The following is a 533,155-nucleotide window of genomic DNA, read 5'->3' as shown; positions in this document are numbered from 1 at the left end:
GGGAATGTTGACAGCATGGAAAATGCCCAGGTTACAGAAGTCCAGTGATGCTGGATGATGCCAGTGTTCCAAACAGGTCACTGAAATATTTAGCTTGCATTTGGGGAAAGGGAAGGGGAGTCAGTGGCACAGAGAGATCTCTCAGATGTTGGACCCACTATGTCTCACCCTCAGAGAATAACTGTAGAATAATTTTCTACAGGGAAAAAAAATTCCTTTTTTGTAACAGAAATTCTCTTATACATTCTTCTATGGAAAACTATCATTTCTTATACTTCCACTTACTATAATACTTCCAATCCAGTATTCCTGTATGGTATGGATTGTTTCCACCATCCTGGAAATGTTTCATCATCCTAACACATCACTGTCACCATCCATTTGTCTCCTTCCTTCCCATCCCAAATTAAATGCAGCATTATGATGGATGGAATTGGTTTAAGATAAACTGAGTCCCAGAAAAACCACGAAGAGAAGCTCAAAGATCTTTGTGGAATGGATGAATGAAAAATAGGAGTAGGCTGCAATGAGCTTCAAAATGCCAAAGCCATCCTTCGTTCAGGCTTTAGCAAGTTCAGTTTAGGGACACCAAACTGCTTGAGGAAAGACACTGTTTCCCTGGGCTCAGCGAGTGCAAAACTTAGAGAAAAGAATGATGGATAATTATGGTACAGAGTGATACATGCAGTGATGGAGGGATGGCGTGGCTGAAGTAGCTGAATCTACATTACTCAGGGATGGTTCAAAAGGGAGAGGGCACCAGGACAGGGTCTTAAGGGATGATTACAAGTTTGCCTCACTCTAATCCCTATTCCCTGTAACTGCTTCCACATATTTGGCTATTCTTGCTGCAAATACATGTGCTAATTCCTTTAACACCTCTAGCAGTCTCATGAGATGGGTACTACTATTTGCCATTCGTGGAATCCTCTAGAATCCCATGGACTCAGCATCAGAGCACCCGGTTGGTTTTGCCTCAGGAAATGCAGATATTCAGTTATTTGAGCTATCAAACATGTGACAGTCGGGCCTTGGATGCACGGTCATACCCAGAATGTGTGTGCGTTGCCCTTCACTTGAGGTTGGTGCCCTGGCTTGATCTCAGATGCTCCCATCCCTAGTGAAAAGGAACTCTCCCGCTTGCGGTTCCTGGGAGTGTCTCCGTGTACTCCTTACCTTGCTGTCGGCTTTCCTGTGCAAGAGGCCTCCCTTTACATGACCCCTTGAAGTGCGTGGCGTTTATGACTGTCCAGCTGCCTGGTAGACTGTCCAGACTGCCCAGTTGCCTTCTTTGATTCCATCCCTCTGGATAGGTATGGAAGCTGATGCATCTGAAGTCTCAGCAAATCCGTGGCAGGGTCAGGACAGAACCCAGGTCTCCTGTCTCCCCAATAAATCATGAGCTGCTGGGGGTAGGCATTCTCACCACCCAGTATCCCAAACACCCACCGATCGGTACAGACTGGGCCCTCGGGAGGCATTAGCTAAAAGAGTGGCGAGAGGTACCAAGCAAAGGGCCTCTGGAGTGCCTGGTGCAGGGTGACAGCGGGACCATTTGTTTCCTTTCCCTGTTCCTTTGTGTTCTGCTCCCATCGCCAGCCTGAGCGTCAAGGGTGCCACGTCACCTTGGGGCCTGCTCTAACACAGCGTGTGTCAACCCGCGGTGTTCTTGATCCCTGGCAGGGTTCAGGTCAGTAGTCACTGCCCGACCTGAGCACCAGGCTTTGCAGACGTGGCTGCGATGGGTCTGAGAGGTCCTGGGTTTGAGGGGTGACTGGGTGACTCAGTCGGTTAAGCATCTGACTTCGGCTCAGATCCTGTGTCGGGCTCTGTGCTGATAGCTCAGAGCCTAGAGCCTGCTTTGGATTCTGTCTCCCTCTCTCTCTGCCTCTATCCTGCTCGTGTTCTGTCTCTTTCTGTCTCTCAGAAATAAATAAGCGTGAAAAAAAAATTTTTTTTTAATCTGAAAGGTCCTCGGTTCGAGGGGCAGCCCCACTATTGAGCTGCTGTGTGACCTCAGAATAGACAGCCCTCCTCTCCAGGCCTGACTTCTCACACAACCCACGGTGGCCGAGATCAAAGTGAGTGGATGAGAACCATGAAAGTGCTTTGAGCCACGGAGCAAAAAGGCAGCCAAGCAAGAATGTTTGGGCCCCGCTGTGGGTCAGAGAATAACAATTCATTTTTGACAAAGAGCAAGTGGGGGACACAGACTCTCTTCCAGAGGGTTAGCACCCCATCACGAACATGAATCCCCAGTTTTCTTTCTGTCACATGGCACTCATTTATTTTTTTTTTTTATTGGGAGAAAACTCACCAGGGGAAAAAAACTCACCATTTTAATTATTCTCAAGTGCACATGTCTGTGGTTTTTAGCATATTCATGATCTTTAGTATAGTCGTAATCACCACTATCCCAATACTTAGTCCCAACGGTGAGAAAGAGAGTGACTGTAACTGTGAGGATGGTGACACACAGAGAGGTTAAGAGATCCCCCAGGGTCACACAGCAGGAAGCCTTGGAGCTGGAACAAGCCGTGGGCCCTGATCCCCTTCACCCTCCTGAGCTCATCTGCACGCAGGGTCCAGGGCTGGCTCTCTGGGCCTGCTCTTGGCCCTGCTCACCCAACGGGCCACATTCCTGGGCCTCTTCTGATGATGGATGTGGCCAGTGAATGCTGCCAAGGAGAAATCAGAGAGCACCTTGAAGAGCAGGCAGGGACAGGTGGGCCCCTGGCAAGGCGGGGGGGAGGTAGAGGTTCTGAGGCCTCCAGAGAGAACACCTCCTCCTTTTATTACTAGGGCATCTGGGACATCACGCCTATAGCAAGCCCCACTGGCATTCCTCAGCCTCATCATCCTGGGACTGATTTTCCATCAAATAAAATTAATCTGCTCCTGCGCCAGGCTGTGGAGTTGCCTCAGCTCCACTGGGGCCTCGGCAGGTAGCCACGTTAAAGCTCTTTCTACAAAAATAATGCTCAGAGGGGCGCCTGGGTGGCGCAGTCGGTTAAGCGTCCAACTTCAGCCAGGTCACGATCTCGCGGTCCGTGAGTTCGAGCCCCGTGTCAGGCTCTGGGCTGATGGCTCAGAGCCTGGAGCCTGTTTCCGATTCTGTGTCTCCCTCTCCCTCTGCCCCTTCCTCGTTCATGCTCTGTCTCTCTCTGTCCCAAAAATAAATAAACGTTGAAAAAAAAAATTAAAAAAAAAAATAATAATGCTCAGAGGGCACGGTGACCAAGCAAGGCACTTTCATGGATCAGCCACCCGATCCGCACAACAGCCCATGAGGTGGGTGTTACTACTAGCCTCGTTTTGTAGACGGGGAAATGGAGGCCCAGCGAAGTTGAATTTGTCCAGGATCACACAGTTCGGCAGCAGCGAAGCTAAAACCCTAGAGTTCCAGCTCGCAGGCTGGAGTCCCCCTTCCACACCTCCTCCAGCCTGTCAAGCCCTGCAAAGGGGACAATCAGGACAGGGTTCCAGGGGAGCAAGCCTCCCGCACCACACCCCACTGCCTTTCTTGGACTCTTCCCACCCCCCCCCCCGACACTGTCCTGTAATAAGATTCCCCAGCATGAGAATTACAGCCACCACGAACCACATAACTACAGCCAGGCCCTGAGCTTACTGCTCGTCTTAGTCAATAGCTCCAGCAGCCCTTGGCGAGGAAGGCACTATTATCTAGCCAATTTCACAAGTAGGGAAACTGAGGCACAGGAAGGTTGAGCAACCAGCCCAGTGTCACTCAGCTGATAAAAGGCAGAGCTGAGGCTCGGCCCAGGTCTGAGACCAAGGTCTCACTGAATCCAGATGACTCCCCACCTCGTGTGCCCTGTGTACTTGCCCATTTCACTGCAAGTGAGCATACCCCAGGGGCAAAGAGGACAAGTAGAAGGAAGGGGGTGGGAAACTGAGGCCGAGGGAAGAGCGGAGGATTACCTTGGGTTGAACGTTCTCTCCCCATACCAGTGTCTGTTGCCAGTGCTGTGCAATACAAGGCAGGTGCAGGGACCCCCCAGGAAGGGGCAGAGGGGTCCCTGCCCCATGCCCCTGCTTCACAGAAGCCCCCATGGGATCCTCTCAATGGCTCTTTGAGGGAGTTACTGTACAGAGGAGGAAGCTGCAGTTTAAAGAGGGAAAGTGACTTGCCTGAGTTACCCAGGAAGGGGCTGAGTTGGGATTTGAACCCAGAACTCTCAGACTCTAAAGGCGGTTGTTCCTATGCCATGTACTCATGGGGTGCCCATTAGGTAGGACTCAGCATGATGGTGGACAAAGGGGTGATCCCAAAGACACAGCCCTTGTCTTCCTCACTCTCAGAATATGTGTTATAATAAGGGAAAGAGGGCCACCCTTCTCTGTATGCTAAGCTCCACAAGGACAGGAGGACTCTGTCACATTTATCTCTGCATTTCTGTGCTATACGGTAGGTGGTCAAACATTGATTGCATGGAGGATTTGTGTACTTACTATGTGCACAGCACTTTACCCAACCTCACCACAACCCTGCAATGAAGGGGCCACGCTTCCATCTTACAGATGGGGCGCTGAGGCTCAAGGAGGTGGCCCACTGTCTCAAGGGCCATCCATCAGAACTGGGCAGCCAGAAATGCAGTCCTGCGTCTTCCCTGTGCTGAAGCAAAGGAGCTGCCCCCTAGGGGACAGTACCGCACAAAGTGCGTGGCTGTGCGGCTCAGATGCTGAGGGCACCTGGCCTCCAGGTGAGCAGGGCTCATGGGGACTGCAGTCCTTCAGGCAAGCGCTGCCATGGCTGATTGCTGGGCGGTGGCATTTCTGCAGGGTCTCCAACACTCGGGTTTACCATCCCTACCCTGTACGCATGTGGCTGTGAGGCCAGAATGGACTGTGTTTCACTCCTGGCTCAGCCAGGTGAACTTGGCCAAGTCCCCAGCCTCAGGCTCTTTAGCTGCAGTGAGAGCTCCTTTGTATGGTCTTCCCCAGGATAAAATGAGATCCTGTCTTCAAAGTGCCAGGCACCCAAGAGATACTAACAGTTCCTTTCCTAGGAGATGGGGAAGCTGAGAGTGTCTCATTCCCAAGTCTCCCCTTATTCCAGTCCAGAAGGTCCCCAACCTCCCTTGCACTCATCTGGTCCATCCTCCTGCTTCTTTCTCCTCCCCAAGGTTCACTGATACCAACCCCCTTTCAGATGGTGACGTGGTTGCTTATATATCTGGTCTCTCCCCTGAGTGTCTTATAACCTCAGCACTCAGCACACAGTAGGCGCTCAGTAGATGTCCTTACAGATGATGCGACAGGCAAGGTGATCTGGGTAACCCGGGTCAAATGACATGTCTCCCAAAGTGTGGTCAATGTACTTAGGGCACTCCTTAGGAGTCATACCTGGAATCGCCTTATTTTTATTTTTACAGTTAAAGTTTTTATGGATGTGATTACTGTCTGTGACCATTTACTGGTTTTTCAACTTGCAGAAAGTGATAAACATTCATTTTAGATTACATTTTTGGGGGGCACCTGGGTGGCTCAGTCGGTTGGGCGGCTGACTTCGGCTCAGGTTATGATCTCACAGCTTGTGAGTTCGAGCCCTATGACGGGATCTATGCTGACAGCTCAGAGCCTGGAGCCTGCTTCGGATTCTGTGTCTCCCTCTCTGTGCCCCTCCCTGACTCACACTCTGTCTCTCTCAAAAATAAACATTAAAAAAAAAAAGAAATACATTTTTTTAAGTTCAAAAAAAGAGAGTCGTTTTAAGGAAAAAAATATTTAAGCAAATGATAGCATATGTGGCATGCAGGTGTGACAAGAATTCCTGAAAGTGAAACACACACACACCTGCAAGGAACATATACTCGCGTGTATGCAAGTCTTGACTTGTCAGCAACTACGCGTGCACACACATGCTCGTGTGGGACTCAGGGCAAGTCACGCGTCCTAGTAAGGTTTCCCTCCCCTCACCTGACAGAGGAAGGCACCAGGGAAGAGGCTCTCTAAGGATCCTCCCAGCTCTGATACCCTAAAGGCATCGGGTCTCAAGCAGGCCCCCAGCCCCTGAGCCCCACGTCATTTGCCGACTGACCACTGGAGGGTGTGAGTCACACAAAATTCCAGCCACTGGGTAGACAAGGTCTCCCTGACTGTGGACCCCTTGAATGACTTGGAGATGACAGAAGCAGAGGGATTTTTGTTGGAAATGCCCAGGTGGTCACCTGGGGTGGACAGACCTAAGGTGGCCCAGAAGATGGGCGGCTTTACTCCCTGAGTCCCTGGAGTGTGACTCATGGTGGCTGGCACAGGCCTGTGACTTCACTGGCCGGGCCGGCCCAGTGCGTAAGGACCTGACCAGCTCACAGGGGCATTCCAGCCAGGAATTTTCTTTAAGGGTCAGCTTTATTTTTGACGCTCCCCAAAACATTTTCTTTTCTCTGCCCTTCTATGCTGCTTCCTGGGTTGAGGATTAATACATAGAGTGGCATCCGGGCAGCCCCCGAGGCAAGGTAACTTCAAGGTGCAAGGATTCAGTTACAAGTAGTATATTTGGGACATGCAGGGGATATCAGTAGGGAAATGGGGAAGGGCAGGCAGCCATCAAGGGTTGTAACATTAAGCCAGTTGCCATAACGGGCAACTGGAGTTCAATTCCACAGGGAAACATAGGATACAGTAGAGAGCACCATCGGAAGGACAAGACTGCTGGCTGTTTGCAGCCAGAGAATCACTGGTTGAGGCTGCTCCCAGGGGGATTGTGGCAGCGTGGCCTTCCTTGGTTCTGGAAAAGCCCATAGGCCCAGAGATGCAGCTGCTGGTAGCTGGAATTCACAGGGTGCCCTGGAATGAGAGATGTGGGCAAAACACAGGCTGCATGGTACAGGTGGGTGAGGGCTAGGCCAAATGGAGGAGGAAGACAAGTGTGTGGTCACTTTCTCCCCAGCTTCAGCCTCTGAGGATGTTGGATGCTAATCCCAGAAGAAGTTCTAAAGGCCTTCCCACCAGCTTAACACAGCCCCTTGGGTCCTTCCGTAAAAAGCTGTGCATCTTTGGTTGGGCCACATGAGCCCTCTGGGCCTCTGTGTTTTCAGTTATGGTTCTCTGGAGCCCTTCCAGCTCTGATATCTGGGTTTCCCTGAGTTGCCCTGCCTCATGGATGTCTTGTCTCTGGTGCTCTGGGGAGAGCCCCCTTCCTGACCAGAGTGCCCTCCAAAAAGCAGAACAGTAACTGGCACTTCCAACTCCAGATTCTGGCCACGTGGTGCACAAAGATGTTCAGGGCATCATTGCGGATGAGAGTCCGAAACAACCTCAATGGTCATCATTTAAGAAAGTCAGGCTGGTCCAGGAGTGCCTGGGTGGCTCAGTCAGTTAAGCGTCCGACTTTGGCTCAGGTCACAATCTCACAGCTCGTGAATTCGAGCTCTGCGTGGGGCTCTGTGCTGACAGCTCAGAGCCTGGAGCCTGCTTTGGATTCTGTGTCTCCCTCTGTCTCTGCCCCTCCCCCGCTTGTGCTCTGTCTCTCCTTCTCTCCCAAAACTGAATAAACATTAAAAAAAAATAATAATAAAATAAAGTCATGCTGGTCCAGCTTTGGAGTCCAGCTTTAGGGCAGGCCATAATATAGTCAAAGAAGTGAAGTCTATTAAGAATTTTTCTATGACAAGGAACAATGCTTATGATATCAGCTAGAAAAACGTCAGATTGTAGCACACAATGATCCCCACCACATAAAATAAAGGCACAGGGGAGAAAAACAGGAAAAAAAATACTAAAATATGAAGAGTGGTGGATATATGTGCAATAGTTATTTTCTTCTTTATCCATCTCTGCACTTTCCTTGTGGGCCTGGGGGTGGGGCAGGGGGGAGCAGGCAGTTTTCTTGCTGTGTATACAGATCAGGACCTGTAGGAGAGCCCTCAGAGAAGGGTGATAGGCCTTCTGCCCGGCTGGCTGCTGAGCTTACAAGGGAGGCACCTGCTTTCCTCTAAGAGGGAAACTGGGCCTTCAGCATCTGATATGTGTGCCTCTGCTACCTCATCTGGGCACCTCAGGGCTCTTCCGGCCTCTCCAGAAACTCCCCAGCAAGCCACACCTTTACAGGCACTCTTCTCTCTGCCTGGACTGACCTTCCAGACGGCTCCTCAACCCCACACACTTGCCCTGGCTAACTCTAATCCCCTCCAGAGTCTGTTTTACTTCATGGTATTGTCCTCTCTAGAAGGGTCCCCTGACTCTCCACCCCAAGCTCCCTGGGGTCCCCCTCCAGCCCAACACTGATCCCACTCTTTGCATTGTGGCTCATTCATCTGTCTCCTTTCCTAGACACAAGTTCCCCAAGGCCAAGGCCGTGTCTCACACATCTACGTGGTACCAGCACTGTGCCTGGCATATAGTAGATACTCAATAAAAATTTTTTAATTAAGATACAATTCACATGCCATAAAATTCACCTTTTACAAGTGTACAAGTCAGTGTTTTTTCATATTTTCACAAGGTTGTGCAACCATCACCTCTATCCAATTCCAGAACATTTCCACCACCCCAAAAAGAAACCTTATACCCATTAGCAGTCACTCCTCATTTTCTCCAACCCCCAGCCCTAGGCAACCACTAATCTGCCTTTGTCTCTGGATTTGCCTATTCTGGGCATTTTATATAAACAGAGTCATGAAATAGGTCTTTCCCTGTCTGGCTTCTTTCACTTAGCATAATGTTGTCAAGGTTTAGGCATGTTGCAGGATGTATCAGTACTTTGTTTCTTTTTATTTTTTTTTTCAACGTTTATTTATTTTTGGGACAGAGAGAAACAGAGCATGAACGGGGGAGGGGCAGAGAGAGAGGGAGACACAGAATCGGAAACAGGCTCCAGGCTCTGAGCCATCAGCCCAGAGCCTGACGCGGGGCTCGAACTCACGGACCGCGAGATCGTGACCTGGCTGAAGTCGGACGCTTAACCGACTGCGCCACCCAGGCGCCCCAGTACTTTGTTTCTTTTTACAACCCAATAATACTCCATTGCATGGACATGCCAGTTTTTTTTTATCCATTCATCAGTGGATGGTCATTTGGGTCATTTCTACTGTTTGGATATTATGAATAATGCCGCTATAAAAATTTGCATACAGGTTTTTGTGTGAACAAATATTTTCAGTTCTCTTGGGTACATACTTAGGAGTGGAATTGTTGGGTCATGGGGTAACTTTATGTTTCGCTTGTTTCTTAAGCTTTAACCTTTTGAGGACCTGCCAGACTGTTTTCCAAAGTAGCTGCTCCATTTTACACTCCCACCAGCAGTGGCTGAGGGTTATGATTTCTCCATATCCTCACCAACATTTATTATTGCCTATCTTTTTAAAACTTTTTTAATTAAAAAAAATTTTTAACGTTTATTTCTGAGAGAGAGAGAGAGAGAGAGAGAGAGAGAGAGAGAGAGAATATGAGTGGGGGAGGAGCAGAGAAAGCGAGGGAGACACAGAATCCGAAGCAGGCTCCAGGCTCTGAGCTGTCAGCACAGAGCCTGCAGCTGGGCTTGAACTCATGAACCGCGAGATCATGACCTGAGCTGAAGTCAGACGCTTAACTGAATGAGCCGCCCAGGCGCCCTGCCTGTCTTTTTTATAATAACTTCCAAGTGGTTGGGCAGTGGTCAATGGCCTTTGGATGGTTGGATGGATGGTTGGATGGATGGATGGATGGATGGACATGTAGAAGGAATGCCAGTCCCTGAGCTATGAGCTCTGGTTTTGGTAGGAGAGACCACTCCCCCGTTGCTGGGGGCCTGCACTGGGTGGACACACAGTAATCTGCAGCCCATCCTAAACTGTGGTTCCAGACACCCAGTTTGCCTCACTCCTGGGAAGTTCAGAGTGTGCAGATGATTTGGACTCCCCGAGAGCCATGGAGAGGCTGTGTACAGGACCCCTTTCTGGATGGGGCAAGCTCTGGAACCTCTTTAAGCCTCAGTTTCCTCTTCCAGGAAGTGGAAATAATAAGCCCAGCCTGTGGGATGACAGAATACGGGAATGTGCATACATTGCCTGCACAGGGTGCAGTGTGGTGGGCGTTTCCTTTTTCCAGAGGTCTGTCCAATATGTGCGCAAATGTTGATGCATTAATTAACTACTGGAAAAGGGCTGGAGAAGGTGTGGGGGGTGGGGCAGTGGAAGGGCGGAGGGAGAAAGACAGGCAAGAGAGGTTGGTATATGGCAGGAAGCTGCTGCCGGGCAGTGGAGGGTCACTGAGTGGGTGGGAGTTGCAGACATTCCTGGGAAGATTAGCACTGGCCCCCGGAGGGGATTTCTTCCCAGCCATTTGTATCCTTTAGTACTCCCACTTTCCGGATTCCTGAGCCTCTCATTTAGGGCCTTGGAGGGGGTAGGGATTTGGGGGGGGGGCACCTGAGAAGAGCCCATCGGGACTCAACCACAGCTCCACGGGCAAACCTCACAGAAGGGTTTTCCAGATTCCAGGACCAACCTAAACAGCCAAGGCTACTCAGAGCCTCACAGCGTGGAGGATTTTAAGGCTCAGTAGAGAAAATAGTCGCATCTGCGCCCAGGCTCAGGCATGAGGCACGTAAGAGCAATGACCTATATTTACTGTTTTAGACCCTGTGAGGTGAGCTCTCCGTTGGATAGTTTCTGTGTCACCTAAGTAATTTGTTGGTTGGGACAGTTAAAATGTCAGGAGAGAAGGAGGACAAGGACAAAATAAATTGCTGGAATGGCTGGGGTGGTGGCAGCCATTGGCTCTGCCCCATCCCGGGAGACCCTAGAATTATGGGGGGCCCGGGAGAGGCAGCCACTGCCACTCCAAGAGGCCATGAGCCCCTTTAGAGGGGAGATTCTTGGCTCATCTGAGTGAGTCCAGGTGAGCGGGTTCCCTGATGCATGTAACATGGGGACAGTGGTGACACACACCTCATGAGGTTGCTGTGTAAGTTGCCAGGTGACCTCAGGGGCCCTCATCAAGAAGGAAAGGAGGGGCACCTGGGTGGCTCAGTCAGTTAAGCATTTGACTTCGGCTCAGGTTATGGTCTCGTGATTCAAGCCCTGCATCGGGCTCTGTGCTGACAGCTCAGAGCCTGGAGCCTGCTTCGGATTCTGTGTCTCCTTTTCTGTCTGCCCCTCCTCTGCTCGTGCTCTCTCTCTCAAGAATACACAAACAGGGGCACCTGGGTGGCTCAGTTGGTTAAGCGTCTGACTTCAGCTCAGGTCATGATCTCACGGTCTGTGAGTTTGAGCCCTGCGTCAGACTCTATGCTGATATCTCAGAGCCCGGAGCCTGCTTCGGATTCTGTGTCTCCCTGTCTCTCTGCCCTTCCCCTGCTCATGCTCTGTCTCTGTCTCAAAAATAAATAAAACATTTAAAAAAAAAAAGAATACACAAACATTAAAAAAAAATGTTTTTTTTTGTAAAAAGGGAACGGAATGTGTGTTGGGGCAGAGGGGGAATACACATTCTCTCTTTTAGCCCAAGCAGGCAGTGGATTGAGAGAGGTGGAGAAAATAAAGACAATCTGTAATGCCCCCGATTTCGAATCCGAGAGACCACCAAGGAGCTGATACCGATGCAAACGCACGAGGGTTGATTTGCAAGCTCGACCTTGGGCCCAAGTATACCAGACACAGCGGAGCAGGGACTTGGACCCCTAAGTTAAAAGGCGTAGCAGTTTTATAGAGGCCAGTGGCCAATGGGATTGTAACACACACAGAAAGTTGCATAGTCATGTCAGTCCACACGCAGGTGGCCAATTGAATTACAATTTACCCTATAGTAACTGTTTGAACTAGCCTATCACTCTGGTCAGAATTGGCGCGCAGGTTTGGCGGGCAAAAGGCGGGGTTTACATTCTTTGGCGGTTAGGGGTTCCGTATTCCTATATGAGCCGGTATCCAGTAAGGGTGTGCTCAGCGGCTTGACTAGGGTGGGGGAGTGTCTTAAGCAATAAGTAGGTCATGTGGGGGTTATACATGAGACGGTGGGTGTAGCACAAAATGGAGTTAGTCTTGCTCTGCTTGTCCAGGGGTAGGGGATTTTTGTTAAATTCCTTGGGTCCCACAAAACACGGGCAGCTTTGTGATTGTAACTTTGTCCCAGGCTCTTGTGTCTGTAATTCTGTATGAATTGTTTTTGTCATTAACACTTAACTCCTGGGGCGCCTGGGTGGCTCATTTGGTTAAACGTCCAACTCTTCTTGATTTTGGCTCAGGTCATGATCTCTAGGTCCATGGGATCAAGATTCATGTCGGGCTCGGCGCTGACAGCAAGAAGCCTGCTTGGGATTCCCTCTCTCTCTCTCTCTCTCTCTTTCTCTCTCTTTCTGTGCCCCTCCCCTGCTCTCTTTTCCTCTGTCTCAAAATAAATAAACTTAAAAACAAAACCTTAACTTCTATCCAGAGAGACTTCTTCTAGAAGCATCAGGACAACTGCCCTGGCCCCGCCACTTCTGAGAGGTTTCCTGGGCCTCAGTCTCCCCATTGGGGGTCATGTGACCCTTCCCAGTTGATTGGACAAGGGTGGGCCTGTCTCCCTGGGGCAGCCAGTGGCCCTGGTGGGCCCTCTGCCTCCGAGGGTTTGAACTGGAGATGGGGGAGAAGCGGTTGATAGCAGGCAGGTGTCCAAAAGACCCCCCCCCCGCCAGACAGAAGATGGAGAAGGGGAGCCAGGGGCAGAAGAAGCCACAAGTGAGCAGCACCCTGAGGTGGGGAGTGGAGGGCAGGACGCCCAGCCAGGCAGTGTGGGGAAAGCCCAGGCCTTGAGCAGGACAGCACTCAGGGTGCCAAACTCCCCTCGGACTGCGTGACACCCGGCCATGGTCCAGCTGCCCAGCTTCCTTATTGCCCAGAGAATTCTACAATAAGCTCTTATTCCCCGAAGGAACCTGGGAGGGGTTTGCATTTCCCTGGCTCCCTAAGGGAGCCTCACACAGATACTGCTGCTTTATTGAGGGAGTCCCCTATTTCGCGGTAAAAAACGTGAGCAGCTGTTTGAGGGATGATTGAGGAAGAAGGAGACTATGATAAGCTGTCATGCCAGAAAGTACCCCGATAGCACATTATCTGGGGCTTGGAGGAAGCAGAGCGCTTTGCTGAAATTCCTGTTGAAAAGGCAATCTGCTTTCAAGGACTCGTAGTGGCTCGAGCGAACTCAAGTTTCATGATTGCTTGGCGGAGCCATCTGTCCCCCTGGGGAACCCAGAGACTGGGGCTTTCTCTCCCCACAATTGAGAAGGTCCCACATGGGCACGAAGTTACGTGGTGTTTACCACCTGACCTGTTGGAAGCTCCAGAGAGCTTCTCGGCTTCCACTCCATTTTCCGCATGCTAGGTGTGCAGGCTGTGTGAAAATGCTCTCCCTGTCCTAACCTGAGTGACGAGTGTCCGCGTCAGGTTGGGTTTTGTTTTGCTTTTCAAATTAGCGTTGACATTTTTTTCTCTGGGGGTACAGGTCTATGAGTTTTAATGCTTATGTAGGTTCCCATCACCACCACTATACTCAGGATGCAGAACGGTTCCATCACCCCCCAAAATCGGCCCCGGGGAACTCGGACATCATGCTGCCCTTGGTAGTCACACCCTACCCCAACCCTCACCCCCGGGTAACCACTGATATGTTCTCTGTCCCTATAGTTTTGTTTTTCCTAAACTGTCATGTAAATGGAATCGTGCCCTTTTGAGGCTGATTTTCTCCACCCAGCATAATGCCTTTGAGAGTCATCCACATCATTGGGTATGGATAGTTTGCTCTGTTTCGTTGCTAAAGAGTAATCTACTGTGTGGATGAATCACAGTCTATTCACCCACTGAAAGCATTTGGGTGGTTTCCCGTTTTTGACAATTATGAGAAGAGCTGCTATAAACCTTTGTGTGCAGGTTTTTGTGTAAATGTAAGTTTAATTTCTCTGGGTTGAATACCTGAGAGTGAAACTGCTGGGTCACGTGGTACGTGTATGAAAAACCTCTACGCTGTTTTCAAGGGCGGCCATGCTACCTCACATTTCCGCCAACAATGTATTAACGCTCCAGTAACCACACACCAGCCAGCACTTGGTACTGTCAGGTTTTTGTTGATTTAGCCGTTCTAATAGCTGCGTGGAGGTATCTCGTTGTGGTTTTGCATTTCCCCTATTGACTGATGATGCTGCGTATCTTTCCATGCACTTATTTACCATCTGCAGATCTTTGGTGAAGTGTCTGTTCAAGTCTTTGGCTCATTTTTTAAAATCTGCTAATTGTTTTCCTACTGCTGAGTTTCCTGAATTCTTCATATGCTCTGGGTAGGAATCCTTGGTCCCACGGGTGATTTGCGAGTACGTTCTCCCAGTCTTTTAGCCTCTTAAAAGTGCCTCTTGCAAAGCAAAGTCTTACGTGTTGTTACATGTTTGAAGAACATATTCACCAAGCTGACAAGGCTTACAAGGGAAGTTCAAGGCAAAGGGCATAGCATGTGCAAAGCCATGGAGGCCTGAAAAGTAAGTCAGGCTGGGGCTGGTAATTCTCAGTAGTTCCGTATGGCTGAAGAGGAGACTGGGGGGCAGGGATCGGGAGGGACTAGACCACACAAGGAATCAGATGATGGGGCTCTCAGATGCTATGCCAAGGAGTGTGGATCCCTCATCATGTAGTTGTACGAGAACTACCAAATGGTATGGCAATGCTTACTTTTATTTGGTTGACTTTTCCTTTTACTATAAGAGTTATATAGAATTGGGGCACCTGGGAGGTTTAGTTGGTGAGCGTCCCACTTTAGCTCAGGTCATGATCTCGAGGTTCGTGAGTTCAAGCGCTGCATCGGGCGCAGAGCCCAGTTCAGATCCTCTGGCCCCTAGCTCTCTGCCCCTCACACACGTGCGCGCTCTCTCTCTCACTCAAAAATCAATAAACTTAAAGAAAAAGAGTTATATAGAATTTACGGAGCAACAAAAGAACAATTAAAACCCTATGTAATCCACCTAGAGTGTAACTTAATAGTTACACTATAAATATTTGGTAACACATACACACACATTTTTTTTTTTTTACAAAAATGAGGTCAATGGCATAATACTGGCTTTTAAATTTTTTTAATACTTATTTTTGAGAGAAAGAGACTGAGTGCGAGTGGGGCAGAGGCAGAAAGGGAGAGAGAAAGAGATATAGAATCCAAAGCAAACTGCAGGCTCCAAGCCATCAGCACAGAGCCCGATGCGGGACTCAAACCCATGAATTGTGAGATCACAACCTGAACTGAAATGGGACGCTTAACCAATGAGCCACCCAGGCACCCCTACATACTGTTTTCTAGCATGATTTTTGTTTTTGCTTAACAATAATAGATGTGAATGAACACTTTTTCCGTATCATTATTATTTTCCATATCATTTATTCTTTTCTTTGGTAAAGATAACATTTTTCCTTTATTGTATTTTTATGTAATATTCCCTGCACTCAAATTAAAACATGTAGCATTAAAAGCATAATAATATCATGAGCTACTCCCTGGCCAAAGGATAGGGACACAGCCAACACCATTCTCTCTGTTGCCCAGCATGTATTTAGTTTAGTGCCAGACATGGTTCTTTAGACACGGGTACTCCTATCCCCTTTAAACAAACCTCTGAGGTAGTGATACTATCATCTCCACGTTACTATGGGGAAAGGTGCAGAGTGGTTGACCAGCTTACGCTTTGGAGACGAGACCCATGAGACTTGCTGATGGATGAATGTGGAGAATGAGGGAAGTATCCTGGTGATGCCCAGGCTTCTGGGTGCTGGGACCGAGAGGCATGGATGCTACTTACTAAGGCAGTAAAGACAGAAGGAGGAGCTGCTTTAAGGGCGGGGTTAGATCAGAAGCCCAAAGTCAGACGTGTTAAGGTTGAAATGCCCCAGTGGGACATGAAACTGGAAATGAATGAATGCATGTGTGCATCCCTTTACTGGGAAGGCTTCCCTGAACCTAGGAGGGGGGTTGGGGGTGGAAACCACATCCAGGACAGGGTCCTGCCATCCCAACACCCTGCTGGGGACAAAGCACATTCCTCAGCAGTCAGGGCAGGGGGGAAGTGGAGAGAGACGGAGGGATGGGGAGGATTCAATCCTCCTTTTTAGGGGACAAAGGGCTCTTCATGATTTAATTAAAATGTCCATCAAAGGCCTCAGAAGATAGGGGTTAGTTGGGATGAAACGAAAATAGTTGGAGTGAACATCTTAAAATTTAATTTCATCTGGGGGCATCTATGAGGTTCTAATATTAGAGAGACAATCCATCACTAAATTCCCATCTGTACTGTGATATGGGGGGCATTTCTGAAGATGTCCCAGTCCTGTTTTGAGAGGCCTGGAGAGCTCTCAGCAGCTGAATGCATCTGTCCTTGGTTTCTCGGTGAGAGGAGAATTATAGGGGGTGAGAGTGTCTGGGGTATGGTGGGAAGGGAAGAAGAAAGGAAGGAAGGAAGGGAAGAAGGAAAGAAGGAAGGAAAGAAGGAAGAAGAAAAGAGAAAAGAGAGAAGAAAAGAGAAAAGAAAAGAAAAGAAAAGAAAAGAAAAGAAAAGAAAAGAATGGAGGAAGAGAGAGAAGAGGAAGGGAGGGAGGGAGGAAACTTTGGAATCTGCCTAATTTAGGAGCAAACCAAAGCCTTGCATGGACAATCTTTCCTCCAGGTAGCCCCATGACTCACTTCTGCTCCTCCTTGACAGCTTTGCTCATATGTTACCTCCTCATTGAGGCCAACCTTATCACCCTTACTTAAAATTACAGCCCTTCCTTCCCCTGGCCCTCCTGATCCCCCTTATCCTGCCCTAGACCTTAACTTCACATCCTACATTTATTCATTGTTTATTCATTGTTTTTCCCCACTGGAAAGGGGGCCCCATGAGAGCAGGAATCTTTGTTTTGTTCATTGATGTATACCCAGTGCCCCGCATAGTGCCTGCCTCAATAAAAATCTGTTGGGTGAATGCATCGATTAATATGGCAGAGGATAATTTCTATCACTTTCCAAGGAGAGCGGACCTCCAGGATGGTCCTGGGTTAGTGGAGCCCACTGAGCCAAAAGTGTTTATCCCCAGGCGCGGATGCCCCTGCAGACTCCGGGGCCTCAGGAATAAACCACAAGTCACTCTTCCAGCATCGATTCAAGAGCCAAGACCCTGATCCCCATGTCCACTCCCTGGCTCCATGCCCACCGGCCAAGCCCAAACCCCACACACTCCAGAAATGGTCAGAAATGACGAGCACCTTTCTGCCCTATCCTCAGGGTATCAGAGCAGTGTACAGAAAGGTGGCTTTCTTGTCCCTTGCAGATGACAGAGTGGCTGCCTGGGTTCACGCAGCCAGAGAGAAGGCTGTGAGGAGTAGTCAAGAAAGCTCTGGACAGCAGTCATCTGTCTGGAAAATATTAGTCCACAGTCTGAGGTCTGCAGAACCTAAGCCTGGGACACTCTTTCTCTTTCACTTACAGAAATAAATAATGTTGGGTCTCAAAATATTCAGGACTTTCCTTCGTTCTGCTACTGCCAGTTCTAGCTTACTTAGCTATTCACAGTTTGAAGGCTGTTTTCTTCTGGAAGCAATAATTTGACCTGGGCAATATGAAGGATAGTGAAAACATCTAAAAATGCAAAACTGCGTGCTTTTTTTTTTTCAAAGGGTAGTTTCTTGGAAATCTCATTTTTCCAGCAACAGCTGAAAAATCTTGGCCTGGTGTGGCATCCTTTTAAGCATTATGGAGACAGGGAATTTCCCAGCTAAAGAGAATCAACTCCCTTTGCCTATATGCCTTATCCATCTTAGAGCTGGTGACGCCATAGCCAGCCCAGAGCATCCGGACCCCCTGCCCCTTCATCTCTTCTTCCTGGGGCATAGTCTAGAGACCCTCCTCAGCTTTGAACACACTACAGGTGCCCAGAACCCTTTGATTTATTTTAATTAATTAAAAAAAATTTTTGAGAGAGAGTGAGAGTATGAGCAGGGGAGGGGCAGAGAGAGAGGGAGACAGGATCCAAAGCAGCCTCTGTGCTGACCACAGACAGCCCGACATGGGGCTCAAACTCACAAACCATGAGATCATGACCTGAGCCGAAGTTGGACGCTCGACCGACTGAGCCACCCAGGCACCCCCAGAACCCTTATAAAGACTAGAGCCCAACCTTAAATGCAGCCTTCCTATCATGGGTGGAAATTATGGTGTTTTCACTAACTGGTGCTGGAAAAATGGATTTCCTTATGGAATATTATGAACTTTGACCCCTCCCTCACATCAAACACAAAAATTAATTCAAAATGGGTTCCAGACCCCGCTGGGAAGGTAGAAAACAAAAAAACTGCTAAAACAAAACATGGGAGAATATCTTCACGACCTTGGGGCAGGCTGAGATTGCTTAAACAGAACACAAAAAGCACTAACCAGAAAAGAAAAAGTTGATACACCGGACCTCATCGAAATTAAAACTTTCTGTTTATCAATAGACATTATTAAGAAAGTAAAAGGGCAAGCCATAGACTGAAAGAAGACACCTGCCATATTTTTATCTCACAAAGGATCTGTCTCCAAAATGTGTAACAAACCTCTACAATCCAATGAGAAAAAGGCACACAATTCAATTTTCAGAAACAGTAGACAATTTTTACTTCACCAAAGAGAATATCCCAGTGGCCCAGAAGCATTTGAGAAGGTCAAATCCTGGTCATCGGGGAAATGCAAATTAAAATCCACAACACCTCTACGCAAATGGCTGTGAGTAAAAACACTGGCAATACCAAGAGGCATCAAGGGCGCGAAGAAATGTCACTGGTGAGCGCAAACTGGTATGGCCATACTGGGCGGTATCTACGAAAGCGGCACGTGGGCCAATCTCAGGAGCTGACAATTCCACTCCTTCCAAGCCGTAAAATGAGTGCATATGGCAGCGCATTATCTTTGTATCCAAAAGCGGATCACCCAAGTGCCGGTAACAGGAAGGCGGATAACTAAGTACACTGGGATGTATTCACAGAAGGGAATTTCCTACAGCAGGGGTCAGCACGCTATGTCCCACAGGCCAGCCTGTGGCCTATTTTGCGTGTGTGTGTCCCCTGTGGCTGCATTTGAGCTACAATGGCAGAGCGGAGTAGTTACAGCAGACGATGTATGGTCTGCATAGCCGAAAGTATTGCATCTGGCCCTTTATAAAAATAGTTTGCTGATTCTTTGCTCACGGCAATGAAAAAAGACTGAGGCTCCACCACACAAAAACGTGGAGGAATCTCACAGACATACTGCCGAGCGAAAGAAGCCAAACACTGAGTGCATCCGGTATGATTCTATTTCAGGTGAAGTCCAAAAACAGGTAAAATTCATCTACGGTGATGGAGGTCAAAGTGGTGGTTACCTCCGGGCAGGGAGGTAGGAGGAAGGGGGGCGCGAAAGAGCTTCTGCTCTATCTCTTGATGGAGGTGGTGTTCCACAGGTGTGTAATTATGCAAAAACCCATCAAGCTGCACAATTAGATTTTGTGCACCTTGCTGCATGTTCCTTCTACCTCAATTTTTAAAAGGGAAAAAACACTGGCCTCCAAATAGGATCTGCCATGTGCAAAGCACACCGGTGGGGTATTTCTTCCTTCATCCCAGAGACTGGCGTTGGTATTGGTCCGGCCACACCATGGCCCCTTTCTGAATGGGGCATCTGTACCCACAGACAGACCACCGTGCTCAGTACAACTTGATCCCATCAAGTTGGCTCCAAATACCTGGATCCGACTGATGGTCCCAAAGGCAGCCTCCACACCTGGGCCTCAACCCTGAATACAGCTACAGATCACCCAGGAGCTTGCTAGTAATGCTGATGCTAATTACCAGTATGCCAGATACTAAATACTAATTGCTAGTGATGCTTATGCTAAACCTCTCTCCCCCCAGTTTCCAGTTCTTTCAGGTCGTGTAGGGCATTGTCAACAAACCCTGCCAGTGAAGCTGACACAGAAGATCCAGAGAGAGACCACACTCTAAGAAATGGATGAGGGGATGCCAAGGGGGAAGGCGAGAGAGCTAAATGGCTCCAGCCCAGAGAGGGAAGAAGGAGAGTCCGAGAGGAGCACGCAGCCAAAGAGGCAGTGAGTGAGATTGGGGGAGCAGGGAGATGAGGCGGGGAGTATGAGAAAGGGGGTTTGGGGGTCTTCGTGAAGTTTGGCAGTGATGGAGGGGGGGCCTCTTCCCCATCTCTCCCCCAGAGTGTTGTCAAGTACCCTTTTCTTAGTAACATGCTGTGACATGGCCATCTGCAACATATGTTGAAGTGCCGAGCCCAGCTTTCCAGGAGGAGGAAAGAGACTCTCCACAGAGACTCAGTCACATCTAGATTTGATAACCATACAATAATATGTATATCACCCTCCTTCCAGCACTTGGGTCCGTCATTCCCATTAGACTCTCTGGTTTCCTTCATAATGCCCAGGATTAAAGCTGCTTCTCCCTGCATTCAGTTAGGTGTCTGTGTGTAGGTGTGTGTGTAGACACCTGCGTGGACCCCTACCCGCCTCTCACGGGCAAGACCAGATGGTACGGCCAGAAGAGGCAGCATTAAATAGATTACATTAAATGAATTGATGGAAGTTCTCTGCAGCTGTTACAAAGAATGAACCAGGTCTTCATATAGTGATATGTAACAGCCTCCAACGTAGATTTTTAAGTGTAAAAACCAAGATGTAATAGTATCACATGACTTGTTAAAAGCCAAGGGGGAGTAATACATCTATATATGCTTTGATACATTAAATATCTCAGGAAGAGAGGCACCTGGGTGGCTCAGTTGATTAAGCAAGCAATTTCAGCTTGGGTCAGGATCTCGAGGTCCATGTGTTCGAGCCCCACATCGGGCTCTGTACTGATGGCTCAGAGCCTGGAGCCTGCTTTGGATTTTGTGCTTTCCTCTCTCTCGGCCCCTCCCCTGCTTGCACTCTGTCTGTCTCTCAAAAATAAGCAAACATTAAAATTAATAATAATAATAATATCTCAGGAAGAAATACAGGAAACTGGTTCAATAGCTGCCTCTGGGAGGGGCAACTAATGTGGGAGAGAGTCGAGGTTGAGAATAAGAACATTTTTATTCTGTACTCTTTGGTACAGTTTGATTTTTTTTTTTACCTGGCATAAATATTATCCATTAAAAAATTTTTAATTAAGAAAAGCAAGAAGGAAGAAAGGAAAAAAGAGAGAGGAGGAGGGAACAGTACCACTAGGTGAACACTGGTTCTTGAAAAGCCAGTTCAGAGTTCAGAGTTGTCCTCCAGCAAGAAGCAAGCCCAGACGCTAAAGCATTCTTGCTGGCTACACCATGATGCCCGCAGGCAGCAAGCCAAGTCTGTTCACCATGCCTGGGGTTGCCTCCCCCACCGCTTCACTCACAGGCTGAGGTAAGAACGTGTTGTCTTGAGTCTGCGCCCACAGCCTGGGTGGAAATGCTATGCCGTGCCAGCATGGAATTTCCAACAGCTCCTCCAGCATGGTGTGGCAGCTCAGAGAACTCAAAGGCAGAGGCAGGAAGGCTGATGAGCAGAAGAAGCGGAAACATGGAAAACACACTAAGGGCTGTAAAAGGGCATCCTGGTCACTGTCAGAGCGGAAGGGCTCAGAGGCAGGATGGGGCAGTCGTTACAGCTCTAGGCCTGGGCTAACAGGGATCAAATCCTGGCTTTTCCACTTAGAGACTGTGAGACCCTCAGAAGCATCATTTCTCACATGTACAACAACAGACTCTACCATCCAGGGTATAGTGAGAATCAAATGAATTGATGTATATAGTGTTTAAGTGATGCTTGGCACAGAAAAAACACCTAGCATGTGTTAGCTATCATGGCTCTTATCTTATTTGAATTTTAATAGTATTCTGTAAGGCAGGAAGAGATTATTGGCCTATTTTACTTGGAAATACCAAAGTTTAGATAAATAGACTTCATAAAGTTCAGATAGCAGGGTCGATGATCCATGCCTACGTGCCCATCACTCAGATCAAGATATAATACTTCTTCCCCGGAAGGCTTACTCATGCCCCTGTCTTGTCAGTCTCCTGCTTCAGAAACCACTATTCTGATTAGTTTTGTCTGTTCTTGAATTTGATATAAGTGGAATGACACATAATGAATTCTTTCATTTCTGGCTTTCTTAGTTCATTGCTGTATCTATGAGGATTCACTATATTGTTGAATGTAGCAGTAATTTATTCTTTTTCATTGTCGTATGAATTTATTTTATGGAGTTTTGGGTTTTGTTGGAATTTTGTTGATACTCTATTATAATAGCAACAAAATGTTTACTGTTAATAACCAGTTTAATGGTAAAATATTGAACACTTTTCTTCTGGATTTGAGAACAAAAATATCCACTGTCACCACTTATATTCAACACCTTACCAGAAGTGCTAGCTAATGCAATAAGTCAAGAAAAAGAAATAAAAAAGATTGGAAAGGAAACTGTAAAGCTGTCATTTTTTTTTTCAGATTGCATGATTATGTATGTAGATAAGCCAAAGAGTCTATTACTGGAATTAACAAGTGAGTTTAGCAAAGTCACTAGCTACAAGGTCAATATAAAATATCAATTTTATTTCTATATATTAGCAACATTGAAAAATAAGATTTTAAAAATATCACTTACCAATAATGTGTGTGTGTGTGTGTGTGTGTGTGTGTGTGTGTGTGTATGAGAGAGGAGGGGGGGAATGATGAAGCAAATACAATAAAATGTTACCATGTAGGGAATCTGGAAGAAGACTACCCAGAATTCTTTGTACTAATTTTGCAACTTTTCTTTAGGTCTGAAATAATTTTAAAATAAAAAGTCTAAAAATGCATTAAATTTTAAAAATGTATCAAAAACATCAGACACCTAGGAATAAATCTATTAAAAGATGTGCATGAGCTACACTAACACCATAAAACATTGCTGGGAGAAATTAAAGAAGACACAAATAAGTGGCAAGAGATACCATATTGATGCATTGGGAAACTCAATACTGCAAGACGGCATCGACCTAAAAATTCAGTGCAATCTCTGTTAAAGTCCCTGCAGGATTTTTAAAATACAGATATACAAAGGACCTAGAATAACTAAGACTGGGGGTTGGGGAAACTGTGTAAAGGCCCAGATAGTAAATATTTCAGACTTATAAACCATTCAATCTTTGTCACAACTACTCATTTCTGTTTGTAACACAAAAGCAAACATAAACAATACTTAGACAAATGGATATGGCTGTGTTCCAATAATGATTTATGTACAAAAACAGGCAGTGGGCCAAATTTGTTCTGTGAGTCATAGTTTTCTGACCTCTGGCCAAGAAAATCATGAAAAAGAAGAAAAGAAAGTTGGAGACTAATTTTACCAGATATCAAGACTTACTAAGACTAACTATAAAACTAAATGTGGCATATGACTAACGTGGGCTTTAGTTCCAGTCAGACTCAGTTTGTGTGATATAACCTCTCTTAATGTCAGTTTCCAAAGTGTCAAGAATATAATAGTAATAAGATGTAACTTCTCTTCCCCCTAAGTGGTTAACATCAACAGAAAGTTCTCTCTAATAGGAAGCTACACAGCTCTGCATATGACCTTGCACTCTTCAATATTTTTAGTAAAAACTCAAGCGAAGATATAATACTTGCTTATATTGACCCAAATGGGAGAAGAATGTCTAATATATTAGGAAAGAAAATTGAGGTTCATAGAGACTTTGATAAGGATGAAAGAATCAAGTAAAACCAACCAAAAACAAGTTAAATGTTGGAAAAAGTAAAATTTAGTGGATAAATTGTGAAGTCCAACTTAGATTCAGAGAGATTAAAAAAGAGTTGTGTACCAGGATGTTCCTATGGTATTATTTATAACAGATAGTGAAAACAATTGAAATGTCCAACAATAGCAAAATGGTTTAATAAATTATAAAATAGAATATCAAGGTACAATACACTCTAAATGAAGGAATTTTATATAGTCATTATGATCTTATAGAGTCTCATTATGAAATGAGGTTTTAAAGAATACTTAATGTCATAAAATATATAATCTGAATTTTGTTTTAAAAAAGTTAAAACGTACAAATAGACAAGAAGGTAGACTGAATACTAAACATGTTAACGATTGATTTGTTTTCATGTTACCTTTCTACATTTCCCAAAATCTCTCTCTCTTTTATAGTTAAGTTGAGGAAATGGCAATAAAAACTCTTTTAACATATCCTTGGGTGTTTTTGCTGATCATAAGCCCAGGATTAGTCAACACTGAGACAGACACATCTGCCAAAAAAAAACTAACACAACTCTCAGCCATGTGAAGAGAGCAGAGTGTCCTGAAAATAGGAGGTGACAACTTTTGGTCTACAGATGGCTCATCCTCATATGGAGCCTTGTGTCCAGTTTGGGAAATCACATTTTTTAAGAACATTGGAACACTGGGGCATGTCCAAAGAAGAAGGACCAAGATCATGAGGAAGATTTATACCATGCATATTTATTCATTTATGAGTTCATCAATTCAACCTACAAATACCTCCTAGGCACTGCAAATGAAAGGGAAGAATTGTATCAAAAGATGGTTGATGTACCTAAGGATCCATATGGGGGACCACAATGGCTGTCTACAATATTTAAAGGCCTGTTGTGTAGAAAAAGGACCTGGGGATATAAAGGTTCAAGCCATCCCAGGAAGGCATAAATAGTCAAACGATTTTCTACAAGGGTGCCAAGACCATTCAATGGGGAAAGGGCAGTCTTTTCTACACATGTTGGTAAAACTGGATATCCCCATGCAAAATAATTGAAGTTTGGCCCTTACTTTACACCATATTTAAAAATTGACTAGAAATGGACCAAAGAGGGACACCTGGGTGGCTCAGTCGGTTGAGCTTCTGACTTCGGCTCAGGTCATGATCTCACAGTTCGTGGGTTTTTAGACCCGTGTCTGGCTCTGTGCTGACAGCTCAGAGCCTGGAGCCTGCTTCGGATTCTGTGTCTCCTTCTCTCTCTGCCCCTCCCCTGCTCATGCTCTGTCTCTCAAAAATAAATAAATGTTTAAAAAAAAATTTTTTTAACAAAACAAAAAAAATGGACCAAAGAACTAAAACCATAAAATTCTTAGAAGAAAAGATGGGGGAAAGCTTCATGACATTGTCTTTGACAATAAGTTTTTGGATATGACAGCAAAAGCACAAGCAACAAAAGACCAAAGACTGGAATTCATCAAAATTAAAAATATTTGTGCACCAAAGGACTCTATCAACCAGAGTGAAAGGCAACCTATGGAATGGAAGAAAATATTTGCAAATCCTATATCTGATCTTTATGAAGATGATGATAGACAGATAATATAGGTACCTGTACCTCCAAATTTTTCCTGACCAATTTTAAAAGTTAATATCCAGAATATATGTAACTCCAATAACTCAACAACAACAAAAAACACACAACCCAATTTTAAAGAGGGCAAAGGATTTGGAGGGCCTGGGTGGCTCAGTCAGTTAAGTGTCCAACTCTTGATTTCAGCTCAGCTCATGATCTCATGGTCGTGGGATTGAGCCCCATGCTGAACATGGAGCCTGCTAGAGATTCTCTCTCCCTCTCTCACTGCCCCTTTCCCCCACTCGGGCGTGTGCACTTTCTCCTTGTGTCTCTCAAATAAATTAATATTAAAAAAAATAAATTAATAACAAAAGGGCAAAGGACTTGAATTTACATTTCCCCAAAGAAGATATACAATGGCCAATAAGGAAATGAAAAGATGCTCAATATCCCTAATCATTAGAGAAATGCAAATCAAAACAACAAAGAAATACCACTCATATCCATTAGGATGATGACTATTAAAAAACAAACAGAAAATAATAAGTGTTGGTGAGGATGTGGAGAAATTAGCACCCTTGTGTATTGCTGGTGGGAATGTAAAATGGTGCAGCCATTGTGGAAGAGAGTACGGCAATGTCTCAAAAAGTTAACATAGAATTTTCATACGATCCAGCAACTTGACTTCTGGGTATATACCCAAGAGAATTGAAAGCACAGAGTCTTAAACTTATTCACAAGTACAGATGAATGGATAAACAAAATGTGGTGTATACTTATAATGGAATATTATTCAGTCTTTAAAAGGAAGGAAATTCTGACTCATGCTTACAACATGGATGAAACTTGAAGACATTAAGCTACGTGAAATAAGCCAGTTGCAAGAGGACAAATATTGTATGATTTCACTTATATGGGGTATCTAGAGTAGTCAAATTCATAGAGACAAACAGTAGAATAGTGGTTGCTGGGGCCAAGGGGAGGAGAGAAACGGGGGTTACTGTTTAATGGGCACAGAATTTCAGTTTGGGAAAACGAAAAGTTCTGAAGATACATGTCCGTGATGGTTGCACAACAATGTGTATGTACTTAATGCCACTGAAATGTACACTTACTCACGGTTAAATGATAAATGATAAATTTTGTTATGTTACCACAATTTCAAAAACAAAATTTAAATTAAAAAAAATTCATAGATGGGAATGCAAACTGGTGCAGTCACTCTGGAAAACAGTATGGCGGTTCCTCAGAAAACTAAAAATAGAACTACCCTATGACCCAGCAATTGCACTACTAGGTATTTATCCAAGGGATACAGGTGTGCTCTTTCAAAGGGACACATGCAACCCCATGTTTATAGCAGCACCATCAACAATAGCCAAAGTATGGAGAGAGCCCAAATGTCCGTCAACAGATGAATGGATAAAGAAGATGTGGTGTGTGTGTGTGTGTGTGTGTACTCCATTATAAAATGGAGTATTACTCACCAATCAAAAAGAATGAAATCTTGCCATTTGCAACTACGTGGATGGAACTGCAATGTATTATGCTAAGCGAAATAAGTCAGTCAGAGAAAGACAAATATATGATTTCGCTCATTTGTGGCATTTAAGATGCAAAACAGACAAACATAAGGGGAGGGAAGCAAAAATAATATAAAAACAGGGAGGGGGACAAAACATGAGACTCTTAAATACAGAACACAAACTGAGGGTTGCTGGAGGGTTGTTGTGTGGGGGGGAATGGAAAAAAACGGGCGATGGGCATTAAGGAGGGCACTTGTTGGGATGAGCAGTGGGTGTTATAAGTAAGTGATGAATCACTAAATTCTATTCCTGAAATCATCATTACACCATATGTTAACTAACTTGGATTTAAATTTTAAAAACTCATAGAGACAGAAAGTAGAATAGTGATTGTTAGGAGCAAGAAGCAGAGAGGAATGGGGAGTTATTATTTAGTGGGGACTGAATTTCAGTTTGGGATGATGAAAAAGTTCTAGAGAGGGTTAGTGGTGATGGTTACACGACAATAAAATGTACTTCATGCCACTGAATTGTACACTTAAAAATGGTTAAAATGGTACGTTTTATGTTCTGTACATTTTATCACAATAAAAGTTTATCTCTCTTTTTTTAAAAGTAGGCTCCATGCCCAGCTCAGAGTCCAACGTGGGTCTTGAACTCATGTCCCTGAGATCAAGACTTGATCTGAGATCAAGAGTCAGACATTTAACCAAGTGAACAAACCAGGTGCCCCCACAATAAAAAATGTTTAATGTGATACTATTTTTAATCTATCACATGGGCAGGTATTTATTTAAAATATATTACGGAACCCATTGTAAGTGACAGCAGAAAAGTGACATCGTCACACACCACTTGTGGGTATATAGTCACATAGGTCTCCTGGAGAGCAATATGGTGGTATGTATCAAATGCCTTAAAAACGACCATACACTTAGAGCTAACTTGAAGCTATTCTTGCTGGCCAAAGATGGGACAGTTTGAACATCAAAAAGAACAACTCCAGTGAATTGAAAACCTTTCGATATTTTTTATAAAACCCTAAGCGGATAATGATATTTTAAAAAAAAAATCATTCATTATCTGGAAAGTTGAAGCAACAACAATAAGGAGCAAAAACCCAGTATTCTGATAGTAGATAATCAGGTAGTTATCTTGCCTTTCTGGTAGGAAATGTCTACAAGACAAGCAAATAATTGATAAGGAAGAATACCAATAATCAGAGATAACAAATGCAAAGGAATGTTATAATAAGAAAGTTATCATTTTGCAACTCCAATGAAATGATGGATCTAAGCAATAATCATCAATCTCCATTAAAATCATCAAGTGGGGGAGCCTAGGTGGCTCAGTCAGTTAAGCACCCGACTCCTGATTTCTGCTCAGGTCATGATCTCACCATTCGTGGGAATGAGCTCAGTGCAGAGCCTGCTTGGGATTCTTTCTCTCTCTCTCTGCCCTTCCCCCACTCATATGCACAAGCTCTCTCTTTCTCAAAATAAATAAATATTTTAAAAATAATAAAATAAGGAGGAGCCAAGATGGTGGAACAGCATGGAGGTTTTTTGTGTGTCTCACATCCATGAAATACAGCCAGACCAACACCAAACCATCCTACACACCTAGAAAACTGACTGGACGATTAACACAACAATCTGCACAACCTGAACCACAGAATTCAGCAGGTACGCAGCGCGGAGAAGTGAACTTGGGGAGCAAGAAGGTGCAGGAAGGGAGGTGCTTTTGTGAGTGGAGAGAGGACGGAGACTGGGTGAGGGCAGGGAGAAAACGGGAAAAGCACCCCTCCCCAAAAGCAGCTGGAGAGAGAGTGGAAAATTGGAAACAGCTGTAGGGACTAAACTAGAAAGGGAGAAAGAAGGAAAAAGAGGGTTTAAGTTCCATTAAGACTGTAAACAAGAAGGGGAGCGCAAAGTCTGCAACTCCGCAGCTTGATACCTGGTGGTGCTCTGATGGGAAGGGCGAATCCCCAGGAACAGGGTGGGGTCCAGGAGGTTCTCAGGCCACACGGGGAAAAGCGGTTCCACTGCTGGAAGGACATTTGGTAGAGACTGTTGAAGCCACCTGGTCCCAGCAGACCCCAGGAAACGGCCACATTCGCTGGTGCTGGAAGAAGGTCATTAAGGGTGAAGTCCGGTGCCAGCTGTGTGTTGTGATTTTCCAGAATCCCTGAAAAGCTGCTGCTACACTATCTCGCGAATGTTTTCTGGGCGGGCTGGCACCTGGCCACAGTCTCGGGGCACCGGCAGCAGCAGGGTCCAGCGGGCGTTCCTGGGTGCAGCCGACATTCGGCCATTGCCCATTCGGCCATTGCTCCGTGAGACCCTCCCGCAGAGGGGCGGAACGGGTCAAAGCCGCAGTCCTTTGGAAGTAAGGGGCCGGGGAAAACAGCCGCATCAGACAAAACTCGGGAGAGAGGTACTGCCTGGGGCGTGAAAAGGTGGGGAGTGGACGAGAGCTGAAGACAGAGGACCGGTGCGCGATTGCTGATCCGGGAGAACAGACCGGGTGGCTGGCGGGGGGCGCCATTTTCGCCGCTCCCGCGCATGCGCATACGCACCTACGAGCACTGCAACACTCCACCCCAATGGGCTAGCAGCGCCATGTAGTGGAGAGCAGAGGTGTTACACTGAGCCCCGCCCAACTGGGCCAATTTCGCTTTTCAAGAACACAAGTCTCACTGCTGGCTTAGTTTATGGACTCTAAAGCGCTACATAGACTGACTTCTAGGGGAAAATGAAGTAATTTCAGTCCTGCTTCAATCTGGTAGCAGGTCCATCTACTCAATTTTCTTTCTTTTTTTTTTTCTTTTACCCTTCTTTTTCTCAAATACAGAAGGAAAAAATTCATTTTTATTTTCAATTTTTATTAAAAATATTTTTTAGTTTTTATTACTATATTTTTTACTTTGTGTAAATTTTTTCAAATTCTATTTTACTTCCATCATTTTATTTTAATCCACTTCAGTGTTTTCACCTTTTCAAATTTTCAAACGATTTCTTTTTTTGTCTTTTTTTTCTCTTTTTTGTTTCTTTTTTCTTGAATGCAGAAAGAGAAAAACTTCATTTTTACTTTCAATTTGCATTAAAAATATTTTTCTCTAAATTTTTTTCCTATATCTTTGCTTTTACGTAAATTTTTTCAAATTCTATTTTACTTCTATCATTTTATTTTAGTCTACTTCACTGTATTCACCTTGTCAAATTTTCAAATGATTTCCTTTTTTTTCTTTTTCTTTTTTTCTTTTTCATTTCTTTTCTGTTTCTTGAATGCAAAAAGAGAAAAACTGCATTTTTACTTTCAATTTCTATTTAAAATATTTTTCTTTAAAATTTTTTCCTATATTTTTTGCTTTTATGTAAATTTTTTCAAATTCTATTTTACTTCCATCATTTTATTTTAGTCTACTACAGTGTATTCACTTTTTCAAATTTGCAAATGATTTCCCTTTTCTTCTTTTTTTAATCTTTTTTCTCTTTTTCTTTTTTTTCTTGAATACAGAAAAAGAAAACATTCATATTTATTTTTAATTTTTATTAAAAATATTTTTCTTTAATTTTTTTCTACCATATTCTTTACTTGTGCGTATAGTTTTTCAAATTCTATTTTACTCCCATCATCTCATTTTAGTCTACTTCAGTGTATTCATTTTTTCAAATTCTCAAACGATTTCCTTCCCTCCCCCCCTTTTTTTCTCTAATCTGTCAAACCACTTTCAACACCCAGACCAAAACACACCTAGGATCTAGCATCATTTATTTGATTTGTGTGTGTGTGTGTGTGTGTGTGTGTGTGTGTGTGTGTGTAATTTTTTAATTTCAGTATTTTTTATTTTAATTTATTTTAATTTTAATTTTTCCACCTCATTAATTCCTTTTCTCCCTTCAAAATGACAAAACAAAGGAATTCACCCCAAAAGAAAGAGCACGAAGATACGACAGCCAGGGATTTAACCAACACAGATACAAGCAAGATGTCTGAACCAGAATTTAGAATCATGACAATAAGAATACTGGCTGGAGTTGAAAATAGATTAGAATCCCTTTTGCAGAGATAAAAGAAGTAAAAATAGCCAGAATGAATTTAAAAATGTTGTAACTGAGCTGCAATCACGGATGGATGCCGCGGCGGCAACGATGGATGAGGCAGAACAGAGAATCCGTGGTGTAGAGGACAAACTTATAGAGAATAACAAAGCAGAAAAAAAGAGGGAGATGAAGGCAAAAGAGCACGATTTAAGAATTAGAGAAATCAGTGACTCTTTAAAAAGGAACAACATCAGAATCATAGGGGTCCCAGAAGAGGAAGAGAGAGAGAAATAGGGGTAGAAGGGTTATGTGAGCCAATCATAGCGGAAAACTTTCCTAACCTGGGGAAAGACACAGACCTCAAAATCCAGGAAGCACAGAAGACCCCCAGTAGATTCAACAAAAACCGACCATCAACAAGGCATATCATACTCAAATTCAAAAAATACTCAGGCAAGGAGAGAATCATGAAAGCAGCAAGGGTAAAAAAGTCCCTAACCTACAAGGGAAGACAGATCAGGTTTGCAGCAGACCTATCCACAGAAACTTGGCAGGCCAGAAAGGAGTGGCAGGATATATTCAGTGTGCTGAATTAGAAAAATATGCAGCCAAGAATTCTTTATCTAGCAAGGCTGTCATTCAAAATAGAAGGAGAGAGAAAAAGTTTCCCAGACAAAAAAAATTAAAGGAGTTTGTGACCACTAAACCAGCCCTGCAAGAAATTTTAAGAGGGACTCTCTGAGGGGAGAAAAGATGAAAAAAAATATATATATAGAAATAAATAAATAAATACCAAAAGCAACAAAGATTAGAAAGGACCAGAGAATACCACCAGAAACTCCAACTCTACAAGTATCACAATGGCAATAAATTCATATCTTTCAGTGCTCACTCTAAATGTCAATGGACTCAATGCTCTAATCAAAAGACATAGGGTAGGGGCACCTGGGTGGCTCAGTCGGTTGAGCGTCCGACTTCAGCTCAGGTCACGATCTCGCGGTCCGCGAGTTCAAGCCCCGCGTCGGGCTCTGGGCTGATGGCTCAGAGCCTGGAGCCTGCTTCCGATTCTGTGTCTCCCTCTCTCTCTGCCCCTCCCCCGTTCATGCTGTGTCTCTCTCTGTCTCAAAAATAAATAAACGTTAAAAAAAAATTAAAAAAAAAAGACATAGGGTAACAGAATGGATAAGAAAACAAGATCCATCTACATCCTGTTTACAGGAGACCCACTTTAGACCTAAAGACACCTTCAGATTGAAAATAAGGGGATGGAGAACCGTCTATCATGCTAATGGTCAACAAAAGAAAGCCGGAGTAGCCATACTTATATCAGACAATCTAGACTTTAAAGTAAAGGCTGTACTAAGAGATGCAGAAGGGCATTAATCATAATCAAGAGGTCTATCCTCCAAGAAGACCTAACAATTGTAAACATTCATGCACCAAATGTGAAAGCACCCAAATATATAAATCAATTAATCACAAATATAAAGAAACTCATTGGTAGTAATCCCATAATAGTAGGAGACTTCAACACCACACTCACAGCAATGGACAGATCATCTAATCAAAAAATCAACAAGGAAACAATGGCTTTGAATGACACACTGGACCAGATGGACTTAACAGATATATTCACAACATTTCATCCTAAAACAGCAGAATATACATTCTTCTCCAGTGCACATGGAACGTTCTCCAGAATAGACCATATACCGAGACACAAATCAGCCCTAAGTAAGTACAAAAAGATCAAGATCATACCATGCGTATTTTCAGACCACAATGCTATGAAACTCGAAATCAACCACAAGAAAACATTTGGAAAGGTAACAAATACTTGGAGACTGAAGAACATTCTACTAAAGAATGAACGGGCTAACCAAGCAGTTAAAGAGGAAATTAAAAAGTATATGGAAGTCAATGAAAATGTTAACACCACAACCCAAAACCTCTGGGACGCAGCAAAGGCGGTCATAAGAGGAAAGTATATAGCAATCCAGGCCTTCCTAAAGAAGGAAGAAAGATCTCAGATACACAACCTAACCTTACGCCTTAAGGAGCTGGAAAAAGAACAGCCAATAAAACCCAAAACCAGCAAAAGACAGGAAATAATAAAGATTAGAGCAGAAATTAATGTTATCGAAACAAAAACAAAAACAAAAAACAGTAGAACAGATCAGTGAAACCAGAAACTGGTTCTTTGAAAGAATTAACAAAATTGATAAGCCACTAGCCAATTTGATCAAAAAGAAAAAGGAAAGGACCCAAATAAATAAAATCAAGAATGAAAGAGGAGAGATCACAACCAACACAGCAGAAATAAAAACAATAATAAGAGAATATTATGAGCAATTATATGCCAATAAAATGGGCAATCTGGAAGAAATGGACAAATTCCTAGAAACATATACACTACCAAAACTGAAACAGGAATAAATAGAAAATTTGAACAGACCCATAACCGGTAAGGAAATCGAATTAGTAGTCAAAAATTGGCCAAAAAACAAGAGTCCAGGGCCAGATGGCTTTCCAGGGGAATTCTACCAAACATTTAAGGAAGAGTTAACACCTATTCTCTTGAAGCTGTTTTGAAAAATAGAAATGGAAGGAAAACTTCCAAACTCTTTCTATGAAGCCAGCATTACCTTGATTCCAAAACAAGACAGAGACCCCACTAAAAAGGAGTACTATAGACCAATTTCCCTGATGAACACGGATGCAAAAATCCTCAACATGATATTAGCCAACCGGTTCCAACAATACATTAAGAAAATTATTCACCACAACCAAGTGGGATTTGTACCTGGGATGCAGGGCTGGTTCAATATCCGCAAAACAATTAACGTGATTCATCACATCAATAAAAGAAAGGGCAAGAACCATACGATCCTCTCAATAGATGCAGAGAAAGTATTTGACAAAATACAGCATCCTTTCTTGATAAAAACCCTCAAGAAAGTAGGGATAGAAGGAGCATACCTTGAGATCATAAAAGCCATATATGAATGACCCAACTCTAATATCATCCTCAATGGGGAAAAACTGAGAGCTTTCCCCCTAAGGTCAGGAACAAGACAGGGATGTCCATTCTTGCCACTGTTATTCAACATAGTATTGGAAGTCTTACCCTCTGCAATCAGACAATACAAAGAAATAAAAGGCACCCAAATCGGCCAGGAGGAGGTCAAACTTTCACTCTTCGCAGATGACATGATACTGTATATGGAAAACCCAAAAGTTTCCACCAAAAAACTGCTAGAACTGATCCATGAATTCAGCAAAGTTGCAGGATATAAAATCAACACACAGAAATCGGTTGCATTCCTATACACCAACAACGAAGCGACAGAAAGAGAAATCAAGGAATCGATCCCATTTACAGTTGCATAAAAAAACCATAAAATACCTAGGAATAAATTTAACCAAAGAGGTGAAAAATCTATACGCTATGCTGAAAACTATAGAAAGCTTATGAAAGAAATTGAAGAAGACAGGGGCGCCTGGGTGGCGCAGTCGGTTAAGCGTCCGACTTCAGCCAGGTCACGATCTCGAGGTCCGTGAGTTCGAGCCCCGCGTCAGGCTCTGGGCTGATGGCTTGGAGCCTGGAGCCTGTTTCAGATTCTGTGTCTTCCTCTCTCTCTGCCCCTCCCCTGTTCATGCTCTGTCTCTCTCTGTCCCCAAAATAAATAAACGTTGAAAAAAAAAGAAATTGAAGAAGACATAAAAAAAATGAAAAAAGATTCCATGCTCCTGGATAGGAAGAACAAATATTGTTAAAATGTCGATACTACCCAAAACAATCTACATATTCAATGCAATCCCTATGAAAATAACACCAGCATTCTTCACAGAGAATTCTTTAGCATTCTTCACAAATCCTAAAATTTGTATGGAACCAGAAAAGACCCCGAATAGCCAAAGCGATCTTGAAAAAGAAAACCAAAGCAGGAGGCATCACAATCCCAGACTTCAAGCTATACTACAAAGTTGTAACCATCAAGACAGTATAGTACTGGCACAAGAACAGACACTCAGATCAATGGAACAGAATAGAGAACCCAGAAATCGACCCACAAACGTATGGTCAACTAATCTTTGACAAAGCAGGAAAGAATATCCAATGGAATAAAGACAGTCTCCAGCAAGTGGTGCTGGGAAGACTGGACAGCGACATGCAGAAGAATGAACCTGGACCACTTTCTTACACCATACACAAAAATAAACTCAAAATGGATGAAAGACCTAAATGTAAGACAGGAAGCCATCAAAATCCTCAAGGAGAAAGCAGGCAAAAACCTCTTTGATCTTGGCCGCAGCAATTTCTTACTCAACACGTCTCCAGAGGCAAGGGAAACAAAAGCAAAAATGAACTACCGGGACCTCATCAAAATAAAAAGCCTCTGCACAGCAAAGGAAACAATCAGCAAAACTAAAAGGCAACAGACAGAATGGGAGAAGATATTTGCAAATGACATATCAGATAAAGGGTTAGTGTCCAAACTCTATAAAGAACTTATCAAAGTCAATACCCAAAAAACAAATAATCCAGTGAAGAAATGGGCAAAAGACATGAATAGACACTTCTCCAAAGAAGACATCCAGATGGCCAACTGACACATGAAAAAATGCTCAACGTCACTCATCATCAGGGAAATCCAAATCAAAACCACAATGAGATACCACCTTACACCTGTCAGAATGGCTAACATTAACAATTCAGGCAACAACAGATGTTGGCGAGGATGTAGAGAAAGAAGATCTCTTTTGCATTGTTGGTGGGAATGCAAACTGGTGCAGCCACTCTGGAAAACAGTGTGGAGGTTCCTCAAAAAACTAAAAATAGAACTACCCTATGACTCAGTAATTGCACTACTAGGCATTTATCCAAGGGATACCGGTATACTGTTTTGAAGGGACACATGCACCCCCATGTTTATACTAGCGCTATCAACAATAGCCAAAGTATGGAAAGAGCCCAAATGTCCATCGATGGATGAATGGATGAAGAAGATGTGGTATATATATACAATGGAGTATTACTTGGCAATCAAAAAGAATGAAATCTTGCCATTTGCAACTACGTGGATGGAACTAGAGGGTATTATGCTAAGCGAAATTAGCCAGAGAAAGACAAAAATCATATGACTTCATTCATATGAGGACTTTAAGAGACAAAACAGATGAACATAAGGGAAACAAAAATAAAAACAGGGAGGGAGACAAAACAGAAGAGACTCATAAATATGGAGAACAAACTGAGGGTTACTGGAGGGGTTTTGGGAGGGGGATGGGCTAAATGGGTAAGGGGCACTAAGGAATCTACTCCTGAAATCATTGTTGGACTATATGCTAACTAATTTGGATGTTAACTTTAAAAAATTAAAAATAAAATTAAAAAAATAATAATAAAATAAAATCATCAAGTGGAAGGTTGATGGGAAACTTGATAGCAGATGAAACATGCTGATATCACCTGAGTCCAGTGATCTCTTAATATAAATTGAAGCGAGACAACAGACATTATGTTCTTTCTGATTTGATGCAATAAAGGAAGAACAGCCTATGAAGTATTAAAAAAAAAAAACCTTTCATATAATCAAGTCTCTAGAGATAATCATTAGTTTAAGGGAAATACTGGGGAGAAAGGAAACGTATTAATTAAATGCTACTGCAAAGAACAATTAATTAGCCAAATCCAGATTATGGGAAGATTTATGGGAAAATTGACCCAGATGCTTCAACAAATAAATGGCATGAAAATAAAAGGAGCATCTCAACAACCAGAATAGCTAAAGAAAAAAAGAAAAAAAGACTAAGAATACCAAGTGTGAGCAAGGACACAGAACAACAGGTTCTCATACATTGCTGGTGGGAATATAAATTGGGAAATCTATAAGGCTAAAACTATGACCTAGCAATTGCCATATATTTACCCAAAGAAATGAGCTCATGTGAGGACAAAAACAGACACACAAAAATGTTTATAGGAGATTTTGTCCATAGTAAATACTGGAAACAAGCTAAATGCCCATCGATAGGAAAATAAGTAAGTAAATGTGTACAGTGGAATACGACACACCATATGTTATTTGCAAAACAACATAAATGAATCTCACAGATATGCTGAATGAAAGAAATCAGACACAAGACAGAACATGGTATATGATTCCATTTATATGAAGTTCAAAAACAGGCAGAACTAACTAGTGATGACAGAACTCAGAGGAATGGTTACCTCTGGAGGAGGGAATAGGTAGGGAATGGGCACAAAGGAAACTATGGGTATGCCCTGTCTTACCTTATGGAAATATTCTATGTCTTGGGGCTCCTGGGTGGCTCAGTAAGTTGGACATCTGACTTTGGCTCAGGTCATGATCTTGTGGTTCACGAGTTTGAGCCCCACGTCAGGCTCTGTGCTGACAGCTCAGATCCTGGAGCCTGCTTCGGATTCTGTGTCTCCCTCTCTCTCTGTTTCTCCCCCTCTCATGCTTTGTCTCTCAAAAATGAATAAATGTTTTAAAAATTTTTTTAAATAAATATTATATGTCTTAACTTGGGTATTGGCTACATAGTTGTGTCTATATGTAAAAAAAATCATCATACTTAAAATTAGTGTACTTATGCACTCTGTTAATATTAATTTCTTTAAGCAGTGTTTTTTAAAAGGAGGACAAATTTTAAAAATCCAGTTTAGGATCCCACATTGCATTCACTTGTGATATCTCTTTGAGGCTCTTCCAATCCAAGATCGTGTTTCTGTCTTTCATGACCTTGATACTTTTGAAGAGTACTGGTCAGTTAATGTTCTTCAATTTTAGTTTGTCTGGTGTTTTCTCATTAGATTGAAGTCAAGCATTTTGGGCAAGAAAAACACAGACATGATGTTGTGTTCTTCTCAGTGTCTCTTATTCTTTCACATTTATAATATAATTGTCTTAAATATTTCCTCTACGTACATTGAGAACCACATCAAATAGTGGTTTTTATTCAACCATCAAACATAATTTGGAAAACTCAAAAGGAGAAGGAAACTCTTGTATCTCCCAATAGTTTTATTCCTTCCTTTGTTCTTTCTTCCTTTCTGATGCTCTGATATTCCTCCTTTTACCATTTCCTTTTTGTTTCTAGAACTTCCTTTAGCCAGTTTTCAGGGTAGACAAATTCTGGAGGCAACTTCTCTTAGTTTTCCTTCCTCTGAAAATGTCTTGATTTGTTGTTCAATCCTGGAGGATATTTTCTATGTCACTGAATATAGAATTCTGGTTCTTTTCTTCCGGGATTTGAAAATGTTACACCACTTCCTTCTGGGCTCCATGGCTTCTGTTGAGAAATATACTGTCATTCAAACTGCTTTATTCTTATAGGTTAAGGTGTCATTTCTCTCTTGCTACTTTCAAGATTTTTTCTCTGTCTTTACTTTTTATAAGTGTGAGTATAATGTGTCTTGGCACGCATTTCTTTGGGTTTATCTTGTTTCATATTTTCTCAGCGTCTTGAATTGGTCTTTTGCCAAATTTAGGATGTTTTCATCCATCATTTCTTCAAATTCATTTTAACTTCACTCTCCTTCTCCTCTCCTGGGATTCCAATGACACAAATGTTCTATCTTTTGTTATAGTTTCCTAGGTTCCCGTGGGTTTGTTTGTTTTTTTCAGTCTATTTTTCCCTATTGTTCAGATTTTGGAATTTCTATTGTTCTAACTTCCAGTTCACTGATTCTTTCTCCCATAACCTCTATTCTTCTATTAAGGCTATCAACTGAGTTTTAAAATTTTGGTTATTGTATTTTCTGTTCTAACATATGTTTGATTCTTCTTTGATCTTCCATTTCTTTGCTGAGATTTTGTCTTTTTTTATTTGTTTCAAGCATGTTTGTCATTGTTTGTTCAAGCACTTTCATGATGGCTTCAAAGTCTTTGTCAGTTAATTCTAACATCCGTGTCACCTCGGTATTGGTCTCTGTCAACTGTGTTTTCTCGTTCAAGTTGAGATATTCCTGGTATGAAGGTTCATGGTGTGATAAGTGAGTTCCAGTTGAATTCTGGACATTTTGGATATTATATTATGAAATTCTGAATTTTATTTCTATCTGTTTAGCAGGTCTCCTCTGACACTGCCTCACTGCTTCCTGGTGAGGCTAAAAATCCAGCTTCCTCACTTGGCTTCCGCTGATACTCCGGGAGGAAGAGACAAGAGTGCCTTGCTAACCATGTGGTTTCCGTTGACATCATGGTGGGGAAGTGTTGTTATCACTGAGTGGCAGTGAAAGTCCTGACTCTCCACTAGGCCTCCTCTGACACTACCTCAGTGAGGAGATGGAAGGGATCCTCATTATAGACATCAAATGTGGGGCTCTAGAGTCCTCATGCAGCCTTTGATGATGGAGGCAGAAGTGGGGCCACAGGTCTTTCTATAGTATTGGGTAGATTAGACCAATTATTCTCTAAAAGTTTTCTGTCTTGCTAGGTTATCCCTTTCCTTGTACTTTGGCTAGAGACAGCAGACTTCTTAGGTCTTTTTTTCTGTGCCCACTGGGTGTTTCTAGGCTGCTGCACCCAGCACCCAGCGCTGGTGAAGGAGACCAAAAGAAAATCCTAGAGTCCCAGGGTCCCTAGCTGGTCTGTCTTCTTCTCTCTACCACTATGGGCCTTGTTATATTTGCTTTATATGTAATGTCCAGGATATTTAGGTGTGTTTAAAGTGGGACGAATAGGGAAAAGTGTGTCTACTTCATCTTGTCTAGTAGAAACCTAGCATCACTTTATTTTTTTTTTAACGGTTTATTTATTTTTGAGAGGGCGAGACAGAGCACAAGCAAGGGAAGGGAAGAGAGAGAAGGAGACACAGAATCCAAAGCAGGCTCCAGGGTCTGAGCTGTCAGCACAGAGCCCGATGTGGAGCTCGAACCCACAGACCGAGAGATCATGACCTGAGCCGAAGTCTGATGCTTAACCGTCTGAGCCACCCAGGCACCCCGGGTTCTTTCTTAACTAATTAACTTCAAGAGCAGTATTTTACAAGGATCCTGGGATCCTTTGATGATAAATATGGCCTTCAAAGTTCCCTTATCATAAAGCAGACCTGGAAAGTCCCAGCATGGAGCTGACCACGCTCTAGGTGAAGGATCAGACTGGAACAAGGGATAGCAGGTTGAGGAAGAGGTCCTGCTAAGGAGCCGGGGTAAAACAAAATGGGCCCAAATGCAGAAAGAGGCCAGAGATGCAGGGAGAAAAGCCCGGAAGTTACAAGGCAAGAAGATAGCCCAGATCAAAGCAAGCAGGGGACTGGGTAACTTTGGGAGCTAGTGAGGACCCGGGGGACTCGGGGTGGGGGTAGGGGGTTGTTAAAGGGTCTTTGTGCCCAGGCAGCAACTGACCCAGGGAGCGCCGTGTGTCAATAGGGAAGAGGCCACTCCTTCCTTGGGGTACACGAAGCTTGCACCAGGTTTCGCAAGTAAAACGAAGGTGAGGAAAGGGCCCTGGTGACTAAGACACTGGCTGTGCCAACACCAGCCAGCACTGTCCCCCAGTGAGAGCCAGCCTCAGAGGTGACGACACTGTCACAGAGGTTGTTGACCTGAGGCCGGGGCCTGGGCTTAAGTGGGTCTGGAATTTCATACAGCTATTGCATGGTGGCCTGAGATGCTGAGAAGAATTGTCTCTTTTCCCAAAACCGAGACTGGAGCAGAGAACCACAGGGACTAGGTATACTGCATAGCAAGGTCCGTGAGCGCAGGGCTTGGAGGCAAGCCTCCTTCCCTCCAGGCCCCCCGAGAGGTAACCCTTGGAACGACCAGAGCCACACCCCCTTCTCCCCACCACCCTGGTCTATATAAAGCTGGAGGGCTGTCGGAGTCGGGAGAGGTCTCCTGGGGAAGCAGAGTGTTTGTGAAAAGAAGTTAGTCCATCCTTCCTCTCCCTGGTGGGGGTAGGGGGAGAGTGGGACTTTTGACTAGTTTCAACAAGGACAAGGATCAATAAAAACCTGTGGGGATGTGCACGATGGGGAGACTGACGTCTCGTTGCTTATTTGGGTGTCTGCAGAGCCACCAAGATGCCATGGGGCTGTTGGAGTGACGTGTGGGGTGGTCAAGAAAGGGCAGGGGTCACCCCCTCCAACCCCAGGTCCCTGCCAGGTTCTCTGCAGGCAGAGCTGGGGCTGTGGAGAGTTAGATGAGCTGGGAGGGCTACAGGTTAGCTGGAGGGCCAAAGAGGCAGGCAGCGCTGGGCACAGAGGTGTGAGCGACAGGTGCGTCCGGCTGGAAGCCGGCCTGAAGATTCCAGGTCTCAAGGGACTGTCAAGGCCTGCCAAAGTCCCGCGACCTCATGGCAACACCAAGGGCTGGTGGTCTGCTTAGGCAGGAAGAACTGCTGTACCACTGACATTATTTAGTTTTATCTGGGTGTAGTGATGATAAACGCAAACTGACTTCGGTCAGTCTTATCATTGCTTTTTAAATTCTCTATGGTATCGGGGCACCTGGGTGCCTCAGACGGTTGAGCATTGGGCTCTTGACTTCAGCTCAGGTCATGATCTCGCGGTTCGTGGGTTTGAGCCCCGAGTCAGGCTCTGAGCCTGGAGCCTTCTTTGGATTCTGTTTCTCCCTCTCTCTCTGCCCCTCCCCCACTTGTGTTCTGTGTCTCTCTCTCTCAAAAATAAATAAAAACATTTTTTTTATTATTTTTTTATTTTTTTTAAATTTTTTTTTTCAACGTTTATTTATTTTTGGGACAGAGAGAGACAGAGCATGAACGGGCGAGGGGCAGAGAGAGAGGGAGACACAGAATCGGAAATAGGCTCCAGGCTCGGAGCCATCAGCCCAGAGCCTGACGCGGGGCTCGAACTCACGGACCGCGAGATCGTGACCTGGCTGAAGTCGGACGCTTAACCGACTGCGCCACCCAGGCGCCCCAATAAAAACATTTTTTAAAAAATTTTAAAAAAAGATTTCATACCTTAAGACTGATTTCCCCCTCGGCTTTATGAAGTATTCCTGACGGATACAACTGTATATATTCAAAGTGCACAAAACGAGACTACTTTAATAAATACACATGACTAAGATGTCATGGGGACAGACTGAGACATCCTTCAGGCTGTTCATCAGCGGGCTTACCTGCAGAAAAGAGGGCTGACAAGCACTATTGGTAGCAAACAGAAAAACCACACTATTCCTTGTTAAACAGTGAGTTGCAATTCCTCAGGTAAAGCAGCTACACTGGAGTTTTTTTTCCGGGATAAAGCACATACACATTTTCCTGGAGAGAGGTTATACGCTGTCAGCATATTCTCAAAGGGTTCCTGGACCCCGAGAAGATTCAGCAGCACGAGGGCCTCACAAGGCTGGCTACCGTTACCTCAAGCCACTCTTTCTGATGACGCTTTCTTAGTAGCCTGTGTTCGGCAGACATCTTCCCACCGCTGTGTGGCCTTGCACAAGTTACGAAACTTCTCTGTTCCTAAAGTCCCTGATTTGTAAAGAGGATAACAACCCCACCTGCCTCATAGGGCTCTTCTGAACATGACAGAAGTACGGAAAGTGCTTAGGACAGAAGCTGGTACATAGTAATTGCTACATGAGGCATGGTCGTTCTTATTATTTTTCCTAGCGTTATTTGCTGGACCTTCGGGGGAGCCCAGAGAATTTCTGCATGGATGTCTGGCTCCCTCATAAGTGGCTCGACTAAGTGCTGCCCATTTCCGAGAAGTGTTTTTTCTAGAGCCAAGCCAATACTTACAGCCAAGAACTGAGAAAAGAGAATTAGCCAAAGAGCTGAATCACTTGTCTTACCCAGACAGGGGAAACCCCATGGCTGCCATGCTCAGAACTGAACCAGGTGCCCCAGAACGTACCGGCTTACTACACCGGGGAAGGTGGGGAGCTCTCTTCCTGTCCTTTGACTTGACAGTGGCTTACTGTCCCTCCAGTAAGGGGACAGACAACCCAGCCCCCTGTTTCATAATGCCAACTCATGCCCTCTACTGGTCATAAAACAGCACACTGTTCTAGAGAGAAGACTTCGTCATCGCCGCTGCCATTCACAATGCACCCTGGCAGGAACCTAACCTCTCAACGAGCACGTAGCTGGAAAGCATCCATCACTGAGCTGTCTCCCAAGTGGAAACTTCCTCATGAGAAGGGATGGAAGTAGGAGACAGAAGGTCTGCATTTAATCCGGTACCTGCCTCTTGTGCCACATGTTGGCTATTAATCCAGAGAAGTTGGAAGCCCCCCTGCGGATGGCCTACAGGAGTGATAGGGGTCACGACCGTGCTAAACCCTTCACTTGCAACGCAGACGTTTGAGGCTGGTTGTAAAAGAGCTAGATGAGAGAAGACAAGGAAACTAGCTAATTGAATCTCTCGCAAACATGCATCAGAAAAGCCACCTTTGTGTACAAAGCCAAACCCTGGAACTGGGCCAGTTCGCCTGCTGGTTGAAGAGGGAGAGCTCAGGGCAAGGATATGTGCCCTTGGGCAGGAACCACTCTTACTGCAGATGCCAAGCCTGGCTTTCTTCCACCACCCCGGGAAGTCCACGCTCTAGGTGGAAATGCCAGAATGTGCACGTATTTTGGGCATTTCCAATCACCAAAGGTTCTGCTCAGTCCATGAAGTCAGTGCTTCGTGCCTCCTTTGATCAAGCCTCTCCTGGTTATTTCACTTTCTTTTTTGACAGAATCACCCAGGGGTAAATACAGTATTGAGCAACCAGTGGAAAGAGAAGGCATGGGGGTTTTCTGGTGGTTTGCTCAAGCTGGTTTGTTTGTATTACTTTATCGGCCATGTCTCTAAACTCCACCTTTCTGGAAGTCAACTCATTATGAGCAACCATCTCGCATCCCTGAACCGAAGTAAAAAATAAGTGTGACGTGGGATCGGGCATTGATGTGGGAACGTAAATATGAGTCAACTGCTCTCCTCAGAGGAGCCATCATTGATCTGTGCCTTCATAATTTCGTGGCAATACCCAGACCTGGGTATTTTGCTCCTGCAAAATCATGGTTGAGGATGTCTTTGAGCAAGTGATCTCAAGTCCCTTATGTGAGGTTCTACAAAATCTAATTTTTCAACCATGTAATGCCAGATGAATGTTTGCTCCCCCAAACAAAACCATTTTTAGCTGCTTTCTTTCTCCGTCTTCAAATGAGGATGAAAACTCACATGGCCTACCCGCCATTTTTATTTTTGCCTTGGGTGCTAGGAAGCTCAGAGTTAACTTTCATGCTCAAACTATTTTATCCACATTTGCTGATAGACTACTTCCCACCATAACCGGCTTCTAGTCTCTCTCTTGAAATTCGTCATTTTCACCATCTTTAAAATTATAAAACCCCTTGTGTCTTTATATATATATATATATACACACACACACATATATATGTACATATACATGTATACATATGTACATATACATACATATGTGTGTGTGTGTGTGTATATATATATATATATAGGGAGAGAGAGAGAGTCAGAATAAAATTAATTAGCTAATTAAACCTGACTTTGGGGCTAAGCTCCCATGCCACTTAAAATAGAATTGAACACCTAATGTTCAGTGAGGCTTGGTCACTACTGTTGTTCAGAAAGAATTGGCTCTGGGTGGAGTCTGGGTTAACTGATTTGAATCTGTTTTCTGGGAGCTGATTTGAATTGATTGGCGAGGCTAAGGGACAGTCACTTCCTACACTCTTTTGTTTGAAAGGATTGTGTTTTGCCTCACAGCCCAGGGAGACAGGCAGGTGCAGTGGCTCAAAACAATCTTTTCTGCTCTCGGCAAAGCACTTCCCTCAGCCACACATATCCATGTTCTTATCTTTCAGCCAAACCTTGCTACAACAACTAGCAGAAATCTCAATAGAACAAAAGGCGTCCAAGCCCTGGGAATGAAAAGAGGTCCGCTTATTAAAACAATTGTCAACCCACAAAGTTACAGAACAGCTGAACCTTTTGGACTGAGCTCAGGTTTGGCCTCAGGGAGGTGTGGCTGTTTCTGGTTCACGGAATGAGTAAACATGGGACATGTTCCCAAAGTTGCCTTGGGGCCCCCTTACGTGCAAAGTCAACCAGTGGAAATTCATTCAAATAAAACCCTCAGCTCATTGGAATCTTATCCATCCCATTCCTAAGCATAGGTGCTCCATTTTTAACATAAAGAGCCAAAGTACACGAAGTTACGTTTATGTCTGAGAGGTAACAAAAGGACCAATACCCAGGGAATGTCCTTGTCTTAACCCGAGTCCTTACGTGGCTGCGTGGACCCACCCAGCAAGCATGATTGCTGTACTAACCTATAGATGCTATCGCATCCTCAGTCACTGGAGGCAAAAGCATTTTCTTTCAGTAGAATTTTAACGAAGTTTCAAAAGCGTGTCAACCAAAATAGAGTGGGTTTCCCTTCGGTTAAACCAGAAAGGGCAAGGACAATAAAAACCAAAACCAAAAACCCCCCGTGTGGCCTGAAAAGTTCAGTTCCTTAAGGAAGTCATTCTGTCCTTCAAGTCACAAAAGTTACATAAAAGTTATCCACCCCATGTTTGGATGAGGGCAGACAGGTACTCGTAACACTGTTCTTCATCCCAGCACAGGACGCATGTGGCTGCTGGGCCTGGGGTTCCTGTACAGCTCCCGGCAGCCGCTGTCTAATCCACGGTGCCCAGAAGTCACAAGTAGTTCCAACCTCCTACACCAATGTTCACTGGGCACCTACTGTGTGCCAGGCTGGGAAAACATGAACAGGGCTTCGTTGTAGCAGAGGGCACAGTCTAAAGGGACAGACAGACATACAAACAGACTCCTAGCATAACAGGAAAGTGCTACATGACCAAGATGGTCCTGATGTGGTGTGAGCACCAACTGTGTGGGGAGGTCCTCCCGCCCGGCCTGCGTGGAGGGTCAGGAAGGCCTGTTGGAGGCAGAGACTCTGGACTGAGACTTAAACGCAGCACAGCAACGAGCTGAGGCACGCAGGCTGTGGAGGCAGGCGAGGCAGGTTCAAAGCCTACGTCTACCGCTTTCTAACCATGTGACCTTGGGCGTGTTACTTAGCCTGAGTTTTCATTTCTTCACCCATAAAAAAAATAACGGTGCCCACCTCACAGTGCTGCTGGAGGGTGAAACTTCAGAATCCACAAAGGCAGTCGGCACAGTGCCCAGGACACAGGGAGAACCTGTAAACATCAGGTAGTCCTGAATGTGACAAGCATTTATTAAGTACTCACTGTGGGCCAGGCACTGTGCACTTGACTTCGGCTCAGGTCATGATCTCATGGTTCGTGAGTTCATGAGTTCGTGAGTTCGAGCCCTGCATCGGGCTCTGTGCTGACAGCACAGAGCCTGGAGCCTGCTTCAGATTTTGTGTCTCCTCTCTAGGCCCCTCCCCCATTCGCACCCTGACTCTCCCTCTTTCTCAAAAGTAAATAAACATTAAAAAAATAATAAAAAGAAAAGAAAAGACTCAATCTGGGGGCACCTGGGTGGCTGAGTCGGTTAAACATCCAACCTCAGCTCAGGTCACGGTCTCGCAGTTTGTGAGTTTGAGCCCTGCATAGGGCTCCGTGCTGTCAGCATGGAGCCTGCATGGGATTCTCTCTATCTCCCTCTCTCTCTGCCCCTCCCCCACTTGCATGCTCTCTTTCTTTCAAAATAAATAAATAAACTTAAAAAGGAAAGAATTAACCTGGACACTGTGGTCAAGAATAAATTATTAGGAGGGGGACAAGGAGCAAAGTGAGGAGACCAGTTGGGAGGCTACTAAAGTCATCCAGGTGAGGGATGGTTGTGGCTGGGACCAAGGTGCAGCAGCGGAGATGATGAGAAGTGGTGAGATTCTAGATATACGTTGAAAGTAGAGCTAACAAGATTTGCTACTGGGTTGATTAGATGTGGGGCATGAGAGAAGGAGGAATAAAGAGTGACCCCAAAGGTTTTGCCTAAGCAACTAAAAGGGTGAAGGTGCTTTTAGCTGAGAAGGAGAACATGGTAGGCAGATCAGGGGTGGGGAGGCAAGGAGATCGAATTTGAACACCTCCTTAGGGGCAAGGAGGAAACTACCATCCAGGAGAGTACCATGTCCTCAAAGCCAAGTGAAGGCTATGTTAGAGGTAGGAGGGAGGGAGGGATTAATTCTGCCAAATGCTGCCATGGGTCAGCTAAGATGGGGACCAAGAACCGGGCATGGGATTTAAGCAACACGAAAATCATTGGCGACCTTGACAAGAGCACCACTAAATACTGAAGGTCACAGGTACCGCACCAAGCATGGAAATTCAGGTTCTGTACAAGAGCATGGAAGATGCTGGAAGGAAAAGCAAGCTCCTAACTGCAGCTTCTGCTGCTGTCTGGAGGGTCACAGCAGAAGGCTTCACCCAGACCTGCAACATCGTAGATACTGAGCATCACACTGCTGACACCAACAAGCCCATCTGTGGGAAAGCAGACAGGTAGCCGCGGGAGTTCAAAAGCAGGATTCCGAGTTCCCAGCCAAGTCACTGGCTCCCAGAACGCATACTGAACACCAACCCACCCACCAACCAAATAGCTCAGAAACAAAGCAAAACAGTAACGGAGAAGCAGAAGGAGTGACTTCATGAAAGTGTCAGAGATCCGATCCCTGCCACTTCCAGAAAGAAGCGATACGAATCATTATGTAATTTCCTTAAGGGCAGGGCCTCTCTGCTCCACGACTCCCCCTATGCCTATCACAGAGCAGACGCGCAGTAAATATCTGCTCGCTCACCAGCTGCCACGCATCTTGCACATTATCTCATTTATAATCCCAACACCCGGCAACACAACATTATGGTGCCAGCGGAAGACATGCCAAAAAGACCATTCAAGCACGTGGGCAGAGCAAGTTCTGGCTAATGAAGCTAACACAGAGGAGGAGAACATACCATCTAATTTGTTCTGAAGTTAGCGACAGTGGTACAGAAGAGGGGCAGGAGGCTCTGGAGGGATGATAACACCTATCAAGGGTTGTGCACCTAACGTCTGCCAGGCTCATTGCCCGGTAGCTCCACCACAACGCTCCAAGGTGGATATGATTCCCCATCCTACAGATGAGGAAGACGAGGCTGAGTGAGCCAACATAACTTATCCCGGACCAGGGCACTGAACTCGGGCTGTACATCCGAGTACCTGGAAAAAATATAATAAGACCATTAAAGTGGATGACACACTGTCACGCAGGAAGAAGTACAGTAAAATTAAACCCTTAAGCTTACGCAATTGCCGTGGTCGAACAAGGGGAGAAGGCGGTAAGGTGTAAGAACGAGAACACAGATTTTGGAGTAGGATACATTTGTATTTGGCCCACATTCACCATTTCCTCATTGTAAAACTCAGGGCATTTACCTTTTTTTGAGCTTCAATTTCCTCATCTGTAAAATGAAGTAATGATAATTACTTTGAGGGTGTAGAATTAAATCAAACGAGACGATTTGTGTAATTGCAGATCCGCAATAAATGCTATTTCTGTGCCCTTAACCTACCAGTCAAGGCAATAGGGGAGACAGAATTATTGTTTTTTAAAAAATTTTTAAATATTTATTTATTTTAAAGTTTATTTATTTTGAGAGAGCAAGAGAGAGTGCAAGCAGGAAAGAGGCAGAGAGGGGAAAGGACAGAATCCCAAGTGGGCTCTATGCTATCAGCACAGAGCCCCATGTGGAGCTTGAATGCACAAGCCGTGACTATGACCCGAGCTGAGATCGAGTCGGATGCTTAACCAACTGAGCCACCCAGTCACCCCTTTATTTTTTATTTTTGAGAGAGACAGAGAGAGAGTGTGAGCAAGGGAGAGGGGCAGAGGCAAAGAGGAAGAGAGAGAGAGAGAGAGAGAGAGAGAGAGAGAGAATCCCAAGCAGGCTCTGTGCTCAGTGCAGAGACAGACAGACGGACGCAGGGCTGGATCCCACAACCCTGGGATAACGACCTGAGCCAAAGCTCAACGCCTGAGCCATCCAAGCGCCCAGAGAATTATTGTTTCCATGTAATTACTGTTTCTATGCTTTGCTTCAGTGGTTTTCAAAGTGTTGTCCCTGCTCAGGAGCATCTCCGGGGAACTTGTTAGGAATGCAAGTTCTCAGGCCCTGCCCACACCTACTGCATCAGAACCTCTGGAGGTGGGGCCCAGCCATCTGTTTCTGGGAGTCCTCCAGGCAATCCCAGATGCCCTCAAGTTGGAAAAGTTGAGAAACTGTTCTATTTCAGTATCTTCCCAGTCTACAACAGAGCAGTGGAGTAAACTCGAGTAGCCAGGTAACTTGGTGAGATCACAAAGTTGTTCACGGGAGATACCACTCAAACGTGAGTCTTGGGCAGAACAGTGCTCTTACCGGGAATAATCATTACCTAATAAAACACAGACTTCTGTCACTTCACAGGTAGAAATATGGGACTCTCTGCATCTGTGAGTCATACTGATGAGATTTGGAGACTTTCTTATAAGGCAGTTTCCCTATTCATGTTTCTTTTCCCTACCCAAATCCATGCCTGTTGGGAAGTACTTTATACATCTTCTGTTCACCTATGCCGAGGACAAATATGTTAACATGTACGCATACATGTTAAATAGCCAGGCTCAAAGTAAACGGGCATACATGTTACCAAAGAAACTCCACTAATGCAACCACAGGGTGTCATTCCAGGACTAGGGGGACTTAGCATAACTCAACTATGGAAGAAGAGGGACACCGGGCCTGTGTCACATGGGCCCGCAGTGGGCTCAGTATTGTGGCCATTAAATCCTAGTTCGATGTGTCCCCAGGCAAAAGATAAGGCAGGTTAAGGCTTGGGAGGAACGGCTTTTCCTCCTACTGTGCCATCTTCCCTAAAAGTCCTGGGGGGGACTGCCTTTCCAAATATGGCAAATGTAGGTAAAATCACAAATATTGTCCTAGACAGCAGGTTCTGGTAAGCTGGCTTTTGGGGGTGGCCTGATTGTGTAGCATTTGCTGATTTCTGCGATGAAATTCCTCTCACGATGGAAGATTTCAAGTTACTAATAGTTGAACAGCCTGGTTGCAAAGTTCTTAAATATTTAACCATCAGCCTTGGAAGCCCAGTGTGAGCTTGCCTCAGTATACCACGGTGACATCTGCTATTGGGGGGCCCAATTTTGACATGGCGGGTGTCACAGTATTTGATCTACAGTGGTTGTAAATACCTACGATGAATCTTTTGAGGAGGTAATGACACTGAGGGCAATTTTGTGAATCCTGCCTGGTTCTCAGGAGACCAAATCTGCACATGGAATTCTTTCAGTAAAAACAATTCTTTTAACTGGCATCTCATCTCACTGCCCCTTTTTTGACTAGCACTTGCAAAAATAGAATCACCAATATTATATTGAGTTACTACATTGAACTGAGTAGAATGTTGATAATAATCTTTAAAAGATTATAAGTAGAGATAAACTCCTTCATTGATAATCTCTTCAAAAAAAATAAGTAATTTTACATATGTTTATATTGAAAAGTTACATAAATATTAAATAAATTGAAATTTTTGACGTCATTTAAAATATTCAGGAGGTTTTATTTATCCTAATGTGGCTATTTATTGCTAAAAAGAATTTTCACTGTATTGTCTTGTTGGCTTAAAGAAACTGAGACAAAATGAATTAAATATTTTGAAGCAAGATGGTTGGCCCTAATTACACAAAGAACAAGATGTTTCTAGAAAGAAGATCCTGGTTTTATTTTTGGCCTGTGGTCTCAGGAGAAAGTAATATTTTCACTATCAAATTTGCTTTTTTCTCAATCTTAAGTTATCCCTGGAATCTTCCAACCTCATAACTAAGACAGTGGGATAAACTGAGCCAAATTGTTTCAACACTATGTTGAATCTTTTTTTTTTTTTTAATTTTTTTTTTTCCAACGTTTATTTATTTTTGGGACAGAGAGAGACAGAGCATGAACGGGGGAGGGGCAGAGAGAGAGGGAGACACAGAATCGGAAACAGGCTCCAGGCTCCGAGCCATCAGCCCAGAGCCTGACGCGGGGCTCGAACTCACGGACCGCGAGATCGTGACCTGGCTGAAGTCGGACGCTTAACCGACTGCGCCACCCAGGCGCCCCAACACTATGTTGAATCTTAAACAACACTATGTCTAATCTTAAAAATATCTACCTGCGTATTTATAAAATTTATTTTTTGATTCATTTTTTGCACAGTATATTTAAAGCAGTTTGCTGTTGAAAACACATAGTACATCAAAGGGCGAGAGTCCCATTTTTGAATTTTTACAAAGCTTAGAAATGAGGAATGTTCTTTGATCTGCCTCTATTTGTGTCCTGTTTAATATTCAGTCTTAATTAACTGGAAAATGGTCCTAAAAATATGAGGTAAGGAAAATAAATTACCTGTTAGCTTTTAAAAATGTCAGCAGCAGGCCTCTACCTACAGGTTCCCATGGGATTGGTCTTGGGTGGGACCCAGGCCTCAGAGTTTTTGTTTTTTATTTTTTAATACTGATTTACTCATTGAGAGAGAGCGAGAGCATGAGCAGGGGAGGGGCAGGAAGAGGGGGAGACACAGAATCTGAGGCAGGCTCCAGGCTCTGAGCAGCCCCATGTGGGGCTCAAACTCACGAGCCACGAGATCACGATCTGAGCGGAAGTTGGATGCTTAACCAGCTGAGCCACCCAGGCGCCCCTCAGGCCTCAGGGTTTTTAAAGCTCCTTCTTCTGGAAGGAGCCTAGAAGCTCCTTCTTCTTCCCACGCCTAGAGCCCACCACCCTTGTGTCTGTATGAGAACATATGTTATTAAGACCACAATTCTAAAGTTGTTTCATGCGTGACTGCCCCCAGTAAGAGGCACTCACCAGGGAGACTGGAGCCTCCTGTTAGAACATACCAGGGCTCTGTCTACGATGTGTGCTCAGTAGATGCTTAATGGATGTCTGCTGACCAAATTTCTGTTAATGAAGACCTCTTTTGGGCTTGTCTTCAAATACCTGGCCATACTGGAAGGATCATAATCATCTGTAGACACTACGTGACAATCATCAGAAGGAAAGGTGGGGAGAAATACGGAGAAGATCCTCCCAGCCTACGGACACAGAAGGTGCTCCAAGAAGAATAATGACTCAAAACCCGCTTCCCCTTGTTCCATATGCTCATGCACTTCTGGGAGTTCCCTGGAGACTTCCCCCCATGTGCCCATGGTTGAGTCCTCTCCTGCTGAGCCCTGGTTTCTTCACAGAGCTGTTCCAGGGCACTACCATGGCCATGAAACACCACCATCTCCTGTCATAGCCAAGACCCAGGAGCCCTTGAAATATTAAAGTTGTGGGGTTTGCTGGTGCAAAGAGGAAGAGAATCCCTCTTCGCAGTAATCCCTCTTGGTGCTACACTCCTTTGAGAGGGGGGTCCCTAAACAGTCCAAGGGAGGCTGGGCAGGTGTGCCAATCTGAGAGACCATCGGAGTCCTTGCCCTCTCTCCCCGCCTCGGTCATTCCTAAGGGCTCCTTCCTAGCCATTCATCATCCTTGGCTGTATCACCTTCTTAGAACGAGTTCTCAGGGAAGTTCTATCCTTTATGCAAATAAGGTTCTAGAAGGCCATCCCACTGGGGCTTCAGACCTATCTGAATCCTGGGTTGGATTCCAGATGGTATCACCACCCAAGTCATAGTCAACATATGTCAGTAGAAGCTGTTGACGCCTAGAGGGCAAGAAGGTGCCTCCAGAATCTAAAGATAAGAGGCCCCTCCAAGAGGCAAACTAGTCAAATCAACACTTAGCAGAAGAGATTAGCCAACTGTCAAAGGGGTCTTCCCAAAGTAGGAGAAGAAAAAGGGGAGAAAACGAGCACTTCTTGAGCCCTGGCAGTTTTCCAGCTATTTCGTATAGTTTGGCATTGAGTGCTCACAACACCTGAGGAGATGGGTATAATCACCCTCACTTTACAGATGATGAAACAGAAGCTCAGAGAGATCATGTGGCTCAGGTTTTGATCTCAGATGCTTGGCAAGCCCTGATCAATTTTCTGTCCCCATAGTTTGGCCGTTTCTAAAATGTCCAAGTATGCAGACCGGAGTCTGGCTTCTTTCACTTAGCATAAGGCATCTGACATTCATTCATGTTGCTCTACATATCTGGAGTCCACTTTTTTTTTTTTTTTTTAATGGAGAAGTAGTACTTCCTTGTATGGATGTGCCACAGTTTATCTATATATTCCTCAGTGAAGGATGACTTAGGTTGTTTCCAAGTTTGGGCAATTACAAATAACCGATGTAATCATTCACATACAGGTTTTGTGTGATCATTGTTTTCCTTTTGGGGTGAGTGAGATTTCTGGGTCATACGGTAGATGTATGTTAACTTTGTAAGAAACCGCCAAGGTGATTTCTAAAGTGGCTGCAGCATTTTTGCACTGCCACCAGCAAGGTGTAAGAGTTCCAGGTGGTGCCGGGGTGGCTCAGTTGGCTGAGGGTCCCAGCTCAGGTTACGATCTCATGGTTCATGAGTTCGAGCCCCGCACCGGTTCTCTGCTGTTAGTGCAGAGCCCGCTTTGGATCCTCTCTCCCCCTCTCCCTCTGCCCCTCCCCCACTCATTCTCTCTCTCTCTCTCTCTCTCTCTCTCTCTCTCTCTCTCTTTCTCTCAAAAATGAATTTAAAAATTAAAAAAAAAGAGTTCCAGATAATCTGGGTGCCTGGGTGACTCAGTTGTTTGGGCATCCGACTCTTGATTTCGGCTCAGGTCATGATCCCAGGTTTGTGGGATCAAGCCCCGGGTTGGGTTCCACACTCTCTCTCTCCCTCTGCCCTTCCCCTGCTCATGCATGCAGGTGCTCTTTCTCTCTCTCTCTCAAAATAAAATAAAATAAAATAAAATAAAATAAAATAAAATAAGATAAGTTGAAATGAAATGAAATGAAATGAAATGAAATGAAATGAAAAAGAGTTCCAGGTACTCTGCAACCTAGTCAGCAGTTGATAGCATCAATACTTTTTACTTTAGACATTCTAAAAGATGGATAATGATATAACACTGTGGTTTTGATCTGCATTTCATTAATTACTAACAACGTCGAGCAGCTTTTCACATACTTCTCCATGTAAGTTGCTCTCCATATTTTTTGCCACTCCTGTATCTTCTTTGAAGTACCTGTTCCAGTCTTTTGCCCTTTCTAAATTGTGTTGTTTGCTTTTTTGAGTATGAAGAGTCCTTTATATACAAGTCATTTATCAGTTACGCACTCTGCAATGATTTTTCCCAAGTTTATGACTTGTCTCCCCATTTTCTTAACAATGTCTTTTGAAGAAGTCCAATTTACAATTTGTTTTCTTTTACAGATCATACTTTTGGTGTTGTATCTATTCTTAGATACAATTCTTTACCTAGCTTGAGATCACAAAGATGTTCTCTTTTTATTTTTTTCTAGGAGCTTTATAGTTCTAAGTTTTGCATCTTGGTTTCTGCTCCATTCTAATTTTTGTAGATGGTGGGAAGTGTAGATCAAGGTCAACTACTTATATGTAGATGTCCATTTGCCCTGGTACCACTTGTTGAAGACCCTTGTCAATTTTGGTCTAACACTACAGTTTTTCCCCTTGCAAATGTCACCTTTCCCACCACACGTCAACGGGTCATTCATTCATCCGTCCATCCTCATTCACTTCTCCTTGCTTTCTTGATTCCAACCATGCTGGTCTTCTTGTTGTTCCTCTAACATGCCTATAATGGACCAGCCTCAAGGTCTTTGCCATTCCCTTAGTCTGGAATGCTCATCTTCCAAATATCCACACAGCTCACTCCCTCATTTCATACAGGTCTCTGCTCAAATATCACCTTATTTAAAAGAACTTCCTGAAGACTCTATTTATTTATTCATTTTAATATTTATTCGTTTTTGAGAGAGCATGAGTGGGGGAGGGGCAGAGAGAGAGGGGGACAGAGGATCCAAACTGGAGCACAGCACAGAGCCCGATGCGGGGCTCAAACTCACAAACCGTGAGATCGTGACCTGAGCCAAAGTCCAATCTCAACCGACTGAGCCACCCAGGTGCCCCTGAAGACTCTGTGTTAAATGGCTCTCCCGATCCTATCTTGCATTTCTTCTTTACCGCGCTTCATTTCTTTTCATGTACCACAACCTGACATATTCTATGTTCAGTTTATGTATTTATTGACTGCATATTCCTCTCCCCAACCACCGTCAGAATGTTAAGCACCACGCAGGAACTTTGTCTGTTTTATTCACAAATAGATTCCCAGTACCTAGAATAGTTCCTGCACATGGTTGATACTTAATAGGCATTGATCTTCTTGAATAAATCCAAATAAGAAATATTTACTGAGTGCCTGTTGGGCACCAGGGAGAGTGCTAAGCTCTGGAGCTACAATGGGGAGCAAAACAGACATGGTCCCTGCCTTCATGGAGCTCACAGATCAGCAGGAAAGACAGACATTAACTGAATAACCTCAGAAATGAAATGGATAATAGCTTCTGGGCCTTGAGGAGGAGTCCATGGTGCTGGGGAGCTTATAACTTAGCTATAGAGAATTGGTCATGGTGCCTGAGTTGAGTGCTAAGGATTAAAAATGGTTAACAAGGTGAGGAGAGGGGCGGGGCACCTGGGTGGCTCAGTCGGTTAAGCCTCTGACTTCAGCTCAGGTCATGATCTCGTGATCTGTGAGTTCGAGCCCCACGTCGGGCCCTGTGCTGACAGCTCAGAGCCTGGAGCCTGCTTCGGATTCTGTGTCTCCCTCTCTCTTTGCCCCTCCCCTGCCCACACTCTGTCTCTCTCTCTCTCTCAAAAAGAAATAAACATTTAAAAAACAATGTGAGGAGAGGGGAGAAAGGGCCTTCTAAGCGTCTGGCACTTCATATACAAAGGTCATGCGAGGGGAAGGAGGTTGGCATGTTTGAGGAACTAAAGAAGGGTCGGTGTGCCTGAGGGTGGTGAGTTGGGCAAGGAGAGAGGAAGGCAGGGAGGCTGGGAGTCATACAAGGCAGCCGGTAGGAGGCTGCTCTTTACCTAAGGGCAAAGGGAAGCCATTAGAGGTTGGCTCTACCTTTTTAACCACCTGATGTATGGGGAACATAATAGACACTCAATTAAACACGCTTGCATGTTGAAAACGCACGTATACTTTGCTGATGGTTGTGTAAAATGGTTCAACTTTTCAACAGGGCAATTTCACCACACTGTTCAAAATGACAAAGATAAATACCTTTCCACCCCAAAACCCCTTTCTAGGAACTTATCCTACAGACTGACTTGCCCATGTATCAAATGACATTTGTCCCCGGTTATTCACTGCAGTGAATAGCAGAAGAATGGAAGCAAACCAGATATCTCTCAAGAGGAGATCACAAAAAAGTTGGGATATCTCCACACAGTGGACTAAAACCAACCGCAAAAAAGAATAATGAAGTTTTTATGCAATTTTTGAAAAAATTCCAAGATTTATTATTAAGGTTTTTTTTTTAATTTTTAATGTTTATTTATTATTGAGAGACAAAGAGAGAGAGAGAGCATGAGCATGGGAGGGGCAGAGAGAGGGGAAGACACAGAATATGAAGCAGGCTCCAGGCTCTGAGCCGTCAGCACAGAGTCTGATGCAAGGCTCGAACTCAGAAACTGTGGGATCGTGACCTGAGCCGAAGTCAGACGCTTAACCGACTGAGCCACCCAGGTGCCCCTTATTAAGTTTTTAAAAATCAAGGTTTGGGACAAAGTTTATAAATGACTAACATTTATATGATTAAAAAAAAAACAGGTAAAGGAATAAAATATGTATAGCTTTTCTGTACACAGTATATCTCTGGAAGGGGGGTATAAGAAACTGGAATCCTTGCAATATAATAATATATTATTATTATTGTATTGCTTGCCTCCAGACCTTGGGTTGGGGAGTGCGTCAGAGGGGGACTTTTACCTCATATCTTCTGAATTTTGAAGCATGAAAATATCTTACCTATTCTGTAAGTAAAAAAAAAAAAATGCATATGACAATTATTCATTGATTAAATGAAATAGGAAATTAATTTGTTAAACAAATGGCTTCCAGCCATAGTACTCCCCTGTACTATTAGAGGAAAAAGGTTTAGGGAGTCCTGGTCCCTGCCTCACTCCCTGATTCCTGGCAGGGTCCCCAAGGGGAACCCACCAACAGGAGTCCTCGGGGCCTTTGGAAAGGGCTGTGGGATGAAAATGTTTATTTCACGCAGCTGGCATCGGAGCCTCCCTCTTTGTCCCTGAAACCATGGTCTTGTGGCCCCACAGAGACACGTCAGTTTGGAGCTTTCTCGAGCTTGTTTAATTAGGTTCTTTGCTGAAAAGCTGCCCCATCAGTCTCCGAAGTGGCAACTGGCCTCCAGAGATGCAATCCATCACCCCTCCACGGGAACTCTTATTAAAAAGCCAGATATTCAGGGCTTTCCTGCATACCAATAAGCATCCAAAAGTATTCGCAGTATCAGAAAAAGCAGCACAAAGTGGGGAAGGCCAGAACGTCTCGAGCTCCCCAAATGCCACAAGCCAAAGAGCTGGTCTGTGAGTTCTGATTAAATTCCAGTGCTTGACAGCACAGGTAATTGTCTTGGGCCGCTCGATTTCATCACCCCAGCTTGATAAGGAAGATGAAAGGGAGGCCAACAGGTTCACCTCCAGAAGGAGTTCCCGGTTTCTCTGGGCAGGGGAGCTGGGCTCCAGGTGCCAACAGAGGAAAGCAGCTGTGAGCCCTGCCCTGGAGGCCCCTCAGGCAGGTTAAGACTTGGACCAGACTAGTAGATCGGGAAGGGGAGGAAGAAATGGGAGAGGCAACAGAAAAGAATGAGAACAAGGTAGACTGGGGAGCTTGAACTCCCAGTGTCCGTCTGTGCTATAATGTGGTAATTTCACTAACAACCCTATGGAGAAAGGATTCCTCTGCCCTACCCCACTCTACAGATGAGGAAACTGAAGCTCAGAAAAGTGCAATAACTTGCCTAGGTTCTCACAACTAGCAAGTGCCCCCGGTCGGAATAGGAGCCCTGGTCTCTCTGATGCCATTCCCTTGCTTTTGGGGGCAATTTTAATATACCAGAAGCACCCATTTTAAAAATCAGAAATATAGTTTATTTTCTTAATGTTTATTTATTTTTGAGAGCGGGGGAGGGGGAGCGGGACATGCAGAGAGAGAGAGAGGGGGACAGAGGATCTGAAGCAGGCTCTGTGCTGACCGCAGAGAGCCCAACATGGGGCTCAAACTCACAAACTGTGAGATCGTGACCTGAGCCAAAGTCGGACACTTACCGGCTGAGCCGCCCAGGCGCCCAGAAATAAACTACCTTTAAAAACCTGTGCTATTTTTCTCTTAAATGCTGCATCCCAATATGATCTTTGGCATCTGCACATTATTTTTATTCCAAAAACAAAGACGAGGAATTCTTCCATTTTTTTTTTTTTTCCTTCTCAACATGAGCTGAATGGGGGAATCTCAAGCCCTTTTATCAGAGGAAAAGACAAAGGTGGGGGGGGGGGCACTGGGCCGCAGAACAGCATGGCTGGGTTGTACTGTGACCCCTGCGACACATCCCTGACCCATGACTCTCCATCTGTGAGAAAGACAACACCGCAGCGGTAGGAAACACAAAGAGAATGTAAAAGACTATCAGAAATGGATAGAGAGCAGCCTCAGAGCCTGACCCACAAAACCACCTCGGCATTTCAGCAAAATCCCTCCTCCTCCATTCTCTGCTCCTCCTCCTGCCGGGGCCATGATCCCACCTCCCCCCAGGCTCCCGAGTCCTCCTCGCCCTGGTATGATGCCAGGACCCCTAAGGGGGGGGCCCTGCCATGATGCTAAGGATGGGCCCTCCCTCTTCTGGGATGATGCCAGTGGGACCTGCTTCTGGAATGAGACCATCTAGGGGAGGCCACATGCCAAGGACGCCTGGGCCCCCAGTGGTGAGAGCCCCGCCCATCCCATGATGGCGCCCACTCGGCCTGGAATGACCCGACCAGGCAGATAAGTAGAGATGGGAACCTCTTTATATCCATTTTCTATTACTTGTTCTGCTTCACCAGGAGATCATGGTGCTGTGACTCTGGGTGTTTTCTAACAGCATGACAGGGAAGACTTGCTCCCCCTTCCTATCAAGAGAGAGAATAGTTTTGGCAGAGGAGTAGTGGGACCAAAAAAAAAAAAAAAAGGGCAATTTTCATTTCTATTGTGAAATGTGAAAATAAAATTGTCAACTGTTTTAGTTAAAAAAAAAAAAAAAAGACAAGGGGCGCCTGGGTGGCTCAGTCGGTTGAGCGTCCGAGTTCGGCTCAGGTCATGATCTCGCAGTGTGTGAGTTCGAGCCCCGCGTTGGGCCAGAGCCTGGAGCCTGCTTCAGATTCTGTGTCTCCCTCTCTCTCTGCCCCTTCTCTGCTCATGCTCTGTCTCTCTCTGTCTCAAAAATAAATAAAAACATTTTTAAAAAAATTAAAAAAAAAAAAAAAGACAAGGAGGAAATACTCGGAAGCCCCAGAACAGCCAAGAACCCCTCTCTGGAAGCAGGATCCCTCTGCTCCAGTTCCTTGGGCCATTCCAGACAGCAGAGGCTTTCCAAGGGGATATTTGGGGTCAAGACCTGGATATTTTCCAAGCTGGGCCTTCCCATAAACTGTGCCTTTTATCTCTTCTGAAGACCAAACCCGGAAAAAACAACCTCATGTTAGCAGCGTGGACTTAGGTTAGACACGAGCAAGAACTTTCTGACAATGAGTGATGGATGTTGGCTCATAAAACAGGTGACCAGGAAAGGCCGGGCTAGCAATAAATTGATGGGCAAGGTGCCAGACATAATCCAGACGCGGGATGGTGGTTGATTTGATTTGTTGGTTATCTCTCACCATCTCCTGAGAATGCCCTGCCACCTGGTCACAGCCCCGCATGCACTTATGCCTCTGAGCCTTTGCTCTTGCTGATCCTTCCACCTGAAATGCCTTTCCTTCTCCACGACCGCCCCACTTCGATTTACCTTTCAACGTCCAGCTCAAGTTCCTGGGTCTGCTTTAAAGCTTTCTCTGACCGCTCCAGGCCATCTGCCTCTACCCCTTCTTGGAATTCTAGATACTCCGGAACTTAGTCACGACCATCTGGGTGGAGGACAGCTGGTCCCTGCAAAGTCAGGTGGGAGAGAGAGAAAGGATGATGGGAAGCAGAAGCGGCTACTGTCACAGCTGTCCACCCTGCTGTGAGCCTGCCACGCCGATCACATGGCAACCGCCCACGCTGCTGAGAGCCTGCCGTGCAACCCTCAGACCCTCATTTGTATTCTGTGGGCCCCTTTCCCGGGGAAAGGATGCCCTGAAAGCACACACGCAGATACCCGCCAACTGCATCTCCCGAATGACACCAATTTATAAAGTTGACGCTCTGGGACAAGCCAGTTTTATGCTGATTTAGAGCACAGCCAGTTTCCTCAGCATCCGCTCGCCCCTAATCCAGTGATGTGTCTGTCGCCCCTAGGAGGGATGCGCTCACACGTAAAATTTCATTCCATCGTCATAACAATTGCATAGAGCCCGTTTCACAGATGAGAAAACTGAGACTTGGGCAGGGCGAGTGGTTTGCAGCAGCTCGCGTGGCTGGATGATAGCAACACTGGCATTAGAGGCAAACCTCTCAGACTCTGGGCCAGGGTAGCTTTCCCGATACCCTCCACGGTACAAATACCCGTGCCCCACTCCAAATTACTGCGACGTACGCGCAGTGGACGTTACCCATATTGTCAGCTGACAGATGACTTAGCCAGTCAATGTCAGTACCGGTTAAAATTCAGACTCTGATCAGGGCACCTGGGTGGCTCAGTCAGTTAAGCGTCTGACTTCATCTCAGATCATGATCTTGCAGTTTGTGAGTTCGAGCCCCGTGTCGGGCTCTGTGCTGACAGCTCAGAGCCTGGAGCCTGTTTTGGATTCTGTGTCTCCTCCTGTCTCTGCCCCTCCCATGCTCATGCTCTGTCTCTCAAGAATAAATAAGCAATACAAAATTTCAAAAAACATTTTCAGGTTCTGATCATAACATAGAGGTTCTCCTACTTTTTACTCATGTCTTAGCCTAGCATTTGCAATTCTAATGTCCACATACCCTATACAGGAGTCTCTGGGTCGCCTCCATTATCTTCTGAAGTTCACACCAAGAGTAGGAGATAGACCACCTCGGCACACCAAGCTCTGTGTGATGTGCCTTCTGCCATTTAAGCCGAGCTGAGAAACCCCAAAGCTGTCTGTGCCAGTCACCCGGCCCTCTTGGATTATCCCCAACCTGCTGTCCTTCAGGTCCTTCTCTGCCAGACCCTGAGAACTTGGTTCCAGAACACTCTCGTAGGGTTTGCCTCTGGTCTCTGGTCTCCCCAGCACCTGACTCAGGTTTCTCTCATATACTTTGGCTTGGTCTTGCCTCCTGGTACCAGAAAATGGAGGTAGATTAGAAGGGTCTTTATGTAAATTAATTCATGTTTATAAGGTGCTTAGAACAGTGATTGGCACGTAGTAAGCACAATATAAGTGTTTGTGATTACAATCATCTTCAACCCCATCGTCATCATCATCATCTGCTACCTGCTTAGTATAATACATCCCAACCACTTAATCCAGCCTTCCCAATCCCTTGGGATGAAGTCCCAGATCCATAGTGTAGTTCTGGCGAGGTTGTCCTAGGTCATCCCCTATGACTCTCCCTCTTGTAGTAGGAAACAACTGGTCTTCCCTTAAGCTTACAAATATGCCAAGCTCTCTAGACCTTGGCACTGCTATATTCTCCACTGAAGTGCTCTTTGCTTCTTGTCCCCATCACCCTCCAACACCCACCCACCTCCAACAAATTCATCCTTCAATTCTCAGCTGGCATCTTACTTCCCCTTCTTCCTTCCTTGTGCCCATTTCCTGCTCTACCCATCAAGATTAGGCTGAGTCTTAAAAAAGAAAAAAGAAAAGAAAAGAAAGATTAGGTCGAGTCTTCCTACTACACTATCCTGTAGCGTTGGTGATTATCCTAATGGCATATAATTACTTCTTTAATGTCTGTCTTCTCACTAGACGGTAAGCCTCATGAGAACTGGAGCCATAAGGAGGCACGTCTGTATCCTTAGTGCCCAACACAATGCTCTGAATGAGTAGGAGTTCAAAAACCTACTGAACTGTTTTGAACTGAATCAAAATGGGTTGAAATACGATGACATCGATGCCAGTGAAAAGGATGACTTTAAAGCTTAATATGCTAGTATTTATTTACTATATGTGCTGTGACCTATTCAAAACCAGAACCTAGAATCAAATCAATAATAAAAGGATGAAGAACAGAAGAAACAGATGATATCATCAGTGTTTCTTTGTACAACAGCATCTATAACTAGTGCTATCCCAAAAGAAGGCAGTAATTAAAGCTGAAAGGAAGAGAGGAGGGTCGCAGGCATCAGGGGTCGAATGTCAACAAGCAAGTTACTCATCCCTGAGTGGTCAACTCAGAGGGTGCTGAACTTTGCCCTGTGTGCAAGGATATTGCCTGGCACTATTGGTGATGCCGTTTGAGGACTTTTGAGAATGTCCTTGCCAACCCAAACGAATCTGATCACCAAGGAAACGTAAAGGTAGTAACAGCTCACCTGCCTTCTCATAGGGACAGTTTCTGTCTACCAGGACCTGAGTTCAACTCACTTCCAGTCAATAAGGACCTACCCGGTCCCTCTCTCTGCCCACAACAGCTCACTGAGTAACTTCAATTTCCATGATGAGCACTGGAGCACCTGCCTCACAGGACCCATTAGGGATTCATCATTCCTCCCAGTTTCCATCACAGAGAGCTTTGTCTCGCCCTGTGGATTAGGGGTAAGAGGCTCTCCCGAAACCTCACTTAATGGAAGTGAGAACCAAATGAGATAAGGATCAATGCTAGCTCTTTGGAAAAGTTGAAAATTTGGGGCGTCTGGGTGGCTCAGTTGGTTAAGCGTCTGACTCTTGGTTTCAGCTCAGGTCATGATCTCACAGTTTTGTGAGTTTGAACCCCCCACATCTGGCTTTGTGCTGGCAGCACAGAGCCTGCTTGGGATTCTCTCTCTCTCTGCCCCTCCCCTGCTTGAGCTGTCTCTGTCTTTCTCAAAATAAGTAGACTTAAAAGATTTTTTTAAGTTGAAACTTTTACACCCAAGTGTCATGATTTTATTGTTAATAATAGCAACTGTTTCTTGCTCTTCCCAATTGATTTTTTCTTTCTTGTTTTAGAAAAAAAAAAATAATTGCTGCTCCCTTCTCAGGAGAATGGAGATGTCATTTAGTGAGAACTTTTTTAAAGGGCTATTATTAATTATTATTATTATTATTAATATCCCACAAATTTCAAATTTCTTCTTTCACACATCTCTTTTGGATTAGAGATTCCTCTAGGGACTGGATGGCATCATCTACTCCTGATGGAACGCCCGTCTTGGTATGACTCAGTGTGGATGATGAAGTTGAGTGACTGATCATCCTGATATGGACACGTGATTTCCTATAACTGCATTTCTGCCTTCTGCTTCCTTGACCAAGCCCGCTACCCCCAACTTTTCCCTGAGTCCATCCACAGTGGTCATGCAAGGGAGGGTTTCAGCACCCCAGAATCTCCATCAAGCCGCTCTAAAACTGCCTTATATAAACACGCAGTCCATAAAAAGCAGTATGATTGTGGCCCAAATGCCACTTCAGACCATTTCTTAGCTGCTCCCTTTGTAACCAGACTGCTGCTCTAAGCCCCTCCTATCTGGGGACTACTGACAATGCATAGCCACCACTACCTGTAGCAACCACCATGTGGCTGGGTGATCCAGTTCACGCTGGCAAAACCGGACCGAGTGTTGGAATCACACAGACCCAGTGTCCATCCTGGCTCTACCATTAACGTCTGTGAGAACCCGGACCAGTCCCTCACTTCTCTGAGCCCCAGTGTCCTCATTAGCAAAGGGTAACGACAATGCCTCCTCACTTGGTTGCTGCCAGAATTCGAGACAATGTATACCAAGCACCTAGTTCCTTATCAAGTGTCCAGTAAATAAATGGAGAAAGGGTGAATATGGAATAAGTGCAAGAAATGTTCTAGGGATGGCGGTATTCTTAGGGAGTAATCAGTGTTACCCATGGATAGAAGTCAAGAAAGGCTTTGTAAAGGAGCCTTGAAGTAGCCTTGAAAGAGAGGGGAAGTGTTTGGCAGATGGACCAAGGGCAGGGCACAATAGACAGGGGAATAGGGTGAACAAAGGCTGGGATTAGAGCCCAAAACACTGGGCCCATTTGGGCAGGAAACATGATGCAGCTGTATCAGAGTACGAGGAGGGAGGGAGTCCTGGGGTAGGAGACCGGGGCCAAGAAGGACCTGGATAAGCAGGGCCTTGTGGGGTTGCATTGTTAAATTGTAGAGGATGTGGTTTGGTCCACAACATAGCCAGATTCTTGTCAGTAACAGCTTTGTCGGGATAAGTTACTTACAGTAGTGATTGGAAAATGTAAACTTGAATATCACGTATTCGAACTCCAAGACATAAGGGTCTTTGAGCTAATGGAGATCTTTACACCTCTGAGAAGAGGTTGCTAATCAGAGAAGATGGCAGAACAATGAGAATACTGGGGAATAATGATGAGGTTGGTTTAGGAGAACGGAGTCCCCCAGATGCCTCTTTCCATACTGGTGTATCCATTTCACGAGTATGGTGCTGAGAATTCCGATACCATCTGGTCCCAGAGGCTTGGTTGGCAGGTCAGGTCTCAAGTCAAGTCACAAGTCATAAAAAACAACCTTGGAGATTCTCTCTATCCAACCCTTACTGTGTTCTTACCACACACAAGGCATTGCTTTTGGCCTTGGGGGCACAAAGACGAAGAGGACACAGTCTCTGTCCCCAGGAATGCAGCCTCAGGGCTCACTCCAGACTGGTATCCACAGGGAGTGCTAAAAACTGGGGAGAGGTCAGCTGAGGGTGGGCCAGGCTCTGGAAAACCCTAAGGTAAGTAACCACACTCTTGGAGGAGGAGAGGAGCATGGGACCTAGGGACTCCTTTTCTCCACTATCTCAATGCCTGAAGGGTTTTCCTGTTACTATATTTGAACCATGATTCACCTAGCCTGTTCTGGGGTGGCTGTCTTTTAAATAAACAAACATGGGGGTTTTCCCCATGAAGGAAAATGTGACACATTTGGAAAAATAGAAGGAAGAAGAAAAATTACCCACAACTGCACTATCACGGCCCACATTTTGATGGCTCTCTCTCCAGGTTCCTTTTCTCTCCACAGGCAAGTTTGTCTGATGGTTTCCTTGTCAAATGGGCACATTGTACATGCAATTTTGTATACTGCTTTCTCTTGGGAGCATCATATCATAGTTGTTTAGGTGTTTTTCTTTTCATTAAAAATTATTGGGGCACCTGGGTGGTTCACCCAGTTGAGCATCTAACTCTTGATTTTGGCTCAGGTCATGATCCCAGGTCAGGGGATCAAGCCCCATGTCAGGCTCTGCACTGAGCACGGAGCCTGCTTAAGATTTTCTCTCTCCCCCTCTTCATCTCTCCCCAGTTCATGCACCTGCTCTCTCTCTTTCTAAAATTAAAAGACAAGTTATTTTGGGAGCCTAGCTGGCTTAGTCGGTAAAGCATGTGACTCTTGATCTCAAGGTTGTGAGTTCAAGCCTCATGTTGGGTATAGAGCTTATTTAAAAAATTTTATTTTTAATTATCATCCTTTAAGAGCCTCATAACATTGTTCACATGGCTATATCGGAGACCACTTGGACGTGTTCCTGGGTTCTCCCCTCAGATTTCTCTTCTCAGTTATGATGGAAGTTTTTAGGGAAATAGTAAAATGAGTTTGTCCTCCCTGATCAGTGAAATAACATGCAGAGGGAAGTCAGTCTGCAAGCCCTAATTGATCCCAGACAACCACCAGTGCAGGGAGATGATATACAATTAACAAGCACAGCAGCTACATGTATTGAGTGCTAGCTGTGTACCAGGCTCTAGCTAAGCATGTTACATTGGATCCTCACCACTACACTGGGAGACAGCTATGATTTTTATCTCTACTACACAAACGACAAAATTTAGGCTTAGCAAGGTTAAGTAATTTCCCCCAAAGTCACACAGCTATTAGCCAATCCCCTAACAGTATCATACCTCTTTTTCTGGGTTGTGATGGCCATATACAAGTCAGAGGGACACCTCTGTTCAGTGCTTTCAGCCACAGAAAACACCAAGAAGACTCCAGGGCTTTCCAATCCTTTTCATTCCTTGCCACACTTAAAAAATGACAACATAGGGACACCTGGGTGGCTCAGTTTGTTAAGTGTCTGACGTCAGCTCAGGTTGTGTTCTTGCAGTTCCTGAGTTCAAGCCCCGCATTGGGCTCTGTGCTGACAGCTCGGAGCCTGGAGCCTGCTTCAGACTCTGTCTCTGTCTCTGTCTCTGTCTGTCTCTCTCTCTCTCTCTCTCTCTCTCTCTCTGCCCCTCCCCAACTCGTGCTCTCTCTGTCTCAAAAATAAATAAACATTAAAAAAATTTTTTTTAACTGGTTTTTTTCTCCTTCCCTTCCCCCATGGTGTTCTGTTAAGTTTCTCAAGAGGGAGGGAGGCAAACCGTAAGAGACTCTTAAATACAGAGAATAAACTGAGGGTGGATGGAGGGGTGGGGGAGAGGGGAAAATGGGTGATGGGCATGGAGGAGGGCACTTGTTGGGATGAGCACTGGGTGTTATATGTAAGCGATGAATCACGGAAATCTAATCCCAAAACCAAGAGCACACTTTACACACTGTATGTTAGCCAATTTGACAATAAATTATATTCCAAAAATTTGTTTTAAGTGACACCATAAGTAGGGCACACTGGGATGATGGGTTGAGGTTACTTTAAGCAGAAGTGACAAGCTGAGGGCACGCCAGTTAAAAACTCAGCTAAACTACTTGTAGACCAAAGTCATTTCCCCAAGTCCTTTTGTGCCTCTGAGATTTTGAAGAGGGGATGAAAATATAATTTTTTAAAAGTATAACTTAACAGAGATAGGTTATCATCTCTTTGTGCCTTTGGAGGAACAGCCTTCAACCTCTAGAAAGGACCTAACTTGGGACTTGTATGTTTTTGAGATATGACCTTGGACAAATGTCATAGTCTCTCTTGGACCCAAAGAGTTCTCTGAAGAAAGGTGAGAACCGCCCTACAGGATCACAAGCTGAGCGCAGGAGGTTGAAGAAGGCATCAGGAGAGGCGCAATAGGGAAATTCAACTTCAGATACACTAAAGGGAGAGGACGGTTCGATTCCTTTCAACTAAAACTAATCAAGAAGGTGAGAATTTTCTAGAAATTAGTGATAGTTTAACTGGTTAACTTCCAGATACGTTGAGATTTATTTGGTTTCCTCTTGGCATTTGATTTCTTGTTGGCAGTTTTATTGAGATAGAATTCACACACCATACAACTCCTTCATTTAAAGTGTACAATTTAAAGTGTATACATTATACAACTCCCACATCAGGCTCTGCGCTGAGTATGCAGCCTGCTTAGGACTCTCTCTCTCCTCTCTCTCTCTGCCCCTCTCCCCTGCTCACCCTCCCCCGCCAAGAGAAACATTAAAAAAATAAAGTGCACAATTCAATGGCTTTTAACACATTCACAGGTTGTACACCATCACCCCAATCTCATGCTAAACTGTTTTCATCACTCCAAGAAGAAACCCCATACCAATCAGCAGTCATTCCCATTCCAACCAAGCCCTGCTGCCCTCGACCCTAGGCTAATCTACCTCTTCTCTCCACAGATTTGCCTATTACAGATAGTTCATATAAATGGAATCATGCAATATATCATTGTCTTTGGCAACTGGCTTCTTACACTTAGCGGTGTCTTCAAGGTTCATCCATGCTGCAGGGCATATCAGACTTCACTTTTTTAATTATTACTATCAAACAATATTCTACCGTATGACTACGCTATGCTTTATTCATCCGTTCATCAGTTGATGGACATTGGGTTGCTTGCTTGTTTGTTTGTTTGTCAGCTATTATAAATGGAGTCAGCAACATTTGTGTGTAAGTTTTCTTGTGTGAACATGAGGCATTCCCCTTGGGTATATACATAGAATTGCTGGGTCATATGGTAACTCTACGCTTAACATTTCGAGAAACTTCCAAACTGTTTTCCAAAGCAGCTGTGCCATTTTCATTCCCGCCAGCAGTGTATAAGGGTCGTAAGCTCCTCCACCGGTGGTTGGTGACATAGCCAAGTATGCAAGGGAAAGACGGGGCGTCCTGAGGCAGGGACAGCATGAAACCAACATTGCAGCAAAGATGAGGGAAAGGACAAGAATGTTCATTCCTGAGGGCTGGAGCCTGAGGCTGACCTGGCAAGTTGGCCCCTTGGACAATTCCTCTTCTTTCTCCCATTCAAGAATTTGAAAGATTTATGGGAATAGGAAGGTGACAATGTCAGAAAAAAAAATAATAAGTTCTCAAAGTGATTCACCATGTTTCAGCCACACTTGTTACCAACAAATGTTTTCTATGTGTGTGTATTGGAAAATTTTAGGGAAAAAAAACTTGTTAAATTTGAGTTATGAAAGAGGTTTCTAGAGTCCTATGGTTCATCATGGGTGCCTAAAACTAAATCTCTCCACACATTTCCAGAAACCATACAGATCGGTAGGGGGAGCGAATGAAATCATTCATAATCTGGGGCGCCTGGGTGACTCAGTGGGTTAAATATCCGAATCTTGATTTCGGCTCAGGTCATGATCTCACAGTTTGTGAGTTCAAGCCCCACATCAGGCTTTGCACTGAGAGCGTGGAGCCCGCTTGGGGTTCTTTCCCTACCCCCCCCCCCCCGCCCCCGAAGCTCTTTCCCCCTGCCCTGCTTGCACTTTCTTTCTCTCTCTCTCTCTCAAAATACATTTTAAAAATAATAAAATAATAAACCACCCATAATCCAACTCAGAGGGAGATAAATGGAATTTTGATACATAAGAGGCACTCAGTGTCTGAATTAATTAATGAATAATGAATGAATGGCAACAACTTCAGGGGAGATGAAGCCATGAAGGACGATTAACATGATAGAGGACGGGTCCACATTCCAGTAATTCTGATATGCTGGCCTTAGGGGCCAAAGTCAATAGGAATATGTAACCGGGATCTATGCTGTGACAGAAGGGGAGAGACCTGACTAAACCATGCTTACAAAACAGTTCTCAAACTTTTTACCCTCAGGCTCCTTTACATCCTCAGTAATTACTAAGGACCCCACAGTTTTTGTGACTGTGGGTTATATGTTGGTGTTTATTGTTTTAGAGAAATGATAAGCCTATTATATATTAACATTTATGAAAAATATATTTTTTTTTAATTACAGAGGACTGGCATTACTTTACAGTTTTGAAAATCTCTTGGAGGCAGCTGCTTCAACACTTGGCCTGTCAAAATGTTGTCTTGGTTGAAGTACATGAAGAAAATCCAGCCTCCCACAGCTGTGTATTTGGAAAACAGAGGCATTTTTAATTTTGTTCAGATATTCTTTTTTTTTTAATTTTTTTTTTAACGTTTATTTATTTTTGAGACAGAGAGAGACAGAGCATGAACAGGGGAGGGGCAGAGAGAGAGGGAGACACAGAATCCAAAACAGGCTCCAGGCTCTGAGCTGTCAACACAGAGCCCGACGCGGGGCTCGAACTCACGGACCGTGAGATCATGACCTGAGCCGAAGTCGGACGCTTAACTGACCAAGCCACCCAGGCGCCCCCAGATATTCTTTTTGATACTACACCAAAACTTGACAAGTGGTCATTTCTTAAAAGTTAGTTGCACTCAGGGCGCCTGGGTGTCGAGCCCCCCATCGGGGTCTGTGCTGACAGCTCAGAGCCTGGAGCCTGCTTCGGATTCTGTCTGTCTGTCTGTCTCCCTCTGCCCCTCCCTGCTCGTGCTGTCTGTCTCTCAAAAATAAATAAGCATTGGGGCGCCTGGGTGGCTCAGTCGGTTGAGCGTCCGACTTCGGCTCAGGTCACAATCTCGCGGTCCGTGAGTTCGAGCCCCGCGTCGGGCTCTGGGCTGATGGCTCGGAGCCTGGAGCCTGCTTTCCATTCTGTGTCTCCCTCTCTCTCTGCCCCTCCCCCGTTCATGCTCTGTCTCTCTCTGTCTCAAAAATAAATAAAAACGTTAAAAAAAATTTTTTAAAAATAAAATAAATAAGCATTAAAAAAAAATTTTTTTTAAAAGTCAGTTGCACTGTAGAAATCGAAACCATATCCACGGGCTTTATGCAAACGGTTACATTAATACCCATTGGCCTGTGACGGACAAGCTCAATTTTGGCCACTGGCAACCAATCTTGTCGGCTGGTGTCCTTGAAATGACAGGCTCGCCTCGTTGACTTTTGAGAACATGTCTTCCAAAAAAGGGAAGTCTGAAAAATCAGTTGGTCAGTCACTGTTCCAACAAAAAATAAAAAATGGGTGTTCCATGAATAAAGCACTTCTTTTTGCTCAGACCTGGAATAACCGTGTGCTTTTCCTCCAGACCGCACCCTTACGTATGCGGTACGAGGGCCTCATGTGTGCTATTCATCTCACCACACAGAATATTTTCATAAGTGCACTCAAGGGTTGAGATTTAACAAAATTAACAATTTTTGCTGTTTCATCAGGGATAGTCATGAGGAAGCTGGAGGTGATAATCCTGAACTTGATTGATGCTTAGGCACCAGCAGTTTTGCCCATCACTGCTTTCGTACCATCCGTGCAAAAGTTCACAGAGTGGGAAAGACAAAGTCTTAGTATTACTATGAAAGTAGTTTTGACTTTGAGAACCCCACAAAAGGGTTTGGGGGATTCCCAGGAGTCCACGGACCATACTTGACCATCGCTGTTCTAGATGTAACCTGAATGAAGCAGAATATAAGGAGGATTTTCACCTCCCTTCTTCTTGATCCCGTGTCTTTCTTTTTTTTTTTTTTTTTTTTAATTTTTTTTTTCAACGTTTATTTATTTTTGGGACAGAGAGAGACAGAGCATGAACGGGCGAGGGGCAGAGAGAGAGGGAGACACAGAATCGGAAACAGGCTCCAGGCTCTGAGCCATCAGCCCAGAGCCTGACGCGGGGCTCGAACTCACGGACCGCGAGATCGTGACCTGGCTGAAGTCGGACGCTTAACCGACTGCACCACCCAGGCGCCCCATCCCGTGTCTTTCTTAATTTGGCCTAAGACTGCATTCATTTTTCAAGGAGCCAGTGTCATCTGGATTGCACTCAGCAGTTAACATGAAATAAATCTTGGAAGATGTGATGCTAGGGGGGAGCAGGGAATATCTTCATAGAAATAATGCCTGAGCTCAGTCTTGATAGAGAAAAGATGTTTTTCAGGTGAATAAGGTGAGGCAAGAAGGGCACTGCGGGCAGGAGACCGTGGGCAAATACACATGGAATGAAAAGGCTGGAGTGCTGGGAGAGCAAGGGATCCATCTGTAAAGTGCAAGGGTGCCTGAGAACGTCATGGACAGGGTGAGAGGGAGGTCAGCACTGGGGGTGAGAGAACCACGTCAGTTTGGGAACTGGTGATTAGAGGTGCCTGCTTTTCGGGTCCCTGGGTGGCTCAGTTGGTTAAGGGTCTGGCTCTTGACTTCAGCTCACGTCATGACCTCACAGTTCCTGAGTCCGAGCCCCACATCGGGCTCTGCACTGACAGCACGGAGCCTGCTTGGGATTCTCTCTCTCCACCCCCCCCCTGCCCCTCCCCTACCCGTGTGCTCTGTTTCTCCCTCTCTCAAAATAAATAAACAAACTTAAAAATTAAAAAACCAACAACAACAGATGCCTGCTTTGGGTTAGCACCTGAAATTGACAGGCACGGGGGTGGGCGGGCTTACCCAATCTCAAGGGTGTGAGCCGTAGTCAGCCTCAGGGGTCTAACGAAACCCCTCTTGTGAACGCATCGCTCAAAGCACAGAGAGAATAAGGTACCTCCCCAGACACTGGTGGGAAGGGATCCACGGTCTCCAGAGATGCTATGTCTCCATGCTATTGGCAGCGAGAGCAGTCAGGAGGTGGAGCTAGAGGTAGCTCTCAATCTCTTAAGGCCTGATTCCTGAACTTCTGGTCTTTCCCTTGAACTGCAATCACCCATCCCATTGTTAACAAGGCCATTCCCTCAACCGAACAGCACCAAGTTCCTCCCAGTCATTCAACAAAGGTAGTTTGCTTTGTTTGCCCCGAGGGCTCATATTAATCCCCACCCCCTAGGGAAGCAAGACGGACAGAGGGACAGGTTCGTTTCAGGAAGCTGGGAGGAAGTTTGGGTCTCAACTCCTGACAATCTTTGCTTCGTGAGAAATCTTTTCTCTGCCTCCAGACAAACTTCCTTGAGGATGTCCGTGGGAGGCACTCATGCCAGCCCCTCATGCAGCGGTGGTAAATGCTCCCACCTCCAAATCAGCTCCTGAGCGCCCGTGATAGGTATTGCCACCCCTCCCGCACACACGACCAGTACTTGGCCAAGAAATAATCACCACCTCCCCGCCTCCCCATTATTAGAAAGCAATAAAAAACTACGCATAAGAGACCTCCGTTTGCCCAGTATTATCATTCGTTCATTGAACAAATATGCGTAACTTACCACCTGGGCAGCAGGCATACAGCTGGCCTGGAGGATTCCGCCACGGGCTGGTGGCTGGTGTGTGCTCCCTGCCCTCAAGGGCTTTACCCTCTGGTAGGAGAGAGAATTCCATGAAGAGGTGATGACAGAACTATTGCTTTGGTCCATGATGTCTCAACCACATGACACAGCATGGGAGCTCCTGAGCATGGGGTTCTGTTTTGTGCCTTTGCTTAAACTGCCTCAGCCTGAAATGCCCCTACCCCCTCACCCCGACCCCCCCCCAGCCCCCCACCCCCACCAGTAAGCAAAGACCACCCACCTACGTCCCTCTTCTCTGACAGGGGGGTTCCCATCTGTAGTAGATCCCAACTGGAAGAGGAGAGAAGCCTCAACTTTAATTCAAGTTCTGAAATTTTATTTTTACCTTCAACTGCATCTTTCAATCAATGAAATGACACCGTTTTATGATTGAAAAGTAACCGCAACTTCGGGTTTAACCTAAGACCAGCCCCTAAATTTTGAGGCCTAGGCCAGTTTTCATCCAGAGACAGGGGAAGCATGGAAACCTCCAGGAAAAAATACACATACGAGGAAATAATGAGAGAGGGAATAAAAGAATCTGCATTGTGAGAACATTCTAGAAGCCACATTTACTCAACCTCCCGGTGACCCCTATCTGTCCAGACCTTGGACCGTGCCTTCCTGCCTAGCACAGGGCTGTGCACAAAGCAGGTGCTCGGTTAAGATGGGGGTAGGCACGGCTGGGGGTGGGGGGGAGCTGGGGGGGATAAAACCAGACAGGGCAGGGCAGGCTTGGTATGAAGGAGGAACTGCTGGTGGCAAAGCTGCCCCAGGCATCAGCTTCCAGATGTTACCGTCCCTCCAGGAGAACCGATGTCCTTTAACAGCAGCAGCCTTGTGTTGCTCACGGAGACCTCGGAACTTCACAATACAAATGCACTCCAGTCAAGCCGCGTAAGTGCAAACAGGCATCAGCCCAGGGGCTGGTACCAGGTGCCCTCCCGCTGGCGCTGAGCTTGTACAGTGGGCACAGGGTGACATGCAGACCCACCTCAGAGGAGGGTCGTGACTCGGTGAACCGAAGATGGGAGAAGGAGGCCACATGACCGGCCGCCCACCTGCACGCACCATCCTAACTGACCACCTCTGGGATGTGCGGCCGCTGCAGGTGAGGAACGTGCAGACAACAGTGAGGGGCCGTTCCCGGTCCCAGCACTATCGAGTGACACAGCTGGGACCTAACTCTGATCTGTCTGGCTCTGGGGCTCACACTACCTGAGCCTCTAGGACAAGCCTTCATCTCCTTCTTCCTTCTGCTTGGCGGCTGCCCTGTAAACCTTTGGCTATGTGCGTTTAAGAGCTGGGGCCCCAGGGGCGCCTGGGTGGCACAGTCGGTTAAGCGTCCGACTTCAGCCAGGTCACGATCTCGCGGTCCGTGAGTTCGAGCCCCGCGTCAGGCTCTGGGCTGATGGCCCAGAGCCTGGAGCCTGTTTCCGATTCTGTGTCTCCCTCTCTCTCTGCTCCTCCCCCGTTCATGCTCTGTCTCTCTCTGTCCCAAAAATAAATAAACGTTGAAAAAAAAAAATTAAAAAAAAAAAAAAAAAGAGCCGGGGCCCTGGGTAATTTAAGGCCTACCCAAACACAGCATCCGCGCAGGGATCACAGGGGTGGAAGTCTGAGGGCAGAAGACCGGAAGGCTAGTGAGGACAAGAGGCTCTCCCAGGCAGCGCACCGTGCCCCCACTCCCAACTTTACGCTGCCTCCCGGCCCTGCCACGTTCATCCCATCCTGTATCTTGCTTCCTCTACCTGCACTTCCTGGGTGTGTGTCGTCAGTTGACCTGCTCAGCGGGTGGAAAGCGGCCAACCCCTTGTTAGCCGACCCATCCCCTTGACAGGCCAGCCCCTGGCCAGCTGGGCACCCACTGTCTGCCACCTGGGGGAGTCGGCACAACTGGATCAAGCACCAACCAGTGAACTGAAGGCCACGGGACCACCGCCATGGAGCCAGTCAAGGGCAAGGGACACTCATCCTCTCCCAAACCCTGGCCAGACTTCACTCACACAGCTCCTGCTGGCAAAAGGCCTGGGATACAACCAACCTCACTCCTGTGATCAAGACAAACCCCTGCTGACCAAGGATGGGCCCCCTGATTTCAGAGGGCTGAACCACAGGCAGAGGAGGCCGGTTTGGGTGTGGCACTGGCCTGAAACTCCTCGGCTTTCCTCACCCTGCTCTCATCACCTGTTGCCTGGCAGTGGGACCAGCGTCTGGTCATCCCCTCTGAAGAACGATCCCCTCCCGGGCAGCTTTCTATAGGCCTGTCTCTAATCCTCGATCCTTAGTATGACAGCACACGGTAGGGACAGCATGCATTTAGGGAATGAATGAACATAACATTCAAGACACTGGAGCTTTCAAAAACGGATATATTTACTTCATTATTTGCTGCTCAGTCAAGCACATACTGATGTATCCGAGTCACTTTAAGATGTAAGACGAAGCAGGGTCACAAACATGCTAGCTCGTCCCTCTGCTGAGAGTCCTTGGGCGATACTCAGGTCCCAACGTGGCTTCTCTGCTCTGGTCTGGCCTCTCAGTCCTTCCTGGCCGCCTTCCCTCCCTCTGCTGCTCCCCTCTCCCTCCCAAACCTGTGGTGTTTCGTAGATTCAGACACACCTGGCTTAACCGCCAGGTGACCTGCAAAGGGGGCTCAACCTGTCCGTGCTTCCATCTCCCCATCTGCGAAGCAAGGCTCCCTAACTGGTAACGAGCCACGGCGGGCAGCCAGCTCCGCGAGCCAGCTTCCGTGTGAAGCACCTGGCTCACGTCAGAGCTCAGGACTCCATACTGCAGCCCTGGCAGGTAGGCGTGGGCGTTCCTCCACTGGAGATGGGGAAACCGAGGCTGAACTAGGTCAAGTATGTTTCCCAAGAGCAACGTCTATGGAACTGGGATGCGTCGCATGTGTTCCAACTGGGAACAGCCTGTCTCTCCGTGGATTTCAGGCTCGCCATAACCCACAGGAATGCTTGCTCCCCACCTCCCTCCCGTCCTCCCTGCCTCCCTTCTTCCTTCCGAGACGGTGGCAAAGCAGGGCCATTGGGGCAGGTCACAGGTTCACAGGAGCCTGCACGATTCGGTGTCTCCCGTCGCTGCCTTGCCATTCTTCCTTGTTTCGTGCAGCCTGCGTGTCACCACTTCAGGGACACTAGAAACTCCGTGAGGACAAGGACCAGGACTTCAAGGAAGGACAGGGCCAGGAGGAGTAGCCGCTTGGCGGACGGCTAGGCCCGGTGGGCCCATGAGGGTTGAGGGACAACAAGCAGGGCAGGATAAGCCCACAAACAACTAAGGCCCGCCGAGGAGTGTGCCAGAGAGATGTGTGAGCACCGTGGGAGCGGAGGAAGGGGCGGCGCAGGATGGCCTCCTCAGGGGGATATTTAGTGGCGCCACCGTGCACCAGGTCCTACAATCGGTGCTTCAGCCTCATCGTATTTCATCCTGATAGAGGAGGAGTCTGAGCTCAAGGGCAATGCCCTTGACAAGCCGCAGAACTGAGATTCGAACCCAGACCCGACTGATTCTAAAACCCACGCCCTGTCCTCTGCACGTCTGCCATCGGAGGGGACGCCCCCTCTGAGTCTCGAAGGACAACATCCAGATAAAATGAACCACGTTCAAAGCAAAGTGACGAAGCATAATCTCCCCAAATCTCACATTGTAACCGGCCGGAAAAGCAAACATCGAGGATGCTGGGGACACAGGACGTGGCAGAAGGAGCCATCTGAGCAAACGTCAGCTTCTGCCGCCCCGCATTCCCTGCTCTCAGCCAGCAAGGCCAATGGATGTTTCAGAACTGCCGCCGCTGATTAGTTCCAGGAGACGGCCTCTCAACTTCAGTGTCTTTAGGACAGCTTCGTTCTTCAGGCCCCAGAGTCTCAGTTTTGTTTTTTATACTGTGAGACAGAGAGATCATTAGAAGTGGGTGAGGGAGAACCCGGGGAATCCCGAGAACCATCTGGGCTTCAGCCGCCTCCCGCAGGGGCTTCTTGGAGGAGGGGGCACCGCAGGCACCAGACGGTGACATCCCTAGTCAGCACCTGGACCGCCTTTCCTCTCTAATGGAAGAAGAAGCTGGCAGTGGTGGTGGGGTGGGGGGGGGCGCATAAGAAAGACACTGGAACATTAGAAGTGAACGTGCGGCAGGTCCATCCTAATCTTTAAGTGGAGTCTTGTTCAAAGAAAAGAAAATCTCAGTCGGTTTAGCATCTGACTTCGGCTCAGGTCATGATCTCACGGTTGGTGAGTTCGAGCCCCACGTCAGGCTCACTGCTGTCAGCGCAGAGCCTGCTTCAGATCCTCTGTTCCCCTCTCTTTCTGCTCCAGCTCATGCTCTCTCGCAAAAATAAATAAATATTTAAAAAAAAAATCTCAGGGGGGGCGCCTGGGTGGCTCAGTCAGTTAAGCGCCCAACTTTGGCTCAGGTCATGATCTCGCGGTTCGGGGGTTCAAACCCCGTGTCAGGCTCTGTGCTGACAGCTCAGACCCTGGAGCCTGCTTCAGATTCTTTACCTCCCTCTCTCTCTCTGCTTCTCCCCCACTCACTCTCTGTCTCTGTGTCTCTCTCAAAAATAAATAAACATTTAAAAATTTTTTTTTAATCTCAGATAGAGAAGGACCCTCAGAAGCCATCTAGTCCAATCACTGAGTTTCCAAACAGAATCCTGGACCCTGGGTCTCGAGACTGTGATTTAGAAGGAAGGGGGGTTGTTCTAACACCAATGTGTAAGGACCAGCAAGTTAGTCTGTATTTCTGACTCCTTCCCTCCCTCTACCACAATCGACACTTGGATGTTTCCTCAATGGCCCTGCCTCAGTGTGAGCACCCCGGACACAGGGAGCTCACTGTTCCCCAAGAAAGCTTTCGCGTCTGAGGCATCACAAAGACCTTTCTCTTCCTTCTTCCTGCCCCACCATCGCAGCTTCTTCAGCACTGTCTGCCTTTAGGGATTGAGAACACCCCACTCCTTGCAGAAAACAGATGCAACCAGCAAGGCACCTGTCATCACCTCTGGGCTTCTGGAGGAGGGGAGCGGCCGGCAGGGAGGGGTTCAACCGTGGGGCAGGGGCGACCCCTGGTGGTCACAGAGATTACAGCTATCAACGTGCAGGCTGGGCAGGTGGAGCCGGGAGCCGGGCACTTACTTTGTTCATGATCCAGTCAGCATCTTCAATGGCTCTTTTAATAATCTGCTGGATTCTCTCAGGACTGTCTTCATCTGAATGAACCCGGAAACTCTGGAAGTTGAAGCATAAAAAAAGATGACGAGGCAAAATTCACAAGACCAGCATCTTCAGAGCACCAGTCACAGGCCAGACGCGCTGCAGCCCCTTTCCACTCATATCGCTCTTACCCCTCCGTAGACCGTTATGACGATCCCACCCAGAGATGAGGAAACAGAGGCTCAGACACCCCAACTTGCCACCATGCAATGGCGCCAGCATTTAAATCCTGGTCTATTCAGCTACACAGCCTGTCCTCTGGCCAGCAGAGCAATTACAAAATGGAAGACTGGCCCCCAAGTTACCCCCAATTAAGCTGGGCCCAAAGGTTATCAGGCAGCACGGGCCCAAGGGAAACTTCCATCCCTCGGTTTCCTTTGCTCCTCCCAGGAAGCTGCTTTCACCAGGCTCCACAATAGCCAGGCTTCCCCTGGCCCGTGCTGCAAGGCCAAGCAGAGGGAAGGGCAGCCGTGAAGGTGACCGGAAGATCCAGCCAGGCCCGATGCAGAGCAATGCAGGGCTGCTGTTTGCTCCCAGCCACGTGTTCACCCTTGAGACGGATCGGGAGGCCCAAGTTCATTGGTGTGGCACTCAGGACCCTCCACAAAGAACTGGTACCCTCTCTGCCCGGTCACCCTCGACCCCACACATCCTCCGATTGGTCTTTAGGAGCATCTCAAACGCTCGCCCCTGGGAAGTCCTCCGTGGCGCCCTCAGACAGACAGCTGCGCCCTCCTCCATGTTTCCACAGCCTGTCTGTTGCTACCTCTATTTTTTCTATGCTTTCCACATTCTATTTGCATTCAGTTTAGTTCAACTTTTTATTTAGAAATCATTTCTAACCCACAGAAAAGCTGCAAGAATACAAATGAATTCCCTACCAGAATCACCAATTGTGAACATCTCCCTACATTTGCTTTATCATGCTCTCTTTTTATGGGTTTGTGCTCCATTTGAGGCGGGGGGGGGGGGGAGCATTTAAAAGTTGCAGACATCATGCCCCGAGCCCCTAAACACTTCAGTGTGTTTCAACAAGGAGATTCTCTCTTATATAACCGTGGGAGTCAAATCCAAAAAATTCAACATTGATATAATACTACTCTCTCATCAATAGCCCAAATTCCAATCTCACGAATTTCTCCGATAACGTCCTTTTGAATCACTGTGTTTGGTTTGTTTTTTTTTTTTTTTCTGGTCCAGAATCCAATCCACTCATTACATTGAGTGGTCATGTCTCTTTCGTCCCCTTGAAAGCACAGCTCTCCTTGTGTTTCATGACACTGACACATTGGTTGGATGAGCAGAGGCCAGCTGTGTGCGAAATGGCCCGTCCGTTATGGATTCGCCTGACGTTTTCTCCTGAGTAAAGTCAGGCTGTGCGTTATTGGCAGGAATGCCCGTCAACATCATGTCGTGTCCCATATTTTATTTTAAGTATCCATTTGAGCTGCCTTATTTGAGCCCTGGTACAGAGCTGAGGCGCTGGATGATACATCTTCTGTTTTTTGAGCGAAAATCAGACAAGAGGGGCTGGGCTGTGGTTTTTGGTGGCTCTTACCAGACTGCCGCCCCTCCCCCTCACTGCCACCCAAGAGACTATCCCTGCACCCCGCTCCCTGCCCGCGGCCCTGAGATGGGTCCCCTATCATGGGAACCGCCCCCCCATCCCAAGCCCAGTACACACTGCTCCCACCTGCCTGACCGCATGTCTGTAATGCTCCTGGATGCCCTTGGTGGGCAGCTGTCGGCAACAGCGTAGCAGGTATCGGTAGAGCTGCAGTGGCCTCTGGACCAGCTCTGCCCCTGGGAGTGGGGCCATCTTCCAGACCCTCGGTCCCTGGAAAACACAGAAAGCGTCGCTTCTAAGGCATCAAGCCGGTACTTGGCCCTGACCCCCCACGTTCCACGGCTCTGTGAAGCGGGTTTGATACAACGTGGAGGCCAGGTCGCCTTCGTGCCACGCTCCACAGAGCCCAGACCCCAAGCTCGGGCTGGGCATTCCGTCCTGCAGAAGTCTCAGCCCGGAGCAGACCCGCAGGGACCAGAGGGGAGATGCCCAGCCTCATCCTGGTGCCTTCTTTCTGGAAGCCAACTTCCGCTGGTGGGGGACGAGGTGCCACGGACGGGCAGGGTAGGGGTGACAAGCAGGAAGACCCCGCACCGCAAGACTGAGAAACGAGCTGACTACAGGCAACAGAGGGGAGAACGTCCAGAGGTCTGAGCCTCGCCACTCAAAGTGTGGTCCTGGACCAGTAGCATCGACGTCACCCGGGAGCTTGCCCAGACCTGCTAGGCTCCTGCCTCGACCTCTACCACAGCATCTGACCCTGAAGGCGTCCCTGCCTTCAGCCTGTCACTCTCCAGTCTCCTCCACCCTGATGCCAGAATGTGCTCTGGAACCGGGGTCCTGGGCTCATCTCGCAGTCAGCCCCATGGAACTTCTCCCAGATCCCCCAAATCGGCACCCTCTTGGTGCCTTTGCACCTGCCATCACTTTCGCGTCAAGCTCCCCTCCCCTCCTCCTCCATGCGAGGAACTCGTGTCCATCCTTCTAGGTCCGGCTCGGTGTCCCTTCCTCTGGGAAGCCCTTCCTGACTGTCCGGCCTGAGGGGCTGCAGTGCCCTGCTCTAGAGCCGTTACAGTGCTGTCCACACGGCTGAGGATTCATCTGCTGCCAAGCCTGTGCAGCCTAGCCCAGGCCCCGGGGCTTCGTGCCCTGCTTGTCGAACTGGACTGAATGGAAACTGTTATCTGCTCTGTACAGATCTCCCCTCTCCGAGAGGGAAGCTCACTATGTTCCAAACGAAGGAGCTGAAAGACCAAGATTAAGTGACTGCCCTTAGTTTCAAAGTAACATGGAAAGAAGAGAGACAACTCCCTCCCCTTCAAAAAAAAAAAAAGAGAGAGAGAACCAGAATACTAAATCTATCACAGGTTCTTAAACTAAGAAAGGGAATTCATTAAGTAGCTAGTTTCAGAGGCTCCTTCCTTCCATTTCCAGCATATTATCTTCCTGGCAACAATAACCGCCTGCCTCCACAGCTAAGTTCGCCAATGCCCCCTGCTCCTCTGGGCTTCTGCCAGGACACCGGGATGGACAGGTGCTTGTCTGCACCCACCCTTCCTCCCTTTTGCCAGCGGCCCGGATGTGTGACTGGCCATCCACCCCTCCCCAGGCCTCTGTACCCAGGCCTGAACAGGGCTCCACTCCAGGCCCGACCAATCAGAGCCCTGCATCCACATGTGGGCACACGATGGAAGCTGGCCCAGTCAGAGTGAATCTTACCACCTCTGCAGGGGTGAGTGGAAAGGCCTCCTTTTTTTCCCTCCAGACTTGCTGCGGGAAGGATTCGCTCTTGCCTCCTCTTGAAGCCACACGGCAGCAGGCTGAGTGGAAATGCCAAGCCTGAAGAATTCATTTGAACCCTAAGACCATCCACCTGAAGGCAGTCCCACCTCTAGACTTTTCAAGGATCTGAGCTGGGGCACCTGAGTCGTTCAGCGGGTTAAGCGTCAGACTTCGGCTCAGGCCATGATCTCACGGTTTGGGAGTTGGAGCCCTGCATCGGGCTCTGCGCTGGCAGTGCGGAGCCTGTGTGGGATTCTCGGTCTCCCTCTCTCTCTGCCCCTCCCCACTCACTCTCTCTCTCTCTAAATAAATGAACTTAAAAAGAAAAAAAAAAAAAAAAGGGTCCGAGCCAACTGATCCCCTTTACCAAAGCAGCTTGGGTTTATTGTTTTGTTACCTGGCACCCAGAGCCCTAACTGATGGACAGATCCCACCCTCCCAAATCCTGCTCCCCTGATGAGCTCTGATGGTTCCAGCTCTAAGGAAGAGTGCGAACGGTGCAAGGCCCCTAAGATCCTCCTGCCATGAATATCAACCCGCCAGTCTGACTAGTTGCACTTAAAAGCCTCCAAAAAACAGGGGAACCCCACACAGTGGGGGCAAAGACCTTCGAGGGCCACCACGGAGGACATAACGCCAAAGTGCCCACCTGATGGGCAGACTCCACTGGCAGGCTTCCCCAAACTATATAAAGTGCTAATCAAATATTGTAAAATGCTAGTCGTGGAACAGATGGTTACCATCTGCAGTCTTCCAGATTAACATTTGGAAAGAGCACAACTTTGTTTCAGTAGTTAAAAACCCCAGCAATACTTAGAAACCAACCCAGCAAGTATGGGCGGGAGATTATTTTCAGCTCAATTATAATACTTAGTCATTCTCAGTAATAAGTAGCAGAGAATGCATGTGTGGGTCCACTCAGAAGAGTTCAACTAAAAATGTTTTAATTTAATTTAAAGTGTGGGTTGGCTATTAAGGGGCAATGAACTCCAGAGCATCGCCGCTAAAACTCCAGTCAGACCCTGGGGCCCCAAACAACTGCTTGGCACATCCTGCTCTTTGCTCTTGACCTCGGCCTCTCCTAGGCTCCCTGCCTCTGTGATGGTGCCTCGGTCTTCCCAGGCAACCAACCCAAAACCAGCACTGAGCCAACCTAGCCTCGTCTTCCTGCCTCAATCTCATGCCACGGTCTCTAAGTCCTATCCAAATCCACCTCTGAATGCCCCCTCCAATCTGCTCCCTCCTCTGTTCCCACTGCATAATCCATGCTTCAGACTGTTATCAGAGCTCCCGTGGGCAACGGCCAGAATTCCCAGCAGGCCTCCCTATCTTCCAATCTATTCACCACTTGACAGCCAGTGAATCTTCCCAAAACATGACTCTCAACATGGCACGCTCCTGCCCGAAACCCTTGATCTGATATCCACCCCTACCCCTGCCGCTCATGACAACTTTCCCAAAATGTGTGGCAAATGTGAAATTATTTTAAGCAGCATGTGGACCGATACCTTTTTATTGTAATGATTTTATATTTGTTTTCATGTGTAATGACCAAAAAATACCATAATGTCATTGGTGTTGTGGCTTAAGACAGTTTAAAAAAGGAACGGGCACAAAACTGATTTTATTCCTTAATTTTTACTTTTTATCTTTTTTTTTAATGTTCATTTATTTCTGAGAGAGAAATCATGCAAGCTGATTTATTTTGAGAGAGAGAAAGAGAAAGAGAGACAGAGGATCCGAAGCAGGCCCCGCACTGTCAGTGCGGAGCCCGACGTGCAACTCAAACTCGCGAACCGTGAGGTCATGACCTGAGCTGAAACCAAGAGTCAGATGTTTAACCAACTGAGCCACCCAGACACCCCGCAACACTATTTTAAAATTATCAAGCAAGTCAGAAGGCAGTTGCAATGTGGATATGGCAAAAATCATGAAAGTGGGGGTGGCTGGGTGGCTCAGTCTATTAAGCATCCGGCTCTTAGATTTCAGCTCAGGTCGTGACCTCTCTATCTGGGAGACGGAACTCCAACACTGGGCTCCACGCCGTGAGCGAGAAGCCTGCTTGGGAATCTCTCTCCCTCTCTCTCTGCCCCTCTCTTTCTCTCACAACAAATAAACTTAAAAAAAATCATGAAAGTGGTACTGAAGTTTGGAAAGCACTGGCCTATGGAACAAAATCCATACTCCTTCCCATGGCCTCCAAGGCCCCTTTTGATCTGGCCCCTGCCCACCCCTCATCACATTTCCTATCACTCACTGCAGCGTCTAGGCAAATTGAGCTCCGGGTGGCACATTCCACGACAGCCTGTGTCGTGTTCACGTGTTACAGTCTTTGCACCGTGACAGAATGCTTGGCATTTAGTAGGTGCATTGGGTTCCCCAGAGACACAGAACCAACAGAATAGAGACAATATATACAGATATATTCATATATGTATATTATTTATAAGGAATTGGCTCACGTGATTATTGTCCCAGGCTGACGGCCATCAGCCAGGAGAATCCTCTCTCACTCAGGGGAGGGTCAGTCTATTGTTCTATTCTGGACTTCAAGTGCTCCGATGAGGCCTGCCCACATTAGGGAGGGCAATCTGCTTTACTCAGTCTGGTGATTTAAACGTTAATCTCATCCAAAAACACCCTCACAAACACACCCAGAATAATGTTTGGCTAACCAACTGGGCACCCCATGGCCGGTCAACTTGACACATAAACATAACCATGACAGTAGATGTCCCACATTCATGTGTTGAATGAATTCTCTTACTCTTGCGTACCATCTGCTCCCTGCGGGTCTCCGGATCCTTCAACACTCAGCTCTAAGGTTTGGCACCTCCCCGCGGAAGCCTTCATTGATCCAGGATCTTGCTACCATATTCAATGGGAGACCTGTGGGTACCTCAAACAGCCCTCATCACCCCACCTCACTCTAGTTCAGTCTTCATCATCTGCTACTTGGATAACTGGAAGGGTATTTACCAGCCCTCGGCCCCCTTTCAGCCACCCTCCACATGGCGGCCACAGTGCCTTGTCTAACGCTCAACTTAAAATCTTCCCACAGCTGGACGCGCCATGATTATGATTATCGATTATTCATTTTCGTAGGTACGACAACAATGTGTTGTGTGGGAGAATGTCCTCATTCTCAGCAAGTGGGAGGAAGCATCCAGACCCGTGTCATCATGTCTGCAACTTACTTTCACACGGTTCCCCAGAAGACAACACAAAACGAGAAAAGGTAGGGTGAGAAAGGAAAAGCAAATGTGGCAAAACGTGAAGATTGCGCTCAGGTGGCAGCGATAAGGGTGGACGGTGCGCTCTTGTTTCGACTTCTCTATATTTTGAAATTCTTTGTAACAGAAAGTTATTTTAGAAAAACTCTTCCACAGCTTTCCCCTTACCTAGGGGATAAAGTCTTAAACTTGTTAGGCTGACACCAATTCCTGAAGCCTTCTTACCCGCCCAGGTTCATCCCCATCACTCCTCCACCTGCCAGGCACCTTGACACACCCCCGTAGTTCCTTTAGTGCTGACAACAAATAATAAGAAGAAGCACATAGAGTTATTCCTACGACAGCCTTACTGAATATGCATCACGTGATAGATACTATTCTAAACCATGCACGCGAATTCACTTAATTTTCACAACAATCCTACAAGAAGGTACCATTATGCTCTCCTTTTACAGATACAGAAACAGAGGCAAAAAGAAGGTTAAGAAATTTGTCCAAGGTCACACACAGCTACGAACGCAGAAGCCAGGATTTCCACCCGGGGAGGTCTGGCTCCAGGGTCCACGTGGGTGTTACTCTTCCTAAGCTCAGCTTCCCTCCCTTCCCCCCCCACCTGCCCCACCAATTTCCTTTTAGGGGATGACTTCCTCCCATTGAGTCTCGTCTGCTGAGACTGTTTGTTGTCCATGGCTACATCTCTCCTGGCCACAAGGAGAGCATTAGACCCAGGCGAGGCCAACTGAGGGCTCCCCACCTCTGGAGATGGGTTCTTGAACAGGGTTAGACAGAGCCTGAAAATGAGTTCATGCATCCCAGCAATGGTGTGCCCTGATCAGCCGCTTCCTGTTCTGAACTGTCCTTGTGGCTCCTGCCTCCTGGCCTTCCAGGAACGTCTAGATGCCTGCCCAGTTCTCCAGCCTTCTCCCTTGATTGTGTGAGTCCCTAACACTCTTCCAGGAAATTTCTTTTGGGTTAGGTCTTCCAATCCCCTCTCACACCCACACAGACTCTCTGCTCCCTTATCTGTCTGCCCACAGCCCGTTGTGGCGGCTCAGGTCACCAGGTATCGCCCGGGGCTCCGAGTGTTTGTCTCCCCACCCTCCCCAACCAGATCAAACTCTCCCGGCACAAGCACGGTACCAAGCACACCCCCCCACCAATGCTCGCTGGCTGAGCAACCTCGGCATCTCCGGGCCCCCGGTACTCCTACCCATCACCTCCAGCAGCAACACCCCCCCCTTCCCCACCCATCTGTGCCAAGCCTTTCCGGTCCCCTCAGCTTCCCTCCACCTCACTTGCAGGCAGCTTCTGCCTCCTGCCTCATTCAGTCTGGAGAGGCCACCAGGCAAGAATATCCTCAAATCCTTTCCCCCAAGAAATTCACCCTTGCCTGAGAGCTGACCAATGTGCTAAGCGTGGTGCTAGACATTTTTACAACAACCCTCTGAGGAAAAAACATTATCATCCCATTGTGCAGATGTGGAAACTGAGGCTGATCATGAATATACACCTAGGAAATGGTGGGGCTGAGATGTGGACTCTGCCTGTAACTCCAGTGCCCCAACCTCCCTGAAGAGGTTCTGTTTTGTTTTTAATGTTTATTTTCTGAGAGAGAAATTCAGAGCATGAGCAGGGGAGGGGCAGAGTGAGAGGGAAATACAGAATCCAAAGCAGGCCCCAGGCTCGGAGCTGTCAGCATAGAGCCCGACGCGGGGCTCGAACCCACAACCATGAGATCATAACCTGAGCTGAAGCCAGATGCTTAACCAACTGAGCCACGCGGGTACCCCTAACCTCCCTGAGTTCTTAAAGGAAAGGGGCCCTTCCTTTCCCTTGGCTCTTCTAGGCTCTTGGAGCCTCTCTCCTGGATTAACCCAACACCCTTCTGACATGTCTCTTCTTCATTCCCTCCCTATACTCAGCCAGAACGGAACAACTAACAACAAAAATCTCATCTATGAGTGTCTTGCTTAATATCCTCTAATGGCACCCACAGAACAAAGTCTAAGCTCATCAGTATGCGTGTGTAGGGTGGTGGTGTTGGGCGGGGGGTGTTCAAGGCTTTCCCCAGTCAACTGCCAATCTCTATCCCATCTGCAACCAAATTCCCCATGCCCTCCACTCTCTTCCTGGCGCAGCTCTGTTACTCACAGAATGCCTGGCAGGCAGTGGTCACGCAACAGAAGGGTGTCAGATCGAACCCTCCCTCCCCCGCAACAACCTTCAGTCAACTTTCCCGCACCCTGAAGACTGAGGTGGAACAGTGAAAACATGGGCCCCAGATCATGGCAAGACTGACGTGAGGATTAAGTAAGACAGCACACATGCTGTCACTAAACAGGAGGCCCTCTTCCCCGGCCCTTCTCCGCCCCTGGGAAAGCAGAAGGGAAAACAATATGTTATGATGCCGTTCGAGGCTTCTACCCAAGATAAAAATGGCCTGCTGAAGGAAGCTGGTCGTGCAAACTGAGACTGGCAGAGGCTTATGGATTTCATTGATTTTAGTTACCTCTGCAGACATCAGAGAGAGAGAGAGAGAAAAAAAGCCATCTTTTTTTCTCTTTGAAATCAAACTGAAGAGCAGGTGAAATGTATTTAGCTTTTTCCCAAATCAGAACCGAGTTCTGGTTATTCATCCTGTAGCCTTCAATGAATTACAGGGTTATAAAAATACCTAAGGTGGCACGGCTTGACTGATGGGAGGTGCTCGGTAAAAGGTGTTAACTGAATGAGCAGAAAAATCATCCAAAGTAGGGAGTCTTTCAAAACCAGAGCACTGAAGGCAACCTTTTCCCATCCATGGTAAAAAAAATCTCTTTTCCACATCCCTCGCAGGGAGTCATCCAGCTTTTCTCCCTTACACTCCCTCGTGGCAGGGAGCTCATGACCTCCCAAGTCCAAGCTCCCCATTTCCATTCTGCCAGAGTTGTCACAAAGTCCCTTCGGGTCTGAGCTAAAATCTGCTCTGTAAACTTCTAGTCATTGGTCTGAGCTCTGCCCTTTGGGGCTCAAGTCTCCCTAACCGGCCCCCAAGTCCAGTCTGTCACTGTTCAGTCAATTACCCCAGCCCTGTAGCCATTCTTTTCCAAGATACCCACCCTGAAGGTTCTAGCCTCTCCCAATGCTTCCCCTTCCCCCTCAGCCTCCTCTGGACACACATACACCCTCATTACTGATCTCGCTCTTAGATATACTGTCCAGTGGAAAAGCTGAGGTTTCCCTGTGTTCTGACCAGCTCTGTTCTGACCACCTGGGGCTGAGGTGGCAATGTCACCTCCTTTACTTGGGAGTTCAAGGCATGCTGCTGACTGCATTCTCTGCTCAGGCCCCCATGTGCCCCTGGTATTCAGCTCAGAGGAACCTTTTTTCCATGAACTGTTTTTATTTTTTTTATTTTTTTTTTAACGTTTATTTATTTTTGAGACAGAAAGAGACAGAGTATGAACGGGGGAGGGTCAGAGAGAGAGGGAGACACGGAATCTGAAACAGGCTCCAGGCTCTGAGCAGTCAGCACAGAGCCTGACGTGGGGCTCGAACTCACGGACAGTGAGATCGTGACCTAAGCCAAAGTCGGACGCTTAACCGACTGAGCCACTCAGGTGCCCCTCCATGAACTGTTTTTAAATTCCCACCTTGTATTCTATTAGTTCAGTCCAGAGTCGTCATCTGCTACAATCCCTGGGGTACGTGATCCTGTCTGTTATCCAACTCAACACAATAAAGGCACAGAAACAATCACATACCAGGCACAAATGGGGGACACAGAGACTTTAGCCCCAGTGAGCTGTGTCAGTCACCCATACAGTGTCATTCAGAGCATCCAGCATGTGTGTGGTTCTGGACTTGGGCCTGGGACCAGAGATGAACAGCCGGACATGTTACCTAGTTGTCCTACCTCAAGCTCTCTGCACAGCTGATGACACGTCTTACTACCTACCATTCAGGGAGTGATCAATATGTGCGAGGTAGGTGTTGGGAGCTTTACATGTGTGATCTTATGGGGTACATATCATTAGCCCCATTTTATAGATGATGAAACTGGGGCTCTGAGAGGTTAAGTAACTTGCCAGAGACCACACAGCTATTAATTAGATGGTAAGGTCAGGAATCAAACCTACGTCTGTTTGATTCCAAAGCCCATGCCCCTACGTGCTTCTAACACCAGCTATGTCCATATCTGAGCCATCCACAAAACGCTGCCCGGGTCAGGGCTAAGGACCCCACAGAGAACCCTCCTGGGGCTCATTCAGGACTAGGTCTGCATTCATGAAAGCACTTGACCGTGCTATTACTCACTACTTATTTTTTCAACCTTCTTCATATAACTTTGCTCTGTGCTTTTCTGAAACCCAAGGACACCATCTATAGCTTCCTGCGGCACAAAGATGAAAAAAAAAGTCACAAGGCTGATGTCAATTACACAGACAAAGAAAAGGGGCAACTAAGGAAATGCTAAAAAAGCTCTTAGGAAACCCAAAGGAGAATATAACAGAATAAAGGAAAAGAGTGAAAAATAAAGCCACAAAGGGAATTTCCTGGGAGCCAAGTGGTATCATTGGTACAGAGGCTGAGAAACAGGCCTATGGCCTCATTTAACCCCACTGTCGGTTTCGCTACCCTGTGCCCTGACAAAGGGCACCTAAAAATAAGTGGGGGAAAGTCATATATTTAAAAAAAGAAAAGAATGGAACTACAGAAAATGACCAGAAATTATGCCCTATTGGGCACTGATACAAGGCTAAATTAAGCCTGCACAGGCCATTGTTTAAATATGCAATTATTTCTCTGGATGGGGAAAGTCGCAATTACAGAAGCAGAGTGGTTCTGCTCCCCCACTACCGGGGCTTTGTCTTGCACATGCGCATTCTCCCGAGCTAGAAACGGGGCGGCAGTCCTTGCTTCTCTAGTCCCTTTCCGACGTGGGTCGAGGCTCTCAAGACCCACCCTCTGTTCCCCTCACCCTCCTGGTCCTCAGTGCCTCCCCCACTCCTTCAAGGTCCTGCACCTGGGCAGTACCTTGGCTCTCAGCTTTGGAACAATGCCTTGCTCAGACTATCCGAATCTCTCTCTCCAGTCCAACCGAAGGATACTTCCTAAACACACACACACACCCCATGTCGTTCCCTTGCTCTGAAACCTTTGTAGAGTGTTCTTTACCCACGACCTTCCGACATCTGGTTCCAACTTCTCTCATCAAGCTCATCTCCTGCTATCCTTCCCACACTCCCTGTGTTCTAGCCACACGCTGAACTGCGGGGCGAAGTTCACGGGCTTTGGGATCAGGCAGTCTGTGTGCAAATCCGGCTCCATCACTTGCCAGTAGTGGGACCCGGGCAAGTTTCTCAGCTTCCACCCTGGAGGCAGTGGCACATCTGCCAATGGGGCAACTGGCAGTATTTCCTACACGGAATCGTTGTAAGGATTAAATAACTCCTAAAGCACCCGGCACAGTGCCCAGCACATACAACACGCTTAGTAACTATTGGTAATAGCATCTCTGAAATGTGCTGTGCTCGTCAACACCTCTCTTCCCCCTTCACCTGCCTCGAGAATTCCTCTTTACCCTTACAGATTCAGCTCCCATGTCACCCCCTCAAGGCTCACACCCCATGCTGCCCATAGTCCTCTAATAAGGTCTCACACTTATCCCAGCGTGACGGAAGAGGCACAGAGAGGGTTCTGATGACAAACAACCCTGATTTAGGAGCCTACCTCTGTCATTCACGAGCTACGTGATCCTGCACAACTTGTTTGATTTCTCTATATTCTGCGGCCTCCTCTGTAAACTGAAGAACGAGATGTGTACCTTGTGGGGAGGAGGGGGTTGTAAAGATCACGCGAGCTGACGTCAGTGCCCAGCACGGTAGTGCCACATATTATCAGGTGCTTGAACATCATACCCTTTCCTACTTGTTGGAAAGCTGACTGTAAGCTCCTTGCTGACTGTAAGCTCCTGGAGGACACAGACTGTATTACAGGAGTCATCCCTCCACGGTTAACGGTGCCCACAACATAACAGAAGCTCAAAACATGGGTGTTGATTGATCTCCGTTTACCAGGGAGGAAACTAAAGCCAGGACAGGGGCTGTCCTGAAATCACAGAGCCAGCAGGTGGCAGAGCCAGGTCTCAAACTCAGGCCCTGAATCCCTGGCTCTGGATCCTCAGCTCATTCTCCCACACCTGCTGTCTCAAAGGCCAGCGAGCCACCCCGAACATCCTATTTTTTGAGCTCAACCCCCCTGAGCCTTTAGCAGTTGAAAGTGGACCGGCTGAGCTATCCCGGCCAAAGCAAACTGGAAAAATCAGACAAAAGGCGAACACGCCGGTGTCGGAGCAGAGCAAGCAGCAACCTGCAGTGAGTCATTGTGATGTTAGGCTGCCCTGTGGCCGTGGCCTCCCCCACGCAGGCCACAACGCATCACTGTGGTTTGAGGGTGAGAGAAGGAAGCGATTATCCATCTGCCAGGTCAGGGCACTCCATACGGGCTACTGAATCTACAACTCGGTTGCTCCCATTTTACAGAGGAGGAACACTGAGGCTCAGGCTCACACAGAACTAGGTGAGAGCACAGCTGGGCTTCGTACCCAGGTCTCCACCCTCCTAACAAGCTCCTACCCACATACAGGGCTCATCTCAGAGGATGGCTTAGCCGAAGGCTCTGGATTTATCCTTCTCCTCTCATGCTCTCCCTCCCTCCGGCCTTCCCTTACCCAACCACTCCCAGCATTTATGTTGCTCCCCCGCAAATGAATCCAGGTCTCACTTAAGACTTCCCTGACCACTGTGCAGTCCCGGCTATCCTTCTTCACGGCACTCTTTACCACCTGACATATATTTCATTGTATCCCCCCACTGGAATGTAAACTCCAGAAAGCAGGGCGTCCATTTATTTTGTTCATGACCGTGTCCCTAGTATAGTAGAGTGCCTGATACATAGTAAGCATGCGTGGGCAAGTACTGAAATAGTCACAGAGCACCAGCAAGGTGCTAGGTACTGGGGTTCCAGAAACAAACAGAAGACCCTGAACATTAACGTCAAATGAAAACTAATTCTTCAATTATAACTAATTACTACAAGGTGGAATTCAGGTCCCTGTAAGATGGGCTCATGGGATCTCTCGCCCAGTCAAGGGTCAAAGGTTTCTTGAGACAAGGACATTAAATCTGAGGTCTCAAGGAGGAGTAGGAGTTGGCGATGGGGTGAAGGCAGACAGCAGTTTGAATGAAGGTCTGAGGGAGAAAGGCATTGCCAGGCCCAAAGAAGCCCAGGGACTGAGGCAAGGGGGACAGCAGGAGCAAACAGAATGCTGTCAAGGAAGGCTGGGTCAGATCCAGAAAGGCCTGGTAGGAGGGGAGGAGTTAAGATTAATTCTAAGGTTGGTTCAGTCGGTTGAGCCTCCGACTTCAGCTCAGGTCATGATCTCACGGTCTGTGAGTTCAAGCCCCGCATAGGGCTCTGTGCTGACAGCTCGGAGCCTGGAGCCTGCTTCAGATTCTCTGTCTCCCTCTCTCTCTGGCCCTCCCCCGTTCATGCTCTGTCTCTCTCTGTCTCAAAAATAAATAAACATTAAAAAAAATTTTTAAGATCAATTCTAAGGTCTATCAACTGATGAATGGATAAATAAAATATTCATACAACGGAATATTATTTTGTAGTAAAGAAAGAAATGAACTGATACAAGCTACAATATGGGCAAACCTAGAAAACGTCACTCTGTGAAAGAAGCCAACCACCGAAGACCAAATATTATACGAGCCCACTTACACAAAGTGTGCAGAACGTGCAAATCCACAGAGACGGCAAGTCGATGAGGGGTTGCCTAGAGCTGGGGGAAATGGGAGATTGAAAGTGACAGCTAAAGGAGAGGTTTCTTTTGGGGACAATGAATATGTTCTGAAATTGATTATGGCATGGATGCACAGCTCTTGAATATGCTAAAAGACATTCAATTGTGCACTTTAAATGAGTTGTATGCTGTGTAAAAACAAAACAAAAACAAAAACAGTCCTGAGGACCAAGGGGTTTTGGCCTCCGCGTGACTAGATGTGTTATGCAGAAGCATCCATCAAAACATGAAGGTTATTGCAGGCAAGCAAAGCTCCCGGGGAGCTTGATGGGGGCGGACGGACTGCGAAGCACCCCCCCCCCACCGCCCCCCGGTTTGAAAAATGGGCGCCTGGCTGGCTCTGTCAGTGGACCATGCCACTTCTGATCTCGGGGCTGTCAGTTCGACCCCCACGTTGGGTGTAGAGATTAGAAATAAAACCTTTACGAAAAATAGCCCAGCCGAGGCTGAGCGCGGACGTGTGTGCCAGAGTGAGCGCTTCGCACAGGCGCCCGGAGTCCCCTGGGCTCCCTGTGGCCCCACGACCCTCCCCGAGTCCTGGGGCCTTCTCCCCTCCTCCGAGCCGCCCGCCAGGCCTGCGACGGGCCCGGCGCCTCCGCGAGCCGCGCGCCAGGACACCCGGCCCTCCGCGGCCACGACCGACGACGCGGAGCGAAAGGGGACCGCGCAGGTCCCCGCGGGTCGGCCACAGGCCGCGCAAAGCCGAGGACGCCCGAGGCCTCCCATCCCCAGCCCGCCCCGCCGCGCCAGGCGGCTCCAGCCCGCGCGCGCGCGCGCACCCGCCCGCGTCTCGTCTCCCGCCCTCCGCCGGCGCCGCTCGGCTCACCCGCCTCCACTGGGCAACGTCAACCCCGGACGCGGCGGACGCGGCAGCCCCAAGTGCGCCTGCGCCCCGAGCCCGGCGCGGCCCCGCCCCCGCCCGTCGGCTGTTCGCGGAGCGCTCTCTGCCGGCCGGCAGGAGGGGCTGGGGTCTGTTCGTGAGGAAACCCTACAGGCAAGACCCGCTGGGTGCCCCTTCCCTGATCCGACCCCGCCCGATGGAAAAAGAAAGCTGCCTCGCTGACAACCTTGAACACCCACTCTTCCTTCTGGCTGTTGCTGCCTCGGACATAAGCCCCGAAGACAGGCTCTCCCCCATATTCCTGAACACGGATCACTGCTAAAACATTAGGGGTGTTCAAGATTTGTGAGGAGGCTTGCTGGAGGACTTTCCCTAAACCCCTCCTCGTGTTGATGACGGGGAATTGTATTTGTAAGGGAATCTGCGTTTTGAGTCATTTCATCAAATTACAGTCCCATAACACCTGTCAAAAGAATAAATATGACAGTAATAGGCATGCTTCCTTTCAGACCCATCTGTAATTATAATTGAGGAAAAGAATACAGAATTTAAACTCAGCTACTGCCGGTATCATTCTTTGAAAATGAAATAATGCTGTTTTATTAAATAGGCTCTCCCTGCTCGCTAATGTTTAGAGCTAAAGTGCTTCTCTGAATTGATTTAAATACAAGTGTTATATCCTGAAAGAAAGAAAGATGAGTCTTTATCTTAAGACAAACCCCCTGTTCAATGATGCTGATCTCTAAGCTGTCTGAAAGAGAGTTGGGTTGTTAGCGGATGATATTGCTTCTGTACACGTCTCCCTTCTCTAGGGCTTTTTAAACCCATTTGTAATGAAAAGGCTGATTTCCTTACACAGACTGACTCCGTGTGTAGCTGATTTAACAGGACAACTTTTTTTTCTTCTTCTTCTTCTTTCTTCTTCTTTTTTGAGAGGAAAATATTGCTCCCGGGTGGCATCCGAGAATCTGTTTTTCTCCTTTTAGAAGAAGAGAAGCAGGGGATATTTCTTCACAGGAGTAGTGGGGTTTTTTTGTTTTTTGGGTTTTTTTTTTGGTTTGGTTTTTGACGTTAGGCTTTTTCTCTCTTGTTTTTTGCTAACTCCCTTTCGAGTTTTTCCTCCCTCCCGTTTGTTTTTCCTCTTCGCCTAATACACTGGCCTTCACCTAACACACAAATCGTGTGGGTGTTCCTCCCCTGAAATATTCAGACAATTGCCTCCATCCTTCCATTCATTTTCAATATTTAGCCTTGGACCCAACATAGCTGAAAGATGATTGTACACCCTCATAAATCCGCCCTCAGAGTTACACAGAGTCAGGGGCGCATCATAAGTGAAGACCCAATCAATAAATCATTAGGCTTTTAAAGCCCTTATTAGGAACAATCTGCTGTATCACCATCCATTCCTGTTTTCAGCCTCAGTATCACTTAATATTTTGAAGAAATTTCACAGTCCGTTCTTTGGCCCCATCTCTCTTTTGTTCCTAGATCGCTGTGTTCCTGCAGCAGAAACATTGTTCTAATACCTAGATCTCATAAAATATTTAAGACGCAAGCTGTTCACTTTACCTCCGAAAGACACCACCTTCAGAATCACGATTTTACAGTTCACAAAAATGCCTTATAAACATCCAAACGACAAGAAAAAAAACAAACATAATCCGGAGTAAGATAGGCTTGGACAACGATTTCCAATTTTTTTCCCCAATGTTTGTCCAAGTCATAATGGAAAACCTCGTTCTTAAAAAAAAATAATTGGATTATAATACTTCAGACTTGAGAGCAACGTTAGATTCTTCACAGCTTCAGTAGTAAAATAACTAAAGCCCAAACTCACTAAAATGACACCAGGCCCATAATCTAATGAAAACCCAATCATTCTTACTATGTCGCTTTCCTTTACGTTGACATGTTAGCAGATGAACACCCTCATGTCAGACAGTGCAGGATATTTTACAGATAAATGGAATTGAAAGACTTCCTTGAGAAATTTGTCACCCAAGAGTTGGCTGTCCAGGGGACATGTTCTCACAGGGGAGTTTATCGACTTTCCCAAGAAATACATCACCACATTCTCTTGATTCCTGACATTATGTCATTTAACCTGACAACTACAGGTTCGTAACCAATATTTGTAGGAAAAGATACAAGTCCTGATGCTTCTTCCAGTTTGAATCTGTTTTTAGATTTCAAAGAGAAATGATACATTTGCATCATCTGGTTAAATCAGGTTATTGTCTCAAAGGTTGACCATGTAAATAATTCAAATTAATTCATCACTGTACAATAGATTTAATAAGCATAATAAACACTTTGAAGAAAACACTTAGGACCCTCGGTCTGCCCTTGCTCTCACTCCCATTATCTCAGATTTCCCTGTGAACGGAATGAGTGGTACGGTGTTGTTCCCTTCTATTCAAAATATGCAAAGTTGCTATTTACCAGTTTGCAATTTGCATGTCTCAAATCCTGCCAGAGCACAGGGTGAGGGCCATGGGGTGACTGGTGAATGTGCCAAAAGGGGACCCCAGGGTGAAAACGGAAAGCCCAATGAATACATCTTCTCCACCCCAGGCTGGTGTAAAACATAACCCCCACCGACTACTGAAGGTTTGTTTTTAAGACAATAAAAATATTGGGTATAAAAGGTTATGTGAAATCTCAGACACCTCGTGTCTTTTTTCTTTAGTTGCTGGGTTGAAGAAGAGGATGAGCCAGGATTTCGAGATTGTTTTCATAAAAAGGAACACGAGAGAGAAAAGAGAACAATTGTGACTATTTACAACATACACTAGGAGAGTAATTTACAGCCTAGGCTTTCGCCTTCCTGTACCTCCATCCATCTTGTATTACTTTCTGCCGCTCCCTAAATCTAAACTTGCTGACTGCTACATATCATTCAATATCTCTTGGTGTGTTCTGTGGTAATATATTTACAGTGGCCACACGTGAGACCACATTGATGATCAGATGTTTGTCATCTCTGAATATGAATCTGCATATGAATAAGAGGGCCACAGATAAGAGTTAAGGCCACATTTAATAGAAATAGAGACTGGGGGCGGGGGAGGGGGGGAATGCCTGGGTGGTTCAGTCGTTTAAACATCCGATTTTGGTTCAGGTCATGATCTCGCGGTTCATGGGTTCGAGCCCCGCGTCGGGCTCTGTGCTGACGGCTCAGAGCCTGGAGCCTGCTTCAGATTCTGTGTCTCCCTCTCTCTCTCTTCCCCTCCCCTGCTCGCACTCTGTCTCTCTTTCTCAAAAATAAATAAACATCAAAAAAAAAAAAAGAGGAAGAAGAAATGGAGAGTGGAAGATATAATGAACTTTATTGAATAGGATTATTTGAGAAGAGGAGGGACGGAGAGGTGTAGAGGAAAAGGTAGGCGAGAAAAGACGACAGAAACACAGGACAGTGGAGAATGAGAGAAGGTAGAAGGGAGTCATTGGATCGATGCTGTTCTGAAGAGAAAGGCTTGATAAAGTTAAGCGGGGCACCATTAATTAAGAAAAACCATTACTCATTTTGGCCAGGAAATAGGGTGTTCTGGTCAATCAAATATGTGGTTAGTAGTTACCTTCCACTTCAACCAACATTTATTGAGACTCCACCATGTGCAAAACTCTGTGCCAAGCTCTGGGTCCCCGTAGAGGCCTCTGGACCTCCTCTCTCCCACTGCCCCTCTTCTTCCCTTCTCTGTTTCTTACTGGGGGCAGATCTGATCTTGTCACTGGCTGCCTCAGACCTCTCAATGGCCTCTCTATATTCTCTGCATAGATGTGCCAACCTCCTTATCATGTTCTACAGGACCCTGCAGGGTCTGGCCTCTTAGGCTTCACTTCATGGCCCCGGTCCCCTGCTGCAGCCACAATGGCCTTTTTTTTTTTTTTTAAGTTTATTTTTTTATTTTGAGAGAGAGCAAGGGTGGGAGGGGCAGAGAGAGCAAGAGAGAAAATCCCAAGCAGGCTCCTCGCTGTCAGCGCAGAGCCTGAGGCGGGGCTGTCTCACAAACCGTGAGATCATGACCTGAGCCAAAACCAAGAATCAGACGCTTATTCAACTGAGCCACCCAGGCGCCCCCCACAGTGACCTTTCTGACCCTCAAATGCGCCATGTTCCTTTCTGCTTCTTTTTTAGATCCCGACTCACAGGTGTCATTCTCAACCTTCATGATGCCCCTACTCCCATCTGGCACTGGGACAGACAACACTTCCCCCCCTAAAGAGTAGCCTGTACCCTGCTCCATGGGATGCATTACAGCTTATAACGGCATATATCTTACTTTGGATTCCCCCAGAAGAAGACTTGGAAGCCAGGGTTTGGGAGCAAGTAATTTACTTGGAAGGTGATCCTAGAAAACATCCAGGAAGGGAAGTGAGACAGGGAAGGGAAGGCAGCCCATACATAGAAAGAAGCTTGCCCAGCAAATTATCACCATGGGCAACTGAACTTCCCCTTGCTGGGGAGCCGATGTGGAACCTCGCCTCAGTTATTCCATCGAAGGGCATGGGACCCAGGGTATTTCTCCTCCAGTTCCTGTTAGTTACCTCCTTCCGCATCCCGCACCCACGTAGGTTGGTGCTGAGAAAATGACACAGAGCTGACGGGTTTTACTTTACATTTATGATCTCAACACAAAGGCATACTGGATGCTGCCTATCTCTCGGAACTCCCACAGCCCACCTCCACCCTCACTCTCAGCTGATGACCTCACTGAAAAGTTAGACACCGTCAGTCGAGAGCTACCTCTTCTTCTCTCCCCTTCTCCCTCTCTCCTGGGGAGTTTCCTTCTGCCTTTGAAAAACCAGTCCCGGGGTGCCTGGGTGGCTCAGTCAGTTAAGCGTCCAACTTTGGCTCGGGTCATGATCTCATGGTCCGTGAGTTCGAGCCCTGCATCAGGCTGTCTGCTGTCAGAACAGAGTCTGCTTCGGGTCCTTTGTTTCCCTCTCTTTCTGCCTCTCCCCCACTGACTCTCTGTCTTTCAAAAATAAAATAAACATTAATTTAAAAAAAAAAAAAAAAGGAAGAAAAACCAGTCCCTCTGCTGGTTCTCTGTCCCCTCTGTCTTCCTAAAATCTTTGCTTCTACAGTTATCCCCTCTCTCCTGCTCCATTAATGTCCTTTCCTTCACCTGTTCATTCCAAGCAACACCCAATGTGGTCTAAGGGCTTTGCCACTCCAGATGTGATTCACGGACCAGGAGCACTGGCCTCACTTGGGAGCCTGTTTAGGAAATGCAGAATATTCCACCCCAGAGCTGCAGAATCAGAATCTGCATTTTAACGAGATCCCCAATATTTGGTTCGGAGGCGTATGACAATATGAAAAGCACTGGGCTATTTCTCCGCTCTCCATGATAGCCAAACTTTTATCCGTCCATTCAACAAATGTGTATAGAACATCTTTGAGGTACCAAGCAGACTTTTAGGTTCTGGAGACACACACAACAACAACAACAACAACAACAAAACAAAACAAAAAAACAAAAACAAAAACAAAACCCCACATTACCATCATATATGTGTGGTGTCTTAGGGGCAGAGAACAAAAAAGAAAGAAAGAAGATAGCATCAGATCGTAAGTGCTTTGTAGAGGAATAAAATATGGGCACATGATAGTCACCAGATGGCTACTTTAGCTGACTCCAAAGAGGTGGCACTTAAACTGAGGTCAAAATGACGAGAAGTCATCATTAAAGTTGTCTACACAGGCTGTCTCACCTCCTCAGTCACTCACCCATTCATGCATCCTTCAGGACGTTCCATTGGTCTCCACCTTCATGCCATTGATACTGCTCTTCACAAGGCTTTCAATGGCTTCCATATTGTCATAAGCAATGGCCCTCTCTCTGTCCCTAACTTCCCAGCAGCCTTTGGGTCAGCTGACCACACCTAGAAGCATTGTAAAATTAAGTGAGTCACCCAAGTAACCTTTTCCTTACCATATATTGTTCAATGTAGCTATTGTTCGGGGGGGGGGGGGGGGAATGAAATCCTTTTATGGGTGAGAGAAGAGAGGGCAGAGAACAGAAGGAGAAGGAGATAAATGAGACCCCTTTTATTCCAGCGTAAACATGTAATTCTAAATCAGGGGGAAAAAAAACATTTTATTTTCTGTTTTTAAGACCCCTTTGTTATATCAGGTGTATGTGGAAATGAGATAGACCACTGCTTTGATCCAGCTCACAAAGGAAAACGTTAGTTCAACATTCCTTCTAGATCTGCTTCCCTGGGCCCTGCATTAGCTCTCGGGGAATCTGGGTGGGAAGGAGAGCCGGCAGGGGCTCTGGGTTTTCCCGCAGGACCACCAGTCTACACTCCAGGCTAGTCCCGGAGGTCGGGTTCGTAGAGGGGCACTGGGGGCAGGAGGAGGTTGGGGCGGAGGAAAACCACTTGCTGGAAACTATATAACCTCACACGAGAGATGGATGGAAGTTATTATTAGCCTGCTGATGTACGGAAAGACCTAATGCAGCACAGGGAAGGTGGTTCAGGGATGTCCGTGTGTAGCATACCAAAGTGTGGGTTCATAAAAGTAGAGGACGGTCTGTGTACCGTGTTTCCCCCACACGTATTGTCAAAACTCTTGACCCAAGTATTTGTTTTTTATTACCAAATACTGTCAAGCCTACCGGGAGCCCACAGCCCTCAAGGTGCCCTAGTGCTCTGAGCTGAAGCTCGGTCCTGGCCCGCAGCAGCGAGGAGAGCACGTTGCTGATGTACGCATGCGCCATAAGAGTCTGGCGCCCTGACTTCATAGCTGTCTGCCCCGGGGTGGGTGCGGGCTCATCAACGCTTGGCTCTCTGCTGATGGAGTAAAGAAAAACTCAGAGGTTAGAAGATCGTTATAGCTTCATATCCCTGCCCATCTCAGTAGCAGGCGACAGTAGGAAAAAAAATCAGAAGAATATTTTGTGACATGGGAAAGTGGCAAGAAACTCACATTGCAGTGTCCAGTATTTTATTGGAACCGCCCATTCTTTTTCGTGTTGTCTGTGGCCGCTTTTTTTTTTTAAGTCTATTTATCTGAGAGAGACGGAGACCGTACAAGTGGGGGGAGGGAGAGAGAGAGAGAGAGAGAGAGAGAATCCCAAGCAGGCTCCGTGCTGCCAGCGCGCACCGAGCCCGATGCGGGGCTCAAACTCTCGAAACCACGAGATAGAGATCAGGAGCGGAGCCAAAACCAAGAGTGGGTCGCTCAGCTGACTGAGCCACCCAAGTGCCACACTCCGTGGCTGCTTTTGTGCTACAGTGGCAGAGTTGAGTTAGCTGGAGCAGAGCCCACACGTTCCCCAAAGCCTAAAATCTCTCTGGCCGTTTGCAAAAAAACGTTTGCCAGTCTCTGTTCTATAGAGAGCGGTGCAGATTCCAGGTTCTGCGTGGCAGAGCCCTGTCCTGCCTCCACAGCCTCGTCTGTGGGGCTTTCCTTCACATTCGCCCAGCGATGGCTGTGGTAAACATCTTGTTCCTCGCTTAAATTTCATGCTATCCCACCTCTGTTTTCTTCCTGCTCTCCGCCTCGTCTGGAAACCACACCCGGGACTCTCACTTTGCTTTTATGCCAATTCTCCCCAACCTTCAAGCAGGCCTTCCTGAATCTCTCAACGATAATTTATTTCTCCACCCTCTTTTGGCCATAATTCCTTCTGTACCGTCTCAGGACGTGCCAGTTTCCTACTTTGCATTATAATTATTTATGCACATGTTTTATTCCCCCTCTAGACTATAAACTCCTTGAAGAATGCATGGGCTCATTACGAAATTAGCATTCTGAGAACCCTTATTTGCATCACACATAAGATCTCTTGTCTTCAGCAAAAGGAAGTATACTTATGACACATATAATTGGCACTTATCACACAAATCAATGATAATGGGGAGCAAGGGCAAGAGGGTTGATTAAACCCCACTGCAAATTCCTCCAAAATTCATCTTTGCCCTACCATTTTACCAATGTAATAGGCCCCAGTTTGGACTACACGCCCCCCCCCTCCCCCACCACCACATACTTTGTATATGTGTATCTGCGTTGGCCACCGTGTGGTTAGTGGGAGCAAAAAGATCAGAAGTGAATGATAATCCACTGACTGAAATCATCAGGCCTCCAGTAATGGAGAGCTTTGGGGACATCTTTCTAAGCGAAGGTTATGCGAGCCTCTGACCTTTCCACGCCCGGGGGCTCCGTAAAGATTTGCATTTGTGTGTATGCCATTTTGGAACTTCGTTGTTGAACAAGAATCTTTTCAGTATGGCCTTGATGTTCGAGAGACTAGATGAATTTAAAGTAAAAAAAAAAAAATACTACTACTACTAATAAATAAATAAATAAATGAAACAATCAAATTCCCGGCACACATGCTTGATTAGGCAGGCCAAATATTCTATTGCAAACATTAATTCAACAAGAAATGATAAGGCAGTAAAATAAATATGAAGAGTAACCCTGCTTGCCAAAGCGACATATGCGTTGGGGCTGATTCTCTGCACCCATGACTGGTATACACAAATATTGTGTTAAACCTCTCCTCCTAATAGCCTCATTTCTCACATGTTCTTCAGAGGGAAAAATGTGATGCTAATTCAAGATGACTTATCCTGCTAAGCACATAAATAAAAAATAGTTCAGAATCCAGAACATGACAGAACTCCCCTTTCACGTCTAATTAAGTACTTTTAATTGGCAATTCAATTGGCAGACTGTATATTTTGCACTGGAAAGTGGAAGGCAGACTGGACCCCCAGTAAGATACAAAAGAGGAGATGTGGGCCGGGTGTGAATGCTTTACCGTATGTGCTGCAGGAAAGTGAGGTTAGGCACGGGGGAAAAAAGGCAGCTATCCGTACATCTGGGAAGGAATCAGCAGCAACCGGGGCAAACGCTGGAGGATCTGATCATGATTATAAAATGTCATTTAGGAAGATATTTACATTGTTAATTAAGCAATGAAGCTGATAACCGCTACTCCGTAAATTGTGCTAATTACCCCAGTGCCTTGGAAGGGTTTTCTAATCAGCCAGATCAATAGGTTCCTGGTTTATGCTAATAATGCGGCGTAATCCTCCTTCTGAAGTGCTTTGCTTACAGCGTTCTGAACCCAGTACAGCTCCCGCCCACTGTCCTGTGCGAGAGGCAGACAGCATCCGTCTGTCTGCCCACATCACAGCGCTGAAGCTGATGCCCGCTCACCCCCAAGGCCCCCAGCGAGGAAACAGGACTCCTACCATGCACTGTGCCTCCATCAATTGTTCGGGGGAGAGGCCTGAGCCTTTGTGCTCCATGAGATTTTTCTGTGGCCACGGCCCCATTTTCTCCCAACAATTACAGGGATCACATAATCCCGAGGGATAAGGGCTGTGAAGGAAGACCTCGATTCGAGCGTCCGCTGTGCCACTGACTTGACGGCATGACCTTGAGGCAGGACACACCGGTTGTTTTGATGAGCCTGCGTGTGGACCGAGAAGGTCAATTCGGTTCAACTACTGGGTGGACCTTTCGGGGGTTTTTGTCTGCTTTGTTTTTCACTGAATTGAGTGATTGTTAGTTCTTTTGAGCCAGGGGAGCCAAATTATGCCTTCCAACGTATCAGCAGCCTCTCTGGGGCCCCAGCACGACACTAAGGGCTCCGAAATACGTAATGCAGGCAAAGACAGTCTCGGGTCGAGTGATGTCACGTGCTCACGTGGCTCTTGGTCATCCAAAGGAATGGCGAGAGTGTGCATGAAGGACACCCAGGAAGAATTTGCTTCCCTCATTGTGATCTGTGGTTTCTCTCTCTTTCCTCCATCAAACCTCAATCAAAACACCACCAGCTGGTAGTCAAGTGTCCCGGTTTGAAGATCAGCTCATTTGCGTTCTCTCTCACTCCTTGGTAGGTGTCCAAACCAACAGTCAAAATCCCACCTGGAGGGTAACAGGGTGAAAAAGAGAATTAGCCAAGGGCTGGGCTCACCCCTGGATTGATCGTCAGTCCCCGCATAACTAACTGAGAGTCGATGACCCAGGAGGGGGAAGGGACAGCCAAGAGAGGACTTGGAGGTGGAAAGCCAAGGTGAGAGGGCACAGCGGCACAATTAAGGGTGGAAACAGCTGGGATCCGTTTCTTCACTAGAGAGAGAGAACTCCGTCCGTGGGCCTCTGCGTGGGGCTCCCGAGCTTTCATCGGCCAGCTCCCCAGCCCCCGCGGGCAGAGCCTCGGAGTTCAAGGCCAGCTCCTATGCTGGGCTTTGGGATGGAGCCAATTTGTTGAGTTGTTTCAGTGCTTTGATGTGTAAACTAATCATCCGTCATTGTGCTCTAATTAAACCTAAGTGGTGCAATGGATTTGCTGTCATAGAGGCCACGGCCCTTCCTGGATTGGGGGAGGGAGGGGAGCATCCTCTGAAAGCAACCCTGCCCCAGGAGAGCCAGAACAAGGAAATGCCAGATATGAATATGAAAAGAGCTGGAAACCCTGTCTGGGTCCGTGAGGCTGGAGAAAATGTGACAAACCAGAAATCGGGGTGGCTCTACGAGTTTCTGATTTCCTGGGTGATGTTGCCCTCGGCGTAAGTGTCTAGCCATAACAAGTTCAGGTCAAGTGGGTAATCACAAGGTGACCTTACTGTTTGCCATGGTAACAGACCTGGCGGGGGGCCAGCTGGCTCTGGCATCGTCAAAACGTAACCCAGTTTCATAAGAAGAATGAGCAATTTCCACCTCTACACCTAAACCAGATGACCAAAACGTCCAGGGAGGTCAGTTTCAGGACTCCTTACAAAATGTTGACATTCGTGACTATTTTCTTTTTCTCTCCAAATATTGGCATTCTAACTCAAAAGAAGTGTTTCCAAAATTACAAGGGGAAGTGGGTCCTCCTTGCCAAGGAGAGTCAGAGGAAAGGGTGGAGAAGATGGTGATAGTACGGTTGATATTGACATGTGTCCTGGGAGTAAAGCCACCTAGTCTCAGATCTGACACGTCCCTGGTTCAAGGGCACCACCAGAGAGGGAAGGCAAGAGGACGCCTGTGACCCACTATGTCCCTCACCGCTCCAACATTTTGTGACAATGCTGATTTATTTGTGCCCTTGGTTCAATGCAATTGATAAATCCCACTCCTTCCAGACTAGGTAATGGCATAATGGAGATCTTCTCTTCTGCACCCGTATATTCATTCAGCACTATTGACTGGACAACTAGGTGTAAGGCATGCTTGAAGATCAAGGCTGGGGCGCCTGGTTGGAGCAGTTGGTTAAGCGTCCGACTCTTGATCTCGGCTCAGGTGGTGATCTCACAGTTCATCAGTTGGAGCCCCGAGTAGGGCTCTGCACTGATGGCGCGGAGCCTTCTTGGGATTCTCTCTCCTTTTCTCTGCCCCTCCCCCACTTGTGTGCGCATGCTCTCTCTCTCTCTCTCTCTCTTTCTCAAAGTGAATAAATAAACTTAAAACGTTTTTTAAAAACACCAAGGCTGTGCAAGCTACAGAGGGAAGAACCCATGATGGGACAATTGCGATAATTCTATAGTAAACGTACCTTGAAAAGAAAACAATTGATCAAGCATCTCATACGGACTGTCTGGACACCTGCGATAGGGCAGCCTAGGAAAGGGCAGACACTGCTACCTATCCTTGCCTTCCCACGCGCCGTATCTGCTCTCTCCTTCTCTGGGCAGAAATTTAGTCTTAACTGGGTGCTCAGATAAAAGCTACCTTTCCCAGACAATCTTGTGGCTAGATCTGGCCACGCGACTAGGTCCTAAAAATGGGATGTGGGTGGATGTGATGTTGCTACCGTCGTGTTTAACGCTTCAAAAGAGAGCTGTGTGTCTTCCCTTTCCTCTTCACCCCTTCCTGCTGGCGAGAATGCAGATGTGGTTGGTGGTGAGCCAACTTCAGCCATGCACATAGAAGCCACATACTCAGAGGACGACAGTTACTCACTAGCCGGACTCCAGCTGGACCCCCCGCACCATGAAGGCACCGCATCAGGTTGGATTGCTTCTACTCTCATTCCTCCATGGAAGCAAGGTTACTGAAATCAAGGACATATTGACCTTTGCCGTTTCAGGTGTATCCCAACCGATATAGAACGGTACAAACCAAATAAGCAAAAGGTGCGGAGGAGAGGAAAATCATGGTGAAAAATATTGAGTTAGCCCAAAAATATTTTTTATCAAGTGCTCATTATGTACCAGGCACTGTGGTGTCTCTGGGGATCCACAAGTGGACGAAGCCAGGTCCCCGACCTCAAGGAGGAAACACATAAAATACGCCTTCACTGCAGTGATAGCAGTGATAGAAATAATCCCGCGGTGTCCTGAGTGATTCGGGGATGGACACATATTTCAGCCGGAAGGAGTCAAGCGGTTATTTAAACCGGGCCTGGAAAGAACAAGTTGGATTTCAGCGGAAAGAGTGGAAAGAGTGGAGGAAAACCACTGAGCGGAGGCTGCCTCCTGGCCTCGGTTGCATTGGTCCCACCACCTGGGATCGCTGCCTGGGAGGTTCTCCTCTCTCTCCAGGTCCTAACCATTCTCGCCTGCATGGTTTAAAGTCCTACCTTCTCTGGAAGACTCTGCTGAGCCTCCCTCACCCTGACTCTGAAGAAATATCTCCAATGACACCGCACCAAACGCTCAATGCGAGGCCACATGTCAAGTATGCTTGCGTGATTGACTTCTCTCCCCATTTAGATGAAATCCAAGGTCGGAACAACGTTTTCTGAAGTTCTGTGCACCCCGTTCAAGCACGTGGCAGAGAGCCTGGAATTGGGAGCCCAGAGCAATGTGAAAAGAACTTGGACTTTGGACGTGCAAGTCCCAAATAGCTGTGTGGGACCCTGAGCAAAGGATTTATCCCTCTGAGCCTCACTTTCCTCAACCATGAAAAGAGGAATCACAGAACCTCTCTGGAAGAATTTCTGAGTAAGATAATGTTTGTTAAAGTACCTAGCAGAGTACCTGACACAAAGAGAAGTTCTTTTCCTTTTTATTTTTTTAATTTTTTTCATGTTTATTTATTTTTGGGAGAGAGACCGAGCTCGAGCAGGAGAGGGGCAGAGAGAGAGGGAGACACAGAATTTGAAGCAGGCTCCAGGCTCTGAGCTGTCAGCACAGAGCCCAACGCAGAGCTCGAACCCACGAACCGTGAGATCATGACCTGAGCCGAACTTGGACGCTCAGCCGACTGAGCCACCCAGGCGCCCCTCTTTTCTTTTTTAAAATATATATTTGTTGGGGTGCCTGGCTGGCTCAGTCAGTAGAGCTCAGGGTTGTGAGTTTAAGACCTCTAGAGATTACTTAAAAATAAACAAATATTTGTAAAAAAAACAAAAACCTTAACTCTGCGCATGTTATATTACTTACTAGAACTTGCAACACAGAAGCGCTCTGCTTGTTCACACTGGCTACATGCTGAGGGGTTTGGAAGATTCCAGTAGATAGAGCCTAAATCCAACTGGTTTAAGTGTTAATGATCATCGTTGGTGCTAATCAGGAGAGGTGTGTGTTGAGTGAGTGAGAGGCAGAGAGGGGGAGTTTGCTGGTCATTCCTGGACCTCATTTACAAAGTTGGTAATTAATTAAGCTTTTAACACTTGCCAGCTTGGACCTACAAAGCAAAGATTCTTGTCAGCGACCCAAGCTGGGAAAACAGATTATCCATATCCTGCGTGCCTCCTGAAGCATTTCTAGGCTCTGAGCTGTCAGCATAGAGCCCGATGCGGGGCTCGAACCCACGAACCGTGAGATCGTGACCTGAGCAGGAGTCGGACGCTCAGCCGACTGAGCCACCCAGGCGTCCCTCCGGCCTTTTTTTTTTTTTTTAAGTTTATTTTTATTTTAGCGAGAGAGAGCGCGCACACACGTGAGCAGGGGAGAGGCAGAGAGAGAGAGAGAGAGAGAGGATCAGAAGCGGGCTCTGTGCTGAGAGCAGAGACCCTGATGCAAGGCTCGAACTCATGAACTGTGAGATCACGTCCTGAGCTGAAGTCGGACATTTAACTGAGCCACCCAGGTGCCCCCAAAATAGAGGATTTTATTTATTTTTTTTTAACGTTTTTTATTTATTTTTGAGACAGAGAGAGACAGAGCATGAACGGGGGAGGGGCAGAGAGAGAGGGAGACACAGAATCGGAAGCAGGCTCCAGGCTCTGAGCCATCAGCCCAGAGCCCGACGCGGGGCTTGAACTCACGGACCGCGAGATGGTGACCTGAGCTGAAGTCGGCCGCTTTACCGACTGAGCCACCCAGGCGCCCCCAAAATAGAGGATTTTAAATGATGTATGTAGCTCGTGATACATTTCTATTGTACATTGCTGTCCTACGAGTGAATGAAATCCCTGGGACCCAAGGTGATGGTGGGCATCATTTGAACTCGCCTCTCACTGCTGTCTGCTCTGGGAAGCTCAGTGATTTGGGAAGCAATTCATTCAGCACTGAGCCACATGTGAGCGCATTCCTGACTGTGTTGAGGGATGGGCCACCTCACGGGGGGAGAAACAAACTGCCCCATCAGGCTTTGTTCTTAATGCCACGGCTAAGTGCTGATGACACCCCTGCTGGGTCCAGCCTCAGGGGAAACAGTGGGGAACTGATTGACAGCCATTAAGAAAATGGAATTGAATATCTCAGATCAGACATCAAGACAGAATCTTTATCAAGCAAGCATGGGACCTTGTCGGCTCTCCAGCTAAGGGGAAGGCTTGCCTTGTGGAACCTCACTGCTTGTGATTATATGACCATCTCCTATCCTACTTAATATTCTAAAATTAGAATTGTAAAAAGACATTATTGTGTAACTGCTTGGCATTCATTAGACGTGAAGGCCAGCTAGCTAACCTATATGTCCCTTGGCTTTCTCACGTGTAAGGTAGTGATAATAATCGTACCTACCTCATAGAGCCTCACAGAGTTGTGACAACGGGGCAAACACCATGCAATCCACTTAGAACAGCTCCCAGTACACATGAAGTGTTTGATGGAGATGAGCTGCTGTCATTATTATCGCCCTTTGTTTAAGATGAAAACTTTTATACAAAGGACCGTTACCTAAACACCCAAAATCTTTTTTTTTAATATTTATTTATTTTTGAGAGAGAGCAGGGGAGGGGCAGAGAGAGAGGGAGACAGAGGATCTGAAGCAGGCTCTCTGCTCTCAACACAGCCCCCGAGGCAGGGCTAGAACCTACGAACCGTGAGACCATGACCTGAGCCAAAACCAAGAGTTGGACTCTTAACTGATGACACCCCACAAATGTCAACTCTGAATTTAATCTCCAGACAACCCTAGGAGTTAAGTGATATTTATTTTTTTTATAAGTTTATTTATTTTGAGAGAGACAGAGAGAGCACAAGTAAGGGAGGAACAAAGGGAAAGGGAGAATCCCAAGCAGGCTCCGCATGGCGGCCAGCACAGAGCCCAACGTGGGGCTCGAACTGACAAAACTGTAAGATCACGACCAAAACCAAGAGTGGGACGCTTGACCAACTGAGGCGCCCCTTAGGTGATATTATTTAAATGAGGAGCTGGAGGTCCAGAGAGGCTAGGTAAGTTGCCCAAGGCCGCCCAGCTGGTATGTGGTAAGCCAGAAGGCATGTAACTGTCCCTGTGGTCTCCCCAGCGTGTATGACCCAGCTGCAGTCAAAATCCTGAGATAAAGCTGTGCCTTGTCAGTTTAAGTAAACCTCCACCCAGTCCCACAAACATGGCCAGATTTAGCTGCCAATATGTTTTCGAAAACTATTTTAGGGTAGAATATCATACCCCGCCACACTCCCCCCCCCTTCACTATCACCCCCTACCCACGATGATAAAAAGCCAACACCTTTCCATCTACGCAAACTGGGCAGCGGTCCCAACACACACAGCGGATGGCCCCGCCTGCCCACTCCCATCAAGAGCATCACACAAGAAATGAACTTTCCAAACAAAGAAATGTCAAGTCAGAAATAAAATCGCTGCTTAATTGTGGTTTTTCGGGGATGGATGACTATATAATACCCTAATGAAAAAGTTGGAATCCCATTTGCATTTAGATAAAGGCTTGTCAGAAAAGCGATGACAATAAAAGGAGGCTCCGAGACGATGGGTACTTCTCCCAAGGCCAGTCACAACTGACATGGGCAGGCGGCCAGCAAGTGTTAAGTTGCCAACGTTTGGTCAAATCCAGGACTCCAGGAATGTCCCTTGTGGCCACAAGTTCTCTCAGGGGCCCCCAAATTCTACTTCCACTATGCCTATGAAGGGGCCTTCAAGTGGCTCCCCTATGAATTTGCTAGAATCCTCTCCTAGTAGGTGTTTCTTTGCATTTCAAGAATGTTCCTGGGCCCACCTGACTGGCTGAGTCAGTAGAGCATGTGACTCTTCATCTCGGGGTTGTGAGTTTGAGCCCCACGTTGGGCACAGAGGTTACTTTTTTAAAAAGGGGAAAAAAGAATAGACATTTCTAGATGAATTTATATTAATATTAACTTGTATTCAAATTTAGTAAAATTGGGGCACCTGGGTGGCGCAGTCGGTTAAGCGTCCGACTTCAGCCAGGTCACGATCTCGTGGTCCGTGAGTTCGAGCCCCGCGTCAGGCTCTGGGCTGATGGCTCAGAGCCTGGAGCCTGCTTCCGATTCTGTGTCTCCCTCTCTCTCTGCCCCTCCCCCGTTCATGCTCTGTCTCTCTCTGTCCCAAAAATTAAAAAAAAATTAAAAAAAAAATAAAATAAAATTTAGTAAAATTGAGTGCCATGATAAAGATGTTTGAAGTCAAGGGCCAAGAAATTCTTTTTTTTTTTAGTTTATTTATTTTTGAGAGAGAGAATGAGCAGAGGAAGAGTAGGGGTTGGGAGGGGGGCACACAGGATCTGAAGCAGGCTCTGCGCTGACAGCAGAGAGCCCGATGCGTGGCTTGAACCCACAAACCGTGAGACCGTGACCTGAGCAAAGTCAGATGCTTAACTGACTGAGTCACCCAGGCACCCCAAGGGCCAAGGAATTTTTAATATTTTTTAAAAATCTTGATTTACTTTTAAGAGAGAGAGAGAGCACGAGCAGGGAAGGAACAGACAGAGAGGGAGACACAGAATCTGAAGCAGGCTCCAGGCTCTGAGCTGTCAGCATAGGGCTTGATGTGGGGCTCGAACTCACGAACTGCGAGATCATGACCTGAGCCAAAGTCGACGCTTAACCGACTGAGCCACCCAGGTGCCCCAGACCAAGGAATTTTTAACTGTGACTTCTTTTTTGGGCAGAAGACAATTCCATGTGGCAGATGTGGGATAGTAAACACATAGGAAGACATTCCTAGGTGTTACTTTCCTCTTGGAATAAGAACGTTCTCACACAGGCCATGGGCCATGCTTGGGCACAATATGAAATACAGACAATCTCTTGGGGCGCCTGGGTGGCGCAGCCGGTTAAGCGTCCGACTTCAGCCAGCTCACGATCTCGCGGTCCGTGAGTTCGAGCCCCGCGTCGGGCTCTGGGCTGATGGCTCAGAGCCTGGAGCCTGTTTCCGATTCTGTGTCTCCCTCTCTCTCTGCCCCCTCCCCCATTCATGCTCTGTCTCTCTCTGTCCCAAAAATAAATAAACGTTGAAAAAAAAAATTTTTTTGAAATACAGACAATCTCATCTTTGCACTGCTTTGCATTTTCTATCTTTTCTTCTTCCTCCCTGACGTCAAGCTTTTTCTATTCTCCCCCCAGAACCTGGACTTGGGAGTCCCAGATCTCAATATTGGGATTTTCTGGTTGGGCAAAGGCTCCTCTCCGTGACAATTCCAGAAGTTACTCTCCACTTCCATAGCAAGCAGCAAAGATTCATATTCCAGGCTGGCATGATCCAGGATCCTGAGAATTAATTTGGTGGAGCTTGAATGATACCAGTTACGCCCTGGGGTTTGGCTTCTCTCTTGTCTTTATCTGTCAATGTCAGTGTCAAATTAGGGAGAGAAATGAAATAGGACAAGCCAAGGGCAGCCTTTCTGGGAGTTATGCCAGGCTGGCAAGATAAGGCAATGTGCCGGCAGGAGGTCACGACCGGGTCAGACGACAGAGAAAGAGGTGTGTGCAGGGAGAGAGGTGGTGCTTTGAGTCCAGAGGACCGAGCTAAGGGCAGAGGTTGGGGAGGTAAACCGGAACCCGCATTCAGAAGTCCAAACTGGGCAGAAAACGTATGGTCTAAGCATGAGATCCAGGCCAGTCACAGAGAGAAACAATTACAATGCAACAGTTTTTCCAGGCCTGGGGATAGAGAAGGGAACACGTTTCTCTCGTTCTCATCCCAGCCAACTCCTTCAGAGCCACAGGGCCCCTGCAAAGACACTCCTATCCCACCTCCCGATCACCTCCAGGAGTCTAGTGGGATTCTTAAGCGACAGCCTCTCAAAAAAGTGGTATGGCGACCATGAGTCTCTGGTTTTCTCTCCAGCTTCCTTTTTTTTTTTTTTTTTTTAAATACTTAGTTATTTTTGAGAGGCGGGGAGGGGCAGAGAGAGAAGAGGACAGAGGATCTGAAGCAGACTCTGTGCTGACAGCAGAGAGCCTGATGCGGGGCTTGAACACACGTGACCTGAGCCGAGGTCGGACGCTCAATCCACTGAGCCACCCAGGCGCCCCTCCAGAACCTTCTTTCTGCAAGATTCCCCAGTGGAACCTCCACTGCCCTCACAGCAGCAAGGACATGTTTCCACACCCCCACGGCCTCCCATAGGCTGGGCAAGCCGTGTGCCCGGCTCCCTGCGGCACCCTCTGCAGCGCGCGCCAGCTCTCCTGGGCCTGACCACTGCGGGCCACACCCACGCGTCTGCACCTCTCTGCCGGTGGGACCCTGCTGTACACACAGCAGGCCGGGCTGGAGAATGCACACCCTGCCAGCCACTCCTGCACCTGCCCTCGACCAATGACTGCAGACAGGTGGTGTAAATACCCCAACTTCCTCAGACCTAGAGCAAGTGAGATCATGATCTGAGCTGAAGTCAGGCGCTTAACCAACTGAGCCACCCAGGTGTCCCTCTCCTGGCCTTTCTGGGATCCCTCTCAAATAAACTTTAAAAAAAAATTTTTTTTAAATGTTTATTTTTGACAGAGAAAGAGAGACAGAGAATGAGTGGGGGAGGGGCAGAGAGAGAGAAGGGGAGACACAGAATCGGAAGCAGGCTCCAGGCTCCGAGCTGTCAGCACAGAGCCCGACACGGGGCTCGAACTCACAGACCGCGAGATCATGACCTGAGCCGAAGTCAGACGCTCAACCGACTGAGCCACCCAGGCGCCCCCACAAATAAACTTCTTGTACTTAAATTTTTTTTTTTTCAACGTTTATTTATTTTTGGGACAGAGAGAGACAGAGCATGAACGGGGGAGGGGCAGAGAGAGAGGGAGACACAGAATCGGAAACAGGCTCCAGGCTCTGAGCCATCAGCCCAGAGCCTGACGCGGGGCTCGAACTCACGGACCGCGGGATTGTGACCTGGCTGAAGTCGGACGCTTAACCGACTGCGCCACCCAGGCGCCCCTAAACTTCTTGTACTTAAATGCTTGATTCCGGCTTTGCTTCTGGGTAAATCCCGCTGTAAGTCACCTCCCAGCCTATCTCCCTGTCCTGTCACTGTTGACTCTTCATATAGCAACCCAGCCTCTGATAACATCAATCAGAGCAGGTCACTGCCCTGCTCAAAACGTTCCAATGCCTTCTCCTTACATCTAGAATAAAAAGGCAAGACCAGCTACGGAGCCAAAAATATTCTGCGCCTTGATCTGGGAGGTGGTTATATGGGCATATACACATATAAAAATGCATCAGGTTGTACTTGTGATATATATTTGATATGATATATATATATATGATGTGCATAAATTATGCCTTGATAAAAAAAGGAGAAAAAAAATAAAAAGAAGAGAAAGAAGGCAATTGACTGAGGAGGAGACTAGAATTTTCTTCTAGAAGCAGCTCAGGTCTCACTTTAGGCCTAATAGCAGAGCTGCTGGGGATGTTCTGGCACAGAAGAAAAAGCTGAGGGGCACTTGGGTGGCCCAGTCAGTTAAGCATCCAACTCTTGATTTCAGCTCAGGTCATGACCTCACAGCTCGTAGGTTTGAGCCCCGCATCGGGCTCCACGCTGACAGTGTGGAGCCTGCTTGGGATTCTTTCTGTCTCTCTCTCTTTCTCTGCTCTTCCCCTACCCATGCTCTCTCTCACTCGCTCTCAAAATACATCAATAAAAATAAGTAAATAACTTATGGTAACTTTACGGTGAAACAAAAACAAACACAAAGCTAATCTCGCCAATACAGAACTAACATGATGTGCCCACTGATATGTTGCTCTAAGAAGGACACAATATCACTTCAGCAATGTTTCTGCCAAAAAATGCATAAGCTGAATCTAATCATGAGAAAACACCAGAGAAGCACAAATTTGGGTACATTATGCTGCAAAAGTGGCCTTTAATCTTCAAAAATCTCCAAGTAAGAAATAAAAAGAAAGACTGAAGAGCTGCTCCAGATTAAAGGAATGTGATCACTCAATGCAGCCAGTGACCGTGAAATGCATTATAGACCTGGACTCATATCTATAAAGGACATCGTGGTAACAATTGGGAAAAATTTGAATATGAATTGTCAAGTGGACATTATTTTTTAAATGATTTATTTATTTTGGGAGAGCACAAGAAGGGGAGGGGCAGAGAGAGGGGGACAGAGGATCCAAAGCGGGCTCTGCGCTGACAGGCTCGAACCCACCGACCGCGAGATTGTGACCCGAGCCGAAGTCAGACGCTCAACCAACTGAACCACCCGGGTGTCCCATGGCATTCTTGCATCAATGCAAAATTTCTTGATGTTGGTAACTACCATGGTCATGTGGCTGTTCTCAGGGAACATACACCGAAGTATAGAGGAACAAAAGGGGCATGACGTCTCCACCTTGCTTTTTCATAGTTTAGGAAAAAATGCAGAGAGCCAGAAAACAAATGGGGCAAAATGTAACTGGTGAATCTGAGTGAAGGGTGTGTGGGAATTCCTTATACTCTTCTTGCAACACTTGCAACTTGCAACTCTTCTGTGACCTTGAAATCACATTGAAACAAAAAGCTATTTGAAAAATCTAAAGCAAAGCACGATTGTTTAATTTTAAAAATCTGTCTATGTAAATTTAAATACTTTTTTTGAAGTTTTTTAAATTTATTTTGAGAGAGAGAGAGAGTGGGGGAAGGGCCAAGAGAGAGAGAGAGAGAGAATCCCAAGCAGGCCCTGCATTCTCAGCGCAGAGTCTGACGCCGGGCTTGATCCCACGGATTATGAGATCATGACCTGAGGAGAAATCAAGAGTCAGATGCTTAACTCACTGAGCTACCCAGGTACCCCTAAAGACATTTAGAAAAAATTTTTTTTAACGTTGGGGCACCTGGGTGGCTCAGTTGGTTCAGTGTTCGACTTCAGCTCAGGTCATGATCTCGCAGTCTGTGGGTTGGAGCCTGTGGGTTTGAACCTCGAGTTGGGCTCTGTGCTGACAGCTCAGAGCCTGGAGCTGCTTCGGATTCTGTGTCTCCCTCTCTCTCTCTCTCTCTGCCCCTCCCCTGCTCACACTCTGTCTCTCTCTCAAAAAAAAAAAAAAATAAACATTAAAAATTAAAAAAAAAATTTTAACCTCTATTTATTATTATTGGGATACAGAGAGAGACAGAGCATGAGCATGGGAGGGGCAGACAGAGAAGGAGACACAAAATCCAAAGCAGGCTCCAGGCTCTGAGCTGTCAGCACAGAGCCCCATGTGGGGCTTGAACTCACAAACCGTGAGATCACGACCTGAGCCGAAGTCGGCTGCTTAACTGACTGAGCCACCAGGCGCCCCCTAAAGACATTTTTTTAAAAAAGGAGATTGCAAGGGCACCTGGGTGACTCAGGCGGTTAAGCGACAGACTTCAGCTCAGGTCCTGATCTCGAAGTTTGTGAATTCGAGCCCCATATTGGGCTCTGTGCTGACAGCTCAGAGTCTGAAACCTGCTTCAGATTCTATGTCTCTTTCTCTCTCTCTTGGCCCCTCCTCCACCTGTGCTCTCTCTCTCTCTTTCTCTCTTTTTCTCTCAAAAATAAACATTAAAAAAATTTTTTAAGGGAATTGTGAACTATCTGTCCCCTTTCTTTATACTTTTGCCCATAGCAGTGGAGGGCCAAGGCCAGTTTTGGGAAGGACCAAGGAAAGGGAACACTCTTCGTGCCCAGGGTGACATGACTTCCCTGGCTTGAATCAGGAAATGAGAGAGGCACTCTCGGAGCAGCATTTATCTGGACAAGCAAACAGAGTACGTTAGACAGCTGAAGGACGGGGCCCCCTGCCTTAGGGATTTCCTGGTAAACCTAATATGACCTTACAAAACTTTCTTCATTACTAATAGTAAAAAAAAAAAAAAAAAAAAAAAAAAAAAAAAAAAAAAAAAAAAAAAAAATCCTTGCAGCAAGGTACTAGCTTGAGACTAAAGCCTTGGAGTTTGTTTGTTCTGGGTTCAAACACTGACTCCACCACCTACCAGAGGGATGGCCCTGGGAGAGCCCACTTGATCTCTGTGGACCTCAATTTACCCAGCCTTGAACCACAGCTTTCAATAGCACCTACCTCGTAGGCTGTTGTGACCAATAAATGCGAGAATGAAATGCAGGCATTCGGTGCTGTGGCTGGCACGTGGAAAGTGTTCAACACATGGAAACAAAAATGTAAAAAAAAAAAAAAATCCTAGGAGTTAGATGTGTTCAGAAAACTGGTTTGGGGCTGAAGAGTTTCCTAAAGAATAACTTATAATATCTATTGGCACGAGGAAGACTTGGTCTCATTTAATTCTCAACAACCACCCAATGAGATAAGCATTATTCCCATTTTACAGATGAGAAAATAAGACCTAGAATGGTTACACTGCTTGTGGAAGTCACACAGCTAACAGAGTTAAAGCCACTATAGGCAGTTAAGGCAACCTAGTTTCGTTCCAAGACAAAGGGACAGGGCAGTGATAGGAGTAGAGCCAAGGTTGTCTTTCAGCAGGTAGCTGGAAAGTCTTGACCCTTTGGGTGGGATCAAGTGGGCTCCAGGGGCAAGGGGGGAGGGGTTGCAATGAGGTTTGAAGAAAGCCAGCAAAAGGTATTGCCTAAGATACCCCAGCCTGGGTTCTAGAAGCTTAGACCACAGCCAGCGATGACTCAGAAATGGGTCTGGCTGCAGCAGGAAGCAGTCTTCTTGGCACAGATAGAACAGCTCTCAACACTGGGCACCGGCAGCCTCAGCAGAGACGCTGGCGGGTATCAGCTGCCATGCATCTTTGGCTGGTATTGGCAGGAAACACCTGGTAACATGCTGGAGTCCTAGAGCAGGAACATGGCGCTGGGGTGGAAGGGTTGGACAAGAGGACCGGACCTAGAGACGCATATTAACACCACGGCCAGGGACTCTCATCACAGCGGGAGAGGAATCAACCACAGTGCAGACCTCTCCAGGGCAAATGCGGGAGCAAGAAGTATTACTTCTTGCTTGGCAAGAGGACTGGTTTTCACCCCTGGAGAAAAGAGGCTGGAGGACTGATTACAGCTTACATCTCAGAGCAGAGTTCTAGTGCTCACACTATCTTAGCTGGACAGAAGACAACAGGCCATTTATTTCCTTGTTTCTTACATTAGTAAAAGATGTGGGGTTTGTTTGTCTAATAACAGTCTTCATTTAGATCTTTGCAAACAGCCTTAAATGAGCAATGTCCTTACGGATCTGGAAACATACCAGACCTGGAAGGGATTTTCTTTTTTTTTTTTTTTTTTAATCTTTATTTATTTTTTTAAGAGAGAGAGACTGTGAGCAGTGGAGGAACAGAGAGAGAAGGAAGGGCAAGCCTGATGCAAGGCTCAAACTCATGAACTATGAGATCACGACCTGAGCTGAAGTCGGATGCTTAACTGACCAGCCACCCAGGCACCCCCTGGAAGGGACTTTCTTAAGGGGCACCTGGGTGGCTCAGTTGGTTAATCATCTGACTTCAGCTTAGGTCATGATCTCATAGTGGTAGGTTCAAGCCCCCCATCAGGCTCTGTGCTGACAGCTCAGAGCCTGGAACCTGCTTCAGATTCTATGTCTCCCTCTCTCTCTCTGCCCCTTCCCCACTTGTTCTCTCTCTCTAACTCTCTCTCTCTCTCAAAAATAAACAAATACACATTAAAAAAAAGAAGACTCATCCATTGAACCTCAAATACACTGGCTCCTGACTCTTCTAGGTGGGGGAAAAACATCCCACAGACTCTAAATTTAAAATTTTTTTAATGTTTATTTATTTTTGAGAGAGAGAGACAGAGTGCAAGTGGGGGAGGGGCAGAGAGAGAGGGAGACACAGAATCTGAAGCGGGCTCCAGGCTCTGAGCTGTCAGCACAGAACCCGACACGGGGCTCAAACTCATGAACTGCGAGATCAGTACCTGAGTTGAAGTTGGATGCTTAACCAAACTGAGCCAGTCAGGTGCCCCCAGACTCTAAATTTTAAATCAGTACTCTACTGTTTTTAAGACCTGTGTTACAGGGAAGAATAAAGAAAATGCTTGCCTGCCAGGGCCCAAGGACCATCATACCAGCTTCTTAACACACTAATTTACATGCAGGTTTTCTTATGGAGGTCTCTAAGACCTCTCTTTACACACACAAAGTTCCACGAATCGCTCTGTGGTCCCTTGGGGAGACAGGCCTCCCACCTGTAAAACAAAAACAAAGACCAAAAAACTCCAAACAAGACAACTGGTAACTTGCATTTGCAAACGGACGGTACATACATTTGAAAACAGGGAGAGTCAGGGTATTCTGAAGACAAAAAGTGAGCACGATGTTGAAGACCTGTAAAGTGGTATGATGATGCGTCAGAGGAATAAAATATTCAGAATCATTTCTGTTGGTTTAGCTTTAACCGAATATGTGGCGTGACTGATTCTAGATCAGTCGGTTACCTCACCACCTTCCGTGATTCTGCACAACCGGAGATCCGTTCGCAGCCTGGATCCTAGCAGAGAGTAACTCCTGGAGGGGACATGGGTGTAAGATGTGCCCCCCACAACACCTGATCCTCATGGCCACACTGTAGGGATGAGGGCAAGCCTAGGGTCTTCCGGTTGGAAGCTGAGCACCGTGAGCCCCGCAGCCCCAGCTGGAGGGGGTAGGAAGAGAGAAACAGCCTTCCAGAGACGGGGCCTGAGGGTAGTTCTCAAAATCTGAGCATTGAGCAAGTAAAGAACCAAATGCTTGGTGCCTGGTTTCAATCATAAATGTCCAGGAGGGAGAGGAGGGCTGGGACCAAGCTCAGACAGCTCGGGGCAATCCAGTGGGAACCCAGAAAGAGGATTCTGGCTGACCAGGAACTGCTCTCATAGCCATTCCAGGCCAGGAGGGCTGCCATTTCTTAGGCGGGGGTGGGAGGCGACTGCAGGAGCCACCATACGGCTTGGTCACTTACAGCCTAGAAATAATGTATCACACTTTACATCTAGGTCTCATTTCAGAATGTGAGCTCACTTACCCTGAACAAATCCTTCTGTCACTTTCAAAAAGTCCCAGCTCAGGGGCCCCTGGGTGGCTAAGTCTATTAAGCGTCTGACTCTTGGTTTTGGCTCGGGTCACGATCTCACGGTTCAGGGGTTCGAGCTCCACATCAGGCTCTGCGCTGACAGCGGGGAGCCTGCTTAGGAGTCTCTCTCTCTCTCTCTCTCTCTCTCTCTCTCTCTGCCCCACCTCCATCTCAAAAAATAAAAAATAAATAAACATTTTAAAAAGTTCCAGCATAGAGAAACCTTCTACTGTTACAAATGGGCATCCAGAGCCACAGAGCCATGCGTGGTAGAGTCAAAATGCTGGCCATTAAAGAGGACAACGCCACTATCTCTTATCTTACAGAATATCGTTTTTAACAAAACCCAAGTTCAACAGTTTCACCGAGGAGTTGGTTTGTCTCTTTGTCTCTCGGCACTGCCTTCCTGCTGTTCGTTCTTAAACCCCACAGGATAGCTGCTCCGCTCTGCCTCACATGACACTGCCCTATAGATGAGAGAAGTCACCACCCCCCACGCCGCTCCGGCCTCCGCCTCCCCCCTCCCCATACCTCCTTCAGAATCCAGAGGACTCGCTCTCTGTGGCCATGTGCCCGTCCCTGACCAATCAGGTGGCTGGGGGTAAGATATGCTGATCGCTGATTGGTCTAACCTGATGAAGATCCACCCCCAGGAGCTGGGAATGGGGGCCACACCCACCCCAACCGTGTAGGCGAGGTGAATTCCCCAAAAGAGAATAGGGACGGTGTTGTCTAAGGAAGGGTGAATGAATGCTGGAGGAGGAAGAAACAGTCATCTCTGCATTCTGTCACTGTCCCAGCTACGTGGCTGAGGGCACAAACCGGAGCCAACTACCTGGGTTAGAGGCTAATGCGCTGTGCGACTTTGGGCAGGTTACTTAACTTCTCTGTGCCTCGGTCTCCTCACCTGTAAAGTGAGGATAATGATGTGCCCGTCTCACAGGAGCATGCTGAGGATTATAGGAGTTAGTATTTGTCACACACAACAGTGGCTGGCGCTTAGCAAGCACTTACTGCCATTCGTCGAATACATGTGATCAGAACTAGTACAGGATTGTGCACGCGGCAGGTGGCTCAATAAATGCTTGCAGAGCGAGTGACAAAGCTGGGAGTAAGTCCCACCACTTTCTAGACTTTCTCTCCCAGCCACTTTATCTTTTAGGGCTGGCCCTCCTGCCCGGAGGTCCACTGTTTGGAAGCTGTTTTCCCAGGAAAGTGGCAGCTGGGCAGACATGGGTGCTCCCTCCACCCCCATTAAGATAGCACTGCCCTAGAAGGCATCATTAGGGCAGCAGCCTTTCCTATAAACTGACAAGAAATCTGTAGGGTGGATCCTGGGGGCCCATCAGGGCGCTTCTGGAATAAATGATCTACGTGTGTCATGATCATCCGTATGACGATTTCGAGCTGGTTTATCCCCAGCCTGTGACTTTTCACGCTTCTCAAGCTGTATAAAAATGAACTGTAATCAGGCTGATCTATAGATAGACAGTTCCTGTTTCGGAGCATGCTGAATGAGGGTGGGTGTGTTTATACATTTGCATAAAGCTGATGTAGAGGCTCTGGTGTTTTGTGTTGCGTGTTGAAAGAGGGGAAGGGGTATTCTCCCACAAGTGGAGCCAGAGAAGGAGAGGTGGAAATAGGGGAGGGGAAAATGGGGAGGAATCACAGCTTTTCCAAAGGAAAAGGAAACACAGAGTAACCGCAAGATAAAGCTTATCGGTGCTGTGTCTGCAAGGAAAGAATGAGCTGGTTTAACAAAAACACCTGACCAACAGGTGAATACAAGGGACAGAGGAAGGAGGGTGTGATCCGGTTTTCCTGTCTGCCTCTTCCCTGCCCTTTTCCTGTGTATACATTAGGAGAAGGATAGAATCAGCTCTGTTCTCTACGTTCAGGGATATTTAGATATGCAAAGGAGCACAGCTTGTTAATGAGCCCAGGGTGATCACGCTGCGGGGAGCTGCCTGCCGTGCTGAACAATAGGTGAAGGGACCCCAGGTGTCTGCGAGGGGGGACTGGATTATTCTGAACACCCTCCCCGCCCCTGCCTCAATGTCACGGACCTGTCTGCAAACTCAGAGTGTTGGGCCAGCTTCTTCCTTCTGTTCCTTCCAGAGCCCAGATTCTAAATCTAATGAGTTAAGATGAGAAGAGGTGGGAGGCCAGGTAAGGCCCGGGGTCTCATCAGGGAACTGTCCCAGAGGCCACTGAACTTGACTGGCAGCCAAAAAGAGTGGATGGACAGCCAGGGAAACACGAAGCTTCCTCAGCAGGGGAGGGAGGGGGGAACCACCTGGTAGGTGCAGTGGCATTGGGGCGGGAGAGGTGGGTCCCCGTGGAGCGAGCAGGTCGCTTTGCTCCTCTTTGGACAGCATTTGGCTACAAGATGGTGATTGGGAATCCACATGCTTTTCAGAAGGCAGGGCAAAGTTCCACGGTGGGAAACAGGAAGTACGAGTCTGCCTTGGATTTCCAGGGCGAGATGCTCAGCATTAGTGAAAAGAGCACGGACTCTGTAATTATACAGACCTGGGTTTGTTGAGCCAGAGCCATCGGATTGGTCTCATCCACGGACGCTGGCCCGCTAGGTGCAAGCTAACCTTCCCCTACCGATAATATGTGGCCTGTCCCAGATTACTGTCCTGAAACCACTCGAGGATCACCTCGTATAGGATTACAGAAGAATCTTGTGATAAGCTCCTGTTGCTCGGGCAGATGCCCAGCCTGGACATCCTGGTCGGGAGGAGTGGTACAAACCCAGCCAGCTCACAGCGGGGTCTGCCATACACTTCCTGAACTGTTGTTCTGTGAGCAACAGAATAGGACACTGTCATTTCCCATCAGCCTCCCGAGCTCCGTGACACCCAAATAAAGAAACATGGGCTTTTTTCCAAAGGTGAGATGTCTCTGCTTGAACTTTTCTATAGACTCTCCTGAAAGGCTTGACACGGTCTCCAAACAGCGTAAGTTTTTGTTAGGTCCCCTCAAATCCCCTACGTCTGCCACGTGCCTGGATTGCTGTAGGGTGAGGACACGTCCCTAACCTTCTATTAAGGGCATCCAACTTTGCACCATGTCACTGCAGCATCCCCCAGCCCTGTCTATAAATATGGATGCGATGCTAACAAGACTTATTGCTAATTTAATGGCAGTGGAGTACAGGCTTGCGTGCTGACACATACACAGAGAACGGTATTGAAAATGGGAAAGATAATTAGAGTTTAATAAATGGTAATTTGCTCCTTGCTGCTGCATGTGTCAGGGGTTGGGGAGGGATGAAGTAGAGCAGGGCCTTCCAGAAAGTGAAATTTAGATAGTGGGTCTACCATGACAGCTTTCTTTTGATTCTAATATTGCCCAATGTAATATTGATTGAAGTGAACTCTCATTTACCTACAGATCTTCTTTCCTGCAAATACCCACCCCGTGGAACATGAGTAAAGGAAACAATTAGATCAGAAATATTTATCACTGGGACCAAATTTTAACTAGAGTCATAGAATGAAGAGGTCAGAGCCCCAGAGACAAAGTGAAGCTGGGAATTAAAACAATTATCTGGATCGCTCAGGAGGAAAAAATAATCATCATTTTTGCTTGAATAGGTGTCTCAGTTATCTGAATAATTGTTCCCACCCTCTTTTTGGTCCAATGGCGAAGACCTGACCAAGAGACCCAGTAACAAAGAATGGAAGTTGTAGGTATGCAGAGAGAGCAGAGAGAGAGGACAGGAAGGCTGGTTAAACCTGAATCCTCCTGGCCCCTTAGAGGGTGGTGGGCAGAGGCTGGTCCAGTCAGGAGCTGGGGGGTTCCTTGGAGCTGGTAGCAAGAAAGTAAGCAAAACCAAAAACCACATGGAAAAACCAAGTCTCAACAAACCAGAAATGGAGCCTGAAGAGGACCGGATTTGGTGTGGGAAGCCAGAAAATCAGAAGATCAAGCAAAATAGAATCAGAAGCTGGTGTGTGTGTGTGTGTGTGTGTGTGTGTGTGTGTGTGTGTGTGTTTAGGAAGGGTAAAATGATTGCCTACACCAGGGGTTCACATTACATTCATCTACTGAGTTTCTAAATACAGATTCTTGGGCTCTTCTGGTACACTAAGAGAAGTGGAATTTGGGGGGCAGGGATGACTGCTGGTGTGCAAATGGAAGGTATGATGTCATTCGATGGGCCCTTGAAGTTTCTCCTTTTCAAAGACAGCTACTTTACTTAAATGCCAAATGATCCATCATTTGAAATTCATTCATTGCCCACTTGTGTGTTCATTTGTCAAACACAAATTTCCCTTGGAAGCAACACAAGTTTCCAAGGCTTCTGTGGTAATTAAGAATAGCTAATTGTGGTAGATTTAAAATTCCACAAATCATTTCCTCCCTTCAAGAGATGGAACTTAATTTCCCTCTCCTTGAGTATGGGTTGGACCTCGTGACTCACTTCTAACAGACAGAAAATAGCAGAAATGATGGTATGTAATTCCAAGACCAGGTCATAGAGGGCATTGCAGCTTCCCCTTTGTTCTCCCTTTTGGGTTGTTCACTCTGGGGGAAGCTAGCAGCTGCCATATAATGAGGACACTCAAGCAACCTATGAAGATGTCCATGTGGTAAGGAACTATGGCTTTCTACCAACAGCCACTGAAGAAGCCATCTTGGAAGTAAGCCCTCCAGCCCCAGTCAAGCTTTCAGATGATGCAGCCCCAGCCAACATTTGATTGTAACTTCATGAGACACCCTGAACCAAAACAACCCAACTACACCATTCCTGATACCCAACCCTGAGGAACCAAGTTGTCTAATAAATATTTGTTGTTTTAAGTTGCTAAAACTTGGGGCGATTTGTTACTCAGCAATAAAGAATACACCAGTCATAGCTATGGTTTACTGAACATCTATATATGATCACATATGTTAACCTATTTAAATCTCATAGCAATCCTATGACGTAGTTACTATGATTAGCTCCATTTTATACGTGAGGAAACGAAAGTTGTCAAAGTTAAATGTAATGGATACTGTCTGCCCCTTTCCTGGGTAGGTGGCCCCATTCTCCAAGCATTAAAAGGATTGGCTTCTAATGACTCACAGCCTCCCCCCATCTCCCGAGAAATGTCCTTGGCTGAATGGACATTCACCAATGGCCTCACCTAGCAAAGTTACATGCTCCTTTTACCCCCACTGTGGCAGCTGTCAACCAATGACTAACTGTTATAGGATGGGACTCTACAAGGTGGGACCAACTCTATGGCACAATTTATGGTCCAGAGCTACCTCTGGGGTCAGGTGAAAGAGTCTAGCTGGGATTGCATCCTTGCTCAGATCCATCTGCCACCCCTCACCTGCTTCCCTCACCCCTTTTCTCCCAAGAGCACTCCCTCAATAAATCAAATACACTGGAAGCCTGTCCCAGGTTCTGCTTTGAGGGAACCCAACCTAAGCTGGGTATTAAGTAATTTGCCTGAAGTTATGCGGCCTGGATTTACACCCATGCTGGCTGAATCCAGAGTCCATGCTCTTATCACTGCCTCTGTTAGAGAAATTAATACCAGTAGGTGTTGAATTCTGGATCTCTAATCTATCACCAGACAAGTGGAATCTGGTTCAGTTTGGATTTGCAGAGGTGCTAGTCCTGCCCATGCACCTCACAGATAACACCACATAAAATCCCCCCACCCCACCTCCATGGTCTTCATCTCTTACCCCTCGCCCTTACCAATCTGATCCTCACCCTCACCATTAGTTTTAGCATCCTCCCTTGGAAAGGATTTAAATGTTTCTTTCTGTAATGGGTTGCACTGTGTCTCCTTCTTCCCCCAAAAAAGGTATGTCCCAGTCCTAACCCCTGGCACCTGTGAACGTGACCTTACTTGGAAACAGAGTCTTTGTAGATGTGATTAAGGTAAGGATCTCAAGATAAGATCATCCTGGTTTGGGGTGGGCTCTAAATCTAATCCCTGGTGTCCTTGTAAGAGAAAGGAGATAATGAAAACAAAGAGAGAGAGGGAAAGCCTGTGAGGACAGGCAGAGATTGGAGCAGAATGTCTAGAAGACAAGGAACAACAAGGGTTGCTAGACCTACAGGAGCTCAGAGGGAAGCACAGAATAGATTCTCCCTCAAAACATCCAGAAGGAATCATCCCTATGGATACACCTTGATTCCAGTCTTCTGGCCTCCAGAACTCTGAAAAATAAGTTTCTGTTGTTTCAAACACCATCACCACTCCCCCACCATGCCCTGGCTTGTGTGCATTTGTGATGGCAGCCGCAGGAAGCAAATATACCAGCCTTCAGGGCTCCTGGTTTAGCTCAGCCTGAACCTTAGCTGCAGAGCAAGCACAGGGAATTAGGAAAGCCACTTAGTTAACCTTGTGACGTTTCTTAGGACAGTGTTATTATCACTCCCTTTTTTCTTTTCTTTTTTAACAGCTGAGGAAAATGGCATAGGAAATTTACATGATTTGTCCAAGGTCCCCCAACCGAATAGCGTAGAGCCTGGAATTTGGGTCTCTAGATTCCAAATCTGGACCACAAGAGGAGATTGGTAGGAGTACAAGAACACTGCTAACGTCTGCCTGCTTGCTCTCTACAACCCCTCACTTTAAAATGTAGATACTGGGGCACCTGGGTAGCTCAGTCCATTAAGCGTCTGACTCTTGATTTTGGCTCAGGTCATGATCTCATGGTCGGTGGTGAAATCAAGCCCCCCATTGGACTCCACACTGGGCATGGAGCCAGCTTAAGATTCTCTATCTCCCTCTCCCTCTGCCCCTCCCACATGTGCATGCACACACATGCTCGCTCGCTCTCTCTCTCTCTCTCAAATAAATAAATAAATAAATAAATACATATATACATATATACATACAGACAGACAGACAGACAGACATATTTTAAAAGGCTACTTTAATTCTTCTCAAAGCCAGAATAAGCAAACCTAAAATTTGTATGGAACCACAAAAGACCCCGAATAGCCAAAGTAATACTGAAGAAGAAAACCAAAGCAGGAGGCATCACAATCCCAGACTTTAGCCTCTGCTACAAAGCTGTAATCATCAAGACAGCATGGTATGGGCACAAAAACAGACACATAGACCAATGGAATAGAATAGAGACTCCAGAATTGAGCCCACAAACGTATGGCCAACTCATCTTTGACAAAGCAGGAAAGAATATCCAATGGAAAAAAGACAGTCTCTTTAACAAATGGTGCTGGGAGAACTGGACATTCTTCATGCAGAAGAATGAAACTAGACCACTTTCTTACACCACTCACAAAAATAAACTCAAAACGCATGAATGACCTGAATGTGAGACAGGAAGCCATCAAAACCCTAGAGAAGAAACCAGGAAAAAACCTCTCTGACCTCAGCCGCAGCAATTTCTTACTTGACACATTTCCAAAGGCAAGGGAATTAAAAGCAAAAATGAACTATTGGGACCTTATCAAGATAAAAAGCTTCTGCACTATAAAGGAAACAATCAACAAAACTAAAAGGTAACCAATGGAATGGGAAAAGATATTTGCAAATGGCATATCGGATAAAGGGCTAGTATCCAAAACCTATAAAGAACTCACCAAACTCCACACCCAAAAAACAAATAATCCAGTGAAGACATGGGCAGAAGACATGAATAGACACTTTTCTAAAGAAGACATCCAGATGGCCAACAGGCACATGAAAAGATGCTCAACGTCACTCCTTATCAGGAAAATACAAATCAAAACCACACTGAGATATCATCTCACGCCAGTCAGAGTGGCTAAAATGAACAAATCAGGAGACTATAGATGCTGGAGAGGATGTGGAGAAACAGGAACCCTCTTGCACTGTTGGTGGGAATGCAAACTGGCGCAGCCGCTCTGGAAAACAGCGTGGAGATTCCTCAAAAAATTAATTTTTGCTATAAATTTGCTATGACCCAGCAATAGCACTGCTAGGAATTTACCCAAGGGATACAGGAGTGTTGATGCATAGGGGCACTTGTACCCCAATGTTTATAGCAGCACTTTCAACAATAGCCAAATGATGGAAAGAGCCTAAATGTCCATCAACTGACGAATGGATAAAGAAGATGTGGCTTATATATACAATGGAATACTACTCGGCAATGAGAAAGAATGAAATCTGGCCATTTGTAGCAAGGTGGATGGAACTGGAGAGTGTTATGCTAAGTAAAATAAGTCAGGCAGAGAAAGACAGATACCATATGTTTTCACTCATATGTGGATTCTGAGAAACTCAACAGAAGACCGGGGGGCGGGGAGGGGAAGGGGGAAAAAAGTTACAGAGAGGGAGGGAGGCAAACCATAAGAGACTCTTAAATACTGAAAACAAACTGAGGGTTGATGGGGGGGGGGGAAGGGGAAAGTGGGTGATGGGCATTGAGGAGGGCACCTGTTGGGATGAGCACTAGGTGTTGTATGGAAACCAATTTGACAATAAGTTACATATAAAAAATAAAAATTTAAAAATTTAAAAATTTAAAAAATAACCCAAGAGCCTGCTTGTGATTCTCTCTCTCTCCCTCTCTCTCTCTCTCTCTCTCTCTGCCCCTCCCCTACTTGCGTACTCTTTCTCTCTTTCTCAAAATAAATAAATAAACTTAAAGAATTAGAAAATAAAATAAAATGTAGATACTGAGCTCCGGGAGCGGGCAGGGAGGTGGGATCAAGCTTGCCACCTTCTGCCTTGTTCAGAAGTACAGTAGACCTTTGAGAGCATCTAATATCTTCCATAAACTACAGCAGCCAAGTCGAACTTAAATATTTCAGTGACCCCTTCAGATCCTTAATGATGCGATAAATGCAATCCTGGTGTGATTTAGACAACTATTAAAATAAATGCTCCCACTAAAATAAACATTGCTACCCTCAGCATATGTTTACTTGCATAACATAAGCACAAACTTACCTGAATATGCAAAACCCCAAGCAATGATGATACAGGCAGGGGACGATGGCTGGGCACAAATGAACTGGGTGTGTGCACGTCTTAAGGGCATCTTCTTCCAAAGAGAGGTGGTCTTTCAGCCTTGAAGCCCTCGCCTTGCTTTTCAATTTGGAGAAATGCCTCCGTGCCTGATGCCCTGCTACCACTTCATCCATGAATTTCAAATTATGCACAGAAAAGCACTTCTAAAAATGCTCTCCCCGACCTTTCCGCACGGTTCAGCTCTGATGGAGAGCCCCACTCGGGTCTTTACCATTTCTCATGTCACAGGGATGTCTGTAGGGCCCTGGACCACAAGAGGTTTGGGAGCAAGGGAGGGGCATGATCAGATTTGCTGATCACATCTGGAGGCATGAGCTTTGAGGAGTCTATTGAAGGAGGCACGAACCCAGGGCCTGAATTTAATTCATCTTCAACACTACAGTTCTTTAATCTGCTACCTTTGTTCATTATGTGAAACAGAACATTTGAGAAGAAATTAAATAGGTTTGAGATGATGCCCAGGGGTCACAGGACTCAATGAAAAAGCAATCAGAAAGAGTTTGCTCTTGTCCATCTTGTTCACTGTGACATCTTCAGTGTCTACCTTGGGTGCCTGGCAAACAGAGCATGCTGGAGATAAGTGCAGAAAGAAGGGAGACAGAGAGGAAAGGAAAGAAGGAAAAGGAGGAAGAGTAAAGGAACTCTAAAAAATCTAGGCCACACAGAAACCCAGCACCAAGCCCTGGGGCTACTACTTACTGGCTGTGTGACTTTAGGAAGATTTCTTAATTTCTCTGAATCTCCATTTCCTCATTTTGAACTGAGGACAATAATACCTTCTTGTTATGAGTCTTACACAATATATCTCATACAAAAATATCTAGAACAGTGCCTGACACAGATTAGGTGCTTCATTCTATAAATGTTTGTTGAATGAAAGAAAGAAAAGAAGATGGAGGGAAGGAAGAAAGAGAGAGAAAGGGAAGAAGAGAAAGAGAAACGGAGGGAGGAAGGGAAGGAGGAAGGAAGGAAGGAAGGAAGGAAGGAAGGAAGGAAGGAAGGAAGGAAGAGACTAACAGAAGTCCAGTTGAGCAGCTCTTTCCACCCATGGGTCCTATCTCGGTGCTTTAAGAAAATCACATTTTTGCACAAAAAGGAAGAAGAAGGAGGAGGGGGGAGGGTAGGAGAAGAAGAAAGTCCAGTTGTTTCCCTGTGGATAAATGGCCCTGGAGCTTGGGGACATTGGGTATGGCACACGGGGCCCAGTTGATCACTTCCCCAGGCACGTCAGCGGAGCACAGCCTGCCTCCTTATTTATGTGCCAAGTTTTCATCATTTGCTATGCGCACTTAGGGGATTCATTCCCAAGGAAGTGCAGCCAGCAACGTGCCAGGTAGTCAGACAACACAGACAACAGCAGCTAAGGCTGTAATTCCTATCCCATCAACAGCCCTTCAACAAAAAGAGGAAGAACAGACAACTGAAAGCTTCTATTCAAAGTCAATAATAAGAAGTTATAAGGAATGGCAAGGGGCCAGCAAGAGGTGGGCAGGAGGAAGGTGGGGAGCCAGCCCTCGCCCTTTGTGCCAGCCACGAAACAGAAGATCCAGTCAAGCTGTGCACCATGAGCCTGCTTAGCTTTTAGGCAAACAATTTAAATTTTTCCAATTTAGAAAAAAAAAGTTTAAGACCTTACTTTTTTCTTCTTTTGCACTCCATAACTTTGGAAGCTTTACAGCTGTATCACTTGGAATATAAAATGCTTCGGCTGCTATAGAAAACAGTCTGGCAGTTCCTCAAAAAGTTAAACACAGAATCACTTTATGACCTGGCAATTCCACTCCTACGTATATACTCAAAGGAACTGAAAAGAGAACCCTCAAACAAGTACACGTACACACACACGTTCATAGCAGCAATTTCACAACAACCAAGAGGTGAACACGGTCCATAGGTCTGTCATCGGATGAGTGGATAAACAAATTGTGGTATGTCCATACAGTGGAAAACTATTCGGCCATAAAAAGTAATGAAGTATCGATACACGGATGAACCTCCAAAGCATTATACTAAGTGAAAGAAGCCAGGCACAAAAGATAACGTATTGTATGATTCCTTTTCTGTGAAATCGTATAAAGTGAAATGGAATCTCCAGAATAAGCAAATCTACAGAGACAGATGAAGATTGGTGGTTGCCAGGGGTTAGAGTAGGAGGTTATTGGGAGAAAGCTTAATGGGAGAGCAGTTTTACTTTGGCGTAATGGAAATGTTTTGGAACTAGATAGAGTTGCTGGTTGCACAATAACGTGTACTGAATACCCCTGAATTATTCACTTTAAACTGGTTAATTTTTGTTATATGAATTTTACCTCAATAAATTATGATTTTTTACTTTTTTAAGTTTATTTTTGAGAGAGAGACAGAGAGAGTGAGTGGGGCAGTGACAGAGAGAGAGAGGGAGATAGAGAATCCCAAGCAGGCTCCACACTGTCAGCACGGAGCCGGACATGGGGCTCAGTCTCACAAACCGTGAGATCATGACCTGAGCCAAAACCAAGAGTCAGATGCTTACCCAGCTGAGCCACCCAGGCGCCCCAGTGGAGAATGTTTCCGAAATAGAATTTCATGGGCCTTAACCCAGATCCAATCAGAAGTTGCAAGGATGGGCCCAGGATCTGTTTTCACAAAGTTCCCCAGGGGCTGTGAGCGTGCCCGTGATTGGTGAGGATAGGGCCGGCCCAACTTGTGGCTTCCCTGCCATTCCTGGGTTCCCAGGCCTCCTGCTTTTGACTTGGTTGGCCTCCTGGGGTCTTCTTCTAGCTGGCAATTCATACGAGCTCTGGCCCTCAGTTCTCCCCCTTAAATACTCCTCTGTGCTCACCATCTCCCTCAGACCCCCTCCCACCCCTCCAGGGATTTGGCTCCCAGGGATACCAACCACGGTGGCCTGCTAAGTCCAATATCCTTCAAGGCCAAGTCTGGCCCGGACTGTTGGCTTCTCTCAGGCCATTGCCAAGGGTCAGCAGCTTGGAGGCTAGATCTCTAGAACCTGATGGAATTCTCACCTTGATTCTGTTGCTACTCAATGGCTAAGAGACCAACTCACAAAAGACTGACTGACAAATCAGAGTGCTAATGTGTTTCAAAAATGTCTACTGTTCATTGAGCCCCTCCTGGGTGCCAGGTACTGGGTCGGGCATTTCTTACCGTAACTCCCTCAGGGTAGATCTTATTAAATCCCATTTAAGGAGTGGGGAGGCCAGTCTAACCCCACGGTGCCCCACGGCCCGAAACCTGGCAGTCACGATGGGAAGTGGCCTTGTCAGGAACAGGCACAGGTCTGTCTGTGTCCAGGATGCCTTCTCCTGCTGGCAAGTCCCTGGGAACTAAGTTATAATCTGAAAATGGTCACGGAACGAGAGTCAAGGGAACAGAGCATCTAGAAGTTTTGTCCACAAAGCTACAGCCACAATAATCTTGACCCACATCCCAGGTGAACTGAATGTTGGCATCTCCCCAACACGGTGAACCCTCCCCTTGCAGGATGCCAGGTAAACCCGGCAGATTTCTGTTTGTCTCTAGTCCATCAAGGTACTGCTGACTAGCCCGCATCAGCAGGGAAACAAGTTTTGGAATCCACGAACCCAGGTTCAAATCCCAGCTCCTCCATTTATTAGCTATGTGACTTCAGACCTTCAGATGCCTCACTTCCGCTCCAACCTCCAGGATTTTTCCTGCATGGCAAACGTGTGTAGAACTCACAGCCCCCGGGGTTCGGGCTGGTCCCCGCCCCTCCTGCAGACACAGCATTCCTCCACGCTTTTGCCACATTGTCTTCTGCTACATTCCAGTGCCGAGGGCTGTCTCCGGTCATGTTTATGGGACTTGGGTAATTCTTAATCCTCTCTGTCCTGGCCCTCTCTCCCCTTTGCCCTCAATCCAAACAGGCATATGATCAGGTCCTGGCCCAGACACAGGGTAGATATAAAAAGGACATTGTATCTGAGACTGGGAGCTCGGAGCTCCTTGGGGGTGGATTTCTACCTCCCACAGCTCACTAATAAGGCTCAGGGAGTCACATGGGGACACGTGACCCCCCTCCCCCCGGGCCCAGATGGCCTCCCATCTCCCTGCAGACAGCAAGCTCCCTGAGACAAAGCGGCTTCCCACCGCCTGACTTCCACTTAGCCTCATGGCAGCCTTACCTGAAATGTTGGGTCGTTTTTGAATTCATCCATCGAACCCTCTTGTAATTCCTAATGATTATCATTATTTCAGGGATCCCTGGCCTTGGCTTGTGTTCACCAGACTGTGTCTCCTTAAGTCACTCAGCAGCACAAACGTCTGCTGAGTGTTCACAACATGCCAGGTGGATTCTACATAAGTTATCTCATTTCATCCTCAAAACAATCTTGGGAGGTGGGTACTACTGTTTCTGTCCCCAGCCCAAAGACAGTAACTAACGCTTATATAGCACCGTGTCGCACGGGTCGTTCTCAGTGCTGTATGTTTAACTCATTCCATCGTCCCTGCAGTCCTATAGCATAGATACTCCCAGGTGACTCCCTTGACTGAGACTCAGAGAGGGGGAGCAAATGACCCAGGCCACCGTTCAAGCCCAAGCAGTGTGGCTCCAGAGGCCCCCAACCACTCGGCTACACTGCCTCCTGTTTTTCTCCAAGCGGGTTCCACATGTAATTTCAGCAACCCACAGATACCATTACAAATCGATAGGGTGCGAGCCAGATGAGGCTTGGCTCAGCCACACAGGTTCCTGAGGTGCTGAAGGACAGACCACACAGATTGATTTCTCGGCTGAGTCTTTAAATGTCAGCGTGTGCGTGACCACCCCAGACCTTGGGCATGGAAATAAAATGCAGAAGGAAAGGGCATTCTAATGCAGGGGGTGAGGGGGAGGCTGGGCAACAGAAAGCAATGGCCTGGGGCACACATGTGTGCGGGCTGGTGGGCATCCCGGGGCTGTGGAGAGGAGCCCCTCGTAGGCAGTGGGGGATGGAAACAGGGAGGGGGAAGGGGTAAGAGCGGCACCCTTGACCTTGGGCTGCTGGGAAGCCATTTATGGCATGACACCAACCCAGGAGAGCTGGGTCTTAACCTGATTTAGCTCCTCTATCTGTATTGATTAGTCACTATTAGGAACTGCTCATTTAGACCAGCTAGGCTGCCTGAGCACAGCTTGTCGTCACAAACGCAGTGTTGGAAGAGCAAAGACAGCTCACCCTCCCTCCCACCCCCAGAATTCACCCAGACCCCCTCTTGTCACCAGGCCCCACTGCATAGCCCTCTGGGCCTGCCCGGTCCAATCATTCACTATTCTAAGAGCTGAGGGGACAGGCACACACATGAGAGAGATGTCCCCACCTAGTCTCACGCAGCCAGGAAGGGGAGACTGGCAGGATAAGGAGGAAACAGATGCATACCTAAGATGAATTTCAGATGTGTTGTGTGCAATAAAGAATAAGATGAGGTGACGTGAGAGAGGCTGGGGGGGTGGGAGCGGGGGACGAGGGGGAAGGTAGCCCAGGAGGACCTCTCCAAGGAAGTGACACTTGAGCTGAATTCTGAGTGATGGGGGGAATGGACCATTCTGAGATCTGAAGAAAGGCTTCTCAAGGCAGGCAATGGCCCTGTAGCAGGTGCAGACTCAGCCTTTTGGACCATGAAATTAGTGCTGTGAGTGGCAGAGAGGTGGGTGGTGAAAGGGGAAAGGAAGGCGGGATCAGATGGACCCCTAACCCCTGGTATTTTGTCTCTGTGGAATGGTTGACCTTCATCAAGAACCCAAGTTCACCATCAGGACTTGACATCATTGGGCCTCTTTCTCCTCCTTCCATCTATGTTCCCGAATACGACTCTGGGTTGGCCCCTTGCCTTCACATTCTGGGTAAAAGATTAAAGAAAGAAGATGACTCTTGTCCAACCATGACTCCTTAGAGAGAGATCCAATGTAGGAGGCTGAGAAAGGACCCTGGCGACTGGGAGGCCAGAGGAACTTCCCGACCACTCACTCATCCAGCTCGGCCCTAGGCTCTGTCTCGGGTCCAGATCTGCCCTCTGCTCCTGCTGGTCCAATATAGGCAATGACCCTGCCCAGATTCCTCTTAGAGAAATCCTTCTCACTTGCCTAGTATAAATGATTCTGACTCTGTGTGGTCTTTCTTGACTCACATCACATTTCATTGTTGGACTGGGTTGGTTGGTTTGTTTTTTAATGTTGATCTGGCATTTGTTTGAAGATCTATTTGATCTTTCGTTGCCTTTTGTTGTATATTGTAGTTTTCTGAATACTTGTCTCTTCCATGATGCCACAAGGTCTACGGAGAGCGGGACTTCAAATAGCCTGGCCGCAAAACTCTAGGTGAGACACTTAGGCTTTCCAGACTTCTGCTTCCTTTGATTCCCACAGAAGCTGACCCTGAAACCAGGATTCGCTATCAGAAGTTTATTGGGAGGCCATCCCGGGAAGTGCCAGAAAGCAAATGGGGAAGGGAGACAGAGAAAGGCACCCCCAAATAGGGCGCTTTACCAAGCAAGTTACCACACTGGGCAACCGGATTCCAATCCTGCTGGGCAACCCCAGGGAGGCAATGGAGAATACGGGTGTACGACTTGGCTGAACTTTGCAGTCAGTACAGATACCTGAGTTCCACGTACAGAGATTCAGAAATAATTGGTCTGGGATGTGACCTGGGCATCAAAGGTTTTTATATATATATATATTCCCCAGGTGATCAGATATGCATCAAAGTTCAAGGTCACTGGTGCAGCATACACATCAGAGCTGTCTGAGTTGGGAGGTGAAAAACTGGGGTGCTATCCACCAACTCTCTGTGCCCTGTTCGTTGAAGAGAGAGTTCCAGCTTATTCTATGAGTGGTCTTAGCATGCTCCCCTGGCCAGAAAAAAATGTAAAAATAAAACCCCAAACTCATAGACGTTTGTAGTCAGTCTTGGGCGCACGAGGACGTGTACGGGCAGGGGGTTGACAGCATTGCTACATCCTTTATCTCTAAAGCGGGGCTTTACAGGGGCGCCTGGGTGGCTCAGTTGGTTAAGCGACCGACTTCGGCTCAGGTCATGATCTCGCGGTTTGTGAGTTCGAGCCCCGCGTCGGGCTCTGTGCTGACCACTTGGAGCCTGGAGCCTGCTTCGGATTCTGTGTCTTCCCCCTCTCTCTACCCCTCCCCTGTTCACTCTCTGTCTCTCAATAATAAATAAATGTTAAAAAAAAATTAAAGTAGGGCTTTATAAAAGTGGCTTTGTGGTAGAAAATGTCTATTCAGTACCCGGCACGCAAGAGGCACTCCACGAATGTTGTTATTAGGATCTCTTCTGCAGGTTATTGCCATATTCCCTTCAGCACCCAGCTGGGGGATTTGCACAGACTGGACGCCCAGTGGCAGGAATGATCTCGCCTCTAAGACAGCAAAGCTGGGAGGCTGAATCGATGGTGCTGTTGAGACGCATCGTTCAATCCTGCAGTTCCTGAGAGTCTGAAATAGTGTCTTTCCCTAGATCATCTGATACGGGCGGCACGCTGGAATCACCTGAGGACCTGAAAAATACACGCGCCTGGGTCCTGCCCCCAGAGATTTCTGATTTAATTGGTCTGGGGTGACGCCTGGGCATTCCGGATTTGTAGCGGCTCCCCTGGAGGCTTAAACGTTGCAGACTTGGTGACTATTAGCCAAGGGTGGAGGGTCAGGCGGAGGGTTGGCAGGGATGAGCAGAGATAGGATAGTCGCATAATTCTCCCCTCTCCTCCATCCAAAGCCTATATCGTCCACCGTGTCCTGGGGCTTTCAGAGACTCCAGTATCCAGGAGAGAGGCAGGATCGGGCCTGAGCCTGGCTGGTCCCCTCTCAAAGGCCGGCCACCCACCAGCACAGGTAACTTCCTGCTCATTCTGACGTGCGTCTTCCCCCATATCCAGCTAACCCTGCCTCCAGCCCACCCGGGCTCACCCCGCAAACCCTCCCCGGGTGTCCCATGTGCCAGGCGCCAGATGAGGTGCAGAGGCACAGGGATGCCACAGTCTTCACTGACCCCGCTCCCGAGAGGAGAAAAACCAACCCTCACACGTTCAAAGGCCTCGATGGAAGTCTGCCTCCTTGCAGTAGGGCCCGAGGGACAGAGGGAGAGTGCCTTAGGACAGGTTCTCCAGAAGAGCCTTACAGAAACGCCCTGAGATAGGTAGCGATTAATATCTTTCTTCAAAAATAAGGAGGGGTTGGGGCGCCTGGGTGGCTCAGTCGGTTGAGCGTCCGACTTCAGCTCAGGTCATGATCTCGCGGTCCGTGAGTTCGAGCCCCGCGTCGGGCTCTGGGCTGATGGATCAGAGCCTGGAGCCTGTTTCCGATTCTGTGTCTCCCTCTCTCTCTGCCCCTCGCCCGTTCATGCTCTGTCTCTCTCTGTCTCAAAAATAAATAGACGTTAAAAAAAACATTAAAAAAAAATAAAATAAGGAGGGGCGCGTGGCGGGCTCAGTCGGTAGAGCATGTGACTCTTGATCCTAAGGTCGTGAGTTCAAGCCCCATGGGGGGCATGGAGCCTACTTCAAAACAAAACAAAGTCACAGGGAGAGGGATGGGATAAACAGTTTCAGAGCCTTCATGATGCTTCTACCAGGCAGGGTGCTGGGCACTGCACACACATCGTTAATAAAAGCAGCCCATGTGTATTGTGTACCTACTGTGTGTCAGGACCCTTCTAAGTGCTGGTTTAATCCCCACTTACTCCCGTGAAACAGATGCTGTTGTTACCCCATTCCACAAACGAGGACACTGAGGCTTGGAGAGGGGAAGTGACTTGCCCAAGGCCACCCCGGGGGTGGAGCCAGGACCGCGGCCCAGGCTGCCGAGCCTCCTCCCTGAACCATCACATTCCCGGCCTCCCATCGCCAGCTTGCCTCCTCACAACCCAGTGAACGAGGCGTCATTATCTTGTTCTTAATCAGAGACGGTGACGAACAAGGAGGCTGCAGTCAGACCATGGGCTCCAAGTCCAGTCCTGGCCTGCCCAGTTCTGAAACCCTTCCTGGTCCTTTGCCCCAGCCTGTTCCCATGGCCCAGCATTCCTTCCACGGCCCCACCCTGTTGGGGCGAGTCTGGACTCTCTTAATCATTTCCTGCCCCTTGAAGCCCAGGCCCGTAGGGCAGACCCTGCCAGCTGCCTGCTTAGCCTCGCTGGGTCTCAGCTACAGCCATGGCCTCCTTCCCCACCGGCCCCTGCACGAACACCCACGGCCATCAGGTCAGGCCCACTCAGCACAGAACGGACATCTCTAGCCCCACAAGGACGGTGCCTATTTGTAGGCGCCGAGGGTGGCCTGATGTTCCTGCTGGGGTGTCCTGCCTTGTCCCATTTCCATCGTATTTTTAACCGGGGCTGTGGGGGCACCGGGAGGGATGTGTTTTGCTGGAGTGAGCACAGCCCAGCCGGTCTCAGGCACCCACCAGCTCCTCACACCCAACTGGGCACATAGAGCAGGACTCACCCTCTCTCTCCACCCAGGCTCAGATCTTTGTCCCTTTGAGAAAGTTCAGGAAGGCTGCTCTGCACTCCGGGAAAAGACTGCTACCAATCTAAGGGCTTGTAATGAACCAAATCATGCTGAATTAATTGGCTGTCATTAGCAGTGTCGGGGAGGGGGGCTGGGGAGCAACGGCGTCCACCGAGCCTGGGAAAGAGAGAGGCGGAGGCAGACGCAGCCCACAGCACAAAACGCGCTGCACAGCTTGTGCGAGAGAAGAATTCCTTACTGTCAGCTCCTGCCAAAATAGCCAAGGCACCCACTCTCGCCTCTGACAGCACCTCTATTCTGAAACCGGACTCCCAGCCTTGGGCTCTGAACGTTGTGGCTCCAGGTGAATCTGTCCTTGTTCACAAGAGCCATAACACAGCCCTGATGATAAGAATGAGTCTGTACCAGCCCCTACGTCCCCAGTGGGCTTCAGGGTCAAATGACAAAGGAATCGGGAGGCCCCGTCTCTCGGCTGCACATCCTCCTTCCTGCTTTGATGGAAGTGGCAAGTGAGGAGTCCCCAAGTCGGTAATCACATCTGGTTAAGTGTTTGCAGGAAACAGAAGACGGAGGCTCAGGAGAGCGCATGCGGTCTTGAGCTGGGGTGGAACAGCACTGGCGTAGAGACGAGAGCACCTGCCAGATGGACCCAAGCCCGCAGGTGTCTTATCTTGGCTCTGCTACAGACAGGTTATGTGGCCCTGGACAAGGCACTCCCTTCTCTGAGCCTCAGTGTCTTCAACTGAGGAGCACCGAAATGAACAGTTAATGTTAATCTGTGGGTCTCAGATGCTGGGAGGAGGTGAGGATCTTGCAGCCATTAACTAAGACTTAGGAATCTTTGCATGTACTCTACATTGTCTATGGGTGGGGCGAAGGATACTGTGGGCGGGGCAAAGGATACTGTGGGCGGGGCAAAGGATAGCCTCACGCTCACATGTACTATTGTTTTTCTTTTTTTTTTTTTCTTTTTTTTTTTCAACGTTTATTTATTTTTGGGACAGAGAGAGACAGAGCATGAACGGGGGAGGGGCGGAGAGAGAGGGAGACACAGAATCGGAAACAGGCTCCAGGCTCTGAGCCATCAGCCCAGAGCCTGACGCGGGGCTCGAACTCACGGACCGCGGGATCGTGACCTGGCTGAAGTCGGACGCTTAACCGACTGCGCCACCCAGGCGCCCCTGTACTATTGTTTTCCAAGAGAACATCGAATCGATGGTTATTAATAAAATTCTATTTTAAGACACCCGCTGAATGCATAGGAGGTTTGATATATTTTCTTGTTGGGTGATACTGTATCTTTTTTATTTTTTCTTGTGGTGAAATATACATGGCATAAAATTTACCATCTTAAGCACTTATAAGTGTAAAATACAGCAGCGTTAATGAAATACATTCACGCTGTTGGGCAACCATCACCACTCATCTTCTCAAACTGAAACTCTACCCATTAAACACTAACTCCCCATTGTCCTCCCCTTCCCAGCCCCTGCTGACCACTGGTTAACTAAAAGACACTAAAAAGGCAGCCATTCTTCTTATATGGGGTCTGTGGAATAAACTGATGTCAAGAAGAAGTTCTACTTCCTGAAAAGGTATGAGCTCTTGACCCAGATGTGCAAAACCCCTGCCTAGCGTCTAGTGATTCTGTGTTTTCTGATGCCAAGAGTTAAAAACCATCCCAGTAATCTGTTTTCCCCTAGAAGGAAGATAAATGAAGATTCACCTTTAAGTTTTTTCTCTTCGTAGGGTGGGAATATGGGGGTAGAGTCTACAGAAAGAGTTAGCAAAGACGTTGGAATAGGGGTTCCCTCCACGGGGCTGGAAAGGGCACGGAAGAGCCTCGTGGACAGCAGGAATTATTCTATATCTTGATCTGCTGGTAGTTACATGGGTGTGGACGTATGTAAAATTCACTGAGCTATTCATTTAAGAGTTACGCACTTTGCCGTATGCTTATTATACCCTGAATAACATCATTTTAAAAAGGGAGTGAGCCATCAGTTCAGACGGGTCCAAATAATGACATCCCAGGCAGGGAAGGGTCACATCTTTCCCCTGCCAGGATGTTAGGGGAGTGTATACCTTGCTTGTACAAGCAGGGCAGGATCTGTTCTATCCTGAAATAATGCTACGCAATGGACCATTTGTTATTCATTTGTTAGAGAAAAACCGTGCCTTCGTTGAGCTAGGCCCTTGTAGAAGTCCCTGGAGATGCAGACAGGGTCCCTGACCTCATGGATTTACATCAACCATTGCTATCTCTCTCTCACACCTATAACACATATGGCCGAATTCCGTACTGCCCCATCAAAAATGTCCTGTTCAATCTCGGCTCACTTCCTCTCCTACCCTCTCAGCAGAGGTCATCTTAAAGACTCTCTGAGGACCCATGGTGAAGCTCTGGCCAGATGATCTTTAGTAGGGAGTAATCCTCTTTGTCAGGCAAAACAACCTCTATTCCTTTAGAAACCTTTCCATCTTCAAACCCTCTGATCAAAGCATGTTGGTTCTGGGACGTCTGAGTGGCTCAGTCGGTTGAGCGTCTGACTCTTGGTTTCAGGTCAGGTCATGATCTCACTGGTTCGCGAGTTCGAGCCCCACACCGGGCTCTGTGCTGACAGTGCGGAGCCTGCTTGGGATTCTATCACTCCCTCTCTCTCTGCCCCTCCCCCAGAAGTAAATAAGTAAACTTTAAAAAAATTAAAAAACTAAACCAAAAACAAAGCACGTTGGTTTGACTCTAACAAGGTGGTATTGCAGCTCATCTGTTTTTGTTTCTCTGGCCAGGAACTTCTTGAAGACAGGGACTTGCTGTATTCATCTTCGTGTTAATTTCATTTATTCGGCACCAAATATATGTACAGCACAGTGTTTGGCACGTGGTAAGGGACTCAGGAAGTTAACTGAATGGATAGGAGAGTTCACGAGTGGATAGAGCAGTAAGTCCAGAGTGGCTAAACAGAAGCTGAGGGTCACACAGCCGTGGCTGGACTACAGGTGACACTTGTTCCCAGACGTAGCCCCACCCTCATTTTCCTGGCAGGAGACAGCCACTCCATAAAACTTTCTGTCTAGCCCTTTGAAGAGGTGGGTTTGATTTACATCAGCCATCAGGCAGCAAAAATATGGGCCTTCAAACTTTTATTGCCTTTTTTTTATTCCTGGTGATGCACAGACATATCATCCAAAACATTAGCAATTGCTTTGAAGGTGTGTGTTCCAAGGGTTTGGGGATGGGGTGTTTTCTGATTTGATAAGTCAGGGTGTTTCCTCCAGGGGGGCCCAGGAGCACCAGCAATGCTGGAGCTGATTCAAAAGCAGAAATGATCTTTCAAGCCTCATTTTCATTTCCATCAGCACCCTATCAGACACCTCCTGCCTGAGCCAGTTCCCATCCATGTATAATTTATACATTTGATTTCAAAAGATTAATCTCTGCCTCATTCACAGGGGGGTGGAACAGGGAGAGCTCCCTCTTTTATTTTTCATGGTGAGCGATCATGTATATTTCCATAGATTTCATTCTGTTTCCACCCGGAGAATTATTTCTGTAAGACTAATTCCAAACTCACTCTCATACTTATTAGGCTTTTAGGAATAGGTGGGATGGTGGCCATGTATGGTGATTTCTATTTCTGCGGGAGGTGGGCTTGTCCCAAGCATACATATCGGAGAGGAGACCAGCCTGTTGCCTCCTGAGGCTTAGGAATGGCCATCTACTTTGGGGGTGGGACAGGGATGCCGGGAGAAGGCTGAAGCCACACTCACCTGGCACCAGGGTGCCTACTGACCTCTGACACGAGTGTATTCTCCATCCCCTGGGTTCCTAGGGCCCTCCTCAAGTAGCTTAAGGAGGCTAAGGAAGCTTAAGGAAGCTAAGACCAGAACATCACCAGAGAAAGACTAAATGCTACTTCCTAAACCTAACAGGTTCCCATAATGCCAGGCTCTGTTCTCCCCTTTTTCCATTTTTCTGCCCCATTGCCCGCCTCTGAGAATCTAATCCAATTTTGGAATCCCAGAGTTGCAAGAACTAGCTTAGCAGTGACCGAACCCCTCTCCCCCAGCTCATACCCAAAGCTTCTTCTCAAGGGACTTGTGCTTCTCTGTGCACTAGCAACTTCACCCCTGGCAGTCAGGCCACAGCCTTCCTTCTGGAAATTCTTCCTGGTTGGGCAGTGTGGTAGATTGTATTTTCCAAGATGGCCGCAACAAGGTCTCTCATCCCAGGTGTCCTTATGCTGTGATGCTGATGAGTCTCCCATCGAGAGATGTGCTCTCAGTTTCCTCCACTCAAATCTAGGCTGACTTGTGACCAGGGCAGAAGTAACATTTCTGCTTCCACCCGGTTCTCTTGGAACTCCCACTCCTGGAACCCAGCTGCCATGCTGTGAGGGAGCCCAGACCACGTGGAGACGCAACACGCCAGTGGCTGGGGGATGGCCCCCGCTGGCATGCTAGCTGACAGCCAGGATCAATGCCAGTCATGTGAATGAGGAAGCCTTTGAAATGACTCCAGCTCCAGCTACCATCTGACCGCAACTGCCCAAGAGATCCTGAACAAGAACCACATAATCAAGTCCAGCTCATCTACAGCACCAGGAGAGATAATAACAAAATGATTGTTCTCGTGTTAAGCCACGACTTACGGGGATGATTCATTTTGAAGCAAAGAGATAACAGAAATAGGCCCGGTGAGCGGAGCAAGTGAAGACAACACTGGGGCCCTGGCAGCCTTTCCACCTCCCCAGCTGAAAAGACACCCCACATTTATACAAAATCACATGCACATTAGCGCTGGCAGCCTCTGATCCTCCCTTCGCAGAGTTTGGAAAGGAGGACAAAGTGGGGAAGAAAGAGAAATAATATTCACTTAGTGCGTGCCACATACAAGGAAGGTCACTTCTTGCCCACGATACAGATGAAGAAACTGATGTCCAGAGAAGTTAAGTGACTTGAATAAGGTCTCACTGCTAACAAGTGTGCTGTTTGCGAAGTGGGGTCTGCATCAGTAGCCTAAGGTCTAAGACACACGAGGTGGAAAGAGATGCTCAATAAATATTAGTTGAATGAATGAATGAATGAATGCACTCCACTTGCCTTCTCTCTCTGGTCTTTTTCTTTGCTGGTGGCTCAGAGGGCAAGTTGACCATCCAATGGGCAAACTGCCTGGTTTGCTTTTCCCAGAAAGGGCAAGAGAAGGGAAGGAATGGCTGTGAGCTGAACCTAGGACTCCGTGAAGAGATAAGCTAGTGTTCCTGCCAAGCAGAAGTCACCACCCTGTCCTGCCTTTCTGGCCAGGGCCTCGGGGCTACCTCCTTGGGTCTCAGCTCTCTCTCTTGAAGGTCCAGCTTCCTGCCTGGGTCCCCGGTTGTCCCTTCAGGCCCGCCTCGGCCCCATCCTCCTGAATGTGCAGCCTCGGGGGTCAGTTCCCAGGGCAAAACCAATGTCATGGTGATTTCGACCACAGAGAAGCAGCCAGGCAGGGCCAGCGGGCTTTTCCGTGCCCCCTTGTCCTCTCCAAGCACAGTTGGAATCAGAAATAACTTCCTCCACTGCCGTGGCTTTTGAGGGCGGCCGCAGGCCCTTATGGCTGCACTTCCTTTCCCATGCTCATTTTTTATTCAGCCCAGATAATCACATTTTCCAGGAAAGAGGGAGAAAGCAAGCATGCAGAGGAACCTACTGACCAAGCGCCCACCGTGCCCAAGCACGTGTAATGCACACACGTCATCTCATTTGATTCTCCTAATAATGCTATGAGATACATATTATTACCCTTGTCTTTACAAACGAGGGAAGTGAGGCTCAGAGAGGTGAAATAACTTACCCAAAGTCACACAGTGACTGTGGTTTGGAACTGGATCGCACGCCGTGCCAAGCCTGTGTCTAAAGCTGTTTTCCTCTTTCCCAGGAATCAGAATCCTCTGACGCACACGGGACCACGGCAGGACCAGGAGGTAGCCTCATCTCCGTCACCCAAATATCACGCATGGAGCTGGGGCAACTGGCAGAAATCACCAGGACCATACTCCGTGAAATGAGTCGGAGCCGCCTCTGAGGCTCTTGGCCTCTGTCTGTAAGACCGTTGAACTTTAGGTACTTGGTTCTGGCCTGAACTCGCTCCTGAGCCAACCACCTCCCACAACTCTGCCTCCCAGAGCTCAGACCAAGCCATACCCTGCCTTCCCCATGTGGTTCACCTAACCCGCCACTGACTTCCGTGTCAGTACAGTGCTGGGACAGCACCAGCACCTACAGCCCGGGTTCAAATCCCGGTTCTTAATACTAATATGGCCTCTAGCAAGTTACTCAACCTGTCCTCGGCTCAGTTTCCCCATTTGCAGGATGAGGCTAATGAGACAACTCACCACGGAGGGTTGTGAGGGCTGAGAGTTGTTAGCATGTGGCAAGGCTTATAACATAGTAAGTTGGCTACCGATACCATTTCTGGTTTGCTTTAAACACTGCCTGAGCATACGTCCTCCACATCCAGAAAGAACCCTTTCCGGGGCCTGCGGCATGCCCTTCCAAAGACCATACGAAACAGCCCTGCAGCCCCCTCACCTCACCTATCACCCCTCAGAGCACCAGGTCGGGAAGCCAGTGAAGGAAGATGCTCTTTGAAATGGGCCAGGTGCGACCTTAATAACTCCCAAGCCAGCCGCACCCCTGTTTCCCTTCATGTGGCACAAACCGCTTCACCCCATTCAGGCCTCACGTTGAACCCTCAGATCATTTCCTTCCATTGCCTGCCCCTGGCCTGGAGGCAGGGCCCTACCGGGAGAGCAGGGGAAACAGCTGCTCATTATCTGGCCCCCTCCTCCCCTCCATTAGGATATGAATCACCTCCTGAGATGGGTCTCTACAGCCAGAGGGTGAATCGGTGACCTCACCGCTCAGTTCACTAGGTTCCAGGCATCCCCAGATGCCAGTGACCTTTTCTTTCCCTTTGATGAGTGGAGGCCAGGCTTCAGAGGCAGAGATCCCTCCCCCAGCCCCCAGCCCAGGTGCAAAACCTCTCCGGCACATCAAGGGATTCTCGATTCTAAGTGGCACAAGTTAGAGTTTGCTGCGCGTGTTTGTGGGTTTTTTCCATCGGTACCCTGACTGGTAATGGCAAAGCTAAGTTGAAGCCAGGTTGGCCTACAGGCAGAAGCAGAACGCTAATTCTATATCATGCCTCTCGCCCTCTTTCCAGCTTCGCCGTCCTGAATGTGCCAGGGTAACTCCATCCATCTTCTTAGTCATTCTGCCCCTGTCCACCTGCCTAGGGTGTATAGATAGCTGTGCACACTCGTTCCCTGGTCCCTTCTGTCAGCTGATATGTATTTGTTCCTGGATCAGAACTTTTTAAGAAGATACTGAGCTCCCGATTTGTAGCAGGTCACGTGCTAAGCGATCGACAGGTGCTGTCTCATTTATTCCTCACACATACCCCGGGGGCGGGGGGGGGTAGGTACTATTATTAACCCCATTTTATTGATGTGGAAACTGAGGCTCAGAATGGTTAAGAGACTTGCCAGGACTTCACACCCGATGAACGGCTGAGCCAGGATTTGGATGAGGTCTCTCCAACCCTAGAACCCACTTCGTTACAACCACACGGTGTTGCTCCCTGAGATGTTGCCTTATGTTCCCCGCAGATTTGTTTTCACACCAGTTCTGCCTTCTCGGTTACTCAACAGTTACCCCCAACACTGCTGCAGACAGGCATCTCTTAGCTACTTCTCTTCCTTTACGACCTTAGGTCACTTGTGTGATTCCGAGCAAAGCAGCTTAAGATTTTTCAGTCTTGTTTTCAAGTTTTAAAATTTATTTTGAGAGAGAGAGCACACGGCAGAGGAGGGGCAGAGAGAGAGAGAGAGAGAGAGAGAGAAATCTGAGTTCCTAGACTCCCTGTGACATATACTCATTGACTGGTATTGCAAGATATACCAAAGTTAAAAACAAATGGGATAAGGGACTTCTGGGCGGCTCAGTCGGTTAAGCGTCCAACTTGGGCTCAGGTCATGATCTCACCATTGATGGGTTCGAGCCCCACATCGGGCTCTGTGCTGACAGCTCAGAGCCTGGAGCCTGCTTCGGATTCTGTGTCTCATCTCTCTCTGCCCCTCCCCTGCTCTCACTCTGTCTCTCTCTATCTCTCAAAAATAAATAAAAATGTTAAAACATTTTTTAATAAAAAAATACATGGGAAAAAGTAATTTAAGATGCTGAAACCTTGTAATGGACACCTATATGAGTTTTATTATATAATCATCCCTGTTATTGTTAAAATTTTAAATTTACATCATGTTTTAAATACAGAATTTAATAACTAAAAAAAAATAAAAATAAATAAAAAAAAAAAAACAGAAAGAAAGAAAGGAAATACCAAAGTTAAAGATCTAGAGTAGCCCCATCAATAGCTGGATTCAAAATCCACCCTCCTGGTACCAGAATCTGAGCACCCGGCCAGGTCACCCAGACTCCGCACGCAAGGGAAATATAAACAATGTTTCCCAAAGTCTGTTCCATGGAACCCTCGCCCCAAGAGACGCGACACCAAAAAAGCGTTCCACAGTCCAACGGGTTTGAGAGACACTATATACTCTAATCCCTGCCTTAGGGTTTACCACGCTCCTTAGCAAATCGTAAGCTTGAGAAGTTTTTCAGGAAAGAGATCTGTTTCCCTTTATGTAACGACGGAGTTACTTCTTCCATTTATGGAATCCCAGAACCCCCTCTCATCCTTTTAGCTTCCACGGACTCAGTGCTCCGTGGCACAGTCTTTGGGAAATGCCGTTCTGGTGCCTCCACCCTCGCCTGAATCAGACCGGGTTCGTCTGCACATCACCAGCCTGCCAGCTACAACCACCCACTCCGCAGGCAGGGCCAACAAGGCCAGCAGCGCGTGGCCTGGGCCGGTGGAGCTGAGCTCACACTCCCGCTACTCGCAGGGCCCGCTGGCTGCCTCTCTGACCCCTGGACCCGGGAGCCAGCGGCCTGCCCAGCCCTCAGGTGACCTCCCTTGACTTGATCCCTGGCCTTCAGGCACATCCTGCCTGCCGACTCCTGGTGCCAGCCCGGTCCAAACGGCCCCGGCAGTCCGCACGCCTCGCTCCCAGAGAGGACACGCGGGAGAGGAAGCCCGGGTGACGAGCGGGGCTGCAAGGGAGATGCTCCCTGAGGCAGAGCACTCGAGCAGAGCCGTGTGCTGGGGAACCGGCCCGTGTTTGAGCAGAGCCATCCACCAGCTTGCAGGACGAAGACACAAACAGCTCCCGAGCTCCAAACGCCTTCACAAACTTCCAGCGTGTGAAAGAACCCACCTGTCTCTCCAGCACCCCACCCACCAGGTAACACCGCAGCCGCCGCCTCCGCCCCCAGCAGCCAAAGTCGTGTGAATGCTACCAGCCTTTGCCTGTCAGCTCGTAAGGACAGGGCCAGCATGACTGGTACTGCAGCTCAAAGCCCAGGACAAGAGATCAAGAAATAGCAACGGCCGCAAGAGTCCCAGGATGGGGGGGGGGGGGGGAGGGGGGCGGGGACACGGGGTGTGTGAAATCAATAGAGTTGTCTGCTCCCTCATGAAATTTGCTTCTTCAAGCCAAGCGTCCTCTTTATAAAGGACCTGGATTAATAATGTCCACAGCTAAGGACCCTGTGTGCATACATGCATCTAAAACAATGCTGATGGGGTCCACACGTGTATGTATGAGTAGGGGAGCAAAGTCAAGAACACAGGAAGAAGTCAAAATGGAAGGGGTCTGTTAGACAGCACTGCCTTTAAGAGGTCCTTATTGGGGCATCTGGGTGGCTCAGTTGGTTGAGCGTCCTACTTTGGCTCAGGTCATGATCTTGCGGTTCGTGGGTTCTGTGAGTTCGAGCCCTACATCAGGCTCACTGCTGTCAGTGCAGAGCCCATTTCGGATCCTCTGCCCTCCTCTCTCTCCCCCCCCTTCCCCACTTGCGTGCGTTCTCTCCCAAAAAGAAATAAGATATTTAAAAAAAAAAATAGGGGCTCCTGGGTGGCTCAGTTAAGCGTCCGACTTCAGCTCAGGTCATGATCCCATGGTTTGTGAATTCAAGCCCCGTGTCAGGCTCTGTGCTAACAGCTCAGAGCCTGGAGCCTGCTTCAGATTCTGTGTCTCTGTCTCTCTCTGCCCCTCCCCTGCTCACGCTTTGTCACTCTCAACCTCTCTCTCTCTCTCTCTCTCAAAAATAAACAAACATTTAAAAAATTAACAAAAAATAAGAAATCAAAGGTCCCTATTTCCCATGATTGATAATTAACCTCGGCATCAATAAACTGCTTGCCTCTCCCGCCTCCCCCACCCCACATGGATTCCCCCCCCCCACCATGAAATTTATAGCTCTTCTCTTGGAATGCTACACTCTACAGCAGGCATAGGACCAAAACAATAACTAGAGGGCAAAGCAATTAACCATTTCCCCAGGCTGAAGTTCTAGCCTCTTATTGCCTTGATAATTTACTTTGTAAAGTGGCAGGCACCTTGGCTCAGAGTCACTTTCCAAATCTATTTAAAAGCCCCTGAATTCTGCTGAGTCTGATTTCAGTCTGTGAACAGGACAAAAAACAATGAGGTCCTCACCACTTCATTGTTTGGTGCTAAATATCACCCGTGATACTTATTTAAAAGCCTATAATTATAATACAACTTGGTTTTCCTGCAAAGCTTCCATTTCCTGGTATACTAGGAGACAGAATTAGTGGTTTTATTGTTTCGGTGAGTCTTCGGAGCAGCGGACCAAAAATCACATCGCTGGGTGTCATCCCTTCTCCACCACGTCTACCGATTTCCACGGAGATCCCACAGCCCTCAGACCGAGCCTCATGGTTCTCGTTGGAAAACCTGTGGAGGCTCCGAGCTTTCAGGGGAGATACAGGGACTGGGAATGCCAAGACCCAAAGGGGCCCAAATCATATCACAATCTAATTCCGAACCTATGATCTTGTCTACTCTGACCTCTCCTTGCCACCAACTGCATTTCCTCTTGCTTCCTATTCAATGAAGGGCTCCACCATCCGCCACTGGCTCAAGTCACAAACATGGTGGTCATCGGGGACTCACCCATTTCCCTCACCGCTAGCCCCATGCCAGATCCACCCAGTCTCCTCGGTTCTGTCAGGGCTGTTCTTTCTTCTCCAGCCACCACCACCGCCCTTGTTCAGAGCATCACCTCTTCCTTGGTTTAACAACAGGCCCCGACATGGTCTCCCTGCCTCCAGGCTGGCTCCCTTCTCTCTGTGCTCCACACTATGGCCAGAACGATCTTGGAGAAAAACAAAAGAGATCATGTCACTGCTCTGCCTAAAACCCCTCAGCAACTACCTGCGTTCATCAGGACAAAATTCAAACCCACGATTTTTTCCTAACCGTTGCACCTTGAGCACACCTGAAAGTACTAACAAGGATACTGAATTTTTTTTCCATTTTATATTTTAGAGAGAGAGAGAGCAAGCAAGTGGGGTAGAGGGGCAGAGGGAGAGAGAGAGAAAGAAAGAATCTCAAGCAGGCACCATGCTTAGTGTGGAACCTGATGCGGGGCTCGATCCCACAACCCTGGAATCATGACCTGAGCCAAAATCAAGAGTCAGGAGCTCAACCGACTGAGCCACCCAGACACCCCAAGGATACTAAACTTAAAAGCTGACTGTCCAGGGGTGCCTGGGTGGCTCAGTCATTAAGCATCTGACTTCAGCTCAGGGCACGATCTCACAGTTCGTGAGTTCGAGCCACACACACATCAGGTGAGCTCGAACCCCACTTTGGGTGAGCCCCACTTCTCTCTCTCTTTCTCTCTCTGCTCCTTGCTCACTTTCGCCCTCTCTCTCTCAAAAAAAAAAAAAAAAAAAAGCGACAGTCCATGACCCACAGCCATGGGTTGAGAACAATGTGGGACACACAGAAAAGCAGTGCTACTCAAACTATTAGTCCTTAGAAAAGAAGATCAAACTTGAGGGCATGTCGGAAACACCTTGAATATGCATTAGCAACATCCAAAAGAGATTTCAGGGCCCTGTCTCCACAGGTTCTAATTCAATAGGTTGGCAATGGACCCCCAAATTTGCATTTCCAAAATGTTTGAGGTTATGCTGATGCTGCTGGCCTAGAAGATCCACAGCTGCCCAGACTCACTTCCTCACCCACATGGCTAATAATATCACTTAGGGAAAGCCACTGTCCTCAAAAATTCATCAGGTAACGGGGTGCATGGGTGGCTCAGTCAGTTAAGCGTTCGACTTCAGCTCAGGTCATGATCTCCTGGTTCGTGAGTTCGAGTTCCACATCAGGCTCTGTGCTGACAGCTCGGAGCCTGGAGCCTGCTTCAGATTCTGTGTCCCTCCCCCTGACCCTCCCCTGCTCATGCTCTGTCTCTCTCTGTCTCTCAAAAAAATAACAATAATGATTAAATAAAACATTAAAAATTTTTTTAATTCATCAGGTATTAATATTCAAGAAGTCACTATGTCATTAGTGAACAAATGAAGGTCCAAAAGACATCTTTGTTGTTTCTCTTCTGTCTTACTCCTTAACAGAAATGAAAATACCAACCGATACTCACATTGGAATTAAACTCACCCACCTAGCGACCTGAGCGCCTCCTTTGCTGAATAGGATAGTAATCAAGCATTTATTCATAGTCTGATTTTGTCAAACCATGCCTGAATTGCAGCCATAGTTTCACTGTGGACACAAGAGTTCCACAAAGGTCAAGCATCTTGAAAATCAATTGCCTATATGGAATTTGCAATAATGTTTCGCATATCTTCTCTTTGGAAATGGTGTGCTCCATTCCCTTTCTGTCTATAACATTTATAAGATGTTACAATAAGCTCACATACAAATTATATCAAGTCTATAATACATATATATATTTTTTTTTTCTGGAGAGCTGGTTTTCAAACACCAGCACCATCTTTTAATCGTTGTTCTGTCCTGAAGGGGAGACAGCCCTCGCTCATCGTTAGGGTTATGATTCTGTTGCCCAGAGTAAGCAAAACCGGGTGAGCAGCTCGCTTACAGAATTGTTTCGCCGGGCTTATTTCTTTTGCATGTGCTGCCTGTAACAATAGTATCTTTCATACTTGTTGAAATTGTCCTTGAGTGGGGACACTGGCCCTTTCATCCTCCTATGCATAGCTTGGTGCCCTTCCCTTAAGAGGGAAATGCCCTAAAAGTAACAAAACTTGTAGGACCAGGATCACGCCCAGCCTTCTAATAGCTGTCTGTTGTTCTTCCTAGGAGCTTACCCTGACACGCGTAGCAGGCAACTCCTTGGAGAGTCTTTCCACAAGAACAGGACTGGGAAAGGGAGCTCCCTTCCTCATCAGAGGTCTGGGGCGATGAGGCAGCCCGCTAAAAGGGGGCAGTCCAGAGACAGGCAGTGCCACACACAGATGGCACTCTGGGCAGCGGGGGCTGCTGTGCAACAGGAGGCCTTGAGCTCCGCTGGGAGCAGAGGGTCTTTCCAGAGCTGTGGAGGTGACGTAAGACTGGATGGACTCATTCACAGACACCCTCAAGGACTCCCAGATTTGCTAGAGAAGGGAGGCCGAGTCCTGTAATTATGCAGGTGGGACTACCCAGCAGCAACCCTTCCAGTTTCACGACCTAAGAGATCTCATTTGTACCTCATTTGTTGAGCTTCATTTTGCAGATGAGAAAGCCCATCTCAGGAGAGAGATGACTCAACCAAAGGAGTCACATGGTGAGTCAGAGGCCAGTGCTGTGGCTGTGTCTCTGTTTCATCCAGGCTCTGCTCTAGGCAAGAATTCTCCTCTAACTACGCAGGGGAAGCATCAGCTCCTTGCATAGAAACACACAGAGCCAGCTGGCATGTCTGTGAATCAGCATTTGTGCTTCTCCCAGACCGGTTACAGATGCCGGGCAGGAGAGTGCAGGGGGAGGGTGGTCCAGAAACGCTATGCCCACAGCTTTTGCACAATGGCCAAGCAGTCCCCACCTTGGCTCATCATCCACCTGGATTCATTTGTGTGGGTCTGGCACCCCCAGTACAATGCAAGTTCCTAGAGGCAGGGGACACGATCTACATGGGCTTTGGGGTCAGAACTGGGTGCAAATATCGCTGTTGCCGCTTGCTGGCTGTGACCTTGGGCAAGTCCATTAAATGGAAAAAGTAAAGGAACAAAAATGTATTGAAGGCCTGTATAAGCGAAGGATCTTTTTAGTTGTAAGTGGTTGAGTCCCAACTCAAACTGGGTTAAGCAAAAAAGATAATTTCCTGGCTATCCTGGAACAGGATCTTATTGGCTTCAGATGTGGCTTGACCTAGGGCAACGACATCTTCAGGATCCATATTCACTCTCTCCACCCCCCGAGGCCACATTCTCTTGTTGTCTCCATTATCAAATAGGCTGTTGACTCAGAGTAGGAAAATTATTGCCCAAACCCCAGTCACACACGCACGATCGGGCTCAGGCTAAGCAGAAAGGAGGCTACGTTTTTTCTCAATGATGACCCCAAGCATCGAGTCTCTCGGATTGGACCGATCTGAGTCACATGCCGTACCTCCGAGCCAATGACTGTGATGAGGTAAATTCAGAGCACTGATTGGCCATGCTGGGGTCACATGCTCCTCCCCCGGAGTAGGGGAGGAAGCCTGGCCCAGAGCTCTGGAACCGTAAACGCCGTAGGCAGTAGAGTTTCCCAAAGAGAAAGAGACGGACTATTACTGAAAGCCAGTGGGTCCTGGAGAGCCAAAAAAAAAAGACCTCAAATGCTTGTTCTGCCTACTATCTGCCAGGCCCTTGGTTCATTATTTTCATCAAACTCTCACAACAATGTAATTTAACTTTGCAGAACTACAGTTTCCTCTTTTAAAATGAGAGTAATGAGTATGGAAACCAATTTGACAATAAAGTTCATATATTGAAAAAAAAATGAGAATAATGATAGCTAATAAGAATAGCTACTGCTTATTTAGTGCTTAATGTACCAGGCACTGGGCTAAGGGCTTTCTGTATTCCAACTCACTTAATTATTTATGTCATAAGATTGTTGCTAGACGTAAATTAAAATAGATGACATCAAAGGTCGTAGGCATAGTACCTGGTATATAATATGTGCTAAATGCTTAAATGTATTTTATTTGTGTCAGCCACTCACCTACTAGTGTATTAAGCATCTAACTGGTACCTATCGTAGAAGTTGTACTAGGGGGGCCCGCGTGGCTCAGTTGGTTAAGCTTCCGACTTGGGCTCTTAAACGGTTTGTGGGTTCCAGCCCTGCGCGGGGCTCTGTGCTGACAGCTCAGAGCCTGGAGCCTGCTTCGGATTCTGTGTTTCCCTCTCTCTCTCTCCTCCTCCCCCACTCATTCTCTCTCTCTCTCTCTCTCAAATATAAACATTAAAAAAATTTTTTTTAAGTTGCACTGATGAATGAAAGTGTGGATTATTTCTGCATTTAATTACTTACATTCTAGTCGCACAAAGGATTTGATATAACATACAGAGTATACATCCAGCAATACAGTGCAATAGAGAGAGAAAAGCAAAAGCAGAACCCACAGAATATGGCAATTAGAAGAGAATCCCAAGAAAAGTGGAAAAATAAAATGCGTTCGTGGAGACCAAGGAATTCGTTTTTGAATTTGGCTCTGAGTTTTCTGGGAAACAAAGAGAAAAGGGAAACCCCATTGATTGCAATTCCACAATCCAAGAGTGTGGGGAGGGGGGTGGATATCATTCCTCAAGGAAAAGAATTTAATGCATTGGCTTTTAAGGTAAAGGAATTATTGTCGGGGGTGAGGCAGGTAACAGGGACAGTTACTGACAGATCCTGCTCAGGGAAGCAGGTAACTCTAGCACAGAAAGGAATCGGCAAGGTCGTACTTCATCTTTTGTGGGGCAAATACCTGAGGTGTTTTTTTTTTTTTAAGTTTATATATTTATTTTTGAGAGAGAGAAAGAGGGAGAGAGAATGAGCAGGGGAGGGGCTGTGAGAAAGGGAGACAGAGGATCCAAAGCAGGTTCCGTGAGGAGAGCAGAGAGCCCCTCACGGGGCTCGGGCTCGAACTCACGAACCACGAGATCAGGCCCTGAGGCGATGTCGGGTGCTTAATCCACTGAGCCACCCAGGCGCCCATGAGGTATTTTTGATAACAGGCTGAGACGCCAGTTTGGGCCTCTGATAAAAACTCAATCGCTCCAGCCACAAAGCTTCCCGCAGACTTGGAAAACTTCCCTCTTACAAGAGCCCACATTTCCAGGGTAAGTAGAAACCTTGTCTCTAGGAAGGCTCCCTCCTCCAGAAGAGACCCAGAATATGTTCTCCATGAAGCCCAGGGAGGCGGAATCAGGGGGTTGTCCCCTAGCATCTGTCCTAGGCAGGGCACCTCCTTTTGACTCCGAGGCTCTGGCCTACGGCTGGGAGAGAGTTAATTGTGGTGACCCAAATCTGCAGTCCCATTTTCAGCATGCTGAAAATTACTTTTTAATCCTGGCTTTCAAGGCTTGCCTGGGGAGCCATCTGCTGGGCCCTCCCCCACCTCGGGCACATGGGATTACTCCCACCTGCCCCGCCTCACTTGCTCTTCCGGGGCCTAATGCTGCTCCGGCCCATCCAGATAATCATAATTTGGAGGATGACAGTTTCATTTGCGGGGTGGGAAGAGAGCCTAGATTTCACAACAACAAAAATCAAGGTCTTCCAGCCCAGATTAAATAGAAAGCAATTTGAAACGCTAGAATCCATAAACAGTTTGTGGGTCTAGGATAATCAGACCTCCCAGCCTCAGTGATACGATGGCATCTGCTGCAGGCTTCTGGGGCTGGGCAACATGGAGCTTGGGAGTTTTCTGGGCTCCACTACTCGGGCACCAGTGGGTGACAGAAGCGGGTGATACACGCGTGACTCTGGGTTCACGCCGCCCAAGGAAACAGCAGAAATCTCTGAACTCCCATTGGACAAGACCCCGAGATTATGGACCAGTTTGTATAGACCACCTATCAAGTGCCTCAGGCTACACCCTTAAGGACCTCACCGACCAGTAGAGGAGAGAGACGAGTCAAGAAAGAAGACCGAGCGTGAGGTGTGGCATGTGCTACAAAAAGGGGTCTCTGGGAGCACTGAGAGAGCACCAACCCCAAATCCGGGTCGGGTGGGGCTGTAAGCTGAGCCTTAAAGAACAGGGGTTCACCAGATGGGCAAGGTGAGACAGGACATTGCAGGGAAAGGGAATCACATAGTCGGAGGTCTGAGAGGGTGCTTCTGAGGAGGGGATAGGGAAAGCGTGGCTGACAGAAGTGTTGATTGCTTGGTACCACTTCTGGGACGGTCAATCCAGCAACGATTTTTGAAACTTCAAACACACACATCTTTTCACGCAGAAATTCTACTTCCAAGAATTGATCTCGCGAACACACTCCCACGTGTGCAAAGTGACGTGCTTAGCGAAGTTATCCCAGGAAGCATTGTTGGTAATAGCAAAAGGTCTGGAAGGACCCAAATGTCCCCCAACAGGAGACCGAGTAAATGAATTATAGCACAGCCATACAAAGAATACTCTGCCATGGGGGAAAAAAAAAAAAAGAGAGAGGTAGCTCTTTCTATTCCAGTATAAAATGATCTCCAAGAGTATTGTTAGGTGATAAAGAATGAGGGGTCAACCAAATGCAAGGTGTCGACCTTGCTTGACTCTTGATTTGAACAAAGCAGCCTCTATCAAAAAAGGGAGAGAGGGAGAGAGAGACCACGGGGGAATTCTGAATGCTGACTGGATAGTTTTTGATATATTTTTTTACATGTGATAGATATTGTGGCTTTTTTTTTTAATGCTTATTTATTTTTGAGAGAGAAAAACAAGAGTATGAGCAGGAGAGGAGCAGAGAGAGAGAGGGAGACACAGCATCCGAAGCAGGCTCCAGGCTCTGAGCTGTCAGCACAGAGCCTGACATGGGGCTCGAACCGGGAGATCGTGACCTGAGCTGAAGTCAGATGCTTAACCAACTGAGAGCCACCCAGGCACTCCTGTGCTTGTTTTTTAAAGTCATTTTCTTTTCTTTCTTTTTTAAAAAAATGTTTATTTATTTATTTTGAGAGAAAGAGGAGAGACAGAGAGCACATGGGGTAGGGGCAGAGGGAGAGGGAGAATCCCAACCAGGCTCTGTGCTGTCAGCACCGAGCCCCCCCTGGGGCTTGATCCCATGAACTGTGAGATCATGACCTGAGCTGAAATCAAGAGTCAAAGACTTAACTGACTGTGCTACCCAGGTGCCCCATGAAGTCATTTTCTTTTAGTGATATACGCTGAATTATCTACAGATGAAATTATAGGATGTCTGGGATTGGCTTTAAAATAATAAAGGGTAAGGGTGCCTGGGTGGCTCAGTCAGTTGAGCATACGACTTTGTCTCAGGTCATGATCTCACAGTTCACGGGCTCGAGCCCCGCACTGGACTGCGTGCACACAGCTCAGAGCCTGGAGCCTGCTTGGGATTCTATGTCTCTCTCTCTGCCCCTCCCCTACTCACGCTCTGTCTCTATGTCTCAAAAAAGAAATAAAACGTTAAAAAAAATTTTTTTAATAATCATGGGTAGGGGGTAGGGCTGGGGGTGTCAATAAAACAGACTGGCCATGTCTGATAACTGTTCAAGGGGGCTGATGGCTCTGTGGGAGTTCACACTATTGTCTCTACTTTTGTATATGTGTGATTTTTTTCTATAAAAAAAGTTTTTAAAGAGTAAGAAGCAGAGTGGTAGTATATTTAATATGCTGTCACTTAAAAAGAGCAGACCGTCACAAAAAATTACATCTATTTTACATATTTTAAACATTACATATATTTTAAATATTACATACATAATATTACATATTACAAAATTATATATATACATATATATATATATATATATATACACAGATGTGTATTTATTGAATGAATGAATGTCTTCTTCAGACCTATCAAACTATTTGGGAATAAATTTAGCTTAAAAGTAATTATAGTATAGTCTGAAAAATGTGAGGCTACAAAGAAGGAAATGAATAACTGTAAGTGGGGAGAGGGGGTAGTTGAGGAGGATTTCTCAAGAGGAAATGACGTCTGTGCCCGAAAAGCAGCTTGCCAGAGGAGAGGTGTGAGAAGTCACACATTTCGTATCGAGGGGAAAGCAAGAGCAAAGGCAGGAAACTTGAAAGAATATAGCATGTTTAACTAAAAATACTACTCTTGTATAAAAAGTACGAAAATCAATACTGTACTGTCGTCTATATATAGAAATTTAACAATAGCTCTTTAAAAAATATGTATGGGCCCCACCCCCCCAACTCCCCGCCCCCCCCCCCCAAAAAAAAAGACCAGAAACAATAGACTTGCCTCTTCGCTTGTATGTATGTAACAAGTCCCTGGAAGAAAACATACCGCTGGTAAAATCAGTTGCCTCCAGGAAGGTGGATTCACTGGCTGGGGGACAGGGCAGGAAGGAGGCTTTTCAGTCTTCTTTTGTTTGCATCTTTTGAATTTATGTTAATGTAAAACGATATTTATTTATTTATTTATTATTTATTTATTTATTTAAGTTCTCCCCTCAGCGTGGGAGCTCGAACTCACTCACGACCCTGAGATCCAGAGTCGCGTGCTCTCCTCACTAAGCCAGCCAGGTGCCCCTGCAGATCTTCTGAATTTTGAGTCAAGGAATGCATTACCTATGCTTTTAAGTTAAAGGGTTTCTTTAAATATATAAGATTTGGAATCGGAATTACCTGTCTAGCTTGGGTAAGTTATTTAGCCTCTACCTCTGTGAATCCGTTTTCCTATGTATGGGATGGGGACGACAACATCAGAATCTTCCTTGTGGCAGTGTTGTGGGATTCAGTGGAATAATGTACTAAATTAAATAATGTAATAAATTAAATTCTGCATGGAGAGCACCCTTATGAACACCAGCTGATATAAATGGCAAGATCAGGACTCCACTCACGGCTATTGGATTCCACAGTCCGTGTACTTTCCAATCCAAACGTTAATCACCCAATCAAGTTCAAGAGGGTCTGGCTGTAGAGAAGACTGGTTCCCCAGCTGAAAACGGGAATGGGATCGTGGGGATCTCTCTGAAGCTTCGATGCTATGGCCTCGTGGGTCTTTATTATCCACGGTCAGCTCTGCCAGGAAGCATGTACAGGTGCTCATCATTAGTACTGGCCTTGTCTCTCCTCCAAAGGGTCACTGAAGGTCAAATGATGGAAGGTACAGTCTCGTCTATAAGACCAGGACCTAATCTTACTCTCTGAGAGAAGTGGTCCCTCCCAGAGCTGCTCACAGACATCTAGTTCCAACAGCAGAGAACCCTGGCCTGGAAGTCGTGAAGTATGGGACTCAGGGTTGGGAGTTGAGGGGTCTTTACTGACAAAACATAGAGCCTAAATTATATACCTTTAAAATTTTTTTTAAATGTTCTTATTTATTTTTGAGGAAGAGAGAGAGAGAGAGAGAGAGACAGAGCATGAGCAGGGGAGGGGCAGAGAGAGAGGGAGACACAGAATCCAAAGCAGGCTCCAGGCTCTGAGCTGTCAGCACAGAGCCCGACGCGGGGCTTGAACTCACAGAGCATGAGATCATGACCTGAGCCAAAGTTGGACACTCAACCGACTGAGCCACCCAGGCACCTGATATACCTTTTTTTATAAGTTTTTATTTATTTAAGTAATCTCCACACTCAATGTGAGGCTTGAACTCATGACCCCAAGGTCAAGAGTCCCATGTTCTTCTGACTGAACCAGGCAGGTGCCCCCTAACTCATATACCTTAACCCCCTGGGCCTCAGTTTTCTCATCTGCAACATGGGAATAAAAATGCCTGCCCTCAGGTTTGACATGAATAGTTAAGGCAAAGATATATGTGAAATTAATCTTCTAACTCAGACCTGAGACTATTAGGATCTTCTCCAATCCACTTTACCCACGCATATTCTTTGGTCCACAGATATGTATCTTCTACATAAGTTAAAAATGTGATCAAAGGTAAGTTGAAAATGCTGACCTTCCGTTAGCAAGCCAAAGCCGTCACTTTGAAGCTCCCTAAATTTTCCTCCTCTCCTCTGTCAGAGAGATTACAACACACACAGTGGGTGGGAAGGATCCTGTGCCCCATAAATATATGTAGGCGATATCCATCTATTTCAAATGCCTGTCCTTGGTAAGAGCTGCAGCTGTCTTGATGTGGCTAAATGAAGTAGGGAAAAAATCAGGAAAATGCAAATGAGATTCTTATTTTAGGCAAATCAATCTCAGCAACGCTCATATCTGATCAAGCTTATCTTTAGGACGATCATTAGGATAATGGATTAATGCAAAAGTTTATTTTTGCTCTGTCTGTTCTCATCCCTGAAGATCTTTCAAATCACATCTTGACTCTGACAGACTCCCCCCACCCCTACTCCAAGCCCCTTACAAGTAGCATTAAAGCCAGAGGGGACCTGGCAATCATAGGGTCCAGCTCATCGCAAGGTCACCAGCACCACACTGCTCCCACCTCTCCTCACAAGACATGAGCCGACGGCAGCCACATTCGGACTGCAGGGTTTCCCTTAGGAAGCCCCAGAAGGGGGATGAGGAAGACATTTGGGACTTTTTTCATGAGGAGGTCTTTGAGGGACAGTGCAATGAGGGGATTAAAGGCATGACCTTTGAGGTCAGGCAGTCCTGGTTGAATCCCAGCTCTCTCGCTTACTTGCTGTGTGACCCTAACTTTCATGAGCCTCGGTTTCCTCATCTGTAAAATGGGGATAACAATGACATCTATTTCATTGGGTTGCAGTGTGATTTAAAGGAGAATCGTGTGTGTAAAGCACTTTGTGAAGTGTCTGACATGGGATAAAAATGAGAGCTGCTGAGCACTTAGTATATACCAGGACTGTCCCCAATTCTTTTTTTTTTTAATTTTTTAAATTTTTAAAAATTTATTTCTGAGACACAGAGAGAGAGAGACAGAGCATGAGTGGGGGAGGGGCAGAGAGAGAAGGGGACACAGAATCCGAAGCAGGTTCCAGGCTCCCAGCTGTCAGCACAGAGCCCAACGCGAGGCTCGAACTCACAGACCGCGAGATCATGACCTGAGCCGAAGCCGACGCTCAGCTGACTAAGCCACCCAGGTGCCCCAGGACTGTCCCAAATTCTTTATGTGCATTTAATACCAGCAACAGCCTTACAGCATAGGCATTATTGGGCCCTTCTTTTAACAAAAATGAAGGGCACCTGGGTGGCTCAGTCAATTGAGCATCTGACTTGGTTTCAGCTCAGTTCGTGATCCCAGGGTTGTGGGATCAAGCTCTGCGTGGGGCTCCACTACCTAAGATTCTCTCTCTCTCTCTCTCTCTCTCTCTCTCTCTCTCTCTCTCTCTCTCTCTCTCTCTCCCCCTCTCCCCCACTCACACTCCCTCTCTCTCTCTCTCTCTAATATTTAAAAAAAAAAAAAAAAGGAGGAGGAAACTGAAGACCCTGAGAGGTCAAGGTACACAGCAAAGTGGCAGAGTTAAGACTTGAACCCATGGCTCTAGAGCCCAAGCTTTTACTCCTACCTTTCAGCCATTGCCAGCTCACTTTCTGAACTGGGAAAGATGGAGAAAGGGTTTTCCTGCCTGGCACAGAAGCTGGACATGTAGCAAACCTTTCTAGAATTCTGTATAATAAGAAAAAGAGGGCACCATGACAAGAAGGAAGAGGCAGGTCAAGGAGAAGGTATAGGGGACACGGTGCTTTTGCAATGCAATATGGAGAAGAGAGAGAGACAACAGCATCCCATCAGCATGCAGCCACCTTCTGGTATGGTAAGGCCATCACCCAGTCAGAGCCCCCAGGGCCCCTGTCCTGAGCCTGAAGCTTTGGCTAAGGTTCTCTCTCCCCTGGGTGGTGGGAAGGGGGCTGGAGAAACATCCTAGGTCTTCACAGAGATGAAAGTCAAGGCACACTCCCAAAGCCTTTTTCATTTCAAGCATTAGATCACTTTGAACCAGAGCCACACTGGGACTGGAAGGTGGGAGTCAGACCGGGGAAAAATGGTATTTGGAAATATCCTCCCTCTGAGTCCAAAAATGTCTGGCTATGGAAAAGCCCAGATTCTTAGGAGCCGCATAATGATTGAGACTAAAGACTCAGAACTCAGGCCTATTTCAAGTTCCAGCTCTAACACTTACTAGATCCCTGGCCTTGGGGGATCGTCTTAACCTGGCGTCTTGGTTTTCTCATCTGGAAAGTGGGGCTAACAATACCTTCCCATAGAGAATTTTTACAGAGCCTAGACTGGGGCTGGCACAGAGCAAGCGGCTAATAAGTGGTAACTAGTAATTATTATATGTGGTGGTTTTAAATTTCTAAGAGACAAAATGCTGAAACAAAACAAATGAACGTAGTGGGGGAGGGGGGAGCAGAAGCAAACCAAAGAAACAGGCTGGTAACTACAAGAAGCAAACTGATGGTTACTGGAGGGGAGGTGGGCAGGGGGATGGGTGAAATAGGTGATGGGGATTGAGGAGGGCACTTGTCGTGATGAGCGCCTGGTGTTGTCCATAAGTGATGAATCACTAAAGTCCACACCTGAACCTAGTGCTACACTGTATGTTAACTAGCTGGAATTTTAATTTTTTTTTACATTTATTCATTTTTGAGAGACAAGTGGGGGAGGGGCAGAGAGAGAAGGAGCCACAGAATCGGAAGCAGGCTCCAGGCTCCGAGCTGTCAGCACAGAGCCCGACACGGGCTGAAACCCACAAACTGTGAGATCATGACCTGAGCTGAAGTCAGACGCTTAACCGACTGAGCCACCCAGGTGCCCCTAACTAGCTGGAATTTAAATACAAATTTGGAGTACAGAAAAAAAAAAAAGACAAAAATACAGAGTTGATTGTGTATGTCAAGTCAGGGGTGTGTGCATACACACAGGTAAACATGCGTTTATACATGTTTCCCCAGATGGGTCGCTGAAAAACCAGCACATGCTTGAGTCAAAATGGGGCATAGTCTACCTACTCCCCAGTCCAGCGAGAGGCGTAAGACAGCGATGATGACCCCCTTTTTAAAGATCAGGAATCGAAAGGACTCAGCAGGAACTCAGGAGCCTGCTCAAGGATTCCAGGTTAATCCAATGTCCTTCCTACTCTTTTCTTAGCCTTCCTCAGAATTTATGCCCACCCTCCTCTCCCACACAAATTCTTTTTCAAACAAAAGCATTATGGATTCCCGCCCCTCCCCCCAACACAGTCTGGTTATGGGAGGGAGACATGTAAGAAGAGGGGAGAGGAAAAGGAAAAGGGAGGCTGTCAGAGGAGGGTGGGAGAGAAGGACTTGAGAGGGAGTCCCACCCCCCCCCCCCCCGCGCCCCTTGCACAAGGCCAAGAGCAGCCCCCCCCACCCCCACCCTTGTGTCTGCCGGTGCCTCCCTGCCCTGTCCTCCCAAGGACTTGCAGGGATGTCCCATATGTTCCCCCCACAGCAGGGTCCCTGTGGGCTCTCTAGGCTCCTGGGACCCTGAAGTGCCTTCGGGGGGGGGCCTCCGTCCTCCCCTAACGCTGGCTCCTTGCATGCTGCCGGCCTCGGGGCTGTGAAGCATCCGTGGCACAGGTAAAAATTCCAGAAGGGAATGAAGCCTCCGCGGATGGGAGTGTGAACAAGCTGCGCTGTGCCGAGGAGAGCAAAGGTGAAGGTTCTGGAGAAGAAAAGGCCAGTGTGGGGATTACATGAAATGGAGTGTGCGAAGGGCCCCCGCGCAGAGCGCGCACACAGTAGGACTCTGCAAAGGGGATGGTCCTCCCTGCCCCCAAGGAGTTCTGTCTCCTACACTCAAGCTTCACTCCATTACACAGGGAAATTTGGCCTCATTGATATGAAGGGGCTAATTACCGCATGAGACATAATTACAAGACAGGAAATGGATTTATAGACGCTGTCAGCGGGAGGGGAAGCCGCGGAGGCTTCTGGAACTGCTCTGCGTCCCTCCAGGGCTGCCCCGGGAGCTCTCGCTTGAGGGAGAAATGTGCTTCTAGAGAGGTCGGGGGTACCACAGATTTCTGGAAATCAAATTCCAGGTTTCCCTCTGAGTTTGCTCCACAGTTGGTGATAGGTTCCCGCAGGATCCCGCGACGTAATGAAAAGCATACTTAAGAATGTAGTTAGTCTTAAAGGAATCACTTAAAGAGGAAAATGACAGGAAATGAAAGATCTTAAAACTAGAAAGGAGAAAGCTGTGTAGACAATAAAGGGCACCAGTACCTGCTTTCCTCTGGGCAATATGAGCCCTGAGAAAAGAGCCATATGTGCGGTGGTTCTCTGATAAGTATGCTCTTTTCAAGTCCTTTATGGTTTAGCTGTTTTGGCTTTAAAATAATATGTCTTAATTCACGCCCGTACACACGCACACGCGCCTGTGCAAATGTAAACACACGAAAAATGTGAGTGAAAAGGTCCATCCTTGTTGATAATCAAATAGACAAATTAATTAAGTGTAGCTGATATTTATGGAGCATACTCTTTGCCAAGCCCTGAGCTTTGCAAATACCAAATTTTCATCTTCACCACAGCCCCCTACGGAGGATTCGATCACCCCTAATGAACAGCTAAGGAACTGAGACTTCCAGGAATGCTCAGCCAAGGTGCCCACGTTCACACAGGTAAATGTCTGAGTAGGGGTTTGCACGCAGCCTGTCTGAATCCAGAGCCTGAAGTCTCAAGAGAAATGAGATTATCCCCCAAATCAGCCATGACGTATTTTCGAGAATTCAAGCATATCCCTCTCCGAGATCAAGCATTCGGCCCTTGATCACCTATCTTTAAGAAATAATCTTAGACATGAAATAGGTTTAATGCGCAGTGATCTTCTTTGCAGGATTACTTACCTATAACAGGGGAAAAATTGGAAGTTAAACGATCAGCCACAGGGGAAAGGTTAGATAAATTGTGGTACATCCATAAAATGGAGTATTATTCAACCACTAAACCTGATATCTGTGAAGAGTTTGTAACAACACAGGGAAACGTTTATGTTATATAGAATTTTTTTTTCAACGTTTATTTATTTTTTTTGGGACAGAGAGAGACAGAGCATGAACGGGGGAGGGCCAGAGAGAGAGGGAGACACAGAATCGGAAACAGGCTCCAGGCTCTGAGCCATCAGCCCAGAGCCTGACGCGGGGGCTCGAACTCCCGGACCGCGAGATCGTGACCTGGCTGAAGTCGGACGCTTAACCGACTGCGCCACCCAGGCGCCCCTAGAATTTTTTAAAAAGCAAGATTAAAAAATATATATGCATTACAATCTCTGCAAGGAAGAAATATGCAAAGAAAGACGCACCAAGTGTTAGCAGGGTTGTTTTTTTTTTAAGCATAATCATGACTTTAAGAAACAATTTCCTGTCTTCTGCGATAGCCCTTCATCGTTTGTATTCTTAACAGCCTTTCCCAGGCTCTACCCACAATTGTAAGGCCTTTAAGGCGAGATCTTGCTTATCTTCCCTCACAGATGTCTGTTTAAAAGAACCACCATCATCATCATTTATTATTCCCATAACTGTAAGTTTTCACACAATGGACTTCCCTTAAGCAGAAAGTATCTGTGCCGAAGTTACCTCCTGTGTCGTGGCTGATGACATCAGGTGCAGAATCAGGGACTTTTTTAAGACCAGAGAGGGAGATGCCTAAGGGGCAGAGTTGCCGGTACCTACGCACACCCAGTCATTGATACATTCAGTCGTGCAACCAACAAACCTTCACTGCACGCCCACCGTGTGCCAGGCACCGCGGTAGATTCTGGGAACACAGAAAGAAAAAACATGTCAAAAAGTTTAAGTCATGTGTGCTTGAGGAGCGTCTCCGCTGATTGCATGAGAAAATGGGAGGACGCTGAGGTCAAAATAACTCACCGGGACTGTAGCAAGTCATTGGCTGGAGACAGAACTAGAAACCAAGTCATCCGACACTGCGTTTACTCCTTTCTTGGTAGAAGGAGAAGGAGAGCGAGGGAATGTGAAGTCTCCTTGCTGGTCTGGGATGGTGGCCTCTTTGTGATGATAATCAGTTCAATCAGTAGTTTCTGGAGGCTGTGGTGGGATGAAGAGGACAGTGGTGTGGGTGGCTTGTCTTCTGTGGGCCAGACTTGTGCCTAGGTACTCACAGACTGGGACACCTTAGCCTCCGGTCTTCCTAAGACCGATGCCTATGGCCTACCCAGTGTGGTCAGTGGGCTTGGTCTCTCTAGAAGCTCCATGATGCTCTGCGATATCAATCCGAGAGGACAATCCATACCCCCACTATGCAGGGGTTTTCAGGCTAGAGCAGAGAGAAATCAGACAGATTTGGGCTCTGCCCCCTACTCCACCACTTGCTAGCTGCATGACCTTGGACAAGTTGTTTTTTCTGCCATACAGTGTCCTCAAGCTTAGGGTTGTGGTCTGAAATCACAGCCTCATTTGAGGAATGCTTAGCCTGCCTATTAGTTCCAGGGCTTTTCTGCCAGGCCTAGTGAATGAGATTTCCAGAGAGGGGCTCAGAAACTGTATGTTTAATGAGCATTTCGAGGGAGCCTTATGACCTCATCATAAGTGTTCAATAAATGGTAGCTTTATAGCGTTGTAATTTACTTACCAATATCTAGTCAGTTTAACGATGATGTCACTATTTCCTTCAAGAACAAAGAGTGAGTACAATGTCTCACATCTGGATAATTAAAGAGCTATTCTGAGATTTTTCTTTTTTTTTTTTTTTTTCAACGTTTATTTATTTTTGGGACAGAGACAGAGACAGAGCATGAACGGGGGAGGGCCAGAGAGAGAGGGAGACACAGAATGGGAAACAGGCTCCAGGCTCTGAGCCATCAGCCCAGAGCCCGACGCGGGGCTCGAACTCACGGACCACGAGATCGTGACCTGGCTGAAGTCGGACGCTTAACCGACTGCGCCACCCAGGCGCCCCTCTGAGATTTTTCTTAAGGCAGCAATCTTCCCTAAAGGTGAATTAAGATCTCTAAATCCAGATATGGAAAATGATGACCTGTAAATAGCAAATGAGCTCTTTTTCTGTTTCTACCTACTAATGTTTCAAACACGTTAGGGCCTGATCATATGTGGACATTATCATGTCATATACTGTTGTATGGCCTTGTTACACAATATTTCATCTTCAGAATTATGTTAAATTCACATTTGCAACTTCAACACTTGTATAATTTTCAAACTGTAGTGGACTTAGGAACATAACCCTTGCGTACTGTTGGAAGTGGCCATATATGTTCTTATCACTCAGTTCATGCATCCTCTTAAATCTTTACACTCAAGTGTGATCAATCATGTATATTCTTTATAATTATGGGTTTTCTGCAATCATTTCTACAAATACTTTAGTATCCTTTCCGAAATACCACTTCTCTTCTAATATTATCTGGTTTTCCAACTCGTTAGACTGATATTTTCTTCTCAGTGTAAAATTACTGACATCAATGAGGTGTGAATTCACTCTCTCGGGTTTTGCTCCTGTGTGAATCCTCTGGAGGACCATGAGTCATGACTTCTAGATGAAAACCCTTACCTACTTATGCTCATTGATTTCTTAGAATCAGCTGTCTAGATAAGCTTCTTTATGTCATACGAGGGGTAGGTTACATCTGAAAACTTATCCCATGTTCAATAGACCACAGGACTTTTTCATATGAATTCTCTTTTAAGTTTCAATTCCCTTTCAGGGTGGGCTCTTGGTATCAACAGTGGCCTTTTATTCATGCATTTGTTTTTCAGGGGGAGGCTCATCACACTGTCCTCCACAACCCTGCTTTGGAAAACCCTGCTAGTCCCTACCATTTGCCTAGGCCCCAGCATAGACGATTGAGGCAGGACATCCAGTTTGGTCTCCTTTCAGGAATGATAGCAGTTATCAACAATTCACGTGCATTCTGCTGAAAGCTTTACCTACATTATCCCATTTAATCTTCAAAATAAACCTTCGAAGTGGATACCATTATAATCTCTATTTTAAATATTTAGTTCAGAGTGGTCAAACGATGTGTTCAAGGTCACACAACTAGTAAATAGCAGAGCCTGGCCCTTTGGACTCTAATGGCAGTGCTTCCGGTCTCTGCAGTGCTACTTAAAATCCCTCTCACTTTTGATCTTGTCCCATGTAACCTGATGGGAGCCCCATCCTGGCCAAGGGGAAGTCCAAGGTCTTTAAAACTTCCATCCCAGGGGTGCCTGGGTGGCTCAGTTGGTTGAGTGCTCAGCTCTTGATCTTAGCTCAGGTCATGATCTCAGGATGATGAGTTCAGGCTCCACATTGGGCTCCACACTGGGTATGGAGCCAACTTAAAACAAACAAACAAACAAACTAACTAACTAATTAATTAATTTAATTTAACTTAATAATACTTTCAGCCCAAGCTTGACACAAAGGCCTTGCCCAGCCCAGCTGGACTGTACCACAGGGAGGCTTTATTCTCCAGCCTCTGTGCTCCTCCCCAGCCATGCTCTGAGGGATGAGATCATGATGAAATTACTTCCTGCTGCTCCAGGCACTCTCTTGCAACTCCAGTACCCTCAGTACACTCCAGTCTCCCAGTTGTAATTATCACAAGGCTGAGTGGACCCTTGGAGAAGCCTTAAGGCAGAAGAGAACAACATTAAAAGCCTAGGTGGCAAAGATGCTATATTATCTCTCTGTATAACAAATTATCCCCAGAGTTTAGCAGTTTAAAGGCATTTATTTTCTCACAGTGTCTGTTCTCTAGGAATCTGGTTGTAGCTTAGCTGGGTGCCTCTGGTTCAAGTTTTCTGATGAGGTTACAGTCAAGCTTTTGCCCAGGGATGTGGTCTCACCTGAAGGCTCAACTGGAACCAAAGGACTCAATTCCAAACTCACTCACATGCTTGTTGGACTTAGGGATGTTAATTCTTTGCCATGCCACATGGACATCTCCGTAGGGCTGTTTACATGTGGCACTGTGCATCCCCCAACACAAGTGATCCGAGAGAGCGCAGGAGAAAGCCCATCTGAGGTGCAAGGCACAGTCTTTTTATAACCTAATCTCAAAGTGCTCCATCACTTCTGCTGAATTCTATTTGCTAGAATATTTTTGCTAGAATATTTGCTAGTCACTCAAAAAGAGGGCATTATACAAGGGCAGGAATACCAACAGATTGGATATTGGATATCCCTGGGGACCATCTTAGAGGTATACTAGACAGCATGAGTGGGACTAATTCTTTACCACAATCAGCCCCTCAAAAAAAAAAAATACACGCTAACTTTGTTCCTCTCTTCTTAAAGCTTAATTTCTTCTCTACACAATAGCTTTTACAATCTCTTCTACTTGACTTTTGGAGTCACCTACCAAGAAGATGGTATAATAGTTGACACTTGTCATTGTTTAGCCCCTTCTAAATGCTGGGTCAAACATCTCAAACTTGAAAGATGCAGAAATTGAGGCTTGGAGAGGTGAAGTAACTTGCCCGAGATCACATAGCTAATAAAGAACAGGCGTATAATTTAAAAACAAAACCATCTGACTCCAGAATATTGTTCTCTTTACTATGATGGTCTCTTTATTTTTGTTTCTGCTGATTCCCACTTTGCAGTAACTACATCTCATATGATTTGGGAGAGGTGGAGGATACATTTGGCAAAAGAAAGATATGTTTCATTTTAAGGATCTTCCCAACCTGTCTGTGAAAAGCAGAGGGGACACATTTGGGGGGAACTACATATGTGAGTGCTTAGACTTGCAGGAAGTCCCACAGAAGTTCTAAGTATAGTGATAAAATGAATATCGAAGATAAAATTATTCATTGGAATCCCTTGCTCCTTCACTCCATTCCTATCCATATGTTGTCAGGCTAATTTGTCTTCCAGGCTCCTGAACTGTGCTCCCACAAGCTTAGATCCACTTGAGATCCTAGGGCCAATGCTGAACAAATTGCTGATTGATTACTCCCTGTATCTCAGACACCATGCAAACAGCTTTCCCTACATTGGGTCATTTAATTCCTACAAATAATTCTGCTGATGTGCACACATCATCTTGAGGTGGCTTAGCTAGAAATGATCACTGTAATGAGGCAATGTGACTCTAGGAGTGGCCCAGTATAAGCTACGGGGTCTCATTCTGCTGTCACAGGGAACACATAGGCATTTGATCACAAGGGAAAAGGGGATGAATGGGTCAAGGAAAATCCATCTTGGACCTCATTCAGGCAGGCTGAGCCATACAGTGAGCTGGGACCACAGCCACATGCCTGGTCAGAAGCAGGCTGAAGTGTCAATGAGCATGAACCAAGCTGGGGGAGCTGAATCCCCGGATGCCTCCTGGGATAACCACATGCAAAATGGCCAATTCATGCTCACCTGTGGTTTGGCTAGCACAGGCACCAAGGTTTCCCTTGGTAGATTAGGGTGTGGCAGAAGGAATCCAAGTGAAATCGGGCTTCCTGGCTTCAGATAACTTGTCTCTTCACAGCAAAAATCAGGCCAGAAGGACTTAGTGTCCCTTTTTTCCCATTCTGGAAAAAGAGCTTCCAAGAATGAAGTAGAGTGTTATGACCCCAATCAAATAAGCTGGATTTAGGGCAGTGCTTGAATTCCCACAGAGAGCTGGGGCCCTCTACACATCTCCCCAGCAGAACAGTACCAGCATGGTGGGGTTAGGGGTGGAAGGATGGAAATGTAAGAAAAGGAAGGGAAGGGAAGCTTTTTTTGCTAAGAATTCAGGAATCTAAGGTTCACCCAAGCACATCATATCCAGGCCTTCAGAAGTAAGACTAATTCCAGACGCCATTGGCCAATGGGCTGAGACTGCAGATAGAGGAAACCCTTGACCATAAGGATTGGTGTGAAAGTTTGGAGGAACTGGAACTTCAGGTAGAAAGCATCAAGGACTCTAATTCAGAGGAGTGAGGGTTGAAGGGGGTGGTCAGGACCTCATGACTCTACTGCAGGAAGAGCCATTCAAAGCCTTTGTCTCTGTACATGCATCTCAAGATATCAAGATAAGAAACCATGATCTCAGTAACCAAAAAAGTAATGAAAAAAACACAGAAAAAAGAATGAGGGTCGTGGCTTCCAGTTGTGGCTTTGCCACTACTTGTTTTGCAACTCTGGGCAGGTCACTTATCTTCTCTTATTCTTGATTTTCCTGTGAGGAAATGAACCCCTGGCCTGTAGACTCCAGACTGCAGGCTCAGGTCATGATCTCGCGGTGTGTGTGTTCGAGCCCCACGTCAGGCTCTGTGCTGACAGCTCAGAGCCTGGAGCCTGTTTCAGATTCTGTGTCTCCCTCTCTCTCTGCCCCTCCCCTGCTCATGCTCTGTCTCTGTCTCTGTCAAAAATAAATAAACATTTAAAAAAATCTTGAAAAAAAAAAGAGCAGAATGGTTGTCGAGTACCCTCTTGGTAGGAAGGTGGGAAGAGGGTCAGGAGACAAGGATCTTGTCTGATGTAACCACTTCTGTACATATTAAAGACTTAGCAGAGTACTTGGCACATGGTAAGAGCTTATATTAATATTTGCAAATTAATTAATTACCCTATGTCAAAAGGTTGTGAGAATCAAACATGATAGTTGAGTATTACAAGTCACAGAGACCTAATGCTACAGAATCTTAACTACATAAAGGTCTGAACATCAAACAGAAATGGGATAAAGCATGCTAACAGGCAGAAAACTATCATTCTCCCTTCTCTCTGTATTTGAAGCAAGGATCTCAGCTTCGTTCCTCAAGATGGGATGGCCTTAAATTACCTATTGTTTACATGGTGACTATCTTATATTTTTTGTTTCATACCAAGTCTACTACAACTTAACTTTTCTTCATCTCAAGTGTTTTATGACCATGCTAGAACCCAAGTTGCCCTGTCTGGTGTACAGAATGTAGGTAACTTGAGGGTCTTTGAAGCACAGTGGTGGTCTTAAGACTGGCAAAAAACACTCTAATTGAGGGCAAGATTAGTGATTTAATCCATTGTGAGGAATCTGAAAGAGCGTAAGGGCCAGAGAGAACCATTGGATGTTTTTTCTCTTATTCTTCATCATGGGATAGGGGTTTTTATGAGACACAGGGACTGAATAGGGAAGAAGTGGACAAGATGGGGCAAAATCTTATCTATAGAATCCTTGTAAGTCTCTTCATCAATGAACTTGAGATGCCATATCACTCATTCTTCATGGAGTTAACAAATTTCCCAAATCTCTGCAAGCTGAATTACTTCTTCTGTATGACCTAAAAGTCCTTGACTAAAGAGAAAAATTTCCTTGTACAAATAGTGAAGATAAGGAACAGAATGTTCCTGGAAGCTGGGAAGAAGTGTGTCTGAATGCATGATTCATAGACTACCTATATCAGATCACCTAAGGTACTTGTGAAAACTTAGATACCAGGTCTTCACCCCGGCCCTACTGAAACACACTCTCTGGGGAAGAAGGAGTAAGAGTAGAAAGGTTGAGGGGTGCCTGGGTGGCTCAGTCGGTTGAGCGTCCGACTTCAGCTCAGGTCACATTTTCGCAGTCTGTATGTTCGAGCCCCACGTCGGGCTCTGTGCTGACAGCTCAGAGCCTGGAGCCTGTTTCAGATTCTGTGTCTCCCTCTCTCTCTGCCCCTCCCCCGCTCACGCTCTGTCTCTGTCAAAAATAAATAAACGTTAAAAAAAAATCTTGAAAAAAAAAAGAGTAGAAAGGTTGTCCAGTACCCTCTTGGTATGAAAGTGGGAAGAGGGTCAGGAAATACCTTTGCATGATGAAGTTCCAGCCAGGTAGGGTGTTATCCAAGAAAGACTAACTGGAGATGCAGGCCCATCCATGAGACCACTGAAGGTCAAAGTAGAGATGCTGAACTTCATCTTTAAATTGAAAAAAAAAAGGGGGGGGGGAGGGGGCGGAACAGGGCTGAAAGCAAGAGACAAAGCCAGTGGGTTGGGAACTTATAAGATTCATCAGTGAAGAGCAGGAGCAGGCTGAAGGCCTGGATAAACAGTGATAATAGAAAGGGGTTTCCCTCCCCCACCCCCAGAAAAGGGCTTCTTACTTGCTATGTTGGTGTGGTTCATTCACGGGTAGGTCTGCCGAGCCTAAAGCTTTTTCTTCAATTGTTGCGCACCCAAGAGGAACGCTGTCCTGGTCCACCATTTCCCCTGCTGTCACCTTCCATGACTCTAACTCAAACTTGCTGAGATTGACAGAGCTGCCAGAGGAGACAGCCTGGCTGTCTGGTGTGTGTAGTTAAAAATAATCTTTAGAGTTTTCTAAGCTGGCTTCTGAATATCTATGGCTCTAATTGATGGGTGATCTTCATGCTGTTGTATGAATTTGAAAACTATTGTTTCCAGAATGCATTGTTGCCCTGACTGCTGTCTGCCAAGCCTCCCCATATTTCCCCTGTCCCCTGCTGGCCCCAGCCCACCAAATCTGTCCCCTCCGGGGACCACAACCTATGTTTGATCCACTGGGTGCCAAATCTTCTCTTGCTTACCAAAAGATACCTAAAAAACAGCTCAAACTCAGAGAATAACAAGAGGGTTTTATCACAGCTTCTTATTTTATGTATTTCTTCTCTGGGATTTCTCTGCTTCAGCCACCTCAGGGGGCAGGTACAACAAAATGACAGAAGTGAAAACACTGAGCCACATTAAAATGCTCTACCAGCAACTGCCAAATCCTGCGCATTTGGAGAATGAGCTGATGGAAAGTACAGCTGTCCCTCTACTATCAACAGGGTGTGTAGGCTCAGATTGATGGTTTTGGACTTAAGCCCAGGAGTTTAATGATAATGACAATGATGATGATAATAATTATTATAATAATAACTAACATTTATTGAGTGCTTTCTACGTGCCAGACACAGTACTATTGTGTGTACGTATCTGTATTTATATCTATCTATATCTATAAAATCTCATTTAATTCATACTAGAGTCCTATGATGTAAGTAATATTATTACCCCCATTTTACAGAGGAGGAAACTGAGGCACAGAAAGTTTTGATAGCTTGACTAGAAACTCAACTCACACTAGCTTAATCCAAGAAGGAGACTTGTTGGTTCATACAGCTCAGAAGAATGGAGTGGAATAGAGTGGGGTTAGAGATAGCTTCAGGCACATCTGGATTCAGGGGCTCAAATGATGTCTCTGAGGGACTTCACTCTCTCTTTGTCTATCTCTCAGCTCTGCTTCCCTGTCTATATTGATCTCATTCTTTGCTACTACAGTTGGGCTTCCAGATGACCACAAGCAATTCCAGGCTTATGTACATCCAGAACCCATGAGGCTATGCTTATGAATAGGCAAAGAGCTGGTGAAATTAGGAGGACTTGCTCCTTTGATTTTTCTTCTCATACCTGCCAGACCCACAAATCCAACCATGTCTCTCCCTTCCTTAAAACTCATCCATCTCCTTCATTGTCACCTACAGGATTAAGTCAAATCTCCTTAGCATAGCCCCAAGGGCCCCATGATCTGGCTCCTGTGTTTCTCTGACTTCACCTCCCATGACCCTGCCACAGACACCCTGTGTACCTGATAGGCCACAGTACTGACACCTCCTTGATGTTCTTTCACACCTTCATGCCTTTGTTCCTGCTGTTTCCTTGACCTGCGTACCCTATCCTCACTTCTGATTCCTCCTGGAAAATGCTTATTCATCACGAAGATTCAAATAGTCCAGTTCCAAACAGCAGACCCTATGATTGGATAGGTACTTCCACTCTTGACTCAGCTCCTCCCCTTAGCATCACCCACCAGGACTTCAGGCAGACCGCAATCGATTCACTACCAAGAGAACGCACTCCATGAATTGAACGATGCCTAGGTTACAGACAATGACTGTCAGGGTAACTTGTGGGTCCCTGGGGCCCAGCAATAGTGGAGAAGATGAGTAAGTGATATGCCAGGGTAACAATAACCATAAGGACTAAAAAACCTGTGGTTCTGATCTCCCACAGTAAAATCCTAGATTCCCCCACCTTCTTTCTTCTCCTAAAAGCTTTCCTCTTCCTCCCTTCCTCCACCCTCATCCTGCCCCAGCCCAGCCCAGGAGAGTTCCTGAAGTGCACTGGCTATCTTCACTACAGAGATGTGAGGACCTATGCAGAGGATCCTGGCTGAGAGGTCAAGGTCAGAGACTGAGTTCCAAAAGCAGTAACTGGGCAACCAGCCCAAGGTCAGTCATTCTTTTTCTTTTACTGAATTGATTAATATTTTGAACCCAATGTAATAATAATAATAATAATAATAATAATAATAATCCTTTGCCCTTTTGAAGTGTTTTTACATCCATTATTCTAAGAGTTATGTGGGGTGTGCCCATTTTACAGATGGAAAAGCTGTGTCTCAAGAGGGTAAGGGATTGCCCAAAAGTCACTCAGCTAATTGTGAAGGATCCAGGACTAGAAGTTGGTCTCCCCCTTTAGGACCTGGGCACCCTGTTAGCTGTCCTCACCAATGGTTCCCCAGAAAGTGTGATTCCCAGTCTCTCAGTGGAGGACAGGGGAGCTCAGATTCAGAATACAGAGAGTTTCCCAAATGTCAACATTTTAGCTTTAACAAATTTATTTGAAAACACATTTCTTCAAAATGATTTATTCCTAAACAAACAGTTAAAGCAGGGTGGGGGGTGAGGCAGTTGTCAAAGAATGAATTGAACAGACGGGATAACAGACAGGTTAAGGGGAATAATTAGAGGTTTTTTTCTTGTTATTCAACAGCTTCTTTTTCAGGCCTGTCAATCACTGTTTATCACACTTGAGCCAAAACAATGATTTTTTTCTTCTTCTTCTCTGAGGCCAGGAGGACCGACTAGGGAGATATCACTAACACTGAGGTAGGACTAGCATGACATACAGGCTGGAGCTAGGGCAGCTTAGAAGTGTTCATAGCAGCATGGAAACCAAGATGCCTTTGCCAACGGAAACAGTCCATACCAGTAGCTAATGATACATCTGGCAGAAGGGGGAGCAGACATTTTCCAAGCTCCTACTATGGGCTGCCGTTCTTTATTTAAACCTATCAACAACCCTATCTGATAGACCCTCTTAATCCCCATTTCACAGATGAAGATGTTAAGGCTCAGAGATGTTAAAAAGCACATACAAAAAATAAAATGCACAAAGCTAAAGGCAACAACATTCAGTGTTTAACAGAACCGCATCATGGTTCCAGAAGAAATGAGTGTCAAGATCCCAGTGCAGGCTGTGGTTCAAGCAAGTTCCTGCCCTCCTAGGACCCTGGGGAGTATGACAGATCAACCAACCTGGTTCTAGATACCGCATGAAAGAGTGGAAGAGTGACTACTTAACTCAGGGGACAGAGGGCTGGGGAGGGGGCTCACTCCTGGCAGAACAGATACTTAACCTGGCTAGTGGCACACCATATTCCAAACCCTACCACATGAAGTCCTGGGCCTTCGGATGGAGTTCAGACACAGACTCACTTTGGAAAAACTGAGCATGATAGAGGAAGAGAATGGAAAGTGTTAAGGGAGCACAGAGGGGAGAATCTGACCCAGAGAATCTGAGCAGAGGAGACTTCCTAGAGGAAGGGAAAATTCCGTTGAGTTGTAGCCATGTAAATGAAAGTAGAGGAGAGGGAAAAAAGAAGAGAATTCCCAACAGAGAAGGCAATAAGCAAAGACACACATACCAGAAACATCAAGAAGTGGAAGAAAACTATGCTTGGATGTAACTTGAGTGTTAAACTTGAAGCAAGAAGTGGCCACTAATAAGGCAATAGCTGATAGTAGCTAACATCTATTCAAAGCTTACCACATGCTAGATACATCTAAGAGCTTTACATATATTATTCATTCATTCATCCCACAAATATTTATTGAGCACCACAGGGCTAGCTACATGATGTGTGGGGCTCAGTACAGTGTGAAAATGTGGAGGTCCTTGTTCAAAAGCAAGAAAAAACTTTTTACTTTCTTCTGTAGTCTCTCTCTCCACTAGTCACTTTTTATTTGCTGTTTAGTGCTATTTAATGTTTGCTATTTAATGTTGCACTCCTACAGCGCAGAGATACTGGCAGTGCAAGTACAAACCATCACGGGTGTCTAGTGCCCTGCCCTGCAACTTGGACCATAGGTACACATATGCCTGACTCTGATCTTCCCTGTGCCCATGTTGAAGTCTCCTCTGGGACACTGAGTGGCAGCGATTGCTGGGTAAGGGCGGAGGATCAGGTAGGCAAGAACCCATCCCGAAGAGGTGGGGAGTGATAGAGGCAGGCTCACCTGTGAACTGGGACTTCAAACCCCAGAGCGTGCTCTGCTGTTCCATCACACTTCTTTTTTAAACACAGACTCAAAGATAAAAACTATTAAGAATTTCAAGATGGCGACCACAGAGCATTAACCTCCAAACATGGGTTTCCCCATTCTGAAAGTGGACCCTGTGCAAGTTCTCCGGTTGTGTACCCATGAAGCTGGCCCTAGAGCACTGCCACGTGTTAGGTTCTGTTCTTGACTGTAGGAAACACAGCTGAACAAAGCAAACAGATAACAATCCCACTGTCTGGCAGCTTACATTCAAGTTCGGGTAGCAAAACAACAAAATAAATGAGGCAAATTGATGGTGATAAGTATAATGGAGGAAAGTGATGTAGGAAGAGGGCATAATAATGGTGCTAGGGAAAGTCAAGTTTTTAAAAGGGAAGTCAGGTGTAGGCTCATTCAGAAGGTGACTTTTGGGACACCTGGGTGGCTCAGTTGGTTAAGCATCCAGCTTTGGTCAGAGCATGATCTCATGTTTGGTGAGTTTGAGCAATCCAGGGATTGTGCTCTGTGCTGATGGTGCAGAGCCTGCATAGGATTCTCTCTCTCTCTCTCTCTCTCTCTCTCTCTCTCTCTCTCTCTGCCCCTCTCTCACTCTGTCTCTCTCTCACTGTCTCAAAATTTTTTTTAAAAGGTAATCTTTTTAAAAAATGTTTTTATTTTTGAGAGAGAGAGAGAGAGAGAGAGAGAGCGTGAGTGGGGGGGGCAGAGAGAGAGAGGGACAGAGGATCTGAAACAGGCCCCATACTGACAGCAGCGAGCCCATGTGGGCCTCAAAGTCACGAACCATGAGATCATGACCTGAGTTGAAGTCAGAGGCTCAACCGACTGAGCCACCCAGGCTCCCCAAGGTGACTTTTTTTTAATGTTTACTTATTTTTGAGAGAGACAGCATGTGAGTGAGGGAGGGGCAGAGAGAGAGGGAGACATAACATCTGAAGCAGGCTCCAGGCTCCAAGCTGTCAGCACAGAGCCTGATGCAGGGTTCGAACCCACAAACTGTGAGATCATGACCTCAGCCAAAGTCAGACGCTTAACCGACTGAGCCACCCAGGCTCCCCTGCATTTAAAAATTAAAAAAAAATTTTTTTTAATATTTATCCTCTTTTTCTTCCAGATAACAACATAGTTAATGAGGAGTTTCTCCTTATAGTATTCAGCTAGCAAAAAGGGAAGGAATGCTAGAATATCATTATTTTGTGGACTCTGATGAATAAATGGATCTTAACAATGCTTACCATTGGCATTATAAAAATATATGTGCTCCTGAACAAAAAGGAACCTGAATCTGATTAAGCCCCTGATCTAACTATCAATTTACGAAAGCCATAGGAAGAGAGGAACCCATTTAGCAACACCACAGGAAGGCAATCAGGAAAATCCAGTCCATGGGAAACTCTACAGGAAAAATGGCTGGTTTCTTTAACAAAACATTGCAAAAGTGAAAAAAAAAAAAAAGAGAGAGACGGAGGGAGAAACTTACACATTAAGAGATGTGAGGGTAAATGAACAAATTACAGTGAATGACACTTATTTAGATCTAAATTCAAACAAACTGGTAGAAAAAAGCCTGACATTTGAAATAATTGAACATTTGAGTAGTGGTTGGATATTTGATTATATTAAATAATTGTTGTTATTTTTTTTTGGTTGTGGTATAATATTGAGGTTTTTGGTAAAGAATTTCTGTCTTTAAAGATACCTAAGGAAATATCTACAGATGAAATTATATGTCTTGGATTTGCTGCAAAGTAATCTAGGAGAAGAGGTGGGAGACAAAACAAGACTGGCCATAAATTAATAATTATTGAAAACTGGGTGATGGGCACATGGGAGTATATTAAACCATTTCCTTTTCAGCATATATTTGAAATTTTGTACAAAAAAATTTTTTAAATAGAAATATAAAGAAAAGAAAGAAATTGGAGACTGTTGGTATAGACAATTCTTTCAAGGAGTTTTGCTGTAAAGGGAACCAGGGAAATAAGGCAATGACTGGTACTATTTTATCTAATCCTCAATAACAACTCTTTGAAGTAGGTGCCATTATTATCATTTTACAGACACAGAAACTAAAGTATGGGAAAGTTAAGTGACTTGTGCAGGGATACTTAGTAAATGGCAAGGCTGGGATTCAAACCCCAGTAGTCTGGCTTCAGAGCTCACTATATTAAATGTAGGGAAATAACATAATCAGCTTTGCATTTTTTATTATTTTGAGAGATTAGTGGGGAACAAAATTGGAGGCAACTAAACCAGCTCAGAAACTACTGCAATCGTCCAGGAAGGAGATGGTGATGACTTAAACCAGGGCAATGGCAGTACAAATGAAAGAAATGGAACAATTGCAAAGATATATGGAATAACACCAACCAGTCAATTTTGGTAGGGTTAGGAGAACAAGTGTGAGGAAGGCATAAATATGGATGCCAGATTTGCAGCTTGGTTCAGTGAAATGGCTGAGACAGAGAAGGCAAGAGGACAAGTAGGGTGAAGTGAGGAATTCGTTCATTTGGGACATATTAAATGCCCCAGTGCTCTCTATGCAGGGAAGGATATCAGACTTGAGATCACCTCCATTTATTGGCAGAGCTGTTCTTACATTAGTAAACATCTTGTTAGTGATTACAAGTGATGGGTTTCTAGTTGAGGAAGAAGATGAGCATTATTTTCACCAAATGTCCCTATCAGAAAGAAAAGAGACAATGAAGGGCCCCTGGGTGACTCAGTAGGTAAAGAAAGAAAAGAGACAATGGAGTTATCATGGTGCCTTCAGATTCTGGTCTCAATACCTGCCTCCTGAATTTGATTTCCCAGGGCCACCCTCCTTTCAATGTAATAGGCATGGTTTCCCTTAGGTCTTGACTTCAGCCTTAGGTAAACATCAGCTGGTAAAAGGATACAAGCTTGGAAGTGTGACAAATTTTATATGCAAAGGTTGGATTTCAAGGAGGGACACACACCACTTATTAGCTGTGTGACACTCGGTAAATTTACTTAACCTTTCTGAGTCTTGGTTTCCCCAGTTGAAAATGAGGGTAATGATACTTGTCTCTTAAAGGTAAAATGAATAATTTGAAGTAAAGAACCTACCAGAGGCAATTAGGTGCTCAACAAATATTGGTTCTATTCCCCTTCCTCTTTGTGATATTCTTCCCCTTTGTGATATCCCAAGCCCTTTGTGGTATTTGTGTGTAATTTTCTATATCTGAACAGAGCAAGAGCATCAGGCTTTGATGGCCTTACCTGATCCAAATGCATTCCATCCTGATCTAGGAATACCTCTGCCCCCATCTGTGGTGCATAAATTCACTAGGTAAGGCCCTTCCAGGACTGCAAGATTGTCCTATACCCTGCTTCTGCCTGTAGCTCCACAGTGGGTTCCCTGCTGGGGGTATCAGCACCAAGGGCGTGGACAGCTCCTTCCCCAGAACTTCCTTACTCTAATTCCGGAACCTGGCCTCTGCCCATGGTTCTGATCAGGATTTCCCTGCCTTCTTACTCTTCTTGCCACAGCTTTAATTAAGCATTTGAGTTAGAGTCCATACGTGTGGCATTTAGTAATACCAGAAAGTACCTGATTCCAAACAAACCAGATTAAACATCTTTTAAAAATTGCTCAGGGGTGCCTGGGAAGCTCAGTCCGTTGAGCATCCAACTCTTGATCTCAGCTCAGGTCTTGATCTCAAGGCAGTGAGTTCAAGCCCTGCATTGGGCTCAGATAGGTAAACTTTCCAAACCTGTACCACTGTCCAACTTTTTAGGAAATGTTGCATAGTTATCTATTGAGGCTGATTCTGACATCAAGTTTATGTTTTGCAAACAGTATAGCTTTTAAAAGTTTTTTAATGAGCCCTTACTGGATTGTAATTAATGTCTTTTATAGTTGAATTTTCTCTGGCTTTGTTTTCCATGCCTTAAGAAAATGCTTGTGTAGCTGCCTTGGCTTTTCACAAAGTATCAAGGGATTAAAGGCATATCTGGGGGGACTTGGTCTTCTAGACTTACATTGAGAGTATACAGCTTAAATAATTCTTTTCTCTCTTATCCCCCAGAGACAGACATGGACTATGGAAGGAAAAAAATAATAGCTGTTGCCATAGGGAATATTTTTGTTTTGTTTAAGGGAACTAAATTGAATGATACATACATTAACAAAAAGAGTAGATACTTAAAAGTTGACATATAAAGCCAAAATGTTAAGTCCTGTGTATTGTCTTCAGGCCTCTTTAAGTTGAGGTCTTTCACCTCTTCACCTGAGTCCTGGGCCGATATCAGCACTCTGATATTAGGGTGCCTGGAGGAAGAGTCCTGATAAAGACTTCCTAAGAGTACTCAGATGATCCCACCTCTGGAAGGTGAGCTAGAATTTACTGCATAACTACTATGTACCCAAGTCTCAGTCAGATGCTTTATACATATTATCTCAACAAGTCCTTAAAGCAACTCTGGGAGGTAAGTATTAGTATCCCTATTGCACAGAAGTGAATGGAACTTAAGGCTTGAGGATGGGTTTGTAACTTACTCAAGACCACTCTGTTTGCAAATGGCAAAGGCAAGATTCAAACAGATCAGTTTGTGTGTGTGTGAGTGTGTGTGTGTGAGAGAGAGAGAGAGAGCGAGAGTGGGGGAGGGGGCAAAGGAGAGAGAGAGAGAGAGAGAGAGAGAGAGAGAGAGAGAATCTTAAGCCAGCTCCATGCTCAGTGTGGAGCCTGATGCGGGGCTTGATCCCACAACCCTGGGATCATGACCTGAGCCAAAATCTTGAATTGGACATTCAGCTGACTGAGCCACCCAGGCACCCTCAAAGATTCTAATTCAGTGGGTGTGGAACAGAGCCCAGGAATCTGAATTTTAAAAGATTTCTAGGGGATTCTGATGCACAGACAGGTTCAGGAACCACTTCTCTTGGCAACCTTTATAAGCCTCAGGCTTCCCCCTCTGCCTCTAGCTATAAAACACTATTCAGAAGACTCGGAGCCAAGGCACTGCAAGGAACTACAATGCCTGTGGAAATGATCACATAGCACTTAGAGACTGGTTAGGACAATGGTTCTCAATCAGAAGGCAATGTGTCGATACCAGGGGCATATTCTTAACCCCAACAAACTCACTTCATTTGAGAACTACTGCATGTCCAATGAGCCTAGAAATTAACTTATTGGAGGTAAGAAATAACCATTTTCTCAGGGATTCATGTTCACCTCTTCTGCACTATTACAGAGCAGCCACTACATTCTTTACCATCTGGTATATCTTCCAGGAGGACCTGTTAATTAATCTCCGGGGAACTTCCCATGTGTTTCCCCATTACAACTTGAGGGGGTTTGCAGTTGGGGGTTCTCTTTGGGCTTTTCTAGATAAGGTAGTGATGCTTCCTCTTTTCATTTTTGAGTGTTTTGGGATGCATTGGCTGCTGCCTGCACACTGAAGGGGGTCTGAGTTCAAATAGGTATAACAACACATCTATGTTCTACATATGTAGTGGGGACAAAGGTGAATAGTCTAAAGGGAGATGCTGCTTCTCAGTTCCAGTCAGTCCTTGCTATACAGAAATGCAAGCTACCAGAGGTTCTGATTTTTTTAAAAAAAATAAGGCCAGCAACAGGGATTTCTAAATGTTAGTTCAAATTAAAATTTAAAAATATCACGTGCACCAAACAAAGATTTCTGTAGACCACATCTGGACAATTTACAAACCAAACTCAGCAGAAAACAACCACTTCTTGATTTTTGGTTAGCTTGAGAGCAGGCTGCCACACATGGCCATGTCTGCCAAAGGAATCAGTTCCATTTTGGAAGCTGCAGTTCTATAGCACTTAGTCACTGCTGTGTTGATTTGGCCACCTGTCAGGGTGAAGCTCTTAGTGTGGCTTTTGACTTTAGGAAGAGAGATTGCGGGAGAAGGGTTGCACGGGAGCCAGTTCTTACTATCACCAAACATGCTCTGGTAGATTGTGCTAAAGCATCTTACTGACCTTCTGATAGATACAAAATTTCACTGCTAGAAACCACTCATACCTTACTGTTGTCCAGACCCAAACAATCAAATGGCCAACTCAAAGCTGTTAGAATTCCAACAGTTACACTGGTTCCTTTTCCTCTTGCACATATTCCAAATCTCCCATGGAAAAGAATCACCTCCGTTGACAAGCATCACCCTCTGTAATTGGAATAATTTGAAGCTGGCATTGCACTCTGTTTATCTTGCCAATTCAGATGCCAAGTGATCTGGGGTATTTGACCATTTGTATAGAATATTTAGCCTGCTTCTTTACCTTCTACCATCACAAAAATGACTGTGAATTCATTCATTTTCCTTCGCTTTCTAAAACCCTTTAGTCAGCCTTTCCTGTTGCAAAGGAGTGGTGGTGGAGGGGGGGATCAGTCATCAGGGGAAAAATATTTCTCTTGCCTTGCAACTCCCACTTACACCAGTCCTCTTCTTTCCCACTCTCTGGTGGGTGAGAACTCTGGTGGATAAATGCTTTTCCTGAGAAAGAAAGCCTCAACTAGGTGGGTGGTTCTGAAACAAAAATAGTGGCAAAGACCTGGCTGATCGAGAAGTATCCAAGGAAGTTTGGTGGGATCTTCCTGTCTCTTCAAAAGCAGCTGGGCTCTGGAATCACAGATTAAAGGTGTAGTTCCTTTGATAAAAGGGTCTGTGTATCTCAAGTTCCCAGCCACAATCAGTGGCTCCCGTGAAACATATGACAGTTCTCACAAGAATGGGGAAGAAAGAGGGAGATTTTCAGAATCATCTCTGGAGTTTATCCCAAATACTCATTCTTGTCCTCTCAATCCACCCCAACCCTCTGGACTATCAGAGTTGTCAGCAGGTAGAATGTCAACCATGTAAAGTTCAAAAAATCTCCCTAAGTGATTTGGATTCACTTCTCTTTCCACTGCTACAATATTCTCACTTCTAGACCTAACTGAAAACCACTGAACTGAGAATTACCCAACCACTTGGGTTACTTTGAGAGTACTGTGGCTACATGTAGTCTATAAATGAGGTGCTCATTAACACACACACACACACACACACACACACACACACACAATCTTAAATAAGATAGTGGGTGGGGGGAAGTGCCTGATGGTTCAGTTGGTTGAGCATCCAACTCTTTTTTTTTTTGAATTTTTTTAAATGTTTATTTATTTTTGAGAGAGAGACAGAGTGAGAGTGGGGGAGAAGCAGAGAGAGAGGGAGACACAGAATCTGAAGCAGGCTCCAGGTTCTGAGCGGTCAGCACAGAGCCCAATGTGGGGCTCAAACTCACTAACCACAAGATCATGACCTGAGCTGGAGTTGGATGCTTACCTACTGAGCCACTCAGGTGCCCCCCCCTTTTTTCTTTTTTGAGCATCCAACTCTTTTTTTTTTTATTTATTTATTTTTTTAATTTTTTTTTCAACGTTTATTTATTTTTGGGACAGAGAGAGACAGAGCATGAATGGGGGAGGGGGCAGAGAGAGAGGGAGACACAGAATCGGAAACAGGCTCCAGGCTCTGAGCCATCAGCCCAGAGCCTGACGCGGGGCTGGAACTCACGGACCGCGAGATCGTGACCTGGCTGAAGTCGGACGCTTAACCGGCTGCGCCACCCAGGCGCCCCGAGCATCCAACTCTTGATTTCAGCTCAGGTCATGATTGCAGGGTTGTGGGATCAAGCCCTGTGTTAGGATCCATGCTGAGCATGGAGCCTGCTTGGAATTCTCTCAATCTCTCTCTCTCTCTCTCTCTCTCTCTCTCTCTCCCCCCACCCCATCTTCCCCTCTCCCCTGTTCATGCTCTCTCTCTCTAAAATAAAACAAAAACATTTTTTTAAAAAGATAATGGATGGGAATAGACATATATACATAATCACTTGTAAGAGACAAGGGTGACTCCTCTGCATAACTGAAGATATTAACAAGCCTAAAGAATGGGGCAAAGTGAACAGGTGGGTAGCGTAGAGGTAAGAGAAAGTTGGTCAGTCAAGAAAACATAGACAAAAGAAAGTTGCTGAAGCAAGGGATTGGTAGTGCCCATCTCCAAGGGAGACTCAACAATCAGACCTGGAACATCATGGACCATTGGTGAAACGACCTCTACCATGAGAAGAATGAATCAGGCCACCCAAGACAGGTATCAGTAAGCATCCATCCATCTATTATCCCTGAGGCTATTTCTTTGTTCCTTTAAGCAACCTTCTGGCTTCCTTTTTTATAGGGAGAGAAAGTGCTGTCCATATTTTCGGCCTTTATGGTAAGTGGCTTTTGATGATCATGATTTGGCATCCCATGAAGATTTAATCTAAGGCCTTACCTGACATGGCTTAAGCTGCCTCTTCAACCTAATCTAAAATTACTAAAGGTGGCACAAATGACTTCCTTCTTAAAAGGACTATTTTTTTCATCTTTATTTATTCTTGAGAGAGAGACAGGGTGTGAGCAGGGGAGGAGTAGAGAGAGAGGGAGACACAGAATCCGAAGCAGGCTCCAGGCTCTGAGCTGTCAGCACAGAGCCCAACACGGGGCTCGAACCCACGAACCATGAGATCATGACCTGAGCCAAAGTCGGACGCTCAACTGACTGAGCCACCCAGGCACTCCTACTCTTTTTTTTTTTTTCAGTGAAATTCACATAACATAAAATGAACTATTTTAAAGTGAACAATTGGGTAGCATATAGTACATTCACAATGTTGTGCCACTACCACCTCTATCTTCCAAAACATTTTTATCACCCCAAAAGGAAACCCTGTACCCATTAAGCAGATGTTCCCAATTCTCCCTTCTCCCAAGCCCTGGCAACCACGATCTTCATTCAGTCTCTATTTTTTTTACCTCTTCTGAATATTTGATGTAAATGAAATCATGCAATATATGATCTCTTGTGTCTGGCTTCTTTCATTTGGCATAATGTTTTCAAAGTTTATTCACATTCTAGCATACGTCAGTACTTCATCCATTTTTATGGCTGAATAATATTACATTACATTTATATACCACAATTTGTTTGTCCACTCACTCACTGATGGAAATTTGGGGGGTTTTTTTCCGACCTTTTGGTTACGGTGAATATTTATTTGAGTACTAGTTTCAATTTGTTTGTGTATATACCTAGTTTTCAATTTATTTGTGTATATGTCTTCCAATGTGTTTGTGGAATTGCTGGGTCAAATGAGAATTCTGTGTTAAGTGTTTGAAGAACTACCAAACTGCTTGCAACCGTGGTTGAACCACTTTACATTTCCATCAGCAATAGAAGAGAGTTCCCATTTCTCCACATCCTTGTCAACACTTGTTATTATCTGTCTTTTTTTATTACAGCCATCCTGGCAGGTGTGAAGTGGTACCTCTTGTGGTTTTCATTTGCATTTCCCAAGTGACTAATGCTGTCGAGCATCTTCTTATGTGTTTGTTGGCCATTCAAATGTCTTCTTTGAAGATGTGTCAACCTATTGAGTCACTTAACAAATGCCAAGTAAAATAAGAAAAAGAAACACTTGGTCCTTCTCCATAACAATAGCTAATATTTACTGAGTGCAAAATATGTGCCAGGTACTGGGTAACATGCTTTACATCATCTCATCTAATGCTCACGGCAAACGTAACATCATAGAGCCTGAAGCATTGTTTTTTCTGTGTTAGGGTCACATGCTTTGGAATGTGAGCTTGTTCATATAGCCAAAGAGAACCGTTAAGATGGGTACATTAATTTATTTAAGTGAACATATATCAATGCCATTTTTTTGAAGTGTGCTGACTAGTGCCAGCATAAATTAAGCCTTGGGGGATCAGTTGGGTAAATGAGTACCTTCAAGTTAAAAAATCCGCCAGGAGTGCCTGGATGGCTCAGTCAGTTAAGTGTCCTACTCTTGATTTTGGCTCAGGTCATGATCTTGCAGTTTGTGGGATCGAGCACCTCATTGGGCTCTATACTGTTAGCATGGAACCTACTTGAGATTCCATCTCTGCTTCTCTCTCTCTCTCTCAAAATTTTTTTAAAAATCCACCAGGCAATAAACATGTACTGAGCCCTACTATATGCATACCGGTGAGGGTGAAACACAAGACAGAGGATACAGGCTTAGCTGGGGAGAGCTGGAACTAGAATAGAGATAGGTCACCAGCAAGCTCTGGAAATCTGCACAGTGGTACCCTCTCTCTCCCACTATTAATCTCAGGGAGTCACACAAGGCCCTCTACAACTAAGTCTGGTTTGTAAAGGCTTCTAAATAGCACCCCCTAAAAAATCCCGAAAGCCAAGCCACAGTGATCTTATAGTGGAGGCTCCAAAAGTGGTGCTGTCCTGAGGTGAAGGGACCTTGCGAAGGAAGGCAAGAAGCTGTGTCAATTGGCTACAGAAGACCTGTGTTCCACCCTGAGTATGGGCTTGAGACTTTCTTTCAAAGAGTACAGTATGGAAGGAGGGGTGTAGGAAGTACCTTTACAATGGGGAAATCTGGCAAACACTACCTCAGCTGGGTGACCAAGGTCAACATCAACAGTGATATGCTATCTTGATAGCCTGTGCCCTTGATATGATGTGATGAGACTGGCACTTTACCTCAATGTTAAGTTTTTTCCTGTCAGAAACTCATAGCCCGAGTTTCACCCTGAGAAAAATACGAGACAAACACAAATTGAAGGACATTCTAAACAAACAAACAAAAATTTGACAAAACATTCGAGGTCCTCAAGAACAAGAAAAGCTTGAGAAACTGTCACAGACCAGAGGAGGCTAATGAGACCTCAACATTTTCTTTCAGTGGTTAATTGTTCTGTGTTTTCAAGTGTTGGCATTCTTTAGTGAGAGGTACTATAGTGTATTGGTTAAGAGTGTAAGGGCTACAGGGTTTAGCTGGCCCTGAGTTTGAATACCAGCTCTCTCCATTTATTAAGAACTTGATCATATTAAGAACTTGATCAACTTAAACTCTTTGAGCCTCAGTTTACTCATCTGAAAATAGAAATAAAAGAATAATACCAATGGGAATGCAAGCTAGTGCAGCCACTGTGGGGAACAGTATGGAGGTTCCTCAAAAAACTAAAAGTAGAACTATCCTACGACCCAGCAATTGTGCTACTAGGCATTTATCCACGGGATACCGGTGTGCTGTTTCAAAGGGACACATGCACCCCCGTGTTTATAGCAGCACCATCAACAATAGCCAAAGTATGGAAAGAACCCAGATGTCCATTGATGGATGAATGGATAAAGATGTGGTATATATATATATATACACATACAATGGAGTATTACTCTGCAATCAAAAAGAATGACATCTTGCCATTTGCAACTATGTGGATGGAACTGGAGGGTATTATGCTAAGTGAAATTAGTCAGAGAAAGACAAAAATCCTGTGACTTCACTCATATGAGGACTTTAAGAGACAAAACCGATGAACATAAGGGAAGGGACACAAAAACAATATAAAAACAGGGAGGGGGACAAAACAGAAGAGACTCATAAATATGGAGAACAAACTGAGGGTTACTGGAGGGATTGTGGGAGGGGGGGATGGGCTAAATGGGTAAGGGGCATTAAGGAATCTACTCCTGAAATCATTGTTGCACTATATGCTAATTTGGATGTAAATTTTAAAAAATTAAAAAAAATATTTTAGAAAACTAAAAAAAAAAAAAGCATAATACCAACTTCCTAGAATTGTCGTGATGCTCAAATTAGTTAAAGGCTTGTGACTGCTTGTATCAGTCTGGCATGTAGTAAACAATAATATGAGTTATTATCAAATTCATCTTTATTTATTTTAGCAAATGGTATGATATAGGGATTTAACTCTTCTTTTCACCCCACATTTTTAATCAGTTTGTCCCAGCATTTTATGAATGATCCATCATTTCCTAATTGATTGGCAAATGCCACCTTCATTGAAATACGTACTTTTATTTGTTAGGGGTTTTCTATTCTGTTTCACTGATTTGCCTGTTCACTCTTGCACAATTAGCACACAACTCTGTTGCCTTGTATAGGTTCGTAGCATGTTTTACAAATACAAGTAGTACAAGTACTCCCATGGTATCATTCTTCATAATTTTGTGTTTGTTTTTATTCAAAATTGATTGAACAACTTCCATGTGGAGCACTTTCATAAGCTTAGTGAAAGGGGTATTGGAATCAGAGCATAGCAATGAGGGGTGGGGGGGGGGAGAGAGAGAAAGAGATCAATTCTTCCATTGAACCATTCAAAAACATGTCATGACTGTTATTCTCATGCCAGCTAAAGTGTTTGGTTTTGGAAATCCAGGCTGCATAAGACACGGACTCAGCTTTCAAGGAGCCTTCGGTGTAGGGTCAGAGATAAGCACACCTATGATTCTAGTACTGAGTGGTTTTAGAGAGGGCTATGGGAACCCAGAAGTGTGTCATCTTAATGAAGAAGCAACAACTGATATGACTTTAAGGATTAAGCCGGGATGGTAAAGCAGAGGGACGGAGGGGGGGAGGGAGCACAGCGGGAGGACTCTCTAGTGAAGGGGAACCGAATGAGTGAAGGTGTGTCAGTGGTGGAAAAAGACAACCTGCTCAATATGGCTGGAGGGGATGCGGAAGTGGGGGCGAGGGATGGACTGGAAGGTATAGGTACATACACAAAAAATAACTCCAGGATATCTAAAGGGCAACTTCCCTGCCTAAGTTCTAGCTGATGTCCTTTCTTCTCCCTGAGGCTTTTCAGCACAGTCCATTTCACCAAGATCTTGTCAATCCCGATCACCAAAGAAGAATTATGAGATATTTTGCGACATCTCTGTTCTTTTTTAATTTCCACTCCTGTGCCTTGAAGGCAGCTTCTAAATATATTTACTTAACAGGCATTCCTCTAGATGCTGGGATATAGCAGTGAACAAAACGAAAACCCTGCCTTCATGGAGTTTATAGTTTTAGTAGAGGGAGACAGATAATAAATAAACAAGTAAATACGTAGGATGTTTTGGAGGAAAATAAATCAGGATGAGAGGGATAAACATATCTATCGTAGTCCTTACTACATTGTGTTATAATTATCTGTGCCTCCCTCTTCCCCACTAGATTGAGAATTTTTTGAGGGCACAGATTTGATTTTATTAATCCCTGTAGCTCACTGGTCCAGTGCCTGGAATAGAGCATGTGTTTAAAAAATAGAGGAGCAGTGTAGCTTAAACCTGGCTGAGACTGCCTTGTTCAAATCCAGTCTCTGACACTTATAAAAAGTGTGACTTTGGGTAAGGTACTTAGTTCACTGTACTTGAGTTTCCTCGTCTTAAAAATGGAGATAATGATAGCACCGACCTCATAGGGCTATTGGGAGGATTAACAAAGTCATATAGTAAAACACTTAAAATAGTCCCCCTACATAGATCGCTGGAAAAAACGACTGTTGTTATTAAAGAGACGACTATGATGTGAATGTATTCCAACCGTATGGACTTCAGAGCAATTATTGAAAAATCTGCTTATGCTAGGAGAGGTCTTCAGAAGAACCAGCTTCTGAATTCACACCAGCATACCCTTGCAGTCAAAATACGGTCTGAGAGGGGCACCTGAGTGGCTCAGTCGGTTGAGCGTCTGACTTCGGCTCAGGTCACCATCTCATGGTTCGTGAGTTTGAGCCCCGTGTCGGGCTCTGTTTAACTCCATGCCTCCCTCTCTCTCTGCCCCTCCCCTGCTCACACTCTGTCTGTCTCTCTCTCACACAAATACATAATTTTTTTTTAATTTAAAAATATGGTCTGAGAAGTTTACCTAGAATACGGAGGTATGAGCAGATGATGCAGACCCTGGCTGTCCTTTTGCGAACCTCAGACCCACTTTGCATCCAGCATCTCGTCAGAGCTGAGCTCTCTGCCTAGTTACTAGGTTTGGGAACATGGCATTAAAAATACGATTATCCAGATTTATTTGGTGATAACATGTTCTGACAGTATTTAGCCTACAGGCCATGTACGTTTCCATCATCTCTTCTCAGTAAAGAGATTGCCTGGAGCTATGTCATGCGTCTAGAAATATTGCCTTCTCCATTGTCAACAAAGTAAAAGAGAGCCATTTCTTAAATTTGTCTGGGACGCTGTAGTTTGCAAAGCACTCTCCTATCCATTATCATTCAATCCACAGGCAAACACTCCAGAGAGACAAGGCAGGGTGATCATTTCCACTTAGCAGCTATGGAAACGGAGGCTTATAAGGTTAAGCCTCAGCCAAGTTGGCTGAGCTTCTTCTCACTCTTGTTTCGGTCTCTAAAACTCTACACCAGGCTTCCACAAATCCTGGGTTCACTCCCAATATTCGACATGTCGATGTGGGTCCTTTGTCTTGCTGTTTATCCATTTTTATGTTTGTTTCAACTTGTCCTATATATCCTACTGTTTACAGCTACAATATTGACAATTATGCTTTTTTGGGGTCAGGTGAAGCTGACCTCAATCCACGAGAGCATCACAGGCCCTCTGCATCCAGTCCCTTGCATTTCTGTCACTGGGGCTGACACCCTCTAGTTGGAGGGTGGAGGCTAGAATTCTGAAGTGACTCCAAGCAGGTCCATAGTCGCCCTGAGTAATAACGACAGTGCACAGTCTGTTACCATAGCACAAATCTAGGTATACTCAGGTTCTCCTGGAAAATATGTTCTCTGCTAATTCCCTGGCCAGGAACATTTCTTTCACTGGTACTGTGTGGTAGATTAAGATAAGTTTGTGAGGGGTGCCTGGGTGGCTCAGTCGGTTAAGCGTCTGACTTCAGATCAGGTCATGATCTCACAGTTTGTGGGTTCGAGCCCCTCGTTGGGCTCTGTGCTGACAGCACAGAGCCAGGAGCCTGCTTCAGATTCTGTGTCTCCCTCTCTCTGCCCCTCCCCTATTCATGCCCTGTCTCTCAAAAATAAATAAACATTAAAAATTTAAAAAAAAAGATAAGTTTGTGAATTTATTTTGCCAAATGAGGATGATAAATAACCATCATCATAAAATAACACTATAACGACATTTGCACACCAAAAAGGTAGGAGAGATAGAATCTTAGAATAAGGGACAATACATTTAGCTTTATGAAGAACTCACAAATCATCCTTATATTTCTTGTTCTATAGAAGTCTATGTGAGACACTTTATCAGGCTCTTGCTCTGGGGCTGGCATTTGGAATTACCCTTTTGGGACTTATAACATCATTTTTACACTTGTTGCCCTAGTGTTCTTAACTCCTGCTGTGCTCAGAGCTGGAGAACTCCAGGCCTAAGAAGACATGTGTATGAACTAATAATAAAGTTTCTCTGTACATCTGGACTGGAGCCAAGACTTGTGAATCATTCTTTCTGGATATACTATTAAAAGCATTGAACGTGATATAATTAGGTATCATTTGGAACAGTACATTTGTTTTTGTAGTGGTTGGGACAACATGTTAATCCCAGGAAGTCTTAGCCTGGGAATAATTTTGGAATCTGCAGTCAGCTAAGGGAAGTACCTGATTGGATGTCACATGTTACTGTGACCCATGGAGTTGTCATTCACTGATGAGATCTTGACAATACCCATTTAAAAACCCCTATTGTGAAATTTGGGCAGACATTATAAATGTCATGATAAAGTCAAAAGCATACTACAAAGAGAAGGCAGGGGATGGAAAGAGGGTAATAATATTTTTTGAATGTCCACTATGTATCAAATACATGCAAGCAGACCAAATATCGTTCACAATAAACTTGGAAATTTAATTAGCTATCCTAATTTTATAAGTGAGGAAATTGAGGTGGAAGATAGAGAATTTGAATAAGGTCACATAGTTGGAAAGTGGCAGAATTCAAGCCCATTTGACTCCAAAACTATGCTGTCTATATTGTACTGTTAGAAAGCACAGAGCCAAGACCTAGAGTCCCAGAACCTTTTAGCATAGTGAAATGTAAACAAAAATACTTGGAACTAAAATATTTGCTGGTTAAAACTAGAGGGAAATGTTCTTAACTTGACCAAAGATACCTATGAAAAAACAACCAATAACGTCACACTTAATGCTGAAAGACTGAGTGATAGAGTAGTTTCCTAAGATTGGAAACAGGGCTAGGAAGTTTACTGTCATCACGTCTATTCGGCAGTTCATTGAAGGTCCTAGCCAGTGCAATAAGGCAAGAAAAAGAAATAAAAGTCTTAAATATTGGAAAAGAAGGATAAAACTGTTTTTATAGATTGAGATTAAAGAATCTTCAAGAATCTAGAATAATAGCTACTAGAACTAATAAATGAATTTAGCAAGGTCATAGAATACAATGTCACTATAAAAAATCTATTGTATTTCTATATACCAGCAATGAACTAGTGGAAAGTGAAATTTAAAAACCAATACCATTTACAATAACATTAAAAAATCTTGAGGGGCACCTGGGTGGCTCAGTAGGCTGAGTGTCCAACTCTTGATTTCAGCTCAGGTCATGATCTCTCATTTTGTGGGTTCGAGCCCCCTGTGCATTGGGCTCTGCATTGACAGCCTGGGGCCCTGCTTGGGATTCCCTCTCTCTGCTCCTCCCTGACTCATTCTCTCTCTCTCTCTCTCTCTCTCTCTCTCAAAAAAAATTTTTTTTTAATATTGAAATACTTCCAGATAAATTTAGCATAATATGCTCAAGACCTATACATTGAAAAGTGTAAAACATTGCTCAGGGAAATTAAAGAAAACCTAAATAAATGGAAAGATATACTATATTTATAAGTTGGGAGACTCAACATTGTTAAGATGTTGATTCTTCTCGGATTGACCTATGGACTCAATAAAATACCAAACATTTGTTGAAGTCTTGTTTGTCAAAGCTAAAACATGTAAACAACTTAAATGGGAAATTATTCAATAAAGTAAGACACACCCTGTCAGCACTCTACCTGCAAAACCTTGAACTTACCATATTTCTGTATGCAGGCAGACTTCTAACAGCTAACACCTGCATAGACTGAGGACTTTCTCTGGCCACCAGAGCCCTCTCTGCCTAGGCACTTGGGAAGCCATAAGTACTAGGAAGTTAATGCTTCTCTGAAGTAGCCCTTAGCCAATGGTAGATGGGGAATCAATGGATACATACTCCAGCTCTCTTTAGGAAAAGGGGTTTTACATTCATGTTATATAGTGGCTCCTGGAGCTCCCCAGTGCACTTGAACTCTGGTTACCTATGGTAATGACTTGTTAAATGAAACACCCTTTCCTAGCTTCCTTCTTGTCTTTGTCTCACTTCCCCACTTCCCTATTGGTTTTTTGGAATCACTTCTCACTTGAAGTACTTGCACTTGAATTCTTGTCTCACGGTTTCCTTTTGAATTCAGCATTTTGAAAGAACAAAAATCGATTAACAGATTATTATGGAAAGATCAATAAAAAAATACATTGTTAAGTGAAAAAGCATGTTATAAACCATGTTATAAACATGTTATAAAACTATAAATGTAATATAATAGCATGTATTTTTAAAACATACTCCAACCCCCCATATATTTCTAAATGGGTATGTGCATGAATACATATAAAACAGTCTAGTTTGGATCTACACTTGACTGATAATGGTTACACTTGACTGATAGTGGTTACTTCTGAGGAGAGAAGGATTGGATGAGAGGGTCAAGGGAGATTTTTGCTTAAATAGCAAACTTTGAATTTTTGAAACAAAAATCTGTTGGTGAATTGTCTGTGTTTCTGTTTTTATTTTTTTAAGTTTTTAAGTTATTTATTTTGAGAGAGAGAGTGAGAGAGAGAGAGAACATGAGCGGGGTAGGAGAGAGAGCGAGAGAGAGAGAGAGAATGTGGGACTTGATCCCACAACCATGAGCTCATGACCTGAGATGATATCAAGAGTTGGAGGCTTAACTGAGGGCCACCTAGGTGCCCCTTATTTGTGCTTTTATTTTTTTTTATTATTTTTTTTAACCTTTATTTATTTTTGAGACAGAGAGAGACAGAGCATGAACAGAGGAGGAGCAGAGAGAGAGGGAGACACAGAATCTGAAACAGGCTCCAGGCTCTGAGCCATCAGCACAGAGCCCCACACGGGGCTTGAACTCACGAACCTCGAGATCATCACCTGAGCCGAAGTCAGACGCTCAACCGACTGAGCCACCCAGGCGCCCCTATTTGTGCTTTTAAAAGTAAGTTTTAAATGCTTTATAATGTGATGGGCGAGTTCCGTTTACTTCAGCTGAAGAACCAACACTGGGCACTGGGGATGTGGAGAAAATAGGAACATGGTCTCCACCCTTAGGGCACTCCCAGAGCTTTAGCCAGGTAGACATCTGTAAAACTGTGTGATAAGTCCATGACAGAAATCAGCAGAAGGGACTCGGGGAATGCAGAGGTAGGGCTCAGCCAGTCATCTCTACAAGAAAACATGGAGGTTTAGGTACGCTTCCATCAGGACAGATGAAGGTATAACAATTAAGAATTAAGCAAATCAAGTGCTTGCCACCTGGTCAGAATAAAGATGGTTTTTAAAAAAAAATTTTTTTTAATGTTTATTTTTTTATAATTTGTTTTAACATTTATTCATTTTTGAGAGACAGAGCATGAGCCGGGAAGGAGCAGAGAGAGAGGGAGACACAGAATCTGAAGCAGGCTCCAGGCTCTGAGTTGTCAGCACAGAGCCCGACGTGGGGCTCAAACTCACGAACCGCGAGATCATGACCTGAGCTGAAGTCGGACGCTCAACTGACTGAGCCACCCAGGAGCCCCAGTGTTTATTTATTTTCGAGAAAGAGAGAAAGAGAGAGAAAGAGAGCAAATGGGGGAGGGGCCGAGAGAGAGGGAGACAGAATCTGACGCAGGCTGCAAGCTCTGAGCTGACAGCAGGGAGCCGGATGCAGGGCTCAAACTCATGAACTGCGAGGTCACGACCTGAGCTGAAGTTGGATGCTTAACCGACTGAGCCACCCAGGCGCCCCATAATAAAGATGGTTTTAACAGAAGGGTCATGACATCCCTGGAAGGGTGTCCTGAGAACAGGACTTTATCAGTGTTTCTAGAGCCACCAGGAATTTCCAGTCAGTTACATTGGCCCAGTGTCCCTGGCTCTTCTGCTCTCTCAACAGCCTCCACTCCATGCCCCTACTCCCACCCATCCCATGCTCTGAGACCCGGCCCACCAAGTGACCATCTGCTGATGATCTAGTTTCCCTTGGAGGCTGGCCCAGCAGGAGGAAATGTACTTGGTTGAGGAGGCAAGTGTTACAATCTAGCTGCGGGTTATATTTGCCACTGAAAGGCAACCAAGTAGCCTGTTTCTTGCTTTTGGCCCTTCCTTATGAGGCCCCTTAGCCCAGAAGCCCCAGGTTTTGCTGCACATTAGAATCTACTGGGAAGATTTAAAAATCCTGATGCCCAGATCACACCCTATCCCAGTTAAATGGGGTGGGTGCCAGTCAGCTGCCATCTGGCTCAAGAGACCCTATGGTGTATGTCCCTGCCCACCTCTACCTTCAGTGAAGTCATACTGGGAGCTTAAACTCAACCATGGTGGAAGGAGCCCATAAAAATGGGCTACAGACCAGAGCTCTTTATCCTAAAGTGCGAATTGTTAAACATTTACCAGCATATCGCTAAAGCCAGGCCATCAGTAGATTTTAAAGATTCCCGGGTGATCCCATTGTGCAGCAAAGTTTGGGAATCAGTCTTCGTCTTTGCCTACACCGTGCTCAGTAGAGTCTTAGAGAACTTGGTTTTACCTGCTAATTCTAAGAATGGCTATTTAAGACTCAGCTCTCTTTCTAACCTGGAACCGGTATCTTTTGGGGACTTTGAGAGAGGGCAACCTTTGTTCCGTTCTGGAGGCTGAGCCCTGTAACTTGATGTGTTAGGGGTGGATAGGTGGAAGTTTTGTGTGAAGCTCAATATTCACCTGTTAGTAAAAAGTATCTTTGTTATAATTAGAGTCCAAGCTGAAAAGGGATCCACAGTACATCTCCCGTATGACATTCTTAAACATGCCTTATTTTATCATATGTCCAATGCGTGTGAGTTATACGTTTATATACTGACTTACGAAGTCAAAGGAATAAAGGGCACATATAAATGTTAAGCTTAACAATTTTATTATACAGTTTTAAACATTATTTAAAAACTAATTTTAAGATAAAATATTCATCACTGACTCATTTGGGAAATGGAAAAGTATTGGACATGGTCTGGCTCTCCTGGCCAGAAATGTGGGTCAAGGTTAAGACTGGGTCCTGGCGTTTGGAAATGGGACAAGTATCCCACCCAGGGGCTGAAAGACAGAGAGGGGTAAGATGAAGCCGAAGTCCTCAGATACGTGCAGAGGGAACTCTCATGGGGCTTAAGCTGTGTTGTTGAGTTGAGTGGCGGCCCGGCAGTAGGGAAAGAAGTCCCAAGACTTCAGAGGAAGGCCTGGACAACACATGCACTTGAATTTGCCTGGTCTTCCCCAGTCCCCAGCTTGTTACCATGCCCCAGATCTATCTTAGTTGCTACTGACTACTGATGTTGTACTGGGCTCCAGACTGAATCTTCCACTGTCCTGTCTGGCTTCCCTTGTTCTGCCTCCCTGTAGTTGACTGTGGATCTGCTCTTTGTCCCACAGTACCACCAAACGCTCAAAGGTTTACAGCCCTCCTCACACTCTCTTTTATCAAGCCTCTGGCTTTCCTTTGCACTGACAGCTTTGTGCCCTGTCACAAGGCTGATAAAGGACCACAGAAAAATAGATGAGGGGAAATGGGAGAAACAATTTACAATTTATTAAGATTTCAGTATCACCTATCATCCCCCAACCTCAACTCCCCCAACTGAAGAGCACTTGAAATGGAGATACTAGGGGGAGAAAATGATCAGTAAACAATACATAGAAGTGGGAAGAGACCTACCTGTATTGAGTGGCTACTCTGTGTTGGGTACTGTGCTAGGTATTTCATACATTAACATCTGAATGTACTTAATCCCCTCAATATCCCTTCAAAGTAGATATTACTTTACACTTCAAAGTAGTTCCTACTACCCCCATTTCACAGATGAAGAAACTGAAGCTCAAAGGTGTTAAGTGCCCAAAGTCACACGGCTGAAAACTTTTCCTCAGCATCACATGTTTCAAATAAATGTTGCACATGTTGCATGTCTAAGTGCTTCAGGGAAGGGCAGAGGGCCTGGCTTAAGAGAAAGGCTTCAAGAAAGATCCAAGGTTCCAGGAGCAGAGCCTTGAAAAGTGAGTAGAACTTGGGTAGAAGAAGAAGTAGAAGGATATTCTGGGCCTGTGGGAAGGAGTCAGAGCTGGGAGAAAGCATCCCTGAGAAGGGTGTGGGTGCTGAAAGGCCAGAGGTGGTCCTACCTGCCTACCACTGGGAGTTTGGATAACAATGTTGAAAAGGTATCATGGACACAATGACAGAGACCTTGGGTGACCAGACTTGAAAGCGGAAGCATTTCTGCCTCTTCTTCCCTGTACTTTATAGCGCCACTTCCTTGGCCATTCCCTCCAGCCGTATGGGGCAGTGGAAAGGCCGCGTGCCCTATGGAGCTGGCCACTCCCTAGCTTTGTGAGGTTGGGCAAGCTACTTTGGCTTCCTGACTCTATTTCTTCATTTGCAAAATGGAATTTAGTGATGATTTATCACATGAGATAACATGCGTCGAGCACCCAGCTCTGCTGAATGTGATTTGCTCCCATTGTAGTCCTCTAACAACACCCCCACCTCTCGCCCTAGCCCAAGTTCTACAAAGTCTCCACAGACAACTCAAGGGGGGAGCCAGTTCTTGGAAGAAAGGGAAGATCACCTCCCACTTCCTGCACATTCTATTCCTGCTTATGCATTCTGATGTCCTGCTTGCTTTTTTAGGCTCTAAGTGCTATCCTGCTGACTCACTTCCGACTTCTCGTTCATCATGCTCAGCTCCTGAAAATGGAACAGAATGGAAAGGGCCGGATATTATACTGTCTGGTGATGTGTTTAAGGGGAATTGAGTGTCTGTCAGGCCAGACCCACGTGGATGGAATGCTGGGGACATGAACTGAGCAGTGCCCAAAGTGTATTTCTCATCTGACACTTAGGACACGTTGCCTTGGATTGTAATACTAATAATAACCACCTCTCTTAGTGTCACTGAAGAGGAGCCTGGCAGGCCCCAGGCTATGTGCTTTCTATAGTTGTCAATTTGAATCCTCACAACTGGAAAAATCAAGGATCTTCTCTATTTTATGAACAAGGAAATTCAGAGCAAGATAGGTTAAGGAACTTGCCCAAGATCACACAACAAGGGGCAGAGTAGGGAGTCAAATCCATGATCTAGGTCTGTGCTGTCTAATATGGTAGCCACTGGCCACATGAGGCTATTGAGCACTTGAAATGTAACTAGTTTGACTGAGGAAATTGAATTTTCAATTCAATTGAGATGTGCTGTAAATGCAAAATATACACCAGATTTTGAAGACTTAGTATTAGAATATATATATATATACATATATATATATACACACACACAAACTTCTTTTTGTATTGATTACATGTTTAACATGACAATATTTGGGATATATTGGGTTAAAGTATATTAAAAATAATTCTCCTTATTTCTCTTAGCTTTTTAAGTGACTTCTAGAATATTTAAAATTTCATGCACAGCTCTCATATTTCTATTGGAGAGTTGATCTAAACCATGAATGTGAAATGGTTCCAAGCCAATGATTTCTCAGTATTTTTGGTAAAAATTTTTTAGCACAAATCCCCAATTTATGTATCCTTGTTTATTTATAAGTTATATACATGTACACTATATATTATGTACATTATAAAGCACTGACCAAATAGACATTTTAAAAGATGAAATAAAAATTAAGCAGAAATAGAAGTTGTACTAATTCCTTCCCGGAGTCTAATGGCTCACTTTGTGCACCACAGGGAGTGTGCACACACCATTTTGGATATTCCTGCACTAGACTTAGAGCTCCTGAATGGCAGAGACCTTGTTAGGTCATGTATCTTGTCTCCCCCATTGTTGAACGTAGCATCATGCCTAGATATAGTTGGTGCTCAATAAATGTTTGTGGCAGGAATAAATAGTTCTTCGTATGCAATCACTTTCTGGAGGACTGGATGTATTTCTTTATTTCACATGTATTGAGTGCTTTCTGGTGCTGCAAAGTAAACAAGATTTAAGAAGACTCAGCCCTTTTCTTCTAGACCAATGCTTCTCAAACTTTACTGTGTGTAAGAATCACCTGGCAGGCTTATTAAACAGATTCTTGCCCATGAGATTTTGATTCAGTAGATCGGAGGTAGAACCTGAGACTTTGCATTTCTAAGACGCTTCTAGTATACTACACTTTGAAGGAGACTGAAATGCATTGAGAAGTTGGAAAGGCATTCCAAATATTATGTGAGGGTGGGGACAAGGAAAGAGAATTAACATCATTGAACTTTTACTATTTGCCAAGAACTTTTAAATACATCACCTATATTATTATCTTCATATTCAGTTGAGGCAACTGAGACTCAGAAAAGTTACTTAAACTGTGTAAGTCACAGAGCTAGTAAATGGCAGAGCTTGGATTGGTATCCACTACTCCTGCACTCAGTAAACTCATGCAACCCCTCATTAAGTGCCTTCACCTTTTAGACCCTGCCCCAGGAACTTGGCATGCGACACCGAGTGGGACAGACACGCTTTCTGGCATGGTCAAACTTAGTAAACAATTAAAATATAGAATTCTCATATACTGCTATGAGGGAGGCAGTGTAATGAAGATAGATAACAGAGATACATACTCTACAACAGACTCAGGAAAAACTTTCCAGAAAAAAAAAAAAAGGTAAAATGCATATGAAAAGTAAAATTCATCTGAACGATATATTAGAAGAGCGAAGGGTGCTTGGGGAGTGTTTGGGGCTGAAGATATTCATGAAGGTTTGGAAGCCACAAACCATTTGTGGAACTGAAAGTTCAGAATGTCTGAAGTATAGAGGGAGGAGGTGATAGATTAAGGTCATTGAGCAAGGGGCGAAGAAGATCAAGTGGAACTATTATTGACTTTTTTCAAAGGTAGGGGCATGGTCAGACTTGGGTTTTTAAAAGATTGCTATACTCTAAGTGGAGGATGAAATAGGGGTGTGCTAGCCTACAGGCAGGGAGATGAGTTAAAGATGCTAGTGGCATAAATTGGGGTAATATTGTGGTAATTGGAGAAAGGGGGGTGTTAAGAAGTGTTTGAAAGTGTTTAAGACCTTTGGGGTGCTTGGGTGGCTCAGTCCATTAAGCCTTCGACTCTTGATTTCAGCTCAGGTCACCGTCTCGTAGTTGGTGGGACTGAACCCCAAGTTCAGGCTCTGACAGTGCAGAGCCTGCTTGGGATTCTCTCTCTCTCTCTCTCTCTCTCTCTCTCTCTCTGCCCCTCCCCAGTTTTTCTCTCTCTCTCTCACAATAAATAAGCATTAAAAAAAGAAAAGTGTTTAAGACTTGATGATTGATTAGAAGGGAAGGAGTGGGGCAGGCAAAGAGAAATCAAAGATGCTCTCCAGGGTTCTGAGTGAAGATTTCATAAGGGCAAGGTTCTGTAAGCTTATTATTTCATATTTTAAAAGAAAGTAAATTCAAATAAGTGAGGTTATGTGATAGCAAAAGGTTATTTTAGTAAGATTTCAATTTTCTAAAACTTAGAAAATACAGGAGAAAATTACGATCTTTGTTGTTGAGTTTATTATTCTTGTTGCTTTAATTTATATCTTGTATTTAATTTGTATTTAATTTAAGGAGAGCCTTATTATCCATGGAGAGTGGAGTTGTGAACGCTGGAGACAGCACCTCTTTTTGCCAAGATCAGAATCAACCACGGAGGACCAGCCATAGGCTATGAACTATCAGTCTACTGAGTTTCTTCTGTGACTGTCTTGTTGAGTAACCTTGGACCTTGAGTTTCATTAGTTCGACATCCCTTTTTGCTTCCCCTATTTCTTCTCCACACTTGATGACTTAAAAAGGGATAGGATATGGCTCACATCAAAGGACCATCTATGATTGGGACTCCGCCTTTTTCATCTCAGTCCCGCCCCCTTTCTTTAGACCACACCCCCTTTATTTGGCCCCGCCCCCAAAGAGGTCGCCGCTGATACGACAGTGAATTCTCCACAATCCTGACCTATAGGAGATCTGAAGGGTGGGACCGAGATCAATCGTTTTTTCCATTTGTCAAATCTAATGTCTATCTGGCCCCGGTCCCTTCCCACTTCATCTTCAAGCCAAGGATTGGTTGTTCTGTTCTTGGTCCCTGGCTCATGATTGGTTCTTTTATTCCACCCTCTCTTCCAGCTTTTGCGGGCGGGATTAGCACGCAGCTTCCTGCTCCTGCCAAAAAAATAAAAGAAGAAAAAGAAAAGAGGAGAGAGGCGAAAGAAAATGTCACGGAGATCTTTGGTTTTTAATTCGCTTTTAGTCTTGTCGGTCAGGCCAGACTCTGCCTTTTGATTGGTCTTTCTATCTGCCCATCCCGGATCGGGGGCGGGATTTCCCCAGGAGACCCACACCTTGTTGCCACTGGCCGAACAGTGCGCCTGTCTGAAGCTCCGGGCCCAGGATTGGAGGCAGACGCAGACAGGTGGGCGTGGATTGGCTAGGGCAGCCGGTCAGTGTGAGGCGGGGGCGGGGCCTCGGTGGCTGGTTGCGCGTGTCCGCCGCTGGCTCCGCTCTATCCGGCTTTGCTAGGGGAGGTGAGTCCGGCCGCGGCGGCACCGGCGGCTGAGGAGGAGGCGGCGGCTGAGGAGAAAGCGGCCGGCAGCGACTGAGGAGAAAGCGGCCGCGGGGACGGGAAGCCGGGTGGGGGGGAGGGGGGGAGACGGAGCAGCCTTGAGCCCTGCGGGGGCCGTCGCGCGGGGGGACCCACCCGCTCTCCCCCCCAACCCTCCTCAGCAGAAGCAGCCGGCGGCGGGGGCAGGAGTCAGCCCGCTTCCGACTGCACCCCGCCCGCCTCCCGGGGCTCCTATTCTTTGGCCCCGGGACCCTAACCTCATCCCGGGGCGGTTCCCTCTGTCTGGGCGTCCGAGTGCTGCCCACCTCTCTTTCATTCCTCCCTGCACCTCCTTACCTTCACTTTGCCCCGGTTCTCTTTCTCCTCTCCGTCCTGCCCTGTCGCCTGCTCTGCTCACCCTATCCCTCCTGCCTCCTTCCCTGGCTCTTTTCTCTTCTGGAAAGTTTAGTACCCCCCTCCCATCAGGTCAGCCTGACTAGGAGTGGGGGGAGATGTAGGAAGGCCTGAGAGTTCGAGGGGGGGGAAAGCTGGTTTCCCTGGAAATTTCCCCCCATCTTTTGAATTTGGGGTGGTTGGAATTTTTTTAAATTGTATTTTTGAGGAGGTGGTAGGTGTTTAGAAAAGGATGTGGGAATGGAAGGGGTAGATGAGTCAACCCTCTTACAAGATTCCAAGGGTGGCGTGTTTCCTGATCCTTTTCGTGCGTGGAGTTCAGGGGGTCGGGAGGTTTGGCCTTTATTCCCACATTCAAAGTTGGAACCTCCCCCCAATTAAGGATGGAGTTTTAGTACCCACTTGTGGCAGGAAACCTGGGGGGAAGGGGTCCCTTTTTCCTTTTTCTTTTCTTTTTCTTTTTTTCCTTTCTTTTCTTTTTTGGGCAATCCACACCCTTCCACACACGCTCACCCCGAAACTAAACACCAAGATCCTCTAACTTGTTTGGATTGACTGATGAAGACCTAAAGCCAGTTTCCGCTCCATGTTTTTTGAGGTGGAGTGAGTGGTTGTTCTTCATTTTTAAATGGCCAAATGACAGCTTGACCCAGTTTGCTTTCCAATCAAAGGGCATTTTTTTGAATGTCTCTTTGTGGCGCAAGAGCCAACGCAAAAATGATGGCGGCTTACAATGGCGGCACATCTGCAGCAGCAGCAGGTCACCACCACCACCATCACCACCACCTTCCACACCTCCCTCCTCCTCACCTTCACCACCACCACCACCCTCAACACCATCTTCATCCGGGGTCGGCGGCTGCTGTACACCCTGTCCAGCAGCATACCTCTTCGGCAGCTGCGGCGGCCGCAGCAGCGGCCGCAGCTGCAGCCATGTTAAACCCTGGGCAACAACAGCCATATTTCCCATCACCGGCACCGGGTCAGGCTCCTGGACCAGCTGCAGCAGCCCCAGCTCAGGTACAGGCTGCCGCAGCTGCTACAGTTAAGGCGCACCACCATCAACACTCGCATCATCCACAACAGCAGCTGGATATTGAGCCGGATAGACCTATTGGATATGGAGCCTTTGGTGTTGTCTGGTGAGTATCCACAGAAAAACACGACTTCTCGCGGTTTCTTCTCACGTTGAGGTTGGGCGAGCCATCCGCCATGGCTCCCACCATGGTGACCAACCGCGGAGCGACTCAACTGTAGGAAGCCACCGCCACCGGTGAAGAGGCCCAACGTGTTGGCTGGCCGAGTTTGTGCTTTTGAGTCCTGGCGCATTTTGGTAGAACGCCCTCTGATGAGTAACACACGTTTGCCGTCTACCAGACTTTCTGTTTAGAACCTGAGCGAGCCACCGGATGTAGGATCAATAGATGAATGTGTGAAGCGTGTATCCCGACAGACCTTGGTCATCTCTTAGGTCTGATTTAGTCTGAATAGGTTGCCTGATTGCAGCGGATGTCACCAATGACCCCACCTTTGATTCCTTAATCTTAGTCTCGTCATTGGGTTAGACTTTGCATAACTACTTTGATGTCCCATTTTGTCTTTTCATTCTTTGATTTGTAATCTTGATCCTCAGAAGGAAGATAGAGTTCATACTTGAACCAGTTAAGCCCTTGCTTGAGTGGTTTATTTTAAACCCTAAAGCTGCAGTTGGGAAGTATGTAGCTTTAGCTTTTTTGATAAGAATGCATTAAATATAGCATCACACATGAGTACCACAAATGAGGTCAGTAGACTGTAGCTATGCCGTGGCCCACATTCAGTGTAATGTTTTAGTGTCATTTAGTGTCATTTAGTGCCTCTTAAGTTGCTGTTATCCCTTGGTTGGTTGCCGTAGTAGGAAGTATACTTTTCAAACATAGGAAACTGCTCTACTTTTGCTAGTGCTAGGATGTTTGAAAAAGTCTAAGCGCTTCTTAGATGCAACATTTTGTCTATTTACTCTTCTTAGGAAGATTAGTAGTTTGTAATAAAATGAATTTATCGTTGTAGGCCCTGTTGCTGTCAAAACTAGAACAAACAATTTTTTTCTCAAGGATTAAGTATTCTGGTGTGGACAGATGAATTGATGTTTTCAGTGCGTTCAAAAATAGATAGTTGTTAATGTCTAGAAAAGCCCCCATCGCTACAGGAAAATGAACTCTTTGGAACTAGCCTGGTAAATGTCTCCTTTTGTCATTGTTTTTCACGCTATAATTGACGTGAGAATCATGTTTGCATTATATCTGGTCATCTTTATTTATAGTTCACATTTTATAATCTAGGCTACTAAGTGATCTGGTTTTTTTTAAACTAGTAGGGTCCAGTGTTTTCCCAGCTAGCTCTCCAAGGAGGTTGTTGCTGCAGTGCTCCCTTCTCCAAGGTGTATGCGATTCCTGGTGGGAAAGAGTGTAGCCAGTAATGGTGTCTCTTCAGTCGCTCTGCTCAGGGACCGGTCTGCTCCTGCCTTCTCTTTCGTATCCTGTCCCCACGGATTGCACCGTATCCTATCCCCAGGGATTGCACCGTGAACTTCCATTCCTTGCCTAACCCTTGAGGATTTCAGAGGTGTGGGACCTGGGGGGGGGGGGGGGGCAGGGTGTGTGGACCGGGACAAGGTGGTTCCTTGCTTTAAATTTTGTCATTGATTTCCTGGACTTTGTTTGGATTTTCTTAGACCTGGATGCTCTCTCTTAAACGTTGTACATACAGTGTTAAGAACTAGAGATACTGAAAGGGAAGTGGATTGCAGCATTCTTGACTATATTTTAAAGACGGTTCTACATTTCTCTCAAATGGTGATGTGACTTGTAGAGTTTTCACTTCAAGTCAGGGCTAAAGGAAAAGATTTTTTTTTTAGGGGAGGAAGGTGAGGAGCTGGGAATGCTGAAACATCTTCCATAGCAAACATTCTGGTAGAGGCTATTCTGAGTTACATATGTATGACAAACTGAATGTTTTTGATTTGAGTCCATTCTAGATTCTGTCATTGATTGAACGCCTTCTGTCACCGACAGAGTTGGCTCCCCGTACTTGAAGAGTACCTCATTCTGTACACCATCTTCTATTATATACCGGTTGTTTTGTGTTTGCCCTGTCTCACTACGTTCGTAAGCCCCTCGAGGATACGGACTGTGCCTACCAGGGTACTTCTTTTCCTCCGCGGCACTTTGCACAGGGCCGTGGCATGTTCGTTGCTTGATTACTTGATTCCCCGGTCAGGTCCTTCTTTCTTTAACCAAGTTTGTGTGGTTAGCTGCATTGAGTGTTTCCAATCAGTTGTTATAAGTGAAGTACAATTCAGAATGAAAAAAAGGAAGAGTTCCAGGTGTGTGTTTTAGTATGCAAATGCTTTTCTGTTTTCATATTTACATATCGATGACCTGTTGTCTGAATTGATTATTATATTTGGAACATAACTGCCACGTGTATGACCTGGGTAAAGTTGTTAAAACTAGAGATTTGAATACCAGACCAGAGTGAGTCGCACTAGTATTCTGAAACCCAAGCTAAAGATATTAGTAAGATTTTTTACTTTTTAACTAACTAGACCAGAATTTTTTTTAATTCAAAAAATATCTAATGAACCTGAAACTGTTTTCTAAAATGATTAAAATGGGACATAAAAATATTTTCCCAGTGATACATCATTTGATTAAAACATCATAAGATTTATTAAAACATCATATGATTGGGCATCATAAGATTCACTTAGATTCAAATATATTAACAAAATTTTTTTTAAATGTCTATTTATTTTTGAGAGGGAGGAGCAGAGAGAGAGGGAGACACAGAGTCTGAAGCAGGTTCCAGGCTCTGAGGTGTCATCACAGAACCCGACTTGGGGCTCAAACTCACGAACCGCGAGATCATGACCTGAGCCAAAGTCGACGCTTAACTGTGAGCCACCCAGGTGCCTCTCTAATATATTTAACGCATTTTGCAAGTGTTTTTCTTCTGGCATCCCACACAAAAGGACACTGTATCTGCTCTCATATCTTTTTCTGAACATGCACCCCAAATTACTGACTGATGTCTGAAAACATTGCATGTAATTTTGAACAATATTGTTTCTCCTGTATGTAGACAGCAAGATATTTGTGGAAGTGGTAGAGCATTTTACCAGTCAGATTTATAACTGAACAGTTTAGTCTACCAGCCTTGATTTATCTCTGAGCTGAATTTAACTAGTGGAATAACTTATCAGTATTGGACAGTTGTGTAAAAGTAGTGAATTACCTATTTGCTTGCTGGTAAAGATGGTGCTTTGACAGTTCAATTAAGGTTTCATTAACGACTGTCTGCTGTGTTTTATCTCAAAGTAAGGGTTCCAGTTTACGTGGTAATGTGGTCATGGGGTAGCCTGAGATACATTCATTCTAATGATAGAATGTTGTTCATGGGTCATCAAAGCATCATATATAATTTGACCTTCTTTATCACATGTCAAGGCTCCAAATGTCCCTTTGGACATTTTCATAATGCAAAACTGAAACACAAAATAACCCACAAACAGAAACCTCAGTCATTTGGTGAGGATAATGTTAATATCTATTTGTTGGTAGTTCACATTTGCCAGAGGAAAGTGAATATGCAGTGCTTAAAATTGTGACAACCTTGGGACAAAGTATTACAGCATAAAGCTTCAGGGGCTTATGAAGTGCGTGTTTTTGAGAGTTGGAGGAAGTTGACCACATGAGGGAAGTTTGAAGACTGCTAAACCCAGGCAGTTTGACATTGACAACCAGAAATATTGATTGAATTAATGGCACATAGTGCCACCTTGATAATGAGTCTGGGAAAAGCTTCTACGTAGAATATTAGTAGTGTTTTGGTTTTTAACTTATGTGATTAATTGAAAGATCAAATATCTTTGGGATTCATTTGGTCTGTTGCCTTTGTACTCCAAGTAAAGTTGGAGAAATTTGAATTTTATTATTCTAATTCTTTCAGCGGGTTACTTTTATGTAAGTCTTTCAAAACTTAAGCATCACTGTAGTGATACTTAGTTACTTACTAGCTGTGTCATCTTAAGTTGTTTCATCTCTCTATTCCTCATTATAAAATGAGGATAATAATAGCACCTCTCCAAGGAGGATCGGTAAAAATGTGGTAATCTTTCTAAACCAATGATTACACTGTCTAGCATACAGTAAGCACTCAATGAAGGCTGTTTTTATTGTAGTTATTTTTGGTAGAAAAAACTGTTGTGTTAATGTATGCAGAAGTGGCTTCGTATATGGCCAGGTTTATCAAGTGAAATCACAACGTGCAGACTATTTTTGGAGGCATGACTTCAGATACCATAAAGTGTCCCCTTAGTTGTGCTATATGCTATATATGTGCTATTAATAATTTAAAACAAACACATTAAAATATGTATAAAATACATGTTTGTGTGGACTTGGTAGGTGTTCTAGTCAGTTCATCTGCACTGTTTTAGAAAGTATTCTGGATTTACATTGTGGGAAGGAAATTAATTTTTTCTTCTCAGAATGTAACAAATGAAGGACATCTTATCGTCAAAGTTCAGCTTTAGTGGAAGCTCATTTTACTTGTGTTTGGATGAAAGAGTGTGAATTGCTAAAGAAGATCCTAGTGAGGTGGGGGAAATATGTGCGATTTAATGAAAAATTATTCAGCGTAAATCCTCATGCATGGCAGATACTGTCTAGCTTGCTCATCTTGTGAAAATTAGAGGTACCATTTTTTTTCTGATGTTTTCCGTGGTACTTTTTTACTCCTCAAACAGCCAACTTGAATTTAGAAAAACGGGGAATGCTTTGAGATATGTTTGGGGAAAATCCTGGAGTTATGTGCATCAGAAAGAGCATACTGAAGTGTATTCTGTTATTAACTGTGTTTTACAGGTTAAGAATTTGTAGTATTGAGAAGTTTTTCTAACAGCCAGGATTAACTGCCACAGCTGGATTCTTTGGGGTGGGGGGGGGGGAGCTGCTTTGTGAAAAGAGCTTTGAAGAAGCAGTGCCTGCACCATAAAAAGGAAACGGTTGCTCTTCTAGACATAACAAAGCATCCGTGTGAAACTAGAAATGTGGAAATCTATATTGTTAATTTTAACTACAAACGAACTTACTTTTAGAAACTGCAGGTTCATGGTCATAAAGTAGAGAAAGCAAAGAGAGAGAATAAAAGTAATACAGTCTAATGATACTGAACTGGTTTCTTGGTGATACAAACTCCGTGGCATTGTAACATTGGAAGTCATTTTGTGGTTAGACTCCTGACAAGATTTTTCCAAATTATATTCAAAAACCAAAAATAAAACAAAACCACAACACAACAAAAGAACTCATTTGTTTTATTCACAACACAACAAAAGAAACTCGTTTTATTCTTGGGCAGAAATTTTATGTTACACCATTGATTATTAGCTTAGAAGGAAAGAAGATAAAGATATTTTATTAAGAAAAAAACATTTCAGAAAGAATTGCCTTTTCAAACTAGCTAAAACGGCAATATCCTCAAACTCACATGCAACTTTTTTAGCCATCACTCAGTACCACTGGTGCATGTCCTGGAAAAGAAATGGGGGCAGATAAAGTTACTCTTCATATGCTTGCTAGAAGAAGAATATTTGCAAAATGTATCAACTGAATATATGTTTGAATCTAAGTTCTGGGGTTCCTGGAGCTTTACCCTCAAAGCATGGACAATTGTAGAAATGTTCCATGATAATATAAAAGGCTGTCCTCTAATGGAGTTCTGGAATATTTCATTATCTTCACAACTTGGAGTGTGAGAGTTTTCCCTGATTTCTGTATTGTAGAATTGAGTGACTATTCTTGGCGGTTTTTATTAGATTTGCTGATGTCCTACCAGTTCAAGAATCCATTGTTTACATAATGTATGTTTCTTTATTATGCCGATCTGATTTCTTTGATGGAAATTGTCAAAGCCAAAGAAACTTTTCCATTTGTCATCCAACCAAATGGAAAGAAGTCACTGGGTAGAAGCTCTTTCATTATAAAGTTGTTTTGGGGTTTTACTTAAAAAAAAAAAAGTTTATTTGTTTATTTTGAGAGAGAGCGAGAGAAAGAGAATCTGAAGTCAGGCTCCACGGTGTCATGGCAGAGCCCGACACAGGGCTTCATCCCACCAATCATGAGATTATGACCTGAGCTAAAATCAAGAGTCCGATGCCCAACCTACTGAGCCACCCAGTTGCCCCTGGGTTTTACTTTTGATTTGTGCATCCACAGTAGTCCAGTGAATTATTTGTTGATTGGGTCATCTAATGCAGATCAACAACGATTTCCTAACTAACACAGTTTGTCAGTTTGATCCAATTGTTGCTTAGGGGTAATACAGAGAGTGCCTGAGGCAACAGTTGTGATACTGTCAATAAGCATGTGACACATCATCATAGACTTAGTTGGTAGTTCTAAGGTACCTAGCCAGAAGACATTAGAAAAAATTTTAGCACTCTGGCATTATGAAAAGGAAACTAAGGAAACGATATTGAGTTGCACTTTAACAGTTAATGACAATGGTGTGAGTAGAGGGAGTGTGTACAGTGATGTCTGTCATTGATTATGATTGGCAGTCTTTATCTAAACCTAGTTTCATATCGGTGTTTTGAATTAGTTTGACTAATTGAATTATATCTACTATCAGAAGGTTTTGACATTGTTGGAACTCACTAGTCAGTGTGTTTTTTATTGTCAACCTGCTGCAGTGGACCAGAACTATTGTAGGTAATAATGAGGATATTTAATTCTACAAACAATTTTGCAAATGGTCAAGCTTCTGCTGTTATCTGTCCTGTGCTTGTATACAGAGATGTTTAAGTCATGATACTGCCCTGAAGGAGCTTACAGTTAAGTAAACAGTGTGCAAAATAATATATCCCTGCTTTCAGGGAGTCTTGATGGAGAGTTGAAACTAAATTTGAAATCATTAAATAAAAACATAAAGATGTATTATCACTTGTTCTCACAGTAATATTTATTGGTTATTGACTATTTCCCAGTCCCTGTGCTGGATGTTAGGGATTTAAAGAAGATTATGATCTAGTGGGGGATAGAGATATTCCCTGCACATTATGGGAACATAGAGGAGGGATTTCTCTGGAAGGCATGAATGCTTAAAACTCCACTGAGTTTTAAGAATAAGAGTCAGCTAATGATGAAGGGAGTTCTAGATAGTTGGGCTCATATGCAGGAGACCGTAGGGCTGGAGTTGCTGAAATATAAAGTGTAGTGGGGAGGTGGGAGGTGATAGGGTGGAGGGAGACAAACTAGAGCTAGACCCTAAAATTGGAGTGTTCTGCTGAAGAGATCCCACTGGTACTGGGAGAGGGGCAAAATCTTACTCTTTTTATGAGTAAAGCACATATATTAATATATAGCTTATCTATAGTATTAAAATTTCATGAGGAGTCTGGGGGAAAAATGTCTGAAAAGGCTCCTTTGGGGCGGGTAATGAAATAAAGTTGAAACACTGGGAATGGCAACTGTGGAAAGTTTTTAAGAGAGAGACTTGTTCAGATATTTATATCTATGTATATAAAAGAGTGGAGATAACTGAGGCCTGAGCCTTGGGGAATGTTCTCAGTTGTAGGTGGAAGAAATTATTGGAGGCAAAACTAAAGGGCAGTCAGATAGGAAAATGTGTTCATAGTGATTGACTACTTGTGCATGGCAGAAGATTGTTAGGAAGATGGGAGTGATCTTTGGTGCAGATAAAAAAGTCAAAGAAAATGAGGAGGGAGAAAAGGCTATTGAATTTAGCAGGTAGAACACACATTTGAGAATGTGTGTGTGATTTTTTTTTTTCTCTCTCATGTATACATGAAATGTATATATTTGATTCTAAAGAATGTCTTAAATATTAGCAGCACTTTGTTTTATCATTAATAAAATTCTCCCAAATCCCAAGTTTTTATTTCTAGTTTAGTAAACCATAGAACTTGATGTTTATCATGTTCAAGGTGCCATTTCCTCGGGAAGAATTTTTTTAATGAGAGGGTAACAGTACTCAACTAAACTTGTTAGGAGACAAGATTCTGGTCCTGCCTTGCTGCCAACAACCCTATGACCTTGATAAAGTTATTTAAATTTTCTGGGTCTTTGGTTCCTCATTTATAAAATCCTGTGTTTCCTAAGTTTCTCTAATACAATTGTGTCAATGTTTATAAAGCATCATGGCTTTGTTTTTGGGAAAGTCCAACCTGCTAGTGACCATATGACAACTTTTTTCAGGAGTACAGATGTTGGATAGCTTCTAAAATTGTTTAAAGGAAGAATGAGATAAATGTAACTCTATTCCCATGTGGTAACTTTCATGGAGTTTTCAAATTTAAAATTTCAGATTTTAAATGTGCAGCTGTTCAAGAGATTTATTTTCTTTCATTGACATTGGTAAGGATTGTACATATTTAGTTATGAAGAGCCTACCTATTTGCAAATGGGCAATCGATTCCTTCCTGAATGTAAATTTGATACTGTTTTTCTGGTAATACTTTACCTTTTAGTGTTTTAGATTTTCTTGCTTTCCTAAATATTTGGAGTGATTTTTAAAATTTTAAATAAAATCTAATATTAAATATTTTGTCTTTTTGTGTGTGTGTGAGTAATCAGGTAAAATGATTTGGGGGTCAGTGCTTACATTAGCAAGTTGGTTTACAATGTTTTGTTTTTAGGAATCTCTTTTTAAATTCTGAATTTGGCTAGGGAATTTACTAGTTTGCAGATTAACCTCCGACAAAATGAGCTGTGTCACAGCTTTAAGGCCCTAGCCGTCTAGGGCAATTTACAATGCCCAGAGATAGAGCAGGAGCGTGCCTTCCTAAAGCTCTTCCACAATAGGAAGGGAGCATTTTCAGAGCCCTCAACAAACCAGCAGCACTATCCAGTAGATATATAATGCAAGCCACATATGTGATTTTAATGTTCTAGTGACCATATTAAAAAATGTGAAAAGAGGGGCGCCTGGGTGGCGCAGTCGGTTAAGCGTCCGACTTCAGCCAGGTCACGATCTCACGGTCCGTGAGTTCGAGCCCCGCGTCGGGCTCTGGGCTGATGGCTCAGAGCCTGGAGCCTGTTTCCGATTCTGTGTCTCCCTCTCTCTCTGCCCCTCCCCCGTTCATGCTCTGTCTCCCTCTGTCCCAAAAATAAAATAAACGTTGAAAAAAAAAAAATTAAAAAAAAATGTGAAAAGAAACAGGTGAAATTAGTTTTAGTAATATATTTTTATTCCATGTATCCAAAGTATTGTAATTTCAACATGTTATTACTATAAAAATTATTAATTAGGTATTTTACATTCCTCCCCCCCCCCCCCCCCCCCGCCAAAGTGTACTGGCTACCTTATTGACCAGCACAGTTTTAGAGTCTCTTTGGCCTTTATTGTTGTACACCGATTTCTGAACCAATCGTCGTCTGTAGACATAGGATTACTTTTGGAGCAATCAGGTCCACTCTGGACCTGGAGATGGAGTCAGTTATAAATGGGAGTGATGAATTCCAGCAATGGATGCTGGGAAGGCAGTCATTAATTACCAAGAATGCATTCATCTAACTTATATCAGACTCAGAAGATCTGGACCAGGTGCGTTCATAGAACAAAGTGGAATAATGTTCTCCGTAGAGAAGTTGTCCTAACTGCCCTGAATTATTTGGAGTATTTTCCTTTTCTTTTCTGAACCCTTGTTTGCCTAAGGTAGCAGAAAGGTAAAATTGGTACCTGATCCTTGCCATGTTTGCTTTCCTTCCCGGTTAGATCAGATATCCCCCATTGATTTCTTTCCTCTCTCAGTGTTGTGGTTTTGTTATCTAGATAAAGTTCTCAAGTCTTGTTTTCAATTTAAATAGTATAAGGCTCAGTAGTGTCAGGCGGCAAACACCTAACAGGGGAATGGACAACACAGAAACTTTTTGTTTATCCTTTCCTTGACCTAAAATTCCTGCTCTGAGCTACAGAGAAAAGGTGAAGAGAGACATTTGAACAAATAGATAAAATTAGTCATTTGACCCAGATTGCAGCTATTTTTTTTTTCTGTCTGCATGGATAAAAACCATCCTCCAATTTACATAAGCAGGTGATTTTTCTTACATGCTAATTTTCTTAATGTACCATGGCAGAGAGCTGTAGATTTGCAAATTGTGTAAGTAAATTGAAGTAAACCAGGTGACTTTATTTCACTTTATTATTTTACCAGTACAGAAGTACCCAAAGGGTGCAATTATCGGGTGATTATCTCATTGCACATCTAAGTTAACAGGCAGCCTGGTGCAAAGTTTTTTTTTTCCCCCCTTTCTTCTCCACTTCCCTCTCATTTTAGTTGTTTAAAATAGGAAACTATTGATTTCTGTATTTACCTTGACGGGGCTAAAAATTTAATAATACAGATGTGGGGAAAATTGAGCTTTATTCAGAGTAATCCAGAAGCCATAAAAATTGGCAAGTAATGTGGATACTGTGCAGAAAAAGGGACACATATATACTTGGTTTGGGTTTGAATCGCCTGAGAGAATTAGATGAGAACCTTCAACCATGTTTAATTGGTTGGCCTCTTCTGTTTTCCTTTTCCCAGGTTCTGCATGTTACAGTAATTGGGTTATTGCGAAGTTAACTGGGTGTGTATCAAAGCCAGTGTTCAAAATATTGATGTGTATTCTCTTAAAAATCAAAATACCTAATTACAAGTGTTTTAAAATAACATTTCAATATGTTAGAAATTTTAGAAAGGTACAACAGTTAGTTTTAGGGGCTCTTTTCCCAGAAGATTCCTGAGGACAAGTAATGTCAATCAATAAAGCACCTTCCTGGTATTAAAAGGGTATTTCCAAATAACAAATTCCAATATTAATCTTAGCAATTAATGCTTTTTAATTCCTCAGATGTGACAGTATTATTTACCTAGTGATATGTATGGAGATTAAATTATACTCCTTGTAGCTTTGAAGTAATGCTTTTGAAATGAATCATAATTTTAAGCTAGCAAATTAAAAGTTTGGCCAGTCTTTTTATCCCAGTGCTTCCATATTCTTCCTTTTCGGTTTAAAGTAGTCCAGAAGAACTTTGAGAACAAAAGCAGTTAAAGAATGACCAGAGGAGGACAGGATTTAAGTACAAAGGGACTGTATGGGTTGGTAGTTAAGAGCCAGTGCTATGATTACAGTCTGGATTTAAATCTTGACTCTGCCCTCTTCCTAGCTGTGGGCTAATTGTTTAACCTCTGAGTGCCTCTTGGTCATAGTGTGTAAAATGGGGATAGTAATAGTATATGTATTTTATAGGGGTTCTATAGATTAAGTGAATCAAGGTATATGTAATCATAGAACTGTGCTTGGCCCTATGTAAATATTGACTATCATTATTATTATTATTACCAGTTTGAGTGAAAAAATAGAGCCCCTTCTGAAAGCTTATTAATTTAGGGCAAATAACTAACAGCTTTTGTCGGGCTGTTGATAGGTCTTAGGTGTGTGATTACTGCAGAAATTTTTTTTTTTTTTCTGATTAGCTCCAACAGTTTTTGAAAAATTCATTCAAGTTGTAGAATGCCTTCCAAATGTAAAATTTTCTTTAGCCCATAAAAGGAAGGTTTTTCCTTTCTCTTTTTCCCCCCTTTCTCTTTAACTTCCTCTTCCCACCCCATTATCAAAGTAATATGTTTATTATAGGAAACTTGAAAAATAACCTACAACTCAAGATAGCCACTGACAGCATTTGGTGTATTTTTTCCCCCAATTATTTACCTGGAATGCGTGTGTTTGTAATATTATGAGTTGGAATCATGATTGCATTGGGTATTTACAATTTTGTATCCTGTTTGTGTCACTAACATTACAAAGATTTTGGCCTTATGGGGCGGGGGGGGAGGGGGTAGGACTAATTTTTTCATTCTCACAATCCTAGAGCTCTATCTTGAAAGGAACTAGACAGTTGCAGGATACTTTAGAATGCATCTAGAGTAACTGCTTCATTTTATAAACGGGAAAATTGAGACCCAGGGAAGCTAAAAGATTTGTTCAAGGTCACACAGTTAGTTAGAGGCTGAGCCAGAACCTTTGCTCTTTTGCTGCTTTACCAGTAATACCTGTTCACCTTAATGCCCAGTGAAACTGGAGGAAGTGTTCTTATAAAAGCAAAACAAAACAAATAAAAAACAAAAACTCTGTGAATGAAACCAAGAACAGTGCTTCTGAAAAAAAAAAAAATAGAGTACTCCATTGGTTGCTTTTTGTGTGCCAGTGACTCTAAGGTTTCTGGTGAAAGTTTAATGTCATGAGCCACAAGCCTTTTGGTGGAAAACAACTCGATCTTTTCATGATAGATGTAATTATGTTGTATATTTGCCTTGAGACTATCATGTCCCCCTCTTTTATTTTTTGAAAAATTTTAAACCTCGGGGAATTGGAAAGAATTGTATAATGATATATACCCATAAACCGTTCTTCTAGATTAACATTTTGTGACTTTTGCTTTATCCAGTTGGAGGCTGTTTCTACAGAATTTGCTGAGATTGGGTTTTGATTAAATTTAGACTTACAGTGTTAAGAAATTTATGGTCACTGCATCAAGTTGCTTGCTGCTCCATGTATTAAGTTTTGTAAGCTCTCCCAACTAGAGAAGGAACTGGAGGTTTTCAAGCTTGTGACTTTTGGAATGCTATTTATTCTCCTAATACTTAAAAGAAAATTCAGTGTGAATCAAATGTGTAGCTGAAACATATACCAGTCAAAACTAGGCTTCAGGCAGGATAGAAATATTCCATTCTGCAAAGTTTTTCTTTTTTTGTGATATTTATCTCAGTTTGGGAGTAAAGGGACATTTTCACAATAACCTAATTTCTGGTTTCACAATTTTGTGACAGAGGACGTGATTGAGGATATTACATTGTTGAAGCTAAAATTTAAGTTGCTGTAGTTTTTTTTTTTCCTAAGTAAATTACCCTGATGGTCACATGAGCTGATGATGCTGTGATTTGTGTCACCCAATTCACTGCTCTGTATTTTTCAGTACCAAATAATTCCTTTGTTAAACTCATTTTCAGTAAATGAGCCATTGTTTCCCAAAGGGTAATGATTATTTCTATATATAGCACAAATCCCTAAGAAATAGATTTTAAAGTCTAAGATATTAGTGATTGGAAATGGTTAAAATCCTTGCTCTGTGTATATCAAGGCACAACTGTGTCTATGAATAGGGCAGCTGCTGTGTTTGCTCCCTCGGCTACAATATAAGATATTATGCTTACTAGAAACCAAGTGACAAGTCTTTAAAAGTGAAGTCTTTCGGTTTATGTGCAAAAAGGGGTTATTTTATTGAGTCTACCCAGTATTACATAGTTTCATAACGTAAACACCTAGAATGAAGTAGCTGGAGTTTAAATCTAAATGGCTTGTGACAGGTAAGGAAATATATAGGCAGCAGATATTGGTTTACTTGATACAGTTGATGTCAGTATCTGCAAATAAGTCATTGACTTCTTAAAGTACCTCAGCAGTAAAGACATTTAAAATAGGGACACTGTAATGTTTAACTGGTGTAGATGCTGAAGATCTGGTTATCAGCATGTATCAGCTTCTCTCTGTAGGTGGAAAAACTTTAAATAACTAGTTTTTAGCCCTTGATTTTTTTTTTCCTCTTAAAGTAGATGCTTGTTTCTTAGAAGACAAATCAAAATCATCTGTTTCTGTCTCTCTTCCCCTCTCGATGCTAATAAAAGCAAATGCTTATAAGCACTCTCTGACACATTTTCTACCCACTGATACACTGAAAATAATGAGTTTCGAAGGCTGGGGCCATGTCTCATTTGTATCTGCAGAGCGGAATATGGTCATGGGTGGGTACTTACTGTTCTTTGTTACATTGAAAGTTGCTAATGCTAAGTTTGATGGGATGGTGACTGTCACAAAGAAGAGTATCACTGACCCTTTTGCCATTATGTAGAGCCCTACTTCCTCATGCAACACAGGAATTTTGATGAGGGAACACTTAGAGTGGCATTCAGACTACCCCTTGATGGTGATTTTGTTTTTTGTGGTGTTTGGATTTCTTTTTTTAAGAGTAAAGAGCCCTAATCTAAAAATAATATACGGTAACCAACTATCCCTCAAATAGTCCTTGTTTTGCTGCTGCTTTCTATAATCTACTTTTAAGTTAAGAATGCTTTTGAATTGTTTAGGTAAAATACATTCTCAGTACAGAACTGTGACCTCATGTTAGAAAAATAGAAACTATGTCTAAAGTCTCATCTCTTACATCAAAATACCAAAGCCCTCTGCTGATGCTGGGAAAAAAAAAATGCATGCAGAAAAAAAAATACAGGCAATTCTAAGCTCTACATTCTGTTCTATAAACTTATGAATAAATGACAGATTAGTATGTATGAGCCATCCTTTTTAAAATTAGTGAGAGGCTGGGGCGCCTGGGTGGCGCAGTCGGTTAAGCGTCCGACTTCAGCCAGGTCACGATCTCGCGGTCCGTGGGTTCGAGCGGGCTCTGGGCTGATGGCTCAGAGCCTGGAGCCTGTTTCCGATTCTGTGTCTCCCTCTCTCTCTGCCCCTCCCCCGTTCATGCTCTGTCTCTCTCTGTCCCCCCCCCCCAAAAAAAAAAAAAAACCGTTGAAAAAAATAAAATAAAATTAGTGAGAGGGGTGCCTGCATGGTTAAGTTGGTTAAATGGCCCACTCTAGATTTCAGCACAGGTCCTGATCTCATGGTTGTGCGATTAAGACCCCAGTTGGGCTCTGGGCTGTGCCGTGAAGCCTGCTTGAGATTCTCTCTCCCTCTGTGCCCTTCTTCCACGTGCGTGGGTGCGTGTTCTCTCTCTCTCTCTCTCTCTCTCTCTCTCTCTCTCTCTCTCAAAATAAACTTAAAAAAATAAAATTAGTGAGAAAGAATGGCTTATTTCAGTGGTGTGCTGGTATATGTTTCACAGGGTCTCTGGAAAATAAAATGGCCCTGGTTTGTAAGGGCTGCCCAGTTCCTGTGGTGTAAATACTCCTATAATGGCCAGTTTCAAGCAACCAATGTGAAGTCATCAACGCTTGAATTGGAAAAAGAAATATAGTAGCACACCATTATAAAGTATTTTTACCCTACAGATAAAGTAGATGTTAATCTTACAAGCATAAGTCATTTAAAATAATTAGGAAGCAATGATTTCTGAGTATTTGTTACCTTTCTTTTAGTAATGATTTATTTCATTCTAAGTTTGTATAATTTAACTTTTAATAATGCCTGTGTTTCACAGTCAACTTGCAAAATGCCAGAAAATGTAATAATCTCTCAGGAGCCAGTATGAACCAGCTCTAGCACACCACTGGTTTATTAAATCTTTGTTGGGATGTTTAACTAGTGGTGGGGAGGGATGAAGTTGGGTCTGTATTCATCATGTACAAAAAGTCCCAAGTGGATTAAAGGTTTAAATGTAAAAAAAAGAAAGCCAAAAAAAAAAAAAATATGGATAACTATTTTTATCATCTTGGAGGGAAAGACTTATTACTTTGATGTCAAAGCAAGAAAAATATCAGATTCGTTTGTGTAGATATTTAAGATGTGTGTTTGGTAAAATACAACATAAAAAAGCCTAAAAGAAAAAAATACACAAGCCAGGGGAGAAATGGAGAAATATTGGCAACATGTATGAAAGACAAAAGTTAGTATCTTTAAAAAAAATTTTTTTTTAAATGTTTATTTATTTTGAGAGAGAGAGAGACAGAGCACAAGCAGGGGAGGGACAGAGAGAAGGAGAAACAGAATCTGAAGCCGGGTCCAGGCTCTGAGCTGTCAGCACAGAGCCCGACGCGGGGCTTGAACCCATGAACCGTGAGATCATGACCTGAGCCGAAGTCGGACGCTCAATCGACTGAGCCACCCAGGTGCCCCTAAAAGTTAGTATCTTTAATACTTAAACAGCTCTTAAAATCTTGGGGCACCTGGGTGGCCCAGTCGGTTAAGTGTCCAACTTCGGCTCAGGTCATGATCTTACAGTTCATGGGTTCTAGCCCCGCGTCAGACTCTGCTGACAGCTCAGAGCCTGGAGCCTGCTTCGGACTCTCTCTCCCTCTCTCTCTGCCCCTCCCCCACTCATGCTCTGTCTCTGTCTCTCTCTCAAAATGAACATTAAAAAAAAAAGATCTTTTAAAATCAACAAGAAGTAAGGGTGAATACCCTAACTGAAAATGGGCAAAAGCTAGAGAATGGGCTATTTGCAGAAGAAATAAAATTTGTTTAAAAAGATTTTTAAAAGACTCTCACTTTCATTAATAAAGAAATGCAGAAATAGGATATCACTCTTAACTTGTTAGATTGACATTTTAAAGTAAGTGATAACTCCTCCAGTTATTGCAGATGTAGTGAAGTAAACACTCTGAAACTTTTTTTTTTAATTTTTATTTTTTGAGAGAGAGAAGACGTGTGTGCATGAGCAAGCAGGAGAGGGATAGAGGGAGAGACTCCTAAGTAGACCCTATGCTCAGAGCAGAGCTCGACTGAGCCCTGATGTGGGGGCAAAACTTTTGATGATAGTGTAGATGGCTAGAGACTTCCTGGGAGAGGAGTTTCTCAAAATTGATGCACACACCCTTTGTGTGAGACATCATTGAGCTTATAGATGCAAAGATATATTTATAAGGAAAGCGACCTAAATGTCTGTGAATAGTAGACTAGTTATCTTTGAAAGATACTCACAATTTATTAAGTGGAAATCAGTGTCAAATATTGTCACCTTAAAACAAAGAATTACTCATATGTTCCAGGAAAGTCTGGAAGGATATCTAGCACAATGATTATTTTAGTGAGGTAAGAGTGTAGCCGATTTTTACTTTGGATTTTATAATAACTTCTACTTGAAAGAAAACCTGAGTTCCTTATAAAGAATAACCCTAACAAGGTACACCATAGTGTCCCTCTTTTTTAGAGGAGGAAGCTACAGCTCAGAGAGATCTAAGTGACTTGCCTAAGGCTTCAGAGCTAATTAAGAGATACGTAAAAGATATGTGATGAAGGTTATAATAAAGTATCCACAATGCACCCTAAGGAATAGAACATAAAACCAACACTGTTGAAGCTGCCCTTAAACACCTCCCCATTCCATCTCTGTGCCTTATCTGCCCTGCCAAGAAGAAACAACTATCCTAAATTTTATTTATTATTACCTGCTTTAAAAAAAAATGGCTTTCTTGATAACTATAGGTCACATATAATTCACACATTTAAAGTGTCTAATTTAATGGTTTTAATATATTCATAGAGTACATTTTAATTTTAATTTTAAAACATTTTCATTACCATCAAAAGAAGCATCATACCCATTAGCAACTCACTCTCTATTCCCTGTGCCCCTGGCAACCATTCATCTTTTCTGTTTCTGTAGATTTGCCTATCGTGGACATTTCATATAAATAGAATCATTCAATATATGTGGTCTTTTGCGATGGATTTCTTTCATCTAGCATGTTTTCAAGGTTCATCCTTTTTTATGCCTAATAATATTTCATTGTATGGATATACCACATTTTTCTTATCCAGTTAGATATTAGAATTGTCTCTGCTTTTTTGGCTATTGCTTATGAACACTGTTCAGGGTTCACTGTTTATGAACACTCATGTACAAGTTTTATGTGAACTCACGTTTTCATTTCTCTTGGGGGAATATACCTGGGAGTGGAATTGCTGGGTCACCTAGCATCTGGTAACTATGTTTAACTTTTTGAGAAACCATTGAACTGTGTTCCACAGTGGCTGAACAATTTTACATTCCCACCAGCAATGGAAGAGGGTTCCAGTTTCTCCACATCCCTGTCACATCCCTGTCAATGCTTATTATCAGTCTTCTTTTTTTTTTTGATTTTTAAATTTTTTAAATTATTTTTTTAGAGAGAGCAAGAGCACGCAAGTGGGGAGAGGGGCAGAGGGAGAGAGAACCTTAAGCAGGCTTCACGCTCAGTGCCGAGCCCATTGCGGGGCTCGATCCAACAACCCTGGGATTGTGACTTTAGCCGAAGTCAAGAGTTGGACACCTAACCAACTGAGTTATCCAGGCACCTCCTGTCTTCTTGATTATAGGCATCTTAGTGTGAAGTGGTACCTCATTGTGGTTTTGATTTGTACTTCCCAGTAATATGATGTTGAGCATCTTTTCATGTGCTTGTTGGCTAATTGTATGTCGTCTTTGGAGAAATATCTATTCAAGTCCTTTGCACATTTTTAAGTTGGATTGTCTTCTTGTTGTTAAGTTCTTTTTTTGCATTCTAAAATTTTTTTTCAACATTTATTTATTTTGGGGAGACAGAGTGTGAGCGGGGGAGGGGTAAAGAGAGAGGGAGACACAGAATCCAAAGCAGGCTCCAGGCTCTGAGCTCTCAGCACACAGCTCAGATGTGGGGCTCGAACCCATGAACCGTGAGATCATGACCTGAGCTGAAGTCGGATGCTTAACTAACTGAGCCACCCAGGAGCCCAAGTTCTTTTAGTATTCTAGATGCCAGTCCCTTATTAGATATATGATTTACAGATATCTTCCTCCATTCTGTGGTTTGTCTTTTCAGTTACTTGATGGTGTCCTTTAAAGCATAAAAATTATGGGGGTGCCTGGGTGGCTCAGTCAGTTAGAGGTCTGACTGTTTTGATTTCGGTTCAGGTCATATGATCTCACAATTGTGAGATCGAGTCCCACATTGGGCTCCACATGAAGTATGGAGCCTGCTTGGGTTCTCTCTCTCCCTCTCTCTCTGCCCCTCCCCTGCTTGTGTGTGCGCTCCCTCTCAAAGTAAACATTAAAAAATAAACATAAAGATTTTTACTTTTGATGAAGTCCAGTTTGTCTATTTTCTGTTGCTTGTACTTTCCCCTGAAAGTGGAAGGTATCATATCTGAGAACGTTTTACCTAACTCAGAATCATGAAGTTCTACACCTGTATTTTCTTCTAAGAATTTTGTAGTTTTAGCTCTTATATTTAGGTTTGTGATCCCTTTTGAGTTAATTTTTGTATAATGTGAGGTAGGAGTACAGCTTCATTTTTTTTGCATGTGGCTATCCAGTTGTCCCACCACTATTTGCTGGAAAGATTATTATTATTTCCCAATTGAATGGGAATGTTGAAAATCATTTGATCATCAGTGTAAGAGTTCATTTCTGGATTCTCAGTATTATTCCATTGACCTATAAATCTCTCCGTATGCCAGTACCACAATGTTGATTACTATAATATTGTAATAAGTTGCAAAATAGGGAAATGTGAGTCTTCCAACTTTGTTCTTTTTTAAGAGTGTTTTGGTTATTCTGGGTCCCTTGAATTTTCATATGAACTTTAGGATTAGCTTATCAATATCTCTATTAAAAAGCCAGATGGCTGGGGCGCCTGGGTGGCGCAGTCGGTTAAGCGTCCGACTTCAGCCAGGTCACGATCTCGCGGTCCGCGAGTTCGAGCCCCGCGTCGGGCTCTGGGCTGATGGCTCGGAGCCTGGAGCCTGCTTCCGATTCTGTGTCTCCCTCTCTCTCTGCCCCTCCCCCGTTCATGCTCTGTCTCTCTCTGTCCCCAAAATAAATAAAAAGTTGGAAAAAAAAAAAAAAAGCCAGATGGGATTTTGATAGGGAATTGCATTGAATCTGTAAATCAGTTTGGGGAGAATTGCCATCTTAACAATATTAAATCTTCCAGTCCATGAACATGGGATGTCTTCCCATTTATTTAGATCTTTAATTTCTTTCAACAATTTTGTAGTTTTCAGAGTATGTTTTGTACATCTTGTTAAATTTATTCTTAAGTATCTTATTGTTTTTAACAATATTGTAAGTGGAATTATTTTCTTAATTATTTTTGGATTGCTCACTGCATCTATGTATAGTTGATTTTTGTATATTGAACTTGCCCTGCATCCTGGCTGAGCTTGTTTTATTATCTTATTTTTGTTTTTATTTTAAATAGGCTTGATTTTTTTTTTATTTTTTTTAAAAATTTTTTTTAACGTTTTTATTCATTTTTGACAGAGAGAGACAGAGCATGAACGGGGGAGGGGCAGAGAGAGAGGGAGACACAGAATCGGAAACAGGCTCCAGGCTCTGAGCCATCAGCCCAGAGCCCGACGCGGGGCTCGAACTCACGGACCGCGAGATCGTGACCTGGCTGAAGTCGGACGCTTAACCGACTGCGCCACCCAGGCGCCCCTAAATAGGCTTGATTTTTTTAGAACAGTTTTAGGTTCACAGTAAAATTGAATAAAAAGTACAGAGTTCCCATAACAGTGATCCTGCATATACATAGTCTCCCTCATTATGACTATCCTGAACCAGAGTGATATATTTGTTCCAGTCAGTGAACCCACACCGATACATTATTATCGCCCAAAGTGTGTAGTTTACATTAGGGTTTACTCTTGGTGTTCTGCATTCTGTGGGTTTTGACAAATGTATAATAATGACATTGTATTCTACAGAATAATTTTGCTGTTCTATAAATTCTCTGTGCTTTACTTGTTCAGTTATCCCTCTCCCCTAACCTCTGGCAACCACTCATCTTTTTACTGCCTCCATAGTTTTCCCTTTTGATATCATGTAGTTGAAATCATATTGTATATAGCCTTTTCAGATTGGCTTCTTTTACTTGGTAATATGCATTTAAGTTTCCTCCACATCTATTTATGGCTTTATTGCTCATTTCTTTTTAATGTTGAATAATATTCCATTGTCTGGATACACCACAGTTTATTCACCTACTTGAAGGATGTCTTTGTTGCTTCCAAAGTTTGGCAATTATAATTAAAGCTGCTGTAAACATTTATGTGCAGGTTTTGTGTGGATATAAGTTTTCAGCTCTTTTGGGTAAATACCAAAGGGCATGATTGCTGGATTGTATGGTAAGAGTATGTTGAGTTTTGTAAGAAATTGTCAATCTTTCTTCCAAAGTGGCTGGATCATTTTGCATTCTTACCAGCAATGAATGAGAGTTCCTGTTGTTTCATGTCCTTTTCAGCAGTTGATACTGTTGGTGTTCTGGACTTTGGCCATTCTGAGCAGTATATGGTGGTATCTTGTAGTTGCATTTCCCTGATGACATGGAGCATCTTTTCATATGCTCATTTGCTATCTGTATATCTTCTTTGGTGAGGTGTCTGTTATGGTCTTTGACGCATGTTTTAATTGGGTTGTTTTTATTTTCATATTATTGAGTTTTAAGGGTTGTTTGTAGGGGCACCTGGGTGGCTCAGTCGGTTAAGCATCTGACTTTGGCTCGGGTCATGATCTCACAGTTCATGGGTTGGGGTCCTGCATCAGGCTCTGTGCTGACAACCTGGAACTTACTTTGGATTCTGTGTCTCCCTCTCTCTCTGCCTCTTCCTCACTCGTGCTCTGTCTCTCTCTCGAAAATAACTAAACATTAAAAAAAAAAATTAGAAAAAAAACAGTTGTTTGTATATTTTAGATAACAATACTTTATTAGATAGGTTTTTTGCAAATATTTTTTCCTCCTTTGTGATTTGTCATATCATTATCTTGATACTTTATTTTTAAAAGAGTCTTATTGAGGTATAATTTGCATTCTATAAAATTCTCCCATTTAATGTATATAGTTCATTGAGTTTTAGTAAATGTATACAATTATGTGCCTGTCACCATCATCCAGTTTTAGAACAGTTCTATCACCCCCCAAATTCCCTCACCAATACATTGTTTAGTTTTGCTTATTTGGGTACTTTATACAAATGGTAAGCAGGCTTTAGAGTATCTGGAGCTCCTTAAAAAAAAAAAAAAAGTATAAATAGAGAATACAGTAACTTTAAACCTTCAGTCTTTTTTCTAATTAACCAATATGATAAAGAATTGAGATGAATTTTTCTTCATCAACGTTTTAAGGAATCTTTGAGAGAACAGATGAATCAGGGTTTATACAGAATCTGTATACTTTAGAGCATGGTTGCCCCATTTATTCAAGCTCCTCAAGGTGGAGGAAATGCCAAACTAAGTTAAATATAAAAATGGTTCTTTGAGGCATACGTTTAAATTTCTCTGTATCTGACTTTTTATGGTGTCCATGATACCTTCAAAGGTATTTGCATAAACTTCACCACCGTGTTTGCTGTAGCAAATAAAAATCATTCTTTTCTATTAAAAGAAACTTAGTTATTTTTTATTGAAACTAATGATTCTGTTGTTTTTTGAATCTGAGTATTTTGGGGAATTTCATTTTGGGGATAACCCCTGAATTTCAGTACTGAACAGCTGCTGTTACTTAAAAGTTGCATCCTCAGATAACTTGATTCTTAGCAGAGTGTTGTGGGGATGTGGTTTATAAGAGATGGTGGGAGGAACAGTTAGTTTTACAGACTTGCCCAGTGATTAAAGCGGTTGAGAATTAAAGGTTGAAGTACTAGTTTTTCCAGTTTCACTGTTTTACCATTCTGTAATTCTATGAGGTATTTTTGAAAGGCGTTTATAATCTTATAGTTAGGAAGAAAATTGAAGAAAGACATTTAAAAAAAATGACTTTGCATGATACCAGAGATGCTTTTTCTGGTGTCTTAGTTATGATTCAGCAGTGCTAGTGACAAAAGTAGCACCAACTACTTTGGGTTGTATTTCAATATCACTTGAGTTCCTAACCTGAATTGGTGAGTAATGGAAGTTATCACATGGTTTGTGGGGTCTCTGTGGTTTGTGGAAGTGTCTAAAGAGGTCCATTCTTCCTAAAAACCAGAAATGCAGCTTATTTCCATTGAAGTGTTATTTTGTGGTTGTAGGGGTAGAAGAGACACAAAGATCATTTCATCCAGTATACCCAAGTAATGCTCTAGTAATTGATAATTCCTTCCTTCAGTTTAGCTATACGGGGATAGATTGGATTTATCAAATTAGTATAAAATTAAATTTTTAGAAAATAATGTCATGTAATTTAGTGGGCAAGATTTGAAAGGTGATGCCTCTTGAAACTGCATAAATTAGATTAGGGTAGTAAAACTCAAGAGAGAGAGAAAACAGATGGGGCAAGTTTTGACTTTTTTTTTTTTTTTTTTTTTTTAAGAATCCCTGTAGTGGTGACTCCATAGTCTTCATTTAGTGACTTTATTTCTGGGTGTTAACTGCCCTTTTGCCCTTCTGCCTGGAAGAGTTCTGTATGTAATACTAACTTTATGCCCATTTCCTTTCATTTAGTTCTCTTTCACTGAATGTTTTAAAGCTTTCTATAACACTTAAAAAGTCTCTGCAGGTGAATAAGGATTCTCAAAGTAAATTTCTAGATTAAAAAAAAATCCTTACTAAAATCAAAACCTGGAATTGTACAATGTTTTAGGTAAACATTCTCAAGTTTACGAAAATGTACTGTGGTGTCTTTGGATAATGCTGCAAAGTTTAATATTAAAGCCGTGTGTGGTATAATTAACACAATAAGCTATGGAATAAGTGCTTTCAACAAAAATTATTAAATTATGACAGATTGACAGTTGTTTTATCTTTAGGACGATAATCAAGTCACCCCTTATCTTTTTTTTCCTGTTTGTTACCTTCTCAGTTTGGTAACACAACAAGAACAGTCTACCCCCAAATAAACATCACAGGTGAATAATATTAATGTCTGAAAAGGGTATACTCCAGTTATAAAGCTTGATATAGCCTCCAAGAGGAAAAATAAAATTGAAGGTGATTTATGTATGCATGTCATTTTTTCCTCAGTCTACTCATTTTCTCATTTTATTTCTCAGGGTTTGGGTTGTAAAAACAAATCATTTTATTGTATCTTTCTTATTAAAGTTTGTTCTTTTAAAAGTATTTGCTAAAATGCTCTCCTGAAAGGGGAGATAATTTTACAGTATGAAGTCCTTTTATGTTTTGTCTTTATAAAGAAAGTTCCTAATTGCTTTCTCTAAAGATGTTGTTTGTAGAGTTAACTTGTGAAAGATTTATCCCTTCACTCTCATAAAAGTTCAGTTAGTAATATGGAACATCTTATTCCCCACTCTTTCTTCTGGAGCTTTTATGACAAATAGGGGGTTCACAGGAAGGAATTATAATGAGAAACCCTGAGAAGTGCATTTGGAGACTAATAAATCATTAAAAACTGAATGAAATGAGAAAGGAGTGATTACCTATTGAAAAACTGCATGCCTTGAGAAAAGTTAAGGCAAAATAAGGTTTTATGGAAAACGCTACCAAAGTAATGGGTCTATTCTTTAACCTTTTAATTTTATTTATTTATTTATTTATTTATTTATTGAACAAGGCAAATTTTTGGGGGTGTGTGTGTGCGCGCGCGTGTGTGTGTGTTTTACTGAGAGAGAAAAGATCTTAAGCAGTCTCCATGCTGAGCATGCTGTTGTGGGACTCTATCCAATGACCCTGTGACCATGACCTGAGCTGAAATCAAGAGTCAGATACTCAACCGACTGAGCCACTCAGGCACCCCAACCTTTTAAATAGTTTAAATAGCTGTGATTTCAGTTAAGTAGTTGGGTGAATGTACAGGTTTAAAATGTCAAAAATAATTTTATGAACTGAAATATAGGACTGTGACATTTTTATTGCTAATTTGGATAATAACCTAGAAGGCTTATCAAATTTCCAAATCAACAGGAGCTAGGAAAGATGGTTAACATAGTAGATGGTAAGTATTCAGGGAGAGCACTCTAAGAATGATGGGCAGAAATTGACAAGTGGAAATGTGGAAGGGTTAAATGTAAAAGTATGAATTTATAGCTATCTTTAGTGAACATTTATCGAAGGCCTGTGTCCTAGACTTTGAGCACTGAGGGTGTACTGGCAACAAAATTTATATGATGGTAAGTAGGGAAGGCAGACATTTAAAAATCTCTTGGGTAATTTACCTACATTCACATTCTGCTACTTACTGGCTGTGTGACTTCAAACAAGTTGCTTTAGCTCTTTGTGCCTTAGTTCACTTTTCTGTCTTGGGTTCTTTTGAAAATTAAATGAGATAATGTATGTAAAATGCTTAATATAGTGCCTGCCCATAGTAGACTAAATATTAGGTGTTTTTTATCATTGTCTGTTAATGCTTATCGTCTTTTTTTTTTTTTTTATGGAAGAAAACAGAGATTATGATACCTAGTATAGTTGGTGAGGCCAAGAAAGCTTTTCTCACAAAATCCCTACCTTGAAGAAGCTTGTACTTGAATCTTTGTAAACAGAGTGCATTTAAGATGCACATACAGATAGGCACAGGATGCTTGCTGTGGAAAGATGTAGGTGGGATACCTGGGCCATCTGTTTGTACAGTTCTAAGGGGACACTTCTTACAGCATTGTATTGTGAATCATAACCCCTATAGTTACACAGTGCTGTGTGTGTGTGTGTGTGTATTAGGCCAATTGGGGGAGGGACATCTAAGTTAAATTTTGATGGGAAAGGTCAAGAGATGACCAACAGAGGGCATTTCGTGTACAGAGTAATGGGTCCATGTGAGACCATGGTATGTCTGGGCACCTGGAATTACTTTATTATGACTAAAAGTTAAAGATGAGGTAGGGTGGTTGAGAGTGATTGCTAAGAGATAAGATCAAGAAGGATCTTGTTTGCTATTTTAATACTTTCAGATTTTATCTGAATCTAGGAAGCTATTAGATGAGTTAAACCAGATCATATGATCAGATTTATTTTTATAATGTGCTCAGACAGTACTGAGGTGAATGGTTTGCAGTAGGAACAGGTCTAAAAGCTAGAAGAAGGCAACTGTAGTAGTCTAGGTCAGTGCTACTCCCAAGTATGGACTGCAGCCTTTATTACAGGCCGGCAGTGGTGCAAGTACCTTTCTCCTTACTTGCTTGAGTCTCATCCCTAGACATTTAGAAAATTATGGCAATTTGACAGTTCATGGTTTATACCCTTGGCTGAACTTTCAGTGTTCCTTGTTAGCAAGTCTTACACTTGTCTCAAGACAGTTCTTTTCTCCACTGCCCACAACTGCTATTTCAAACCTCTATCACTCTCCTCAAGTTCCTACTCCACCTCTTCCTCACTTTCCACAGATGACTTCATCCTCTATTTCACGGAGAAAATAAAACTAAAGGATGCAGGAACTGGATAACTTCCTGTTCCACCCACAGACAGATATGCATGTCAACATTATTCAGCTTTCCTCCACTTTTCAAGTTGTCTCTAGATCCTTTCTCTTCTATTTTTTTTTTTCCCAGGGGCTTTTTGTCCTTTTATTATCTTAGGTTTTCAACCTCTGCCTCTCTACAGTACCTTTACCTCTAGTCTATAAACTTGCTCAAGGATCACCCCTAAAGTCAATCTTTATCATCTTTTAGATTACCAACCTAACTTCTCTTTCCCTTCACAGCCAAGCTCCTTGACAAATTCGTTTTCAATTATTGTCTTTGCTTCACTTCTTATTGTCTCCCAATCCACTATATGCTCCTTTCTTCTACATACCGTACAGCTCAAACTGCTTTGACAAACTAGCAGCTAGGTACCAAATTCAGTGGGCACATTTTTGGCTAGTGATATTGAGTATCTATCTTATTTGCCACCTCTGTGTCCTTTTGGTAAAGTATCTCTTCAAACCTTTGCCCATTTTTAAATTGGGTTGTTTGTTTTCTTAATATTGGGTTTTGAACAGTCTTTATATATTCTGTATATACATCCTCTTTCAGATATGTGATTTGCAGATATTTTCTCTCAGTCTGTAGTTCTTTTCTTTCTTTTTTAAAATTCTCTCAATAGTGTCTTTCATGATACAGACATTTTAATTTTGGTGAAGTCCAGTTGATCAGTTTTTTTCTTTTATGGATCCTGCTTTTGGTGTCATACTTACAAACTCTGCCTGACAGGTCATGAAGATTTCTCCTGTGTTTTCTTCTAAAAGTTATATAGTTTTATGGTTTCTGTTGAGATCTGTCTGTAGTCCATGCTTGAGTTAGTTTTTGTATAAGGTATAATGTTTAGACCAAGCTTCTTTTCTTTAACATACAGATACTTAGTTTTTTCCATCATCATTTGTTGAAAAGCAGATCCTGTCCTTTCTCCATAGATTTGATTTTGTACCTTTTACAAAAACCAGCTAGCCATATTTGTGTAGATCTCATTTCTTCTTTAACTGAGATTGTTTAGAAGTGTGTTTTTAATTTTAAAAATTGATGCTTATTTTCAGTTACTATCTTGTAACATTATTTTGTTATGATTTGAATATGTGGTCTGCACGATACCATTTTCTTGGAATTTGTTGAGATTTATCTTATGGCCTAGCATGTGATCCCTTTTTATAAATATTCTATTGTATTTGAAACATGTTTATTCTGCAGCTATTTAGTGTAATGTTTTGTGTATGCTCACTAAAGTTTGCTAATTGTGTTATTTAAATGTTATGTACTTTATATGATTAAATATTTATGTAATCAAATATTTTTATGTGTATAGTCTTTCAATTGATAAGTAGTGATAAATATATTGTCAAAATCTTACTCTGGTGAATTTTTATTATTTCTCTTAGTTCTCTCACTTTGCTTTTGAATGTTTTGAAGCTTTTATTATGTACCAGTTTAGAATTTATATCCTAATTATATTGAGCCTCTAAACATGTATTCACGGTGTGTCTGGGTGTCTCAGTCGGTTGGGCGTCTGACATCAGCACAGGTCATGATCTCCTACTTCGTGGGTTCGAGCCCCATGTTGGGCTCTGTGCTGACAGCTCAGAGCCTGGAGCCTGCTTGGGATTCTGTGTCTCCCTCTCTCTCTACCCCTCCCCCACTCATGCTCTGTCTCTCTCTCTCTCTCTCTCTCTCTCAAAAATAAACATTAAAAACATTTTTGATTAAAAATATAAACATGTATTCACTCTTATCTCTAGAAATTACTTTCCCACAAAGTTTATCTTTTAATACAGCTGCCGGTTTTTATTTTTAATTAATTTTTATTGCAATTGTAACTTATATGCATCAGAATATACTTAAGTATATAGTTCGATGAGTTTTGACAGGTAAGCAAGCATCACCCCAGTGAAATCTGTATCTTCAGAAAGTTCACCAACATGCACTCTCTTCCTCCTGCCCTAGGCAGTGACTTTTTTTGTTGCTATTATCTTTGATTAATTTTACTTGTTCTTAGATTTTACATAGATAGACTCACAGTATGTACTCTTTTGTGCCAGTCTTATTTCACTCTACATGTTTTTATAATTCATCCATGTTGCTTGCCTAACCCCAAAGTTATGATAGTATTCTCCCTTGCTTTTTTTTCAAGAAATTATATACTTTTAGTTTTTATGTCCCATCTCATTAATTTTTTATATATGGGAATAGCATAAGGGTTTGAAGGTTCTTTTGTTTCTTTTTTTTTTTTTTTTTTTTTTAAATACTGGTAGCCTGGTCTTACAGTACTTTTTGTTGAAAAGACTTTCCTTTTCTTCATGAATTGCCTTGCTCTGTAGTGGAAAATCACCTGATTGTGTAAATATAATCTAGTCTGGACTTTTAATTCTGTTTCATTGGTCCTTTTGCCTATTCATATGTTAATGCCATACTGTCTTGATTATTGTAGCTTTAGAGCAGTATTTCTCAACCTCAGCATTGTAGACGTTTGGGCCTGATACTTCTTTGTTGTAAAGCCTCTCTTATGTATGATAGGATGTTTTGCAGCATCCCTGGCCTCTGCCCACTAGGTGCTAGTAGCATCCCTCTGGTTCTGATGACCAAAAATGCAAAATGGTCCCCTAGGGGACAAAATCACCCTCAACTGCGAACCACTTCTTTAAAATAATTCTTGAAATCAGATAGTGAAAGTCCTCCAACTTTCATGGTCTCATTCAGGATTATTTAGCTTTTCTAGAACCTTTGTTTATTTCTATATCATTTTAGAGTTAACTTGTCAGTTACTATTTAAAAATCTGTTGAGGGGAGCCTGGGTGGCTCAGGTCATGATCCCAGAGTTGTGGGACTGAGCCCTGTATCAGGCTCTGTGCTGAGCGTGGAGTCTGCTTAAGATTCTCTCTCTCTCTCTCTCTCTCTCTCTCTCTCTCTCTCTGCCCCTCTTCCCCACTCACATGTGTGTGTGCTCTCTCTTTTTTTAAAAAAAATTTTTATGTTTATTTTTGAGAGTGAGAAAGAGCATGAGCAGGGGAGGGGCAGAGAGAGAGAGAGAGAGAGAGAGAGAGAGTCTAGAGAGGGAGACTCAGAATCCAAAGCTCCAGGCCCTGAGCTGTCAGCACAGAGCCTGACGTGGGGCTTGAACTCACAGACAGCGAGATCATGACCTGAGCCGAAGTCAGACACTTAACCAGCTGAGCCACCCAGGAGCCCCCCCTCTCAAAAAAAAAAAAAAAGAAAATTCTGTTGGGATTTTGATTAGGATGATGTTAAATATATAGATCAAGTACAAGAGAATTGACATCTTAACAAAATTCAGGCTTCCAATCCATGAATTTGGTCTATCTCCACTTATTTTTTGCCTTCAATTTCTCTTTGCAGTGGTTTGGACTTTTCATTATTATAGAGGTCTTATGCACATTTTTTTATATTTACTCCTAAGTAGTTAATATTTTCCAGTGTTATTGGAATTGGTATTTTTATTTAAATTTCACTGTCTAATCTCATTAACTAGTTGTAGGCCCTCTTGCCCTCTCCACGACCTTATATTCAGTTAAGGCACTGTGGCACTTGAAGGGGATCTCTTTTACTAGTCCTAGTACTGTATCCTCCTGAAGGTCCTATGAGAAAAGATGGGCAGAAAATGTACAGATGTTGGTTCTGGAAATCCTCAAGTTTTTAGTCAATCGAACCAACCCAGTTTCAGCAAATAAAAGTTTGCTAAAAAGTTTGTTGTTTTCTCCTTAACCTTCTTAGTGGTCAGTTTGCTCTTGCTCTGTCTCAGGATGAAAGGGGCTTTGGATGTTCTCCCTCTTAGCAAGCCCTTATCCCTTTCTGGAATTTAGTTTATATTTCTTTGACTTGTTAACTTTGATGCATACAACCAACCAGGAAACTATGGTACTGCTTTTTCCTTTGTTAGGGAGAAGTGTTTTATAAATTTCTGCACCCTAATTGGAAATGGTTACCAGTTTTCTTATTATCCTTTTACTTTTTTTTTTAAGTTTATTTATTTATTTATTTTGAGAGAGACAGAGACAGATAGTACAAGTGGGGGAGGGGCAGAGAGGGAGGAGAGAGAGAATCCTGAGCAAGCTCCATGCTGTCAGCACAGAGCCCGATGTGGGGTTTGAACCCATGAAACCGCGAGATTATGACCTGAGCCGAAGTCGGACACTTAACTGACTGAGCCACCTAGGTGCCCCTAAAATGCATATTTGAAGTCCATAGGTGGTAATCTTGTTTATTTTCAAATTTCATCAATTTTTTTTTTTTAAAGATCTTACTTTTAAGTAATTCCTACCCTCAATGTGGGACTCAAATTTACAACTCTGAGATCAAGAGTAGCATGCACTACTGACTGAGCCAGCCAGGCGCCTCTGGTCAATTGTTTTTTAAAGTAAGTTCTACATTCAACATGGAGCTTGAACTTATGACCCCAAGATCAAGAGTTGCATGTTCTACCAACAGAGCTAGCCAGGTGCCCCCTAAATCTGGTCAATTTTAACAGTGTCATATTCCTATATCATACTTTGCTCCCTATCTTATTTCTTCATCTTAAAAATGCTTATTTCACATTATGCATTTTATCCTTCTATTACCTGCGGTCTTTGTTGGTCTAATTCTGTAGTTTGCTATTCGTTGGCTCTGATTCATAGATGCTTCTTGTGATTTTTAAAAATGCGAGCTTATGGCCTTAGGAACTTTGTTGTAATTTTTAGAGGCTAAGAATCAGATCTTTTTTTTTCAGAGATAATTTGAGTGTCTAGGGGTATCACCTACTTTTAAGTAAATTTTTGACCTTGGTTTTTTAGGCCACACAACTGGTTTGAATTGTAGCACCACAGGGGTGCCGTCAGACTTGTGGTTAAGAATTCTCAGTGAAGACATGTTTAACTGCTCTACCATGAATCAGTGCCAATAAAAACCCTTATTCTCATCATCTCCCTCTACAGAATGAGTTTTTTCCTATTTCACCCTTTAAGGATATAGCTTTTGGGGGGAGTTTTACCATTATATAGGTGTTAATCCATTCTGTCTCCATGGTAGGGCCCGAGGTAGCCTCAACTCAATAAATAGCCCATTAAAACCTAGACTTTTGTCCCCCAAGGATTGGCCATAGCTCCAGGGAAAACTCTAGCTATCATGTTTCTTACTCTTGTGAATATATGCTTTCTTGTTTCTGCCCTCAGGACTTCCTTTGCTTCCCCCTCAAAGTTAGCCATATATTTCAAAATATGTATATTTTAAAATAGATTTTATCTAGCATTCTAGCTATGTTTTTCAAACTGATATCCTATTACCGTATACGCTATTTGTTTTTGAAGTGCAGCAAGTGACAAGGTATAGTATAAGGGGAAAAATGAATTCCACATTCAGACCTGTCTCAAAGCTTGGAATGTCCTTCCTCTGCTTCCATGGTGGCAAAAGCACCCTACTCTTTACTTCAGATGTTATTTTTTCTCTCTAGATGTTCTCCCCTTCTGGCTCAACTCCCACTGTCATCTGTACCCCCAGACAGAATGAATTAATCTCTTATGTTTGTTTCTATGTTATGTATATATCGATATATCGATCTATATATCGATATATCTATAGATAGATATATCGAGATATAGATATATCGAGATATATATATATAGATAGATAGATAGATAGATAGATATCTTTAAAGGGGAGATATACCTGTATACACCAAGAAAGAGACTGGATTTTATTTATTTCTACATCCCTAGCATGTTTCTGGATTTTATTTATTTCTATGTCTCTATCACTAAAGTTTGTTGAATTGAGTTCTCAGAATCTCTATAACAAATCTTGAAATACTAAGATTTTAGCTAGGACTTTGTACCTTAATTTGCTGTTTATTTTAGAAACTTTTTAAGCAGTTGGAGTTTGTTCAGCATATTGACGATCAAATAATTTTATCTGGTGTTTGTTAAGTTGCTTGGGCTGGTTATATTTAAGAGAGATTAAAGTATAATTAAAATGTTATTTGTCTTATAATCCCCAGAGGGACTGGGATGGTATGATTTTGGAACAAATGGAGATTTAGATCCCAATTCTAAATTCTAGTTTACTTTAAAATTATGGAATATGTGGGGGTGCCTGGCTGGCTCAGTTGGAGGAACATGAGACTCTTGATCTTGGGGTTGTGAGTTTGAGCCCTACATTGGGTATGGACATTACTAAAAATAAATAAATAAATAAAACTCAAAAAATATTATGGAATATATAGAATTTTCTGGAAGCAGCCTTTGTGTCTGGAACATCAAGGGAAATTTTGCCTTTTGGGCACTATTTTTAAAAAATGAAAAAGGGGGGCGCACCTGGGTGGCTCAGTTGGTTAAGCGTCCGACTTCAGCTCAGGTCATGATCTCACGGTTCATGAGTTCGAGCCCCGTGTCAGGCTCCGTGCTGACAGCTCAGAGCCTGGAGCCTGCTTTAGATTCTGTCTGTCTGTCTGTCTGTCTCTCTCTCTCTCTCTCTGCCCCTACCCCTGCTCATGCTCTGTCTCTTTCTCTCTCAAAAATAAATAAATGTTAAAAAAATTTTTTTGTTTTAAATGAAAAAGGGGAAGTTTTCTAAATGACCTTGATATCTTTGAGGGGATGGGGATGGGCATGTATGGTGTTGTTTTTTTGTTGCCTGAATTTAATTCTCTTTTTCTATGGTGAATTACAGGGTCATTTTGTGTCTATTACATACATTTGTGGCAATAAGAAAAATGAGTGGGTGTCCATTGGAGAAGCTGATTTTATAAACACACATCCCTTCTGATTAGCGTTCTTTCCTTATTTGAAGATGTATAGATGTGGAAAAGAAGTAGTAGTATGAAAAAGAGAAAGGAAGAACACTTAGGAGAGAACAGTCAGGTTGGTGAGAAGACCAACTAGAACAGAGGTTAGGATGACTCAATGATAGAGGCGGCACAGGTCAGAGAAGGCAAGAGGAAAGGCCAGTACCAGAGATTGGGGAATGGACAGTAAGCTGGCTCATGTTGCTCAAGGAGTGTGTTTCACATGTAAACGTGTTTTGAATAGCCACTTTTTGTTTTACTATCTCCACAATCGAGATGTTTCTTACCATCAGTCATAACCCATAGATTAATAAACAGCATGTTTGTTTTTCTTTTTGATGGTACATAAAATAAGGGCACATTTATCATTAGTGGCATCTTATAGTTACTGAAATATGATATAACTTTACATTGCTCATAAGGAAGAATATTGGCTGTATTAGCCTGTTTGCATTATATGATCGGGCAGACAAAATAGTTTTCTCTGGTTTTTTTGTTTGTTTGTTTTTTCAAAACGGTTTCTTAAAACATCCAGAAACAGACTCTCAGCATTTAACTGATTCACACAGCCTGACTCCTGATGTTATTTCAGTAGAAATCTTCTCTAAGGTGATTTATGATGAAATGAGCAACTGCTTTTGTAAAATATCCACCACTAAACAGGCTGCGTTTGTAGTTGCCAGAAATTCTGAATCAGGTGTAAGTAATCACTTGACAGAAATGAAAGTAACCTTTCCCCATCCATGTTAGTTGAGGGGCTGTTTCCCTGCAGCAGCTAAGTATTCTTTATTAGGCAAGAACAACTTGTGTCATAACTTCTTATTGGCATTGCTTAGACAATGTCCTTGTATAATCTGTGCCTCAAGTTCATCTCTGTATTTATTGTTGAGTCCCTTTGGAATTTTGACATTAACTATTGAGCCCATGGATTTATTTGCCTTGTTTGACAGAATTGGGCATTTGAGTGAAAATACCGCAACTCAGAAACTATTCTTAAGTTTTCCTCTATTGCTTTGGCTGCTGTAAAGCTCATAACCAGCTGTACAGCCTTCTTGCTTAAGGAGTGTAGAATAATTTAGCTTATATTTTGCAAACAGACCGCCTTCAGCCCCTCTCATCCTCACTTCAGAACTTTCCTACCTATTTTTCCCCTTCCTGCTTATTTCTTCTGTTATTTTTTAAATCATATACTGTATGTTTCTTTCTTAGCTACCTCTCATTTGTTTTGGAATGGGGTGGTATATAAAGGCTAAAAACACCCAACAATGAAATCCATCTTTTTGTTAGAAAATAAAATCCATCTTTTAAAACCTTTTTGCAATGTAGTGAAAACGGCAAATGGAAACAAATTCTGTAGCAAAGTAGAAAGTCCATTTTTTTCCTTTCTTTATATGTGTCTTAAATGAGGTGAGTTGTTTTGGGGAAAGGAGAATTTCGTTTTGCCGACCCATTTGTGATGGTTCTAGTGTTTGGGGCCTAAGAAGGATTGTGAGCTCTTTCAAGTTATTTCTGATTTAGAGACTGGATTTTTAAAGAAATGATAATGATAATTAAACATTTGAATGACTTATTTATTTATTTATTTTTAAATGTTTTATTTTGTTTTTTGAGAGACAAATAGAGACAGAGTGCAAGCAGGGGAGGAACAGAGAGAGGGAGACACAGAATCTGAAGCAGGCTCCAGGCTCTGAGCTGTCCACACGGAGCCCGATGCAGGGCTTGAACCCACAAATGTGAGATCATGACCTGAGCCGAAGTCTGATGCTTAACCGACTGAGCCACCCAGGCACCCCTGAATGACTTTTAAAGTTAGTTACTATTAGGGCATCTAGGTCGTTCACTCCATTGAGCATCTGACTTTGGCTCAGGTCATGATCTCACGGTTCATGAGTTCGAGCCCTGCATTGGGCTCTGTGCTGACAGCTCAGAGCCTGGAGCCTGCTTTAGATTCTGTGTCTCCCTTTCTCTCTGCTCCTCCCCCACTAGTGCTCTGTCTCTCAAAAATAAATAAACATTAAAAAAAATTTAAAGTTAATGACTACTGATCAGCTGAAATAATGTGAGAGAGCTATATTCTTTTCTAACAGAAAAGGTGATTTTCTCATGTCATGTTGCCTGAGAATGGAAAAGGTAGAAAAGTGCCCTCATTTCTGTACATCTGTGTGTATGTATTTTAAGTTGAGTTAATTACGTGAATAAAATGCAGAGAATCTATAGTTTATAAAATAGTGGAAGGAACGAAAGGAGGGTGGAGAGGGTTAACTGTTATTGGTGCACGCATTTTACTCAAACATTTGTCTTCTCTTAACCAAATTGAGTCCAAAGTGGTAACTGGACTCCTCTCACCACTGCATATTTTGCTTGTTCCCCCTATTTCTTCTGCCTCTGAAGTAACAGAGTAGCATGAAAGATTGAGAATTATAGTCAAAAATACACATAAAATTATACTAATCTAATACTTTGTGTTATGCCAATTCTTTTTTAATTGTTTCCTCTTCTTGATGCGTTCTCTTAGTACCTTTGTCCCCTTTCCTTTCTTCTCCACTTCTTACCTTTTTTTGCTTTGTACTTCTTATGCTAGATACAAACCTCCTTTCCTTTTGTTCCTCTGTTTGCCAGCCCTTGGGGACAAAAGTCATTCTGGAGAATTGTCTTGGAATATTGAAATTATAAGAATTTCTAAGTCTATTGGGCATCTGGCACTGTAAATTAATCTTAAACATTAATCAAGAGATTAAGATCAGTCATCTTGATCAGTTTGATGCAGAGAATACTATTATATTAAACCTTGCATTAATATGGAGGGAATTAATAAGAAAATGTTTGGAAACTAAGCTTCTTCTTGTCAGTGATGTGTTCTTCACTCATACTGGAGATGATAAATGAATTCTAGATATTCATGTTTTATCATAGCCTTACATTATATTACTATCAGACTTTCCTTCCTATGAGTTTTGAAAGATTATCTTTTTAACAAATACACATTCACAGAAAATTCCAGTCTTTCTCAAGCAGATTTCTGGAACAGAGTTCTTAAAGGTGTTCATTCTACTGTGAAGTGCATGTTGTTATTAAAAACTGAAAAGAATAAGCAAATAAATGACACTGAATGAAGCTTATTAATGTAATTAATACCTCTGTTCAGTCTCCTAAAATTACGAAATAGAGTACTGCTTTAGTCTGCTTTTGCATGTTATTGTTTTTTTTTCCTCTAGAAATGGTATGTGATTATTTTTGATAAAGGTAGCTGAATGGGAGTTTAGATCATTACTTATCTAATAAAGAAAGTTAAAATATATCTGTTGGAAGATTGCCTGAAATAACATATCTTTTTTTTTCAAGCACTGAAATAAAAATGTCTATAAAATATTTGATTATATTATAAAATAGAGCATGCTATTTTTTTTAAGTTAATGGATTTTATTTTTTAGAGCAGTTTTAGATTCATAGCAAAATTAAGTTGAAAGTACAGAGTTCCCAACTATTTCTTTCACTTTCCCCTTCAGTCTCTCCACCATCCATTTCCCATACCAGTGTGGAGCATTTGTCACAATTGATGAACCAACATTGACACATTATCATCAGAGTCCATGGTTTATATGGTTCACTGTGGTTTAGTCATATGGTTTAGGGTTCACTGTTTGTGTTGTATATTTTGTGAGTTTGGGCAAATGTGTAATGACATATCCAACCTAATAGTATCATACAGAATGGTTTCACTGCCCCCCAAATCTCTGTGCCTCACGTGTTCATCCCTCTCTCTCTCCAAACTGACAGTCACTGATCTTTTTCTGTCTCCATAGTTTTGCCTTTACCCTAATGTCATGTAGATGGACTCATGTAATATCCACCTTTTTCATATTGACTTTCTTCCCTTAGTAATATGCATTTAAGTTTCCTCATCGTTTTGAGGTTTGATAGCTCATTTCTTTTTAGTACTGAATAATATTCCTTTGTAGGGGTTTATCACAGTTTTATTTATTTATCCACCTATTGAAGGACATATTGGTTGTTTCCCAGTTTGGGTAATTATGAATAAAGTTTCGGTAAGCATTCATGTGGAGGTTTTTGTATGGTCATAAGTTTTCAGCTCATTTGAGTAAATGCCAAGGAGTTTGGTAGCTGGATTGTATGATCATGTTACTAGTTTTTAATTTTTTTTTAATGTTTGTTTATTTTTGAGACAGAGACCAAGCAAGAGCAGGGGAGGGGCAGAGAGAGAGGGAGACAGAGAATCTGAAGCAGGCTCCAGGCTCTGATCTATCAGCACAGAGCCCGATGCTGGGCTTGAACTCGTCAACTGTGAAATCATGACCTGAGCCAAAGTCAGACGCTCAACCGACTGAGCCGCCCACGCGCCCTTCATGTTACTATTATTAAAAAAGAAATTATATAGGGGTGCCTTTTATCTTCTCTCTATTCTGTTGATGGATGGATGCTTCCACCTCTTGGCTATTGTGAATAATGCTTCAGTGAACATGAGTGTACAAGTAGCTCTTTGAGATCCTGTTTTCAATTCTTTTAGATGTATACCAAAAAGTGGGATTGCTGGATCATATGATAATTCTATTTTTAATTTTTTGAGGAACCTCCATACTGTTTTCCATAGCGGCTGTACCATTTTACATTCTCAGCAACAGTGCACAAGGGCTCCAGTTTGTCCACATCCTCTCCAGTACTTGTTTTTTTGATAGTGGCCATCCTAGTGCTGTAAGGTGATATCTCATTGAGGTTTCGATTTGGATTTCCTGAATGATTAGTGGTATTGATTGAGCATCTTTTCTTACGCTTGTTTTCCATTTGTATATCTTCTTTGGAGAAATGTGTATGCAAGTCCTTTGCCCATTAATCAAGTTATTTTTTTGAGTTGAGTTGTAGGAATTTTTTTAATATATTTGTGATATTAATCTCCTATCAGATATATGGTTTGCAAATATTTTCTCCCATTTTGTAGGTTGAATCTTTTACTCTACTGTTTCCTTTATGTGCAATTTTAAGTTTGATATTGTCCCATTTGTCTATTTTCACTTTTGTCACCTGTGCTTTTGGTGTCCTCTGAGAAATCATTGCCAAATCCAATATCATAAAGCTTTTCCCCTATATTTTCCTCTAGGAGTTATATAGTTTCAGGTCTTATATTTAGAGTTTTAATACATTTTGAGTTAATTTTTGTATATGGGATAAGATAAGCGTGAAACTTCATTCTTTTTGCATGTGGATATCCAGTTTTCTCAATATTATGGATTATGCTATGACTATACTAAGACAGCAGCTTCAGAAGATCTGTGAATCCCTGAAATTGTGTGCAGTACTTTGTGCATGTTTGTGTGTGTGTTGGCGGGGAGGGGACTTTTTAAGAAGAGGCTCCATTAAGTTGCATTCGATTCTGAAAGTGATCGCCTCCACTCCCAAGGCTGGGACTATGACAATCTTAGGTCATTATTTAAATTTAAATTTGTCATTGAGCCTAGCTAGGGGGGAAATTGTGGTTATCATTGGAACATAGCACACTTACAAATGCAGGGGTATGTTCATATTACTAAAGAAGTGGAGAGACTTCGTGAGAAGCAGGATGGGACTGGTATCAATTGTAGCATCTGCAGGCACTTAATTCTTCAGTTAGTTTGCAGTATCTCATAGACCTGGTTGGCAGATTAGCATAGTATATACTTTTGTCAAATATTCTGAAAATCTGTTGAAAACAGAAAAACATTCAAATGTTAGAACTAGTTTCTAAAGGTTTCTCTGGTTAAAGTTAATGTTTTTTTAAATTTTAATTTATTTTAATGTTTATTTTTGAAGGACAGAGAGACAGAGCATGAGTGGGGGAGGGGCAGAGAGAGAGGGAGACACAGAATCTGAAGCAGGCTCCAGGCTCTGAGCTGTCATCACAGAGCCTGACGCGGGGCTCGAGCCCACGGGCTATGAGATCATGACCTGAGTTGAATGGACACCCAACTGATTGAGGCACCCAAGCACCCCAAAGTTAATGTTTTTAATTCATCATGCTTTTTATTCAAGGAACTTGGTTCCTTGAGGTTATCAGTTTTGCTTTTAGACCTGGATTCTTTTTTTAAAAAAAAAATTTTTTTTTTCAACGTTTATTTATTTTTGGGATAGAGAGAGACAGAGCATGAACGGGGGAGGGGCAGAGAGAGGGAGACACAGAATCGGAAACAGGCTCCAGGCTCTGAGCCATCAGCCCAGAGCCCGACGCGGGGCTCGAACTCACGGACCGCGAGATCGTGACCTGGCTGAAGTCGGACGCTTAACCGACTGCGCCACCCAGGCGCCCCTAGACCTGGATTCTTAAAGAAAAGTGATAATGGTTGTACATTTGGAGAGGGGGTGAATTTAATACAACATTAAGTGAATTTTAAAAATTAGAATGTACACCCTCCCTCGTTGCCTTGCCCTCTCCAACAAATACAAACCACAACGAACTGGAGGGAATTCTCCCATTGTGGGGCAAGATTGAATAAAGCTTACCTTTGCGCTTTATCCTGAGGTCTCTCTTTTTAACCCTTCACATACACCAACATTGTATAATATTAGGGGAGCAAAGATATTTAGGTCTTATGTTGATTTGAAAGTTATCTGTTATCAGATTTGCATTTGATGCTGACCCTTCCAAGCAAATTTTATGCCAGATTCACCCTTCAGAAGCATGTGTTAGGAATGCTTTGATTACCACTACCACCACCACCCATCACTGAAAACTTGCCATCTGTACAAAGAGAAGCTCTCCCCCACCCCCAAATCCATCCATCCATTCATCCATCCATCTATCTATCTATTTATCCAATTATGTATTTATTTGTTTGTTTGTTTATTTATGAGTAGGCTTCACACCCGGTGCAGACCCCAATACAGGGCTTGAACTTACGACTCAGATTAAGACCTGAGCCGAGATCAAGAGTCAGATGCTTAACTGATTGAACCACCCAGGCACCCCAATTCATGCTATTTTTTTTTTTAAAGTAACTCTTTATATAGAAATGTTGCATCTACAACACATTAGAACTGGCTCTTTCCAACAGGCTCAGCCAAAGAAAATAGTTTTCTGTGTAATCTGGTATTTTAAAAACATTATTAGCTATTAAAAAGAAAAAAGAGTGCTAGCATAGCATATAAGATTCATTTGAGATACCTGAATTATAAGAGAATATTTTGGCAGAATGCATCTTTACAAGTCCCAGGTGCCTAATTATGAGTTTCTGTTAATAGTATTCATCTAATTTTTATCAGTTCTTTTTGTCTGAAATCAGGATGCTTCCCTGTCCTAATGAATAGGAGGCTGGGAAAAGGGAAAGATGGAGTTAAAAGGGAAACACAATCCCTTGTGTTTCCTGTAGCTCTTCTTATTGCAGGATCAGTTTGGATTCTTAGATGAAATTGAAGAGCAGAATTTAATGTTGACCTCTAAAGTTGATGGTCACCCATATGCGTTTATTTTTCTTCACTAAAGCCTGTCAGTTTTTGAATTGAGTAGAGTACTTTTGGCTGCAAAAGCTTTAAAAGGTAAACGTTGAGGATTAGCATGTTTGTAATGACTAAGTAACATATGCAGGTGCACATCTTAGAATTTTCTCATTTATCCTAAAAGTTACACCTGAACAGTCTTTTAGAAGGGAAATTTTAACCATTAGAATGGGTCATACTGTGTTACTTTAATGCCAAAGATCCTTTTGTGGCTCTAAGAAGTATTTTGGGTTGATCATAAAAATTGTGTGCAGGGGACTATTTGAAATAATAGTCATGTGGTTTAGAGATAAGCAGAGGAAAAGAACATCCTTGGGGCGCCTGGGTGGCTCAGTCGGTTGAGCATCCGACTTCGGATCAGGTCATGATCTCACAGTCCGTGAGTTTGAGCCCTGTGTCGGGCTCTGTGCTGACAGCTCAGAGCCTGAAGCCTGTTTCAGATTCTGTGCCTCCCTCTCTCTCTGACCCTCTCCCATTCATGCTCTGTCTCTGTCTCAAAAATAAATAAAACGTCAAAAAAAAAATTAAAAAAAAAACATCTTTGTTATATATTACATCTACCTTTCCCCACACTATTAAGTCTGTACCATCCCTTGAGCTGTTTGATAGGTAGAAAATTGTCTTGTGTTAAGCCTTCCATCTGTTTTCAGAATTATTTGCACCAATGAAGATGCTTGATTTCTAAAATCTGATTGTATTTGTGTAATTACTAGATTGAAAAGTTCTTGATGTCAGGATGGGTGTCTGTTTCCTTTGTGTATGTTGACAGTGCCTAAAACGAACAGCACCTTATAGGTGATTTATAAATATTTGTCAAATTAATAAATTAACACATCATCCTTCTTTGGATAACACCCCTAAACATCAATTTGTGTTTGAAGATTTTAATTACTTTAAGTAAATATTTTTTTGGAATAGAAAGAATGTGATTTTTTTGTGATTTTGATAGGAAGTTACATTCAGAAAGGAAAAAGTTGCAGTTCCTGATTATTACATAAATTTGAAATACAGAGTCTAAGCCATTGTAGTCAATGTTAACCAGGGCAGTGCATCAGATATCCACTTCCCAGCCCAGACCTGCTAAATTCTAATGTCTGGAAGTAGACATCCATTTCTTAAAAGCTCTTATCAGAAACTCTGATGTGTTGTTATTGTCTGAGGGTTCCTTTTTTAATGGTTTTGTAGTAATTAAATATTGATTTGTGTGACATAGATTTTTTTTAAGTTTATTTAGAGAGAGTGCATGTGAGAGAGTGGGGAGGGACAGAGACAGAGAGAGAGAGGGAGAGAGGGAGAGAGAGAGGAATTCCAAACAGGCTCTGCACTGACAGCACAGAGCCTGACACGGGGCTCAGACTCACAAACCGTGAGATTATGATCTGAGCCAAAATCAAGAGTCAGACACTTAACTAAGCCACCCAGGCACCCCTATTAGAGGTGGGATTTCATATTACCACATAACCCTGAAAATTCTTTGACCTTTAAGTAATATACAGATAGGAAGAGAATATAGAGAAGTAGCAACAGATAAGAGGTGTAAGATATGTTGAGTGCTCCCTGGATCTTTCCCCCAGTTGATAGCTTTTTTTTGAGAACTGTTTATTGCATAATGCCTAGCACAAAACAAATGTGGAAAGAATGAACTGTAGTGTGATACAATAGGTTAGGACTGTGTAGAAGATCCATTAAGCCAGTATTTGAGAAGACTAAGGCCCATTGGTGTTACATGTAGTCGGTTTAGCATTGGTTTCAGAGGCAGCAACTTGGCTTGTATCTAAGTTCTGCATTTAGTAGTTGTGTGACTATGAGCACCTTCTTTAATACCTCTTAGTATTGTTTTTTTCATCTGTAAAGTAAAGGTGAAAGAACCTACCTTACGTGGTTATCATAAGGATTGAATGAGATACAGTATTTTAAAAAGTTTAACAAATGGGAGGTATCAGTAAATGTTGGAGCATGCCTTCACCAGCCTGTAAGGATGAAATAGGTTTCTTGAGTTAGAAAATACTGTTTTGTTGAATGTCTACTCTTCTGATACTCTGAATACTGAAATTGCCAGTTTTCTTCATTACACCTGTAAGTTTTTTAAAGTCACTATAGTCTTTTTTTAAAAAAATATTTTATTTATTTATTTTGAGAGCGAGAGAAGGTGGGGGGAGGGACAGAGAGAGAAAGAGGAAGAGAGAGAATCCCAAGCAGGCTCCGCACTGTCAGTGCAGAGCCCACTGTGGGACTTGATCCCACAAACCCATGAGATCATGACCTGAGCTGAAATCAAGAGTCAGATGCTTAACCGACTGAGCCACTCAGGTGCCCCCAGTATAGTCTTTTTTTAATGTGTGGTTTTTTAAAAGAATAAGTAAGATGTTTACATGTCTCAACATTCAAAAGATACAGAGGTTTACAAAATTTTCGTCTTTAGTCTGTCTCCCTGGTCACCCAGTTACCCCTCTTAGAGGCAAAGAAAAGCATATTACTAGTTTCCTTTTAAGGATCCTTCTTGAAAATCACACAATAATTCCACCTGTATTTCATTGGAAAAAACTAAATCACATGGACACACTAGCTGCAGAAGAGAAGGGAGGTCTGTTAGCTGAATGCATTGCTCCCTTGAAAAAAAAAAGTGCAGCTCTTTTTTTTTTTTTTTTTTTTTAGGTTTTTTGCCTTAACTTTAGAATTGAATTCCAACAAAGAGTGACTTCTAACGAAGTTAGAAAGACTTGGTTATACTTTTATTTAAGTATTTATTTTGAGACAGAACGAGTAGGGGAAGGACTGAGAGAGAGAATCCCAAGCAGCCTCCTCACTGCCAGCGCAGAGCCTGATGTGGGACTCGAACCCGTGAAACCGCAAGATCATGACCTGAGCTGAAACCAGGAGTTGGACACTTAGCCAACTTAAGCCACCCAGGCACCCCGTTTTTTATCTCATTTAAAAATGAGAGCTAAGGGTGCCTGGGTGGTTCAGTTGGTTAAGCATCTGACTTTGGCTCAAGTCATGATCTCACAGTTCTTGGGATCAAGCCCTGCATAGGGCTCCGCACTAATAGCACGGAGCCTGCTTGGGATTCCCTTCCTCCATCTCTGCCCCTAATACATTTGTGCTCACTCTTTCTTTCAAAATAAAGAAATAAACTTTTTTTTTTTTTTTTAAGTGAGAGTTAAGTCGATATTGAGTATAACTGCAAGCAAAATACTTCTTGCAAGGATTATGGGTGTTTTGCTCTTAGACAAAATAAGTGAGTTTTTACCCAGAGAGAAAAGCTAAGCACCTTACGTTCATGTGAAAGTTACTTTTCATTTCTAGCATGCCTAGAGTTTATAACTTCAAAAATTATCTGGGTTGATTTTCTTAAACGTAGTATATAGGCTGCCTATATGTGCCAAATGAGAGATAGTTTGGGAAATATGGGTCAGAGATGAATTAGAGCTATCTAGGTATTAACAAGTGGTATTTGAACTGAACTTGGGAAGATAATTTGGTTATATCTTGGTTCTTTTGTGTGTTTTATATTATATCTTCAATACCAAAGATACCACAGGAATGCTAATCATTTACCATTTCTGTTACATATAGAAATGTAAATCAGAAAAGAAAACCATTCACGATCCCATTTATGGGACTATTTCAGCTAGTGGAAGTGGTAGATGGTGCTATCTGTGGTAGGGAGGCAAATGAGGCAAGGGCATGTGGACATATTTGGGGATAGCCGTTACCTAGTTCGGCAGTGGCACAGAATATGTGTAGTAGAGAAGAAGAGAAGCATAACTAGAAGCAGAGATTGGGCTTTAAGTGGTAGGATAAGAAAGAAAGAAAATATTTTACTCATTTTTGTTTTGCTGGTTCAGAGATTTTGAGGAAGAAAGTGACCTTGTTTGCACTAGATGAATGTATTAGGTAGATGGTTAGACTAGATGATCTCTAAGATGCCTTTTAGTACTATGAATTCATTTATTTATTTATATTACTATCTTTTCAAGTTTATTTTTAGTAATCTCTACACCCAACGTGGGTCTCGAACCCACGACCTGAGATCAAGAGTCGCATACTCTTCTGACTAAGCCAGCCAGGCACCCCTAGTACCGTGAATTTATAACCCATGATGGGGCTGCACTTCAGACATGTCACCTCTGTTGTGTTAGCTCAAAAGATTTAGTCATCAGTCATAGGTTTATAGCTTAATATGGATGAGGTCTCCAAGGGAAAAGGTTAGAGTACTCTGAGAATGCCCACATCAAGGGAGTGGTTCCCTGTCTGTCTTTCTCCCTTCTTTCCCCTTAGAATTTAATTTTCAGGAGTCTAGGTGGCTATATCTTAGACTTTACTGAGATTTACTAGTTGTGTCCATGTTGGTTTGGCATGTTATTCTGTTCTATTTTGTTTTCTGTTCATTGGTACTTGGATGTAGAAGCTTGATCCCATTCATGTTTGTGTATTTTGTTTTTTCTTTTTTTCATGGATGGGCATGACTACTTCACTAGGTAGTGGTGTATAGTTAATCAGGAGACAAATAATACTGAGTTGTCTTACCTTTTGTGATATTAATAGACATTAATGATTAATGCCTAGATACACTGATTTGCTAGGGTTTGCAAAATGGAGGTATTCTAAATCTATTATTTCCTCTTCATTTATCAGCCAAAGCACTTCTTTTTTAATTAATTAATTTTTGAGAGAGAGAGAGTGAGGGACAGAGATGGGGGGTGGAGAGAATCCCAAGCAGGTTCTGAGCAATAGGGAGAGGGGCAGCGGGGAGAGAGAGAATCTTAAGCAGTCTTCACACTCAGTGCAAGCCCAACACTGGGCTGGATCCCGTGACCCTGTGATCATGACCTGAGCCGAAATCAAGAGTCGTACTCTCAACCAACTGAGCCACCCAGGAGCCCCTGAAGTGCTTCTATGAGTAAAACTTTGTTCTCTCTTTGATTGCCTATTGACTGATACAGTTTGTATAGGAAAAGTAGGGTAAATGCATGATTTATTCCCTTTATCTTTTAAAAATGATGAATTGGCCCACTAGCATCCTCCAGCAGCAACCAATTAATATTATTAATTTATGAATTTAAACATATTTGATATGTTAATTTCATGGCAGTTATTCTCTTTATTGATGTAAAAATTATACTATCTTGGCTCTGGGCTCCTGAGTCCTTTCAGCATAAACCTAGGCTGGATCTGACAAAATGTCCCAGGCTTATCCTGTACATTTCTCCAGGGTTCCCCAGATGCTAAAGGTACTCATTCCTTATGGATTGGTCATTGTTTCTAAGGCTCTTTCAGTGGAAAGATCTTTTTAAGATAAAATGATATTAGGAGTTAAATTTCAAATTGGTATTCAAATTGAAATTACTAAAACTCCGGTCTTAGACTTGTATCTCCTTTCTCACATATTAAGAATCTGGTTTTCAATGACAGCAGAAATGACAGAAGTAAAACATCACATGAGTATGCATTTATTTCATTCCACAGTACATACACAGCACTCAGCATACCAACACCCACGATGTGGTAAGTGAAAACAGGTGAAGATATTTCTTTTCAGCTTTACTGAGGTGTAATTGACAAATAAAATTGTAATATATTTAAAATGTATGTGATGATTTGATATACGTATATATTGTGAAAGGATTCCCACAATTGAGTTAACACATCCATCACCTCATACACCTTTTTTTTTTTTTTTTCTTTTTTGGTAAAAACACCTAAGTTCTCTCTTAGCAAATTTCAGTTACACAATACAGTTTTATCAGGGTACTTGGCTGACATGGTTGGGAGAACATACACTTGATCTCAGGGTGGTGAGTTCAAGCCCCATGTTGGGCATAGAGCCTACTTAAAGAAAAAGATAAATAAATAAAAATGAACTAAAACTAAAAAAAAAAAAGAAGTCTTAAACAAACAGTACTATCAGCTCTAGTCACCATGTTACACATTAGATCCTCAGAATTATTCACCTCTAACAGGAAGTTTATACTTTTTTTTCTAACAGGGTAATATTAAAGTATTTTTGTTTTTGTTTTTTAATTGAAGTATAGTTGACACACAGTGTTACATTAGCTTCAGGTGTACAACATAATGATTTGGTAACTCTATGCATTATGCTATGCTCACCACAAGTATAGTTACCATCTGCCACCTTACAATCCACTGTTACAATACCATTGACTATATTCCCTATGCTGTACCTTTTATCCCTGTGACTTACTTATTCCATAACTGGAAGTTAACTCCCCTTCACCCATTTTGCCCGAACTGCCCCCCTCCCCTCTGGCAACCGTCAGTTTGTTCTCTGTTTTTATGGGTCTGTTTCTGCTTTTTATTTATTCATTTGTTTTTAAGATTCCATTATGTATAAGTGAAATCATGTGGTATTTGGCTTTCTCTGACTTACTTCACTTAGCATAATAACCTCTCGATCCATCCGTGTTGTTGCACATGGTAAGCATGTGCTCTCTCTCTCTCTCATGGCCGACTTATACTCCGTTGGATTTAATGCCACATCTCTATCCATTCATCTTTCAGTGGACACATAGGTTGCTTCCATACCTTGGCTATTGTAAATATTGCTATAATAAACATAATGGTGCATATATCTTTTTGATTTAGTGTTTTTGTTTTCTTTGGGTTTTAAATACCCAGTAGTGGAATTACTGGATCATACGATATTTCTATTTTTACTTTTTTGAGGAATCTCCATACTGTTTTCCACAGTGGCTACATTGGTTTAAATTCCCACCAACAGTACACATTTTTCTCCACTTTCTTGCCAACACTTGTTATTTCTTACCTTTTTGATTCTAGCCATTCTCACAGGTTTAAACAGCTTTATTAAAGTGAACTACACATTTATTATTTTTTAAATGTTTTTTGATGCTTATTCACTTTTGAGAGAGAGAGAGAGAGAGACAGAGCATGAACAGGGGAGGGGCAGAGAGAGGGGGGACACAGAATCCGAAGCAGGCTCCAGGCTCTGAGAGCTCAGCTCAGAGCCCAACACAGGGCTCAAACCCACGAACCGTGAGATCATGACCTGAGCCAAAGTCGGACATTCAACCGACTGAGGCACCCAGGAGCCCCTGAACTATACATATTTAAATTGTATAATATGGTAAGAATGATATCTGTGTACATTTATGAAACCATCACCGCAGTCAAGATTCTGAACATATGCATCACCACAAAAAGATGTAATTTTATTTTAAGTTTTTATTTACTTTTGAGAGAGAGAGAGAGAGTGCGAGAGCATGAGCTGGGGAGGGGCAGAGAGAGGGGGGGAGACACTGATTCCAAAGCAGGCTCCCGGCTCTGATCTGTCAGCACAGAGCCTTATGCAAGGCCTGAACCCACGAACTGTGAGATCATGACCTGAGCCAAAGTCAGATGCTCAACCGACTGAGCCACCCAGGCACCCCTAAATTTTAGATATTTTAATAGGTATGTAGTGGTATCTTACTGTAGTTTTAAGAGGTTTTTGTTCTTTTACTGGCTGTATCATTTTCAAATAAGTTCTTTCAGTTGGTGACCTTTTATTTTCTTAACGTGTCTTTTGAAGAGAAGTTCTTAATTTTTTGAAAAAAAAAATTTCTTTTTTAATGTTTATTTATTTTTGAGACAGAGAGAGACACAGCATGAGCAGGGAAGGGGCAGAGAGAGAGGGAGACACAGAATGTGAAGCAGGCTCCAGGCTCCGAGCGGTCAGCACAGAGCCCGACGCGGGGCTCGAACTCAAGAACTGTGAGATCATGACCTGAGCCGAAGTCGGATGCTCAACCGACTGAGCCACCCAGGCGCCCCAAAGTTCTTAATTTTGATGAATTCCGGTGTATCAACTTTTTTATATGGATTAGGAGTATTTTTTATCACTCCCATTTTATCTTTTTTTGTTGTCTTAGCTGTAACTCTCTGCTTTGTTATTTTAAAAGTTGCTTTAGAACTTGTTGTATATATCTTGTAACTTACAACAGGGTACCTTCAGTTGAGGTTATACACTTTATGGATAGCATAAGAACCTTACAGTAGTCTACTTCCATTTCCCCCCTTCTGATCTTGGTGCTCTTGTTTTACATATGTTTTAAACCCCACACTACGTTGTTATTTTGCTTGAAATAGTTGATTATCTTTCAAGGAGATTTATGTAATAAAAAGTCTTTACCTGTGGTGTTATTGCTGTGCTCTTCGTTCCTTTGTGCAGATCCAAGTTTTTATCTGGTATCACTTTCCTTCTGCTTACAGACTTCCTTTACCACTTCTTATGGTGCAAGTCTACTGGCAGTGAATACTTCCAGTTTTTGCATATCTGAAAAAGCCTGTATCTTTTTCAGTTTTGAAAATTATTTTTGTTAGGTATGGAATTCTAGGGTGACAGTTTTTTTCATTTAAGTACTTACAAATATATTGTTCTGTTGTCTTCTAGATAGCATTGTTTTAAGTGAGAAATATGCATAATCCTTATCTTTGTTCTTCTGTATGTAATATCTTTATTCTTAAATTCTAATATACCATACAGATGTTAACTATAGTCATCATGTTGTACATTACATCCCCAGTACTTACTTAAAACTGAAAGCTTGTACTTTTTTACTACCTTCAATTTTCCCACCCCCCACCCCATTTTAAGCACTTTATTTTACTTTATTTTTTAAAAAAATGTTTTTTTTAAGTTTATTTTTATTTTTGAGAGAGAGACAGAGTATGAGTGGGGAGGGGCGGAGAGAGAGGGAGACAGAATCTGAAGCAGGCTCCAGGCTCCGAGCTGTCAGCACAGAGCCCAACGCGGGACTCGAACTCATGAATGGCAAGATCATAACCTGAGCCGAAGTCAAGACACCTAACCGATTGAGCCACCCAGGTGCCCCCATTTTAAGCATTTTATTTATGATGTATCTTGGTGTAATTGTCTTCATGTTTCTTCTGCTTGGGGTTCAGTGAATTTCTTGGATCTTTAGACGTATTGGTTTTTCATATAGTAGAATATTATGCTCTATATAACATGAGTGCACTGGATTTAGACAGATCAACACAGATAAATATTAAAAGCAAGGTTGACTGGGGAAAAGTAAGTTATGTAAAAGCCTAGGCCAGTATGATTCCATTTGTGTAAACTTTAAAACAATAATTATAGATAGACATAGATATAGATATAGCTAGCTAGCTATAGTCTTAATGTATCAAACACTGGAGTCAAGATAATGGTTAACTCTGGGGAGGGAGAGATTGAGGGACAGGCAGTCTTTTGATGGGTCCATAGCATTTAATGTCTTGACAGTAGGTAGCTGAAGCAGCAATGGCAAACATTTTATCTGGGCAATGAGTGTATGAGTGTCTTCTATGTTTACATATGTGTCTGAAATATCACTGGTTTGAACAAAGGTCTGTACAGTTCTTATAGCTTCTATGTCTTTGTTTTATTAAATGTAGAATAACTACTCCCACGTAAATCTTGTCCACATGGTTAGTTACATTTCAGTAATCTACCAAATTATTCCCATAGATGTAAGACATGTTTTCTAATAGTCTCCTTTGAAAAGTAATAACCGAAATTTTCATAGTACTTTGTAAAATAAGACGATCTGTTCTGTGCGACCATTCCTTTTCCTGTAGGAAACCCTTGTTGATTTTACTTTGAGGTATCCCAGAAGACACATTGCAAGCTTTATGGCATTTAATCCAAGTAAGACAGATCATATATTGGGTAATGTCCCCTTCTCAGCTTCGTTTTTAGTAGTGTGGTTGTTATATATCTTCCAAAACAAAAAGCCTATGTCATGCCAGCATCGGATTTCTTTTTTCTTTGACAACTAGCCTGTCTTCTATGTCCTGAATGTCATTTTATTATTTTTTGAAATGTTGGCAGGTAGCCTCCCCTTGTTGAACAAGAAAGACCTAGAAATCATGATAACTAACAATATACAAGATTTTCTTAAATGTGTTGCCAGAAAGCAAAATGTCTTTGGATTGGTGACATGTGGCACCTGCACAGCACCTGCTGCTTCTCGTTTCTAAAGCAAAACGTCTATCAGGAACAACTTTTCTTTGGTCTCATGCTTCTGGTCTTACTACATCAAGATTGGTGTGTGCTCATAGCTTGGGGAAAATACAAATAAAAACAGGAATGGGAGAATAGAGGGAAAGAGAATGGATAGGTTTGTCAGCATTTTTGTCTTCAAGAAAGAATTTAGATCCTCGAAATGCAACATTTAACATGTTAGCAATTTCAGAAAACTTATGGATACACATGTTTCTTTACAACAAATAACAGATCTAGAACATTTACTCAGTACGTGGTAATTCTTCCATTTGTGTGATATTTCTTCTCTTTGGAGGAAGCCATAGTTTGCAAGGGAATTTTCTTGTTTCCATTAACTGCATAAATATTTTGGAACATTATTTTAGGATTTCCCCTTACCTTAATGAAGATTATTCCATCTTAGAGCTCAGTGAACAGTATTTTATAAAACTTGTTTTCTAACCAGGTTGACATTAGTAAAGCCCTCCCTTTCAACAAACACCTACTGTGTAACAAGGGACAGGGAGATAAGGTGAAAGGAAACAGACTGTCCTGTCTTTGTGTAGAAACAGCTAAGAAACTAAATGGTTTTTGTTATATTTGTAATTTTTGTTATATTTTTACAGTTTTCCTAAACCAGATTTCTGAAAAATGCTCTCTCCCAACTAGCGAATAACTGGCCAAGAAGAGAGTTAGGACGGGGGGAACAGCGTATATTAATGAAACAAAGGACTTTGGTTTCTTTGAAATATTCTTGTGACCAGATGCTGGTAAAATATACAATGGGTCTCTTAAATATAGTTCTGGCTCTGAAATACATACATACTTAATGAAACCAAAATTGAGCACTCCTAAAGTAGGCTGATCTATATATAATAGAATAGCATTTCTAAAAGTAGAACTTTTGTGGGCGGTCCCCATTAACTCTCCCTCCATGTCCTCACTACATATTCCCCTTAACTTACTCCATAGGCATGCCAAAAGGAGCGATTTATAATAAAAAGGAGAATTCTGTGAAATGTAATTGTGGTCAAAGGGGTCCTTAGAAGGTATGAAGGGACAGCTTAATAATTGCTGCTTCATAGAACTTCAGAGTTCAGAGAGAGCAGCCTGGTATAGAAAAAAGAACACATACTGTAGAGTCCAGCAGACTTTAATCCAATCCCATATCTGCCATGGATTCTCTGTGACCCAAGGCAAATTTGTTAACTTCTCTGTGTATCAATTTTCCTTTTTGAAAAATGAAGGTAACAATCTTTCCCATGAAAATTGCACATCAAAGGCTCTCACTATTCATTTATTTCATTTGTTCAGCTAATTTATTGATGTTGTACTAGACTCTTTAATGGTTTCTGCTAGTGTTAATAATTGATGAACATTGTGTCAGGCTTTATTCAGCTGTTAGACTGCCTAAGTCAGGATATGGTCTGCATTAGAACACATTAGAATTTCAACCCGACGTTTCTAAAAAGAGAATGACAAGAAAGATTGCAAAAAGTGGCTATTGCTCAGTAACAAGGGTAGCAGAAAGGAGCTGTAATATTTTTACTAGAATATGATAGATTTGCAAGTTTTGCCAGTAGCAGTTATATTCTCATCAGATGATACTTAATAACTTCTGAACAAGCAAAATGATTTATTTTTGTTTATGTGTGGTGAAATTAAGCTCTCTGAAAAGGCTATAATTTTTCACAACTCCTTAGCATTTGCTGTATAAGGAATGGTTAGATTCTTTCTTCAGATTTCTGAGCAAAACCACCACCAGAACAAAACCAAAAGTAGTTTCAGATGCAAGTAGCTTGAAAGTTGATGTTAGATTGTTTCTGTTCTAAGACCCTAAAAGCAAGAACACATTTCAATAAGACTGTATTTCTTTTTTGCACCTTCAAAAAGACTGTCATGGATGTATTTATAAATAGGGCATGATTAACCCAGCTATGACCACTTGTCCTTTGCTGACCAAGTTCAAGGCTTACATACCAGGAAGAGACATAGTTTTTGGGAGAGATGAGGGGAGTTCTTGACAAAGGAGCTACTGAATTTGTATCCATGGTAGTTTATAATGTGTAAGGTCAGTGATGAAAAAATTAAATGTCTGAAAAGGATTATTTTACACAGTGTCATCTCCCAGGGCTGTGCTGGAGGAGCAAATTATAGTGTTTGTGATCTGGGAAGGAAAAGGAGGGAGGTACAAAAGCTCAAATTTTTTTTTTTTTAATTTTTTTTTCAACGTTTATTTATTTTTGGGACAGAGAGAGACAGAGCATGAACGGGGGAGGGGCAGAGAGAGAGGGAGACACAGAATCGGAAACAGGCTCCAGGCTCTGAGCCATCAGCCCAGAGCCCGACGCGGGGCTCAAACTCACGGACCGCAAGATCGTGACCTGGCTGAAGTCGGACGCTTAACCGACTGCGCCACCCAGGCGCCCCAAAAGCTCAAATTTTTATACAGGTGAAAGTGAGTACTTAGTAAAAGTTGGTATATGATCTGGGTCTCTGGGATTATAAAAATTCAACTCACTAGCAAAAAAGAGTTGTTGGCTCACCATAACTGGACTTCAAGATAGATGGAAGTAGATCCATCTGTATATCTGTATGTATATCTGAAATGTAAGACTTGAATATTTTTGATTCTCGTCTCCTGTTTCTCTGCAAATTGTGTTTATTTTCTTGAATTATTTTTTCCACATGGCCAAGGCAGCTCAGTACACATTCTTACAGCTCATCTTTAACCAAAGAGGAAATGAGACTTTTCCCAGTTTCAATTTTAAAATGTCCAAAGAAGTCTTTTTGTATAGTAGAGGATGAACCTGTTGTTTTTTCAGGATAAGATGACAAAGAACTTTGGGAAGGCACAAATAATAACCATGAGCCATCTCAGGTGGAAATTGTTGCTACATGTGCTAGGAAAGGATTGTCTTCAAGGGAGAAGAGACTTGTGTGTTCTGTATGGTGAGATTAAATGTTACACCGCACTGCTGTTGCTACCTCCCTGTCCTAGGCCCCCTGTTCGACCTCTCTGTCTCCCCTAAGCAGTGCATTACCCCCATCAAACTGGAAGGGTGGTCAACTTGGACAGTGGCCTGAACCCTAGGGAAGAGTTTGCAGACCATTCTACCTGGCAGCGTATCTGATTCATGCCATTTCTAACTCAGATCACTAGCTTCTACATGTGATAGAATTGTTTTACTTTTTCCCCTCAGACTATAACTCACACAGTTGTGGAAGAAATTTAGAGTTCTCTGGGAAAGATCCGTCTCTCTATCCACATCTTGCTTCTACTTTCAGGGATCCTACTGCTAAGGATTGTAGTGTAACTGTGTACTCCAGTCTTCAGAGGCTTTCTTATAAAGCAAGGTGGCAGTAAAATTCACTTTCTTGATCAGGATGTAAAGTATTCTATGATTCCAAAATTTCTGTAATTAAATATAGTTGAAGTGATTATTCCAGTAGGTGCTTCCCCACACACACACCCCCATTGCATCAGTCCTTAAAATTACATTGAAAAATTACATCACTAGTATAGCTAGATGGCATTCTGACACTCTAAGGATTCTAGGATTTTCTAAAATAGAAAAGTCATCTTTTCCCCAAGTACGTTCCTGTTTTTTCTTGGTTGTATGTTCTAACTGTTGCACTTGTCTTAAAACCATCAAACCAGAATGGAGAATTTAACTTTCCCAAAATTTCTCCTTTGTTTCTCCATCCAAGTCTCTCTTATGAATGAAGTATAACTGTACACTTATGATGATGCCTTACTTATTAAATAGTGATATTCAGGAAGTTGTCAGCACAAGCATTCTTTTATAGGTCAAGAATATACTTCTTTTGAAAAAGTTAAAAAAGAATGGTAGTTACTTTACTGATTCAGAAGACTCCAGTTTAAATAGCATTCTGAACTTATACTGTCTCACTAAAAATAGGGATTAGTAGGGCACCTGGGTGACTCAGTTGGTTAAGTGTCTGATTCTTGATTTCAGCTCAGGTCATGATCTCATGGTTCGTAAGTTTGAGCCCTACATCGGTCTCTCCACTGACAGTGTGGAGCCTACTTGGGATTCTCTCGTGTGCTCTTTCTCTGCCCTCCCCCCCCCCCTTGTGCATGCATGCATTATCTCGGTCTCTCAAAAATAAATAAACGTTTAAAAAAATAAAAATAGGAATTAGTTTTTGAAGAAGATGAGAAAATGCATAAGTCCTTGATTCTACTATGTAAAATTATAATTTTACATATGAGACAAAAGTATAATATGCTTTACTTTTAGCCTAGTTTATATAATTAAACCTAGAAAGTGCAGGCTGACCAAAACTTTGGAGAACTGTTATTATCATGACTTAATTGGTATAGACTTGAGTTTTTGAAAATGTGATGTTCTTAAATATTTTAAATCCTCCTACAGTATAGCCCCAGATCTCTAAACTAAGGGGTATAGTCAAAGGAGTGCTGAAGGAGGAGAAAATATGTGTCAGTCATTGCATTTGGACTGAGAAGATTACCTGAACTTTAATATTGGAATTCTGACACCTAGACTTCAAAAGAGAAACCTTCAATTGTCCATTGATAAAAATTAGTAAAAAGCCTATGTAGATCTTGAAGACACTTCTCTAGTTCCCCATTCGCACCTCTGTTTCCAAACAGCAGAGAGAAAAGAATATTGAGACATTTTCATTTTCTTCAATAAAGAAATGAGATCCTAATAAAAATTTACTTTTACTGGGGCACCTGGGTGGCTCAGTTAGTTGAGCGTCCAACTTCGGCTCAGGTCATGATCTCATGGTTTGTGAGTTCAAGCCACATGTTGGGCTCTGTGCTGACAGCTAAGAGCCTGGAGCCTGCTTCAGATTTTGTGTCTCCCTCTCTCTCTGCCCCTCCCCCACTCATGCTCTCTCTCTCTCTCTCTCTCTCTCTCTCTCTCTCTTTCTCTTTCTCTCTCAAAAATAAACATTAAAAAAAATTTTGGCGGGGGTGCGCCTGGGTGGCTCAGTCAGTTGAGCATCCGACTTCAGCTCAGGTCATGATCTCACACTCCGTGAGTTCAAGCCCCACGTCGGGCTCTGTGCTGACAGCTCAGAGCCTGGAGCCTGCTTCAGATTCTGTGTCTCCCTCTCTCTCTGCCCCTCCCCTGCTCATGCTCTGTCTCTCTCTGTCTCAAAAATAAATAAAAACACTAAAAAAAATTTTTTTTAATTTTTCTTAAATTTACTTTTACAAATCACTGAGGGAAATGGGCAGGGAAGCTGTTCTAAGAAATCCCTTACCATCGGGGTGCCTGGGTGGCTCAGTTGGTTAAGCGTCCAACTTCCGCTCAGGTCATGATCTCACAGTTTGTGAGTTCAGGTCCCGCATTGGGCTGTATGCTGACAGCTCAGAGCCTGAAGCCTGCTTCGGATTCTGTGTCTCCCTTTCTCTGTTCCTTCCCTGCTCACACTCTGTCTCTCTCTCTCTCAAAAATAAATAAACATTAAACAAAAAAAATTTTTTTTAAAAGAAAAGAAATCCCTTACTATTGGCAGATAAAGAATCGTTTCCTTTTCTGCTAGAAAATAAGAGGTGCATTCTTCTCCGAGCAGTTGCCTTGTAGAATACATAAATCAGACACTGTGGGGTCTAAACAGCAGTAGGATGGAAACTTTCCCTTGTTTCATGCTTTGTTTTGTCTGCTGTGTCTTGTATGTTGCAGCACCATGTCTCATCACCACCGTCTCCAGCCGTACTTGATGGTAGTTTTATTTTTCCATCTAATGGAATGGTACTTGGGCCAGTTGCTTGTATTTCAGTTTGGTTTGGGTTATAATTTAACTTATAAACCTGACACCAAGGTACAAGTACCATACTACAAGTTATTTTTATTGTGTAACTTCTGAAGACAGCTGCACAAAAGAATATTCAGATAGCAAAATATTTACTTGATTATGAACATTTGAAATTATACTAATGCTGTTCATAATTGGCTATTCTCCTAAGTGAAATTGTTTCCTTTATTAAGAAGATTTAGGGGGCAGCTGGGTGGCTCAGTCTGTTAAGTGTCCAACTCTTGATTTCGGCTCAGGTCATGATCTCACAGTTTGTGAGATCAAGCCCTGTATTGGGCTCTGTGCTAAGCGTGGAGCCTGCTTAAGATTCTTTCTCCTTCTGCCCCTCTCCCCTGTTCACACTCTCTCTCTCAAAGAAGAAGATTTAATAAATGAGTTACATTTGTATGTGTATTTATTTAACTTGTTTTCTTTGATTTGGCATTAGGTCTTTTTTTACAGTTAAGTTTATAAACATTTTACATAGGTCATTTACTTTCTTTGAATTAAGATCTGCTTAATTGCAGGATTAATTTGTTAGACTTGGTACTGTTTGTTAGGTGGAGAAGCAAGTTGTATTTCTTTTTTTTTTTTTTAATTTTTTGTTTTGTTTTAGAGAGAGAGAGAGCATGAGCAGGGGAGAGGGGCAGTTGGAGGGAGGGAGGACTAGAGAGAGAGAGAGAGAAAGAATCTTAAGCAGGCTCCACGCTCAGTGTGAACACTTAACCGACTGAGCCACCCAGATGCCCTATATTTCATTTTTATAAATGAATTATCCTTACTTGATTTGAATATATGAACCTACTTGTAAAACATTATTTTAAGGTAGGCGCAATAAATTATTAGCCTTGAGTAACTAGTAGTATTTTGTTCTTTTCAGTTTGAAATTACCTGTAGTTGTGAAACTATTAGACATCTTTTTATCTGATGCTGATGTTGTAATGACAGATGCTCATACATGTTCACTGTCTTCGAGTAAGATAATTGACTTTAAATTTTAGCACCTAGGAGACCATTGAAGATATATTACTTTTCAGTTGTGATTCCTGCCTTAGTTAGTATCCTTGACAGATTCGAATTTCTATTTTATGTTATAGTGAATGTGGTCTGGATTTAAATTTGTCAGGACTTAATAAGGATCCTAGCCCTTTTCTTTTTCCTTTCACTGAATATTTACAAGGTATACCTGACTAGTTGACAAAGCTTTATTTCTTGGCACTTTGCATTTGCCAGGTCTGTAATTTTTTAATTTTTTTTTTTCAACGATTATTTATTTTTGGGACAGAGAGAGACAGAGCATGAACGGGGGAGGGGCAGAGAGAGAGGGAGACACAGAATCGGAAACAGGCTCCAGGCTCCGAGCCATCAGCCCAGAGCCTGACGCGGGGCTCGAACTCACAGACCGCGAGATCGTGACCTGGCTGAAGTCGGACGCTTAACCGACTGCGCCACCCAGGTGCCCCAGGTCTGTAATTTTTTAAAGTGTTGACAGATTTTTAATAGATTAATCTTCCTTAGAACTAGAAATGACCTAACCCCACACCCTGCCATTTTCTTTTTACAGATAAGGAATCAAGGCCCAAATAATACAAACCTAGAAAGTGTATACTAGAACCTTCTGTTACTCCTTTATCACAGAGCATACTGTCAGTAAATTATTAAAATAACTAATTAAATTTGTGGAAATGAGACAGTTGCTCATGTCACATTTTTTGTGATAATACTATTTTGTGGTAATAGTCTAAATTTTCGTTTTTATTAGTCATCATAAGAGGTAAATAGAAACTATAGCCTCATATGCCCAAAGTAGTATAAAACAGGGCAGGAGTGATTAATTCTTTTTCTTCTAATGATAGAAATATGACTATCATGGTAGTTATTAGTTACTAGTTTGTATCATAACTCCCACAAGTGGAGGGTAAACGTGAAAGGTACCGGCATAGAATGCGGTTAAAGGGAGAATACCAACATTGAGTATGTCATACATCAGTAAGGACACGTGTATGTTATTGGTCACATCATTTTAATTGTATGGACATTTCATTATTTAACTAGTCACCTATTGTTGGACATACAGGGCTTTTTTTTCTTAATTATTTGTCATGATTATGAAAAGCGTTCCAGTGCCATTTTTGTATATAGTCTTACTTAGTCTGATTATTTCTGTAGTGAAAATTCCTAGAACTAGAATTGCTGGGTCAAAAAGTCCACTTATTTTTCAAGAGTTTATGTATACAATGCCAAATTACTCTATAGAAATATTGTACTAATTAGTGCCTTTCAACGGTAGTATAATTTTTGCTAAGTCTGTGGAGGAAAATACAACTCATGGTTCAATGTTAATGTCATTCCTTTTATTGATGAAGTAGAATACCATTTGCTTCGTTTTTTTATTTTTTTAAATTAAAGTTATATTTACATACAATAAAATCCACTCATTTTAATTACACAGTTTGTTGAATTTTGGTGGTTGTATACATTTTGGTAGTTATATACAGTTGTGCAACCACTACCACAGTCAAGACCTAGAATGGGTCTCTAACCCCGAAAAGTTTCTTCCTGTGCCTTTGCAGTTGGTCACCATACATAACCCCTGGCTACCACTGATCTGCTTTCTGTCACTGTAGTTTTGTCTTTATTCTGGAGTCTCAAATGGAATCATATAGTAGATGGTCTTTTGTATTTGGCTTCTTTTAGCATAATGTTTTGAAATTCATGCACATTGTTTTGTTTAATAATGTTTCGCCTGTTGGGGCGCCTGGGTGGCTCAGTCGGTTGAGCGTCCGACTTCGGCTCAGGTCATGATCTCATGGCTTGTGAGTTCGAGCCCCGTGTCGGGCTCTGTGCTGACAGCTCAGAGCTCGGAGCCTCTTTAGATTCTGTGTCTTTCTCTCTCTCTATGCCCCTCCCCCGCTCACACTCTGTCTCTGTCAAAAATAAATAAACATTAAAAAAATTGTTTTTTAAATAATGTTTCACTTGTTTGTAATATTGTGTTGTGTTCTATAATATGGATGCATTAAAATTTATTCATCACTTGATGGGCTTTTGGATTGCACATTTTTTTTAATTTTTTAAGTAGGCTCCATGCCCAGCATGGAGCCCAATGCAGGGCTTGAACTCACAACCCTGAGAGCAAGTCAGACACTTAATCAAAAGAGCCACCCAGACGCCCCAGAGATTACACATTTTTGTCTCTCATGTGAAACATGTTGCTGTAAGCTAATGTGTACAAGTCTTTGGATATATATTTTCATTGCTTTTGGATAAACACCTAGAAGTGGAATTGTTGGGTTACATGTGAAGAATATACGTAAATTTATAAGGTACTGCCATACTGTTTTCCAAAGTGTCTCTCTACACTATACAATTCCACGAGTAATGTATGAGAGTTAAGTTGCTTCAGATATTCACTACCACTTATTGTCAGTCTTTTTTCCTCTAGAGCTTACGTTTTATTGGAACAAACACTCATAATTACAATATAGTGTGATTAGTTCTAAAAATGTCAATCTTTTTAAACATTAGCCATTTTAGTGGGTGTGTAGTGGAATTTCACTGTGGTTTTAATTTGCATTTCTTTGAATATCTCCATGGGCTTATTCTCCATCTGCATATCTTTTATAAAATGTGCATATCTTTTGCCCATTTTTAATTGGATTATTAGTCTTTTTACTATTGGGTTGAAGGAGAGATATATATTCTAGCTACAGGTCTTTTGTTAGATGTTCTTAAAAATATATTCTTCCATTTGGTGGCTTGACTTTTCATTTTCTTAAGTTTATTTGGAAGAGCAAAAGGTTTTAATCTTGGTGGAGTCCCGTTTCATCGTTAAAAATTTTTTTTAAGTTTATTTACTTAGAGCAAGCAGAGAGAGGAGGAGAGAACGAATCCCAAACAGGCTCTGCACTACCAGTGTGGAGCCCAATGCAGGGCTTGAACTCACGAACTGTGAGATCATGACCTGAGCTGAAATCTAGAGTCCAGACACTTAACCAACTGAGCCACCTGGGTACCTCTTTTTCTTGTATAGCTTGTGCCTCTTTGTGTCCTAAGAAATCTTTGCCTAACCCAAAGTCACAAAAATTTTCTATTTTGCTTTCCTGAAAGTAAATAGCTTTAGTTGTTACATTTAGGTCTGTGATCAATTTTGAATTATTTGTGTCTATATTATGAGATAGGGGTCAAGGTTCATTGTTCTCCATTGGTTCTCTCATTGTTCCAGCACCACTGTTTGAAAAAATTCTTTCACTCTATTACCTTGGCCCCTTCGTTGAAAATCAGTTGACATATCCATTTGTGTCTGCTTTTGGACTCTACTCTGTTGTTTTATGGCTATATGTCTATCATTATGCCAATATCAGACCATCTTGGTTTCTGTAACTCTGTAATAAGTCCTGAAATCAGGTAGTGTAAGTCCATCAACTTTGTTTTTCAAAGTTGTTTTGCATATTCTAGGTCTTTTTTGTCTTTCCATATGAATTTTATTTTTTTAACTTTTTTAGTGTTTGTTTATTTTTGAGAGAGAGAGAGACAGAGACAGAGACAGAGCATGAGTGGGGGAGGAGCAGAGAGAGAGGGAGACACAGAATCTGAAGCAGGCTCCAGGCTCTGAACGGTCAGCACAAAAAACCCACAGACTGCGAGATCGTGACCTGAGCTGAAGTCGGACACTTAACCGACTGAGCCACCCAGGTGCCCCATTTCCATATGAATTTTAAAATCAACAGTTGATTTCTTCAATAAAGTCTGCAGGACTTTTGATTGGGATTGCATTGACTCTAACAATAACTTTTGGAAGGTTTGCTATTTGAACAATATTAAGTCGTTAAAGCCAGTGAACATGAATCCATGGGCATGGTATTTCTCTTTACTTAGGTTGTCTCTCATTTTTCTTTGCAGTGTTTTGTAGTTCTCATTGTATAGATCTTGCACATCTTTCCATTAAATTTATTCATAAGTATATTATTTTTCCTATTTTATTGTAAATGGGTTATTTAAAATTTTTATCTTCTAATTGTTCATGGCCGGTATATACAGATACAGTTGAATTTTGTATATTAACCTTATATCCTGGAACTTTGCTACATTAGTTATCATAGTTTTTGTGTTTTTTTAAATGTTTGTTTATTTTTGAGAGAGAGAGATAGAGTGAGGGCAGGGAAGGGGCAGAGAGAGAGGGAGACACAGAATCCAAAGCAGGGTCCAGGCTCTGAGCTGTCAGCACAGAGCCCAGTGTGGGGTTCGAACCCACCAACCATGAGATTGTGACCTGAACTGAAGTCAGATGCTTAATTGACTGAGCCACCCAGGCGCCTCTAATTGTAATAGTTTTGTTGAAGGTTCCGTAAAGTTCACTACGTGAATGATCATGTCATCTGTCAATGAGGACAACTTTACTTCTTAAATTTTAACCCATTGCCTTTTATTTTTCCCCTTATTGCATTGGCTAGGTACTCCAGCATACTATTAAATAGAAGTGCTGAGAGTGGACATCCTTGCCTTTTTCCAGATCTTAGAAAACACAGAGCCTTTCATCATTGAATATGATTTTAACTGTCAGTTTTCATCTGGTTGAGGAAATTATCATCTACCTTTCATCATGAAAACAGTATTGAATTTTGTCACGTGCTTTTTCTGCATTTATTCAAATGATTGTGTTCTTTTTCTCTTTTATTCCAATATGGCTAATTGCATTGATTTTCAGAAGTCAAACCAATGTTGCATTCCCAGGTTAAGCCCCACTTAATTGTGATGAATTTTCCTTTGTATATACCACTGGATTCAATTTGCTAACACTTTGTTAAGGATTTTTGCTGTTTATGTGTTTTCTTGTGATGTCCGTGTCTGCTTTGATATTAGGACAATACTGACCTTATAAAATGAATTAAGTATTATTTCCTTCTCCTTTATTTTCTGAAAGAGTTTGTAGAATTGATTCTGTTTTTTATACCAAGGAAGCCATCTGTGTCCTCAGTTTTCCTTAAGGAAAGTTTTAAAATTATGAATGCAGTGTCTTTAATTGATACAGGGTTATTCAGGTTATCTGTTTCTTCTTCAGTCACTTTTGATCATTTGCGTCTTTCAAGGAATTTGCTCATTTCACCTAGGTTGCTAAATTTATTAGTGTGAAAGTTTTTATAATATTTCCTTGTACTTTTAATAGCTATAGGATCTTTAATGATATACCCTTATTCATTCCTGATACTGATAAATTGTGGCCTCTTTTACTGTTTCTTTTTTTCTCCCTTGACCAGTATTGCTAGAGGATTAATAATTTTATCAGTCTTTAAAGAACCACCTTTTGGTTTCATTGATTTTTGTTGATTGTTTTTCTTTAATTAATTTCTGCTCTTATCTTAATTATTTCTTTCCTGTTTATTTTGGATTTCATTTGCTATTCCTTTTCTAGCCTCTTAAGGTGAAAATTCACGTTGTTGTGTTTGCTCTGTGGAATTTTCATTATTCTTCAGTGCAGAATATTTTCAAATTTCTCTCGTGATTTCTTCTTTGACTCACTGATTATTTAGAGATATGTTGTTTAACTTGCAGATATTTGTGTTTTTCTCTTGATCTTAGTGTTATAGATTTCTAATTTAATTCCATGTGACCAGAGAATATTTTTTATATGATTAATCTTTTGGAATTATTAACACTTGTTTTACAGCTTAGGATATATGGTCCATCCTAGTAAACATAGTATATGCTTTTGAAAAGAATATCTGTTCTGCTGTTTTGTGGTCTGATGTTCTCTAAATACCAATTAAGGAAAGGTCAGATATGTCTTTTGGGATGTTTTGTCTAGCTGTTCTGCCAATAAAAGAGATTAAAATCACAACTGTAATTGTGGAATTGCCTACTTCTGTCTTTAGTTCTGTAAATTTAGCTTCATTTATCTGAAGTTCTGTTAGTGGACACATACATACTTATGATTGATGTCTTCCTAATGAAATGCTCTTTAATGTATATAAAATGTCTCTCATTGTCCTGTATAAATTTTGTCTTGAAATCTGTTTGACCTAATATTAATATAAACCGTACCAGACTTCTTATGCTTATTATTTACATGATGTATCCTTTTCCATTCATTTACTTTCAGCCTGTCTTGATGGTGAGACTGTATCTCTTACAGACAGCATATAGTTGGGTATTGTTTTATTATCCATTCTGACAGTGTTTGCCTTTTAATTGGAAGTTTTAGTTCATTAATGTTTAACATAATTAGTGATATGGTAAGGTTTGAGTTTACCATTTTATTATTTGTTTTCTATCATCTCTTGTTTCTTTTTTTGTTTTGTTTTGAAGCTCCTTTTTGCCTGCTGCCTCACTTTGGGATCATTTGAACCATATTTTTAGAATTCTATTTCAATTTTCCTTTTGCCTTTTTGGCCATACTTCTTGGCATTATGTTTTTAGTAGTTGCTCCAGGGATAGCAGTATACATCCTTATCTTTCCACAGCTCACCTGCTATTAATAATGTACTTTTCAGAAAATATCACAGTCTTGGCAATATGGTTTCCAAAACATCTTCTCCTTTATGGTGTAGCTATTATATGTAATGCATTTTGAGCCCCAAGGAGTCATTTTGTCAGGTTTTCTCCAAAATTTTGTTAGAGTGTTAATTGTAATTTTGTTCAATTTACAGATGAATCAGTAATTTACATGCTAATAAGATTTTCCCACTTAATTATGGCTTTGTAAGACCACTTGAAAACTTAGGGCTAAAAAAACCATACTTGTGAATCTGTAGTCTGATGAGGACTTAGTGGGGATAGTTAGTTGCTACTTCATTTGAGATCAGCCTGGACAGCTCTAAGGCTGAAGGTTGGAGTCACCTAAAAGCTTCCTTCCTCAACATAAATGGTGCCTAGGCTGGAACAGCTAGGGCTCCTCGGGTATCTCTGGTCACTTCAGCATGGTGGCTACAGGACAGCCAGGCCTCTTACATGGTAGCTCAGCTCCAAGGGTCAAAAGAGAATTTTGTTGGATTGGTTTATGTTTGGGGCAATTTTAGCATTTGAATAACATTATTTGTCACAGGCCTCCCCCAGATTCAGGGGAAGAAGAAAGGGCCCTTCTCTCCTAAAAGCAATGGTAAAGTTTTGAAGACTTCCATTAGTAATGTAGGATTGGTGGCCATTTTTGGAATATAAAGTCTGCTATACTCTTTCAGGAATGTTTAATTCTAAGTTTGTTTATTCAAGTTGTCTTTTGTGGTTTTTGGTAAAATGTTGCATTTTTATATATCTGTATTTATCTGTTACCTATCTGTCCCTCATCCTTTATTAGATTTATTCCTGTGTTATCTTGGATCTTTGAGGATCTTTTTTCCATATTACTAGTTTTTTCATCTTTAGTATGATTTTGACATTGAAAAGGCTTTCTTTGTAAAGCAAAGTAGTAGAAAACTTCTAATATTATATAGATTTATTCTGCTTTCATGTGCTATACAAACTCTTCAGAGGACTTTTAAGCTATATACTTAAAAGTTGCCATTTGAGGGGCATCTGGCTGGCTGAGTCAGTAGAGCATGTGACTCTTGATCTCAGGGTTGTAAGTTCATGCCCCACGCTAGGTGTAGAGATTACTTAAAAATAAAATCTTTAGGGGTGCCTGGGTGGCTCAGTTGGTTATGCATCTGACTCTTCATTTTGGCTGGGGTCATGATCTTACGGTTCCTTGGATCGAGCGTTGTGTCGGGCTCCATGCTGAGAGCGTGGAGCCTGCTTGGGATTCCTTCACCCTCTCTCTGCTCCTCCCCTGCTTGCGTTCTTTGTCTCTCTTAAAATAAATAAATAAACTTTTTTTTTTTTAAATAAAATAAAATCTTCAGGGGCTTCTGCAGAGCCTGCTTGGGATTCTCTCACTCTCTTTCTGCCCCTTCCCACTCCCATGTGCGTGTGCTCTCTCTTTTAAAAAATAAATTAAAATAAATAAAATCTTGGAGAAAAAAAAACCTTGCCATTTGAAAAGGAAAATACCGCTTTTGGCTTTTGGTCCAACATCAGGGAGCTTAGAAGTTGCCTCAACAATGGTGAAGTGGAGGAAATTTTATTTTACAATATGTGATTCCTACTTTGTTTCCTGAAAATTTATATATAGTGTTAAAAATGTTGTGTGAGAAGAGTGACAAGGGTGAATCCTAGGTAGGTCCCTGGAAAAAAAGAAAGTTTAGTAAACTAGCCACCATTGAGACGATGCATCACGTCCCTTTTTAGTGTGAGTTAAAATCTTTTTGCACTCAACTTTCTAAGATTATGCTTTACCCTTTTTTCTGAACTATAGAACTTTTCTCATGTTAAAAATTTTTTTGAAACTTGTTTTTATTCAGTCATATATTAAAAATAGTTCAACAAGGGCTTCTTCAGATAGTCACTGGGTATTTAAAATCGTAAAGATTTAATTAAGGGAATTTTTCATGTGTATTCACGGTTGAAGTAATAATGGATTTGGAAATATGCTTTGATTTTAAATTTTATCTGCTTATCAAATTAATATGTCAGTTGAACTTTTGAAGCCAAATTCTGAATAAATAATTTTGAAAACAGGCAAAAATGAACATCTTCTTAAACTTAGCAGGTTTGTAGGTTAAAGTTCCAAGGGGAATAGTTTTAAGATTAATAAGCTCTTAGAAGAATTTTCTGACCACTTTACCTGCTAATTTTTTGACTCATACATTTATCATTTTGTGTTGTATTTGCTATTTAAATTAGTGAAACGCTTCAGAATTCCCTTTCAACTGGAGATTCCCTGTTGACCCTTTGTTTAGTGATGAATGTTTCCTGCCTGGTGTTCACTTTATTACATTGTTCACCAAAACTGCTATAGTCTCTAAGTGCAAACAGGCATTTTGATATAGGGTCTTGGAATAGAGCTTTTCTACCTTCTCCTCATTTAGACCTTGGCACCTGATTATTTCTCTGGTTTGTTTCTCCTGGGGATTTGTGTGACCAGTAACAAATTGCTATATATAAACATTCATTTTTACTTTACCGTAGTGGAACTTTTCCAGTCAATGAAAGACAGGCGCTAAGTTTTAGTTACCTTTATTTGATGTTGTAAGTGATAGTTTTCAGATAGACTGTTTTGGCCAACAAACCTGACATTTCTCATCCTCATGACTTTGATGATTGGTTTCATCTTTCCTGAAGTGAAACTAAGAACAAGCAGAGCAAGGCTTTCAAGGAGAGATTCAGGATCCATGTGGAAGTAATTTGCATTTATTTGGTAGGAGGTGGTAGTAATAGTCTTGAAACCTTTTTATATGGAACCCTATAGGTTCAGGAAAGCCTTTCTTTTTTCCTGGGATGGTATTTTGGATTTAAGTGGCAAAAGAAAGAAGCTAAGAACAATCTGATGCTGTCCTAGTTCTAAATCTATTTTATGGTTTTCTTATGGCCACCTTCTCTGAACTCCCACTACTGGAACTGTTGCACCATTGAATCTCACTTTAGTTCTGCTTGATTTAAAACCATACGTTTTTCTGGTGGTTTTGTTAAGTGTTTCTGTCCTCAGTAGAATGCCAGGCAGCAGACCATTTTCCTCTATTCAGCCATATTTTGCATGACTGTCTCTGATTGCTACTTTGAATCTTCACTTTGGTTCAAGGTTTTCTGTCTTAGTCAAAGGGAAAGGAAATAGGCACCTCCTTTCACCCAATGCAGCCTTTCAAATTCATATCCCAAAGGAGGATTAAAAATCCTCCTACCCTGTAATATACACCTGAAATTCTAGCTGTGGTAAAACAGGTGGCTTCTCTAACCTGGCTAATGAGCTGTAGCTGAAGCAAATGCATCCTTCCTTACCTGAGATTTTATAGTTTGCAGTTTTAGAAATCTATATATTATACTAACCTACATACACATATATATGTGTGTGTGTATATATATTTTATATTTATATTTTTTAACCAGTAATATAAAATATATAAATTTGTCTATGATCCAAAGGCTGGTATGCTTCAGATCTAAACCTGGGATGGTGTTTTTAATCTCCTTCCTCTAGCTGGCTCTCTCTTCAAGTGTGAGAAAATATAGATTATCCTTCAAAGGGTTGCCAGTGTCATTTGCTGGTAAAAAACAGATTTGAGAAAAAGTGAGGTCTCAGTCATCAGATACATCCCTGCCGGGTGTTTGAGCAGCCAGATCCTGTTACCCCTTAAGTGAGGCATGAAGAAGACCTGATAATTTACCCATAGATGGACCATAGAAAAAAGCCCTTGTTATCTCTTACTAGCCACATTTGAGCCCCCTCCCCCAATCTTCCCAGGTGGGACTGGGGTAGACATAGTTAGCTAATCAATGATCACTTTGCTCATTTAGAGCCATTTTGCTCCCTGCATCATGCCAGCAGGCTTCAGTGCACAGAGCCAAGGCCGGGTACAGCCCTGTGTTAGAACACCAACGTATGAAAAAATTTACTGTTTGCAATGTTTGATGTTCCTATTGTGGGTGACTTACTTAATTTCCTTTATGGTTCTGTTTAAAATAACTAAAAATCAGAGGCAGAATAAATTACAATATATGCCATTGCATTTTTTCCAAATATGTTTTCCACAGTTTATCCTACATATGTGGTTATGGTAGGTTGAAGAACCTACCATAAAGTATATAGAATAATGATTTGTGCACCTCACTGTACCTATTTCATTGAAAACATACCTCAAGGGGTGCCTGGGTGGCTCAGTTGTTTAAGCGTTGGATTTCAGTTCAGGTCATGATCTCATGGCTTGTGAGTTCGAGCCCTGCATCGGACTCTGTGCTGACAGCTCAAAGCCTGGAGCCTCCTTTGGATTCTGTGTCTCCCTCTCTCTCTGTCCCTCCCCACCTCATGCTCTGTTTCTCTCTCAAAAGTAATTAAACATTAAAAAAAAAGAAAACATACCTCAGACAAGATTGATTCCTTAATTATTTTTTTACTTTTTAGAATGTTTTTGCATATTCAGAAAGTATCCTCAACTAAAATAATATGCTTTAGGGGCACCTGAGTGGCTCAGTCAGTTGAATGTCCCTAAAGCATGCTTAGTTGTGGGATTGAGGGTCGTGGGATTGAGCCCCATGTCAGGCTCTGTGCTGAGTGTGGAGCCTACTTAAGATTCTCTCTCTCTCTCTCTCTCTCTCTCTCTCTCTCTCTCTTTCAAATAAAAAAAAATTAGGGGTGCCTGGGTGGCTCAGTCGGTTAAGTATCTGATGTCAGCTCAGGTCATGATCTCACCATTCATGAGTTCGAGCCCGGCGTCAGGCTCTGTGCTAACAACTCAGAGCCTGGAGCCCGCTTCAGATTCTCTGTCTCCCTCTCTGTCTGCCCCTCCCCTGCTCATGCTCTGTCTCTCTTCTCCTTCAAAATAAATAAACATTTAAAAAAATGTTTTTTTTTTTCAACGTTTATTTATTTTTGGGACAGAGAGAGACAGAGCATGAACGGGGGAGGGGCAGAGAGAGAGGGAGACACAGAATCGGAAACAGGCTCCAGGCTCTGAGCCATCAGCCCAGAGCCCGACGCGGGGCTCGAACTCACGGACCGCGAGATCGTGACCTGGCTGAAGTCGGACGCTTAACCGACTGCGCCACCCAGACGCCCCTAAAAAAATGTTTTCAATAAAAATTTTAAAAAATATGTTTATGGGTGCATATATCTGTACCTTGTTTTGTCTTACATTTATACATTGGCTGATATTTGATAACAGACAGCATTTGCATTTGGTGTTTATGGCTTTATGTTTATGGGTGAAATAGTGTTTTCCTGTACATTATAATTTTAAAATAATTTCTAGTTCATATATAAGGAAAAAATATATACATAGTATTTATCCCAAAATTTCATTTGCAAAATTGGGATATATCTTACACAGTGTGCTGCATCTATGCCAGCAGATGTGTTCCAGATTACATAACAGGAAAGCAAAACCTAATAAATGTAACAGCTATATACCAAGAATACTTGAGTAGGAGACAATATCTCACCATCAGAATTTCAGTTCACATGAACCAACAATTAACTGCTCTCTAATAAAATAAGTTTTTGAAATAATGAAATATGCTTTATTTTAAATGCACAAATTTGAATACACACCATTTCTTCATAAACATTTTCAGCCCAAATTTTATATACAGCATCCTCAGATTATGGTGCAATAATATTAGAAATGAGTAGCAAAACATAGCATGTTTTCAACTAGATGAAAAAGGGAAAGACACACCTACACTACTTGAAAGACATTTAAAAACCCCATTATCAATTATTCAGGTCATAAGCCTGGCAAAGCTAAGCTTAAGAGTTTTATTCAACTCTATATGCCTATTTCAACAGGAAAAAAAAATATATGCATATATTATATAAATATATACAATAGACTAGTTAATCTCAAAAAGATCTAAGAAAACAGTAATAATGTAGATAAAATTAAGATGAGAACTACTGAGATGAATAATTTTTTTATAAAAACTTAGAAACTAGACTATAAAAATTTTAAACACTACACTAGATACTTTGAATAAGTCATTTGCAATAGGAAACCCAAGAAAATTTTCCCAGATCACTGGTGAATATTTTTCAACATATAATACCTATATCATATAAATAGTTATTAAATACTGAAGGATACTGGTTTATTTTGTAAGGCAGTTAGATATGGTGTTTGATAAGGCCAAACATAAAAATGAAGACTAATCTTACTGATGAACATAGATGAAAAAACTATAAATAAAATAATGAAATGGGACATAAAAGGTATTTAACATTTAAAAAAAATATGCACCATGACTGAGTGAAATTTAGTGTAGAAATTCAAGATTGCTTCTGTGTAAGGAAAACTATTAACATAATTCTTTTCATTATTAAGAGAAACAGTAAAATCAATTAAACCAATATTCATTGACCTAGGATAGAGAAAGTATTGTTCTAGGCATTGGAAAGTTTTAAAGATACATATAGTAGAGTCTTTGCTCCTAAGGATTTATAATGTAGTAAATTTCAAAAGAAATTTAGTGGACATCATGATGTCCCCACAATATTTTTAAATATTCTAAAAATAGTTTATAAAAATCAACACCCATTTCTGACAACTCTAAAAAGTATAAAGGGAAATCATTTTTCTATATATATTTGTAACTGAAAGTCAACATTAACCAAAGCTAAAAAGTAGAGGCATCTTCTATTACAAAAATAAATGAAGCAAATGCTGTCTGTTATCAAATATCAGCCAATGTATAAATGTAAGACAAAACAAGGTACAGATATATGCAAGAAGCAAATTAAATTCTAACAATGTAAATGATAGTTATATACCTAGAAAACTTAAAAGAATTCAACAGCATAACAGTTGAATCTAGGGAAGTTACAAATTTTAAATTAAAAGTATGTTACTATATTTTAATGATAGATTATATAACAGTGTGCGTGTATTTACAGTGGTACACATTAAATACTTAGATTAATGTATGTGTATGTGGAAAATAAAACTTCAGTGGCAAGCAAAAAAAGAAGTTTGAATAAATGGAAAGTTATACCATGGCTAATGGGAAAGCCAAATGTAGTAAAATCCCCTGTTCACTATGTTTGTTTGTTTACTTTAAGATAGACATATCTTTATTTTTTTAATTAATTATTTTTTAAACTTACACCGCAGTTAGCATATAGTGCAACAGTGATTTCAGGAGTAGATTCCTTAATGCTAACCCTTACCCATTTAGCCCATCCCCCCTCCCACAACCTGTCCAGCAACCCTCTTGTTTGTTCTCCATATTTAAGAGTCTCTTATGTTTTGTCCCCCTCCCTGCTTTTATATCATTTTTGCTTCCCTTTCCTTATGGTCATCTGTTTTGTATCTTAAATTCCTCATATGAGTGAAGTCATGTGATGTTTGTCTTTCTCTGACTAATTTCACTTAGCATAACACCCTCCAGTTCCATCCATTTAGTTGCAAATGGCAAGATTCCATTCTTTTTGATTGCCGAGTAATATTCCAGTGTGTGTGTGTGTGTGTGTGTGTGTGTGTGTGTGTGTGTGTGTATCACATCATCTTTATCCATTCATCCACAGATGGACATTTGGACTCTTTCTATACTTGGGCTATTGTCAGTAGAGCTACTGTAAGTAAACATTGGGGTGCATGTGCCCCTTTGAAACCACACCTGTACCCCTTGGATAAATACCTAGTAGTGCAATTGCTGGGTCGTAGGGTAGTTCTATTTTTAACTTTTTGAGGAACCTCCATAGTTTTCCAGAGTGGCTGCACCAGTTTGCATTCCCACTAGCAGTGCAGAAGAGATCTCTCTCCACATCCTTGTCAACATCTGATGTTGCCTGAGTTGTTAATGTTAGCCATTCTGACAGGTGTGAGGTGGTGTCTTATTGTGGTTTTGATTTGTATTTCCCTGATCATGAGTGATGTTGAGCATGTTTTCATGTGTCGATTGGCCATCTGGATGTCTTTGGAGAAGTGTCTATTCATGTCTTTTGCCTATTTCTTCACTGGATTATTTGTTTTTTGGATGTATATTAGTATATTTAATATTTAGCCAAGTAAGATACTGACATATTCTTTTTTAATCTTTTTATTCATTTTTTTAAGAGAGAGAGAGAGAGCATGATCAGGGGAGGGGCAGAGAGAGAGGGAGACATAGCATCCAAAGCAGGCTCCAGGCTCTGAGCTGTGAGCACAGAGCCTGACATGGGGCTTGAACCCACAAACTGCAAGATCATGATCTGAGCCAAAGTCTGCTGCTTCACTGACTGAGCCACCCAAGCGCCCCAAGATACTGACATATCTTAAAGCCTTGCCAGGAGGATCACCTGGGAGTTTGTTATAAATGCAGAATCTCAATTCCTCACCCCAGACGTAGTGACTCAATCTACAGTTTAAGATTTTAAGAATCCCAGGTGATTCTTATGTACATTAAAATTATAAATGCACTGTTTAAAGCAGTAGTTCTTGAATCTTGATAAAAGTCAGACTCAGCTGGGAGCTCTTAAAAATACAAAGTTTTAGGCCTTGACACAAGTTTAATGAAATAGAATTACTTTGGTTTTTGTGTTTCTTTTCCTAAAGCCCACCAGTTGATTCTAATATGCTAAATTTGATGGTAGCTGCTTGAAAGAATTTGATAAAACAGCAGTAAAGTATATATGAAAAAGTTGTAAGACCTATTAAGTGGTAATTATCACATAGTATTGGTTGAAAAATAAACAAGTAAACCACAGAACAAAGTAGCAGTTCCAAAAATTGTTTCATGGTTTATTGTTATAAGCCAATACCTCGTTGCATACATTATAGGAATTTCCAAACAAATTAAAGTTAAACAAAACACCGATATAAAAAGAAAAAGGGAGAAAGAAATGTCAATTTTTCTCTATTTCTTTGAAGAAGTGGTTAATATGCGATCTATGTGGATAAATGGAAAACTAAATATCAAGGGAAGAAACTAGACAACATAAAATCAGAATATTATAAACTGCTTATATTCTGAGGTGACAGTTTGTTTTAACAGCTGCAGTGAGGCATGGTTTATATACCATAAAATTCACCCATGATGAGTACAGTAGTCCCCCATTATCCACAGGGGGTGTGGTATGTTCCAAGACCCCAGTAGATGCCTGAAACTGTAGATAGTACCAAGCCTTATATATATTATTTTTTCCTGTACATACACACCTAGGATAAGGTTTATGTTTAAATTTTTTCAGCTTTTTAAAAGTTTTTATTTAAATTCCAGTTAACAAATAACGTAATATTAGTTTCAGGTATAGGGTTTCAGTTATAAATTAGGCATAGCAAGAGATTAACAACAACTAATAATAAAAGTAGAATAATTATACTGTAATAAAACTTTATGTAAATATGGTCTCTCCCTTTCTCTCAAAATATTGCACTGTATTTATCCTTCTTGTGATGATAAAATGCCTACGTGGTGACATGGAGCTAGGCAAACGACAAAGGTAGGCATTGTGATGTAGCTTTAGGCTACTATATTGACCTTTTGACATTGTGTCAGAAGAAGGGTCATCTGCTTCCAGACAGCAGCTGACTGCAGGTACGTGAAACTGTGGATAAAAGGGGACTACTATATATAATTCAGTGAGTTTTTAGTAAATTTCACTGTTGTGCATTCATCAGCACAACCCGATTTCAGGACATCTTTTCACCTCAAGAGAGATTTCACTGTTTACAGTCAATCCCGCATTCCTCTCCCAAACCTGAGCAGGCACTGCACTGCGGTGCTTTTAGTCTCTGTAAATTTGTCTTTTCCAAAATTTTTTGTAAATGGTGTCATACATTATGTGGTCTTTTGTATCTGGCATCTTTCCCTTAGCATAATGTTTTTGAGGTTTATCCATGCTTAATAAAGTAGTAGTTTGTTCCTTTTTATTCTGTTGCATAGGTGGACCACAGTTTGTTTCTCCACTCACTGGTTGGTGGATTTGGCCCCAGTTTTGGGGTATAATACTGCTATGAATATTGACATGTAAGTCTTTGTGTGAAGAAATGTTTTCATTTCCCTTGTGTAAACACATAAGAGGGGTGCCTGGGTGGCTCAGTCGGTTAAGCGTCTGACTCTTGATTTCAGCTCAAGTCATGATCTCACAGGTTTGTGGGTTTGAGCCCCACGTTGGGCTCTGAGCTGACTGTGCAGAGCCTGCTTGAGATTTTCTGTCTCCCTCTCTCTCTGCCCCTTACCCCCTCATGTTCTCTCTCTCTCTCTCAAAAATAAATTTTAAAAAATTTAAAAATGAATATGTAAGGATGGAGATGCTGAGTCATATGGTACATTTATTTTAACCTTTTAAGAAACAGCCAAACTGTTTTTCCAAAGTGCCTGTTCCATTTTACATTCCCGTCAGTGATATATGAAGATCCTAGTTTTCATTGGGATTGCATTGAATCTCTAGGTCACTATGGGAAGAATTGTGAGTTTTCTAGTTAATGTTATGAAATGTTCGTCTGTTTAAACCTTCTCTAATTTATCTCAGCATTGTTTTGTAGTTTGCAGTCTATACATCTTACAGTTCCATTGAATTTATTCTCCATATATTTTATTCTTTTTTGATTCTGTTGTGAATGAATTCTTAATTACATCTTCAGATTGTTCATTGCTGGTATATAGAAAAGCAGTGAGTTTTTGTGTAATGATCAGGTATCTTGCAACCCTGATAAACCTGATTATTAGTTCCAGTAGTATTTTGTGTATTCCTTAGAATTTTCTATATAGAGGATCATGTTATCTACAAATAAAATCAGTTTTATTTTTTCTTCAGTTTAGATACCTTTTTTTCTTTCTTTTTTTGGCATTTTTCCACTGACAGGACCTCCAGTAAAATTTAAATAGACATGACCACAGTAGACCTCTTTACCTTGTTTCTGATCTTAGGGGAAAACAGTCAGTCTTTTATTATGAAGTAAGATGTTTATTAGCTCTGTGGTTTTCATAGATGCCCTTTGGTTGAAGAAGTTTCCTTCTATTTCTGGTTGTTGAATGTGTTGTTATTGTTGTTTAAATTTTTTTAATGTTTATTTTTGAGAGGGACAGAGACAGACAGACTGTGAGTGGGGGAGGGGCAGAGAGAGAAAGGGAGACACAGAGTCTGAAGCAGGCTCCAGGCTCTGAGCTGTCTGCACAGAGCCTGATGCGGGGCTCGAACTCACGAACTGTGAGATCATGACCCTTAACTGACTGAGTCAGACCCTTAACTGACTGAGCTGAAGTTAGACCCTTAACTGACTGAGCCACCCAGGTGCCCCTGTTGCTGTTGTTTTTAAGTTTATTTATTTATTTTGAAAGAGGGAGAGCGTGAATGAGGGAGGGGCAGAGAGAGAAGGAGGAGAAGCCCAAGCGGGCTCTACACTGTCGGCCTGTCCTTGAGATGATGACCTGAGCCAAAATCAAGAGCTAAAATCAAGAGTCAGACACTGAGCCACCCAGGTGCCCCTGTTGAATGTTTTTGTCATAGGTTGGATTTGTTGTTGTTTTCATGTTGTTGGATTTGATTTCCTCCTCATTTGCTTATGGATTTTTCATCTATATTCATGAAAGATACTGAGTTTTAGTTTTCATCTTTTGTGATGTCATTGTCTGACTTTGGACTCAGAATGAATTGGGAAGTTGTCTCCTTTTAATTTCTGGAAAAATTTGTGAAATACTGGTACTGTTTCTTCTTTAAATGTTTGATGTAATTGACAAGTGATGCCATCTGGACCTAGGGTATTTATTGAGAGAATTTTTTGAATTACTAATTCACTTTTTGTTCTAGGTTTATTTAGATTTTCTATTCTTCTTGAGACTTTTTCAGTAATATATATTTCTTGTACTTTTTCTATGATATATAAATTTCCTGATTTGTTGGCACAAAGTTGTTCTTCACATTCCCTTATGATCCTTTTAATTTGTGTAGGGTCAGCAGTGATGTCCCCTTTTATATTCCTGATTTTGTCAGTTTGTATCTTTGTCCTTAAAATAGTTAAGCTAAAGGTTTATCAAGGTTTTTTTATCTTTTCAAAGAAGTAACTTTTTATTTCATTGATTTTATTGATTTGTTATTTTACTATTTCCATTCTGATTTTATTATTTCATTTTGCTTGCTTTGGGTTTAATTTGATATATATATGTATTAATTACTGACTGGAGTCTTTTATTTCCTATATAGCTGTTTAAAGGTGTAATTTTTCCCTCTAAGCACTGCTTTAACTGCATCCAGTAAATTCTTAGATATTATGTTTTAGTTTTCATTCAATTTGAAATATTTTCTAATTTCCCTTTGGTTTCTTTTTGACCCATGGATTATTTAGAAATGTTTTGTTTAATGTCCTAATATGTGAGGATTTCCAAAATGTATTTCTGTTATTTGTAATTTAATTCTGTTGTGGGCTGAGAAAACATACTTTGACTGATTTCAGTCCTTTCCATTTATCAAAACATGTTTTATGACATAGCATTTAGACTTTTCTAGAAAAGGTTCTAAAGGTGCTTGGAGAAAAATATGTATTCCGTCCTCATTAGGTACAGTGTTCTGTAAATGTCACTCAGGTCAAGTTAGTTAATGTTGTTATTTAAATCTTTTCTATCCTTGCTTAATTTGTGTTTAGTTCTGTTTTTGAGAGTGGAGTATTAAAACCCGCAAATACAATTGACTGGAGACAATTGTCCAATATAGAATTGTCTTTTTTTTCTTTTCTGTCAATTTTTGCTTTGTGAATTTTGGGGCCCTATTTTTAAATATGTATTTGCTAATAATTGTTGTGTCTTGCAGTATATTAACTTTGTCACCATTATTAAATATCCCTTATTGTCTACAGTAACATTTTTTATCTTAAAATCTATCCTGTCCTTGCAACGATGTGGATAAATCTGGAGGATATTTTGTTAAGTGAAATAAGTCAGTCAGAGAAAGATACCATGTTTCACTCATGTGTGGAACATGAGAAACTTAACAGAAGACCATGAGGAAAAGGAAGAGGAAAAAATAGTTTCAAACAGAGAGGGAGGCTATCCATAAGAGACTCTTAAATATAGAGAACAAACTGAGGGTGGATGGGGGGTGGGGGAGAGGGAAAAATGGGTGATTGGCATTGAGGAGGGCACTTGTGGGGATGAGCATTGGGTGTTGTATGTAAGTGATGCATCATGGGAATCTACCCCCAATACCAAGAGCACACTGTGTGTGTGTGTGTGTGTGTGTGTGTGTGTGTGTGTGTGTGTATAATATAAAGACAGGATTTATATATATGTAAATAAATCCTGTCTTTATATTAATATACCTAACTCTCTTATAATCACTATTTATATGGCATATAAGATGTGTTTTTTGTAGATAGCGTGTAGTTGAATTTAAAAAAATTTTTTAAATGTTTATTTTTTGAGAGAGAGACAGACAGAGCACAAGCAAGGGAGGGGCAGAGAGAGAGGGAGACACAGAATCCAAAGCAAGCTCCAGGCTCTGAGCTCTCAGCACAGAGCCTGATGTGGGGCTCAAACTCACAAACCGTGAGATGGTGACCTGAGACAAAGTCAGACACTTAACTGACTGAGCCATCCAGGCACCCCATAGTTGAATTTTTTAAAAATTAAAGTCAGACAATCTCTGCCCTTTGATTTGAAGTGTTTAGATCCATTCACATTTAGTGTAATTATTAATATAACTGAATTTACATTTGCCATTTTTCTGTTTGCTTTCTATATATCTCACGTTTTTTTAATTTTTACATTCTTTATTTCTTTTTGTTAAATTTGTGCTTCAAAATTGTGTTTCTTTTATGTTAAACTTTTTTAGTTGATTAATTCATCTGTTTATTTTTTTAATCCTCTTTTGGCTTTTTATTACTTTTTTTATTGATCTAAGGATTGTAGTATGCATCTTTACTTCTGAACAATCTATTTCAGATTAATACTATCTTGATTTTTCTTAAGTAAATTTTATTTATTTTGAGAGAGAACATGCACATGAGCAGGGGATGGGCAAAGGAAGAGGGGGAGAGATAGAAAATCCCAAGCAGTCACTGCACTGCTAGCACAGAGCTCCACGTGGGGCTTGAACCAACGGAGCCATCCAGGTGCCCCAGTACTATCTTAATTCTGATAAAATTCAGTAATTTCATTCTAATATAGCTCAATTTCCTTCCCCTTTTGTGTCATATATACATATACATATATATATGTAATAAGACATGATATATACATAAACTTCTACAAAATAATATAATGAAATATGTATAAATATATACTCTATATATGTTATAAACCCAACAATATATTCTTGCCTACAAAACACTTGTTTCAGACCTAAAAACACATGTAGACTGAAGATGAATGGATGGAGAATCCTCTGTCATGCAAATAGAAGTGAAAAGAAAGCTGGAGTAACAATACATAATATCAGACAAAATAAACTTTAAAACAGAGGCTGTAACAAGGGACAAAGAAGGACACTATGTCATCATAAATGGTATAGTCCAACAAAAATATCTAACAATTATAAATATATCTGCAGTCAACATGGAAGCACGCAGATATGTAAAGCAGTTAATAACAAACATAAAAGAAATAATCAATAGTAATACAATAATAGTAGGGGACTTTAACACCCACTTACACCAATGGATAGATCATTCAAGCAGAAAATCAACAAGGAAACAGTAGCTTTGAATGATACATTGGACCAGATGGACCTAACAGGTATTTTCACAACATTCATCCCAGAATACACATTCAAATACACAGGGATCATTCTCCAGAATGGATCATATATTAAGCCACAAACAAATCTCAACAAATTCAAAAAGACTGAAGTCCTGGGACACCTGGGTGGCTCAGTCGGTTGAGCATCTGACTTCGGCTCAGGTCATGATCTCATGGTCCATGAGTTCGAACCCGGCATTGGGCTCTGTGCTGACAACTTGGAACCTGGAGCCTGCTTCAGATTCTGTATCTCCCTCTCTGATCCTCCCCCGTTCATGTTCTGTCTCTCTCTGTCTCAAAAATAAATAAACATTAAAAAAAAATTTTTTTTTTAATAAAAGACTGAAGTCCTACCATGCATCTTTTCTGACCACACTATGAAGCTAGAAATCAATGGCAAGAAAAAACCTGGAAAGCACACAAATACACGGAGGTTAAATAACATGCTACTAAATAATGAATAAGTCAACCAAGAAATCAAAGATGAAATAAAAAAAAAAAATACAAATGAAAAGGAAAACACGGTAGTCCAAATACCTTCAAGATACAGCAGAAGCTATTCTAAGAGGTAAGTTTATAGCCATACAGGTCTACCTCAATAAGCAAGAAAAATCCCAAATAAACAACATAACATTGTATCTAAAGGAACTAGAAAAAGAACAATAGGCAAATTCCAAAACCTGGATTAAGGAAGATATATATATATATATATATATATATATATATACACACACACACACACACACACACACACACACACACACACACACAACAAGTCAATGAAACCAGGAGCTGGTTTTTTGAAAAGATCAACAAAATCTATAAACCTTTAGTCAGACTCATCCAAGAAAAAAGAGAGGGAGAGAGCAAGGACTCAAATAAAATCAGAAGTGAAGGAGGAAAGTTAACAACTGATACCACAGAAATACAAAAGTTTGTAAGAGAATATTTTGCAAAGTTATATGCCAACAAATCGGACATCCCAGAAGAAATGAATAAATTCCTATAAACATATAACCTCCCAAAACTGAATTAGGAAGAAATAGAAAGTTTGAACAGACTGATTACCAGCAATGAAATTGAATCAGTAATTTAAAAACTCCCAGCAAGCAGAAGCCCAAGGCCAAACAGCTTCAGAGGTGAATTCTACCAAATATCTGAACCTGTTCTTCTCAAATTATTCCAAAAAATGAAAGAGAGAGGAAAACTTCCTAGTTCATTCTATGAAGCCAGCATTACCCTGATACCAAAACCAGATAAAGACACTACAAAAAAGAGAATTACAGGCCAATATCTGTGATGAACATAGATGCAAAAATCCTTAACAAAATATTAACAAACCAAATCCAACAATACATTAAAAAAATCATTCACCACAATCAAGTGGGATTTATTCCTGGGATGCAAGGGTGGTTCAATATTTGCAATCAGTGTTATACATCACATCGATAAAAGGAGAGATAAAAAACATATTTTCATTTCAATAGATGGAGCAAAAGCATTTGACAAAGTACAGAATCCATTCATGATAAAAAAAAAAAATAACCCTCTCAACAAAGTAAGATTAGAGGGAACATACCTCAACATAATAGCCATATATAAAGAAAAAACCACTAACATCATAATGGTGAAAATCTAAGGGCATTTCCCCTAAGGTCAGGAATAAGGGATATCCACTCTCACCACTGTTATTTAAAATACTACTGAAAGTCATAGCTACAACAGTCAGACAAGAGGAGGAAACAAAAGGGCATCCAAATTGTAAGGAAAAAGTAAAACTTTCACTATTTGCAGACAACATGATATTACATATAGAAAATCCTAAAGACCCTACCACAAACTGATAAATGATAAACTGATAAATGAGTTCTGTAAGGTAGCAGTATACAAAATCAATGTATAGAAATCCGTGGCATTTTTATATACCAATAATGAAGCAACAGAAAGGGAAATTAAGAAAGCAGTCCCATTTACAGTTTTATCAAAGATAATTAAATATCTCAGAATAAACTTAACCAAGGAGGTGAAAGACCTGTATTCTGAAAACTATAAAATTTTGATGAAAGGTATTGGAGACAGCACAAACAAGTGGAAAGATAGTCCATACTCATGAATTGGAAGAACAAATATTGTTAAAATGTCTATACTACCCAAAAGAGTCTGCAGATACATTGCAATCCCTATCAAAATACCAGCAACATTTTTCACAGAACTAGAGCAAACAATCCTAAAATGTGTATGGAACCACAGAAAACCCCGAATAGCCAAAACAATCTTGAAAAAGAAAAACAAAGTTGGAGGTATCGCAATTCCAACTTTCAAGTTATACTACAAAGCTGTAGTAATCAAAACAGTATGGTACTGGCATCAAAACAGGCACACAGATCAGTGGAATAGAATAGAAAGCCCAGAAATAACTCCATGTTTATGATCAAGTAATTTTTGGCAAAGGAGGAAAGAATATGCAATGAGGAAAAGACAGTCTTTTCAACAAATGGTGTTGAGAGAACTGGACAACTACATGCAAAAGAATGAAATTGGACCCCTGAGTTATGCCATACCCAAAAATAAATTCTAAATGGATTAAAGACCTAAATATGAGACCTATAATAGAGCATAGGCAGTAATTTCTCTGACATTGGATGTATCAACTTTTTTTCTAGATATGTCTCCTGAGGGAAGCAAAACAAAAGCAAAGATAAACTATTGGGACTGTATCAAAATAAAAAGCGTCTGCACAGCAAAGGAAACAGTCAACAAAACTAAAAGACAACCTACTGAATGGGAGAAGATATTGGCAAATGACATCTCTGGTAAAGGATTAGTATCCAAAATATAAAACGAACTTACACAGCTCAACACCCAAAAAACAAATAATCCAGTTAAAAATGGGAAGAAGACATGAACAGGCATTTCTCCAATGAAGACATGCAGATGGCCAACAGAGACATGAAGAGATGCTCAACATCACTCATCATCAGGGAAATGCAAATCAAAGCTACAATGAGATAATCAGCTCATACCTGTTAGAATGGCCAAAACCAAAACCACAAGAACAACAGGTATTGGAGAGGATGTGTAGAGAAAGGAACTCTCTTGCACTGTTGGTGGGAATGCAAACTTGTGCAGCCACTGTGGAAAACAGTACGGAGGTTCCTCAAAATTTAAAAATGGAACTGCCCTGTGATCTAGTAATCACACTGCTGAGCATTTACCCCCAAAATACAAAAACACAAATTCAAAATGATACATGCATTCTATGTTTACAGCAGCATTATTTACAATAGCCAAATTATGAAAGCAGCCCAAGTGTGTGTGTGTGTGTGAGAGAGAGAGAGAGAGTAATTTGCCATTTGCAACAAGAGGGGTGGATCTAGGAAGTATAATGCTAAGGAAGTAAGTCAGTTGGAGAAACAAACACCATATAATTTCACTCATATGTGGAATTTAAGAAAACAAACAAGCAAAGTCGGGGGTCAGGGGGAAGGAGAGAGAGAAACAAACCAAGAAACAGACTCTTTGACTGTAGAGAACAAACTGTTGGTTACCAGAGGGGAGGTGGGGGTGGGGTGGAGATGGGTGAAATAGGTGATAAGGATTCTTTCTATAGTGAGCACTAAGTAATGTGTAGAGTTTGAATCACTATATTGTGCACCTGAAACTAATATAACACTGTATGTTAACTATACCGGAATTAACATAAAAACTTAATACAAAAATAAAATTAAAATATTCTTCTATTTACCTACGTATTTGCCATTTCTAGCTTTTCATTTCTTCTTGTGGATTTGAGTTACCATCTGAGATTATTACCTGTAAGGCACATCTGCTGGCAACACATTCTGTTCCATCATTACTTATTTTGGAATGTTTTCATTTTGCCTTTATTTTTGAAGGACAAGGTCTTTTTTCATTGGATATAGAATTTTTGCCTGCCCACCACCACCACTGCAAACATGGCATTCCACTGCCTTCTGACCTCAGTGATATCTGATGAAAAGTCAGTCAGCAATTGTATTGTTTTTCCTCATTATTTTCAAGAGTTTCTTGAACTTGAAATATCTTTGATTCTGACATCTCTAGGTGCAGAACTCTTGTGTTTATCCTGTATGGGATGTTTGAGCTTTTTGGATCTATAGATTTTTATCAGATTTGGAAACTTTTAAACCATTATTTCTTCAAATATTTTTTTCTGCCCTTTTCTCTCTGTTCTTCTGGAACTGCCATTAGGTATATGTTGGTGTACTCTGTGTTACTGCGTAGGTCTCTGAGGCTGTCTTCATTCTTTTTCAAACTTTTTCTTCTCTGTTCTTGTTAATTTCTGTTGACCTATCTTTTAAGTTTACTGATTCTTTCTTATGCTATTTCATATCCACTATTGGGCCAATCTACTGAATTTTTCATTTCTAATATTGTACTTTTCAACTCTTGAATTTGATTTGGATCTTATGTTTTTTTAATTTGTTTTTATATTGAGCTGTCCTATTTGTTGAGTCATTGTCACCATATTTTTTAAAATTCTTTAAACATGATTTCCTTTAATCCTTTGAATATATTTATAGTAGTTGCTTTTGAAGTGTTACTGAAAGCAATATCTGGGCTCACTCAGAAAGTATTTCTATTGACTGCTTTTTCCCCTGAGTATGGGTCACATTTTACTGTTTGTTTACATATCTTGTAATTTTTTTTGTTAAAAACTGGACATATTTGATAATATAACAACTCTGGATCTGATTCTTCCCCAGTCCCCCTTCCACCTGAGGGTTGTCATTATTGACATATTGCTATTATTGTGTATGTTTGCTTATATTTAAGTAATTTGGCTGGACTTAAGGTGCACAATCTTCCTCCCCCATGGGGTGCAGCCACTTAAATCTGCTTAGGTTTTTTTTTTAATTTTTAGCCTGGCCCTCTTGGGGTGCCCTTTGTGTCTTTGTAGTTCAGTGGTCAGCCGGTGATGAGTTAAAGGTTGTGCTCAAACATCTTGAGCCAGTAAGGCTTCTTTCCATTGCGAGTGTGTTAGGGAGCTCATCTAGTTTCCAAATATGCTCCAGCTTTTATTTTCTGTTGAGCCTCTCCGTTCTTCCCTTTACCTGTGGAAAGCCTCTCAGTCGGCCATGGGTATGTGCAGAGCAGAGGCCTTCTCAGGTCACCTCTGAGTACATAAGCAGCCTTCAGTTCTCCAGGGACGTGTGGAGAGTTTACCTAGCCCACTGTGACTATCATTTCCAGAATCCCCTTGTTAAATTTCTGGATTTATGTTAGTCTATCTCATTTCCCAGCTGGGATAACAACCTAGACTTGCAGAGCCGTAGGCTTTCTCTTTTCTTTTCCAGTTGAGTTTAATACTCCACTTCAGATCACATCAGCAACTTCACGCAGTGAAGCTGCTGGTTTTCATGGCCAACAGCCTGGACTGTGCTTGGGTGGGGGGTGGGGGTGAGTAAGGAGCAGCCCAAGCAATAACACCACTTGACTTTCATTGTTCTTACCCAAAGTTCCACAGTTTTTCATAAATAAACACTTTTGAATTGGTTGTTTGACTTTGGTTATTTTCTGGAGTCCTGAAATGGTTGTTTTTGACATTTTTGTCCAGTTTTATAGTTGTTTTGAGGGGAAAGGATTTGCTGACCTCTTCAGTTTGCCACAGCTGGAAATCTTGCCTCCTGCTTTGTATTTACAATATTTTTGGTTTTGTTTATTTTTAAAGGGCTCACTAATTAAAAACCTGAAGCACATCTATGTATTGTAGCTGCTTCAGCATTTTGCTTAACAATGGAAGAAGTTAGGAGATTGTGACTAGATTAGGGGTGGGACTTAGTTCTGCTATAATACTGCTGATGGCACTCTCCTGTGGAATGTTTCTTAATAGCATATTCTTGTGTAATGATGAAGAAAACGTTTATTTTTTAAAGTAAGTTCCTTTGGAATTCTACCAAAACCTATGAAAGATGTTACATATACTCCTCTCTACAGAATAAATCAGTGCTATAAGAAAATATATGACAAAATTCATTGGGCTTGTATAGATGTGTATCCTTATGAAGATAATTGTCCTCTTTTTTTTTTTTTTTTTTTAATTTTGAGAGAGACATCACAAGCAGGGAAAGGGCAGAGAGAGAGAAAGAGAATCCCAAGCAGCCTCCCCACTGTCGGTGCAGAGCCCAACATGAGGCTCGAGCTCACGAACCATGAGATCATGACCAGAGCCGAAGTCAAGAATTGGACACTTAACCAACTGAGCCACCCAGGCGCCCCAGAATTGTCCCCTTTAAAAATTACTCATTGTACAAATTTCAACCTAAAGTACCTTTTCATGTTAAATTTTTAACTGAGAAGCTTATCTTTACCTTTTCGGTTACATAATAACACAAATACAGAAGTGTGTACAAAATATACAACTTTTTTTATTTATCACAAAGTATACACCTCTATAGCCATGAGTCATGTGAGAAATATAAGACATTGCTAACACCCAGAAGTCTCCTCTGTACCCTCCCCATCATTGTCTCCTCCCCCAAGATAACCACTGTCCTGGTTTTCATAGTAACGGCTTCCTTTTTTAATAGTTTCTGTCTCCTAAGTATACATCCCTAAACATTCGAGTTCAAATTTGCTTTTATTTTTAATATTATGGAAATGAAATCTTACATTATTATTTGTGACTGGGTTTTTTTGTTCAAAATTATGTGTATAAAGTTTGTCTGTGTTGTTGTATGTAGCAGTAATTCATTTTAGTTACTGTAGAGTTTTCTTATGAATACACAACAGTTTGTTACTCTATCCTACTGTTCATGGATATATGGATTGTTTCCAGTTTTAAGGGTACTAAAAATGTTGCCGTGAACACACTTGTATGTTTAGTGATAGGTGTGCACATTCCTTTGGGGTATATACCTTGGAGTCAGATTGCTGGGTCACAGTGTATTCATGTCTTCATTTTAGTATATAAAGCCCATCTGCTTCCCATAGCGATTGTACCAATTTAAATTCCTACTAGCAGTCTGTAAGAATTGCCATTGCACCACATATCACCAAAGATTTGGTATCATCTTTTTATTACTGGCCATTTTGGTAGTTTTATAGTACTTGCTCGCTGTGGTTTTAATTTTCATTTCCAAAATGACTAATAAGGCTAATATCCTTTTCATATGTTTATTGCCTATTTGGATTATTCTATTTTGTAAAATGCCCTTTCAAGCCCTTTTTAAAAATTGATTTGTAGGAGTTCTGCACGTATCTGGATAAATGCTTTGTTCCTTATATATGTGTTCAAGCATCTTCTGTATGACTTGCATTTTTACTCTTAATGTACAGATAATGAAAAGTTCTTGATTTTAAAGTAGTCAAAAAAATGAATTTTTCTTCTGCATTATGATTTGTGCTTTTTGTGTCCTATTGAAGAAATCTTTCCCTCCCCCAGTATCTTGAAGATCTTCTATATGTTATCTTCTAAAAGCTGTATGATATTGCTTTTCACATTTGTATCTGCATTCCACCTGGAATTTATTTTTGTGTATCTAGTGAAGTAGAGATGAAGATTCATTCTGTTTTTCCACGTGATATCTCCTTATTCTAGTACCATACATTGAAAAGAATGTTGTATCTGTCAGGGTCCAGTCAGGAGAAAGAAACCACACCAGTTGTTTAAACAGTTTAAAGTGGGGAGAGATGCTAATTAGCTATAAAGTTGTTTGTAAATTTGTAGGTAATTAAAAAGATAAGAGAACACTAAGGTATCATGGAAGTAACAGCCACCTCTAGCTATGGCTAGAGGAATATCATGGAAGAGGTCAGAATTATTAGGACTTGGAACCCCATGCAGCAGAAATTCAGACATCTAAAGCAGAGGATACTAACTCACTAGTGCTGGTATCTGGGGGTAGAAGAGGCAGTGAGGCTGGTTCTGCAAGTGAGGAAACTATAAACTGGGTTCAGCCACAAAGTTATAGAAAGACACTGCCACTGCTGGGAGTGAAGAAGTGTTGCTAGGTTGACACAGAAACAAGAGACAGACAGGAAGCCCATAGGAAGGGGTAAGTCCCCTTTTCTTCCTCCAGCCTTGTAGTCTCCTACAAAGCCCCCTTTTGGCAGAGCCTAACATGGAGCTAGTTGGCAAAACCAAAATATGGTTTGCAGTCATAGCCCTGGTATTACATATTTGTGTTTAGACGGATGGGTTTGAAGCTGAAGAATCTGTTTATGGGTCATATTTCTGTTTCATTGGTCCATTGCACCAAAATTACACTATCTATGCTGTTGTAGCTTTATGATAACTTTTCATATGTGGTAGAGCAATTTTTCCCACCTTATTCTTCAGGACTGTCTTAGCAGTCTGTGGCATATGTGCATTTCCATAAAGACTTAGAACTAATTTGTCTAGTTCCACAAAAGAAAACCTTTTGGGGCTTTGATTGGAATTTCAGTGCATCTATAAATCAGGTTGGGGAGAATTGAAATTTTTATAATATTGAGTTTTCTAGTCCATGAATATGGTATGTCTCTCCATTATTTATGTCTTTAATTTCAATGTTTTTTTAGTCTTTTTACGTAGAAGTCTTGCTTACTTAGCTTTTGTTAGCTTTAACCAAAGATAATGGATATTTTTTATATTGTAAAGAGTATTTAAACGTTTTTTAAAATTTCAGTGCTTTTACTTAGAAATTTTTTCAAACATATATTTTCTTTATTTTTGAATGGTTTAACTCCATTTTACCAACCACTAGATTCAGTAATTATCAACATTTGCTTCATTTATTTCAACAATGCTTTTTAATGAAATATTTTAAAACAAATCTTAAATCTCATGTCACTTCACCTATATATACTTAAGTATACATTCCTAGAAAAATAGGAACATTTTATTTATAACCATAATTCCAAACCTTATGTTCCTTTTTATTTCAAAAATTACATTTTATTGGTATATTGGTTGGTATGTTCAGTTTGCTTTTAACTAACAGCATATTGGGACTTACATTTTATGTTAAGAAATTATTAAAATATTAGCTTAGCCACTAAAATATTAAAAATAATTAAAACTGACATTTCTTCCAATGACGTGAACTTTGTGTTTCTAAATTCATTATAATTTTTTGACATCAACAAAACCATACTGTTAAAAACCGACTGTGTGAATGAAACCATTCTTTTCTTTCATTTGGTGTCTTCTACATTTATAAACCTAATGAGCAACAAAATTGCCATTCTTTAACTTAAAAAAATTCTTTATTAAAAAATTCTTTATATTCCTCAGTATTCCTATTACTGAACACATATCTTTTAAGAAGTCATCAGTGGGATTAAAAGCAAGCACATTTTTGTGTGACATAGGTTGCGTTTGGGTTATCTTTTATAACTTCTTTTTGTCATAACTATTAAAATGTAAAAAGAAGATGCAGTTGTGGATTTTTTCCCTTTGTGGTGGCTTTGAACAGAAACCTTTTTTTCATTGCAGGTGGTTCTCTTTCCCATACAATATTCATGGGTCTGTTTCTAGGAGAGGACTGTGGCTAGTGGGCCATGAAAACTTCCTAGACTTGGCAGGCTAGGCTGTGTCATGTTCACCCTCTAACATGAGAAAATCCCTATTGAAAAGACAGTGTGGCAACTTTCTTGCAGGCAAGTCATACTCCTCACAAAGATATTTGACAGCAACTGAGAGGTCTCTGTGTCTTTGCCAGCGTCTGCAGTAAGGATGGAGCTAATTATAATTAATTCATGGTCTGAAGAACAATAAAATGTTCTCAAGTCAATAATAATTAGTATAAAAGGATTTTCCACCTATATTTTAACTTAACCAATGATTATTGGTGGGGAATTGGGGTCCTCAAAGTTAGATCTTTTTCACTGGTAACAAGTATTTGAAAATAAATATGACAGCCTAATATTGAATGATGTGCCTGTTCCTTATTTCTCCTCCCTTATCAGCACCCCTGGGGATCTCCCTATCGGTCAGAATGGTCCAGGGATATCTTACCTGCTGGGGCCATTGCTATATATACTTGTTTAAACACAGAGTTAGGGGACGTTTCCGTTCATATTTAACACTTTCAGTTAAATGTAGGTATTTTGCTTCTTCTGATTAATAGTGGTATGTTAGGGTATGAGAAAAAGAACGAACCATTTCACTGCTTTGGTTTAGCTATTGTATAAGGCCTTTTTACCTTGTAATATCAGATTCACAAATTTGGGATCACTTTAGGAGGATCTTGAAAAAAAGGAAAAGGATTTCTTCTAGAGCGCCAACTCAGCAAATACCAAATTTGAATAAACATAAAAGAAAAACCAATAACCAAACATCAGAAAACTCCAGCCAATGGAACAAATTACCTAAAATATGAGAATCTTTCTTCATGTGTTTTTAGGTGGAGACAGGGAAGCCTAGAAAGTTTATTCCTCTAAATAGTGTGCAATTCTGTAAGTTATGTCAAAGTACACACAAACTGTAGCCTGTTAAAATTTTGGTTAGAAAGACCAAAGAGATGTAAAAATAAATTCCTTATTCCCTAACTCACAGTGTCGTTGAACATATAAGGACTAAGGTACAAATAAGATACATTATTTAGAGGTATTTGTTGTCAGAAATTTTACCTCATAGTTTGCTATTGTTTTCTCAAGCAGACTTAATCTAAATACGAGTAAAAATAACTTTTAAGGAAATGAATTTCAAAGTGAATGCAAAGGCAATAATCTAAATATTTAGAGTCTGGTTAGGTTCTGTTATTGAGATACGTTCTTTATTGGTACAGTTGACGTAGTAATTGTAGTGTGCATAGCAAAAATAGAAGATTGCTGATTACAAGTTTATGTGAATAGAATTAGAAGAGCCTGATTTTCTCAATCTTAGTGAAACATTTTCATTATAAATTATTTATTTGCTTTGAATAGTTAAAAACCTGTATCAGAGAAAAAAAAAACAAACCTGTATCAGAAACATGAACTTTAAAACTGCTAGCCCATGTGGGGAAAAAATTCTTCACATAAAATAAATGAGGAGCATATAATTTCTTGAAGATTCTTGCTTAGTGTAGTGATAGTGATTTAAAGATGTTGTAATGTAAGGTTCTAGTGTCTCAAAATGTGTCCCCAATAAGTTTCACTCTTGTTTCATTCCAGCCCTTCTACTTTTCCATAATTTAAGCATATTTGAGGCAGTGGTCAGAGTTTTCTGGGATTAAGAGAGCTCTAGAACAAAACAACCACACCAGATCCAAAAAGCTTCCTATTTAGGTTTTGTACTCTTTTGGCTAACTATATTTCTCTGAAGAATGGCATGTGGATTCTTCTGGCTGTTTAAAAAAGTTGAACTTGTATTCCAAATGTAGGAGAAGGACTGATATATATACTCTGGACAGATATAAGAAAGAATTATTTTTTCACAACCCTTAAAACTGTATCTTTAATACACTGTTTGCAGAATCACATGTTGATTTAAAACATAGGAAAGAAATACCTGTTTTAGTGTAACGTGACTGCTCATGAAGATAATCAGGTGAAATGACAGATGCACTGTTTTATTTAGGGCATCCAGTATTCAGTAGAGAAAATAACTGACCAGTAAGTGAATTGTAGATCAAAGGATGCCTCCTTTTTTTCTGAACTGAGGAAAGTTGCCCTAAATGTTAGTTCATTATCTCTACAGCTGGGGCTTCATTAACAAGTACAGTTGGAATAACCAGGGTATTGCAGCAGCAGAGAAACTAAGCACAGCAAGCCTTTCAGTAACAAAGAAAATAAAAGAATTCCTGTGTAACAGGCTTCCACACTTATCTGTGTTCTGTGGTACTGTTTGTGCTGAACTAAAGCATCTGCTACCTCAAGTTAAGAGAGAACAAACTCAACATGGCGTGAAATTACTGCACAGCCATTCACATTCATTAGAGTTATATTGTTACCAGCCACAAGCATGACTGGCTTTTGCATGAATAATAAAATAAAACGCTGCTTTGTGAATTTTGCCTTAAAACATTGCAAGGCACAGTACTAACCTTGAGCCAAGAGTGGGTTTATCTTAGAGCAGCTTTCCTTACCACAGTAGAGTCAGGACCAATAAGAAGGCCAGCGTTGGAAAGAAGTATTGCTGTCTGAGGCCTCTCTGGAAAGGGCAATGTATTAAATGAGTTCCCTCGTTCTTTAAAACTAATAATTGTTGGGTAGGCTAGCTATTTAGAAAGACGCTAAAATTATTAAGGTACCATTTGGCAACCACTGTAGTATTAGTTGATTCAGGCACAAGTTGCCAATGGATACTAAATGGGTCAAAGTTTGATGAGGAGTAGAACAGTGACACAATTAGAAAGGGAAAACATAGTCATTTTGCAGTGTAGCAACCTGACAGACACCTCATCCCAGTGATCAAAGATCACCAGAAATGGGGGAAATTGACATCATGTGCCTCCTAGTGTGATGCACTGAGAAGACATCACTTCTGAGTTATTCCTGTTAAAAATACATAACCTGAATCTCATCATGAGAAAACACTACCAAACCCAAATTGAAGAGCAGTGAGCAAAAAAAACGGGCCTGTCCTCTTCAAAAATGGCAGTGTCATGAAAGACAAAGGAATGCTAAGTAACTATTCTACATTAAAGAAGTCTCAAAAGACATTGACAACTAAATGCAATGTGTGGTCCAAAATTTTCCTTCCTTGCTATATCATTGACATTTTTATCTTCTAGTATCTAGTTCTAGAAGTGGTGTAGGGGGCGCCTAAGCTTCTGACTCTTGATTTCGGCTCAGGTCATGATCCTATGGTTCGCAAGATCGAGGCCTGCGTTGGGCTCTGCGCTGGCAGCATGGAGCCTGCTTGGGATTCTCTTCTCTCTGCCCCCCTTCTGCTTACACGCTCGCTCTCGCGCGCGTGCTCTCTCTCTCAAAATAAATAAACGTTGAAAAAACAAAGAACTTAAAACTTAAAAATAGAAGAAGTGGTGTGTTAAAAGGAAAAAAATTATTTTTAACAGTCTGAATATATATAATATTATATTCAGTTTCCTTTCTATTTTACTTACCAGGTTTATGTGGATTTTTAGGAATGTTATGGACTGGGTTTTTGGTTTTGTTTTTTTTTTTTTTTTTTTAATATGGGACATATGCCTAATTTTCATGTCATCCTTGCACAGGGGCCATGCTAATCTCTTACATTCCAATTTTAGTCTATGTGCTGCTGAAGCAAGCATTGGGTTGGTATTTTTTAAGCAATAGTCAAGAATGTTACGTCTCTTAGTTGAATTACAGTTGAAGCTACTGAAGACTTAAAAATTATAACTCTTCATTATTTTACCAAATGTTCAGTCATTGGGAGAAAGTAGAGTCCTCATGCTGTTTAACAATACTAGAATGCGCGATTTAAGAGTTTCCATGAGCACGTAGGAAAAGAAGTAGTGATCACTAAGATTAATTTATAAAGTCATGGTATTCATAAAGAAGTTTGTATAGTTTTTTGACAGGTTGGTAGATAATAGGAACGCTTCATTTTCAGGAAGGCAGTTTGATGAGTATCTGATTTCTTGTGGACAATAGGAAGAAATTGAGTGATTATGGTTAATTAAATAAGTAATTAATTTTGAATAATAATTGGATACTGGTCTCATAGGTGGTTTCTAGTATTGTATCTGTTGCAGATCTGTTCTGTCCTGTTCTGAACTTTAATTAAATAACTTGGATAAAGGCATTGATAACCTATAGATCAGACTTTTAAATGAAACAAGTCTGGGAGAGACAGCCAAAGCATTGATGGCTGAAACAGGAACTGAAAGATAATGGTCGCCAAGAATGACAGGTAGGAATCAGCAAAATAAATCTGACAGGAATAAATTCTACAGGGATAGCCAGTCGTAGGTGATGGGTGGTAGGAGAAAAAGCTTTAAGATAATTCATGGGGGCGCCTAGGTGGCTCAGTCGGTTAAACATCTGACTCTTGATTTTGGCTCAGGTCATGATCTCGCAGGTTCCTGAGTTCAAGCCCCCAAGTCAGGCTCTGTGCTGAGTGTGGAGCCTATTTGGGATTCTCTCTCTCTTTCCCTCTCTTTCTGCCCCTCCCACACTTGCTCTTTCTCTATTTCTCAAAAATAAATTAAAAAAAGAGTTTAGAATCCTTTACTGAACCATTAAAAAAAAAAGATAATTCACAGAAAATCACTTGCAAAATGGCCAATTGGACATATTTTAACAAATTCAGTGCTTTGTTTCCTTTAACTAATTTGATTTAATGTGTATCATTTGGGTTCAGTCAGAAAAATGGAAACCATACTAGTCTGTCAAACATAGGGAAATGTAATTTAGGGAATTGATTTTATAGGTGTTAGAAGACTAAAGGGTAAAAAAGGGAGACACTGAGCGATTAAAAGAAGCTACAGGAGGCAGCTACCATACTAAGAGCCTTTTAAGGGGCAAAAGGGAAGCTACGTAACCTAGAAGCTACAGCCTAAGCTGGCACTCAGACTTCTGAAGAGAGGACGCTGTTCGGCTATTGTCCAGCTACTGAAATCCATATTACTAAAAGATGTCCATTTATATAAGAAGCCAAAATAATTAGATTGTGTTCTTTATGTTGAACTAAATGTGATTAACATGTGAATTAACATCTCTTCCATCTTGAATTTGGTTCTGAAAATAAAGCATAAAACTAATTTGACTTTGGTTTTGTTAATCTGTACCCGCCCCCATTTTTAAAATGGCTTTACCACTAATTAGCCCTCCTACCGGAGATGTATTGCTAAGTGATCTCTCAGAAAAAGTGTTTATAAATTTAGAGAAGGATTAAAAAAAAAACAAACATGGCAGATGAATTGGGTGGGCTAAACATTCTCTTTGATTATAGGTGTGTACTTTTTAAAAACCTTCTTTCTCACTGATATCTTAAACATTGTTAAGTGGATTGAGTAGTTTAAGATCAAGATAATTGTCATGCTCTGAAACATTGAAGAACAAAGTTTGGAATTGATTTCTCTTCTCTTCCTCTCCCCAAATATTGCTTCTTTAGGTCAGTAACAGATCCAAGAGATGGAAAGAGAGTAGCACTCAAAAAGATGCCCAACGTCTTCCAGAATCTGGTCTCTTGCAAAAGGGTCTTCCGGGAATTGAAGATGTTGTGTTTTTTTAAACATGATAATGTAAGTGAAATTCCTCTTTGGAATAAACTGTTTCCTACGCATGCTTAATTGTGTTAATAGAGAGCAAAAGAGAGTTAAAAGGGAACGTGCAAGTTATTAAGGAGTTTGGAAACCTGAGAAAACTTAGACCCTATTTGTAAACAACGACCAAGTTTAAGTGAATTCTAAGATGTATTGACCTACAGATAAATATTAATTAATGTAAAGCAAATGTTACTATTTAGCTGAGGAACTGTACTAATATTTAACATAAAAGTGTAATATGTAGTCTGAGTGATGTAAGTGGAAATAATTGGCCCCTGATTTTAAATGCTTTATTTATTTGTTTTTAATATTTATTTATTTGTGAGAGAGCACAAGCAGGTGAGGGGCAGAGAGAGAGGGAGACACAGAGTCTGAAGCTCTCTGGGCTGTCAGCACAGAGCCCGACACGGGGCTCGAACTCAGGAGCCACGAGATCATGACCTGAGCCAAAGCCGGATGCTTAGCCGACTGAGCCACCCAGGCAGCCCTTTAAATGCTTTATTTTTAACCTTTAATATTTTTAATCAGATTAACTTAAAGATACAGGAAAAGTTTCTTCTCTTAAAAAACCATATAGCTGTTAAAGTAACATAGGTTAGCTTATTTATGGCTATATTTAAAAATGTCAAGACTCATGAGTGAATAGAATCATTGTGGTTTGAGAGATCGCTTCTCCTCAACTAATCCTGAATTAAACATTTGATACATGTAAAATTTACCTGGAGATATTAGCATTGGACTTTTAAGTTTTCAATTTCACGTGAAAAAAACTGCCTTACATTCTGCATTTGGTTTTCAGCTTACGTTATTTTAATTGCTAACAGAAAAACTTTATCAGAAATATAATAATTTCTTGTGAGTCTGACTGCTCGTTTGCACAGGAACCTTTAGAACTTTGGCCAAAGTGTAGGTCTCATTTTAAGAGAAAAATGTTTAAAAGTTTGAGGTGTTTGGTAAAACTAGGAATATCAAACAAATATATTTATTTGAAACTCCTTGCTTGGGCATATTTCATTTTATTGATGACTTCTCTTGAAATCCGTTTTCCTTAAACTTTTTAAAAAAGTTATTGCTGTCTTTCAGTCATTTGGAACTGCCTAAAAATGTGTTTCTTTCAGTGACTTTTCAAAATACCACTTTTATGACTTGTTCCTCAAATTTTGTAACTAATTTAGAATTATGTCTAGTGCTTGCTTATTTATTTCTCGACTTTGAGTCCCACCCCAACATCAAAGAGTACAAACCCTTATTTACATTGCTAGAAACTCAAGTAAAGGTATCCGTGGTGAAGAAATTTTTTGAAGGAGGCATTAGGAATTTGCTTACTAAGGATTTCAATGGGTTATTACACTCAGACCTATCTTAGCTTCTTTTACAAAGGAAGGATGGTGCATAGTTTCCTATCTATATGTATTAGTATCTTTGCTCATGCATGACTCATTGCTATAGAGTCAAAGGTAGTGTTAGGGAGTCGTGTAAGAAAAGAAACTAAATTTTAAAAAACTTTTTGTGTGTGTGCTGACTTTTTTCATTTTTTAAAATGTTTATTTTGAGAGGGCATGAGCACAGGGGAGAGGCAGAGAGAGAGAGAGGGAGAGGAGAGAGAGAGAGAGAGAGAGAGAGAGAGAGAGAGAGAGAGAGAGAATCCCAAGCAGGCTCCACCCTGTCAGCAGAGCCCAACATGGGGCTCACTCTCACAACTGTGAGATTATGACCTGAGCTGAAATTCACAGTCAGTCGTTTAACCGACTGAGCCAGCCAGACACCCCAAAACAAACTGAATTCTTGAAAATCATACCTATTAAAACATAGCAACCAATTGGAGCTCCTGAGCTCTATGATAAGAGAGTGCTCGTGACTTCTGTAGGAATATTCAAAAGTGAGACAGATAATTGGAGAAGATGGCATGGCACCATTATTTTCTACATGAATTTATGCTGCGCTCCAAGATCTATCTCCAAAAGCATCTCAGGGCCACACACCTGGTATGTGTGGAATGCCAGTCTGAGAGGCAACTGGTGTTTGATGTAGTTAAGGCAACAAATGTTTATTAATTGTGTCCCGTATAGAGGCAGTACTAGGTCACATGGAGGATACAGAAAAAGTTTAAAATACCCTTTTTTGAGGGATCAGGTATTTAACACTTGTTGCTATGTGTCAAGATGTATGCTAGATGCTTTCCATACATGAATTCATTTAATCCTTAACAATCTTGTCAGAGAGTGCTTGTTATCCCTACTTTGCAGAGGAGGAAACCAAAGTTTAGAGTTAAATAACTTGCTCAAGGTCAGGGTGACACAAGATTGGAGTCGAAGTTTGTCTTGCTTCAGAGCCCATGTTCATTAATTCAACAAACATTTATTCTGCATATCCTATATTCCTAAACTACTTTAGCTTCTAGGGCTTTCTACCCTTAAGGAGTTTAGTAATGTGATAAATACTATGATTACAGTGCTTTGGGAGGACTGCCTGCGTGGTTAAGCATTAATGCAAGACAGTCTGTGTTCTGTGAGCGGCAAAAAGCTAGGCAACCAGACCTAGAAGTATATTATAATCACCAAGGTGATCCTTAAAAAGCAGATTCATGGGTCTCATCCCAGACCCACTAAATTAGAATCTCTGGGGTTGAGGCCCAAGGAGCTGCAGTTTTTAAACCTCATGTGAATGCTGCCACACAGCATTATGCTACCATAATATTAAGAAAAAGAGAAATTGTTGTGAGCTTAGAAGCTCAAATATGCTTTAAACGTGGTGGAGGTAAACCTTAAGATGAGCCTTTTGAGATTAAGATTTGATTGAAAGAAGAGGAAAGGAATGCCATGATGAAAATGGCATTTAGAAAGATTAACCTGGCCACTGTAGGAAGGTTGGATTTTAATTTGTGTGGCTTTTAATGTGTCAGGGACTAGCTACAAAGCCCTGGAGGCTTTGGATTTTCTTTTGAACAGAACCTTCAAAGTCACTATATCAGGGGTGCCTGGCTGGCTCAGTCAGAAGAGCATGCAACTCTTGATCTCGGGGTTGTGAGTTCAAGCCCCACATTGGGCATAGAGCTTACTTTAAAAAAAAAAAAAAGTCACATATGAAATTTATTGATTTTAGGTGATCTAATTGAGATACACACACACACACACACGCACACACACACACACTTTTTTTCTTAAAGGACAGGTGGTTCATCATCTTAAAGATAGATTCACCTTGATGTAGCAACTTGGGGAAACATTAATGGGTTTAACTTTCTAAAGATTGTTGTTTAGGCTTATCACTAGAGTCTAGGCAGAATCTGAGCTGTTATAAAATCTGGCAAAAATATGGGGCGCCTGGGTGGCGCAGTCGGTTAAGCGTCTGACTTCAGCCAGGTCACGATCTCGCGGTCCGTGAGTTCGAGCCCCGTGTCAGGCTCTGGGCTGATGGCTCGGAGCCTGGAGCCTGTTTCTGATTCTGTGTCTCCCTCTCTCTCTGCCCCTCCCCCGTTCATGCTCTGTCTCTCTCTGTCCCAAAAATAAATAAACGTTGAAAAAAAAATTAAAAAAAAAAAATCTGGCAAAAATATTCTCTATTTCACCCACCTATGCACTGGTGTACATGTACATGAATGACATAATTGTCGTATTACCGTCATGGAAAGGGCATGATTGAGTTTTTCAATTTTGTACTCCTTTGAGAATCTGATGAAAACTGTGAGTCCTCTTTTGGAAGAATGCACATACACAGAATATTTATGTAATTTGAGGCTTTCACTAGTCCTCTAAAGCCCATTCAGAGCCCCCTTAGGGTCCATTGATTCCTGGGAAGATCCCCAGCAATACAAATCTGGGGCTTTTTCTTGTCCTTAGGCAATACCACTAAGTATGCAGTAGGCAGGCAGTCTCTTTGAAGAATGAGTAAGTGAAAGTGACAGCAAAAAAAGAAATCTCTGAGTCTGGAATGATAACCTCAGTGATCTCTCTCTTGGAGTTACTTTTTCCCAGTCTTTTAATTCTGGAGTATTCTTGAAGGATAGAAAAGACAAAGAGGAGGTAGTGGAGGCAAAGAAGAATGATTTGTTTTTCTTTGTATAATCTGACCTAACTCAGACAGGGCCTCGGGTTCATAAGTAGGGTAAAGAATCATACCAGTGTGGGACCAGTAGGACCCTTCTCTAAATGTAGACATGCTGTTTAGCTGTAGACATTATTAATGCTAGTATTTCTGTTACTGAGGAGTGAAAAGCCAAAGCATGCTGTAGACTGGATTACTTTGCAGTGATTTGGAAAATTTTGTTTGCTGTCTGCCTAAAATTTGTGGTTTTGGGCAGATTCTTAATGTATTTAAAATAACACATTCTCTTGTGTCCATGAATTAGAAAACTCAGTTTGGTTAATCTGCATGTTCTCCCGACACTGACTATATATTCAATGTAATCCCCGTCAAAAACCCAGCAGGGTTTGTATGTATGAGTGTGAGGAAATTGACAAATATTCTAAAGTTTATAGAGATTGAAAAGGCCTAAAATACTCAAGATCGTCTTGAAGAAGTTGAACAAAGTCTGTTCTACAACAAACATGTAAATTAATTAAAAGTAAATTGTAGACTTAAATGTGAAAGGTAAAATAATAAAGTTTCTGTAATAAAACAGGAAAATATCTTCTCAAGACTTTGAGATAAAGATTTCTTTAATGAGGCAAGTAAAGCATTAACCATTTAAAAAAAAAAAAACATGGCTAAACTGGACACCATTGACCTTAAAAATTAATGCTCATCAAAAGTTGAAGAGAATGAAAAGACAGACCTCAGACATATATTCAACAAAAAACTTGTTTTCAGAATATATTATGTTATAGACAACTATAAATATTTAGAATTTGAGAAGACCATTAGAAATAAATATTTTACTTGACATTTTTTGGACTGCAAATTCTGTATCTAAACATCACATATCTTATAAATTTCTTTTTTTTTTAATTTTTTAATGTTTATTTATTATTGAGAAACAGAGCATGAGCAGGGGAGGGGTAGAGAGAAGGGGAGACACAGAATCGGAAGTAGGCTCCAGGCTCTGAGCTGTCAACACAGAGCCCGACTTGGGGCTTGAACTCAAAAACCGCGAGATCATGACCGGAGCCGAAGTCGGATGCTTAACCAACTGAGCCACCCAGGCGCCCCATAAACATCACATTTCTTAAAAAGAGCTTCTACAGATCAAGAATTTTTGCCCATTAGTAAAAGACTTAAGAATTTCACAAAAGAGGATAAGCAATGGCTAATAAGCATATGACAAAGTGTTCAAAGTCGTTAGTCATCAGAGAAAGGTAAATTAAACCATGATGAGATATTAATATACCCACCAGATTGGCTAAAATCAAAAAGACTGAAAATACCTAGTGTTGACAAGAATGTAAATCAGCTGAAGTTCTTAACATTGCTGGTAAGAGTATAAATTTGTAAAACCACTTGGGAAAACTGGCAGTTTCTACTAAAGCTAAACACACATCTACCCAGTGATCCAGCAGTTATACTCCTTGGTATACTCAGGACAAACCACATGTCCACCAAAAGACATGTACGAGAGTATTCATGGCTGCTTTATTCATAATACCTAGAAATTGGAAACAACCCAAATGTCTGCTGGCAGTACTCTGGATAAGTACATTGTGTTATATTCCACTCACACAATGGTGTACTACACATCAATAAAAAGGATGAACCATTGATCCACACATCAACAGGGATGAATTTCATAGGCATAACAATAAGTGACAAAAGTCATAAACAAAAGTGGAAACATGATGGTGGAAAATTAGTGATCACCAAGCTCTGCCATCTACATTTGACAGACTTAGAGCTTGCCTTTGCCGTCTCCAGGGCACTTTGGAAAGGAGAACTGAGATTTGAATCATTCTTTATGATTTAATTTGTATAAAAGTTCAAGGATAGGCAAAACGAGTCTGTGGTGATGGAAACGAAAATGGTGGTGACCTCTGAACAGGGGTGGGTTTTGACTAGAAAGGAACAAGAGGACCTTCTGAGATGTTGAAATGCTTAACTTCTTGATCAGATTTTAACCGTGGAGTAAAAATTCATCATATTACATACTTTGTGTAAAATTAATCAAATTATACACTTAGGATTTTCATACTTTATATTATAACTCTATTAAAAATAATAGTAATTACATAGTCACTACCTTAAAGAACTTAAAATCTGCTGGGGGGTGAGAATGGGGAAGGGAAAATTCCTTTGCTTAAACATGGGATTTAATGAAGAGTTAAATATCTAGTTTTTGTGATCTTAAATAGATTAGGATTATTTATAGCAGTTTTATTGATAAAGGACTAAGAAAAAGAAGCCATGTACACCTCATGTAACCAATGTATAGTAAATCTTAACATCACAGGTTAAAATTCTAAAAAACAGCCACTATAATGGGCTTTTGTCGAGTTCTTAAAAGATCTGAGAAATGTGCTGAGACACTGTTTGGTAATGCCCATTATTTAAGGATGTATTTTAGTTCATTTTTTAATTAGACAAGTCTGCTTACCGTTTTTTTTTTTTGTTTGTTTTTTGTTTTTTTTTTTTTTTGTTTTTTTTTGTATTTGAGATCCTTTGAAGAGTTGGTGGTATTTTGGGATACTTTGACTCTTTACAAGTCAAAGTCTTTACAAGCGTCCTCCTATTTACATCATAAGGCTAATCCCACACACTTTATTCCCACAAATAATAGTGGGGTTATAGAGGGACTCAGGCTATTTATATAGGGAGTCAGGCATGAAGTCTGGAGTTTGAAACTGCTACTATTCCTTCTCACTTATTTACATCACTTCTGAGATTCCTGGATCATTTCTGCTTATTTAAGCATTGTTTTTGACCCCTGGAAATAACAGTGGATGCCGTTTTCTGATAAGCATTTTGAGATAAAATAACGGTAATATAAAAAACAGGAGTTTAAAAAATTCCAAGCAGAGTTTAAAATATTGTATCTTTGAAGCTAACAATCCCAGCTAAATGCTTTAGTGCAAATGTCTAACCCTGTTTTATATGGCTTTTCTACAAAAAGCCTCATCAAACCTGGAATAAGAAAGCCTCATTCTTCTCCATCAGGCTTTAAAATGTATGGTTGTCACTTTCTCTAGATAACCTCTAATTATAGCAGATAGATTTGAAGTGTAAAATAGCTTTGTCTAATGGACGCTGTCACTCATTGCATTCTGCTTTCCCCCAAGACAGAATGTATTTGTTCAGATACAGAGCTGAGAGTCCGAAAGATGTCAAGTAAAACACTAATTTCTAACTGTCGTCTTCAAGCATCATCAAATATTCATGTTAAAAATTGTTCTATCACATAATGAGAAATGAATTTGCGTGAATTTGTGACACTAGCTAATTATAGGGTTTTAAACTTATAGGAATGAAATAATTTATCTTTCATATGATAAAAATTATGTTTTGAAGAAACTGGAAAATCTGTTATCTTTCATCTGTACCAAGATTCTAAGTATAAACATTTTAATTCAGAAAGGAAAGATCAAGATTCTTTATAAAACATATTAACTATTTTCAAACTTTTAAGTGTAACTGGCTTTAAAGTGTGAGTAAACTGTTTCTGATTCTGTGTCTCCCTCTCTCTCTGCCCCTCCCCCGTTCATGCTCTGTCTCTCTCTGTCCCAAAAATAAATAAAAAATGTTGGAAAAAAAAAAAAAAAGGGGGCGCCTGGGTGGCGCAGTCGGTTAAGCGTCCGACTTCAGCCAGGTCACGATCTCGCGGTCCGTGAGTTCGAGCCCCGTGTCGGGCTCTGGGCTGATGGCTCAGAGCCTGGAGCCTGTTTCCGATTCTGTGTCTCCCTCTCTCTCTGCCCCTCCCCCGTTCATGCTGTGTCTCTCTCTGTCCCAAAAATAAATTAAAAATGTTGAAAAAAAAATTTTAAAGTGTGAGTAAAGACTTTTTCATTACAGGAGGTTTTAGTTTACATTTAGAATTTTAAAGTGACAAATGCTTGGCTGAGAAAAAAAACCAATGAGCAGAGTTTCTTCCACATATAAATTGCAAGGGGAAAAGAAAAAGAGGAGAAATCTGTAGGTTAAAACTTAAAACACAAATCAACCATCATATGTAAATCTTATTTAGCTCCTGATTTAGACTAGAAAACTTTAAGAAAGAAAAGAAAATTAGAAATTTGAGGACTGGATGTTTGGTGGTATTAAAAAGCATAACATTTTTAGATCTGATAATTGTATTTTTGAAAAGTTTTTGTCTTTGGGGCACCTGGGTGGCTCAGTTGGTTAAGCGCCCAACTTCAGCTCAGGTCACGATCTCCCAGTTTGTGAGTTTGAGCCCCACATTTGTCTCTCTGCACTCCCCCAACTCTCACGTGCACTTTATCTCTCTCTCAAAATAAACATTTTTTAGAAATCTAAAATAATAGGGGTGCCTGGGTGGCTCAGTCAGTTAAGCATCAGACTTCAGCTCAGAGCATGATCTCATGGTTCTTGAGTTTGAGCCCCACATCAGGCTCTGTACTGATGGCTTGGAACCTGGAGCCTGTTTCAGATTGTGTGTCTCCTTATCTGCCCCTCCCCCACTCGTGCTCGCACGTACTCTCTCTCTCTCTCTCAAAAATAAGCATTAAAAAAATTGTTTTTTTAATCTAAAAAAATAAAATAAAAGTTTTTGTCTTTTAGTGGTACTGATGTATGGCTGAAATAGGTCTGCTATTTGTATCAGAATTACGTAGGGAGAGTAGAAGATAAAGACAGATGAAACAAGAATGGCCATATGTAGAAACTAAGGCCGGGTATTGATTCCATGAGCATTCTTGATACTATTCTGTGCAGTTTTAAATATTTGAAATTCTCCATAATAAAAAAATTGTTTTTCTTAAAAAATTTGTACCACGCAGTTTATTTCCCGTTTTTTGGTTTTTGTTTTTTTTTTTGTATTGGTAACCATGAATTTTATTTTGTGGACATCTACTGTGGCATGCATCTGTACAAACCTTTTAGGCAGTGACAATTTATTTCCTGTTAAATAACTTCTACATCCTTTGAGCCTGGTATTTCTCATTAGTTAGATAGGTTCAGATTCTTAAGTGTGACATCATAGATGGGACTTACAAGAATAGCTGGACAGCTGGTAGGGGAAGAAAGCCTATTTGTTATGTTTCAAAGGCAGAAGTGACATTGGTAGTATGCTGCTTTTATAAAGGACTTGAATTTCAGATGCCTTAAAGTCTTTTTTCCACCCTGGTGTCTTCTTTTTTTGTACTTGGAATAAAATCCAAAATGCTTAACAAAATTTAAAGCGATTCTATATGATATATCCCCTGCCTTCCTCTTCTGTTTTATCCCAGTCTATTTTCCTCCCACCCTCTATGTTCCATAAGCACTGGCATTTCTGTTTCTAGAATTTGTCTGGTTCCTTCTTGCTGAATTCAGTGCCTTTATATTACCTACTCATTGCCTGACCAACTCCTATTCAGCCTTCAACTCTTAGCGTTAAACTCAAGGGAAACTTTTTCTCCCCATTCCTCTGGACTTTTTCTCTTCAAATAATAGATGTCATAATTACATAGTTGTGTAACTGTTTGCTTGCTTGCTTGTTTGTTTAATGCTTTCCTCTCTACTTATCATGAGAGCAGGGATGATACTCAGTATAACTGGAGGGCCTACCCCTATGCCTGCCAGGTAGAATGTACTTAGTAAACATTTTTTTGAACAGAGGAATAAAGAAATGAATGGTAGGTATGGCTCCTCATGCTCTTAGAGCAACACTGGTTGTTAAAAATAGGGCATTTCTTTTCAACACACTCTCCGTGAAGGGGTCTGGTAGCTCATTTTAGTTGAGATTGAAGTATCTTTTACATGATAAGTTTACAAACCCCTCTTAATATTCAGGACTGTTCCTTGACTGGCACATTTAGTTAATCTCAGTGGACAATTGTAACTAAGTCTTAAATCATTAAAGAGTTAATAGTATTTACTTGCATTTATGTCATTTTGCTTCCTTTTTAGTTCTCTAAATTTGACTTTTTTTTTTTTTCCTTTCTTAGGTACTCTCTGCCCTTGACATACTCCAACCTCCACACATTGACTATTTTGAAGAAATGTATCCTAACCAGGGAATGTGAAAGAAGGGGACAATTTTTTATTAATTTGTTCTTCTAGCACCTTTTGGGGTTCATGTTTTAAGGCGTATAAAATCTCATCCTTGCAAAGGTGGTTGAGTACCTGGAACCAGGTAATTTTGAAATCCCAAGTATCTGACAGAGAGCAGTATTATCAATATATCCTGAACGGTGATACCATAAAACAGTACATAATCTCCACACAGCCTTATGAGATAGGTTATTACCATCCCCATTTTGCAGATGAAACCAATGAGGCAGCTGTGTTGTGTGGAACTCAAGAAAGTGCTCTTGTTGCTATATAACAACTGCCTGTCAGTTAAGAAGATACTACTGCCCTTTTTTTCTGCAACTTGGGGTAAGGTGAAAATTAAAGAGATAATGTAAGTCCGATGTCCCAGGTTCTTTGGAATGTGGTGGTGGTGGTAATGGTGATAGTCATAACTTACAAACGTTTTTATCATATGAGTTTATTTAATCCCTATGACAACCATCTGGGAAAGATAGGATTCTTCCCACTTTACAGAAAAGGAAATTGAGGCACCAAAGATTTCAAAACAAAACAAAACAAAAAAAAAAAAAAAAAAACTTGACCAAGATCACAGAGCTAGTAAATATTGAGACTGAGGTTCAATTCCAGACAGTCTGACTCTGTGGTCTTTATTTCAACTCCTACCTATATGATACTCTCAGAATAGAGGCATTAACATTATATTACTACTGTTAACATGTAAAAATAGTATGTCAAGTATCATGGATAATAATAAACTGTAAAATAATGCCTAGTTATAGCTCCGGGGACTGTGCATGGAAAAAAAAAAAATTGGGACATAGGTTAGCCCTAGGCAAAGCATCACCATTTACCATTCTGCATGTAACTTGGTAAAACTTTAAGTGAAAGACAGGGAATCCTAAATCCTTGAATTCGGTGAGCTTGTGATAGTGCAATTTATTCACTTTAGGCTTTTAATTAACACCAGGCCTATGACTTAGAATGGAAACCAGTATAAAAGCATGATACTTTTTCTGACTTAGCAGTGAGATAAAAATTTCATTCTTACACAGGTGGCAGGTAATTCTGTACTAGACAATTGTCTTTGATAATTTCCTTAGTAACTGGGACCAGTTAAGAACTTCCCTAAGGGAAAGAGAATGGCTGAGCTGACTGGGGAATTGGGAAACATTATGAAGTGATAGAATTGTCATCGATCACCACTGCTGGGATGTTTTGATCCGATAAACCAAAAGCTCTTGAATGCTGTAATCTTCGGTGTTGCTTCAACCCACAGATCTTTTATGGAACTAACAAAGGCTTAACTCAGTGGACTTGGGGTGCTCCAACGCTGAACACTCCAAAGACAGGACTGGGCCTTGACCAGCTCCTGGCTGATAAGAGTGTCCTTGTATACCTGAGATCTTGGGCCAGGTTGGATGGTTCTGACCTACGCTTTTTTAAAAAGTACAGAATTATCCTAAGGATAGATGATTTGAGAATGTATGTTCTTTTTTCCTCAGCTACAGATCAGTAGTAGCAACTGTGGAGAAAGCATTGATGATTCCATTTCATAGACTTCCTGAAATTACCCAGCTCCTCGCTGAAGAAGGGAACTAGTGGGAGTGGGGCCATACTTGTGTCATTCATCAGAAGTAACTTCTGTACCTGGTCAGGAGTCACCTACTTTATCCTTTTAGTTGGTGGGAAAGGAGCCTACTTATTAGAAGGCATTCCTATGAATGCGTAATGCTATTTCTGCCTGTTTGGAAATGAGGTTGCTGACAACAAACCTTGAAATTAGAAGAAATCTTTATTAAATAAGAATTTTATTGTATTATAGGTTGTGTCACGGGTCCCCAAGATCACCCTCGGGTTCCATGATTTGCTGAAAGAACTCACAGGATCCAGGAAGGATCTACTTGGCTACAGTTTATTACAGCAAAATGATACAGATTAAATCAGCAAAGGAGAAAGGTATACAGGCAGAGTCCAGGAGAAACCAGGCACAAAGTTCCAGTTGTCCTCCCAGTAGAATTGTACAGATCTTGCTTAATTCTCCCAGCAACATTGAATGACAATACAGGCAAATGTTGTCAACCAGAGAAGCTCACCAGATCCTTAGTGTCCAGGGCTTTTATTGGAGGTCAGTCAGGTGGGCCTAGAGCAGGCACAGGGCTGACCTTAGCTGCTCAGTCTCCAGCCCTCTTCCTTTTTCCCCCACCCAGAGGTTAAACTAATACAGCTGCCCCAAGGCCCCAGGCAAACAAAAACAGGTGTCACCATAAATCACATTGTTAGCATAAACTATCTGGTGTGACCAAAGCCCCAGGTATACTAAGATGCTCTTATGAGGCAGGATATTGCAAGACCTCAAAGGTTATTTCCCAGGAGCTGGTCATGAGCTAGTCCTAAAGACTTTTGGGACGTATAGGACGTATAGATCTCTGCTGAGTTAACCCTTTATTGCACATAAGCCATCTGTGGGGAAAGAACGTGTTCAAATAAGATAATTGGCGTGTATGGATATATTTAATAAAATGCCATTTATATTAGATTCTCTTCACTGAACACTTAGCTAATTCATAATATTCATTTTGTGTCTTACAGTTTAAGCATGAATTGTTTATATCAGGCATTAATTTTTTTTGTACTTGGGTTTGTCATTCTTTTAAAAACCTTCTGTGTGCTTCTGTAAGCTAGTGGTTCTCAATCATTCATCATTATTGACCATAATTGGACTCTGGGAGATCCTTGAATCATTATTATTTAAGATCCTTGCAGAGCAGAGGAAAAGTTAGCATAGTTATGGTTTAAAACCATGAGTGACATGGAGTGCCTGGGTGGCTCAGTTGGTCGAGCGTCTGACTTTGGCTCAGGTCATGATCTCCAGGTTTGTGAGTTTGAGCCCTGCCCGCGTCAGGCTCTGTGCTGACAGCTCAGAGCCTGGAACCTCCTTTGGATTCTATGTCTCCCTCTTTCTCTGCCCCTCCCGCAATCATGCTCTGCCTCTCTCTCTGTCTCTCTCTCTCTCTCTCTCTCTCTCAATAATATAATAAATAAATGTTAAAAAAAATTTTTTCTAAACTATGAGTGACATAGATAGTATAGTACCTGTTGGTGGCTAATTTCAGCCCATTTCATTAGTTGGCAGAATGTTTCTGTGAAATTTCTCTCTCCGGAATTGTTCATGAATGTTTAAAAGTCTTTGCTGTAAAATATTTGCAGAACCATCTGGTGTACCATTTACTTAAATGTTTTAATTTATTTTTTTAAGGTTTTCTTTTTTTTTTTTTTTTTTTTTAGTAATCTCTACACCCCATGTGGGGCTTGAACTCACAACCCTGAAATCAAGAGTCACGTACCTCCAACTGAGCCAGCCAGGTGCTCCTAAAAGTTTTACTTTTTTATTTAATTTTTTACCTTCAAGTTAAAAAATTGACACCTGTTGCTTTCATTGTAATTAGTTGGCTACGGAAGAATCTTTCAAACTTAAACCTCACTTATTCTTGTTTCCTGTTTAATTTTTAGCTATATGTAGAATCATGCACAGAATAGAGGTGTTTTCCAGTGGTGGTGCTATTTGGAAAACACTGAATCCTTTTACATAAAAAGGAGTCATTCCTGTAGCTGCCCCAGGATTATAAAGACTCTTAGGAAGGCATGACTTAGCCTGGAGTACAGGATACTAAAAATCTGTGTTTTAGAAGAGCTAGTAAATGGAAATATAAGAAATGCCTTAATTATATATAAGCACTACTTTCGGTGACTCTTTTAATATCAGTATGAAGTTTTTGTTGTAGCCAAAGCAAAAAAAAAATTCCTTCTGTTTCCCTCTGAAAAATAAGAAACCTTACTACCAAAACACAAAAATATTGAAGATTAATAATATCTCAAGCTAGTATTTGATTTCAGCTTAATGTATTATTCATCTGTGTCAGCAGCTCCCTCTGTAGTATCTGAAAAACATGGCATACACATTACACATGGTTTTAGACATTTTTTTTTTTAATTGGAGGATTGTGTCTTTGCAGATTTTAGAATGGATAATATTTTGAGTTTTAAATGTGTGATCATGGAATTGTGCTTTGAAGATACTTTTTGAGGTCTGTTTGAGGCTCTGTCATTTTAGGTAAGTTCTAAGTATGTTGCTATGCATCTAATGGATGTTTTAATATTTAAAGTTGATAAAGGAATCAGTTCATAGAGTCAGAAGTATATATTTATCATATTATAATTTAATCTTCCACTGTACATACAGAGCCACATCATTGCACTTTTTTCTAAGATTAAAAACTTGGGATGTTACGTTGCATATGTAACTGTTAGTACAGAAACATTTTAAATTAGAAGATCTCTTTGATTGAATAGTTCGTATCATTTTAGAAAATCTGAGGTCTATGAACATTTTGATGTAATCAGATATATAATAAGAGTATTAAGCATATACTATTATGCAGTTAATCCTGTTTTTTCCTGAAACTGTGAAAAAGTGATTACATCAGTGCCCACCAAAAATTTGGCCTGAGTTTTCAAAGACCATGCATCTTTAGATAGCTCCTTAAGCAACTTTGAAAAAGACAATGTCTGGACTATAACTGTTTACAAATCTACCTACAGGATGCAACAGATTTAGCATGAATCATATATGGAAGGAACAATAAATTCTACCATGATCTCTGCATCTTGTAGCTTTTCTGTTTTCGTATTTTTAAAATCTAATAATTAAGAAAAGTTCTGTATTTTTTTAACTGAACTTTTAGCCGTTAAAGGATTGCATTATTCATTTTGCACTTTGAGTTTCTATTTGGAAACCTGTATGAAAACACTTCGGCACTTAATTACTTTGAGCCTACTGAAATTTAACCCAAGAGAAACCAGTTGTAATTATTTGATTGAAAATCATTATTTATCGTCCTTCAGTCAGGAATTTGAATTGTATACATAAACATGCCCTTTCCTAGAAAGTACTGGATGCCTGCTGGATTGGAAATAAAAATTTGGCTTGCTTTGGGAAAAGTTTATTTTGAACTTGACACATAATGAAACATTATCTTAGTGTTTTACGGAGGAGAATATGGGCAGAGCAGGTTATCTGCATTCGAAGCAATTTCGGCCTAAAACCAGTGGAAAGGAGCAGTCTAATAGGGTGTCCATGTGTCCTGGTTTGCAAGGATTCCCGGATTTTACCTGATGTCCTCGTATAATTATTAATTAACAAGTTCCTCCTTTTACTTTCACAAGTGTCCCTATTTGGATAATAGGTTTGGCTTATGCAGGCATTGTTTAAACAGGAATCTCTTGTCATAAATGCAGCGAGGGAGCCTACATGCCCATTTGACCAGTTGAGAACCCTTGGTAGGAGTAATGTAGTTTTGGGCTCCCAGATGCATTCATTCAATTTTAACTGACAGTATTTGTATACTGTATTTTATAGGAACATTTTGTAATTTAAAGAATACACAATACATGATTGCTTGGTGCTGTGAAACAGCTCTATAACCCGCAGAGAATCTTAGGAGTCTGTGAAGAGCTAAGAACAAACAAAATGAAATATGTATTTGCATATGTAAGTGCACTCTTACTCTGCATCAGACAGTACCAGCAAGGACCAGAAATCTGCATCCTAGGAGCTTTGAAGATTCTCATATTGTTAGAATTCCCTTTTCATTTATTCTGTAAACAAAAGCATCAACTATGTGCCTAGAACCAGAAATTTTTTTTCTGTTTTGCTCACTATTAGAACAATGCCTGACATATAGTAGGTGCTAAATAAGTGTTTGTTAATTGAACGAATAAAATAGTCTCTTAGTGGAAACTAAAAAGTTCCCAAGCTGAATTGCTTGAAAAGCATTTAATGATTTAAAACAAAAACAAAACCTGATGCTTTTACCCACTGTCACCAATTCTGGCTCCTTACCTCTGAAGCCCAAAAGGAAAAATAAAGGAAAAGTTAGCAGAACAATCCAGCTGAATTCCTAACTTTAATTGCCACTTAGTATCTAGTCAGCCTTATTTATTCATTCAGCCAAATAATTAACACTACTTTGGTTTTTTAAGAAAAAAATTTTAATGTTTATTTATTTTTGAGAGAGAGAGAGATACAGTGTGAGCAAGGGAGGGCCAGAGAGAGAGGGAGACAAGAATCCGAAGCAGGCTCCTGTGCTGACAGCTCAGAGCCCAGTGTGGGCCTCCAGCCCACAAACCACAAGATCATGACCTGAGTCGAAGTCAGATGCCCAACTAACTGAGCCACCCAGGCACCCCTAGCACTACCTTTTACATAATAACATTGTACCAATCTCTGTGGAAGGTGCAAAGATGAATCGTGTATTTGTTTAATTTTTTTTTTTCATTTAGTGTACCAGGCACTGTTCTAAATACTTGACCCTTATCTCCATTTTACAGATGAAGAAACTGTAGCTCAGAGAGGTAAATAACTCATCCAGGTTCACTTAGAAATGACGGAGCTGGGATTTGAACCCATATTGACTGGTCTTAATGGGCTGGGAGTGCTCTTAACTCAGTGCTGCCTCCTAGCGCTTTCCTTAAAAGGAAATATAGTCTGTGGAGTGAGATAAGATATAAAGAAATAACCATCAGATGTGGTAGAAAGTGCCAAAAGAATATGGATAGGTGGTGTGGAACTGTAAAAGAAGAGATTGCTTCAGGCAGAAAAAAACAGTAAGACTTAATGGAGAAAATGACATTTCAGACAAATTTTGAAAGATGAGGATTTGGACAGGTAGCATTGAGATGGATGGATATTCCAGATGGAGAGACTAAGTTCAGGAGTATCATTTAGGGAATGGCAGATCATCCAGCTGGCTAGAGTTTAGCATGCATAAATAATTAAAAACTAAGCTAGTTGGGGCAAATCATGGAGGGCCTTGAATGTTGAACTAAGAAAATTCATCTGTATTCAGTAGGCATTGGACGGCACAATGAAAGATTTTTGTGATGCGGAATGACAGAATCAGAAGTGCTCTTTATAAACTTAACAAAGAGTTTCTGTTTGGGATCATGAGAAAGTTCTAGAATTAGATAGTGGTGATAGTTGCACAACATTGTGAATGTAATGCCATGGAATTGTGCGTGTAAAAATGGTTAAAATGGTAAATTTTATGTGTAGAGGCCACTTTTAGACAACAGGCTTGAGCAATGGAAACTTGATCAAGGCAGAAGGGCTGACAGCGACTGCCTGCCTGAATACAGACAGGCCCATCAGGCAACCCACCTCCAAATACCCAAAGGCACTGACCAATGGATTACTAACAACCAGGCACAGTTACCCAAAAGGAAAATTCCAGGGGCGCCTAGGTGGCGCAGTTGGTTAAGCGTCCGACTTCAGCCAGGTCACGATCTTGCGGTCCGTGAGTTCGAGCCCCGCGTCAGGCTCTGGGCTGATGGCTCGGAGCCTGGAGCCTGTTTCCAATTCTGTGTCTCCCTCTCTCTCTGCCCCTCCCCCCGTTCATGCTCTGTCTCTCTCTGTCCCAAAAATAAATAAACGTTGAAAAAAAAAAAAAACCAAAAGGAAAATTCCATAGTCCCCATACCTTCTCACCTTCCCTCTTTAAATATGCCTCCCACCCACTGCCTTACTGCAGACAGACTCTCCTTTTCTATCCTTCCCCACTGCTCCCTTGCAGTGTATTCAATAAACTTCTGTCTTCCTTGTTCTGACTTGGGTGAATCCTTTCACTGCCCACGCTACCGGCTCCCCCGCCCCCAGTCATCGCTCCACATTTGGGGGCCCCCATCCAGTTGAGTGGGACACCACATTATGTATATTTTAACCACAGGTTTGTGGAGGGGGGGGGTTAACCTTAAGAAAAGGACCTAACTCTTAGGGCTGAGAGGCAATGACTGTTGCAGACTGGGAAAGGAGAACAGAAGGATTCTTGGCAATTTACTGGCACCTCTTTAGCCATGTACTCAGCAGCCTGCGCTTTGATTTTGATGGCTGGTTGGGGATTCACAGAGGCAGGACAAGGAAGTGAAAGAATTGGGGAGGGGGCTCCCTAGAGCCCTAGAACTTCACAGGATAGCTGGCCACATTGATAGAGAAGCAGTTGACATCAAAAGAGGACTTGGCGTCCTCCAAGAAAGGAGAGGCAAGATTCAAAGACATGCTGGGCTGATAGCAAGCAGCAGGTTCAGTAGCAGTAGTAGTGTGGTTAGAATATGGAGATTGTGTTCCAAGAAAGGAATTTGTAGTTAGGACAGGTTATAGCCGCTTCTAGATAGAAAGTAGAGCCATGCTCGAAGGTAGATGAAGTAGAATAATAACAGAATCCTCAGAATTCAGATGGTTGAGAAACTGAGAGGTAGAGATTCTCTCTGGTTGCACATTAAAATCACCTAGGGAGCCTTTTATAGAAATACAAATGTTCAAACCCTACCTTCTGATTTAATTGGTTTGAGTTTGGTTCTAGGCATCAGTAAGTATTTTTGAAGATGTTCTCCCCAGTGATCTGAATGTGCCCTCAGGGTTGGGATCCACTAGGCTAAAGCACCAGAATAATTACCAGCATGAAGGCTGAAGTTACCCGTGACTACCTGAGGGACTTCAAATATGCAAATGTGAAGCAGCCGTTTGTGTCATTTGGCTAATAAGATCTGGATTGTTGTAAAGACTGCTAGAAACGATGAGGGTAGAAATTGTGAAATTAATTTCAGGTATGTATGGTTTTTTTTTTTTTAAAGAAGAGGTCTTTGAGCAGTAGCAGCGGGACCAACCATAGCCTAGAAAAGGGAGGCGAGATGGAAGCAGCTTACTTGGTCTCTACTTGTTACTTCTTTAAGTGGAGACTGCTCCTCAGAATCATGTCGCTGCTCTTCATGTATGGATCATAAAATGCTTTTTGATGACCAAATTGACTATGATTGATCTACCAGTCTTCAAAAGACATAATTCATCCTCTGTTTAGGCTTTAAGAAAGTTGGAACTTTTTGCCTAAAATAGAATATATTCTAACTTCTTTTTCATTCTGACACACCAGTGGTATAAAGGGCAGAATTTAAAGTGTAAGTATCAAAGTTTAAAGCCATGTGTATAGTCTTTGACTCGAGGCCTTGAATCAGTCACCCAAAATCTCTGCTTTGTTCATTCTTTGACTTTTTAAACATGATGAAAAGAGAGAGAATTCGTTTATGTCCAATTCCATTCATTTAGCTCATTTTTCAGAGTGAGCATGAGCTCGGAATCAAGAATGTGCTGTTCCCTCGGGTAATTTCAGCTCCCATAGGCTTCCCCTAGTGAGAGAATTTCACCAAACTGAGCATGATACTGGTGCTGAGAGAGGTAGTTTTATACAGTATGACCCCTTAACAAGAGCCAGCTGTTTCATACAGGGTTCGGTCAAAGAAAACAGCACTCTGTTTCGATACCAGAGAACACTATACTGTTGGATTTAATGTGAGTTTGACGTATTGGCTTCCAACATGGCATCTTCCCAGATGACTTTTTGTGATACTCAGTGTTCATTTTATGCCCTAACTTTAGACCTTTACCCTCAGGAAAGAGGTACCAGCAGGTAGTATAAAGCATAATGGCCATTGCTGTTACCTTTAAGGGGTTCATGGTTCAATTGGGGATGATTGATGAATTTCAAATAATTTTAATATTAATCAGTTTAACACTAAAGATCGTAACCAAATTTTCTTGAGCAGAAAAAACTGCTCTGCCCTTCTCTCCCCGCCTCCCCCAAAAAAGAGTTTGGAAGACTTACCTGGTACTTAAAATTTTCATAGAATAAAACATTTTCTCTAGTCCTTTCTTATAGGATCCATACAAGATCAGTGATCTGTTAGTCTAATAAATATATTTTCAGTATTTCCAGTTGTATTTTTATTTTTTCACAAAATTTTAGGCAGTATCTGTTTTGTTTGTGGGTCCAGGTAGCTCTTTCTTTTCTAATTAAATAGTGTGGAGCAGTGCTAACAGGTGTCACATCTAAGTGTATAATAGAACGTTCATTACATAAATGTTAGAAAGTGGGGACAAGTGGGAACAAATGGATAAGGCTCTATGTCAGATATTAGGTCTTTTTTTCTTACACCTTTTTTTTTTTTGAGATATAATTGACATATAGCAGATACTACATCTTGACACAGAGGCAGACCTCCCCCGCTTTAAATGGACCGCCATTTTATTTCATCTCTTACTGCCATAGAAAGTATTGAGAAACAGACTTCCCTGATATACTTCTCCTAGATTCTTCTTATAGATTTTTGTTCTCTGTATATTTTGAATCCTCCCCGCCCTTCATAACTAGTTCCTTATAATAACTTTGTCTTTTAAAACCTTTAACCAGAAGTGAATTTCGTTGGTGATGGGTAGCACTGGGTAGGTAAGGAAGCATCTGTAGCTTGGCATATTGAGAGGCTTGTTCTTCCCTTCACAATGCTGCTTGTGGTGGTTTATACCACTGATTGCAGTCTGCTCTCAGGTTTTAATGACATCATTCTTGCAGCTTTACAATAGATGAGCCTGGAGTAAATTGCTCTCAAATTCTGTTGGGCAGGAGGGTATTTGAAACCAGATTGTCTGGACACAGAAGTAAGTTTTTTAGACCCGTTAGGAAAGGTTGGTGAATCTAATTTGAAGGCTTGGTGTCTCTTAGAGAAAGTTTTGAGATTTGTTGTAGTGGCAGTAAGAAGCATGATGCAGTTTATATGACTGATCGGTGTATTTATCCTCTGAATGGATTAAGAGGTGATCGAAGAATTTGCCCTTTCTCTTCATGAATTAAAAAAACTGGAGAAGCAAAATGTTTATAATCTAGATAAAGGCACTTCTTTCAAAGATTTTTTTTTTTTTATGTTCAGAAAAAAATAATGACTATTCCAGTCATTTCTTTTGGTTTGTTTCTTGACTCTTAATCTCTGTTTTTGTGTGAATGTGCATTTGCTTTGGAGGGTTATGATGGTGGAAAATTAGTAATCGCCAAGCTCTGCCATCTACATTTGGCAGACAGAGCTTGCCTTTGACTTCTTCAGGGCACTTTGGAAAGAAGAGAACTGAGATTTGAAGTAACTTCTTTTTCTCTAGGATGCTTTTTCTGTTTTATTGCATGTGTTTTATTGCAAGGCTGTTGTATAGCCTTAGTGACAAGGACTTAGCCAATAGAGCCTTCTGGGGCTATGACAGGGTATGTAAAATGAAGTATGTAGAATGTAGCTTTCCTGTGATTTTCCCTTTTTTCTGGTGATAGAACTGATTTTTTAAAATTAGTTTTAAATTGCAAATTAAAGGTAGTTTTAATTTTTGACATTCTATATACAACAGATTAATTGCCCTAAAAAGAAAAGGAATTTGCCTTTGCCTGGGAAAGAGAATGTTGTATTCAAACATTTTAACAACGTGACCTTTTATTCCATTGATTTCTATAGAGAAGCACAGGCAGGCTTCAGAAAAGGTCAGTGATTCTAATTGAAGCACACACTGATTTTCTTTTTTTTTTTTTTCTAGTTGCAAAGGCGCCCATGCTTTTTGTTGCAAAGAAGATGATGAGATTTAGGGCTGACCATTTGTTACAAGAGAAAGCAATTCTCTCTGTGATGCATTGCTGTTTTTCTTCCACATGGAAAGCATTGTTTGAAATCAACAATATCCATAAACCAGATTTTCATTATCCATGCTATTTAATGCCCTCATTTTTATTTCAGAGACAGTTACATATCTGGGATCTAGGTTGAAATTTCCCTCCGCTGTGGACCTGAGTTTGGAAGAAAAAAATGTGAGTCTGTTAAGTCTCACATATTTATGGTTGTGAGATTGCCTTCTTTCAAATAGGAATGACCGGATTTCAGAATTAGTGCTTAATGTGGGTTTAAGCATGTTTTCACTGTCATTCTTGGACTTTTCGCATAAGAGAATTCGTGGACACCTATTTGATGAATATTTAATATTGCAAGATTTCTTTTTGGTCTGGCTTAGAGTTAGTTTTGTCCAATACGCAGTGGAAGAAAGAATGATCCAGTTTTCATTATCTCAAGTCAGTAAAGACTGTTTAGGCATTAAAATTGTGTTTTCAAAGCTTTCTGTCCATATTCAGTCGGTAGGAAATAATTTGACACAAGTTCTCCGTTTTCTTCTCCCAGTCCAGCTAAACCAGTTAAATAGCCTTATTTTGTTCTCTGAAAGCTTTTAACATATCATTAATAATTTTTCATACAAAATCAGTTACTCATTGCACATAAAGCATTAAATGTATTCTCAGAGTTCAGTTCCCTTGAGCAGTCAGACCAGACTGCTATAGTTCTGAACTCCAGATGGTAAGAGTTTTTTGAACCTGATAGGTGGGTTTGTTTGTTTTTTGGGTTTTTTTTTACATAAGACCGTATCACAAGTATTCACATTTATACACAACTTGGGCTGTCCAGGATGATTAGCTCTCTGTTATTGAAGTGCTTGTTTAGCAGTGCTGTTTTATGACATGTTTGCACAACACCTTGTCATTTATAGTAAGCATTTATTCCTAATAGCTTATAAATTCTCCCAGTGTTTATTGATAGTAGAAGCTGTGTAAAGAATCGGCTTTATTCTTTCTCTTTTGTCTGAGAGGTGGGAACAAGTGAAGTCAGACTGCTTGGCAGGCTTGGATATGGGAATGTGGAATATTGACCTTTATCTCATATTCTTAGAAGATTGTTACATTAGGAAACTGACTAGTGAGTGTCTCCATTTCTTCTCCCTACAAAGCTCTCAATACTAGATACTAGAGCCTAAATTAATATTCTTGATACTAGAGCCTAAATAACAGCACTCTAAAATCAGCCCCCTTCTCCATCCTTCTTCCTGCCATACTCTTCATCATCCCTTGTTCTGTTGCCCGACAGTAGCAGTCTTGAGTGTAATGGCCTCCTAGCACATCATGAAACAAGAACAAGGGTCGTCATCCTCTGTTTATTTCAAAGCCCTTATGATAGTTCAGGGCCTACCTAGTCAGCATTCTGCTAGCTTGACATAATAGAAAACCTGTTGTAGTGGCAAAGAGCATGGAGTCTGGAGCCAGATTACCTAGATTTGAATTCTGGCTTTGCCTCTTACTACCTGTGTGACCTTGTAACCTCTCTGTGCCTCAATTTCCTGGTTAATAAAATGAGAATAATAATGGTTCCTACCTCAGAGAGTTATTTTGGGATAGATTGGGATAGAGTGACAGACTGACTTAAAATAGTGCCTGGAAGTTAATAAGCGCTATAAAAGTAGTAAGGGAAGGCCTTATAGAGGAGAACTTATTAAAGCTGACAGACAGTAGGAATTCCTATGAATTTTCTGGTACAAGCAAAGCATGTCAAGCGACTGCCAACAACCAACAGACGACATTAGCAAGTACTCATCACAGACAAATGGACTTTGATAATGGCCTATCAATAACAAGCATAGCCTGTTTTTAGAGAGGATTTTTTTTAAATAATAATATGTGAACTGTTGTTAACCTTAGTACCTCATGTCTCCTTACCTGGCATCCTCTTCCCAGCATACAAATCTTCAGCACCTCCAAGCCTTCCACCCAGACTGCATCCACATTATCTTTCTTAGTGCTTTTTTCAGTACCTTTACCAAACCTTTCCTATTAATTAGAAAGAAATGACATCATTTCCTCCTTCAGCCCACCATCCCAAGAACTATTCGCTTTTTTATGTCCTATAGTTACGTCTCCTAGTATTGTCTGTCCCTTCCTGCCTGCATAAAGGTTACTCAGGCTTTAGCGTACTAGCAAATCCTTAGGTTGTTTTAAAGAACAGTTAAAAGTTCCAACTCACAGTTGGAATTTTTTTTCCCTCTGCTTTGAAGAGAATCACTATAGATAGAGCAAATTATTCACACCAGCTCTTTTTGAAACACCTGTGTTCCAGGTGAAGCAAAAAAAAAAAAGGAAAGGTTGAATCTAGTCTTTTCACCTCTCCATCAAAAAATAAATATGTCTCTAAAACTTCCCAGCTGGTTGGAATGAAATGCTGTCAGGCTTTCCAACTCTTAGAGGGTAATATTGGATGACAACAAAGCCACACCTAATTTGAGCTGCTGAAAAGCCTCATAACCCCATTATCATTCTCCTGAACTGCTTAACCTTCTGGTTAACCTTCTGATTATTAGCCTCTTGACATATTTAATTCAGGTGTGAGAATTTAGGGAGGCTCACAGGACTGTTTATTTGATCTTTTTGTATATCCCACTGTTCTGACTTTATTTCTATTTTTTAAGGTTGGTAGACACTAGGAGGCATGTGTTACCTGGAGACCCAGAGGTTTCAGAAGCCACTAAATATATCAGACCTGCCTTAATTGGAGGATATGGGGAAGCAGTGGGGCTTTTAGCCACTTCATAGACCAGCTGAGTCTCCTGCTACCAACTCAATTTATTTGAGAGCAGTACTTCAGGGAACTTAATGGAGCTACAGCACACTAGCACGAATCTGAGTTTTAGCCAGATACAATTTCTTTATGTACTACTTACTGTGGTCGTTTGCTCTCTGCATACTCTATTGGTGTCATTATTAAGTATTAAGAGCACTGATTTGTACAGTTGGTAATGGGCTTAATAATTGCATGTTTAATTGACAGTCTTTTCCTCTTATTGATACATCGCTTAAAGGTGGCAAGAGAATCAGATGGTAGAAAATAGGATTAGGTCGAGGTGGCTGTTTTCCAAAGGAAGTATATTATGTATGAGCTGAGCGAAGTTTTGTTTTGTGTGCATGTGTTGTTTGTTTGTTTGTTTGTTTTTGGATATGTGGAATACTGATCAGTTACTAATTTTTACCACCCTGAGCTCCAGACTGAGAAACCTATTACTAGAAGCCCTTTCCCAGAACCAGGGTCCCTGCGTAGAGGGTCTCAAAAGTCTAACTTCCCTTGAGTTTCCAGTCTGTCCAAAACCAACCCTAGGTCTCTCTCAAAAATTATATGCCCTGTAGAAAACTTTTCTTGATCTAAAAGGTTTTTATGTCCTCATATGAAAGAATGTGACTACATCGACATACTATTTTTTGGTGCCAGAAAACCACCAGACCCCATTTCATAAGTGAATAAAACTTTCCTCTTCAGCACTGATGTCCTTAAGAGATTGCCTAATCTTTCCTTTTAAGATCAGTAGCTTAAAGGAACTTTTTCAACCGGTTGCCTGTTTTGTGTTTTTGTGGTTTTTGTTTGGTTGGTTGGTTGGGTTTTTTTTGTACTAACATTCTTTTGGCTTTTTTTTATTCAGGGAGGGGGAAATGTCAGGAAAAATAAGAACATGGTCATACATTTTGGCAAAGGCATGGACTTTGATATTGGGCATTCCTGAATTCATCTCCTTATTTCCCCTCCTCTCTTTTAGCTTTTTGACCTTCAAAAACTTACATGATACTTTTCCCTGAGCCTCAGTTTTCTCAATGATAAATGGAGATAATATTTTCCTTCAAAGGACTGTTGCAAGGAATAAAGAAATTAGTGTATGTAACACATTTGGCACAGTGCCTGGCATATTGATATTTAATAAATTCAGTATCCTTCCTCCCTCCTGTAACAGTGATGGTGATAACAGCTACCCAAGTAATCTCCCTGTTCCCTCGGTTGCCAGACATTTATATATGATTCACATACAACATCTAAACCCTGGCAGTAACCCTGTGTAGTAGATTTCATTGTCCCTATTTTATAAACGCAGAAACAAACTCTGAGGATTTCGTTAGCTTGCCTGATGTTATTAAGCCAGTAAGTAGCAGTTGACAATCTAACCTAGTCTTTCATCCCAAAACCTACACCACGCCGCCTCCCACTGCCTGAATTCCTTTACCTCCTCATTGTAAAAACCAGCTTCCTGGCCTTCTCTCTTCTGAAGTAGAATTATTTCCTTCCCCTTTACCCCAAAGTTTATCTTTTGAAAGACAGTACAAGTTCAGAACAAAGGCCAGGATCTTGTATTCACTCTGCTGCACACTAGTTTGTAAAATGGGAATCACGATAGGATTTTTTTCTTAGAGCAATTAAGAGTACATGAGGCTAAGTAAATTTAAAGCTGGGGGCTTAACACATAGAAAACTCTCGACAAATAGGAGCTTTTTTTTTCCTCAATAAGTATTTTTCTTTTTCAGTCAAGCTTCTGTGGCCATGTACAGTACATTAAAAATCTTTTTGCTTCCTTGTTTTCTCTACTTGATTTTTACAGCTCATCTCAATCCCTTCTGACCTCTTGTATGTTGCCTTGCATTCGTCCATCTTTTTTCTCTGTGTTGTCATGGAGTTAGCAAGCTCTCTACACCCACTTGGTGCCCAGTCAGTATTTATTGATGCTAATGATGATGGTTACACAAAGATGCTGCTGGCACCAGTCCTGTAGCCTCTGAGACTGCTTGAATAATCATGACCTCCTAAAAACAGAAAAGGAGTCAATCATCTGACTCCTAATTGAAGGTCAGAATTTGGTGTCAGCATTTGTTTCTGTGGTGATTGTGTAGCTTTTTCTGCAGAATTACCTTTGACAGTTGGAGTAGTCAGGTTTTCTGGCATGCGGCTGATTATCATGCATTCTTAAATTACTTCCTAAAATAGATCGTAGAGATGGGTGGGTCAAGCAAATACTGATCATGGTACAGATTTGTTTTAATTGGAGCAAGGGGTCAGGGAGTCCTACCATTGAGGGTATAGTTGACTGCCAGGCTCTAGATGAATTTCCTGTTCTTCTTGCCCATAATCATTTTTGCATCAAAGAAAATTGTGCAAAACTGTTTTTTTGTTTTTAATGTTTGTTTACTTCGGGGACAGAGAGAGATAGAGCACGCGTGGGGGAGGGCCAGAGAGGGAGGGAGACACAGAATCCGAAGCAGGCTCCAGGCTCTGAGCAGTCAGCACAACCGCGGGATTGTGACCTGAGCTGAAATTGGATGCTTAACCGACTGAGCCACCCACGTGCCCCAAACTGGTTGGGTTTTGGTGGGGGTTTTTTTAATGTTTTTTTTTATTTTTGAGAGAGAGAGTGTGTATGCAAGCAGCCAGGGAGGGGCAGGGAGAAAGAGAAACAGGATTTGAAGCAGGCTCCGTGCTGACAGCAGAGAGCCCGATGTGGGGCTAGAACTCATGAACCATGAGATCATGGCCGGAGCCAAAGTCAGACGCTTAACCCACTGAGCCACGCAGGCACCCTAAAACTTGTTTTAGTCATAAATACTTCTCTTTTGTCTGCCTTTCTGGTATCTCTTCTATATTCCCACCTCATTTCTTCTAAGGAATGTTAGAAGATTCCTTATTTTTGCTTTTTTCCTGCTTTGGTCTCTGTCCTTCATGAGCATATTTTCATCCTCAGCAACTTTTGGGTCGAGCAGTGTGTTCTGCATGTTAAATTTGGGTGCAATGCACTAAAAACTCTGCTAATGACAGCGATGTGCATTATTCTAAAGAGTGTCATGATGTTGAGGTTGAACTTACAACTCTTGGCAACGTACTTCCATAATTTCAGTATCCAGGATTTTTAAATAAAAGAAGGAAAGAAATGAAAAAAATGTTTTTTAATAGAAAAAGAAAAATGTTGGGGCGCCTGGGTGGCGCAGTCGGTTAAGCGTCCGACTTCAGCCAGGTCACGATCTCGCGGTCCGTGAGTTCGAGCCCCGCGTCAGGCTCTGGGCTGATGGCTCAGAGCCTGGAGCCTGTTTCCGATTCTGTGTCTCCCTCTCTCTCTGCCCCTCCCCCGTTCATGCTCTGTCTCTCTCTGTCCCAAAAATAAATAAACGTTGAAAAAAAAAATTTAGAAAAAGAAAAATGCTGTGCAAAGGGAGATTATAACCAAAAGCAAAATCAGTATCTCATCTGTGGCAGGTTTCATTTAATAGAAAGTACAGATTATTTCTTACCGTATCTAATGATTCCCAAACGTATGTTTTCTTTCTTCTTTTTTTTAAGTTTATATATTTATTTTGAGAGAGAGAGAGAGAGAGAAAGACCACACAGATGGGAGATGGGCATAGAGAGAGAATCCCAAGCAGGCTCCACACTGTCAGTGCAAAACCCGATGCGGGGCTTGAACTCACAAACTGTAAGATCATGACCAGAGCCAAAATCAAGGGTTGGATGCTCAACTGACTCAGCCATCCAGCCGCCCCTCAAACTTCTCTTTTCAACTTAGCCTGCCCACCAAAGGCCTGGCCTATATTTCTAGCAGTCTCTAATGCAGACTTTTTTTTCCCTCCCATTTCTTGTCCAGGGCTGCTAGCCCAGCCCCCACACGCAGTATGTTAGCCAGGGATTCCTCTTATATTTATATTTATATATATATGTGTGTGTGTGTGTGTGTGTGTATATATATATGTGAACATATATATGAATAATAGGCTAACATATACACATAAGCTAATTTAAGTTCTCCTCTATTTAAAGAAATTAATAGGGAACATGAAGCTATTCAAGAAGCTATTTCAAGTAAGCATATATGATTCACAGGTGCTGGAAAATATTTATTGAATATCAATTTTAGCTTTATAACTTGACTAAAGAAGGGTAAGAAGAGTAAGACTTGAAGGAAGTGGAATATTCAGGAGGTGGAAAGAGAGGCAAAGAATGTCAGGTAGAAAAACTTGCCTCTGTGATTTTTTAACTTTTGTCTTATTTTTCTGTTGGCAAAAGGGGTGTAATTATTTAGCATGTCGGCCTGACATTCCTCACCCCCAGTCTGTATCTGTTACATGGGAATAGTCCCCGGTTGCTAGGAGGATTGAATGAGGTGACCTGTGTTAAAAGTGGCATACAGGAGACTCAAAATACTTCTCAGCAAACTGAGATAATCCCTCAGCAAATTGTAGGGTTGTTTCTTACTTGAGGCTCTGGCCTACTAGCGACAGAACTAAGACTAATTCAGGCGCTAGAAGAAATGAATAAGAGTACTTGTGTGCATTTGAGCAATTACTTCAGACATCTTCGGATTCAGTTCTTCCAAAAGGAAAGACTCAAAATCACAAAGAGAACAATTAGTTCTTTATAATAATAGCCTGTGACTTGTGTTGTGAGAATTCCTTGAGATAATTCAAAGTGTTTAGAACGTGCCAGGCACATAGTAAGAACTCAGTAAGTGTTCATTGCTTTTATTTTTATTGTTTCTCATGTGTTTAAAAAAAAAATTTTTAGGGACGCCTAGGTGGCTCAGTGAGTTAAGCGTCTTACTCTTGGTTTCAGCTCAGGTCATGATCTCATGGTTCATGGGTTCAAGCCCTGCATCAGGCTCAGTGCTGACAATGCAGAGCCTGCTTGGGATTCTGTCTCCCTCCCTCTCTGCACTTCCCCTGCTTGCTCGCTCTCTCTCTCTCTCTCTCTCTCAAAAATAAATAAACCTTTTTTTAATAAAAAAAATAAAAATAATTTTTTAAAGTAAACCATTTTAAGGAAACCAAATGTATGTGTTTTACAGATAGAGGCAAATTGCCAATTAGAATGTGCATCTAATTTAGAAATTCAGTAGGAGCTAAAGAAATCTTGATGGTTTTCTCGCATTTATCTTTTTTTAAAGATTTTAAGTAATCTCTACACCCAATGTGGGGCTCGAACTCACAACCCTGAGATCAAGTCGCATGCCCTACCAACGGAGCCAGGCAGGTGCCCCAGTTTCCTCACATGTTTAAAGATCTAAATCTCTAGCTGTTGGAATTTAGAGCCTACGCTCTCTCTTGCTCACTCTTGTTCTCCAAAAAAAAAAAAAAAAAGTCAGCTTTATTTCAAAGTAATCTGCATTCTGTGATGATACTCGTCGGTAAGACATGGGAATGATAGTAGGAAGGCTCCTATGGGAACCAGGTTGGTGGGGTCGAGACTCCCTGGACCAAGAGCTGGGAAACCAGAGGTAGTTCTGGCATTTTACATACCAGAATGTGACCTTGGGTAAATCACATAACCTCTCTGGCCAAGTTTTTATTTCTATTAACTAATATACCCCAGTGGCTAATAACATTTGAGAAAGCAGCAAAAGGACTGTTTTCTACCCCGTTAAAAATCACCTTCTAAATGTCCACATTAGCAATAGTAACAACATCGGCAACAAAAAGCTCTTTAAAACAGCGTGGAAACACTGTTGTTTCCCTTGGGCACCCGAGGCATCAGAGCAGCATCCCCCCCACCCTTGAATTTATAATTGTTAATTTGCATCATTCATTTTTCTGAAGCAAATCAGTACATTTTGAAATCCATATTTTGCGGAGCTAGTTAACTAATTGCTGCAATCAGCAGCAATTTATTTTCTAACAGGGCTGTTCAAATCACTCTGAGGTTGGCATACCGTGTGGTGTTTTTTATGATCATGTTTTTAACGATGAGTTTTAATAGGGGAAAATGGTTAATCTGTTAATATTCTCCTGAAAACGCTAACGTTAATCCTATATTTTATCTTTACCCAAAGGTAACTTAAGAGGCCATAGCAGAGTCATTGACCCAGGGGGTACACCAGCTGTTGGAGAGGCTGTCCCATTTAGAAGGACCAAGAGAGGGAAAGAGTACCCTGTTTTCCCTCTTGTTTGGAGACCCTCATTAAATTACTCAGAAACAATAATCAGATAGCTGCTGTTCAAGTTAATGGCACCTCTGAGTCCCTGTCAAGAGAGCTTTATTTAATGCGCAACAGACCTGGAGAGATGCAGGTGCTTTTTCAGGCCCTCATTTAATTTAAGCTGCTTTAGTTGGCATGGCAACTAGTTGAGACATCTGGGAGACATTATGCTGGGGATTGAGACTTCAGAGAATTTCTGCTGGAGCAAAGCAGAAACCTTATCATAAAGTGGTGTGTGTTGCTTCTAAATTTCTGAAGCTATACTGTTAAATCTTCAAATTCAGGAATTGTATTGTACAGAGAAATCAAATTTTTAAAGGTTGGCCTGTTCGTTGGCTTGTTTTCTGTGAGGAAAAAACTCCTTTATTTGTGGAGTGAAAAATGTATTTCCCCTGAAGGATTTACTTTGCTAAACTAAAGCTTGATAAAACTTACTCTCTGCAGAGTAGCCTATTTAATCACTTTATAAAAATAATACATTTAAAATTTTTCAGTTTTTTATGTTTAAAAAGATTTTAGAGGAAGGGCGCCTGGGTGGCTCAGTTAAGCGTCCGACTTCAGCTCCGGTCATGAGGTCATGATCTCACGGTTCGTTGATTCGAGCCCCACGTTGGGCTCTGTGCTGACAGCTCAGAGCTTGGAGCCTGCTTCCGATTCTGTGTCTCCCTCTCTCTCTGCCCCTCTCCTGCTCGTGTTCTGTCTCTTTCTCTCAAAAATAAATAAAAAAATTTTTAAATAGAAAAGATTTTAGAGGAGGGGAAAGCATCTCTGCACAGAGGTAATAAGCAAAATGGTAAAGGTGGACAGGAGCTTTGTGTGGTTTTTGCCCTAGACTTTCTGGTTAATTTAAGTTTATTAACCTACCCCCATTCACTTTTTTTTGTTTTTATTAAGTTTTTTATTTTAATTCAAATGTAGGTAACATAGAGTGTTATGTTAGTTTCAGGTGTACAATATAGTGATTCAGCAATTCTCTGCGTTACTCAGTGCTCTACCCCATTTTCTTTTAAGTCAGCTTGTCATCTTCAGCAGAGGTATACTCCTTTTTTTTTTTTTAATGTTTATTTATTTAAGAGAGAGAGTGTGTGCTTGCAAGCAGGGGAGGGGCAGAGAGAGAGAGAGAGAGAGAGAGAGAGAGAGAGGGAGACGGAGGATCCAAAGCAGGCTCCGTGCCGACAGCAGAGAGCCCAATGCGGGGCTCAAACCCACAAACCATGAGATTGTGACCTGAGCTGAGTCAGACGCCCAGAAGACTGAGTCACCCAGGCGACCCTCTCTTTTCTTAAGTATTACAACAGGCAGTTGAATGAAAGAGTTTTCAAGTTCAGAGATCCTGAGGACAGTGACGTGGTAATCTAGTCATTTGTGTTTAACAGGGGGGATACCCTCTAGTTTATATTTTATGAGAAATTATACACATAGGCATGTGGTCTTAGTAGAGAAGAATTGACTTTACCATTTGAAATCATGCTTTATATTCATTTTGAATGTCTTGCTTTTTGACACCTGGTAATACTTTGCTCTGTGTTAGGTAGGGTTAAACCATATGAAATTGTTTTTCTTGGTCAAAAGTGGTCCAGTGTTGTCAGTTCAAATCCAGTAGATTTAGGGTGAACAACACCTTGATCAGGAAATACATGTTTTATAATGCTAAATGAAATGTAAGAATTTTTTTCTGAAATGAGTACTTATTTCTAAAATATCTGGTTATAGAGCAGTACCCATTCCAGCCAGCCAGTGTTTTCCTTTTCCCCTTTCTTTGAAAATGTAGTCTCTGTTAGAAGAAAGCATATGACATTATTTCATACTTACTCTCTGTTTTTGGCTTTTGTATCGTTTATTCCTTTTATAAGTCAAAGCAAGATTTTTCAAGTGCCAGCAATATGAATTCAACCCGATAACTTGAAAATTAGATGTTTTCTCTCTGCTACTTGCATGCATACCAACTGTCACTACTAACAGTAAAGATTCTGGCATCACAACTTGGCTCCCAGTTTTGTAGATACGAAAGGCAGAGTAGAATATAACCTGCTCTTCACTTCCGTGCAAGAACTTTTCAATCCTCGCAGGAACAAAAAGTTGTCAAACTCAGCAGACGTGCCTGACATCCCATACAGATAAGTGCTTCATACTGTCTTTAGGAATTTTTTTTTTCCTGGAGTAAAATCTCAAGTTGACAACATTTAATACAGTGATAGCAGTTATGACGTGTCTCTGTTTTTGTTTTGTTGTTGTTTTATGTGTAATGTTTCTTTGTTTTTGCCCCTTGATATTTCTGGAACCAATTCAAGAATATTGGGACTTCTGATTAAGGCTTAATGGTGCCAATAGAAGTTTTTCCTTGTCTCTATGATTTAAGAGTTCCTAGTGGGTGGAAATGATGAAATAGAGAACAAAAAGATTTCCTAGTGGGGAAAAATATTTTCAGTGCATACAAGAGGGAAATAGTAAGATTCAGATACTCTTTTCCTATCCCGCAGAAGACCAAAGCTTTATTCCCTGGGGACAGCATGAGCTGAGCTGTCGTGTCTTTGGCCCCTTCCCCAACTCCTACAGAACCTGGCAGCCTGGCCTGTGCCTTCTAAGACAGAAATTTGGAAGACTTCTCTAGAGAAATGGATTAACCCAAGAGAAAGGATCTATATACATAATCGAAGACCCCTTATGACACAAAACTGTAAAGCGCTAAACCCTCCCACAGAGCCACATTACAGTCAAACGGTAATAACCTAAATGTCCAGTGATAAGGATTGCTTAAGTCATGACATAATCCATAAGATGGAATACTATTTAAAGCACCTAAAATTATATTAAAGAACTGGATTACCATGAAAAGATGTTCACAAGATATTTTAAATGGGAAAAAGAAGCGTATGTAATATGTTCTGCTTCAACACCATAATTCCACTTAAAGGAATATATTAAGAAATAATCCGATTCACATAAAGATATAGATACATAGATATGTGATGTTTATCTCAGGTTTGCTTAAAGTATAATTAGAAATAACTTGGGTTTTCAACAACGATAGGTTGGTTAAATGAATTCTGCTCATTCATTTGAACACTATATGGTCATAAAAATTCTGCTTCATTAGAATATTTAACAAGGCACCTGGGTGGCTCAGGCGGTTAAGTGTCCCGACTCTTGATTTCATCTCAGGTCGTGATCTTGCGGTCATGAGATCAGTCCCTTTGTCGGGCTCTGCGCTGGGCTTGGAGCCTGCTTAAGATTCTCCCTCTCCCTCTCCCTCTCCCTCTGCTCCTTCCACACACTTGCATGCAACTGCACACACTCTGTCAAAAAAAATTTGGAGGGGGTGGTGCCTGGGTGGCTCAGTTGGTTGAGCATCTGACTTCGGCTCAGGTCACGATCTCACAGTTTGTGGGTTCGAGCCCCGCATCATGTTCTGTGCTGCCAGCTCAGAGCGTGGAGCCTGTTTCGAATTGTGTGTCTCCCTCTCTCTCTGCCCCTCCCTTGCTCACGCTCTGTCCCTCTCTGTCTCAAAAGTAAATAGACATTAAAAAAAAAGTTTTTTTAATTTTTTAAGAATATTTAATAACAGGAGAAAATGCTGTATTTTATTAAGAAAGCAGGCAGCAACACCACATTTATGTTACAGTCCCAATTTTAAATATACATATGTGTATGCATGTACAACATTTTCACAAAGATGTTATAGGTTCATTCAAAGAGGTAGGATTCTGGGTCATTTTTCTATTCCTTGGCTTTCTTGTATTTCTCTAGTTTTATACAGTGAAGGTTTTCTTTAAAAACTTTTTTGGAAATTTTCAAAAATACAGAAAAGTAGAGACAGTAGTATAATAACTATTATTTACCTGCTACCCACATTCAGCAGTTGTTCATCATTTTGCCAATCTCACCCTCTTTCCCTTTTTATTGAGGGCAGGGAAAGGAAGGCTGAAGGTATTTTATTTTTTTTTCAACGTTTATTTTTTTATTTTTGGGACAGAGAGAGACAGAGCATGAACGAGGGAGGGGCAGAGAGAGAGGGAGACACAGAATCGGAAACAGGCTCCTGGCTCTGAGCCATAGCCCAGAGCCTGACGCGGGGCTCGAACTCACGGACCGCGAGATCGTGACCTGGCTGAAGTCGGACGCTTAACCGACTGCGCCACCCAGGCGCCCCATGAAGGTATTTTAAAGTAGATCTCAAGGGCACCTGGGTGGCTCAGTTGGTTAAGCATCCAACTCTTGATTTCAGCTCGGGCCATGATCTCCTGGTCGTGGGATTGAGCCCCATGTCAGGTTCCGTGCTGTGCGTGGAGCCTGCTTGGGATTCTCTCTCTCCCTCTCTCTCTGCCCCTCCCCTACTCTTCTCCCTCTCTCCCCCCCTTCCCTCTCTCTCTCTCTCTCTCTCTCAACCATAAATAAATGTATTTTTTTTAAGTAGATCCTAGACTTCAAATCATTTTACCTATACTTAAATTTGCATTTCTAACTGATAAGGGCCTTAAAAACCTATTATGTCATTATCACACGTAATAAAATTAGCTAACTCCATACTATTCCCTGATTTCCTTAAAGATCTTTTTTTTTTTTTAATTTGTTCTAATGTTTATTTATTTTTGAGAGAAAGAGCACAAATGGGGGAGGGGCAGAGAGAGAGGGTGACGAGGGTGACACAGAATCCGAAGCAGGCTCCAGGCTCTGAACTGTCAGCACCGAGCCTGATGCGGAGCTCGAGCTCATGAGCCATGAGATCATGACCTGAGCCAAAATCAGATGCTTAACCAACTAAACCACCCAGGCGTCCCACTCAAAGATCACTTTTTTAGTCAGGTTTGTTTGAATCAGATTCTAAACACAGTCCATATATTGCGTTTCATTATTACATCTCGAGACTATTTTATCCCAAACATTCCTACCTTCTCTTCCCCTCACCTACCCAACCCCCCCCTTTTTTGTCATTGATTTGTTGGAAAAATTTTTTCAGAAGAATGATCCACATTGTGTTTAGCTGATTGCTTCTTCGTGGTGTCTCTTGCTCTTTTATTCTCCATGTTTCTAGTAAACTAGTAATTAGAGCTAGAGGATTCGTTGTATTAAGGTTTTTTTTTTTAAGACCTGAATACTTTCTGGGCAGTGGTGTGCATCTTAATAGAGATACAATATCTTATCCCACATTAAGTGTTGCTAGGTTGAGTGGTGATTTGAGGTGATGCTGATCAGTCTCATCCCTTTCAAATGGTTTTAGCAGCCATTGATAATTGATGCCTGTATCCGTGATACCATAGACGTTGAAAAATGGCAATTTTTATTTTTTTTACTCATCTAACATTGCTTCTGCATTCATTAACTGAAATTCTTCTATTAAAAAAACACAGTAAACATTTAGTATATTTTATTACAGTTTTTAAAAATATAACTCAAAAAGTGAAGGGAAGATAAAACCCAGCCATTGAAACAATCTTAAACATAGTCAAGACTGAGTTCTACTACTATGTAACCTTAGATAGGTTACTTGCCTTCTGGTAGCCTCAATTTCCTCATCTGTAATTGGAAGTACTAACACCTCCCTCATAGAATTGCCATGAAAATTAGATGAGATGATATATTTAAAATACTAGTAGAGTATTGTTTATCTAGTGGGTGCTCAGTATATATTAGTTCATTTACTCAACAGATGTTTATAGGAGACTTAACTGTAATGCAGGCATTTGTTTCTGACAGTTTGGGATGGACTTGTGAACAAAACAGACAAAAACTCTTGTCCTCATGGAGCAGGACTGGGGAGGCCAACAAACAATAAACATAATAAGTAAATTATGGAGGAGAAGTGCTAAAGGGAAAAAAGAAAAGGTAGAGATGTGCAGGGGGATAGCTGTTGTATAAAGCATGCAAGGTGCGGTACTGGGGTGGTCAAGGTAGGCCTCATTCAAAAGATCAGATTTGAGCAAAAACACAAAGGAGGTGAGAAAGTTAGCCGGGGTGTCTGGGAAAGACCATTCAGGCAGAGGGAACAGCTAGAGCAAAGGTCAGAGTGTGTCTAACATGTTTAGAGAATAACAAAATAGCAAAAATGGTAAGAAAGGAGGTCAGAGCAGTAAGATGCCAGATCATTTCTGGCCATGTAAGGACATTTTAAGGACTTTGGCTTTGACTCTAAATGAAATAAGCTTTTGCAGAAGAGTGACATAATCTGGCTGTCATTCAAAAAGATTGTCCTGTGAAATGCAGCCCCCCCCCCCAAAAAAAAGGTGAATTGATGAATGCAAAGAGCCATGGATAAACATGTACTAAATCAAATTGTTAAGTATAGAATCTGGGTGGTGGGTAAATATATATGGGTGATCACTGTTTAATTCTTCCAAGTTTTCTGTGTGTTTAAAACTAAAGAAAAAAATGTAAGGGGTGCCTAGGTGACTCGGTTAAGCAACCAACTTCGGCTCGGGTCATGATCTCACGGTTCATGGGTTCAAGCCCCACATCAGGCTCTGTGCTGACAGCCTGGAGCCTGCTTTGGATTCTGTGTCTCTCTCTCTGCCCCTCCCCTGCTTGCATGTTTTCTCTCTCTCTCTCTCTCTCTCTCTCTCTCTCTCTCTCTCTGTCAAAATTAAATAAATGTAAAAATTTATAAGCTATTAAGAATAAAGTCTAAATCTAAACCTGGTAATAATACCATAATTTAACTGATATGTATCATTTTGTAGAACAATTCTAACATGTCACTGAAAACTATTCCTAGGAAATTCTGCATGCTAAATCTCATTTCCTCACTAATCTTCATTATGGAGTAGAATATAATTCTTTGGAAAGAATCTGATTAATAAAACCTCAGGTAAAAGTAACCTAAGAATATAAAACCCTAAAAATTATGTTTTCTAGATAATAAAGTAACTCAATGTATAGACAAAATAAAAATGTAACAGTCAAAAGTTTATTCTGTCTCCTGTGTGTTAGAAATCTAGGGGTCTTGGGCCATAGTAGGTAACAGTGGACATGATAAGAAGTAGTCTAATTCTGTGGCTAAATTATGAAAGAACCAACAGGATTTTCTGATGGATTGGAGGTGGAGTGAGAGAGAAAGAGAAATCTAGGATGACTGCAAGGTTTGTGGTGTGAGCAGCTTGCTGGAAAAATAAGTTTTCTGTGGGAAAGCCTACAACTAGAAAAAGTGATTTGGTGGGGGAAAGATGGAGAATACATGTTTGGACAGTTTGAGATGTCAATTAGACATCCAGAGGAGATGATGAGTAGACAGTTTGATGAACAGGGTTGGACTTAAGGAAACAGGATTAACAATGTTGGGAGTGATCTGCAAGTATGCTATTTAAAGTCTTAGGATTGGATCCACTTGCCCAAGAAAGTGCGTGTGGAAACACAAGAGGATCAAGCCCTGGGACATTTCAACATTAAGTAATTGGAGAAGAAAACAAAGGAGGATTGAAAAGGAACAACCAGTGAGAGAGAAGAAAAGCCAACAGTCAGGTGTTCTAGAAGCCATTTGACCTAAATGTTTCAAGGAGGGTGTTTTGATTGTGTGTCAAAGCATTATCAATTAGTTCTCCTCCCTACTCTCAAGTTGTTACTACTTGTTTTTGCTAAAACGTTAAATTAGAAGTGTTTTTAAATCATTCTCCCCAGATAATGACCACTTACTACAAGAGTCTTTAAAGTTCGTAAAAGTAAAAACCAAAGCCTAATAGCACTTTTAAAAAATTTATTGTAAGTTTTGAAGGCAGATGCCTTCTCATCTTTATTTTTTTATGCCTAGCATTTACCCTTACAGTGAGCATGTAAATGCTAAAACACGAGTCCCCGGACCCTCTTAGTTCATGCTAAGCACACTAAGACTACAGCTGCCCCTTAAGATGGACTATATCTTCTAGCACTAGCTGTGGGACAGTCAGTACTGGCACAAAAGGTGTTTTACAGGGCATCAGATGGGTTGTCCTTCAAAAAGATTTCATAATCTCGCTCTGGAAGAAGAAAGGTAGGATCTGAAGAACTATGTAAGAAAGCAAAATAACTCTGCAATCCAGTAACAGCTATGCTTTTTCTTTTTTCTTTTCTTTTCTTTTCTTTTCTTTTCTTTTCTTTTCTTTTCTTTTCTTTTCTTTTCTTTTCTTTTCTTTCTTTTTTCTTTTTTCTTTGCCTGTTCCCACTTTCAGTTATACAGGGGTAGGGGAGCCTTAGTGTTTTAACCCAGAACATGAAACTAACTTTCACGAGGTATCGGAAGAATTTAAAGCCTGTAGGAATCTCCCAAAGTCAAAGGTACTCACCCCTTGTCTTAAGGAAGGTTAAATTTAAATCATAAAATTCACCCAGATTTGTAATGAATCATTAACTGTGGGTAGGAGTTAAGACCTGAATCTGTCCTATTCTAGATACAGCAAAAGTTATATTCACAAGAGTTGAATTCTACATCTTCATTTCTCCCCATGCTCCAGCCTATGGTCATCGACCATGTGTTGATCGAACAAAACCCTGAAGGTATAAGAGTAAAAAGCATAGGAAGCTTAAAATTTAATAAGGGAGGCATAAATGTAAAAAAAGAAAAAAGTTAAATAACAAAACAAATTATTAAGATGGGAGGAAGGCTTGGATTTGAACTAATCATTTTATACATTTCTAGGAGTATTATACTTTATAAAGTAACTTAAGCCACAGTTGGTGGGTAGATTGTCATCCTTTCCATTGGTACCTTGGTGGCCTAGGGTGAGACCCCCAACCCTCTCTTGTTTGGATTCACAGGATGCTCCAGTAACATGTCTGAATAGACACCGAGGCCCTTTGATCTTCACATTCTTCCCGGCCTGGCTGTCATTTAAAACATTTACCCTTATTGAGAAGATATTTGCCAATGACCTATCTGATAAAGGGTTAGTATCCAATATATATAAAAAACTTATGTAACTTCACACCCAAAAAATAAATAATCCAATTAAAAATGGGCAGAAGACATAAACAGACATTTCTCCAAAGAAGACATACAGATGGCCAACAGACACATGAAAAGATGCTCAGTATCCCTCATCATCAGGGAAATGCAAATCAAAACTACAATGAGATGCCACCTCACACCTGTCAGAATGGCTAAAATCAAAAAAACAAGTGTTGGCGAGGGTGTGGAGAGAAAGGAACCCTGGTGCACTGTTGGTGGGAATGCAAACTCGTACAGCCACTGTAGAAAACAGTATGGAGGTTCCTCAAAAAGTTAAAAATAGAACTACCCTACAATCCAGGATTGGCACTGCTGGGTATTTACCCCCCCCCCAAAAAAAAAAAAAAACAGAAAAACACTAATTCAAAAGTGTACATGCACCCCTATGTTTATAGCAGCATTATTTACAATAGCCAAATTATGGAAGCAACTCAAGTTGTCCATCGATAGATGAATGGATAAAGAAGATGTGATATATATAAAGGAATATAAATGGATATACAATGGAATATAATGTGATATACAATGGATAAAGAAGATGTGATATATATAATGGAACATAAATGGGTATGCAATGTATATAATCGAATATAAAAAGGAATGAAATCTTGCCATTTGCAACAACCATGGATGGCTCTAGAGAATATAATGCTAAGTGAAATGAGTCTGTCAGAGAAAGACAAATACCATATAATATCACTCATAGTGAATTTAAGAAATAAAACAAATGAACAAAGGGGGCAAAAAGAGTCTTAACTATAGAGGACAGTTACCAGAGGAGGAGGTAACTGTCCCCACCTACAGGGGAGGATGGGTGAAATTGGTGAAGGGGATTAAGAGTACCTTTATCCTGATGTGCACTGAGTAATGTGTAGAATCTGTGAATCACTGTGTTGTACACCTGAAGCTAATAGAACACTGTATGTTAACTACACTGGAATTAAAAACTTAATTTAAAAAATATTTACCCTTATTTTTCTTTTATAATGCTAATTATAGAGGAGTCACTTAGTTTATGTCTGCTAACTTTTAAATGGTAAATTCTTTAATTTTGGCAATTTTTTATCTTGTGAGGGCTGGAATTCTCACCTTTGTCATACTGTCTAGAAGCTTTCTTTCCTTAAACTTTCTCCAGCCTTAAGAGTGGAAGTTATTCTTTAGACCTAGCGCCTACTTTGAGGGGATTGGGACTGAATTCTCTGAACTCTCCTTAACTTAAAACTTCAAGATATGTTGTCACAGAATTGATGCAGAGTGACCTACATAAAATTATCGTCTCTCCTCAACCACTCAGCTCAGATCATGTCAAAGTTTTTCTTTATCAGATTTTGCGAGGTAAGCTTTTCTTTGTGAAGAAAAAGGTAGTGTCACTGTATACGTGAAATGTTTTGCTTTTCATTTGAACTTTAATCTGACCTCCCAAGGCTTTCTTCTTCCCTAAAGACTTTTTTCTTTTGACCAAGGTCAAATATAATATTCTCTATACTTGATGTTAAATAAGAGGCTTTTTTAAGGGTGGCCAAATGGTTCTTATTTTCAGTGATGGAAGAGAAAGCCCTAATTCATGACTAGGTTAATCTAGGGAGTAAATAAGCAAGAGGGTTTGTCAAACCCCATGGTCTGTCACAAAGTTTCCACTAAACAGCCTTTAGTAGGGATATGTGACTGGCATCAGATAACTCAATTAAAAAGTAACTTGTGTCATCCAGACATTTATTCTTCAAACCAGCAGTACATAAGCCTGATCAAAGTGTTGGCTGGTGTACCTGAGTCCAATTCTAGAAAAACAAAATGACTCTTAAAGCCAGAGCATCAAGGAGACTGAGAAACAGCCAGCTAAATAATTCTCCAGGCTGGCTCACTCGAGAGCACCAACCTGATGGAGAGGCAGTTTGAGCCGACATTGATGGAGCTTCTTCTGGCCATCAGGTGTGTCCTTCGGAATTTTGCTGTTACAAATGGAGAATTGTTTAAAGCTGAAACAGCTTCCTTACCTAGTAAAATATCCTCCCCCTGCCCCTCCCTCACTAGGATTTATAGAATTCAGACATTCTTTATAGAGGTGAAAAAGCATCTAACAACAGAATGAAAGCACAGCGTTAAAACCACGATGTTCGCTTTCTGTGGATTTGTTGACATTCTGTGGTGGGGGACAGAATAAAGATACTGGATACTGGATCTTTTTTTACACTTGAAAAAAATACACGATTTACTGTATTTTGTTCAGAAGACTCAACCTTGAAGCTGTGACCTTTTTTTAGCAGTGCTACAACCCTCGGTCTTTTAAGGTGTCAGAAATATTGTAAAGTAATTAATTATTACCCTCTCGAATCTCAGTGGTGGAGAATACTACTGACAGACCTGGGCAGGTTGCTGACTTTTGTCTTCCCAGTAAAAATCTGCCCTGGGAAAGGCTCCCCGGTGGGTAATGGGAATCACAGGGTGACGGTACCAGCAGCAGAGCTCCAGTGGCCAACCCACACCTAGGAGCAATTTGAGGACGTTCGTATGGTCAGCTTTAATTCCAGTGCCTGAAAAGCTTATCTATATTTAAACCTAAATCATCTTTTGAATGATAGGCATGATCTGTAGATTGTGCAAGCCTTTGATGACACTTTATTTTCCTGTCGCAAAATTACAGGTTTTTTGAGGTAGGGCTAAGTCTAGCTTTTAATAATGTTTATTAGGCCATCATTTAGAGTACAGTCTTAAATCCTGTACTCTCTGTTTCTGTGGTTTTCCCCCCAAATCATTGGTTGAGTGAAAGGAATTAAATATCTGCAATTAAATCCGTTTGTTATTTCAGGTTTGAAATATCTCCATTCAGCTGGCATTTTACATCGAGACATTAAGCCAGGGAATCTCCTTGTGAACAGCAACTGTGTTCTAAAGGTAGCTTTTCAGTTTATTTGAGTATCTGAGAAAAATTCAGAATGTCAAGGCAGGTTTAAGAGCAATGTGTTTTTGTGAAAGAGTTAAATTTGTTTTCATCGCTTTGCCAAAAATGAAAGAACCCAGGTTTCCCTAGCAATGTCACTAGTCGTGGCCACAGTAACTGATTTGTAGTCTTGACTCATGGTTTCTTCATGATAGCTTGCATATGTTTTAGAAACACTGAAATTGGAATTACAATGTGACCAGAAAGAAGATGGAGAAGGTGATTTCTTTTTCAATTGTTCCATTGTTAAAAGAAGTACACATCAAAAGGAATATTGGAAAACCAGTAAGCTGTTTATATGAGAATGAAGTATGGCTTTTAAGAAACCTGTAGCATTTTTATACCCTGCGTGACTGAGGTAGTAAAGTAGGGAAGTGGAAACACAAGTACTAAGCCAGGAAAGGGTTAAATGTATTTGACAATATAGTAGCCAATCCTGCTACCCCCTCTGAGGGGGTATTGATTACAGGATTAATTATAGTTAGTAGCTCCAAAATCTCAAGCCATCAGTTTCCATTTTACTTTCCCCCAGTGTCTCCATCCACCCACCCCCTCACCCCTGCCCGTTTTTTGTTAGAGTGAGTGGCTCACCAATTGCAAAATCCACATATGTGCGTCTCCCTGCCTCCAATAGAGAGATGTATTCATGGAGCTCCTAGATCGGAAGAGAACCACCATACCTTCCCCATCATAGAAGGTAGAGATAAGGGCCTTCCTAGAGCTGTGCCATCCTGTGTAAGCAAATTTAAATTCCGTTTAGTTTGTGAGTGGCTACAGTATTACATGGTGCTTCAGTCTGCAGTAAATGCTGTTAACGTTTCAACTGATATATTTGAAAAAAACTGGTTTTTAAATGTTGCCTGCTTTATAAGTAATCAAGCTATCATTGTTACTTAGCTTGATGGCAGTTAAACTAAATATTAAAAGCAAGTATATAAATGAATATCATTTTGTATTTTAAATGCTTTCTTTAAACTGTGGCCCAATTTTCTTTAAAAGCTGGTATGATATACTGCTTTAGGATAAAATTCTCCCTTCATTATAGCCTTCAAGAACTGTTTCTGATTTAACTCTGGAAAGATTTTTTTTTTTAACTATTTTTCATAATTTCCCTGAAAACAACTGGTGTCGTAGTGCAGTCTCTTTCCACAGAGAAATTAATTGTCCCCAGTGTCCACTGAAGTAAATATTCTTTCTATAGGTCATTGAGTTCATTCCCCTGCTACCTTTCCCCTTTTTGAAGAGATCTGCAACCTATTCCCACAACCCTCATTGTAATTAAAAACAAAAACAAAAACAAAACAAAAACAAAAAACTTAAGAATTCTTTATTCTGTTCAGGCCAAATCAGTTTTATGACAATTTATGCCAGTTTTTTCTTACTTTGGTTTCTGGTTGGAGAATTTCACAAAGCATTTTGTGTAGAATGCTTGATGCCATTACCTGCTTGAAATCCGTTAAAAACAGTTTTTTAATATTTATTTATTTTTGAGAGAGAGAGCACGAGAGCACGCAAGCCAGGGAAACGCAGAGAGAAGGAGAGACAGAATCCCAAGCAGGCTCCACACCATCAGTGCAGAGTCTGATGCGGGGCTCAGATTCACCAACCACAAGATCATGACCAGAGTGGGATCAAGAATCGGGGGCTTAACCAACTACACCACCCAGGTGTCCCTGAAGTCTATTTTTTAAAATCATTAGTAATGGTGTTATAACTTCTGGCTACATAAATGAGTAACTAGAGGAAAATGTCAATTATGAATAAACCAATACACAGATCAGGATAAATTGAAATTGTGCCCTGTTCCTTTGACTTGTCCAAGCTGCCTACTTTTAAAACCCAGAATGGTTAGGGGGCTTCTGGGGTGGCTCAGTTAGTTGAGCATCAGACTCTTGATTTCAATTCAGGTCATGATCCCAGGGTCATGGGATGGAGCCCCACATTGGGCTCTGCACTGAGCGTGGAAACTGCTTAAGGTTCGTTCTCTCTCTCTTTCTCTCTCGCTCTCTTTCTCTCGCTAAAATAAAAAAATAAAAATAAAACCCAGAATGGAATGTCAAGCTATGGACAAACTAATTCTGCCTTCTCAAATGTACAAATTCATCAAAAATAATTATGATAAAACATTTCTTTTAAATTATATCCTTTCATATTATGAATATATTTTATTTCCTATTAAGCACAAAATGGATAATTTTGTTGGAAATCTCATTATCTTTTTGGCTATCTGATCATATAACCTTCTTACTTTGGGTTTAGCTTGTCTTCCAGATAAATTGCCAAAAATGACTCCAGACTGATGTTTTTAACAAGGGACTTGCTTTATAACAAAATATTTTCTGTCCGGTGGGTGGTTGGTTGTTTTTTGTTGTTGTTGTTTTGTTTTTTGTTTTTTTGTGGGTTTTTTTTTACTCTAAATACAAGAATGATAGGAAAATGGATTAAAGTTCTTTGGTTTTTGTTTTGTTTTAAAAGATATCCTAAAACACCATGGCATTTTAAATATTATGTGTTATTTGAACCCTAGCCTTTGGGAGGATTTGATAAGCAACTTAATTTTTTTTAATGTTTTTATTTATTTATTTTTGAGACAGAGAGAGACAGAGCATGAACAGGGGAAGGTCAGAGAGAGGGAGACACAGAATCTGAAACAGGCTCCAGGCTCTGAGCCGTCAGCACAGAGCCCAACACGGGGCTTGAACTCACGGACTGTGCTATCATGACCTGAGCTGATGTCGGACGCTTAACCGACTGAGCCACCCAGGCACCCCGATAAGCAACTTATAGTTTGGTTTTTGTTTTGTTTTGTTTTGTTTTGTTTTGTTTTGTTTTGTTTTGTTTTTGCTATGGTTTTCCAACTTTTTTTTTTTTTTTAGCTGTCAGACCCTTTTTTCGATTAAAATCATAGGCTGGGACCTCAACTTAGAACAGTATTATTTTGTCGCTTCTAACACTGACTCAATGAAGTTAATCAGTGAGAATGCTAAAGTTTGGAAGACCGTTACTCTCTTGTCTTAGCCTCAGTGCTCCCCCTTTCTGTTTTGTTTGCCCAGTTTCAAGAAAGTCTTAATTCCTGAAAATAAGCAGAAGTTGCCATTGGTGGCACTGCTGTTGTCCACTAACAGCTCATCTTGGAACTGCAGCCTCTCAGGAAACAGAAGTAACAGGAAAAGATTCGTTTTTCAGTCTGCATGTAAATTAACCAATCTTCCTCATCTACTGTTGTGTCGCCAGGTTCCAGCATGCTGTCCAAAACTTGAGAGGCATTAAGTTAAATATTTACGGCACGAAGAAAAGAATGAACCTAGTGGCACTGGTATCCTACAGTGTGCCACATTTTGACATATTCACACATTTGAGTGTGAATTAGTATTTTAAAAATAGATACATGTGAAGTTTAGGACTCAGTTTGATTTAAAGAAATTTTACTATGTGTATTCTGTAATGAGAGTGAACATAGTTCAGGAAGTCTTCAAGATTGGCTCTTTTTTTTTTTTTTTCTTATAATACTTCCTCAAGAAGCCTTGAAAATACATAGTTTGGTTTCTACATTAAACCTAGAAATGTGCGTTGAGCTGTCTTTTTGGTTTAGTTATCAATTGAAAAGACATTAAAAGTGAGAAGAATATTTTTAAGATCATCATTTTATATAGAAATAAGGAAGTTTGAGCCTTTTTTCCCCCCTCTTATACCGATAAGATCAAATTATACATTGACACAAATATACCCTACCTGTATCATTGAAAACTTCTGAGTTTGGAGATCTATCATGATTTTAACTTTTTGGCTATTTTGTTTTACTTTACCGTTTGTAAATACATGTGTCTCTTTAACAATATTTTGATAATCTTTTCTATTTAGATTTGTGATTTTGGATTGGCCAGAGTGGAGGAATTAGATGAATCCCGTCATATGACTCAGGAAGTTGTTACTCAGTATTATCGGGCTCCGGAAATCCTGATGGGCAGTCGTCATTACAGCAATGCTATTGACATCTGGTCTGTCGGATGTATCTTTGCAGAACTACTAGGACGAAGAATACTGTTTCAGGCACAAAGTCCCATTCAGCAGGTATGATTTTACGTTAGGCTGTAGTAGCTTTCAATTCTATTACAGATTTAAAGGAAAAAACTACCTTGCACACATGTCCTGGGCTTATTCGTTGTACTGTCTGCATTGCTTTTAGCAAATTCGGGTTCACTTAAAATTCAGAAAAGTTATGAAGTTGAAGATTACAGAGAGATTCATTTTGTAACTTACCGGCCTATTAGAGGGAGTGTTGGCTTTATTACTTGCACTGATGCATGTAACCGTTTGCACAGGTGTAATCTTCAGTTGTTAGATTGTCTCTGTTCTTTCTAACTGAATGCATCCAACTTGAAAATGTATTTGGTGGCTTAATGTACTTACTCTTTATGCTTAGAACATAAATTTTAAGTGTTGATTTCCTTAAATCTGAACATTTAGAAACATATCTAACCTTTGTTTTGGAGCTACAATATTTAAATATGGCAGAGAACATTAGAAGCTTATTAAAAGGTAGTTTTAAGAACCCATTCATGATACTTTATCTGCCCTAAGAGCTAATTCATTATCATATTTTTTTGCGATAATTCCTAAGTATTTTTTATCCATAAATTCTAACAATGCAAACATAAAGTTTGCATTAGAATAATGTAACAGTGATGGACTCGGGCTGCAGAATCAAATCGATGGGTTCTAGTCCTAGCTCTGCCACTTACTGTCTAGTCATTCTCAGGCAAATTAGAAGGTTCTGAGGACTGTTGCGCAAATCAAATAAAGCTGGAAATGCGGCCAGGCACACAGTGAGCTCTCAGCAAATGTTAGCAACTGTGAGAGTGGTGCTATGCCAGGATGATAGGTATGCAGCAGTAAAAAGACAAGGTTAGTTCCTGCCTTCGTGAAACTTGCACATGAGATAGAAAATAAAGTCTACAAATAAACATAAACCTAAATAATGATAAATTTTGTGAAGAAAAATTGAACCAGGGGATGACAATGGAGCAGAGCAGTGCTAAAGGATTCTCTCTCTGAAGGGATGACATTTGAGGAGTACTCAAGTGAAATGGGGGAGCGAGATATTGGGAGTGTTCCAGGAAAAGGGACAACCCACATAATTACGCCTCTGAGGCAGGAACAAGTGTGGCATGTTGGGGGGATGGCACAATCAAGGAGGAGGTTGTAGGAGACAAGGTCGGAGGGAGAAAGAGCGCCTGACTGTGATGACCTGATAAGGACTTTGGACTTTATTCTGTCCAAATTGTAGTGGAAAGCGGTATGAAGGTTTTGAGCAAGGGAGTATTGAGATTTGATTGATCACATTGTAAGAGATCACCCTGACTACTGAGTATCTTTGTAAATAATTCATACACCTGACCCAAAATGGAATTGTTTCTACAAAGAATTAACTGATACATTAGAAACTGTATATGCTATGATCAGCATTTAGTTATTTTTCTGCTAAACATTCCAAGTCTATTTTTATCAAATTTCCATCTTAAAAATTGATCCTAGTGATAAAAAATTGTCATATATAATTTTAATGTTGGGTACTATTGACAGTACCCACTTCACTATTCGATTTTTTTAGAGAGTAGATTTTAATGGACTTACCTGTAAGACCATCATGTCTGCACATAAGCAGCTGCCATACAGAAAAGCTTAAATAAAAGTTGAGGTGTTCAAATCCTGTATATTGAACCAGGATCTTGGGTTGCTACTGAAAAGACTGTGTGTGTGTGTGTGTGTGTGTGTGTGTGTGTGTGTGTGTGTTGTGTGTTGTGTGTGTGTAAAACAATGTATGCAGGAACTGGCCTGGGATTCAGATACCTTATTTTCTAGAGAAATGCATGCGTCTTGAATTTGCCAGTATGATGTAGCCAGTAACAGATAACACTATCTATCATTAGTGTATTTTAGTATGAGAAGTCAAGATCTAAAATAGGAAAAGAGGCTAACTTCTAAATGGAAGTAGTCATTTTCTGTAGCATTTTCTCTGTATCTTTGAGAAATGAAAACCCTAGGTGCTACAGTACATAAAAATATTTCTTATCCATGGATCTAACCCATTGTAGACAACTTTCTGAATGTTTCCATTTGTTTTCATGAGCCAGTTATTTTCTTCTGCCTTTAGGTTAGTAGTTAGAGGTCCATAAGTATCACCAACACACTTTTCCCAAAAGGCTTTATGTAGAGATCTTTCATGGAAAACAAGCTACTTGATCATCCCCATTATCCTGGAGGACAGTGATCCTTATATAGATCTCATAGTTTTGATAAGTGCAGAAAAATGGTGCTTTAGGGGCACCTAGGTGGCCGGTTAGTTAAGCATCCAGCTTTGGCTCAGGTCGTGATCTTCCAGTTCACGAGTTCTAGCCCTGCATCGGGCTCACTGCTGTCAGCACAGAGCCCACTTTGGATCCTCTGTCCCCCTCCCTCTCTCTGCCCCTCCTTTGCTTGGGCTCTCTCTCTCTCAAAAACAAATAAACATTAAAAAAAAAAAAAGGGAAATAAAATGGTGCGTTATATCTGGCAATCCCAGTACCAGAAAATGAAGTATTCTGTAGGTAGGAATTTTCCGTCCTGGAAGAATCCGAATGACATATTATTGCTAATTAGGTTATGAAGTTGGAAGAGTTTTAGCACTACAGAAAATTGTGGAGGTGGTGTCCGACCTACCAAGACTTGTGAGAAGACCATTTTTTATTGTGCTTTGCTAACTAAATGTGGTCTTATTCAGTATTATAGTTTTCTAAGAACCGCAGTTTTCTGCCAGTGTAAGAGATTTCTAGCATACCTAGAATGTAAATGAGGTGTTCTGGCCCACACATCAATAACTTAGCTTTCATTTCAGATGTGAATGTTCTGAGTAGTTCCTAAATCACAGCTGCCTGATTTATGGATTAGCTCCTTGATGAGCCTGAATCCTTTGGAAGCATCAGAATCCATTCTTTAACTGTTTGAAAAGAACAGTCATTAGCCAGGAGCAAAAGAGCAGTTCACCTCTGCAAGGATCATAGATACCATGATATCAAGACCCAGGGTAGGTAGATGCAGACTCCTAAACTACTATAGCCTTAGAATGCCATGCTTGCCGAAACATAGTTCATTTCTGTCATCTGGATTCCTAATAAAAATATTTTTCTGGCCTTTTAAAAGTAGTCCAGAAAGTGAACATAGGGGCTCCTATCAGTTAATTTGGAATTTGCCTTAAGGTGGTGTTGTGTTTTTTTCCCTCCAAATTAGGTCCTTGGCCTTGAGTTATTGAAGAGTAATGGAAAGTTGTTTCCATGAGATCTTACTATATCCATCTGTATTTCATATTTCCTTGTAGTTGGATTTGATCACGGATCTTTTGGGCACACCATCACTGGAAGCAATGAGGACGGCTTGTGAAGGCGCTAAGGCACACATACTCAGGGGTCCTCATAAACAGGTAACATGATAGGGTGGGGATCTGTATTTGGTAACCATCTGGGCAGGATTTCTCTTCCGACAGAATAATGAGTTAAGACTGTTTAAACAAGAACATTACTTACGGGTTTTATTTATTTTTTATGTCATGGTCATAAATAAGAAAATGTTAAATATTTGTAAAACTAAATAAAATACCATAATCCCCAGTGCTTTAGGAGAAAATAAATACTGTGTAGCACCTAAATGACCCCTGGCTTTTTGTCTCCTGGTTTTTGATGTGTCTGGGAAAATTACTGGGGGTGGAGCTTTCACTCCAGTGCCATACCTCGTACATGTACATCAAGATGTCTTTTCTAAATACTGAGCCAAAATACTCGGTACCTCTTACTCCAACTACGAGGATGAAGCTATTTCTACTGTACTCTTTCCACTAACACAGAATCAGATGTAAATGTTTTTAGAAAAATAGTATGGAGAGAGATTGCCAGATCTGTACTGATCAATATTACTTATAACCAGACAAGTCACTGTTGAGGAAGACAAGACGGCTTTTATCTCCACCTGTTGGTTTAGCAGCATTTTTTAAAAGCACTTTTCCTAATCCACTTTGGACAGAACAGCTTAATGATGTGAAGAGTGAGCAAGGAAAATACTTTTCTCAGGAACAGCAAACTAAACAGAAAAGAGGAGGCTTGAACAAGAAGATTCAGCAACTAATTTTCCTGGGCTCTGCCTTGGTTTCTTTTAAATTGGGCATTTAGATGATCTGATGGATCATCAGGACTGATTGATCTGAATGACCAAATGGCAGACTGACTTCGGCTCTCCTCTCAGATTACCAAACAGACATTTAAGCAAGGCCTTGCCTTCCCCTGGCAGTTTCTCTCTGTAATTCCAGTGTGAATCCACAGCTTCCATTCTCACAGGCATAAAGGGCAATGGGTAAAGCGTGTTCTCTTCTAAAACCAGCCCGAACTAGAAAAATAGAGATGTAGATGCTGGGATTTTAAATAGCCCCCTGCCGGTTGCATCCCTCTATTGCATTTAGTTTATAAACTATGAAATAATTTCGGGTCCTAATTCTCTTAGAAAAGCACACAGTAAGTCTTAACCTAGAGAAAGGTTCTGTATTAATATAAGGAACCCAAAAGATCTATTATGTTCTATTTATTGGCCGTCATCAGGAATATTAAAGAAATTTATCAATACCTCATGGTGAATATGCCCTTGGAACTAGCAAAATAATTTTCCTGTTTTACTGACCTCTTTAGGTCTTTCCTGACTAAAAGTAGCCAGTAATGAAATGTGATTAAGATCACATACCCTGGTGCCACCCTTCCAACTCTAGAGGAATTTTAACTATTGCTAGTGGTTGCCAGCTAATTAATCCTTTGTCAGAGCTGCTAAACAGCAGCTGAGAGAGCAAGGCTTCCTAAGGAGTTTCCTGCCTGCCTTCTAGAACAGCTGGAAAATGTAACATACTGCACCAAAAGCAACTGCTGTCCTTTGAGCATTCCTGGCAAGTGAGTCCTTTTCCTACTAGAAATTTTAAAAATCTGTTAGTTATACAGGGCGCCTGGGTAGCTCAGTCAGTTAAGCATCTGATCCTTGGTTTCAGCTCAGGTCGTGATCTCACAGTTGGTGAGATCAAGCCACTCTGCTGATGCCACGATGCCTACTTGGGATTCGTTCTCTCTGCCTCCCCTCCACCCCCACCTCAAAATAAATAAACTTTAAAAAATAAAAATAAAAATCTGTTAGTTGTAAAAACCTAGAAATTTCAATTAAATACAAAAATAATAAATATATTATTGTCTAAAATGAAGGAGGGGAGAAAGAAAAATTTAAAGTTCTATATTTATTTAACCAGTTAAATAGGTTAAGATGTTAAGCAGAATTTTTCTCCTATACATTTTTGCATGAATTGGCCTCTTAACAGTAATGCCTCCTAGAGTTTATTATTTTGTTTATCATTAAGATGAGTGATGCTCTTAAGAGAACTCCACACTAAAAGTTAGGGGTAGCCCTGGCTAGTCTTGCTGTTAGAATATTTTGGTTTTGAAGAGACTAGTGGGGTAGAAACAAACTAGGAGACCATTTTTGTCCAGAGGCTAGATACACTTTATACAAAACTTTAAAGTTTTATCTTTAGATACTATTATAACCAGTGCCAGAAATGGTCTCCTGAATCAGGTGTTCATGGGCATTGAACACTAATCCAGGTAGATTTGTATATCATATATAATTGAATGTAAATAAACTTAGCATATTACTTCGTTCCATTTGTCCCCCAGTATGGAAATTCAGGTTTTTATCCACATTTGCTAGTAGATCTTTATACCACCATTACCCTCAAGAGAAGTTAGCAAACCCTTGAAGCTCTTCACTTAAGCCATCAGTCAGACTCTGCCTTTTCCCTTCCCACTCTCTACCCCTTCCCTTATACCCATGATGCATATCCTTCATGCCTCTTGGCCTGTTAGCAACTGCTTAAAGGTATCTCCATTCACATTACAGCCACTTAGACCTGAGATTGGAAGACACATACACACGCACACACAAGTATATTGGTATGTAGCCATTTGGATTTTTTTCTTAACTTTAAAAAATTAATTGGGTTCCAAATCCAGTATATACACTATAGCTTGTGTGGTTCTGTACATCAAGACTGTTCTGCAAAGGACATAGTTCTTAGCTCAGCGTTCCACACCAGATACATACTCTGTTGTATTTCTTTGGTCTTTAGTGATTAAGAGTGCAGGTTGTGGTGTCAGTCTCAGGCTCACCACAGGGCACAGCATGATGATGGTGTCCCAGGAGTCGTACGCTACGGTTTTCAGACAGAATGAATTGTGAATCCTGCCTCTACCGGTAACTCACTTTGTGACCTTAGGCAGATTACTTAACTTCTGTGTGCCTCAATTCATTCATCTATAAAATCAGAATAAAAATGATTCCTACCTCATTAAATTATTATAATGATAAAGAGGTAGATGGTACATGCAAGGAGAGCATAGAATAGTGTCTGGTATTCTGAACACTTAATAAATATTAACAATTAAAATTCTCACCATAAAATGGTAGGTATAGCTTGTGATTTTTTTAAGTTTTTTTTTTTTTTTAATGTTTATTTTTGAGAGAGAGAGCGTGAGCGGGGGAGGGACACAGAGAGAGGGAGACCCAGAATGTGAAGCAGGCTGCAGGCTCCAGGCTGTCAGCACAGAATCCGATGTGGGGCTCCAGCTCCCGAACTACGACATCATGACCTGAGCCGAAGTCGGTCATGACACTGACTGAGCCACCCAAGCACCCCAGCTTGTGTTTTTGTTTTTTTTTTTTAAGTAACATATTATGATCAAGTGGAGTTTGTCCCAGGAGTGCAAAAATGGTTCACCTACAGAAAATCTATTAATATGTTTTTTGACATTTTAAGTGAGAAAAATCATGATTATCTCAATTGATGCAGAAAAGGTATTAGATAAGGTTCAGTGCTTTTTATGTATGACCATGATAAAAGTTTTTTTTTTACAAAAACCTATAGATAATTTCAGAAGAATTTCTTTTTTAAGTGTATGATCGAGGCAGAATGAGCTATATTCTCATTCTGATGAAAGTGCATGCACACAGTAAAAACCTCTAACTTTTAGACAGGACTCATAATTCTCAGTGAAGCTGCTTAGGCTCTTGGAGGTCTTCACAGGGCAAAAGCTATACCTCACTGTACTTATTCTGATTACCTGATGTAGAAGTTAGATGAACCACATTTAAACTCGGGAGGGGGGGCGCCTGGGTGGCGCAGTCGGTTGAGCGTCCGACTTCAGCCAGGGCACGATCTCGCGGTCCGTGAGTTCGAGCCCCGCGTCGGGCTCTGGGCTGATGGCTCGGAGCCTGGAGCCTGTTTCCGATTCTGTGTCTCCCTCTCTCTCTGTCCCTCCCCCCGTTCATGCTCTGTCTCTCTCTGTCCCAAAAATAAATAAAACATTAAATAAACTCGGGAGGGATGCTAACATTTCGATACAAGTTTTTGAGTTTGAATTACAAAAAGAAAAACCTAGCTTTTTTTCAGGTAATTCCCATTTAAGGAGCTACTCAAAGTTAGATGGAGCTAACCATTCTTTACTAACAATAATCATTGCTAACAATACTTACATATAATTTTATACACACACACACACACACACACACACACACATCATTGCCCAAACCACTTCTTGTACATTAGTTCATTAAATCCTCACAGCACTGTAATGTACCATATTCATCGTTCCTTTTTATAAATAGGAGACGGAGGGTTACAGAGGTCAAACAATGTGCTTAAGGTCATAAGCCAGGTGTCAAAAGTAGGTTTCTCTAATGCTAAAACCTGTTCTTAGCCAGTATACGCTGCCTGGCACATATACCTTCACAGCAAACTTTTTAAATTTTATTTGTTTATGCAAATGATATATGAGTACATGTAAAATACAAATTTTACGGAGAATTCGTCATCCCTAGCTACCCCTACACTATCCCAGTTACCCCTGGATTAATTTGAGGACATCTTCCCAGACATATTTTTCTATGCTTTTATTTACACATATTTGTACAAACAGCAATATTTACTGTTGTTTGTTGGGACTTTTTAAAAAATATAACCATTCCTATACAAAAGGAGAATCAGATTGGCTGTTTTCTTAGAGTCACAGTTACTGTCTCAAATTAATTTACTTGTGTGGTTGATTAATATACCTATTTCCATACAGCGTATCAATCACTCTTTTCAGTGAAACTCAGTTACAACTGGCTTAAGAGGAAAAGGAAACTTAGTGACTCCTGCAACTTTTTATATGAAGTTGTTGAGCTACAACTGACTTCAGGCCTTGCTGATTCAAGTAGTCAAGTGATGTTCCAAGCCAGGAATCTGACCCTTCTCTGTTTTGTTTTCCCCTGTGTGTTCATAAAAATGGAGCCAGCAGTCCAGGTGTATATTCTACTAACATATCAATCCTTCAGGAAAGAGCTTTCCCGGTTAGATCTAGAAAAAAATATTTGGAAGGTCACTGATTCACTTATGAATATGTTTGATTGTAAGCAATAGAAAATCTTGCTTACAGTGGTTTAAAGAAATAGGGGTTCATTTTTTTCCTCATATCAAGAGGTCCAAAGGTAAGCAGTCTTGGAGCTGGTCTGGCAGCTCGCTTATGTCATCAAGGACCCAGTTTTTTTCTTTCTTGCTGCTCTTCCATCTTTAGAACATCAATTTCACACCCTCTTGCTTATCTTGGTCACAAAATGGCTGTAGCTTGTCCAGAAATTCTATTCACATTGAAAACAAGAAAATGGAGGAAAGAGGGAACGCTAGTAGTATGTGTCCCCTTTATCAGGAAAGAAAATTTTCCCAGAAGCCTGCCTAGTGAATTTCTGCTTACATGTCATTGTCTGGAACTATGTAATATGTAACTTCCCAGATGCCAGACAAGCTAAAAAAAAAAAAAAAAAAGAAAATGAGTATTTTCTATCTCCTCTAATAAAGGTAGGTAAAGGAGAAGAGGACTGGGGGGGTATGGTTGGATTAGCCAGTCTGTTGCCTGTCCCATCCCTATTTTAGAACATGTATCTATCCCAGAGGCTGTCGTGGCGTTCGGGCGAATATATCATTTGAATGACCAGACCTGGGTCAGGTGCCCATCCTTTGAGTTGAGAGATTGAAGTCAAGCTCAGCCATTTGATTCACGAGTGAAAAGGGAGTGGTTCCCCAAAGGTCAAGGAATGCTGTTTTGTCTGCTGGGCAGACAAAAACACTGTTCAGTATTTTTTAGTTAATGTTTTCTCCTCTACAACTCAAAATCTTGGATGAATGCAGTCTTAGCTGCCATGGCCCAAGTATTTTTTAAAGTTGATACTTAAGGCACTGACCTACTGGTAGGATTGAAAAGTCTGTTATCAGTCTTTAGTCCTTCTGTTCATCTCTTACAAGGTTTAGAATTTCCTTTTTCCTCAGATTGTTCCCAACTAATTGTGTCAGTAATACATGTAATATTTTCACAAAAGTGAAAATAGCCCTGTCTGCTGACAGGTACCCATTTACATTTAATAGATCATGTTAGAAGTTCATTCAATTCAAACTTCTTTTCCAAGTCGGGATTTCTTTTCTATAAGCCCAGAGTGCTTACTGTATAGTGCACTGCCCGTTGTACACACTTAATTAACGTTGCTGACTGATGGTCACAGCTTCTTTGCTGCCAGCTAAAAACTTGCAGGACAGGACTCACACAGCTGAGCCAGCCTAGCCAACTCTATTGTGGGGATCAGCACTCTGCACTCGGCTTATGATGACTGCCACATACATCATTCAGGGCCCCTTACCCAGGTCCAGAAGCTCATTCTTGCTTCATTTCACTGACAATTAATCATAGTCATTAACAGAGCACTCTTTACAACCCTTCTTGTCCCCGTGATTCAGCCCTGGCACCCACTCACTCCTACATTGCTAAGTGGCTTATAAACTTGCAGAACAAACAAAATGGACTGGTATGTTTTAAAGGGGAAAGAGTAATGTGTGTGAATGTTGGGGGAATTAGCAAGACCTTTTTCCCAAATGAAATATTTAGGGCGTATTTCTAAGCATTCTGTTTTTTCTTTTATTCAGATAGGTTCTGTTGCACTTGATGAGAAATATAAACTTCTTGTCTAGTTCTGTTACCCTTGGCCCAGCTGGTTTCAACCACAATGGCCGGTGAATTAGAGGGGAAGAAAATGGAATTAGACATTCAGTATGTCTAGTATTGCATCTTTCCTGCGGAGCCAGTGCTAGGAACTAAATTATCAGTGGTTGTCTTTGTGGAGAGGTGTTGGCATAACTGAACTGACTTCTTTATCTCTGTACCCCTTCTTAACATGCATTTGAACACAGAAAAGGAGGAGACGTATTAATATGACTGTTCCAGGCTGAAGTGAAATTTAGCTTTATTTTTAGTGTATTTGTTGGGTGTAATTCTGTAAAGAAAAACGAGATGGGGGAAGGTGTAAATTTTCAGGTCGCCTTCACATCCACTCATTTGATTTTCACAAGCTCCTCATCTTGTATCCAGTTGTTCTCAAGTCTTAACAAATTTTGCCTTGTAATTTGTTCTCCGTTCAGTGGCCTCTGGAACTGTTTGTTCATATGTTTTTCTTGCCCGTCTGAGACCTGATGCTTATCTCTGTTGCCCCAGCACTTAGCCCAGGGCCTGGCATTCGGTGGGTGGCAGATGATTAGCAATGCTTTGGGTTGGTAGGCTGGTCTGTGCTGGTCCAGTTTAATAGATGAGAAAGCCAAGGTTCTAGTGACTTACCTGACTCCTAGTGAAGGCAGAATTAGAACCCACCTGTTCTACTACTCATTCCCATATTTCATTCCCTAAGCTGGAACATACCTCCAGCTCAAAAATAGGATGAGGGCTGGATTCTCTAGGAGGGCTGCCTGGCTGGCTCCGGCAGTGGGGCATGCAGCTCTTGATCTCGGGGTTGTAGGTTCGAGCCCCACTCTGCGTGTAGAGATTACTTAAAAACAAAATCTTAAAAATTAAAAAAAAAAAAAAAAAGTGGCAAGGAGAGAATTTCTTATGGTGAGATATTTTGGTCAGTGAGAATTGGCTGGAATTCGGCTGCCAACCTGCATAAGCCACTGAAAAATACCAGCTATTTGCAGTCAAAGAATCAGAATCTTTCAAAAATATCAAATTATTTACTTTTGCACAATGAAAAAATTCCTAGGGAAAATATGTAAATTAAGTTGTAAATTAAACACACTCTCCACACTCCACCCCTTATCTTGACTAATACAACTGATTTCAGGGCTACCACAGACTTACATGTTTTTAACGAGAAATACTTCTCTATCTGCAAACATGTAAATGCAACAAAGAATAATAAGCTGATCTACAAATATTTGAGTGCCGGTGATAAATGGGTTCTACTCACATAATGCTTTTTATCTGTTGTAATCCTATCGGGTTTCATACAACTTTAGAGCTAAAGTCAGCTTCACATCATTTGTCCAACCTCATTCTGCGCTTAAGGATCCTGGGATTCAGACATGTTGATTTATCTAATTAGTTAGTAAATTAGAACCCTCATCTTATCTTCTCTCTGTTAGTCCTTGATCCTGCAGAAAACTTCTGTGAGGTGAATAATTATCTCCTGATGATTCTAAGATGTCTTGCTGCTGTTCTTATTGGATTTTCCTACGTGGCTTTGTTGGAAGTAGGCAGACATGTAAGACCTAGTTTACATGCTTCCTTTGCACAGTTTACATGCTTAACTTTGCATGTGTCTAAGGTTTTACCTATTTGTTGTCTCCCACTTTTAGGCATGTTTAGTCTTCCCTATTTTGCAGAGTATTTACAGTAAGGCTAGCAGGAGCGCCATATGCACAGAGTTAGCTTTCAGTTTTCGTGGGCTCCTTTGTGTTCTGACCTACAATGGGTAATCATGCAATGTAAAATATGCTACTGGAAGTCAGTGACAGTTGTTGGTTCTGAAGACTGCTTAGCGAGGGGAATACCCATTCCCTTTGAATGTAGACTTGTGTGCGCACATCTTTTGAGCTTGGTACTGACCTCTTAATAAGTTGGCTGTATTCCATATCTACGCATACAGAGACTCACATATTTCAACTCTTTATTTTTTTTTTTTTTACAGCCATCTCTTCCTGTACTTTATACCCTGTCTAGCCAGGCTACACATGAAGCTGTTCATCTCCTTTGCAGGATGTTGGTCTTTGATCCAGTAAGTAGTGTTTATATTTATATATTTTTTAATGAATTAAAAATGTTCTAAGAAAAACATCCTGACTGTAAATGGATGAGCAATGTAAAGAACGACTTTTCAAAGAGAAACTTCAATCCCCGGTCTCATGTGTATCATCACGCTCACTCATCACAGAGAAGTTGGATTATTAATACATAAACATCTGGGTGAAGAGAGACAGGGACCTGTTATCATCCTAATTTTCTCCGTATTTGAAAAAGGAGTTTGACATCAAGGTAAATCAGGAGAGAAGAATTTTAACTTGATTTGAAAAACTCTGCCCAGAAGGAACTGCTTACTCTTTTGGTTGTTGAGATGGTGGCTTTATCAAATGCCATTTCCAGACTCGACTCTTCGGAGACAAAGTTCAGGTCTTCATTTATTTATTTATCCAAAGAATATTTATTATTCATGTCTGTGCCAAAAACTATTGCCAAAGAATACTCAAAAATGAAAGCATTTAGAAAAGAACATCTTACTTGCCAAGAGTACAAGAAAGTCACTGAATACAGTGACACCGAATACAGTATTTAAAAGAGGGAAGAAAACACGAAACTGCCATTTATTAAGTTTACATTGGCCTGTTCATAATGAGAAGACAGCTACTTCTCAGCATACAGAGTGAATTTTTTGTTCACTTGGTGTTTATTTTTTGGTTTCCATTTGTTTGTTAACTTTGGCATGTGAGGTGCTTCGTGATAAGGGAAGAAAGACAAAGTGATGCTTCTCGTTCCCACACTCCCTCCTTGTGGACAAGTTCCCACCATGAAGGACACTTTGAACCACATAACTTGCTCAGTGAGGTAGTGATTTAGTGTCATTAGTTTGATTTTTTTGTTTTATTTGGCAAGTTTATCTACGTAGCTAAACTATGTATGCAACAGGTGATGTTGATTAATCCATAAAGACCTTTTACGTATTTTTTTATGTATCTTTTGTGGTTAACAAAACTAGAACCACATGAACTTCAGGCTTCAGAGGTCATTTCTGTCTGCCTCTGAGGTGTTTTATAAAGGCCCTGAGCTGAAATTTTACTTTCATGTGTCAGAAATAAGTTACTCTCTTTATTCTATTTAGAACAGGAACCGAGAACCGTGTAATTCACCAGTACCAGGTTTTACTTACAGTACTTATAGCTGTAAGGTGTCCTCTTTCTCAGAGATCCCATGTTTATTAATGATCCTGACCTGCCAGGAGCTCATAATCTTTACAACCCTAAGGCTAGAATTTCCCAAGCCGTCAAGTGGACACCAGCATGTTTTCCTGGGAGGCCTTTTAGATAGTTCTACATGTGAAATATAGTCCTTTTTCCTTAAGAGTTGGGTTGTCACACCTAATTAAAATAAAACTTTTAGTGTGCTCATAAGTTACACATTAGATTTATCTATAAGAAGGAGGTAAGATTTATCGGGTTAAAAAGAGGATAGATACTTAATGGACCTGTGTAAATAAGTACATGGTCATTTAAAAAGAAAGAATTCCAGGGGCACCAGCGTGGTTCAGTCAGTTAAGTGTCCAACTCTTGATCTTGGCTCAGGTCATGATCTCAGTTTGAGAGATCAAGCCCTGCATCAGTCTCTGCACTGAGAGCACAGTGATTCTCTCTCTCTCTCTCTCTCTCTCTCTCTCTCTCTCCCTCCCTCCCTCCCTCTCAAAATAAATAAACTTGAAAAAAAAGAATTCCATTAAGTCACTCTGCATAATATTTACCCACTTTTATCATTGCCTGATAGAACAAGGCCAACCAATATATGTTGTTACGTTTTTACAGAATTATTTTTAAATTGGGCTGATGCTTTATTAGTTTATGACAGATATTAAGGATTCTTCTGTTTCCAGTTCTGAGGGTTCAGTTGGAAATAGATACCATTTTTAAAGAGTGTTTTGTTCTGATTTTAGCCTGTTAAGTTGAGGGTTAGCAATACAGTAAGAAGAAATGATGCTTTAGGGGCGCCTGGGTGGCTCAGTCGTTTGAGCATCTGACTTCAGCTCAGGTCACGATCCCGTGGTTCGTGGGTTCGAGCCCTGCACCGGACTCTGTGTTGACAGCTCGGAACCTGGAGCCTGCTTCAGATTCTGTGTCTCCCTCTCTCTCTGACCCTCCCCCAGTTGCACTCCTTAAAAAAAAAAAAAAATGAGGTTTTTAAAAAATATCCATTAAAAATAGAACATTAACCATAATTAAATCAGTTTATTTAGTCCAGTTAGTCTGAGATAATTAATTAATTACTTTGTTGATCTTCAGTTAAGCTGTCTTTTGCCACACGTCTGCTCCTGGACTAAAACATTCCTGGAAATCCTGGCTCAGTTACATGGTTTAGTCTGTGGTGATGATATCAGCTATGTCCATGAGTTTATATCCTGAATTCAGTAGTCAGGAGTACCTGATAACAGTCCTTTACTGAGGTTCTTGTGATGTTTCTCATGGAAAACTTAATTCTTCAGTTTGTAGTACAAGCCTTTACGCAAATATAAGAAGAAAGCAGAAACCACTAGTGAATGAGTTTAAAGGCCTCTGGTTCTTTTATTATTATAGTATCAACAGTATTGGAAAGGATGGGGTGTAATAATCAGTTTATAAAGATGTGATTAACTATTAACTCAAATAGTGAAGGCATTAAACAAACCTCCAGAGACCTTAATTTATCTAAATGCAATAAATAGTTATAAACAATATTCTTTTTAACTTTTTAGTGTTTGTTTATTTTTGAGAGAGAGACACAGAAAGTGAGTAGGGGATGGGCAGGGAGAGGGAGAAACAGCATCCAAAGCAGGTTCCAGGCTCTGAACTGTCAGCACAGAGCCCAACATGGGGCTCAAAACCACGAATTGTGAGGCCATGGCCTGAGCTGAAGTCAGACGCTCAACCGACTGTGCTGCCCAGGCGGCTCTACAAACAGTATTTTTAAAGCACAACAATAATTGTTAGGAATTTAGACAAAATTAGTCACTTTTTTCTCTTGACAAACACACATCTATTATCTTGCAAACATCTCCTGTCATCAAATATTCTTTTATACGCTTTAAAAAAATACGTATGTACTTCAACCTAAAGGTATTTGCACATCTTTTTTAACTATCCATTGCTTGTTCCTCTATAATGTATTAATGAAGAGCCTTTGTATATTAAAATTATGTTGTCTAGGTATCCAAGGACTGGTTATTAACTCAAATTAATTATTACTAAGGTCTTGATGTTAACTAAGAGATTAAAACTTAATGACACATTAAGTCCTTATGATTTGTAGCATTCTAAAAACCAATTTCTGGGGCGCCTGGGCAGTCGGTTAAGCGTCCGACTTCAGCCAGGTCACGATCTCGCGGTCCGTGAGTTCGAGCCCCGCGTCGGGCTCTGGGCTGATGGCTCAGAGCCTGGAGCCTGTTTCCGATTCTGTGTCTCCCTCTCTCACTGCCCCTCCCCCGTTCATGCTCTGTCTCTCTCTGTCCCAAAAATAAATAAACGTTGAAAAAAAAAATTAAAAAAAAAATAATAAAAACCAATTTCTTTTTTTTATTTTTTATTATTTAAAAAAAATTTTTTTTAACGTTTATTCATTTTTGAGAGACAGAGCATGAGCGGGGAAGGGGCAGAGAGAGGGAGATAAACATTTTGCCTGTTATCATTCATCTAATGTAGTTGAATACATAGTTTTGCTATTCTGTAATCTCAGACAAAGTGATATTAGTTTATCAGTAGAAAAAAATCAAATTCAAAATGATTAGGCTTTTTGTGAGAAAACAAACCCAAAACTTGTAGACTATTGTAGTAGCATTATTTGTACATGGCAGTAAAATCAGGAAGAAAACAGAGATGTTTTAAAAATGTTACAACTATTAACTCAGACTGATTTGTGCAGAGTCAGCTTGAATAGGAATATCACATAATTTACCTTCCACAATTACATACCAAATATTAAAACTTGTAAGTTATTTAAGAGAAATATTTTGCTTCTTACTGTATAACCTAGTAACTTAAAAAGTATTCTTTTAATTCATAGTTAAAGCTTTATTTAATCTTTGAGTTACAACTCTAGCAAGAAAACGTTTCAAAGAGCTAACATATTTAATACATAAAGAAGAATAACGTTTTAGAAATCTTTCCATTTCTTTGTATAGGTTTTTAATATGTTGATATTGTTTCTGAAACCCAGCTGGAATAGGAATTTGCCCCATTTGCTTTTTTTTTTTTTTTTTTTTTTCCAACGTTTATTTATTTTTGGGAGAGAGACAGAGCATGAACGGGGGAGGGACAGAGAGAGAGGGAGACACAGAATCGGAAACAGGCTCCAGGCTCTGAGCCATCAGCCCAGAGCCCGACGCGGGGCTCGAACTCACGGACCGCGAGATCGTGACCTGGCTGAAGTCGGACGCTTAACCGACTGCGCCACCCAGGCGCCCCAGCCATTTGCTTTTTAAGAGATCTCCTAACATGATACATTAACTCCCCTCAGAAGTATACAAAGTACATCAATATGTTCACTTAGAAATATTTTATGTTTGTAAAATGGAAAATCTTACTGGGGTGCCTGGGTGGTTCAATCAGTCAGATGCTTAAAGTCAGTTAAGCATCCGACTTCGGCTCAGGTCATGATCTCCCTGTTCACGAGTTCAAGCCCCACGTCGGGCTCTGTACTCAGCCTGGAGCCTGTTTCAGATTCTGTGTCTCCCTCTCTCTCTCTCTGCCTTTCCCCCACTCATTCTCTCTCTCTCTCTCTCTCTCTCTCCCCCTCTCCCTCTCCCTCTCCCTCTCCCTCTCCAAAAATAAATAAAACATTAAAAAATCTTTTAATATAAAAAAAAAAGAAAAATCTTATCTCTTCAAAACTAAAAGAGGCAGCTTTGATAAAGCAACTAATTTAGGGTAGCAACAAGCATCCACATCTATTATAAATGTTGGTCAGTTAAACAACATATGTATGGTATGTAATTAAGAGTATACAGGACATGATTAAGTACCATTAGGTCCTTCCAAAGAACATATTGAAAACCTGAGTCATTTTGTGATCTCTTTCTCAATTGAGTAGGGCAGTTTTTCTTTTCAGTGTTCATACCCTTTACATAATGAGTCTCCTTTCTTTAGCCGTGTTTCAGAAGTTCTAAAGAGACATTAATTTGTTTAGAAAAACAAAAGTTGATCATTGCATGCTAGGAATTTGATTTACTTTTTGTTCAAAGACTTCTCTTAGGTACGACACTTTAGAGGATGCCATGTTGGTGCACACAGAACATACAAACATAGAGCACGCTATCAGTAGTTGGGATGACACCAAAATCTTTTCAACCCTGCATTCTGAAGTTTTAGGAAATAGCAGAATGCACAGACTAAAAAAAAATACAGGAGAACCAGATTCCAGCTGCTGGTGGCAGCTGACAGGGACCCAATTTCTGACATCTGCCACCTGACAGAAATGACTTAATGGCCAGATGATAAAATTAAAACCCAGATTCAATCACTGTTGCCACCAGTGTGTTCACAATTGGCCATGCACAATCAGAAAAAGAAATAGATGTAGGGGCGCCTGGGTGGCTCAGTCGGTTGAGCATCTGACTTCAGCTCAGGTCATGATCGCACGCTTCGTGGGTTCAAGCCCCACATCGGGCTCTGTGCTGACGGCCTGGAGCCTGGAGCCCACTTCGGATTCCGTGTCTCCCTCTCTCTCTGCTTCTCCCCCACTCTGTCTGTCTCCCCAAAATAAATAAACATTAGGAAGGAAGGAAGGAAAGAAGGAAGGAAAGAAGGAAGGAGAAAAGGAAAGGAAATAGACTTGCCCAAGAACCAGCTGTAGTGTGCAAAAGCCAGGGAGCTCAGTCCACACATGAGACCAGGCAGAGACACTGAGGACTCCAAGAGGCCCAGTCCTGGGCAAAGTGAACTCTCAGCAAGCTTGTTTCTTTTGGTTCTGACAATAGACCTTTATCCCAGTGGAACCTCCAGGAATAAGTGGAACCATTTAGAAAAAAAGAAAAAGCTTACTTGCTAAGATGTACCAGCAAGTCAGGCTTCAGAAGGGCTGGATCACCAAATACAACATAAGACAAGTAGTGAAAGGAATAAAACTAAGGTTGTCAGGTTTACATTTGTCTGTTCGTGGTGGGTAAACAGCTTTCTTTTGTGATTCTCATATCCTGAAAAGTTATGGCATGCCTTTTAACGTCAGCATAGCAAAAAATCAGTGATAAAAGTGTTTTTAGGAAATCCAGGTTTATGGGAAATACTTAACGTTTTGTTATTTGGGGGACCAGAACCAGCAAGGAATCATCCAGTTATTCTTGGTTCATTTGAGTGCAAAATGGCTTTCTTCATTTTTAATTGTATTGTGTGAAGTGCTTGATTATATTGGAAGCAGGGCACACTGTCCATTTTTGTTCTACTGTGTACTGAGTCCATCCTTAAATACTTGAAAATGTACTTGCGTGTCTACTAAGCTGAAAGGAGGAGTGATTTTTTTTTTTTAATAGAGAAACAAATTTATGGTTTGTATAAACCTGAAACTACTATATTAAGCATTCTGGTCTGAGGTGCTAGAAAACCACAGGCCACTGATATACAGACAGAGCCGGCCGTCAAAACGTGGCATTCGGACCGTTATCTGCTGCCTAACGCCAGCAGCTTCCACGTAGGCTTTGGCCCTCAGTTGGTATTCTGAGAGGATAAAAGTTTCAAGCAGCTTTGTAAAATTGCCACCATGATCACATCTCTACCGAATGCTGAAACGTATTTAGAAATGTAACTGTTATTTAAAATGTAAACTTACCCCTCCAAAGCCTTGCATGTTTAAATGTCATGGTATTTGCCATGTTTGGCCATGCATATATCCATTTCAAGGTGGGAACTCTTCAGGATCTTAGCAGAGTCACTTCTAAGTGCTTTATGGTGGTGTGTGGTGGTCGGTTGTCCGAAGTGACATACTCCCTCTAACACTACACTACCCGCCTCTAAATTCAGTCACCCCTTTTTACAAAGCAAGATGTGCCGTAAATTAAGAATGGGCTGTGAAAAGCAGTTACTGTGTCTTACGAAAGATCCTGTGTGGACAGTCATGTTTATCTGTAGCGTTGATGTGCTGGTCTCTAAATTTGATTTCAGTCCAAAAGAATATCCGCTAAGGATGCCTTAGCCCACCCCTACTTAGATGAAGGGCGACTACGATATCACACGTGTATGTGTAAATGTTGCTTTTCCACCTCTACTGGAAGAGTTTATACCAGTGACTTTGAGCCCGTCACCAATCCCAAATTTGATGACACTTTTGAGAAGAACCTCAGTTCTGTTCGACAGGTTAAAGGTGAGTATCTTTCTTGGCCCTCGGCCAGGTAGGATAACGTTTTTCATTATGTAGCCATGAAAAGCTGAGTCTGGATGGCGACCAAAGTTCCTCCATGTGTTTATTTTACAACCTCGCGTATAGCTGCTTGGCCAGGGCGTATATGCTAAGAAGGCTCTGTGTGGGGTGAAAACACCGATTTAATAGTACGAGTGGAAGGTCAGGCAGAGGAGCTTCCCAAGATGACTTACCTAGTGAGTGTGACTCAAAGTAGTTAATATGGATTCACTCAGTGTGGTTTCATTGACTGAAACATACTGGACTTTTTCATAAAACATGCAGACTTTGAAAAGGATAAACATCTACTGAGGGAATCATTCCTTGAATGATCACAAGAGAGGGGAATTTCTGATAGTCTACTCCTAAAGTTCCCTGACAGGATCTCTTATTGGGGTGGTCCACGCTGGAGGTTAATGACATCCAAAATTCTGAATGATTTTAGACATTTTAGGACATTCTAGAAAGGAGTGGTCCTCAAAGTAAACAGCCCAAAACTATGTACCTAAACACCAGTTGAGGGTTTTTTTAAGTGATTTTCAAAAAGGCAATAATTACCAGCAATTGAGAAGATGCACTCATAATGCCAACCCAAGTGGCATCACTCTCAAATTTACAGACCATTTTACTCCTCCCATTGATGGGGTTTCCAACCCATATAATGCCACTTGGCAGAGAAGGGGGTTGCCTGTGTTTAGCAGCCGCTGTCATTTTGGTTTTGGGACAGTTCCATTGGATTCTGCCCGATACGTGATATGTGTGTTTGATCTAATGAAACCAGTAGGATATGCTGTTCAGATGCTGGCCAGTTAGCTGAGAGTCCACTGCTCCCAGGCCTGCAGGTCGGCATGGATTGTATGATGTTTGCTTTCTCCACAGAAATTATTCACCAGTTCATTTTGGAACAGCAGAAAGGAAACAGAGTGCCTCTCTGCATCAACCCGCAGTCTGCTGCTTTTAAGAGCTTTATTAGGTAACTATGTGTATGTAATTCTTACTCTCTTGTTATTAAAAGGGTGCCATTGTGATTTGGTTGTTCAGCATATTTCTGTTTTTATTTAGATTGGATAATATAGATAAAAAGGAGGTTTTCTTTTACGAGGTTTGGCTTTAGTCAAAAGCAAATTAAAAAATGACAGCATTCATTTTTACACGGACACCAATTCACAGTGGTTGCATTGGGTGGCGCTTTAGCAGTTTTGTTCCCAGATGACCACTGTACTGCCTGATCACGCGCACGGGTAGCTAGGGATGCTCCTGCAGTGGCAGTGTGGTGGCCGCTGCCCTCGAGTTAGACGTGGTCATCTTGGCTCCTGCCACCGTCCCCACCACCTTAATAATAACTGGAAGCAAGATTACTTTATAGGTATAGTGCCAGTGTGTCCTGTGTAGAGTTTTGTTTAAAGAACTTTATAGCCACTTCAGAATCCAACAAGCCTCATTCTCTTTGTCTGTGTGTCCTTTCCTTCTCCATCTCTTTTCCCCTCACTCCTTGCATCAGTTAAGGTCCAGTCAGGAGAAAGAAACCACACCCAGTAATGGGAACAGGGAAGATTTAATAGCGAGAAGCATTACCTAGGAAAAGATGGTGCATAAGAAGATCCTGGAGTTTCCCAAAGTAGCAGATGCAAAAAGCAGGTACTCCCTCTAGACTGAGGGAAGAGTGAACAAGGAGGAGGCCCCTCCACCCAAGGCTAGTAAGATTTGGACTTCTTTGGAGAGGATATGGCTGCCATAGGAACACACACAGCGTGAGGGTGGTGAGAAAACTTTGCAAAAGGAGTGGGCAGAACTAGTCCATCAGAGAGGCCTGTTGGGTTGCAGAGAAACTTGCCAGAAAGTTTGGGTAGAACAAAACTGAGCCTTCCATGTCAAAAAAAAAACAAAAAACAAAAAAAAACCCCACCAGAACCAGGAAGGAGAGCCCCTGATGCTGTGGCCTTGCAGCGCCCTCCCAGCACAAGCCAGGCGTCAAAGGGTAATGTGAGCAGGGTCTGGCTCCGGTGTCACAAAGCAGGGCAGAGAAGGACAGATTTGGATCTGAGAAGCCACACTCTTCTCCTTTCTACCCCACCTGCCTTTCTGCCCCTCCTTCCTCCTACTTCCCTGTGCTTTCTTTTAACTGGCCTTGACATGGTGTTGAACTTGATTGAATTTGTTGAATCAAAGTCAAGAATTTTCATTTAAAATTTTTTAAATCAGGGTGACTTTCATTCTTCCATGTATTTGTCTATGGAGAGAAAGAATTAGGCTGCTTTTTACTTTTCTCTGTGGTTTAAAATTACTTTGTTTTATTATTTCCCCCTAAGAGTCAGTGACCCAGCCAATCACGTGTTTCAGTACCTTTCAGGTGCCAGTTACTCATTATCCCGGGCCCCAGGAAGCACAGTGCTTACACACACCCACAAGTTTATAATCCAGTTAGCCAAATTAGACAGATATGTCAAATAACTGAAAAAACCCATCTGTGGATAACAACTGCTAAGTGATTATCCATTACTACTGAATTAATACTTGATAAAAGAGTGCTTAAAGCCTCATTCAAAATAGATCCCCACTTAATGTCACTGTATTTTGAGAGGCTACTTTTCAGTAGATAATTCTGCATCCTTTAAGGTTATTTTCCTGGTTGATTATAGACATTATTATTTACAGTACCTACCACTTGCTTCATATTATGAACTAGGCGCAGTGAAACCACTTTGCATACATTATCTCATGCATTTGTCACAGTAGCCGGTGAGGCGGGTAGCCTCTTCCCTTCCAGAAGAGGAAAGGTGAGAGGGTTTGCTCAGCGGCCCACGAGTCAGTGACCTATCGTTTTCAGGCCCATCACAGTTGCCTCACTTATAGATGCAGATTCTTGAATGAACAGTGAGAAGTTAAACAAACAAAAATCCAGAAATGGACTTTACGATTTTTTTAAAGGCAGGGAGGGAAACACGCAGCACTGACTCACCCTCTTGCCCTTTGTGGTGTCACAGCTGGTTTCACCGTGTCTCCATTTTCTTCCAGTTCCACTGTTGCCCAGCCGTCTGAGATGCCCCCATCTCCTCTGGTGTGGGAGTGACGGTGGAAGATAATGTACTACTGAAGATGTAATGTAGCTTTCCACTGGAGTCTGGGATTTGCAATTCTGGAGGTTAATCATGCTTGTACTGTAATTTTACTAATGAAGTTTTAAATTAACAACCACTACTTGTATGATATGAATAATATTTAGAAATGTTACTAGACTTTTAATCTTGTAAAGTGGTTGTGCTTTTAGAAGAAAAATATTTTACCCAGAGTTGCACATGTTTTATGAATTTAGTGCAGCTGTTATGGCTCACCTCAGAACAAAAGAGAATTGAACCAAATTTGGGATTTTGGGGTTTTGTGTTTTTGTTTTGTTTTGTTTTTCTTTTTTTAAATGAAGTGAGATTGTTCACACACACACACACACACACACACACACACACACACACAGGACAGTCGTCCATTTTGATATTTGAGCCATTCCTGAAAATTTGGGGTTTTCTAAAATGAAAGAATCTAGAAACCTTGCCTGCGACCAATCATGGAGCCACATGAGCTGATCGTGGCTGCACCTGGGGGAGGGGTGGGGGGTGGGGCATGCCACCTAATGATCAAGCCCTATAATTAGCTTCTCATTAGAGCCGTGACGGTGATGTGTGCTGTCTAAAATCCAATGTTGTGGGTAGAGAGAATGAGTTTGTGACTAGGAGAGACTAAACTTCTGTTTTCCTTACCCAGTATAAATATATATATATATATTTAATCTATTTTTATTAGAAGTTTTTCTGCTCTTTCTTACATAAAAGAACCCCCAAGCATGCATCTTTCATGTGTGTAAATAATTCATTTCTGGGCTAATTTCAAAAGAATCCCAACATTGCTGTATAGAGAGAGAACTAGCTTGCACATTTTAGGTCTGTGAAATTTTGTGAGACTTTTCCTGCACTGGACAGTTAAAAAAAAAAATAAATAAAGACAAAAACAAATTTTTAAAAATTTTAAAGCCACAAAAAAAGGCACATAGGGAATTATGTCAAATGTGTTTGTGTCCTTAGGCAAAGCTGTGGGAGTCTTGAAATGTCACAGTAGTAAATAACTTATTACTTTTTGACAAATTCTTTTTTCTGTTGGAACACTGAATTCTTCTGTGCATATGTATATATGAATACAAATTGAAGGCCTCTACCTCCTGGAGTTATACAACTTGGCTTGTTTACCTCCACATGCTGATGATGACTATTTTTTTTTTTTTAAGTTCAATGTGGAGACTTGAAACTTGAATGTCCCTTCCAACTTTTATATTAAAAATAAAAAGACAAGAAAATTGAAGATCGTTTTTCACCTGTACAAGGAATACTAATGGATCGTCTTAAAATTGGTCTAGGAAAAAACCTTGGTGTGTGTTATGGACAATTAACTGTTAAAGTTATTGTAAGTTATCTGTATTTAGCAGAGTATTTTCATCTTGAGTGATCTGAGCTGAATTTGAAGACTATTAATAAGTTATGTTTGGAAGTTTTAACTTCAATGAAGTAATTATTTGCTGTGAAAGAAACAAACATTGAATTACTAAACAAAGATGGTGCAATATCTTTGTTTTTTTTTTATGAGGCTCCTGAGAATCAACCCAACTGAAGCATTTCAATTCACTTGAATGAGAAACGTGTTTAGTATCAAAAGAGCCCAAGAAGACACTGGTGTGAAAGGTACAATCTCAGAGGTTGGTCAATTACCGTGGCACACTTACTGGTCACTTTGTACAATGTAGATTTGAAGTACAGTGGTGAAAACATTAAATGTGACATTTGAAAAAGATGTGTCATCTTTTTTATTTCGATTCCTTTCCTTTGTTTTCTCTTCAGTACAGCTTTTATCCTGATTTTGTAGTTTGAAGACATTGGCTATTTATAGTTCTGTTTTGATCTTGGAGGAAATTAGTTGTGGTTTTTAAAAATCTTCCCAGAAACCTTACATTGCCAAGAACATATCAAAAACTTAATTAACTAATATTAAAGACATTGTGAGTCAAATACATATCGTTTGAAAGTCTTTTCCAGACCTTAGAGTCTAACCCAGTGGTTTTCTTTTGTTTTTTTGTTTTGTTTTGTTGCACAAAGAACCCCATTTTCAATGTGAGATTAAATTTCAATACATGAGAGTCCAATACATTAAATAAATAAAAGTGGACTGCTCTAGATGAAGCAGACTGCTGAGGACTTGACCTCACCCTCCTCTTCCTTTCTGCCTCCTGCCCTCCCCCCACCCCCCACCCCCACCCCAGCAGCCCAAACGTAATTCCAGCTAAGGAAGAAGTCCTAGCCGGGTGGTGGGTAATTACGACCTGACACCAGACTGCCTGACTTCAGAATACCTTCCCTGTGGCAGATAAGGCAACCTGACTGTTGAGTTTGTAGATGACATAGATTTACCCCTGTCTTTTCTTGATTTAGCAAAATGAATGGATTTTTTTCCTGACATGGAAGGAGTTGACTGTTCCAACTACTAATACACACACACATATTTGTTTGTTCATCTAATAAACTTTTGAATACCTATTGAGTGTAAGAATTACCTAGAAGGAAGCCTTGTTAATAGAATAGTGCTTAAATAAGAAAACTAGTTTTTATCACTTACAAGACGGGATTATGAGTTGCACCTGTAACAGTTTAAAACTAATTCTTCAGAGATAAATATTAGACAGAATATATTGACATGATCCCAGGGTCATGGGATCTCTCTGTCTCTCTGTCTCTCTGTCTGTCTCTCAAACAGGCATCTTTTCATGTGCCTGTTGGCCACCTGTATGTGTTCTTCGGAAAAATGTTTTATTCTTATCCTCTGCCAATTTTTTAATTGCATTGTTTGTTTTTCTGTTGAGTTGTATGAGTTCCTTGTATATCACAGATAATAACCCTTTATCACATACATGGCTTACAAATATCTTCCATTCAGTAGGTTGCCTTTTTATTTTGATAATGGTTTCCATTGCTGTGCAGAAGCTTTTTAGTTTATTTTGGCTTTAGTTTTCCTTGTCTTTGGAGTCTGATCCACAAAGATGCCACTAAAACCAATGCCAAGAAGTTTACTGCCTGTTTTCTTCTTGGAATTTTATGGTTTCAGGTCTTCTATTCAAGACTTTAATCCATTTTGAACTAATTTTTGTGTATGGTGTAAGATAGTCTAGTTTCATCCTCTTGCCATGTGGCTGTCGAAATATCCCAACACCATTTATTGAAGAGACTCTCCTTTCTCTATTGTATGTTCTTGGCCCCTTCATCATAGACCAATTGTCTATGTATGTGTGGGTTTATTTCTGGGCTCTCAATTATGTTCCATTGATCTGTATGTCTGTTTTTGTACCATTACCATACTGTTTTGATTACAGTAACTTTGTAGTATAGTTTTAAATCAAGGAGCCTGGTACCTCCAGCTTTATTGTTATTTCTCAAGATTGCTTTGGGTATTCAGGATCTTTTGTGGTTCCATACAAATTTTAGAATTATTTGTTTTAGTTCTGTGAAGTATACCATTGGAATTTTGATAGATATTCCATTGAATCTGTAGATAGCTTTGGGTATTAGGGACATTTTAACAGTATTAATTCTCCAATCCATGAGCACAGAATACCTTTCCATCTGTTTGTGTCCTCTTCAATTTCTGTCTTCAGCATCTTCTAGTTTTCATTATATAAGTCTTTCACTTCCTTGGTTAAATTTATTCCTTGGTAATTTATTCTTTTTGATGCAATTGTAAATAGTATTGTTTTTCATTTCTCTTTCTGGTGTCTTGTTATTGGTGTATAAAAATGCCACAGATATCTGTATTGTTTTGCATCCTAGCTGTCCTGAATTAAGTTATTAGTGCTAATAGATTTTTGGTGGATTCTTTAGGGATATATATATTATACATACATATACATACACATATATACATACACACACATACATAAACATACATATATATAAATATATATATAAATATATAATATATAATAAATATATAACCTATTTAATAATATATAATAACATATAATATAAACACATATATACATACATACATACATACATGTCATCTGCAAATAGTAACAATTTTATTTCTTCCTTCCTTTCTAATTTGGATGCCTTCCATTTCTTTTTCTTACCTGATTGCCATGGCTAGGACTTCTAGTACTATGTTGAATAAAAGTGGTAAGAATATGCATCCTTGTCTTGTTCCTGATCTTAGAGGAAAACCTTTTAGCTTTTAACCATTGAGTGTGATGTTAGCTATAAGATTCACACATATGACCCTTCTTTATGAGCTACATTCCCTCTATACTTACTTCGTTGAGAGCTTTTATTATAAATGGATGTTGAATTTTGTCAGATGCTTTTTCTGCATCTATTGAGATGATCATATGATTTTTCTTTTATTACTGTGGGTATCACATTGATTGTTGAACTATCCTTGCATCCCTGGAGTAAACCCCACTTGGTCATGGTATGTGATCCTTTTAATGTATTGTTGGACTTGGATTGCTAATATTTCATTGAGGATTTTTGCATCTGTGTTCATCAAGGATATTGGTGGCCTCCTAAAATGTATTTAGAAGCTTTCCCTCCTCTTCAGTTTTTTGGAAGAGTTTGAGAAAGATTGGTATACATTTTCTTTGAGTGTGTGGTAGAAAACTCCAGTGAAGCTATCTGGTCCTGGACTTTTGTTTGTTAGGAGATTTTTCATTACTGTTCATCCTCCTCATGACTAATCAGTCTCTTCAGATTTTCTATTTGTTCATGATATAATGCTGGAAAATTGTATGTTTCTAGGAATTTATCCATTTTTTCTAGGTTGTCCAGCTTGTTAGTGTATAATTATTTCCCCTACACTTTTTAAGTGACTTTTTCAGTGAATGAACAATGCCCAAAATCTTGGAAAGAAGTGGTAAGTTCCAATGTCTTCAGGTTGCTGGTGGTAGAACTTTTAACAAGTAGACCTTCTTGCTAAGAAGTCAACATTTATGTTATGTAGCTGACTTCAGAGGTCTCTGATATAGTGGTCAGTCTCCTCATGTCTCAAGGAATAATCAAAGATCTCAATAAAGAGGGGCACCTGGGTGGCTCAGTGGGTTAAGCTTCCAATTCTTGATATTACCTCAGGTCATAATCTCATGGTCATGAGCTCATGGTCTGTGCTGAGCATAGGCCCTGCTTGGGATTCTCTCTCTCTCTCTCTCTCTCTCTCTCTCTCTCTCTCTCCCTCCCTGCCCCTCCCCCACTCGTGCCCACATGCACTTTCTCTCAAAATAAATATATTTTTTTTAACGTTTATTTATTTTTGAGACAGAGAGAGACAGAGCATGAATGGGGGAGGGGCAGAGAGAGAGGGAGACACAGAACCGGAAGCAGGCTCCAGGCTCTGAGCCATCAGCCCAGAGCCGGACGCGGGGCTCGAACTCACGGACCGCGAGATCGTGACCTGAGCTGAAGTCGGACGCTTAACCGACTGAGCCACCCAGGCGCCCCAATATTTCTTTTTTTAAAGATTTCTAGGGGCGCCTGGGTGGCTCAGTCAGTTAAGCGCCCTACCTCACCTCAGGTCATGATCTCACCGCTTGTGAGTTCGAGCCCCACGTCGGGCTCTGTGCTCACAGCTCAGAGCCTGGAGCCTGCTTCTAGTTCTGTGTCTCCCTCTCTCTGCCCCTCCCCACTCACGCTCTCTTTCTCTCAAAAATAAATAAAGTTTAAAAATTAAAAAAAAAAAAAATCTCTAAAGAAAGATGGGTTTAACTTTTTAATAACACTAATTTTCAGAGCTCATCATCCTCACAGCCAACTTCTCTTCATCCGGTTCTTAATTGCAGCAACCGTATCATGGTTTTTAAGAATGAACAGCTTTACTTTAGAGTCTTTGAGAATGCTTATCCTTGAGAAAAAAAATCTTGTAAAGACAATATTATGGATTCCTTTTATAAAACTATATTGGTTGGGGCACCTGGGTGGCTCGGTCAGTTAAGCATCCGACTTCAGCTCAGGTCATGATCTCATGGTTTGTGAATTCAAGCCCCATGTCAGGCTCTGTGCTGACAGCTTGGAGCCTGGAGCCCACTTTGGAATCTGTGACTCCCTCTCTCTCTGCCTCTCCCCTGCTAATGCTGTGTCTCTCTCTCTCAAAAAATAAATAAATGTTAAAAATTTTTTTAAAAACTATATTGGTTTTGTGTGTTAGTATTACATTCAGAGTGTACAACCTACAAAAGGATCGTGAAAAGGAAATCACTCTCCTTAGAGTCAAACCACCCTTTCCAGCTTCTATGGGTCATTCCAGAAATATTCTGCATAATAAAGTTTATATGTTTTTATAGGAAGGATAGGATAATCTGCATACTATCCTGCACCTTGCCTTCTTCATGTAATCTATGTGGAAGATTGTTCCACATGAACACACAGAGCTAAAGCTTTTAATTTGAGCCACTTTTTTATTATGAAGGTGAACAGTAAATAACTTGAATTAATTGCCCCTTATCTGTGTTTCTGTCCTTTGTCATGGCATTGTTTTTCTGTGAGGACAAATAATTCAAGGTAGAACCAACTAACCCAATTTCCCCCCAGGTAAGCCATCACTCATATATGTAGTAGTACTTGTTTTTTAAGTCATTTTTTAATTTTAATTTTATTACACATTTTCTTAAAAGACAAGTATTCAAACCATGTTAAAAAAAAAAAAAAAAAACTAACCGTTTTTTCCAGCTTACCAAACACCCTAAGAAAATCAAGAGGCATTTAGTTGTACAAACTCTCAACAGGTTCAGATGTGGCCCTATCTGCTCATTTGCGTGCCTTTTTTTTTTCATTCCGTCCTGTTTGCCAAAACTTATATCATTCAAGACTTCCTCGGTCATTTTACCAACAGGGGCCTTAAAAATTAATATGCTTTGGGGTGCCTGCGTGGCTCAGTCGGTTAAGCCAACTCTTGATTTCGGCTCAGGTCATGATCTCACGGTTCATGCTGCCTGAGCAGAGTGGACAGTGCAGAGCCTATTTGAGATTCTCTCTCTCGTCTCTCTGCCCCTCTCCTGCTCTCTCTGTCTCTCGAAACTAAATTTTAAAAAAATTAACATGTCTTCATATACATCATACATATGGCAAATAAATACCAATAGAATGACCACATCTTTAATATCCGTGCTCTTGGTTTACTGTCAAGAATCAGATGATGTTGAGTTTTACAGCCAGTTGTGTTCACAGGTCTTTTTACAGCAAAAATATTTTCAGCAATATAGATGATTTCACATTCTAAAAAACACTATTAAACACCTAGGAATTCTTAATGAAATATAACAATAAGTAGCTAAGCTTACAGAAAGAGGGAAATCTTTAAGGACCAAAACCAAAGGGCACTGGAGCCATTGCTTCCCTGAGGCCATTTGCCAACTGGTAAATATATATAATATATAAGGTAATATACCTCTCTCTCTCTCTCTCTCTCTCTCTCTCTCTCTCTCCATATATATATATATATATATATATATATATTATATATGTATATATATGATATATATATTAGCTATATAGTAGCTAATATTTATTGACTACCAGACTCTGTTCTAAGAACTGCAAATATTAATTGTACAACAACCCCATAATGTGGGTACTATTATTAATTAGACCCATCTTTCAGAGGAAGAAACTAAGACTCAAAGAAACACATTAGAATCTTAGCTAGTGACACTACATGAGAGACAGGACACATGACCTTGAGCAAGATGTGAAATAAAAATTTAGATCCCACATATATATAGCTGAGATCTTCAAAGAGCTATTCCTTCAGTGAAAGGGAAAAAAAAAAAAAATCAACTGCCACAAGGATATGTATCTCTTACAACCTTATCCTTAACAGAAGCCTCAAAAGATTCCAGTAGATAAAACACACCCAAAAAATGAGCTCACAACCCCAAATTACAAAACATAGGGAAAGAAGTTGTTATATATAAGAGACCATTACAAAGCAAGTGATCTGATACCGGAAGTACTGGATGCAGAATACAGAATGATAATGCTTTGGGGTGGCTCAGTCAGTTAAGCGTCCAACTCTTGATTTTGGCACATGATCTCCCATTTCATGAAATCGAGCCCCACATCAAGCTCTGCACTGAAAGCACGAATTGGAATTGTCTCTCTCCCTCTCTCTGCACCCCATTCTCTCTCTCAAAATAAATAAACAAAAAATGATTATGCTATAAAATACTGAGAAATGAAGGTATGATACCGTACTTAAAAAAAAAAAAAAAAGTAAAAGTCAGCCAGGCTGCCTGGGTGGCTCAGTTGGTTAAATGTCCGATTTCGGCTCAGGTCATGATGTCAGGGTTTGTGGGTTGAGCCCTGTGTTGGACTCTGCTGACAGCTCAGAGCCTGGAACCTGTTGCAAATCCTGTGTCTCCCTCTCTCTCTCTCTCTCTCTGCCCTCCCCACCCCCTCCCACCCCCAGCTCGCACTGTCTCTGTCAAAACTGAATAAATGTTTAAAAAAAAAAAGTCAACTGAACTATGACCAGGAAAATTTGAAAAATAATAAACTTACACAAATGAAAAGAAAGCCATTGGATGTAAAAATAGATTTGATAGGTTAAACAGTTCCAATTGAACACTGTCAAAGAAAACAAACTAAAACTTGTGAAAGATTACCCAGAATACATTAACCTAATGTACAGCAGAAACAAATCTGCACAGGAAATAATAAAAGACATTAAGAGACTTGGGGGATAGAGTGACAAAGATCGACTCTGTATAAAATTGAAGTCCCAAAGATAACAGAAGATAGACAAAATTAAATAGCTGAAATACTCCTAGATTTTGTCATAGTAGGGAATCATTGAATTTAGGAAACACTAATCATAAGCAGGATAGATAGCATGTTCTAGTGGAACTGCAGGATGACAAAGTGGCCTTAAATGTAACAAAAAATTGCCTAAAAAGAATAGCATTGAACACTCAACAGCACCAATCGAAGCTAGAAGACAACAGAATGATCCGACTAGTCAACGTTTTGAGAAGAAAGAAATGTTAACCCAGAATTACAAACTATCATTTAGTGCAAAGACATAAAAGATATTTTCGTAATAACACAAATTCAGTTTACTATGAATAGATCATTACCGTCAGCAAATTCCAAAGAATCTACTTCAAGAAGAATAAGCAGATCTCCAGTGCAAGAATGGTGATCAAACTGGCGAATGTGTGGGGAAAACTAAGCAAACGCCGACTGCATACAGCAAGAATAATAATGTCTAGTTGGGAGGGGAATAAAGTCAGACGGATTCTCTAAGCTGCAATACACATACCCGTGGAGATAAATGAAGGCTCCAGGAGGAACACAGGTACATATATTTTTAAGGGAGTCAACTTCAATATGTTTCCGCCATCATTCTCCAGGGTGTTCACCTTGCCCTTCACAATCCCCATTCTGCTTCACCCAAGAAAGACATACTTCCTACACTGTAACAATTACTGTGGTGCAGTGGCCCTGTGTGTAAAACTGGTTGCTAAGTAAAAGGGAAAATACGAAACTGTTTTTGTGCATAAAGCCCTCGCCTCTTTTCATCTCGCTGCTCTCAGATAACACATCAATCCTGAGAGATAGATAACCTCTTGAAAGTAAAGCAAAGAGAGCATTAGTAAGAAATATTGAGACTGGCAGAATTTTACTTCATTCAGGCAACAAATTCATACCACAGCTCTGACTGTCTTAAAATTCAGAAGTGAGCAGGTTTTTTTATGGAAACATGTATAAAATGAAGCCAGACTTTTTCTAACAGAAAATAAATCTATTTTGACTGCTTAGTTTGCCAATAAGGACTTTCCAATCAGTTCATATGGTAGTCATGTTTTCCATAATTAGAATTAGCTGGGAATCTGCAGCTACCAAGTTCTGACAAAAATATATTTGAAGCAAAAGATTAAAAAATTATCAAAAAATATTGTACAAATGTTGGCAAGAATGTGAGGAGTTGGAATCCTTGTGCATTGCTGATGGGAATGGAAAATGGTGCAGCCGCTATGGGAAAGTGTGGCGGTTCCTAAAATTAGAATTATTTTTTGATCCAGCAATCCAATTCTGAGTACATACATAAAAGAACTGAGAGCAGGAACTTAAACAGATACTTGAACACCAATATTCATAGCATTGATTCGCCATAGCCAAAAGGTGGAAACAGCCCAAATGTCCATCCAAGGATGAGTAGATAAACAAAGTGTGGTGTGTATATATACACTATGGAATGTTACTCAGACTTTAAAAGGAAGGAAATGCTGACACGCGATACATAGAGGAGCCTTGAACACATCATGCTACATGAAATAAGCCAGACACCAAAGAAAAAAATATTGTATGATTCTACTTACGTGAGGTAACTAGAAGGGTCAAACTCACAGAAGGTAAGTATACTGGGTACCAGGAGGAGGGGGGAGAGAGGGCGTGAGTTTGCAATGGAGCATTAATCATAGGTATGAAACTTCGAAATGATGTAGCTGCCTGATGGTGATGGCTGCACAACAATGTGCATGTACTTACTGCCCCTGAACTGTACCCTTAAAATGTTTAAAATGGTAAAATTTGTGCATATCTTACCACAATTAGAAATATACATAGATGAAGCTGTGATGTCCCAGAAATGGATGTTCAATCATTAGATAACTTATTTTGTCTCTTTTCTAAGTCACAAAGTCAGTTTCAGGATATAAAATAAATTCATTGCAACTTTAAAGGCTCATTTCTGGACTCAATTCTATTTCATTGACCTATATGTCTGTCTTTATAGCCGTCGCTGGTGTCTTGATTACTGCAGCTTTGCAGTTAAGTTTTGAAATCAGGAAGTGTGAAGTCCCCCAACTTTATTCTTTTGCAAGACTACTTTGGCTCTTCTGCGTCCCTTGCATTTCCATATGAATTTTAGAATCAGCTTGTTAATTTCTGCAGCGGCCAGATGACATTTTGATAAGCATTGCATGAATCTGTGGATCAGTTTGGGGAATTTGCCATGTACACAATATTAAATCTTTCAATCCACGAACATGAGATGTCTCTCCATTTATTTAGTTTTTCTTTCAGTTCTTTCAAGGTTTCCTAGTTTTCAGTGTACAAGTCTTGCACTTCCTTTGTTAAATGTATTTCCAAATACTTTTGATGGAATTTTCTTAATTTCATTTTCAGATTGTTCATTGCTACTATATAAAAATACAATCGAGGGGCACCTGGGTGGCTCAGTCGGTTGAGCGTCCAACTCTTGATTTCAGCTCAGGTCATGATCCCAGGGTTGTGGGATCGAGCCCTGTGTCGGACTCCATGCTGAATGTGGAGCCTGCTCGGGATTTTTGCTCTCTCTCTCACTCTGTCTCTCTCTCAAAAAATAAATAAATAAATAAATAATACAATTGATTTTTGTATGTACATTTTTTTTTTTAACATTTATCTATTTTTGAGAGATAGCACAAGCAGAGGATGGGCAGAGAGAGACACACAGAATCCAAAGCAGGCTCCAGGCTCCGAGCTGTCTGCAAAGAGCCCAGTGCGGGGCTCAAACCCACAAACTGTGAGATTATAACCTGAGGCGAACTCAGCCACTTAACCGACTGAGCCACCCAGGCGCCCCTGATTTTTGTATATTGATACTTATCCCACAACCTGGCTGAACTCACTGATTAGTTCTAAGAATTTTTTTATGTATTCCCCTTAGGATTTTATAATAAAGTTTAACATCCTACGGAAAAACATTGTAATCCAAAAATTCTACCTAAAGCTTTCCTGTTTTTTACTCCCCTGAGGGCAAAACAGAATAATGAGAAGTTTCCAGTTATGTGGGGTTTTTTTTACTTTTTATTTTTTAAAATTTACATCCAAATTAGTTAGCATATAGTGAAACAATGATTTCAGGAGTACATTCCTTAATGCCCCTTACCCATTTAACCCATCCCCCCTCCCACGACCCCTCCAGTAACCCTGTTTTTTCTCCATATTTAGAGTCTCTTCTGTTTTGTCCCCCTCCCTGTTTTTATATTATTTTTGTTTCCCTTCCCTTATGTTCATCTGTTTTTTTGAAAAAAAATGCTGATGCCATTTAATAAGGAAAACTTTTGTTTTTTGTTTTTTTCATTTTGGGGGGCAGGTAATCTTGGCTATCTCTGTCCTGCCAAGAACTATTTCTTTTGAAAGATGTCAAACTTGGGGTGCCTGGGTGGCTCAGTCGGTTAAGCGGCCGAATTTGGCTCAGGTCATGATCTCGCGGTTCGTGAGGTCGAGCCCCGCGTCGGGCTCTGTGCTGACAGCTCAGACACTGGAGCCTTCTTTGGATTCTGTGTCTCCCTTTCTCTCTGCTCCTCCCTCGTTCATGCTCTGTCTCTCCCTGTCTCAAAAATAAATAAAACGTTAAAAAAATTTTTTTAAAAAAAGAAAAAGAAAGATGTCAAACCTATTAAAAAGTGGAAAGAGGGGCGCCTGGGTGGCACAGTCGGTTAAGCGTCCGACTTCAGCCAGGTCACGATCTCGCGGTCCGGGAGTTCGAGCCCCGCGTCGGGCTCTGGGCTGATGGCTCAGAGCCTGGAGCCTGTTTCCGATTCTGTGTCTCCCTCTCTCTCTCTGCCCCTCCCCCATTCATGCTCTGTCTCTCTCTGTCCCAAAAATAAATAAAACGAAAAAAAAAAAGTGGAAAGAAATAGTACAGTTGACTATTGAACAATATGGGTTTGAGCTGTGTAGGTCCACTTATCGTGGATTTATTACAAAACAATATTATTAATGTATTTTCTCTTATGATTTTTCTTAGCATTTTCTTTTCTCTAGGTGTTCTATAAGAATACAGTATATAATACATAGAACATATAAAATACATGTTAATCGACTATGTTATAGGTAAGGCTTTCAGTCAAACAGCAGCCTATTAATTTGGTGGGGGGTTATAAGTTATACAGATTTTTAACTGCCTGGGGGGATGTCAGCACCCCTAACCCCTCATTGTTCAGGGGTCAACTGAATGATGAAAACCCAAATAAGGGTGCCTAGGTGGCTCAGTCGGTTAAGCATCTGACTCTTGATTTCAGCTCAGGTCATGATCTCATGGTTTATGGACTCAAGCCCCACATCGGGTTCTGCATTGACAGTGTGGAGCCTGCTTGGGATTCTCTCTCTCCCTCTCTCTGCACCCTCCCACCCCACTCACACTTTCTCTTTCTCTCAAAATAAGTAAATAAATGTTAAAAAAAAAAAAAAGAAAAGAAAGAAAGAAAACCCAAATACTCTTCGTCTAGATTCACCACATTTATTAATCTATACACAAATATGTGTGTGTGTGTATATATATATATACACACACATGTATATTTATGTATACAAATATATGTACTTTTTAAAGTTTTTTGCTGAGGGGCACCTGGGTGGCTCAGTTAAACATCTGACTTTGGCTCAGGTCATGATCTCACAGTTTGCGAGTTTGAGCCCCACATCGGGCTGTGTCCATCTTTTTGAAAAAATCAAAATCACAGGGAGCCTGGGTGGCTCGGTCGGTGAAGCGTCCAACTTTGGCGCAGGTCATGATCTCACGGTTCATGAGTTCGGGCTCTGTGCTGACAGCTCAGAGCCCGGAGCCTCCTTCGGATTCTGTGTCTCCCTCCCTCTCTGCCCTGCCCCTGCTTGTGCTCTCCTCTGAGTCTCTCTCTCTCTCTCTCTCAAAAATAAACCTTAAAAAAATTAAATAAATCAAAATCAGTGCAAAAAGATCTATGAACAACAAAATAGCCACATTTTAGACCAAGCCTTTGTGAATTGGCCTCCACCTGCTCTGCGCCTCCTCCCAAGTTCACAGGTTCTTGGACCTGAAAAGGAGGTAATCACTCCAAACAGGTGGCCGGATGCCTTCTGCCTCAGGGAAACCTACAGATCTCAAGAGATCACTCTGAATCTCTCCCCCCACCTCCCCCCCTCCTCCGCAGCCTCCTTGCTACACCTCTGGCACCAATAGAATCTTAGTTGTTTTTTTTTTTTTTAAGTTTATTTATTTTGAGAGAGACAGAGACAGCACGTGAGCAGGGGAGGGGCAGGGAAAGAGAGGGAAAGACACAGAATCCAAAGCAGGCTCCGCCCTGTCAGCACAGAGCCCAACGCGGGGCTCGAACTCACAAAACTGAGCTCATCACCTGAGGTGAAACCAGAATCGGCTGCTTAACCATCTGAGCCACCCAGGCGCCCCAGAATCTTCTGTTAAGGGACGTTTTGGTTTTGAGGTGTGAAGCCATCAGCTGACTCTACGGCCACAATAGCTTTCCAGGTCTCATCATTTTCCGTTAGCAGGTGACAATCTCCATGCGGCAGGACGCTTTCATATCTCGTCCCCTCAACCAGGACTCCAGGTCTGCGTCAGTAAAAGGAAGATATGGAACCCACAGCCTAGCAGCAAAGGTGCGCGGAGACATGCGCTCAGATCAACACTGGTGCGAAAGGAACAAACGTGTCACCGAGAGTGGTACAGGCAGGCTCAGAGCCGGCAGCGGTGACACCAAATAGAGGCCAGCAGGGGAGAAGGCCTTTGGCCCTTCAAATATGCCGGGCTGGGGGAAGTGTGGGTGCATTTTAAGTAGATGGGAAAGTGAACCGAGAGCGGAGAACTCTACAGTTGCCGCCGGAAGGAAAGCAGCGGGGTCCCTTCCTCGGAGCGCCTCTCCCGCTAGAATTCCACTCCCACCACCGCGGGGGCGCTGCTGGGCTAACGGTGTTTGTCTCATCACAATACGAGTGATTTTCAGAAAGTGCTGACCACTGCCACTGCTCACTCAGAAAGACAGGGTGACAGCTCAAGACCCCCCCCCTTTTTTTTTTTTTTTTTCTTAAGCCACTCTTTGACTTACTCTTTGCTTTGGGTGAGGGAATCCGCTGATCGACGGCCGTGTCCTCCCTCCTCCCCAGACCAATCTGCCTCCTACCACTTCTCTGACCTCCCGTTTAGAGCGGCAGTGCCCCCCACTGAAGGAATTTCAAACAGAAGACAGCAGCTGCACGGAGATTTTTTTTTTTTTTTTTTTTTTTTTTTTTTGGACCGAAGAGCCCTGCGGGGAAAGTGCTTGGCCTTGAAAGTCTTTATCTACAGATAACAAACTTGGCTGGGCGAGAGGTTTTCTGAGAAACACTCACATGAGCAGCTGTCCGCTTACCACGTTCCCGGGGAAATCCCAGCCGGGGGGAGGGGAGGGGAGGTGACGCCCACACACTCTCCCCTGCCCCCCCAGCAAGCAGTTCTAATCGGAGGGGAGTACAGCCTAAGTGGGCCGCCTTGTCCTGGAAGCCACCTTTGGGGGCGGGGCAGAGCACACCTTGCCAGGCCCCTCCGGAGTAACGCGTGGAGTGCTCCACCTGCGCAACAGACCCTGGGCTGCCAGGACTTTGTGTTCTGGCAGCCTTCAAGCCACCCCACAAGGAACCTTCACCTCCCTCCCCTGCTATGCTCCCCTTCCAGCAGGCTCTTGACTGTCCTCCATAGTAAACACCCCCTCCTGTCCGGAGCCCAGACCCCTCCTCCCAGACCCCCTCCTCCCAGACCCCTCAGCCTTCACCGCCTGCCGGAACTGACACCTGACTCCCCGCTCTCCAAGGTCTCGGCTTCCCCACAGCCCTCCCCCGTGTTGGCAGTTCGTTTTTTTTCACACACCAGCCTCCCTGCTCCCCAAGGCCACAACCTCCGCTCTCTGAGGTTTGAGCCATGCCTTGGCCCATGCCCACCTCCTCCTGGGTGCTCTCCTGACTCTACCTTGGCAACAGTCTCCCCAGCCTTCTCACCCCCATCCCAGGTGGTCTTCACCGTCCATCCATCCAGCACCTTGGGCTCTCTGTCCCTTGACTCCATCTCCAAACACCTTCCCCTCCTCTCCATTTCGGCCCACACCTCCCCCTGCACAGAAGCTCTTCCCAACACCAGGAATTTGGACATCGTGCCCCCCTGTCATAATTTCCCAACCTTCTGGCCTCTTCATCCGGTGACTCCCACCCTGCCAGCACTGCCTCCTCGGCCTCACGTTCATTCCCTTCTCCGCCTTCTCCCAGGCTGCCAGCCCCTCTGGCCCACGGGGCTTCCTCCCCATCCAGCTTGAAACGCATGTTCCGCCTCTTCAATCCACCCTTCTCATCCAACGTCTCAAAATCACCAGTGTGTTTCTTTTAACTCTTTTTGAAGTTTATTTGGTGGGGGAGGGGGAGAGAGAGAGGAGAGAGAGAATCCCAGCGGGGCTCTGTGCGCTCTCAGCACACAGCCCCAATGCGGGGCTCGATCTCACAAACCATGAGATCGTGACCTGAGCCGAGATCAAGAGTCAGTGGCTTCACCGACTGAGCCACTCCTCACCGATGTCTTTCCGAACCTCGGCCCTAGAGGAGTCAAGAGGCTTTTTTCTTTTTTTATTAGACAGAGAGAGAGAGAGAGAGAGAGAGAGAGAGAGAGAATGCTCATAAGCAGGGGAGTGGGGCAAAAGTAGAGAAAAAAACAATTTTTTTTTTTTTTTTTTTTTGAGAAACAGAGAAAATCTCAAGCAGGCTCCACGATCAGCACAGAGCCTGACACAGGGCTCAATCCCATGACTCTGGGATCAGGACCTGAGCAGAAATCAAGAGTCAGACGCTCACTCAACAGCCTGAACCACCCAGGCACCCTCAACAGCCTTTTTGCTGAGGAGACCCCACCCTGGAGAAAAGCACGCAGCCTCGGAGATTGGGCCTCCACATCGTTGGCCACCCACCTCAGCTGGGCCCTCTACACTGCCACCAATCTCTCTGTTCTAGTGCCAAGGGGCCCGTCCTGGGGAGCACAGAGCTCCTCTGACTTAACCCTAACCCTTCCATTCTCTCCAGCTCCTCAGGGGCCGTGAGCCACATTTCCTGCTCTCTTCCCTCCTGCAAGGACAACCTTCCTCCCTCACCCAGAAACCTCAAACAGCATCTAAGTAAGTGAAAAGCGTTCTAGTCAATCTGAGAAATACGTAGGCCATCTCTGGAGCTCATCTCCCTCCAGCCACTGCCCCGTCTCTCTCCTCTCCTTCCTAACCGGAGGTCTACACTCCCTGCCTCCCTTCCCCACCTCCTTACTCCCTGTCCTGCTGTCATGTGCCCCCTGCCTCCACCACACCTGTGCTCTCTCACAGGGCCACCGCAGGGGCCATTCAGTGTTGCTCTGACCCAGCTGACCCTCCTCCCCACCATGTTTGGGACATTACCCTCCTGTTGTGCACCTGTATCTCAGCCCCCTCCTCACCCCCCCCCCAGGATGGAGCACCCTTAAGACAGGCCCTTTGCTCGTAACACCGACCGCCAATTAAACGCGGATGCCCCACTATCTACGTATCCAGACAGGTTCACCCAACTGCCCCCGAGACTCCTCCACTAAGACTGTGGAGACTGCTCAGTGTCAACACAGCCAGAACCCGATTACCTTCTCTTCAGCTCACTTCTGTGTCCCAGTCGGTGGGACATTCAGTGAATGGCTGGGCCCAGCGGGCAGTTAAAGATCAATATTTACAGAACCAGGGGCGCCTGGGTGGCTTAGGCAGTTAATGGCGGACTTTGGCTCAGGTCACGATCTCGCTGTTGGTGAGCTCGGGGAGTGCGAGCCCCGCATCCGGCTCTGCCCTGACAGTGTGGAGCCTGCTTTGAATTCTCTCTGTCCCACTTATGATCGCGCGCGCTCTCTCTCTTTCTCTCCAAGTAAATAAGTGAATTAAAAAAATATATATATTTGCAGAATGAATAAATCCTCCCTCATTCATCACAGCCAATCCCTGCCCCAGCCAAGACCCGCCCATCCTCTTGCTATATCCCTGTGCTTCTTGCTTAATTGAAGTTGGCTCTCCCCTAGGCAGCCTTCGGAAGGCTTCCAGGCCCCTCAGGTTCGGCGGGGCTGGGACCTTGCGGGTGTTCCCACGGCCCGTGAACGTCGCACCACCGCGCGGATCACAACGCGCTATGGGGCCGGCCCTGGTCTGCGGCAGCTGGGCTGCATTAGGGGCTCCACTTCCACCAGCGCCCGTGGCCCAGCACACAGGAGCCGCTCAGTAAGGTTTACTCCTTTGCACTGAATGAATGGAGTACTGGGTGAAAGGGACCACAGCGCGCCACGCAGTCTGCAGCCAGGCCCGGCGGGCATCAGCCCCCGCGCTCCCAGTTCAGTCTGCACGCCGCAAGCCGGAGAGCCGTCCCACGCGGCGAGCGAGGAACCCCGCCCCATTCCACGCGGCGCCCCCAACGGCCAATGGAAATGGTCTGGGGTGGCACCGCCTCTACACGCTATACTTGTACGAGCCAATGGGCGTGCCCTGCGGCGAGCGCCGCTCCCGCCGGGGCTTTGCAGCCAGCCAATGGGAGTGGCCGACGTAGCCCTCTCGGGGGCGGGGCGGTGGTCAGGGAGCGGAGTCCTGGGACGCGGCGCGGGTCGGGCCCACTTCCCACGTCGGCTTTCCGGGCTCGTGTGGCATCCGCTCCTCACCGGCGCAACCAACCGATGATGGGGGCTCTGGGTGTCCGGCGCGGTCTGGAGTGGCTACTGGGCCTCTACTTCCTCTCCCATGTCCCCATCACTCTGCTCTTGGACCTGCAGGTGGTGTTGCCGCGCGAACTCTACCCCGTCGAGGTGAGGGCGACGATCGGTCCCGACGGCCGGTCGCTGAGTTTGGGGCCCCTCCGCGCATTGCGATCGTTCCCCGGCGTCCCCAAGACCTCCCCTCCCCCGCTCGCCGCCCAGCCAGGGTTCTGCTCCCCTTTCCCCCCCTCCCTCCCTTCTTAGGTCCTGCCCGTGCCCCAGCCTCTCCTCACCCTTCATCTCGACGTCTTGCTTGGGGTTTTCGATGGTCCGGACCGTTATCCCAAGCTGCTTGGAGCAGACACTTTGGTCCTTTTAAAGACAGTTCTTCCCTGGGTATGCGTAAGGCTCTCAACACCCTACCTCTGGTCACTTGTATTTGAGGGAAGTAGCCTGGATGAACCAGTGTCTCAATCACGTGTTGGATTTGTGTGTTCTTTGAAAGAGCTTTAAAATAACGTCTAATCCCAAAGCAATAGTGCAAATAGCATTAGACCCATAACACAGGGCATTCACGGATCGTCATTGCTTCGGTCTTAGGATCCATCGACTTCGAAAGCTCGTAAGTAAATTAACGACACCTTTTCAAATCAGCCCTTTTAATTAGGTTCGAGTAAGAATGATCACCTGACTAGAAATAGAGGCGAGAAGCCCCATTTCCTCGTTGTTAATGAGTATTCTTTACCCCAAAGTTTGCTTTAATGCTTTTCGTTTCTTCAGAGCCACCGTTTTATTTTACCTGGTCCTTTCACCTCTGGACCCTGTAACCTTCTCCCGGGGAGCTCCTGTCCTCAGTTCTGTGCTTCTCCACATCGTGTGCAGAACTGTGGGCAAGACTGACTTGTCTACCTGTTTCCCTTTAGGTGCTTTTTCTCTGCAGAGCGGGGGTGGGGGGCGGGTGCTTCACCTGAGGTCCCTGAACTCATGGGGTATACCATGGGGTATGCAAAACTGTGTGGGCCTTGTGGTTTCTGGGAGGAGAGTCACAAGCTCACACATACAGGGTATATTAGTTTCCCGTTGCTGCTGTAACAAATTACCAGAAACATGATGGCTTTAAACATTTGTTCTCTTACAGTTTTGGAGGTCAGAAGATGAAAATGAATCTCGCAGGCCTAGGGGAATCTTTGAAGGTCCTAGGGGAGAATCTGTTCCTTGCCTCTTCCAGTCTGGTGGCTGCCAGTGTTCCTTGGCTTGTGGCCCTATCACTTCAGTCTCTGCTTCTGTCATCATTTGGCCGCCTTCTCTTCTGTAATCCAGTCTCCCTCTGCCCCACTTTTATACAGACACTTGTGGTTACGTTTAGAGCCGACCAGGTAGTCAGCATAACCTCCCGTCTCAAGACTCAAAACCCTTACCTTAATCACATCTGCAAAGTCTCTTTGGCCCTATAAGGTTACGTTCAGAGCTTCCAGAGATTAGGAACTTTGGGGACTGTTACTTGGCCTGCCACACAGACCCAGCAGGTAGCACCCGCTTTCTCAGCAGGTCGCCACCGCTCTGCACCAGCCATTAGTTGCCTTGAAGAAAGGAGCCTTGTCTGTGGTTTTCAGAGTCTGTGTGGCCAACAAAACTCAGGCAGGCTGCCTGCTTAGTGTTTGGCGTGATGAGTCCCTTTAATACTGGGCACTTACCTTAGTTACTCCAGGTTACTCCGGACTTAACAGCTGGTGCTTTCTTGACCTCTTCTGAATATGCCGTTCCCACAGGTTCTTGCTTACCACCCCCAAATACAGTTCAAATGTGTCCAGCATCATAAAGACCCCATTTCAGCTTATCTCTTTGATTTGGTAAAGTTTTCTCGGTTTTAATGTTGACTTATTGTAAAAGGTCAAGGGCCATTGCCAGTGGGACCTGGCCAGAAATTGTGTATGTCTGTGTCTTTCTATCGGATGCGGTTTGAAGGTGTTGGCGACACGGGGGGGATCCTATTTTGGAAGGGCTGTTGTCTCTCTTCACTCTTGTTGCTTTGGAGTTGAGATTGATGGTTTTGTTGCTTGGTTATGGGGAAAATAATAATAAAAGCCTTGAGGGATTCTCAGATTCTCTTTGAAAAAATGCCCAATCTTCACATCTGTTGTGTTTTTCTTCCCTAAATAGAAGGAATTTCCTCCTAGAACTAAAATGCTTGTGGCGATCCCATAATGGTTGGGGCTGATCTTCCTTGGTTTGAACCGGTCAATACTTGGAAAAACTCTTACTCTGAAACAAAAAGAATTTAGTTTGGGTTGGAACATGGAGAGGATGGGAAAGGCATTGTGCAGTATCGTTTGCAGCTGGTAGCATTGGTTCTGTTTAAGGTGAGCGTCTAGGTGTGAAATCGGCCTGTGCTCATCCTAAGGTAGAAAAGTGCGGGATTGTTCAGTGGCAATTCCTGGTTTAGAAATTCTGGTGCCAGGGGTGCCTGGGAGGCTCAGTCAGTTAAGCAACCGGCTCTTGGTTTCAGCTCAGGTCATGATCTCACGGTTCGTGAGTTCAAGCCCTTCAATCCCAAGCAGGGATACTCTGATTCTCTATCTCTCCCCCTCCCCGCCTTCCCACTCACGAGCCCGCACACGCGCGCTCTCTCTCAAATAAATTTTATGAAAGAAATAAACTTAAAAAAATGGATTGTGGCCTTAAAAAGGTAAAATAATCTATTTTAAAAAATCCCTGTTTATAGGCCAGGTCAGTAGTTTAATGGACACCAATGGTAAGTGGAGTCCAATGTGTCAGGTATAGGGGTGTCTGGGTGGCTCAGTCGGTTAAGTGTCCGACTTCGGCTCGGGTCATGATCTCGCGGTTCCTGAGTTCAAGCCCCGCGTCGGGCTCTGTGCTGACAGCTTGGAGCCTGGAGTCTGCTTTGGATTCTGTCTCCCTCTCTCTCTGCCCCTCCCCTGCTCACACTCTGTCTCTCTCAGAAATAAATAAAAATTAAAAACAAAAAATGTGAGTCAGGTAATAAACCATTTTGGGGGACTTACCTAATAAGAGTAGTTCTTAAGGACCAGTTGCATGCTGCGCTCTTAATAGGATTAAACTTGAATTTCTCCACATACGTGTTAAGTTCAACTAAGTAATTGTAAGATTTACTCTGTGCTTGCCATTGTTCTAAAGACCGTGTACATTAACTCATTTAATCTTCCCATTAGTGAAGGAAGTGCTATAATTGGGAAGCAAGTTCAGTGAGATTTAAGTGCTTTGCCCAAAGCCCGCACCCGGAGCCCTTCACTCTACCAGGGGCCTGCGGTTTGCTTTCCCTCAGCCCTTAGTCCAGGTCCTTTCCGGCAGCATGCGGCTCGCAGGCGACTGTGGGCGGGCGCTAGGATCCTAATTGATGACCTACAAGAGCTGGCTGGGTTTTGCTGATCTCATCCTGGATTTATGAAATAGACTGTATACAAATGGAACAGAAAATGAAATCAAACCAGGATGCCTTTTAAATTTCTACGGTAAATCTTGACAGCAGGTCATTCCCTCCAATATTTTTAAAAAAAAATTTTTTTAACGTTTATTTATTTTTGAGACAGAGAGAGACAGAGCATGAACAGGGGAGGGTCAGAGAGAAGGAGACACAGAATCCGAAACAGGCTCCAGGCTCCGAGCTGTCAGCACAGAGCCCGACGCGGGGCTCGAACTCACGGACCGCGAGATCATGACCTGAGCCGAAGTCGGCCGCCCAACCGACTGAGCCACCCAGGCGCCCCCCCCCCCCAATATTTTTTAAAGAATATCTGGAGAGCAAAAAAAGGATCTCCAAAAACATTTGACTCAAGTTGCTTGTTCCACAGACGAGGAAATAGAGCCCAGGAGAGGTGCAGTGACTTAACCTTTTATGAATTTTTTTCTGCCACCTTACCGTCCTGAAGAGTGCCTAGAAGGAAGCTAAGGGTATTGCTGTGAGTTTCAACTTCAGATCAAGTACAAATTAGACATCACCCGGTCGATAAGCTGGTAATCTAGCCAGAGCCTTTCTGAAATTAATATCATGCTAACAGAATGTTTGTTTCTGGATATTTGCTTAAAGCTCAGCTTCAGCGGTGAGGCCTTGGTTTCACAATGGTGAGCCTTTATCTTTTGACTAAAAATTAACAGGAAAAATACTGCAATGGAAAAAAATGGCTTTTCCACTGCAAGCTAAATCCTTACATTGGAAGTTCCCTTTATTTGCTGTAACTTGATATATATATATTTTTAGCTTTGGAGACAGGTGTGGCAGGACAACGCCATCTCCAGGATGTAAACTGTGACAGACCTTTTGTAGTCCCATGTGATGCGGGGGGAACCCTACGCTTTGGGCCCTTAAAGGCACAGAATGGGCAACCTCCAACCTTTCTGCTTCCTTCCTCTGCTGGTAGCCATGGGTCTGCATCTTTTTTTTTTTTCTTTTTTTTTTTTTTTAGAGAGAGGAAGCACACGCGAGCACATGAGTCGGGGAGAGGGGCAGAGGGAGAGAGAGAATCTTAAGCAGGCTCCATGCTCAGCTGGGAGCTGGCGTGGGACTCAGTCCCACAACTCTGGGATCATGACCTGAGTGAAAAATCAAGAGGTGGTCACTCAACCGACTGAGCCACCCAGGCGCCCCTGGATCTGCATCTTTTGATTTAACAGTGTAATCAGAGGAGGGTGGGCCCCAAGCTAGAACCGGGACTGCTAACCCTCAAGCCTTGACAGCCTAGAAGCTCTACAGTTTGTGGTTTGGGCAGTTTGTTCTCCAGATGTCCTGTGGGTCTCCTAAAAGAGAACTCTTCAGAACTACAGTAGTTAAGAATGATGAGGAACTTGGGGCGCCTGGGTGGCGCAGTCGGTTAAGAGTACGACTTCAGCCAGGTCACGATCTCGCGGTCCGTGAGTTCGAGCCCCGCGTCAGGCTCTGGGCTGATGGCTCGGAGCCTGGAGCCTGTTTCCGATTCTGTGTCTCCCTCTCTCTCTGCACCTCCCCCGTTCATGCTCTGTCTCTCTCTGTCCCAAAAATAAATAAAAACATTGAAAAAAAAAATTTTAAAAAAAAGAATGATGAGGAACTTGAGATTTAGGGATTCAGTTGTCTGAAAGTGCATCTTAAAGAGGTTAAACTTCTCTCCCTTCCGTTCCACGCGCCCCCCCCCCCCCCCGAAAAAGACAAAGAAACTCAATTCATTTCTGTATTTGAGGCAGTCTGGCCCTCGGAGCTTGGTGTGCAGCTGCTGTTAAAGGACAAATGTTAGGGTGGTTTTCACAGCCGTTGGCTGACACGCAGGGCTAGTGTTACCCGGAGTCACGAACGGGTAGCAGAGGGGCTGGAAGAGCTGAGGAAGGCTTGGAGGAGGGAACATTCGAGTCAGAGCTAGGGAGTCTTTAGGAAGGGGCCATCTAGGCTGCCTCGGGGCTGGGCAGTGAGGGACTCTTCGGGGGTTGGAGCGGCCAGCCTGTCCTGCCAGGTGGCTGTGTTCAATGTGCTCGTTCTCTCTCCTCAGTTGAGAAACCTTCTGAAGTGGTATACCAAGGAGTTCAGAGACCCTCTGCTACAGGAACCCCCAGCGTGGTTTAAGTCCTTCCTGTTTTGCGAGCTCGTGTTGCAGCTGCCTTTCTTCCCCATAGCAGCCTATGCCTTCTTCAAAGGTTGGTAACTGGGGGGAAAATCCCATTTGTGCCCTGATACCCAGTCCCGGAAATCTTTGGGGGAAGTATCTCAGAGGAGAGTGATCCCTGTAGTCTGAGGGTCACCTAGGGTGGGGTGGGAATGGCCAGATCTTGTAAAGGGACATCAGTGTGGCTCAGGTGGATGCCTGTGTGGGTAGCTGAGCCGAAGGACTGTCACCTGGAGATCTGTCCTACACCTGAGGCTGCTTCAAGATCGAACTTGTTCCTGTTTGTTGTCTTTTTTTTTTTACCCCTGCAGAATTTATCATTAGCTTTTATTTTTCTGATTTGGGGAGCACCATACTGGCTTTTCAGCGGTAGCATCAGGCTAATCCCTGAAGGGCTTAACTTCTCATTTATTCTTACAGTGTTCCCGTGTGACCTAACGCTTTTAGAAAGACGGGGGCCATACTAATGTACATGATAACTAAGCTCATACAACCAGTTTCCCACTGGAGCTCCCAAATCCATCTCAGCAGAATCTGTTGATCTTCTCACATGTATATATACTTATTTAACAGATGCTGTGGGCAGGCCCTTCCCCCTGCCTTTTAGGCCAGACTGGCATAGATCGTAATGGCCGTTTTACTGCCCTAGAGTTTCTTTTTCTTGCTTTTTTTTTTTAAATTTTTTGTTTTTGAGAGAGAGAGAGAGAGCGCGTGCGCATAAGTGGGGGTGGGGCAGAGAGAGAGTGGGATAGAGCATCCAGAGTGGGCTCGGTGTTGACAGCAGAGAGGGCTCAGACTCGTGAACCCCGAGATCATGACCTGAGCTGAAGTCCGACACTTAACCGACTGAGCCACCCAGGCGCCCCACTAGAGTTTTTCTGAATTAAATTCCAACCCCCACCCTTCGCGCTTTAGCAGCCGGTGGGCTAGAGCCCCAGCTTTGTGCATTAGGAGATACTAGAACACATCGGGTTTTCCATTTGTTTGTACTTGGAAAGGAGGTAGATTCAGTGGAAAGGGAGCAAGCGTGGAGACTGGTGTGGGCGCCCCTGGAGTCGTGGACATACCTAACGCTTACCTCTTTCTCTTCCCCCAACTTCAGGAGGCTGCCGGTGGATCCGCACCCCTGCAATCATCTACTCCGTTCACACCATGACAACTTTAATTCCAATTCTCTCCACGTTGCTATTTGAGGATTTCTCCAAAGCCAGCGGTTTCAAAGGACAAGGACCTAAGACTTTCCACGAACGACTAACCCTCGTATCTGTCTACGCCCCCTACTTTCTCATCCCTCTTATGCTTCTGCTTTTCATGTTGCGGAGCCCCTACTACAAGTATGAGGAGAAAAGAAAGAAGAAATGAGAGAAATGACCACTGGCCCGGCGGGAGATGCCCACAGGGCAGTTTCCTGTTGGACCCGGTATGCAGAAAACTGCTCAGAACCCATGTTTTTCGGTAGCGTTCGAACCACACCAGCAACACACAAGAGCAAGACACTGGCAGGAGCCCCATCAGACCCTCCCCTTCTGAGAACACTGGCACCAACGGACCAATCACCCGAGGACGGACAGGGGGGTGTGGGCTGCGTTATAGGGAGGTGGAGCCAAATCCCTCACTGTGTGCCCAAGTTCCGCCGGGAGCAGGACCAGACCAGAAACTGGATAAACTTCTGAGACACGTGGCCTGCTTGGCATGTTCACGAGTCACTTGACCCACAACGTACAGGTGACTAAACCCTCGATTCATGACTCTCGATTCATGGTGTCATTAACCAGCAAAATGAAGAGTGGGATGTTTCAGGCCATTTTTAAGTTTAAAACTGTGACTTTAAATTCATTGAAAATGATATCCTGGTTTTTTTTGCCTCCCCCTCTGGTGGGGGGAAAGGTCCTGTAAGAGGTTTAGACTTGGGTTTTGCTCAACGGTTAGCTCTGGCCTGACTTTCAGAAATGGGTTACGCTGGAAGGTGTTTTCTTTCTGTCTTAAACAGGTCATCCCAGAAAAGATTTTAAGTCTCCTTAAAGACCTTAGTCTTCTGTTTTTACAGACCACCTGACATAAGTCCCGCTCTGAGTCTAGTGTCTCAAACCTGTTCTGGAAGTGTGCTTCCAGGGGGAATAACGTCACCTCCCTGATAGTTTCATCGTCATTCCTGGCTTGTTCTCTAAGTAGAGGGGCAGCTGGGCCTGACGTGTCCGTTGTGTAAATACAGGAGCTCTTCGTTGGTGTTCCTTAGTTTTCTCTAAATACGTACTCAAGGCCAACTCAAAACCAAAAACTCAGTGAATGCATGGAAAATGGTAACTGGTCCTTCCTCTTTTTATCTGTTTTGCTCACAAATCATAATGGTCTGATTGATGGGGTACCATCTGACACCTGTGTCCGGTCCCAATAAAGGTAGCTGCCGACGACTGTCTGCTTCGTTTCGTGGCCTGGGGGCTAGAGCGTCCGGGGTTCCCTTACAAGGTGTTCCATGTACACTTCAAGGGCAACAGGAAAAGAGGCAGATCAAGCCATTTGAAAACAATAATTTATTGCTCTTCCTTTGAAAGCTTTGTGACTTTACAGAAAAAAAAAGGGTCAAAATTTACAGACTGCTCAGTTCAGGCTAAGTGCCAAGAGGTGAGAGCCTGGACCACTGTGGCCACGGGGTAACTGCCCAGCAGATGTTCGCTGACATTTGCAACAAGCCCCCCAGACTTGCTTACTGCCTTCAGAGATGCTGCGTTTTTTCCGCACCATCTCTCAGGACATACTTGGGTCATTGGTCAAGTCACTGGATTGGTACAGAGGTTTTTTGGGTTTTGTTTTTTGCCTGGCCTGCTATAAAATGAAATTTCCAGTTCATTTCTGAAAAATAAATTGGTCAATAAATTCATTTTGTTCTGCTTCTACTTTACACAAAGCTTCATATTCAACCCGATACCTGAAAAACAAAATCGTTAGAAGCCCTAAAAATGGATGAAATAAACCGTGGACTTAATTCTTCTAGAGAAGAATGTAAGTGATTTAAACGATCCCAAGAAATGGTGTGAGTTCGTAATGAAGAAGTTAGGGTAAGAAAGAAAGAAAGAGGCGAAGCCCAACCCAGGGCCACCCGTGAGAAGTCTCCAGGTCTTTTCCTCTAGGAGAACTAGCCAGCTTCACGGACTCGCTACCGGAGCCTTCTAGCTCCCAGACCACTAGAGGTGGTTTTGTATTAGCAAGTGTCCTTTTTCCTTCTCATTAAACAGGACTTGACTTTATTTTTTTAAGTCTTCAAGTCAGATGGCAAGTGGGACCCTGTTCCCGAGAGGACAATGGTGAAGAATAAGGACAAGAGGTGGCCACTCAAGAAGGAAGAATAGAACTGCAGTCGAGCAAAGAACTTTCTTTACACCCTCACCTCTTACCTTTCAAGCTGCATTTTCTTTTCTGCTATTAGGGCTCGGAGTTGCTGCTGTTGGGCCTCCCTCTGCTTTGCTATAGATTTGAGCAAGTTCCGAGCACCAATGGCCTAGAAAGAAGGTCGTGGCTTCGTTAAAACCGTCTTCAGCTAAGTCCTCAGCCGAGGGAGGGCCACTCGGGGGCGGTCTCAGTGCCCAGCCGGGGACAGACCGTCGAGCCCAGAGCTTCCGGAATAACCTGATGAGACCTGCATCGCAGCTCAGGGGCAGATCCGCGAGTCCCCCCGCCCCCGGAGTCTGGCACACGGGTGCCAGTGGCCCCTCTGGTGCACCATTGAGCCCTGTGTCCTTTGCCAGGTCACTGATCCCCCCGTATGCCTTCTTCACTTACAAAAGCATAAGACCACCCATCTCAGCGATGTGAACATGAAATGATGACAAAGTGCACTAGCATAAAAGAGTTCAACTAGCGGAAAGAGTTGACTGGGAATTGTTAACTTAGAATCCCGTTTTACTTAAAATAATCCCATCCCCCGCCCCCCCCTCCCCCCAGCAAGGAAAAGTCCAGCGGGCAGGAGGAGAGGCTGGTGAACCGTGTCCCAGGCCAAGATGGAGAAGGCACGCTCATCTTACCTTCATCTTCTCGTTTTCTGCTTCTTTTGCCAGTTGGTCAACAAGCTCAATTAAACCACCAACTATTTTCTGAAACTGGCCAATTTCTTTCAGGGGAAGAACAGAAAACAAAATGTTTTATTTTCTCTGCATCATCACTCCCTTCGTGTTCCCTTGTGGCGAGAGCAGGGCTAATGTGTGTCCGAGCGGTCTGGCGCACGGGCCTAGAGTCTTCCACCCTTGGTCTAAACCCAGAGGAGGGTGGCCAGGCGCTCAGAGCTGGAGCAGGGCACACTTGGACCTTGAGTCCCAACTGAGCCAGCCGGTGACTGTTGACCTCGGTCTGTGAGGCTCCCGGCGGCCCATCCTCCACACAAACTCCATCCTGCCCTCCCCAGGAGTGACAGGAAGCACAAGGGGCATGTCCCCAGAAGGACGGACTCAGGACGTGAACACAGTCTCCTGACTGGCCACAGATATGGCCCTAGGTTTCAGTTAATGGTGGTGGTGGGGGCAGGGGTTTGCCCACGGAGGGCAGAGCTAATGAAGAGCTCAAAGCATTCAGGTGCTGATCTCCCATTCGCTTTTTTCAACGTCCTTGGGTGTGGGGGGACCTCATCCTACTGAGGAGTGAACTAGGACCCAGGGAGGAGGGACGGCATGCAGTCAGAAGACTGGCAAGGGAGCCCAAGCTACCTTTCACCAGCCAAGCTCTCTGCAGACTATGGAGTGCCCAGAAGGCTCAGAAATCCCTGCTTTAACCACACGTGCTCTGTATCCGCTGCTCTCGGGTGCTTGCCTCCTGGGACAGGAGGTGTCCTGGGTATCCAGCTAAAATAGGACTTCGTTGAGTCTGTTGAGCTACTTCTAGAGACTCCAGTTAATCAATTTTCACTCCAAGTGACGGTAATCCCGAGACTGAGAAAACTATTTCTTTCAAGAATCGGGAGTACCTAACTACTCCCACCCCCAAGCCACAGTTCTGCTTCCGTGAGGTTCAAGGTTTCTGAGAGGGAAGAAAAGCAACGATGGGACATCCTCCACATCTCACCATTTGTTCCGTTTGGTGCTCTGTGTGGGGCCACGTGGGCGCATTACAGGGCAGGCAGACGAGGTGGTTAGTACATGGGAATCGATAAAGGCCGGGCGCCACTTCCAGGGAGCCACAGCTCCACTCTGGCAGGGACAAGAGCTGGGGGCTGGGCGGGGGCGGGACACAGTTGGAAGCTCAAAGCTGAGTGGCACCACATCTCCCCAAATGACACTCACTGTCCACAAAGTCCTTGCACTCCTCCTTGAGCTCTGTGGTCTGCTGGGTAACCTCAGGGTCCAATACCCGCAGCTTGTTCAGCTCATCAAAGTGCAGCCCCGCTTCACCCAGGATGTCCTTGGCCATAGCTGTGAAGAAACCAGGCTGAATCCCCAATCGCTTCCCAGCCACCCAAGGAAATGCCTGCTCCCAGGCCAGCCCCGCTCCCGCCCCCAGACACCAACGCCAAAAACCCAGATGCTCTTCCTCCAAAGGCTCCCCCTTCCCTCTGCCTCCACCTCTCTGAGCCTCACCTGTTTCCCTTCCAGCTTCCCTAGAGGAGAGAAGTTCTGCTCTGAAGGGCTGAGAGTGGCAGCCGGGAGGAGGTGTGTCATAGGAGCAAGGGTCAGGAAAGAATAAAGTCCAGCTGCTTGTCACAGGCACCGTTCATTCAACACACATTTCTTGAGTGCCTTCTACAGGCCAACACTGCTAGATGCTGGGGGTACAAAGATGAGTGGAGCATGGTGCCCGCCCGGGAGGAGCGCATAGTTTAGCTGGAGGAAGACAGACACGTAAACTGAAAAGTACACTGTGTTAAGTGCGTTTACAGAAATATCGCGCAAGCGCTGGAGAACACAGCGGTCAGCTTGGGGCGGAGGAGTCACATTTGAACTAAGCATGAGAAGCCATGGCATATTTATCCCCAATTAGGTGCCCAAAAGGACATGAAAAAGCTTTTCAAACACAGTACTGGAATAACACCAAAAGCAAACGAGGAAATCTGCGTGAATTAAAGATCAGAGTTAAAAAAGAAGCCGGGAGGAAGAACCTTACCCACAATGTACGCCACAGGCTATTGTATGCTTGCCTGAACTCAAGGACTAGAGTTGGTTCAGTCTCTCTCCAGCAGAAAACACAAAAAGGAATGGCGTGTCAGCAAGCACATACCAAGTAAGGAGGCTGAGGAAAGGCATTCCAATCAGGGAAAATAGCACAGACACGAGCCTGAAGTCACTGAGCGGCCCAGAATATGGAAGGACTGAGGATGTAGCTGAAGAGGTCGGCTGGCGCCAGATCAGGAAGACCGTGTGCACCAAGCTAAGGCATTTGGGTTTCTTTCTGTGGGCAGGAGAACCAGCAGGGATATCTTTTCCCCTCCCAGGCCACCTTGAACTCCTGGATCCAAAGGATGCCTCAATTCCGGGAAACTGAAAACGCACCCTCATTCTGGCTCAAAACAAAACAAAACGGGCGCCTGGGGGGCTCAGTCGGTTAAGCATCCGACTCCGGTCATGATCTCACAGTTGGTGGGATCGAGCCCTGAGCAGGTGCAGAGCCTGCCTGAGATTCTCTCTCTCCCCTCTCTCTCTGCCCCTCCTCCACTCACGCACACTCTCTCCCCTGCTGTCTCAAAAAACTAAGTAATAAGCATTTTTTAAAAACCCTAAAAAAACGAAAAAATGAACATTAAAAAATAAAATAAACAAAAGGACACGCCCTGTCTACAAAGGGAGGCAACGCTACTTAGGGCTAGCCATTGGCTGCTATACCAATTCCAAGACCCCAGGTCTTCCAAAGGCTACCACCACCTGGTGCTGTGCCTGCCCTTTCCTCTGCCCCCACCTCCCCCAGCTGTTTCCCTTCTGGCTTCCTTAGAAAAGTTCTCTTCCACATGGGGTGACTGTGGGAGTAACTTTCCAGAGCAGGTATACCATAGGAGGAGCGATGGTTAAAAAAAGAATTCAGTCCCCCGGTTACCAGAACTGATTTTCAAGACAGCCAAAAATCCAGATTTATACATGAAATCTGACTTTTAAAGGAAAGCGCTGAATTCAAAAATTTAAAGGCAATACCACATCCAACACTGTGGGCCAACAAATGCGTGTCTACAGACTGTCTGACTGTGGCCCAGAGCCTTTCGCCTACTGGAAGGAAATAGGTTAGCATCTTCCTTTTGAAACATTTTAATCATCCCAAGCTTCCTTTTAATCAAGCTTTAAAAAAAATTTTTTTTAACGTTTATTTATTTTTGAGACAGAGAGAGACAGAGCATGAACCGGGGAGGGGCAGAGAGAGGGAGACACAGAATCGGAAGCAGGCTCCAGGCTCTGGGCCGTCAGCCCAGAGCCCGACGCGGGGCTCGAACTCACGGACCGCGAGATCATGACCTGAGCTGAAGTCGGACGCTTAACCAACTGAGCCACCCAGGCGCCCCTTTTTAATCAAGCTTTTTATTGTTTTTAATATAGTTGCCTCTCGAAATACTTTTTTTTATTTTTCAATTTTAATCAAGCTTTTTAAAAGGTCTGTCTTCCTGCTTTTTCTGTGACATTTACACATACAGTCTGAGCACTGAACACCTACCAGGTGATTAATCAGACCAACTGCTCTAGAAAGCTTCCAGTAACCCGAGGGAGCAAATAATCTGCTTCGACTGCCACTCCCGTCCCTGAGAGGAGGCATTTATTCAGAGACACCTTCTGAGTCCCTGCTCTGGAGACAGAGTAGTGAAGAAGATGCTTCAGTTCCTGACCTCTGGACAGAGAGTAAACAGATAACCACAAATTGTGAAAACAGTATGAGGAAAAGCACTGGGTGAAGATCCTGAAGCTAAAAGAAATGTAATGCCTTCCAAGAACCCAAAGTCTAGTGTGGTTAAAACCCAGTGAACAGGGGGAGTGTGGAACAGGGTAAGTCTAGATGGGGAGGCCAGCGCTGGTTCATGGAGGGCTCTGAAAGCCGCAGTCAGGAGCCCGGATTTTATCATAAGGGTAGCGGGCAGCCAGCAGATTCTCAGCAGAGTGGTCCTATCTGCCTTCTGGAATGATCACTGTGACCCAGGATGGAGAATGAATTGGAGGAAACAGAAGAGAGAGGCTACACCTACCTTGGTTCATCACTGTAACCCTAGCATCTAGCACGGTGCCTGCACATACCGAGTGCTTGCACTCAGCAAATGTTTGTGGAATGAATGTGGAAATAGAGAAGGCTCTTACAGTAACGAAGGCTTGGAGCTGAAGCAAAGTGTTCCAATTTGCGACGTTATGTAAGCCGAGTTGATAGCATTTAGTAAAGGACTGGATGAACGTAGGAGTTTGGGGATGAGGGAAGGAAAGAGGCCAGATTTCCATGTATCTGGCTTGAGCGCCAACTGGATGTTTGGAGGGCAAAGTTGAATGAGATGGATAGGACCGGAGAAGGAGGGTAGGGTGAGGGTTCCCAGCCAACTATCAGATTCTTTTCCAACTCCCACCACACGTGCGTGTCTGAGCATCTGAGGAACACCGGACACAAGAGCCGCATGGAGCTCCCAGAAGATGACAGCGGCGACACTCTCCGCCCCAGTTCCACTCCCCGCACTGCAGGCGCCGTCGGCGGGGTGGGGGAAAGGGGCACGGGACATACATACACAGTTAGGAAGACCTGGGTGGTGGAGCTGGCTGTCCACACTACGCAAGCGCCTTGAACTTATCTGAGCCGCAGTTTCCTCACAAGACCGTTGTTAGCCTCAGCGCGTTAAGTTCCAGGCCCAAGCTGGGTGTAACACCGCTCGCAAAGAACCGCGCGGAGTCCCCACGTTTCTTTCGGCCTCTGTCAGATTCACTCGCCCCGGGTCCGCCCGCGTCCCCCGGCCCGCAGTCACTGCCTACCTGCCAACCCCGTACCGGCGGCGCGCTGCGGCCCGGGCTGATTCCGACAGGCAGCTTCTCTCCCCGGTTAGCGGCAGCCGGTGCCTCGCCCGCCGGACTCAGCCGCTGCCACGGATACAGGACCTGTTTACCCACAACGTCATTACCTGACTGCGGAAGCACTTACCCCGCCCAGCCCGCAGAGCCTGCTGGGAAACAGAGGCCCGCGAGGAGGGTCGGCTGCCTACAAGACCCAGAGACCTTTGCGCCGGAAAGGCCGCAGGAAGTAGCTGCGCGCTCTCCGTGGAGTACTCCCAGGAGCCCTTCCCTCCCCCCGTGATTGGGTGCTGGGCATGCCCGGCCGTGGAGTCCGAGGCTGCCGGGCGGGCGGGGTTGCGCCGCGGCTCGGGGCGGGGTCCGCGCGCGGGCGAAGGATGTGAGCTCACAGCCCGGGATTGCTGGCGGGCAGGCGGCCACAGCCCAGGGCGGCACGGGGTCGGCTTGCAACCCAGCTAGGAGGAGAAGCGCCCCCCGCGGACGGTGAGAGCCGGGCTGTGGTTGCCCTGGGGGACAGGATGGACGGGCCCGGGGCTGGAGCCGAGAGCCCCACCCAGTCCTGGGGAAAAGGCATGGAACGGCTTAGGGGAGATGGAGAGCTCACATCTTCCACTGGGATGGGTGTCAGAATCGGTCTGTTTCTCGGTGGTGAGGAGGGGTGCGGGCCGGGGAAGACCACAGGGAGGCTGGGTCTCGCCAAATCTTTCCAGACCCTTTGGACGAAGCCTAAGATTCACACCTAAGATTTCTGCTGCATCCGCCCCCTCAACCCAAGATCGGCTGCCCCCACCCTAGTGTGATGAATTTCTGGGTCCTTCTTCCTTTAGGACCCCACCTTGTTGTTTTCCTGCCCTTAATTCTGCTTAGCTTCCCATCAGCCTCGCTGAGAGAGACGGATACGCCCTCAGCCCCAGGCAGACATCCCCAAATATCCACACACAAAGTCCGGAAGGAACAGCACTGAGGCTATCAGTGGAAACTTCATTCTCAGTGGAATTACTTTGTGGGGCGTCACCTGCCACAAGATTCCTGGAGCCCATTGGTCTGGGAAGAATCTGAGCGGGCGGCATCTGAGCTGACGTGGTCCAGGGCTCAAAGCAATTGCTTTGTAGGCTCCGTTGGCCGCCGCCTGGCCTTTGAGTTCCTTTACTTTAGCAGAGCATAGGTGCGCTTTCTTTATCCTGGGGAAATCGGGGCCAGACACAAAATACACGTGGGACTTGCTAAAACCTGTTAAGGGGTGGATTTATTCCTTTGGGGTGAGTGGAGGAAGGTGATTTCACACTATTTGTGTGTTACTTACTTACTGATTGGGCAATCCGACGGTGAGGGTTCATCTCATCCTTGGGGCAAGTGAGTCTCAGAAATTCAGAACTGCACACAGCAACCTCTCTGGCCCTTTTTTGGACGGACATTATTCCTAGGGACCTACCTAAATCTTTTTTAGGGACAATATCAATCTTACTGACACGTATTAAATACTTTAAAAGGTGCTTGACATTGTGCTAAGTGCTGTTTTGGATAGCACAGCAGTAAAGTTGGGGAAGCCAGCACACTGCTCCTGTATTGAACTTGCAGGAGGTGATGTGTAACTGTAAATGTTTGCGTGTTGTGATAACTACACGAGGTAATTTCACCTTTTCTCGGTCTCTGTGACCAACAGTGGAGTCCAGGCCTTCATGTCTTGCCTAGACTGCTGTTTCCTCTGGTCTTCACACGTGCTCTCTTGCACTCTTTAACAGCCCATTCTCTACACGGCAGCCAGAGTGATCTTTTCAAAGTGTGAGTAACTTGGGTCCTATCACTCCCCTGCTTAAAACAGTCCAATCGATTGCTGTTGCAGTTAATATAAAATGCAGACTCTTTCGGGGCGCCTGGGTGGCTCAGTCGGTTAAGCATGCAACTTTGGCTCAAGTCATGATTTTGCAGTTCACAGGTTCAAGCCCCACATCGGGCTCTGTGCTGACAAGTCAGAGCCCAGAGCCTGCTTCAGATTCTGTGTCTCCCTCTCTCTCTGGCCCTCCCCTGCTCATGCTCTGTCTGTCTGTCTCAAAAATAAATAAAAACATTAAAAAAAAATTTTTTTAATGCAGACTCTTTAAATTTTTTAATGTTTATTTACTTTTGTTATTTTTTAAATTTTTTAAATGTTTATTCATTTTTGAGAGAGAGAGAAAGAGAGAGAGAGCGCGCGCAAGTGGGAGAGGGGCAGAGAGAGAGAGAAAGGACACAATCCAAAGCAGGCTCCAGGCCCCCAAGCTGTCAGCACAGAGCCCGATGCAGGACTCGAATGCAAAAGCAGTGAGATCACGACCTGAGCCGAAGTCGGACACTACCCACTGAGCCACCCAGGCGCCCCTGCCTAAAATGCAGACTCTTTAATATGATCTGGCCCCTGCGTTACCTGACTTTACATCAAGCCAAGATGTGCACTAGACATCTTGGCCTTATTTCTGCTCCTAAAACTTGTGTCTAACTGAGAAACTTTGCATTTACTCTCCCATCTGTTTGGAATGCGCTTTCAGACTTCAGCTGGAATGTCGCCTTCCCAAAGAGGCTTTCCCTGTACTAATTAGTACTAATCCCTAGTCACCCTCTTGTCACTAGTTTATTTACTGCATTTCTTACCTTCTGGAACTGCTCGCTTATGTATTCATTTTCTAGCTAATTGTCTGGATTCTCCCCCTAGAATGTAAGCTCCGTGAGGCCATGACTTATTGTCTTCTGTATCCTCAGTGCCTGACACATACCAGGGGCACAATAAATGCTAACTCTTATTATTTTTCTTCTGGTTAACACTGTGATGCTTCTTTATACTCCTTCGAGGCAAGGTCACTATCTTTTCATCTCTCTGTTCCTACCGCTTAACCTAGTAGGCACTCAGTATTGTTTTATTGCTGAATGAATTAAATGAAGTAATGTATATATTAAGTGCCTAGATTAGTACCTAGACCACAGTAAACATGCAGTGGATGTTTGCTTTTTTTTTTTTTTTTTCAGTGAATGCATTTTAGTGATTCCTTAGGAAACCGAAGCATATAGAATCTAGATCACGAGGAGTGACCTGGCTGTGCCCTCCTTTGCTTCCTCGCTCCTCCCTCCTATGAATGCCTATCAGCGTTTCAGTTTCCAAATCACTTAATTGCTTTTAGATTTATCATCTGACCCTTTGGAGCCCTTTCTCCCCAGTCTTGTGGGTAGAACGAAAGGAAGAGATGGGGCTGCTGGGCCTCCTCTCAGGAAAAAGAAGTAAAAATAGCCATCCTGTCGTTGTTCTCTCCTGAAAAGTGGTGACAATTTCAGGAACTTGGGACAGGGCTGGGGCCAAGAAAGGGGAAGGTCAGGAAATCCCCCTGGGGCCAGAGTAACCTCTGCCAGGAACATTGGACGCTGCCCTCCCGCCTGGCTCATTCCGGGCTCTCCTGAAGCTGCTTTTACTTTCCTTTCTGAGGCCAGACTCTGGGCGGCGCTCACAGTCAGCACTGGTGCGGGCTGCTTCTGAGCCTGGAATCTTTCGAAAGGAAGCGCATCCTGTCCCTCTGGCTCCTGGGAATCTCCTGCGCTGGCAGGATTCCCAGTAGGTTTGGCGGGAAGTCTTGGGTCCTGGGAACCTTGGGAAGAAAATAATTGGAATAGGACTGTGGATCCCCAGGGTACAGACTTCTGCTGCCCAGTCTGTGCCTCCAGCATCTCCGACTAACTCCAGGGGTTTGCTAGGCCTCCTTGCTGCCTAGAGCTGAGCCGAGTCTCAGGGAGGCTGGTGAGATGGTGAGTGGGCTCTGGGGGACTGCTCTGGTTCCTGGTACCGGAAACAATAGCAGGAGTGTCTTCTTTTGCTATTGCCCTAGGGCCTTAGCCTCTGCGAGGTCTAGGCAGCGGTCAAGGAGAGAATGACTGCACGGTCTCCTGGGATCCCCTGGCCCCTCTCGGCTGAGGGCTGTCCTCTGCTGACTCCTGTCTCCTCTCCCATCTCCTGTTCACAGTGCTGAGAGTATGAGGCTCTGGCCTCTACTGGCCGCTCACTCGTGATCCTTCCACCACGGCGGAGCCTTCCAAGCCGACCTCCTGCCGTGTGGTGATCTACCTGCAGCGGGAGATGTCAGGGGATACCTGTCTGTGCCCAGCGTCAGGCGCCAAGCCCAAGCTAGGCAGCTTCAAGGGAGGCGGCCTGGGCAACAAATACGTGCAGCTCAATGTGGGTGGCTCCCTGTACTACACCACCGTGCGGGCGCTAACCCGGCACGACACCATGCTCAAGGCCATGTTCAGCGGGCGCATGGAGGTGCTGACCGACAAAGAAGGTGAGGCGTCGGGGGCTTGTTGGGCTGGCTTGAGGAGGGAAGGAAGTGTCCCTGAGGAAGTGCCTTTGGGGCAGCGCTTACGCCTGGCAGAACTAGACTCTAGATCGACTTTTCCTGTTACCTGGTACAGGACTCCTTCACCTGGAGTCCTCGGTAGAGCTTTGGATTCTTGGAAATCGGACGTGGAATGGTGTGTGCTTACCCGCTTTCCAGGGAGGAGATCCATACTTCTTAACTATTCACAGAGGACTAGATTCTCACAGGAACCATTGCTGTAGTGACTGGGCAGTACACGGAAGACAAGCAGGGCCCGGGGGTTGCCGTGCTCCCGGGAGGTGGGCCTGAGCCGTCCTGAGCCTCGGCCTCTGTGGGCTCTCTCAGGGCCCGGAGGGCCTCCGTCCCCACAGCACGTGCCAGTTCTTGGTCGAAGAACAGCCACAGGCCTAAGAGCTGCAGGTTGTGTTCTGCTTCTGTTACCCTATGGTGGGGGCTCTGGGCTTGCATGCTGCTTACCACCCGCCACCAGGCTTGTCAGGTGGCCTTCGCCTGCTGCTTGCGGCCCGGAGGCAGAGAGTCACCGTCTGGGGCCTGTCTGCATCCCCAGGCTGGATCCTCATAGACCGATGCGGAAAGCACTTCGGCACCATTTTGAATTACCTCCGAGATGACACCATCATCCTCCCGCAAAACCGGCAGGAAATCAAGGAATTGATGGCTGAAGCAAAATATTACCTCATTCAGGGGCTGGTGAACATGTGCCAGACTGCTCTGCAGGTACGGAGATACGGTCGCGTTAGGTTGAGGAGGTAGGGAGTTGGTCCTGTGCTTTGGGGACACTAAGGTCCAGTTCCCGAAAGGCTGTGTGACGAGTGCCGTGAGTCCAAACCAAGTTAGATACACCAGGTGGGTGTTGCCCAGGCCAAGGACACTGGCAGCCGGTCCATTTGTAAGGTGACGGACTCAGGCGGTATGACTAAGCCCAGCTTCCGGTTTCTATGCCTTGATACCTGGATTTTAGGTTTTCTGGAAACGGGGTTCTGCCTGCGGGCTGGCAGTTTCTGTTGCCAGATGCCTCCACAACAAGCAGAGGGTGGCCTTGGCATAGGGGCTCTGACGGCTCCTGGGGAAAGCCTGGCTTAGCCTGGCAAGCAAGAGAGCTCAAAAAAGATTCTCGGCTGTGTGTGTCACCCAGGACAAGAAGGACTCCTACCAGCCCGTGTGCAACATCCCCATCATCACATCCCTGAAAGAGGAAGAGAGGCTCATCGAATCCTCCACCAAGGTACTGGCACCTCTGAGGGCTGCGGGCAGGGGCGGATGGGACCCTGGCCTGGCCCTCACGCTCTCCTCCCTCCCAGCCCGTGGTGAAGCTGCTGTACAATAGAAGCAACAACAAGTATTCCTACACCAGGTAGGGTGGGCATCTTGGGGCCGAGGGGGCGGGCGCCGGGGTTGGGGGAAGGCCCGCAGAAGTAGCTAGAACGACTGGCCAGCCAGCAACGGGGCGGCAGACCCAAGAGAAGCCGCCTGCACTCCCGGCAGGGTTGGGAAGGGCCCAGGTCTCAGGAGGGAAGAACGGAGAGTAGAAGGGAAATCAGCAGAGGCGTCTGGAACCTGGCGCGGGGCCCCGGCTGAGGATATAGATGAGAATGAACACGGAACAGCCCCCTACCCCAACGTGCCACGTCAGGCAGCTTGCCAGGTGTCTTCCCAGCATTAACTTATGAGGTGGACGAGGACGTAAGCCGGCCATTGTGCTTCACTGCTGGGCCACAGTTAGCTAGACCCAGAAGGCCGCAGGCTCAGTAAGTCCTGTGGACGGGCCTGTTGCCAGCATCACCCCTACAGCAAGGGAGGGGATCCTCCTGCCTCGATGGCAGCAAGACTCCTTCCTTGTGGGCCTAATGAGAGGAGACCTCCCTCCTTCAGTTCTTTCTGCTTTAACTTGTTTTTTATGTGTGGAATTTTTTTTTTAAGTTTATTTTTACTTAGAGCGCACACGTGTGAGTGCATGCAAGTTGGGGAGGGGCAGAGAGCAAGAGAGAGCCCCAGGCAGGCTTTGCATTGTTAGTGCAGAGCCCGATGCAGGGCTCAAACTCACGCACCATGAGATCATGACCTGAGCCAAAGTCAGACGCTTGACCAACTGAGCCACCCAGGCGCCCCTCTCTCTGCTTTTAACTTAAGACCAACTCCCCTCTTTTTCCTCACAGGCCCCCAAACCCAGAGGGTGCCCGTGACCCTTTCTCTTCCTGTTCCCTCTGGCATCTTGGCTTTTTCTCAGTTGTGCATGATGGGGAGGGACAGAGAGGAGACGCCCAGCTAGCCCCCTCTCTTGTGCCAGAACCTCATTCCTGGGCCCACCGGCCTTCCTGGCTTTTTTTCAGCAACTCTGACGACCACCTGCTGAAAAACATCGAGCTGTTTGACAAGCTCTCCCTGCGCTTCAACGGCCGCGTGCTCTTCCTCAAGGACGTCATCGGCGATGAGATCTGCTGCTGGTCCTTCTATGGCCAGGGTCGCAAGCTGGCAGAGGTGTGCTGCACCTCCATCGTGTACGCCACGGAGAAGAAACAGACCAAGGTGTGGCGGGCTTCCCTCTGCGTGGGGGGGACGGGACACACAGCAGCGCAGCCCCAGCTGTGCCTTTCACCACAGGGAGCAAAAAAGGAGTGTGGTTTGCTCTGTCTCCCCCAAACCCACGTGATGGTGCTGGGCAGTTCCAGGAGTTCGGGGAGCAGCTGGGGAGCGCTTTTCTGGGTCAGCTGAGAGGCAGGGGCCGCCGACCAGCCGGGGACAGCGTGGTGCAGGGGGAAGGACCGGGTCTTTGGAGTTGGCCCAGTTCAGGTTTGAATTCTGGTTCCGCCATTTACTAGTTTTCTGACATCGTCTGAGCTGTTTAAACCACGTGAGCCTCAGCTTCCTCATCTGCAAACATGGGGACGACAGTGTGAATTTACCAGAAGCAGAACGAACACGAGACGGCTCCCAGGAGGAGCGGTGCAGGCTGGCGGAAGCAGCTGCTCTGATCTCTCCTCCGGCCCCTGCTCCTTGTGGGTTCCTGGTCACTCAGCTCAGCCTCTGCAGTGACCACATGGCGCCGGGTACGGGAGGGATTTGACAGGTGACCGTTAACACGGACCCCGCGAACCCCGTTCTCCCGGGCCGCAAGCGGGTGCTGTCCTCCCCAGGGAGTAGCTGCCCTGAGACTGTTTGTATGGGGGACGGCAGGGCTTCGCTGAGCCCGGAGGGCAGCTCGTGTGGGGGACGGTCACATGTGTGAGGGCTCAAAGCCCCGAGCTCGTATAGCACCTGCACGGCCACTGCAGTGCCTCCAGCTGGGCGGTCTGAGGGTTGGGGCGGGGGGGGGGGGGGGGGGGGGGGACAGCTTATAGGAGGTGGCCCTGCTTCCTCCTGTCATTTTGGGGGTGGGACTCCCATGTGCACGTTTCAGCGGAGTCAAGATTCAGGGACAGGTCTCTGTGGGGGCTGGTTACACTGTGGAAGTGGCAGCAACACCCGTCACCTTCCTAAGTGCTTTCTCTTCCGTGAACTTTTTGAGCCCTCGCACCACACCTGTGAGACAGGCCGGGCTGGAAGCTCAAGTTAGGCTAGAATTCAGCTGCCTTGAACGCCATCCCTTTTTTTTTTTGAGAGAGAGAGAGATAGAGAGGGAACACAAGTTGGGAAGGGGGGGCAGAGGGAGAGAGACAGAATCTCAAGCAGGTTCCATGAGTGTGGAGCCCGGTGTGGGGCTCGATCCCGTGACCCTAGGCTCATGACCTGAGCCAAAACCGTGTCGGATGCTCAACCGATCGAGCCATCCGGGCACCCGCCCCCTGGTCTTTCATGTAATGTTCACAACTCTGAAGCAGATATGAACCCTGATTTTTTTTACACATGTGGAAACCGAGGCCCGGCAGCTAGTAAATGGGGGGGCCATATTTAAGCCGAGGTCTGACCACAAAGCTCAGGCCCGACCCTCTACACGTACTAGTCTGTTGGCCTGGGACTGGGTGGGGCACGGGCAGCGCGCCATGCTCTGGCACCCTGATGTCCACAGAGCGTACCTCCTCACATCTTCAGAGAGGCCTCCCTCCCTCACGAGCCGGAAGGCCGTCTGTCTTGTGAGAGAGGTCAGGCGGCCTTGTAGAGCCAGCACAGACCCAAGGGCCCGGACGTGCGCCTCCCTCTCGTGGAGGAAACCTCATGGGGTTCTCTCGCCCCCTGATCCCAGGTGGAGTTCCCAGAGGCCCGAATCTATGAGGAGACTCTCAATGTCCTACTGTACGAGACCCCCCGAGTCCCCGACAACTCCTTATTGGAGGCCACCAGCCGTAGCCGCAGCCAGGCTTCCCCCAGTGAAGATGAGGAGGCCTTTGAACTGCGGGACCGTGTCCGCCGTATCCACGTCAAGCGCTACAGCACCTACGATGACCGGCAGCTCGGCCACCAGTCTACCCATCGCGACTGACGAGACCCTCAGGGAGTCAGGGCACAGGACACCCTGTCCCCCCCTCCTGTGGAACCCTGCCCCACTGGCCACCCCACGCTGCTGCTGGCTGGGTTTCTGTCCCAGCACCTAGAGGCATGACAGGAAGTCAGAGGGCCTGAGCAGGAGAGGGACCACCTTCCTTTGCCCTGCTCCCTGAACACTTCAAGATGACCAAGTCCTGGACCCTTTGCTCGCCCTTCCTGACAGGGAGCTGCTGCTGCCCCCGGGGCCAATGGACTGACCAGCCCACCTCCCACAAAAACATTCCCCTTGGCCCTTTTTGGAGTACCCCTTTGCTCCACTGAGGGGCTACCTTTAGGCCTTTGTTGAGGTCCATGGGGAATGGGTTCGTTCTGGTGCTGTGGAGGCCCAGTTTCTCACAGAAGGCGGGGCTCCTTCTTCCTTATGGTGTTTAAGCACAGGCTTCACAATTTTGTTTTTTAAAAAATTAGGAAACGAATAGTTTTAAGTCTGTAACAATGAGGGCACTGGGTATTTGTGCTACCCCTTGAGGGTGCCAGGACCCTGGGCAGGGCAGAGCCCTTGGCCTTTCCTGATGCCTTTGGGATCAGTTTCTTTAAAGCACTTTGTACTTTTATTCAGGAGATTTGTATTCTGCCCTGACCCACATCATCTTTTTCTGACCGTAACCCCCTCTTTCCTGCAGAATCAGAGAGGGGCTAGAGAAGCAATAAAAACAAAACAAAAACCACCACCACCCAAAAAAATTTACTAGCTTTGGCTTTGCTGGGCTGCCCAAGCAGGTGGCCCAGAGAGCCCGCAGGAAGGAAGGATGTTTAAATTGGGAACCGTGGTGCTAAAGAGGCCCATGAGAAAGGACATTTTACCCCAACATCTTAAAGTCACATAACTGACTCTTAGGGTCTAACATGATTGCTCTTTTTGATTCTCTTGCCCTCAAGGCATGCTTTGCTTTACTCACCAGAAAGCCAAAGAGCCACCACAGGGGCCAGGAGCGTGAGCCACAGTGGGAAGGCCGTGGAGCCTGTCGGCGCTGCACTTGGATGCCCATCCGAGGACAGTGAGCATGAGCGCTGCGTCCCAAGCAGCCCTGTGCAGGGGTGGCATGTGCTTGGCCACATATCCACCGCCCCCCACCCCGTTCTCCTGGTTTTGTGTCCCGGCCGAGGGCGGTGGTTCTGCCTAGTGCTGAGCCTGGATGCAGGGTGCTGTGAGCAGCCTGAGTCCCTTGAAAGGTTTCTTCATTTCTTCCTTGTTGGGTCATATGGCCACAGAGCTGCCGAGCACCAGCTTTTGGGCAAGGGTGCAAGTTCCTCCTCAGGGCTTTCGGTCACTGCCTTGTTTGGCTTGGCCCTTGGGAGGCTGCTTATCCAAATTCTTTTCCAAAAGAATGCTATCAGGGAGGGATCAGCCAGCCTAACAAAACAGCGTAGCCACTGGGTAGTAGCCACCTGGGAAGGAACACAGGTTATCAGGTTCATCTCTCCAGACTGCTGTCACGATAGCTAAGTGGCCTGCTCGTGGCTGACCCGATGGGCAAATGCCAGGCCAAGGTTAGCAGACACCCACAAGGACCTGAAATGACATGATGGGGCCGGAGAACTGTGACTAACCAGGCATTTACACTTGTCACAGCCTTGAAAATACAGACTTTCAGGCAAGGCAGCCTGGTCATCGGCTCAAACGCTTCTTTCGGCCTTCACTGGAGTAACAAGATGAAGACAAATCCATTTCTTTGGCCAGATTCTGGCTTTGGCTTTGTGGCTTTCCCACAGAGACTGGAATGCTCCTGCCGGAGGCCACTGGCCTATTTCCTCCGCTGCCCTCCCGAAGCCTTCTAATGCTCAAGGCCCAGCTCCCCACTGAGGTATTTTAATGCCTGTCCTTTGACCTCCCCAGTCCTGCAGCCTCTCTTTACTGCTTTGACATTTACATCCTCAGCTGTCTGAGTGGTGACCTGTCTCTTCCTGAGAAAGCACAGTAGTCCTGGACTGATGGAAACTATCTCCTTGGTCTTAAGAAAAATACTAACATTGAAATCACTGAAGTAACTTTAGCTTCTTTAGCCGGACTTTGTGGCATAAGGGCTTGGAGAATTTTCTTTTGAGTTCCTCAGGCCCAAGCAGAAAGCAGCTCTTGGTTTTGTGTACTTTTCAACTCTGAGTAGCCCAGGGAAAGTAAACAGAAAGCATAAATGAAGTCAAACCTTGTCGGTTTCTGAGAAAACCGGAAACTTGCTGGTGACCCCATGTAACCAGTACCGGGTGTTATTCGATTTGTTACCTGACTGACCTCTGCCTAAAGAACGGCCCAGAACTTCTTTGTCACATAACTGCAATTCTTTGTTGCTCAGCCTAGGTGATGGAAACAAACACTAATTTCTAATAAAATCGTGTTACGCTGCAGTGGCCCGCAACTGTGCTCACGGTGGTTATAGCTGGGTCAGCGCAGTGCTATGGCCCTGGTTCTCGTGTTTCTGTTCACCACCTTGTGTTTTCCCTGCGTCACAATCCTATTGCACTCCGTGGCCCTGCAACCCTGGCTCCCCCTGGTGGAGGATTAAGGACAACACTAGTAAGGGCTGGAACTGAGATTTAATATTAATTCAAGAATAAACAACCTCTTTGACAATCACTACGGTAGGAGGGAAGCAGGAATCCTAAGATTCAGGGGAAAATGCAGCACATTTCTTCTCTGGCTCTTGGAGATGTGTGAGCAAGCAGCTCAGAAAGTAGCTTGGCTCAGTCACCGTCCATACGTACCTAAAGCTCCTCGCTGAGTTTCTGCATGGGTGGGCTGGAGGCCTGAGAGACGCGTGCTCATCTGGCAAGCCTGTTATTCCCGGGAACTCATGTGGCTTGCTGCCCTCCTTCCCAGGCTCAGGGAAGCCAGCGATGTCCATGGCTGGCCAGTGCTGAGAGCTTGAGCCCGATGTTGGCCTCCTGCTCTGCACTTGGCAGGATAAAGAAGGGGAGTCCAGTCTAGCCCCCACCCTGCTGGCTGGGGCACCGCGACCTTGGGAAACATCCAGCCAACCCCCAGCTTCGGGAGGGAAACCCATCCATACTCTAGTAGATGGGGCAGCTTCCTGGAAGGGCAGCAAGGAAAGCAACCAAAGGCCCCCAGGGCATCAAAAAGGGAGCCTGAGACCCCTGGGGGCAGAAATGGCGAGGGTGGCCAAGTGTGCACTGGTTTATTGACCAAACCTCATGTCTCAAACAACTCGTGTGACAGGCCAGGAAACCCCAGGCCCTGTGGCAGCCAAACACAGAATTCCTGGTGGAAAGGTTTACTGGAACACAGTGTAGCCAGGGGAAGCCAGCCTCAGAGGAGTCCTACACGGGTCTTCCGGAGAAAATTATACCCACCCACCAAAAAAGCCCACGATCAAATGGTGCAAACGACAGACAGACCCACTGTGGCCCATGGTAAAGAGAGAGTTCTGCAGCAATTGTGGGACCAGAGCTGTTCTTCAGGGGCCGAGCCTAGGCACTCGGGCCTCAGCTGGCCTACCAGTGAAGGCCTGAGGGTGGTGTCTTCTCATCTTTATTGCTTTCCAGAGAGAAGGGAGGGATCCGGACATCAAAGTGGGAGCCATCAGGCCTCTCGAAGCGGAACGTGCCCCTGTGGTCAGAGAGCACCTGGGTTAGAGGGAGCGAAGGCTGAGGCCCCCCCCTAAGGATCTGGAGAGCCCTATGCCCTCAGCTCCAGAACTGAACACAGCAGGATGAGGCAGGCCTGGGCTCTCTTCTGCCTGGTCCGTGTCAGGATCACACTGATCCAGAAACCCAAGGGCCCTTCCTGGCCCTACATGAGAAAAGATACAGCTGCCCTGATTCTGGCCCTCAGATGCACACTGCGTGAGCTACCCAACTCTACTTCCAGGTTAAGGAGTGAACCACCCAGGGAAAGAACCAACTACATAAGCACCAGACCTCTTCGGCCCAAGTCCTCAGTCCACAAAATCACAGGGAAACTAGAACACAGGTAGTTATAAAAAATCAGACATGGAGGGCACCTGGGTGGCTCAATTGGTTGAGTGTCCAACTCTTGATTTCGGCCCAGGTCATGATCCCAGAGTCGTGGGACTGAGCCCCGAGTTGGGCTCCGTGCTGAGCATGGAGTCTGCTTAAGAGTGTCTCTCTCTCTCTCTCTCTCTCTCTCCCTCCCTCCCTCCCTCCCTCCCTCCTTCCCCCCTCCCTCTCTCTCCCCGGGTCGGGTCGTGCCTCTCTCTCTAAAAAAAAAAAAAAAAAAAAAAAAAAAAAATCAAAGAAGTCCCACACAACAATGAACAGCAGAGAAGTCTCCACTGCAAGACGTAACCTGGCCCAGAATTCACCGCAAACTGAGCTCTCACTTTTCTGACCTGCAGCTGTGTCTGTGGAGTCTCGGTGCCCCGTCCCGGCACGTACTTACCACATGTGCCCGCTGGAAGCTTGCAGGGAGACGTGGCTGCTGTACTGGAACGCAGGCTGCTCCTTGGATAGCACTGGCTCCTGTAAGGGTGTGGACAAGATAGGTAAGGCCAGACAAGCTCCTGTACCCCGGGGGCCACATGCTGACTGTTCATCAGGACTGGATGCCCCCTCATGCTTCCCACAATGACTGCCTGCCAGTACCTCCTCCCACAGCATGGCCACTGACCCCGGACTTTAATTCGGATTCTGGGAAAGAGAAACTCAGACCGAACGTCTGTGGGCCCTGGGCAAAGATCACAGGCACAGGACCTACTCTGTAAATACCCCTTCCAGCGCCCATTCACTGAGTGCCCAAGAGCCAGGCACCATGTGCTCTGCCAACCTCTGCTGACTTAAATCTGCTAATAATTAGGAGGTAATAGGTGTGATCCCCATTTTAGCAGGAAAAAACTGAGATTTCCAGTTAAATAACTGGCCCAAAGTTATGTGAGGAGTAAACCACACACAGCTGGCATTCAGACCATCTAACTCCAAAGCGCTGTTCTTACTCAGTATCCCACCCTGCCTCCCAAGTCCCTACTGACTTGGATAAATGCATGTTACATGTGGCCCCTGGCCATTTCTTGTGCCTTATTTCTCAGGAGACAGGGTGGGGTAATGCACAGTTTGCAAAATCAGATCTCATGGGCCAAAAGAGGATGCAGGCATGTAAGGAGGCAGAGGAAGGACAACCAGGAGTAGTGGTTGGGGACGGGGTGGGGTGGGGGGGAGCCCCAGCTAAGGGCGCTCAAATTCATATTTTTAGTAAGGCTCCGTGCTGGCAACAAGAACTCTACACAAACTTCGACGTCAGACTCACTTGGATTCAAATCCAGGTCCCGCTACTACTAGCCACAGGACTGTGGGCTATTTAGTTAGCTTCGCTGTCCCTTCATCTGTGGGACAGGCTGTAAGAAACCTATCTCACAGGGTCGTTGTAAGGTTTCATCCAAAGCAGCCCAATGTGCTCACACACAAAGCCTCTGGTCCCTAGCCACAGAACAGGACAGCGTGCACTCAGCCCCCAGGCCTGCCGGGCAGGACCACGAACCGGGCATTACCGGCCTGATGATGCTCACCCTGCCCACCACCCCTCGGCCTCGCACTGTCTCCAGGGTGCCGGACAAACTGAATATCCTCCAGTGTCGCTCCCGAAGCTGCACCACGTCGCTGTCGAGGTTCTCTAAGCGGATACAGTAGCGCCACTGTGGGGGCAGAGGAGAGAGTTCACATCTGAGAAAGAACAGACCTTGGGCCAGTCCCCCCAGAATTCCAGGAGAGCAAAAGGCAACAAAAAGTGACATCTGCAGCACACAGCCGTATCCCCCGGAGGCAAACTCCCCACCTCCCCCTGCCCCCCACACCGGGCACAACTCCTGAGCTTCTCTCCTCCCACAGGGAAACACTCACCCAGTAGACATGGGAATTCTGGGCTTCCTGGGGGGGAAAAAAAAAATTAAGTCCCAGAGGGCAGGACCAAGTCCGTTCCAATCAACATCTCTCCAACTGAGTAGACGTGTTCCTGGAAGGTTACGGAGGCAGAACAATGCTGCAAATGTCTGTGGGGTGATCGCTGAACTACGGCCAACAAGCCCAAATGGAGGCCGCTTCCCCTGGACCGATCTCTGGCCTCCCTCCTCCTCATTCTATCAAGATCACCAGCGGAGCTGGATGCCAACGGAAATCAGCCACAAGGCCCTTCCCTTCTCTCCGGTCTTCCAGCTGCTGCCCCAGCCCCTACAGCCACTGCTGGCCCAGGCCACTGCCCCCCTCTGCCCTTCCGTAGCCCAACAGCGTTACGATACCCAATATGCTCTATGCTGGCCTCTCCCACTACCAGGAGCTCCTCCTGGAAGGCAGGGCCAGTGTTTCATTTCTTTTTGAGGCTCACAACCAGGCAAGAAATAACCCAATAAATATCTACTACATACAATGTGTGAAGATCAGCCTCTGCTGATTTAAACACGCACATATGTATTCTGCACACACACATACACGGGATGCCCTTTGAACCAGAAGAGAAGGAAAGTTAGCCTGGAGGACTCCTTCCCAGAACCTGAGTGTCTCCCTGCTCTAGGTCTTAGTGTTGATCTAATGTGTGCAGCACTTGGAAGCAGAACCCACTCTCTGTCAGTCACACGGGGGCACCACAGGCAACCGGGGCCTATCCCTGAGGGATGGGGCCCAGGCCAGGCACATACATACCCTCATGCCCATGTAGAAGGGGATGACTGTGACACGAATGTTCTCAGTTGTTTCCCGGTGGACATCAGAGAGTTCCAGCCAGGGGTGATTCTTCTCCTGCCAGGCCCGTAGCGTCTCCCGAGCCACAAAAGGGGGTGCTGGGGCAAGATATAACTGGTTGGTCCAGGCCAGAGTCCCGGGTGTTGCACTCATTCTCCAACTGCCCCTCCTAGAAAACTCTTCCCAATTCTGACCCAGCCAAATAAGGCACCCAAACATAAAGCAAAAGCACGGGATGGAAAAAGGCCCAGAGCTGCCAGGAATAAGCCCGGAGGTCTGTGACATGGTGGGAAGAGAAATGGGCTGGGAGTGAGGAGCCCAAGTTTTCAGACCCTGCTGCAACCATGACCTTGCCTCTAACTAGCAACCTTGATTCCCTTCTTATCACCTGAGCCTCAGTTTCCATATCTGTTAGGCAGAGACAACAATCATCCACCTGACTTGGTATGCTAATGGGAGGCTGAATAAGGTTGTGGGTATACAGCTTTGAAGTTACTTCTATGCTACTGTCTTTGAAGAAAGGGCCCTTCCATTACAGCTTCTTTTCTTGAGAGAGATCACCTTTTGTCTGGTCATACAGAAGGAATCTTTCAAACAGCTCATGCTGGATGGGAACCTGATCAGTGGAGGTGTAGGGGAGGATGTCTTCATGGCTGACATAATCCAAGCCTGGCACAGAGAGAGAAAAGAGACGGTGAAACTCACAGAGGAAAGGGGAGGAACAAGGCTGGGAAGAAACAGAATTCCTGGCCTTGTCTCAAGGTGGGACGAGCCTGGCACCAGCAGTCTCAGCCACCATAATCCCTCCCAGTAGATTAAAGGACGTCAGAAAGGCATCGGCATCTTCTCGCTGAGAGACACCAGACCTCTCATCGACGGGCACATTCAGATGCTCACTACTCACCTGGGATGGCATAGAGGGCCCGGCTGTCATCATGGTTAGCCAAGAAAGTCACAGCTTCTGTCTGAGATCTCTGAGACTAGGGCAAGAAGCGAGTCAGAGATTTTCTTAGTCGCTATCCAGTCCTGAGAACTCAGGGCCCAGTGCTGATCTGGGCTCTATTTGACCCTTCTCCCTCCCTCTGTCCCCATCGGGCTCAGGCCTTTCCCATGGAGAGAAACCCCCAGCCCAGCCATCTTGCTTACTTACTATATGTGGACAATCTCGGGCATCAATCAGCACCTGATAGTAAGTGTGAGTTTTGCCTTTCACCTCCTTAGAGCCATGGCCAGCAGGATTCTCTGCTCTGTAGGGTAGGGTAGGGGAAGAAGCCTAAGATCACCCCAAGAGAAAGAGAAGCAGTGCCTGCCCTAGCTCCCTACCTCCTCACCTCAACAGACTAGTGCCTGACCGGAAGGGGCTTTGGCATAAGCCAGGTACCGGCACAGCAACACCCCGGCCCAGCCGGGGGTAACAGAGGAACACGGGGGACCCACTGTGCAGAGTCACCATTTGTCTTACTCTCTGGCTACTCCTTGGAAAGGGGCCAAGTTGAAAAATTCAAATTGCTGCCTCCTTCCAATCCTGGAGCCCCAGGTACCCCGCTCTTCTCGCATCCCTGGGGGCTGTCTCTGATGACTTAATGGAGCTGGGCCTTTTCTGTTTTAATGTATTCCAGGGAAAAGAGATTGAAAGATTCTAACTGAATGCCAAGAAATCAAGAAAATCAGTCCCTCAAATGCCTTCTGGGCTACTTATAATGCAAACAGAGAACAGCTTGGGAAAGCATCCTGGGAGGGCCTAAAGGGACCCTCTGGCATAAGACTGTCCCTGGCACTCAGCACTTTTGTCTCCATGGTGTCCAGGAAGTACTCTGGGACTGTTCCGATGGCCCAGGAGGATATTGGATTCACCCCTGGGACCCCAATTACGTATGTCGGCCATGACTCAGGCCTCCTCCTAAGGGTACCATGAGGCACAATGACAGGGGTACTTACTTCTCGGGAGCCGCAGAAGCCACATCCCGGTCATAGAGTCGGGCCTGCCAGGGAAACAGGACGACACCTCGGTAGCCAAAAACACTATGAAGAAAGAGCTAGGAGGGAAGAGAGGTCTCCGTGAGCGTGCAGTCCCCAAGTCCTTGCAGGTGGGACCCAGACTGCTAAGCAGCACAGGTAGCCGCAACACCAGACGTCTTGCCAGTCTTTCTCTTAAACTCTGTGACCCACCCCCCACCAGCTTCAGGACACTCTTATCCCCCGCCCCCTCTTCACCTGGCTGACTTCTGCTGATCCTTCAGGCTGTAGCTTAAATCTCTAGGAAGACTTCCCTGACCTCCCCTCCACTTCGCACAGTGCTTGGCCACCAACCCCATCATAGTTTGTCTCTAGACTGCCAACTCCACAAAGGTATTGCTTTCTGATTCAACTCCTATACACACCCGGTCCACTGCAGGCAAACCAAAAAAAGGGGGTGGGAGGGTGGGGACGAGGAGTTGAATTAAAAAAAAAAAAAAAAGTCCTGACTTACAAGGGGTCTCAATCTATCTCAGTGGATCTGGCACAAAGCTGATACAAAAACAAGAGCCTCACACCCACAGCTTATATGACACTGCAATCAATTCAACTATGACGAAGCATCAAAAGTTTCCTTTCCTAAAAGCTCCCTCCACAGGCTTCCCACCATCCACTATATTACAGGACTCTTCAACAACCTGGCTCTTTCCTCGCTGTGGCCCACATTACCTCTGTCCATGCTAACTTGGAAAGGGAACCCAGTGACACGTGAAATGGATTCAAATCCAAGAAAACAGAAACCCCATCTCGAATTTGTGATTCCGATCTGGCACTAGACACCAAGGCGGAAAACTGTTAACAGCTGGGTCTATGACCAAAGCTGATGCTTTCAGAAACAGGGCGCACCTCGAAAATGAAAGATGACCCAGCTCGGCACTCACCTGCCCAGTCTCATATTTTCCATTCTGTTTTGGCACCTCAAACACACCAACTGTCTCCAAAACTTTGCCCTCTGGTCGGTTTCTGATTAGGATGGAAAAGAACAAGCAGCTGAAGAGCTGAGAAGGTAATGGTACCTACAGCAACAGAAAAAGCTACCAGGGTACTTACAGAGGGGCCAGGCAGAGGAGCAGGTGAAGCAGGTAAGGGTCCTGCCAAACCACCACTCCAAATTCTGCCTTTCCCTCTTTTAGGTCCTGCCTCAGTTTCTGTGTTAGGTCTGACTGCACCCAGACCCTTTCTTCTCTCTCTGCCTTCCTCATATCATGCCCTCCCACCATTATTTGTATCCCTTGCCTCTGTTTCTTCCCTGACCCACCCTCCTGACCTCCCACAGCATTTTAACCGACCTTCCCACCTTGCATTTCTGTTATTTGTGCCCGTGTCTTATCTCCACTAGAGACTGTAGGTTCCCTGGGAGCAATGCCTATGTCTGATTAGTCTGTGTTTCCCCTCAGAGCCTAGTGTATATGAGGTACTCAAAAAATATTTGTTCTGTAATTATTCCATCTCTATCTACCCCCCTAAACTGCAGCCTTCACCCTGCCCTTGGAGGGCATCATCTCCAGATGTCCTGCCATGCTCCCTGCACTGCACTTAGTAGTCTCTAAATCTGGTTTTTGTTCGGATTTACAGCAAATTTCACAGGGGTCTTAAACTGCAAATAGTGATCATCTCTCCCCAATACCAGGGTCTAATCTCAGCCACTAAAAGGTCAGTGTTCTGTGACCTCTCTGGACAGGGCTGCTCTTTCTAGGGGTCCTTCAAAGGTCTGCTATTCTTAGTATTTTGGAGATGTGAACCTTATGCTTCCTCTCACTTGATCCTCCAGCCCCAATGTGATCTGCCTGTCCCATGGCTAGAGACAATGTTCACATCACCCCCATGGCCTCCGAACCCCCTCCCCAAGTCACACAGAAAGAACCAGTTTCCCCAAGGTCAGGCTGAAACCTGGAACCCACGCAGGGCCCACACTCAAGAGTCCTGCTTCCCACTTCGAGCATCTTTCTTTGGGAGGCCTTGTCCCAATCCGGGGCTGGGGGTTCAAGTCAAAAGCCCTAGGGCTTCATTAAAGGGCTGCCCATTAACAACAGCGCTCGGGATCCCCATTTGGGGAGGTAGGATTCGTTCCGGGAGGGTTGCTAGCTCCCCTTCAGAGCCAGCCCTGCGCAACCCAGGGCTCTGGGCCGCGCTCCCTTCTCTGTTCCTGGCACACATCCCAGCCAGGGCAGGTCGGCTCCCGGCCGGGACCCTCTCCCAAGTCGAACTCCAATCACCCTCTGCCGGCCCGGCCTCCTGCCTCCTCGCTGACCGAGAACACGCTCCCTGGGTTCCACGTACGGCCCCCGCGCTCCGTCCCTCACCGGGACGAGAGGTGCCTCCGCGTCGTCGTGGTCGCCGCTGGTGGGAAGGCCCCAGCTCCACCCGCCGCACAGAGCGGCCTCGGCCCCCGGGCCCCGGTTAGCGAGCGGGACCACCAGCGGCTGCCCACGGCCAGGGCCCGTCGGGCCACACAGCCCGCCATGTCCCGCCCGAGCGCCCGCTCGGCTGCTGACTCTGGGCCCAACCCGCGGCCGGGAGGCGTTCTGCCCCCCCGCCCCACACTGCCCCGCGCCGCGTCCCCGCCCCCTTGGCCCTCTGCCCCGCCTCGTCCCGCTCCGCGAACTCCATGCTCCTTCCGGTGCGCGATGGGCGGAAGTCCCGGCCCCGGGTCACCTGACCATAAGCCGCTGGACATGGCGTCTCGCTTGGTTGCCGGCGAGCGGCTGGTGCGCGCCTTGGGCCCCGGCGGGGAGCTGGAGCCAGAACAGCTGCCCCGGAAGCTGCGGGCAGAACTTGAGACCGCGCTAGGGAAGAAGCCCAAGAGTGGTGATTTTCCCAGTGGCTCCGCGCGCCTGGTTTCTTTCCGCTTGATCCGAGATCTGCATCAGTACTTGAGAGAGAGGGGTGAGCCCCAGTCTCCAACCCGGACTCGCCTCCGTTTTTCCAGAGTCTTGTCCTTCCTGAGCCTTTTCCTACCTCTGTCATCGCTATGAGGGGGGGGGGGGAATCCATCACTCTCCTTCGCCCGCGAACGGCCATCTAGCCAACCCAAGAGTCACCTCATAAACCGTAGGGCAGCCCACTGGCTTAACAACTTCCATGGGGATTTCTCGTGGATGACCAAATTTACTTGTGCACTTTTTTTTCTCTTGAAAGTCTCCTCGTGAACTACCAGGCCTACTTAGGGCCGCCTGATCTTTGAGGAAGACCAGGTCTACTTAGAATAGTGAGCTTGTCCTGTTTGGGGATCTGGATTTCTTTCCATCTCAAAAACAAGTTAAATCTGATAGTTTATTTTTTGTTTTGTTTCTGTTTTTTTTTTTTTTTTTTTTACATAGGATTATGGAAAGCTCTGTTCAAAGACCTGAACTGGAGTAGCATCTGAGTCCCAGTCCTAGCTCTGCCACAAACTTCCCTTGGAGAAGTCATTTCCTTTCATTGGGTCTCAGTTCCCTTAACTGTAAAGGGAGGGACTAAGACCACACTGGCTTGTCAGGTCTTTTGCCATAATTAGCATGGCTTGCCTAGACATACAAAAGGTAGACTATAGAGGTCATCTAGTACACTGTCCTCTGAGTATTTAGCATTACTGTGACCGAAAACTATATTGGGCAGTTCTGTTGTGGCTGCAGCATGACCTAATCTAAAGGCAAGTGTAAGTGGCTTACGTGTTAGTTGTGACATTGGCAAGATAATTGAGAGCTGACATTCAAAAGTCAGTATGCGCATTAGGAGATACTTATGTGGAATTGTCTTTGATTCTTCTCAATTGAAAATGATCTTGGAGATGAATTGAGATACGAATGGCCATACTTTGTTTTGGTAGAAAGAATAGAAGGACTAGACCCTTCTCTGATCTTAATCCTTCGACCTCAGTTCTATTTATCATTATGTTTGTGGAAATCTTTTCTTTCCAGGTTCCACACTATACCTTCATGAGCTCCTAGAAGGCAGTGAAATCTATCTCCCAGAGGTTGTGAAGCCTCCCCGGGTATGTAAGGGATATATTTGTGAGAGTGGGTATTGGCTGAATTGGACTTATTCGTGATACATTCAGATTTATGAATCAGTCTTTGGGCTCAGACATTTGTCTTTTAAATCCTTGAGAGCCGGGGTGGGAGATCTGGATATTGTTCTGCTTTGACTGCTTGGAAAACAGATTCCCAGCACCCCCGCTCCCTCCCCCCCCCACACACACAAAAATTTTCCTAAACAGTGGGGGCAGAACTGGTACATGAATCTCTTGGCACCCTTAGCAGTGCTTTGCCCCCTGAGACCAGTGGTTGTGACTTGCTTTCTAGAAAGCTGGGAATATCTTTGTCATTTGATTTTTCTGCCCCAGAACCCAGAGCTAGTTGCCCGTTTGGAGAAGATTAAGATACAGCTGGCCAACGAGGAATATAAGCGGATCACCCACAATGTCACCTGTCAGGTAAGGGCCTGCTCTTCAGTACCTGGACTGAGTAGCCCCTGAAAGCAGAGCCCTGCGCTGGGAAGAGGTACATAGGGAAGAAACAACATGGAAGCTTGGTTTTTATACTCTTCAGGGACCATCGAAGCTCTGTGCTGCCTACAAACCCAGTCTAATTCCCAACTCCCTAACTGAGACTCTGGGCTCAGATGGTGACTGATTCTTAAAAGTGGTAGAGATGGAGACAAGCCTTGGAGCCTTTCTTCTGACAGGGCTCCCTATTATTCTGTGGCATGCTCCTGCCCTGGAGCAGGAGAGGAGTAGATGGGTATTGGGAGCCTATACCCTTCCTCTGAAATGCTTGATCTGTGGTCCAGAAAAGAATCCAGTCGGTCCCAGACAACAGAATCCATGGAGAAGGCAGAGTTAATGTGTTGGGGAATAAAGAGAGCAGAGCCCAGACTGACAAATGGGTGTTCTCTGGGCCACCTCTGAGCTGCTTCCATTCTGAAATCATTTGCATTTTCTTTTTCCCAGGATTCGAGGCACGGTGGGACTCTTAGTGACCTCGGAAAGCAAGGTGAGCTGCTAGGCAATCAGATTGCTAAAGCCTCTCCCTGGGAGGGGTTGGTCATGGCACTTCTTTTCCACCCCAGTGCTCTGGGTTTAAGCCTAAGCTATTCAGCCTTGCCGTTAGAGGGTAACCCACTTGATGGGGGAGGGGCAGTCCTGAGATAAGAGGGCAGGCCTCATGGAGGATGCTGACCTAAAGGTTTCTTCCCTGGGTTCTTCCCCAAAGTGAGGTCAGTGAAAGCTCTGGTCATCACCATCTTCAACTTTATTGTCACGGTAGCAGCTGCCTTCGTCTGCACTTACCTTGGAAGCCAATATATCTTCACAGAAATGGCCTCAGTAAGTAGGCACTGGGCAGGGCAGGGTGCCCCAGGTGGGGGTATTGGTGGAAGAGGGAGGAAGGTATGTGAAGGTGCCTTGAACAAGTTAGGTGTTAAACAAACATTTAGAGGAGGAGCATTGAGCTGTCCAGCAGTCATGGAGGTACATAATAACCTGAAGAGAATCCAGATCCTCTTTTCTTCCCTTCCCCCCATTCTTCTTAGAGGTGCTGGAGGCTGCAGAGTTGGATGCTGACCTGCATCCCCTAAGCCTGGTTCTCTCTCTCCCCAGCGGGTCCTGGCTGCATTGATCGTGGCCTCTGTGGTGGGTCTGGCCGAGCTGTATGTCATGGTGCGGGCGATGGAAGGCGAATTGGGAGAGCTTTGATGGTTCCTCATCAAAGTGTGGAGTGGATTTTGGGAGACTCCAGGCTCCCAGCTGCCAGTCACTGACTCTCAGTCAACCTGTCAGGCTCTTCGTCCTCAGCTCCGGTTAGAGGGCCAAGCCAAGACCACCTGCTGGTCCTGCAGGGGGCGGGGAGGGCATCCTCTGTCAATTTCCAGAGGGGCAGTAAAAGAGACTGAGACAACAACTGAAAAGAACTGGTCTTTCAGTACCTTCTCCTGAACCCAGTGCCCATCTGCCTTCTCCAGTCCATCTGGGCACTGCTGAGGCTGGGTTTTTCCATCAGGAGTAAATAGAATACAGGCCTTCCAAGAAGCAGACAGTACTGCCTTGAAATTGCCCAAGTGCATAAATTGATGGTCACCCTTGCTGCATACATCCTTGATGCAGACCTGTAATTTAGATCAGTAGGCTCCAAAAAAACAAAGGATTTCCTTTCTCCAGCTTGTGCCAGAAGAGGAACTGATCACAGGACATCGAATAAGAGAAAGGCGGGTTGGTATGGGATGGTGAAATTGGGAGCTAGGCAGCTACCTTTCTGGAATCTTCATTTCTGTCTTCATCTTCTTTCTTCCGCTTGCCTTTTTCACATTTTCTGTATGCTTCTGCCCATCTCTGCCACTCGTCAGCCTTCCTTAAACTTCCCACCTCCCCATCACCCTTTGCTCTGCCTCCAAAAATGAAACCAATTCAGATGGCAAAACAGTATGTGTGATTTTAATTGAAAATCTCTTTGTGCTTGTGTGTGTTGGTAGGAAGAGTATGCCTACCGTAGATTGTCTCAGCTAATAAAGGGAGATGTTCTTTGTAGGTATGGATTGTTGTCAGGTTTGACTGTATATGTGAACACGAAGAGACATACGCGTGAATATGTACGCGTAACATGAGTATGTACACATATTGTTATGTGTAAGCCTAATGGAGGATTTTTTATGTAGGTTCTTAAAATATTTGTGGGGGGCGGGGTGCTAAAAATAGTTTGTAAATGTGCATAGTTGAGTAACTGCTTTCCGTGGTTGCTTTTGGTCTTCACAACCATCCTGGAGGTTGGAAGAGGAAATGGTTTTAGGCCCCTCTTCCCGAAGACAAAGGCTGAGAGAGATCAGATGACCAGCTGTGGTCCTTCTTCTGTAAAGGGAGCCAAAGACTGTTAGGTTGTCCTGAAGTCCCTGTGTAATGTTAAACTTGCAAGAACTTAGATTAATGGTATAGTGATAAAGTCTGTATACGTGTACTTAAAAACTATTAGCGATAGTTATTTATTCAATAAATATTTATGGTATCCACTGTATTCTTATCTCAAGTCTTGTGACAACACAGAAGCCCAAAGATTCCTTAGTTCTGATCATCGTTCAGGGTCTGCTCCTAATGGTGTACTCCTTTCCATTTATTCACACCATGAGCTCCTGTGGTCTTTTGTTTTCTCCCAGGGTACTCTTCTGTTCTTGGAAAGAACATTGGCTCAGTAGACATTTGCTCTACAGTGTTTGCCAGTTTCTGCCAGTCTGAGCTTCTCCAGACAATATGTGAGAGAGAGGGAGGGTTCAGGTCCTTCTCTTCCACCATAGATCACTTTGTTGAGAAATCTTAGAATTTCTATTGTTGATTAAAAGGAATGTCAACTGTGAGAAGAAGTGCAGGTGGCATTTTATAATGTTTCTGGCAACCCAGTGTAGTTTAGAAGATGCACTGAATTTTTGTGGGGGTTCGTGGCTATACCAGTGCTGAACTCTGTGGGCCAGGTAGCCTGTTGTGCCCACATAGCCTTAAGCTTTCACATCCCCCAGATACCTGGATTGGAAGGTTAGAAGACTTCCAAATGTTAGATAAAGAGCAGGCCCCCTCAAACAGCTTCTGACCTAGGGCGTCTTCTTATCCTGAGATTGGAGTCCTTCCACACACACACCCCTTTCACTAGAATGGGGTCCTTACCTGATCCCAATCCCCTACTCAGAAGCCAACAGGCTTCTGTGGCATCGAACACTTACTGAGAACTCCTTTATGAGCCAAGTACTGTGCTAGCTTCTGGAGATCAAGGGGTAGAAGACCTAGTTCCTGCCAAGGAGATCTGCACCGGGCAAAGTGGTTTTTCATCCGCAAGGGCAGAGCTGGAGATAGCGATCAGGTGGCCTGTCCTCTGGCTCTCATTGCAGTGGAGGGAACTCTGCTCTCCGCCGCTTACTCCATCTCACCGTCCCATACTTTTCTCCAGTGCAGTCTGGGCCCAGGGCTTCCCAAAGGGGGGTGCTTGGCAGGAAGCCAGAGGAACAAGAAGTTTGGGGCCTTCCCAGTTTCTCATAGCCTGCTGTATGGAGAGGGAGAGGCAATTTGCATGAATTGAGAGCTTTTATAGCATGTCACACATCACATGTAGCCCTTTACTTAACATCATTGCTTCTCATGCCCAAAATGGAGAGAAGATACGTTATCCACCCCACCCCCCCCCACCCCACCCCACCCCCAGCTTGCAGGCTCATAGACTTTCAGAGATTTGCGAGGTTACGTAGCAGAGCCAGGATTTGAATCCAGTTTAGACCCTCTATGCTTTTCTGGAGCAAAGCAGCTCCAGAGGTGAAGGCAGCTGGAGTGTCCTGGAATCAGTAGGAGCAGGAACAGAAGGTGCCAGCAGAGGCTCCCATCTCCCCAGGGTCTGTCAGCCAGAGCCCTAAACCCTTCAATTAACTGTCCCCCTAACTAATCCCAGTAGAAGCCTGGGTAATACCTCCCACCCAGTATCTGTGTGGAACCTGACCCTGTTTAGGGATTAGGTGATGGAGATACATTTCAAAAGCAAACGGCTCTTGTCCCCATTCATTTGCAGCACACGACAATCCAGATTAAGGTATAGAGTTTGGGTTTTATTTGGAGATTAGTTGGTATTACAGATGACAGTGATATGAAAACCCAGTGTTGCCACGCACACACCCCCCCGCCCCATGCTAAATCTGTCAGGTTGTCTCCACAGCCTCGGGTCAGAGGGCAGCCAATCTGATCTTTGTGAAAATTAAATCAACATAAGCCCGGAGCTTTTCTTTCCACTGTATTACTCTAATATCACTTCCTCTTCAGATCCATGGTTCTGATTAATTTGTCTAGGTGGTGGTAGGTCAGGAGAGGGGGCCTGGGCTACAAAAGGGTGGGTTCCCCACCATCTGGGATGAGTTTCGGTTCTCTCCTCACCATACTCACTTAGCAGTTAGCTAATGGGCTAAAACAGAGGGATGGCTGCCCATTCTTTAGAGGGAGAGGAGTTGTCAGTTGGGATGAGAAGAATTGGGGCCAGGCCTGGCGTGAGAGGTGGAAAACATGGCCCTGACCTCATCTCTCTAAAGGTACCTCCTGCCACGGCGATGGGCATATGCCCCAGGAGGAGCAGGGTGCTGGGTAGCTGGTGACTCTAGGCTGGCCTGGAGGACAATGGAGGGGAGGGATCCCTGAGCTAAACTTCCTTCCAATAAGAAAACTCCCTTGTGTAAAAGGAGGGACAGGGGATCCACTTCTGATGTGTTCAGTCCTAACGGGCGGGGGTAGGCTGCAGAGCCAGAGGAGGGGTCTCACAAGTTCAGGACTTAGATTAGGAGTGGTCCTGGTTGGTGACAATGGCTGAGGCATAGATGAGGTCAGACAGGCTGCCCAACGAGGTCTGGGGAGTAGCTCGTTCTGAAGAAAGGTGGGTCGCTGAAGCCCCAGCTGGTCCCCATGGGGCTACAGCTTTAGCCCCTGCCCGGCCCTGCCCTGGACCCAAGCCAGGAGCTGAGCAGGAGGCATGTCTACACAGTGAGGCACACTGAGGCGTGCTGTTGGAGGGCGGGAGCTGGCCTAGTTTTCGGGGCTCCCGGGACTGCTGGAGGGTGTCTGGAAGAGAACGGGCTCTTGGGGGGGGCTCTGGCCTCGGGCTTAGGCCTCCTGCCTTCGTATTCTTGATTCTCTTGGCCCGGCGGTTCTGGAACCACACCTGGTAAGGGAAAAAGGAATCTCTTCTGGCTCCAACCACCCTCCCCCAGGTACAGGGAAAGCAAAACCTGGAGGCAGCCCCAGAGGAAAGGGGCTGTGTGAGAGTACCCCCACCCTGAGAGGGGGTCACTGCTCACCTGTATCTTGGCCTCAGGAAGGCAGGTGACCCGGGCCAGGTGCTCACGGGTGCCAATGTCAGGGTAGGGCCGGGCTGCAAACACCCGCTCCAACTCCAGCAGCTGCCCTCTGCTGAAAGTGGTCCGCTTTCTCCGGTGGGGACCCAGCCCACTGGCATGGCCTGTGGGCCGGAGTAGGGGTCAAGCTGGGGCTCCCCGCAAAAGCCTCCATCCCAGCCTCAAAACCCCCAGCTGACCCTGAAGCCTCTACTCCACTCCCCTGCTTCAGCCTTTCCCCATCACACCTTCCCCCTCATTCTCCCCCTGCCCACCCTTTCCCCACCAGATCACCTGTTGAGGATGCATCCACAGGGCTGGCCATGGAGCCGGCAGAGAATGAGGAGCCGGAGGGCCATGCCAAGGCTGTGCCCACACCACCCCTCCTTGTGGGGTTTTATCCTGCTCAGAAGCCTGGCCCCGCCTCCAGGAGGGGAGAGGTTTCATCTCTAGCCGATGGGGAGCAGAGAAGTCCCAGAGGGAAGAGTGGAAGCCAGGGACAGCGTTGGGCTTGTGTGAGTATGGATGGGGCAAAACTTCTCTGGCCCCTGCTCCTCCAGGGCCTCACAAAGAAAGCTGGTCTGAGCCCTTCTCCTCACACCCCACACCCCACAGTCTGTGGCTGAAATCCTGTACTTTGTGAAAATCCTCCCAGGATTTGCCCGGAAGGAAGCCAAAGAGAGCCTTCTCTCTAGCACTCCCACTGCTTCACCTTCCCCCTTGGAGCCCTCAGTGCCCCAGTGCCCCAGTTCCCCCAGGGGATGGTGGACGCAGTCCTGTGCCACAGCCTGGGGCTGGGCTGGTGAAGCTGGACAGGATGAGGAGGCTGACAGGGAGACGGCAGATGAACCGCAGCCAGTCCGCCCTCAGCAGAGCTGGAGAGCAGATGTTACCACCAGCTTGCCCTCGGGTCTGCTTTAGAGATTTGCCTGCACCGAGCCCTGTCTCCATGGCCCCTTGAGAGCCCAGATGGGCTTCTTGGAGTCCAGGAACCTTGGAGTCCAGGAATCAGAGGAGGTTTCACAGGTACAATCAAGGAGTTTTAAGAAAGATGCTTGTTTGTGTTTTTTGTTTTGTTTTGTTTTGTTTTTTGTTTTGTTTTGTTTTGTTTTGTTTACAGAGTATTCATCCTTGTAAGTCTTCTGAGTCCCTTTTCTAAGAGAAGTGGGTGCATTTGGATTTCCTTTGAGTTCTTGCCCTTTCCACTCCTACCCTCAGTGCCCCAGACCCCAGACCCAAGACAGAGGCCTCAAAGAAAGGCTCATCCTAGGGGTGGGTTTGGGGAGCATGCTGACCAGTTCCCTAGGCTAACCACCTTGCAGGCTCAGAAGGGGCAGAAAAGCGGAACCAGAACCGCTTGCCCTCTGCCCCATCTCTCTCCTCCAAGACCCTAGTAAACTCCGAGAGGCAAAGGAAGCCCAGGGCTGGGAAAGGCACTTGGTGGCTCCTGTCATCACCAGAGCTGTTCAAGCTCCGCCAATGTTGGTAGGCTGGTAGGGGCTCCTTAGCCCAGGAGGAAGCCTAGCACTCGTGAGGCCCTCCCCAGGCCGGAGCTTTTCCGGTTCACGGAGAAAGCCTGAGCCCAACCTGGGCTGGACACAAGGACACTCTCCTCCTCCAAGACTTCGTGACAGCCCAGCTTCCCCTCCTTTCCCCAGGCAGATCCCGGTCTCTGCCTGTCCACTCCAGTCAGGACAGCAGTCTTAAACTCAGGACCAAGGGGTCTTTATTGGGATGGGCGGAAGTGGTTGAGGAAGGAACAGTGGAGGGCCCAGCTGTGCAGGCTCCGATTCCTACTGGCGGCCAGGGGCTGGGCAGCCCAGCCAGTACTGGGCGATGGAGCGTGGGTAAGGAGGGCTCACGGTGTCCACTTGCCGTGTGCGAAGGTTGACTCGGTAGTACTTGTCTGGAAGAGAGATCAGCAGAGGGTGTGTAAGACCCAGCCAGGCCCTGCCCACACACCCCTGCCCTGAGAAAGAAGCCCTGGGTCTCTCCCGGAAGGGTGAGTGAACATCCACAACGCAGCCTAGGACTCCCAGCCTGGCTTTCTGGAGTCACCTCCCAAGGGCCATGTTCAGCCCATGCGGACCAGGGACAGCAGGGAAGACCCCAGCTAGACCAGCTACGGGGATGGCACGGGCTCCCACCTCCTGAGAAGAAGTAAACACTTTGGATGGGCTCGCAGGTGGCAGGCACAAGCCAGTCCATGTCGTAGTCACGATAGTTGTAGATGCCCAGGCTGTCCTCCTCACTGGAGAGCCAGGACAGCCAGGCTGAACGGGACTGCCGGTGGGGGTTCTGGCTGCGGCCTCGGCCACGGTTACGGCGTGAGCGGTAGCGTTTACGGTTACGCCGCCTAGACTTCTGCTTCTTGGCCCAGGATTGGGGAGCTGAGCCTGAGACGTAGATGCGGCCGGCCATGGCCGCATCCACTTGCCTGGGCACACCAGGCCAGTCCCGGCTGATGAGCCGGGGCTGTCCAGCACCGCCTGTGGCAGGGAAGAGGTTAATGAGAGCGTTGTGGGCCTGGAGGGTTCATCTGGTGCCCAACTATGGGCCGTGCCTTGCCTGAGGGCAGAGCAAGCTCATGGCAGAGCACAGCACCCCAGGCCTCTGACTCTCTGTTCGGTGCTCTTTCCCCTAGCCTTCCTCCACTGCATCCCTCCCCACTTGCCTCAGTCATAGGCCCTCCTCCTGCTGGCTGTGCCCTCAGCTGCACTAGGCAAAGTCCAAGGTGTGGGGTCCAGGTGGACCTCCCCCCAAAGGTCAACAGAAGCAAAGTCTGGCTTGAGCAAACCAGCTCCGCAATCACGGCCCCCTCCGGCCAGCCTTGCCCTGTCCCTACCCTGGAGATCCCAGCCCTCTTGAGGAGAAAGCGAGGCTTGCTCTCCCTCCCTCCATACCAGAGAATCTGTTCCCGAAGAGAAATTCAAAGAGGGTCTCCCAGCTGTCGCGCTGCAGCAGGGCAAAGTGTTCAAACACTGCGGACAGGGAGCTGCCTTCACATTCCTCCTGACTGGGCTGCTGCTGGAACTCATACTCCCAGTACTGTCTCCCTGAGTGGGGAAATGGGATGGGGGGAGGTTCATGAGTGAGGCCAGAAAGCCAGCGCCAAGGCTGCTGGAGACAGGAGCTCCTGGCCGGGGAGTGGGAGTGCCGAACGTAATTTGAGGCCTCCCCATAGAGGAGTGTGGAGGAAAGCCCAGACTGCCCCACTGCCTGCTCTTTTCCCCACCCACTCCCTTAATACCCTTGAAGAAGTAGGCCCGCTCCCGGCCACTGTAGCTATGAGCAGGGAGAGCCAAGGCTGCATCCACATTGTCCGGAATGCCCTTGAAGCCTTCAGAGATGTTGCGGGGGTAATCTGGGTCCAGAACACCATCCTCGAAGCGCCAGTACTGATGACCCTAAGCGATAGGGAAGGAAGGGGGAGTGAGGAGGTGGCTGGCTGAGCACAGGCCGAGTCCCCCACCCCAGGCAGCTGTCCCAATTCTAGGCTTGTTGCCCAGGACCTGGAGCCTTGGGCTTTCCCGTCCTCAAGAGCCCCAGCCAGGGACTACAGGCTGTGATCCAGCCATCTTGCCCGCCCTAGTGCTGGGCACGGCAGCCCTCAACCCCTGTCTAGATACCCTTGGCTCTGACCCACGGCCCCTGGGCCTGGCACCTGGAAGAGGTAGGTCTTCCCCTGGCAGTTGATGCGGGTGAAGGCAGCATCAATGGGGCCCTCAATGCCCCAGACATCTTGGATAAGCTTGGGGTACCCAGGGCTCACTGCCTCTTCATCCAGTTCATAACAGTACTGCCCTAGAATGGGAGAGTCTGTGTGAGGGAGGGGTTGTCCCAGAGGCAGACCCCCACCCCCCAACACCTGCCCCTGGAGTCACCTCGGAAGGCAAAGAGGGAGCCATTCTTGAGGTCAGTGAAGGCGTCAAAGGGCTTCCCACTGCATAGCTCTTCCACCACCGGGGACTCAGGGATGTCTTGATCAGAGGTCTCAGGCCCCAGGGTCCCCTGTGTAGGGTTCAGAAAAGGTTCCTCGAAGGTCTCCTGGTCAGGAGACACTTCAGTCTGGGCCTGCAGGTCGGGACCCTGGCTGGTGCTCTCCGGCTGTGGGAGGACACTGCTGTTGTCTCTGGTCTCCTCAAAGTAGTTGTAGACCCCGTACTCATCTTCTGGCAGAGTGAATACATCCCCACGCGTCACTGTGGGCACAGTGGGTGGTGGTGAGTCTCCAGCTGCAGAGGGGACCCCGGGCCCATCCAGCCCCTCCGGACGCACCTTGGGGTTTGCACTCAGCCACGTAGTCCTCACAGCAGCTCTGGTAGTATGAGCAGAGCTCGTCACACTGGCACTTCCTGTCAGCATTGAAGCCCTCTGTGCAGCGGCCCTTGCACGACTCTGTGGGGAGGAGATAGAGGGGATATCAGTTGGCACGGCCAAGCCCAGACCGCCCTCGCCCACCCTTCGTTGACCCAAACGACCACCAACACCCTCTTGCACCTTGGTCAGCCAGAACAACCCATGCCAGCAGGGCAAGTATCAGTAGGGGCCTTGGGGATGCCATGGCAGGGCCTCCAGCCTCTAGCCTGGCTGGCGAACTGGGCTCTGGGCTCCCTCCAATCTCCACTGTGATGCGGGAGAGCGGGGGACAGGGAGGGAAGGAGCCAGAGGAGAGGAGCTGCCTTCTCTGCTGCTCTATTTGCTCAATCTCTGGCCCAGCCCCTAGTGCCCCAGACCCCAGTGGCTGCAAAGGTCACGTTCCTGGAACTCTGGACCCGAGAGAACAGTGAATAGGATCCTTGCCAAGCTCGGTGTCATGTCAGAAGGGGACTAGCACCTTGGGTCTGAAGGTCAGAAAGAAGGCCCACTGTGCCACTCAGAGGCTGCGTGACCTTGGGCAAACTGCTTTGCCTGCCTTGGTATTCTTTTTGGTAAAGTGAGACTGTTAATACTTACCTCATGATGTGTTGGGGGTTACATGAGCTAAAGCAGACAAAATGCCTCATGCCTGGAGTAGCGCCAACTTCATTCTCCATAAATGGTTGTTTATCTGCGATCTGTTTGAACAGGCACATCCCTGGCTGAGTGTGTCACCCACCCGTTGTGTATTTAGGGCAGTGAAAGGGGGGTTGAAGGAATGCTGGTAAGCACCCTGGGGGAAATTTTTTAAAACTCTGTTTAAAAAAACAATAACAGAGTTTCGTGTTTAGGTTCACCTCTTGGGTGCATTGATTTCCCCAAGCTGGTCTTCACAGCACAGCAAATTGGGTGAATATTAACCATTTGGACTGGATTTGATTCCTCGGTCTCCTGCTCATTCACTGCTCCCTGTCTCCACCTTCAGTCTCCCCATCCGCAAAGAATAGCCTAGTTCTTGGCACTTTTAGACTCTTTTGAGAAGTAGCATCCCTCTTTCCAGAAAACGCCCCTGGCACAGAACGCCTGATTTTGTGCCAAGGGTTGGGGTCCACAGGCTTCCTGAAACCCTCCCACTACCTGGAAGAAATGATTCTGAGTTTCCAACTGAATTTTTCTCTTCCGTAACCAGAGAGGTGGGTGACTTGGGGGAATCTCTTTTCTATGAGCTTCAGTCGGTTCAGCTGTTAAATGGGAACACTAATCTCGACCCCCTAAAGCATGTTGCAAGGCTTGAGAAACGGGCCTAAAGGGTCTCGAGAGTTGTACCGAATCGTTATTATGGTTGATCTCACCACAGTTAGGGCAGGGCGCACGCTCCACGGTGTTGCCTTCTCGTTGCAGTGTCGGGGGCACGGGGTCGGCGGGGGGGGGGGGTGCGTTGTGGGATAGTGAGGCTGTCCTATCGCTCTGCACCCTCTTCCCCTAGTCGCCTCGCCCACCCCTCCGCAGGGCGTGGGCGTGGCTGGGGAAGCTCGGGTGCAGGCTACGCAGGCGGCAAGGGAGGAGTCCCACGTGACCGAGGGGCGGAGTGTCGGCTCCCTCGCTGCGGCTTGTCCGAGGCGGGGCTGCTGCAGAGCATCTTCTGGCTGGAGCCGCGCTTTGTTCTTGTTGCTGCCTCCCAGACCTGCTGACGTCTAGGTCCATCCCTCGCTCCCCTCTGGCTCCTCCTGCCCACCCTCTACATCTGAGCCTGCATCCTTTTACCCAAAAGCTCCTTTCCAGATCCCGCCCTCGCCCCTCCCCCAAACTTCTGGCCAGCGCCCCTGCCTGGTACCCTTTTATCCATCCCTCTCTCCTGCACCTTCTACCTGGTCCCCATCTCCTGTCCTCCTCTTCCCAAGTTCCGGGGCGCTCCGCCCGGCCCCGCCCCTCCGGACCGGGGATGTACCCCGCAGCCCCGCGCCCATGGTCCTGACGCTGCTCCTCTCCGCCTATAAGCTGTGCCGCTTCTTCACCATGTCGGGCCCAAGGCCAGGCTCTGAGCGTCTAGCGGTGCCGGGGCCAGACGGGGGCGGCGGTGCGGGCCCATGGTGGACCGCGGGCGGCCGCGGGCCCCGCGAGGTGTCGCCCGGGGCGGGCGCCGAGGTGCAGGGCGCCCTGGAGCGCGCGCTGCCCGAGCTGCAGCAGGCGCTGTCTGAGCTGAAGCAGGCGGGGGGCGCGCGGGCCGTGGGCGCCGGCCTGGCCGAGGTCTTCCAACTAGTGGAGGAGGCCTGGTTGCTGCCGGCCGTGGGCCGAGAAGTAGCCCAGGGTCTGTGCGACGCCATCCGCCTGGACGGCGGCCTCGACCTGCTGCTGCGACTGCTGCAGGCGCCGGAGCTGGAGACGCGGGTGCAGGCCGCCCGCCTGCTGGAGCAGATCCTGGTGGCTGAGAACCGGTAGGGTGCTCACGGGCTGAGGGGAGAGCGCGGGGTGCTGTGGGGCAGCAAGTGTGGTCGACAGCCCGGGTCTCTCGTGCCACTCTCTGTGCCTTTTCCTCCCTCACCTCACCAAATCCCTGTACTACACCCCCTCTGGGGATCAGCGTGTCCATTTCACAAATGAGGCAAATGAGACTTCGGAAAGTTTAATGATTTGCCACAACAGGTAAACTAATAGTGCGGCCAGTATTCACTCCCCAGACTGGTGACGTGAGGAATGAGACAGGGAGAGGAAGAATAGAGTAGTTGGACAGGAATCTGTTCCTGGTTCAGCATGGAGCTGCCAGTGCCCTCTAAACCCACAGACCTCCTCCCCACAGGCCCAGATGCCCTTCTTTGCTACCTTCACTCTGCCACTGAGAAAGAAAGAGAAAACAGTGCTCAGGAAATGGGGTAGGAGGAGGAGAAATGATTGCTGAAATGAGTGCTGACCTAAGGGTTACTTGCCCCCTTCGTGCCACCCCCAATCCACCACCTGCTTCCTCCCTCTTCATTTTGGCCCATGTAACAGGCCAGACATGATCTCATTCTGCAGCTGCTAATGGGGAACAGAAGGTTTTCTACTGGGATGAATGGGCAAGAGAAGAGGAAACAGGTGCAGAGCTAGGCAGGGGCTAGAGTATGTGTTCTCTGCCCCCCCCCCATAGATCCAGTAGGTGGGGTCCAACTGAGGCCTGGCTGCGACTCTCTTGTCTGCCTCTTGGGATCTCCCCTGGACTATGAGGACCCTCGCACTCATTTTCTCTCTCATCTGATGTCAGAGCAGACCAAACTGTCACGCAGCAGTCTCATGCTGAATTCTCAGGCCTCTCAGGTGTAGAAGGGTCTTGCAAGGGTCACTTTGAATTCATGCAGCTGTCACAAGTGTGAGGCCATGGGTTAGAGGTGCTTTCCTTGCCATTTTCAAAAATGAAAAATAACTTTGTGGATGGTGGAAATAGTACAGTCCACGAATGAAGCAAGTGAAGCTGGGAGAGCAAGTTAGGGTTCTGCTTGCTCAGAAAGTCATTGATTTCCCATCTAACATCAGTGAATTTGGAGGGCTAGCAAACGGAGCGGGTGCTCACTGGATGTGGTGCACACAGGTTGGCGGGTGTACCCTGTAGGTCTGATATGTGAGATGTGGCAGCTATAATGAGAACTCTTGGGGAGTGGGTGCAGCCAACACCCGAGGAAGAGGAGGGCTGCAAGATGCACTGACGTTTTTAAAGGTTGAAACTAACAACACTCCTCTGGTTTAGAATTGCTAACTCCTGGTCTCAGGAAACAACGTGGTGGTGCTGACAGCCCTTCAGGACCAAGGACAGCGTCTAGCACGTCCTGTCACCCTCAAAATTTTGAGAGATGATACACTGAGAATTTGAGTTTATGAAATCTTGCCCTTCCTTCATCAACCAACCTCCTCTTAAAGAAAGTTCCTCAATCAATGCACACACTCCTTTTCCCATTCCCTTCTTCCCATAGTGCTGCCACACCCACTGCCTGGGAGCCTCCATCACAGTGTCCCTCACTCCCAAATGCCAAGAAAAGCCCAACAGCGGAGGAACTTTTGAACTTGGTCCCATGACACCCAGTGAGGGTGTGACTGCTAGCCTTTGCAATTTACAGTGTAGCCCCTTCAGGGGACCATAATTAGGTTAAATGGCTTAACTCAGGTTAAATGGCTTTCCCAGAAATACACAGTAAATAAGGGAGGAGACATGTCTTAAAAAAAAAAAAATCAGGAGTGCCTGAGTGGCTGTCATTTAAACCTCTGACTCTTGATCTCAGCTCAGGTCATGATCTCACGGTTTGTGAGTTCGAGCCCCGCATGGGGCTCAACATTGACAGGGGGAACGTGCTTGGGTTCTCTCTCTCTCCCTCTCTCTCTCTCTCTTTCTTTTTCTCTCTCTCTGCCCCTCCCAGCTTGCACTCTCTCTCTCTCTCTCAAAATAAATAAACTCAAAAAAAAAAACCCCACAAAACCCAGAAAACTATTGCATATAAATTCAAAAAGTGCAAAGATACAAAAAGATACACGCTTTCTACCCAGACCCCCTCCCTAGAGACAAACCAGGAAGCAAAACAAGTTTCTTGCACAGTATGTCCTTCCAGAGAAATTCTGTGCATTTACAAGGATTTACACACATATGTATATTATATATACCTGCTTGTATGTGTGTCTGTGTATGTGTACAATTTCCACCCTCCTTTGGAGCTGGGATTTGAACCACAGCCTCTGGGGCTGCAGAAGCTGGGATCTGAGTCAATAGTTCTCACAACAAGCACACAGTTCAAGTTCTCTGAGGGTGTCAAGTGCATAGGGAAAGGGGAGGGCTGGGAATTAAGAGACTCAGAATGAAGTCCTCTCTCTGAATTGATGTTCCTGAGCAAGACTTTCTCTTCAGTGGTTCTCAGGAAATGAAGGTGTTGGATCAGATGACTGCTTAGACACATTCTGGTCCTGATATTCTCAGAGTTTATGTAGTCAGATTGTTCTGGAAGCACAAAGTAGAGATCAAGGATCATGACCTCTGATCATCCTCTGAGCAAAGTTGTGTTGGCCTTATGCCATGTTAGGGGTTCAGCTGGGACCTGCAATGGACACAAAGTCACAAGCACTGTGGTCATTGTGGTGCTCATGGGGCAAGGACTCCATGGCTGGAATCTTTGGGGGTCATGTCACTTGTGGAGGACATCATTTGTGGAGGTCAGGAAAACAGAAAACTCACCTCTGCCTGGAGTGTGGCAACTCTCCTGCCTGCCCTGCTGGCATCCAGGCTCCCTCCCTGGGATCCTTCCTCCCTATAGCAGCCAGAGTGAGTTTCCTGTGCAACTATGCAACCCAAGCAAGAGCAGACCACTCCCCTTCCTGAAGCCTTTCAGTGGCTCCCCATTTTTGATCAAGATGTGTACTTCACAAATGCCTCTAGATGGTTCAGAAGGCCCCCACCACTCTCCCTACTCCCTCCCACCTTGAAACTTCCACCTCAGCCACTAGAAATGGCTTCACTTCAGTGTGGCTGCAGTGGGGACAGGTCCCCAAGTGCACCAGTTCTCAGATACCTCCTAGCCTTTGTATACATACGTGCCTAGAATACAGTCTCCACAATCTTCCCTTCTCCTCTTCATTAATGTCCCACTACCTACCTTTCTTCCTTCCTTCCTTCCTTCCTTCCTTCCTTCCTTCCTTCCTTCCTTCACTTTTCCTTTTTCTTTCTTTCTTTCTTTCTTTCTTTCTTTCTTTCTTTCTTTCTTTCTTTCTTTCTTTCTTTCCTAGATTTTATTTTTAAGTAATCTCTGCTCCCAACGTGGGATTCAAACTCACAACCCTGAGATCAAGAGTCTCATGCGCCACCGACTGACCCAGCTAGGTACCCCTGTCCCACCATTTTTCTGATTTAATGCCATAGGCACCCATTCAGTATATTTAATGCATATCTTTATATCCTTATCCTGGTAAAATCTTTATTTTCTTGTTTGGTGTTCATATATTTTTAGTTTACTCAAATAGTGCTGTGTTACAAAGCACATTTCATTTCTTACTTTCACCCACTCATTAATATGTTTTTAATATTGTTGTTTTATCATCTGTTCAGTCACTTGTAACTGCTCCATAGTCCTCCAGAGTGGTCACCTGCCCGTGTTACCTCTCCACTCTCCAAGGCTTGACACCAGCCTGCTGCCATCTTCCCCCACCAAAAACAATCCTGCAGTGAACCTTTTCCACAGACTTTTGTGGACTGTGATACTTTCTTTGGCTGTAAGCTCAAGAGCTCCAATTCCTGGCTTGTAGGATGTATATCTCCTTAATTTCACCATGCATCCCAGCCTGTTTTCCAAGTTGACTGCCCTAGTGTGCACCTCCACCCAGAGAGCGTCAGCATGTTCATGGCCCCACACCTCATCAACCTTCTGTGTTACCCAGCTTTGCTTTTTGCCTATCCAATAGGTGTAAAGTGATAGGTGATTTTTATTTATTTGTTTGTTTATATTTTAGAGAGAGGGAAAGTGTGCGCATGTGCATTGGGGAGAGGGAGAGAGCAAGAGAATCCCAAGGAGGCTCGGTGCAGAGCTCCACAGGGCTCAATCCCACAACCCTGGGATCACGACCTGAGCTGAAATCAAGAGTCAGACGCTCAATCGACTGAGCCACTCCAGCGCCCCCATGTGATAGCTGATTTAATTTTCACTTCTCTGATTACTAAGGATTACAAATTATTTTGTTTGTTAACACTTTGGATTTTCTCTTTTATAAATTGCCATTTATATCCTTTGCCATTCCCTATTGAATTTGCTGCCTTTTTCTTGTTGATGTGAATATTTATATATTCTATATATGAATCCTTGCTGATTTTGTTTTCTTCCTTGTCGGTTATAAACATTGCAGATCTCTCTGGCCTTCTTTCTATTCCTCAAACATGCCAAACTCCCCAGCCCTCAGGGCTTTTGTCCTCGCTGTTCGCTCTGCCTGTCATGCTCTTTTCCCAGACACTTTCAGGCAGGAGTCTCCAGATACTGAACTCTCTGATGTCACCTCCTCAGACATATCTCTCCACCCATGCACTATCCATTACATCACCCGGTTTTGCTAGCATTATGGCCGCATCAGTATCAACCTGTTCATTCATTGTTCACCTGCTTATTGTTTGTCTCCATATTAGCTGTGTGTAAGTTCCAAGCACTGTTAATTAGCCTCTAGCGCAGCCTGGCACACAGTAGCTCCTCAATAAACATCTGTTGAGTGAATGAATAAATACACCCCAGTCACACTGCATGGAGTGACTAGAAAGGTTTGAGGGCAAGGCTAAGAGTGCTGTACTTCAAGTGATACTTCAACTGATGACAAGTTAACGTCTAGTGAGTCTTCCGTATGTGCCAGGCACTGTGCAGAGCACTTTACGTGGATTATCACATTCGTTCTCATAATGACCCTATGGGGTAGGTATTCCTTTTATTTATGAGATGAGGAACAAAGGTAGAAAGATAAAGGAAGGCACTCAAGGCCCCACAACTTTCTAGAAGAAACCAGGACCCAGGGAATCTTCTCCAGAGTTAGGGTCCTTAACGGCTACATGCACTGTGGGGGAGGAGGCAGTGGTAAGGGAGGAGGTGGGGCGGCCAGGATCGAGCATCCTTATAATCCGAGAAATCTGCTCCTCCCCAGACAGGAGATGAAAGGCAGAGGCAGGGAGGATAATGCTCTCCCTCATGTCCTATATGACACTAGTGAGGCCAGAGAGGTTAAGTGACCAGACCGTGGCCCCCAGGGGACAAGCCACCCCCTCCCCGGGACTGCCGCCACTCCACCGTCCCAGTGCCACTTTTTCTCGGCAGGGACCGCGTGGCGCGCATCGGGTTGGGCGTGATCCTGAATTTGGCAAAAGAGCGTGAGCCGGTGGAGCTGGCGCGGAGCGTGGCAGGCATCTTGGAGCACATGTTCAAGCACTCGGAAGAGACGTGCCAGCGGCTGGTGGCGGCCGGTGGCTTGGACGCGGTGCTGTACTGGTGCCGCCGCACGGACCCGGCGCTGCTCCGCCACTGCGCGCTGGCGCTGGGCAACTGCGCGCTGCACGGGGGCCAGGCGGCGCAGAGGCGCATGGTGGAGAAGCGCGCTGCAGAGTGGCTCTTCCCGCTCGCCTTCTCCAAAGAGGACGAGCTGCTGCGGCTGCACGCCTGCCTCGCGGTGGCGGTGCTGGCAACCAACAAGGAGGTGGAGCGGGAGGTGGAGCGCTCCGGCACCCTGGCGCTCGTGGAGCCGCTCGTGGCCTCGCTAGACCCCGGTCGCTTCGCCCGCTGCCTGGTGGATGCCAGTGACACGAGCCAGGGACGCGGGCCCGACGACCTGCAGCGCCTCGTGCCGCTGCTGGATTCGTCGCGTTTGGAGGCCCAGTGCATCGGGGCTTTCTACCTCTGTGCTGAAGCGGCCATCAAGAGCCTCCAGGGCAAGACTAAGGTGGGTGTGGGGTGAGGGGGAGGACCGGGGTTAGAGAGAGTCTGGACCAGCTTCCCAGAGGGAGTGACAGGGACTTGAAGTACATGTTAAGAGTTAGGTGAAGCAAGAAGGATGAGAAACCAGTCATTCTGGCCTTGAAGGCAAAAGCAAGGATTTTCAGCAGGAAACATGCATTTCACAAAGATTATCCTGGCTGCAATTGTAGAGATGGAATTGGCAAGGGTGAGGTCAGAGGCAAGGGAGCCAGATAGGAGGCCGTGATGGGGACAGTTGGGAAGGTGGGCTGGGGCATGACAGCAGAGGCAGAGAAAAGCAGACAGATCTCAGAGGGGCTGAAGAGATAGAATTAGGACTTGGGGGAGGGGGAGCGGTGAAGGAGAGGGAAGAGCTGAGGATGACTCCTGGCTTTGGACACAGACAGCTGGGTGCCTGGTGGCACCTGGTACTGAATTAAGGGTAACTGGAGAGAGGTTGTGTGGGGGGGGAGGGGAAGAAAGTGAGTTCACTGGGACAGGTTGGGCTTGGAGTGCATGAACGATGACCAGCTGGGGTACCTCAGTGGGCCATTTTGTCACATGGGTCTGGAGTGCAGGAAGGAGAGGGAATGCAGAGACAGGCGCTTGGCGGGGCAGAACATCAGTGAGTTGACCAGATAACTCCCACCTGTGTCCCAAGAGCTCCCTATGCCTAGGGCCTGATCTGAAGCTTTTGCCCTCTGCTTTAACTTGCTGTGTGACCTTGGCTAGCTGGCTTCCCCTTTCTGGGCCTCTCTATGCTTCTTTTTTATCCTGGAAAACTGAGGAAGCGAACCACGGCAGCAGTTCTTATCCTGCATGTGAAGCTACTAATAGCTAAATTATCAGAAGTTTGTGTTTTTGTTTTTTAAATATTGGAGAATCAAAATTATCCCTACAACACCCCTCTCCTCCTTTGCATTCCTCTGGGGGGTTGGAGTTGGTGACAGCTGGTGTAAGGGAGTTGTGGGCACAGTGTGGGCCATCCTGTCTGTACCACAGCTGTCATCTGGGCTGCTCAGAGGAGAGTGTCTCAGATCATTGTCACCTACTGTGTGTGTCCCCACAGATTAAAAAGAGACTGTTGTGTTGGGGGGTTCTTGGAGGCCTCTTCCAGGGTCTGGGGTTCTAGAAGCTTCTGATTTTCCCCTCTATGCCCCAGAGGTGGGCCATGGGAGGACTGGCTTTATAAATCAGGTCATTCTGCTTTGGGAGAAGGGACTTGAAGGGAAGTAGGGAGTGAGGCCCCAAGGATTGGGTCTGGGCAGCAGGCATGACCACCAGCTATGGCACCCCCTTTCCAACAAGGCCAAGTGAATGCAGTTCAGTAAAGAGATCGTCAGCCACCACTCTGTACCCTGCAATGTGCCAGGTACAGGACTCCAAAGGTGACTAAAACATGACGTCAGCTTATCATCCAGTGGAAGGTGCATTATCTATTAACAACAGTGGCATGTAGAGTACAAGGCCTAATTGGAGGTATGGGCCAAACTGTGGGTAAATCAAAGTAGGCTGCATGGAGGGGGTGCTAATCAATTTGAATTCCGATGGATGACTAGGATTCCCACAAGCAGGCCAGAAGAACTAAGGGTCTGGGAAAGCAATGACTGAGCCCAGAGATTGGAGAGCCTTAGTGGGTGGGTGTCAGCCAAGTGTGGGATTGTGAAAGGGCAGTTGAGCTGAGAATGGTGGGCAGGGGCTACACTGTGCCAGGCCTGGCCTCCACACTGACAGCTCAGACTTCATCCCAGGGAGATGCAAGCTGTTAGAGGGGAGACATGAGGTCAAGAGTTGAGAGAGCTTCAGGAGGCAGAAACCACAGAACTAGGTGATATATTGGAAGCAGGCAGGGCTAGGGTAGATGATGGGAGTTTCAGCTTTGAGAAGAGGGGAAGGGAAGGACTGGGCACGTTTGGGGATGGCTGGCGAGCTGGTGGACCCAAGACACCCTCTCCCCATCCCTCCCTAGGTATTCAGCGACATCGGAGCCATCCAGAGCCTGAAACGCCTGGTTTCCTATTCCACCAACGGCACCACGTCGGCGCTGGCGAAGCGTGCGCTACGTCTGCTGGGTGAGGAGGTGCCGCGGCCCATTCTGCCCTGCGTGGCCAGCTGGAAGGAGGCCGAGGTCCAGACGTGGCTGCAGCAGATCGGCTTCTCCCACTACTGCGAGAGCTTCCGGGTAGAGCGGCGCATCCCAAAGGCGCGCGGCCGCTAGGGGCGCCCTGCACAGAGGCCACCGCGCCCCTTTTCCGCCTGCATGCCCGCGGCGCCAGGGGGCCATACTGGGGATGGGAGTCTGTACTCAGCCACTTTCGGGGTCACTCGGCTCTGAGTCCCATCCGCCTCACCCATCGCCCTCTACATTTCCCTTTCCTTGCATGTTATGCTTGGGGTCCAAGGGCTGAGGAGGAGAGCCCTTCCTTACATCTGACCCCTCCCTCAGGAGCAGCAGGTGGATGGTGACCTGCTTCTGCGACTCACGGAGGAAGAGCTCCAGACCGACCTGGGCATGAAATCGGGCATCACCCGCAAAAGGTACGGAGCCTCCTGACTGCCAGCCGTCGCCCTCCGCCACTAGCCAGTCCCAGGTTAGGACCTCAGCGTCCTCTTCTCCCCCGGGGTGCAGATTCTTTAGGGAGCTCACGGAGCTCAAGACCTTCGCCAACTACGCTACGTGCGACCGCAGCAACCTGGCCGACTGGCTGGGCAGCCTGGACCCGCGCTTCCGCCAGTACACGTACGGCCTGGTCAGCTGCGGCCTGGACCGCTCCCTGCTGCACCGCGTGTCTGAGCAACAGCTCCTGGAGGACTGCGGCATCAGCCTGGGCGTGCACCGCACCCGCATCCTCACCGCCGCCAGAGGTCAGCCTGCCCACCCGGGCCCCTACCCCTGCCTAGCCCAGCCCTGCAGGGTGAGGGGAGACACTCGGTAGATGGTCTGAACACATCCCCGGGGCCAGACTGGATTCTGAGGATGCAAAGACCAATATGCTGCACTTTGCCCTCAAGAAGTTCCCAGTCTGAGCTGAGTCGGGGGGTGGAAGTAAGTCAGCTGTATAAGCAGGTCGGTGACCACAGTAGGAAGCATGTCCGGGATTCCAATGGGGGCTGCGAGGAAGCGCTGGCTGTCCACCCAGGTCTGGGCATTTAGAGGATGTCTGACCAGGTCTTGAAGGATGTATTGGGGAGGACGTGCAGCAGAAAGAGCAGCTCAGGAGGAGGGAGCAGATATGCAAATGTGGAGGTAAGACAAGAAGGAGGGGGTCACATGGGGAGGGAGGCTTATGCCACTAGCCAGCAGCCTGCAGAGTATGGGTTCTGGAGGTGCTTTGGGGAGGTCATGAGGGCAGAATGGATTCTAGGGCTCTAGCAACCCTTTTCACTTACTACTTTGATTTGCTAATTTACTATTTAGCTGATATTTATCGTCAATTGTTATATGTACTAGGTTTTAAACAGATATTATCTCATTAATCTCTACATCCATTCTGCGCAGTGGGTGTTAATTTTTTAAATCAACTTTAAAAAAAATTGGAAGTAATAAAAGAGGTATAACTTAAAAGTGTCCCAATTTCAGGGCTCCTGGGTGGCTCAGTAGGTTGAGCATCCAACTCTTTATCTTAGCTCAGGTCTTGATCTCAGGGTCATTGAGTTCAAGCCTGGCATTGGGTCCCACACTGGGAGTGGAGCTTCCTGAAAAAAAAAAAAAAAAAGAAAAGAAAAAATAGTGTCCAATTTGAAGAGTTTTGAAAAATGCTTATATGTGTAACTACCATCGTAATCCAAGATGAACATGGTCCTTGAGGGTGTTAATTGAAAAGATGATGAAACTAAGTTTTAAAGAATTTAAATACATTTCCCAACGTTATCCCTTGGGAAATCCCAAATACATATCTCAAAGCCCTTAAAATAACAGAACTGGGATTTGAACCTCTGTCTTTCTGCTTCATAAACAGACAAATGCTGTCTGTGAGTGTTAGGGCCGAATATTACATGAAGATGGATTCTTTGCATTCAGCAAATTTAACTAAAGCAGATCAAGCCTTTATTATTTTTACATCGCAGCGTCCAATAAAACCCTAAGATTTCATTTTTTAAAAACAGGAAGTCCTACTGCAAAGATAGCTTACACGTTTTTTAAAAAGAGCCGTGCACGTTTTTTTAAGTGGGGGCAATGACACACTCAGACTTAGATTTTAGAAAAATCCCTCTGGTTGCTGTACAAACAGATTAGACCGAGTAAGTGTGGATTTGGGGAGACCACTGAGAAGGCGGAGTTGGGAGCCTGGACATCGGGAGGGCCCTGGGAAGTAGGAAGGATACAGAGCTCGGAGTCAGGGGTTGTGAAGACTGGTCTGTTCTGTTCACTGCAGTAGCCCAAGCAGAAGGGATAGTGCCAGGCATACAGTAAATGCTTAGCAAATACTTGTTGAATGAATGAGTGAGAGGTAGGGGTTCAGGCCAATACCCAGGTGCTGGCTGTGGTGGGAACTAGGAAGGGAGGGTCCCAGGAAGGACTTGGGACATATTGGGTTTGCTGTGTGTGGGGGCAGCTGGCCGTGTAGGTCTGAAGCTCCAGAGAGAGGGCAGGGCTGGAGGTGCAAATCCACGTCCCTAAAACACAATGCCCACCTCCTGAGATGCACTCACTAAGAGTTAGCAGCCCTCCTTCCCGTAGGCCCATCTCGCTATCTCAGTGACCCTTTTTTGAAGCAAGCCACCCTGCCTGGGCTGGGCGGGGTTGGGCCGGGCTGAGAAGGCGGGTGTGCAGGGGATGATGTACCTCATGGTGAACCAAGCTGTCTCTTGTCTGCTTCAGAAATGCTACACTCCCCGCTGCCCTGCACTGGCTGCAAGCCCAGTGGGGACATCCCAGATGTCTTCATCAGCTACCGCCGGAACTCAGGCTCCCAGCTGGCCAGGTGAGAAGGGGTGGGCAGGCGGGCAGGCTGGGGCCTCGGGGCGAGGCCAAGGCAGTGACACGGGACCTCTTTACAGCCTCCTGAAGGTGCACCTGCAGCTGCACGGCTTCAGTGTCTTCATTGATGTGGAAAAGCTGGAAGCAGGCAAGTTCGAGGACAAGCTCATCCAGAGTGTCATAGGTGCCCGCAACTTTGTGCTGGTGCTGTCAGCTGGGGCACTGGACAAGTGCATGCAGGACCACGACTGCAAGGACTGGGTGCACAAGGTAGGCGCTGGCCTCTGTGGTCCCAGCACTGGCCTGTGTCCAGGGCACAAGGTCCTCCTCCCGTTCCTCCTCCCCTGCGTCCATCAGCAACCTCCATGGCCCAGCCGGAAGTCAGGAGCCACAGCTCTGACTGTAATTGGTCGTTAGCAAGTCACTCAGGCTCTCTGAGTCTCAGTTTCCTCATTTAGAAAATGGGGATAACTTCTCTGTGTTCTTCGCCTTGTAGGATTGTTGCGAGAAGGATGAAAATGCTTTGAAAAATAACCTCTGTGAGGGGAGAGGGGCCAGAGAGCCTAGTGCCAGACGCAGCGGAATCATGAAGAGCACAAAGCTGAGTTTGAATCCTGGCTCTGGCCTTGGACAAGTTACTTAATCCCAGTGAGCTTCGTGTTTGTGACTGGAAAGTGGGATAAGTGTAGTCTCTAACTCCCTAGGATGTTGTTATAAAAATTAAAAGAGCTAAAATGTGTGAAGTGCTCAGCAGAATGCCTAGCTCTATAGTAATTGCTTTATAATGGTAGCAATTATTATTGCAATTTTTATGAGTACTACCACTGTTTAATTAATACCGTTGTATTTTCAGTGCCTGACACATGGTAGAAACTTATTAAATACTTGTAGAATGGAGGGATGGATCCATATCACATCTGCAGGTTATTAATAATTAATCAGTGAGTAGGAACTGGGGGCCTGGGCTGAGAGATAAAGCAGTCATCTGAGATGGAGCCCTTGTCCTAAAACAACTAAGAAGACAAAAATATGCCCAGAACGACCAGATCATATGTAGGATGGTATCAGTGCTAAGCTAGGTAGGTGAACCTCCTACTTGCCATAGGAGTATGGAGAAGGGAGAAAACGTTAAGGGCCAGAGTAACCGGGGAAGGCTTCACGGAGAAGGCAGAATGTGAGAAGAGTCTTAAGAATTTAGGTGAGTGGAAGAGAAGGCATCCCAGGCAGGAGAACTGCGTGAGCAAAAGAACAAAAGTGGGGGTGAGGAAGGTGCATCACTGGTAACTGCTTACAGATGAAGAAACGGAGACTCAGAGAGGTACAATATTTTTTCCCATGACCACACTGGTGTTGAAATCAGAAAAGCTGGGCTCTGAACTCCATCTGTCCGACTCCAAAGCCCATGCTCTTTCCCAGGACCTGACTGCGTTCCATGGCACAGATCTGATGGGGTGTGAGGGGAGGTGGTGGGATAGGGCTGGGTTCAGCCGGCACCAGAAATGATTGTCTGCATCTCTTCCCAACTCCACATTCAGTGACGTCGTGTTGGTAGCTTGAAATCAGCCACGGTGGGAGCATCGACACTAAGGAAGTTGATAAACACTACGAGTCAGGGTTTTATTTGGTTGATTGTCCCCCCCACCCCACCCCCCGCCTCCCAGAGAGCTCATTGTTAAACATTGACCAGTACACCATTGGCTGGATAAGAACTACAGAACCAGTTTGCAGAGTACCTAAAGGCCAGGAGAAGACCCATGTTTAAAGCACAGGGAAGAGGGATCCCCTGAGGGCAGTGACGCCAGGCCAGGGGTTGTTGGGAGAAGGCTCTGACACCAGAGTGCATCCAGACTGACAGTGGGGAAGAGGGTCAGGCCCCAGAAGCCATGTCTTAGGGGCTGAGTATTGGGCTTGGTTTGGTGTTGGGCCAAAGAGACGCCTGGAGGATCATGGTTGATGGCCCAGCTTAGGTGGCAGGTGACCTGCTCCATGGGAGTTCAGACCTTGCCGTGTTTACTCCATATCCCCGATGCCCACAACCACGCAAGCAGCAAAGTAGGCTCTTGAGTTTATGGAATGATTGAATCAAAGATTACACAGGTGGAGCTGAGATTACTGGGAAAAGCAGACATGTCCACCAGGTTTACCAGGTCAACTCTAATCAAGTTTTCATTCTGAACCTGCTGGGTGACCTTGAACAAGCCATTATTCCTGTCTTGGCCAGACTCTGAATCTGTGCCATGAGCAGTGTGCTGTCTTCAGTTGTGTGTAATTTTGGATAAAACAAATGTCTAAAGGCTCCCAAATAAATTTCTTCAGGGTCTGAATTCATACAGATCCTCAGCAGAGAGGCAGAGGGCTTGGTTGAAAGAGCCCTGGACTTGGAATTTGAAGGCTTGATTCAGACACCTGGCCCCTCCTGGTCTGGGCATTTGCGTGACTTGGGAGCAAGTCCCTTCCCTTCTCTGGGCTTCCTGCTTCTCATTCATAAAGTGGAGAGGTTCCCCCAAAGCCAACCAAGGTGGAAGCTCCTCAGGTTCTTTCCCCAGGAAGGCTCTGCTCCACAAGGGTACTGGACATCCAGCCTTGTCCCAGCAGATTGTAAGGAGGGAGGAGGCAGGCAGGGTGGCGGAAGCCTTTGCACTGGACCAGTCCCAAAGGCTCCATCAGCCTTCCTTGGTTGTTGTTAGTGCTTGATTGCCTCTGGTTTTAAAATTTCTTTCCCTGAAGCCACATTTAGTGAGTAATCAATATGGAAAACCACAAGTGAACTGCACTCAAAAAAGGCCAATCCCTGAGGTTCTCCCTTGAAAGGAGAAAAACATTCAATAAGCACTTACCAGAGCACCCATTAATAGTAAGTAATATCCTCAGAACAACCTTGTGAAGTAGGTTTATTATTCTCCTTTACAGAGGAGGAAATAATAACACCTATTATTTATTAAGCACCCACTGCATGCTGGGCACTGTTCTAACCACTTGTCGTGGGACATTGCAGGTATCCCCAACCATCCCACCAGACAGGGACTGTCATGAACCCTATTTTGAACCTTATTTTATATATGAGAAAACAGAGGCTTTGAGAGCCTGTTGTTTGCCTCAGGCCACAAAGCCTGTGTCAGAGATTCGATGTGAACCCCCATCTGATGATTCCAGAGTTCAGTCCCCACCTGCTATGCTATGTTATTTATTTTTCTTCCTTCCTTCCTCTTCTTTCCTTTTTTCTTTCTTCCTTTCTTTCCCTTCCTTCCTTCCTTCCTTCATTCTAACCATTCAGTCTGCCTGCCTTCCTTCTTTCTCTCTTCTCTTTCTCTTTCTTTCTCTCTTTTGCTTGCTTGTTTTCTTTCTTTCTTTCTTTCTTTCCTTCCTTCCTTCCTTCCCTCCTTCCCTCCTTCCTTCCTTCCTTCCAACCATCCAGCCATCCATTAAGTATTTGGCAAGGGCTGATATGGGCGAGGCTTTGTGAAAGATGCTGAGATGTAAGATGGGTAAAAACCAGACATGTGGGGAAGACAGGTATTAAGCAAATCACTCATTAACTAATTTAAGTTTGCAACTGTAGCATATGCTGAAGGGCCTATTACAAGAGCCTACAATAGGGAGAACTGGCCTAGTCAGAGAAGTGAGGGAAGACTTCCCTGGGAAAGTATGGATTGAGCTTAGATCAGAAAAATGAGTAGGCATTAGTTAGGGGAAGGGGCAGGGAAGAGCATTCCAGACTGAGGAAACAGCATGTGCAAAGGCCCTGTGCAGGGAGGGAGGATGGCAAATCTAAGGGGCTACAAGATCTGTGTGGCTGGGAGAACAGTACAGGGGTAGAGTCTGAGAAGTGAGCTGTGGTCAACCACACAGGGCCTTCAGACCACATTAAGGAGTTTGAATTTTATTCTAAGAGCCATGTAAAATCCTGAAGAGTTTTAAGCAGGGGATGACATGATCAGATTTGCATTTTGCAAACAGCAGCCAGGTGAAAGGGCAACGCAGAGAACAAGTTAGAGGGGGCAAGAGTGGATGAGGAGAGACCTGGCAGGGGATAAAGATGAGGGGGGTTGGAGCAGGGTGGTGGTGGGGTGGAAGAAGAAAAAAATGGGTGGATTTGAGAAAAAAGTAAGAAGTACAAATTGCCAGGGCTGGTGACAGATCAGTTTGGCTGCAGCGGGTCATGTTTTTCTTCTGACACCAAATCGTGTGGGTTTTTTCTAACACCAACAAACCAATTCTTGCAATTTGCCAACACCAACTGGGTGTTCCACAATTCAGTTCAATTCTGATGTTGACTTACCCAGAGCAAGTGTCAGACTCCAGAGGGTTAAGGACTCTGCCCCACAAGTCTGCCCTCACTTCAGATGCCAGTTGAAAGTCCTGGGTTCCCAGGCTACCCGCATTTGTCTGACTTGACTACCAATTCAGGAGTTCCCGGGACATACACATCCCTCCCCCGACCAGTTCAATAATTTGCTAGAATGACATGCAGAACTCAGAAAGGACTCAACTATTACTGGTTCATTGTAGAGGATACGACTCAGGAACATCCAAATGTGAGAGAGGCCTAGGGCAAGGTACAGGGCATGCGGGCATGGGCAGGGGAGGCCCAGAGCTCCCATGCCCTCTCTAGGCCACCCTCTCAACACCTAGATGTGTTCACCAACCCATCTCATCCTTGGGGGGTTTTACGGAGTTTCATTATGTGGGCATGATTAAGTCATTGGCCACTGGCGAGTGAAATCAATCTCTGCCCCTCTCCCCTCCTAGGCAGTGTGTGTGTGTGTGTGTGTGTGTGTGTGTGTGTGAATGTTTGTTGGGTACTTAAAAGTTCCAACCTTTTCAACATAGCTTGGTCTTCCTGGCAACCAGTCCCCATCCAGAAGCTGTCTAGGCACCCCCAACCCATCCTCCAGTCATCTGGGGATTCCCAGGGTTTCAGGAGCTCTATATCAAGGATCTGGGGCAAAGACCAAATATATACCACAAGTGGTGAGGGAGAAGTCAAGGTAGACTTCAGCACCAGCACCCCACCCCAGGCTTGGCCTTGGGTGGTTGGCCCTCCCAGCGTCTGCCTGGCCTCCCAGGTCCCTAGATGGGGACCTGTGTCTCTTTCCGCCTCCCCTCTTTTCTTTCTTCAGGAGATCGTGACTGCTTTGAGCTACGGCAAGAACATTGTGCCCGTCATTGATGGCTTCGAGTGGCCAGAGCCCCAGGACCTGCCCGAGGACATGCAGGCTGTGCTCACCTTCAATGGCATCAAGTGAGGAGGGGGGGCGGGTATCCAGCCCCCAGCCAGCAGCTCCCTCCGGCAGGCCCTCTGACCCACCAGCCTCTGTGCCCACAGGTGGTCCCACGAGTACCAAGAGGCCACAATAGAGAAGATCATCCGCTTCCTGCAGGGCCGTTCCTCCCGGGACTCATCTGCAGGTTCTGACACCAGTTTGGAGGGTGCTGTACCCATGGGCCCAACTTAACCAGTCCTTCGTTCCCAAGCCCTGCCGTGACCCCCATTTCTGTCGTCCCTCCTGAAGAAGCAGCTCCTCAAACCGGCCTCCCTCAGCCTGGGCCCTTCTCAGGAAATGACTGTCCCTCTCTCCCCACCCTCATGGGCCACCTCAAACCCAGCTTCCTCAGTGTCTGGAAAGGGAAGGGAAGCCAGGCATTGGGGGTGGTAAGGGTCAGACCCTCCCCCCACCCAAGGCCCTGCCACCAGGTTTTCTATCTCCGGTGTGGGAAAGGCACTGGAGATTGAGGGTTCACAGCACACTACACCCCGTCCTGCCCTGACAGCAGCAGCCAGCTTGCATAGGGGGAAGGCAGGCAGTCTCTGACAAGGGTTAGGGCCATGCCCACCTTCTCAGCTAACCCAGGGCCTGGGCCCAGCAGCCAGCCAGCACGAGGGTCCAGCGATGGCTCTCCGCCTAAATCATGCCTGGCTCTCACCACTTCCTGCCACCCTGTGGCCTTGACCTGTAACCACTCAGTGTCCTTAGCTGGCCTGGCCTGGTCCCAAGTCCCCTCTCAGCCTTTCTGAGGTGCAGCCCCCTTAGCCACATCCAAGGTCAGCGTTGGGCTGAACCTGCCCTCACTCTGGCTGGTCTGTGGCTACGGCCAGTTTCGCTGCACCCAGTGGTGCAAAGGAGTCCCCTGCTTGGGCCTGGGCAGCCGAGGCCATCTCAGTGGGCAGCTAGCCATCCTACTTAGCCTTGTTGCCGTGCCTCAGGTTCCTACTGGCCTGGCTCAGCTGGCTTCCCTGGCCCCTCCCCCACCCACATGCTCAGGGGGAGGCCGGGGGAGGCAGCACTCTGCGGCAGCGGCAATAGCCTGGGCAGAACCTGCAGCAACACGTTGGAGAGGCAAGATCCTGAAGAAGGGCAAGGAGTGCAGTTGAATCTCCCCCGGGAATTTTGCTAAAATTGCATTCAAGAGACCTGGGCAGGGCCTGGGTTTCTGCATTTCTCACTAATTCCCAGGTGAGTGGATGCGGTGGTCAAGGAATGACCCACTTGAACTAGCAAGGCTCTAAAACACAAATCCCTCACAAATATTTGCCATTTCCCAGAACCACCGGAGCAACCCTCCCCGGTATTATCTCCATTTTACAGATAAGGAAGAGAATGATGTGCCATTTCCCAAATCATTAGTGGCAGCCCCACGATCCAGACCTGGCCGCCTGGTGCTCCGTCCACTGCCTGTCCTGAGAATCATCCTGGAGGTTGTGCCCTGGGCAGGGCTTCGGACTGACAGCTGGCTTCTCCTTTGCCCCAAGAGGCTAGCAGGGGGAGACAGGTTTGCACCAAGAAAGGCTGACCCAGGAGCTGTACAGAAATAAATGAGCAGGAATGTCCCTCAGCCCCTGTCTCCACTAGGGTAGGAGAGCAAAAAAGTATCCTCCCCCCAGTAAACCCAGGCTTCAGCTAATAGGGTCAGCTAGAGCCTGCCCTGCCTCTTCCCTCCCCGGGGCAGTGAGTTCACACCAGGCTGCCTCAGCTTCCAGAACCACCTCCCACAGGTGCTGGCCGGGTGTAGCTCTTGAGCCACATCATCAGAAAGTCAAAGGTCTTCAGGCTTGGGACTCGTTCCTTCCACTCCCCCTCCTGCAGGAGACACTGTCTTTAGCGGGTCCTGGCCCCAGCTCTGGCCTTCACTGCTCTTGATGCCTTCATGCCACACGAGTGCCCTTCAGTGCCAGGCCCTGGGTGTGGTGGTGACTGAGGCAGACTGGACGCTGCCTTTGCAGAGCAGAGACAGTAACAATACAGTGGGATGACTACCCTCCAGGAGAAACTTTCTGTCTCTTTGTCCCCATCAATCCCACCCCGTCCTGAGGTGCCCTGTGGGCAGTATTCAGAGAGGTTGAGGGCTGTCTGGACACCCTCTACTGCTGCCCCATCCTGTCTCTGGGGAATCAGAGCCCAGCCGCCAATCCCACCAGAGCAGCCCAGGTGATGACCCCCCAGCCAGGCCAGTGTGTTCAGTGGATTGCCTCTCCTGCCATGACCAACATTGCGTGGGTTACAGCCAGGACAGGCACCTGGCCCTCGTCTTCCACCTGGGCCTGGCCCCATGGAGCTGGTCCTGAAACAGAGGGCTGGGAAATAGGCTTTCCCCCAAGCCTGCTCTGACGCAGGTCTGCAGGGTTTGGCTTTTCCGCTTGGCTGGGCATCAGCTAGGTCCCTACCCACCTCACCCCACCCCTCCCCAGGGACTAAGGACTGCATGCCAATGAAGAGGAATCTCATTTTAGCATGTAGGAAGTGAGAAAGGTCTCAGAACATTATCTAATCTAGTGTTTCCTAACTTGTCCACCGGCAATCAGATAATTTGGGGCACTGCTGATCTAGACCTACATAGGAGGGCTTGCTCATGATCACAAGCAAGCCAGAGGCAGTGCCCAGAGTAGAGCCCAGGCCTGAGACCAGCCCAGAGCCTCTTCCTGACCCTCCTCACTGCCTCATGCTGGGATAGTCCGTGGAAGGCCCTCTCCTTGCTTTGGTCTTCCAAGGACAGAGACGGTGAGATGGGAATCTGGAAACAGGCCCAGGCTACAGACGCCACAGCTGACCATGCTTTGTTCTGCACCCGCCCCCCCCCTCCCGTTTCACCTGTGATTTCTGGGGCAGGGGACAGAGAATGAGGGTAGCAGGAGCCAAGCACTGTGGCCAATGCACGCCTGCAGTCAAGTGCCACCTGCTCTGGTCTGTGCAGGGGCTTGCAGCTCTCATCAAAGCTGGTGCCTGGATACTGAATCCAGTTCTGACTTCCAGCTTCCGGTCCAGGCTTTCCTAACACCCTAGAAACGAGCCCCTCATTCTCTGAGAAGTTGGGGCCCCTGGATCATATCGAGGAGTCACATCTCCAGGTTCCTATTAACCTACAGATAAAGGATGGCCCTGCTGAAATGGGTGGCAACAAGAGTGCTGGAGGGCTGAGCAGTGACAAAACCTGACCCTGCTTGGGCTGGTACAGCCGGGTCGACCAGTACAGGTGCCTTCAGGGACTGGATCTCTGACCCTCAGGAATGGGCTCCTGCCCGGATCTCCCCACGAGCCTGATGCAAGTCTGGCAGGCCTCTGCCCCGCAGCTCAGGGGAAGAGAATGAGCAGTCAGATGGAGGGGGAGGTGGGGGGCTGGCCATGCCCAGTACAATCCCATGGCAGCTCAGGGACTCCTGCCCAGCCCAGAGGCTGCTGCTATCTGACCTATGGTGGGCAGGCCAGGAACAGGAAAGCAGAGAGCCCCACAGCCCAATGCCTTGGGGGCCAGAAGGTTCACTTCAGTGTGATTATATGGATTTATTGTGATTGGCACTGTGAAGCCCAGAGGATGGATTCCAGCCAGAGACAGCAGCACTTTCCAGAAGGGACCCAGCCCCTCCCACCCCCCTCCCCTCAGAATCGCATCCAACCCCAGAAGTGACTGGTGGCTGCACACCAGGAACTGAGCCCTGTGAGCTGTGCAGTGTGGGCTAGAAGCACAGATGCCAGCCCTCATGCTTCAACTGGTCCCTGAGGCTTCACCTGCATTAGGGACCTCTCCTCTCCCCTGAAGGGTTCTATACGACTGATGGCATCAAGGGTAAACAGTCCAGATGGCTCCCCCGCTGCCTCCTGGAGTGGGGCTGTGTGGGTTACAATTCTAGATTAGAGTCATAGGCTGGCACAGCAGTGTAGCTTGACCACTTTTTCCAAGGCAGACACTTGCCCTTTGCGGGGTGGTGCTGGCGTTGCTGGGAGCCAGACGCATGCTTTCAGCTAGTTAGTGTTCACTTTGCTCCCACTGCCCTCTGTCCTCGGGTCCAGGCAGATCAGGGGCTCTGAGGAAACTGCTGGAATTCAGGACGAGGATTAGCCTTTTCCAGCACCCTGTGAGAGACCAGAGAAAGGATTCAGATTTGACATGGGGGGACACCCTCAACTCTTAAGAGATGTGACAAGATGTATCAAGGCCTTATTGGGTGGGCTGGTATAGGTCTTTCTCCCACAGTGGGGAGGAGGAAGACAAGGCAATGTATAGAGACATAGGACTCTGGAAAGCAACTCTTATGGCTACGGGGGAGGAAGTCAGTAGTTCAGGCTAGCCTGTGGCCCAGACATAACTAGCTGAGGAAGTTTCCAGGCTTCCCTTTAGAACATTTCTGCCACCATATTTCCATCTGCAAAATGGTAATGGAGGACCGGGGGAGCTGAGGGAGAGAACACAGCCTTGCCAACAAGCAGTGTTAGCCTGACCCTTCCTCTGCTGCCCCTCTGCCTTGCCCTTGGGCAATGGTTCTCAGATGATTAAAGCAGCTGTCTGCAAGGCAAGAATCAAGCAGAATGGTTCCAGGACTGTTCTGGTTGGGAGGAGGAGAAAGAGGACAACTTTGGGATAAAGCATTATGAGCATGGGTCAGAGCCCTACATTACCCAATCAGAATGGCCGGGATGAAGAGGAGACCAGCTCCCAGGAGGAAGGGGAACCCCTTCATAAAGTTCAGGGTGGCTGGGTAGAGCGAGTTGAAAATGCCAGAAGCCATCAGCATGGCCAAGCCATTGACGCAGGCCACAGCAGAAAAGAGAGCACCTGTGAAGAAATAAACATCACACACTGAGGTCTGAAAGGCCTAGATTCAAATCCTAGCACCCCTAGCTCGCTGTTGTGTGACCTGGGGCAAGTCACTTAACCTCTCTGAGTCTCATCTTCCTCAACAATAAATCCTACATCATGTGTTGTGGTAAGGATTGAGTGAGGTCATGCACAGAAAGCACTTCGCGCATGGGACTACAGAACAAATGGCTGGTATTAAATCCATGTATTAAAAGTACATGTGATATCTTCTACCAAAAAGCCTGATAAAGTGGTTTTTGGTTTATCTCCTTTTGAAATCATCTCCTGTTTGAGATTAATTGCTGGGTTAATTCCCAGTTCTAACACTTATTATCTGTGTGATCACTGAATCAGCTGCTTATCCTTCTGGGTTTCTGTTCCCCTTCTGTTAAATAAGGCTAAGACCTATTTTTCATTGACTGCTGGCAACATTAAATTCACACGTAAAGTATCCACCACAGGCCCCCTGGAGGTAGTAAGTTAGTAAGTGCTGTTCTTCTCTCCTGTTCCCCTTGGCATCTCAGGGCACAGTGAAGGTGCTAGAAAAAAAGCTTACTGAGTGAATGAATGAAGGTACATGGGTTTTGGGAGGCAAGAAAACAAACCTCTACTGGGCTACATATGGCACCAGATCCTCCTTCCAGGGCAGATGGGGAAAAGTGCATGAGCCAGATGTTTCCAGACTAGGGTCTAAGGACCCAGAGTCCTGAGGCTATTCTTTATAGATATGCCAGCAGAACCCAAATTTTGCAAAATGAGCAACAACCCAAGAGAAGTTGAGTTTGAACTCTGTCCGACCGTCAAGAGCTGGAAGGCCCTTGTCATCAAGAGCAAACCGCTCATGTAACAGAGGAGAGAACGGGTGCAGAGACAGAAAGGGACCTGCCCAAGATCTCACAGCCAGTGGTACCAGAGTCAGGACCCAAACCACATCCCAAGACCTGCTGCTCTTAAAAACAGACCCAGGTTTGCATCCCAGCTCCACCACTTACTGAGTGACTTTGCGTGACCCAATTTAACCCTCTGGGTCTCTGCTTCTTCAACTGTCACTCGGGGACAAGGAAATATCGAAAGGTTGTCTGCTTCCTCTAAGCTTACACACTGACCCTAGTGAAACATCATCTTATTCATTCTGCAGCTGGAAAAGCTGAGTTCTGGAGAGTAAATCCTGCACCTGGGATTTACCTGAAGGAACAAGTGTGCTCCGCGAACTGCAAATTCCAACCCTGTGATCTGAAAATCCAAGGCACTGTGGCCCTCTGCCAATCCCAGGCAATTTGACACAAGTGCATTTGTTTCGGCTACTAACGTCTCCTGGGTGGAGGGGAGGAAGGTACGCAGCCTCCCGGCTCACTGCTGCCCTCTGCCCACTTCAGGCAACACTGGGTATGAGGGACCAGATACAGGGTGACCCTGACACTCACCCTGCTCTGACTCGCCCACCAGCTTGGAGAGCTTGGCCCGGATGATGGGTGTGGTAACCAATGACAGGAATAGGAGCCCGTACCCTGCAGAGAAAGAAACAATCATCAAGGAAATGGAGTCAGGGAGAGGAGCACCCAAGCACCCTATGTAGCAGAACTCCTATACATACCTCATGTGGGACTCAGGTTGGACACAGGAAGGACTTCCTTACTGGTGATGGAGACAATGACCAAGAAGGAAGGGAGACTACCTTTCTCAAAGCTTGACCTACCTGCTACCTGTTTCATGAATGAATGCTGATTCCCCACCAATTGTGTTCTTGTCGCAATACCTCTTGTGGTCGCAGCAGGCATCACCCAACCATCTTGCACTTAGAAGGGAGATGGCATGGTCCAGAAAACAAGCATGGGCTTTGGAGTCGGCCCCGAGTTCTAAACCTGACATCATTGCTTCCTAACTGTGTGGCCTTGGACATGACTCCTATCTGTGAAAGGATAACAAAGCCCTCCTCACAGGATGGTTCTGGGGTATAGAAGGCCCCCTAAGATTTCAGGGCCGAATCCCTGAAATTTGTAAATGTTGCCTTATTTGGAAAATGGGTCTCTGAAGACATGTTTAAGTTACGGATCTTGAGATGAAGGGATTTTTCCAGGATTACCAGACTGGGCCCTAAATACAATCACACGAATCCTTAGATGAGGGAAACAGAGGGAGCTGTGACACGGAACAGAGAAGGCACATGGAAGAGGAAGAGACCATGTGACCACTGAGACAGAGACTAGGGTGACATGGCCACAAGCCAGGAACTCCAGCAGCCACTGGAAGCTGGAAGAAGCAAGGGAGATTCCCTCCGAGAGACTCCGGAGCTGGAAGCAGCCAGGAGCGTGGCCCTGCTGCCCCCTTGATTTTGACCCCAGTGATACTGATGCTTGACTTCTGGCCTCCAGAACTGTGCCAGAATAAATTTCCATGGTCTTAAGCCATCCAGTTTGTGGTCATTTGTTACAGCAGCCCCAGGAAACAGTACGTGAGGTAACACTTGTGGAGGATACACAGCAAATGCAAGTTCTTTTTCCCTTTGTATCTGTTACTCATAGGCTCACACTGCTTCTTCCATAACGATTCTATCCCTCTGGGACTGTTGCCTCCTAGAAGACAGTAGATCCTCCAAAGTGGGTTTATGAGGCACCCAGGGCCCGTTTAGGTGTCAGGCCCTCGAACCCCACTCTGCTGAGGCTCCCCAGAGCAATGACAGTGCCTTCATCATCTCTGCACCCCTGAGGGCACTGAGCCCAGCACTGAGGCCAGGGGAGATGCTGTGGGCAGGAGAGGAAGGTCCCCGGTCCCCTTCGGCCTCGCTCTCCAGGCAAGCAGCCAAGTTAAGAAATCGGTGATTACTGGTCGGCTGACTTTGTAAACAACGTATTTTAGGACTCTATGAAAATTAATCTGTTCCTTTATTTTATTTTTTTTAAGTTTATTTGTTTTGAGAGTATGAGAGAGAGAGAGGGAGCATGTGCGCACACAAGTTGGGGAGGGGCAGAGAGGGGGAGAGAGACAGAGAGAGAGAGAGAGAGAGAGAGAGAGAATCCCAAGCAGGCTGGGATTCTGTCAGTGCAGAGCCCTACACGAAGCTCCATCTCATGAACCGAGAGATCATGACCTGAGCCGAAACCAAGAGGCAAGTGTGTAACTGACTGAGCCACCCAGGCACCCCTAATCTGTTCCTTTAAAAAAGTTAACTTCCTCATTTCCAGCTACCCCTCTCCTACCAAGAAAAAAAAAAAAAAGAGGAACAAGAAAAAGAACTAACGCAGGCAGGAATCTGTTATCTGTGGTCTGAGAAGACTGGCTTTTTAAAAAACCCAAAGAAGCTGACCAAAGATACCGAGGTAGGGCCTGTGATTCTTATCAGAGAAGTGAGTATTACGGCATTAGTGGCATGGACTTTGTTTAAGAACACCATAAATACTGGCTGTGGGAGGCCAAGAAGTGAAGCTATTAGCCTATGAGCCATACTTTTGTCTTTTGTTCCATCTTACTAACAACAATTTATAGTTGATAATGTGGATTAACTACTGAGGCTACTGAAGGTCTGTCTTCTCCATTTGACAAAGATGGCATTTTTATGAAGTTTCTTCGTCTGTCCTCCAGTGCAGGCAAGGAGCACAACAATGTTTCCAGACACAGGCCTGAACCTGCAGGGGCAGGGAGTGTCTGACCCCCAGTTTTCACCCAGTGCCTCTGGGACGCACTGTCCCCAAGCCCACGCTTTTTACCTGTGAACATGAGGGGTGTGATGGTAGCAAACGCAAAGACCACCATCCCCAGAATGTTGAAGGCCAGGCCAATCTCGGCCACCCAGGCGTCAGCCAGGCAGTGCTGCAGAAGCCGCAGGCCCAGCAGGCTGGTGAGGTACGGGAGGTGCTGAGCTGCAGAACCGTAGCCGATCAGCTTGGAGTCCCAGCAGAGGGGTTTGCTCAGTTCATAGAGGGTCAGGATGTCCTGGGCCCCAAAGTGCACAGTGACCACCATGAAGATGGCCAAGGAATACAGGGCTAAATGCCTCCTGGACTTCTCTGGGGCGGGAGTCACGTAGAGCCGGACAATGGATCGGTGGTGACGGAGCGTGAAGAGCCGGGCAGGCGTTGGCTCCTTCACCGTCTCACCAAAGCAGAATGCTGCATAGAGAGTCATGGCTATCAACAAGGCCAAGGCCAGCCAGAAGGGGTTGGCGTAACCCTGGGCCCGGAGCCAGTGGCCCCCGAGAAGGCTCGCCAACATCCCCGCCACCCCGATGCACGATTCCAGCAGGGCCATTCGCATGGTGCGGCTGCGGCTGGAGCTGACATCTGCCACGGAGGCAAAGCCAGCAGCCAGGAGGCCACTGAAGTCCCCAAAGAGAGCGCAAAGGATGCGGCCCAGCACGAAGTAGCCGACGTGGAGTTGCAGCTGCACGACAAAGATGGACACCAGAGCCTGCAGCAACAGGCCCAGTGAGGCCAGCACCAGCAGTGGACGGCGGCCCACACAGTCACTCCAGGCACCCAGCAGGGTGAATGAGAAGAGCCCCACAAGGAAGCCGCCCAGGTTCATGTAGAGGGTCCAGTGGGAGGTAAGGGTCTCCACTTCCTGTGGGGACATGAATCTTACCAGGGTGCTGTTCCTCACTCTGGGTTGCCCAACTCCCAACCGTCACCATCCTGGGAGAAACGGGGATGGGGACTATCTTTGGAGCCCTAAACCTCAGAGAACCGGTGCTGGGTTAAGTGGAATGGACTACGGTCCCAGGCCCTTACTTTTACTCCCTTTGCTAATCCTCACGTCCTTGCTCTACCTAGAGGAACTTTAAGCACCCCCCCACACTGCAGGGGTCGGTCCGGCGCCAACTAGGCTCTGGCCCCGCCCACTACCCAGTCTCCATACCCACCCCCCCCCCGCCCCCGCAGCTTGCCGGGACCCAGACGCAGGCCCCGCCCCATCGGCTGCCCAGCGCTCCAGCCCGGGGCCCACCCGGTGCCACGCTCCGCGCCCCTCCGGCGCCGCTACCTTCATGATGGGGTCCGCGCTGTGGTTGCTGCAGCTGCCCCTGTCGCGGGTGCCATTGTAGCCGAGGTCGGCACTGAAGCGGTGCCACAAGTACTGCGTGGTGAGCGGGCCCTGCAGGACCAAAGCGAAGTTGGCGAAGACTATAAGCGGCTCCACGGGGCCGCGGCACAGCACGGCCGCCGCGGGGCGGCCGCGGGCCTCGTCCGGGGGGCTCGCGCGCCCCTCCATGCGCGTGCGCGTCGGGGCCGGCGCGAGACAGATGGCTGGACGATTCTGCGCCTGCGCCCAGCGTCCCCTTTTTTAAAAAGCCTGGCGGGGCGGGGCCGCCGTTCCCTTCACTCTCGCCCCGCCTGCTCCGGCCGGTAAGGGAGGGAGAGGGGCCGCGCACCCCTGGCTCACCGGATGACCTCACCTGTAGTCTGCAAGGATGCCGCCCTACAGCCCTCCATTCCAGGCCCAGAAACACTCCTAACAATAACAAAAAGTATCAATAATTAACATTTATTGATCGTTTCCTGTGCGCTGGGCACCGTACTAAACTGCGTGCATTGGTCTTCTGACAACCCTATAGGCTAGCCATTATTAATGCTCACGGTTTACAGATGAGGAAACGAGGACATGGGGCACCCAAGGCAGAGCTCGAAGAACACTTGACCTCTGACGCCTATGTTGATGTTCGGCGCTGCAGCAGAGGCAACTCAGTGCAGCCTCACGCTCTCGGCCTCGCTTCCACGACCTAGACTCTGCTACTGGGTCGGGCACTTACCTCCCTGTGCCCCATTTCTTCATCTTTAAAGTGAGGGTGCCAATACAACCTGCCTCAAAGAGCTGCTGTGAAAGAAGAGTGGTACATTCTAAGTGCTGTTATTGTTATTAATAGGCTGTTACCTGCTCCACTCCTGCCCTAGGGTTTTTTCCTTGGGAAACCGGTCTTGTTGGGGGGCTCAGGACTGGCTCCGCAGTGACTGCGGAGGAGCAGAGGAGAAGACTGTGGAGGGCCCAGGAGACCATGGGTGTGGCCCTGTGCTCCTGGGTGCTCCAGCTATAGGAACTGGGCCAGAAGGCAGTCATACCTCCTGTCTGGGCATGTTTTATTGCCTATAAAAGGGAAAAGCATTACCTGCCTTTCTCCTTTATCATTTAGTCTTTCAGCCTATTTCTTGAGCACCCCTTATATGTCAGGGACCATGCCGGGGTGCTCCTAGAACACAGCGGTGAAGGACACGGACAAAGCCTTTACCAGGCCCTGTAGTTCTTAGAATGGTGGGGTGGGGAGAGACCTCAAAGAATCCTACTAATCTGTGTAAGAGCTCAACTGTGGAAAGTCCTTTAAAGGAGAGGAGCCGTGGGACTCCAAGGCTGCTCATTCAGGAGCCTGGCCAGGCCTAGGAGGAGCAGGGCCAGAAAAGGCCGCTTGCCTTGACAATAGAGCAGTAGAATGAATTTCCAGAGGCAAGCTCTGTGCCATGACCCACAGGCCTGAATTTGGGGATGGTGGGGACTACCCATTTCTGGTTACCATGACTGTGCATGGTCTTGTTGCTGGCTTATTGACCATCCCCAACCTCCCCTGAGGCAGAAAGAGTCCTAGGCTCCCAAAAGATGGGTGCTGGCTAGATACTGGTGGACCGAATGAGGCCTGCACCCCCATGGGACCATTACCAACCTGTCTAGAAAATTCCACATTAAACACACAAGCCCCTGGAGTTGACTCCCTCCCCTCTCCATCGCCTACACAAAAGTTTGGCCCAGTTATGTCAGCTGCAGGCAGGAAAGGGTGCCCAGCTGAAATTTTATTGCTATTTCCTGTAGAACCAAGAATGAGAGACAGAATGCCAAGGCCCCTCAGCTGGGAATGGGTCAGGGTGTAGCTCATCCCAGAGCTGAAGCCTGTGGTGCTCTTAAAAGAGGTCTCTCTTCCACCTCTTTTAAGACCTAGCTACAGTCAGGTCACTGCTCTGCGCAAAACCTTCCAGTGGTTTCCATTTCATTCGGTGAAAGCCACATCATTAAGAGGGCCCTAAGACCATGTGCCCTCTCTGATCCCTTCCCTACATTATCCCTTTTGCTCCTTTGCTCTAGCCACAGTGGCCTCCTAGCTCCTTCGATTTGTCTAGCAGGCCCCTGCCTCAGGGTTTTTGCATTTGCTGTTCCCTCTGCCTGGAATGGTCTCCTACCAGATATCCGTCTGACTGGCTTCCTCACTTCACCAGCACTTCTGCGGTACTTCCTTTTCACAAGTCACCAACCACAGCTCCTGACGAGCTGTTCATGTTTTTCGATATTGAGAGGAAGGGCAGAGAGAGCCTGAGGGGAAAGCCATTTCCTGTTTCGAGTGTGTTCCTCACATGCCAGCTCTAAAAGTCAAAGCGGCATCCATGTCACAACCACCGGCGTCCAGAGCCCTGAGGTGGAAGCTGCAGTTACATCTCCCTCGCTGCGAGACTTTGGCCAAGTGCCTTTTTGGCCTCCGTTTTCTCATCTGTGAAGGAATTTCTGGCCTCTGTTTCCTTGTCTGTGAAGAGTGAAGTCATGACATCTGTCTCCGGGGTGACTGTCAGGATCAAATGAGAAGAAACCCCTGTGTGGCTGTGTCCAGGTGCCAGAGATGGTGGTTTCTGCTGAGCTGAGCTTGACGGTGGGGAGGGACCTCACCAGAAAGAAGTGAGGCGGTTGCAGGTGAGGGGATCAGCTGAGTCTTAGAGAGCAATGCTGGCCAGAGTCCAGAGAAAGGCAGGGCTGCCCAACCACTTACCCCACAGGAGCGAGTCCCCGAAGCACTTCCTGTCTTGGAGCTCCTGCTCTTGGACTCATTATTTTTAAAGCTTTTTCGGGTCCTTAACGCTTTCTTTTTTTAAGTTTATTGATTTGTTTTGACACAGAGAGAGAGCGCGCGCGCGCACGAGCACGAGCAGGGGAGGGGCAAAGAGAGAGAATCCCAAGCAGGTTCCATGCTGTCTGCGCAAGCCCAACGTGGGGCTCGATCTCACAAAAGAGTTTACTCCGGTCCCTCCCCCTAGAGGAGTTCCCAGGCCAGTGGAAGGTGCACCACAAATCCCAAATCACAATAATAAAAGTATGCAGCGGCATAAATCAGTTCAGAGGTTCCTCAAGAGGAAGTCAGAGGATTCTCAACAGAGGAGCTGAATTTGAGGCAGGAAATGATGAAGAGAAGTCACCAGGAGAACAGAGAGGAAGTGAAGAAGGGCTTTCTGTAGATAAGGTAGGTCATCTAATTACCCATGAATCGCACGGTTAAATAGTATTCTATTGTGTGCGTCTGTGTGTGTGTGTGCATTGTTAAATGGAAATGTTTAAAATATACTATAAAAACCTATCCCGGCAACTGTTCATTTTTAATTTGTCTGGATCCTCAAATAAGGGATGCGGCCCCAGGCCTCTTGACCTCTGGGAGACCTTGCAGGCACTCCTCATGGCTGACACAGTTTTGGGGGTGACAATGTGGGTAATGTCTAGGGGTTCTCAGGAAGGATGTCTTTTGGCCAAGTCCTCCCTCTAGTTCCAGGCTCAGAACCCCAGCTGTGATGGCCTGGGGCACCAGGCTTTTCTAAGTGCATCAGAGAGCTAAACACAAACCAGACTGGGGCATAAATCAGAAGGCTGTGCACAGACTGGCCACATGGCTCGTGTAGAGCTGCCCATTTCCAGTACAGGGGAAACGAGCAATGGAATTACTGAGCTGTGAGGGTTTGTGACTCAGTCTCCCCTTCCTTGGTGGTGCTCATATTCCCTATTGTCCTATGCTGACCAGGTAAACATGTCCTTTTTATAGATGTGTCAGTCGTGCTGATTAAGTGGCAATTGACTTCCATTTAGGGACTGCTCTGTGCTGGCCATTTTACAAATATGACCTCTCATCCTCGTTACAACTCAGAGAACTATTTGAGTTGGTGTCTGTCTGACTCCAAAGCCTCCACACCTTCTATTCTTTCTAGTTCACAGACCCATAACCCGCAGGCTAGATATGGATATGGTTTTGAGTGATTCACGCAGTGTTCTTAAACAGTTAGCGCACATAGTGTATTTTGAATTTTGCATTTGTTGCTGACATTTCACAGTTGGAAGTCACGTGAAAATCCAGATTTCTGGATTCTCTTGGAAACTCAGAGATTGTGGCAACATTCACGTAAGCATACACCGGGTAATGCTAGGAGGGAACTGTGTGTTTCAGTTCATCACCGCCCCGCCACTCACCTTCACTCAGAGGAAGGACTCCTGATCCTGGAAGTCATGGAGCTTGGGGCCCTTTTAGGGGCCCTGCTGTTGTCTGGGAATGGGATCCCAACGTTTCTATAGGTTCTATACTGAGGCTTTCTGAACATAGAGCAGATGGGACCACTGTGACGCAATGCCAAGCTGCTACTCTAAGGGTCTGAAAACATTCTGCTTCCTCCCATATTAGGTTGATTTAATTAGCGATAAGGCCACCTTAGGGCAGAGCCCACCACAATCTGGTGTTGCTGTGGAGAGAGGGCGTGAAGCCAGAGAAGTCGGGAGGGACCAGATTATGCCCGTAAGGAGTTGAGTTCGGATCTCACTGAGTTCGAGGTGCCTGTGTGACATCGAGGGGGAAGGGGGCTCCCATGGGCAGCGGTACCCAGATTCATGAAGGGTAGGCCTGGGGGGCACCTGCATTTGTGTGATGTAACCATGGGAGTGCACAGACCTTCCAGAGAGGACCCAAGTGACAGAGAGCCCCCGTCAGTGGGGAACACTGGACAGAGGAAGAAGAGGGAGGAGGAGAAGCCGAAGAGAGTGTTGAAGAAGCCAAGAGAAGAGAATTCGTAGTCAAGAGTGGTGATGTGCTGGTTACTAAAGAGACGTCTAGGGAAGTGTCAGCAATTAGGGGGTCAGTGCTGGGCACGCTGGAAGTTCTAGCAACTTCCAGGGAAGGGAAGGAAATCGGATCACAATGGGCTAAATATCAGCTGGATGTTTAAGACAGAGGAACAAAGCGGAGGTGCCCCTTGAGAAGCTCACCCTTAGAGAATGTAACAAGCAAGATACAGCGCGCTCTGGCGTGAGGTCAGCTCCTCTCTCAAAGGCGCAGCTGAGCAGCCTCAGGGGGGGACAGGCAGGCCTCATCTCAGTGACCAATGCGATCTCAGAGAAGCATAGCTGAGGCTGAAACCTAGCCAGGGGGAGCGAGAAAGCGAAAAATGCATCCCTAGCTGATTACATGGATGACAGCAGCAGATGCCTTCTCGAATTCTCCACGGCATTAACCTGTCCAGGCAGCCAGCTGCCCTCCAGGGTCTGCACACGGACCCTTTCCTACTTATGCTCCAACCCTCCTGGGTCACCGGTCGGGGGCTAAGCCGGGACACCTTCACAGCCCTGCCAAACCAATACTTCAGGCTGTCCCACGGTACCTTCCCCACTTTTAGCTTTTCTATGTGCTTATTTTGACATTTGCTTGGCATTTGCTCTTGTTCTGTAAGACTGGCTCGGAAAAGGGAAAACACAAGGCTAACCCCAGTGCCGTGTGCTTCGGATAGAGATGGAGATACTGGAAAGGCATTTTGGGCCACAGGTGAGTGCTCATTGCCCTGAGGGTGAGTGAGGGATGCAAAGGCAAATTTAAAGAACGTCTGTGAAGGGTGCCTGGGCGGCTCAGTCAGTTGAGCATCCGTCTCTTGATGTGGGCTCAGGTCATGATCTCAGGATCTTGAGATCAAGCCCTGAGTCAGGCTCCATGGAGCCTGCTGAGGATTCTCTGTTTCTTTCCCCCACAAACACACTCTCTTTCTCTCTCAAAACAAAACAAAGCAAAACAAAACACAAAAACAAAAACACACGTGTGAAATGACGGGCCTGCCTTTCCAAGGGTGTGTCTGAAACATAACGAAATGGGATGTCTCTAAAAACGATGGATTAAGGATCAAAACACCCACCTGCATAAACCACTTCAGATGATTAATACCAACAGAGGGTTCTTGCAGGATTCCTCATTTTTTTCCCCGGCTTTGAGATATAATTGACATACAGCATTGTGTAAATTTAAGCTGTACGACATGATGATTTGATATATGGATATATTACAAAATGATTAGCACAATAAGGTTAGTTAACACATCAGTCTCCTCACATAGTTACCTTTTGTGTGGGGACGGTGACAACTTTCCAGATCTATTCTCTTAGCGACTTTCAAGTATATCATACAGTGTTAACTATAGTCACCACACTATACATTACATCCCAGAATTTACTATTTTTTTTAAAAAGATTCCAATTTTAAGTAATCTCTCCATCCAACATGAGGCCAGAACTCGCAACCCCGAGACCGAGAGTCACATCCTCCACTGACTGAGCCAGGCAGGTGCCCCCAGAACTTATTCATCTTAAAAATACTTATTCGGGGCACCTGGGTGGCGCAGTCGGTTAAGCGTCCGACTTCAGCCAGGTCACGATCTCGCGGTCCGTGAGTTCGAGCCCCGCGTCGGGCTCTGGGCTGATGGCTCGGAGCCTGGAGCCTGTTTCCGATTCTGTGTCTCCCTCTCTCTCTGCCCCTCCCCTGTTCATGCTCTGTCTCTCTCTGTCCCAAAAATAAATAAACGTTGAAAAAAAAATACTTATTCATTGGCATGCCTGGGTGGCTCAGGCAGTTAAGCGTCCGACTCTTGGTTTCGGCTCAGGTCATGATCTCACGGTTTGTGAGTTCAAGCCCTGCATTGGGCTCTGCGCTGACCGCGCGGAGCCTGCCTGGGATTCTCCTTCCCTCTCTGCCCTTCCTCTGTTAGCGCGCACACACTCTCTCTCTCTCCCTCTCAAAATAAATAAACATATAAAAAATACTTAATCATCTGGAAGTTTGTACCCTTTAACCACCCATTTCTCCCACGCCCCAGCCTTTGGCAACCACCAGTCTACTTTCTGTCCCTGTGAGTTTGGTTTTATAGATTCCACGTATAGGTGAGATCATACAGTGTTTGTCTTTTCTCTGTTTGACTTATTTCGCTTAGCGTAATGTCCTCAAGGTCCATCCCTGTTGTCACAAATGGCAGGACTTCCCTCCTATTTATGGATGAATGATGTTCCATAGTATATGAATACCACATCTTCTTCATCCATTTTTTAAAAAGTGTATTTTTTCTTTCTATAATTTATTTGCTTTTTATAATTTACACCAAGTTAGCGCATGGTGCAACAATGATTTCAAGATGTTTATTTATCTATTTTTTGAGAGAGAGAGAGAGAGAGAGAGAGAATGCACAAGCAGGGGAGGGGCAGAGAGAGGGAGAGGGAAACAGAATCCAAATCAGGCTCCAGGCTCCAAGCTATCAGCACAAAGCTCGACATGGGGCTCGAACCCACGAATCGTGAGATCATGGCCTGAGCTGAAGTTAGACACCTGGGCCACCTGGGCGCCCCTCTTCTTCATCCGTTTATCCATCGATGGACACTTAGCTTGCTTCCACATCTTGGCTATTGTAAACAATACTGCAGTGAACATAGGGGTACAGATATCTCCTTGAGACAGTGGTTTCATTTCTTCAGGCAGATACCCAGAAAGGGAGGACCTGCCAGGATTCCTAGTTCTTGACTTTGTTTGCAGCTGCAGTTTGTGATGGCTGTTGCCAGTGTCTCCCCACGTCCCTCTCTTCCTGGGTCTCTCGGTGTCTTTAGAGCCTATCGAATGGACAGGTATAAACATGGGGCTTGTATATCCTCAGGGAGAGGAAGATGAGCTTCCCATAATCACAAGCAAATGATATCAGACCTTCTGAGTGTTAACAACACTGAGCGAAAACGGTGACTTTCTCTTTAAACGTGTGTCTGAATTTCCTTTCAGGTACGTACTTTGCGCGCTGTAATTCCTCTTGTTTGCAAAATGTATATTTGAATCTCTTTTTAAGTCTACACTTTCTTTATTTCCTCTGTTGTGAAAGTGTGCACTTGAATCGCTTTCCAAATATGTACTCTAAGTGTGTCCACCGAGAGTGCAAGGGGAGTGTAAGATCCCTCCCCGTGGATCTTACACCGATTTCTGGCAAGGTGGCTGTGGCGTGGAGAAATCTCGGGTGATTCCCGCGAGGGAGAGAGAACCTGCAAAACGTGATATAGGCAGTCCAGCTTCTAGATAGTGGAATCTAACCCCAATTTTTCCTGTATCCATATTTTTTGAGAAAGTCATATTACCAAAAAAAAAAAATTAATAATGACAAAGAAATGTCGGTGACCCAAATGTAGCAAGAATAATAACAGTAGCTAATGGTTAATGAGCATTTAGCATATGCCAAGGATAGAAAAAACTCATTCTTTTTTTTTTTAATCTTTTTTTTTTTTTTAACGTTTACTTATCCTTGAGACAGAGAGAGACAGGGCATGAACAGGGGAGGGGCAGATAGAGAGGGAGACACAGAATCTGAAACAGGCTGCAGGCTCTGAGCTGTCAGCACAGAGCCCGACGCGGGGCTCAAACTCACGGACTGTGAGATCATGACCTGAGCTGAAGTCGGACGCTTAACCGACCGAGCCACCCAGGCGCCCCAAGAAAGAACTCATTCTAATAAAATTTTACAAGGTGGTTATCAACATTCCCATTTATAGAGGGGGAGACTGAGGCTTTTTGAGGTTCAGTGATTTACCAAAGATCCTGTGGCTTATGAAGGGTCAGAGTCAGGACTGGAACTTCATGTGTCTGATTCCAAAGCCAGACTTCTCAGCCCTGCCCTCAGCCTCCTCCCAGGTCTGTAAAGCTGTTGGTGACAGCCAGCTCATTACAGAATCTGTTCTCAAGAGAAGAAATAAGTATTCAATTTCCTCTTGAAAATTTTCAAGAAAAGCCACTAAAACCCACCCACATCAGACTCTCCAGCACTATCTTGTGCAAAATTTCTGTTGAAAAATCAGCATCAGCAAGCCTTTAAAATGAATTTTTCCCAGGGCACCTGGCTGGCTCGGTCAGTAGAGCGTGTGGCTCTTGATTTCAGGATTGTGAGTTCAAGCCCCATGTTGGGCATAGAGATTACTTAAAAATAAAATATAAGAGGCACCTGGGTGGCTCAGTTGCTTAAGCGTCTGACTTCAGTTCGTCATGATCTCACAGCCTGTGGGTTCGAGCCCCGCATTGGGCTCTGTGCTGACAGCTCAGAGCCCAGAGCCTGCTTCGGATTCTGTGTCTCCCTCTCTCTCTGCCCCCTCCCACTTGTGCTCTACCTCTCTCTCTCAAAAATAAATATTTAAAAAATTTTTAAATAAAAATAAATAAAATTTAAAAAATAATTTTTCTCGTCTCTTAAGTGAGGTGAGAGAATAAGAGTTGGGTGGTAAGAAATTACCCTAGGAACTTTAATTTTATTGCTACTTATGTTTAATGTTACTATGTGATCTGTCTTTAACTTTTTTATGATTATGAAAATGTACACACACACACACACACAAAATAGAATGGTGCAACGAACCCCCATATACTCATAACTTCAACGATGATCAAATCTTGCCATAGATTCATCTATTTCTGTCCTTTGCTAAAGTATTTTAAAACAAATTCCAGACATTATGATATTCTGTCATTTCTAAAATATATAGACATTTTCTCACATAAGCACCATGTTATTATCACCCCTTAAAATTGAACAGTTCTGGGCGACTGGGTGGCTCAGTCAGTTGAGCATCTGACTTCAGCTCAGGTCATGATCTCACGGTTTGTGGGTTGGAGCCCTGCATCGGGCTGTCTGACAGCTCAGAGCCTGGAGCCTGCTTTGAATTCTGTGTCTCCCCCAACCCTCTCTCTCTGCCCCTTCCCCACTCACTCTCTGTCTATCTCTCTGTCTCTCTCTGTCTCTCTCAAAAATAAACATTAAAAAATTTAAAATTTAACAATTCTTTGACATGATCTAATACTGAGTATTCAATAATTGTTCCCAAGAAATGTCTTTTTATAACAGCTGTGCTTGAATTCGACTTCAGATAAGCCCACACCATGCATTTTCGGGGCATGTTATGGCTCTTAAATCTCTTTTGTTCCGGAACAGTCTCTTCATTCCCCACCGTCCCCTGTGACTGCTTTTACTGAGTCATACAAGAAAATACCCATAAACATTTACATAATAAATAGGGGTTTTATAGCACTTGTGGGTTCCAGGAACAGACTCCACCATATGACAGGTAAATCTATTTCCCACCTTTTGCATCCTTCACTGCCACAATATGTGAGAAATAAGGCACTGCTTGTAGTGGGAAGATGTATCAACAGGAAAAAGTGGCCCAAAGTAGGGTGGGAGAGATGTCCAGAAAACGGACACCAAAGGGAGAGATGGAATTTGGTAACTTATCCACTCCAGGGCAAGAGGCATTGAATCCAGTAGATGTGAGCCTTCCCTTCACAAGCATCATCGATGCATCAGTGGACAGCAGTCCTCACAGCAAGTTGCTCGTGGTCGTCATAAATAGCCTCACAGTGTCCCCACACACCTATACCCATACCCGCACTTCATTCTCCTTCTCCCTTGGTGACCTCTGATGACCCTCCAGCCTCCAGGGTCCTGGACGAGTGGGTAGAGATGCCTGGTGAGTGACCCATGCACTCGGTCCCTCTGGGAAGATCTATTTAGGTTTTCTGAAGTTCGATTTTCTTTTCTTTTCTTTTCTTTTCTTTTCTTTTCTTTTCTTTTCTTTTTAACATCTTATTTGTCTTGAGAGAGAGAGGGAGAGACAGTGCATGCGTGAGCAGGGGAGGGGCAGAGAGAGGGAGACAGAGAATCCCAAGCAGGCTCCACACTGTCAGCACAGAGCCTGATGAGGAGCTCGATCCCACGAACCGTGAGATCGTGACCTGACCTGAGATTAAGAGCCAGACACTTGACCAGACGCTTGACCTACAGGTGCCTCTTAAGTTTGATTTTCTACTGGGAGTTAACGCATCGGTACTTGAAACTATGAATCGGTCCCTTATGGGTTTCCTTACTGCGTGTCAGCCTCTGACAACCAGACGGTCTGGCTGTTCTGATAAAGTGGCACTTGGCTGCCCAAGGTTCTGTTGCCATGGCCAGGATGGCTCTTTGGAAGACCACCTGCCAATCCTCATCACTAAATGTCTTACCTGGTGGACAGGCCTTCTGTGACCTCATCTTTTCCTTTCCTCCCCTTATGCTGCCACCCCCGTAACCTTCCAACGATTCCTTCCCTATCCCCACTGCCACTGCACCAGCCCAGACCCTTCCCTTCTCAGACTATTCCAACCAACTCCTGACTTGTCTCATGTATTCTAGTCTTGCTCAGCTTCCAGATCTTTTCCACAGTGATTTTCTGTCATGTCGATTTCATTTGGTTTCATCCTTCTTTAAAACCTTCAATGGTGGGGTGCCTGGGTGGCTCAGTCGCTTCAGCATTCGACTCTTGGTTTTGGCTCCAGTCATGACCTCACAGTTTGTGGGTTCAAGCCCCACGCTGGGCTCCACACTGATAGCATGAAGCCTGCTTGGGATTCTGTCCCTCCCTCTCTCTCTGTCCCTCCCCTGCGCACGTGTGCACGCCCTCTCTCTCACACACAATAAATAAATAAAATCTTAAAAAAAAAAAAACAAAAACCTTCAGTGGTTCCCTTGGCATGACATGACATCTAAGGCTTTTTCTGATCTGATGCCAACTCCCTCACACTCAGTCCCCACTCCATGAAAGACACCATGCCCGCTCCCCATACAGCCCTGGAACCAGCTACTGCCCTTGCCTAGAAGGCCCCACTCCCGTGCCCACCCCACCTGTCCATCTGCTGAAGTGACTCCTTCCTGCACATCTTTCTAGACTCACCTTAGATATCCCCTCCTCCAAGAAGTCCACTCCCCATCCGGAGACGGCACTGCCACAGAGCCCTGTACCCCCCCACCACCCCATCAGGGTACTAGACTGTTAGTTCTCCGAAGGAGAGTATGTCTTGCCTTACCTAGCAATGCCCGACAAGCCAGGAATTATCGTCAGAGGACTGAAAAAGTGACATTTTAAGATTGCGTGCCTTCTTGGCTCCAGGCTGAACTCCTGGAGTTTAGCTCCTTCCACTACTCCTCCTTTGCTGGGATTTCCAGATTCTTCCCCATAGTGGCTTTTCTCTCTTTTCTTTTCTTTTCTTTAAGTCTGTTTATTTTGAGAGAGAGAGAAAGCTCATGAGCACAGTGCAAGCAAAGGAGGGGCAGAGAGAGAGAGGGAGAGAGAATCCCAAACAGGCTCCACTCTGTCAGCGTAGAGCCTGACACGGGGCTTGATCCCATGAACCTCGATATCATGATCTAAGCCAAAACCGTGACCTGAGTGGAAACCAAGAGTCAGATGCTTAACCAGCTGAGCCACCCAGGTGCCCCAAGTGGCCTGTCTTGCAGGGACAGAGCACTCTGCAGGAGCCACATGAGCATCATTTGGCTTGTCCAAATAAATGCCATCTTAAATGAAACCGTAATTTGGAGGGAGAAAGGGCATTCTCACTGCCTTGCTGGCTTCTGCTGTGTTGTTCCTGAGAACCCCCCAACTCCCATCCCACGCTCTACTCCTGGGTCCACTTTTACCACCAGGCCCACATGCAGGTGGTTTGGGACCCTTGTCAGTCCCATACAAGTATCCCTTGCATGTGATGTCACCTTGTTAGATTCGGCCCATCTGTGTCACTTAGCATTCTCTAGTCTCAAGGAAAAAGAAATACATTCTGGCTATCTATTTTTTTTTAATGTTTATTCATTTTTTGAGAGAGAGAGAGAGAGAGAGAGAGATACAGAGCACGAGTGGGGGAGGGGCAGAGAGAGAGGGAGACACAGAATCCGAAGCAGGCTCCAGGCTCTGAGTGGTCAGCCCAGAGCCCGATGTGAGGCTCAAACTCACTGACCACAAGATTATGACTTGAGCTGAAGTTGAACGCTTAACCGACTGAGCCACCCAGGTGCCCCTCTGGGTGCCTTTTTAAAATGAATTTGTTTGAAGTCCTTGGAAGGGAAACTCTCAGAATAAAAGGATGCGGAACAGCCAGGTCACAATTAGGACAAGACACAGGACAGTTCTGGGAATCCGGGCAGTAGGAATAATCAGACACCTTTTACAGGGCGTCACCGTAACCCATTTCTATCACTCTCAAGATTCCGCTTCCCAGGAAACCGGCTGCTGGCCTGGCTGGGTCACATGCCCGCCCCCTGACAAGGAAGGAGGGAGGCGCCTTGATTCTTCCATGGCTGCACCCAGTGGGTGCAAGATGCTGTTATCAGAAGGTGAGTTAGGGGAAAACAATTATCTCCATGCTGCTGGCCTTTTGTTACAATTTGGATAAATTCTGAAGATCGAGGAAGCCAGGATGGGGAAGATTCCGTGCAATGCTTAAAGGATACTTGGGTCAGGCTTCACCAGGGTCCACCCAAGGTTCTCTTCTGAGTAGCTTAACACCGTGGCAAGTGGTCCTGAGGGCAGCTGGGCAGCCGTGTGGCTCTAGGACACCAGTTTACTCAGAGCCAAGCCCACCAAGGGACAAGCTAGGACTTAAGGAGTGTGCCTGGGCTCAGTGCTCACCACTCCACGGTTAGCACCAGGAACCAGGCTTCAGTAGCATGACAGTTCCAATCTCCACAGCCTAGGAGGTTTTCCGGCTTAGCTGCCTCCTTCTTCCTTCTCTCAGCGGGTCCTGCTTCTAATGGATTTACTCTCCAGACCCGGTTCCAGCTGCTCTTGCCTGCTTCCTGGTGGCCATGCCTGGTATGACAATGCCCTCTGGTCTCCAAGAAAAAGTCCCCAACCATTTTGAAAGTGAGCCTAGCTGATGAGGCAAGCATACTTTCCCGAAAAAGAACCGTCAAGACAGATTTTTTTTTGATGGATTGATTTGTGTAATGAATGACAGTCCTATAAAGGTACGAATGAACAATTACATCCAGCAAGCCACAGTTTAGTCACCTACAAACAAGAAGTGCGTGACACCAGGACTCTCCTGGAGCGTTGCAACTGTCAGAGAGACCAGCCCTCTTGGCTCCACGGGGCTTTATACTGGGGAGAATGGTGCACACATCGAAATGTTAGCCTATCAACACGTCGCATGCTCTTCTACAGAAACTTCTTTCTCAACACACACAGCTCGTTTCCCAGGCTTCCTTGATCGCACAACCCCTCTTCCCCGCTCCAGGCTTGACTGCCAGTGTTTCTTCTCTAGATCCCATCAGCCTTTGATTCACCCCATCTCGTCGCCAGCCCCCGTGTATTAGGCATGTCCGGAAGGTGGGTTATACCTCATCCTCAAAGAGAAGAAAAAGAAGGAGGATGAGGAAGAAAAGGAGGAGTAGAAACCGATATATCACCAAAGAGAATATTCAAATGCCTGATAAACATATGAATAATTGGACAACTTCATACGTCACCAAGGAAGCACACATTGAAGCCACAACGCAGCATCACCACACCGGAATAGCTCAAAGGAAAAAGAAGATAAATATAGGGGCGCCTGGGTGGCTCAGTTGGTTGAGCGGCCGACTTCGGCTCAGATCACGATCTCGCAGTCTGTGAGTTCCAGCCCCGCGTCGGGCTCTGTGCTGACAGCTCGGAGCCTGGAGCCTGTTTCGGATTCTGTGTCTCCCTCTCTCTGACCCTCCCCCGTTCATGCTCTGTCTCTCTCTGTCTCAAAAATAAATAAATGTTAAAAAAAAAATTAAAAAAAATAAGATAAATATCAAGTCTTGACTTGAGTAGCCAAACTCTCTGGAAACAACTCAAATGTTTGTCAGTCGGACAGAGAAGTTGTGGGCATTCACACAAGTGAATATTAAATAGCAAGAATTACGAGGACATGTGAGTGAAAGAAGTCAGATACTGTACATGGTCTACAAAGAGCCAGTAAAAAATCTATTAACTATTAGGCCACTGGTTACTCTTGGCAGGAAGATGGCGGGCGGTGGTAACTGGGAGGCAGTTTGAGGGCAACTGGGAGGAGGTGCTAACGTCCCTTGATGTGAGCGCTGCTTACGTGTGTTCACTCTGTGGCAAGGCATTCAGTTGTGCACCCTTTATGGATATTTGATCTCAAGGGAAGAAAATTTAATTCTCTTTCCTCCATTACTCTGTACCTTTCAGTTGCCCCGATGTGTCTCCATTTCTGCCTCCCAGACCCCTCCTCCCCCATTCTCCTTGACACCAGTCACCCACTCAGGGCCTTCTCTTTCCTCCCCTCTCTCTCTCTTTTTAAAATGTTGGTTTGTGGGGCGCCTGGGTGGCTCAGTCGGTTGGGCGGCCGACTTCGGCTCAGGTCATGATCTCGCGGTCCGTGGGTTCGAGCCCCACGTCGGGCTCTGTGCTGACAGCTCGGAGCCTGGAGCCTGTTTCGGATTCTGTGTCTCCCTCTCTCTCAGACCCTCTCCCGCTCATGCTCTGTCTCTGTCTCAAAAATAAATAAACGTTAAAAAAATTTTTTTTAATGTTTGTTTGTTTAATTTATTTTTGAGACAGAGAGTGTAAGCAGGAGAGAGGCAGAAAGAGAGGGAGACATAGAATCCCCAAGCAGGCCCCGCGCGGTCAGCGCAGAACCTGATGAGGGGCTTGAAATCGTGAGTGGTGAGATCAAGACCTGAGCCAAAACCAGGAGTCGGATGCTTAACTGACTGAGCTGCCCAGGCGCCCCCAAGATAACTAGCTGTTCCAAAGTAAGGAAGGGGAGAAGAATTGGAGAGAAGGGAACAACAGCAACATTTCACAGGACAATGAGCATATGGGCCAAGTGACTTAGCAGAACAGAGACGCAGAATTTTGACATAGCAGCGGGGAAGCAATTTCACCGTAGGATTCTCACAATTGTTCCTGATCAGAAGCTGAAATTATGTCTGGAATTGAAGATGGAGTGAAATTTAAAATAAGGAGGATTGGGACGCCTGGGTGGCTCAGTCAGTTCAGGGTCCAAATTCAGCTCACGTCATGATTTCGTGGTTCGTGAGTTTGAGCCCCGCGTCGGGCTCTGTCCTGACAGCTTGGAGCCTGCCTCAGATTCTGTGTCTCTCTCTGTCTCTGCCCTCCCCTCCCACTCATGCCCTCTGTGTGTGTGTGTGTGTGTGTGTGTGTGTGCGTATATATATATATGTATATGTATAATAAAAATATATATCCATAACAAATAAATAAAATAAATAAATAAACTAAGGAGGATTGGGTGAAAGCTGAGAAGTGTCAAATTTCCTCTGCTACTCTAAACCATTGGGGTAACTCTCCAGCACCCCAGCTGATGAATGGGGGATTATTCTTTTTTTTAAATGTTCGTTTATTTTTGAGAGAGAGACAGCTTTGGGGAAGGGCAGGGAGAGAAGGAGACAGAGGATCTGAAGCGGGCTTGATGCTGTCAGCACAGAGCCTGATGTGGGGCTCGGACTCACAGACCGCGAGATCATGACCTGAGCCGAAGTCGGACACTTAACCGACTGAGCCACCCAGGCGCCCCTGATTCAATTTTCAATTATAATCACACTTGATTTGAGAGAGCAAAATCTTCCCAATATAGTTGTATTGTAGTTAAATTGTTCTCTAATAGGAAGCTGGTAGATAACATTCAAAATTGATGAACAAAATATGGGTGTATGGGGACACCTGGGTGGCTTTGGTTAAGTGTCTAACTCTTGAACTCAGCTCAGGTCTTTTTTTTTTTTAATATTTATTTTTGACAGAGAGAGAGCAGAGGAGGAGCAGAGAGAGAGGGAGACACAGAATCTGAAGCAGGCTCCAGGCTCCGAGCTGTCAGCACAGAGCCCGACTCGGGGCTCGAACTCACAGACCGTGAGATCGTGACCTGAGCCAAAGTCAAGAGTTGGACGTTTAACCGGCTGAGCCACTCAGGCTGTCCTCAGCTCAGGTCTTGATCTCGGGGCTGTGAGTTCAAGCTCCACATTGGGCTCTGTGCTGGGTGTGGAGCCTACTTTAAAAAAAAATTTTTTTTTAATCCATGTACGCATTCCATTTAGAAACAGGGATCATATAAATGCCAAAACAAATGGCTAAAAGATTTGAAAATGTCAGATGCTGAGGAGGGATACTGGGAAAGTGAGAAGGAGTGGGGCCAGAAACCTCTATATTTTGTTTTTAGCCTCTCAGAATATTTGCCTATTTGGATGTGTTATTTTGTATTTTGCTATTGAGATGTGTTATTTTGATAAAATAAAAATTAACTTGGAAACTCTATTCAATCCTAAAGAAAGCAGGAAAACATAAAAATTAAGCGTAGAAAAATCAAGAAAAGGACGCCTGGCTGGCTCAGTCTGTAAGGCATGTGACTCTTGATCTCAGGGTTGAGAGCTTGAGCCCCATGTTGGGTGTGGAGATTACTTAAAATCTTAAAAAAATTTTTTTAATGTTTATTTTTGACAGAGAGAGAGAGAGAGAGAGAGCGAGCATGAGCGGGGGAGGGGCAGAGAGAGGGGGAGACATAGAATCCGAAGCAGAATCCAGGCTCTGAGCTGTCAGCACAGAGCCCGACCCGGGGCTCGAACTCACAGACCACGAGATCGTGACCTGAGCCGAAGCCAGACGCTCAACCAACGGAGCCACCCAGGCACCCCTACTTAAAGTCTTTAAAAAATAAAAATAAAAATCAAGAAAAATGGAATTGCAAAAGTAATATGATAGGAATATTTCCAAGTGTATTTTAAAAATATGTTTGTATCTAATAACAGATTCAAAATATATGAAGAAAAAAATATATAAGGGGCACCTGGCTGGCTCCCTCAGTAGAGTATGTGACTCTTGATCTCGGGGTCATGAGTTCAAGCCCCATGTTGGGCATGCAGCCTACTTAAAATAAAAATAAATAGGGGTGCCTGGGTGGTTCGGGCTTGATTTCAGCTCAGGTTGGTGAGTTCAAGCCCCAAATCGAGCTCTGTGCTGACAGCAGGGAACCTGCTTCTCTCTCTCTGTGTCCCTCCCCCACTCTCTATTAATTAATGAATTAATTAATTAAAATGTGAAGAACTGAAGGTAGAAATAAATCCACAGCCATAGTTGGAGTTTTTCACCCTTCTCTCAGTAATTGATTAGAACAAGCAGTTACTAACAACGTGGATGGAACTGGAGGGAGCACGTAGGGCTCAAACTCAAGAACCACGAGATCATGACCTGAGACAAAGTCGGATGCTCAACCGACTGAGCCACCCAGGTGCCTCTAAAAAGATTTCTTTAAGTAATCTATACCCAGTGTGGGGCTCGAACCCACAACCCCGAGATCAAGAGTCAAATGATCCACTGACTGAGCCAGACAGGTGCCCCAACTTATTATTTTTTTAATTTTTTTAAGTAATCCCTACACTCAACATGGGGCTCAAACGCACGACCTCAAGGGTAAGAGTAGCATGTTCTGACTGAGCCAGCCAGGCATCAGAAGACCTTTTAAAACACATATGATAAAGCCAACATGGCCCTCCCAGGGAAATATATAAGTTTAAGTGCCTATACTGGGAAGCAAAAGGGCTTATACTAAGCTAGGTCTTAAACTAAGAAATTAGGAAAAGAACATTGAAAAACATCCAAAGGAAGGGAGAAATGCTTCCATCAGAGAACACAGAGTGATTGCACTGAATTGGAAGTGAAACGGTCCCCTGGGCTTTGTGGGCTTTTATGCCACCAATTGATCAGGCAAAAGATGGGATTTCAATGTTAGCTTAGACCATCGAATCTGTTTTCCAAGGAGAAATTGGTTGTTGTGCAATGTGAGCAAAAAAGAACTGTCAGAATCCAGAGGAATTTCTGGGAGATACCTCCTGATACTGCATGAAGGAGATCCTGGTAACTACTGCTCAGTGTTATTGACGTAAACTGTGATGCCTGTGCCCAGGAATTGTGACAGCATGCTCTGCTGGAGGAGTCTTCTGGTCTGGTTTGAGTCTTCTTACCAGTGGCAGAGCCTCTGAACCTGACCTCTGGCTGTCCCAGGGACTTATCAAAGGCCTTTAATGAATTATTTTCTGCTAAAACAACCTACTTAAGAACGTTGATACACACTCAAAAGTTTTTGTTGTTGTTTTTAATTACAAAAATAGGATCACCTTGCTTTGTTCACTTCATAGTAGACAGTGAACATTTTTCTATGTTCATTCATATAGGTCATTCTTTTTAATGGCTGCAAAGTATGTCATTGTATGATTACTTCATAATTTATCTGTGTAATCATTAGTTCTTAAAAATGAAGTTTTGGGACGCCTGGGTGGCTCAGTCAGTTAAGCGTTCGACTTCAGCTCAGGTCATGATCTCCTGATTCGTGAGTTCGCGACCCACATCAGGCTCTGTTCTGACAGCCCAGAGCCTGGAGCCTGCTTCAGATTCTGTGTCTCCCTCTCTTTCTTCCCCTCCCCTACTCTCACTCTGTCTCTCTCTCTCTCTCTCTCTCTCTCTCTCAAAAATAAATAAACATTTAAAAAAACTGAAGTTTCAATGAATATCCTTGTACAAAAATGTTTGGACGCTTGAATAATTCTGTAGGATAGATTTCCTAGAAGGAACATTCTTGAGTTGAAGGGATTTGCATTTAAAATTTGGAAGGTTACTGCTACATTACTTCCACAGACAAGTTGTACAAGTTTATACTCCCACTCCTCACTCTTACAATTAAAAAATTTTTCCAGGAAGGAAAAAAAAAGAGGTTAGAGTGGGAGAGAGCCAAAGCATAAGAGACTCTTAAAAACAGAGAACAAACTGAGGGTTGATGGGGGGTGGGAGGGAGGGGAGGGTGGGTGATGGGTACTGAGGTGGGCACCTTTTGGGATGAGCACTGGGTGTTGTATGGAAACCAATTTGACAATAAACTTCATATATTGAAAAAAAATTTTTTTCCAATCTAATGGGCAAATGGTGCTTTCTTTGACTATTTGCCTATTGCTGAAATTTCGTCTTTTTCATGTTTTTTGGTCATTTGCTTTGTTCTGCAAAGTGCTGGGTCTTTTTCTTAGTGATTTGTAGGAATTTAAAATACTTTTTAATTTTTTTTAATTTTGAGAGAGAGAGCACACATGCTCATGCACAATCACGGGAGGGGCAGGGAGAGAGGAGAGAGAGAGAGAGAGAGAGAGAGAATCCCAAGCAGGATTTGTGCCCTCAGCACAGAGCCCAATGTAGGGCTCGAACTCATGAAGCATGAGATCATGACCTGAGCCCAAACCAAGAGTTGGGTGCTTAACTGACTGAGCCACCCAGGCGCCTCACTAAAATACTTTTATGTAGCAACTGGTGTTTGTTATGGATGTTCCATATATTTTTCTTCATAGCCAGTCACAGTCTCTCCTTTGTTTCTAGTCTTTAGCCTTAGAGAATTTTTGTTAAGAATTTTTGTCTTGAGTTCAAGCCCTGTGTTTGGCTCCACACTGGGCGTGAAGCCTACTTTAAAAAGAAAAAAAGAAAAAAAGACTGTATGTCATAGGCTAAAAATCGAGAATAAGATCAGACCAAGGAGGACTAAGGGTGGAATATAAAGATGTGACAACGAGACAACTTAAGAGCCACAAATGCCTACAGTCAGTGGCAACCCAAGTCCACAAATGGTCCAAAAACATTCACACCTTTGTCAGGGAGTTGTGCTTAGGGCTGGCATTGTGGGGCAAGATCCCCTTCCCCAGTACTTACGCTTTCCTGTTCGGTGGAGAGACTGCCTGTCCCCCCGCCACCACCCCACCCCAGAGCTGCCCTGGGTGGGGAATTCTGTGGTGGCCCCTGCCTCTGGCCTGTGCCTCTGCAAAGTGACTCTGCGATCTGGGGTGACGGTGTGTCCCAGGAATCTCCCGATTCTTGCATGGGCCCCTGGAATACAAGCAGGTCACCTCTTGGAGGGAACACAACATGGAGACTTGGCCCTGGAGGAAGTGACCTCTGGGGTCCTGTCCCGCCCAGCACAGTGATGTTTGTCTGACAAGGCTGGCTCATCCTTTTTTTGTTAAATATGTTTATTTATTTTTGAGAGAGAGACAGGCAGAGTGCGAGAGGGGGAGGAACAGAGAGAGAGGGAGACACAGAATCCAAAGCAGGCTCCAGGCCCTGAGCTGTCAGCACAGAGCCTGATGCAGGGCACTAACTCACAAACCACGAGATCGTGACTTGAGCCAAAGTCGGATGATTAACTGACTGAGCCACCCAGGTGCCCCAAGGCTGGCTCATCCTACTTGGGTGGGCTAGTTGATTCTAATGGCAACAGAGGTCACAGGGGCCCCAGCAACAGGGCCAGTTTAAGGCCCTCCTAGGGCCAGGACTTCCTAATTTCTGCTGTCCCACTTGACATCCCTAGTAAGTAAGATGTGCATCCCACATTAAGCAAACTTTGCACATTGAATTGAATTGCCCTGACAGGTTACTTTGGGGGGCAACATATAATTAATTATTAAGTTGTTAATTTTTATTCTGCAATTTGATTTTTGTAAATTTTCTAGTGTTTTTATTTATTTTTGAGAGAGACAGAGACAGAGACAGAGCACGAGTAGGGGAGGAGCAGAGAGAGAGGGAGACACAGCATCCTAAGCGGGCTCCAGGCTCCGAGCCGTCAGCACAGAGCCCCACGCAGGGCTCAAACCCATGAACCGCAAGATCATGATCTAAGCTGAAGTCAGATGCTTAACCGACTGAGCCACCCACGCATCCCATGGATTATCTTTTTTTTTTTTTTTTTTAGTAGGCTCCACACCCAACATGGGACTTGAACTCATAACCCTGGGATCAAAAGTCAGGTGCTCTACTGACTGAACCAGCTGGGTGCCCCAGGGCTTATGAATAGTTTATATTCAGCCAGGTGACTGTGGGCCCTTTTGCTTTGCCCTACATCGCACCACTCAAGCCTGTTGTCTAAAAACAGCCTATACAGAAGAGTCACCGGCAAATTGGGACAACTGGTCACCCTATAGGCCAGCCACCAGCTGTCACAATTTTTTCTTTCTCACTGGGTGCGATGATACTTCATGGAATGCTGGTCAAATCCTCCCCCCGTCATTGGAATGTATACACGTAGACACGCATTCTAACAGCACATTCTATCCACCATACACGCTAACATTTATAAATGCATTCACATAAGCACATACGTTCCAGACAAATACAGACACACTATACTCACTGTGCATACATATATACATACACATATATATCACAAATCCCACATATATATAAATACATGCTATCTAAACATGTGTAATAAAATACGTGTAAATACACACACACCCCCAAACACAAGCGTGTACATTTAGGCCGTTGGGGAGATGGGGAAAAAAGCAAAGGTGACCAGTAAGTGGGCTCGTGTGGATGGAACCGGGATTGCAAAGGGAAGTGAGGCAGGTTACGGAGGAAGGACTTTGAATAGCAAATAACAAGAATGTTGCAATGCACGGAAAGAGCCCTGGACTTGGAGTTGGATAATCCTGAAATTAAATCGCGGCTCTGCCATTTACTAGAGGCGTGACTAGAGCAACTGACCTAACTTCTCTGTGCTGCATTTTTCCCATCTGTAAAATGGGATGTTATAAAGATGTAACTAAGTTCCAGAACATTGCAGGTGCTTAAGTCCCAACTGTTGTTATTATGAGGCGTATGGGGGGACTAAAGGTATTTGAAGGGGGCCCTGATCCCCAGGAAGTGGTGTTTCGGGGCGGGGGGGGGGAACCTTCATAGAGACCATTATTTGTGTCATCCCGTTCGAGACTAAGAAGTCAAGGCCCAAAGCAATTAAAATGGTTGGCCCTAGAACGGGGTGTGGAGGATGCTTGCACCATAGGGGCAGGTCCAGCAGATGTGAGCCACGTGAGCCAGGCCTGGGCTGGGCTGGGCACATGGGACCCAGCTGCTACCAGGAAGCCCTGATCGTCTGCCCAGTCGCAGCCCTCCTGAGCCGTCTGGCAGCATTCCTGAGGACTTTGACGCCTGGTTTGCATGTTATGCAAAGCAGGGCCATATTCTGCCAGAAGGCCACTGTTCTGGCCCCTTGCCATCATCGGTGGCACCCAATGTCTCCAATGGGCCTAAAACTTTACCCTTTCCACTGGGCATGGTGCCAACTCCCCTAGCTGCCTGTCAATAGCAGAGAGGAGGGACTGCAGGCTTGGAGGAAAGGGCACTAAGCTGGGGAATCCAGTTGAAGTGTCTGGATTCGAGTCCTAACTTGGCTACTCACTAGCTGTGAGGTGTTGGGCCAGTCATTTCCCTTTTCTGAGGCCTGAGGTTTGCTCCTCTGCCCAATGATAATAATATAACCTCAAACAGCATGGTGGAAGTTAATGTGAGATGTGAAAATCCTAGCTTGGGGCTCCTGGGTGGACTTTGGCTCAGGTCATGATCTCACGGTGTGTGGGTTCGAACCCCGCGTCGGGCTTTGTGCTGACAGCTCAGAGCCTGGAGCCTGCTTCGGATTCTGTGTCTCCCTGTCTGTCTGCTCCTTTCCTGCTTACACTCTGTCTGTCTCTCTCTCAAAAATAAACATTTAAAAAAGAAGGAAGGAAGGAAGGAAGGAAGGAAGGAAGGAAGGAAGGAAGGAAGGAAAAGAAAGAAAGAAAGAAAGAAAGAGAAAGAAAGAAAAGAAAGAAAAAAAGAAAAAAAGAAAAAAAAGAGAAAAAGAAAGAAAAAAGAAAGAAAGAAAGAAAATGCTAGGTAGATCTGGGCCCACAGAAGGGACTCATTAATGTTGGCTGAATATGTGGAGTAAAACTGATCAAGGAAGAGACCTGAGTTCCGGTGTGGGACTGGCTGTGTGCAAGCCGTGGGCCTCAGTTTCCTCAGCATGAAATGAGAAAATTGGCCCAGATAATCTCCGGCATCCTTTCCAGCACTTCTGTTCTTTGATCTGAAACGGTCAGGATGGATGTCTTCTTCTGATCCCTTAAGAGTGTGAATACGTCAAGGTTGGAGACAGACACAGAGGGCGGTCCCTCTTCGGGAGAGACCTGTATGCTTGGCAGCTTACATGGTAAGGGGCTCTGCTTTGACATCTGCTTTGGCATCTGGGTGCTTGATAAGGGAAGCCAGTTGGTCTGTCTGGCCCGTACTGACTGCCAGCCATCACCGTCTTTCAGACCTCTGTTCCGAGAAGAGCGTGGGGCTACACACGGAACAAGTACCAGAGGTGGGCGAGTCGGATCCCTGCTCTGCTCCCCAGGCTCTCAGTCTAGTGACATGTGCCAGGAACAGATGGTACCACTAAAGGTACAGTTTATGCAGGAAACCAGAGCAGCCGATATATCCCAGAAGGAGTTCTGGGGACAATGATCAAGATGGGCCATGACATCTGGCAAGGGTGACAGGTGCGATCTGGTCTTTTGGGATGGGGAGAGTTTTCATGGAGTGGAAATGGGGGGGGGGTGGAGAGGGGTGGGAGGCATATTCCAGAAGTTAAGTCTCTATTCTGCCCGGTGAGGGGTAGGGGTGTGCGGTGTCCGGTGTCCTGAGAATGTTTAACCAGGCAGGGTGTGCACCACATCCTCATTGCCATCCCTGCCATCCCCGTTTGAGAGCCCAGCAGGAAGCAGAGGCTCAAGAGGGAAGGGAGGAGGAAGGCAGTCTTTGCCTCAGGACCTCCCGTGTGCCGCATGTCCTCTCACATGAACTCCACACCAACACTTCCAGGCGGGTTTCTCTTGCGCTCATTTTGCAGATGGGACAACTGAGACTCACCGAGACCGAGCACCAGTTGTACTGCTGGTGAGGGGGCAGAGCTGGGATTGGAAGTTGGGTCCAGAACGCACAGCCCCTCCTCCTACCCCATCCTCTTGGAAGCTGCTTTCTAGGCTTTGAAAAGCTGAGGGTTCTTTCACAAGGAGGGAAGACAGTTTCTCCCCCTGGAGGACCAATCAGGCCTCGCTCCTCTTCTGGGCAGCTTTCCAGTTGAGGTCCTAGTCAGAGAGTTCTATGATCCAAACAAACGCTGTGACCAGCTCTATTAACCTTATCACCACTCCCCACCCAGGACGATCTGATTAAATACTGCTGTCACCAGTGAAAGGTCTTTTATAAAAAAAAGTCTTCGCTTTGCACAAACACAGCCAACCCGCTTCCTCACCAGCACACTCTCTACCTCCCAGCTTTCAAGGTCAGGACACAAGATGGGAGGGAAACTTTGTCATTGTCACAGCAGGGGAGAGGCTTGGTCAGCCAGAGTCCCGCTTAGATTTGTCAACAAGTAATGATCTCTTGAGCAAATAAACTGAAGTTGAACCCTAAGGGAGTGTTGGTTCCTTGATCCTGAGACTCAAGGGACCCTGGAGGATTGCATTCACCCAGTACTAGCCAAGAAATACTAGTGACTACCATTTGTTGTTTTTTTTTATTATTATTATTTTTTTAACGTTTATTTATTTTTGAGACAGAGAGAGACAGAGCATGAACGGGGGAGGGGCAGAGAGAGAGGGAGACACAGAATCGGAAGCAGGCTCCAGGCTCTGAGCCATCAGCCCAGAGCCCGATGCGGGGCTCGAACTCACGGACCGCGAGATCGTGACCTGAGCTGAAGTCGGCCGCCCAACCGACTGAGCCACCAAGGCGCCCCTAGTGACTACCATTTGTTGAGTGCCCACCCCGCTTGGCCTGTTTGCACACAGTGTTTCTAGTTCTTCCAAAAATCCAGCAAGGTAAGTTCAAGTGTTCTCTTCTGGCTACATTTCCACTTTCTTTTCTGCTTTATAGAGAGAGAACTAAAGCTCAGAGAGGGTTTTCTGTCCAAGGTCATGTAGGTACTAAGCTTACAAAGCCAGGATTCAAACTCAGGTCCGTTTGATTCAAAAACTGCCATGCTCCTGTGTAAGTGTTTGCTGAATGAATGAATGAATAAATGAATGAATGTATACTGGATGGACAGTGAATGGATGGGATCAGGTTCAGAGACCCAAAGATTGGAAGCTAGGATTAATCTTACCATCTCCTCCCAGCTCTGTGGCCTCCTGAGACAGATGAAATCAGGTTAAAATAAATGTCAAAACAAAGTTTAAATGAGAAAACAGGCCTCAAAAGAGCTGGGTATGTGTATCTAAGGACACAATCAACAGAGTGAAAAGACAACCTATGGAATGGAAGAAAAATATTTGCAAACCATATATCTGATAAGGGGTTAATATCCAGAATAAGTAAAGGACTCCTACAACTCATCATCAACAAAACAGCAACAAAAACCAAAAAGCTTGATTCAAAATTGGGGAAAGGGTCAATAGACATTTCTCCAAAGAAAATGCACAAATGGCCAACAAGCATATGAAGAGTTGTTCAACATCACTAATCACTAGGGAAATGCAAATTAAAACTGCAAGGAGATATCACCTCACACCCATTAAGATAGCTGCTATTAAAAAAAAAAACCCAAAAGCAGAAAATAACAAGTGTTGGCGAGGATGTGGGGAAATTGGAACCCTTGTGCGCTATTGGTTGGAATGTAAAATGGTACAGCCACTAAGGAAAACAGCATAGAATTTCATCAAAAAACTAAGAACTAGAATTATCATATGACCCAGCAATCCCGTCTCCGGGTATACAGCTAAAAGAATTGAAATCAAGGTCTTGAAGTGATTTGTTTGTAGCAGCGTGATTCGCAATAGCCAAAAAAGTGGAAGCAACTCAAGTGTCCATGGATGAATGGACATCTGCATATGCACACGTATGCATACAATGGAATATTAGCCTTAAAAAGGAAGGGAGTTCTGACACATGCTATAACATAGATGAACCTAGAGAACATTCTGCTGAGTAAAATACGCCAGTCACAAAAAGACAGATACTGGGGCACCTGGGTGGCTCAGTCGGTTAAGCATTTGACTCTTGATCTTGGCTCAGGTCATGATCTCACGGTTCGTGAGACTGAGCCCCATGGCGGACTCTGGGCTGACAGTGTGGAACCTTCCTGGGATTCTCCCTCTTCCTCTCTCTGCCCCTCCCCTGCTCATTCTCTTTCTCTCTCTCAAAATAAACAAGCAAGCAAATAAATAAATAAACAAATGAATAAATAGATAGGTGCTTGAAAAAACCTGAAAAGACAAATTTCACTTGTCTTGATTTCATTTATATGAGGTGTCAAGAGGAGAACCATAATGGGTGCCTGGGTGGCTTCGTCCCTAGAGCATGTGACTCTTGACCTTGGAGTCATGAGTTGGAGCCCCATGTTGGGGGTGGAGCCTACTAAAAAAAAAGAAGAAGAAGAAGAGTAGAACCCACAGAACCAGAAAGTAGAATGGTGGCTGCCAGGGCCTGGGGGAAGGGGAATTGGGAGTTAATGTTTAATGGGTGTGGAGTTTCAGTTTTGCAAGATGAAAAAGTTCTGGAGACTGGTTGCAAAACAATGTGATTACACTTAACAGTACTAGACTGTACACATAAAAATGATTAAGATGGTAACTTTATGTTATGTATATGATATTACAATTTTTAAAAAGAGCTAGGCACGGAAACTTGGAAGACAAGGAGAAAGGCTTGCTGCTCAGTAATGCAGGGAGAAGGTTTGTGGGTTGACTATATCAAAATGAACCTCAGGTCTCTATTAGCATCAGAATATTCCCTAGATTCTTGCCTAGGCTCAGACTCCAGAGTAGATGGGCAGGGCCAAATCTAGAAGGGTTATTCCCTACCTCCTCTTCATAGTCCTGATGGTGGTGAAACCCTATTCACTTCTTTGCCTTGTTACCTGACCAATGGCCCCCTTTATCTTATCTAAAGATCCAGGGACCAGCTCCATAACATGATGGAAAGAGGGCTTGGTTCTCTGGCATGAACCTTATAAACTATAATATGGGCAGTCTATGCACCCATCCATCCATCTGTTTTTTTCAACATGTATTTGTTGGGTATTAGCTCAAGAGGCTGAAGAGGTATATAGGTCTGTCATACAGATGGACCCTGCCCTCACAGAACTTGTAGTCTGGTGGGAGAGAATGAAATGCAGTGAGCCATGTGTTGTGATAAGGTCTTCTAGAGCACTTAGCAGGGGGCCTGTTCCAGTTGGTGACGAATGTTCACAAAGGAAGTTCAGTCTTAGGCTGAGACTTGAAAAGTAAATAAGATTCAACCAGTAGCATGGGGAGGGGGAGGAAGGGAGAGTATGCTTAAGGGAAGCAAGAGCATAGGCACCTCCTGGAGATTTTCGTAAATGCAGGGCCAGGTGAGGATCTGGAAAGAGCTGAGGCAAAGAGGAAAGCAAGTGAGACGGGGAAACTTCAGGGACCCCATGAAAAACTGCTTTTGTGGCTCCTTTTCCTTCTTCTATTCTTCCTAGGACCTACACCGCACCCCCCCCCCCCACCCCTTACACCTGCCTGATCGCCCAGATAATGTCTGTCCTTCTTCGAAAGGCCAAGGAGTGAATGATGTCTCTGGAGTCTTCCATGCAATAAATAACATCTAAGGAGTGGCCTGGCGAGGTCATCACGAACGTTTTCCAAGACCATTGACTCATCAAGACCCCTGGCTCCAGGGCACAAGTGACTTACAGAGGATACCCAAACACTCCTCTTTGTTCCTGGATTACCGAGAAGCCAGGTGCATGGGATCACCATCCTCAACAAAAACCCCAGACCCCAAGCAAAGACAAGACTCACTCTCCTGTCTTTCAGAGTCTCCCTGACACTCTATGCCTACACTTTCTCCATATCTTTAATAAACTGCTCCCGCTTCTTCCTGGCTTATGTAGATTTCTATCCTGCCAGAAGCCAAGGGCCTTCTTGGATGGTTGAGCAGGACCCGTTCTGCATCCGCAGATAAGCCAGCCTGTGTCACAGGGATGGGGTCTTGTAGGGTCCCTTAAGCACCTTCTGAGCAGCCTGCAAAATGCCGTGAGGGGATATGAACATGTAAAAGATACGATGAACACACCCGGTTGGAGAGGCAGTGGAAGACAAGGGCCCCTGGAGTCAGATTCTGGGTCTGGGATTCTCAGAACTCTGAGCAGGATGCCTGTCCTCTGACTTAGTGTAGGATCCCTTCCACCTCTCCCTCCTGCCTCAGGGCAAGCTCGCCGCCCAGGAGGGGCGTTTCCAGTGCTGGGACACATAACACCTTTCACCAAAGGGCCCTTGAACAAGCTGTCGTGTGCCTTCTTACCTTGCTCTCTGTGGTTCTCTCCGTCCACGAGGACACCCCTGCCCTCTTCAATCAAGGATTTGACACCCTGTCTTCTCTCCTTTTAGGTCAGGCGGCTCCAGGTCTTATAAATCATTCCTGGTGCTCCCTGCCATGTCCAGCCTTTCCCGCCCTTCCAGAACCACTTGGATGGTGTCCCTGTGGGTTCCAAGCCCCACCTGCTCAATCCCAGTTGCCTCGAGGGCCTTTGTCTGAATACCTGCCCACGTGTCTAGGTCTGAACTTCCTAAAAGCCACCTTTGGGCCCTGTCCCAGCCTTGGCTCTATCTCCAGGTTATCTGCCTCTTGATTTTTTTTTTTTAAGTTTATTTATTTATTTTGAGAGAGAGAGAGAGTGAGAGCATGTGCTCACGAGTGGGGGAGGGGCAGAGAGAGAGGGAGAGAGAGAATCCCAAGCTGGCTTCTCACTGTCAGTGCAGAGCCTGACATGGGGCTCGAACCCACAAACCGTGAGATCATGACCTGAGCCGAAATCAAGAGTTGGATACTCAACAGACTAAGCCACCACCCAGGCACCCCTATCTGCCTCTCGATTCTGAGGATGGGCTGGTTCTTGCAAGTTGGGGACCATCTCCTGCCCCACTTGGACTTTCTCAGCTGTTCTCAGGTGGCCCTCTCCAGGAGGGTCAATGGTCAAAGTACAATGTAGGTATTTCCTGGTCAGGACTCCTCCCGGAGATAATGCCTGTCACAGGAGGGGTGCCAACGAGGACTGAAGAAGGATAGCCACAACATCCTGCCACGAGTTGTTTACAGCCCACGAGAAGCCATGAAGAAAAAAAAACACAGCTATTGAAGCATTCATTGAAGGAAATAGAGGTGGGGCAAACTGTAGAACTGAACAAGGCCTGGGAGAATGAGGCCGTGGCTGTGACTGCCACGTGAGGGGAAAGTTCTTATACTGTAAGTGTTGGCTGGAGACTTCCTGCCAGTCTTAGGACTCTGCCTTTGAAATGAATTGATCAGTGATGGGGCCTGGCTCCTGAGGATGCAATACCACCAACCTGCCATTGCTTCTCAAAAGAGGGTCAGCAAGGATCCCAAGAGTCTAGGACTCCAAAGGGGGTTGCAACTGTGAAGCCTGGGTATGTGTGGGGGGGTGAGGGGGGTGTCTCAGGGAAAGACTAGCCATCTAATTTGGAATAACTGAGTTTTGTCCCAGTGCTGTCCTAGAGGCCCAGGACATGGAGGGCTGTGCAGATGATAAGAGAGCATAAGGCAAGCTGAGGGCAAAGTACAAGCTAACAACACCCTCCCCATCCCCCCCCCCCCAGGTGAAATAAGGGTGACATTCCTTTGGCACTCCTGGCTGCCCAAGAACAAAGAAAAGGATAAAAAAACAAATGGTTGAACTGATAGAGATCACAGGACATGAGTCTCTATCACTTTACAAATATCTTAGTAAATTACAAGGAAAAGGCAAGCTTATCAATAGCCTAATCTCCAGAAACCTATAGCCCTAACATCATCCTCCCCTCCATAGTGATGTGGGGAACAAAGGCAAGAAGGAAATGGAAGGTAAAATAAAATTTCCTTATAACCTGCAGCCCATTGACAAATACTTGAGGCAAATACAGAGTATAACATTTCTCCAGGAACTCTTAATGTAATGCTTTGCTAGAGGGAAAAACAGCCTTAGCTTGACAATATCTAGGCCTCCAGTAATCTGTGAGTCTTCCTTAGCATGTGGAAATCCCTTTAAGAAACTTCCTCTTGATTTTATCTCCTCCAACTCCATAGTATATAACTAGTCACTCTTCATAACCCCAGTGCAGCTCTTTCTGCCCAGGGGTCCTGTCCCTGCGCTTTAATAAAACCACCTCTTTGCACCAAAGACCTCTTGAGAATTCTTTCTTGGCCATCAGCTCCAGACTCCCACCACTCCTGAACAACCACACCATTTGGCAACCAATGTGGGGCTTTGAGTTTTTTCATCAGGACTCAGCTTTGGCGCAAACTTGGTGAGTACTTTCTCTTTTCTTCCTTTACTTTCATTTCAGGGGCTTTTTAAGGAGTATGGTCTTATTGGAACACTTTCCATTGCTCAGGCTGCAATCCTCTGGTCCATCGCTACTCTACTTGGAGGAGAAAGCCTGCCTTTTGGCTGGAAGTTAGGGATGTGGAAAACAAAGGCAGAAGGAAATGGTAGATAAAATTACATTTCCTTATAACCTGCAGGTGACAGATAAATAACTTGAGGCTGGCAGAGTAAAACATTTCTGCCTTAACGTTAATGCTTTGCTACAGGGAAAAACAACCTTAACTTGGCAATAGCTAGACGTCCAGTAGTCTGTGAGTCTTCTTTAGCGTATGAAAATCCCTTTGGAAACTTCCCCTTGACTTTACCTCCCCCAACTCCATAGCATATAACCAGTCTCTCCTCCTAGTCCCGGGTCAGCTCTTTCTGCCCCGGGGTCCTATCCCGGTGCTTTAATAAAATCATCTTTTTGCACCTAAGACATCTCAAGAATTCTTTCTTGGCCATCAGCTCCAAACCCCCACCACTCCAAAGTCCCATCAGTTAGTACCCTGGCCAGAATAGCAATAAGACCCAGAAACTTGATGCCCTCTCTTTATTTCCATCCTTATAAAAGTTGTCTTGGGCACGGGACACCTAAGTCACCAGGATGCCTGCCAATCTTAAGAGTCGTGTAAGGTTTCCTCCTCATTGGTCTAATGTGTTTCCCTTCACATTTCTTGTCTAGCTGCTTCTGGCAGTGGAATCTCCACTGAGAGCCAGCCAAAACTATTACACAATTGAATTAAAACCCAACTGGAACCATTTCCTATCAAGTTGGCTGTAAGGACTACATTCTAAGCAATGCCGCTTAGATCATGGTGGATTTCTATCTTTACTTTTTTTGGTTAATGTTCTCTGATGAAGTTTTAGGGTGATGAGGGATTCGTGGGGTCCAGAGCTGTTGACCAAGAAAGAATTCCTGAAGATGTCTCTAGTGCATAAAGGTGATCTTATTAAAGCATGGGGTCAGGACCCATTGGCAGGAGGAGCTGCACTGGGGTTGTGATGGGTATCTCGTTATATACCCTCAGGTTGGGAGGGGGTCAGAGATAGAGTAAGTCTCTAAGGAATTTTGGAAGCAAGGTTTCTAGGACCCTGAGGGGCTAGGTGTTGCTAGGGAAACACCATTTATCAACGTTTAATAAAACCTCAGTCATGAGCCCCTTCAGATGCATATTGGGCCATAAGCTTGCAGTATAATTGCCAGCATAAATCTTGGGGCAGTTAAGATAAAGGAAGTAGACTCGCAGGATCCTTACAGTTGGACAACGTTAAGCTAAGGTTCTCTTTTGCCTCCAGTGAAGTGTCATCATCTAGGCAGCTGAGCTCCTGGAGGGAGGTCACCCTGCCGGTTTCAAGGACTTGTCAATGGGCTGTAGGCAGTAAAGGAATTTAGTTTTTCATTTGCCTTAGTTTCCCACATTACCATGGCAAGCACTTGAACCCCTTTCCTTTGTTCTTGGGTACCTGGGAGTGTCTGAGGAATCACACAGATCCCACCTGGGGTGTAGGGGTGAGCGCTAGCTTGTGCTTTGCCCCTCAGCCTACCTCATGCTCCCTCATCATCCTCTACTAACTACTTAAATTACAAAATTGGGTAATTTCACCTTGAAAAACTTTTCTAGTGCTTTCCATGGGTTAAAAACAGCAGGTTCTTCAAAATACTAAAGCATGGCCTCCACAGAATGCTCTTCAAAGACTAGGCAAGCCAAGGCATGACCATCAGGGCATGTTCTTTAAGGCACAGACTTTTATGGCACAACTTTCAAGGTATGGTATTTCGGTTCATATGCCAGGCACCCATTTAGCCTAGGATGCATTGGGAAGTGGAGGGATGCCGGTGTCCCTTCCTCGAGGGCCTTTTACAGGACAGGACCTTCCCTGGGGCAGGACTGTCTTCAGTGGTAAGGTAGTATGGTGATCCATATTGATTTTCGTTCAAGGGATGCCTTGGGTCACTTTTGACACCAGGAACCTCTGACATATCCTGCACAGAATGCCACCCAGGAGTCAAAGGGGGTGATTTTTGGTAATGGACCCTAGGAAACACTGGGGCTTCTTCTTCAGTCCCCAAGGGCTCTCTCTTGGGATGCCTTTTAACCCACTGGAAACAATTCAGATTGCAAAATTTAGGAAAGAACTGATCTCCTGTAACACTGCATGGCATTAGTAGGTCTGACAGTCAGATCTCTTCTGCACAAAACAGGGCAAATGGTCAGAGATACCTTAAGTCCAGGTCTTCAGGGCTCGAAATCAGCACCTGGACCTAAGGGCTTCTTGCGGAATGTGTTTGCCCAAATGTATTTGGCTAGTAAACTCCCTCCTGACAGATTGGATGATAATTATCTAACTAGGCCTCCTCCTGATAGAACTCAGGTTGCTGAGGAAACCCAGGCCATCCCTGACAATGGGGACACTGACTTTCTCTCTCTGTTCCTCCTAATAGATGTGAGGGCTTCTCCCTCATTCATTTCCTGGGTTAATGGCTATGACAATTGGAGCCAACTGCGGTTAGTGTAACTCAGGACAGGGACATTAAGGAATATTCCCGAGCAGCTGCCAAAACTCCCTTTGTTTCAGGGAAATTCCCTGTCTTCGCTGGCCTGACATGGACTTCATATTTCTACTTTGGTGGAAAAAAAGAAAGAAAAAATAAATAAACATGCCATCCACTCCCCTGTCTGAGCTGACAAGGTTTAGAACTGGAAATCCTCTTTCTTGGCCTTCTGCTAGCACCTTGCCTCTTCTGCCTTCCCCTCCCCCTCCTCCTATTTCTGCACCACCTTGGGTGCAGCCTGCATAACTGGTTCCTATAGCATCTTCAGTGCCTCAGAACCATTGGCTCCTCCTCTTCCCACCCTCAATATCAAGGAGCAGAGAGCAACCCCCTTGGAGCGCCCACTTCAGATTTCCCTTCCTGTGTCCCAGGTAAACACTGACTATGGGGAATAATTGATTAACTTTTAAGTGGATGCAGGTGGGACATATTCGGTGTTTGAACTAATTTAAGTTTGTTGGCTTAATTAAGACAGACATGTCTTTAGAGTTATCAGCATTAAATATGAAACATATTTTCTCTAGATTTGCTGAAGGTCAAAGAAGCTCATGTTATCTCTGTTGCCATTTGTTAGCAAAAAAGGTAACTTCAAGCAATGGTTAATTTTGTCTGCCTCAAAGTTTTCATGGGTAATTGTTAAGATAGCTTTCAAAGTCTTTGGTAACCTGAAGCTTTAAAGCTTTGCTTGCATGATACATGGGATTTAATTCACTGGACATCTACGTCCTTTTGAAATAGAATGGAGTGCTAAAGCATTGATTACTAAACATAGGTTTGTGATTTTAACTTCTTGTTGCAGAGAAACTAAGGCTATTTGGATCTGTTGGTAAACATGCTTAGTACTTGATTCATTCATAAATTTGCCATCAAAAGTTTACCATTGGTAACTACTTAGTTTTCACCAGAGACTAAGGTTTCTAAGAGTTAAAATTTTGCTAAATGTAGTTAAGACTGATGAAAAGAAGAGAAGCATTCTATGTAAAAAAAAGTTGGAGATGTGTAAGAAAGTTATAAAGAATGGAAATGATGAAGTTTTGGGGCGATGGTGGGGTGGTCTGGAGCCAATGACCAAGAAAGAATTCTTGAAGATGTCTTTGGTGCATAAAGGTGATTTTATTAAAGCACAGGGACAGAGGGGCGCCTGGGTGGCTCAGTCAGTTGGGCGTCTGACTTCGGCTCAGGTCATGATCTCACAGCTTGTGAGTTCAAGCCCCGCATTGGGCTGTGTGCTGACAGCTAAGAGCCTGGAGCCTGCTTCGAATTGTGTCTCCCTCTCTCTCTCTCTGCCCCTCCCCGGCTCACACTGTCCCTCTCTCAAAAAATAAATAAGCATTAAAGAAATATTTTTTATTAAAGCACGGGGACAGGACCCATGGGCAGGAAGAGCTGCACTGGGGTCCTGACAGGTAACTCATCACATACCCTCAGGTTGGGAGGGGGTCAGGGATAGAGTAAGTCTCTAAGGAATTTTGGAAACAAGGTTTCTAGGACCCTGAGGGGCTAGCTGTTGCTAGGTTAACAAAACCTCAGTCATGAGATCCTTCAGATGGACATCGGGCCCATAAGCTTGGAGCATGATTGCCAGCACAGATCTTGGGGCAGTTGAGATAAAGGAAGTAGACTTACAGGATCCTCGAGGTTGGACAATGTTAAGCTAAGGTTCTGTTTTGCCCCCAGCAAAGTGTCATCATCGAGGCAGCTGAGCTCCTAGAGGGAGGTCACTCTGCTGGTTTCAAGGACTTGTCAGTGGGTTTTAGGCAGTAAGGGAATTTAGTTTTTCATCTGCCTTAGTTTCCAACATTACTATGGCAAGCACTTAAACCCCTTTCCTTTGTTCTTGGGTACCAGGGAGCGTCCGAGGACTATCACACTTATTCTACCTTGGGGAGTGGGGGGTGGTGCCAGCCTGTATTTTGCCCTCATCTTGCCCCATGCTCCCCCATCAGAAATACATTTTTGTTGAAGGTAAAAGAAAGTAACTTTGTCCTAAATGAGATTGGTCGTTTGGAGACAAATGGCTTGGGAGAACATCGAAATGCAAAGGAAAGTTGTAGAAGGTTCGTGATGGAAAAATCTTAAAAAGGAATTGTATTTGTGGTCTCAGGAAAGACTAAGGTTAAAATGAGTGGATTTTTAAAGTTACACTGGTATAAGATTGACATTCTGTTTTTCTCCCTGTTAAAAAAAAAGTTTTCTTGGATTGTTGATCTGCTCTTGATAAAAAAATATATATATATGCAAAGGTTTTGTGTTTTTTTTCTCTTTTGACAGCCAAGAAAACCATAGCTTATGCTTTGTCTTTATCAACTCTTTAATCACTTAAAGTTAAAACTTCTCAGGGCGCCTGGGTGGCTCAGTTGGTTAAGCAGCCGACTTTGGCTCAGGTCACGATCTCATGGTCCGTGAATTCGAGCCCCACGTCGGACTTTGTGCTGACCGCTCAGAGCCTGGAGCCTGTTTCAGATTCTGTGTCTCTCTCTCTGACCCTCCCCCGTTCATGCTCTGTCTCTCTCTGTCTCAAAAATAAATAAACGTTAAAAAAAAAATTAAAAAAAAAAAACTTCTCAATGTTGGGGCGCCTGGGTGACTCGGTCGTTTAAGCGTCCAACTTTGGCTCAGGTCATGATTTCGCGGTTTGTGGGTTCAAGCCCCGTGTTGGACTCTGCTGACAGCTCAGAGCCTTGAGCCTGCTTCAGATTCTGTGTCTCCCTCTCTCTCTCTCTGCCCCTCCCCTCTGTCTGTCTCGCAAAAATAAACAAACGTTAAAAAAAATATTTTAATAAACCCTCAGTGTTAAAGGAGCTAAGTTTTGCTAACAGTTATATAACCCTACATATTTGCCTTTGGAATCTTTTTTTTTTTAATTTTTTTTTTAATGTTTTTATTTATTTTTGAGACAGAGAGAGACAGAGCATGAGCAGGGGAGGGGCAGAGAGAGAGGGAGACACAGAATTGGAAGCAGGCTCCAGGCTCTGAGCTGTCAGCACAGAGCTTGACGCGGGGCTCGAACTCACGGAGTGTGAGATCATGACCTGAGCCGAAGTCAGATGCCCAACCGACTGAGCCACCCAGGCGCCCCTGCCTTTGGAATCTTTTATTGACACCTTTGTTAAACAAATAATTAAGATTTTTAATGATCTGTAACCCTGTTTAGGATGTGCTTTATAACTTTCTAAGGTTTTAACAAACTTCCCAAGATTTAAATTGTAAATGAAGTCTCTGAGTCCTTTTTATCTGGTAGGTTAAGTTACTCTGGAAGCACTGTCAAACAAATAATGGTAAACCTTAGGTTGCATTGCTTGGGCAAATCCTCTAACTGTACATATATATAAATGCAATTCCTAAAGTTTTAATGTGTTTTGGTAATAAGGTCGTCACTTGATATTCTGTGTATCGAAGTGTTATGTGTCACCGAAATAACTGCATTTGCTGGTCAATTGCATCGTCATGAACTCTCACCAGATCTTTCACCATGCTCATTTTTTGAGTCTTTTTGTCTTTTATATTTTTGTGACTCTTGCTTAAAATACTGCTGGTTGTCGGGGCGCCTGGGTGGCTCAGCCGGTTAAGTGCCCGGCTTCAGCTCAGGTCATGATCCCACGGTTTGTGAGTTCCAGCCCTGCGGGCTCTGTGCTGACAGCTCAGAGCCTGGAGCCTGCTTCGGATTCTGTGTCTCCCCCTCTCTCCCTGCCCCTCCTCCGCTCATACTCTGTCTGTCTCTCAAAAGTAATTAAACATTTAAAAAAAAATTTTTTTTAAGTAAAATAAAACACTGCTGGTTCTCTAATGTTTGCTCTTCCCAGATTAAGGAAACTAAGATACCCGTGATATACAATAAGAGGGTCAAGTATCTCTCTGTAAACAAACTAAAGTGTTTAACTTTTCTCTCTGCCTGAACCCTCTGAAATTCACAACCTCTCAACGAGTTTTCCCTTGGCAATCACACTTATTGCATTAATTCAATAAGAATCTGTTCTCCTTGTAACAGGACACCATTGAAAATACTGGTCACTTCACCAAGGCTTTGACTGGAATGTCCTATTGGACAGTGACATTCATAGACTCAGATATGACCAGACAGCTTTAAGGAACTAAGGTTGACTTTATGAAACATGGAGCCATTAAGCCCCTTGGAAATGGTGGGCTGATACCTTACAGGGTTCCCAGCAGCCTTACCAGGTGAATAAAGAATGTCACTTCCTGGCAGGTGCAGGAATCTCAGGACACTTTAGGGACCTCGTGAAGAGGAATTTGCCAAACTCTACAGGCATTGCAGGCATGAGTGGCAAGTACTTGCCTTGGCTCCTGGCCTGGAGAGGGTACTATTCAATCTAGAGATTCCTTATAAAAAGTTCCGGCAAAGCAAATTTTAAGATCTATAGGACCGACCAATTGCTGTTCTTGCGGAGCTTATGTAAAGAATTAGGTCAGGGCGCCTGGGTGGCTCAGTCGGTTAAGCGTCCGACTTCGGCTCAGGTCATGATCTCACGGTTCGTGAGTTCGAGCCCCGCGTCAGGCTCTGTGCTGACAGCTCAGAACCTGGAGCCTGCTTCAGATTCTGTGTCTCCCTCTCTCTGACCCTCCCCCATTCATGCTCTGTCTCTCTCTGTCTCAAAAATAAATAAACATTAAAAAATAAATTTAAAAAAAATTAGGCCGAGTTTGTTAAAATTAGATTTGTTTCACAAACAAACTCGTCTTGATTTGGCTATCTCTGGAAATGAGGGTTACTAGAGAGACAAATTATGTGTCAGTAACACACCTTTATGGATATTAAATTCAGTTCTGAATGTCTTTAAATGTTTGTTGTTTGCCTAAGGTAGACAACGTGAGGTAAACCTCAGAAAAATTGTCACAATAGCCCGGGTATGGACAATCTCCTTGCTTGTTATTCTGTGGGGATACTAACAGGACCCCAGGGGCATATGATTATTTAAACAACTGGGAAAATGGGATGGATCCCCCAACAATTGTATAGAAGTCTTTTCTCACTGCAGACCTATCAATAGATAAAGACTGTGTTGCTTTATTAAATTATTCACTTGAGTCTGGGTTAATTCATAAATCTCTAAATATACAAACCATATCCGCCCTAAACCTGATCTGCCAGTTACTAGGAACCCACCCCATATAAACCCAGGAAACCTGGTTTATTTAAAAGATTGAAAATCTAGGGGAACCTGGGTGCCTCAGTCAGTTAAGCGTCTGGCTTCGGCTCAGGTCATGATTTCACGGTTTGTGAGTTCGAGCCCCGGGTCGGGCTCTGTGCTGACAGCTCAGAGCCTGGAGCTTGCTTTGGATTCTGTGTCTCCCTCTCTCTCTGCCCCTCCCCTGTTCATGCTCTCTCTCTCTCTCTCTCTCTCTCTCTCTCTCTCTCTCTCAAAAATAAACATTAAAAAAAATTAAAAAAAAAAAAAAGATTGGAAGTCTAACACAGAAGGGGATTTAACCCCAGAGTGGAAGGGCCCCTACCGAGTCATATTATGTACTCCCACTGCCGTAGTACAGGGGCTCTCTTCATGGGCTTGTATATCTAGAATAAAGCCTTCTTTATTACTCCTTCACAGGAAACCAGTGAGCAAACAAATGTGCCTTCTTATTCGTTTATAGGAATAAAGTTTATAGCTATGGAAGATCCCAAACTTCTCTTCAAACAAAATTGATGGTTGCACCTTTCTTTTTCATTCTCCTTTCCTCAATTTATATTAACAGATGATCCTTTCTCCTCCAGTAGGTTCAGGCATGTTGTCCACATTGGATTCAGCTGCCTCCGCCTTCGTAACTTCTCTACACCTTCCCCGACTGACCAATATTGACCCATAGGTAGGGACAACTCTACACCCCTACTCAGCAGGAAGAAGCTACAGAAGATGAGACCTTCCACCTTCAGCAACTGTAAAGATTTAAGGGTCAAAATTATGCAGGGGGGATATGATGAGGGAGCATAAGGCAGGCTGAGGGCAAAGCACCCCACCCCAGGTGGGACAGGGGTGATATTCCTCAGGTAGTCCTGGCTGCCCCAGAACAAAGGAAAGGACAGAAAACAAATGGTTGAACTGATAGCGATCACAGGACCTGAGTCTCCATCAGTTTACAAATAGCTTAGTAAATGACAAGAAAAAGGCAATCTTACCAATAGCTTAATCTCCAGAAGCCTATAGCCCCAACACCACCCTCCCCTCTGTAGTGATGTGTGGAACAAAGGCAAGAAGGAAATGGCAGGTAAAATTGAATTTGCTTATAATCTGCTGCCCGCGGGACCTATCCCCGGGCTTTAATAAAACCACCTTTTTCCACCAAAGACGTCTCAATAATTCTTTCTTGGCCGTCGGCTCCAGATCCCCACCACTCCGAACACCACATCACAGAGAGCACAGACGGCCTCGAATATGAATCTGGGTTCTCTCTTAGTTACTCACAAGCTGTATGACCCTGGGTGAGTGACTTCACTGCCCTGAGCCCAAATCACAGCTTGTTCTGGAGAGCTGTGGAGAGGGTAAATTGGGATGTAGATTATACACATACCGAATGTCTTCCCTCTGCAGGAGTCCCAGGTCTGCTCCCTCGGTGACTCCTCCATAGCCCCAGGCCACAGGAGAGGCCACCTGCCGCTTGAGACTGAATTCTGGTATTGTCCTGAGTATCTGAAACCTTTTGTCTATCCCTGTGCCTCCAGACTGCTCCTCACCTTGCCCTAAGCAGGTGGCGGGTTGGCTGAGTGGGAGTGGAGAAGCCATAACCTGAATAGGGCTGTAGGGGAGTCCAGTCTGTCCTGTCTTACTGTACCTTCCCACCAGCCCGGCCCCAGCAATCCTGCAGCCTGATTCTGTCCAAAGCCCTCTGCTGTCCCTGCAGAGGGCACCGAGGGTCTCTCTCACACAGACCTCACTGGCTCCAGGAGTATCTCGTGGGCGAACGGCCCAGGCCATGCTGTTTTACACCTTGCAAGTGGGGTCATCAGCTCTCCATCCTGCCCCCACAAACCCATATTCCAACCACAGAGAAGCTTCTGTTCTCTAAACTCCACCACGGTTCTGCATCTTTGCCCGGGCTGTGTTTCCATCCTGAAACACTCTCCCTGCCTTCTTATCCAGGCACACATCAATCATCAACAGAACCACGGAAATATGGATCGAGCGTCTCCTGTGTGCCCTCTGGGGTGGGGAAGGGTGAGAGCACAGAGAGCCTGAGGCTCTAGGTAGGCAGACAACCAGCAAGTCCTTCCGACCCACAACCTGCACCCTCCTACACAAACACCTACACACACACACACACACACCCTCCAGGTCTTAGCATGCCCTTCTCTCTGCTAGTGATCGTCCCTTCAGCACCTGGTGACCACATTAGATGCGACTTGCCGGGTTTACCTCACATGTCACTTTCTCCAGCAGCCCTTGTCCCAAGCTCCTCATTCTCTCCTGTCACCTGGTGCCACTGGGTTTGGACTTCCCCACAGGGCACTCAGAAAGCGTGTTAGAATTCTGGCTGGCTCTGTGTCCTGGGGCCTCAGTTGTCCCACCCGTCAAGTGGAATAGTTACGTCAACCATAGTGTTTGTACAGAGCAAATGAAATAGTACACTGACCAGCTTGTACTGAATGTGAAACGAACACTATTACCAGCAGCATCCTAATTTCTGCATCCTTAGCACTGAACACAGGACTGACTATATAATTTGGGGCCAAATGCTTGTTTGGTGAGTGGACGGATGGATGGATGGATGGAAGGATGGATGGATGGTGTATAAATGGGGAGATCTTTGCCGGTCTTCTACGGCAGTTTGGGGTGGGAGTGAGGAACCAGGAAGGACTTTAAAAAAACTAATCTTGGGGCGCCTGGGTGGCTCAGTCAGTTAAGCATCTGACATCGGCTCAGGTCATGATCTTGCAGTTTGTGAGTTCGAGCCCCACGTCGGGCTCTGTGCTGACAGCTCAGAGCCTGGAGCCTGTTTCTGATCCTGTGTCTCCCCCTCTCTCTGTCCCTCTCATGCTCATGCTCTGTCTCTCTCTGTCTCTCAATAATAAACATTAAAAAAACATTAAAAAAAAAAACTAATCTTTATGATCCACATACCACAGATTGTCTAAGATGGAACCTCACAATAGGAAGATATGACAGCAGAACAAGGAAGTGGTTGTTCAGAGAGGTTAAGTCAGTGAAGCAGCGTCACACAGCAAACAAGCGTCAGGACTGGCAGTTTCCTTGATACCTGGAAGGAGGAGGGCTTGCTTCAGATTGGCTGTCCTCAATCTCAGACTGGAAACTCCTGAAGGGCAGGGCCTCTGTGGGGGCAGGGCTGCCCCTGGGGCAGTATAAACTGCTCTGCGGAGATATAGAGTAAAAGGAGAGAGGGGAGGCTGGGCTGGGGAGGGGGCTGTGGGTCTTGCCCCGCAGAGGCGAGGCGAGGCGAGCTGTGGGGCTTCCCAGACACCTTTTCTTCTCCAGCCTCTCCCGAGGCAGCCCTCTGCCCAGAAGGGGTTAACTCTGGGCTTAACTTCTCGAAAGAACCTGAGGCTTTTATTCCTTGATCTTGCCTGCTCCCTTTCTTTGCAAAGTCTTCCTGATCTTTATACCTCCTGCAAGTCCCTCCTCCTTACTCTCACCTCCTGGACTCCAAAAACAGTCCGATTGCCAGAGCGGGTCAATGGTTAACACTCAGCCGGCTTTATATAAACTTGCCCCGGCCGGCCGCCTACCCGCTGCTGCGTTGCTCCTTCAGTTCCCTGGATCCCGGAGGCAGTGGCTTCAGCAGCCCTCGTGGGTCCCCACCATGGCCACCTGCTGGCAGGGCCTGTGGGCCTATCGCTCCTACCTGATTGTGTTCTTGCTGCCCATTTTCCTGCTGCCTCTGCCCATCCTTGTCCCCACTAAGGTAAGGACTCGGGGCTCTGGGCACAGACAAGCTCCAAAAGGGCGGGGGGAGGGCATTCCGGGCCAGAGCTGGGCATCCTTAGGAGCAGCATAGCTCACTCATCACCCCCTATCCTGTGAGTTGAGACTATGACCTGAGGCTGAGGGTGACGAGAGCAAAGGGGGCTTTTGCTTGGCACTCAGTGTAATAGCCCAATGTTAATTGCTCAGGTGCACTTGAAATCTACCGCCTTGGGAGACAGGAAGCCACTTCCACAAAGTGGGTGCAGGTGGCAGCAGATGGGGTTATCTGCCTCCTGGGTGCTCCCCCAGCCCTGGACTGGGCTCAGTGGGGCGGGAGAGAGGGGTAGAAAGGGAGTAGGAGGAAGCTGGCCTCAGGCAGTTTGTGCCATTAAGGGTGTAAGTAGAAAGAGAAAGAGCTCACCTGGATCCCAAGGGCTAAGTCAGCTGAGGGAGAGGAGTGGGAACTGGACGGACAGGACCCAACCACTGGGCCCGTAGACCCCATACCCTGGATGGCGGGAGAGGTGCCACAGGGTCCTGCTGCCCTCCACCAGGCAGCAGGAGCCATAACTTGGGCTCCCATTTATCGGAGCCCCCACCACATGCCCTGTCCCGTGCACCCAGTGACCCTTCCTCTCATCTTTCCGCGCCCCCCTCCCCGCCGCCGCCGCCCTCCGGCTTCCCTTCCTCTCATCTTAAGAGGTGGGTCTGACTGTCCCATTTTACAGATGGGAAAAGTGAGGTTAAGTCCCTTACCTGCATCCCAAGGCAGATCCTGGTTTCATGGAGCTTGGAGATTATACACTTTGAGGGCCGCCTTGTAAGGAAAGGTACATACAATTATAAATCTGAAATAATGGGGCTTTGGGAAGGGTCAGTTCAGGAGGGCCTTGAAGCTCAAGCTTCATAGCAGGTCACAGAGTTAGAAAGTGGCAGAGCTGGGGGTGTGGTCTAGCTAACTTCTCTCCACCCTGCTGCTTGCCAAAAGGCTCAGACAGAATCCAGCCTCTGGCCCCACCCCACAATCCCAGCACGGCCCATTGAGCTCTTTTCTTTTGTTACGGATAGGGAAATCGGATAGGGAAATCATCGAGGCAGGCTTTTTGTTCATGGTATCCCAAAGGGGTGAAGGACTGGGGATGTAGGGGCCCAGGAGTGGGCCCAGGACACTTGGTAAGTGATAAGGCCTGGCTGACCCTTGAGACAACTCTCATCTCGGGCCAAAGCCGGTGACATCTCTGTGCTGGGGACCCATCAGATGGGTTTTCGGACAGGTTGGGTCAAGTGTGCTAACCGCAGGAGGAAGGACAGACAGGGACCATGATTCCCATTTTGCTCCCCAGGTAAGTACAGCCCAGAAAGACCCAGTAACTTGCCCAACGTCACACAGGGAAGCCTGAGTCAGAACTAGAAACCAGGCCTCCTGGTGGGAGTGCTGTGTGTCAGAGCTCCCGTCTTCCCTGTGCTGCTCCCAGCCCTGCTGCCCGCCTCGGCCTCACAGACTATGTCCTGACTCAGACGAACTGTTCCTGGTCCTATCTATGGGGCCCAGCCCCTCCACTGGGGCCCTGGATACCAGCTCCTCTCAAGGACTTTGCTCCCATAATTATCCTCTCTCTCTCCTGCCTCATCAATGTCTCCCTCTCTGCCTAAGCTCTGCCATTAGCATACAAATAGGCTACACTATCACCTTAAAAACCAAACCCTCCTTGAATCCTACATCCCCCTTCAAAGGCCTGCTTTCTCTGACTCTCACAGCAGAAGGCCTCAAAGCCTGCCTGCACCGCACCTGTCTTTCCTTAAGACAGCTCCAGTCCCAGGGGCACCTGGGTGGCTCAGTTGGTTAAGCGTCTGACGTCCGGCTCAGGTCATGATCTCACGGCCTGTGAGTTCGAGCCCCGCGTTGGGCCCTGTGCTGACAGCTCAAAGCGTGGAGCCTGCTTCAGATTCTGTGTCTCCCTCTCTCTCTGCCCCTAACCCACTCACATTCTGTCTCTCTCAAAAATAAATAAATATTAAAAAAAAATTTTTTTTTATTTTTTTTCAACGTTTATTTATTTTTGGGACAGAGAGAGACAGAGCATGAACGGGGGAGGGGCAGAGAGAGAGGGAGACACAGAATCGGAAACAGGCTCCAGGCTCTGAACCATCAGCCTAGAGCCCGACGCAGGACTCGAACTCACGGACCACGAGATCGTGACCTGAGCTGAAGTCGGACGCTTAACCGACTGAGCCACCCAAGCGCCCCTGAATCTTTTCTTTTAAACAGCATATGCTTTTACACATCCAAAACAGAACCCTGATTGCTCATCTTTTCCAGCTGGCTCTTCCTGCAGCCTTAGTCATCAAGAGTGGTTCGACTTCCTCTTTCGATGCCATTCCTATTTTTTTTTTTTTTAAGGTTTTATTTTTAGCGGGGCACCTGGGTGACTCAGTCGGTTAAGCCGCCAACTTCGGCTCAAGGCATGCTCTCACAGATCATGAGGTCGAGCCCCACGTCGGGCTCCGTGCTGACAGCTCAGAGCCTGGAGCCTGCTTCAGATTCTGTGCCTCCCTCTCTCTCTGCCCCTCCCCACTCACACTCCGTCTCTCAAAAATGAATACACATTAAAAAATTTTTTTAAATTTATTTTTAAGTAATCTCATATCCAACATGGGGCTCGAACGCACAACCCCAAGATCAAGAGTTGCATGCTTTACTGAATGAGCCAGCCAGGTGCCCCTAGAGCCGTCCCTGATTCCTATTTTCCCTTCATTTCCACATGGCACCAGTGGGTCCTGTTGACTCGGTATCCACGAAATTTTTTTTTTTTTTTTGAGAGAGAGAGAGGGGGCACAAGTGAGCAAGGCGCAGAGAGAGAATCCTAGAAGGGGCAGAGAGAGAGAGAGAGAGAGAAAAGAGAGAGAGAGGCGGAGCTCTCTGGAAGTGGGGCTCAAGCTCACCCAGTATGCGACTCAAACCCATGAACCATGAGATCACGACCTGAGCCGAAGTCAGATGCTTAACACTGAGCCACCCTAGTGCCCCTCCGTGAAACATTCTGAATGGAATCACCTGTCACTGCCTCCACGCCAGTCCAGGCCGCCAGATCTCTCCTCTCCCTGTTCCTCCCCAGACCATTCTTTACCCAGCCACTACCCTGTGTGAGCCCTTACACAGGCTTCCTGTCAAACTTGAAACAGAACCCAAACCTCTTAGGGTTTAGAGGGTAGACCCCATGGTCCCCAAAGCGTCATATCCTACCTCTCATTCACTCTTCCCCAGCCTCACCAGCTTTCTCTGGTCTCCTCAAATTGCTCATCTCCCTGCCTGGAATGTTCTTTCCCAGATGAGTGCTTCTCATTCCTTGGGTTTCAACCTAAATCCATGGCCTCAGAAAAAGCCTTCTCCGACTGCCGCCAGGTGTGCTCTATTACGAAACCCCATTGTTTTATTTAAAGGGCTTTCACCATCTGAAATGATACATTTGTTTCTGGTTTATTTATTTATTTAAAGTTTATCCATCTTGAGAGAGAGAGAGCATGAGCAGGGGAGACAGAGAGAGAGAGAGAGAGAGAGAGAGAGAGAAGGAGACAGAGAGAGAATCCCAAGCAGGCTCTGCACTGGCAGGACGGAGCCTGATGCAGGGCTCGAACCCATGAACCACAGAATCGTGACTTGAGCTGAAACCAAGCATCAGACACTTAATCAACTGAGCCACCCAGTCACCCCTGATGTATTTGTTTCTTTTCTATTTATTCTCTGACTCCCTATCCTAGAATGTAGGCTCCGTGAGGGCAGGGACTTTGTCTTTTTTCCTTGCCCAATCCCCAGTAGCTGGCACATAGTAGGTGCTCAACGAATATCTGCCAAATGAAGGCATGAATGTGGGCCAAGAGGACTCTTGAGTCCCTGCCATCTGCAGTGAGCGTCCAAGCTTACCCCTGGCCCCTGAATTGGGAGGGCGGAGCCCCAGACTAGGCTCAGACTGGTGTCTATATTATAAAAGTTGACATTTATGGAGTAGTTCTTACGTGTCCGTCTTTGTGCCAAGCACTTCAAAGCACTAATGCATTTATTTCTCACAAAAACTTCTCAGTTACTGTGAGATTACTGCTATTATCCCATTTTACAGACATATAAATTGAGGCCCAGGGTAGTCAAGTAATTTGTCTAACACCCCAGCTAGAGAAAGGCAAAGTCTAAACTGGAAGCTGGCCTTGGGGTCTCAGCCTGGGACTGTCCAGGGATACAGGGTGGTGGCCTCGTTGTAAGTCACCTCTTAAGCCATCGACCCTCACATCCAGCCAGCCATCGGCCAATCCTTCCACTCTGGTGTAGTCAGGGATGTCTGAGCGCCTGCTCTGTGCTAGGGGTTCCTGAGAAGGAACACAGGGTTCTGTCTCAAGTTGCTATCAGTGTAGAGGAACGTGTGTTCACCCAGAGGTACAGCCAGAAGGCTGAGGAGCTCAGAGGAGGGAGGAGATTCTTCCGAATGAGTCAGGGGAGAATCCAAAGCAGGTGGCGTTTGAGTTGGGCCTTGAAGGCCAAGTGAGATTCCAACAGAGGCATCCGTAGAGGGCAGGCCAGGTGGAGACAACTGCGGGAGCAAAGGTGTGGGGGCTGGAACAGTGGGGTGTGTTCGAGGGGGAGCAACAGAATCCTTGAAATGCTCATCACCCTCTGGTGGGACGAGCAGATGCTCGTTCCAGAGCAAGACAGGTCGAATCCTTCAGTGACTTTTCCAAAAGGCAAAACATGGGTTATTAATGAATCCAGTAGAAACTTCCTAGCCATAAGATCAGCCACCAGTGTGGGGACAGTGGGGCCTGGGGCTTCCTCACTGCTCCCGCAACCTGTAATCAGACAGCAAAGAGGCCCTATCAGTGAGCCAGAAACCTTACGTCCATCCATTCATTCACGCGTTCATTCCCTCATTAGGGAACATGTACTATGTGGCAGGGACTGTTTAGACGGTGGGGGATGGGAAGGCGGGGGGAAGACACACAAAAGCGTCTACAGTCCTTGTTGCAAAAACTGTAACGGACAGGCTGCTCTGGATAGGTGGTCAAGGAAGGCCTCCCGGGGCAATGATATTTACCCTAGGACCTGAATGGCAAGTAACAGGCCAGCCAAACACAGCTCTGGGTGAAGAGCTGTCCAGGCAGGGCACGCGGTGCAAAAGCCCAAGGCCACGGGTGAGCTTGGCAAGGTGGAGGGATAAACAAAGGCCAGTGTGGCATGGGGAACAGAGTGAGGACAAGATGGTATAAACTCACTTAGGGAGGCAGGGGGAGGTCAGCCAACGTCGTCAGCCCTGAAAAGCCAGGAGAAAGGAGTGAAGATTTTTAGGGTCAAAACGCAGGTGCCTGGCCCTGCCCCGGGACCCGATGGGACCATCTGTAAAAACAGTCTCTTAGGGGCACAATGTTTGCCCGGACAGAGCTTAGCTGAAATCCAGATTGTATGTACAGGAAGAACAGAGGGCAGAATTTCTTCATCTGAATCAGCTGCACTCCTAGAATACACGAACAGTACGTTGTGTATATGCATGTGTGAGCTTTAAAATCTGTGGAATTAGGGGCACCTGGGTGGCTCAGTCAGCTGAGTGTCTGACTTCGGCTCAGGTCATGATCTCACGGTTCGTGAGTTCAAGCCCCGCATCGGGCTCTGTGCTGACGGCTCAGAGCCTGGAGCCTTCTTCGGATTCTGTGTCTCCCTCTCTCTCTGCCCTTCCCCCACTCGTACTCTGTCTCTCTCTCTCTCTCTCTCTCTCTCTCTCTCTCTCTCAAAAATAAATAAAATATTAGAAAAAAATTTTTTAATCTGTGTAATTAAAACGCCCTTACTATAAGCTGTTCCTGAATCCCAGAGACAGAGCAGGACTCGGATGATTCACCCTAGGCATGAAGACCGTACAAGGAATTTGGACCTCAGTTCTGGGGCCCACCTCCATCTTCTGAGACTTCCTGGCTCTCGGTCAAGAAGGCAGAGTCCATGGAACAAAACAGGGGTTTGGGAGTCAGACAGATGTGGGTCCAAATTCACTCTGTAGTATGAACGGCTGTTCACCTCACCAGCCCTCTCCCCCTAAGGGGCTGCACTGAAGATAAAACGAAATAACCCGTGTACATAAAGTGCCCGGTACCCAGGGCTCAGTAACGGGTGGTTCTCTGCGTCTGCCCCTTGTCTGAATTCCTAGCCCCTGGAAGACACAACTAGCCCCTGGCACTCTTTCTTTCTTTCTTTCTTTCTTTCTTTCTTTCTTTCTTTCTTTCTTTCTTTCTTTCTTTCTTTCTTCCTCTCTCTATTTATTTTTGAGAGAGAGAGACAGTGTGAGCAGGGGAGGGCAGAGAGAGAGGGAGACACAGAATCCGAAGCAGGCTCCAGGCTCTGAGCTGTCAGCACAGAGCCCGTCGTGGGGCTCGAACCCACAGACTGGGAGATCATGACCTGAGCTGAAGTCGGACACTTAACCGACTGAGCCACCCGGGCGCCCCTAGCCCCAGGCACTTCTTTTCCAGAGATGACTTCTGTTCATGTGAGCTGTTGTCCTCACGAGGGGGCCTCAGTGTTTCCACCTCTGAAGTAGGAGGGAGAGGTGCGGCTGGTCACCCCCACGAGAGCTGTGAGGTGTAATCCCAAATTGTGGCCGCCAGCAGTGCTGGGACTAGTTGGAGACAGGTTTTCTGGTCTCTGAGAGGTCTGGGAGGAGGATTAGAAGGACTCAGCCTCCAAGTCCAGGGGAATCCCTGGGAGAAATCTCCCCGGCTTGGACTTTTTGCCCAAACGACCAAATTATGTCCATGCCTATCAGCACCTGCTTGGTGAAGGTCAAGAGTGGGAAAGCAAGGTAGAACCTTAACCAGGACAGTTTCCAGCAGCAAGGCCTGGGGCTGTGGTGGGGATCAAACCCACGGAGTGTGGGAGTGCTTTGCTCATAGCACTCCTGCCTGCTGTTTTGCTCTTCTGTGGACTCAGGCGGACCTGGCCCCAGCCCAGACTGTGAGGTCAGGACTCTTCCCCCAACAATTTGTCTTCTCTGACACTCAGAGCCCCATTGTTTCCCCTCGGCCTCTTAGAACAGAAGATGATGTAACAAACTCATTCCCATTATGGTGCAGAAATAAACAAAGATCTCCCAAATGAGATCAGGCGAAGGATAGGAAGGGAGTCAGGCACCATCGCTTGCTTTTAGCAGAGCCTCAAAGGTGGACAGGAGGTGGGAATGGTTTAGAGTGGAAAAGGGGAGGCTTCAGGTCCGCCCTGACTGGAGGCTGTTGGCAGGGGAAGCTGGACGGGGGCTGACAGACGCGGAGCGTCCCGTGTGATGGGTTAAGGATGTATATTTGGCTTTCACTGGTTGGTCCTGAGTTGGAAGTGGGGGTAGAGAGTGGGGACAAAGATGAGGGAAGCTGCTGGTCATTGAGCAAATCCAGACTGTTTGGGCCATTGTTGGAGACGTTGTGGTTGGGCTAGCTGGGCTGGTTGCTGCAGAGGTTTCAGGGCATATTTTTATATGTGGAGTGGCCATTGTCCACTTTGTATATTCAGTGTCTCAAAAAGATTAGGCATGTAGCATGGACGGGCCTATTATTCCCGGAAAGAATATCACACGCCCCAGCCCACTCTGCACCTCCTTCCTCAACCCCCTTCAGCCTGTCTCCCCTCCTTGTGGTCCCTGCCATGTATCTAGACACCCAGGACGAGCACCGGAGAGTTTTCTCCGCCCACTTCTTCTGCCCAAGCCACGAACCATCACCCAAACCCTGTCTTCTCCTAATATCTCTGGAGTCCATCCTTTCCCTCTATCTTCACTGCTATGACCTGCTCTGAGTCCCCGCCATCTGCCCACTAGACACGCAGCACGGCCTCTTGGAGCCTCCTGGGACCTCCTGGACTCCCATCCTGTGTCTTCCAATGCATTTGCCGCAATATAGCAGGTGTAAGCTCCCCATGTTACTTATTTTGTTAAAAAATTTTTTATTTATATTTATTTATATTTTTTTGAGAGAGAGGGTGTGCATGCATGAGCAAGGGCAGGGCAGAGAGAGAGGGAGAGAGAATCCCAAAGCTGGGCTCTATCCTGCCACTCTAGGATCATGACCTGAGCTGAAATCAAGAGTCGGACGCTCGACCGACAGCTGCTCAGGTGCCCTGCTCCCTATTTTCATCTTTAGATGATTTATCTGTGTAGTTAGATGGCATACTGACATCGTACAAAATTCAGCAGTACCAAAGAGTGAAATGGAGAGGCCCTCAGCCCACTCTCTGCCCCAGTGCCCTTCCTGAGGGCAGTCTCAGCGGCCAACACGGCATGCATCCTCCAGAGCAGGGACTCCTCATCCTTGGGAATCTGTGGGGAAAATTCAGGACGTCTGTGTACTTGGATAGAAAAAAAAACAAAAAACAAAAAAAACCTGTATTTTATCATCAATAACCTAAAGAAAATTTACCTCTGTCATGAATGTAGATAACAAATCACAGTAGTGTTTGTTTGTTTTTAACATTTATTTATTTAGAGAGAGAGAGAAAGACAGAGTGCAAGCTGGAGAGGGGTAGAGAGAGAGGGAGACACAGAATCCGAAACAGGCTCCAGGCTGTCAGCACAGAGCCCAACTCGGGGCTCGAACTCACCAACAGTGAGATCATGACCCAAGCCGAAGTCGGATGCTCAACCGACTGAGCCACCCAGATGCCCCACAAACCACAATAGTATTAACCATGTCTTTGACTTCGCCACCGGTAGAAATCACAGATATTTTCACATTGCATTACAGCTGTTGCAGGTACCTTGAAATATTGTTTGTTAATCGTGACTTTGCAATTACAGTAGCTGTTAGCCAGTGAAGGTCTTGTTAGCTAAGAAAGAGTAACATATGTCATTATCTAGCCCATCTTTCATATTGCAATCACTGTATTTCAATGCAGTTGGTTTCCTTTGTGATTCTATGTATTTTATTTAACGGATTTAAAAACATTATTCTTTTATTTTTTAAGCTTATGTATTTATTTCTTTTGAGAGAGAGAGTGAGAGCGAGAGAGCACCCATGCAAACAGGAGAGGGGCAGAGAAAGAGGGAGAGAATCCCAAGCAGGCCCCACACTGTCAGCACAGAGCCCGACATGGGGCTCGATCCCATGAACCGTGAGATCCTGAGCTGAAATCAAGAGTCGGACGCTTAACTGACTGAGCCACCCAGGCCCCCCTAAAAACATTATTCTGAGAAGGAGTTAGAAGGCTTCATCAGGCTGCCAAGGAAAACTTGGTACAAAAAATGGGCAAGAATCTCTGAATCAGAGATTTTCCCATGTATATACAAACACTTGTGCACATATTTTTAAAAATCACAAATGCTTGGGGCGCCTGGGTGGCTCAGTCGGTTAAGCATCTGACTTCAGCCCAGGTCATGATCCCACACGTCGTAGGTTCGAGCCCCATGTCGGGCTCTGTGCTGACAGCTCGGAGCCTGGAGCCTGCTTCAAATTCTCTCTCCCTCTCTCTCTCTCTCTCTCTCTCTCTGTCCCTCCCCTGCTTGCACTCTGTCTCTCAGTCTCCCAAGAATAAAGAAATATTTAAAAAAAAATTTTTTTTAATCACAAATGGTAGCATCAGCGTAACCTGACCATGTCACTCTCTCCTCTTAAAACCCTTTAAGGGGCCCACTTTTTACCCCCGTCTTCCAGATAAAGTCCTAGATCTCCCTCAAGGCAGACAAGGCCTTTTCCAAGCATTACACCCCTCCAAGAATGCACTGAAATCTTTTATGCCTCATTCTGTTCCCTCTCTGCTTACTCCCTCACCTCATTGCCCACCTCACCATTTGCCCACCGGCCCACCAAACTCCTATTCATCCCTCAGTACCCGTTCAGTGTCCCCTCTGAGAACCTTCCTGAGCTCAGACAGATGGAGGCTCCGGGAAGGGGGCCCCTTCTCCTCTGGGATCCCACTCTGATCTCTCCTTTGCCATGGTGCTTGGCAGGTGAGCACTAGTGCCTCACCTCCCTCCCCAGACCCGGGAGTGCTCCCTGCCAGCGGCATCCCTACTTACCAGGGGCAGAGGGGCAGTGGGAGTGATCCGCTGTGTGCCAACCCATCCCCCCTCCCTGGGTTAACCTTCAATCAGCAGGAGGAGTCAGTTGTGATACCTCCGAGACTACAGGCACATTCGCTGCTGCCCAACAACCACGGGCTGCTCTATGCCCATGACGGGTAAAGGCCGTGATGCCCTCAGGTCCCACACCTTGCCCACACCCCGGGTCCAGAGTCTGCCCTGGATTATCTGGAAGTCGCATCTCCATTTGTGCCTTGTGCATCCACCTTGGTTCCCCAGAAGCCCAGGAGCACGTTCATCTCCCGACGCCAACCCCACCATCTGCTCACTGTCATCTGTCCTTTATGACATATACCTACGCATTCACATCCTTTATCCTTACGGTTGCCCAGCGAGGTAGGTGTTTCTTTTATTCCCATTTGCAGATAAGGAGATAAATGTGCGTACAGCTGGAAATGATCAATGTTACTTGCAGAAAGAAAGAGAAAGAAAGAAAGAAAAGAAAGAAAGAAAGAAAGAAAGAAAGAAAGAAAGAAAGAAAGAAAGAAAGAAAAGACAAAGGCCGAGAGAGGTTAAGTAACTTGCCCAAGGGCACAGCCATAAAGCTGGGCCTGGACACACAGATTTTCTGACCTCTGACCTGTGTTTCCCATTACAAAAGAAGTGAGCTGCCATTCTTGGGGTTTGGAAGCCCTCTGAGCCTTATCTCTTCTATCCACACCCATCTGTGGCCCCACAGTCCAGCCCACATGGGGGCACTTGGAGTCCCTGAAGGCCAGGGCCGGGCCTGACTCACGTCTGTATCCCTAGTGCCTAATATTCATTCTCCATATAGTGTGTGTGTGTCCCCTCCATATAGGTGCCTGGTGGGGTGGGCAGAAACAGACTCAGGCTTTATACTCCCTAGAGAGTACAGTCTGATGAAAAGGTTGACGTTCATCAAGAAATTCATGAAACAAAGTGTTTCATTACAGACTGTGATGGGTGCTATGCAGGAGGTACAGGGGCCAGGTGTGTGAAAATGGGGATTATAACCGAGCCTGGAACCCTTGGAGGATTCTCTGAAAAAGGAATACTTGAGTTAAGAGCTCAAGAGTAAATAGACATCAACTAGGCAAAGTGGGGAGAGAAGAGAGGAAATTATGTGCAAAGGCCCTGTGGCTGCAGGGAGGATGGAATATTTGAGGAACTGTCAAATGAGTGCCTGATGAAGGGTTTCCCCCTGAGGGGCTCCCGGTAGCAGGGGGTGACACAAGCAGGAAAGGAGGGCTTCACGCCCAGGCCAGCACCAGCCAACGAGCCAAGGGCGAGAGACGCGGAGGTGAAAAGCCTCACTCCCCGTCCTCGGGAGCCCATAGACGGAACTGAGAGAGGAGCAAATCCTCAGCTAAGGAACAGATCTGGGGAACCCCTCCCCTACTGCTCTGCGCAAGGTAGTGACTGAGGCAGGAAAAAGCTCTTGCTGCCAGAAACAAACTCTTCCCTGGTGGTATCTGAGCTCCAGGAGGGCCACCTTGGACAGCAGCACCTGCTGTGACTATGACAAAGGCATGCGCAGCGCCTGGCCTGCCGCAGCCTGGGGAGCTGCCGGTGGCCAGAGCGTCCCAGTCCCACGCCACAGGTGGCCAGCTGAGTTTGGCCAGCCCAGGTTCCTTCCTCACCTCTCAGTGCGCGTGGGGAGAGCCACTGCCCCGTGGAGATGAGAGGAGGAAAAGAGAGAGAACATATGCAGAGCACCCACCCGACCTCCCCACCCTCCGTCAGTTCCTCACTCTGGCTCCCACCGCATTGCTGGGACTAGTAGAGACCCCTGCTCCCGCCCAGAGAGTAATTCCACACAGAGATGGACCTAGAAGTTTGGAAAACTCCCAAGGAGGTTCAGGGAAGCCCCGATAGTTGCTGCTAGATAAATTGTTTGTTCTTTGCCTTAGGGTGGGGATGTAACTGGGTCCCAGGTGTGCAAGAGCACCCGGCTCCGGGGCTGCAAACAGACCAGGTTGGGTGACTCGCTGCTGACAAAATCCAAAGGCAGAGGGACAGGGGCGCCTGGGCGGCTCAACCGGTTAAGCGTCCGACTTGGCCTCAGGTCGTGATCTTGCAGTTCATGAGTTCAAGCCCCGTGTCAGGCTCTGTGCTGACAGCTTGGAGCCTGGAGCCTGCGAAAGAAATTAATTTCAGTGAGGCCACCACCCGGAAGACAGTGGACTAACATCTCAAAGACTGTCTCCAGGTGCTGAAAATACTTCCAGGTTTATATAAGGAGAATGTGGGACAAAGGTCGGTGGGTATGTTCGGGTGGGCAGGGAAGGTCAGGTCAATCACTTTCTTGGAGTTAATCACATGAGGTCTTGCTGGTGTCAGGGCTTTCCTTGTTGCTGGGCGGGGCGGGGCAGGGGGCAGTTTGGGTCCTCATCACGGGATGCTTTGCCACTCAAGTCTTTTGCCTGAGCTAAGAGATACGCTGGAAAGAAGAATTTCATCAGTTAGAAAGTACAGATTGAGGTCAAAATGGAGGAGGCTGAAAACCTCTCTCAGGGATTCTAACCCATGTCTGAGTTAAGAATACCTTTGTGTGTCTAGTAAACACTATGTACTCTTCTCAGAATATTGCTTTAAAATGCGCAAAATAGGGGCGCCTGGGTGGCTCAGTCGGTTAAACATCTGACTCTTGGCTTCAGCTCAGGTCATGGTCTCACGGTTCGTGGGTCCGAGCCCCACCTCCGGCTCTGTGCTGACAGTGCCGAGACTGCTTGGGATTCGCTCTCTCCCTCTCTCTGCCCCTTCCCCACTCGCGTTGTCTGTCTCTCTCAAAATAAACAAATAGAAGCTTTAAGAAATAAAGTGAAATGCACAGAATAAAACGTATAGGATTATAAAGGAAACCAATTACGTTGGAATACGGTAATGAAAACATGAAAAAACATCGCACTTCAGAAATATAGGCGATTATTAATGCATTAAGCTTCTAGCGTTGGTGTAACTACTATAATTTCAAAACCAGTGATGGATACAAACACTCTTTTGAGATAACAGCAACAAGCGATCTGTGCACGTATCCGATGGCTGGCAGCCACGATCGGGCCTGTGACAAAATCACGAATCACCATGGCTTTGCCGCCTACGTTTGGAACTTAGATGTTAGCGCAAAGATGAAATACCTTTCCTTCAAATTCCTTGGGACTCCATGCCCCAGTTAAGAATCCTATGACCCAGGAAGAACAGGTCAGCAAATTATGCCACATCCAGACAAGGCTGCCCACAGGGTAAGATGGAGACACAGGGCCAGGGCCACCAGGGCCACAGAAGGCTTCTGGAGAGAACTTTGAAACCGGTTTGGGGTTTGATCCAGAGACAGATAGACGTATGAGGAGGAGGAGGAGGGGGAGGAGGGGAAGAGATGTAAAGGGTTAGGGGAGCCAGAGACTGAATACGCTGGAGCGTGGTGGGCAGGGCTTCACTATTAACAACTCTCTGCAGTCTCAGAAGAGAAGGAACTTGCCTGGAGCTTGATGACAGGAAGTGGCAGGCCCCCAGGAAGATAGTTCTCTCTCTCTCTCTCTCTCTTTTAATGTTTACTTATTTTTGAGAGAGAGAGAGCGGGGGGAGGGCAGAGAGACAGGGAGAGAGAGAGAATCCCAGGCGGGCTCCGCGCTGTCCGCGTAGACCCCAACACAGGACTCGAACTCATGAACCTTGAGAATGTGACCTGAGCCGAAACCAAGAGTCAGATGCTCAGTTGACTGAGCCACCCAGGCGCCCCTGGAAGATAGTTGTTTGAATTCAGAGCCCCAGATCACCCCATACACCCCACTAGTCACAGTGAACCTGAGGCTGGGGGACACCCTGTGACTGTGAGGGACCGAGCTCAGGGTAGAAGGCAAAAGCTGAGACTCAAGACCCAGATGGCCTGGCTTCTTCACTTGCTAGCGTGTGACGCTGAGACGTTTACTTCGTTTATTTGTGCCTTCGTTTCTTCATCTGTGGAATGGGAACAAGAGTCATTACCTCCCAGAGCAACTAAACTCGACAATCCTCTGAAGCATGGAGGGCGCGGAGCCTGGCACGCAGTAGTCCTGGGGATGCTTCTGCTGTCGTTAGCAGCACTTTCTTCTTGCATCAGCAGTGATCATCTACCCCAGCCCCCTCTTTGTCTCTGGCCAGAGAATTCCCAGGGGACTGGGGGAAGGGGGACACCAGGGTCCAGAGGGGCTGGCCTGCCCTTAGCCCCAGGGGAGGATGAGTAATCCTTGCAAGTGAGAAAGTGCTTGAGGAACAGCAGCTTCAGCAAAACGGGCCTCCTGGGGGGGGGGGGCGGGTCTCTGGGCGAAGGTCAAGGTGGCCCCACCCCTGGGGCCCAAGAGTTCATGTCCAGGGTGAGGAGAGATGGTGGAAATTTCATGATGAGAAAGTGAGCCTGGCATCACCTGGCCCTGCAGCTACGTGCTGTTCCAGTCGAGGGGTGCCTTCTCCCTGGGACACTGGGGAAACGCTCTTGGAATCCTGTAATCTAGATACCTTGCCTGGGTCTTCCCTGCTCTGCTCCGCCCCAGTTCTGTGACCTTGAAGAGCCACTTACCTTCTCAAGTTCCTCTATAACCTGAGACCACCACACCCACCTTAATGGCTGTTTGAGTTTCTTGTAACCACAGGTAGGAAAACACCCAGCTCCTAAGAGTTGCTCAATAAACAGCAGCTTCCTCTTCCCCCTGGCTACCGCCAGGGACCCTTCCCAAACTTAGGGTACTAAGGGCATGAGGTACTAAGGGGTGAGGACGGCCTACACCAGGTGGAGAAAACAAGAGGGCCAGGGACAGCTGAGACAGGTCAGAGAGGAGGGGCCTCCCAGCCCACTGTCCCAGCTCCTTGCTTCTGAACACAGCCCCTTGCCTCCGCCCACAGAGCCAGCTGGTGCCCCCGGGGAGCCTTGGATGTGCACACCTGCTCCCCTGGAGGCTTCCATGTCACTGGGGCCCCAGGACGCCGGGCCGACTGTCTGACTTCCATTTCTGCTCCAGGTCCCCTCCCACGTCTGAGGCCAGCCCCCTCTAGACCTGGGGGCCCTGTCAGAGAAACGAGAGCCTCTGGTACCCAAAGGCTTGCAAAACCGTGTCTCAGGGTTTACCCCTCCCACCAACTCCCTGCACAACTCGGGGATGGGGGAACCTTTCACGTCTTCTATAAATGTGAATGGCACCCCCTGGAAATGTGCGATGCAGTGGTCAGGCCAGGCTTGCTCCCACTATTCCAAAACTTCCCAGTGATTCAGTCTTTCAGAAAAAATTTGCTCTGAAGCCTGCTGGGTTCTGAGCTCCAAGCACCTAGATGCCACAAAATGGAGTCTGTCCTCACGGAGCTCAACTTCTGGGAGAGGGAACAAACATGCATTACCTCGTCATACAAATATATTCTTACAGGCTCTGAAAAAGCCAGGGAAGGCCGAGGTGCCAGGCTGGAGTCTACACTGGCCAGGCCCCGGGTCTTTTCTAGATGAGCCCCATCTCCTCCGGGGGATCCTCACTTTGGCCCACTGCAATGACCTCGGGCTGAGTGGGGCTTGATTCCCAAATCTAGACTCTCCAGTATGGCTGGATCATAATGCCTAGCCTCCTCAAGGTCAAAGACAAGGTGGTGAGTGCCTTGCTTTGTTTTTTATTTCCGTTTTGAAATGGGACTTAGACTCTGTTATCAGTGACTGTGGGTTTCACACGCTCTCACTCCGCTGTTACAAATGGCCTGTTTTCTCTGGGGGCAGGAGGTGACGTGACTCCGGGACACAGGCCTGCCCCTGCAACAGCTCTGCCACCCCTCTCCTGCCCACAGGAAGCCTACTGTGCCTACTCCATCATCCTCATGGCGCTCTTCTGGTGCACCGAGGCTCTGCCCCTGGCTGTCACCGCCCTCTTCCCCATCATCCTGTACCCCATGATGGGCATAATGGATGCCTCCGAGGTAAGCCTCCCCCCTTTCCCAAGAGGAAAGGCTCCTGGTATGGAGGGGGTCTGCTCTAAAACACTGGTGAAGGAAGAAGACTCCTCACAGGCAGCGCACACGGAAGAGGGGTCCTCGCCTCTGCTTGGCAGGTCAGGGAGCACTAAAGGAGGAGTCAGCTAAAAGACGCAGGGGAGCAGGGGGGGGCGTGCGTTCTAGAAGTGCATGGTTGGTGTTGAGAGCTAATTCAAAGCGGACCAGGTGTAGGCCAGGGAGGTGGAAAGGCCTGGTCACCCAGGAAAAGGGGCCTTGGAAGTCAGCTAAAGAACTTGTATTTTCTGGGTTCAGTGAGTCTGAAACACGAGCGTGCGTCAGGATCACCCTCGGGGCTGGTTAAAACAGATTGCTGGGCCCTACCCCCCAGAGTTTCTGATTCAGTGGATCTGGGGCAGGGCCTGAGCATTTCGTTCCTCGCAAGCTCCAGGTTGGTGATGATGCCAGCTTATGGACCACACTTTGAAAACCACTGCCGTAGTTTCCAGAATCAGCACTAAATTCTCTAGCTCCTAGTCAATGGCTTGAAACATGACTGGGATCAGGCTAGATTACCTCGCACTCGTTCCTGAGGGGAGAAAGAAGGAGTTTGGCAGGAAGACAGGAACCTGGTTAATATTAAATGGAAGATGATCCAAAGACCATTTCCATTTGGTTCCGAGAGCCCAGAGACCAACCCCTGTTTGTGGGAATGTCAGTGACTGTAGCTTCTGCCCAGGAGCACAGGGGCACAGGGGGAGACCCCTTCCTGCCTCTCAGCTGTCCCTGCCTGCCAGGTGTGCATCGAGTACTTTAAGGACACCAACATCCTGTTCGTCGGGGGGTTGCTCGTGGCCATCGCTGTGGAGCACTGGAATCTGCACAAACGCATTGCCCTCCGCGTGCTCCTCATCATCGGGGTGCGGCCTGCCCTGTGAGTGCTCACCAACCAGGACTGGGGAACCTGGAGCGGGTGGTGTGCTGGGTATCCAGTCCCCGCAGGGACACTGGAACACCAGCCAGTGTGTCCGTCTGTCTGTCCCTAGGCTGCTGTTGGGCTTCATGTTGGTCACGGCCTTCCTGTCCATGTGGATCAGCAACACAGCCACCACGGCCATGATGGTGCCCATCGCACATGCTGTTCTGGAACAGCTGTACAAGACGCCCACAGGCAAGGATGTAGAGGAGGGCAGCGACAACCCCACCTTTGAGCTCCAGGAACCAAGTCCCCAGAAGGACGTGACCAAGCTTGGTGAGAAGGATGAGGCTCGACCCTGCCCCGCCCCCACCCCCGGCCCTTGGGGAGGGTCTGAGATGATGTCCACGACGGGGGTGGTCATCTTGGAGCCCCCAGGGAGACAAAAGGGAGGCAAGATGTACAGTGACCAACTTGTCCTGGTTTGCCCAAGACTGTCTTAGTTTTAAAACAAAAAGTCCCACGGGGCGCCTGGGTGGCTCAGTCGGTTGAGCGTCCGCCTCTTGATTTCGGCTCAGGTCATGAGCTCAGGGTCATGGGATCTCACACCGAGTCAGGATCCACTGTGCGCGGAGCCTGTTTGGGATTCTCTCTCTTCCTCTCTCTCTACCCCTCCCCTGCTCACACTCTCTCTCTCTCTCAAAATAAATAATAAACATTTTTTAAAAATAAAATCATAAAAAATGTTTTGAAGTCCCATGTTCCGGGACGCCTGGCTGGCTCAGTCGGTTAAGCATACAACTTCGGTTCAGGTCATGATCTCACAGTTCACGGGCTCGAGCCTCGAGTCGGGCTCTGTGCTGGCAGCTCAGAGCCTGGAGCCTGTTTCGGATTCTGTTGTCTGCCTCCCTCTGCCCCTTCCCCCACTCATCCTGTGTCTCTCTCTGTCTCTCAAACATGAATAAACGTAAAAAAAAAAAAAAAAAAGTCCCACGTTCTGAGAATCCCTTCAGTCCTGGGCAAACCAAGATGCTGGGTCACCCTGGGAGGCAGGGAGCCAGAGTCTGGGTGGGCCATCGGGGATCCAGGCTCCGTTCGTCCTGTTTGAATAGTCCTCTTCCATTCTCTGTGTCTCCATCTCCCTCTGTCAAGAGAGAGTGTGGGCCACATGGTGTCTGAGGACCCACCCGGCCTGAGCCTCCCTGCAAACCTGGACGCACCCCTGCCCGCTCCCCTCACCTGGGGGGGGGGGGTCTCAGCTGTCCACTGACAAGGCCCCCGGGGGCTGCGGAACACTCGGCCATGCTCCCCAGAGGTGGCCCTGCGCCCACCCCCCACCGTAGCTCTCCCTCGTTCCCAGATAATGGGCAGGTCCACCCTGTCCCGCCTGCTTCTTCAGAGCTGAAGGCACAGAAGGACAGACAGCGGGTCCGCTTTAGCCAGGGCATGAGCCTGTGTGTGTGCTACTCGGCCAGCATCGGGGGCATCGCCACGCTCACCGGCACCACCCCCAACCTGGTGCTGCAAGGCCAGGTCAACTCGTGAGTGACTGGGGCTGGGGGGCGGGGCACCTGCCCTTCCCCAGGGAGGCCGGTCACCGGGCAGGGTCACGCAGCAGCCCGTATCCCCCTTCAGGCTCTTCCCCGAAAACGGCAACGTGGTGAACTTCGCCTCCTGGTTCGGCTTTGCCTTCCCCACCATGGTCATCTTGCTGCTGCTTGCCTGGCTGTGGCTGCAGGTGCTCTTCCTGGGGTTCAAGTAAGTGGTGGACTGAACGAAAGAAGCCCGGGCGCCCGCCCTTACCCTCTGGGAGCTTCCCGTTGGGTAACCAGGTGGCTGGCCACTGTGACAGAGGATATAACCCCCTCCCAAGGCCTATGTACCTAGCATCCCCATTTGAGGGACTTACTGGATGGAGAGTATGAGCCCATTTAGCAGATGAGCAAACGGAGGCTCGAGGGGCGATATTCAACTAGATTTGTCCGTGCTGACATTGAAAACCAGGTCTCCTGATGCCCAGGCCAGATCCATCCCATAAGGCTCCACAGTCCTTTGGTAAATGCTTGAGTGCACCGTGAACATGGCCACTTACAAAAGCATTTGTTGCTCTCTACTTACATCTGGCCCTGTATTAGGCACGGAGAATGCCAGAGGGCATTAGGCACGGGCCCTGTCCTTGGAGCTCACCATCTACTGGGTGATGGTATGGCAGGGGCCGTGACAGAAGGAAGTCCGGGGGCTGCAGGAGCACGGCCCAGGATAGTGGAGATGCCAGAAGGCCCCCGGAGGACATGCTGACCGAAGCGAGTCATGTAGAACTAGAAGCCAGCCAGGTGGAGAACGGGGTGAAGACATTCCAGGCAGCAGGAACAGCTTGTGCAGAGGTACAGAGGCAAGAAAGACCATGTGTTTGGGAAAACTCTAGTTTTGTTTGGTTGAAACGTAAAGAGCAAAACGGAGTATTAGGAGTTGAAGCTGGAGAAGTAGGCAGGGGAAGATTATGGAGGATCCTGTGTGCCACATAAACAGTTTGGACCTTGCCCTTGAGGCCAAGAGTAGTAAATAGACTTTATTCTTACTTCCAACCCTGGGTTACTGGTAGTGACTAGAAGTCTGAGTTGAAAATCTTGTGAGGCCTTAGGGCACCTGCGTGGCCCAGTCGGTTGAGCGTCCGACTTCAGGTTGGCTCAGGTCATGATCTTGCAGTACCCCGGTTTGAGCTTTCGAGCCCCACATTAGGCTCACTGCTGTCGGCCTGTCAGCACAGAGCCCGCTTCGGAACCTCCGTCCTCCTCTCTCTGCCCCCCAACTTGTGATCTCCCCCAAATAAATAAATATTTTTTAAAAAGAAAAGAAAAGAAAACCTTGTGAATGTGAGACCTTGCTAGAGCTCAGTTGGAATTGAGTCTGGGATTGACTGGTGATGTCTGCTACGAGTACAGGCTAGGAGTAGTGATATGAATGGTATTGTGGTATGAGTTGTTATTTGCCCTTCCTGTCCAGGTGGTGGTGGGGAGGGAGGGAAGTAAGGGGCGGGGGGGACATTGAACGTTTTTTGGGTTTTTTTTTAATGTTTATTTGTTTTTGAGAGAGAGAGAAGCAGAATGCAAGCAGGGGAGGGGCAGAGAGAGAGGGCGACACAGAATCCCAAGCAGGCTCTAGGCTCCGAGTTCTCAGCACAGAGCCCAAGGTGGGGCTCGAACTCACACACCACGAGATCATGACCTGAGCTGAAGTCGAATGCTTAACACCCAGGCTCCCGGCACATTGAAAGTTTTTAAGTATTGCTGCTGTCCTTTGGAAAATTCGCTTGGGCAGGTGCAAGGAGGCTGGGTTGAGGCTGGGCACTGGTACAAGGCGAGGTGCAGTCAAAGAGACCAGCATATGCAAGGCACCACAGGGGATTCAAAGATGTGTGAATTGTGGTCTTTGCCATTGAGGAACGCACAGTCCCTCGGGGAGTTGAGATTTGCCCAAGAGAAAAGTTAGAAATAAACCTGAGTGAAGCAAGGGGCACACAGGAGTGAGTGGCAGCCTCTGTGCCTCTAAGAGTGATGTTGGTGGGGCTCAGGCTGGCAGGAGTTGGATGCCCAGAAGCAGGTAGGAGAGGGAGGGGAGGGTTTCCCGAAAGGCTGTTGGAAGAGGGGAGGGTGATCTGGAGTCAGAAGGAACCGTGGGGTCCAGGCCTCTAGATCCACCTCACTCTGAGCAAAGGACAGCTTAGCACAAGAGAGTTTCTGGAGGGACAGGGAGTCAATGGGGCAGATGGAGAGACCTGTCCCTGGAGCCCCAGCCTTGCCTCTGCTAACTAAGAACCGTGACGCCCTGAGAGTCTTCTACTCTTCTTCCAGAACCTTGGGTGGGTCCAAGGCCTTCATGTGGCAACACTGAGGTGGTCTCAGTAGTATAACACAGGCACTCAGAACCCCTTGCTTCCCCTGTCTGGTGCGGGGCCCTCAAGAACTGCCCTCCCCCCCCCGCCCCCTGCCTGCAGCTTCCTGAAGAACTTTGGCTTTGGCGGACACGAGCGGGAGCAAGAGCAGGCAGCCTTCCACATCATCCAATCAGAACACAAGCTACTGGGCCCCATGACCTTTGCAGAGAAGGCTGTCTCTGTCCTCTTTGTCATCTTGGTGGTGCTATGGTTCACTCGGGAGCCCGGCTTCTTCCTTGGCTGGGGCAACCTGGCTTTTCCCGACAAGGATGGGAAAAGGTGAGCATTCTGGGAGAGACAGGGAATCCTTCTGGGGCTCACCTCCTGGTGCCGACCAGGAGGTAACACGGTGGGGAGGACGTGTCAAGAGGACTTGGCACGTCTGTGGGAGGGGGCTCCTCTCCACCGCCTTTCCACCCGATGACCCTGAGCAGACCTGAGCCACTAAGCCTGCCCTGCTTGCCCTGCCCACAGCATGGCGTCCGATGGGACAGTGGCCATCTTCATTGGCATAATTATGTTCTTGGTGCCCTCCAAGATCCCAGGGCTGACTCAGGATCCAGGTAAGAACCTGGACTGGGGCAGGGAAGGGGCTCTGGGCAGCCTCTGCCTTCTGTCATGAAATGTGCCTTCAACCACACTTGACAGGAGTGGTAAAAGCCCAGAGAAGCGGGGATGAGTTGCCAAGGGAGCAGGAGCTCAGGGGCAAAGTAAGGATGTTGCCGAACTGAGGGTCCCTCTCCCACGTGCATCAAACTCAGATAGGGGCCCAGAGAGAGACCCAAGTGGAGGGGAGGGAAAACCTGTTGGCCCTTGGTGACCCATCCTCCTCTGCCTGGGAAATAGACAAACCAGGGAGGCTGAAGGCCCCTCCTGCCCTCCTCAACTGGAAGACAGTGAATGAGAAGATGCCCTGGAATATCGTCTTCCTTCTGGGTGGTGGCTTTGCCCTGGCCAAGGGCAGTGAGGTGAGAAACCCCTGCCCTCCCCCCAGACTGTTTGAGGGAGACCCTGGCACAGGGAAAGAGGTGCCCTGCTTCTATCCCACACGGGGGAGACCTGATCCCCACTAAGGAGCCTCCTCGTGGGTAGAGTCTTTGCAGCAGCTGGAGCGACAGGTCAGAGCCCCGGCTAAGAGAGGGGGCGGACACACAAGCCACAGGCACCTCTCCCTGTTCGGGTTCTCAAAGCCAAAGGGAAGGCAGCCTTCTCTGCAAGGCAGGGACTGTTCTCAGCAACCACCAGACAGAGAATGCAATAGCTTTAGCACCAGGGAGTAGCGAGCATTGGGTGGACACAGTTGACCCACTGGGGCCACCAGGGGGCGCCATGATCACACCCAGCCAGGCTTTGGGGATCAGGCCCTCATTCATTCCCCAGAGCCTCCATCCAAGAGGGAAATCCCTGAACCTGCGCCCCTGGGCCTCAGTGTTCTGGCTAAGCTCGTTCAGTGCGCAGACAGGAGGCAGCTTCCCCGGGTCGGAGAGTGGTGCCAGGGACTCCTGGATCTCAGGTTGTTAGTTCAAGGGGCCAAGCACTGTGCTGGGGGCTGGGTGGGCAGCATTGTAGGAGATAAAGTCCCAGCTCCCTGGGACTCACAGTCTGGTATTACAGATGTGGACAGGGAAAGACCTTGGAGCCCTTATGACTGTGTGGACTGTCCCCATTCTTCTGTCAGCCTCTTGCCCAGCCTTTGTAGCAAGGGCCCTTCCCCCTTCTCTCTCCTGCCAACCTGCTGGGCTGGAGGAGGCGGGGAGAGGGCTGAAGATGGCCGGGGAGCTCCTAAGAGAGGTTGGGAGAGCGGGAGTAAGTGGAGTTAAAGGTCTTTCCTCCCACCAGGCCCCCGGTTTCCCAAGAAGGAAACCCTCTTGGCCCCCTCTTCCTAGCTTCTCATCTGACCCTGCTCCCTACATCCAAATGTTCTTCAAAATCACTTCGAGGGCACCTCCTGGTTCTGCCCGGGTTTTACCTTCCTTCCCAAGCTGCCCTGACTCTGAAGACTCTAGAGAGGTCTCTCTAGAGAACCTCAACCTCTCACACAGAGAACCTGTCCTCTGCCACAGAAATCAGGACTGTCCGAGTGGCTGGGGGACAAGCTGACCCCGCTACAGAATGTGCCACCTCCCGCCATTGCCTTCATCCTCTGCCTGCTGATTGCCACCTTCACTGAGTGCACCAGCAACGTGGCCACCACCACACTTTTCCTGCCCATTCTGGCCTCCATGGTGAGCTGGTCCTGCAGACACACTTCCTCCAGGCAGCCCTCCTGCCCACCCCACCCCACCCCACCCAGGGGCCCCACCTGCGGGTTGGAGTGACCTGTCTGCACCTCGGCTCATTTCCGGGAGAAGACCCCTGAGCTGCCGCCCTTCCCCAGACTTTTCAGCTACCTCGGGCCACAAGGCCCTCTGGCCCCTGACTCACTCCATCCCTGGTGACGTTACCCCTTGAGTATCCTGATGGGCCTCACTGGTGGCCTCGCCCACCTCCCGGGCCCAGCCCCTGTTCTGGTCAGTCCTGAGGTGACAGGTTGAAATTACTCCCTGGAGCGTCCCCAGCCCCTTCCTCCCGTGGCGCGTTCCCGCAGCCTTTGATGACACCCCAGAGCCCCTTTGAGATCCGTTTTATGGGCCCCTCCCCTCACCACGCCCCGCTGGGCAGGGCCGCACACTCATCCCCTCCAGAGAGGTCAAGGGGCCCTTCCCAGGTCACCAGTGCCTTCTGGCAGAAGTGGTGGGGTTCATGGCCAGAGTCTGTGTTGTTGGGGGGCGGGGAAGGTTGTCCCCCAGAGAGAGGAAGGGGGAGAATTGGGGGCCACGTCTTCCTCTCTGGGATGAGGACCGGGATCAGTTCTGCCCACTGTCTCCCCGTCCAGGCCCAGGCCATCTGCCTCCACCCTCTCTATGTCATGCTCCCCTGCACGCTGTCTGCCTCCCTGGCCTTCATGCTGCCTGTGGCCACCCCACCCAACGCCATCGTCTTCTCTTTCGGAGGCCTCAAAGTGTCTGATATGGTGAGTAGCAGTGGGACCTGAGTGCTTCAGTGCTCCTTTCTGCTCTGTCCTCCCTTCCTGGTGGACCACAAAGAAGCCTAAAGCCACTGAGATTCTCAGCGTTAAGAGCAAAGCCTGTGCAGGCTGGGGGACAGCAGGAGGGTTGTGCCAGGATCCCCAGCTGGAGCATCTTCAGACCCTGCCAACCACGCGAGAGGGAGAGGAGGGGGTGAGGAATTTAGGGAAGGCTCCCAGGTGCTAGGGCACCTGTACCTGGGGAGAAGGACTCGAACGAAGCCCAAGGCCCTGAACGCTCAGGAAGGGCTTCCTTTTCCCTTCTTAGCACCGGGACTAAAGCAAGAGGGAGGGGGCGCTGCCTGGTGCTGCGGGTCAGACCCACGGGCAGACTTCCGGGGAGAGTGTTGCTGGTAAGAGAGCTCTTGAGCACCCGTGAACACCAAGGGCTGGGTACTGGCCCGGCTCAGCAACGGGTCGCTCAGACTGGCTCTCCTCGCACCAGGCCCGAACGGGATTCCTGCTCAACATCATCGGAGTGCTGGTCATCACGCTGGCCATCAACAGCTGGAGCTTCCCCATCTTCAGCCTGTACACCTTCCCCTCCTGGGCCTACTCCAACACCACAGCCAACTGCATGGTCAACCAGGCAAACACCACAACAGCTCGCCCCTAGACCAGGGTATCACCTGGCCAAGACCAGGAAGACCCACCTGTTCTCATTCCTCTGAGCCAGGACGGGACACCCGGGCTCCAGGCCAAGCCCTGAGAGAAAGGCACATATATACAGAACCTCGCGTGTGTCTGTAAGGAAGGGATGGGAGTGCTCCGCCCTGTGTACCTGAGGATAATGTGTATATATATATATGGATGGATGTGAGTGTGTATGTGAGGATGGTGTGTCACGTGAGGATGCCTGAGAGGGGGTTTCTTGTGTGTGCACACGATCCTCGGTGTGTATGTTTCGCAGTGTGCGCACGTGTGAGCTCACAGACCATGCGACCTGCCCTCTCTAGCACTCCGGGTCCTTGTCTCCCCTGCTGGGTGGGTGCCCAGACTTTGCACTGTATTTATTGAAACTTGGGGGTCGGGGCAGCCTGGGGAGCGGCAGCTACCAGCAGTTGCCATGGCAACAGCCTCTGGGACCAGCCCGGCCACTGAGGTCTCCCCAGCGTCTCAGGTTTGGGGGGAGGGTTGGAATATTAGCCCCATTAAAGTCTTTTTCAGTAGAATCCGGGCTGGTTCTTCATGACACTTTCCAGGGCTGGTCCACAGCATGGTTCAAGCCTCAGGTTGAGGAGTACGTGCGGTGGGAGGGGACTTGGCCCCCGTCCTGTATGGTGGCCCCCTCGGCACCCCTCCCACTCGAGGAAGAAGGTAATGGCCAGGAACCCCTGCCAAGGCCGATTGGAGTGGGCGCAGCCACCCAGGAAAGCAGCACTGACATCACCAGCCCCGGCTAATTGGGAGCGGCCAGTCCCTGCGTGTCTTTGGGGAAACCAGCCTCCCCGTTCCCAGAGCACTCCCTGGGCATTTACATAAAACTGTCTGCCTCTGCCAATTCCTCACCGACCCTTCCTCCAGCTTGAAAAACCAGTCCCACCAGACTAGGGAAGGCAGACTGACCCATGCTAGGTGTCCAGAAAGAGGGACCCTCACCCAGAAAGGCAGCCTGCAGCAAGAAGGACGAAAGTGAGACTCACAGAACAGGTTCGAAACTGGCATGGCCTTCGGAGTGCAGGACCAGGCAACACTCTGGATCATTCTGCCTCCCTGCCTCACCCCCGACCCTCCTCTGCTCCCGGCCCCCCCCCCCCCCCCCGCCATGAACTCCAGAGTCTTCCTTCATCTGACAAGGTGGGGGGAAGTGGGGGGAAGGGCGATGCCACGCCCACCATCCGTTCTAAGAGCTTGATGGCCCTTCCTGGGGCCGGAAGCTCATCTTTGTTTCAGTCCCAAGTCTCTCACTGTGGACAGTGGCACATAAGCCTTGGGTTCATCTGGATGGAAGTTTCCAAAAGTCTCATCCAGTTGCCTCCTGCAGCAGTGGGAGAAAAAAGAGCCATTTACCATCACTGTCATGCCCACTGACAGAGGGGGCTGGTTTGTGAAGACGGAAAACCAGAAAGGATGCAATTGTGGATTCCCCCTCTGCTGGGCCGTCACTCAGTCCTCTCGGAGCTGGAGGTTCGAGGTGCAGATGGGAGGGGGCTGCCGCGTGTGGGAGAACATGGCTGTCCCCAGGGGACAAGAGATCCTGACAGGACACGCCAGACACCCAGCAGAGTGAGGAGTGTCAGGCAAGTGCTCCTCCCCCCCCCCAGCCCCCCAGGCTGGCATTCCTCACTCGTGAAGCACAGTCATAAATCACGGCTCTCTCCCAGACCCACACCAGGACCCCCAAGGCCCAAGGCAACAGCATCCCTCGACTGGGAGTGGGCCAATCGCTCCAGAATGGTGGGATTTTTCCAGGGGCTTACCCACAATGCAATAGGTTCTTAAGGAGCAGCCCCAGCCTCATCTGCAAGGAAGACCCGCCTGCTATCCTTTCTTCTGGATCCTAGTTGGGTACCTACCCACCATCCAACCTTAGCTGGGGAAGAGGTGGGTGTGCTTCTCAGGGGCACATGCTCCCACCCACTGTTCTCCGCTTCCCTTCATACCTACCCAGATCCCCCTCAGTCCTACTCAGAGAGGGCCAGATGGGGACAGAGGGCACACAGCAGTCCCAGCAAGGGAGGACCTGAGTTCTCTGGGGATGAGGTGGGCAAAGGCTGGCCTGACAGTTGAGGGGTCGGTGGCGGTGGGTGTTCTGGCAGAGCTCGGGGCAGGCGTCCCCCAGGTGCTCAGAAACCACCCTTCTCAGCAGGCGGGAGGGCGGATGGGAGGCAGGGAGCACCTGTCGGCCTAATCACCGTCATTAGCTGGGCAATAAAGTGGCACGGACTGGGCCAGCCTTTGAAGGAAGGGCCTGTCGGCCCAGGTCCGGTTTGCACAGGCAGCCTCGCAGCTCGTCTCCTCCTGCACACACTAGGGCTGTGGCAGGCGGATGGGGCACCGCAGGGACGAGGGTCTGCCCCCTCTCTGCCTGGGCACCCGCACCCTTTCTCCCACCGCTTCCGGAAAGGTAAGGAGGTGGGGCTCTTGGTGTCTCCCCGAAGCTGAATCTGCACAGTGCTGGGACTCAAGAACTTCTGTGGTCGTGAACTCCCTGTTGCTAGAGAAGATGAGTGAGGCCAGAAACAACCTAGGGACAGTCTGCCTCGTGCAGCTGTGTCCCCAGTTCCCAGGACAGGGCCTGGCCCAGTGACTGTTGGGTGAATGAATGCATCCGAAGGGGGAGCTTCTTGCTCCCAGAGGGAAGTTGGACCCGCTGCCCTCAAAGCCCCTTTCTAGACTGCTGGGTGTGGAGTGCTTGCTGTGTGACCCTGAACTGGTGTCACCTTTTTAAAAAAAATTTTTTTTAATGTTTTTATTTATTTTTGAGAGAGAGAGACAGAGAGAGCATGAGCAGGGGAGGGGCAGAGAGAGAGGAAGACACAGAATCCGAAACAGGCTCCAGGCTCTGAGCTGTCAGCACAGAGCCCGACGCGGGGCTTGAACTCACAGACTGTGAGATCATGACCTGAGCCGAAGTCGGACGCTTAACCGACTGAGCCACCCAGGCGCCCCTGACCCGGTGTCACCTTTAAGCTCAGCACATAGGCCCAGATTTCTGAGCCATCTCCTACCATTTCCCCTGTCCCCTAGGGCCCTGTGAGTGTCCTGTTTGCCTCACCCCTCCTCCTGCTGGCCAGCCCCAATCTCAGGGGCAACTGGCAGCCAGAGAGCCCAGGGAAGACCTTCAGAGCCAAGTTTCCAAAGAGAAACCTGGCGGGGTGGAAAGGGGGCACTAGTCAGGGAGATGGAGAAGGTGGAAGCAGGGTTGTTGACCCCCCTCTCTGGGTTCATCTTGGCTTGGCCCTTAGGTCAAAAGCAGCTCTGGGGGTTAGGGTCCTCAAATCCAGGTTAGACCCCTTGGGGGCTCAGGCCGTGACTTCTCTGTCTTCCCAAAGTCTCAGATGGGAGGCTGCTTCCTGAAGAGGAGGGGTGAGCTGCGTAGGATGGAGGGTGGTAGAGCCAGGGGGTGCAGGGTGAAGGGTGGGGGAGAACTGGGATGGGCGAGGTCCTGGTGGGTACCAGCCTGAAGAGAGTGCCGCACGTAGCCTCCGCCCCAGTCTGGGCCCCATTAGTCATGATCGCAGAGCCATGAGGTTTTACTAGGGGCAGCCAGTCAAAACTGAGCCCTCGACTTCAGGGAGGGGAGCGGGGGGAGGGGGGGGACAGAGTCAGGGGAAGAGGATAGAGCAGACTGATTGGAAAGATCAGGATGCACAGTGTCAGACCTGAGTGTTCTCACCAGTACGCAGGTGTTCACGCACATCAGGACATACGTCCTGCATTGGACACGCCCAGCATCACAGTGTAGCTCCACGGACTTAATGCACACTCAGAGCATGAGCACAGCAATGTAAATACTTGCACGCTCACACGCAGGGACACCTGTACTTCCAGAGACACTGATGCCAGTGTGCACACACACACACACACACACACACCCTGGCATTACTCCCCGCCCCCGCTCGCTCACAGCTCACAACCTTGCCTCCTAAAGCAGGAGGGATTAAGACTATCCAGGAGAAGCCTGTCCTGCTCACCCAGCAGGACTCTAGCCGTGTCCCTCCCTCCCGAACCCCCCCACCAAGCTCTCGGCTTGGAAACTCCCTGAATTTCCCAGAGGGTCAGCCAACCAGAACAGGCTCAGACCTCCCAACCTGGTGCCCCCGCCACACGCCCTCCGCAACTCTGGCCGGTGCTCCTCTGCCACCCACAGCCAAGGAGCTGCCCGCTCTCCCCCAGGAAGCCCATCCGGATTAACCTCAGATCTCTCCAACCCTTCTTTGACATTGGGTCCTGGGGCCTCAGAGCCTCAGTTCCTCTGCAGATGTTCATCAATGTCTTCCATGCCAATGGAGCGAGACTTGGAAGCCCTGGGGAGTGGCAGGCTCAGTCCTGGGAACCCACGTTGGGAAGACAAGTCCAGCTCACGTGAGCAGAAGCGGACAGAAGATGGCTAGTCCCGATGTGGGGTGCAGGGAGGGGGCCCCTCCTCCATCACACTGGGGCCTCCAAGGGTGGAAACATGTTCTTCCTTCTCCCTGGGGTCACCAGAGTCGTGCACGAGACTGGGGCGTGGCAGACATTGGCACCAGGGATTTCCATCCCCAGTTAGGGCTGCTACAGGCTCAAAGCAGCACAGCCCTGGGCAGAGCTCAGCGGCAGGCCGTGAACTGATTCTGACGTCCAGTCTCCAGAGAGAATAAGAGTTTCCCCTGGTCCCCGTCTGTTTGAACACCCAACTACGGTCCCACCAGGCCAGATCCCAGCTCAGCTACATCCACAGGCCCCGAAATGAGGGTGCTGATGTGTGTGGCACCAAACCTCCAGACACAAGTCCCTTCCAAGGGGAGCAGAGCTAACAGCCCGGCAGCTAGAGTTGAGGTTAGACAGCAAGACAGACTTTCTGAGTCTAGGAGAGAACTCTGAGGAGCCAGTGTGACGAGAGAAGGAGACGGTGGTCCTGTCCGGAGGTGGAGAATGTGAGAAGAGAGACCTCACAAATCCCCGTTCAGTCCAAAAAGCTGCAACTCCCAGGCTGCCTGCAATGAGGAAGTAATACTTCCCAAAGGAAAGAGGGAGCCCGCACCCATTCCTGGGGCAGAGGTGGATCCTGTCTCCGAAGAAAAAGAAGTTCATCTCACCATCAAAAGCAGAGTCCCATTGTGCAAGAAGGTGAAAACCACAGTGTCTCCCGCATCCCATCAGAGCCCCTCTGGGACCCTTGGCCCCTGAATTAATTTGCATTTCCTTGATTTCGAATGAAGTTAAAAATCTTTTCATTTGTTTATTGGCCATTTGTATTTTATCTCTGAATTGCTTACTCATGTCCTTGGCCTATGTTTCTATGATCATTTTATCTATTTAGAGGAGCTCTTTATATATTACGGATATTAATCCTTTGTCTGTTATATATGTTGCAACACTTTCTTCCAGGCTGGTTTTTTTTTTTTTGTCTTTTATCTTTGTTTACGGTATATTTTGTTCTAATAAAATTTATACTTTTTACCTTGTCAAGTTTATCAACATATTCCTTTATGGCTTCTGGATTTGGTGTTGTGCTTAAAAATGCCTTCCCTATTCCATAATTATTCAAATGTTTTCTATATTTTTAAAATTTATGGTTATGGCTTTCATTTTATGTCAGGTCTTTCATCTGCCTTTTTTTTTTTTAACTGTTTATTTTTTTTAAGTTTATTTATTTATTTTGAGAGAGAGAGAAAGCGAGCACAAGCACGGGAGGGGCAGAGAGAAGGAGAGACAGAATCTCAAGCAGGCTCCTCACCATCAACACAGAGCCTGATGTGGGGCACAAACTCATGAACTGTGAGATCATGACCTAAGCTGACCTTAACCGAATGGACCACCCAGGCACCCCTCTGCCTGAATTTTTTTTTTTTAATGAATAGTGTGAAGTAGGATTTAATTTTACTTCTTTCAAATAGAAAGTCCATTATCCCAAGTCCATTTATTGAAATTTTTTCACGCTTTCCTGCTGCTTAAAACACTTGCTATTATATACCGAATTCTCACAAATACCTATTTATTCTGAATTCTATTATCTTCCATTAATTTATTTGTTGGGGTGCCTGGATGGCTCAGTCAGTTGAGCATCTGACTCCTGATTTTGGCTCAGGTCATGATCCTAGGGCCGTGGGATGGAGCCCTGAGTCAGGCTCCTTGCTGAGTGTGGAACCTGCTTAAGATTCTCCTCTCTCTCTCTCTCTCTCTCTCCCTCTGCCCCTTTCCCTGGCCCATACTCTCTCTCTCTCAATCTCTCTAAAATATATATAAATAAACAAACAAATAAATAAATAATAGGGTTTTTTATTTCTTTGTTAATTTGCACCAAAATCACACTGGTTTTTTGTTTGTTTGTTTGTTTGTTTGTTTGTTTGTTTTGAGAGAAAGCACATGCGAGCTGGGGAGGGGCAGAGAGAGAGGGAGAGAGAGAATCCCAAGCAGGCTCCATGCTGTCAGCCTGGAGCTGGATTCAGGGCTTGATCCCATGAACTGCAAGATCACGACCAGAGCCAAAATCAAGAGTCGGTTGCTCAACTGATTGAGCCACCCAGGTGCCCCTAAATCACACTGTTTTAATTGCAGAAGCCTTATCAAACATTTTGAAATCCGGGAGGCAAGTTCTCCCGACTAGTCTTCTTTTCCAAAAGCTCTAAGCTATTCTCATGTATTAACTCTTTCCCAAAGTTTAGAATCAACTCATCAGGTTCAAAGGGTGAAAAATTAGACTTGACTTGAATTACATGTAGTTTATAGATTATTTAGGGCAGAACTGACATCATTATAATATTATATTGAACTTTCTATTCAGGAACATGATTGCCTTTATATTTATTCAGGCTTTATTTTATGTCTGTCAATAAAGTTCTATTTTCTTCAAAGAGATTTTTTTATACTTTGTTTTATTTTAGAGAGAGAGAGCACGTGCATGCAAATGGGGAAAGGAGAGAGAGAGAGAGAGAGAGAGAGAGAGAGAGAGAGAGAGAGAGAGAATCTTAGGCAGGATCCATGCTCAGTGCAGAGCCCAGTGTGGGACTCGATCCCATGACCCTGGGATCATGATCTGAGCCAAAACCAAGAGTCAGACGCTGAACCAACTGAGTCACCCAGGCGCCCCTCTTCAAAGTGATTTTATGCACTTCTTACGTTCTCTGTGTTTCATTTTGGGTTATTTCTATTGTTAAGTCTTCAATTTACTAATATTTTCTCCTGCAATGAATGTCGACGCCATTCAGTAAATCTTCCATCTGATGCATTGTAATTATCATCTCTATAAGTTTAATTTAGATTTTTCCCCCCATTTTCCATGTCTCTAACTTTCTGCAACTATGGAATTCAGATATAATAACTCTTTTTAATGTCCTTGCCTACTAACTCTAACAGCTTTGTCATTTGGGTTTGGTATTAATTGACAGATTTCTCATTACAGGTTAAATTTTGTTTCTTATTGCTGGGTACTGTATTTATTCCTGGGTACTGTATGCTATTGTTACTATTGTGAATGGGATCTTGTGTCTCCTTTTATTTTCCACTTGGCTGTTTTAGTTGCATAGAAATAGTTTTCGTTTTTCTATACTTAACATATATTCTGGTATCTTACCAAATTCTCTCATTAGTCCTAAGAGCTTTTCAGCTGATTCTCTTAGATTTCCTAAGTAAACAATCACATCATTTGTAATTTTTGAAGGTTTTGCCTCTTTCCTTCTCATATTTATGTCCCTTATTTCTTTTTCTTATCTTACTGCACTCGTTAGGACCTTCAGAATAATGTTGATTCATAGCAGCCTCCAATTTACAACTTTCATGGTTCCCTGTGCCCAGACCATCCCTATGGAAACATCCATGAGTCAAAAGCTAACAATTTGGGGCACCTGGGTGGCTCAGTTCAGTTAAGCATCTGACTCTTGATTTTGGCTCAGGTCATGATCTCACAGTTCGTGAGTTCAAGCCCCACATCGGGCTCTGTGCTGACGGCTGGAGCCTGCTTGGGATTCTCTCTCCCTCTCCATCTGCCCCTCCCTGCTCTCACGTGCATGCGCGCTCTCTCTCTCTCTCTCTCTCTCTCTCTCAAAATAAATAAACATTTAAATAAAAAAATAATAAATAATAAATTTTTAAAAAGCATTAAGGGACCTCTGGGTGATTCAGTCAATGAAGTGTCCGGCTTTTGATTTTGGCTCAGGTCACGATCTCACGGTTTCGTGAATTTGAGCCCCATGTTGGGCTCTAC

General features: G+C 44.8%; 12 protein-coding genes, 1 long non-coding RNA gene, 1 other non-coding gene and 2 pseudogenes across 18 annotated transcripts; 9 read left to right on the top strand and 7 right to left on the bottom strand.

Moving 5' to 3' along the window:
* Positions 1-58,334: 58,334 nt before the first annotated feature.
* LOC124512842 (U1 small nuclear ribonucleoprotein C-like) lies at positions 58,335-58,806 on the top strand (annotated as a pseudogene).
* A 6,613-nt stretch (positions 58,807-65,419) lies between these two features.
* Positions 65,420-65,492, top strand: TRNAK-CUU (transfer RNA lysine (anticodon CUU)). The gene has a single exon. It is a non-coding gene; the product is annotated as a tRNA-Lys (tRNA).
* Positions 65,493-74,851: 9,359 nt separating this feature from the next.
* On the bottom strand, positions 74,852-79,584 carry LYRM9 (LYR motif containing 9). The gene is made up of 3 exons (XM_047080608.1): positions 79,419-79,584; positions 77,648-77,740; positions 74,852-76,398 (listed from the first exon to the last, which is right to left on the bottom strand). The coding sequence occupies exons 1-3, from the start codon at positions 79,542-79,544 to the stop codon at positions 76,381-76,383; spliced, it is 237 nt and encodes a 78-aa protein (XP_046936564.1). The 5' UTR covers positions 79,545-79,584; the 3' UTR covers positions 74,852-76,380.
* Positions 79,585-201,072: 121,488 nt separating this feature from the next.
* On the top strand, positions 201,073-366,613 carry NLK (nemo like kinase). 2 transcript variants are annotated; one of them, XR_006962280.1, is made up of 12 exons: positions 201,073-202,503; positions 295,642-295,771; positions 305,824-305,879; positions 336,545-336,651; positions 338,123-338,208; positions 342,116-342,325; positions 345,609-345,710; positions 354,353-354,439; positions 361,548-361,746; positions 362,662-362,755; positions 364,798-364,924; positions 366,056-366,613. XR_006962280.1 is itself a non-coding variant. In XM_047080744.1 (11 exons), exons 1-11 carry the CDS (start codon positions 202,046-202,048, stop codon positions 364,850-364,852), a joined length of 1,584 nt encoding a protein of 527 aa, XP_046936700.1. In that variant the 5' UTR covers positions 201,073-202,045; the 3' UTR covers positions 364,853-366,613. The 2 variants fall into 2 exon arrangements, 1 of the variants encoding a protein (XP_046936700.1); XM_047080744.1 differs by having other exon boundaries at positions 364,798-366,613.
* Positions 293,735-293,832, bottom strand: LOC124513712 (uncharacterized; annotated as a pseudogene).
* On the top strand, positions 305,890-335,247 carry LOC124513038 (uncharacterized). The gene is made up of 3 exons (XR_006962282.1): positions 305,890-306,011; positions 309,925-310,022; positions 335,127-335,247. It is a non-coding gene; the product is annotated as an uncharacterized LOC124513038 (long non-coding RNA).
* A 16,639-nt stretch (positions 366,614-383,252) lies between the features above and the next one.
* Positions 383,253-391,336, top strand: TMEM97 (transmembrane protein 97). The gene is made up of 3 exons (XM_047080739.1): positions 383,253-383,427; positions 388,812-388,956; positions 390,028-391,336. The coding sequence occupies exons 1-3, from the start codon at positions 383,299-383,301 to the stop codon at positions 390,285-390,287; spliced, it is 534 nt and encodes a 177-aa protein (XP_046936695.1). The 5' UTR covers positions 383,253-383,298; the 3' UTR covers positions 390,288-391,336.
* Positions 391,337-391,438: 102 nt separating this feature from the next.
* On the bottom strand, positions 391,439-397,964 carry IFT20 (intraflagellar transport 20). Of its 4 annotated transcripts, none has more exons than XM_047080743.1 (6): positions 397,826-397,964; positions 394,487-394,535; positions 394,193-394,321; positions 392,945-393,030; positions 392,318-392,421; positions 391,439-391,851 (listed from the first exon to the last, which is right to left on the bottom strand). In XM_047080743.1, the coding sequence occupies exons 3-6, from the start codon at positions 394,317-394,319 to the stop codon at positions 391,770-391,772; spliced, it is 399 nt and encodes a 132-aa protein (XP_046936699.1). In that variant the 5' UTR covers positions 394,320-394,321; positions 394,487-394,535; positions 397,826-397,964; the 3' UTR covers positions 391,439-391,769. The 4 variants fall into 4 exon arrangements, with proteins under 4 accessions (XP_046936699.1, XP_046936696.1, XP_046936697.1 ...); XM_047080740.1 differs by having other exon boundaries at positions 394,487-394,729; positions 397,826-397,914; XM_047080741.1 differs by having other exon boundaries at positions 394,487-394,671; positions 397,826-397,842.
* Positions 397,965-398,171: 207 nt separating this feature from the next.
* On the top strand, positions 398,172-409,044 carry TNFAIP1 (TNF alpha induced protein 1). Its single transcript, XM_047080738.1, has 7 exons — positions 398,172-398,344; positions 401,845-402,162; positions 402,767-402,936; positions 403,355-403,444; positions 403,521-403,573; positions 404,550-404,745; positions 406,400-409,044. Exons 2-7 carry the CDS (start codon positions 401,958-401,960, stop codon positions 406,634-406,636), a joined length of 951 nt encoding a protein of 316 aa, XP_046936694.1. The 5' UTR covers positions 398,172-398,344; positions 401,845-401,957; the 3' UTR covers positions 406,637-409,044.
* Positions 409,045-409,214: 170 nt separating this feature from the next.
* POLDIP2 (DNA polymerase delta interacting protein 2) lies at positions 409,215-417,867 on the bottom strand. Its single transcript, XM_047080737.1, has 11 exons — positions 417,660-417,867; positions 416,238-416,319; positions 415,279-415,376; positions 414,491-414,587; positions 414,245-414,320; positions 413,902-414,009; positions 413,302-413,438; positions 412,507-412,533; positions 412,176-412,301; positions 411,056-411,135; positions 409,215-410,263 (listed from the first exon to the last, which is right to left on the bottom strand). Exons 1-11 carry the CDS (start codon positions 417,818-417,820, stop codon positions 410,149-410,151), a joined length of 1,107 nt encoding a protein of 368 aa, XP_046936693.1. The 5' UTR covers positions 417,821-417,867; the 3' UTR covers positions 409,215-410,148.
* Positions 417,868-418,031: 164 nt separating this feature from the next.
* On the top strand, positions 418,032-422,339 carry TMEM199 (transmembrane protein 199). The gene is made up of 6 exons (XM_047080913.1): positions 418,032-418,242; positions 419,256-419,329; positions 419,681-419,770; positions 420,287-420,329; positions 420,549-420,661; positions 420,935-422,339. Exons 1-6 carry the CDS (start codon positions 418,032-418,034, stop codon positions 421,028-421,030), a joined length of 627 nt encoding a protein of 208 aa, XP_046936869.1. The 3' UTR covers positions 421,031-422,339.
* A 2,283-nt stretch (positions 422,340-424,622) lies between these two features.
* SEBOX (SEBOX homeobox) lies at positions 424,623-426,126 on the bottom strand. The gene is made up of 4 exons (XM_047080900.1): positions 426,069-426,126; positions 425,888-425,983; positions 425,140-425,300; positions 424,623-425,003 (listed from the first exon to the last, which is right to left on the bottom strand). Exons 1-4 carry the CDS (start codon positions 426,124-426,126, stop codon positions 424,623-424,625), a joined length of 696 nt encoding a protein of 231 aa, XP_046936856.1.
* Positions 426,127-426,968: 842 nt separating this feature from the next.
* Positions 426,969-429,739, bottom strand: VTN (vitronectin). The gene is made up of 8 exons (XM_047081721.1): positions 429,676-429,739; positions 429,454-429,573; positions 429,060-429,377; positions 428,840-428,979; positions 428,426-428,582; positions 428,079-428,231; positions 427,323-427,664; positions 426,969-427,081 (listed from the first exon to the last, which is right to left on the bottom strand). Exons 1-8 carry the CDS (start codon positions 429,737-429,739, stop codon positions 426,969-426,971), a joined length of 1,407 nt encoding a protein of 468 aa, XP_046937677.1.
* Positions 429,740-431,499: 1,760 nt separating this feature from the next.
* On the top strand, positions 431,500-448,392 carry SARM1 (sterile alpha and TIR motif containing 1). Its single transcript, XM_047080735.1, has 9 exons — positions 431,500-431,969; positions 437,328-437,946; positions 439,930-440,142; positions 440,407-440,498; positions 440,590-440,825; positions 442,783-442,885; positions 442,962-443,151; positions 448,002-448,123; positions 448,208-448,392. Exons 1-9 carry the CDS (start codon positions 431,500-431,502, stop codon positions 448,335-448,337), a joined length of 2,175 nt encoding a protein of 724 aa, XP_046936691.1. The 3' UTR covers positions 448,338-448,392.
* Positions 448,393-451,643: 3,251 nt separating this feature from the next.
* SLC46A1 (solute carrier family 46 member 1) lies at positions 451,644-458,169 on the bottom strand. The gene is made up of 5 exons (XM_047080736.1): positions 457,927-458,169; positions 456,657-457,509; positions 454,377-454,460; positions 452,772-452,928; positions 451,644-452,228 (listed from the first exon to the last, which is right to left on the bottom strand). Exons 1-5 carry the CDS (start codon positions 458,152-458,154, stop codon positions 452,171-452,173), a joined length of 1,380 nt encoding a protein of 459 aa, XP_046936692.1. The 5' UTR covers positions 458,155-458,169; the 3' UTR covers positions 451,644-452,170.
* A 42,122-nt stretch (positions 458,170-500,291) lies between these two features.
* SLC13A2 (solute carrier family 13 member 2) lies at positions 500,292-524,923 on the top strand. Its single transcript, XM_047081107.1, has 12 exons — positions 500,292-500,393; positions 516,250-516,378; positions 517,188-517,324; positions 517,437-517,642; positions 518,667-518,847; positions 518,942-519,064; positions 521,301-521,519; positions 521,715-521,803; positions 522,087-522,208; positions 523,304-523,465; positions 524,116-524,253; positions 524,753-524,923. The coding sequence occupies exons 1-12, from the start codon at positions 500,292-500,294 to the stop codon at positions 524,921-524,923; spliced, it is 1,779 nt and encodes a 592-aa protein (XP_046937063.1).
* The last annotated feature ends 8,232 nt before the right edge of the window (positions 524,924-533,155 follow it).

The sequence above is a fragment of the Lynx rufus genome, unplaced genomic scaffold, assembly GCF_022079265.1.
Source record: "Lynx rufus isolate CCGP_SWC_20201006 ecotype Redwood Valley unplaced genomic scaffold, mLynRuf1.p SCAF_18, whole genome shotgun sequence".
Lineage (NCBI taxonomy): Eukaryota > Metazoa > Chordata > Mammalia > Carnivora > Felidae > Lynx > Lynx rufus.
This window is presented reverse-complemented; position numbering and strand designations above follow the sequence as displayed.

What these genes read in the sequence shown, in the direction of transcription:
- LYRM9 (XM_047080608.1), bottom strand. Translation starts at nt 79,544, where the DNA reads ATGGCCCCACTCCCAGGGGCAGAGCTGGTCCAGAGGCCACTGCAGCTC. An exon ending in ACAGACATGCGGTCAGGCAG is followed by an intron (nt 77,741 to 79,418) that starts GTGGGAGCAGTG and finishes TTCAACTTCCAG; the next exon opens with AGTTTCCGGGTTCATTCAGA.
- NLK (XM_047080744.1), top strand. Translation starts at nt 202,046, where the DNA reads ATGTCTCTTTGTGGCGCAAGAGCCAACGCAAAAATGATGGCGGCTTAC. An exon ending in ATTGACTATTTTGAAGAAAT is followed by an intron (nt 305,880 to 336,544) that starts GTATCCTAACCA and finishes TAAAACTTCAAG; the next exon opens with ATATGTTGTCACAGAATTGA. An exon ending in CACAAAGTCCCATTCAGCAG is followed by an intron (nt 342,326 to 345,608) that starts GTATGATTTTAC and finishes ATTTCCTTGTAG; the next exon opens with TTGGATTTGATCACGGATCT.
- TMEM97 (XM_047080739.1), top strand. Translation starts at nt 383,299, where the DNA reads ATGATGGGGGCTCTGGGTGTCCGGCGCGGTCTGGAGTGGCTACTGGGC. An exon ending in GCGAACTCTACCCCGTCGAG is followed by an intron (nt 383,428 to 388,811) that starts GTGAGGGCGACG and finishes CTCTCTCCTCAG; the next exon opens with TTGAGAAACCTTCTGAAGTG. An exon ending in AGCCTATGCCTTCTTCAAAG is followed by an intron (nt 388,957 to 390,027) that starts GTTGGTAACTGG and finishes CCCCAACTTCAG; the next exon opens with GAGGCTGCCGGTGGATCCGC.
- IFT20 (XM_047080743.1), bottom strand. Translation starts at nt 394,319, where the DNA reads ATGGCCAAGGACATCCTGGGTGAAGCGGGGCTGCACTTTGATGAGCTG. An exon ending in CAGAAAACGAGAAGATGAAG is followed by an intron (nt 392,422 to 392,944) that starts GTAAGATGAGCG and finishes CCTTCTTTCTAG; the next exon opens with GCCATTGGTGCTCGGAACTT. An exon ending in AAGAAAATGCAGCTTGAAAG is followed by an intron (nt 391,852 to 392,317) that starts GTAAGAGGTGAG and finishes TTTGTTTTTCAG; the next exon opens with GTATCGGGTTGAATATGAAG.
- TNFAIP1 (XM_047080738.1), top strand. Translation starts at nt 401,958, where the DNA reads ATGTCAGGGGATACCTGTCTGTGCCCAGCGTCAGGCGCCAAGCCCAAG. An exon ending in TCATCGAATCCTCCACCAAG is followed by an intron (nt 403,445 to 403,520) that starts GTACTGGCACCT and finishes CCTCCCTCCCAG; the next exon opens with CCCGTGGTGAAGCTGCTGTA. An exon ending in CGGAGAAGAAACAGACCAAG is followed by an intron (nt 404,746 to 406,399) that starts GTGTGGCGGGCT and finishes CCCTGATCCCAG; the next exon opens with GTGGAGTTCCCAGAGGCCCG.
- POLDIP2 (XM_047080737.1), bottom strand. Translation starts at nt 417,820, where the DNA reads ATGGCGGGCTGTGTGGCCCGACGGGCCCTGGCCGTGGGCAGCCGCTGG. An exon ending in CGGAGGCACCTCTCGTCCCG is followed by an intron (nt 416,320 to 417,659) that starts GTGAGGGACGGA and finishes CATCCTAATCAG; the next exon opens with AAACCGACCAGAGGGCAAAG. An exon ending in GCCGAGGGGTGGTGGGCAGG is followed by an intron (nt 411,136 to 412,175) that starts GTGAGCATCATC and finishes ACACCCTTACAG; the next exon opens with GAGCCAGTGCTATCCAAGGA.
- TMEM199 (XM_047080913.1), top strand. Translation starts at nt 418,032, where the DNA reads ATGGCGTCTCGCTTGGTTGCCGGCGAGCGGCTGGTGCGCGCCTTGGGC. An exon ending in AGGTTGTGAAGCCTCCCCGG is followed by an intron (nt 419,330 to 419,680) that starts GTATGTAAGGGA and finishes TTTCTGCCCCAG; the next exon opens with AACCCAGAGCTAGTTGCCCG. An exon ending in TAGTGACCTCGGAAAGCAAG is followed by an intron (nt 420,330 to 420,548) that starts GTGAGCTGCTAG and finishes TCTTCCCCAAAG; the next exon opens with TGAGGTCAGTGAAAGCTCTG.
- SEBOX (XM_047080900.1), bottom strand. Translation starts at nt 426,126, where the DNA reads ATGGAGACAGGGCTCGGTGCAGGCAAATCTCTAAAGCAGACCCGAGGG. An exon ending in TGAGGGCTCCAAGGGGGAAG is followed by an intron (nt 425,301 to 425,887) that starts GTGAAGCAGTGG and finishes TCCGGCCCACAG; the next exon opens with GCCATGCCAGTGGGCTGGGT. An exon ending in TTCCTGAGGCCAAGATACAG is followed by an intron (nt 425,004 to 425,139) that starts GTGAGCAGTGAC and finishes TTCCCTTACCAG; the next exon opens with GTGTGGTTCCAGAACCGCCG.
- VTN (XM_047081721.1), bottom strand. Translation starts at nt 429,739, where the DNA reads ATGGCATCCCCAAGGCCCCTACTGATACTTGCCCTGCTGGCATGGGTT. An exon ending in CTCCCTCTTTGCCTTCCGAG is followed by an intron (nt 428,980 to 429,059) that starts GTGACTCCAGGG and finishes CTCCCATTCTAG; the next exon opens with GGCAGTACTGTTATGAACTG. An exon ending in GGAAGACCTACCTCTTCCAG is followed by an intron (nt 428,583 to 428,839) that starts GTGCCAGGCCCA and finishes CCTATCGCTTAG; the next exon opens with GGTCATCAGTACTGGCGCTT.
- SARM1 (XM_047080735.1), top strand. Translation starts at nt 431,500, where the DNA reads ATGGTCCTGACGCTGCTCCTCTCCGCCTATAAGCTGTGCCGCTTCTTC. An exon ending in ATCCTGGTGGCTGAGAACCG is followed by an intron (nt 431,970 to 437,327) that starts GTAGGGTGCTCA and finishes TTTTCTCGGCAG; the next exon opens with GGACCGCGTGGCGCGCATCG. An exon ending in GCCTCCAGGGCAAGACTAAG is followed by an intron (nt 437,947 to 439,929) that starts GTGGGTGTGGGG and finishes ATCCCTCCCTAG; the next exon opens with GTATTCAGCGACATCGGAGC.
- SLC46A1 (XM_047080736.1), bottom strand. Translation starts at nt 458,154, where the DNA reads ATGGAGGGGCGCGCGAGCCCCCCGGACGAGGCCCGCGGCCGCCCCGCG. An exon ending in CACACCCCTCATGTTCACAG is followed by an intron (nt 454,461 to 456,656) that starts GTAAAAAGCGTG and finishes CTTTCTCTGCAG; the next exon opens with GGTACGGGCTCCTATTCCTG. An exon ending in ATCCCGGCCATTCTGATTGG is followed by an intron (nt 452,229 to 452,771) that starts GTAATGTAGGGC and finishes GGTCTCTCACAG; the next exon opens with GGTGCTGGAAAAGGCTAATC.
- SLC13A2 (XM_047081107.1), top strand. Translation starts at nt 500,292, where the DNA reads ATGGCCACCTGCTGGCAGGGCCTGTGGGCCTATCGCTCCTACCTGATT. An exon ending in CCCGACAAGGATGGGAAAAG is followed by an intron (nt 521,520 to 521,714) that starts GTGAGCATTCTG and finishes CCCTGCCCACAG; the next exon opens with CATGGCGTCCGATGGGACAG. An exon ending in AGGGCTGACTCAGGATCCAG is followed by an intron (nt 521,804 to 522,086) that starts GTAAGAACCTGG and finishes CCTGGGAAATAG; the next exon opens with ACAAACCAGGGAGGCTGAAG.